At 40.8% G+C, this 576,716-nt stretch overlaps 5 protein-coding genes and 1 pseudogene across 44 annotated transcripts; 2 read left to right on the forward strand and 4 right to left on the reverse strand.

The window, feature by feature from the left end:
* Positions 1-5,214: 5,214 nt before the first annotated feature.
* On the forward strand, positions 5,215-276,041 carry trdn (triadin). Of its 39 annotated transcripts, none has more exons than XM_055635681.1 (71): positions 5,216-5,405; positions 42,236-42,442; positions 50,959-51,012; positions 55,657-55,710; positions 59,469-59,603; positions 66,695-66,724; positions 69,854-69,883; positions 71,219-71,248; positions 94,613-94,681; positions 97,016-97,327; positions 99,430-99,489; positions 120,842-120,940; positions 140,373-140,417; positions 147,257-147,313; positions 149,668-149,721; positions 151,040-151,078; positions 153,158-153,199; positions 159,075-159,116; positions 165,416-165,448; positions 168,821-168,862; positions 173,734-173,781; positions 176,013-176,060; positions 183,827-183,865; positions 187,483-187,509; positions 192,107-192,139; positions 193,773-193,799; positions 197,713-197,739; positions 198,939-198,983; positions 199,580-199,624; positions 202,458-202,496; positions 204,107-204,145; positions 204,829-204,879; positions 205,698-205,748; positions 206,952-207,002; positions 211,599-211,649; positions 214,018-214,068; positions 220,874-220,924; positions 221,985-222,035; positions 223,818-223,868; positions 224,376-224,426; positions 225,968-226,012; positions 230,839-230,889; positions 231,399-231,449; positions 232,309-232,359; positions 232,799-232,849; positions 233,930-233,980; positions 235,966-236,016; positions 237,188-237,238; positions 238,120-238,170; positions 238,930-238,980; positions 239,589-239,639; positions 240,525-240,575; positions 241,320-241,370; positions 242,303-242,353; positions 243,127-243,177; positions 243,743-243,793; positions 245,016-245,066; positions 246,159-246,209; positions 246,973-247,023; positions 247,589-247,639; positions 248,784-248,834; positions 249,636-249,686; positions 258,069-258,119; positions 260,177-260,221; positions 260,835-260,855; positions 264,816-264,860; positions 266,442-266,462; positions 268,710-268,754; positions 271,872-271,892; positions 273,361-273,405; positions 275,809-276,041. In XM_055635681.1, the coding sequence occupies exons 1-71, from the start codon at positions 5,384-5,386 to the stop codon at positions 275,910-275,912; spliced, it is 3,846 nt and encodes a 1,281-aa protein (XP_055491656.1). In that variant the 5' UTR covers positions 5,216-5,383; the 3' UTR covers positions 275,913-276,041. The 39 variants fall into 39 exon arrangements, with proteins under 39 accessions (XP_055491681.1, XP_055491656.1, XP_055491657.1 ...); XM_055635682.1 differs by having other exon boundaries at positions 69,857-69,883; XM_055635713.1 differs by lacking the exon at positions 5,216-5,405 and adding an exon at positions 40,049-40,536.
* Positions 276,042-279,755: 3,714 nt separating this feature from the next.
* LOC129697662 (triadin-like) lies at positions 279,756-332,734 on the forward strand. Its single transcript, XM_055636372.1, has 8 exons — positions 279,756-279,840; positions 280,074-280,118; positions 282,778-282,816; positions 289,672-289,698; positions 290,374-290,397; positions 296,153-296,176; positions 301,070-301,096; positions 332,419-332,734. Exons 1-8 carry the CDS (start codon positions 279,756-279,758, stop codon positions 332,565-332,567), a joined length of 420 nt encoding a protein of 139 aa, XP_055492347.1. The 3' UTR covers positions 332,568-332,734.
* LOC129697744 (U2 spliceosomal RNA) lies at positions 320,300-320,404 on the reverse strand (annotated as a pseudogene).
* Positions 332,735-391,717: 58,983 nt separating the features above from the next.
* On the reverse strand, positions 391,718-458,066 carry clvs2 (clavesin 2). Its single transcript, XM_055635722.1, has 5 exons — positions 454,098-458,066; positions 451,272-451,446; positions 400,935-401,045; positions 399,391-399,611; positions 391,718-392,015 (listed from the first exon to the last, which is right to left on the reverse strand). Exons 1-5 carry the CDS (start codon positions 454,484-454,486, stop codon positions 391,931-391,933), a joined length of 981 nt encoding a protein of 326 aa, XP_055491697.1. The 5' UTR covers positions 454,487-458,066; the 3' UTR covers positions 391,718-391,930.
* A 73,525-nt stretch (positions 458,067-531,591) lies between these two features.
* Positions 531,592-564,537, reverse strand: smpdl3a (sphingomyelin phosphodiesterase acid like 3A). 2 transcript variants are annotated; one of them, XM_055635724.1, is made up of 9 exons: positions 564,371-564,537; positions 553,966-554,179; positions 553,245-553,389; positions 550,107-550,203; positions 547,330-547,514; positions 543,596-543,776; positions 536,372-536,496; positions 535,211-535,304; positions 534,245-534,379 (listed from the first exon to the last, which is right to left on the reverse strand). In XM_055635724.1, exons 1-8 carry the CDS (start codon positions 564,489-564,491, stop codon positions 535,218-535,220), a joined length of 1,155 nt encoding a protein of 384 aa, XP_055491699.1. In that variant the 5' UTR covers positions 564,492-564,537; the 3' UTR covers positions 534,245-534,379; positions 535,211-535,217. The 2 variants fall into 2 exon arrangements, with proteins under 2 accessions (XP_055491698.1, XP_055491699.1); XM_055635723.1 differs by lacking the exon at positions 535,211-535,304 and having other exon boundaries at positions 531,592-534,379; positions 564,371-564,536.
* Positions 564,538-565,748: 1,211 nt separating this feature from the next.
* fabp7b (fatty acid binding protein 7, brain, b) lies at positions 565,749-567,243 on the reverse strand. Its single transcript, XM_055635725.1, has 4 exons — positions 567,065-567,243; positions 566,616-566,788; positions 566,198-566,299; positions 565,749-566,113 (listed from the first exon to the last, which is right to left on the reverse strand). The coding sequence occupies exons 1-4, from the start codon at positions 567,135-567,137 to the stop codon at positions 566,063-566,065; spliced, it is 399 nt and encodes a 132-aa protein (XP_055491700.1). The 5' UTR covers positions 567,138-567,243; the 3' UTR covers positions 565,749-566,062.
* Between the last annotated feature and the right edge of the window lie 9,473 nt (positions 567,244-576,716).

A 576,716-nucleotide genomic window follows, 5' to 3' on the forward strand; every position in this document is an offset into this window, starting at 1 on the left:
TCACTGCCCCATTCTCTCTCTGCCCTCCCTCTCTACCCCCCCCCCCTCTCGAACCCCCTGGGGGTTGGGGGCTATGCGCCCGGGGATAGAGCGGTTATGGGGTAAAAGGAGCAAATTAATAATATTTATATAATATCAAGGGGGGTAGTTAGCATGTGTGTGGGGGGTAGTTTGTGTGTGTGAGGCTGCATGCCCTCAGCCCCCTCCCCCCAGTCTCCACTCTCCCTCGCAAACACACGTTGGGGGAATAGACCCAATGGGTCTGCACTTGGTCTAGTTATAATATAAAATTCCACCCTTAACTATTCCATTTCACGTAGGTTTAGAGGTGTGTTCTGATATAAATGCAAAATGTGCAACACCTATCATTTCCTCTCTTCATTTCTCATAATCTAGGAAGCCAAACATTCTTTCCAGATGAATCAGTGTTTCATTTACACTTCTTCTAATATGATTTCACAGTGTATCTCCTCTGCTGAACAGCTGCATCCAGGCCACAAGGGTAACCCTGAGCTTCCAGTTGCTTGCCATTTTCAATCCCATCCCACTCTCTCTCTCTCTGACCTATCTGTCTGTGGCCTCCTGCATTGTTAAAACATGGCTAATCATAATTTTGAGAACAGCTCATCATCTTCTGTCTGGACTCATTATCAACTATTACAACTTCAGGTAAATAGTTTTATTTGGTGTTAGAACTGGCTATCACTACCACAGACCAACCATCTATAATATTTGATCAGTTTTTTTCCCTCCAGAATCATGACTTGTTGGACACTTCCCAAAGTGTTGCATTTTGTAACTTCTGTGTGTCCCTTTGATTGTGTTTATGCTCTCTTATGGTCCTAATTTCATAGTTTAGTTTAGTTTGGAGATACAGAGTGGAAACAGGCACTGCGGCCCATCGAGTATAGAAATTGAGAGGTCATGTTGCAGTTGTATAAAACGTTGGTGAGACCGCATTTAGAGTATCGTGTTCAGTTTTCAGCACCATGTTACAGGAAAGATATTGTCAAGCTTGAAAGGGTTCAGAGACGATTCATGAGGATGTTGCCAGGACTAGAGGGTCTGAGCTATAGGGAGAGGTTCAGTAGGCTGGGTCTTTATTCCTTGGAGCGCAGGAGTATGAGGGGAGATCTTATTGAGGTGTATAAAATCATGAGAGGAATAAATTGGGTAGATGCACAGAATCTCTTGCCCAGTGGGGAAATCAATGACCAGAGGACATAGGTTGAAGGTGAAGGGGAAAAAATTTAATAGGAATCTGAGGGGTAACTTTTTCACACAAAGGGTGGTCGACGTATGGAACAAGCTGCCCGAGGAGGTAGTTGAGGCTGGGACTATCCCAACATTTATGAAACAGTTAGACAGGTAATTGGATAGGACAGGTTTGGAGGGATATGGACCAAACGCAGGAAGGTGGGACTAATGCAGCTGGAACATGTTGGTCGGTGTGGGGAGTTGGGCTGAAGGGCAGTTTCCACACTGTTTCACTCTATGACTCTATGTCCGCACCGACCAACGATCACCCATACACTAATTCCCTCCAGCACACTAGAGACAATTTACAGAAGCCAATTAACCTACAAACCTGTACGTCCTTGGAATGCGTGAGGAAACCGGAACACCCGGAGGAATACCATGTAGTCACAGGAAGAACCGTATAGACAGAACCCTTAGTCAGGATCGATCTCTCTGTTCTCTCTCCAACTCGTTGATTGATCCCTCAAACAGGTTACTTTATCAATAGCTTAGGTATACAATAAACCTGGCCTCGCTCACTCCAGCAAAGACATTCCCTTTGTCCGATCCATTGCTCCCCAATTCGCTCTGCATCTTACCAGTAAGTTATTTTCTCATGCTTCTGAGAAAGGCCTTTCAACCTGAAAATGTAATGCTATTTACTCTTTCCATTGGTGCCCTCAAAGTTGCTGTGTGATAACAATAGTTTTGCTTTTGTATTAAATCACGCCACAGAAAAACACATGGACAAATACCCCCGGGGGTGCTCAAGACGGGGGGGGGGGGAAGAATGAGCACCTCTATTTGATGGATCAAAGGTTAACGACTAATGGCAATGGACAACCGACTATTAGTATCAAATGCAGATGTAGTAAGGTTTGCAAGAACAGCCGAGGCCTGAAGATTCACCAGACCCAGATGAAGTGTTTGGAGGGACAGGGAGTGTCACATCGGGTATTTTACCTGGTGAGACGCAGGAGGAGCCGGGCCTCGAATCACCCCATAGAGCCCAAAGCCTCAAAGTGGCGCAACTAGTCTCTCGGAACAGTTCTCCGGAGAAGGTTCGAGTCAAATGGCCTCAGGCCTGCAAGACGGCAGTCTGGCATCAGTTCGACGAGGACGTCGACAAGGTGCTAGAAGCAACAGCGAAGGGAGATGTGGACCGAAGGCTGCGGACGATGATGACAATCATCATCAGCCTAGCTGTGGAAAGGCTTGGAGCAGTGGTGAAGATGCCGGCCAGAACACCTTTCACCATGAACCAACGAGCAACGAAGATCCACAAGATCTGGCAGGAGCTGAAGTCCCTCAAGAAGCAGTGTAAAGAGGCCAGCGAAGAGCAACGTCCCCCCTTGGTTGAGCTACGAACCATCCTGAGGAAGAAGCTGATGACCCTCCGTAGAGCTGAGTGGCACCGATGACGCCGGAAGGAAAGAGCCAGGAAGCGAGTGGCATTCATAGCCAACCCCTTCGGCTTCACCAAACAACTACTCGGGCAGAAGCGCAGTGGGAGTTTGGCTTGCTCTAAGGAGGAGATCGACCGGCACATCCAGCCGGCCTACAATGACCCTGTTAGGCAGCAGGTGCTGGGTCAGTGCAACAGCCTGATAAAACCACCTCCACCCATTAAGGAGTTTGATAGTAGAGAGCCACTCCTGAAAGTGGTCCAGGACGTTGTGAAGAGAGCAAGATTTGGCTCAGCCCCTGGCCTGAGCAGAGTCCCCTAAAGGGTCTACAAGAACTGCCCCTTGTTACTGTGGAAGATTCTGAAAGTCACCTGGAGGAGAGGGAAAGTGCACAGCAGTGGCGATTCGCTGAAGGAGTCTGGATCTCAAAGGAAGAAGATTCCAAGAAGATCGATCAGTTCAGGATCATCTTCTTGCTAAGTGTTGAAGGCAAGATTTTCTTCAGCATAGTGGCTAGGCGGCTGACCAATTTCCTCTCCAGCAATGGTTACATCGACAGCTTAGCGCAAAAGGGAGGCTTGTCTGGCAGGCTGAACCACAGCGCATCAAGTTCCTGGTCCAGGCAGTGTATGATGTCCTGCCCAGCCCATCGAACCTCTTCATCTGGGGCAAAGCAGAATCTCCAGATTGCCCGCAATGCTCAGGCAAGGGGACGTTGGAACACATCCTGAGTTGCTGCCCAAAGGTTCTTGGCCAGGGCCAGTACACTTGGCCTAACGACCAGGTTCTTAAACCCATTTCAGAAGCCAACAGCATGGGAATCAGCAGCTGCAGATGAGCACGCCCCACCACCCAGATGATCACCTTCGTGAAGGCCGGAGTGCAGCTGCCAAGAACCACAGCAGCCAGGAATCCGTCAGGAATCCTAGCAACTGCACAGGACTGGCAGCTTTCTGTAGACCTGGTGAAACACCTGAAGTTCCCACAGCACATTGCCATGACCACCCTGAGGCCAGACATCCTCATGGTCTCGGAGGCGACCAAAAACATCGTCTTGTTGGAACTGACTGTGCCGTGGGAGAACCGTCTGGAGGAAGCCCACGAGAGGAAGTTGGCCAAGTATGAACAGCTGGTCATAGACTGCCTTAAGCAGGGCTGGAATGCAAAGAGTATGCCGCCATCGAGGTTGGCTGCAGAGGTTTTGCAGGGCAATCGCTCTACAAGGCTTGAGTGCACTGGGCATCAACGGAGTGGCGAGGAGAAGAGCCATCAGGAACACCACGGAGGCGGCGGAGAAAGCCTCGAGATGGCTCTGGATCAGGAGGAAGGTCCATGGGGAGGAGCAAATGCCACCTGAACACAAGTTGTGGTCTGATCAACCACGGCTGGGTCGCCTGGGTGAGGGTGTCTTATGTTGAAATACCTGAAACACCCAATGACCCCAGGTTACATCACTGATGATGTGTTCTGGAGCATCAATAGATGTATTTTTATCAATCACTCGTAAACTTTTTTTTAGCTTGTAAATTAATTAAATTCATTTTTAATGTGTTCAAATAACTACATGGGGCTTTGAGTGGAGTTTTACAAGATGGCCTGTCAATTAGGCCTTGAGACCAACTGACCCCTGAGACCTGCCAAAATTGTCTGAGGGTGACAACAAACAGTGGGCTGGACTGTTGCTGGTGAATTTGTCTGAAAGTGGAGAAAGTGCTGCTGTGCATTTCTTTGTAAACCAGCATCTGCGTTTCCTTATTTCTATTTCTTCTCGTGTGCAAATTGGTGTCTGCCTTTTTGCATTAATACAATGATCATATTTCAAAAGTACAAAAGGCTGAAGTGAGCTTGAAAAGCGGGTAGTAAATGCATTCTTTCTTTGTGTGGTGAAGAGGTGATTTGGCTCGCGTAGAGGTTAACATTACTGGGCCCAGCTGTAAAGACCATGCTGGTGAATTACACTGCTAATAGAAAGTGAGAACAATTGATTAATCACGCGTGAATTAAAGTAAATGCAAGTAAATATTTTGCATTGATCTAAATGCATATTACAAGCAAAAAAAAAACATGAAGAAAAAATGTTCATTGTATAATCTTTTTTATTACAAGACTTATCTTCCGCTCCTATATATCATTTTTGAGAGCTGGAATTTAAATCATCAGGAATACAAAAAAAATACTAGTTCAGTATCCATGTTACATTGCTTCTACCATCAGTTGTGTCATGACCCTTCCCTGGCTAAAAAAGGCAATGCGAATGGACTGAGCATTAACTGTTCTAAGAATAAAATTAAATAACAATGGATAAGGTTACCTTGAAGTAAATATTTCATTATTTTTGAACTAAAGCTCTGGCAGCAGTAAACACAAGTTGCAAGGGGTAGACTTTGCCATAGAATAGCTGCAATTTCTAATGTCCTACACCGCTTTGCGGGCCCTTTCTGCTGAATTCCTTCTGATACGAATGGTTCTAAAACTGGAGCATAGAAATACATTGTGAGGCATTTCTATTTTAGATTGAAGTTGATATCCTTACTGCGAGCAACAAGTATCCAGTTGTGGAAGGTCTTGCTGGGGGTAGGACTCTGCAAAGGACACAGAGGATCTCCACAGTACCACTGCTAAGCATGAAAGTTCACCTTTTTTAATATTGTTAATATACTAAATAACCAAACTCTACATACTTGAAGGAGATCGTTGAATTGATTGCATGGGAAGTGGAAATAGGAATCTTGGCCAGTATGACTGAAATCACGACTGAAGGTACAGTTAAGAACTGTAAAATTAATCTGTGTCATTTATTTAATGTCTACATTTGAGCGTCCCAGAGAAAATAAAATCGGTCTTGTGTTAAAATATGTTCCAAGTTGCTGTGTGAAATGAAAGTTACTGCATCAGTCAGCTGCAGAATTTGATTACCATAGCTTTCTATAAATAGCATAGATTACACAGCCTGAGAAATTATGTGGGAGAGTTATAGCCGGTGTATGAAGGAGCTGTAGAAAATAATTTAAGATGCATGAATTTCAAATGAATTTGGGAATAATGATTGCAGCAGCATTGTTGAAATTCCTCATGGATGGCAACATTAAACAGATCACTAATATTTATTCCACCACATTGTTTGTTTATTATAAATCATTCGAAACTACGAAAGAGCTTAATATGAATTAAAATAAAGGACAACATAATCTAGGATGCTTTGATTAAAAATAATCCATCATGTTTTGCTCAATAAGTACTCTAGACTGAAAAATAGTTATTTTATTATTTGGAAAGGCTAAATGTATCATCAAAATCATTTTTGTCTTTTCTGTTTTCAAGCTAGTTAGTAATACAATTGTTAGAATTGCACCATGCCATTAATTGTGTAAACAGTGCAGTAAACTGCTTTTGCTGTTAATTTTATAGGGTTGAATTTGAATAGAGCAAGTTGTGGCAAAGTATATAATCCAGTGATTAAGTTGAACAATATATGTATCAATGCATCTCTCTATTTCCTTTCAAACTAAGAAAAGCTGAGAAATTCAGTCTACTTGCTCATCTACTAAAATGCTATATTCGGAATTTCTTTCTTATTAGCCCAGGACATAAAGAATTACCTGAGTGCAACCTATTGAGGATAATCAAACAGGGATTCCAATGACAGTCCATTAATATAAACGGACAGACATTTGGCTTGACTCCATTTAGGACACTTTTTTCAATTCGGCTCCATTTTCTTCAATATAATGCATTCAAACGACCCTTTATATTTGAGTTCAATACCTTCTATTGTTAAAATAGTTAATTTAGAAATTATACTCATTAATATTATCATTTGCAGAGTAGGGTATTGCCATTTTAATTATCTTCCAAATATCTGGGTTTATGGAGACAAGTTTTCCACAAGTCACACTGCAAAGATATCAAAGCTATGAACACAAGTTGCACAAAATTATGTCAGATTTTCCTAAGAAGCTGCTATACTGTAAGTTTGGGAAATCAAGCAACATGCCTTTCCAACTAAACCAATGCTGATTACAAACATATTTTTTGCAAAATAGTACTTTTGAAAGCTTCAGCTGTGCTTGCATGCTTTTTTGAAAGAAACATGTCCTTCATTACATTAATCAAATGCTCGATATAGAGATGAATTGATTACTCTGCATTAGCATTTATTCCTCTTTAGGATTATCTCCCAGCTAATCGCGTAGCCTAATCGGTGGCAGTATTGAGTAAAATATTGTTTAGCAAAAGTAATTAAGACAAACTTCACGAACAACATTGCTACGATAATATTTCTGAATTAGTCTTCCTTTGGTAATTAAAAAAAATAAGAAAGGGGCCTACTATGACTTTAATGGACATCCGGTGGCGCTGTAAACTGGCTGCCTCCGCTTTCAGTCTGGTATCTTTTTTATTTTTTGTTATGTATAAAGTGTGCTTTTTGTTTTTTTGTTGTTGTTTTATGTGGGGGGGCAGAGGGGATGGTAAGGGGGAAACCGTCCTTCAGTCGCTTCCTGGAGAGGATGCGACTATTATTCGAGTTGTGTCCTCGCCCCCCCCCCCCCCCCCCCCCCCCCCCTGCGATCTACCTACTGGATTGGCGCGGCATTTCCTGCCGGGACCGACCAGAGCTCCAGCAGCGGTGGCGCAGCGCTGGATACATCGCAAAGCTGGCGATGCCTCATCTGGGATCACCATTTGGAGCTCCGGAGTGTTGGGCCTGCTGCATCGACATCGCGGAGCTGTGGTTCGCTGAGCTCCCACCGCGGGCGGCGCTGACCAACATCGCGGAGTCCTGCGACCCTTTGTCGGGGGTTGCCAGCGTGAATCTCCGCCCAGCTCGGCCTGTGGACTTTGGGAGCAGCGGACTCCGGTGGGAGGTGGCCGATTTAGAGGTCCGGGCCGCTGAGGATGATCATCGGGCCACCCGTAGCGATGACTACGGGGTGCTCAGGAGCCCCCGACCACAGGTGAACATCTGAACAGATCAGCGAGGAGGTGGACTGGACTTTGGTTCCTTCCCTCACAGTGGGGAACTTTGGTGCCGCTGTGGGGATGTTTGTTTGTGTCGTGGGCTTCTGTGTTTTGTGCTTTTTTTTATTTTTGTATGACTGTAAGGAAAATTGCATTTCCTTGTCTCTTATGAGACAATGACAATAAATTGAATCCAATCCAATCCAATAATGTAGAAATATCACATAATTCTGGTTAAGATATCCAAAGATCCAGATGAGTGACACATGGACAAGTTTAAATCTATCATAGCAATTGGAAAATCAATTTCAGCTAATTAGTTACACTGTAAACCTGGAATGTAAAACCTATATCAGTAATGTTGACCATGAAATTACCATGCTGTTGTGAGAAACATAAATTGTTTAATGATGTCCTTTGGGGAAGAAACATGCCGTTTTTTCACCCCCTGACTTACATGTGACATCAGGTTCACACATTGGTTAGGTCACGGTGGAGAATTGGACTCAGCTTTAGCCATGTGACTTAGGGAGAGTGTGGACATCCTGGAGAGAGCGCAGAATATATGCGCTCTCATGGATCTGGGGATGAGGGATTTCAAATGTAGGATCAAACAGGAGAAGCTGGGGTTGTTCTCCATAGAACAAAGGAAATTTGATGGTGGTGTACTGATATATAAAAACTGAATGGAAAAAGAATACTGTTCCTATTAGTAGATGTTCAAAGATTAGTGCATACAAATTTAAAATTACATGCAAAAGTACAAAAGGGATGCGGTTAATTTAAAAGTAGAGCAACAATTAAAATTTACCATTCAATTGTTTAACCTGAAGAAATTGATAGTGCGGTGTATCATTATGATATTAAGTAAGTTTATTGGCCAAGTATTCACATACAAGTAATTTGCCTTGATGCCCAGCCCACAAGTAACAACATGACATACAGTGACAGTTACGAATGACTCAGAAAACACTAACAATTAATAATAATAACATGAATGATAAAACACCATTGATCAAGCATGTGAATCAACAAAATACCAGATCAAAGAGAGGCTACAGATTTTTAGCTGTTGAGGAGAGCAACTACTCGTGGATAAAGTGTCCAAGAAGGAACTGCAGATGCCGGAAGATCGAAGGTACACAAAATTGCTGGAGAAACTCAGCGGGTGCAGCAGCATCTATGAGCGAAGGAAATAGGCGACTTTGCAGCAGCATCTATGGAGGGTCTGAAGAAGAGTTTCGGCCCGAAACGTCGCCTATTTCCTTCGCTCCATAGATGCTGCTGCACCCGCTGAGTTTCTCCAGCAATTTTGTGTACTCGTGGATAAAAACTGTTTTTATGTCTGGCTGTGGCAGCTTTGACAATCCAGAGTCGCCTTCCAGAGGGAATTGATTCAAAGAGTTTGTGGCCAGGGTGAGAGGGGTCAGAGATGATCTTGCCCACTCGCTTCCTGGCCCTTGCAGTGTACAGTTCATCAATGGAGGGAAGGTTGCAGCCAATAATCTTCTCTGCTGATCAGAGGATTCGCTGCAGCCTCCGGGTGTCGTGCTTGGGGGCTGAGCCAAACCAGACCATGATGGAGAAGGTGAGAACAGACTCTATGATGGCCATGTAGCATTGGACCATCATTGCCCGTGGCAGATTGTGCTTCCTCAGCTGCCGCAGGAAGTAAATCCTCTGTTGTGCCTTTTTGACTGTGGAGTCGATGGTAGCCCCCCTACTTAAGGTCCTTGGAGATGATGGTTCCCAGGAACTTAAAAGACTCCACAGATGTGACTGTGGTGTTGTTGATGGTGAGTGGGGTGAGGGGAGAGGGGAGGGGGGCTCTCCTAAAGTCTACAATCAGTTCCAATGTCTTAAGATCATTGAGCTCTAGGTTGTTGCGATGGCACCAGGACGCCAGCTGTGACACTTCCTGTCAGTCGGCAGATTCCTCCCCCTGGATCAATCCAATCATGGTTGTGTCATCCGCAAACTTGAGAAGCTTGACAGAGGTGTCTGTAGAGGTGCAGTCATTGGTGTAGAGAGAGTAGAGGAGAGGGGAGAGTACGCAGCCTTGTGGTGCTCCTATGCTGAGTGTTTGTGATTCCGAGATGTGCTTTCCCAGCCTCACATGCTGCTTCCTGTCTGTCAGGAAGTTGGTGATCCACCGACAGAGGGGTTTCAGGCACAGTCAACTTGGAGAGTTTGGAGTGTAGTAATTCTGGCACAATGGTGTTGAATGCAGAGCTAAAATCAACAAACAGGATCATCGCATAGGTCTCCTGGGGGTCTAGGTGCTGGAGGATGAAGTGCAGGCCCAGGTTGACTGCATCATCCACAGATCTATTTGCCCGATATTAGTTTGATCAATTTAATGGAAGTATGGAAGCAAAGCAGTCTAATAATCCATTAAACCTGGACATCATGCCTTGACACTTGATTTAAAAACATTACCATTTCTTTGTGTGAAAGATACATCTTTTAGATGCGCCTGGGACGCATCCTCAGTGATGTGATCTGGTGGCATCGGGTGTTTTGTGTTTCTCAACATCAGACACCCTCACCCAGGTGACCGTGTTGACCAGGCCCTGACTTGCATCCCAACAGCAACCGCCCACGGATCAGCCCTCTTAATCCAAATCCACCTTGCGGCTTTCTCTGCAGCTTCGCTTGCGGATTGAATGGCCCTCATCTTTGCCAGCCCCGTAATGCCCAACTGATTGAGGACTTTGCAGAGTGAGCGTCCTACAAAGCCTCTACAGCCCACCTCTATGGGCTCATAGCATGTCTTCCAGCCTCTGTCCTGGCACATCTCCACTAGTTCCTGGTACTTTGCACATTTCCTCTCGTTAGCCTCTTCAATATGCTCTACCCAGGGCACTGTCAGTTCCAGAATGATCAGCTGTTTTGTCACTTTGGAGGTGATGATCATGTCTGGCCGGAGTGATGTTGCTGTGATGTGCTGTGGACATTTAAGCTGTTTGCCCAGATCGATGTGCGGCTGCCAGTCAGTGGCTGTGTAGAGGAGGCCCGTCCTTGTATTTGGTTGTGGTCGAGGCTTCTCTCCAGATTTGACAAAAGTGATTGAATTCTTTGGAGCGTGGTGGTGTTTGCTGTTACCGATGGCAGTGGGTATGCTCTCAGCAACCACCTTAAGCACCTGGTCATGGTGCCACCGATAGCGACCTTCCCCAAGGATCTTTGGGCAGCTGCTGAGGAGATGTTCTAATGATCCTCTTCCAGAGAAAAGTTCCAGGGCAGGAAGATGTTTTGCTGTTGCCCCAGACATGGGGATTTACTGGGCTTGGTAGGGCATCGTAGACAGTTTGGATAAGGAAACGGACGCGCTGGAAGTCTGCCTGTATGATGTTTGACCAGGTAAACCAGTGCTGCGGTATGCTCTCCCATCGTGTCCACACTCCCTGCTGCCTGAGCCCCACTATCCTGCTCACACGCTCTTCCTCCACACCTGCTCGGACCTCTTCCTCGATTAGATGGTGTCTCTCCTTGCCCTGGGCCTTGCCAACCAGTGTCTTAGGGAAGTATCCCAAACCCGCTCTGCCAGTTGCCATGACTCCCACGAATGCGTTTTGCCTTAGGCGTGACTCTGCCACCTCCACTACTTTATCCGCCCTCCATTTCCCCCCTGTTCTCACCTCGATGCCAGCTGATGAAACCTTCTGGTCTCTGGAGTCCCTGTACTGCAGAGCTTGTCTTGTTCGCGCCACCGTGTAGCCACTGATTGGGAGCTGCAAGATGTTACTGGTCCCATACAGTGCTGCACTGTTGAGGCTGCGGGGAAAGCCAAGCCATCTGCGGAGAAAGCCACTGATCTTCCTTTTGAGGGACTCAACTGTGGTCAATGGAACAGCGTAAATCAGCAGAGGCCACCGGACACAGGGCAGGATGGAATGCTGATAGATCCATGCTTTGAATCTGCCAGGCAGACCTGACTTGTCGACTTTGGTGAGCCAGGCTTCAAGGTCTTCGATGGACTTTTGAATGGCGACAGAGTCTTTCAGAGTTGCATCAAAAAGCTTCTCCAAACTCTTGGCAGGTTGCTCAGTTGGATAGTAAGAAATGGAATCTGTCAGTCACCTTCCCCTTCTTCAGCAACAAGAACCTTGACTTTGTTGGCTTGAAACTCATCCATGCCCAGGTGATAGGTTTCTCAAGATTTTGTAGGATCCACCTACTTCCTGGGACATGTTGTGGTGATGGTCATCCATAAAAGCTCTTATTCTGGGTGGAGTGTTGTTTGGCCAAATAACTCTGAAATAAAATAATAATCAGTGTTATCATGTGACTATGAACCTTCTCGATTTATGTAAAGATAACCTATCTCACTCAGTGTCCCTTTGGAACAAATTGACAACCATTTCATATCCAACAAGAGTTTCCAGACCCACAACAATGTGATTGATTTTTTCAGTGGGTTAACATGAGGTCTAGTTTTATCAAAGCTCTATGAAGAGCAGAATAAAAACAACTTGCTACAGATACAGCATGTACAGTACAATAAATCCTGCAAATATCTGTGGAATTCTCTGCCACAGAAGGCAGTGGAGGCAAATTCACTGGATGTTTTCTCTCCCAAGGGAGAGTTAGATATAGCTCTTAGGGCTAACAGAATCATGGGATATGGGGGAAAGCAGGAATGGGGTACTGATTTTAGATGATCAGCAATGATCATATTCAATTGCGGTGCGGTGCTGAAGTGGCCTACTCCTGCACCTATTTTCTATGTTTCTCCAAGTAAACATTTGGATACTTTCACCCTCACTTAAACTCACAAAGTGACATTCTCATATTCACTGAAAAAAACCCTTGCATACTTGAGGAAAATGCACTCAAAAGCAAAAGCACAGCCTCAGAATAAAAGGAGGTACCTTCAAAATGGAGATGAGGAGCAAATTCTTAAGCCAGGGGCTGGTACAACTGTGGCAGTCATTGCCACAGACGGCTGTCATCAGGTAATTCCACAGACACTGGGTATTTTTAAAGCGAGATTGATAGGTTCGATTAGGAAAGGCATCAAAGGTTATGGGGGGAAGGCGGAAGAATGGGGTTGCGAGGGAAAAATAGATCGGCCATGATTGAAAACTTGTTGATTATCAATACTATCCTCCTTCGGCATGAATCACTGCTCTCCTCCTTGTTGAACACAACCTGAGGATAACAAAGGGAGAGGGCATAATCCAGACAGGGATGTAAGAGTGGACATGATGATACAATGAACTTGACAGTCTGAAGAAGGGTCTCAACCCGAAATGTCACCCATTCCTTCTCTCCAGAGTTGCAGCCTGAGTTACTCCAGCTTTTTGTGTCCATCTTCGAGACTTGACCGACTATACAGTAGATGAAGAATAAACCAACCTGAGAGCAAAGCCTACTTGATCCCATCCGCAGCAACCTGCATCTCTATTGGTTGAGAGACCATAGCACATATCATGAGGAGTTGACATTTTGTGTTCACACTGATAACATGACCTCTTCCTTTGTGAGGTAGGACCATCGATATTGGGATAAATTTTGAACTTTATAACTGGTCATCTATGAGCTGCAATGTGTACCTTGTTCTAGGGCCAGATTGACTTCTACATCTTTGTCACATTTCCATGGAAGGTTAGCATATGGTCCAGGTCTACTCTGTACAGAGTGGGGCTGGGAAGCACAGTATTGTTCATCGGGTTGTACTGTTATTCCTCTTGTCAAAATGAAACATATTAACTGTAATAAAAATACCTGAAACAGAATAAGGTGGACTGGTAAAGAAGACATTGTACGCTTGCTTTCTTCAGTTGGGGCATCGCATATAAGAACCAGAAAGCTTTATAAATCTTTGTAGAAACAAGGAACTATAGATGCTGGTTTACAAAAAAGACAGAAAGTGATGGAGCAACTGAGTGGGTCGGGCAGCATCCCTCGAAAACAAGTATTAGGGAACGTTTCAGGTTGGACACTTTCTTTGGACTGATTAGGGGGAGGGGGGACAGCAGGAAGAGAGGAGGTGGCAGGACAAAGCATGGCAGGTGATTGATGAAGGTCAGGAGCCTTGTAATGCACCTCAAGGAATACCCATCCCAAAAATTGGGGTAGGTCAATGAATACCTAACAGGAACATTGATATGCGTCAATGAATGCCTAAATGTTGTTGCACTGTACAAATATCTTAACCTTTGTCCTACTGCTGTACAGCTACCTTAACCTCTGTCATACTGCAGCTTCCACAAAGGCAGGTAGGAGGGATTATTGATGGCCAAATAGTTGGACAAAGGGCAGAGATTAAAAAAAATAGTGTGGAAACTTTGGTTGGCTGCATTTGGCGTATTGGTGTTGGAGCATTACAGAAATAATGTGGAAGCTTTGGAGAGGGTGCAGAAGAGGTTTTTTTTTTCCAGATTGCACCCTGGAGTGGGGTGGAGGGCATTAGATATAAGGAAAGATTGGACAAACTTGGATTGTTTTCTTGGAGCATCAGAGGCTGGAGTGGAAGACCTGACAGAAGTTTATGAAATAATGCGAGGCATATTTAGGGTAAACAATCCAAGGCTTCTTCCCCATGGAGGAAATGATAAATACTAGCTTTAAGGTCAGTGGAGGAAGTTTAATGGGGATATGTGGGGCTTTGAGAGGCTGGTTATGGAATGCAGTCTATCAAGCAAACTTGACCCACTACTGTTTGCCTACTGCCACAACAGGTCCACTGCTGATGCCATCCCCTCCGGCCTGTATATCTGTATAAGAGAGACACCTACATCAGACTTCTATTCATAGACTACAGCTCTGCTTTTACTATCCATATCCCATCCAAGCTTATCTCCAAACTTGTGGAACTTGAGTCAGCACCTATCTCTGCAACTGGATCCTCGACTTCCTGCCCAACAGACCACAAACAGTGAGGATAGGGGACAAATCATCCTGTACGATAATTCTCAATGCCGGTGCTCTGCTATGATTCTCAGCACCCCCCTTTACTGCTTATACACCCATGACTGTGCAGCCTAGTACAAATCCAACACAATTTATGAATTTGTGGACAATACCACCGTAATGGGCTGGATATCAAATAAGGATAAGACTGGGTACAGGAAGGAGAGTGAGAACCTCGTAACCTAGTGTCAAGACAACAACCTTTCTCTCAATGTCAGCAAGACAAAGGAGATAGCGATCAACTTCAGGAAGTGAAGCAGAACACGTATCCTGGTATACGTTGATGGTGCCGAGGTAAAGATGGTTGAAAGCTCCAAGTTCCTAGGAGTAAATATCACCAGCAACTTGTCTTGGACTAGGCCAATCGAAGCAATGGGCAAGAAAGCACACCGACTCCTCTATTTCCTTAGAAGGTTTAGGAAGTTCGGCTTGTCCCCAACAACTCTAACCAACTTCTACAGATGCTAGGTAGAAAGCATTTTATCAGGATGCATCACAGCATGGTTAGGGAACAGCCCCATCCAAAACCACAATAAATTGCAGAGAATTGTGGATGCAGCCCAGACCATCATATAAACCAACTTCCCTTCCATTAATTCCATCTTTACCATGCTGCCTCAGCAAGGTCACCAGCAATAATCAAGGACAAATCTCACCCCAGACACCCCCTCGTCTCCCCTTTCCCATCACGCAAGAAGTACAGAAGTGAAAAAACACATACCTCAAGATTCAGAGATAGTTTATTCCGAGCTGTTATCAGGCAACTGAACCATCCTAACACCATACATGGAGCAGTACTGAGCTAGACATTTGGACTATCTTTACTTGGACTTTACTAGACTTTTTACGTAGACTTTTTCTTGCATTAAACATTATTCTATTTATCCTGTATCTGTACTCAGTGGATGGCTTCATTGTAATCATGCATAGTCTTTTTGCTGACTGCATAGCATGTCTAAAAGCTTTACACTGAATCTCAGTACACGTGACAATTTTTCGCTGATGACGTCACAATGGATCTGCCTGCCTGCCGTCTGCACGCGCTGCGAGTGACGTCACACCCCCCCCCCCCCCAACCCTCCCTCCTCCACCACCATTATTCAAAAGTCGGCCCGTCGTCTGCCTCTCTCTACCTCCCATCTCTCTCTCCCCCCTCTCTCTCCCCCTCTCCCACCCCCTCTCTGCTCCCCCCTCTCTCTTCTCTCTCCCCACCTCTCCCCCCTCTCTTTCTTCCCCCTCTCTGCCCCTCTCTCTGTCTCTGCCCCTCTCTCTCTGCCTCTTTGTCTCTCTCTGCCCCTCTCTCTCTGTTTCTGCCCCTTTCTCTCTGCCCTCTCTCTACCCCCCCCCTCTCCCTCTCTAGACGTGCCTGCAAGTTGGGGGCTATGCGTGAGTGGATAGGGCAGGGATGGGGTTAAAAGAACGAATGAATAATATTAATATAATATCAAGGGGGGTAGTTAGTGTGTGTGTGTGTGTGGGGGGGGGGGAAGTGGTCAGTGTGTGTGTGTGTGGGGGTGGTTAGTGTGTGTGTGACACCGCAGGCTGCTGCCCCCCCCCCCCCCCGTACCTCGTGACTGCCAATCACCCCCCCGGACACTTATTATTTTTTTATTCAAATCGTTTGCTATGTCGCTCTTCAAGGGAGATGCTAAATGCACTTCGTTGTCTCTGTACTGTACACTGACAATGACAATTAAAATTGAATCTGAATCTGAATCTGAATCTGAATCCCGCAGCCACGCATTGAGGAGACAGGACCCAACGGGTCCCACTTGGTCTAGTATATATTTAAAACAGAGTGGTAGGTGCCTGGAAGATGCCCCGTGGATGGTGCTGGAAGCAGATACCATTGTGGCCTAAAAAGCATCTTTTGGAGAGGCACATATATATGCAAGGAAAAGAATATGGATCATGTGCAGACAGCAGGGATTAGTATAATTTGGTATAATGTTCAAGATCCAGACATCATGGATTGAAGGACCTGTACCTGTGCTGTACTGATCTATGACAGAATGTTTAGAAGGGAAGTAGTGGGTGCTGAGAGTAAACTATGAACATTTGAATGAATTGTATATAACTGTTCTGAACATGCTTTTGAATTTCGTTTGAATGTATCTTAATTGCTCACATTTCAAGTTGAATAAAAAATGCGTTTAATTATTGATGAACGAGTGATGCCCACCTCTTAGTCCAATACTAAAGTGGCAGACCATTACATTTTATTGGAAATACATACAAATTATAATCCATTTGACCATTGTTACTTTATTGTGCTACTTTATAGAATTATATTTTCATGGCGAAACACATGGCATTGGTAGTATTATGTATAGAATACTGTTCTATACGTTACATACATTCTATTCATTGTATCCGATAGAAAAAGGAAGAAAAAAGGTAAATATTTTTTTTCCATGTCTCAGATTATTGTCAAAGATCAATTATACAGAATCTGGGACTCAGGTCATGAAAACAATTTGAATCATTTAGTCTTTAAACCTTTGGAAAATACCTCTAATCCAGCAGCAATATTTTATTCAAGCATTATTAGTCGAGGGTGTGCTTGCAAGAATAGAAGTCTAAAGTTCAGTTGGTATAATTTGTCTCATTGGATATAATGAACACGAAAAAAAATAACTATAAGCAGAATTGTTCAAACCGTAAGTGGCAAACCGGGTGATATCAGCAGGCAATAAATCATAATTTGTGAAGTTCAGCCCAGCAGTAAGCTAATGATTCGCTGTTTTATTTTTCAGTAAAAGAAACTGCTGATTTGTACCAGTTTTAGTACAAATAGCACATTCTTCTGGATGCATGGAACAGAAAGCATAAGGCAGTAATTGGTAGAATAATTAAGGAATAAATTCTGCAGCAGCAACTCTGTTTATACTTATAAAAGCATAAAAGGCCATTCAACCCATCAGATCTGCAGGCCAAGGGAGCAAACCCAATAGTCCCATTCCTCACTCTTTTATTTCCCTGCATTGCTGTCATGCATTCTTTCTCATACAGTATCTGTCAACTTGCCTTTGATCTATTGTTGCCATTAACCTACACTGAAGGCAACTTATTAGCAGTCATGTAATACCTAACCGCACATCTTTGCCCTACCATCCAGTGCCCTACCCCCATCAATAGTCTTCGTCACCATTTAAAAAAAATTGAAGCATGGTTGGTCATTATAATGGCATACATCAATCATTCCATAAGTATTCCTGATGGAATAGAATAACTTTAATGGATTAATCATTCTTACTATATTTGAACTCTTTAATGAATTTGTACAGAAAGCAATATTTCCAGAGAGTATGCATCACTCACAGCCTAGTTCTGTTGAGTCTTTCTTAACCAGTTTCAATTAGTAGTCATAGAGGCATAGAGTCATAGAGTGATACAGTGTGCAAACAGGCCCTTCGGCCCAACTTGCCCACACCAGCCAACATGTCTCAACTATACTAGTCCCTCCTGGCAGTATTTGGTCCATATTCCTCCAAACTTGTACTATCCATTTAGTTGTCTAACGGTTTCTTAAATGTTGGGATGGTCCCTGTCTGTACTAACTCCTCTGGCAGCTTGTTCCATACACCCACCACCATTTGTGTGAAAAAGTTACCCCTCAGATTCCTATTAAATCTTTTCCCCTTCACCTTAAACCTATGTCCGCTGGCCATCCATTCACCTACTCTGGGCAAGAGACTCTGTGCATCTACCTGATCTAGTCCTCTTGTGATCTTATATGCTTTTCATTTCTGCTGGTGAAAATGAAAATATGCAGAATTCGTAGAATTTTGCATTTGTTTTATTATCATTTAACTCGCTGCAACTTCAGATGGAGGGACCTGACCTGAAACATCAACTGCCTATTTCCCTCCACATGTGCTGACTGGGCTGCTGGGTTACCCATGTGGATTGTTGGCTGCTCAAGATTCCAATATCTTTAATCTCTTGTGTCTCTAATAGAATTGTCCACTTTGAAGAAATTGTGCCTTTCTTTTAACCTTCATTCATTTCTGTTTCCATTTAAGTTTTGATCATGTACCTACCAAAAACTTGTTTTAACAGCCACATCTCTTTCTGCAATGCATGTCGACATCCCAGACATAATTCACATGGATTATAATTGGAATTCTGTCTTTCTTGCTTTGGATCTATCTGTGATTACAGATATCTCCGTGTTTCTGTTCGACATTTTCAAAGTGGTTGTTCTTAGATACATACTTTAGGCTGGTTACTGGTGTGCAAGCTCTTAATCTAGTTTTTCACCAATCTGAACTCTTTCTTTATCTAAGCTGTTCTATTTCAATATGTGCTTTATCTAGCTGTTTGGTAAGCAACTGTTTCCAATGATCACAAGCCTCCCTGGTTGTTAGATATAAAATGTCCTCTGGATTATTCTTCCCCTTTGTTATTTTCTGACCGACTTTCCTCTCAATCTCCCACATTGACATTTTGTCACAATCCTTTCTGATCATCTAACTCGAACTGAGTAATCAGTCCTCACCAGAGGTCTGTCAAATTCTCTTCCCTCTGAGCTCTTCTTCTCCTGGCTTTGCCCCCATCCCCAGTTCTTTTGCCACAATTCTCCATCCAGCTCAGTGAACCCTTTCCTTTGACTCTAAAAACTCTTTCTGTACTGTTAGAAACCACAGGCATGGCTTCTATCATTTCATTTTTTCCATTTCCCTTGTCAGCTCCGAATTTGTAGAGTTTGCTCATTGATGATTACTTCAGTGCCATTTCCAAATGTTGCCTTGAAATAAATCTTACCAAAGTTCTCATAATGTTGCCACAGGGTCTCGGCCCGAAACATTCCTTCTATCCAGAGATGCTGCCTGGCCCGTTGAGTTACTCCGGAATTTTGTGCCTATCTTCTACCAATGTTCATCGTACTATTACTTTCTTTCAATTCATATTCTGATAATTTCCTTCCATTCTTCTCTATTTCCACAATATAATGTAGGACAGCATCTAGTGTTTAACTACAAGCGCTTGTAGCTTATAACAAGCGCTGGAGTCGCTTATTCCCAATTTGCTTACAACAAAACAATGAGAGCACTTAGGAGTCAACTGCTTCAGGAATCAATATAGGCCCTACCAGGAAAGGATATCAGATTTCCTTCCCTCAAGGTTATTAGTGAATCAGTAGGTCTCTAAAAGTCATTTGATCATCCAAATGAACTAAATTTAAATCCCAATGATTCTAAAATGGGATTTAAATTTGGGTCTTTGAATTGGTAGCCACATTCTTCAATTACTGGTCTAGTAATTTACAATGCCACAGTAGAGTGAAAACTAGTCTTCCTCGAAGTTGTGGAAAAGAGTCCCAATATGTGAGATGTGTTATTTGAATTTGTGATGAGAGGTGCGAAGTGGGATTGTTTGTTTGTTGAACCACTTCTACAAGTAAATTCTTATAGTTAAAAGTAGTTAACTCATGCTCCAATGCTTTGACTGCACAATTGTAGTTCATAAATGTATTTTCCTTTGCCACTTCCATCAAATGTTATAAAATAGACAATAGGTGCAGGAGTAGACCATTCGGCCCTTCGAACCAGCACAACCATTCACTGTGGTCATGGCTGATCATCCACAATCAGTACCTCGTTCCTGCCTTCTCCCCATATCCCCTGACTCCACTATCTTTAAGAACTCTATCTAACTCTCTCTTGAAAATATCCAGAGAATTGGTCTCCATTGCCTTCTGAGTCAGAGAATTCCACAGATTCATAACTCTCTGTATGAAAATGTTTTTTCCTCATCTCCGTTCTAAATGGCTTACCACTATTCTTAAACTGTGGCCCCTGGTTCTGGACTCCCCCAACATCGGGAACATGTTTCCTGCCTCTAGCATGTCCAAACCCTTAATAATCTTATATGTTTCAATAAGAAACCCTCTCATCCTTTCAAATTCCAGAGTATACAAGCCCAGTCACTCCATTCAATCAACATATGGCAGTCCCGCCATCCCGGGAATTAACCTCGTGAACCTACGCTGCTCTCCCTCAATAGCAAGAATGTTCTTCATCAAATTTGGAGACCAAAACTGAACACAATACTCCAGGTGTGGTCTCACTAGGGCCCTGTACAACTGCAGAAGGACCTCTTTGCTCCTATACTCAACTCCTCTTGTTATGAAGGGCAACATGCCATTTGCTTTCTTCACTGCCTGCTGTACCTGCGTGCTTACTTTAATACTGAACAACAAGGACCCCCAGATTTTGTTGTACTCCCCTGTTCCCAATTTGACACCATTCAGATAATAATCTTCCTTCCTGTTTTTGCCATCAAAGTGGATAACCTCACATTTATCCACATTAAACTGCATTTGCCGCCATGCATCTGCCCACTCACCCAACCTGTCCAAGTCACCCTGCAATGTACTTATTTTTAGCTGAAAATCACACTAGTATGAGCTAAGAGTATTTAAAGACTTTTTAATGTTTCTATAATGTAAGTAGTTTTCTGTTACATCCCAATATCACATTAGGTTTAAGTCTCAGGGGAGTTCCAATCACTTTCTGCCAATTCTGGAAAATAATTCTAGAGGTGAGGTGAGGAGCAAGTGATGCCTTTTAACATCAAGGCAGGAGTTAACCAAGTTTGTTACTAAGGCACCTCTGGTAAAAGTGATGTCAATGGGTATCGAAGGGGGAACATTCCAGTTGTTGGAGTCACCTTGCATTAAAGGAAGATGGTTGTGGTTGTTGGTGGTCAATCATCCCAAAATTAAGACAATCACAAATGTTCCGCAAGGTACATTCTACTTCAACTTCCTCCTTCCATCAAAGAGTTGGAAGTAGTAGTATTTCTATATGAAATAAGGCCATGGCAACATGTGCTGATAAGTGGCCAGTGACATTCACACATGTAAGAACCAGGCAATGACCATCTCTGACAAAAAGGAGTGTACTCTAAATATTCAATGGTCTTATCACTACTGAGGCTGCCACCATCAATATTCTGGTGTGGTCAACACTGATCAGACACACAACTGGCCTAGATGGATAAGTACGTCAGAGGCTGGGTATCTTGCAAAATCTTGTTTACCTCCTGACACCTCAAGTCCATTACACCACCTACAAGTGCGCATCCAGAGCATGATGGAGTATTCTCCCCTTTCCAGGAAGAATGCAATGTCGAAGCTCTCAAGAAACTCATCAACATGTAGGGCAAGATGGTTGTGGCCATGTCTGACGACTTGCCCGCTGTGGAGCCGGAAGAGAGAGGGAGGCTACCGAGCCCAGCCCCTGCTCACCCCATGGATCAGAAGGGTTGGAGACGGGTGGAGGACTGGTGGGTGAATTGGCTGCGGGAGGCAGTGCAGTGTCTCGACAGTGGAGTCGGCTGCTGGAGGCACTGCAGCAGCCTAGGGCTCGGCTGGACTGGGTGGCACTCCAAGAGGCCTAGCACGTGGACAAGATGCAGCTTGCAGCAGCACAGAGCAGTGGAGCAATACTGGAGGACAAGATCAGCCACTGAAGGCCAGGCCGACCCTGCAACGCTACCAGGACAACGGGCCTTCATGGTTAGATTAAGAAATCTACACCTAGAACACCTTGGAAATGGCGCCAAATCTGGCAACTTGGTTTTCTGTCCTACTACTACTATATTCTGGCACTGAATCTAAGATGCTTATCTAAGATGTATCTAAGAGCTTATGTATAGTGATACACACTGAACTGTATAAAAAAATGAATTTCACTGTACCTCGGTACATGTGATAAATAAAGTGCCATTAAACCATTGAAGATGGCCCACTTGATAGGCACTCCAGCGACAACCTTAAACATATATTCCATCTACCACTGGTCAGCTGTGGATGCAGTGTGTACCATCTACACCGCACAGTAGTTATTTTCCTAGCCTACTCCGCCAGCTTGGTCAAGCCTATACCCTTTCCCACCAGGAGAAGCAAGGGCAGCAGGTGCATGGGAACACCACTGTTCTCCATCAAGTCACACATGATTCTGACCTGGAAATATATCGCTGGTCCTTTATCCACCACCACTTGCTCAATGACAATTTGTAGTGGGAAATCAATATTGGCCTTGCCAGTGACGCTCAGATCCCAAAATTGAACTATTAAAATAAAACTCTGATAGAACACCTGGGGAACTATACCTTTTCTGATTTCGGTCGGAAATTTGCCTCAGCCTCAGTGGCACTCCCAAAACACTTTACAACTCATCATTTAAACTACTTTCTCTATCTTTCAATTGCATATGAAATGGGAATTGCATCGTTGTCCACTCCTTAAAATAAGAGAGCTTATTTTCTACCTAGCTCTGTAGTTCTAGCTTCTACTGCCTTTAGTACTGACAGCATCTCCATGTAATTTTTGTCTGTGCTTTCAAGTCTCCAATGGCTAGCACATAGACAGCTGATCATTTGCTTGGTCAGAACCTGGCAGACAAACTGACTCTGAATGCAAAGTCTGTCAGTATCAAATACCTCATAAACATATCACTTGATCGCTGCCAGCTTCATTTCTCCTTCGCAGAGCCACGACAAATAAAAAACCATTATCCCAAATTGTAAAAGCTGTGTTTAAAAAGAGGTTGGAAATTAAGTATCTGACGTTTTCCTGGCACTGTGAATGTTCAGAAAGTGCAGAAGGGTGGAATTTTCACCAAGAAAATATAATGCTGGTTGCTGATGCAGGAAACCCACAACCAGCCAAGCAATGTCGATGGAGAGGGAAACACAGTTAACATTGCCCATAGATGTCATTTAATCAGGACTGGCTTTGCATTGACCTCTCATCAACCTTTGTGAAATTCCATTAATAACTACATGACCAAATGTGAGCGACTACCCTCATATGTCATGTTACAATGATGCCAATAGACTGTGGCTGCACTTTGCTACTTTCAAACCGTCAGCAGGAACAGTGGCGGTGATGATAGATCTACCATGATTGGATGGCAGAGTAGTCTTGATGGGCTGGATGGCCTAATTCTGCCCCGACCACTTGTGAACTAGTGTGAACTTATGAACTAATGAACAAGAGCTTACTATGTTCAGATGTTCCTCCTGGTTGAACATGACGACATGTTTAAAGTATACACTAAGGCTATGTTATCAAACCCTTGACATCAGCAACTATTCAAAAGTTAAAAACATGATGAGATACAGAAACTTGGGAGAGTCAGAGAAACTTTAGTGACTGCAGTAGCCCAGTCCATCACACAGACCTGTCTTCCCACCTCCCATCGACTTCATCTACACGTTACGTTGCCAACATAATCAAGGACCATTATCACCCCAGTCCTTGCCTGTTCTCCCCTCTTCCATTGGGAATGAAGATACAAATGTTTGAAAGCATAAAGAGCCTGTCTCACTGCGGCAACCTAATTGGAGAGTTTAGAAGAGTTTGCCTTCAACTCATACTCACAGCATGGTTGACACGAGGTCCTAGGAGGTCTTTGTAATTCTCCTTCATGCTCGAGAGTACTCCCCGCGTACACGAGCCCTCAGCTAGGTCGCGGTGTGTTTTTCAACATACCAATATCCCCCACCCCCCCCAAGTGTGGATTATTGTTATAAGTGCCAATGCATTGCAGTATGTCAGGAAATTATTTTTTCCTGTCAAGTCTCTTTATTGTTCTTCATTATACACTAAGAACACAATTGCTAAAACAAAATGTTGTCAATTGTGACAAATTATTCTCCTTTTAAATATATGGAAATGTACTTGTTCTTACATTGCTTAAAGTATGTTGACATATTAAATTGCTGACCATATCAACTGTCAAATGTGTCAAGTAGCAAATACCATTAACTGTGCCAGGGGTAGTCTATTAATAATGCAACTTAGCAAAGTCAGTTAAAGCTTCTACTGTCCTTGACATTTGGGTAACATTTCTGATTCTCAATCCCCTTTTCAATATTTGCTTCACCTACTTCTGCTGGAATAAGAAACCTGCACAACATAGGACAACATGGGTTGCTAACAGGGGAGTGTGGATATCAATGCTACTATAATGGATGCTTCTTCAGAGATTCCCAAATAGTTTAAACTCAAGAACATACAGAAAATGTTGTGGGAAACTTAAAGTCGGAGGCATTCATTAAACTGGTGATAGATACCCTATTATTATTATTTTTCAATCACTTTATTCACTCTGTTATTCATTCACATACAACAATTTCAACAGATCAGCAAGGTCGCTGAAAATAGAGGAAAAAAGACATAGGAGGTAAGAATAGAACCTAGGGAAATTCAGTCCCTGAAAAGTGTTTTTAACTATCAGTCAGGTTATGGCAAATTTTGTGGCCCAGATCTTACTCTATCAAAATAATTTAGGGTCATCAGTACCCCTCAGACTCAGAATAAAATTAAATATGGGGTTATTATCAATTGCTATTTGTGGAAGCAGGTGGCAAAATTATGTTAATCCTCGTATGCAGAAATGTCCTCTTTCTTCACTTCTGAAAGACCTGATTCTACTAATTGAGCTACCATGATGGAAAGTTGACCTTACATGTGACTGGAACAGATATATCTCCAACTACTTATCTCCTCTGTAATTGCTGCATTCTCCTTCTGATATCTCCAACATTCTTTTCATGTTGAAGTGATTCTGGGATTACACTTGTGCACTGGTGTTGACCTCCATGGTTACTGTTCAACCCTTAATAATTTTATATGTTTTCATTTTTGCGACTGTCAACAATGCTCAGATTTTTTATTGCCTTGCTTCACTGACTATCCAAGTATTTATGTGAAAATATGAATCAATATTTCTATTGGTATTGCCAGTCAGATTGATATGACATAAATGGTATTAGACAGGAACTTTCAGAAGTTCATTGGACTAGGTTGTTTGTGAGCAAAGGGATGTCCCAAAAGTGGCAGGTTTTTAAAAGTATGATGGTGAGAGTTAAAAATATGTGTGTTCCTTTTGGCAATGTTCCTAATGACAAGGCAGGCAGGATTAAGGAATTCTGGATAACGAGGGAAATTGAGGCTCTGGTGAGAAAAATAGGGAGTCAGGTATGGACAGCTAGTATTAAGTGTATCTCCAGAGGTTTATAGGGGATTGAGGAGCCTGCTTCAGAAGGAAATCAGTAGGGCAAAAATAGTGCATGAGATAGTTCTGGCAGATGAGATTAAGGAGACTCCAGAGAGATTTTTAAAGTATATTGATGGAAAAATGGTGATTGGAGAGAAAATGGGATCCTCAAAACCAAAGTTATCACTGATCATCTTAGAGTGAAGCTGCAGGAGATGGGTAAGGTGGTGGGAATATTTATCCTTTACTGTGGAGAAAGACCTAAAGGCTATGGAACTCAGGAAAATTGATGCCAATGTCTGAAGGACAGTCCTTATAACAGTTGAGGATGTGCTGGATGTCTTAAAATGAATGGTAGATAAACCACCGAGGCATGATCAGAAATATCAAAGGTCACTGTGGGGATTGACAGATTGTTGATTAGTACGGGTGTCGGGGTTATGGAGAAAAAGAAGGAGAATGGGATTGAGAGAGAATGCAGATCAGCCACGACTGAATGGCAGAGCAGACTTGATTGGCTGAATGGCAGAGCAGACTTGATTGGCTGAATGGCAGAGCAGACTTGATTGGCTGAATGGCAGAGCAGACTTGATTGGCTGAATGGCAGAGCAGACTTGATTTTGGCAGAGCAGACCTGAATGGCAGAGCAGACTTGATTGGCTGAATGGCAGAGCAGAATTGATTGGCCGAATGGTTTAATTCTGTTCCTATAACTTATGAACAAGATAAGAAATTGCAGGAGCATTGGCTGAGCAATGTGAATCTCGTTAGCTAAAGGTGAGGTACTGGAACATTGGAGGGTGGCTAATGTTGTGTTTCTATTTAAGAAGGGATGCAAAGAGAAACCTGGGAAATATAGGCACATCTGTGATAGGCAAGTTACTGGAGAACATGCTGAGATAACATACATTTATTTGGAAAGACAGGGAATGATTAGGGAAAATCAGCATGGTTTTGTGCTAGGTGACCGTATCTTACAAATTTAATAGAGTTTTCTGAAGAAAGATCAAGACGGTTGATTACAGCAAGGCCTGTAATATGGTTTGCATGGTAGGCTGCTTTGGATCGATAGATCACAGGGGTCCCAAGGAGAGCTTGGTAACTGGATACAGGATTGGCTTAATTGTGTGAAGCAGAGAGTGCTTTGAAATGTTTTGTTTTTTTTTCAATTGCAGGTCTCTGTCTAGTAGTGTGCCTCAGGGGTCAGTGCTGGGCCCCATTGCTGTTTGTGGTTTATATGAGAATGTACAAGGCATAAGTGGTAAGTTTGCAGATAACACTCAAATAGGTGGTATTGTAAAGAGTGAAGATGGTTTTCAGGAATTACAGTGGGGTCTGGATCACGTGGGCCGAAGAATGGCAAATTAAGTTTAATTCAGATAGGTGGGGAGCATTGCATTCTGGGAAGTAAAACCAAGGTACGAACTTCACAGTGACTGGTAGGGCCTCGGGATGTGTTGTTGAGCAGAGGGATTTTAGAGCACAAATACATAGTTCACTGAAAGTGGTGTCACAGGTAGGTAGGGTGGTGAAGAAGGCATTTGGCATGCTGGGCATCATCAATTAGGAGACGCAGTATAGATGTCAAGGTGTTATGTTACAGTTGTACAAGACCTGGACTTTATTCCTTGGATGCTGAGAGGTCCTCTTATAGAGGTGTGTAAAATCATGATGTGCATAGATAGGATAACTGCATATAGTTTTTTTTCACATGATAGGGAACCATGAACTAGAGGGTATAGGTTTAAACTGACAAGGGAAAGATTTAATAGGAACCTGAGAGGCAACCTTTTCAAGCATAGGGTGGTGGCGATATAAAATAAGCTGCCAGGGCAAGTAGTTGAGGATAAATTTGCATGTGTCTAAGCCAAACAAGGGCAAATGGGATTTATTTCAATTGGGCATCTTGGTCGGCATGGACAAGTAGGGCTGAAAGGCCTGTTTCCATGCTTTGTAAACTCATTTGAGTACATGAGTGACTGCAAGAGTCAATGTACTGTATTATTGATAAATTGGAACTATGTCCAACTATGCTACTTTGTCTCTGATGGCTGAAAAGAGACAGGTTATATAAAGTTACTTAATTTGGTTGTACAGAGTGCTTCAGAAACTTTTTGCATAAATCATTTATATTTTGAGGAAGGACATTATTGCTATTGAGGGAGCGCAGCGTTGTTAAACCAAGTTAATTCCCAGAATGGCAGGACTGACATAGGATGAAATAATGGGTCGACTGGGCTTGCATTCACTGGAATTTAGAAGGATGAGAGGAGATCTTACAGAAACATATAAAATTCTTAAAGGATTGGACAGACCAGATGCAGGAAAAATGTTCCTAATGTTGGGAGAGTCCAGAACCAGGGGACACAGTTTAAGAATAAGGGGTAGGCCATTTTGGACTGAGATGAGGAAAAATCTTTTCACCCAGAGAGTTGTGAATCTGTGGAATTCTCTGCCACAGAATGCAGTGGAAGCCAATTCACTGGATGTTTTCAAGGGGGTTAGATTTAGTTCTGGGCTAAAGGAATCGAGGGATATGGGGAAAAAAAGCAGGAACAGGGGTACTGATTTTAGATGATCAGCCATGATCATATTGAATGGCGGTGCTGGCTCGAAGGGCCAAATGGCATAATCCTGCACCTATTTTTATATGTTTCTATGTTCTATGTTTCTATACTTTTTGTAACCTTGTTTTTCCTATTCATTTCTGCTTGACGAAGCAGATAGACTGGCAACATTTATTGAATGTTTTAGTCTCTAGGTCTGTTCATGCATGTATGGTATGCCCCTTTGCAAGGCTTCATGAGAAAATACAGGAATTGTTATGCCTATCAAGACATATTTGATTTGCATGGTGGAACCACACACAGCCAGACAGGTTGGACACTTGTCATTCTTTCAAAAGACTCTAAGCAAGTAAAGTCCACTTTGACTTTATAAGCATCTTACATGTCTGTTTGTAAGTCTATCTGAAGAACTGTGCAGAATTGTAACACCTCCTCGAGGGCATTGTTATCTCTGCATGTCAGTGAGTCCATAAGCATGTGGATTAAAAATGTGCATGTTTGACCTATTATTGGATGGGCAACAGCTTGAGATAGGATCATAGAGAATGTAACAATGCTCAGCATTACCTACCTGGTGTGTTTCTTCTGATCCTAATCCTTTTCCAAACCAATAAAAAGTTTAATTACAAAAGCTTTCCAGATAGAAAGCAGAAATATTCATCCATGTTATACAAACTAAGATGACTGATATAACAGACCTCAAAGGTTATTGTCAAAATCCTCCCTCTGCCTCAGCAGCAAGGCAGGCAATTAAGCAATGATCTCACTGAAGACTTACCAGTAAATAACAAGCAGCAGATGATGGGAAGGAATAGCGAGAGCAATATTATAATGACATTACATGCAATGTTATTTTTTATAAAGTGCCATAATGTTAAAATAAATATTTCCAAGATGCTTTCTAGAAACATTATTAATTATGAATTGACAACTAGCTACATCAGAATATATAAATGGAAGTTAATCAAATGCTTGGATGCAGAGGTAGTTTTGGGAAGTGTTTGGAGGTGAAGAGGCAGGGAAGGTTAAGTGGGGTTGGGTGGGAGGGGAAGGAAGGGAAGGAGGTGGGGAGGGAGGTGGGGCAGTGGAGGAAGGGCAGGGAAGGTGGGTTGAGAAATTACAGAGCTTAGGGTTTGGCAGCAGGAAGCCTGAGTGCCCATGGTAGAGTGCTCAAATTCAGACTGTTCAGCAGGCCATTATTGGATAGATACAAGTTCATAAGCTCATGTTCTAGGAGATAGAATAAGGCCATTCTACTCCGCCATTCAATAATGGCTGATCTATATTTCCCTCTCAACCCCATTCTCCTGCCTTTAACCCCTTACCCCTGATGCCCTGATCTCTTAAATACACAATTTCGCCAAGTTCAATTATTTTATTTCACCCCTCCCCCCCCCCGTATAAAAATGTTATTCTTTTTTCTCCCGCTTGACCTTGAATGTCATCCCTTCTTGATGTCTACACAGCTTCAACCTCAGGTACCATCCATGCTCCACAGTCTCTCCCTGCCTCCTGACCTTGGGTATTATTTTTCTTCCTTGATATTCCACACCACCATATCCTAGGATTTTTTTCTAATCAAAAATGTATTCAATTATTACAAATATTTTTTACAATACAGTAAAACAAACCAGAACCCACCACAATAATACAATACAACAAATATCCTAAATAAACTACAATGCAACTATGTTAAATCCTTATTGAGGATGCATTCGACCCCCTGCGGTGCCCAGCGGCCCCGGAAATCCCCCAGGGTGCCCGTGGACAGGGCGTGGTCCCTTTCTAACCCCACCAGGGCATGGATGTAAACCCAGAAAAGGGGCAGGCAGCCGGCTCGGGTAGAGCCCTCCACAGCCTGGGGCCTTGACTAGTGGATGGCCAGCCTGGCCAGGCCCAGGAGCAACCCAACCAGGACATCTTCAGCCCTACCCTCTCACTGACGCACAGTGTGTCCAAAGATGAGGATGGTGGGTGAGAAATACAGCCAGGAGGGAAGGAGCAGCCCCTTTAGGTATTGGAACAGGGGGTGCAGCCTCACACACTCCATATACACGTGGTAAACAGACTCATCCAGCCCGCAAAAGTGGCAGGTGGTTGGCTAATCCGTGAACCGCGAGAGAAACAGGTTGCAGGGCACTCCTCAATGCAATACCCTCCACCCCAGATCCCAAGTAGAGGAGGAGAAACCCCATCCTGAGTTTGTGCCTTCTCCTCTTGAAATTAAGAGGACCGCTGCCTGGAGTTCAAGCCACTAATGACTGAAACCCGGTCTTGGGAGATGACTAGCAACGCACTTCTGGGTATTAAAATATGCAACACAGTTAGATGGGATCAAAACCTCAATGACAAATCCATTTGGTGCAATGGCTCAAACCAAACAAATATGCACTAGTACTTCAGTAGAATACCCCAACGTGTCAATGAAGCAGAAAAGGATGATTAACATTTTCAGAGGCTTTCGGCAGGACTGTTCTGATGAAGAGTGAACACTCAAAATGTTAATCTTCATTTTCGTCCTTTAGGTGCTGATAAATCTATTGGCTAAACTTAACCCTTTGTCAATTAAGAATGAATATGTTATTTGAAAAGAAATTATTAAAGATTGTTTTTCAAATAATCCAAAGAAAGTTCTTCAAAGAAAGGTTCAGTTTTCTTGGCCTGTAAATGGACATTGTATCTGGTAACTAACTGTTGTTACCTCATTCATATTCAACCTACAATTCCACTCTGGCACTTCAGGAACATTAGCCCGTTGTTCCCAAAATATTTTATAATGGTAATTCACAGGTTTTTCATTAACTTCCCATTAAATTCGGCTGCAGTAAAACTCTGATTATTCAGAAACCCTGATGGTTTGGCATCTGGCAAAACAGGTGCTGGTCGCCACACTCCTTCAAACATTCTGGGGCACTAGTTCTTAACTAACCAGGGCCCTGGTACGTGTGTTCCCTTCTGGTATATTGGGGCCCTTGATCCTGTGCTCTCTTTAAACATTCTGGGTTCACTTGTAAACTTATTATAATATGGTGTAATAACTAAAAAAATACAATTTGTGGTATTAATAATATCCAAAGGTCTAGAAGATCAGCTGTTCCAGCAACACTAAATTGTGAAAAAGAATCGCAACCTGAAACGTCACCTCTCCATGTTCTCCAGGGATGCTGCCTGACCCGCTGAGTTACTCCAGTACGTTGTGTCTTTTCTTTTACACTAAAGTCTTGAATTTGATTATTAGAGATTTTTAGTAGTATGCTTCCAGCATAGTGTGCACTTGGCTGAGTTGAGGACTGCCAGGACAAGGGATGAAATATGAAATGACATATCACAAAGTTACACGTACTCCAAATGGTGATGAAGGTTGAATATGAGGTTTTACTTTTGCTGAAAGGGAGGTGGGAGAATCGATCAGGCAAAGAGCTTTGAAATGCACAGTGTCTACAAGAAAGCTGAAACACCAAAAGAGAACAAAATCAATATCCAATTCAAGTCTCCATGAAATGAGCGCAAACCAAAAATAGCAAAAGAAAAATAATGTTATTAATGTGTCTATTCTTACATTTTTGAAGCATGTTCCATATTTAAGATCTCTTTAAAAATTATTCACCACCGTATAACCTATAACCACCATATAACCCCACAACCTCACATATATGTCCATGCGTGCTCATCAGAAAATCTCTCTAAATAACAAATAATTTTGATTCCAGTTTACTTCTTCTTTGAAGACTAATGTACATTTGTACTCCAGTTATACAAGATGTGAAATGTTACCTTCATTATTAGTAAATGATAGAGTCATGGAGAGTGTTGCACAACAGAGAGATCTGGGAGCATAGGTGCATGGATTCCTATAAGTGGCGAGTCAGGTAGATAGTGTGATGAAGAAGGTATGTGGCATGTTTGCTTTCACTGGGTAAGTTATTGATGTCGGGACATCATTAAACAACTGTAGAAGTAATTGATGAGACCACACTTGGTGTACTGTGTGCAGTTCTGGTTGCCCAGCTATAGGAAGGATGTAATTAAGAGGATGTCAGTTGGAAAAGGCATAGAAGCCATTCACCAGGATGTCACATGGTCTTGCGGGCTTGAGGTATACAGAGAGGTTGGATAGGGTGTGACTTTTACTTGCGAGCATAGGAGGCTGAGGGGCCACCCTATTGAGGTGTACAAGATCACGAAGGGCATGGATAATGCTCACAGTCTTTTCCCAGGTTAGAGGATTCAAATGCTCACAGTCTTTTCCCAGGGTAGAGGATTCAAAAGCTAGAGGACGAAGGCCTAAGGTGAGAAGGGAAAGATTTTAGAGTGACTCCTGGGCAACATTTTCACTCAGAGGGTAATCTGTATCTGGAATAAGCTGCCAGAGGAAGCTATGGAAGTGGATACAATTGAAACATTTAAAATTTATTTGGATAAATATGTGGATAAGAATAGTTTAAGAAAATATGGGCAAATGGGACTGACTCAACATGGCAATTTGATTGGCAAGGACAAGGCAGGCTGTAGGGCCTGGTTCTGATCTGTATAGATCCATGATTATATGATGATTAGATAGTCATGCAATTGGGAAGTCATTCAACCAAGCTCACCAGAGCCTAACATTCATCATACACAATTATCAGTGAACATTATTGATAATTCTGCCTAAAGAACAAGGTATTATATGATCAGCTGAGCATTTCGGCAAACATGTGCAAAAGCCTTCTTTTTGGCTGTTAATGAGCTGTGATGCAGACCATAATATCATTTTTGGTACCCTCATTCCACTTCAATATAATTAATGCATCCAATATCTATAAAGTGAACAGTGGTATATACATTTGTGCAGACATTTGTCTTGGGTCAGAGTCATGGTCATACTGCACAGGAACAGGCTCTTTGACTTGACTGTCCATGCCAAACTAGATGCCTCATTTAACATAGTTCCATTTGCTTGCCTTTGGCTCGTATCGCTCTCTACCTTTGTGAGTGCAAATTTGAATGAATTTTGGGGACACTACAAAACACTGTTGCCATCATGTGTCATCTCTGCTGACCAGGGATGAAATATCAGGCAATTACTTTTGCTTGACACGTTGGTTGATTTTATGTCTTGTGGGATAAATAAATCTGATAACAAGCACTGAAGAGTGATTGGCTGTTATTCTGGCTATTCTGCCCCCACCAGGGGCGCCGTATGATGGCAGCCTCTGCCGACAGTCTGTTTATTTTTCATCTTTTTGTTATTTTTAGTTTAAAAAGTATGTTTTGGAGGTTTCTTAGTCTTTTGAGGTGGGGAGTGTAAGGGGGAAACCGTTTCTCAGTCACTTCCTGGCGAGGATGTGACTATTCTTCGAGTCGCGTCTTCGCGCCCCCCCCCCCCCCCCCCCCCCCCCCCCCCCCCTCGCAGCCCACCATCTAGATTGGCGCAGCCTTTCTGCCGGAGACCGACCAGAGCTTCAGCAGTGGCGTAGCACCGATTTGCCATCACGGAGCGGGCGATGCCTTATCGGGGATCGCTTGTTGAAGCTCCGGAGTGTCGGGCCTGCTGCTTCAACATCGTGGAGCTGTGGTCTGCGGAGCTTCCAGCCGTGAGCGGCACTGACTTTAATATCGCGGAGTCCTGGTGATCTTTTTGCCGAGGGCCGCCAGAGTGGAATCTCCGCCCAGCTCGACCTGTGGACTTCGGGATCCGCGGTCTCCGGTGAGAAGTGGCCGATTAAGAAGCTCCAAGTCGCTGAGAATGTTCTTCCATTCTGACGTCGGAGTTCCGATCATCCCGGCGAGAGGGCCTGAACATCGGGCCGCCCGTAGCGGCGACTGCGGAGGGCTCAGGAGGCCACGACCACGGGTGAACAACAAAGAGGAAGGAAGATAACTGAACTTTGTTGCCTTCCCTCACAGTGGGAAACGTTGATTCCGCTGTGTGGGGATGTTTATGTTAAATTCTATCGTGTGTTGTGTTCTTTTTTATTCATATGGCTGTATGGTAACTCAAATCTCACTGTACCAATTGGTGCATGTGACAATAAATGGAAAATTTAACTTAATCCATGACAAATATCATTGAGACAAATAATAACATGAATAATAATTAGAGAAGCTGTGATATTTATTCATGTCATCATCAGTTCAAATGACAGGGAATCTCAAATAATTGTACCATTTCTGTCATTTTGTCCCTGGGGAATCCGTATACAAATCCATAATGTCAAAAAAATTGGCAGTTTCTTGGATAATGTAAATCAGACAGGATTTGTATATTTTCATACTCTTTCGGTAATTGAACGTTTCAGCTTCAGCCTCTGATGAGAACTGCTGAATGAAATTAATTTGTATTTTTGCAACATGTTGAGAATATAATTTCTAACATAGAAACCTATCCAAAGCTAATGATTAAAGCATTGTTGTGATGCCATATTAAAGTAAACCTTGTGAAGACAAAACAACATTTCCCCCTGATTTAATATTATTGTCATGCTCGTTCAACAATAATTCAATCCAAATTTTACAAACAGTTGGTTAAATAAGCTGTTGACTAAAGGATCAATATACTTTTAAACTGTTTCAAATTATTATATATTAATATAACCAATATTAAGTCTTTGGTTGATATTGCCAAAGGAATGTTTATGAATCTTGGAAGTATTTATTCATATACAGTGTGTATCACGATTAACATTAAATTGATAACCATTTTACCGTGATACTTTTATAAAAATTGTCACTATGACCCTTTAGTTCCCCTCATTGCTACCATAACAGATCAGTGAATGGACTTAAAATAGGTTGAAAAAATTGCAAAATCGTATACTTTAATCAACTTATTTGTATGCACATCCCGCTGTGTGATTTTATCATCAAAATATTTAAGGGTAACTGATGAAAAATATCTGTGATTTTCTGATGAACCAACTGCTGAATATAAAAAAAATATTATCAAGCAAGCTTTCAACCCACCGAGAATCATTTTCACTGTTTATCTAGTAATTTCTACCCAGGACAGAGCCTGGAATAGAGTATCCATTTTGGGATTCTAGTGTCAGCATATGAATGATGTGTCCCTATGAGGCCAACCTAATGTAACTAGGGCCTTCATACTGGGAATGTTGCTTGAATGTTATAGAGTCATTCAGCACAGAAACAGGCTCTTTGGTCCAACTTGTTCATGTTGACCAAGAGACCTAATTCAAACTACTGAAGATAAAGACAAAATGCTGGAGTATCTCAGCGGGACAGGCAGTATCTCTGGAGAGAAGGAATGGGTGACTTTTCAAGTCGAGACCCTTCTTCAGACAAACTAATGCTTTGCATGTATTTAGCCCATTCTAACCTCCTCCTATCCATGTACCTGTCCAAAAGTCTTTCAACTGATGTTATTGTACCTGCTTCAATTATTTCATCTTGCAGCTCAGTCCATATATACATTACCTTCATTGTGAAGCTGTCCCTCAGATTCTCACCTTAAACCTACGCCTTCCAGCTCTTGATTTCTCTAGGTTGAAAAAAGACTTAGTGCATTACTGGAGCTCCTCATGATTTGAAAAAATTTACCCCACTGTCTCTCCCTGTAACTCAGGCGTCCAGGTCCTGGCAACATCCTCGATAATCTAATTGTGAAATCTACCACAGTGCAGGTCAAGAATTTCAAGCTCATGGAAGTGCTATTATCAAATTTCGCTCCAAGTCACATGGAAATATATAATCTTTAATGCCATTTAAAATTTCAGTTCAGTTTAGTTTAGAGATACAGCGTGGAAACAGGACATTTGTCCTACTGAGTCCACACTGTCCAGCGATCCCCGTACGCAAGTTCCATCCTACTGACTAATGGGCCTGTCCCACTTGGGTGACTGCAGGAGACTATGCAGTCGCCACATGGTCACCACATGTTCGCAGGTGGTTGCCGGGGAGTCGCCTTCATGGTTGTGAGGAGTTCCCGCATTCTCGGAACTAGTCACGGCCTCATTATGGTTGGCGCAAATTTTTCAACATGTTGAAAAATTAGCAGCGGCTAGAATGGAGCTGCCATGGAGATTAGCGAGAATTCTTGTGCTGTAGGTGGATCGTCAGGAGGTCCTAGTGGGTTGCCAGGAGGTCGAAGGTTCTTGTAGGTTCTCATAGGTTGTAGCAGGTGTTGACCGGTGAATTCCATTGGCTCATTGGGGGAAAAAAAACGTAAGCAGTAGTTTTCAGAACCAAGGATAACCGACCGGTAATGTTAAATGTCCGCTGAGCTTTACAGCCATGTATCTCTGGCTTCTTAAAAGTTGGCTCCATTCCTTCTACTCTACCCCCCCCCCCCCCCTTCTCCCTGTTCTCCAACCTCTCTCCACCTCTTTTAAAGGACTTGCAGTACACTGTGCTTTAGCCGTCTTAATTACAGCCACAACCTTCCTCTTCATTGCTGTGTGTGTCTTGGCTTTGAATCGTGTGAATTTCACTCAGACAGTGCTCCCCCCACTTGCCCTGCTCCCACCTGCATAACGGGCTGGTGAAGGAAGTGATGTCTTTGTTTGTGTGTGTGTTCCACTCCGACAGTCGCCGGTAGTCGCCTGAAAAATTGCCTAAGTGGGACAGGCCCATAAGAACACTTTACAGAAGCCAATTAACCTACAAACCCACACGTCTTTGCAATGTTGGAGGAGATCGGTGCACTCAGAGAAAATCCATGTGGACCTTCAAGTGATGAACATGCTCTATAATTGTATAGTATGTTTTACTTGGAGTGTGTGATCAACTCCAGGCAAACTGTAACTGGGTCCTCGTAATAATATGTAAAATTACCAACCTGTGCAATTTTGGTAGAAGCTTAATAGGTTGTGATGAGGACAATGGGCAGAAACGTGTACTCCATCTTGGACAGGCAATGCATTTCAGATGGGGAAATAGCTGGGGGTTTCCAAAGATTCACTAACCTTCAGCATATCAGTTAAAGTTGCAAAACCCATCATTGATGAAATCTGTAGCATTGAGTGCTGCTTCCTCTCAGCACATCTGCTCTTTTGGCATTCTAATGCTGACCATTATGCCAGAGAAAGGAATGGGCCAAGCTCTCCTGGCCACAGCAGATGTGTCAGTCAAGTATTCACAGATTTGAGTACCCAGAAGTGACTGGAAACAAGTACCTCCAAGGCACTCAATATGAACAGCAGAAGCTTTCGAACAGCATTGCCAAGACCATCAGAAGGGCATCTGATCAAAATGCTAATGTTAGCAAGTTGTAGTGAGTTGGAGCACATCCGTAACACTCCATAAAAAAACATACCAATAGTAACAATTTGTTTCACTTTTTTCATTGAATGGGCTTAGTTAAAAACATTACAGCTACTTTATGCAGCCACATAAGCTCTGCGGGATCATCATGCATGTTAGGACCAATAGTTCTTTGAGACCATAAAGTACCTGTAATGTTTTTAACTAAGCTCATTCAATGAAAAAAGTGAAACAAATAGTTATTATTGGTATGTTTTTTTATGAAGTGTTACAGATGTGGTCCAATCCACTACCACTTGCTAACATTAGCATTTTCATCAGATGCCCTTCTGATGGTCTTGGCAATGCTGGTGGAATGCTTCTCGGGCATAAGGGTCAGCATTTTAACCAGACACTGAATGGAAAATCTGTTTCAACTTTCCTGCTTGGTGAAATAATCAACATATTTTTGGAAGGATAAAGAAGAATTTTAATTAACTTGAAGGATGACAAGCTGGAGCCGGGAGCATCTAAAAATCTTCTTATATTTCACTGTAAAAATTGTGCCTTTCTCTGCTAACAGCACCACAAGAAGCACAAATCTGAAATTTGAAGGGCAGCCAAGAGGCTTCAATTTTTAGTTGCTTGCAGACACTCTAGGCCAAAGGGAATCAATTGAGTAGCAGTTAACATGACTATGGCTGTTGCTACGAGATACATGGTGCCTCTTCGAATCCATTCCATTGTTCTCACTAATGGGATAGGAACTAAAAGCATAATTGACTGACTGTGTATATTATTTTGCTGTATCTTCCTCTTACCAATTTTAATGTATTTTTAGATGCAGCAATATAAGAAAATATTATTTCTGTCTACCACCTGTTGAAATAAAATCATTAACTAGAATAATTGCCACTGTTTAGCCATAGTAGCTGAGGGCAAGATATTAATGAGTTAATGACTGAATATAACACAGGCAATTGATCACTGTACTGTTGCAGGTTTATTGCATTGCAGCAGGTCTACATGATCGAGATGATGCTATAGTTCTATTCTTCTCTGTTGAGTTGGTTGCCTACATTATACAACAGTATCATTTTATCTTTTTTTTGAAGTACATTTCAAAAGCTAAATGGTTCAAGATTATTTATACTGAAGAAAATTTATGATTTATGTTGCAATGGACAAGGAAGTGGGCTATATTGCAAATCAGGATATGTTACTTAGTTTTTAAATTTAATCTGTGCTGTCTTCTTATCACTTAATGTTTAGATTCCCATACTGCAACCTTCCCAGATATTGTTCTCCAGAATTGGTTCTCCTTTGAAGTTACGAGTCAGGTTCCTTAATTAAGTTCCTTGAAGTTGCTTGTTCGGCACAAACAAAATTAATGTCACAGTTCCAATTGTTTGTTAACTCAAGCTTCAAATGATTTAATTAGCATTCTCCATTCATTATCTTGTACTTTTCAATAGTTGATTCTCATAAAATCATTGAACAGCCTACAAGGGATTTCTACCCAGAAACTTCAAAGGTAATTCTGTACAATATCAGCATAATGTTTGAGAAGGAGGGAAGATATCTTGCTTTTTGAAGCTTTGTTTTAAGCATTCTCTTGAACTATATCAAAAGCCAAGATCTTCTCAGATCGTTCAATATGGCTCCATACTTATGGAAGTAAAAATCTAACATGATATGAAGACATCATTAAAACATTTCATAGTACTTACAGATTGGTAACTGCATAGATTAAAATTAGAGAATGAGAGCAAAGGTCACACATTCCTGCACAGTGTGTGTCCTCATGAGGCCACCATCAGCATCAAGCACTCCAAGGAATAAAATACTAGCCTGCTCAACCTCTCCTTATAGCACAGGCTCTTACGTCCATATATATTCTTAGCAGCCTTTCCAGCTCAATAGCATCTTTCCTATTGCAGGATAACCAAAACTGAACACAAAACTCCAAGTTCAGCTTTGCCAAGATCTTGTACAACTGTAACATGATGACCCAACTTCTGTAATCCCCTGACTGATGAAACTCTGTGGTAACAATGACCCATCAAACTCTAAAGAACACCTTCATTTCAAATATACTGTGAATTTTCCTTGGGTATGACTATATGTTGCTCTTCATTGCTTATCATTGATTCACACAGTAGTGCAGCAGAGGAACATCTGATGTAGTGCTTGCAATAATCCATTTTTGAAACACTACTATTCATGAGGATGGATTACCATGTCAATGTAACCTGTCCATGAGGGGATAAATGTGTGAATCAATGATAAGCAGTGAAAAACAAGAACTATTAGCCGAGGGAATACGGAGGCCTTTGATCTCCATCCCACAACACTTCCTTTATTATCTCCACATCCATAATGTTGATGATCATTTCCTGACAAACTCACTATTTAAGACATTCTCCTTGTGTTAGGTGGATCTTTATTCTGAAAATTGCCATAAAAAGGAAATCTGTTGGAAAGACAACATTGGAACAAAAAAAGCCTTCTTACAAGTTTGCGTCATGGGAGTAAAATTAGGCCATTCAGCCCATTGAGCCTACTGTACCATTCAATCATGGCTGATCTCTGCCTCCTAATCCCACTTTCCTGCCTCCTCCCCATTACACTTGACATCCTTTCTAATAAAAAAATTGTCTATCCCTGCCTTAAAAATATCCACTGACTTGGCCTCCACAGCCTTCTGTGGCAATGAGTTCCACATATTATCTACCCTCTGACTAAAGGCATTCTTCCTCACCTCCTTACTAAAAGAGCGCCTTTTAATTCTGAGGCTATGACCTCTGGTCCTAAACTCTCCCACCAGTTGAACCATCCTTTCCGCATCCACTCTATCTATGCCTTTCATTATTCTGTAAGTTTCAATGAGGTCCCCTCTCAATCTACTAAACTCCAGTTAGTAGCGACCCAGTACAATCAAATGCTTATATATGCTAACCCACTCATTCCTGGAATCATTCTTGTAAACCTCCTCTGTAAGTGTCTGTAAGCATGCAACAGTCACTGAGCCTCGTGCTGTCAAAGTGCTTGATGCTTGATATTAACATGGTGACCAGGGCAACATACCATAGTTGGATAGACAGAAATAATCCTGTATGTGGATTTATAAATAGATCAACAGTTGGTTGTATTCTCTGTGTTTGTCTTCTGTGATGGTGGAACCTGTATAACAGAAGAAGCATTGAAAGTGACTATGAAAATGTCATTGTACACATCTCTTGGCAACCTCACGTAAGTCAAAACACTACTACCTCAAGTATATTTTGGGTTCAGAGGTAAACATTGAAGCCAGGGTAATGTAAATCCTTTATTCAAAAGGGAAATTAAAATGATTAATGTGCATCACAATAGATTAAGTCTCTGCGACAGAATGGTATCGGGACATTGGCTGCTGGATGAGGTGAATTTCTGTGGGCCTCCCTACTGAAAAACAAAGTACTTTTTATATGGTGAAAGATTATGTAATATGTTCAAAGGGATCAAGGTGTCCTTGTACAAAGTCAGGGAAAGTCTGTTTTTATTAGGTGCAGCGTGATTAGGAAGGCAAATGGTATGTTGTCCTTTATTACAAAAATAATGGAATACAGTAGTGAAGATATTTTATTGTAATTTTTATGCCTTTGGAGTGTACCGTTTTCTCCCCTTACCCAAATATGAGTGCAACTTACCCAAATCACTTGATTGATTCCAGAAGAAGAGCGTTTGATATGTGAGACGAGATTGAGTGGAATAGTCCGTATTTTCTCGAACATCGAGTAATGTGAAGAGATCTCCTTGAAATGTATACAAATTTTACAGGTCCAAAGAGGCAAGATGTAGGGTGAATTTTTAAGAATTTGGGGTCACCAAGTCGGAATATAGTGGTGCCCATTTAGGATTGCAATGGAGAAAATTTTGAGATTTCTCAATCCAGAATGCAGTGGAAGCTCAAACACTGATTTTATTCCAAACACTGTAAGAACCTCAAATGCTATTTTCCATATTTCTCAAAAGCATATTTTTTGTTTCACCAATTCAAGGCTAAGCTTCCTTGTCTCTGAAATACAAGCTATATGGAAATAATCCTAACCTCTCTAGTTGCATTTTCAGGTCAAATAGTGGCCTGTACATCTTATGGGTTTGGATTTTGACAATGGTGGTTGCCAGATTAGCTTATTTTGAAAGTATGATGCGATGATATAGGAGTAATATTAATGCCATTTTATCAGTTTATCACAATAATTTGTCCTTGCCCCGGGTCCCGCTCCTCTCCCTTGCCGTGGGCCTGGAGAAGCAGTGTCGCCGCCCCCAGACTCGGCCTCAGCCCCAGGCCCCGGGCGTGGGCTCTCCCTGCCCCTGAGCCCACCGCAGCGTGGATACCGGGCCCACTGCACATGAGTGGGGCTGACGAGCCTCCCCCAACTGCACAGGTACAGCCGGCAAGTGGGGGCATTGTTTTAAGTTATTTTAAGTTTTAAATGTCAATAATTCAAGAAATGTCAAAAATATAACATCAATCTGAATGAAACTTGGTCCTGTCAAAAGAAATAACTAAAAAAATGTCAAAGAATATAACATCAATCTGAACGAAACTTGGTACTGGACATCCCAGGACAATGATGAGTAAGTTGGGACAAAAAATGTAGCGCTATCATGTACCGTTTTGGCGGAGTTTCCAGAACACACACGCATAACAAACAAACAAGATGAGTTTTAATAATATAAATAAATATATATAAATAGATAGATAACTCAATTTTAAAGATGCTCCACACTGTTCCCACTATATGAAATGGATTGGTCATCACTTGTTTTGGCATTTATTAATGATGTTAGATGTATATATTCTGATAGAGATTTAAAAGATTTTACAATAATTAACTTATTAAAATATATAGTAAACTTCCAAAAATATAATATTATAATCTTGATTGTAACATTAATTATCCAGGTCATCCGGTAAACAACGCTGGATTTGATGACAAGAATGGAGCTGTTCCAACACCAATGGCAAAGATGTCGAAAAAATCTGTGTCCGATGACCTGGCTACAACTTTCAGCTCTCCAGCAGCATGGTTCCTAGTCGTGGCTTTGATTGTAACTTGGTCAGCAGTGGCTATTGTTATGTTTGACTTGATGGACTACAAGAGCCTTGTCGGTATGTAGAACAATCCACAAACACATATTGCACCATATTTGTAGATGAACCAAAATAATTATTTTTTAAAAAATTAATTGTTGCATATTATGATAAATGTGGTGAAAACATATTCTGTGTCTTTAAACTTTGTTTTGCATGGGGATTAATTATTCCATTTAACTCTTCAAGGTAGCATGAAATTGAGAGCTCATCTACAATAGGATTATATCACCAAAATAAGTCAAAACAGCCAGATGAATATTTACATTCTTGATATTGGTTTGAATACTTACATTGCTGGATCTGATTATTTTCAGTACACTGCAAGTATTTACTCTTTAAAGAAGATAATTTTCCAATTCAGTATTCCTGGTGAGGACCTTCATTTTGCCAATGGTGCATATTAAGAATTCAAATTAAGTCTGAATTCAAGCCAATATCTATGATATGCACATTTGTCTGGTGCGACTTCTTGTGGAAATTATAAATTGGAAAATTAACACTTTTTGTATTGAAAATACTTAAAACATTTCAAACAGTATAAAATTGGTAATGTCAAATATTAAAACACTGGGTGTGCTTCACTACTTTGCTAATGCAATGGCAGAAATATTCCCTTCCCCAACCTATGAACAAAAAAAAGCATCGGGTGTGAATATAGTTTGTATTAAAATTAAATTAATTTGGAGGTACTCGGCTTGCAGCTGAAGTTTCTGAATGTAAAACTATCTTCACTGCTTCGAAATATCAGCAGAAAACGAAAACCACTTTCATTAAATTAATTTATTTTTTGCCTTATGAATGCTATGATGTAAATACATTGCTACTTTTAAAGGTTTTTGATTAAAGTATTCTGCAGATACTCACATTTACTGCCCCAGATGTAATGTGGTTCAGATAAAATATGTGACCCCTTAAACACACTTGCTCTGGAACCTCAGTCATCTGCTCAGAAATTTAATGTCAGGGACTCCTGCTCTCTGAACCACAGTGCCAGATATGCAAGCAGCTTATTTCCAGATATTTTTGTTATTAGAGGGTGACCAATGACGGTCACTGCAATAAAGTTCAAATCAGACATTATGAATAGTTTATATCAAAATAAAGTATTTTTTAATAACAATACCCGTTTCCGAAAAACATAATTATTGTTTTCCTGCAGAGACCCATTCATTGGAATTATTTCACTAAGTTCACAAGGTGGGATTTTATACTGCAGTGTCCTGTGGCTGTCTGATGCCAGATAAGTGTTAAATGTCATTGTGGTTCCAGTTAAGGACTGCTGAGGCCACCTGTGTTAACCACACCATTAAAATATTTTGAAAAGAATCCCATGTCCAAATCTAAGAGTGGTTTTGAAAATGGTGCTGGTGCTCCCGGAAAAGTCACTCCACAAAACTTGTCTGACAGGACATACAGCCCGCTCAGGTGACATTCTAAGCCTGTCTCATTTTAACCTTCTGTGGTGACTTTGGGGCCATTTTCTGGGAGTTTTGCCTGGCTGGGAAATTCTCCCAGAGGGTTGCAGGGAGCCTCGGGTCTTTCCCAGGATTCCACAAGGCGGCACAATGGCTTAAGGGTTGGAGACCCGGGTTTGATCCTAGCTATGGGTACAGTCTTTACAGAGTTTGTATGTATTCTCCCTTTGACCGTGTGGGTTTTCTCCAGGCTCTCCAGTTTCCTCCCCCACACCAAAATCGTACATTTTTGTAGGTTAATTGGCTTCTATACATTGTAAGTTGTCCCTAGTGTGTACGATAGTGCTAGTGTACGGGTGATCGCTGATCAAAAAAACATGTTTCCACACTGAATCTCTAAGGTCTAAAGTAAAGGATTAACTTCTTAAGAATTGATGAGTATGAGGATGATGTTGGTCTGATTCATCAGTTAAACAGCTCAATAGACAATAGGTGCAGGAGTAGGCCATTCGGCCCTATGAGCCAGCACCACCATTCAATGTGATCTTGGCTGATCATCCACAATCAGTATCCCGTTCCTGCCTTCTCTCCATATCCCTTAACTCCACTATCCCTAAGAACTTAATCTGATCCCTAAGAGATCAAGAGGAAGAATAGCAAGATTTGCATCAACCATATAACCATATAACAATTACAGCACAGAAACAGGCCATCTCGGCCCTACAAGTCCGTGCCGAACAACTTTTTTCCCTTAGTCCCATCTGCCTGCACTTATACCATAACCCTCCATTCGCTTCTCATCCATATGCCTATCCAATTTATTTTTAAATGATACCAACGAACCTGCCGACACCACTTCCACTGGAAGCTCATTCCACACCGCTACCACTCTCTGAGTAAAGAAGTTCCCCCTCATGTTACCCCTAAACTTCTGTCCCTTAATTCTGAAGTCATGTCCTCTTGTTTGACCTGCAGAGATGTCTTGTTCAAAGACCTGCAGAGACTGCAAGAAGATATTGCATTGCCTAGGAGGTGTTATTATAATTAATAGTAAAATAAAACATTTCCAATAATATTTGTACTAGTAAGTAAAAATGAATAATTTACCTTTACGGTACCTATTCTCCTGGAAGTGATATTAATTCACTTCTTTGTTCGAAATAAGGAGTATATTGTTATATTTGAGATTTTGTTTCATTAGGATAGAAACTGCAGTGAAACTGTATACTACAGCAGCTGGAATGTTATATTTGGAAAGATTGTATCTTAATCAGTTATTTCAAAAAAAGGTAAATTTTGCAAATCCAATATCTGTAGAGAGCATTTAGCCGGAATGAAGTCAGTGCAGGCCAGCTAGCAGAGGTATTCACAGGTGTCTTTAACCTCTCATTATTCCATTCTGAGGTCCCCATCTGCTATAAGGAGACCACTATTTTCACAGTAGTCATGACTACTGTCTGGTAGCTTTGACATCCACCATCATGAAATGTTTCAAGTGACGCACATTAACTTCAGCCTCCCAGGCAGCCTTGATCCACTGCAGTTTTCCTACCGATGCAACAGGTCCACAGCACATACCATCTCCCTGGCCATAAATTCACTTCCAGAACACCTAGACAACTAGCATACCTACATCAGGCTCCTATTTATCGCCCCTTCCTGTCTCCCTGGCTCCCAATCCCCACCCCCACCACTTGATCCTTCATTTCTGACCCATATACCACAATCAGTGAGCACACATGATAACACATCCTCCACAATATTTATTAAAACCGGTTAGAAATATTTGTTAACACCACAAAGAAGCTTTCCTAGTCTCCTATTCTATTCCCTATACACTCAAGTCTGTGCAGCCAAATGCAACTCTAAGTTTGTGGATGACAACTTGTGATGGGCTGGATCACGAACAATGATGAAACTGAGGGAGATGGTGAATATCGAAGCAATGACCAAGAAAGCACACCAAAACTCTACTGAAGGCTTACGAAGTTTGGCATGTTCCCAATCACTGTCACCAACTTCTCCAGATGCGCCGTAGAAAGCATTTCATGAAACCATCACTGCATGGTTTGGGAACTGCTTCATTAAAGAAATTACAGAGAATTGTGGACGCAAGCCAGACATCTTGCATTGATTCCATCTATACTTCCATTGATTCCGTCTATACTTCACGTTGCCTCGGCAAGGCCACCAGCATAATCAAGGATAAGTCATGCCACAAACATTCTCTCTTCCCTCTCCCATTAGGCAAGAGATACAGAAGCGTGAAAATGCACACCTCCAGATTCGGGGACAGTTTCTTCCCAGCAATTATCAGACAATTGGACTATTCTATCACCAACTAGAGAGCGGTCCTGACCTACCATCTACCTCATTGGAGACCCTTGGACTATCTTTAATAGGTCTTTACCAGACCCTTATCATACTAAACGTTACTCCCTTTATCCTCTATCTCCACACTGTGGATGGCATGATGGTAAACGTGCATTATCTTTCCACTGACCAGATAGCACGTAACAAAAAGTTTTTCACTACCTTGGTACACATGACGATAAACTAAACTAAACTGGTAACATGGTGTTAGGTTTGCAATGTCTAGTTCCCTCAATGTCAGCAACTGGAAGAAGTTTTTGCTTTGGGTTGTATAATGGTCACTATATAAAATGGTTGACCATCATTCTGTACAGTAAAATCAATGTATGTTTAGTCGTATTTAACTCAACTTTGTATCTGTGGCACCTCACCAGAAAATCAGCATCATTAAAATGGATTTATAATTCAAAAATTATTCATTAATTTTATAGCAATTATGATATCTGATTCTAAACTAGCACACCAGGTAATAACAATTATAGTATTTTATTAACCAATTGCAGCTTCTTTTCTGTCTTGCATAACTATTTAAGATGTATGATAGAATTACCTTGTTTAAAACAGGGTCTGCAGAAATGATATAATTGAAAATAAATATTCCATTGCCTGATCAGAAAGGGGACATTCTGAACTTACACAATGCTGTAAATATTGAATAAATTTAAAAGTGTAAAAGTTTAATAGTTCTCAAAAGGAAATCAGCACTTTGCTATTGGCAATCCCAAATGTGTGGGCTTAATATCAGGATCATAAATGTGATGAAAGGGAATGTATTGGATTGGTTTACAATTGACAAATGTCAGTGGCGATACAGTCAAAGGAATTGTTTTACGTGTTATCCGGGCAAGTCATAATTACATCAGGTAGTACAAAAGAGAAAATAAACTGTAGAATATAATATTACAGCTACAGAGAAAGATTAAAAAAAGGCCAAGGGTCACAATGAGGTAGATTGGAAGATCATAAATTCATCTTTAGCATAAAAGAGGTTCATCTAAGAGCATGATAACATGGAGCAGAAGCTGTTCTTGAATTAGGTAGTATGTGCTTTAACCTTTTGTATCTTCTGGCTGATAAGAAAGTGGAGAAGAGAGAATGTCCGGGATGAGAGTATGTTGGCTGCTTTCCCAAGGTAGCAGGAATTATAGATGGTCGACAGAAGTCAGGCTGGTTTGTGTGATGAAGTGGGCTGGGTTCATAGGTCTCAGCAATGTATTATGGTCCTGAACAAAGAGATACCATACTGACCTGTAATCCATCTAGATAGGATGCTTTCAGAAAGCATCTAGATAGGATGCTTTCTAGCTTTCTATGGTGTATCTATAGACATTAGTAAGAGTCACTGAAGACCGTGAATTTCCTTTCCCATCTGAAAAAGTAGAGGTTTTTCGTGTGCTTCCTTGGGTGTAGCATCAATGTGGTTGAATCAGGACGAAGTGATAGAGATATTAACAGCTAGAAACTTAAAGTCTTCGATCATCTTCACCTCAGCACCATTATACAGATGGGTATGTACTCCACCCCGATTTCTGAGGTCGGTGACCAAACCCTTCAATTAGCATACATTGAAATGTGTTGGCTTGACACCCATGCTGCTAAGTCCTCTATCTCCTCCCGCTATACTGATGTCATCTGCAAGTTTGTAAAGGGAGATAAAGCAGAATTTGGGCACACAGTCATGAATGTATTTAGACAAGTCTAAAATACAGTCTTACGGGGTACCAACATTGGGATTTATTGTGGAGGTTGATGTGTTGCCTATCCTGATTTGCAATCTATGGGTCAGGTAGTCAAGGATTCAATTCTGGGGCTGGGTGCTGAGATTTAGGTCCACGAGTTTGGAGATGGGTTTGGTTAGACTCATGGTGCTGAAGGCGGAGATATAATCAATAAATAGAGGAATTGCATAGGTATCCTTATCAGGGATGAATATAAGGTGATGAGATGGTGTCTGCTGTGGACCGGTTGTGACGGTTGGCGAATGGCAATGAATCAAAGCCGTCTAAGAGGATGGAAGTGATGGGTGCCCTGACCATCCTTTCAGTGCACTTTATGAGGTGGATGTCAGAGCCACCAGATGGTAGTCATTAAGGCACATTACCTTGCTTTTCTTTGGCACTGGGATGATTGTATCCCTTGTGAGTGTTGACGGAGATAGAGATGACAACGGAGAAAGCTTTTCTGTTAACATTGTTCAGTATACACTAATCTTCCCACAGCAAATGACTTTTGAGCCTGTTCAAATAGAAGTGAGTCAAACTGGGAGTTGCTAGGCATAATCAACAATTTATACAGCTATCAGGCAATGATGCTTTAAAGGGCATTGCTGCTAATTATAAGACTGTCTTTAATAGATTAGCACATTTCACTTAATAGGATAATTGAGTTTGAGGGAAGCTGTCTTACTAATTGACATGTTTCTATTTACATATTAGCTATGCCGTCAATTTATTTATAGAAAACATTGAGCTTAATTTCAATTTATTATGCTTGAGAGTTTTGAAGACATTTTAAATAACTAATAGGTAATTAGATCACACTCAGGTGACTTTAACTGCTTCATTGAGACACCGCAGGAATGAAAATACCAGTGACTGAAATGGTAACACGTATTGAAGTAAACTTATATTCACTTATCTATAACACATGGCGTTTGGTATCTACCACATCTCATTACAGTACATGCAGTTCTATTTCATCAGCCTATTTTGTCCTGTTTTCTGAAAAGCCAATTTTCACTTTAATTCATACTATCACCGTAATAAATTGTTAAGATAACAACCACTTGGATGCTCCCGCTGAGTCATGGAGTTATAGTTCTGCAGATAGGAATAGGCCCTTCAGCTATCGTCCATATAGCTGTCGATAAAGATGTCCAGCTGAGCTAGTACCTGTGTTTCCTTCTCTACAGAGATGCTGCCTGTCCCGCCGAGTTACTGCTGCTTTTTGTGTCTAACTTCGATTTAAACCAGCATCTGCAGTTCCTTCCTACACATCTCTCTAATCCTTTCCTATCCATGTGCCTACGTTGTTGTTGTACCTGCCTCCACAGCTTCCACCTGCATTGATGAACTATTGAGTGAGAGAGCACACTTTCCGACCTGAAATGTTACTCGTCCATTCCCTCCCCAGAAGCTGCCTGACACGATGAATTCCTCCAGCACTTTGTGTTTTTTCTCAAGTTTCGAGCATCTACAGTTTCTTGTTCTGTCTTTTATGTCTTTTTGCTTTGAAGTTTATCATCAATTAGGTGGTCTAAAACTAAACCATACTCGCATTAAGATATTATACATTGCTGATAAAATCCATTGCATAGGTGATTGGAATGGATTTCAGAATTAGACTGTGGAAGCAAATGCACTTTATATTATGTTTAGCATTATAAACCAGGGATGAATTATGAAGCACCACTGTTTTCAATGAGATATGCTTAAAATGCATAGCTTTCCTCACTGACCCATCAAGTTATAAAGCATGAAAACTAAACCTTTTGCCCAATGAGTCCATGCCAACCATCAAGCATTTACTTTCACTCATTCTACATTAATCCCATTTTATTTTCCTTGCAATTCCATCCAGTTCCCCAAATGATACCACTCACATAAACACTGTGGGGCAATTTACATTAAACTCACCAACATGGGATGTAGGAAGAAAGTGAAGCATCTGGAGGAAGTCCACTTGGTCACAGGGAGACACAGACAGCAGCAGAGATCAGAATTGAACCCAAATTACTGATGCGATGAGACAAATGCTCCACTGCTTGCACCAGTATGGTGTCTGCACACACTTCCCATACCATGATGAACAATATCTACCACCAGTAGATGTTGTAAAGGGCAATGTTAGGAATTGGGGAACATTGCACATAATAAGGGAGCATTCCATGAAAGTTCATTGAAAACAATGATAATCAATGCCTATGTGTTATATAAACAGGGCTAGATCCACCTACTGCGAGGAGATCCTACTTATGTTGCCTACCTGTACAATTATGTTCATGCACAATAGTCCAAAAGACATGACGTTTCACATCCAAGAGGATATCCTGCAATGCAACCTGGGTTTCAAACAGCACAAGGAAAACTCTAATGATATCCGGTGGAGCCCCCTCTACACATTGCCCTGATGCCCTTTGACAACTCATTACTAACTAGATTTAAATAGATTTTAATACAAAAAAGATAAAATCAAATTAATTAACTAAAAACAAAATAAAACTCTTCAAACCATTACTGTATTTACCCTTTTGTATAGGTTTTTCCTTACATATCATAGCTTTATACATCTCATTTATTCATGGAGCAAACTAAGTTCCACAATTGGATTTTGAAGGCAAAATAATTAAGCAACCTATTCAAAATTCTTACTGTCTTCCAGACTAACTGAATCTATAGTTTATATTGAATATCTTCAGTTTTGTTGTTGGTCAGAATAACAAAGATATAAATTGCTGGTGTTTTTAAAGTATTAGTATGTTTGGTAGTATTTTTTTTTAAATCACATGCTAAAAGGACTCCTGTTTACAGTGGATCGTAGTCTATAATGCACACACTCCCAAACCTATTGCAATGCAGTAAGTTCCTAATGTTTCTACTGTCACATTTTATTGACGTGATGAATGTTTCTCTGAATTCCATTGGCATTTGAGTCATTCCTAGGTCCTCATTATTTTTAATGCTTTTCCTCCTCTCTCGATCGATCATGACACTCTTCATCTCGTTGGCATCCTGGTTTCTAAAGCTGACATAGATCCTGCCTATTCTCTGTACTGTGATGAACCCTGTTTGCCACCTGGTAAAGACGCAATCTTAGCATGCATGCAGTGGTGGTGTTGAAACTGCTTTGATTGCTTTAATTCTGGAGAGTTTGAAAATACATTTAGGTCCAGCTGGCAAATTGATCCTATTCCAACATTTGCTGATTTATCCAAAAATAATCAAACCTTCCACCTCCCCAATTATGGAGATGATCTATAAATAATTGATGTATTATGCCAGCAATGTACTGAATGATTCTCAATATGTCTCCAGATGCCTGAGACTGGATGTTTGATACGTGTGCCTAAACACAGCCTTATCACGCTAATTAGAAAACTGGTAATTTATTTACCTTTCTTGAGATTAGTGTCTTAATTCCCCAGGCTTTTCTTTGAAAATCATAGAATGAATTTTCATTATATTTTATATATCAAATTTAACCAAGGTTTATCAGATCGAAGGAGGAAAGGTCAAATTAGAATCAACTCTTAAATTCAGCTGTGCCACCCCAAGTATCATCTCTGTTATTATTAAGTATATAATGGCACAAAATTCAAAATGGTTTGGAAAGTCACTTCTTGTCCATGTTATTGAAAGCAGTGGGTGGTTTAAATTTTAAACTCTTTATTGTGTGTATTTAAAAACAAAAACAGATCAGAAGGTGACAAAGGCCGGTTCCTTTACTAAAAACGAACAATATTTTGTTCTAGATTGCCGATGAAAGGTTGCCAAGAGCAGATCTAATGTAATGTACAACAGAGAATGAAATAAATGAATATGTAAAACAAAATACATTACTGGAGCTATTTTTTAGGATATACACAGTACGTATAAACAAATATATACATGAATATAAATACCATAAAATGGTATCAACTTCCTGCTCATCCAAGCTAGGTTAGTTTATGAACTGCTATTGCCACATTTTTAAGTGTATCAGGCTGTGTTTGAGTCCGTTTTATATCTTCTGCTGTTGCACCTAAAGTCAAAGGTGGACCATCATCATACAAAAGAAAGGAAACATATTGGAAATTTACATCCTAATTAAATCATTGTTCATTTCACTAACTCTAATATTTATGATATTGCAATAGCAATGTACACAGGGCAAAAAATGAATTGATAGTCATACAATTACTTTATTAAAGTATGAGCAATCGCTTTCCACAAGATTTAAGAATTACAGATCAATCTAATATAATGTAGAATGCCCCTGCTCGATAAAAAAATGTCTATATAAATTCAGGTCCGTGTGTAGATATTTTCCCAATTGTGCCCGTCACTGCCATTAACTAAGTGTCTCCTTATTGTAGGAATGAATTAGTTGAGCCCTAGAATCATAGAGCAGCACTTGCAATTACAAAGGAATGCAGCTCACAAACCTGCTGTCCTGTAGCTCCAAGGCCTTAGGTTCAATCCTTACCCTGCTGCTGTCTGTGTGGAGTTCTCCCTGTGGCTGCGTGGGTTTCCTCTGGGTGCTTCATTTTCCGCTCACATCAGAAAAAGTGTGCTGGCAAGTTAATTAACAACAGTAAATTCCCCCTATGTAGGTGCTGATTTGAAAACTAGAGGAGGAATTGGAAAGGAGGGCATATGAGGGATAATACAAGTTTTGAGAATATATCGGGTGAATGGGACGGATGGGATTGCTTGATGGGCCAATTGGCCTCCATCAATGTCTTAAGGAAAATATAAAACAAAACATAGGGTAAATGAACATGAAAATGCAGCACAACCTATGGCAATTATGCTAATAGCATCATCATTTATGGTAATCCAACGTTAATGCAATTATCCTGTTTAATTTTTTCCATTTTTCAACTATTCTTAATCTGCTTGAACAATCTGCCTCCATAACTTGTACCCACTTGTGACATGAACTAGGTATCGAAAGGACCAAAAAAACATTTGATTATGTGAAGGCAAATATGAATCACACCGCTCCTTAAGGTAGTCATACACACAAACTTTATGACTAGATCGCTTTATTCAATTTGAAGAATTTATGAGCTATACATGAGTCATGTGGAATCAGGTGGTTTGTGAGTTTCTTGCAACATTTCTAAACTCTACCTGTACTCAAGGTTTTTTCTTTAAATACATGTGCAGCTACAAGTAAACCGTCTATCTTCCTATAATTTATCTTTTCAAAGGCAAAGAACAAAGATCTTTTCAACTATGGCAGTGAGGCTTTATTTTGGTACATAAAACCTGACAATTCATGTGTTTAACCCTGAGTAAAAAGATTCCACATAACATCTGAATTACCTTGGATGCTGCTATCCTTGTGTTCCACAGCAATGACTTTCCATTCCCCCAACCTTAATCAATACATGTCTCTAGCTTATATAAATATAAGGTGCATAGTATTAGCTGTTTCCACATGAGGAATGGTGCAGACCTTCTCCCTAAATAGCCGACGTGATTGAACAGAATATTGTGCATTTATAAATTCAGATTATGTGTGGGAAACAAATTTTACCCTGTACTTTCCTGATTACTTACGTGTGGATATTCAACCCTTTTTTTTAGTACCAGCCAAGAACTGTGAGCTATCTGTGAAACACCCTTTGCCATTCCACATATTGCAGGTTCGCCTTCCTCCTTCATCTACAGGGTTATTCAAAATTTCTTAACCTTTTGCATTTCTTCAAATGCGTTGAGTCTTAGACTCATTCATAGATTATTAACTTCTGGAAATAAGTTATTTTTTGTTTCCTACTCTCTCATTGTCTATTCAATTAGCAAATTAAAACTTTGAACAGTGTTAACTAATAAATCCTACTTCCATCACACGGTATAATCAAACTCTCCCAGCCATATTCAGGTTTTTCTATATTTATTAGCATGATTGCATATAGGAAACTATAACCTTTTCTTGATGTGTGTTCAGGCAGCTAGAATTGTGAAAAACATCCAGTGCTTTTGATCTCATCACATTCATCTCATCTTTGATGAATGGCGAGTGTATGGCATTGATTAATCCATTTTGGCTGTCAATCTATATTAATGTAATCAATTGATTAATTGAATCATCGCACTTATTTAGTGCTTTTCATGAGCTCAGAACATTTGAAGGACTTTGCAATCAATGGAATATAGTCATTGTTGCACAGTAAAAATGGTGACACACTATTATCACACAGAAAAGTCTACTGAAATTAAAGTTCCATCTTTTTTTCTGAAAAACATTGTTCCCAGATCAACAAAGAAGCATTAGATTCTGTAAATTGTAGAGCAATTATGCTTTGCCCCAGTTACCACTAATTCCTTTTGAAATCATAATTCTAGTAATAAAAATAAATTCAGTGTGAGCCCCCAAATGATGGTATTTAGAACTGAAATCTGCTATCATTTTTGCCCTGAGAAGGAGTGTAACATGCAAAAGTATATAAAAAGCACAGAAAATAGAAAGGTGAATATTTTTTCAGGACCTCTTTGAAATACAAAGCATTTGATTTCATTTGAACTGATGTTTACCTTTGACTTTGAAAGTGATGCATCATGTTGATGCTACTTTTCTTCTTGCTATGACTAACCCTTAAAGTGCTGATATGTTATATATATATTTTTTAAACAGTCCTGCACCATGCTACATTGAGCACAGTGAACTTATTGTGCAAAGATAAAGTACTAATCATACATATATCCTAAATATGCCAAGGAGAGTTTTGGCCAGAATTCTGTGTTGCCTTGTCAAACAATTAAATCTCTCATTACAATTCTCCACACAATAGCCTATAATAACTCCAAATTGTCCACATCAACTCTTATAATTGGCAATCCTATCTATTGACCACAATAATTTCTGCTACCAATACAACCCCTTACGCAAGAATACCTCCCTCACAATCTACAATGTCAAATCCTAACCTTGATGCCACTACAACACTCACCTGACCCCACACCATACTGGCTCATAAACATTCCCTAAACTTAATCCATTCACGTGTGCAACTTGATTATCTGGCTGGCTATACCCTGAGATACTGGAATTCCTTTGCTTTCTTCGATCTTTCTTATGGAAATCTGCCCAGGCACACAAAAAAATGTTGGCGGAGTTCACAACAACTATTTACAATGCCTTTCCAATCATCGACTAAATTCTAGACCATTGTATTTCCAGACATTGCTTGTCACTCAAGCTGCATGATTTGAACAACAATACTCACAGTTCTTTCGAAGGAAAACAAGTTGCCCTTAAGTTGCATCAAATATAAAGAGCTAAATTTTCTCCCACTTAAATTAAAGGAAGCCATTCATTTTTCTGATTCTTCTTGCTGCATCATTTTGGTCTTCAATACCTTCCTGGCCTCTTGAGTGAACTGCTGTCCATCTCATTGACCTGAATGATTGTCACATTCAATGAAAGTGATTCAGCACAACCATTATTCGAGGCAATGCTCCCCGCAGTTGGCAGTGGTTGGATTTAATGTTCATCTCTCCTTTAAGTAATGTCAGCATGAGCATAGGATAGTTTGCGCATAGGTTTCTTGAAATTACAAATTAATGCTAGTGGAGAAAATGCAAATAGGTATAGGAAAATAGGCATTATCAGCTGTTGTCACTGACACCATGTTTGTGGTACCGAGAAGACTAAATCACCTCTCTTGACTTTTCCTGTGGTGCATGTCTGTATTACTCTTTACCCTCCCTTTCTTAAAACATCTCATCCCAACAGGGAAGCAACAAGCTGGTGTCGGCAAAGTCCTAAAGGAAGCACAGAGTCCAAGAGGCAAGGACTGATTTCATGTTGTTCATTAGAATTTTGGCATTGTCTTCAAGGAATTCTAACACTCAAACTTCTGACCCAAATCAAGGTGGTAAATTATAAAGCATTTATAAAATATTGTGTAATCAATAAACATTTGTAATCCTTGAAGAGAAGTAACTTTGCAATGAACATGAATTATGTGAATTTAAAATATTTGCAATATAAGTTTCACCAGTTCTGATATGCAAGCATTTTATTCCACAATCTATGTCTGATTTTAATGTTAAATGTTCTCCAGACTAGTTATTTTGACAGGGTAGATTGTGTTAAAGTTACTCCACATTCCATGAAAATGGGCTAATTAGAAATGGAACAGATTGTACCGCATTAAAAGAAAATCAGTGAAGTTAATACAATGAATTTCTGAAACAAATTACCACATACTGATGCTCCTGTATAGTGTGTTTGGCATTTGTGAATGGGACTGAATTTCTCAGCAATTTCCATTTCAGAGAACTATGGGATTTTTATTCTGTTCCTAACAAGTCTTGAAATGTTTTGAAACTAACAAATATGTATTTGATTTTGTGACTGCTCGTTGCATGTTGTCCAAATGAATTGCATCTCAGTATTTGTTTTGCTGCTTTTACCTTTGCAGTGCTTTATCTTGCTGGCAAAAATATGTACAGGCTTCACTCAGAATATCAGGGAAGTTCATTGCTTTGAAGGTATCTACAGCTTCAATCTTTCAATAAATTCTTCTATGCAGTATATTCAGTGAATACTATGGAATTAAACCATATAGGAGTGGATTTTCATTTTAACTGCCTGGTCAAATAACTTTTCAGCTGATTTCTGTGGAACAAAAAAGAGTACAACAGGAATGGGAGAGGGATGGGAGATGTATTTAATTGGATGTTAACCCAATACTAACCCAAGTCTTTTACACAGGGCGAGGGAATCAAGACTGGAGGACATAGGTTTAGGGTGAGAGGGGGTAGATTTAATAGGAACCTGAGAAGCAACATTTTTAGTCGGATGGTGGCAGGTACATGAACAAGCTGCCAGAGGAGGTAGTTGAGGCTGGTACTATAATAGCATTTAAAAGTAATTTGGACAGGTATATGGAGAGGAAAGGTTTTGAGGGATATGGGTCAAATGCACGCGAATGGGACCAGCTAAAATTGAGCATTTTGTTTGGCATGGAAAAATTGGGCCCAAAGGCCCAATTCCATGCTGTATGACTCCATAACTTTATAACTACATACGGAACAGCCCAGGTGGTGACAATGCAAATCAAGTCAAGTCAAGTTCATTCGTCACATACACATACGAGATGTGCAGTGAAATAAAAAGTGGCAATGCTCGCGAATTGTGCAAAAAAAAAAACAAACAAACTACAAACAGAATGGAACAGAATCACATATTCACATATTACATATTTGTGTGAGGGAAGAAAAAGGAAAAAACAGCAATTTTAAAAAGACACCACACAACAGTAAAATGGTACAGTAAAGTTAGTCCCTGGAGAGATAGGAGTTTACAGTCCGAATGGCCTCTGGGAAGAATCTCCTTCTCATCCTCTCCGTTCTCACAGCATGGCAACGGAGGCGTTTGCCTGACCATAGCAGCTGGAACAGTCCGTTGCTGGGGTGGAAGGGGTCCCCCATGATCTTGTTGGCTCTGGAGTTGCACGTTCTGATGTATAGTTCCTGCAGGGGGGCGAGTGAAGTTCCCATAGTGCGTTCAGCCGAACGCACTACTCTCTGCAGTGCCTTCTTGTCCTGGGCAGAGCAGTTCCCAAACCAAATCGTGATATTTCCAGACAAGATGCTTTCCACAGCCGCTGAGTAAAAGCACTGGAGGATCCTCAGAGACACTCTGAATTTCCTCAATTGCCTGAAGTGGTCAAGGCGCTGCCTTGCCTTACTCACGAGTGCTGCAGCGTGTGATGCCCATGAGATATCCTCAGAGATGTCTGACAGGTATTTAATGGACTCCCAGGTATTTAAAACAGCTCATCCTATCCACAGTATCCCCATTTATCCTCAATAGTGTGTATGTCCTCGGATGATGTGCCCTCCTAAAGTCCATGATCAGCTCCTTAGTTTTTCTGATATTCAAGAGGAGGCTGTTGTCCTGACACCAGAGTGCCAGATCAGCCACCTCCTCCCGCTAGGCCTTCTCATCGTTGTCTGAGATCAGGCCCACCGCCACAGTGTCATCAGCAAACTTGATTATCGAGTTGGAGCTGAACCTGGCCACACAGTCATGTGTGTACAGGGAGTACAATAGGGGGCTGAGGTCGCAACCCTGGGGGGATCCTGCGCTCAGGGTGAGGGACTTTGATGTATATCCCCCCATCTTGACTACCTGGGGCCTGGTGATGAGATAGTCCAGGACCCAGGCACACAGGGGGGTGTTTAGCCCCAATTCCAGCAGCTTCTCGGCCAGTCTGGTAGGGATTATGGTGTTGAAGGCTGAACTGAAGTCTATAAACCGCATCCTCACATATCCTCCCTTCTGCTGTCAAGATGAGAGAGAGCGATGTGCAGAACCTGGGAGACCACATTTTCCGTGGATCTGTTCGGCCGGTATGCGAATTGTAACGGGTCCATGTTGCGAGGGAGGAAGGCGCAGGTGTGTTACTTGACTAACCTCTCAAAGCATTTCATGACTACCGAGGTGAGGGCCACCAGACGGTAGTTATTCAGACAGGCAGGGGAGGCATTTTTAGGTGCCGGTACAATGATGGATCTTTTGAAGCAGGCAGGTACCGCGGACTTGGCCAGGAAGAGGTCAGATATTGTAGTGAGCACCGGAACTAGCTGCGTAGCACCGGACTTAAGTACTCGCCCTGAGATGCCATCTGGACCTACAGCTTTCCTCGTGTTCACCCATGTCAGAGCCCTCCTCGCGTCATGCTCGGACAATCTACCTCATTACATCATTCATTCTCATTGCAGTAAATGATGGCACCCGTTTTCACATTCAAGGTTTTGTTTTTCTTCCCTTTATTTTTGAAAGTCATATAGGGAATATCACAAAATCCATTTGACAAACCAGCAGTAAAAAGCAAATGTGACCAAGTCAATTGAACTTGCATGTTTTTATTAATACTTATGAGAATTTCTGAGCAAATCAGTCATTTCTGAAATGTGCTTGGATTGAACTACTCCATAGCGTTTCCATAATTAAAATTTGTGCCATGCTTAACTTTATTCCCATGTTTAACGCTGTTTACATAAATTGATTATGTTAGTTTAATCCAAGCAATCTGAATTCCAGGTTTAAATAATGTTGATGATTCTGACACTCACAATTGATGGATGAGACTTTCTATTATTTTATTTCTGATTAGGCTTCGTCAATTTAAAAATAATCTATATACAGTATAATATGTTTTTAAAGTAAAATTAAGATTTTGTGCTACCTGGTGAAATTATTAGATTATTAAAAATTGGATTTTTTCTTTATAAATGAATAACTTTCTTATTCAAAAGTATGGCTTAACTCATGGAGTGAATATTCATACTTAATTTTACCAGAAGATTAAATGTAAGTGCCTGATGCTTTTTTAATTTCTACCATTGCATCTGGTAAACTAGTTCAAAGAGACCCCCTGCACTACTATGAAATGTACACACATTTATGGGAAAAAGTAAATAACTTAATCAGCTCTCTAAAAGAAAGTTCACACAGTAAATGTTTGATTTCTCTTTTTAATTTCTGAACTATGTTCTTTTTTTACTTACTGCTCTTTTCTTATATGCATTCAGGAGGTTTTAAAGAGTTAAGCTCAGATCCTGCGAAAGTCATAGATGAGGCTGTGGAGGATACCTCAAATTGGATCAATGGTTTTATATCTTTACTGTCTGATACATTATCAACAACAGATGACGATGTGGATGAAGGTATTGGGAACTTGCTATGCAGCAGATATACATTGTGCAACATATACATTTACGATGATTACATTATATGCGCACGGTGTCCAAATTGCTTAAAATAATTAAAATTAATTTATCATTATTGCATAATTTAAACTGCAGTATTATTTATAATTTTTAAGCTCTTTTGGGTAGACATTTGACTTTTTCTAAACGTGCACTGAAAAGTCTGCAGTACATTTCTACATATCAGGCATAGAAAGGGTGTTTCTCAATCCAGTCAGCTCCATATAGTAAACAACAGAATATCAAAACCACTAAATTAATTTTTATTAGTCACAAAATATACTTTGTGTTAATGTCTTTTTATGATTATTTCAAATTGTTTGGAGCAGTGGGTTAGAAACTGTTCTTTTATCCCCAGGGATGACAAGAACATCTCCTTTGATTGTGCATTCTGTGTAAAATTTGTTTGAACTGCTACAAACCTCTTCCCTCTAGATAAGGTTAAACAAGGTGAAGCTATCATGTCACACCAAACAATCACAATGTTTCAGATGTTCAGAGGATCACTTGCAATGCCATATTGACTCGAGGGATCTGCAATCCTGGAACATCGTTGTATCAGATTTGAGTGAGCTTGATTGAACATTTCATTCAGGCACCATTTAATCTGGAAACAACTGATTGGTGAAAAATAGAACAATTCACCTTCCAACATGGTATACAGATCCATGGTTTGAGCATCTTTACTGAAAATGTACAGTATATATTGAGGCAAATAACAGTAATAATTTTCCATTCGTTAATTCCCATCAACAAATATTCAAAGAATATGATTTATGGTGTCAATGAGTAAGGATCTAAGCTGGTAATTTATATTTTATATGATTTCCCCCTATCAATTTTTAATTTGTTCTGGCCAACCCCTTACTGCATATAAAATAGATTATTGAAATGAAGATTAAAAGCTATTTTGTGCTGAAAATAACCACATGATTAAATAAAAGTGATGTTTTAAGGCCTTTTCTAATCCAAATGGAATGAGGCATAATTTTTACTAAAATATATTTTCAAGAAATTATATTCCATCAAGCCTGGCACTGCAAAATGAAAATGATCAGGAGGTTTTAGAATTAAGCTCAGGTTCTGTGAAAGTCTTGGATGTAGCTACGTAGGATCCCTCAAAAAACCACTATGTGTTTATATTGTTACTGCTTTATTTGCTGAAACTGCTTTAACAGATTTTTCGGTTCCAAAACCAAATTAACATGTTTATGAGATTTTAGTACCTGATAAACCATAATTCTATTTTGTTTTAATTCATGTTCTAACATAATTACAAGAGCATAATGTTTTTTCCCCTCACAATTTGCCTTGAAATCTGGAAGCAAAAACAAATTGACATCCAAGACATGCTGTGAATAGATAGTTATCTTTGAAATGCCTTTGATTAAAAAGGGCCTTTTGTGTAATTTTGAAGCTGTTAATTATAGTTATCATTCTACCTTTTGGATGCCATGGCTGTGTTCTAAATACTGTAGTCAGTATTTAGTCAGTGTTTTGAGTGAAATTGGAAAAACAAATGCATTTTGTCTGTTTCGACATCTTGTGAGATCCAGTAACACCATCATATGTACATGATGAATGTAGCATGCATTTTGAACTTTGATCTATACCTCCTCATGAAGTAGATGTTGATAAAGAGGTGCATATTATGTCTTAACTAAAATTAAATCTGTGGATTTCATTGTGTAAGTCATAGAAGAAATTTAGCACAGCATTCATTTTTTTTTTTGTGTAAAAAATATTTTGGCTGAAATTTTCTCTTGCCCATTCGATTATTCTTCATATACACATGCACTGGCACTCAGATTTGTTGTTGGGAACATTATTGTTAACTGCAACCCAATCCTGTCTTGGTTTCTTTTAATTTACACTTTCCAAAGGATTCGGGGAATATGTCAGGAAATGCCCTCCTAACCAGTGCCCCTTCAAAACTTCCAAAAGAGTAAAATGCTCCAAAGCACCTTACAGAAATATAAACAAACTAAAGTTGATTTAAGGCTATGTTAAAAGAGACATTTTGATAGTTTCTAAGCCCAACTCATTTAGGGGGATTATAATTGTGGGGATGACAGAATTGGAAGAAAGCAGGTTCATACAGAAGAATTATAAAAGCTAGAAACGAGCTCTCCAGCCCAACTATCCATGCTTACCAAGATGCTTGTGCAACTGTAACATAGCATCCCAATTGATGAAGGCCAATGTATCAAGCACTTTTTTTCAGCACCCTAAACCAAGAGAATAAAGAAAGAGATGATGGGTGATGTGATAGCACAATTGGTAATAGGCAGCAGAGTCATGGAGAACTAATGTTTATGAAAAGTGGAAAAACCGAACAACATTGGAATATTCAGGTCTAGACATAAGAAAGGCTTGAATAAAGATTTCAATACAAATGAGGTAAAGTGGCGATGAAAGTGGAAGTAGGCAAAGTTGGTGATGGAGAGGATGTAGACATTCCTTGCATTCCAAAGCTATTAAGATCTATCATAAGTTTAGGTGAACTCAACTAAGTCAGCATGGCCAATTGACTTATTGTTTGTGACTATTTCTAAATTATATCTGTTGTTAGTCACTTATTTATTAGTGAAAGGAAATTGCTAGCATTTTGATTCAAAAGGGCACCTCTGCTGAATTTTGACTCACGGTCACAAAGTATCTTTGCATTGATTGTGTGAGTGCTGCATTAGTCATGCACAGAATGATGACATTCCTTGCGTAATTTGGACCAAGATCTGGTAAATTTGGTCTCATTGTTACAGGTCACTCTCAGATCAACCATACTTTCAAAGCACTGCTGTACTGCAGCAGTGTTTAAAGTGGCCTTTTCTGGAACAAAACATATCCCAGTGTGGAAAACCTGCCCAAGTTGAGGGCCTGTCCCACTTGGCGATTCTTTTGGCGACTGCCGGCATCATTAACTGACGTATCAGGTCACCGAAAAATTTGCGGCATGATGACGTATGAAGCGGCGTAATTTTTGAAGTGTCGCAACATTTGTCACCGATGGATTCTGAAATGTTCAAAATCTTTTGGAGACACTGATATGACACCGGCAAAATCGCCGTGGGACAGGCCCTTAAATCTCAACACTCCATATCAAATGATCTGCTAACCTTGAGCCTCCATCCTGCACCTCATTACTGCTGACTCCCTAATCTTCCACACTCTAACACCAAACCTTCAACATTGCTCTCTGCCCAAGTCCTTGTATTGCTTCCTCCCTTTGATGATCAACTGCAATCCTCTTCTCCCTTTGATACTCGCCTTTGGACATTCGAGCCTTAGATCTCCATTAACCCACTCTGAAAGTCTTTAGGCATTATAGCGCCACATTCTGCAGTGTGTGACAACGAGTGTGCAACATACACTCCACAGTGCCTCAGAATTGTAGAATTTTGCATTTTCATGCTTACGACTCACATCATTGTTGGTATGCCCTGCAACAACACTTTATTGTATTTTCAACAATGGTGAAGAATGCCTGGGCTAACATGATTATTTGCTTACTTAACCATTTGGACGCAGCAATCATGATGTATAAAGTAGAAAAAGATGCAGGGCTCATAACCCCCTTGGGTCTTTTCCACACTTCAATATGATCAAGCTTGATCCTACCCCTTCAACATTTTCATGCTTTGTGCCTATCAAATCATTTGGAGTTCAAGCTAATTGATCACAATCTCTTTGGATTAGATCATTCAATTTATTTGTTAGGTTGAAACTGTTGGCAGTGGCTGAGGTGTGTTCAGTAATGGATGAGGGTTCGGCAAAGGATGAAGATTCTGGTGGAATTAAAGTGGATTATGACTTTTTTTTACAAAAGCAGAGATTCAACTAGAGAGAAGTGACTGGGTATATGTTAAATCAATAAAAAAAATATGAAATAGCAGAAGTATGGCAGATTATATGACAAGAATGGATGATGGTACAACCATACGGTTAACATTATTATGAAGTAAAAATACAAAATGAGCAGTATTTACACCAACCACCTGCTACACCCTTTGTTTGATGTTCTGTTCAATCTGCAGTAAAGAATTTCCCTGCCCACTGTATATCTGTAAAACCTTCTAAAAAAATTCCCATTTTGCGTTTAGCTGCTCTGTTGGTTCCTCGGATCATTGCAGATTAATGTTATTGAGTAACTTGATGGGTTTGGTAGCAGAAAATGACTGTAATATGCAGTGGAGCAGAAGTCTTAGAACATTATTGAATATATCAAAGTGGTACCGTGAGATTTTGCAAATCACTAATTGCTACTGTGCACAAAGGCAGAGTCCAGGCTGCAATAGTGGGCTTTGAGCTGATCAAAGCACTCAGTAAAACTACTAATTTCTGCTCTGCTGCAGCAGGAAGCATATAACTTCCATTCCCATGGCCACAGGAGCAATAAAATTAAATGTGATTTTTTTGCCAAATCAGAAATTGCCTGAAAATGTGATTATTTCTAAATGAGACTGGTGCAATTGGCTAATCAGGTCAGAATCATTAAAATGTGGTTAGACAGAGACTATAAAACTAGATTATGTTTTAGCTGCTACAGGGCAGTAGATTTTCACTTTGGACCAGTGTCTGTGGTTTATGAGATGCAGCAAGGAGTTGCCATGTTATGCTCCTGACTGTCAATATTCACTGTTGGGGAGAAAACCCTTTTCTTTGTGTGTGTGTGTGTGTGTGTGTGCATATGGAACCAGTGAATTCCAGCATTTTTGATATTTAGAGCCAGGATTTTGCAATAAATGCCGTAAGTGCCTTTTCATGCCTTTTTTGATGATTTCACCAAGATAATGCCTTTTTCACGATCGAGTGCCTAAATCAGCCTTTTTTTGCCATATTGCTAAAAGGTCGTACTATTTTCTATAATTGTACCGAGATTACAATGATGTTTTCTTATTATTAATGTGTTAACATGGTATAACTTACAAGAACATTTCCACCACCGGGACAAAACCATGGGTGCCACCGTTGGTCATTCATTCACTCGTGCCACTGCCCGCTGGTTCAGCCTTCTGCAAGATCTATTTAAGAAACAACTGTAGATGCTGGAAAAATCGTAGGTAGACAAAAAATGCTGGATAAACTCAGCAGGTGAGGCAGCATCTATGGAGAGAAGGAATAGGCGACGTTTCAGGTCGAGACCCTTCTTCAGACTGATGTGGGGGGGGGGGGAGAAAGGAAGAAGCGGAGACAGTAGGACTAGAAGGAGAGCTGGGAAGGGTGAGGGGGAGGAGGGAGAAGACGAGGGCTATCTAAAATTAGAACAGTCAATGTTGATACCGCTGGGATGTAGACTACGCAAGCGAAATACCCAAGCTTGTCTCCTCACAACATTTACTGCTGACTCCAGTCGCAAATCTGAGTTTTCAAGTGATCTGTGTAAGGCATTCATTAATGCTGGAATTCCACTGAGGAAATTGGAAAACAAATCTCTTGGAGATTTTTTTTAGAGAAATGCACAGAGGAACATATGCCAAGCGAGTCAACATTACGGAAACATTATGTTGACAGCAACTTCAACATTGTAGTGCAGAAAATTAGAGATGAAGTTGCATGCAACAAAATATGGATCTCAGTAGACGAGACAACTGATGTTGTGGGGAGATATGTTGCCAATGTGATCATCGGTACACTGGAGGCAGGTCAACATCAAAGGAGTATTTTTTGACATCGGAAGTATTGGAGAAGTCGAACAGCTCAACTGGTGCTCAGTTGTTTACATCTTCACTTGCTGTACTTTGGCCAGAGGGTATAAAACATGAGAATGTTCTTCTGTTTGTGACTGAATAGAAGACCGAAACAGCTTTTTCTCTCAGGCCATCAGACTACTCAACACACTTAAGAAAATTCCATGAACAGTACCCAAACAAAGACAAACAAACTGTGAAAATAACTTTGGCTCAATGTCTCCAGTACGCAATTTGCACTTTTTCTATATTGCACCTTTCATTGTTGCACCCTTTTTAAAATACCTCAAAGTTTTTTGCTACATTTTGGCATACTGTGAATATTTTAATATTTTAAATAATGTATGTCTATTGTCTATTTTTATTGGTATGTTGTCTGTCTGTGTTTTTAATATTACTTGCACATTTGGAGTATGGGGAAACGTAATTTTGATCCTCTGTGTAACTACTGTTGCATAATTGAATTGACAATAAAGTTTACTTTGAACTTTACTTTGAACTTTGAACTGATGTAGCTTCGCGTACATAAAAAAATCTGTTTGTACTCTTAAAGTTTTATTCCCCAAAATGTTGCATTTGACATGCTTAGCTCAAGGACTTCATAGAATTGTCAAGCACATACGTAGCTTCCAAATGTCGACCGCCTAGTTTCCAATGTCAAGAAAATCTTCCTCAAAGCACCATCACATGTGCAGTTGTTCAAGGAAATGGCACCCGAGATTCCGCTACCTCCTCAGCCCATTTTGACTAGGTGGGGTACATGGCTCTCTGCTGTATTCTACTAGGCTGTAAATTTTGAAAAGATAAAAGAAATCATCAACTGTTTTGAAGAAGAAGAATCTGCTGCAGTCAGGATCGTCAGTGAAATCATGCCGAAAAAGTCTTTCCACGGCGATATAAAGAACCCTATAATATTTAGAAAAAATATATTTTAAAACAATGGTCTCTCAATGTTTTATGAAGGGACAAATTATATTTTAAACTTTGAATTTAACAAAAGATATAGGTCTTCCTATTTCAAATCTGAGAAGTAGTATTATGAAGAATAGTTGACAATTTATTAAGAATCCAGAGTGGGCATAAATGTATTTCATTAATTAAATTAAGGCATTCTTTTCTGAGGAGGAGTTGTGTTGCATTGCTTTTGTGTTGCATGCTCATTTTTGTTAAAATAGCATAAAATGGAAAACATTTAATCGTACTTTGCAATTCTAATCGTAACTAGGCCAACTCATTGATATTTTAAAACTGTTAGTTTGCTGGGTGATTATAACTTTGGGAAGTATTTTCCAGAATTTAAGCTTTGTGCCTGTCTGCACTACATGGCTACTCAAATTCATTTTGATTTTTTTTCTGGTTTAGGTGAAATTAAACCTCAGACAAAAAAGAAAGGTGGGTAATTTACAGTACCAAATGTGAGCACTGATGACAGGTACAATTAAAAATATTGTTGTTGAAGCCAATTCAAGTATCATGTGAGAATCACTCTGCATTGTACCTGTTCCTTGTGGTCTTCATGGGGTAATTTAATGTTAACTATATTGTACTTTTAAGAATGGGCAAACAGCCACTTAATGCCATGTTAACCTAAAGCGTAATGCATTCACTTGCCAGAGAAACTCCAAAATCTCAGAAATTGCTGCTTAGCAACACATTGCCAGATTTTCATTGCAGTGCTGGTCAGAATTTCTGGGGTATAATTCATTTGAATTCATAACTTCAATAGTCATAGGTGCAGAATTACTCCATTCAGCCCATTGAGTCTACTCAATGATGGCTGATCTATCTTTCCCCCTCAACCCCATTCTCCTACCATCTCCCCATAACCCTTGACACCCTTACTAATCAAGAACCTGTCAATCTGTGCCATAAACATAGCCAATGACTTGGCCTCCACAACCTTCTGTGGCAATGAATTCCACAGATTCACCACCCTCTGACTTGAGAAATTCCTCCTCGTCTTCTTTCTAAAGGCTAGTCCCTTTATTCTGAGGCTATGCCTTCTGGTCCTAGACTCTCCCACTAGAGGAAACATCTTCTCCGCATCCGCTCTATCCAGGTCTTTCACTATTCGGTAAGTTTCAAAGAGGACTCCCCTCAACCTTCTAAACTCCAAAGAATACAGGCCCAGTGCCATCAAATTGACATCATATGTTGACCCAATCATCCCTGGGTTCATTCTCATACTTTCCTCTGGATCCTCTCCAGCACATCCTTCCTCAGATATGGGGCCCAAAACTGCTCACAATCTCCAGATGCATCCGATCAGTGCCTTATAAAGCCTCAGCATTACATCCCTGATTATATACTCTAATCTCCTCAAAATAAATGCCATCATTGTATTTGCCTTCCTTACTACAGATTCAACTTGCACATTAACCTTTTGGGAATCCTGCACCAGCACTCCTAAGTCCCTTTGCACCTCCAATTTCTGAATCCGCTCCCCATTTATAAAATAGTCCACACCTTTATTCTGACTACGAAAATGCATGACTCCACACTTTGCTACACTGTATTCCATCTGCCACTTCTTTGCCCACTCTTCCAACCTGTTCAAGTCCTTCAGCAGAGCCCCTGCTTTCTCAACACTACCTCCACCTACCTTTGTACCATCTGCAAACTTGGCCACGAAGCCTTCAATTCCAAATGTATTAAATAATGATGCCGAGGAAGTTTATAATACTTTGCCTATTTCAACTGATACAGGAGGAAACTACTGTATCATGGGAAGATTATGATTTTGCCGCAACATAAAATAATATAAAGTAGGGTGGATTTGTGCTTTAATGCACTGATGTTCAATAAAATATTATGGACTGTGTCAGTATTGAAAATAAATACACAACAGTAGAAGTAACATTTTGATGGGACATTTCTAAACTCTCTTATTCACAGTTGGGTGTGACTTTGTCTCGGCACATATGAGTATTTTCTATTAGCTTTTTGTCAAATTTGTGGATTCTATTCAAGATTCATTTGAAGGATTTGCAATCTTATTTATACATCTCTAATGTGTTGGTTAATGTATTAACAAAATAGATCTTCTAATAGCTTTTACATTCACTTGAGAAATGGAGCATGGATTTCAGTTTAACAATTCTCTCTAAATCTTATATTAGTCCACTCCCACCCGTGGAAATTATTGTTTTCAACTTCTCATCCAATACCATTCAAAATTCTAAAACTTTATTGATTCATTCATTAACTTTACAGGTAACTGGGTGTTTGCTCTAAGCTGACATCTTGAAACGTTTTCTGCTGAAGCCAATCTTTTAAAAGAGCATTGCCTAGAACTGTGCATATTATTGCAGATGTGGGCTTGTTTGTAAATTGTTAAGTTGGAAACAAACTTCTTTATCTTCATATCTTAGCCCTCTATGTGTAAAGTTTAACAGGCTTTCTTGATTAATTTTCACTGTATGAATAATTTAAAATCCCATTGATTCCCAGGAAGCTTTCACAAATAGATTTTGTTGCATGGTGTTCCTTTGAGACACCATTCCTTGAATTTCTATACATCTACTTAAAGATACATTTTAAAGATACCCTACACCCAATTCAACCATCTATGCCGCATCTGTGCCCAAGATGAGATGTTCCATATCAGGACATCCGAGATGTCCTCGTATATCTCTTGTTTCCCTTTCCTTTGACTCTCAGTTAAGGCAAGGCAACAACTTTATTTATATAGCACATTTCATACACGAGGCAGACTCAAAGTGCTTCACAAAATGACATGTCATACAATAAAATGAAATAATAAAATGAAATAAAATAGAAGAATTAAAAGAAAAGAAAAGCAAAATTAAAAATGCATTATAAAAAGTGCAAAAGTTAAAAGTGCAATGTAGTTAAGATTTAGCTGAAAGCTAAAGTAAACATAAAAGTTTTCAGTCTTGTTTTAAAAGTGGTCAAAGTTGAGGCAAGTCTTAAATCTTCAGGAAGTTTATTCCAGCTATTTGTTGCATAGTAACTAAATCCTGCTTTCCCATGTTTTGTATTTACTCTGGGAATCACTAACAGATTGGTTTCAGAAGATCTTAGCGGTCTAGAAGGCTTATATAGTGGAAGCATGTCAGTGATATACTTTGGTCCTAAACCATGTAGTGATTTATAGATGAGCAGTTAAGAAGGGTCTCGACCTGAAACATGACCTATTCTTTTTCACCAGAGATGCTGTCTGACCCGCTGAGTTGCTCCAGATTTTTGTGTCTACCTTCGGTTTAAACCAGCATCTGCCGTCCCTTCCATAGACAATAAGTGCAGGAGTAGGCCCTTCGGCCCTTCGAGCCAGCACCGCCATTTAATGTGATCATGATTCTGCACACTTTGCTCCGTTCTAATCTCTTGAATTGAATTTCACAAATAGCAGTTTTACAACTTCACATCTGACATATTATTTTGCTTCATAAAGTTTAATAAAATAATTTTAAAGTTACTTCAAGTATGTAATGGTATAATGTCTAATGTGCTCACTGTGATGTTAATGGATGTTTATCTTCTTTTCCCTTGATCACATAGCAGTTCTTCACCCCCCAGCTAAACGAAAAGGTTGGTATCATCACTGTAGAAGCACTCAACAGTCTTATTGGTAAAATGAATCTCAGTATCCAATCATCTAACTTATTAGTCATTAGTTCCTGGTTGAAAGACATATGTGCACATATTGAATTAGGATGGACTTGTGCCAAATGTATCATTTTAACTGTCTTTAATCCCCTTTCTTAAATGTATATGAATGCACATTCATTAGAAGTAACATATGTATGACAGAGAAACAATAGTATGTGTCCTTTCTCCATTTTTAAAAATATCCTTGCATGCATATGAGTGTCCTTCGTTTAATCACATCAATTCATTTTGCACCCCAAATTGTTATGTTGGCTGAGCAAGAAAAGATGAAATTGCATAAGGCTTATTTTCACTGATGCAATTAATTCATAAGGATGCGTGTCTCTAATTGGGATGAAATGCTGGCAGCATTTATCATACTCTGCAGATAGCTTGGTTATTTTAGAGAAAAAAGAAGAATATTGATACAACCTTTCTCATCCGTACTTATTAATAGGAAGGTGCTCAAAACAACAACTGGGATAAGTGACCTACTATTGGCCAGGGTCGATGACTGAAGAATCCAGAGGATGTGACTATGTTAAATCTCATCAGATGGATGCTACCAGTCATACTATATCTTCTATTTGTCTGTCTCCCACATTTTCTGCAACTCAGAACTATCTTGTTTCCCTCTTCCCCAGTTCTGATGAAAAACATTTAATCTGTAATGTTAATTTTATTTCTCTTTCCACAGATACTGTCTGACCTGCTGAGTGTTTCCAGCATTGTCTGTTTTTTTGTTTGACAATAGTTGCTTTGCATTTGAAAGGAATGTATTAGAAAGCATTTCATAGTCTCTGGGGGGTTATAATTCAACAAATCTAGTTCAAAATTGTATTTCTTGGAATTTAAGCAATAATGATTTCCTTGTCCCTGTAGTTTTATGTTACCACATATCTGGTAGGATAAATAATTACCTGAAGATAATGGCTTTGAAAATGATTTTAAATCACTAATAGATATTTGACACATTTTGGCTGAAGTTTATAAAGAGTGGAATGTCATGGATTTTATTACGAAAAAGTACAATTTCTGTGTTGACATATCTGGAGCATCTCTTTCCGTAGATGCTGCCTAACCTTCTGCAATTTCAGTTTTTGTTTCAGATTAGCAGCATTAGCAGTTTACATTTAAAAGTCTCATAATTTTTGCGGCCTGCCTAATTGCCTAACAAGACCTCTTTTTCATGAGTAGAACTATAATTTGTTTCACAGATTTGCATCAATGAAATTATATTTCAAAAGAACAAAAATATGTTTTCTTTATCTTCAGGTGAAGCTCATCCGCCATCTAAAAGAAAAGGTAATTGAATCTTTAATTTTGCACAATGGGGTGTTTTTTCAACAGATGGAAATGTAAGCCAAAAATGTCAATAGGGAATTAAAAAAAATACTGGTGGACACCAGTATTGTCGGATGCCCGCTTTGGCAAAGTTATAGTTAACATTGTTCAGGGTCTCTGCGATTTAAAATTTTAAAATTATGTATTTAATCTCAACATGTGCTTAATGTATATATAATAGATGTATAGTAATACATTCAACTCTCTCAATTCTCTAATTTAGCATTTCAAATGCTATTTATTGTTATGCCAAAGAATTGAACTATTCCAAAATATACTCAGCATCTCCAGGGCCTTTCAATTTCCAAATGTCAATTTGCATTTGAACATTTAAAGCAATCTCATATTTGATTAAGCCAACGATTCACTACAGGATCTACAATTGAGTATTTTCCATGAGGCAATTTGGATAAATAACTTCTGCAACTGACACTGATTCAATTTATTTTGAGCAACAGAGCATTTTGGAATGTCTGTTCCTCAGTGGAATGCCTGTTATTAAATCTGATATTGAGTAACGTCATTAATAAATAAACAAGCTCTACAATTGATGATACAATTTACCATTATTAGACTGAGAAAGAGAATTACTTGAACTTATTTTGCATTATTTGTCCCTGTACAGAATGTGATTGTTTAATTTAAGGATCTTCATGTTCAACTCTTTCCATTTAAGGTCATAAGGTCATGTGATAGGAGTAAAATCGGGCCATTCGGCCCATCAAGTCTACTCCATCATTTAATCATGACTGATCTATCTCTCCCTCCTAACCCCATTCTCTTGCCTTCTCACCATAACCTCTGATACCTGTACTAATCAAGAATCTATCTATCTCTTCCATAAAAATATTCACTGACATGGCCTCCACAGTCTTCTGTGGCAAAGAATTCCACAGATGCACCACCCTCTGACTAAAGAAATTTCTCATCATCTCCTTCCTAAAAGAATGTCCTTTAATTCTGAGGCTGTGAACTCTTGTCCTAGACTCTCCCACTAGTAGAAACTCCTCTCCACATCCACTCTATCCAAGCCTTCCACTATTCTGGATGTTTCAATGTGTTCCCCCCTCATTCTTTGTAAAACTCCAGCGATTACAGGCCCAAAGTCGATAAACGCTCATAATTCCTGGGATCATTCTTGTAAAGCCCCTCTGGACCCTCTCCAGAGCCAGCACATCCTTCCTCAGATATGGTGTCCAAAATTGCTCACAATATTCCAAATGAGGCCTGGCCAGTGCCTTATAGAGCCTTAGCACTACAGCCCTGTTTTTTGTATACAAGCCCTCTAGAAATAAATGCTAGAATTGAGTTTGCTTTTTTTAACTACAGATTAAATGCAAGTTTGTGAACTTACCACCTGATTATAAAACAAATGCTACCAATTGGCTGTAGTGTAAAAAGTATACCCTATTCCCATTGGCTGTTTCTATATCAAGCATCTGATATTGTGTGTTTTTATCCTGGTGCCAAGTTGAATCTGAACCACAATATTCCTTATTATTTGACAAGGGCATTCAATTATACTTTTAACATTACTCTGGGAGAGATGTGACTACAATGAGGTAGAAAATCACAAACAGTAAATGTTCATTCCACTTGACAATCTCAAAGGTGAAAATAGACACAAAAAGCTGGAGTAACTCAGCGGGACAGGCAGCATCTCTGGAGAGAAGAAATGGGTGATGTTTTGCAACAAGACCCTTCTCCAGAGATGCTGCCTGTCCCGCTGAGTTACTCCAGCTTTTTGTGTCTATCTTTGGTTTAAATCAGCATCTGCAGTTCCCTCCTACACAATATCAAAGGTGAACTCGTTTCAGTGAACAATTGAAGAACTGCATGCGAGTGCTGGTTGATTTTCCCAGTCAAGTTGTAGGAGTTCAGCTGTGAATTTAACATCTGCCTGACATAATGGAGGACTGCTCAGATGTGTTCTGATGATAAAACACAATTAAACAACCACATTGCTACTCTTAGCTAATCACTGGTATTTCTACCAAAAGTGCTATCAAAGGACAATCACATGCCTGATCTCCTAATGTCACAACTTCAGCTTCAAACCCGAGAACAACTTTGATCTAGTTGTGATGGTCTATGAGCACATCTGAGGTGAAAAGGAATTCATTCTAGCCAGAAGCTACAATCATACCTGACTATCCTATCTGAGTAAAATAAAAATGTCAAGGAACCAATCATCTCAGCCCCAGAACATTACTACAGGAATTTGTCAGGGGAAACAGTCTTACTTGTCAAGCCTGGTTTGTTCTATCATCCATGACTTTCCCTCTGTAATTAGGTCAGAAGAGTGGATGTTTTCCTATAATTCAAAGGTGTTCAGCTCCACTGACAACTTATTCAATACCCTGTAATAATCGGATAACAGTAATATTCTGCAAATTGCAGTTAATACTCCAATCATGTCAGTTCTATACTATGACCATCTTGAAGAAGAAAAACATTTAATGAATTACTAGCCTCGTGAATCTTGACAATGTTCACTATCTCTAAATAGAAGTGTAATGAAAAGTTGGGCACTTGGCTGGCTGGGTGGAACAACAAGATTTAAGGAAGAGGATTTTTAATAATTTTGAGGAGAAACAGATCATCCTTGTCACTGGTACACAAAAATGCTGGAGAAACTCAGCGGGTGCAGCAGCATCTATGGAGCGAAGGAAATAGGCGACGTTTTGGGCCGAAACCCTTCTTCAGACTGATGGGGGATGGGGGGAGAAGGAAGGAAAAAGGGAGGAAAAAGGGAGGAGGAGAAGGAGCCCGAGGGCGGGGGGATGGGAGGAGACAGCTCGAGGGTGAAGGAAGGGGAGGAGACAGCAAGGGCTAGCAAAACTGAGAGAATCAACGTTCATGCCAACCGGATGCAAACAACCCAGGCGGAATATGAGGTGCTGTTCCTCCAATTTCCGGTGTTGCTCACTCTGGCAATGGAGGAGACCTAGGACACAGAGGTCGGATTGAGAATGGGAGGGGGAGTTGAAGTGCTGAGCCACTGGGAGTTCAGGTAGGTTATTGCGGACTGAGCGGAGGTGTTCGGCGAAACGATCGCCCAACCTCCGCTTAGTCTCCCCGATGTAAATCAGCTGACATCTAGAGCAGCGGATGCAATATATGAGGTTGGAGGAGATGCAGGTGAACCTTTGTCGCACCTGGAATAACTGCTTGGGTCCTTGAATGGAGTCAAGGGGGGAGGTGAAGGGACAGGTGTTGCATTTCTTGCGGTTGCAACGGCAAGTGCCCGGGGAGGGGATGGTACGGGAGGGAAGGGAAGAATTGACCAGGGAGTTGCGGAGGGAGCGGTCTTTGCGGAAGGCAGACATAGGGGGAGGTGGGAAGATGTGGCGAGTGGTGGGGTCACGTTGGAGGTGGAGGAAATGGCGGAGGATTATTTGTTGTATTTGCCGGCTGGTGGGGTTAAAGGTGAGGACTAGGGGGACTCTGTCCTTGTTGCGAGTGCGGGGATGGGGAGAGAGAGCAGTGTTGCGGGGTATGGATGAGACCCTGGTGCGAGCCTCATCTATGGTGGCGGAGAGGAATGCCCATTCCCTGAAGAACGAGGACATTTCCAATGCCCTGGTGTGGAACATCTCATCCTGGGAACAGATGTTGCACAGGTGGAGGAATTGGGAGTAGGGGATGGAATCCTTACAGGGGCAGGGTGGGAAGACGTGTAGTCCAGATAGCCATGTGAGTCAGTTGGTTTGTAGTGTATGTCGGTCAGAAGTCTGTCCCCTGCGATGGAGATGGTGAGGTCAAGGAATGGTAGGGAAGTGTCGGAAATGGTCTAAGTGTATTGGAGTGCCAGATGGTGGTGAAGTGGATGAAGTCAGTCAGTTGTGTGCGGGTGCAGGAGGTGGCCCCAAAGCAGTCGTCAATGTAACAGAGGTAGAGGTCGAGGATGGGGCCCTGGGGCATATTGAACAAGGATTGTTCAACGTACCCGACAAAGTGGCAGGCGTAGCTGGGGCCCATGCGTGTGCCCATAGCTACGCCTTGTGTTTGGATGAAATGGGAGGAGTCAAACGTAAAGTTGTTGAGGGTGAGGACCAACTCCGCTAGGCGGAGGAGGGTGTCAGTGGCTGGGTATAGGTTGCTCCTCTGGTCGAGGAAGAACCGGAGAGCTTTGAGGCCATCCTGGTGGGGGATAGAGGTGTAGAGTGACTGGACATCCATGGTGAAGATGAGGGGCTGAGGGCCTAGAGAGTGGAATGCGTGGAGGTGGCGTAGAGTGTCTGAGGTGTCTAGAACATAGGTGGGAAGGGATTTGACCAAGGGGGATAGTATGGAGTCAAGGTATGTGGAGATGAGTTCGGTGGGGCACGAACAAGCAGAGACAATGGGTCTGCCGGGAGAGCCGAGTTTGTGCATTTTGGGGAGAAGGTAAAAATGGGCCGTGCGGGGCTGGGGAACGATGAGGTTGGAAGCTTGGTCGGGCAGGGCGTGGGAATTGATGAAGTCGGTGATGGTGCTAGATATGGTGGCCTGGTGCTCTTCAGTGGGGTCATGGTCCAAGGTTAAGTAGGAGGAGGTGTCCGAGAGTTGGCGCGTGGTCTGTGCTCATTACCCATCCTTTCCAGCTCAATGGGGCTGTTGGCAGTGCTGCTTTCTTGCAGCTCTAGTCAACCATTTTCCCAGTGAATGGAAGATGGGTGGGATCATTTGTTCCAATATTTATCCCGGCCTTTGCCGAGAATAAAAGGTGATTGAGAGACTAATTTAACAGCTATGTTCCTGGAGACTTAACTATATAAATGAATTTGTAACAAGCAGAAGATCAAATGCCAAAACACAGGGCTTATAGTCATAGAATCATACAGCATAAGTAAAAAAAAAAGCCCTTCAGTCCGACCAAGATGCTCCATCTACACTAGTCCCGTCTGTCTGTCTGTCTGTCTGCCTGTCTGTCTGTCTGCCTGCCTGCCTGCCTGCCTGCCTGCCTGCCTGCCTGCCTGCCTGTCTGTCTGTCTGTCTGTCTGTCTGTCTGTCTGTCTGTCTGTCTGTCTGTCTGTCTGTCTGTCTCTTGTATATTACTAAAAGTCTGTTCGTGACCACTTCCGGTTGTTCTATATATTGATTTTAGAAAAAACTCTGCCACTTACGGCTGTGATTTTTGGCCATCTTACTCAGTCCCCCTCCGCTGCGCAGGACAAGAGGATTTTTCCCATCGATGAAAAATAAAAGAGTTATTAGTGTTTTAAAAATGATGAGATTCTCTCTCCTGAAGGCCACATCCCTTCCGGAGGGACTATAAAACCCAGAAGTGTTGAGTGCCTCAGTCAGTCTCTGCAAGATGGGGGAGCAAGAGGGTCATGTCTCTCAGTCTGAGCTGTGAATAACACTGAACACATGTCTAGTAAATTGTGAGTGGTTTTACTGACCTGTCAGTGACCTTAATGTGGTTTGAAAATATAGTTTGGAAATGCTAAAGCTGTGTTGCCTTTGGATTGGAAATGCTAAAGCTGTGTTGCCTTTGGTTTGGAAATCCTAAAGCTGTGTTGCCTTATTAAAGTTGCCTTGCCTAATTAAAGTTGCCTTGTCTTCTGTATAATTAAAAGTCTAATCGTGACCACTTCCTGTTTGCGCTTTATATTGATTTTAGAAAAAATGCTACCACGTACGGCTGTGATTTTTGGCCATCTAACTCTGAGTCCCCCCTCCACTCAGGTGCCTAGGATTTTTCCCATTGATGAAAAAATTATTAGTGATTAAAAAATGTTGAGATTCTCTCTCTCTGTCAATCACGCCAATAAGGCCACGCCTTTTCAGGTCGGAGGTGGGGAGGGACTATAAACCCCAGAAGTGTGGGCGTGGCTCAGTCTCTGCAAGATGGAGGAGGTAGCAATCATGACTCACTGTCTTTAGTGGCCGTACATCCTGCTTGAAATGGTATGAAACTGCACTTGAATATGGTGGCCTTGCACCCTGCTTGAAATGGAATTTCAAGGAATAGCCGTGAGTCAACTGCCAGCCCACCAGCTGTGAGTGAGTGAGCTACAAGCACAACAGGCTTGAGTGACTGAGCCGCCAGCCCAATAACCCACAATGTCCATACTAGCCCTCTGGAAACCAGACCCTTCAGCCCACAACACTCATACTAGCGCTCCAGAAAGCCCCCCCCCCACCACCACTGGCCACCAATATTGGAATTGGTGGGGAGGTGGAATATTGCGTTGGCGGACCAGCCGTCCCGAGTGATGCTGGGACCCAACGGGTCCCACTTAGTCTAGAACATAACTAAAAGTCTGATCTTGTTATCTTCCGGTTTGGTGGTCATTCTATTTGTCCAAAACCGGTTCATGATAGCGCTACGATCTTTCGTCAGTTCACTCGCCATTCTCCTATTCTGCGATTGCACCAAGTTTTGTTCCTATCGGATGAATGTCATAAACGTTAGCGAGGTTTAAAAATCTTAAAAACCGCGCATGCGTAGATCGATCTCATCTCCTGTCTTCCAGCGCCGTGTGGATTAGTCTCTTCCCATATCACTCCCCGGGACGGTCCGCCCCTTCCTGCGCCATTGCGTCTTTAGTGGAGCTGAGGTTTCCAATTGGATTTTTGGAGGGAACCGAAGCAGCCCAGCCCCAAGCAGCAGCCCAGCCCCAAGCAGCAGCCCCGTCCCAAGCAGCAGCCCAGCCCCAAGCAGCAGCCCAGCATTGGAGACCCGACCCAGCCCAGCCCAGCATGGGAGGCCCAGCCCAGCCCTGAGTCGGAGACCCAGCCCAGCGTCGTAGATGTCGCTGATGCCAAACGGAAAGCGGAGTCTCTGATCCCAGTGGAGGAGAATGACCAATGACCATCGCACCGCCAATTCCAGCCAATACCCCTCTGGTCCTCCTCACTGGCTCCTCCACCCCTCCCCCATGATGACTCCCTCGCTTCCCCCATCTTTTCTCAGAGCTCACTCCTCCCCACCAACACACTCCTCTCCCACAGGGCCCCCCATTCCAAACACCTCCCCCCCCGCCCACACACCCCCCCCCAGTCCACACACAAAACCTTTCCCACGTACACACCCCACCCACAAACACCCCCCACGCACACCCCCCCCCCACACACACACACCACACACCCTGCACCACACACATCCTGCCCCACACACACACACACACACCCTCCACACACACACCCCCCACACACACACCCCCCCCACACACACCCCCACACGGTCCCCCTGACACACACAGACCACGCACACCTCACCCCCACACACACCCACCTGCCCCCACACCCCCCACCCGCCCCACTCCCACCTCCCCCACACCCCCCACACCACCCACACACACCGAACCCCCGCACACACCCCTCACGCACCCCGCCACCCACACACCCCACCCACCAACACCCTCGCCACCCACCCACAAGTCCCCCTCCCCACACCCCCCCCCACCCCCCCCCCCCACAAGCCCCCTCCCCCACAAGCCCCCTCCCCCACAAGCCCCCTCCCACACAAGCCCCCTCCCCCCCCAGCCGCTGAGTGGATGGGGGGGGGGGTTTGAGGGGGGGGATGGAGTGAGCGCATGGGGGGAGAAGGGCAAGAGGGCAAGAGGGCAAGAGTTGGTGAGGGGAGGAGGGGGGATCAGGGGTGTTACAACGGGAACCCGTCAGCCGCGCTTGCACAGTTGGGGGCTATGCATGAGTGGTGGAATATTGCGTTGGGGGACCAGGCCCCCTGTGTGAGAATGGGACCCTATGGGTCCCATTTAGTTTAGTATCTCTTTAAACCTTTGCTATCCATGGAACAGTCCAAATGTATTATAAATGTTATTATAGTACCTAAATTAACTACCTCTTTTGCCCCCTCTATGTGTGAAAAATGTGTGATTGAATGTGTTGCTAAAAATGGTAGAGTGAAGGTGAGATCAGTATAAAAGAGGTTACAGAGAGGAACTACAGGCCATGAAGACATTTAAGCACTGGTATGTAAATTGGAACATTGAAGGTAAGGGAAATTGAAAGCGTATGTTATTCAGTGGGGATAGCAATAATTGATGGGATAAATTTGTTGCAAGATACGTTATAGATTTCAGAGCTTTGGCAGCGTGAAGTTAATGGAGGGTGTAGAAGGGGAGGCCACTCAGAAGTGGATTGGAATAAATAAATCAGTTTATTTTCTATCAAAAATAATTTTGAAATGATGGAAATGGTTTATCTAACATTTAAAATCCACCCAGTGGGGAATAAAATATCTATTTTCCTTCCAATGTTTTTAGGGAAGCGATAGTGTGGATGTAACAAACGTGTAGTATTTAATATCAGTATGAGGACAATAATAATTAATAACAGTATGAGGGCAATGATAATTCCTGCAATGCAGCCACCTCTTTAAGGATTGTATCTTGTGTTCAGCTGAACACTACAATATTTTTGACCAAACTTAGTGAGAAAAGGTGGAGAAGAAATAAAGCAACTGCAAGTGTGCTGGCAGGCTCTGAGAAATTGAACAACTAACATCCCTTTGGTGACAGTTTAAATTACTGAAAGATGAATAAAATTAATTCAGACAAGCTTTACTGAACTAATACCTGGTACAGCCAAGTTATCTTAAAATAAAAGATTAGATTGACTCGTTTATCTGCTTGAGTTTAGAAGAGTGAGAGATGGACCAGATTGAAACGTGTAAGATCTTGGGCCTTGACAGGGTGATGTGGAGACAATGTTTCCTCAGGAGGGAGAATTTGGAACCAGGGTCTCTGTTTAAAAGTAAGAAATTGACGATCAAAGACAGAGATGAGGCAATTTTATTTCCTCTTGACAGATTGTCTCAGATGGCAATGGAAGCAAAGATGTTGAATATTTGTAAGGCAAAATATATCGAATTTAGGTAAGGAAGGAGGTTTAATTATTCAAAAAGTGCTCTATTTGTCACACATGCAACTGCACAGTGAAATTCTTTGTGCAAATATTACACATGCAGGCGCCATCAGGTTTTGGCACTACAGGTGCACAACCTTTTATCCGAAAGCCTTGGGACCAGACACTTGTCGGATTTCGGACATTTTCGGATTTCAGAATGGAAGATTTTTAGCGTAGATTAGGTAGGTAGCGCGGGCGGCTTGAAAAGTCTGGAGCAGCTGCCTCCTCCCCGGAGACCGGGAGACTCATTGCATAAATGTTAGTCAGTTAGTTTGGAGGGATTTTATGTGGTGGTGGTGGAGTCGGGGTGAAGGGGGAAACTTTAATTCTTAGTCCCCTACCTGGTCGGCGACTCCCAACCTCGCGGAGCTGGGGGCTCCGTCCGGCCGCGGGCGGCGCCGGTTGGAGCTCCGACCCCGGCAACTCTACCCCTGGCTGCGAGGCGCTCCAAATCCAGCGCCGCCCGCGGTCGGACGTCCCAGCTCCGGGAATGTCGGGAGTCGGCGGCGTCGCAGCGCTGGGATACCAGCGGGGAGCGGGCAATGCCTCACCGGGTCGCCGTGCGGCAAGCTCCGGAACGCTGTGGCCGCCGACACACAACATCGCGGAGCGTCGCTGGATTTGGAGCCGCGGAGTTGGGGGCTCCGTCCGGCCGCGGGCGGCGCCGGTTAGAGCTCCAACCCCGGCAACTCTACCCCTGGCTGCGCGGCTCCAAATCCAGCGACGCTCCGCGATGTTGTGTGTCGGCGGCCACAGCGCTCTGGAGCTTGCCGCACGGCGACCCGGTAAGGCATTGCCCGCTCCCCGCTGGTTTCCCAGCGCTGCGACGCTGCCGACTCCCGACATTTGCGGAGCTGGGGTGTCCGGCCGCGGGCCGCGCTGGATTTGGAGCGCCTCGCAGCCAGGGGTAGAGTTGCCGGGGTCGGAGCTACAACTGGCGCCGCCCGCAGCCCCAACGGCCACAGCGCTGCGGAGCTTACTGCACGGCGACCCGGTAAGGCATTGACCGCTCCCCGCCTCTCCGACCAGGTAGGGGACTAAGAATTAAAGTTTACCCCTTCACCCCCCTTCACATAAAAGCCCTCCAAACTAACTGACTAACATTTAAGCAATGATTTACAGATGTTTAAGCGTCTCCCGGTCTCCAGGGAGGAGGCAGCCGCTACAGTAGTACAGACCTGGGTTGACCGTGGGTCGTTTTGGGTCAAGTTTGGCGCCAAACGCGAGCTTTGGTGCGCAGACGACATCTGGAAAAAATGGCCGGTTTTCGGAGCTTTTCGGTTTCTGGAACACCGGATAAAAGGTTGTGCACCTGTATTTCCAAGTCCGGTCGGTCCGCGCACTGGATGTACTGGAGTATTTGTTGTGATCCAATGTCCCTCTCCTCGTCCTGCCATCTTTAGGTCTCATTAGGGTGCCTCCAGCAGCTGACCTTAAAGGCTCTGGAGGCATTAGCCGGTTCATCCACCTACTGGCCTTTCCTTCTTGCATCCAACGCCTCCAGCTCCCTCCTAGTTTTGCCATCTCCAGAGCCTTTGGGCGGGTTCCCAGTCCTGCTGTCCAACGAACCTTCGGGCGGGCCCCGTGGTCCAATGAGCCTTCAGGTGGGTGTGGTCCCAAAGAGCCTTCGGGCGTGGAAGGTTGCAATAAGATCAGCCATAATTTTAATTGAATGATAGATTAGTTTGAAGATGCCAAATGTTTCAAGATGCCAAATCTTTAGTGTCATTGAGTGCTCTGGTGACCAGTGGAGAAACAGATGGGTGGGAGTACAGAAAGTACCGGAATATGAAATAGCCTCACCTGAAACATGTATAAATGTGGTTGACTGGAATCAAGCTGAAGCAAGGTCTGAAAGTGTTTCCATGGCAGCATTTAGCTAAATACAAGGAAGGAGTCAAAAATATATCTCGGGGGATTCCAGTCGAAAAGGTGCAGGAAGGAGTGTGATGAAAGAATATCCTGCCAATGCTGTGTGTCCTGTTTGCTGGAACATTGCATGGCACATGGAAGCTTGCAGACTCAACTGTTTATCTTCAGGAACACAAGGATAAAGTATCAATTCCTACTGTCAACCAAATATTCATAATGCCTTATATACATCCATATTTGAATAACTATTCACTTTCTATGTGCCAATATCACTGCCTGGCTAAATGTTAAAACACTGTTTTGATGGTACTTCTGTTCAAAGGAAATTATTATAAGCTGCAATATTTCATGAAGCATGCTTTTATGTACTTATTGTAGCTTTCAATGGTTACAATTATCTCTGGTTGAGATTAAGTTGTATATTATCAATATGAAGTCAGCTTGCTGCTTTGTAACTATTGCTTTCTAAATGACTCACTGAATAGAATATAATTGAAGCAACATAAAAAGCCTAAGAGGGAGGAAACAAAAGTATAACGAGCTGAAAACTATACAGTAAACCCTCGTAATAATGGACCACGGGGAGAGGGGAGGTGGGCGGGTTGGTGAGGGGGATGGTGTCCGTTATTGGCGTTATTGCTATAACTGAGAGAGGGGGTAAAGATTAATCCAAGGCTGGGAGGAAAGAAACGTGGAGTGGGGAGGGTAGTGAATTAAACAAGAGGGAATTGACAGCCCGGGCATGTCAGAGCCCCCGGCCCCACACGCCGTGCACCAGGGACGGGTCCGGTATTCACGTGCTTTCATGTGGATCACTCTCCCCGCTCCCACTACCATTGGCAGTCCCAGTCCACTATAACCAAAATCCACTATATGGAGGTCCATTATTGCAAGGGATTACTGTATTGGCACTTATGAAATAAAAAATACCTCATCCTCTTTATTAAATTTGGTACTGAAATAATTTATTTTCACATCATTGTGTATTTGTACTGTCTCTGAAGAATACTGTGGGATTTAATATAAAATTTTGGACTTTTGATGTAGATGTGTAAAATGGGTAATACTGCATATTTGTTTCAGCTGCTGAGGAGTGCACAGATAGATAAAAAATAATACTTGGAATATGTAACAAAGGAAATAAGGCCCCAAGTGACATCTACACACAGCAATCAACTTGATTAGGTTGATTTCATGGGATATGCATATCATTTAACTTGACCTGTACCAATCAGCGATGTATTTTAAAGACAGCAAAGTGGGGCTGCAGATGATGCAGCTGCAGTACAATTCTTGCAACTTGGACTTGATTCTAGGCTTTGATGCTCTCTGTGTTTGCAGGCTCTTCCTGTGAATGCATGTTTCCCTAGGTATTCCAGTTTCCTGCCACCTCCTAAAGGCATATTGGTTATGAGTTTAAATGACAGCACTAAGTTACCCTATTGTGTGCGGCTGATGGAAGAATTAGGGGAAATTACCACCAGGGGTGTCGTACGATTGGCAGCCCCGTCAACAATATGTTTGTTTTTCATCTTTAAAATTTGTTTTAATACGTGTTAAAAGTTTGTGTATATATTCTCTGGTTTGTTTTATGTGAGGATAGGGGTTGGGGTCGGGGGAATTTTTTTTTCAGTTTCTTACCTTCTCGGAGATGCGATTAATTTTCGATCGCATTCTCTGGTCGCCCTGTGGCCTACCATCGATGGAGCTGGAGGCCTCCTCAGACTGACCGTGGGCCCCACCTCGGGGCATGGACTTACATCAGAGTTGATCCCTTGCCTGGGCTTGCTCCAACTGCGGCCTGCAGACTTTACATCAGGAGTTTGTAGTCTTGGGAGAGGCCATGAATGTCGGGAGCTCCAACGTCGCAGAAGGTTCGACCAGTCCAGACAAGGGATTTGATCGTCCGGCGCGGAGGAAGCTGACATCCTCCCAATACAGGAGCCGGTCACCTCGACACAGAGGTCCCACCGCCGGATACGGGAGTCAAGATCATCCTGTCAATGGAGGGCTCGAGGCTCCCAACAGCAAGAGAGCTAAGGGAAGAGATTGAACTTTTTTTTTCGCCTTTCATCGCAGTGAAGATTGTGGCGGAGTCTCAGTGATGGACGTTTATGTCAAAATGTGTTTTGTGTGTTCCGTAGCTTTTTATTTTTATTTTTTTTAATTTAATTTTTATTTTATTTTGTGCTTTTTTTTGTTGTTGTTTGTTTTAAACATGCCTCAACACTTGCATAATTTACAAAAATGCAAACAAATATGCGTGGTTCAATAATCTGTGATCTTAATGATCATATTGTGGAAATATGTGGAGAATTCGAATTTGACCAAATAGGTATTGACGTGAAAAAACAAATTTAAAGTTTTCCTACTTTATTTTTGTCGAAACAGATACTACTGCATAGCCAATAATGCTTAGGGCAGGATTTGCCATTTACACCCATTGGTAACAGGGAAATGTTATCAGAGAGAGCAGTCTGGATGTCCTGATTTTCTCCCACACTCCAAGCACGTACAAGATGTACATGCTTATAGCTTAATTGATTTGGTAAAAATTGTGAACTTTTCCTAGTGTGTAGGATAGTGCTAGTGTATGAAATGATCGCTGGTCGGCATGGACTCAGTGGGCTGAAGGGCTCGTTTCCACACTATATCTCTAAAATCTAAAGTCTAAATTTAATGGTATTGTATCTATCACAGATAGACTATCAACTAATATAGAGACATAGAAAATAGGTGCAGGAGTAGGCCATTCGGCCCTTCGAGCCTGCACCGCCATTCAATATGATCATGGCTGATCATCCAACTCAGTATCCTGTACCTGCCTTCTCTCCATACCCCTTGATCCCTTTAGCCACAAGGGCAACATCTAACTCCCTCTTAAGTATAGCCAATGAACTGGCCTCAACTACCTTCTGTGGCAGAGAATTTCACACATTCACCACTCTCTGTGTGAAAAATGTTTTTTCTCATCTCGTCTATTACCAACTTATTGAATCCCACAGCTATCTAGACTACACCTCTTCATACCCTGCTTCCTGCAAAGTCTCCATCCGCGCCCTGAAACATCACCTACTCCTTCTCTCCTGAGATGCTGTCTGACCCATTGAGTTACTCCAGCTTTTAGTGTCTATCATCAATTTAAACCAGCATCTGCTGTTTCTTTCCTCAAGAAATGAAGAGGAGAATGGGTTTGCTCGAAGAGGCAGCATCAGCTGAATGATTTCCTTTTAACGTTGTAAGATAAGAAAAGGAAAATTACAGTTAAAAAAAACATACTTAATAATAGAGCCAGCAATTTAAAAGGCAGCGGGACACCTCTGGTAGAAGTCAAATCGGAGGTAGCAGGAAATTGGGCATGAGTTGCAAAGGTCGAGCATTGGCCCAGGCTGCAAGCTGACATCTAGATTATGTTTTTTTTTTTGGGGGGGGGGGGGTGGAGCAGTAGCAAAAGAATAGAATAACTACTTGTAAATCCTCGGTTTCAACTTTTCTTTTGTGCAGTGCTTTGGAGGCAAGAACTCTCCTAACATCTTAAGCTTTTGAGCAGTGGAATTACCCGAGGGCTGCAGGCCTAGGTCATTCATGTTCAAGGAGCAGCATTAGGCCATTTGGCCCATCAGGTCCACTCCACCATTCAATGATGGCTGATCTATCTTTCCCTCTCAACCCCATTGTCCTGCCTTCTCCACATAACCCCTGACATAACTCTCTTGCGATGGAGAATCAATTGGAAAGGCAACCAAATATCTTCCAGGCTGGCCACTGCTGCTTTGTACAAGGCCTCAACTAAGTAGGCAACAGATGGTTGCCTTTTAGGATGTAAATGTGTTAATTGTTCCAGGTGAAGAAGGTGACAATTACTGATGCCATGTACAAGAAGGAAATCTAAAGTGGATGCAAACACAGGAAAAGCTTATAATGCTTCAACAGTAAATTATAGGCCCTGAAAACATCGTTTGATTCCGAAATGTTAAAATTAATTGGCCCAAAAAAAAGATACTCTGCTATTGTCATTAATTTGACATAGCCCACTTATTGTATTGACAATGAAGTATTTAAGCAGGTACTAGTTTAAATGTGGCAAATGAATTGTTGTTTTCATTTGTGCCATTGACCTGCACTTTCTGAAATCTCAATGAGAATTCAGACTTGTGCAAGCTATGAAAGAACAATCATAAAACAGGCTGTAAAACCTTTTTCTCAAGGAAAGTAAGCTCACCCTAGGAAGTGTAAAGATAGAAAAATGTATAACCAGTGCAGAATTTTGTCAGAGTTACCATCGGGGACATAGTGACTTTGTAGATTGTTGCCTCTGGTGATAAAATTAGTTTTATAGATGCCATGAGAGCATCATTTGCAAATGGTTTGGGCAAGAGAAGACAGGAGAGGTATGGAAAAGTATTAACAAAATTAGATGATACGACATGAGGAGTAGTACAGATAGATACAAAATGCTGGAGTAATTCATCGGGTCAGGCAGCATCTCTGGAGAGAAGGAATGGGTGACGTTTCGGGTCGAGACCCTTCTTCAGACTGATGTCAGGGGAGGAGATGGGACAACGATAGAATGTAGTCGGAGACAGTAAGACTAGTGGGAGAACTGGGAAGAGGGAGGGAATGGAGAGGGAAACAAGGGCTATCTGAAGTTAGAGAAGTCAATGTTTATACCGCTGGGGTGTACAGGGTACAGGTAGTTCAATTATAATGTGGTAGTTGCGTTCCTAAGAAATCTTGTGTTATAGATCTCATGTCAATGGTGAAAAGAGGGTTATGCCCCTGTCCCACTTAGGAAACCTGAACGGAAACCTCTGGAGACTCTGCGCCCCACCCAAGGTTTCCGTGCGGTTCACAAAGGTTTTTGTCAGTCTCCCTACCTGCTTTCACTACCTATAACCTCCGGCAACCACCTTGGGTGGGGCGCAAAGTCTCCAGAGGTTTCCGTTCAGGTTTCCTAAGTTGGTCAGGGGCATTAGGGAATAAAAGGTTTCAGATTTGCAGTAGCAAAGTTATTTTCCCCCCAGGATTTTCAAAAAAGAAAGTCTTAATTGTATTAATTGTTTTGTTTCTTTTGTTACTGCAAGCTAAAGATGCTAATGGATGTACGTTACATGGTTTATGGGGAGGTGACATGAAAACAGTTTATTCCCTAATTCTGTTTTTGTCCCTTAACAGCTTTTTCTTGCTTGCCAAATACCCCCAAATTTTTTTGCAAGAATGTCTCCAGTTCCCGATTTTAAAAAAAAGCATTATAACTGTTTCAGCCCTCATTTGAAAAAATATTGTTCCCTAATTCATCGAACATGTATCCAAGTTGCATATGGAAATGTGTATTATAGCAGAACTACCTGTACCCGATATGGTGTAGTGGGACCAATGGAGTCAGAGAAGTTTCAGGTTATTTATTTCTAAAAATGTAATTTTATAAATGATTTTTAACATTCCTTTTGCATTGTTTTTGAATGCATCTGAATGGGGGAGACATTTAAATGCATTGACAAAACACATGATAGCTTTGAGAGAGGGCATAACTGGAAGGTGGGCATTTACCATCTGTTAGAGTTTTTACAGGGTGTGGTGACACATCGGTGAAGTCGCTGTCTTACAACGCCAGACATCTGGGTTCGATCCTGACTAGGGAGTTTGTACATTCTCCGCATGACTAAATTAAACTAGACTGGACTGGACTGGACTAGACTGGACTAAGCTGGACTAGACTAGACTAGACTGGACCGGACCCAGACTAGACTGGACCGGACCGGACCGGACTAGACTAGACTGTTTTGAGTGCTGGACTTGTTCTGGTTCACACAGGTGTTCTGATCAAATGGTTCGAGGCCCATGTATCACAGGTTTATGTTCATGACCTTCTCAGCCAGCAAGGTTGACCACAAGAATACAGATCTTGTAAATGTATGTATCTTGTTAAATGGGGCTGTTGCCCATGAGTGTGGGCATCAAAACCTTTTGAGTAAAATCAAGACCAAGGACAATAAAGTATCATGCATCATGTGCAACTCAAATTAAACTGATTTAATTTGGCTCAACAGTGTAATTATTTGATGGTTATTTGGAAAAGCATAATTTATTTGATTTGTATGTGATGATTTGCAATTGACAATGACTTTTATGAAGGTCATGCTAAATTGCTCTGCATTGCGGAATGCAAGAGAATGGCTGGTACCTAGAGATGGAGTTGGAGAAAATAAAAAGGATATGCTTTGAAACAGACTGTGACTGACTAATGTTCTGAAGGTTAATTAGCTATAACTAAAACCCAAAGTTTTATGCTAATTGCCTAAATGGTATTATTGACTCTTAAGGACATTGTTATCATTACAGGCTGATATTAGAAAGAAGAGAAAGTCATAGTGAAAAATTCTGCATGTTGGTTTCATCATTTATCATAAAAGAGAATAATTAATAGAATTTGCGATATCTTGCATTAATAAATCAAGATGAAATCAGCATGTGTTGCAATAAAGAGGAGGCCTATTTGTCATAATGTGAGTAGTTACTTTACATAAAGACATTGCCTAGTTCAATAGGCTTTATAATAAATGTGATTGTCATCTGATAAAAAGCAATGTTGGTTGTTATGGAAACATGAAATGATGGAATGATATTCATCGTTTCTTGTATAGTGCATGTATTGGTCATGCATCTTTTATACCCAGACTTCATCAACAATCTATCATAATGAATAAAGGAGCGAGATTGAGATAAATCTCTGAATTTGAACTGTCCTTCAGTGCAGTTTTATCCTTTTTGCAGGTGGCAATAAGTCATAGTGAGATTGCTGCCAAATTAAGTCTATCTGTCTTAATGCCAGCTGCACTCTTTCCTATATTGGACAGTGTAAGTATCCACAAAAGAATGTGTTATGTTCAAATGTTATCAATTGATTGTAGACTGGGACCCTGCTCCAACAGTGTAAGTTTGCAGAGATAATTATGCCTCTTGAAATGGAGGATTCAATCATAAAATTACTGTGATAGTTAATTTGAAGAAATCTAACAGGTTAAGGCCACATATCGCATCGTCGAAGAGCCAGATGGCCATGGAAGCCTATGTCATTGAAGAGGGGTCAGAGCAAGGATGCAATGAATGGTTAAAGAGTTGAGAAGAATCTTGAAGCGAGACTAAATCAAATGCAGGTAAACAGGGCAAAGGCAAGGATTAATATTATCAGCTGATTGCTAGCTTTACAAATCCATTTCCTAAAAGTTGTTGAACCATCTGGAATAGCTGAAAGGATCTGGCTGATCTGGGGTTATCACTGTGTGGCAGAAACTGTGCAGTTGTGTTACAGCTGGGTGCAACTGTGTTAGTCTGGAGAAGGGTTTTAACCCTAAAATGTCGCCCATTACTTCTCTGCAGAGATGCTGGTTGTCCTGCTGAGACTCCAGCATTTATCTTCAGTTGAAGGTTTCAATGGATTTCAATACCATCTTCATGCTACCAAAGGATCCTTTGGAACGTTGTCAGATGTTTAATGATCTGACAGAAGAGTAAAGATAGAAATGTTAAATCACATACATCAGGAAGTTTATACAGGGTACCAGGACGTCATGTTGTAGTTTTATAGGACTTGGTTTGGCTGTATTTGGAGTTTTTTGTGCAGTTCTGCAGTTCTGCTCAATCACAGGAAGGCTGTGGAGGCATTGTAGAGGGTGCAGCAGAGGTTTACCAGAATGCTGCTTACATTAGAGAGTATTAGATACAAGAAGACATTGGACAAACTTGGATTGTTTTCTCTGGAGTGTTAAAAACTGAAGGGAGACCCTTTTAGAAGTATACAAAATTAGGAGAGGCATAGATCATCACGTCTTCAGAATAGCTGATTGTAATAGAAAGCTCTGACTCACGTCAGAGTTAACAGGAGCATGTTGGTAGTGTAGATAAAGATTAAACTTTTTAAAGCAGAATCCCTGTCAACATAAACACTGAGAGCAGTAGGCACTTCCTGTGCCATAGTGAGGCCTGCTGGACCTATGGACCATGCAGCTAAATGTAGTTGCAGAATTTCTGAAGCTGAGTGCATTGTGCTTAGTTTGGTTTAGTTTATTGTCACGTGTACCAAGGTATAGGGAAAAGTTTTTTGTTGCATGCTAACCAGTCAACGTGCTGGCACCTACCTGTCAGCGTTGTATGCTGTCAACTACCATGTTGCAAATTTAGTGTAAATGGCTAAAGACAATTTCCAGCACAATTGGAGGAGCTGTCAAATTGTGGACTCCACCTCCTAACCTGGTGGTTATGAAAACTCCCATTTTATAGAACAGATACAACTAAATATACAACAGTTTCTTCAACAAAATGCAGATGAACAAAATGCGTCTGAAGAAGGGTTTTGGCCTGAAACGTCGCTTATTTCCTTCGCTCCATAGGTGCTACTTTACCTGCTGAGTTTCTCCAGCATTTTTGTCTACCTTCCATTTTCCAGCATCTGCAGTTCCTTCTTGAGCAGATGAATTGTTAAGGGCCTGTCCCACGAGCATGCGGCCTGCATGCGTCAAGCGCGACCTAAAGGGCCTGCCCCACGAGCATGCGACTGCATGCGGCAAGCGCGACCAAACCAGAAGTGTTGACCGCGCTGAGGTCGAGTGAGTGACATGAAGTTCGAGCGAAGTCCGTGGGAAGTTCGCGCGTGACGTATGGCGTCGAGGCGGCTGCGGGCCGGCAGGCCGTTGACGCGCGGAATTTTTGAACACAGTCAGTTTTTTGGAGCCCCGCGCGATGTCGGGACCAGCTCTGCACAACTCCATACGGCTCTGGTGATTGAAGTGAGACCGGCCCCGCGAGGCCGTAGGGTTCAAGCGACCACGTTAGGTCGCGCTTGCCGCATGGAATCGCATGCTCGTGGGACAGGCACTTTAATCGTTTTGCATTTATGGATATTTCCATGTGAAAGAAGCTTGCCATAATTGCACGTTGTAGTAATTCTAAAAGAAAATACTTTGTGTAAAGCGTGGCGAGATTTCTTATAGAAACTTACAAAATTCTTAAGGGGTTGGACAGGCTAGATGCAGGAAGATTGTTCCCGATGTTGGAGAAGTCCAGGACAAGGGGTCACAGCTTAAGGATAAGGGGGAAATCCTTTAAAACCGAGATGAGGAGAACTTTTTTCACACAGAGAGTGGTGAATCTCTGGAACTCTCTGCCACAGAGGGTAGTTGAGGCCAGTTCATTGGCTATATTTAAGAGGGAGTTAGATGTGGCCCTTGTGGCCAAGGGGATCAGAGGGTATGGAGAGAAGGCAGGTACGGGATACTGAGTTGGATGATCAGCCATGATCATATTAAATGGCGGTGCAGGCTCGAAGGGCCGAATGGCCTACTCCTGCACCTAATTTCTATGAGATATTTCTGCCATGCATAATTTTGACATTGCACATTTCAAAGCCTTTTTTTCAGACCATACCAAGCCATAAATGTTCATGCGAACAGTATTTATTATGAGTAATACAGAAATCAGCATCCAACCTATCAGAAGAAAATCAATAACTGATGTGGTGGGTCTAAAGACTGAACCATAATGCCATTGTGAAATCCAGATATAGATCAAGAGTTCTCATGTAACAACAACATAACTTTGTTAAAAATCAGTTACATTCATGTATAGAAACAATTTATTTGTCAAAGTCCACCTCCGTAATTGCAGCTAAGAAATCATATAATAAAGACATGAGTAATAGAGGAATGAGTTCTGGTCATTGGCTGGAAATCTGAGAAAACTGTTGAACATTCACAGTTTGCCCAGGCATTAAACTTTAAAATGACTGAGGCTATAGAATCATATAAATTTAAAGAACAGAAGGCAGACATTCAATGTGACATGTTTATTTGAGCTATTTGTTAGAAAAGTCCTTTGAATTAGGCAGCCAAGAAAGAGCATTATATGAACTAACTAAAATAGCTAGGATTTGGAACACAGGAGTAAGCAAATGGTATTAATCATTTTTATATTTGTACTTGCTTATGGACTTAGCTTGGGAATGCGTACTAGAAATCCATTTCCAAGTAGTAGACAACTTTTCGGGTCGAGACATTTCAACCTGAAGAATGTCCCAACTCGGAACATCGCCTGTCAATTTCCCTCCACACATGCTGCCTGGTCTGATTAGTTCCTCCGGCACATTGTTTTTTGGCCTTTTCCATATATGTAGCTTTACAATCTGAATGTTCAATTCAGTTTAGTTTATTGTCACGTGTACTGGGGTACAGTGAAAAGCTTTTGTTGTATGCTAACTAGACAGCGGAAAGACAATACATGATTACAATCAAGCAATTCATGATAAAGGAATAACGTTTAGTGCAAGATAGAGCCAGTAAAAGTCCAATCAAAGATGATCGAAGGGTCCCCGATGAGGTAGATAGTAGTTCAGGACTGCTCTCTGGTTGTGGTAGGTTGGTTCAGATGCCTGATAACAGCTGGGAAGAAACTGTCTCTGAATATGGAGGTGTACGTTTTCACACTTCTGTACCTTTAGGCTGATGAAAGATGGAGTGACCATGGTGCGACTCACCCTTGATTATGCTGCTGGCCTGGCCAAGGCAGCGTGAGGGTGAGGTATAAATGGAGTCAATGGAAGGGAGGTTGGTTTGTGTGATGGTCTGGTCTTATTTCCAACATTGTCTTTTTTTTTTATGTCACAATCAGTCACTGATCATCTATCATTCAGGCCTGAATGCATTTCATCATTGGAGGTTGGATAATCATCTGGAACATGGATCTGTTTACTTTATTTTCTTTGCATATCACCAGATTAAAATTTGAGGCCAGTTATATGACATTGTCCCACATCGCTTTGTAGAGAGCAGCTCAGAGATCCGAGTAGCATTGACCTATTCTCTATATTTTGGCTATCAATAGGTCAGTGTTGAGTTGAAAGTGTTGAAACGTACACCAAAATTATGGTACTCGGGAGATTCATATCTGCTTCTTCCAGATATTTTCATATACACATGACTGCAAGGCCTTGGACATGCAAACAGAATAAGTCCCCAGCCTTCACCATAGCTATGAATATAACACAGTTCTGGAGTAACTTAGTGGGTCGGGCATCATCTCTGGAGTAGATAGCATACTCAAAATTATTTCAAATGTTGTGCTGGTAAATAAAATGGGCACTAACAAATAAGATACTCCATGGAAACTGCTGATGCAAGTTGTATGGAGGGAAAGGGGTTGCTTCGCTAACCTTACACTGGGCGCAAGTATTCTGCTTTACTGCAATTCAGCTCAACATTCTGGCAATGGAGGTGAACAGTCATATCATTTCATTTTATAAACAAAATAAAATCCATTGAAATCAAAATAGTGCACAGTCCTTCATTCATAACAGAAGTTCAGAGGGCCAAATTAAATGTTAAATTTCATTTTATGTGTTGTTTGATAGCTATCATTCTTATCCATGCCATGCACCAATTAGAAAAAAGGGTTATGTGGAAACCAGCTTTGTGAAATTGCTATTTATATTGTGTGTTAATAATGGATGACATCAGTGGCAGATGTTTCCAAGTAAAATAATCATATTATTCTCTTGTTTTGTTTTTTTCTCAGCTCCACCACCAGGTAAGGAGAAAACTATAATATATTTCACTTCCTTCATTTTTAAGCAAATCTGACAGCATTGGTAGATAAGAACACATTATAATACAGGCAGTTGAGCAAAATAATTGTGCTCTGCACGTAAAAGAAAACACAAAGTGCTGGAGTAAGTAATAGGGTCAGACAACCTATGTGGAGAACAACATCTCTGGAGAACATGGATAAGTGATGTTTCGGGTGGGGACCCTTTTTTCCGAATGATTATGATGGGGTGGGGGGTTTGGGGGGGGGGGGGGGGGTAAGAAAGCTGGAAGAAATGGGGAACAGGACCAGGCCTGGCAAGAAGTTGGTGGATACAGGTGAGGAGGGGTTCAACAGGGAGCTGGTTGGATAAAAGCCAGAAATAAAAAGGCAGAAGGTGTGGGATTAAAGGATTGTGGTGTAGTGAATGTTAAAGCAAGAGGAAGGAACGTAGGTGGAAGGGGAGAGGTATCAGAGAAATAGATGCACATCCAGGCAGGGTACAGTAAAGAGAGGGGGAAAAGGATGGGGTTGGTGGGGGTAATGATGTTAAGGTTTGTAGTAACAAAACTGGAAATGTCAATGTTCATACCATTGAATTGCAAACTACCCACATGGAATATGAGGTGCTGTTGCTCCAGTTTGCATGCAGCCTCACTCTAGCAATGGGGGAGGCCCAGGACAGTAAAGACAGTAATGGAATGGGAAGAAGAGATAAAATGTTTAGCAACCGGGAGATCCAGTAGGCCCTGGTGGACTGAGCACAAGGGTTCAGTGAAACAGTGCAAAGATAGCTGGGGTGCCATTATAAACAGACTTGGCTTTCCTTGAGAAAGGATCTTGCTTAACAATATCCTTGGACCATACTGCTTTAGTTGTTTTTACTTTGTTTTCTAAATCTCAAGAGAAAAAGAATCAAGCGTGTTTGATTATCATACACGGAACAATGAAATTCTTACTGATTAAGATTATGCACAGATTATATATATATAACATAGTTTGCCCTTTCCCTCACAGAGACTAAAAGACTGAAACTTGAAAAGAAGATTAAAATAAAAGAAGTGAGACAAAAAGCTCCATTGAAAGGTAAATACCAGCCACAATGTTTTAAAGGTAAATAAAAGTTTGTAATACTTGTGTAGAAAAAATGTAACTATTCATATTTTTGATCAAATTGTTTTGTTCACATTCTAAGAATATAACTAGTTTAAATATGATTAATTTTCTTCCAACATACAGCTTTGTACACATCCCGTGATAGTAGACCATGGGATTCCAATACTTTATGAAGTAACAATTATTTTATGGTATATCCAATATCCTTATTGCAGCTAATTGCTCTGCTCAATTGTGAATTTGAATCGGATGATCATTTTCTCAATAGTTCAGCCACAAAAATATTCTGTTGCACTCTATCAACCAAAGTCTGTGGTATGACATTAGTCGCTATTCCTGATTAATCTCCAATACATGTTCATAAGATCACGTCATAGGAGTAGAATTAGGCCATTCGGCCCATTCGGTCTACTCCGCCATTCAATCATGGCTGATCTCTGCCTCCTAATCCCATTTTCCTGCCTTCTCCCCTTAACCCTTGACACCCATTCCAATCAAGAATTTGTCTATCTCTGCTTTTAAAATATCCACTCACTTGGCCTCCACAGCCCTCTGTGGCAATGAGTTCCACAGATTAACTACCCCCTGACTCAAGAAGTTCATCCTCACCTCCTTTCTAAAAGAGCACTAATTCTGAGGCTATGACCTCTAGTCCTAGATTCTCTCACCTGTGGAAACATCCTTTCCACATCCACTCTATCTATGCCCTTCATTATTCTGTAAGTTTCAATGAGGTATCCCCTCAACCTTCTAAACTCCAACCAGTACAGGCCCAGTGCTGTCAAACGCTCATCATATGCTAAGCCACTCATTCCTGGAATCAGTCTTGTAAACTTCCTCTGGACCCTCTCCAGAGCCAGCACATCCTTCCTCAGATATGGGGCCCAAATTTGCACACAGTTCTCCAAATGCTGTCTGATTAGCGCCTTATAGATCCACAGCATTACATCTCTGTTTTTGTATTCCAGTCCTCTTGATATAAAGGCTAGATTCGACTGCCTATTCGACTTGCAACATAACAAGTCCCTTTGCACCTCTGATTTCTGGATTCTCTCTCCATTTAGAAAATGTTTAACTTTAGTCAAGTCAAGTCACTTTTATTTCTATAGCACATTTAGAAAACAACTCACGTTGACCAAAGTGCTTTACATTGGTGGAGGTACTAACATTATACAACAGTGGTTCATAGATTAAGTACATACATAAATACATAAATACATATATAATCTTACATTCTATCATGTAATTAACATTAAAAATAGCACATATTTACAGAAAAATCACAGTTTTACCCATAGATTAAACTGTTTTTGAAAAATTCTGCTCACCAAACATAGGAAACGTGCATCTGGGAAGGGGTAACCATACAATCAGTCAGATTTAAAGGACAAACCTATGAGCCTGGTTCTAAGTTGTTGACTAGTCTCTCATTGACATCAGATGATTCAATGTACTTGATGTAATGAAGTGATTCAACATCACTTCATGTTAGTAATAACGTAGATAAAGTCTTTTGAGGATTAATGCCTTTTAAAACTTTCCTGTTTGGCCATTGCCAAAAATTAATCCAGATCAAAGTGGTACACTTGTAAAATTAGAGCTTGGCTATTTTTGGAGTGAAAGTAGGAAGCACTTCTTATTGAACTCTTGCCCTAAATAGCTTGTGAATGAAGATGATTAAAATGTTCATGACTGTGATTGATAGATTTGTTTTAGGTGAAGACTACTAAGGGATTTGAAACAAAAACAGACAAATGTAATTCAGCCAAAATATAATAGAGTGGCAGGACAGGCTCGGGGGACTAAATTTTCCTCGACTGGTGCTGATAAGAATGAATTTGAATTAGGATTATTCCTTTTAAGAAGGAATGCAGAGGGAATGTGGTTAAGATTGTAAGATAATGATGGAACTGGACGCAATCCAATGAATAGCTTTAGAATTTGCTTTGGAACATTGCTGAGCAAGTATGCTGACGGAATAATAAGAAGCAATTTTCAGAGTGCTTAATATGAGTGGTTGCTGCCCTTCTGGTGATTAAAATGAGACATTTGAAAGTACCAAGTGAGCATTATGAATTGTGTGTTTTCCAACATTTTATCAGTTCAGCAATTAAGTGAGTCACTATCAACTGATTCTTCAGGCAAATGCAGAACATTAAATATTTTCAAAAATAATGTCCTAAACGTTGAAATCTGAGCAATGCCATATTTTTGTTAAAAATATTTCAGGAAACTTTATCTCTGTAAATCATTGATTTTGAAGCTGAATGAGAAAGGTTACTCAAAAATATTTTGTTTCTCCAGTGGATAAAAAAGTTAAAGTATCAAAAGTTAAAGTATCTAAAGTTGAAGAAAAAGTGAAGAAACCACTCAAAGGCATAAAGGTGAAGAAAAGGGAGGAGAAAGTTAAGAAACCTGAAAAGAAAACTAAAGATGAGATCAAAGTGAGGCCAAAAATCGAAGTAAAGAAAGAGCATGTGAAACCCAAGATCGAGAAAGAACAGAGAGGTAAAAAGAAAGAACAGGAGCCCAGTGTCCGGAAGTCTGAGAAGGCAAGCAAGAAAGAAGTCAAAGTGAAAGTTATCAAAGATGTGACGCAAAAATCAAAGGATAAAGGTGAAAAGACAAATATTCGCAAAAAGAATGTACGTGATAAAAACCAAAGTAAGGCATCAGAGAGACATCAAAAGAAAAAATATGGAGCATAAAAACAGTTTGTATAAATGACAACTGTCCAAAACAAAAACGTTTGATGTTTCTGTTTGCTTTACTTTGATTTTATGATATGAAGATAAAATCAATTATATTTCACAATATATAATCCAAAATTGTAATGATTAATCTGACTGTGTGGGAATAGTGCTTTCTTACCATTTGGTTCTTTGCACCATATATCAAATTTCATTTAACATTCACCTATTCACACAGATTCCCGGAGAGCAGAATGAATTAACAACTTGTGATAGGGTCAATTTGTCCTTTCACTGTGAGTTACGAAAAAGATGTTGGGGTATAACTCATCAGAAACCTTTAGTATGACATGGTTCTTAGCCTCTTAATTCCAACTAGCATGTTTCTTCAAGTACCATGGGATCCAACGTGAAACTGATAATTACTTTCTCAATATTTTGCAGTGGTCTTATATACAAATTATAAAGGATCATCTTGAAAATATGACGTTGCAATCAAAACTTGCTAGTCACCAAAACATCTTTCTAATTTTCTTGTACATCTTGTTATTGATCTCATCAAATGCAAGACATCTCCTGGATTGTTTAAGTCGGGATAATAGTTTATACTTGTTATAATGATAGATACAGACAAAATACTGGAGTAACTCAGCGGGACAGGCAGCATCTCTGGAGAGAAGGAATAGATGACATTTCGGGTTGAGACCCTTCTTCAGACTGAGTGGGTGGTAGAGAGATAAAATTATTCGGAGGCAGTATGACCAGGTTAGGAGAACTGGGAAGGGGGAGGGGATGGAGAGAGAGGGAAAGCAAGGGCTACTTGAAGTTAGATAAGTCAATGTTCATACTGCTGGGATGTAAGCTGCGGTGTAAGCTACCCAAGCAATTCTTTCCTACACATACTTGTTGTAATGCCTACTTTTATTCTGATTTATGAAACATTTGAAGAGGCTCGCTAGAATGAAAATTCTGCAATAATGTGCCACAATTCTGCCATTTTTGCAATGGTTAACAAATGTTTTGGGTGCAAAGTTGGGCATGCAAATCAGGAATTGGCTCTCGATATGAATTATAAGTAGAGATTCTTTGGCTGTAGCCGAGGACAATGTGAAATGAATCCATCGAGAACAATATATTCCTTTAAAAAAAGTGTTAACTATGATTGAAAATGGCAGTCAACATTCTGACAATACAGAAATCATAAAGTGAAACTCCTATGCCACTAAGAATGCATTTCTGGATCCACTTTATGGTTTATTTTTCTGTGATGCATTGTCATGCATTGTGAAACCCAATGTCTCAATAGAATGACGAATTAAAGAACTGCAGATGCTGGTTAATATAAAAAGATACACAATGTGCTGGAGTAACTCAGCAGGTTGGGCAGCATCTCCGGAAAGTATGAATAGTAACGTTTCGGGTTAATTCAACCCCAAATGTCACTTATCCATGTTCTTCAAGGGATGCTGCCTTACCTGCTGAGTTACTTCAGCACTTTGTGTCCTTTTATTTCTCAATAGATTGATTTCATGTAACTACCACATATGATCTGTAGTTGGAATTATCTTCAGTCTCAACAACATTTATAAAGATCTCTTTTCAGCTTTCAGGTGAACTAATATGTATTTCCGAGTCAGCACACAAATGTCAATAACTAAACCTGTAAAACTGAGATCACATTGATATATTTATTTCTTTATTGATCCAAGCACAGCTGGAATGAAAGGTTATTTTTCTTTTGGTTTCACATATTTCCTTTTTTATATATGAAATGAAAAACTCTGCAAAACTTTCACTTCCAAAGGAATGGATTAAAAAAATGAGTCGGAGAAAATGAAACCTTTGATGCTAAGTTAATGGAAGTGTAAGTGTTTTGTTTACTCGGCCATACTGATTTTGCTTGGAACAGCTTGTTCCACTGCCCCTTTATAGCCGAGGCTGATGGAAACCAATCAACCCTCCCTTTTGGTTTCTTTGTGTTTATTGTGTGTTGTCTTCATTGCTGTTCTTTTCCTTCTGCCCTGACAGATCAATATCAGTTCTGTCGTTATGTGATTGACATGTACACTCTTGGGAATATTTATCCAGGTACATTTACATCCTTATAACCTTTCTAACCAAATCTGACTATTCTTCCTTGTATCATTTGTTGTCATTGTTTAACTTGTAAAATTCTAATATCCAAATGTTGATCAGCAATGAGAATATTTAAATTTGAAATTGTCCAAAGGATCCAGCTGAAAGCAAGATCCACATGTCAATTTCCCTTCATTAGATTTCGTTTTTCACTAAAAGAATTTCATTTCGCAGTATAAAAGGAATTAAGTTGGAATATCAGTTTTGCAGGAGTGTTTGGTCACACATTTTCTCTAGATACTAGTGGAATCAAAATGGATTGACACACGGATTGTAAAAAATCATGCTGCTTATAAACAAAGTTGTTAAATAATGAACGTAAACTTTTAGGTTTTATGCTAACAGAATGGTAGATGTTGCACAGCAGGAACTTGAACAGTTTTTAAATTTGGTTGCTTTATTCTAACGAATTCAAGCATAAAGTAACTCTGTGGCACGGTGGCACAGTGGTAGAGTTGCTGCCTCACAGCACTTGCAGCGCCAGAGACCCGGGTTCGATCCAGACTATGGATGCTGTCTGTACAGAGTTTATATGTTCTCCCCGTGATCTGTGTGGGTTTTCTCCGAAATCTTCGGTTTCCTCACATACTCTAAAGACGTGCAGGCTTGTAGGTTAATTGACTTGGGTTTGTATACTTGGTACAAGTGTAAAAACTGTCCTGAGCAGTGTGTGATGCTGCTTGTGTTTAAGTGTGCTGAGATCAGTCACGGACTTGGTGGGCCGAAGGGCCTGTTTCCGCACAGTATCTCTAAAACTAAAAAAATTGAAATATAACTTGGCATCCACTGTTTGTCCATAATCCAACTGTTATCACACCTCGAAATAGATGCAAAGAGAAGGTTGTTCTGTCCTGCATTGTCATTTGTACTTATTAAAACTGTCACTGAGCAGAGAAATGTGTGATGCTGAAATTAGCTCCACATTACTAAGGCATTTGGCTGAGTAAATACAGTTTGCCTAATTAGTGAGTTGTAAGATGATATATTGCTTCATATTATGATCAAAATTATAATGATTTTAAAAATCTGGACATGCAGATCTTGAAATTCAATCATTTAATGCTGCGCTCTTTTCAGCTTTAATTAATTGAAAATTATCTTTACTCAGAGTGAAACATGATATTTGCTATTTTCCATAGTCAATTTGTGACATTCCAGAAATTTGATCAGGCATATCCCAAAGTAATTTGTCTGTTTGGGCCTGATGCTGTTTACAAGCTAATCACACAGGGGATTACGTAATTTACTATTCAACTCACAGTTTGGTAATTGCAGGGAAAATTGGGTTAAGTGTTACTATTATTGGGGTTCCAAGGACAAATATTCTTCATAGCCATGTAAATCCCATGTTTGCCCTTGGCACTTTAGACATCCCACACCACATTGACTCCACCCCATGACACTCTCAATCTTGCTTCTGAGGCCTTTGGTGAACATCCTGATTTTTTTTAAATCACTCGCTCAGTTCCCTCCTTTACCTGGCCCATTATTACTCACTGCACACACAGTTCTACCGCTAACCTGTCCCACCCCCCCCCACCCCCCACTTCAAGCTTGCTTCTCTCTACTACAATCAGTTAGAAGCAGGGTCCTGACCCAATCCATTTCTCCACAAATGCTGCATGGCATGCTGAGTTACTCCAGCACATTGTGTTTCATGCAAGATCCACAGTTCTTTGTGTCTCCATCTTTCTTGCTATTACCACCGTACTATCACATATACGAACAGCTTTAGTGGGAATTCAGAAACCCCAGATAGGGTTGTTCTCCCACTGCATTGAGAGGTGGCTGTCTCTGCAGACAATGCTGGGTATTCATACGCTATCCTTGTCCAAGATTGTATTAACTGGCTACTACCCTCATCCCATAAATCCCGAAATATTTCCCATGGCTAACAATCCCTGGCAAGCATGCACCAGTACAGCAATCCAAATGCACTTATTTTGATGCACCAGAATTTCTATTCTGAGCTATCCCCAGTTTCTGATAAATTAAATAATAATAGGATTACTGTTAAAAAATCTATCCTGAGCAATAAATCTGCAATTACAACAGCATATTTTATTAATGCTGTGAACATCAAGTTTGATGCCTTTTGCTGTATTGCTTTAAATTTTGATTTTGCCTTAAGGACTTAGGGCATCAAAATTAGTTATGGTAATTGTTGCTTTTAATCATCAGTAAAACATGCTGGCAGTAAGATTTATTATTTTCAAAAGGTGATCAATAATTTCAGCTCTGTTGTATTTATTTATGATTGCATGTAAATATAGGGTATAATCTAGACTGTAGCATTGTCATCTAGATCTTTGCATCTATATTGTTGACAGTTGTAATTGCCTATTGGACATGATTGCATATGCATATGTGGTCGGTGTTGCTATGGATTTTAGTTCATCTGCAATGTTTGATAATGTTACGGCATAAGTAATGGTCTTGTACTTGGATAGACGGTAATCGGGTTTGTAATGGGCTTAGGTACACACTGGATCTGGAAACCTGATGGCATGTGCCTACCTGTTGTCTGTGTTCAATCTGCATATATTAAAATATATATATTCCTTAAAAATGGACAGAAGAGCATTCTGAGCAGCCACATGTGGGAATACTTTATAACCAGAGCAACGTGAAAATGAAGCTGGGGAATATGAGAAGATGATGACTGCCCTGTGCCACTGTGCCCTTTGCTGATAATTGAGTTGCAATTGGATTTGATAATGAGGGGTGGTTTAAAGCTCGTTCTGAGCAGATGAGTTTTAATTCATCACCAGTTTTGGATTAAAAGACTTTGTTTCATACCTACGTATTTCTCTTTACCTCCAGTGTGCTTTTATAGGTAAATGTTTTACTACTTCCAATAGTTTCTAAGCACCAGTAATTAGTTATGTTAATAATTACAATGGTATTGCTACTGATATTAATTATTTAGTCTTTTGTAAACCATTGGAGTCTCTTTCTAATAATTAAAAGTTTTGTAATTAGCTTCAGCTACCAATAAAGTTTGAATATGAACATGATTTGATGTTTGTTTGATTTCTTTACTTAAATCACCAAAATAGTCACTCTCTCCAAACGTTCTGGTTGTCATGCAACAATCTGGATACAAAATATATTAACTTGTGTAACTACTGCATCTGCATTGTTCAAATCATGTTCATACAGTTCATGATGGTGTGGTCTGCTGCATGTCTCCATTAACCTGTATGTTGCCTTGAATGTTCACAAATAATTTGGAGCAACTAATCATATAAAAGTGAGCTGAATGAGCTTCCACACTCACTCTTTGACCCGGATTACATTATGCAGTATAATAATACTTCAAGCCATAATTTGATGAAACTCAGAAGTAAACAAATAATAAGAATTGCCTAACAATATTTGATAATGGATAATATTGACTAACAATATCTGAATGATATAGAATGTTATTAACAGATGTTATGAACAAAAAATTCAAAATAACTCTAACACTAAATGGCTCAATAACAACTATCTTAGACTTAATGCCAAAAAAGTGTAGGAGCATTCTTTGCCCCTTGCAGGTATACCTGATGCAAACTAATTGCTAACCTTTATGCACATTATGAGAGACCTCTGGGGAACTACCAAAGCAGATTTTAATTACATCAAGGAAGAGCAGGTGTGGAGATTATAAAGGGAAGTTGTGCAGCTGGGGAGAAAGGTTGCAGCAGAAGAGGTGCATTGAACCTTTTGTCCATTTCAATAAAACTTCCATCAACTGAAAAAAAAAATGGATCTCAGGTCAAAGAAAGCACACTTTTCCTCATTGGAACACATTCTTTTCTTTAATAGAAAGACTAACTGGTACAAACATTTTCTTTAAAATATTCTCAGGCCATAAAAATGATTTTATTTTAATAGAAAGACTATTTGGTACTAATGTTTCACCTAAAATATTCTCATTCTGAAGTACCTTACTGCAAATGAAGTGTAGGCATTCTCATGAAGAGGAATGTGATGTTGAACAGATAATCTGTTCAATATAGATGGTATGGATTGAGGAATTAGTATTGGCCAGTACACCGGGGTTTACACCTAGTCTCCTGCTTCTCTGCTTTCCTTCAATGTATAGGAAGCTCTTTGGTCTGATGGGCGGAATCTCTGGATAATGCATCTATGATATTGAACAGTTCCACATTACTGCATCAGATCAGCATCAAAGTGTTTGTGCCCACCATGAATGAGAATGCTACTGACTAAATTTGCAGCTAATGCTTGGAATCTAGGCCAAGGCAATTAATTACTCTCACAATAAAGACCTTGTATTTATCCTTGTCTAAAGACATGCACAGATGTGTAACACAGTTGACTAAAAAGTACAATACATAACAAGTTATAAATACATTTTCAGAACATAAAATTGGAATTTGAGGTTACATCAGTTTACGTCATCCATAGTGAAGGTATTTTTTAAATGTTATTTTGAAATGGTTTCAAAAATATATGTAGAATTTATTCTCATCACAACAGTATTATTAAAAAATAATGTGCAGTAATGCTGATAAGCATTACCAGAACTGGAGGGTCTGAACAGTAGGGAGGTTGGGCAGGCTAGGACTATATTCCTTGGAGAGCAGCAGGCCGAGGGGTGGTCTTATAGAAGTGTATGAAATCATAAGGGCCATAGATAGGGTGAATGCACAATGTCATTTCTCCTTGGTAGGGGTATCACAAACAATAGAGCATACTGTAGGTTTAAAGTGAGAAGAACAATTTTACAGAGGGTGCTGGGTATAAGGAACAAGCCAGAGGAAATAGTTGAGACAGGCATAATAAAAACATTTAAAAGACAATTGGACAGATAAATAACCAGGAAAGGTTTAGACATTGATAAATGGATAGGAAACACCAAACACAGGCAAATAGGACTAGTTTAGATTGGGCATCTTGGTTAACATGACGAGTCGGGCTGAAGAGCCTATTTCCATGCTATACAACTTTATCATTGATTCCTTTAATATTTTATTTAAAAACTTACAACTACTTTTGAAAAATGATCAGGTCAGTTTGAATGTGCGTTTCAGCATCCACTGTGACTTAGCTTTATAGAATCCACTTCTCTTGCTATATGATGGCATGATTTCTGAAAGTAATTGGCCTGGCAAGCAATCTTAGGAACATAGTTCCTGGTGATTGCAAAGTACCTGAGACAAGATAGATGAAAGCAAAGCATCGTCAGGGTTTATAATTGACCATTTTATTTTTTGCTCTCATCACAATGTTTTATTCTAGCCTGGGTGGTTCAATATGATACAGATAATTATACTGCAGTAAAACCTTGATGTAACCACCCGAGGGACAACATTTTAACTTAACACAGGCAGTAAAATGACATGCCGACTTAAATATTATTTTAAGGGCCTGTCCCACTTGGGCGACCAAATCCGCAAGTTATGGCGAGTTTGACCTCGACTCGTACTCGCAGCATGGTCGACACAAGGTCGTAGGAGGTCTTCGTAACTCTCCTTCATTCTTGAAAGTGGTCCCCGCGTACTTAAGGCCTCAACTAGGTTGCAGCGTTTTTTTTAATATGTTAAAAAATGCCCGCGAGTAAAAAAAGGTCGCCATGGAAAAAATCGATACTTTTTTTACTCGTAGGTTTAGACGTAGTAGGTCGTAGTAGGTCGGCATGTTAGTCGTAGGTAATCAAGGGTAATCGAAGGTAGTCATAGCTAGTCGAAGCTGGTCTTCAACAGAGTCGAAGGAGGTCGAGGGAGGTCTTCCACATAGTCGAAGGAGGTCTTCAACATGTCATTTTTTTCAAACTCTTTTAAACTCACCAATTAGGTCGCCCAAGTGGGACAGCCCCTTTAGCCTGCCATCTGAAGGAGATACTTTTTCTGTGATGATGCATGGTAATCCCTGCTAATGAGTGTGTTTACATTTGCTTCCAGTCCTGGAAGAGCAAAATTAAGTCAAATAAAGACAACAGAAATCAGACTATATTGTAGCTAGTTGTTCATAGAATGAATTCCCTGGAAGTAAACCTGCTCCAATGTTCCTAGAATCAACGTGCTTAAGGATTAGAAACTAAAGGCAAGCATGGGGCCCCATGAGCACAACTAAACAGCATGGCTATTTTGTTGTTACTTTGGGTCCTTAATGAAGGAAAACTAAATGTTTCTCTAAAGCATTGACAAATAAGATTTTACTCTAGCCACATAAGGAGGATTTAGAACAGATGAGGGGTTGGCTTCAAGGAGAATGTTAAGGGATTAGAGAGGCATGGAGGTTTAGGTTTGGTACTTCAGAGCTCTTGGCTACGCAGATAAAAGTATGTCTGTCTTTATTGGGGCAATTTAAAGAGCCATAGATGGTGGGCAAAATGATTGAATTGTTAATGACAGTCCCTGTGAAATGTACACATAAAACATGCACAAAAATAATTGAGAACTGGTGAATTGTCCTTCTCAGTTAAATCTTCCAAGTGTGTGTGCTTCTGTTTCACCATGTGGATCATTTAAACACTAAATAATTCCTTGTGTAATGATGCATGTTCATGGCATAAACTGAATAATCCTGGTGAAGCAGTTACTAAGACACAAAGTCGGTCCTACAACAAAAAAAAAATTACAGCTGGTAAATCTGACCTAAAAATTGAAAATGCTAGAAGTATTGATCAGGCAGCATGTGTGGTCGGAGAAACACAATCAACATTTCTTGTTAATTACGTTCCATCAGAACTAGAAGGTAGAAATCATGCTTTAATTTGCTATATGGTGGGAGGATTGGAGCAAACAATGGAATGTTTGTGGTGTGATGTGACCATAACAAAGTTATTAGATAGTTATAGAATTTATTGCCTTCCATCACAGTGAGGAATGTCGAATCCGCTGTGGTGGATGTTTAGAAACATAGAAACATAGAAAATAGGTGCAGGAGTTGGCCATTCGGCCCTTCGAGCCTGCACCACCATTCAATATAATCATGGCTGATCATCCAACTCGGTATCCTGTATCCTGTACCTGCCTTCTCTTCATACCCCCTGATCCCTTTAGCCACAAGAGCCACATCTAACTCCCTCTTAAATATAGCCAATGAACTGGCCTCAACTGCAGCAGAGAATTCCAGAGATTCACCACTCTCTGTGTGAAAAATGTTTTCCTCATCTCGGTCCTAAAAGATTTCCCCCTTATCCTTAAACTGTGACCCCTTGTTCTGGACTTCCACAACATCGGAAACAATCTTCCTGCATCCAGCCTGTCCAACCCCTTAAGAATTTTGTAAATTTCTATAAGATCCCCCCTCAATCTTCTAAATTCTAGCGAGTACAAACCGAGTCTATCCAGTCTTTCTTCATATGAAAATCCTGACATCCCAGGAATCAGTCTGATGAACCTTCTCTGTACTCCCTCTATGGCAAGAATGTCTTTCCCCAGATTAGGAGACCAAAACTGTACGCAATACTCCAGGTGTGGTCTCACCAAGACCCTGTACAACTGCAGTAGAACCTCCCTGCTCCTATGCTCAAATCCTTTATGTTAACTTTATGTAGTTGTGTGTCTTGTTCCTTTTTTCTAGTACGACTGTATGGTAAATTGAGTTTCATTGGTATAGTGACAATAAAATATCTTTGAACCTTTTAGATTCAAAGGATCTACAACACAGAAACAGGCCCATTGGCCCGACCGGTCCATGCAGGTCGAGATACCAATTTACATTAATTCCACTTTTCTCCATTTGGCTCACATCCCTTTATTTTGTTGATATACAAGTACCTGTCCAAATGCTTTTAAAATTCTGTGATTGTAACTGCTTTTATTACTTCCTCTGTCATATATCAACAAACCTCTGTGTGGAAAGACTTGCCCCTCATAGCTCCTTTAAATATTTACCCTTGTGTTTTTAAATCTGTACAACCTACTTTTAGGATTGTGATTATCTGTCCTCTTTATGACCTTCATCATTTATCTATATACATAACTAAAACTCTCATCTTGTTATCTTCCGGTGTGCGTTGTTTTTACATTTGTACAATCGCTGCACTAATTGGCCATGTCCGCTGTTAGTCACCAGCAGAGCCCACCTCTGCCTGGCGTTGCCCGGCGTGGCTTCCGGTTGGTGCGGCCTCCGGTCAGCGTGGCCTCTGGTCAGCGTGGCCTCTGGTCAAGGCAACTTCCGGTCAAAGCAACCTCTGGTCAGGGGAGCAGCAACCTCAAGATCATGAGGAGGCGAGTAGGGAGACTGGGGGAATTGAGGGAGAGGAGGGGGTAGGGAGGTAGAGGGCGCAAAGTGGGGGATGTCAGGAGGGAAACTGGGGGGATTGAGGGAGAGGAAGGGTAGGGAGGGAGAGGGAGGGGAAAGTGGGTGAGGTGAGGAGGGAGCATGGGGGAGGAGGGGGGATAGAGGGAGAGGAGGGGCTTCAGTAGTGGAGAGGAGTTATGGAGGGAGGGAGGGAGTGGCTGAGGATAGGGGAAAGAAGAGGTGCGGGAAGGATTGGGGGAGGGTAGGAGGAGAGGGGAAATAAGAGGAAGCAGGTGAGGAGGGAGAGGGGGTAGTGGGGAATAGAGGGAGAGGAGGACAGTGGGGAGGTGAGGAGGGATAATGGGGGAATAGGGGAAGGTGAGGAGTGGGGAATAGAGGGATAGGATGGGTGTAGGGAGGAGAGAGGATTTATGGATGGAGGGAAGTGACTGAGCATAGGGGAAACGAGAGGGAGGGAGAGGTGAGGGAGGGATTGGGGGAGGGGAGGAGGAGAGGGGAAAGTAGAGATAGGGTGGGAGAGAGTGCTGGGGATGAGGGGAAATGAGCCGCGTCTGCGTAGTTGGGGACTATGGGTGAGTGGTGGAATATTGCGTTGGAGGAACGGGTTGTGTTTGGGGACCAGGCCTCCCACATGACAGGGCCCAACAGGTCCCACTTAGTCCAGTACATAACTAACACTATGGTCTTGTGCTCTTGGTTTTCCTATTTACCCAAAAACGGTACACAATAGCGCTATGATTTTTCGGCAGCTCAACCATTGTTCTCCCATGCTGCGAGTGCACGTTTTATTCTGATCGGTGGAATATTGTAAAAGTTAGCGAGGTTTAAAAATCTTAAAAAATGCACGTGCGCAGATGGATCTCTTCTCCTGCCAGTCAGTGCCACGTGGATCGGTCTCTTCTCCTGTCACTCCGCGGGATGGTCCGCCCCTTCCTACGCCATCGCGTCTTTACTGGAACTGAGGGACGCTATGGGTGGCCGGCAGAGGTCTCCAACCAGATACAATTTTCGGAGGGACTGGGAGCGGCCCGGCGCAGCGGGACGGGAGATGTCACCAAACAGAAAACGGAGAATCTGATCCCGGCAGATGAGAGCGTTCAGCGCCCACTGTGAGTCCCAAACACACCGCCATCACAACGCCCCGCTGCTCCAGCCCCTTCCCCTCTGTTCCCCATCGCTGGCTCCTGCCCCCCTCCCTCGTGATACCTCCTTTCCCCAATGGCTCTCCCCTGTCTTTTCTCCAAACTCCCCCTAAACGAGGTCTTCACTATCCTTTTCACCTGTGTTGCCATTTTCAAAGAGCTATGAACTAGCGCCCCAAGGTTCTTCTGTATATGAACTCTTCTATGTTTCTTGTTATTCAGTGTATTTGCCCAGCCAGCATTAGATGACCGAAATGCATTTGCTCACACTTGCCTGCATTAAATTCCATCTACCACCACGTTGCAAACTTTCCAGCTGATCTATGTTGCACTGTATCCCAAGGCAACTATCCATGATATCTACAACTATATCAGTCTCCATGTTATCAGCAAACCTACCTCTCAAACCTACCTCTCAAACCTACCTCTCAGACCACAAACATTTTCATTCAAGTCATTCATATAGATGACAAACAATATTCGTACTTTGTTACAGACTTAAACAACCTTCTGCCATCACTCTTTGCTTCCTATCACCTAGCCAGTTTTGGATCCAGTTTACTGGAACATCTTGGATTTCTTCCACCCTAACTTACCGGAGCATGCAAGATCTTGTAAACAGCCTTGCTAAAGTGACTGTGTATCATGTTTACAACCTTGCCTGCATCAATTTATTCACTAATCTCCTCAAAAAGCACAATTAGATTCATAAGGCAGGATATTTCATGAACAGAAACATGCTGACTACCAACCCCCTGCCAATCAATCCCTGCTTTACCAAGTGATGATAAATTAATCCCGAAGATTATTTTTCCCAATATTTTCTCTCCTCCTGACGTAAGGCTCACTGATCTGTAGTTTCCTGGCTTAATTCTACCACTCTTATTAAACATGGGTATAACATGAGCCACACTCTAATCTTCCAGTATGTCACCAATGACTAAAGATTAACCAAAAATCTGCATCAGAGGCTTACCTATCTCCTCTTTTGCTTCTCATAACGTCTTGGGATAAATTTCATCAAGCCCTGAGAATCTATCCTCCTTAACGTGAGCCGGTACTTCTAACACTTCTTTCCTGATACACCCATGTTCCAGACTGCCAACGTACACCTCCACTAAATCTACATCCTTCCCTGGCAGAGTCTTCATTCAGGACAACCGACATATCCTCTTGTTCCATACAAAGATTTCCATCCTGAGGGGACCTACTCTTTCCCAAGCTACCTCCTTGCTTCTAATATGTTTACAAATTCTATTGACCAGGGCCATTTCATGTCTCTGTTTTGGCCACCTTATTACTTTCATAATTCTCAGCCCCGTCTTGTGGAAAAGGTTTTCTGAGACATTTTACTCACGGCTGATAATAGACAATAGACAATGGGTGCAGGAGTAGGCCATTTGGCCCTTCGAGCCAGCACCGCCTTTCAATGTGATCATGACTGATCATCCCCAATCAGTACCCCGTTCCTGCCTTCGCCACATATCCCCTGACCGCTATTTTTAAGAGCCCTATCTAGCTCTCTCTTGAAAGCATCCAGAGAACCTGCCTCCACCACCCTCTGAGGCAGAGAATTCCACAGACTCACCACTCTCTGTGAGAAAAAGTGTTTCCTTGTCTCCGTTCTAAATGGCTTACTCCTTATTCTTAAACTGTCGCCCCTGGTTCTGGACTCCCCCAACATCGGGAACATGTTTCCTGCCTCTAGCGTGTCCAAGCCCTTAACAATCTTATATGTTTCAAAGAGATATCCTTTCATCCTTCTAAACTCTAGAGTGCACAAGCCCAACTGCTCCCTTCTCTCAGCATATGACATTCCCGCCATCCCGGGAATTAACCTTGTATACTCAGAGTGGTGGCTGTGTGGAATGAGCTTCCAGGGAAGGTGGTGGAGGCAGGTTCGTTTTTATCATTTAAAAATAAATTGGATAGTTATATGGACAGGAAAGGTATGGAGGGTTATGGGACTAGGGGAGAATACGTGTTCAGCACGGACTAGAAGGGTCGAGATGGCCTGTTTCCGTGCTGTAATTGTTATATGGTTATATGGTTATATGGTTAAACCTACGCTGCACTCCCTCAATAGCAAGAATGTCCTTCCTCAAATTAAGGGGACCAAAACTGCACACAATACTCAAGGTGTGGTCTCACTAGGGCTCTGAACAACTACAGAAGGATCTCTTTGCTCCTATATTTGATTCCTCTTGTTATGAAGGCCAACATGCCATTCGCTTTCTTCACTGCCTGCTGTACCTGCATGCTTACTTTCATAGACTGATGTACAATGACCCCCAGATGCCGTTGTACTTCCCCTTTTCCCAACTTGACGCCATTTAGATAGTAATCTGCCTTCCTGTTTTTGCTACCAAAGTGGATAACCTCACATTTATCCGCATTAAACTTCATCTGCCATGCATCTGCCCACTCCCACAACCTGTCCACCAGGAGATATAGAAACAAGGAATTACAGATGCTGGTTAACAAATAAAAGTGCTGGAGTAATTCAGCAGGTCAGGCATCCCGACACAAAACGTCACCTATTCATGTTCTCCAGAGATGCTGCCTGTCCCGCTGAAGTATTCCAGCACCAGCGGGACAGGCATCATCTCTGGAGGACATGCATAGGAAACTTTTTGGATTGGGACCCGAAACATCACCTATCCATGCTCTCTAGGGATGCTGCCTGACCTGAATTACTCCAGCACTTTTTTTGTAAACCAGCACGTGCAATTCCTTGTTTCTATATTTCCTGATGGTTTAGCTCTCTTTTTCTTTCACCAGAGAATGTAGTTGGAAGACACAACACTCCCTTTGTTCTCTGACCCTTCTCTTTTAAAGATATTTGATCTGTGCTCGTAGCTCCATTTCTTTCTTCACAGATGCTGCCTGTCATTCTGAGTATTTCCTGCACCTGCTGCTTCTAATTCTTTCCTGAAATTACAGTAATATCAATTTATTGAAAATAGCACATTTCCTATCAGTCATAACAGTGGTGCATTGGCAGGCTTTATTCATATTTTCATAGGTAATTCTTACACATATGTACATAGTATCACATTCTTAGTTATCTATTTTATTTTTCGTTTAATATACATAAGTAAAGTAGCAATGGTATGTGCTAGTGAGTTCCACTGTTCTGGCCAAACAAACCCACTTGTCTCCTACTGATCATAAGGTCATAAGTGAAAGGAGTAGAATTAGGCCATTTGGCCCATCAAGTCTACTCCACCATTCAATCATGGCTGATCTATCTCTCCCTCCCAACCTCATTCTCCTTCCTTCTCCCCATAACCTCTGACACCTGTACTAATCAAGAATCTATCCATCTAGCCTTAAAAATATCCTCTGACTTGGCCTCCACAGCCTTCTGTGGCAAAGAATTACACTGATTCACCACCCTCTGACTAAAGAAATTTCTCCTCATCTTCCTAAAAGTACGTCCTTTAATTCTGAGGCTCTGACCTCTAGTCCTAGACTCCCCCACTAGTGGAAACATCCTCTCTACATCCCTCTATCCAAACTTTTCAGTAATCTGTATGTTTCAATGAGGTCCCCCCTCATTCTTCTAAACTCCAGCGAGTACAGGCCAACAACCACTCATCATAGGTTAACTTACTAATTCCTGGTGCTCACAAATTTGTCTGGATGTCTCAATAATTTAATTAGGAGACGTAAAACCTGTGGATTAATTTCCACACCTCGCCACTGCAGCAGGGGAGTAATTCTTTCAATTGGCAGTGAGCTGTGCCTCGCCAGATAAACTAGGAAGGTGTTAGCTGGCAACAGGACATTAAAATGAGCCACCCCCCCAAGGCCAAATGTAATGCAATTTTCAGCTGTACACGATGTTCTGGGAAGACCGACTGTTGTTGATGAGAAGCTGTGAACTTCACTTCAGTATTCATTGTTGAAGAGCAATTGAATTCAGACTGAAGCATAGGTGCTTTATTTGTGGGTTCTGTGACATAACTTACAGACTTCAAAACAAACTTTGATGCATGAGCATTCACATAGGCAGTTGTTGAAGAACTTACCATTATATATCTTGTAAGCCCATAAAGCCTTCTGGCTTAAAGGAAGGATCACAGAAACAACAATAGATGATTCAGCCACTTGATCTTATTCTACCATTCAAGTTAAGCCGTCTCTGAACACTTTAAACCCGCCGTGATGGCATTAGAATTTCTTCTCCTACCCAATAGAAGATCTGGTGTCATATATAGGAACATGAAATGTGTAAGTTTCCCAAAAGGGCTGTTAGGAGTTTATAGGAATGCTGCTATTGATATTTATTTACATTAACTTTAGGTTTATTTTCTGTCGAGGAGAAGTTTACAACGTCTCTGGTTCAATTGTCCACCATGTGGATTTGAGTCTATTATTGGAACCAGAGCTATCTGGTGGACAGTCCTGATTCTTTTCAGTCCTGGTACCATTCTGGTGAATGTGTTTTCATTCTATTTCAATAACCTTCTTGAAGGATGATGCCCAGACTGAATGCAGCAGTTATAACTGGCCAGTTATAACACAGATTTTCCCATTTATATCCAAGCATTCTTGGGATAAAGGCTGACATTCCATTATGTGTAGGAAAGAATTCCCCCCTGCTCAGCCCCCTGCTGTACTCACTCTATACTCATGACTGCGTAGCCGGTCATAGTGCGAATTCCATCATCAAGTTCGCTGATGATACCGCTGTTGTGGGATGTATCACTGATGGGGATGAGTCCGAGTATAGAAGAGAGATTGAGCAACTGTCCTTATGGTGCCAGCACAATAACCTGGCCCTCAACACCAGCAAAACCAAGGAACTGATTGTGGACTTTGGAAGGAGTAGGATGGGGACCCACAGTCCCATTTATATCAACGGATCAATGGTTGAAAGGGTCAAGAGCTTCAAATTCCTGGGCGTGCACATCTCTGAAGATCTTTTCTGGTTCGAGAACACTGATGCAATTATCAAGAAAGCTCATCAGCGCCTCTACTTCCTGAGAAGATTATGGAGAGTCGGTTTGTCAAGGAGGACTCTCTCTAACTTCTACAGGTGCACAGTAGAGAGCATGCTGACCGGTTGCATCGTGGCTTGTTTCGGCAACTTGAGCACCCAGGAGAGGAAGAGACTACAAAAAGTAGTAAACACTGCCCATCGGCTCTGACCTTCCTTCCATCGAGGGGATTTATCGAAGTCGCTGCCTCAAAAAGGCTAGCAGTATCATCAAAGACCCACACCATCCTGGCCACACACTCATCTCCCTGCTACCTTCAGGTAGAAGGTGCAGGAGCCTGAAGACTGCAACGACCAGGTTCAGGAATAGCTACTTCCCCACAGCCATCAGGCTATTAAACCTGGCTCGGCCTAAACTCTGAACATTAATAAGCCATTATTTGTTATTTGCACTTTATCAGTTTATTTATTCATGTGCTTTGTAGTCAATGCCCATTATATTCTGTGTGCTGAAGCAAAGCAAGAATTTCATTGTCCTGTCAGGGACACATGACAATAAACTTGAACTTGAAGAATTGCAGATGCTCGTTTTAATCAAAGATAGACATAAAAATGCTGGAGTAACTCAGCGGGACAGGCAGCATCTCTAGAGAGAAGGAATGGGTGATGATTCAGGTCTGTAGAAGGGTCTCGACCTGAAACGTTACCCATTCCTTCTCTCCAGAGATGCTGCCTATCCCAGTGAGTTACTCCAGCATTTTGTGTCTATCTTCTGACATGCCATTACTTTGTTTAAAAAATATTTTTTATACCTGCCCAGCTGCTCTGGAGACATCTGTATTGATCATAAACTTTTTCTATAGTTCCCAGATTTTTGCTATAATATCACATAAAACATATTATGTAGGGCTTTCTCATTTACCATTAAGGGACAGTTTTAAGAAACAAATAGAGGATGACATACAAAACTGATCAAGAGTCCAATCTTTCAGTCAGCTTGCCTTACGAGTCAACTTGCCATGCTTTTGATATCTTACTTCACTGCCCTTTTCAGCCTGGCCTAGAACAACCAGTGTCTTGTTTAGATGGTTGAGATCTAATGCTTGAAGGCATTCCCATGTTCTTATGAGGAAACAAAATGCTTAACAACATGTGATCAGCTGATTGAGGGATTATATTCCTTAAATTATCTTGTTTGTATGGAAAACTGCCCCTTAACATTAAATAAGAACCCTACCTAATCTGATAGCTACATATATCACTTGCCTTTGAGCTGGATACCATTTTTGTATTTTACACGGATTCTTCAGTTTCTGTTTGTATGCTACAGAATTTAAAACAAACAGAAGATATTTATCGTGTACAATTGTTTGGACTGACATGAGCAAAACAAAATAGAATAATAGCTGGATTATTATTTTATCCAACTAGTGGCTATCATTTAACAGAGCGGCAATGTGGAGTAGCAATACAGCATATGCAGCGCCAGAGACCAGGATTCGATCCTGACTATGGGTGCTCTCTGTACATTCTCCTCTTGGCCGCATGTGTTTGCTCCGAGATCTTCAGTTTCCTCCCACACTCCAAAGACATTCAGGTTTGTAGGTTAATTGGCTTGGTATAAATGTAAATTTTCCCTAGGGTGTATAGGATAATGTTAATGTGTGGGGGTTGCTGGTTTGTGAGGATTTGGTGGGTCGAAGGGCATGTTTCCGTGCTGTATCTCTAAACTAAACTAATTGAAATTATTCTGAGTTCAGAATAATATTGGGTGTGTCCGAACACCACGTTTTGTATTTCTTATGATATTTCATGTGGTATCTTACTTACTCACTGCTGTTGCTTGAACAGGTTTGCTATAGCCTTGGGTATTGCTGGCCCGTTGTCCACCTAGTGCAATGGCACAGCTATAAATTAATTACATAAATTAAAATATCACTGGATGATGTTTTGTGCCTACTAATAACAATACATCTACAACAAACAACTACATATGTAGTTGGTGGGTGGTACCAAATTTAACCAAAGACCAAAGAACCATCTGAACCATCTCAGGCCAGTCTTCTCAGAGGTTGGTTGTTAATGAGTTTCTATCCTGCTCCAATGCTTCCAGCTCCCTTGGTCAATCCAGAATGAAAAGTGCAAGATTATATGGCACTAAACAAGAAACAATGTTAAGAAGATTTAATCTCAACAACTAGAGCCATAAACACACCACAATGGTTAGTAAAATAAGGTGCAGCTTAAAATACTGCAGAATTTTATTTTATACGACTCGGGAAAATATGTTACAAAGTGAGAGATCCCTCCACTCAGCTGAAAAGAGACTATAACAAGGTTAAAAATGCATTATTTATCATTCTTGTTTACTACCCTATGTTTATAATCACATCCGTAACCCAAGATTCAGGCAGGTGGATGGTTCATTGCAATAGTTCCACCAAGAATATTCTGAGTTGTCCAATCCTGTTCTGGAATGGAAACATGTAAACTCTGCATTGTGATCGATTCACAAAATAGAAGATATTAGCTTAAACTGCAATTAGATGTAATCTTTAAAAGGAAACTCGCCTACAACCAATCAGTCCCTTGGAGTGTGATCTATTTCTGTGTCTGTGTTTCATTGAAAGCCAAGACAGTGATGAGTGTAATTTATTAAGCTTCAAGCATACCACTGTCACAATAGTGTCAATGCTCCCCAGAAAATCTAAGCAGCTGAATACATTATTTTGCTGAGAAATCCAAATACATTCATTGTGGGTTGATATATTTGGAAGAGTAACACCAGAAAGAAGCTTCTTATTGTAATATAGCCCGACTTTCCTTCAAATTATGCATTTCTTCTTGTTTGTTTCATCTTCCACCAACATTGTAAATTGTTTGGTTTTCCCATAGAGATATCTATTCCCTGAGGAGATTTGTAGACAGTAATGACATCTGGTTCTAAAACTGTCTAAAAGTGCTTTGGTTGACAGAGGAAAGTTGAACTCTGAAACATCCACAGGACAATAACTGTGATTTCAATTGCATCCTTAATGTGTCAATTGTTTCCTGAGCAATTAAAAAAAATCTAGTACTCTATGTGTGTGGGTTGAAATGCAAAGAAATCATGTAGTGGCATAATAAACTCAAATAATTACCTGTAATAACACTACTTAACTATGCAATTAATATTTGTTAGTTTGAAGAAATCTGCCCCAAAAGATCTAGCAATCTTTTGCTGTATTGCACCATGTTATGGGTGCAGTGGACAGTGATGTGATCAAGTGACCAATCACACTGATGCATATTCCCAGGAGGCAAACCAGGAAATAAAATTGTCAGAATTTTATAAAGCTTAAAATAGATTAAAACTTTCAAACTGGGGTCAATTGATAATGTTTTGGGCAAGAATATCAAGGGATGAAAGATAGGTCTGTGGGGATAATGGTTGAGACATGGGTTCACGATCTAACTGAATGGATGTCCAGAAGCAAGTTGCTGACTAGATTGCACCCTCTCTAAGTGCTGGTGCTCTGCACAAGCAGGTGGGAGTCAAAGTTCCCACAACTTTTCTGGGTTTACATCTTTCAGATGTGACAGAGATGGATATAAAACAAGTGGGGGAAGCTGCATTACCGATGAGAGAGAATGCCACAGCTTCACAGAGAAAATACCTTGGAGGGCTCATCGAACCAGGTCATACGGGTAGAGATCAGGAATTGGGATAGTGCAATCACAGTGGTTACACCTTTTCATCTAATTGAGGTGAGTGCAGATATATTCAATTTACTTCATGAACTTATGGAAATTCACATGATAACACATAGTATCTTCCAGTATACTAAATGGATCATGCAAGTGGGTCATTTATTCATATTGCTTTTGTGAGTTCTCCTCGCTTCATTTGAGATCAAGCATTGTTTGCTTCTATTCCAGTTCCATGGGTTTTGAAGGGAAACTTATTGTACTTATGGAACATAATTGGAATCTAAAATCCTTCCACAGATGATGCCTGACAGGATGACCAGAGGGCACATTCTGTGTGTTCATTATGCATGGACTCACAAAAGCCAATATCACACCTTCACTAGTTTTGTGCCATGCCTAAGGTGTCGCATCATTTTCTTCAATCAACCAAAGGCTCTACTGGTGCATTGAGGATGAATTTCATCATTGCTATCTGCCTTGGTAGAGTGATGTTTAAAAACAAATGAGATATCTGTGTTCATCACGACCTTGCCATGAACTTTAAAAGTTAGATGGAGGAGTTGTACATGGAGTGGGGGAGGGGGGGGGGGGGGGGGGGGAGTCAGTAGAGGACTTTTATTTTGCACATTGATTCAATTAATGTCAATGATGGTTGGGAATTTAACCTTCAGTTCAGTCCATTTTTTGATGACACAATATTTTTGCAAAGGAGTGGTTGGTGATTCTGACCCTAAACGGAATAATTAATTTGAAACTTGAACCCATTTTTTATATTTGAATCCATTTGAACCCATTTGATGGGGCACTAATCTGAAGGCATGTGATCTACTTTAGGTGGAGGCTGAAATTTTGAATTGTTCAAAAAGGTCGCAGAATATTTCTCCATTACTCTCCACCGTACTTCAACATGGATTAACTTGTTTCTGGAGTGTTCAAAATGATTATTGTATTTGCATCAAAACAGCAGTAAATGCTCCAAAGTAACTAATTGTCAATAAATTGCTTTGGGTGGTTTTTGGCATGTGATAAATTGCTAGTTAAATGCTGGTCATTATTTAATATTTGGATTGTGACGCTAATCAAAATTGAGTGGATGTGCAAATATATTGCCAAAGATTAACTTGGAAATGTTGCTGATCCATTTTTAATTTTGGTTGGTGATAAGATCAAAAATGTATAGGCACAACTGCTTAGTCCCGAGCAGTTCCATTACTCACTGTGGATCTCTTGAGAGAAATAACATGAACAGTCATTTACCACTGACCAAATACTTCTTAAAACTTAAGATCTCTCCTGAAATTTCATGATCTGTTTTTCTATCAAGCTGTTTATATTATATTTTCTGAAAGAAACCAAGGTAAAAATAATTACACGTACCAGAATGCTGTTATGCATCTCCTCTGTAACATCAAAAATAAATCATTTTCAGGACACAGATTTCTATTAAAAGAAGCACTTTAAAATTCCACCAGCTTAATGGTTTTTGAAATTAATCTGATAATTAATAATGATTTTATTTATCATGATTCAATTTTTTACTCATTTTGTAATTCAAAATTGAATGTGGCATTTCTTAATTTATAATTCAGTGCAGTTCGTATTCACTAATTAATTATTCAAAAGTTTTGAAAAGTATTGTTCTATTTTCTTTTTGCTCCTTTGACTATTCTTGTGTGCATTTGTTTGTGAAGAATATGCTTTGTCTATTTTAATCTGTAATTTTTTGACAATGGTATATTCGCTTGTGACCGTTTTTTTGGTAACTTGCTTCCTATACTTGAAGTAACATATTACATATTTCTTTAATGAACATTGATTTTAAAAAATCAATTAAAAATTCTGCCTGGAGATGAATTAGTTTGTCTCCTCCATTCCCATTAAAGCGATAGAATTATGAATACAAGCCCTCTTATTTCTTATTTTATCACATAATTATTTTTTAATACTAAAAATAGTGATCTGTCTTTTTTTGGCCATTGTACTGCCTAGTAAAACTTTATATTAACAATTAGTTAACACATTTCTAAAAATGGAAGCTTGCTGTGCGTAAATTGGCTGCTGTGTTTCCTGCATCACACCATGACTGAATTTCAGTAAGTTTGGAACAGATTGTAAAATACATGGTGATACCTGAGGTTATGGAAGGAACAATGTAAAGGCAAGTTCTTCCCTTCTTTTCATTTTAACTGAGTTTTTTATTGGCCCTGAATTAAGAGTTCACCAATGGATTGCTAAACTTAATGGGTGAATTTACATGTTGATCTATGCTCTTTTACGGGGCTAACAAATGCATTGCGCACATTCCCTCTGGAGTGTAAACTGATTTTTAATGTTCAAAGTAAAGTTGAGAATGACCATTGGTGTGAGTTTTACTCTGTTTCATTCTTGTTTAAGTTAGGTTTACCATTGGATCTAGACTTGACTAAATCAGCAATTTGAAGGGGAATTATCTCGCACCCATGCCGTCTTATTTTTTTTGTGTTGACGCACTGCAGTTCAATAATGTATTTGGTGTTTTCATTTAAAATTCAACCAAATCCAGCAGTTACATTTTAAAACTTTTTTTTTCATTTGATTACATGATCATTACATACATGGAGAGGGATCAGCATACCTTTGTCAACGCATCATTGTTGAAACACCCTCTCAGCCCTCGCTGCCATGGCCACCTGTCATCAAGAGGAGCTTGTGTTACTGTGAAATGATTATATAGATCACATCTATTCCAATTAATTAAAAACAGTTATTATAGAAACTATATGTGTAGGAAGGAACTGTAGATGCGGTTTATACCAAAAAAGACACAAAATGCTGGCATTACTCAATGGGACAGGCAGCATCTCTGGAGAGAAGGAAGGCCTCGACCCGAAATGTCACCGAGTCCTTCTCTCCAGAGATGCTGTCTGACCCACTGTTACTCTAGCATTTTGTTTCTTTCTTTGTCGTAAAAACTATTTGGCAAACCTTCCTTGCCTGACCACTTTCATAGCTGTGGAGCTGCCATTTACTTGACTTACCACCTAACTCAGTAATCAGATAATTTCTTGTTTCTTATGTTGTATGTTCTTTGATCTGTGTTATTTGTTCCACTTGTCCACTTTTGAAATGATGATAATCAGATAGAGTGAAGCAAAGTACAATAAGTCGATGCAGGGATGGTCATTACATTTGTCCTGTATTAGATCTAGATTAATCTTTATGCCATAATGTAAACAGCCTTCCAATGCATATTTAAAAGTTGTAAACATAATTAGATCAGTTCCTTCATTCATGATTAATGGAACAAATCTTTTCACCACAGGCCATCCAGCAGCTCCTGCAGTCACTCCAGCTCCAGAACTTGTAAAACCTCCTGCAAAGAAATCTGCCACTAAGAAACCTTCTGGATCTTCTGTTAAAGGCAAGTCAAGCAGAACATTCAAAAACACTTATGCAGGTTATGCACTTAGATGTCATATAGTAAATATAACTGACCATGGCTTTTGGCAGCTCAAAATCTAATGTTGTATCCATTTTACTGGTGGAGGTCTTTGCGCCTCTTTGAAACAAATTTCAGGTATTAGTTATCAGTTCAAAATCCTACATTGGTAATATGGTGGGATGATACATATTGAGGAGGATTTCTACTAATAGAGTAAAGAAAATACACATATATAAACAAGAGAGTTTTAAGATTAAGAGGATCAATCAGGATGCAGGGTTGTTTATTCATGAAAATGTTGAAATGAATGTGGAATCGCAGAAAATACTTAATTGGTTCATTGATAGGTTTAAACATTCCATTTACAGACGAATTAGTTAATTTCATATATTCTTTACATTTGTGTCTGTTTCCTGCAACCACTGACTGTCACCATATTGTGACAAATTAAACCACAGAAAATGAATCATGCTCACATTCCCAGCGATGGTCATTCAGTAGGTTTTTCCTACAATCTATGACCAGGCTGTTCCTTTGAAGACATGCTGGGAAAGCCCAGCAAAGAAGCCCATACTGTTACCATACATTAATACAAGCTGCTCAGGCAATAACTTTGTTACTTTGCATGAATGGCATGCTGATATTTTCAGACCATTCTGTAGTTTGTGTCCCTTTAGGGGGGTCAGTGCACATACATATTTGATGTTCCCATTAAGCTTCTACACCTAAACCCGGATTATCGTTTGGTATAGCTCACACTTCAATTTGAGAAAGGAAATACAAATTGATTGAAAGATCATCAGAGATTAGAAACTGAAAATGTGGAACCTGTAGCGAGACCAAATGGGTAGAGCAAAATATTCTTTGTGTGTCAACGAGGCCATCCACATGCACGAACCTGGAGACTCGATCACGGCAGCTGAGCCCAAAAGTATGCAGTAGCAGTGCCTTGAGGCCCTCTTATTTGCCGTCGGCAGGCGGTTATCGAAGGTAAGGAATTAAATGACCGGTGGTCTCTTGGTCCAACACGCTGAACACGTAGAAATATTTAGTTGAATCGGCGACAATGTGTCGAACCTGGAATTGGGCCTCAATGTGCTGAAACCATTTCTGAGGTTGAGACGTCCAGAAAACAAGCAGCTTTAGAGAAACTGCGTTTTTCTGGGCTGGGTTAGCGTTGAGGTTCTCGGCTGCATTCATAATAGCAGATCCGAAAAACGTTTGGATCGACAGGGTCACCAATTATAGCGAGACCAAATGTGTAGAGCAAAACGTCCTTTATTATCGAAAACAACACTTGAACTATGCGTGCACTTAGTCAGGAGTTTACGTTTTAGATTCTTGGCGTCGTGAAGAGCTCTAGCTACTGAACACGCTGAAAGGCCCGCGAACGAACCCTGTTACATGACAGTCCCAACCAATGACGAGGGTTCTGCACACAGAGTTTAACCACTAGGTGCCGAGAAATCTGTAAAGAGGAATGGGAAAGTAATGGCAAGATTTGGTGATATAGGTGATACATGGGGGAACTATTTGCATTTGCTGTTGTTATGATTTGAATTGATACTTTTATTACCAACAACAACAACTGAGAATACCATCAATTTAAGATGAAAAATCCAGATTGCTCTCAGTAATTCAGCTTCCTGCATAGCAGTCACTGGAGAATACCAGAAATGATATTAAAGATATTCACAAAATAGAGCCACTGTAAAAATACTGTGAGATGTTATGTTTGTGGCAGGAGATCAAAATACTTTTTTATGGCATTGTGAATATAATTACTGCTGTGTAGACTATCTGGCTATGTACAGTTAAATCTTCTCACAAATGTTTCAATGTATAATGTTTTTAGATGGTCAGAGAATTGTTCTATAGTTTGACAATATAATGACAATAAACTAAACTCAACTATTTAAAATACAAATAAATTTACCTAAAACACATTTACAATTTTAGTAGGAAAAGGTACATATATTTAAAAAAAAAGGTACATATATTTAAAAAAAAAAAACTTTTCTATGCATATCTTTTCCATCAAGATAGACATCCTCAATCACATGAATGGGGTTTTCCATGGCGTATGCTAACCATCTCTTTTTTTAAAGCCAAAAGGCAGATGAGAAATGTATCTGTCATCTTACTCTGGAACGTTTGCCCTTTGACCCTCAGCTCACAGTTTAGTCAAGCAGTATCATGCGAGGTCATATGGTTTTGAGCTCATTGCTGAATGAAGAAGGATTGGACTGACCTGCATCTGCAGCTTATTGCTGGTTCTCTGCAGAACCAGTAGGCATCATCCAGCCCATTGTAGTTTTGCAATGGACTGGAGATCTCTGCCACTATTTTGGATTAATTATTTTAATTGTTTTAGTAAGAGCACTTTACCTTGTTTAATTGCCAGAGTTTCATATGTTCTCTGGATCATTTTAGCTTTTTGACATTGCTGTTTCTTTTATTTGTATGGTAATGGTGGGAATATCTTTTTTAGAATTATTGCAATTGTATGCTTTTAGAGTCTCAGATTTCTGTTTTTGCTGATGTTCTCTAACTCTGATATTGAGGTATGTTATTTTGTCAACTGTTATGTTGCCGTAGTGCTATTTGTCTGAGGAAATAGCATGGACTCTGAAAACATTTAAGATGGTTCTTTTAAATCCATATAAAACAGATGACTCCTATTCTTTTTAACTGGAGGCTGTTTTTCATTGCTTCTGTAACCTGAAATCATACGATTGCCAAGGAAATTTTCACTCGTTTTTTTAGTTTTAGAGATACAGCATGGAAATAGGCCCTTTTGCCCTCCGCGTCTGCACCAACCATCGATCCCTGCATATAAACACTACACACACATTAGGGCCAATTTTTACATTTACCAAGCCAATTAACCTACAAACCTGTACGTCTTCAGCGTGTGGGAGGAAACCAAAGATCTTGGAGAAGGGTCACAGGAAGAATGTACAAACTCCGTACAGACAGTACCCGTAGTCGGGATCGAATCCGGGTCTCCGGCGTTGCAAGCGATGTATGGCAGCAACTCTCCCGCTGTGCCACCCAACATATCCAATTTAATAAATCCTCAAGTTGGGGAAAAAAAAGTATCAATTCAAATTACCTCACCAATAATGGTGTAGGTGGTATGGCGCAGTTTGACATTCAGAACCTTCTTTTTTACCTTTTTTTCGTATTTTCATTGATATATAGTCCTTAATTTTGTATATTTCTTTTTGGTTGAAGTTATTACACCAGTTCTTGGTAGTTCTGACCCATTGATTGATCCACTGTTAATCAGTCATGTATGCTGTTTCCAATTTGTACTGTTGATATTTATTTTATCTACAATTAAGGATGGACTATGATGGATATGGGGTGATTGAATAGGATAGGTTTAGGACCAAATGCAAGCAGGTGGAACTAGTATAGATGGGACATGTTGGTCGACATGGGCAAGATGGGCCAAAGGGCCTGTTTCCATGCTGTATGACTCTATGGCATTGTTATTTATTGAGCATCCAGATGCCTGGAGCATTTGAGTGCCACATAGTAGATCAGGTGGCCTCAGAAGCTTTCTCTTCCAGTCAGTAAGATCATGGTTGATCCAATCTTGATCTTAAATAAGAATGTTCTTTTACAATTATTTAATTGATGGGATCTAGACATCACTGTCAATCCTGACATTTATTATCCATATGAGAATGGTCTATTTGTTTTAATTATCTTAGTAATTAATTGAGTTAAACTAAATGGGTGATACAGCAAAAATAGATACACAGTGCACTCATTAACTCTCGAGCTGACTCTAGAATAACAGCATACAATTCATTGCTCTTTCATGGGATACCTTCAAGTTTCATAATTCTTCAGATATTTCTACTTTCACTCAATGTTGTAGATTTATTTGAGGTGAGCATTGGAATTTGTATTGGAGGTTATAGATTTTAAGTACAAACATGAAACCATTGGGTTTATGAGGACTATATCCCATCAGTCCATCACTTCTATAAGGAGTACAATGGGAAGCTGCACTGCTGACCATTGTCAGGCTTTCAACAACTGACGTTCAGCATGCAAGCAAAAGCTTTTGACAGTACCTCAGTAGATGTGACAATAATAAACTACACTAAACTAAACTGATAATTAGTTGAGTTTTCCTTTCAGATTACCCATTGCAAAGATGAATTAGCAAATCAGAATTAGCAAAACAGAATCTTGCCCTGCAATGTTCTGTTTTATTATTTGTTGTTATAGAGTGGTACAGCATGGAATCAGATACTTCAGCCCAATTTCCCCTTGTTGACCAAGATGCCCCATCTACACCTTTACCACCCACCTGCATTTGGCTCATATCCTTCTAAACCTTTCCTATCCATGTACCTGTTCAAATGACTTTTAAGTGTTGTGATGGTACCTGCCAAAATCGACTCTTCTGGCAGCTCATTCCATATGCCCACCTTTGCTTGAAAAAGTTGCCCATTGGATTCTTATTAAACCTTTCCCTTAAACCTATATCCTTTGGTTCTTGATTCCTCTACTTTGGGTAAAAGGCTCTGTGCATTTACCCTTTCTATTCCCCTCATGATCCTATACACCTCTATGAGATCACCATCTTGCCCGCTGAAGAATAAAGCCCTAGCCTGCCCAACCTCTCCCAAAATCTCAGGTCCTCGAGTCCTGGCAACATCCTCGTAAATCTTCTCTGCTGCCTTTCCAGCTTCATAATATCTTTCCTATAACAGGGTGATCAAAATTAAACACGATACTCCAAATGTGGCCTTACCAATGTATTGTACAACATGACATTCCAATCTCAATATTCAGTACTCTGACTGATGATGGCCAATGCGCCAAAGGCCTTCTTGACCTCCCTATGAATTGTGATGCCACTTTCAAGGAACTATGTAATTGCATCTCCGAGATCCTTCTGCTACAACACTCCCAGAGCCCTGCCATTCACTGTGAAGATCCTGCCCTGGTTTCACTTCCCTTGTGATGATTCATATATCTCAACCAGGATGCCTGACAGTTATAGAGTCATACAATGTGGAAACAAACACCAAGCACCATGCCCACATGGGGATGAGGACTGGTTAATGGAGTTGAATGCAAATGAGTGCAAGGTGGTGTATTTTGGGAAGTCAAAACAGAGCCGGACCATCACAGTAAATGGAAGGGCTCTGGGGAGTGTTGCAGAGCAGAGGGATCTAAGTGTGCAGGTACACAGTTCCTTGAAAGTGGCATCACACGCAGATAGGGTGATTAAGAAATCTTTTGCTATATTGACCTTCAGTCAGCACATTGATTATAGAAGTTGGGATGTTATGTTACAGTTGTACACGACATTGACAAGGCCGCATTTGGAGAATTGTGTCAAGTTTTGATCACCCTGTATGTTGTTAAACTGTAGAGAACTCACAGAAAATTTACAAGCATGTTGCAAGGTTTGGTGAGGCTGAGCTATTGGGAGAGCCTGGGCAGGATAGGACTTTATTCCTTGTAACACAAGAGGCTGAAGGATAATGTTATAGTGGAGTATAAAATCACGAGCAGTGAATGCACAGAGTAGGAGAATCGAGAACCAGAGGACAGAGGTTTAAAGTGAAAAGGGAAAGATTTTACATAAAGCTGAGGAACAACTTTTTCACAGAGATTGATGAGAATATATGGAATGATCTACTAGAGTAGGTAAATGAGGCAGGTACAATGTTTAAAATATTTCAACAGGTACATGGATAGGGCATGGGCTAAACGCGAGCTGGTGGGATTAGTGTAGATAGGGCATCTTGGTCAGTATTGTCAAGCTGAGCCAAAGGGTATATCTCTATGCTGATGACTCTAAAATAAGGATAACATTGTATATGGAATATTCAAACTTGACAACTGAGCCACGATGGGTTTGCCTTCAATGAAACTAAAACAGAAAGACATTGATACAAAGTACTGAAACCAATGTGCACCTGTGGTGCATCATGAATGTTAATGTGTGCTTGTGTCCTCAGTTGCAACAAATTCCCTTACCCGGAGGTGTTTCACTGGTGAAATACTCAAATATTGTGCTTCAGAATATAATCTAACCTTTTACCTCACTCTCTTTAGCTAACTGCAAAGACATTGATTTAGTCTAGGAATGTCATTTACTCTAGTTTATTATTTTCACAGAGCAATATTTACTGCCATTTATGTCAAAGAATGTGCCATGGTAGAGTTGCTCTTGCCACAGTTGCATTAGTGAGAATATCGTTCAACATGTCCTTTGTCCTATAGGTCCCACTGCAATGGAGCCTTATTCGTTCCATCTGATAATTCTCTGATCAACTTAAAGCCACCTTGCATTTCTACATTTCGGGAATTTCTACTTTAAAATTTCCTTTTGAAGTAAAGAAAACAGGAATGCTCTTGTTTTTTTTATGACTAAAAACTCTTTTGTAGATGTAACAAAAATGTTATGGGTTGGTTGGCAGTGTAAAATTAGCACATCAGTCCCTCTACACTTAATTGTGGGAAAGATCATACTCGCCTTGGTTATCTAGACAGCTTGGTATAATTGGAAGCAAGTGGCCTCACACTGTAGCGGCCAGGATTCTTGGCGACGTGTTTATAGAATGCAGTTTTTTGGGCGGTTGTATTGTACTGGCGAGCCACTCATCAATCACTATCACCATGACCCCTTGTTCAACATTGTCTTCACACATGTTTTCTCATCTTCGCGGTTGCATATTTGTCCTGGAGTGTGTGCAGCTGTGCCAGCTCCTGTTTCGGTTCTTGAAAGTGACAGATGGTGCTCAGACATATATATGGTAGTTTTGAAAATCAATTGTTGTCCTCCTGGTTCTGGGAAAACACAATTTTTCATCATTGCCTCTGGTTTATGACACCGAGATGAGATAAACTGATGAGTATATAAAATAAATAATCAGAAAATGTGGACATTTTTCCCTTGGAAACTGTGGAAAAGTTCTATGCCATTGGTAGCTCTCTACAGATTTATTAGATTTGTGCATTTTTGTTTTAATATATAATAAGTAACACTGTCACATTCACTTTCTTTTCTGGAAGCACAGAAAAAAAAACTACACACAACACTTACCACAAAAAAGCATAGTTAAAAAGTAAGAGGTAGGTTCTTTGTAGGTGCCTGAGGAAGAATTATATTCATCCAGAGTATTCTTGAAATCTGGTAAGAACTGACTAAACGGGTAGTGGAGACAGGTACACTCACAACATTTAGACAGCATTTATATAGCACTTGATACACCATGGCATTGAAGGCTATAAGATAGGGTAAGAATAGATAGGTATTTGATGGTCAGCACAGTGTGTCAAAGGGCCTTTTTCTTTATTGTATGACTCTATGACTCTATAACATATATATACAGCATTGTTAAAATAAAGTATTTTGTACCATTAAATGTAATGGTAATTTAGTTGAAATGCATGGACAATACAAACGAGCAATGATCTGAGTGGTTCAATTAGTCTATTTTTTTGGAATTAATCTGAGCAATTTTGATCAGAACACTTCAAAATGAGCAGAATAGTAAAAAACAAAATAATGAAACACTGGTTTAAAAAAAAACCTGCACGTGTCAAATAAAATTATAAACAGGAAAGTCTGAAGAGATTTATTTTGGCAGGAGGAACAAGGAGAGGATGCATGAACTAACCAGTTCAATTTTAAGAAGGTGATGATACGACAAGATATATAGGTATGGAATGCACAAATATTTGAATGTGGCATAATATATTAAAGATAAAGCACATGGGATCTACGTTATAAACATTGATATAGAGTCTAAAAACAGCTAAATTATCTCAAAGTTATAAATAATTGATTCAGGCCTAGGTCAACTTCTGAGTACCTTACTTTAGGAAGGCTATCATAGTCTCAAGGGTTTGTCCCACTTAGGATATTTTTTAGGTGACTAAGCTGTTGGCACATGGTCGCCGGGGTGTTGCCTATATGGTCGTGAGTAGTCTCCTCAGTCGCCCAAAGAGTCGTAGCGTCTTTCTGGTCACCACTGGATTTTCAACATGTTCAAAAAATGTTGCCGACAGTCAGCGACAGTGGGTTGACTTCTCCTGATATAGGTGTTGTCATAGGTTGTCACCAGAAGACATAGGTTGTCGCCGGTGCTGACTTCGGTGAATTCCATTGGCGACTACCTACGTCAACCGGCGACAGGTACCGGCCACTGAATTGTCTTCAGTTGTTGCCGACAGGGTTGTAACTTATCGCAGCTTGTCGCAGGTGGCCATAGGTTGACTTTGGTTGTCAAGTCAAGAGAATTTATTGTCATGTGTCCCAGATAGGACAATGAAATTCTTGCTTGCTGCAGCACGACAGAATATTTTAGGCATAAATACAGATCAGATCAGATCAGTGTGTCCATATACCATAGAATATATATATATACACACACATAATTACACAGATAAAGTGGTAGTGTGGCTGCGGCTCATCTATCGGCAGCGGCTTGACTACAGTCCGTCTGTCTTTTTTTAAATTTTTGTTTCATTAAATGTATGTCTTGACTCCAGTTTTTATTATTTTTCTTTAGCTGTGTATTCGTGGGGGGTGGGGGGTTCGGGAAACCGTTAGTCTCTTTCCTGTACAGGGACTGGACCTTTTCCCCTGTCGGGTCTCCGCTGTCTTTGGGCCTAACATCGTGGAGCCAGCGGCGGCCTCTGGCCGGGACCAATCTGAAGACTCCAGTCGCGGAGCCTGCGGACCTGACATCGCGGAGCTGGCCAACTTTGGAACGGGGAGAGCTGTGGTGGCGCGACTTTGGAGCTTCGGAGGCTCCGGCTGCAGGCCCGATGGACAGGAACATCGGGAGCTCGCGGGCCACTGTTATTCGGAGCTCCCGCAACGGCAACTTCCCCCGCTGGAATCGCGGGGTTTAAAGGAATCGGAGCGGGGCATAACATCGCCACAGGACTTACCATCGCCCACCGGCGGCTTTAACATCGGGAGCCCCAGTTCGCCTCGACGCTGCAGTTGGACTGCTGGACCGCGGGAGAAGAACAAAGGGAAGAGATAAGACTTTGTCTTCCATCACTGTGAGGAGATGTTGGAGATTCATTGTGATGGATGTTTCTGTGTTAAGTTTGGGTCTTTGGTTTTTTTGTAATGTAAGACTGTAAAAGATGCAATTTCATTCAAACCAAGCTGTTTTAATGACAATAAAATGCATTCTATTCTATTCTATTCTATTATTCTATTCTATTCTATTCTAAAGTGCAATAGGCTGTTATAGTTCATAGTTTGTTTGAAGCTGTGTTTAATAGTCTGATGGCTGTGAGGAAGAGCTGTTCCTGTACCTGGATGTTGCAGATTTCAGGCCCCTGTACCTTCTACCTGATGGCAGCGGAGAGATGAGTAGTGGCCAACTAAACAAGAGAAAATAAGCTGTTGCAGATTGTATATGCTGCTATGAACCATATACGGCTTTCACTGCTCATTTCCTGCTGAAGGTGGACTGACTGTAACACATTTACAATTTTGATACCCATTAGAAGACATCTAGAATGTCTTGTTAAACTTCATTAAGCGGGAGAAGAAGCATGGGAGCCTGTGTCCTTTAAGTCTTTAGAAAGAACAATTCCCACATTTGAATGACCCAAATCCAATGCACAAGTATGTATTACCAGGAAGGCTGTCAAATGAGATCTATAGCTTTGCATATGGGAGTGGTAAGATGTTATAATGCAGCTGTGACTCTGTTGACTGTGGAAGTTGAGGTCATGGTAGCACCTTTCAGGCTTGCATTAAAGAAATAAATAACAACTCCCAACTCTTGTGCTCTAGGAAAGTCTCAGTGTCTCTACTGTCTTTTGCTTATGATTCTCAATTCTGTTTGGTTTAATTTTTCCAATTATTTAAAAGTATTGTTAATTATTTATTTTTGTTGGTTTTATATTTTATCAGACAACAGAGTCACAGCTACATTATAACATCTTACAACTCCCGTACACAAAGCCGTAGATCTCATTTGACAGCTTTTTCTGGTAATATTTTATCTTGTAAAAATAGTGGACTGACTGTATCGCATTTGCAAATTTGATACACACTAGAGATCTAGAATGCTTTATTAAGGGCCTGTCGCACTTGGGTGTCACTTATGCGACACGCTGTTAGTGACTGTCGCGCGTGTCTTCGTGCGTCAGCACAGCCGTCTGGAGCGCGTGACGTCATTTGAATACCCAGTGGAAAGTTGTTTAGTGCATAATACTGTATTTTCTTTCGAATTATGGATTAATTCAGAAAATTGGTCGTTTTGGGTTATGTTTTCATCCCACCCCCTCCTCCCCCACGGAATATACATGTTTGCTCTGTGCTCAGTACAAATGGTATTGGTTCCAATCGCTGTATTGCGGATGGTACCCCGCACTGAGGAAATGGCTAAGCACCTATTAATTGTGACTTTTGCGCGTTTTTTTGGGGGTGTGAGATAGGGGTTCAAAATGATGAGAACTTGACACGTTGTGAGTGAAGCTGGAACAAAAAAAAAATAAACGAGTAAAATAATCAGAGCCGACTCAGCGTAAAAGCAAAATACCGAATATTGTTCTTTGACTCCCTGACCTAGCATTAACATTGAACCTTGCGCTGCGAACTCAATTATCGGTGCAGCTGCCCTTTGAACAAAATGTTTTAAACTCTATAAAAGAGTGTCAAGTGTCTGAATATTTGCAATTTTTAATGAATCATCATCAGCATCAAACGTCGCAGATCTGCCTACTGCAATATGTCACCTACATGTATACAGGCAAAGGACACAATAGAGATGACTTATTCTCTGGGGTCTTTCTGATCAACGCAATAATCAAACTCCACAGCAAAATGCACCTACATTCCACAATCAATAGCGTGTACAATCAAGATATTCGTGATAGTTGATTCGTATACTACAGTACTGCACGTACGAGGTCAGGACGTCAGCGTACGACCACAATACATCCGCGTGCTTACGCGACACGTCACGCCGGAGGCTCGCAAAGATTTTGTGCACCACAAAATCCTGGAGATCCGCGCGCAACTCCATACCCCTCCATACGCCTTTTCCATGCGACCGTCCCGCGCCGCCCACACGCTACCCATGCATCTCAAGTGGGACAGGCCTTTTAAACTTCATTGAAAGGGAGAAGAGGTGTGGGAGGCTGTGTCCCTCAAGTCTTCAGAAACAACCATTCCCACATTTGAATGACTCAATGCCTAAATGCTTTTCATGTCTTTTTTTTAATACTTTTTCTGAATATTCTGATGAATGTCAAAGGGAATAAGAAGTACGAGACTGTGGGAAGAGTTGGGCCCCAGCATCACACGGGGGGGCTGGTCCCCCAACGCAATATTCCACCTCTCCACCAATTCCAATATTGGTGGCCAGTGGGGTGGGGGGGGGGGATAACTTTAATTAGGCAACACAGCTTTAGCATTTTCAAACCAAAGGCAACACAGCTTTAGCATTTCCAAACCAAAGGCAACACAACTATATTTTCAAACCACATTAAGGGCACTGACAGGTCAGTAAAACCACTCACAGTTTAGTAGACATGTGTTCAGTGTTATTCACTGCTCAGACTGAGAGATGTGACCCTCTCGCTCCCCCATCTTGCAGAGTGACTTCCGGGTTTTATAGTCCCTCCGGAAGGGTTGTGGCCTTCAGGAGAGAGAATCTCAACATTTTTTAAACACTAATAACTTTTTTATTTTTCACCTATGGGAAAAATTATCTTGTCCTGCGCAGCGGAGGGGGACTCTGAGTAAGATGGCTAAAAATCACAGCCGTAAGTGGCAGCGTTTTTTCTAAAATCAATATATAGAACACCAGGAAGTTTTAGTAATATAGATTGAAAAGTTGTGACTGATGTAACATATAGTGATCCTGGAGGCATGTCATGACCAATAGTCAAAAGGTTTCAGAAGACTTTCAAGGTGTGGAAATGTTCTGGCTAACTTGCATCACCACATTGCATTTTTCATAGCTCTGTTGCTGTTTGGAGTATTAGTATTTGATTCCCCATGCTATATGATTCAGAGAACAGAGATTTTGGACAGTGAGTGTAGATATCATCTGGGAGGTCAAAAACTAAATTCCAGCAGCAGCATACAGGGAATGGCAGAAGGAAAAATATAGTCCAGATCCTTGTGGGGCCTGGTGATTCAATTTTTGTTTAGTTTACAGATACAATGTGGAAACCGGCCCAGGTCTCTAGTGCTGTAAGCACTGTCAGGCAGCAACTCTACTACTGTGCCACCGTTCTGCTCAATGCCCTTCTCAAGAAAGGTTTTATTTACCTAGGAACACCTCTGCTACTATTCAGTGATGCTGAGGAGAGGGCCCTAGCAAGTTCTCCACTCACATCAGGATTAAAATACAGTCAGGATTTTATTGACATTGAGGCTACATTTTTAATTCAGTTGATATATCAACTACTGTCAAAATCAATGGCATACTGTAGAAGTCAATAATCCATGGAATTAAAGATACTCCATTTTAACTTATCACCTGCTCCACTCCTAAGAAATTGAGAGAGTAAACCCCATGCCTGAAATAAACATGGATCTATGTTGCATCTTTAATGTGGTAACATAAGCTAAATTGCTTTAAAGTGACTAGGTCATGTAATGAGAAAATCGGGGAGATATATAGCCTGGATTCTAAACTGTGTGGACTAATTTTGTAATTTGAGGATTTGTCATCATATCTGATGCAAACGTTAACGTAAGCATCACTGTGCATTGCCTGTTTAGTTTGACAAAAAATGTAATCAATATTTTGAAAGGGTGCTTACCATGAGTTGTTGAATATTTATTTTGCTTTGAATGACAATTCTTTGGAAATGACAGCAACTGGCATGCCTGTTAATTATTTAATCAATTACTCTTTTTAAAGCGGAATGGTGGACAGTAAGGTCATGAGCTTACTGAACTATTCAAACCAAATCAAATTACCCCACATTTTATACGCCGTGATAAGAAGAAAAAAGTATGGGCGATACAACACCATACCATCCGGAGACCTTTGCAAACTTGAAATCATTGGGCTGTGTCAACCCACATGCCTACACTCAGGTGCAATAGGATCAGGCTTCCAGATCCAAGTCAGGTTTCTAGACACCAGCCAATATATCAGTTCATAAGTTAGAGAAGCAGAATTAGGTTTAGTAACCCCTGACACCTTTATTAATCAAGAATCTGTCAATCCCCGCCTTAAAAATATCCATTGACTTGGCCGCCACAGCCTTCTGTTGCAATGAATTCCACAAGTTTGCGATCTTCCTCATTCCTCCTCATCTCCTTTCTAGTATGGCCTTTTATTCTGATGCTGTGGCCTCTGGTCCTAGACTCTTCCACAACTGGAAACATCCTATCCCTATCCACTCTATCCATGCCCCTGGAGTCATAGTCATAGAGTGATACTGTGGAAACAGGCCATTCGGCCCAACTTGCCTACACCGGCCAACATGTCCCAGCTACACTAGTCCCATCTACCTGCGTTTGGTCCATATACCACCAAATCTTTCCTATCCATGTATCTGTCTAACTATTTCTTAAATGTTGGGATAGTCCCAGTCTCAACTACCTCATCTGGCAGCTTGTTCATACACCCACCACCCTTTGTGTGAAAAAGTTACCCCTCGGATTCCTATTAAATCATTTCCCCTTCACCTTGAAATTATGTCCTCTGGTCCTCAATTCCCCTACTGTGGGCATGAGACTGTGCATCTACCTGATCTATTCCTCTCATGATTTTGTACACCTCTATAAGATCACCCATCATCCTCCTGCGCTCCAAGTAATAGAGACCCAACATACGCAACCTCTCCCTATAGCGCACACCTTCTAGTCCTGGCAACATCCTCGTTAATCTTCTCTGCACCCTTTCAAGCTTGACAATATCTTTCCTATAACATGGAGCCCAGAACTGAACACAATAGTCTAAATGCACTCACCAATGTCTTATACAACTGCAACATGACCCCAATATCGATACTCTGACTGGTGAAGGCCAATGTGCCAAAAGCCTTTTGACCACCTGCGACTTGACCAGAAGCCTACCATTCTGTGAAGGTCCTACCCTTGTTAGACGTCCCAAAATGCAACACCTCACACTATTCTGTATTAAATTCCATCAACCATTCCGCAGTCCATCTGCCCAATCGATCCAGATCCTGCTTCAATCGTTCACAACCAACTTCACTATCTGCAAAACCACTAACTTTTGTATCATCAGCAAACTTGCTAATCATGCCCTGTATGTTCTCATCCAAATCATTGAAGTAGATGACAAACGGTAACGGGCCCAGCATGGAACCTTTAGGAACACCAGTCCGAGAAGTAACCTTCCACCATCACCCTCTGCTTCTTTCCATGGAGCCAATTTGCTATCCATTCAGCTATCTCTCCTTGGATCCCATGCAACCACCTTCCAACCCTTTAGCAGAGACCCCCCCCCCCTCCCCCCCCCTTTCTAGAGAGTTGGCAGTGGACTTCGTCTGATATCAAGATATCAAGGCTTTCAATATCTTTAATAATTTTTAAATGACACTGACATTCAGTCATTTAATTTTATTTTTTTAATGAATTATTTTAATTTTAGTTACGTTTAAATGACGCTGTCATTCAGAATTTACTTAAAAAAATTAAATAAATAGAAAAGCTTATTGAAACAGAAATAATTTAAATCCTTAAACAAAGGTAATTAGTTAAAAACCAAATATTCAACCATATTTACCTCTTAATCCATAAGCCTAGATTTCAGTGGAAGAATTTCACAGATTCACCACCCTCTGACTAAATAAATTCCTCCTCATCTTCTTTCTAAAGGTACATCAATTTATTCTGAGGCTATGGCCTCTGGTCCTCGACTCTTCCACTAGTGGAAACATCTTCTCCACATTCACTCTATCCAGGCCTTTCACTATTCGATAATAGACTTTCAATGGCTGAAAACATCTGCTGAGCACAGTGAGCAAGATTAATTCTGTATGGTATAGTTAGCAACCTCAATCACAATAACTGTGTGGCACCTTTCTTTGGCAGTGTGCTGTGGAATGGAGAATAATAGAAGTAATATTAGAATCAAATTCCCCCAAAAATAAAAGGTAAAAATAAATGATATTGTTCAATTTACTCTGATGAGACCTTTGAGAGTTTTTCGTCCTGAATCCATGTGAAGAATGCATTAAACTGCAATTTTTTTTGTATTGAGCTCTGCAAGTTTACTGCTCCGCTAGGAGATCAAATTTTAAGTAAGCTCGAGCTTGTGTTTTCGTAAGATTAGAGCAGTGAGTTCCTACTGTAAATCTCTAGTTTCACACAAATAACTTCTTGAATCCCATAATGTCAATTCTCTGTGTAATTTTAAGCATTTAATTGATAATCCTTTCATTTTTCTTTATTGCAATGAGGGCAAGTTGAAAATATTGAGCCAGTCCTCATGTATGATGAAACAATGATCGATCTTTGAATGATGTTAATTTTACATCGACTTTGACCGGCAGAGATTCTTTGGAAATTATTGTATTCTAGCTTATTATTGACATTCTACGCTATTTTATCAACATTTACATTTAACAATGGTATCGATTAAATATGTTGTGCTTGTTACTCGACATGGGACTTATATCATCGATCTTTTGCAGAATTTACAGTGGCTATTTACCTGTAACACTTCTATTCTTCTATGAATTCTGCAATCGTTGTCTTTGACTGCATTGACATATTTTTCATTTTTGATATCAAGCTTAATGTGAAAATAAGTGATTCACCAATATTTTAAGAAAATATAAAAGTTCATAGATACCATGGATAAATACAGGTACTAAATATTCAGCAAAACATATGAAAATAAAAACAATTAATGCATTTTCCTTATATTTATCCCTCAATCAACATGACTAATGCTGGATCATCTGGCTGATGTTGCTTTAAAACTTTGTAACATTTTTGCTATGCCCAAATGTCCTAAATTCCAGCATTTAAAAAATATTTAATTGGCTCCAAACTGCATTGGTGCATTGGTGCATGAAAAGTGCTTTTTGAAAATGAAAGTTTTTCATTCTAGCTAACTAACTTTCAAACTATGAAATAATTGAATTTTACTGCACACAAACTTACCAGTGTAGGATCTGCAAGGTCCATTTGTTGTTAATTTATCAGCAAAATGTTAGGAATTCACATAAGTGTAGTGTGTGTCATTTTTCACTGACTCCATCACTAATGGAACATGCTACTGAGACTTGAACATTTATCTACTAGATGATGAAAGCTGTTTTGAGATTTTAAATTGTTTGTTGATGAGTGCTATTACTATCAATGCTAATGTGGAACTTTACAGTTATACATTTACAGTAAGGGTGAGTGAGAGAAGCAGATATTTCATTCATCTTGGTGGGGATTGTGAGGAATCATACATTACTAAATATTGTATATATATGTGTGTATATATATATATATATATATGCTTATTTCTTATTGTAAGTCTGTAGAAATAATGGAAATGCATTGTTTTACAGTAAACACTTGCAGGGAATACAATTCAGCAAAATAAATAATCAGGGTACCAAGCAACTAGCAATGTTTTTTAACAGTTTTGAAATAGCTATAGACATTCAAGCAAAGATAAAAGAGAGGAACAAAACTGAGAACAATGCATATTAGAAACAAGAAGAGAAAATGCCAAGAACATTGTAATTGTAAATCTTATGTCATTTCCTGAGTATTCGCATACTATTTCTCATGTCCGTTCAGTTATATATATGTGTGTGAACAATTTAACCCTAATCATATAACATTCAACAGTGTGTGTAGCGGCATGTGGCTGTGTGTATATGTGGGGTTTGTGCGCGCGATTTGGCAGGGGGGAAAGTTCATTTAACAGTCTTATAGCCTGTGGGAAGAAGCTGAGGAGCATCCTGCTGGTTTTGCAGCTGATGCTCTGTACCTCTTCCCAGATGGGAGGATGGTGAAAAAGTCATGTGATAGGTGGTAAATGATGGAGATGGCTTGTTGATGCATCAGTAATGTCCAGCAGGAAGGGTAGTAGCACCATAATCAGCAAAATCCTCACTATCCTGTCCAGGGTACCACGCCTTGCAGCTCCCGAACCAGGAAGCATGCCGTATGTTTGCTCTCGACAGTTTGTAAAAAGTCCGTAGAGCTGGTAGGCCATGCTTTCAAGTCTTCGGAGGGGGTAAAAGAGAGGAACAAAACTGAGAACACTGCATATTAGAAACAAGAAGAGAAAATGCCAAGAACATACATTGAATCTTTATTTTGTCTGCCTCTTCACTGATATTGAAGGACTTCCAGCATGTAGAACTTTTATTTTGTTAATTCAGTCAGTGAAAGTACAAAGTTATGGAAAACAAAACTCAGAAGATCTTACGTTACCAATGAAGCATTCACACACTCAGGCTCAAAGTGATAGTTCTGACTTTCTTGCCGCATGAAGCTTTGAAGTGCAATGTTTGAAAGTCAGCCTAATCCATGACATAACAAAGGGATGTTGTAACTGAGAGTCTTTTTGAACTGTTTGTCACATTTTTTAGCTATTTTTTTCTCAATTCAGCCAAGCCCATGTCAGGTCCATTGCCTTTCTAGTGTTTGGGTTTCATTATGCAGTTATGTTTTGTACTGTGGCCCATTGGAATGAAAGCCCAGCGTATGATGCTTCTGTGTGCAAAATAGTAAAATCAACACCATCAGCTATGCAAATAGGGCTTAGTAAATTATAACCTTTGGATGAACGCTATAATGTAGAGAAGTGTGGTTTTCCTCTGACAGACGTAAGGCAGGGCTACTGTGGGTGACTTCACTACTGACCCTGTTAGATAGCTCAGGGTGTCACAATTTAAATAAACATATCACGTATCATTTAGCTTGTTTGCAAAGAGAGATTTGGGGAAATTGGTATTGGCAAGACAATCTCTGAACAACTAGTAGAAGAGAGTCTCAAGAAGGGTCTCGCCCCGAAACCTCACCCATTCCTTCTCTCCAGAGATGCTGCCAGTCCCGCTGAGTTACTCCAGCATTTTGTGTCTATCTTTAGTGGAAGAGATTGTTTCCTTTCAATAAATCCCTATTTAATTTCAATGCAGAGAGTGCTACACATCTGAATCAGATGAAACCCATCCAACTGAACAGCTAAATTTAAAATAATAATATCATTCAAAATTAAATTTGTAATATGAATGTTAATTTTAATTTGATAATTTTATATGCTATTTGAATAGCTTCTTGAAAGTAACTATAATTGTAAATTGTATTAAAAGCCTTTATGAGTTTGCAACCTGTTGACATAACAACTCAGGGATGATTTTATTTGCAATAATGAAGGTGATGGTTAATGGAATTAAATGATGTTGTATAATTTCAACTGAGGAATGCAATAAGAGCCAATTTTCTTCTTTGTGCTACAATAACCACACAAAATATTCAGAATTATTATCCATAGTTTCTAAAAATGTTGGTTGCTCTGATTTTCTGAGTGTTAATGTTATTTATATCTATTTTCTTCACGTAATGCTAGGATTTAAAATGTATTAACATCCATTATTGCTTTCTTGTTCATTTCCTGGTATGTTGATTTTGCTAATTTCCTGAGCTACCTCGTGGCCTTTGCATACTTCCCTACGGTGAACATAACTGTCTCAATATGACTAGATTGATATGTGGAAATACATATGCTGGAGAGGGTGCAGAACCAACCGGTGGAGCCAGCAATGGCTGCCTCGCCAACAGTCTGTCTGTCCTTTCCTTCTTTGTGTTTAAGTAGTATGTGTTAAATGTATGTTTTCAGTGTCTTATTTTATGTGGGGGGGTGTTGAGCGTCGATGGAGATGCAATTTTTTCCCCGTATCTTATCTCTGTCCGCACTGCAGCCTAACATCGAGGAATTGGCGGTCTTTGCTGGAGACCGACTTTTGAGAGCTCTAACCGTGGGTGCTAGCGGACTTTAACATCACGGAGCCCATGATTTCTGGTCAGGGACCGACATCGGGAACTTCAAGCTGCGGGAGTTTCGACCACTCCGACGCAGGAGTTTCGATCGCCCCAAAGCGGGGCTTCAAAAAATAAAGAGGAAGAAGTTTTGACTTTTTGCCTTCCATCACAGTGAGAAATGTGGGGAAACAGCTGTGATGGATGTTTATGTTAAATTTTATGTATTTGTGTGTCTTGTTGTTTTTTCTTTGCGTATGGCTGTATGGCAATTCACATATCACTGGACCTTAATTGACATATGTGACAATAAAATACCTTTGAAATCTTTGAAACCTTTGAAATAAATATGCACAGAATTGCCACACATTCAAGATACAGCACAAATAATTGTGTTTTTTTTCCTAATATTCTAATCATTGCTGAATGCATTTACTTTATGGGTATATTATCACTTTCTTCTTACAGAGGAGAAGGACATTGTTACTGTGATCAAGCATGAAGAGATTGAAAGTAAGTAGTTCATTTCAATAACTAAAATTAATTTTGATTTGAAATTATTTTCTTTACCTGAAGTCCATGTTGATAGAATTTTAATTTAAAAACTCAAAATTGAAATTTCGTTCAGACTTCGGTCTGAATGACAATAAAAGGCTATCTATCTATCTAAAAAGGTTTTTTGACAGTGATTAATGCTTGTATCCTGATGTCATGAATGCCTTAAGGTTTAGATACTCAGATGTATTTTTTTTATTTTGAACTAAGTGGACCAAAACAAGAGATAATTAACCTCTCTTTTAAATGTAATGTGTCAAATGGACATAAAAAGCATGACTTGCAAAGATTTATGATCAGCGATCATGCTTAGCAACAAAATCAAATGATGTTTGTATTCATCTCTAATATTTCTTCATTTTCGTTTGCAATTTACATAATTTGAATTCTTCACAGAAATTATTTTCCTATTTATAAATGACTTCGAGCAAAATGTTGACATGAGGTAAAAATGATCCCCATCAATCAGGGAAGTGATATGCAGAGAATATAATTTCTGCGAAAATAAATACACAGTTTTACAATTAGTTCCCTATGGGGTGCATAGAATTAGCTGACTGGAGTATATCATATCTATTTATAATACTCTGAAAGAAAATGCTGTATTGAAAGCTGTATTCTTAAAGGGCTTAAAGACATGCAGAGAAGATATTTTCTCCAGCTTGTCTATCAGGGAGTGATGGTCTCATACTTCTTCTGGTCTTCTGAAGTAGTTCCTGAGGATTGGAGGGTAGCTAATGTAACCCCACTTTTTAAAAAAAGGAGGGAGAGAGAAAACGGGGAATTACAGACCAGTTAGTCTAACATCGGTAGTGGGGAAACTGCTAGAGTCAGTTATTAAAGATGGGATAGCAGCACATTTGGAAAGTGGTGAAATCATTGGATAAAGTCAGCATGGATTTATGAAAGGTAAATCATGTCTGACGAATCTTATAGAATTTTTCGAGGATGTAACTAGTAGAGTGGATAAGGGAGAACCAGTGGATGTGTTATATCTGGACTTTCAGAAGGCTTTCGACAAGGTCCCACATAAGAGGTTAGTATACAAATTTAAAGCACACGGTATTGGGGGTTCAGTATTGAAGCGGATAGAGAACTGGCTGGCAGACAGGAAGCAAAGTGTAGGAGTTAACGGGTCCTTTTCAGAATGGCAGGCAGTGACTAGTGGGGTACCGCAAGGTTCAGTGCTGGGACCCCAGCTATTTACAATATGTATTAATGATTTGGACGAGGGAATTAAATGCAACATCTCCAAGTTTGTGGATGACACGAAGCTGGGGGGCAGTGTTAGTTGTGAGGAGGATGCTAGGAGGCTGCAAGATGACTTGGATACGCTGGGTGAGTGGGAAAATGCATGGCAGATGCAGTATAATATGGATAAATGGTTGTCCACTTTGGTGGCAAAAACAGGAAAGTAGGCTATTATCTGAGTGATGGCCGATTAGGAAAAGGGGAGATGCAACGAGACCTGGGTGTCATGGTACACCAGTCATTGAAAGTAGGCATGCAGGTGCAGCAGGCAGTGAAGAAAGCGAATGGTATGTTAGCATTCATAGCAAAAGGATTTGAGTATAGGAGCAGGGAGGTTCTACTGCAGTTGTTCAGGATCTTGGTGAGACCACACCTGGAGTATTGCGTACAGTTTTGGTCTCCTAATCTGAGGAAGGACATTCTTGCCATAGAGGGAGTACAGAGAAGGTTCACCAGACTGATTCCTGGGATGTCAGGATTTTCATATGAAGAAAGACTGGATAGACTCGGCTTGTACTTGCTAGAATTTAGAAGATTGAGGGGGGATCTTATAGAAACTTACAAAATTCTTAAGGGGTTGGTGGTGAATCTCTGGAATTCTCTGCCACAGAATGTAGTTGACGCCAGTCCATTGGCTATATTTAAGAGGGAGTTAGATGTGGCTCTTGTGGCTAAAGGGATCGGGGGTATGGAGGGAACGCAGGTACAGGATACTGAGTTGGATGATCAGCCATGATCATATTGAATGGCGGTGCAGGCTCGAAGGGCCGAATGGCCTACTCCTGCACCTATTTTCCATGTTTCTATGTTTCTATCAGACATGGGCCATTCAGGACAGAGATGAGAAGAATCTTCACAATTCACGACCATAGTGTATTGTGGAAGTTCAGTCACTGAGTATTTTCAATTCAGAAATCTATAGATGTTCAGATATTATTGGAATTAAGGTATGTAGGAACAGAACAGGAAAGTAGCACTGAAGTAAAAGATTAGCCATGATCTCATTGAATAGATGAGTAGACACGAAGTGTTGCATCTCCGACTCCTGCTCCTTTTGTTCTGAAGTTCTTAAGTATTTAATAATTGCTCACTTGTGCTTTGAGGTTTTCTGGAGAGTAACAGCTGAAGGGTTCTTTATTATCATCCAGTTATTATACCTCAACTATTACTTAGTAGGGGAACTATAACAGTAAAGAGTTAGTAGGACACATTTTGTGTTTTTATTGAACTGAAGGATCTTTATTAAAGAATAACAAAATATTTAGAATGATACACCATCAAAGGAAGTCATTGAGAACAACAATCTGTACCATTTCTAAGCCGCTGACTGAAGAAGGGTCTCAACCCGAAATGTCACCCATTCCTTCTCTCCAGAGATGCTGCCTGTCCCGTTGAATTGCTTCAGCTTTTTGTGTCTATCTTCACTATAAATTTAGTTCAGTTTATGTTTAGTCTGCAGAAGGGTTCTAAACCAAAATGTCACCTATCCATGTTTCGAGACCTGTGCCTTACTCCAGCACTTTGTGTCTTTTTTTTGTAAACTAGCATCTGCAGTTCCTTGTATCAACATCTTCAGTTTTATGTTCCATGAGTTTATATACGTTTTCTCTTCAAGTCCTTGTCCATTTTTCTTCTGTAAGCTCCGCTTGTAACTTCTACTTCAAAACCAAACTTTATTCAGAATTAAAAAAAATATACAAAATGAAAACAGTGCAAAAACTTTTCATGCTTTCTTTATACAATCAATAGTGTTGTATACAGTAATGTTAGCAACTTTCTTTAAACAAAACACCCACGGCATTCATGCCCTTTGAAGTGATAGTCCTTCCCTTGTTTGAGTTGTCTTCCCTCTGGACTCTGCCCCTCAATGTCCAGCAGTGGAAGGACCTAAGATTCTACCAGGTAACTCACAGGCTGTGTATTCTAAGGTATGGCACAGCGGTGAAGCTGGTTGACTGCTGCTTCACAGTGCCAGACACGCAGGTTCAATCCTGACCTTCGGTGTTGTCCATAAAACATTTTTTGACGTTCTCCCCATGACCGCATGAGTTTCCTCCTGGCGCTTCGGTGTCTTCCTTCATCCCAAAGATATGCAGGTTTGTAATAATAATAATAATAATACATTTTATTTATGGGCGCCTTTCAAGAGTCTCAAGGACACCTTACAAAAATTTAGCAGGTGGAGGAAAAACATGTAAGGGGAATGAAATAAATAGTAGAGACATGACTAGTACACAAAGTAAAGACAGAATTTAATTCAAAACACAATATGAGGCAATTAGTGCACAGATGAAAAGGGAGGGGGACGTGGGGCTAAGGATAGGCAGAGGTGAAGAGATGGGTCTTGAGGCGGGACTGGAAGATGGTGAGGGACACGGAATTGCGGATCAGTTGGGGGAGAGAGTTCCAGAGCCTGGGAGCTGCCCTGGAGAAGGCTCAGTCCCCAAAACTGCGGAGGTTGGACTTGTGGATGGAGAGGAGACCGGCTGATGTCGATCTGAGGGACCGTGAGGGTTGGTAGGGGGAGAGGAGGTCAGTGAGATACGGGGGGGCCAGATGGTGGAGGGTTTTGTAGGTGAGGATCAGGATTTTGTAGGTGATCCGGTGGGAGATGGGAAGCCAGTGAAGTTGTTTGAGGACTGGAGTGATGTGATGCCAGGATTTGGTGTGGGTGATGAGTCGGGTGGCTGCGTCTGGTTGTAGGTTAATTGGCCTCTAAAAAAGTCGCTCCCTCTATGTATGTTCCTGGGAACCATCATCTCCAACGACCTTAAGTGGGGGGCCACCATCGACTCCACAATCAAGAAGGCACAATAGAGGATGTACTTCCTACAGCAGCTGAGGAAGTACAATCTGCCACAGGCAATGATGGGCCAATTCTACACGGCCATTGTAGAGTGTGTTCTCACCTTCTCCATCATGGTCTGGTTTGGCTCAGCCACCAAGCACGATGCCTGGAGGCAGCAGCGAATCGTCCGATCAGCAGAGAAGGTTATTGGCTGCAACCTTCCCTCCATTGATGAACTGTACACTGCAAGGACCAGGAAGCAAGTGGGCAAGATCATCTCTGAACCTGGCCACAAACTCTTTGAATCACTTCCCTCTGGAAGGCGACGCCGGACTGTCAAAGCTGCCACAGCCAGACATAAAAACTGTTTTTACCCACGAGTAGTTGCTCTACACAACAGCCAAAAATCTATAGCCTCCCTTTGATCTGGTATTTTGTTGGTTCACATGCTTGATCAGTGGTGTTTTATCATTAATGTTTTATTATTATTAATGTTTCGTGTTTTCTGAGCCATTCGTAACTGTCACTGTATGTCATGTTGTTACTTGTGGGCGGAGCACCAAAGCAAATTCCTTGTATGTGAATTACTTACTTACTTATTTACTTTCTTACTTACTTACTTGAGAAAGTTGGATAACATAGAACTAGTGCGAATAGGTAATTGATGGTTAGCATGGACTTGGTGGGCCAAAGGGCCTGTTTCCATGTTGTATCTAAAACTTAAAACTTAATTGGCTGGTGTTGCCTTTGGTTCTTTTCACATCAACATAAATTGTGTCTAATGATTATTGAATTTATAACTACTAGAAAGTTAGGAGACGGATGCATATTTTTTTTCCATTATGCTAGCATGCTTGCTCAAGGATTAAGAAAATGTAAATTAAATCTTGATGGGAACTTTAATTGCATATTCCCATCAGAGAGCCATCTCACAGGTGTCCTTGCAGCTGGACATGTTATCTAAGCTCCACTGCCAATAAATGAAGAGCTAATCGGCATTTCATTACCGTAGTTTACGCATGTTAGTAATATGAAAAATCAGGTTGTACTATTAATTTTATTTGCAGACATAAAACTTTAATTGTAGAATCTATTAAAATTCATTTATTTGGAACAATTTTATAATATGGAGGGAGTGGATGCGAAAGTGGGATAATGTAGAACCAGTGTGAAGTGTCGATTGATGGTAGGATTTGCTGGGCCTAAGGGTCAGTTTCAATGGTGTATCTCTAAACAAAACTAAACAAAAATTAAACATTTAGTTGATCTGCACTGTGAAATTCACCCTGCTAGATAGACGAGATAGGGGGCACAGTGTCAGAAAAATGCCACTTTTGGAACTAATATAAATTCAAGCAATCAACACAATGACAGGTCCTGGAAATACCAGTGAACCAGTTGCAGTGCTGCCTTGTGTTCACTTTACCAATGTGCATTGACATGATCCCTTTGGAGATGGCTTAGCCAGCAAGGGATGCTCTTGTTATTATCTTTCAGAATTCCATTGATTCTGGAATTCTTTCTGTGGATTCGTGACTCCATTATTTTGTGACTCCATGATTAAATAAGGGTGTGCATTCTGCAGGGAATTGTTCGTAAATTACACCAATGATTTGGATTAGGATATTGAGTATAATCCTTCCAAATTTGTTGATTGAACAGTGCTGTAATGTTGGCTCAGAGAGGCTATAACCTCTACCTACAGATATGCTGTAAGTAGAGAGAATTCAAGGGGACACCAGAGTTATAAGAATAGGCAATGATATAGTAAAAGAAGGAAAAGGAAAAATAAGAGGTCATCACTTTGGTAAAAATAATAAAATGCTGAATATTTAATGAAAGGCGAGGAATTGAGGGATGTTGGTGTTTCAGAAATACCTGATTGTCCTTTTTCATCACTCGGGGAAGGGGGAGGGGATGGAGAGAAAGGGAAAGCAAGGGCTATTTGAAGTTAGAGAAGTCAATGTTCATACCGCTGTGGTGTAAGCTACCAAAGCAAAATATGTGGTGCTGTTCCTCCAATTTGCGCTGGGCCTCACTCTGACAATGGAGGAGGCCCAGGACAGAAAAGTCAGATTGGGAATGAGAGGGGGAGTTAAAACTCTGAGCAACTGGGAGATCAGGTAGGTTTTGGCAGACTGAGCGGAGGTGTTCAGCAAACCGATCGCCGAGTCCTGGGATGTTGTGTTTGTTGTACGAGGAATGAAAAAGCAGACAATTTTATTTTTAGTTTTGAACAAAAAGAGATGATCTCATTGGGAAATGAAACATTCTGACAGGCTTTGGCAGGGTAAATGCGGGAACAATATCTCCACTGGTGGATGCGTCTAGAACTAGAGTCATAAGGGCTCAGCCAATTCGGGAGGATACGGCAAGAAATTTCTTCCTCCGGATAGTAGTAAATCTTTGGAATTCTCTGCCTCAGAAGGCTGTGGAGGCTCAGCCTGAGGAATTTGAAGGAAGTCTGTCAATATGCATTCTAACCAAAAGAATGACATTCTTATGTGTATCCGTAAAGCACCTGGAATGTATTAATCTTTAGCAGTAAGCCTCAACTAATTGTTACAACAACACTGCAGATTGATCTACTGGAGATGCAGTTCAACAGAGAAACTGAAGTAAGTGATGGCTCCTTGGTAACGTTGGAAAAAGGATATTGTTTATTTGCGATTGTGCTCAACTTTACAATTGCGTCAAATTATTGTAGCTCCAGTTGTTGATAATAAATTAAAAAGTGTGTTTTACTTCCTTTCTCTAGAACCAGAAAAGGTTTCCAATTTAAAAGAAGCTTCTTCATCACAAACACCAAAACCAGGTAACACAAAGAAAATTTACATTTATTTTGCAAAGGCCAGATAAGTCACAATTTTAAAGGATGATGACTTTAATTTTGGGTGTTAACATGAGGCTCTCCTGCATTTTGTCACATGGAGTTCTTACAATCAGGGAATGAAAAATCTTCCTGTTTAGAAAGCTAAAAAGTGTTTTTCTCTAAGTCATGCATGCCATCAATTGCACTCTGAAACTTTGGCTAATTGAGACCCTTAAGGTGGTATTATCTTGCTCTCCTTTAAATCTAATTGTCACCTGACATAAATGCCCATACTGCAGCTGGGTTGATATTAAGTGTATCCCATGTTTTGAAAATAACCTTGTCCCACAGTAACTCTGTGGCCCACAATAGTTACACTATGTGTCCCAGAGCGCTGAATGAATGATTGAATAAATAATGAATGAATAAATAAATAATGAATGAATGAGTTTATTGGCCAAGTATTCACATACAAGGAATTTGCCTTGGTGCTCCGCTCGCAAGTAACAACGACATACAATGACATTTAGGAATGACACATAAAACATTAATAATAAAATATTATTGATTAAACATGCGAATTAAGTAAAATACCAGAGCAAAAGTAGGTTACAGATTTTTGGTTATTGAGTAGAGCTACTAATCGTGGAAAAAAGCTGTTTTTATGCCTGGCTGTGGCAGCTTTGACAGTCCGGAGTCGCTTTCCAGAGGGAAGTGATTCAAAGAGTTTGTGGCCAGGGTGAGAGGGGTCAGAGATGATCTTACCCGCTCGCTTCGTGGCCCTTGCAGTGTACAGTTCGTCAATGGAGGGAAGGTTGCAGCCAATAACCTTCTCAGCTGATCGGACGATTCGCTACAGCCTCCGGATGTCATGCTTGGTGGCTGAGCCAAACCAGACCATGATGGAGAAGGTGAGGACAGACTCTACGATGGTCGTATAGAATTGGACCATCATTGCCTGTGGCAGATTGTGCTTCCTCAGCTGCCACAGGAAGTACATCCTCTGTTGTGCCTTTTTGACTGTGGAATCGATGGTGGCCCCCACTTAAGGTCCTTGGAGATGATGGTTCCCAGGAACTTAAAAGATTCCACAGATGTAACTGTGGTGTTGTTGATGGTGAGTGGGATGAGGGGAGGGGGAGCTCTCCTAAAGTCTACTATCAAATCCACTGTCTTAAGAGCATGGAGCTCCAGGCCGCAGCTGTGTCACTTCCTGTCTGTAGGCAGATTCTTCCCCATCCTGGATCAGTCCAATCAGGGTTGTGTCATCCGCAAACATGAGAAGCTTGACAGAGGAATCAGTGGAGGTACAGTCATTGGTGTAGAGAGAGTAGAGGAGAGGGGAGAGTACGCAGCCTTGCGGTGCTCCTATGCTGAGTGTTTGCGGATCTGAGATGTGCTTTCCCAGCCTCACATGCTGCTTCCTGTCTGTCAGGAAGCTGTTGATCCACCAACAGAGGGGTTTCAGGCACAGTCAACTTGGAGAGTTTGGAGTGTAGTAGCTCTGGCACAATGGTGTTGAATGCAGAGCTAAAACCAACAAACAAAATCCTTGCATAGGTCCCCTGGTGGTCTAGGTGCTGGAGGATAAAGTGTAGGCCCAGGTTGACTGCGTCATCCACAGATCTATTGGCCCGATATGCAAACTGCAGAGTGTTCAGCATGGGGTTTGTGATATTTTTCAGCTTGGCCAGCACAAGCCTTTCAAGGGTCTTCAGGACTACAGAGGTCAGTGCGACATACCTGTAGTCATTAAGACCAGTAATCCTTGCCTTTTTGGGTACAGGGATAATAGTGTATACCTTGAAGCAGGCAGGGACAGTACAGGTTTGCAGGGACTGGTTGATAATGTATGTGTAGACCGGTGCCAGTTGTTTGGCACAGAGATTGAGAGTAGAGGGGGAAACATTGTCCAGTCCTGGAGATTTCCGGCTTTTCTGTCTTCTGAATATCCACTCCATCTCCTCTATTTTTATTGTTGATGATGGGGAAGTGATGTTTTGCAGCACGGAGGGGATGGGTAATTGGGTGTGAACTGGTGATTGGAGAGGGGTGGGTGAGAAAGGGTCCAGTCCAAAGATCCTATAGCAGAGCACAGCTGCTCTATAGGATCTTTGGTCCAGTCTTTTCAGACTGGAGTTTTGCTCTAAGTAGGTGTGAAGTGGTGATTAGGGAGATTAATCTACTGGAGATGCAATTTAACAGAGAAACTGAAGTAAGTGATGGCTACTTGGTAACTTTGGGAAAAAAGGATGTTGTTTATTTGAGATTGTGCCCAAATTTCCAATTACGTTGAATTATTGCAGCTTCAATTATTGATAATAAATTAAAAAGTGTGTTTTGCTTCATTTCTCTAGAACCAGAAAAGGTTTCCAAGTTAAAAGCTTCTCCATCACAAACACCAAAACCAGGTAACACAAAGAAAATTAACATTTATTCTTGAGAAGGCCAGATAAGTCACAATTATAAAGGATGATGACATTTAATTTTGCGTGTTAACATGAGGCTCTCTTGCATTTTGTCACATGGAGTTCTTGCAATCAGGGAATGAAAACCTTCCCGTTTAGAAAGCTAAAAAGTATTTTTCTCTGTAAGGGCTTACATCATGCATACAATCAATTGCACTCTGAAACTTGGGATAACCAGCAACTGTGTTGGCGAATTGAGGCTAATTTATGTCACCTGTCATAAATGCCCACGCTGCAGCTGGCTTGATATTAAGTGAATCCCATGGCTTGGAATTAACGTTGTCCCACAATAACAGCACCGCAGAAACAGTGGTGGGTGCAGTTGACTGTGGCTGTAGGATTTCTAAGAATAACTGAAAAAGATTGTTTGATATGGGCACCATGTTATAGGAAAGATATTGTCAAGCTTGAAAGGGTTCAGAAAAAGATTTACGAGGATGTTTCCAGGACTAGAGGGTGTGAGCTAAAGGGAGAGGTTGAGTAGGCTGGGTCTCTATGCCATGGAGTGCCGCAGGATGAGGGGTGATCTTATAGCGGTGTACAATATCATGAGAGGAATAGATCGGGTAGATGCACAGAGTCTTTTACCCAAATTATGGTAATCGAGGAACAGAGTGCATAGGTTCAAGGTGAAGGGGAAAAGATTTAATAGGAAACTGAGGGGTAACTTTTTCACACAAAAGGTGGTGGGTGCATGGAACAAGCTGCCAGAAGAGGCTGGGACTATCCCATCATTTAAGAGACAGTTAGGTACATGAATAGGACAGGTTTGGAGCGATATGAACCAAGCGCAGGCAAATGGCACTAGTGTAGCTGGGACATGGTTGGCCGGTGTGGACATGTTAGGTCAAAGGGCCTGTTTCCACACTGTATCACTCTAGGTCTCTACGATATCGGATTCATCAGTCAAATGTAGCAAAGAATGTGTTGTCAACCGTTAGCAAATACTGTATGTTTATGATTTCCATGTTCACGGTGTATGCACAGAAGTCCTGGACTTGCTTGTCTGTAAACGGATAAGTACTGACGGTTCTACTTGTAGTAATAGAATTCGGTCCATTGTGTGTCATGCGTGCAAAGAGGTAGGAGACACCACCTGCTGGTGAAATCTAGCACGCACAATGCTTTTTCAACGTGAGCTCTTTGGTAACTGCGCATAACATACACACCTGCGATTTTGCTATTACATTTCTTATCATTCTTCAATAGAATATCATTCACGTTTGTGATTTCTATTCCATCTTTCTGTTTTTGTTCACAGTAGAGAAAGGAAAGCCTCGAACTGCAAAATTAGCAGCAAGTAAATATTGCATGTTAATCGCATGATATCGACACTGGAAATTTTGTTTGTCATTTTTAATTTATGTGCCACTCAAGGATACCTGGTGGTTTTTAGTTACATAATTAGCTTTTTTTCCTTTCACCTTGATATCATAAAATTACTGCAAACTATTGTTATTGAATAAGGCATTAATGCTAATCACGCTGTTTAATAGTCTCACTATTCCATGATAGGTAGGCACACTGCCTACCCTGACTAAAATTATAAAATTATAATTATTAAATATAAATAGTAAAGGCATGGGAGAATCATGCCTCCTAGGAGATCGATCTCTTAGGTAGGCATGATTGTCCATGCCTTTCATGCGCAGTACATGTAATACGGGAAAGTGCGTGCAGCCCACATGCCGTGGACGCTGCTTCAAGCTGTCAATTTCAAGCAGAGCTGAAGGCAGCTGAAATTCTGCCTTTGCAGCGTGGACTGTGTACTGCAAGCACCTATAAAATGGGAAGTGGCTGTAAAAGGACATCGCCGCTGAGGGGGGAGAGTGCTTTTCACAGCATGTGGAGAGTCTGGCCAGCGGTAAAGTTACAGGAAGGCAGGAGCATTTAGAAGGAGGGGGTCGGGGATCATGCCAGAGCAACCAACTCAAGTGTGGGTCAGTGGGCGATGGATAACAGGACAGAAGGCGGGGGAGGTTACTCCATGTGTCAGTGCGAGTAACCTCAATTGGTCCTTTGTTCGCACTGACACAGGAGTGTCCACTGCCCCCTGTCCTGTTATCCATCGCCCGCTGACCCGCTCCACTCTATGATCTTTGCCCTTGAGCTGGTCCCCTCACTGTTCAGATGGAGAGCACTGCCAGAGGTGAGCGGGCCGGTAGAAGGCGCTGAGGTCCAGTGGCCGCTCGCAGCCACCCAAGCTTCTTCCCACCCAGCCACAATGCTGTGGTTCCGCGCCCGGAGTGCCACGGCAGCGGTAAGTGAGTGAGTTGCTGAAATGATCCCGACCCCCACCTTCTCAACGCTCCTGCCCTCCCCACAACTTTACCCATGGCCAGACTCACCACATGCTGTGAAAGGAACTGTCCCCCCAATTGGTCCCTTGAACTATAATTGTCATTCAATAAGATCACAACTGATTCAACTTGTCCCGGTGTGCTCCCGTTTTTTTCTCTCCCAACATCTCTCCCCCCATCATTGGTCCCCCCCCCCTATTTCAGTAATTCAGAATAAAGAAGATTTGGAAGCCTTGGGCAAATTGAATTGTTACTTTCTTTATTTTTATTCGTTATTTTTACGGAGAGGAAAACAATCTGCGCATGCGCGGTTTAAGTTTTTTTTAAAGCGGACGTGCCTACCCTGAGTAATTACTCACGGCACATGCCTGCACTTGTCTGTGGCTGATGTCACTGTCACAATCTTGCTCTATCTTACTTGGTTGTCTCCTCAGTATTGGTAATAATTTGCAATTATGCATTAGACCATTTATTAGTAGCAACTTTATGCTCAATCTCTCATTGAATCATTTGATTAAACAAATAGTGCATTCAGAAAATAGCTCCAATGCAATCCAAATATTGAATATTTGCTCTATTATAAATGTATTTTTAAATAATAGTTTAAAGGACAGTTCAAAGTACATCCTTTAGATGAAAGTATGTCATTAAAATAACTATCAATATTCTTTGTTATCAATATTTTAAGGTTGCCACAACTTTAGAATATGACTTAATTTGAAAGCAAAACATATGGAGCCGTTTAAATAATATCAAATTGGAAGTATTTACACAAAGATAATATGACATAATGAACTCATCGGTAATAATAATTTTATTGTTCAGATGCTTTCTTATTGTCTGTAACGCAAACATAATACGTTTGTAACAACACAAAAAACAATATAAAACCTTGCAAGATTAACTTTAGGAACTGCAAAACAAATATCAAAATATACTGCTCCATAATAATTGTTACCCAACTAAGTTCTATTAGAACGAGGGTGAGTTTTTATTATTTTAGTGTGTCACTATGTTTTATTTTTATTTTACAAAGATATTATATTTTAAAATATCCTTTTTTTGTCTTTCCATTTTAGAACCAGTTAAAGAAAAGCCAATTACTCCTTCAAAAGAAATGGGTAACTTTTGCTTGTATTCCTTCATTTCTGATTCATATGTAAAGGAGCTTTGATTTTGGTCCAAATAATTAATCTGTGTTCTTGAGCATTGAAAAGGTATTGACAAAATATGTGCTGTAACTTGGCAATGATTGATGTCTGCCATTGATTGTGAAATGAACAGTGTAGTCTGGACAAAGAAATATAAGTTAAATCATGAATTCAATGACAAATCACAGTGTAGAAAAAAAATGAGAGGGAACAAAAAAACTAGATTGGAAAATAAAAGACAGAAAGATATAGTAAAAAGAACACTTAATTTTTCAATTTTCACAATTAAAGGCTCATGGAATAAGGCACCACTTATGCAAAGATTAATATTCAATTCCAGAAAGTAATTAGCACTTATCACATTGATTAAATCACATATTAAAAATGAGCAAAATACAAAGTGTTGGAATAACTCAGCGGGATAAGCCGCGACCATGGAGGGAATGGAAATGTGATGTTTTGGGTTGCGACTTCATCAGATTGAAGAAGGGACCTGAAATGTCTCTGAATATGAATTGTCATTGAGTTAAATAGTTATACAAAAATAAAATTCATTGAAAGTATTTTAAACTATTGGCAACTAATTGAAAACATCATTAGAGGCAGGAATAAAGACAAAGATAAACCAAGTAAACTTAGCTATTAATTGAAGTATAACATTTTGGTAAGTCATTAAGGGACAGGACCTTCACAATGAATGGCAATGCTCTGTGGAGTGTTTTAGAGCAGAGGGATTTCGGAGTGAGGTTCTATAAGGCGCTGGAATATTGTGAGCAATTTTAGGCACCATATCTGAGGAAGGATGTACTGACTCTGGGAAGGTGGCCAGAGGAGGTTTACAAGAATGATCCCAGGAATGAGTGTGGTAACATATGATGAGCTTTTGACGACACTGGGCCTGTACTCGCTGGAGTTTAGAAGAATGAGAGGGGACCTCATTGAAACATACAGAATAGTGAAAGGCTTGGATAGAGTGGATGTGGAGAGGATGTTTCCACTAGTGGGAAAGTCTAGGACTAGAGGTCAGAGCCTCAGATTTAAAGGACATTCTTTTAGGAAGGAGATGAGGAGAAATTTATTTAGTCAGAGGGTGGTAAATCTGTGGAATTCTTTGCCACAGAAGGCTGTGGAGGCCAAATCAATGGATACGTTAAAGGCAGAGATAGATAGATTCTTGATTAGTATAGAAACATAGAAACATAGAAATTAGAGCAAGCAGGAGTATAGCCATTGGGCCCTTCGAGATACACCGCCATTCAGCTATGATCATGAATGCGGATCCACTCAGTATTGCCGACCTGCCTTTCTCCATACATCTCTAATGACCTTGGCCATAAGGGCCACATCTTAACTCCCAGTTCCATATAGCAGGTAGATAGGGCCTCAACTACCCGCAGTAAAGTAGAGAGTTATATAACAGTTGGTGACTCTCTATTTGTAAAAATTGCATTCATCTCGGTTTTAAAGGATTACCCCCTTATGTTGTTAAGCTGGAAAGAGTGTAGAAATGATTTACGAGGTTGTTGCTAAGGCTTGAGGGCCTGAGCTATAAGAAGATATTGGGCAGGCTTGGATTTTATTCCTTGTAGCGCAGTAGGCTGAGGGGTGATTTTTTTAGGTTACAAAATAATGGAGAGAGAGACAAGTTGAAAGCACAGTGTCTTTTTCCCCAGGGTAGTGGAATCAAGAACCAGAGGGCATAGCTTTAAGGTGCAAGGGGAAAGATTTAATTGGAACCTGATGGGCGTCTTTTTCACACAGAGGGTGGTGGGTATATGGACCGAGCTGCTAGATGAGGTATAAGAGGCAGGTACGATAGGTACATGGAGAGGAAATGTTTGGAAGAATATAGGACAAACACAGGCAGGTGGGACTAGCGAATGGTTGGTCAGTGTGAGTAAGTTGGGCCAAAGGGAGTGTTTCCATGCTGTATGACTTTATGACTCTCGCTATGACTCTACGAAGGTGAGCAAGTCCATTTAAAGGATTGGACCATGTCAGCTGTACTGCTTATGGCTTGAGTAAAGCTGAGGGATCAGATACCTAGCATCCATATTTCCACCAGCCGTCACATATAAAAAGTAATCCTCCGTCAGTTTCGCCACCTCCAACGTGACCCCACTACTCGCCACATCTTCCCATCTCCCCCCATGTGGTCTGCCTTCCGCAAAAGACCGAAAGATTCCATAAACCTCCCTTGTCAATTCTTCCCTTCTCCTCTCGGGTGGTGGGTATATGGCACGAGCCTGCAACCGCAAGAGATGCAACAGGTACGATAGGTACATGGAGATTCTCCCAATTTTGTTAGTCCTTGCTGTCTCAAACCCCTTCAGGTGGGACTAGCGAATGGTCCTCCCATCCCCCAGTAAGTTGGGCCAAAGGGAGTTTTTCCTTTCTGCTGTACCCACCCCCGCCTCTCGCTCAGACTCTGAAGAAGGTGAGGCCCGAAACGTTGCCTATTTCCTTCGCTCCATAGATGCTGCTGCACCCGCTGAGTTTCTCTGCTTTTTTGTGGCTTTCGATTCTCCAGCATCTGCAGTCAGATACCTAGCATCCATATTTCTAAACTGCCTACAGAAGAAACCAATGCAATAGTTTTAAATGTTCTTCTTTGCCATCTTTCCATTATTGACTGCCATGCGATAATCAATATTTGTTAATTCTACTTGCTTTTTTTCTTTGCAACTTCCTAAGCTCAGGTTAGTCCTAGTAGGAACACAAGTCTCCCTGTGGACATTCAACTTCTTCAGGAGAAATTGAGGCGGAACTTCTGAGAATCTGTTTGGATTCTGCCGTTCCACATGTCTTTTATTTCCCTTTGATATTGAAAGGAGCAAAGCAGTTCCAACACACAGCAGAGTTATGATAGAGAGCAGAACCACAGACATTATCAGACTCCCTAAAATTCTCTCGGCCAATTTGTCCAATTTCCAAGTTGCAGAATCAAGAACACATTTGGCATTATTCATTTGTTTCTCATATAATAATATGTATCATTATTCCTGGTTAAATTTCTTATAAACATTATTTTACCTTAGGTTTTGTTGCCCAAGGTTACTGTGACAAATAGTGTTTCAGCAGAGCAAGCATTTTAAACTAGAAATTATATAATCAACCAAAGGCCTTTATTGACCAAATAATTGATTCCATTCATTATTTACACTTAATTAATTGTCTGAGCCCAAATCACTTGAAATTGTTAAGGCTGGTGGGTGTCAGTAACCCAAAATAAAGCACTCCAATTTATTGTATTATCGAGGGAGAAGGAGAGAGGGAGGGGGAGGGGGGGGAGGGGGGATGGTAGAAAGAGATGGATCCCAAGCCACCAACCCTCCCACCCCCATGTGAACTTGATAACAAAAATATTTTGCTTGTTGTTATTATACTATTCATTTAAAATGGAACACAATTGAATTCACTGTACTTATGTTACATTGCAGTGTTAGTTAGTTCCAGTAAATAACACTGCTATTCTTAAACCAGCAATTTATTCATATTAGAAACACTCGGGGATCCTATGAATTGGGAAACACAATTCACAAAGCATAATACATGGTAACAACATTTAGATCTGATATCCCCTCAGATTCAGAATTACCTGTTGCAATGTATTTCATAACTGAAGCATAATAACAAAATATGGCATGCGTCAATGTTAATGAGCTGAGTAAGTTTTACTGACTAGAAATTAATCTAAAACCAATCAATGTTAAACATAATCAAGAACATTTCCTACACTATATTTTAATTTCTTACCAGATTTCAGATTTCTGTAGAGTGTAATTGTTTTCATGGGTAGAAAGCCTAAGACTTGACCAATGATACAGCATGTGGAGTTGGTCAGTAGAACTGACATTAAAATGAGCACAATCTCCTAAATCTGAAATCCATAACTCAGCCTAAATGGATCTCACTTAACTACACTATTCCAATGAATGGTGAACATTTAATTAAATGCCTTAATGAATCCTTATTTCAAACTGTGTTGATATGTGAAATGTAATAATCATTTTGTATGCTTTGACTTAATCTACAGTAATCGGCATTCCTGTAAAATGTAAATTAGAGGTTTAATCTCTGGATAGATAAATTTAATTTAGTATCAATATAAATTGATTCTAAATCCCTTTTCAGGTCACATAGCCATCTTGAAACGCCACATACACATGCACGTACCCAGAAAGCAGTGGAAAACAAAGGGGAGGGTAAATATAGGCATTTGAACATATTATTAATATGTAAAAGGCCCAGAAAGTTGCAGCAAGGAGACCTCCCTCGGTAGAATGGATTACCATTCGTTACTGCTTGATTTGTGCTGCTACGCTATCAGCATCACAAAAATAATATTTTGCAATTAACCGCCTCAAGATATGCATATATTGCTGCATTTTCATATTAATTTCCCATTGAGCTCAGTGCCGAAAATATGTGTGTACCTTTGATTGTTAATGATTGCAAATGAATAATTCTTCCCAGGAAAATGATTAGTTTTGTGCCTTTAGCATGCATAATATTTTTGGAAAATATTAAAGATGTCAAATTTTGAATTTATTACAGCATTTTATTTTCATTCTTTTTCTTTCTGTCCTTAGTTTCCTCTGCCTTCATCCAAATTTTATTTTATTCTAATTTGATTTCCTTTTCAAGACTTCTCACATTTATTTCTCAATCCTTAAAAATCATTTACATTCAGGAACATGGTTAATTAACTGGTGGCATTATTTCCCTGTCCTAACGGTCTTTGTTTTAGCTATTCCACCCCTCCCTCGCAAAGATGTGGGATTTCAATTTGAGCGCACTTGTTTGAATAGATGCAAGTGGCATGTACAGTGTCTCTCCTCAGCGCTCAATACACGAAGCCGATGAAACTACACAACTGTCACACCAAAGATAGACACAAAATGTTGGAGTAACTCAGCTGAAGAGGCAGCATCACTGGAGAGAAGGAATGGGTGGCGTTTTGGGTCGAGACCCTTCAGATGCACTCTGAAGAATGGTCTCGACACGAAACGTCACCCATTCCTTCTCTCCAGAGATGCTGCCTGTTTTGTGCGTGGGAGCTTGGGTGCGTTCCGCAAACACCGAGATGGTAATATATAAACCGTCTGTCCCCGCGGCCGGGGTGAATCACCCGGTGTGGGTGTCAAAGTCGGGGGGTCCGATGGTGGTGCATCATGGTCAGTCACTGTGAGACGCTCCCGCTGGTGGAGACGGAGGAGAGAAAGAAGGGGAGAGAGAGATGAGAGAGGGAGCGGGGGTCTGGACCAATCACTGACAAGTCCCGACCCTCGGCAACGTCAAGTCCGTTATTGGACTTTGCTGTTGAGCGGCAGTCAGTCCTTTGGCCTGTAGGCGATGCCGCCTTTTGGGTAGGTGGCGTTTCGACAGAGCGGCCATTCGGTAAGTTTGCTTTTGGTTAGTTTGCATTTCGGCGTCCCATCCTTTCGATTAGTTGGCGTTTTGTCTTCGGACTCTTTTGGTTCATTGACGTTCGGCCTCATTTCTATTTGTTTTTTTGGCTTCGGTTTCTTTGCTTCGGCCTCTTGTCTGTCGGCACCGCGTCTGGGTACCCCTTTGCACACATGATGGGAGAATTCTCAGTTGCATTAGGTGATTAGTTCAACACTTTTAATCATTTATTTTTCAGTTCAATTGTAAAGCTTTATTATTATGCTATCAATGGCTGGCTCATGATTCCAAGAGGAACTAATCATGACAGGGAGGTAAACATTTTCTCGGATTTGTTGTCAATCTGTGCATTCATTGGAATTCAGCGACCTGGTCTGTGATTAGCCCTTATATATTGTGTTTAATAAAAGCAGATTATTATTGTTTTCCTATTCAGCAAAGAAGAAATTGTCTCCTCCTGCTCTCAAAGAAACAAAAGGTTTGACAAATACATACACATGCACTGGCATACGAGTGATTTACCTGAAAGAATAAGCTGCATGTCTGAAACAATGCTTCAATAAATCCTGCATTGAGATTGATGGCATTCTAATGGCAACATCAGGTATTTCATTAGAAATTTGCTAAAGGCTTAATGTGATGGCAATATGAAAGCTTTGCAGATTCTAATGTGTAATGAATCTATTGTCCAGCTGCCCGTTTCTTTTCCTAAGGCATGTACTTCAAGCATTTATTTAACTTCCTAATGTTAACCTAATTGTTTCCAATAGGAATTCTGCCTAATTATCTAATGTGCTATTTTAATGGTCATGCCATGTCAAGGATACTCTTGCTGAGAAACATATCAGGCATAAATATTTGGAATTGGTAATGAACAGAAGTTCATCAGTTAATTTCATAATTTTGATCAAAAGGAGCTACTAAGAATTGTTTAAAGCTACGGAAAGACACAAAACACTGCAGTAACTCAATGGGTCAGGCAGCATTTCTGGAGAACATGGAGATGTAACATTTCGACCCAAAATGTCACCTATCCAGGTTCTCCTGAGATTGTGCCTGACCCGTTGAGTTATTCCAGCATTTTGTGTCTTTCTTTGGTAAAGTAGCATTTGCAGTTCCTTGTTTCTACTTCTTGAAAGCTATTTTCAATTAATTAACAATATATATTTCAAACATATGGATAGATTAATGACATCATCGTGACGTGCACCATATTTTTGGCTGTTGCTGTTGCTCTATATTACAGATGCTTGTATTGCAACCTAAACTATTCTCGTCAACCTACGCTAGCTCTACCATCCTGGCACACATTACGATTCCAATTTTCTACTTGTGGCCAATCCACATCAATAATGACAATAGCCTCCATTATGATGTGGATTGGCACCAGCTGGAAAAGTCATAATTTGATTTTCACAAAAGCTTTGCTTCAGTACTCATTGACAGCATTCATCCAGAGAACCACTAAAACATGCACTTCAGAGAAAAAAATAGTCCCTGTGTGTATAGTGAGCCACAGTAATATGCTCAGCTATAGCAAGTTAAGTACTGCAAATGGGTGGCATAGTGGTCGTGCAGCACAGGGAGAGGGAGAGAGAGAAGCTAACAGTTAAATAGTAGTAAGACAGAAAAGCAATGTGTAGAAAAGTAAGCACACAGGGGCTTTGAGATTTACATTGCAGTTTTGTAGGTGAACAGGACAAAATGGTGCTCAAATAATCAAAACGGTGCTTCAGAATCAGCTTGTCCATACATCGAGTCTTGTCAACCACCCACCATGGAAAGGATAGAATGCTTTTTCGTAGTAAACAAATCCCCTCAGGTGGAAGACCATGTTAAGAAAGCACATTCACTGAATAGCTTCAATGGCAGAGAGAAAGAAAGTGATTTTGCTCACAGATATTGACTAAGCATATAGCTCACACTCCACAAAAAGCCGAGGATATCCTGCTTGTAGAGGTCATGCAGAAGCTGAAAATCCAAGTTCAAGTTCAAGTGAGTTTATTGTCACTTTAATATACTTTAACCGGAAGGAGAGGGGAGCTACAACATCGGTACCACAACCAGAAAATGGAGGGACAAAAACAGAGTGAACAAATTGTCATGTTGAAAGCTCTATCCCACCAACATATGACCGTCATTATCCTACCAACTTAATTCTGGAAATTTTTTAGATCATGCTCTATAAATCAGATTTATGTGTGGTTTTAATAATGAAATAATCCAATCTATGCTGTTAGGCACAAAGAGCCTCACATATATCTGATTTACAGTGTTTCAATTTCAATCAAGACAGCAGAAATTTAAAAGAAGTCTGTCTCTTGCCAAGTACAAATGTAGTGATAATGAATGCAGAACCAGTTGATCATAAGCAGCATTAATCTGTGTTCTAAATCAGAGCAATAATTGCCCACATGCATTTTTTTTTAAGAAGACCAAATATTGCACACACGGAAGAAAGAATGTAGTATAAGTGTGCAAATCAGAGTACAAAGAACAAATGGGAGTGTTGGGTGCAATGCAGTACAGGCACAGGGATGGTGTACTACTGTAAGAAAGAACAGAGAGGGAATCTGTAAATATCAGACATGCCAGGGCTACAGATTGCCATGGTGTGAAGAAACAAGACTTTAAATTTACAATGCTGATTAATGGCATGTAGCTTGACAGAGCGGCAATACGTTGTCACTTATCAATGATGAGCAGCACCCTTGATATGAAATCCCTTTTTAGGCAAATATTGAAGCAAATATTGAAGTAAATACTGCTGGTCCAGCAGTATCATCAGCACATGCCACATGGACCAGCAGTATTTGGAGTGCCTCAAATAACTAAGATTTAATAGAAAGATTTATTCAGCATCCACACATCAAAAGTCATATTTTGAGTCACAGATATGCAGATATGATGATGGCTTCAAAGATGTCTGCAGAAGATTCATCACATAGTAGATACAAATACTGTACATACCAATAGCAAAATCAAACCAGTCTGGAAAGCACAGGCAGTACGTTATTCCCAAAAGAACCACGTTGAAGAAAAGTTATTTAATCGAGAAAGAAATGGAGCCCAGGTGAAAGCAACTCACAACGTGTGGCCAGTGGTTATAATACAGGCAATAGGCTGAGCCAGATATATGGTCAGCTCTATCTACTACAGTAGCTATGGAACACCAAGAGCTTCAAAATAAGACTGCGTACAATTGAAAATAAAAGAAACGCATGCAGGTGAGGCAAACCTGTACTATTCAGTAGTTCTGACAGCAGGCTGCGAAGAGAGAAACACAGCTAGCAGTGAGAAACAAAGTTTGCCAAGTTATTGACTGTTGCTCTCTCCACAGATTCTGCCTGACCTGTGAATATTTCAATCACTTGCCAGCTTTAACTCAATGTGTACTTTATTCTTATCAATAGACAACAACGAGAAAACAAGTGGTGCTTATATCAAATAGACCCAAGATGATGTTATATCACATATACAGTATGTAGTGTAGATATCCCAATGACACTGACATTGAAGATGGATAGGATAGTAAGTATGGCGATTACAAATTAAGTGAATATGGCTGTACGGATGAGCTGTATTCTTCGCAGACATATTAAAATCTGCACTCACACAGCTGCCTCGATTTAAGATTTTCATAAAACTGGTTTTATCTCTTGCCTACACGCAACTTGGTCCAATGATGAAAGTTAGAAATATCTCTCTTACAGTACATACAGAAGCAATTACTCAACAATGGTTTTTAAGTGCTCATTGAGCAATGTTTTGCAGGATAATGATGGCTACCTCTGAAACCAGAAAAATCACTTAATTCACACGTTGGAAGATGTTCTACGCATTGTGGAACACATTCAGAAGCACTTCCACCTCCACCAACAGAATATGATGAAGCTTTAGCAATCTGGTGTGTGTTTTTGCATAGTCAGAGGTTGTGTTTCTTGGTCTGAAGTTGGATGCAAGTGGGCTACATCCAATCAAAGGCAAAACTGGTGGAACGGTGAAGACCAGCTCACCTGCTAAATATAAAAGAACTCTGATCATTTTTGGAAATGATTCAATATTATCACTGATTCGTGTCAGATATCGCTATGGTTTTGACCCCACTGCATCAACATCTTAAGAAGAATGGGAGGTTACACAAAAAAGCTGGAGAAACTCAGCGGGTGCAGCAGCATCTATGGAGCGAAGGAATAAGAAGAATGGGAATTGGTGGTGGATAAATGACAGCAGACAACATTTGCTACAAGTCAACAGATATTGATTGGAGAATTATTATATGACAGGGATGTTATGGATGGTGGAAAAGAAAAGCCAATTGTGTCTCAACTCTCAACAAACATCAGCAAAACTACATACAAACTGAAATGGAAGTGTATGCAATTATAATTGAAGTTTGAAATGGCAACAGGCTAGCAAGTATTTTGTCATGGTTATGGATTACAAACTGTATTATTTCCTAAACCCTATTCGTGTCCTCCAGAAGGCAAAATCGAGCAAAATGTACAGTTATTATGCAACCAAATGTTTATTCTTCAGAGCAAAATACTATTTGCACTTTAAAGCTTTTGGTGTAAGTAATGATTTTTACACTACATTGGTAACTGAGGACTTTGAGGAGTTGGAGATTTGTAAAGTGACAGAGCAAGATGAATTCTGGAAACCAGACTATGAATGTACTGTGAGAGCTTTATCCAGTTTGCACGCGATTCCAAATGAAGAACTACATCCATTTTGCTGAAGAATATTTGAGCTGTCAGCAGCTCAAGGTTGTTTAATGGGAGACCACCTGATCCCTCCATCCCCAGGCTTTACCACTTACTCACACTCAAAGTTGGGATTAAACCTGGGACACTGAATCTTTGGGGCAGCAGTTCTACCAGCTTTGCCCCTGTGCATCCACATGTCAGTTATCAGCCATGTGCTGATAAGATTAAAAATGGAGCAAAGTCAGCTTGTATAATATGTCAATAAAGCTGAGCAGCACCATCGAAGAACCCTATACTTTACTGATTTTTATCATACCAAAGCATTCATGTCAATTTTTGGCAGAGGAATTATCAGTTTCTTGGGTCCCATCATCATCATTGTAAATAGATGGAAGTCAGACATCTGGTACTTGTACAATAGAAATTGAATGATTGAAAAGCTGCAATCATTTTTTTTCCAAAATATGACCACTCAAGGAGCTTGTGAACGGCAGTGAACTATAGTTCAGTTCATATTTCTATAAATGCTTCATAAAATATGCTGGCATCAAGCAATTATTCATTTCTCCTTTGTCTGCCTGCTGTAAAATGCTGTATGTGTAGTGAAGCATCCCTGAGGAAGCATTAGATGTTTCCTCAAGTGATACACCGAACCTTGGTTTAGCCAATTTCCTGTTTGCCTTCTGCGCTGCACTCTATTCTACCATTGATTTCAACTGCAGAGCTGTGTCATCTTCAAACAGCATCGTACTGCCCATCTTGGAAGCGAGAGTGGAAAGAATGCAATTGAAACAAAAGTCAACAGCAAGAGAAAAAGATAATATTATTATATAATTCAGACGTTATAATTAATGAGCAAGTCTGAGGTGCAGAAATGAGACAGTCAAAGCAGATCAAAACTATAATCCAAACGGTATTTGACACAAATTGGAAAAAATGTCAGACATGCATCAAATGATCACAGCGAGAGGTAACCCTGATAACACTGAAAAAGTATGTGATGTTCTGTCTATTCCTGGAACAAATTATTATCGTAGTGCCATAAAGCAACAGCAAGTCATATTCTTCAGTTCAGGATGCCAAAGCAAAACCAGAATCCCACACACGTGGGAGGCCTGGATGTTTATGAGAGCTGGTGAATTTGTATACATTGAAAAGACACATTTTCTTCAAATGGTGCAATGCAATGATCTCGTCATGACAAAAGTGTTCAATTGTTGTGGCTCGGTAACAAAACATGTATCAGTCTACAGCTTGCAAAGTCTTCCAGAATTCTCACATTGGTAGTACATTCTCACTTACAGTCTACATCACAGTCCAACCACAAATTGTTTATAATGGTTAGTTAGTTAGTTTAGTTTATTGTTACGTGCACCGAAGTAGAGTGAAAAGCTTTTGTTGCGTGCTAACCAACCAACAGAAAGACAATACAAGATTACAATCGATCCATTTATAGTGTATAGATACATGACAAGGAAATAACGTTTAATGCAAGGAAAAGTCTGCAAAGTCCGATCAAGGACAGTCCGAGGGTCATCAAAGAAGTAGATAGCAGTTCAGCACTGCTTTCTCATTGTGGTAGGATGATTCAGTTGCCTGATATCAGCTGGGAAGAAACTGCCTCCAAATCTGTGCGTTTTTACACTTCTAAACCTTTTGCCTGATGGTTGATTGTGCTGCTAACCTTGCCGAGGCAGTGGGAGGTATGTGATTTTTATATTAATTCATCATTTTATTACAAAATGTACTGCCATTGGCTCAGAAACATAAAGGCTATTTTGTACCTTCTTCTCCACCTGAAGGCACTGACTGGTAATGAGATAAGGTTAAATTAATTTTAGCTGAAGCAATGAAGTAAAACAATCACTCCCATGTGGCATTTCATCTATCAGGCTACAAAGGGTCTCAGAGAGAGGATACAGTGTATTTTCCACTTCATTTATTGATGCAAGCTGTAAGATTATTTTACATTGGGAAATGCCAATGAACCTATGGGTATTTAATAACGGATTTTAAAACTGAACACCATTTAAATTTAAACTGATTTTTAATCCCTTGTTATCCTCAGTTGAACAGAAGGATGTTGATCAGGCCACCAAAAGTAAGTAGTAAATATTACTTTCAGCTGGCATTATGGTAAGAATGTACTCACTTTTTTCAATTTTAGACCTTCAGCCCAGAGACATTAGGTTAGATGAACTAGGTACCAATGTCTGACTATGGGAGTGTGTAGAGTGTCACCTGAAATGAACGGAATTGGGAGTCTGCCGGGTACCACCTGCAGCATGTAGACCTGGGGAACCTACCAAGGGGCCAAAAAATGGGTGCTAAATAGATGTGAGGTGCCATTTAAATCCACTACCATGGTATGCTCTCTACCACGCCTATATCAACAGCACAGATGGCGGATATTTTCCCCACTGCAAAAGGCCCGCCAGACTCCCCACAAAGGGCCTAAAAAATGGGCTAGCATATAGACGAGGAAGGTACCACTAAAAAATAATGCCAAATGAACAAGTTGAGTTCATAGAGTACAAAATGGGTTACGCCAGACAAGTAGTCCGCTGCACTACGGGTACGCCCAAGGGCCCATTTAGGGGGTCTGGTAGACCCAAGGCAGCGGATAATTACTCTGTCATAGGTCAATTTATATTCCACAAGGTGTGATAGATCATTTAAACTTGGCTTTAGCTGGTACCCACAATATCTAGGCTAGCCTAGTTGGACAGCAGGGTCTAGGGTGTCCATTTCTGGAGTGTCTGGTACCTGTAGTGCAGCGGACTACTTGTCTGGCGTAACCCATTTTGTACTCTCTGAATTCAACTTGTTCATTTGACATTATTTTTGAGTTGTACGTTGCTCGTCCATATGCTAGCCCATTTTTTAGGCCCTTTGTGGAGGGTCTGGAGGGCCTTTTACAGTGGGGGAAAAATGTCTGCCATTTGTGTTGTTGATATAGGCGTGGCAGTGAGAACACTATGGTAGTGGATTTAAGTGGCACCTCACTCATGAATTTAGCACCCATTGTTTGGCCCCTTGGGGGGTCCCCAGGTCTGCATGCAGCGGGTGGAACCCGGCAGACTCCCAATTTTGGTCATTTCAGGTGACCCTCTACACACTCCCATAGTCAGACATTGGTACCTAGTTCGTCTAACCTAATGTCTCTGGGCTGAAGGTCTATTTCTGTTGGGTGAGTAAAATAGATGTGTTATGTGGACTTTCCCGTCGATCCCTCCATGATGCTATTCTTAGTTTAGTTTAGTTTTGTTTAGAGATAGAGCATACAAAACAGGCTCATGGGCCCACCGAGTCCAGGATGACCACTGTTCACCATTTTCACTAGTTCTATGTTATCCCTCTTTCGCAGCCACTCCCTACACAGTAGGGCCAATTTTACAGATGCCAATTAACCTACAAATCCACATGTCATTAGGATATGGGAGGAAACTGGAGCACCCGGAGGTAAACCATACAGTCACAGGAAGAACAACCAAAACACCGCAGATTTGCTAGAGATCAGGATCAAAACTAATGCTGTCGCCCTCAACTCCATCAGCTGCACCTCTGTGACATCCTAGGTCAATGTCCAAAATGTTGACTCATTTGCAACTATTTCTTGTGTAAATTATGCAATGTAAACGCACATTGTGCTTGTTTTGAAGTGTCCATTCCTTATTGACATCCTGTCCATCAACAAATTGGACAACGGACTTTCCGATGCAATTCGCCAGCATAGAACTTTATTTCTCTGCCGTATTTGGCACATTTGTTGAGCAAGTTTATTTTAATCATTTAGCAAACTCACAATAAAATGAAGATTACATGATGCTGAAAAAAAAATTACGTGTAAATTAAAGTGTTCCCTGTTTATATATGTAAACAAAAATAATTAGGGGCGGCACGGTGGCGCAGATGTATAGTTGCTGCCTTACAGCACTTGCAGCACCGAGTTCAATCCCGACTACGGGTGCTGTCTATATGGAGTTTGTATGTTCTCCCTGTAACTACGTTGGTTTTCTCAGAGATCTTCGGCTTCCTCCCACACTCCAAAGCCGTACAGGTTTGTAGGTTAATTGGCTTGATATAAGTGTAAATTGTCCCTAGTGTGTGTAGGATAGTGTTAATGTGCGGGAATCGCTGGTCAGTGCGGACACGGTGGGCCAAAGGGCCTGTTTCTGCACTGTAACACTAAGCTAAACTAAAAAATTAATGTAATTGCTTTTAAAGAAAAATTGGTGCTGGACACTTTGTGTAAAGATTCCTTGACCTGTAAATTAATAACTACAGCCCACAGATCACCACATCTCTGAGTTTTGTGCTACTTCTGATTATAGGAGCCTGGGGCTGCTCACAGCAATGGGGTGTGATTGGATTTTCGCCATAGTAAGGGGGTAGAGCTCCCTGGGAGTCTCATGCTCTCTAATCCTGCACCTCCACCATTGTTTCCAAGTCTTCTTCCATCATCATAGCAGCCTGGATTAGCATTTCTCATAGCTCAGTGCATGATTGGCATGGCTGATGCCTACCCTGGAAAATAGTAGTCATATGTGAAACATTCAGATTGGGCTTTAATGTCTTCAAAAGAGTAAACCAAAATAATATTTCCTTAAAGCAAGGATCTTATTGTGATTTTAAATGGGTTTGAATTCTTGATACTAATGTCATGAGATCTGGTGGGAGGCTTGGATGGGCTCTCCAACCTACCCAATGTGGTGCTGGAATGGAACAATTAATTTTGCAATCATTTTGCTTGAAATCTATTAAAATAATTGAAGACTTCCCTTTCTTGGCTTTTACTGACAGTCATGTTTTTTTAAATATGGGCCGAGGCAGGATTTAGGGCTTAGTTTTTGAGTTTCGTGATACACCTCTGGAAAGTACCTACACGTGTTAGATATGTCAAAAACGGATATATCAAACGTACAAACAATGTTCCCACATTAGAAAATTGGGCGTTAAGGATTAACGGCCAAAAACAAAGAGAAAGTTAAATTTGGTTGCTAAGGATATATTTATCCTTAGCAACAGTGACAAATGTACCTTTAAATTACCTAAAACTATGGTAGATTTGTTAGATATAGTAAATGAAACAAAAATCGCACACGCACGCACGCACGCACTGGCCAATTGCCTAGCTGGATTACAAACTAACGTAACAAAAATGACCAAAGGTTAAAGTGCATTTGATAAGGTAGCATATAATGTGTTATTGTGGGTTGTAAGGGAGGGGGAATGTAAGAATATTGGCTCAGCCTTGGTGCCATTCAAAACCCATCCTTCCCCATCACTCAATGTGCTGATTGAAGAAAAATATTTCAGAGATGATTTGACATCAAGCAGCTAATGGAGTGAAGTAGAAAGTTTCACTACGTTGCAATGAGTTTGATTTTGAGGCATAACATATATAGAACAAGGATATTTCAACACATTTTACGTTCTTTAAGCATTGATCTTTCTCTTATGGAACTTGCAGAAGCTACAATGGTGAAACGCAAAACGGCACCTACTGCACCAGGTAAGAACTGAACAATCCACCATTTCTTAGTTGGGAATTAAAATACAATTATGCCATCTGCTGGTCACAACAATCGGGGAACATAAAACGGGTAATTTTGTTTCAATTATTATTCTATTCATTGACATTTATTTTTAAGAGAGAACATTAATAAATATCCCAACTGCATTGATAAACTCTAAAAATATCCTAATCTATAATGTATATTATTTTTGTACAGTGAAAGAAACTAAAAAGAGTGAGTATTGCTTCCTTAGTGCTATATTCATAAACTGTGAAATTCAGAAACAATACTTTTGTAGGTGTTAAACAAAAATAAATGTTCTTATGATTATCTTTACACTTCTACTCAATCTACTGTGCAATCATGTTTTTGCACAGTGTAAAACAAATCCAAAGTTGAACTTCCATGAATTAATTTAAAGAATTTGTGGTTGAATTAAATCTATAGATTTCTGAATATGAATTTACAGTTATAAACTGCCGGATTGTTTCGCTGAGATCAATATCTTGTCATAACATAATTTACAGAGTAGATTCTGATTTTATAGCATAAGATTGTCTCAGTAAAGATGGGCAATAAAACTGTCAGATTGCCTTTAATCCCAAATGATCCATCACTCTCAGAAGCAGAATATTGTAAATGCTGGCAATCTGAGAACCAAATCAGAATGCTAGAAATGCCCAGCATCTCAGCAGATAAAAAATGTGTAAACTCAGGATTCTGATGAAAGGTCACTGAGCTGAAACATTTACTCTTTTTTTTCTCCACAGCTAAATTTCACTTAAACCAAAGATAGACACAAAATGCTGGAGTAACTCAGCGGGACAGGCAGCATCTCTGGGGAGAAGGAATGGGTCTGAAGAAATGTCTCGACCCGAAACGTCACTCATTCCTTCTATCCAGAGATGCTGCCTGTCCCGCTGAGCTACTACAACTTTTTGTATCCATCTTTGACCTAGTTCATTTCTTTTGAAAGTAAACAAATCATTATTAGCTAGTTCAGCCTGAATGGCAGTTCAGTCGCACACCAACATATTTATCAATGTGACATGGCCTCATACATTCCTAGCACTAAATTGATTACATAATTTGGCAGTTCAAGAAAAGAGTGAACCATTTCAGAGGCACCTTCGAGCGACACACACACTAATATGTGAAGGAACCACATTCATCCTGAGGTTTTCACGTCATAAATGATCCAATATCATTGAGATTTTCAAATGGTCTAATCCCTTTGTTCTCCTTCGTCAACAATGACATGCTAATAGAACTAAATTCAACTATAATTTTCTGGAGAAAATTAAGATGCTTAATAACAAATATTTGAATTTCTCTGTACTTGGCAAATGCATATATTTGGATACTAGAGCTGTATATATATTCTAGGATTGCTCAAGTATATTGATATTTCTTCTGGCTAAATCAAAAGAAATTGGTGTTATTGCTGGGAATGAATTGCAGATATTTTTTCATTTCCTTTCACAGTCAAAACTGAAACAGCAGTGAAACCATCAAAAGATTTGAAAGCAGATAATTGTCTTATAATCTAAGTGTTATTGCATCTTTGATCATTCTAATGGAAACAGCAAAAATCTGTAGTAGTGGATATGTTTCATTACACTGATATTTATTGGTTTAACACACTTCATATATTTTGAAGTTTATACAAATTAAAAATGTTGTGCACAGAGCTATGTCTTAATGACTACAATCATGGTAGAGGAATCAATATATCAAACACACAATGCAAATTGCAATTCCTGTAATCAAAGTAAGTTAATCAAGATCATAAACATGAGCTTTCTCCTGATGGCAATAACATATTATTACTTTCCATGGAAAAATAACATATATATGGCACCAGGATGGAAATTATTATGCTAAATTACAATTATGAACAATTCAAAAAACTGTAATCATCTTACTCATTAAAGAGTACAAGCTTATTTCATTCCAGGGGAAAGAATACATAACATTAGTTAGCCATCATTTTAGTGTAATGCTTACATTTTTTGGAAGGCAACCTTAAATGTCATGGTAGAAATATATTTTTAGTTGTTTGTACAAGGTATATAATATAGTAGTAACTGTACCTCGAGGTCAATACAACCAAATTTCAGGGGCAGAATATACTGTAAGGTGTAGCTGTTACAAAATATTCATACATTTATTGAAAGCAACTAAAATACAAATCTATGTTCTCATTAAATGCACATTTGCCAGGATGATGGCAAGAGTAGAAAGCAATTGTAAAGTGGGGAGGCTGAAGACACAGGAGAGGTGATGACTATTAATCGCAAGAATTGGAACAGATTACTTCTTTTGATTATGAAAGTAGAGACAAGAAAGTTTAATTTTATATTTATCATAAGAAGTGAATAGAAAAATTCAGGGATATTCCTTGATGCATTGTTTTGTAAGATTGAGCAGAAACTGCTTTGGCAAAGACAATGGAAGAGGTAGAGAGCAGAATATTTGTCAGAACAAAAACCAGAATAAATATTTGAAGCAGTATAATATATATGAATATAGAGGAGGGAGTATATGGTGAGCTAAGTTTACACTATTCTAATAATATTGGATTATAAGGGGTTTGGTTCTGAAAGACAAACTGTATTCATGCTGAAGTTCAGCTATTGTGTGCACAATAGGTGACCTCTCACTGTTGCTTCAATGCTAGAATAAGAATAGGACTGTGTGTCTAGCTTCCCAGCAACACCACAGCAACACCACAGCAACACCACAGCAACACAACAGCAACAGCACTTTTTAAAAAGAAATGTGCGTGACTCATGACTACATTTCACAAATTCCATGGAAACCTTCAAAACATAAGGTTGTTATTTTTGAAGTATGTTTAATTATAAGCCCAGAGGAACTTTTCTTTTGCATTGTTGCACACATAGCAATCTGGCTGAGCTTCAATATGCTGCATTTGAAATTCTAGTGAATAATACGCTCAAATAACTATTGAACAACTGCTTTACTGTTATTTGCTGCACTGTGGATGTCAAAAAAATTGTGACAGTCACATGGTGACCTTTGGAAGGAAGTTTTTGCCTTTTGCATGTGGAGGTGGCATTTGGCTGCATTGCAAGGTTCCCAAAAGTACAAGCATCCATAATAGGTGATTCTGCATTTATACACTACTTCCTTGTAGCTTGCTCCCATCATTTCCCCTTTGCACAGAGTCACCCCTTCCATGTTAACATTCAAAGTAGCGGAAGAGTCCTCTCTCTATTGTGTGACCCATTAAGGATTACTTCCTATATCAGAGCTGTGAGCAAAGGTGGTGCTTATGCATGAGATTTCACCCCAATACTGACTGCCCAAAACACAGCGGTCTTACATGAGACAGCCAGGTTATACGGTTTTACATCTTGCACGATGAGCTTTTTCAAACAGTATTACCAATATTGCAAATGTCAATTCATTTCCAGGAATGTGCAAATGAATTTCCAGTGCATCATTTCCAAAATCAGAACAAATGCAAGTCTATTACTTATTATCAAGATGGCCACATTCTTTTTTCATCTGATTTATTTGTGTTTTCCTCACACAGTGCACATTTCTTATTTTGCTTTTCATTCTCCTTACGACTCCTAACATTTACAGTCAAGCAGTTGGCTGCCACTGACACTCTTAAACTAATGATTTGAAGATGTACCATTGCAGTACTTGTTTATTGATCCTCTGCATTTCTCTCTATTCTACTTGAGAAGCATCCATTTAGCACAGAATGTTAAACTGATCAACTCTACAGGGGATAGCTAACCTTTAATAAAATCCTTGTATTATGCAGTTCTGCACATTTGAACACTGATATAAACAGGTGCATTTTTGATGGTTCCACATTATTAACTAATACATTAGATTTAACTAATGAACATTATTGCTCCCACCCGAATTGTGGGGTTAAAACGACCTGGAACTGGGCCTTACATCGCCCGGCGTGGCTTTAACGGCCGCAGGACTTACCATTGCCCGCCGGGGGCTCTAACATCAAGACCCGGAGCAGGGCCTTACATCGCCCGGCGCGGCCTTAATGACCGCGGGACTTACTATCGCCCGCCAGGGGCTTTAACGTTGGGAGCCCAGGTCGCCTCAACACAGCAGTTGGAATGCTTGACCGTGGGAGAAGGATAAAGAACAGGAAAGAGACAAGACATTTGCCTTCCCTCACAGTGAGGAGGTGTTTGGAGATTTACTGTGATGCATGTTTATGTAAATTGTGTTCATTGTGTGTCTTGGGGTTTTTTTGGATGTTATGACTGCAGGAACGAAATTACCTTCGAACCATGTCTGTCTGAATGACAATAAATGGCATTCTATTATATTCTTGAAAAGTTGCTTATCCTTCCATTAAATTGCAGGATTTTGAGTATCGGAATTTTTCAGTGCATTGAAATGGCTTTTGCATAGTCTAAGGTAGACACAAACTGCTGGAGTAACTCAATGGGTGAGGCAACATCTCTGGAGAAAAGAAATGGGCAATACTTTGGGTTGAGACGCTTCTTCAGACTGATGTCAAGAGAGGGGGCGGGACAAAGACAGAATGTTGGCAGAGACAGTAAGACTAGTGGGAGAACTGGGAAGGGGAAGGGGATGGAGAGAGAAAGCCCAAGGGCTATCTGAAGTTAGAGAAGTCAACATTCATACTGCTGGGCTCTATACTACCCAAGTGAAAAATTGGAGGAGCTGTTCCTCCAATTTGGGCTGGGCCTCACTCCGCAGTCGCCGTTACGGACGGCCGCTGTCCAGGCCCTCTCGCCGCGATGATCGGAGCTTCGACATCGGAATGGATCGGAACACAGGATGTATATTAACAGTGCAGGGGAAAAGCTAAACTGCAATTTTATTTTCACAGAGAAAGTAAAGAAGCAGAAATCCACTGTTGCTGCCTCTGTTGAAAAAGGTAAAACGTTTGTTGATTTAATTTTATTAACTGCAAATTATTTATTGTATGCAGGAGTAAGGAGGATCTGTAGACATTTTGTAAGGAATAACATTTCTTTGAGGAATTCACTTATTATTATTTTTAGATGAATAGAAGTACAACATTTAAGAATAACATTAATATGTTCTCTGCCTCTCAGAAGACGTTATTGTAATAATGGTTTGACATCAAGATATTATCTCTGTACTTGCCACGTTGCAGTGACCAGTACAATAATAATTATGAAAGCTATAATGTTGGAATTGGTGCTGTAGGCAGAGCCATAAATTCCATTGGAAATGATTTACTAATATTGGAGAAAAGCCTAAATGGCAGAAAATATTTAAACAATTCCTTAGCTTTTGTAAGTTTCCTTAAATTGGTTTCAGACATTGTCTGTAACTCTTGGTCAGCCCTAACCTTTACTGTAACGTTACCGTCAAACCAGGTGATTAACCCTACTTAGATAAATAATGTAAAATGGCATGCTGAGAGTAACAAGAAGCATCCCTGACAATGGGATCCAACAATGGAGGAGGCCCAGGACAGAAAGGTCAGATTGTGAATGGGAGGGGGAGTTGAAGTGTTGAGCCACCAGGAAATCAGGTAGGTTAAGATGGACTGAGCGGTGGTGTTCAGCGAAACGATCGCCAAGCCTGCGCTTGGTCTCGCCGATGTAGATAATTTTTCATGAATTTTCACTGGAAATCGGTCAACATTGGATGTAAAATTGTAAGAAGATTGAGAAATGTATTGGATCAAGGCTGCCATGTTTGACACAGGCCTTCTTTGATAGTTGTTACCATGGCTTATGTGTGACCATGTAACATGTCTTAAATTGAAAAGTGATGTCCGTGGACATTCAAATTTATGGTTTGACGTCCACAGTTGCTCACAATTAAAGGCTTTAATGAGGTTATAATAGTAGAAAAGCTTGTAGAAAAATCTACTCTTAGGATATTGAGGAGGGCAAATGACTGAAGTGTCCTTGGTGAGCCCAGTGACCTTTAGTTATAAAATAGTTATGGATAAAGACAGCATGGGCCCACGTTAAAATTGTGAATTGGGGCAAGGCCAACTTTGATGGTACAGGTATTAGATAGGAACTTGCTAAAGTTGATGGTAATAGGTTGTTTGCAGGCAAAGTAATTTCTGAAAAGTGGTACGCTTTTAAAACTCCCTGGAGGAGTTTCGGAAACTATGGAGCACATATTTAAGAAGGAAATAAATAGGATAAAAAAGGGGTCAGGAGATAGCTCTGGCAGATATTTTTGAAGAAAATACAGAGATTTTGTAAGTACATTAAGGGAAAGAGAATAACTAGGGAGAGAATAGGGCACCTCTGAAACCAAAGCGTTTATCTAAGCGGAGTCACGGGAGACAGGCAAGGCTCTCAATTAATATTACTACTTTGCTTTTACCGTGGAGAAAGATATGAAGACTGGGGAACTTGGATTGTTAATGAAAATGTTCTGAGGACAGTCCCTATTAGGTGGTTGTGTTGTTGGACGTCCCAAGGTGTTTGAAGGCAGATAAATCTCCTGGGCTTGATCAGATATATCCGAGGTTACTATGGGAAGCTAGAGAAGAAATTGCAGGTGCCCTGGCTGTGATATATAAACAGCGTTAGGTACAGGTAAGGTGCCAGCAGACTCGAGGGTGGTTAATGTTATGAACTATAGACCAGAGAGCCTTGCAACTTCAACTGGTCTTCTGGCATCAAGTATTTATCAACCTCTGTCTTTAAAATATTTTTATGACACTGAAAAAAAATTAAACTCTATTCTTACATCTGTGATCTAAGAAGGAACATTCCATTCACATCCGCACTCTCAATATGCTCAAGTTCATGTTCAAGTTAAGTTCAAGTTCAAGCTATATTTATTGTCACATGAACCAATTGGTACAGTGAGATTTGAGTTACCATACAGTCATACAAATAAAAAGAACACAATACACGATAACTTGAACATCCCCCACAGCGGAATCAACGTTTCCCACTGTGAGAGACGGCAATAAAGTTCAGTCATCATCCTCTTTGTTCACCCGTGGTCAGGGCCTTTGAACCCTCCGCAGTCGCCGTTACGGACGGCCCGATGTTCAGGCCCTCTCTCCGGGATGATCGGAACTCCGACATCGGAATGGATCGGAACACAGGATGTATATTAACAGTGCAGGGGAAAAGCTAAACTGCAATTTTATTTTCGCAGAGAAAGTAAAGAAACAGAAACCCACCGTTGCTGCCTCTGTTGAAAAAGGTAAAACGTTTGTTGATTTACTTCTACTAACTGCAAATTATTTATTGTATGCAAGAGTAAGGAGGATCTGTAGACATTTTGTAAGGAATAACATTTCTTTGAGGAACTCACTTATATTATTATTTTTTTGATGAGTAGAAGTACAACATTTAAGTATAACATTAATATGTTCACTGCCTCTCAGAAGACATTATTGTAATAATGGTTTAGCATCAAGATATTATCTCTGTACTTGCCACATTACAGAGACCAGTACAATAATAATTATGAAAGCTATAATGTTGGAATTGGTGCTGTAGGCAGAGCCATAAATTCCATCAGAAATGATTTACTAATATTGGAGAAAAGCCTAAATGACAGAAAATATTGAAACAATTCCTTAGCTTTTGTAAGTTTCTTTAAATTGGTTTCAGACACTGTTTGTAACTCTTGGTCAGCCATAACCCTTACTGTAATGTTACCGTCAAACCAGGTGATTAACCCTACTTAGATAAATAATGTAAAATGCCATGCTGAGGGTAACAAGAAGCATCCCTGCTAATGGGATCCAAGTCTAGTGAAGCTTAAACATATGACTATCCATGTGCAAAACCACAAAGGCAGCATACCAAAATAAAAACATGAAATCCTGCAGTCAGTGAGACATTACAGTGCTAGGATATCAAGTTGTTAATGGTGATCCATGGACAGGTTTAGTTTAGTTTAGTTTAGAGATACAGTGCAGGAACAGGCCCTTTGGCCCATCGAGTCCACACCGACCAGTGACCACAGCTTATTAACATGATCCTACACCCACTCGGGACAATTGACACTTATACCAAGCCAATTAACCTACATACATGCACGTCTTTGGAGTGTGGGAGGAAAACGAAGATCTCGGAGAAAACCCACATGGTCACAGCGAAAATGTAGAAACTCCGTACAGACAGCACCTGTAGTCGGGATCAAACCTGGGCCAATGGCGTTACAAGCGCTGTAAGACAGCAACTCTACTGATGTGCCACCGTGTCTCCCTCAATTCATGGATAGGATAGGTTTAGAGGGATATGGTCCAAATGTGGGCAAACAGGACTAGTTTAGATGGGGCATCTTGGTCGGCATGTATGAGTTGGGCTGAAGAGCCTATTTCTGTGCTATATGACTCTATACCTCTAACTAATGATAAGCAGTTTTGAAATACAATCACAACCACATGATGGTGGATCTAACTTAACAGATGAAGCTGAAACATTCAAGATTGTTTTCAATATTGAACATTAAAGTCAGCTTTCAGTAATACATTCCATGTTATATCAAAAAATGCCTGTAAGCACTGAATAGAGCAGATGTGAATGACCTTAAATGTATCCTGACAGTCATCATATGCTTCAGTACCACTGCTTCTCCAACAAATCCATTCAGTTATGTCACTGCCATCTAACCAATGAAATGGAACAGTAGCCACATTTCTTTTGTCCAGAAAAGCAGAATAAATATTATCAAGCATATTCCCACTTATTACCCTACTCTTTAAATCATAGCAGAGTTGGAAGTAGCCATTGACAGTTATCAAGAGCAATTTATTCACCAATAACCTGGTCTCTAAAAACTCAGCTTGGTTTCCGTTGAGAAACACTCACTTCTAGATTATTGTACAAATCTTGAACCAAACATGAGCTAAATTCCAGAGGTGAAGATGAGGAAAGTGACTGCCCTTAACATCAAGGTTGTAATTAACCATTTGTGACGTCAAGGAGATCTGGTAAAATTGAGATCAATAGGGAACACAGGAAACCTCTATGTTGACTGGAACACCAAAGGATATTGTTGTGGTTGTTGGTTGCCATTGACTCTAACTCTGGGACTCCCTTTACAAGTTCCCCATTACGGTCAAATTATAAACACTGAAACCGATCTTTCCTTGCATCATGAGGGTAGTCATGGGTTGCTTGCTGATGATTTCCTCTGATACTGAGTCAGCCCGTGCCTGCAATATAACATGGCATGAATGGTTTAAGCTGATACATCAACTTTTAAGGTGTCACAGATAATGACCATCTCCAACAAGAACCTATTTAAAAAACCTGCCCTAGATATATTCATGACATTTCCAGCAGTTAAATTCCTTGGCCATCAACACCCTGCAGGCAGCCTTGAACCAGATAGTCACTAGATCAGCCACACAAATGCTACAAATCCAGGTCAGAAGCTGTATATTCTGTGGTGAGTAACTCGCAGCTTAACTTCCCATAGGTATTTCACCCACATGCATTAGGAAAGCATGAGGTGAGATGGTTTCCAACTGATGGGTTGAATATAATTTCAAAAATACTTAAGGTTAGATGCGACCCAGTCAACACAGCAAACATGATTCACTTTAAGCATTCTCTCCCTGCATCTCTGCGTCATTGGCAGACCATTTACAAGATTTGTAAAGGAACTGTCTGGGAGGTGGAGTCACAAAGAACTGCAGATGCTGAAATCCTGAGCAAAACACAAAGTGCTAGAGGAACTCAGCGGAGCTGGCAGCTTCATTCCCACCTGCCTGTTGCCCAGCTGAGTTCCTCCAGCACTTTGTGTTCTGTCTGGGTGATGCCTGCTTGTTGCTTTAGATGCCAATGAATTTTTCGCAAGGAGTTTTTTCTTTTTTTTTTTCATTGTTATGGTGAAACTATAACATAAATTGGCACATGACATTGGTAACAACTGTTTTTTTCAAGCATGGCAAAAATACATTTCAGGAGTCAACATGGAATGCTGAAACACATCCAATGCAATTTTGGTTTAGCAACTCAGAGGTGTCTCTGGTGGATAACAAATAAATGCTTTGGATATCCAATAAATATACAAAATAGGCTGTGGTGCCTGTTTTATGATACAAGCTGAACATTTGATTTTGGAACAGCAAACATCCTTCCCGCTACATTCAGAGTTACCGTCTCTCTGTGACTGAATCAATAGTCCTCAAGTGACTGCTGGAAGCTTCCGATAAAAACGTACAGGAACAGGCATTCCGGCTCAACATTAACCTTGTAGGTTGCTGCCAAATATGTGAAAGAGACATTAATAACCAGTTAGAGTACTGTAACCAATCCGATACCAAAACAATCACTCGGATGCTCCTGAAAACATCAAAATCAATCTTCTATGTTTGCTGCCAGCAATCATAGAAACATAGAAAATAGGTGCAGGAGTAGGCCATTCGGCCCTTCGAGCCTGCATCGCCATTCAATATGATCATGGCAGATCATCCAACTCAGTATCCCGTACCTGCCTTCTCTCCATACCCCCTGATCCCTTTAGCCACAAGGGCCACATCTAACTCCCTCTTAAATATAGCCAATGAACTGGCCTCAACTACTACCTCTGTGGCAGAGAGTTCCAGAGATTCACCACTCTCTGTGTGAAAAATGTTTTTCTCATCTCGGTCCTAAACATAGAAACATAGAAACATAGAAATTAGGTGCAGGAGTAGGCCATTCGGCCCTTCGAGCCTGCACCGCCATTCAATATGATCATGGCTGATCATCCAACTCAGTATCCCGTACCTGCCTTCTCTCCATACCCTCTGATCCACTTAGCCACAAGGGCCACATCTAACTACCTCTTAAATATAGCCAATGAACTGGCCTCAACTACCCTCTGTGGCAGAGAGTTCCAGAGATTCACCACTCTCTGTGTTAAAAAAGTTCTTCTCATCTCGGTTTTAAAGGATTTCCCCCTTATCCTTAAGCTGTGACCCCTTGTCCTGGACTCTCCCAACATCGGGAACAATCTTCCTGCATCTAGCCTGTCCAACCCCTCAAGAATTTTGTAGGTTTCTATTAAAATCCCCCCTCAATCTCCTAAATTCTAGCGAGTACAAGCCGAGTCTATCCAGTCTTTCTTCATATGAAAGTCCTGACATCCCAGGAATCATTCTGGTGAACCTTCTCTGCACTCCCTCTATGGCAATAATGTCCTTCCTCAGATTTGGAGCCCAAAACTGTATGCAATACTCCAGGTGTGGTCTCACCAAGACCCTGTACAACTGCAGTAGAACCTCCCTGCTCCAATACTCAAATCATTTTGCTATGAATGCTAACATACCATTCGCTTTCTTCACTGCCTGCTGCACCTGCATGCCTACTTTCAATGACTGGTGTACCATGACACTCAGGTCTCGTTGCATCTCCCCTTTTCCTAATCGGTCACCATTTAGATAATAGTCTGCTTTCCTGTTTTTGCCACCAAAGTGGATAACCTCACATTTATCCACATTATACTGCATCTGCCATGCATTTGCCCACTCACCCAGCCTATCCAAGTCACCTTGCAGCCTCCTAGCATCCTCTTCACAGCTAACACTGCCCCCCAGCTTAGTGTCATCCGCAAACTTGGAGATGTTGCATTCAATTCCCTCGTCCAAATCATTAATATATATTGTAAATAGCTGGGGTCCCAGTACTGAGCCTTGCGGTACCCCACTAGTCACTGCCTGCCATTCTGAAAATGACCCGTTTAATCCTACTCTTTGCTTCCTGTTTGCCAGCCAGTTCTTTATCCACAGTTCTTTATCATTAATGCATCCACTATTTGTGGAGCTACTTCCTTAAATACTCTGGGATGCAGCTTATCTGGACCTGGGGATTTATCGGCCTTTAATCCTTTCAATTTACCTAACACCACTTCCCGGCTAAGCTCGATTTCACTCAGTTCCTCCATCTCCTTGGACCAGCGGTCCCCTGCTATTTCCGACAGATTATTTGTGTCTTCCTTAGTGAAGACGGAACCAAAGTAGTTATTCAAGTGGTCCGCCATGTCCTTGTTCCCCATGATGAATTCACCTGTTTCTGACTGCAAGGGACCTACATTTGTCTTAACTAATCTTTTCCTCTTCACATATCTATAAAAAACTTTTGCAGTCAGTTTTTATGTTCCCTGCCAGTTTTCTTTCATAATCTATTTTCCCCTTTTCCTAATTAAGCCCTTTGTCCTCCTCTGCTGGTCTCTGAATTTCTCCCAGAGGCTGCTTTTTCTGGCTAATTTGTACGCTTGATCTTTTGCCTTGATACTATCCCTGATTTCCCTTGTTATCCACGGATGCACTACCTTCCCTGATTTATTCTTCTGCCAAACTGGGATGAACAATTGTTGTAGTTCATCCATGCAGTCTTTAAATGCCTTCCATTGCATATCCACCGTCAACCCTTTAAGAATTAATTGCCAGTCAATCTTGGCCAATTCACGTCTCATACCCTCAAAGTTACCTTTCTTTAAGTTCAGAACCCTTGTTTCTGAATTAACAATGTCACTCTCCATCCTAATGAAGAACTCAACCATATTATGGTCACTCTTGCCCAAGGGGCCACGCACAGCAAGAATGCTAACTAATCCTTCCTCATTACTCAATACCCAGTCTAGAATAGCCTGCTCTCTCATTGGTTCCTCTACATGTTGGCTTAGAAAACTATCCCACATACATTCCAAGAAATCCTCTTCCTCAGCACCCCTGCCAATTTGATTCACCAAATCTATATGTAGATTGAAGTCACCCATTATAACAGTTTTACCTTTGTTGCACGCATTTCTAATTTCCTGTTTGATGCCATCCCCAACTTCACTACTACTGTTAGGTGGCCTGTACACAACACCCACTAGCGTTTTCTGCACCTTAGTGTTTTGCAGCTCTACCCATATCGATTCCACATCCTCCAAGCTAATGTCCTTCTTTTCCATTGCGTTAATCTCCTCTCTAACCAGCAACGCTACCCCACCTCCTTTTCCTTTCTGCCTATCCCTCCTGAATATTGAATATCCCTGGATGTTCAGCTCCCAGCCTTGGTCACCCTGGAGCCATGTCTCCGTGATCCCAACTACTGTATATCATAATCATTAATAGCTATCTGCACATTCAACTCATCCTCCTTATTACGAATGCTCCTTGCATTGAGACACAATGTTTTTACAACGCTCTTACCCCTTATACAATTATGTTGAAAAGTGGCCCTTTTTGATTTTTGCCCTGGATTTGTCTGCCTGCCACTTTTACTTTTCACCTTGCTACCTATTGCTTCTACCCCTATTTTACACCCCTCTCTCTGCTCACACATTTAACAACCCTACCACCTCTTATTCTCTGTTTATTATTGTTTTCTTCTTTCCCCCGTCAGATTTTTTTTTTTAAAGCACTATTTGGAAACATTCATTTGAATTTATGGAGCATTTTTTTCAGGAGTCATGAAGTGGCACATTATTGTAAGATAAAAACTGTACAAAAAGGACCAAGTGCAGGGGTAACAGCGGGTCAGGCAGCATCTCTGGAGGACAAGAATTAACAACGTTTTTGGTTGGGAAACGTCTTGAAAAACGTCATCATATATTTGAGGAAATGGAAATTGAACAATCTATTTCCATTTATAATTTCTAATAAAAGTAGAGCAATTGTCTGTCATTAATTCAGATATGCTGGCAACGTATTTAGGCTAAGGAAGTAGTTGAGTCAAATAATCATATTGATATGTACCATGTGCTCCTTTAGAATATAAAGCAGGCTGTCAAATGTGGCAAAACAATAGAAAGAATACAGTAATGCTCTACCATGATCTATCTTCTGAACTGTAAAGCTTGAGCAAACTCATATATTTCCTTGTCTCATCACCTCTCCATTGTTTTTTTCTGACTAAAAATATCCAGTTGACTTTTGAATTTTTATTTCATCTGTCATTATATGTAATAGGAACTCTATTACATATAATGATCAACCTCATTAATCCAAAACCATCTGTTGACCTTTCTCCTTCTAACCTCATGTGCAGTACATCATTTATATTGTTGGCAGTTCAATCATCGGTTTGCTTATTTATTTCTGTTAACAGTCCCAGTTTTCCACATCAGACATGGCAGCTCAGTTGCTCATTATAAGTAGTCAGTTTTGTCAACTTTTGCAGGACCCACTGCTAAGATGTACCCATTCCCTCTGGAATTACACAAAGTAGCCCAAAGTAAGCCAATAGCAAGACTTTAATCAATGATTTCTTCTGAAATCGAGAAAGATAAAAGTAATTTTGTTGATAGCATCAGTGACGCAGCACTATAGCACAATGCTGACCTAGTCTTCAGTCAAGAGTGGATGAACCTCTTGCCAAATCTAACTCCCCCTGGACATCGTGTTGTATATACAAACTCAATTAGGGACCAGGTTCATGTGTGATACAGGCATAGTGGCTGTAATTATACTGCCGTGAATTTCCACAGAGTAATTATAGTCATGTTGATTATCACTTAGTATTCTTGTATTCTGTATTTAGAAACATAGAAAATAGGTGCAGGAGTAAGCCATTCGGCCCTTCGAGCCTGCACCGCCATTCAATATGATCATGGCTGATCATCCAAATCATGTATCCTGTACCTGCTTTCTCTCCATACCCCCTGATCCCTTTAGCCACAAGGGCCACATCTAACTCCCTCTTAAATATAGCCAATGAACTGGCCTCAACTACCTTCAGTGGCAGAGAATTCCAGAGATTCACTACTCTCTGTGTGAAAAATGTTTTCCTCATCTCGGTCCTAAAAGATTTCCCCCTTATTCTTAAACTGTGACCCCTTGTTCTGGACTTCCCCAACATCGGGAACAATCTTCCTGCATCTAGCCTGTCCAACCCCTTAAGAATGTTGTAAGTTTCTATAAGATCCTGTGACTGTCTTTAGATTTAATCATCATATTATCATGTGAGCACTATTACTGCGTATGAAGAGGCCAGAACTAAAATTCTGCATTACATTTAAAAATCTTTACTTTTTTTTAGAAAAAGTGAAAAAACAGAAGTCAGCTGCAGCTGGGAAAGGTAATGTGTTTCTCAGTTTGATCTGTCTTGGTTTATTGTACATAGTAAGGGTGTCAGTAATAGTGAGAGGAATACCAATTATATTTCTATCTCTGAGTATTGCTGAAGTGAATATTTAGTGAGAACATTTGAGGCTAATACACATTTGGAACCATATTCTCGCTTTTTGACTTGCATTTAATTATACTGAAATAGAAAATAAAATATATACCTGGATATTCAATAGTTATCTTGAGGTGAAAACAAAAACATACATGCAATTTTCAACAGCAGAGGGGCTGAAGCAGCAATGAGGAGGGGGAATTTTACAGACGTCTCCTTCATCACTTGTTGTTATCTAGAATTGAAGATCACTGCTGACTTCCCTACTTTTATGCAGCCTGTCTGAATGGATTAAATAAATTGCACACTATTGATGAATTGTTTCAGGTAAATGTTCACAAAGCTTTTCTAAATTGAGCCTAATGATGCAATGAATGTTCAGCAGCAGATGATTGAGTTCTTGATAACAAATGTATTTCTGTATGAATACAAGGTTGCAGTGGTAACAGTACTGCCGTTCCTACTACTACATACAAAACACACAAATGTATAACATATTGGAAGGAGTAGGCCGTTTGGCTCATCACGTCTGCACCGCCATTCTCTACAATTATGGCTGATGATCAATCTCATTATCATATTCCTGCTCTCTCCAAAAACTCCTCAATGACTTTTTCCATTCAGAAAGTTAGCTACCTCCTTCAATGTACACAGTTACTTGGATTCCACACCCCGCTATGATTTTGAATTCCAGAGTTTCACCACCCTCCAAGTAAATACATTTCCCCTATATCTTATCCTGTAATCTGAGACTGTGTTCTTGCATTCTGGACACCCAGGTAAAGTGAAACATGCATCCCACATTCAGTCTGTTGAGTAATGCCATCATTTTATAACTTTCACTTAATCTCTATCTCTTTTTTCTTATCTTTAGCAAACTTAAGTCTAATTTCATCACATCAGTCATAATGGCAAGCCTTCACTGAATTCCCTCTCTGGCAGAAATAGATTTTGTTTATTAAAGAGATTACAACTCATTCCGGACTCCAGATGTGGTCTCACCAAGGCACCGAATAATTGTAGCAATAGATCCTTGCTACTATACTCAAATCCTCTTCCTGTCAAGAACAACTTACCATTTGCATTTTCCATATTCCACTATTTCATTTTTTAGATACATTCCCCCAGAGAAACGTGTGGGTCTTGAGGCAAATGAGTAAAATACCATTTCTGGATGGCCAGCTGGTCAAGCTGCTGCCTCACAGTGCTCGGGTTCGGGTTTAATTCTAACATCGGCCTCTGTCTGTGTGGAGTTTGAACGTTCTGCCTGTGACTGCATGGGTAATCTCCTGCTGCTCTAGTTTCCTCCCACATTCCAAAGACATGTGGGGATCATAGGTTAATGCCTCTACAAATTTCCCCTAGTTGTAGGGAATGGGTGAGCAATTAGGATAACACAGAATTATTGTGAATGGGTGATCAATGGCCAGCGTAGACTCGGAGGTCCGAAGGGTCCGTTGCATTGCTGAATCTCTAAACTAAACTAAAGTAGATTAAAGGTACACAAAAATGCTGGAGAAACTCAGCGGGTGCAGCAGCATCTATGGAGCGTAGGAAATAGGCGACGTCTAGGGCCAAAACCCTTCTTCAGACTGATGGGGGGTGGGGGGGAAGAGGGAAGGAAAAAAGGAGGAGGACGAGCCCGAGGGCGGGGGGATGGGAGGAGACAGCTCGAGGGTTAAGGAAGGGGAGGAGACAGCAAGGGCTAGCAAAACTGGGAGAATTCTACTTTCATGCCATCCGGACGCAAGCAACCCAGGTGGAATATGAGGTGCTGTTCCTCCAATTTCCGATGTTGCTCACTCTGGCAATGGAGGAGACCCAGGACAGAGAGGTCGGATTGCGAATGGGAGGGGGAGTTGAAGTGCTGAGCCACCGGGTGTTCAGGTTGGTTATTGCGGACTGAGCGGAGGTGTTCGGCGAAACGATCGCCCAACCTCCGCTTAGTCTCCCCGATGTAAATCAGCTGACATCTAGAGCAGTGGATGCAGTAGATGAGGTTGGAGGAGATACAGGTGAACCTTTGTCGCACCTGGAACGACTGCTTGGGAACTTGAATGGAGTCGAGGGGGGAGGTGAAGGGACAGGTGTTGCATTTCTTGTGGTTGCAACGAAAAGTGCCCGGGGAGGGGGTGGTACGGGAGGGAAGGGAAGAATTGACCAGGGAGTTGCGGAGGGAGCGGTCTTTGCGGAAGGCAGACATCGGGGGAGATGGGAAGATGTGGCGAGTGGTGGGGTCACGTTGGAGGTGGCGGAAATGGAGGAGGATTATTTGTAGATTAAACATAGATTCCTGGAAGGAGCAACATTTTGCAACATAATGAGTGATGCATTATATAGATCATAACCCATGCACGTAGTTGTGCAAAAATGAATTTTGGGACTTGCTTATCAGAAGTCTTTGTCGTTGTTAAAACCCTGACCTAAAATATTGAGCAATATAAAATTCAGACAATTCAATGGCAGTATTGTTCTAGAGGACTGAGTGGCCTGCTCTTAGTCTAGTGTTTACGTTTACTAATTGAGCCAAATTGACGCACCCTCAACGTCTGCAGCATGATGCTGCAGATGTTCTACTAATCGATGGCAGCTAGTGCCATCTTCTTTGCTGTCGTGTGCGGGGGCAGCAGGGTGAAGGCTCTGGACACCAACAGGATTAATAAACTCATCAGGAAGGCTGGCTCTGTCCAGGGGAAGAAGTTGCATTCATGGGAGGTGGGCTTGGAGGGGAGCATACTCTCAAACTGCAGAGCATCTTGGACAATACAGCACACCCCCTCCATGACACATTGGTCAACCTGAAGTGTATCTTCAGCCACAGACTGGTGCCACCAAGATGCAGTACAGAACTCCAAGGGATATCCTTCTTCCCTGTGGCTATCAAACTGTACAACTTCCCCCCCCCCCCTTCTGTGTTGTGGGGTAGACTGATTCCCCTCGCCCCACATCCCCTTCCCCAATCTTTGTACATTCCCAATCATTTCAACTCGGCAGTTCAATTTGATGTTTCATGTATCTTGTATCTTATAACTGTTGGCAGATCAATTTCCTTCCTGGGATAAATAACGTTCTATCTTATTGTATTGTATCGTATGCCCTGAGTTCTGGTGAACTGAAATATCGCTTCAGTTTTTACAATATTAGTTCGCACTGAAATTATAACATTTGGACACACAATGCTGGAGCAACTCAGTGGGACAGGCAGCATCTCTGGAGAAAAGGAATGGGTGAGGTTTCGGGTCGAGACCTTTCTTCAGTCTGAAGAAGGGTCTCGACCTGAAACATCACCTATTCCTTCTATCCAGTGATGCTGCCTGCCCTGCTAAGTTACTCCAGCATTTACTGTCTATCTTCGGTTTAAACCAGCATCTACAGCTCCTTCCTACACATTTTAACATTTGGACAATGTTATTAGCAATGAGAAAGCTGTCAGTCTTGGAAAATTCTGAACAATGTAATGTGCTATTATTTGGAAATCACTGATATTTTAATATTTTTCTATTGTTTGTTGACAGCTAATCTTACAAAAGAGAAACCTTTGGGTGAGTTCTTCACATAAATGATTCAGGTGCTTAGATCTAGGTAGCACCTGAACATTTTGAGCTATTAATAAGCAACAATTAACTAACAAAATATATTACTTGCCAAAAACTAATTGTTGTAGTATTTATGTTAATTGCAAATCAACATAATTTAATTCATTTAAATAACACGGTTCACAAATTAACGCAGGTATTGCCTTTCATTCAAGGTGAATATTGAAGAGAACAGTATTTTGTAAACAGAATACATAAATAGTTAAGAAATCCTTCACTTCCTTAAGGAGAGACCGTACCAGAGAGATTGCAGGGGAAGAGAGATGGTTTTGAAGGAGAGAGAGAAACAAAGATGTGGGTGAATTATTTGTTAGTCATGGGTTTTGAAACTGAAGATCAAACAGATGGCATTGTGGGAATGATGTATGATGCTGCATTGGAAAGGAATGTTGAACAAAGGAGGTTGTGGGATGGAGTACGGCATGGGGCAAATGGGATTGAAATGAGGAGCAATTAAGAAATATCACCAAAAGAAACTGATGTGCGAGCTTTAGATTCCCCAGCAGTAGCCCATCAGATTATGCCCACTGTAAATAATTTGAAACGGGTTTATATTTCAGATTCAAGCCTGCTTTCATGTTTGAAGCCTGCAGCCTTATGTAAACTATATGCGTGGTATAATTTTGTGCAAATGATGTAGAAGCAAGTGTTAGTTGCTTTTTAATGTAACACTAGACTAAGTGGGACCAGTTGGGTCCCAGTCACACTGGAGGCCTGATCCCCCAACGCAACCCGTTCCCCCAACGCAATATTCCACCATCTAACCATTCCCCCAATGCAACCCATTCCCCCAACGCAATATTCCACCATCTAACCATTCCCCCAATGCAACCCATTCCCCCAACGCAATATTCCACCACTCAGCAATAGCCCATTACTGTGCAGACGCGGCTCATTTCCCCTGATCCTCGAGCACTCCCTCCCCCTCCTCTTCATGTGTGGGAGGGGGGGTGAGGGAAGTGGGGGTGGGTGGTGGGTGGGGGGGTGTGGGGATGGAGGGGAAGGTGTGTATGTGGGCGGGATGGGTGGGGGAGAGGAGGAGGGGGGGGGGCTTGTGCGGTAAGGGGGGGCTTGTGGGGGGGGGGGTGGGGGGTGTGGGGGGGGGGGGGGGGGGGAGAGGGTTGTGTCAGCGGGGAAAAGTTCAGAGGGGAAGAGCCAAAGGGGAGAGGGGGCATCACGGGGGGGGGGGGGGGGGGAAGAGCCAGCGAGGGGGACCAGAAGGGTAGTGGCTGGAAATGGCGGTGCGATGGGGACTCACAGCGGGCACTGGGCGCTGGTCGTTATCCTCCACTGGGATCAGAGTCTCCGCTTTCTATTTGGCGACATCAGCAACTCTGGGATGGGCTTCCTACTCTGGGCTGGGCTGGGTCTCCCATGCGGGCTGAGCTGGGTCTGGTCTCCGACGCTGGGCGACTGCTGCTTGGGGCGTGGCTGCTGCTTGGGGCTGGGGTGCTGCTGCTTGGGGCTGGGGCTGCTGCTTGGGGCTGGGGTGCTGCTTGGGGCTGGGGTGCTGCTTGGGGCTGGGGTGCTTGGGGTTGGGTCTGGGCTGGGTCTGGTCTTGGGGACGCTGGGCGACTGCTGCTTGGGGCGGGGCTGCTGCTTGGGGCGGGGCTGCTGCTTGGGGCGTGGCTGCTGCTTGGGGCTGGGGTGCTGCTTGGGGTTGGGTCAGGGCTGGGCTGCTTCGCGTCCCTCCGAAAGTCCGGTTGGAAATCTGTCGGCCATCCTCAGCTCCAGTAAGGATGCAATGGCACAGGAAGGGGTGGACCATCCCGGGGAGTGACAGGGGAAGAGACTAATCCACGCGGCGCCGACTGGCAGGAGAAGAGATCGATCTGCGCACGCGCGGTTCTTAAGATTTTTAAACCTCACTAACTTTTACGACATTCAACTGGCGAAAATCGTAGTGCTATCGCAAACCGTTTTTGTGCAAATAGAAGGTGCCAAACCGGAAGATACCAAGATCCGAGTCATGTATAGATACTTTGGAAAAAGTAGTGTAAGTGGTGAATTTACATACCCATCAGTCAGATAGCTTGGCATTTGATCCATAGAATTGAGGAATTTAAATTCAGGTAACAGTGGCACAGCTGGTAGACCTGTTGCCTCACAGCACTAGCAACCCGGGTTCAATCTTATCATCGGGTGCTGTCTGTGTGGAGTTTGCATTTTCCTCCTGTGACCACATGTGTTTTCGCCAGATGCTCTTTTTGCCTCCCCATCACAAAGACGTGCAGGTTTGTAGGTTAATTGGCCTCTGTAAATTTCCCTTAACATGTAGGGAATGGATGAAAAAGTGGAATAACATTAAGAAGCAATGTTACAAAATTTTGAGATTTTAAAAATCAATTCTGCAATTTATCCCATCAGATAAAGCATAAAAAGAAGTTTAATTTGACACCTAATTCACTTTCATATATTTAGTATTAAAAACATTATGGCCATTTTCATACTTGGAAATTAGCATCTTGATCCCTATTGCTTTTCCATTGACTTAACATGAAAGCCGTGATCGAGGACAGTCAAAAGCCCATAACGTTCTTAAAAATCAAGAAAACTGAATGAAATTTTCAGTTAATATAGATTGAAGCATTCTGAAACAAATATGAAACAATCTTACTTGAATGACCTGAAATTAAAGCATATAATTAGTTAATTACCTAATTGTAGTTAATTACAAAATTGACCGTTGTGACGGAAATAGTAATAAACACCCAGACTGCCTTGAAAATTCAAAAATGTGATATTCTCAAGATCAGAACTGTAATATAATTGTATTAAATGCTGTAAGTCCGTAACAGATAGGTAAATAAATTACAATTTCTAGCAATAGACCAAGTCTTTATGGAGAAGATCAGTTGCTAACTGGTACATTGACATATCATAATCAGTGGCATCATCATACTCCTCAGATTGTAACCAATAAGCAACTCTGTACACCTTGTTTTTCCTCAACTTTTCAATTTTGGCATTGTAAACTACAAGTTTTTGCTCTTCAAACCATGCATGACATGCCTTTCTACCCACTACTTTGCCATTAAGAATGTCCTGTAGATTCCATTTCTTAAGAAAAGGATATTTTTTGAAAATAGCCTAAGTATCCAAATAACAAACTAATCCCATTCACACAAGAATTCACAATATAACATGATTTTTAATGTCATTAATTTATATGCCAGATGGCAGGAAGTTAATGTTTAATTTCCATTAATTAATCCAGAAACATCCACTCAATATAATTTTGCACAATACATGGGACTAAAACTAATATTTAGTATAAAATATTGACTATGGATAGACAATAATACAAGATATAGACGATTTAGATGATCTTATGACATGATTGTCCAAAAAAAAGAGCATTTAAATCATCTTGCGAGTGGGTTTTTCTGGAACGAGATCGAATGGAACGTTGCATTTGCAGTGAATTTGAACCCCATATCGGCAGGAAAAACACTGCCGGTTCGTATAGGGGCCCAAATCACATTTTCGCGTCGTAAAATTTGATTAAAGCCATCCCAAGAAGCAAGATTATAATTAAAATAAACGACTCACATTTTGTTTTGTCCCGTTCATGCGATCCGTCATGTTGTAGGCGTTGAGGGCGTTAGAAGTCGCTTTTTATTTTAATGTAATTATTAAATTGTCTCGCGATTGAAATCCGCCTCCGATAAGCAGAGAAAACGGCATTTTAATCCCCTCCCCCCTCAAAGGCGCCAAAGTCGCGCATACGGCCAGTGGCAGAACTGCAGCACCGCTGAAGGTAAGTTTTGTAACATCGCTACATAAAGCTAGTATGAGCAGGTGATCAATGGTCGGGGTGGACTCGGTGGGCTGAAGGGCCTGTTTACATGCTGTATCACTAAACAACTAAACGCTAGACTTTGTAAAGGTAACCATGAATTTACTTAATTTTGGAAGGTCCATTGAGTTCACTGCTGATCTTTGGCGAAAAAAAATCCACCGTCCCTATCAGGTGTGTTCTATTTGCTATGCAAGTACAACCCTTGAATTTGGCTCTTAAATTTTTCTTCAGTTCTGGACCATTTATGGTTGGAGAATAAACTGCGGCATTGCTAGCAACAACCACATCTAACAAATGAATAAATAAAAATAAAGACGACTTGCCCACTGTCTTCTGCACTATTAAATTTGCAGTCTGGTGCACATTAAAATTCTACTGTGTTTGTCACTAAAATTTGTGGCAACTATTAACATTTCTCTTCCAAGCTGCAATAAATGTACATCTGTTGAGTCACTCCTTGTGGTTTGCTGAGAGAATTGCCAACAAAAATAAACACTGCATATGTTACTACTTTCCCACCCTGTAGGTAATTCCAGGTCAGATAAAGAAGAGGTAGAATGATTTCATAGAATAACGAGGTGGCTTCGATTTGTTTCAGTGGAGCAGATAGAAGATGTTGTGGAGTAGCTCTTAGATGGGGTTAATATGGAGCTTGCAGAAAAAGCAGGAGGGAACTGAAACTCAATAAAGAAAGGAAAATGGCACAATAAAAAAAAAATCATATCTATTACTGTTTTACAGAAAAAAAGAAGAAGCCTATAATATCAACAAAAGGTAAAGGCAATAGAGTGTGTGCAGTTCAATTATACTGGTACAAGGTGCTGATGCTCCTCACTGTGGTTGCACTTTTCAATCCTATTATGGAAGTTTTGTGGTGGAATTCATTCTGGAGGTCAAGTATGAAGAATTCAGGAGCTCGGTTTCAGATATGATTTCTTGGTCGACAGAGTTATGTTTGAAGTACAGAAATGTTATGAATTATCACTGTGTTGGAATACTTGTTTGGTACAAATGATATTCCGTGTATTAGGATTTATTAAATACAGGCACCTCACGTTGTACGCGGGTGTTACGTGCTTGAAAAGCAGCGCATAATTAAAAAATACATAAATGAAACATATACGCGACTAGGCTGTCAGCAGGTAAATTTGAGCATATTATTCCAAAAATGCCAGTGTAGAAGTCAAGCTTTGGTAGTAAAGGAACAAACGCATTGTTTCAAAAATGGCTTAAATCAAACACGTGTAAAATGCAAGGTACCAGTACTGGGATAAAAAAATATATAATGGAGATGTGGTTCATAATTGTTTAAATGTGATAAACCTTAGGGTAAAAGGTTTGCAGCGTTCAGATACCTAACATATTGGCTCTTCACCAATCACATAAGATAACCTGACCTCACATGAAAGAAAGACCTGGATTTCTCTTCAAGTTATAAAGCAGGGAACAAGGTATTTTGGCCCGTTATATACCAAGTCTATACCAAACATCCACATTAATCCAATATGAGTCCCATTTTTATTCTCCCCATATACTCAGCAATTCCTCCTCTCACCACCCATGCACCTGCACATTGGTGGCAATTTACAGTGGTAATTAACCTATAAGTTCACACATCTTTGGGATGTGGGAGGGAACCAGAGCACCCTAAGGAAACCCATTAGGTCACCGAGAGATGGACAAATCCCACACCGACAGCACAGAAGAACAGAATTAAATCTGGGTTGCTGGAGCTGTGAAACTAACCTGTAACATTACAAATAATGTTTAAACTAGCCTATCAGCTTAGGGTTAATTACCCAAGTACAGAAAACTGAGTTCAGTAATTAATTATTATTTTCTTAAGTTTACTATTACTTTTTATTTCTGCTTTCTTCCATGTTCCATGAATAGTGAAAGGCCTGGATAGAATGGATGTGGAGAGGGTTACCATTATTGGGAGTGTCTAGGACCAGAGGCCATAGCCTCAGAATAAAAGGACGTACCTTTAGAAAGGAAATGAGGAGGAATTTCTTTAGTCAGAGGTTGGTGAATCTGTGGAATTCATTGCCACAGAAGGCTGCGGAGGCCAATTGATATTTTTAAGATGGAGATTAGCAGATTCTTGATTAGTAAGGGTGTCAGGGGTTACGGGGAGAAGGCAGGAGAATGGAATTGAGAGGGAAAGATAGATCTACCATGATTGAATGGCGGAGTAGATTTGATGGTCTGAATAGCCTAATTCTGCTCCTATAACTTATGAACTCATGAAATTATAAGTGAAACAAGTTTACTTTTTTTGCAGCAATGCAGTTATTTATTTTTTCCAATAGTAGTGTTTCACTTGCAAATGGAAAGGCTGGTATAAGTACTTTTGAAGTTGAAAAAAAAACAATATCCTGCTGATATATTTTAACTTGTTTTACAGTTAAACCTACTAAAAAACAAGTCTCAGGTAAGCATCTGTAACAAAAAAGGATGCATGCCCATCCATGAAGGATCATGTTATTTACTTCTAACTCTGAGATTAAAAAACTGGGTAAAAGGGATCAGCTTACTTTCACACAAACACTTCAGGTGCCTATTTTTCAAGTTGGCTTCATCCTAGTTTTGTGGCACCACTTGAACAGGTGGTGGTGTATAATGGATTGGAATTTCATAACAGCCGATCTCCACCAGCTGCAACCAGTTCCCTTTCCATCATCATTAACAGAGACCAGAGTGAACAAGAGCATGTAGGCACAAAGCAGTGAAGCAATAATGTCATATATTCTTTTTTTTAAAAATAATTTCTGACCTTCGGAAATTGCAATCATTTATCTTTCATGCCAAATCAAAATTGCTGTTCTGGGTGGATAGTCAGCACCAAGAAAGCAGGAAGAATTGGAAGAAGGCCTACAGCAACCCACTTAAAGTTTATTACTCAATCTTTTATTGTTCGATGTTGCCAATTTAATTGCCATCTGTTTAGGTTGAACTTGAAGCATGGATAAGAAATTGGCTGAAGTATAAATGAAACAGATTACTCATTAGATAGGTAATCTAAGAGGAAGTATTAGTTGCTGTGCTCTAAAACTGACATTGCAACTGTTATTGTTCCCAATATATACATGTAAGATAAATTCAGTAAACTGGCACAGAATATTCAGATTTAAAGATGGAGAGGTAGTGGCAACTCCCAAATTATGGTCTGTGACAGATTATCTATTGCTCCAAAATGGTGGCTTGCTGTTCCCTGCTTCATGCCGTTCGCACCAACATGGCCTCTTGCAGGTTTCCCCCTGGGTGCTGCATTCCATTAGTGTTATGATGCCTTACTCCTTTCACCAAAACCATTTGATAGTCAGTGAAACCCCATCCCTCACACTCAGTGGGTTGGAGCTTTTGAATATCTTTAATGTCCCCAAGCATTTAGTAGAGTCACTGAGCCATGCACCATGAGAAGAGGTGCATCATGGATTTATGAAAGGGAAATCATGCTTAACTAATCCTCTGGAATTTTTTGAGGATGTGACAAGTAAAATGGATGAAGGGGTGCCAGTGGATGTAGTGTATCTAGACTTTCAGAAAGCCTTTGATAAGGTCCCGCACAGGAGACTGGTGACTAAAATTCGAACACATGGTATTGGGGGTAGGGTGTTGACCTGGATAGAAAATTGGTTGGCAGACCGGAAGCAAAGTGTAGGAGTGAACGGGCCCTTTTCAGAATGTCAGGCAGTGGCGAGTGTAGTGCCGCAAGGCTCAGTGTTGGGACCGCAACTGTTTACCATATATATTAATGATTTGGAAGAGGGAATTAGGAGCAACACTAGCAAGTTTGCGGATGACACAAAGCTGGGTGGCAGTGTGAACAGTGAAGAGGATGTTAGGAGGTTGCAGGTGACCTGGCCAGGTTGAGTGAGTGGGCAGATGCGTGGCAGATGCAGTATAATATAGATAAATGTGAGGTTATCCACTTTGGTGGAAAAAACAAGGGGACAGATTATTATCTCAATGGGGTTAGGTTAGATAGGGGGGAGGTGCAGCGAGAACTGGGCATCCTTGTACACCGGTCACTGAAAGTTGGCGTGCAGGTACAGCAGGCAGTGAAGAAAGCTAATGGAATGTTGGCCTTCAGAACAAGAGGATTTCAGTATAGGAGTAAAGAGGTTCTTCTGCAGTTGTATAGAGTTCTGGTGAGCCCACATCTGTAGTATTGTGTACAGTTCTGGTCTCCTAATTTGAGGAAGGACATCCTTGTGATTGAGGCAGTGCAGAGTAGGTTCACGAGATTGATCCCTGGGATGGCGGGACTGTCATATGAGGAAAGATTGAAAAGACTAGGCTTATATTTACTGTAGTTTAGAAGGATGAGGGGCTATCTAATAGAAACATATAAAATTATAAAAGGATTGGACAAGTTAGGTGCAGGAAAAATGTTCCCTATGTTGGGCGAGTCCAGAACCAGGTACCACAGTCTTAGAATAAAGGGGAGGTCATTTAAGACTGAGGTGAGAAAAAAACGTTTTCACCCAGAGAGTTGTGAATTTATGGAATTCCCTGCCACAGAGGGCAGTGGAGGCCAAGTCACTGGATGGATTTAAGAGAGATTTAGACAGAACTCTAGGGGCTAGTGGAGTTAGGGGATATGGGGAGAAGGTAGGCACGGGTTATTGATAGGGGACGATTAGCCATGATCACAATGAATGGCGGTGCTGGCTCAAAGGGCCAAATAGCCTCCTTCTGCACCTATTTTCTATGTTTCTATTTTTCTAGTACAACAACTCCATGCTGACTATCAAACACCAATTTACTACAATCCTACATTAACCCATTTTTTATTCTTTCCACATTCACTTCAACTCCCCCAGACTCTATCTTTCACCTACCACATTAGGAACAATTGACAGTGATCAATTGACCTACCAACTTACACAACTTTTGGGGGGATCTGGGGACAAACTGAAGCACCTAGGTGAATCCCATTTGTCATTGGGAGAAGATACACGCTACATTCAGACATTATTAGTTGTCAGGTTTCATCAATATACAGGATAAGTAAGAAACAGAATGACAAAGAATGATAGTTTTTCTTAGTAATGCTAAAAGGCACATTCATATAAAAATCTATTCAAGTTATTAAAAGTAACTGAAATACATATTTAAACTTACCTATTTGTTCTCCCTCAGTAGTCAATGTAATCCATAGATTTAAATAGGCACTAAGGTGCATAGTCCAGGTTAAGTGTAGCTCAGGACCAGATGTAAATAGCTTGCAAGCTGTGAAATCTTGGGAAATGTTCCTGCCTTTCTGAACTTCACAAGAAGTACAATGAAGCAGCGCACAAGCAGTCAGCAACATAAGTGGCAAGATGTAAGGTGCCACGACTGATGTAGACTAATGCCAACTCTGTAAACTTCTTTGGGGATAACTGGGTAGGTTCTATAATCAATATTTTGCATCAGGCAGAAGATCTCTCCCAGAAAGAAATGTAATCATGTAATTGGAAGGAAGGAAGAATATTAGGTGAAATATGCCATTGAGGAACAGTGCTGAATTGGCCAAGGATGCAAATGAAATAGACCTCAGAGCCTTCATAGAGTCATATAGCATGGGAATAGACGATAGACAATAGGTGCAGGGGTAGGCCATTCGGCCCTTCGAGCCAGCACCGTCATTCACTGTGATCATGGCTGATCATCCCCAATCAGTATCCTGTTCCTGCCTTCTCCCCGTATCCCCTATCTCCGCTATCTTTAAAAGCCCTATCTAGCTCTCTCTTGAAAGTATCCAGAGAACTGGCCTCCACCGCACTGTGAGGCAGAGAATTCCACAGACTCACAACTCTCCATGAGAAAAAGTGTTTCCTCATCTCCGTTCTAAATGGCTTGCCACTTATTCTTAGACTGTGGCCTCTGGTTCTGGATTCCCCCAACATTACCTGTATAAAGAAATGTCACAAAACAGATCCATATCATGCCTGAAATGAGTTATGAAGAAAACAACACCAGGAACTATTGAGATGTGATCTGATAGTTAAAGAAATAAAATAAACTCATGAAAAATATTACTCAAAGTTAAGATGCAGAGAAGGATAGAGTAGCACACATTCAGACCTATATAACTATGACAGATTAACGGCAAATTCTTTTTTATGAATCACAGATGTTAAATTCCAAGTGAAGTAATGCAAATGCAAATGTTGTATATTTAAGAAACTGCTCAGTACTTGAACTAAAAGCCATTTGGAGCTCCCCTGGAACACAAATCAAGATGGGTTGAGTAGTCTTTTACATCCATAGTTAACTGGTGTTTCACTTTACAATCTACAAGTACATTTTTATTCCTTTATATTCTGCATTTATAATTGTTATGTCTGTAATTTCAGCTAAGTCTACAAAAGAGAAAGTAAAAGGTTAGTTCATCATTAAAATTTCCCAGTTCTTCCATTATGTTTTGTAACTATTGAAATGTAGAAAAAATATATGAGATGTTGTACTTTGGAAAGTTGAATGTGAGGGATAAAATATATAATTAATAGCATGACCTTTAACAGCATTGATATACAGAGGGACCTTGGGGTCGAAACCCATAACTCCCATAAAGTGGCAACCTAGGAGGTGCCCTTTCAATGCCCTTTCAATGTCCTGCTATGGTTATTGTATTAGATGGCTTCAGCAATGGTGTCCTCCAGCATTCCTCCTTCAATCTGAAATTGTTTCCTTCCTCAGCAAAACATAAAAAAGTGAAAAAAACAAGTCTATGTTAAATGAAACCTTTGCTAGGCCATCACCATAGTTAAATGCATGTAGAACCTTTGAGCTAACTTGTTACAGCCTTCTGCAATGTGCTGTTATCTTAAAAATAAGTATTTATATGACATATGTTTTCTTTTAAGGAGATGGAGAATGTAATGTGCATTTCACATTTGCTTGCATTTCATGATGCAGACAGTCTAGTTGAACTCATTCTGAGAATTTCTTCAGATAAAAAAGTGATGCAAAATGTTTATTTAAAAATTCAACATGAATGCTAAGACATTGACCCAAGTTAAGCTGATTTGTTTGTTGTACATATTTATAATTCATTAATAGGTTACAATTCAAGTACTGGCATATAATGTCATGGGCATTTCCATTTCTTAATGCTTCCTCTCTGAACTTACATGTCTTTAATTCATTTTGTAAAGCATTGCACAAGCCTTTTACACAGCACATTTTATAGATTTTGTATGTAAATCATTGGACTCTTTGGGGAGAGATTTTGAATGGAATTATTAAAATTATGAAGAATATTTTTTTAACCAAAGCATGTTATAATCTACAAAACATTTCCAGGAAAGGTGTTGAGACAGTAATCTTTCCAGCAGATTTAATAAGGATCTAGATGAATATTTGAAGTGTTGTAATTTATAGGGCCACAGGCAGAGAGATGGAATATGAAATTTGTCTAAGTGGTTGAAAAGCAAAATATTGCAGATGATGGGAATCTTAAATAATAGCTGATGGCATGGGAAATCCCTCGGCACCTGTTGGGAGGTTTCACTATCTGTGCCAATGAACAGACAATACTTAAAATTATCATAATTTAAATTTTCCAATGTCACTTTTGCAGAACCAATGAAGCAAAAACCTGCAGCTCCTGATGCAACAAAAAAAGGTATTTGTTGTCTTGTAAGAATATGATTTTGGCACACTTCCAATTCGATTATATCATCTAGAGGCAATAAACTTCACATAGTTTACGAGCAAAATTCTAAGTGAACTGTTCAAAGCCCATGCAATTATCTTGAAAACTGATTTTTATGCAAATATTTGTCTTTGCAATGGTTATTGTAAATGTATACAATGGGAATTACCAGCATATTCACTTGTCCATTCATGATATTGCTGTCAAACTCTCAGACTGGGTGGCCACTTGCATCTCAACAGTTCCCCACTGATTTGCTCTCATTATTTTGATCATATCTGGCAATTGACTCATGAATTACCAAGAGATATTATGGCCTCTGAACTAATCAGAGTTATTGGTGATCTTGTCAGTAAAGGATTGGGTGGACCTTTTATTATTAAATTGGCGTGTAAATCATTGCATCATCACCAGAAATAACATGAAGGTAGAAAACAAAATAGTGCAGAAGATAGGAATTTTAAATAATACCCCAAAATACTGGAAAAAATTCACCATCTGTGAAGAGTATTTGGTATTAATGCCAATTAACTCCTAGTTTAATATTTCCTCTGTCACTTTTGCAGAACCGCAGAAGCAGAAATCTACAGCTTCAGATACAGCAAAGAAAGGTGTTTTTTTGTTTCTTAATAACACGATTAACACATATTTCAGATCAGTTGATGCCAACTGGAGACAATGTAATTCACAGTTTATCAATAATATTCTATTGAATACTCTTCAGTATTGATCTTGAAGACCAATTTCTATGAGAGCATTAGTCATTGCAGTTGTTGTCAATATAAACAATGGGAATTTCCAGTGTTGACACGTGTCAATATTGTTGGCAAACTCCCACCACTGGTGGCTCTTTACATCTCAACTGTTTTCCACTAATTTAGTTTTCTTATCTTGGTCAAATTTGGCAATCAGTATTTTAACAAATATTGTGGCTTTAATCTAATCAGAGTTATTGAGTAATATTATTCTCATGATTTATGGGTAATTCATAGTAATACATTTTTCTGTTGGATGTATTTATGCTGCAGTAGAGGATTACATTACAAGTATTGGTTTATAATGTTAATAAGATTTCTGTTTCTTAATGCTTCCTCTCTGAACAATATGTCTTAATTTATTTTGTAAACTGCAGGAACATTGTATGTATCACAGATTATAGGTTTAGCGTGTAAACAAAAGGAGGGAGAGTTATGATGGGCTGATCAGCACAGTATGTTGGGAATTTGATGGTGAGAAAGCCACCTTCAGCAAATTTAACAAATACCAAGATGAGCCCTTGGTGTGTTCATAACTTGCGCTGCTACAAGTAGAGTGGTGATGTGAAATTAGTCTATCAGTGGTTGATTATCTTAAATAACAATAAATAGATGTTCACAATGATGAGGGACCAATCATAGTTTATCCAGGTTTGTAAATTATACAAATTAGGGTGGCAGAGTGAGTTGTGAAGAATGCGCAGAGAAGCTTCAGGGAATGGGGGTTGGAGGGGAGTGGGGGGGGGGGGGGGGGGGGACACACTATTGTATGGAACTATACAATAGTTCTATTGTATACAACTATTCTTAGTTTGTATGGACATGCTAAATGCACAACAGAATGAATGTAAAGTGGAAAAATGTGATAATCTGCTTTGGTAGATAAAATAAAATGGAGATTTTTTTTCATTGAACTATAAGAGAATTGGAAAATGTTGATGTTCAGAAGGAGCTGGTGCACTTGCACATGAATCATTACAGGTTAATGTGCAAGCACAATGAACAAATAGAAAGGCAAATGGTATGTTGGCTTTTTGTGAAATAAATATTTTCTCTTCAAACAGTAAGCTTGACCTGTGACGTATCTTGGCCTTTACGGTAATGTTGCCAGAATGTCATGTATTTTAGATCAATGACTACTGGGATGATAGTCGAACATTGTGGAGTGAGTTAAGATGTTGTCAACAGATTCAAGATACAAGATACATGTTAATATCAAGAACGATTATTATAATTGAGTCTGCACTAATCTTCACAATCAAATTGATCTAAATATTTAATGCCATTGGATGCTTTTCTTTAATGTAGCTGAAATTCCTTGTTGCTGATTCTTGCTAATCGGGCATTAAAGGAGCTGCATGCTGACAAATCTGATGCATGTGATTTTACCAATTTTGCTAAGCCTTCTTTTCATGTCAGGACTAGGTCTGTGTAAGGGATTGGATGTTCTTGTATGTTTATAAATTATTCAATGATGTTAGTCCCATGGCATTTTTTGACTTTCATGGAAATTAAACCTAGGTTATACAAATGCAATGTCATGTGGGTAAATTGCTTGAGAAAATTACTGCAGAATTCATTGTGCTATAGGTTAAGATTTTGATAGGTTATCTGGTCATGCCTTCTTGTACTCCATCACAGAATGCCTATTTTCACACTCCTGTTCTTAAATCTCGCTGTCAATGTCATGTTGTGAAATATCCACTTGTTTCTATATGTTATCTTGTCCTTGCTCACTAAACTAATATCAATTGTAACAAGTAAGATTGCCCAATACCTCATTAAGACCTTATTTTTACATATTCTCCAGGGTTGCTGCCTGACCTGCTGAGTTACTCCAGCACCTTGTGGCCTTTTGTGGTATTAACCAGCAGCTGCAGTTCGTTCCACAGAACTGTTTCCGATTGCAGCATCTGCAGTTTTATTTGTTTTTCTTTATTGTTGATTTCACTGCAACTATTCTTTAAGGTATGAGAGCCAGCAGATGCTAGAATCTTGAACAAAACATTAAGCTGCTGGAGGAACTCAATGGGTCAGGCAGCATCTGCGGAGGAGAATGGATATGTCACAGGTTGTACCCTTCTTCAATCTGAGATCCTTTGGGTCAAGACCCTTTTTCAGTTTGTAGATGGATCTTGACCCAAAACATCCATTATTTTTTCAGGTATGCCTACCTTGAAGAAGTTGTCCTCTTCTCTCCAATAGGAATTCCATCGGTTGCACTCCCGAAAAAGGGTTGCTGACATAAAACATTGACTGCTTTTTCTTTCCACCATTTGGTGCTTGACTGGCTACATTCTTACAGCATTTCTGTCTGTGCATATGCACTCATAGGTTATGTAGACAATTTGTGAGTTCTGCATGACCAAACCCAAACTCAACCTCTGCCAGCTATACATGTATAAACCTGCATGCATTCACCCTCGGTGCTAAAAGGCACCAAGCAAAATCCCTCCAACAGTTTTTCCAATAGTAGAAATTTTTTAGGTGCGAATATTGCATTGGACAAGACCACTTACAATCCATGAATTGTATTGCCACTAGAGTTTTTTTTAAAGGAAAAGTGTGTTGGATTTTTGTTCTTTAATATTAATTCACTGTGTTTATTTCTTAGAGAAGTAACTCCTGTTACTTGTATCTCTCCTGTGGTAAGGATATTTGATACCAAAGTTATTTTTCTTGTTTATAGAGTCAAAGAAAGAGAAAGCAAAGACTTTAGAAGACAAAGGTGAGTAAAGAAGTCTTGAATCCACGCCTATCTACAAGAACGATGATATTTCAGAAGTTCAAAAGATCAATATTATTATAGACTGTTGGATACTGGAAATAACAATTAATTGGATTGAAAATTGGATTTCACAAAATTCTCTAATAATAATAATAATAATAATAAAGTTTCATGGTATTTTTTAATGATGGGATGCAGTATATTCTCCATTAGATTAATTATGGGTAGTCACAAAATGCTGGAGTAACTCAGCAGGACAGGCAGTATCTCTGGAGAGAAGGAATGGGTGATGTTTCGGGTCGAGACCTTCTTGAGACTGTCCCACTGAGTTACTCCAACATTTTGTATCTATCTTTGATTTAAACCAGCATCTGCAGTTCTTTCCTACAGTTAATTATGGGCAGTGTTGGTGTGATTATTCAATAAAATGGAAGAATTACAGCAAGTGTTGTAGAGTGGTGAAATGGACTAGCAGCAGACTAGTTATAACAGGTGAGGAAATATTACTGCAATACCAAATTAGATGAGCGATGCCGCTTTACTGCTCCAGTGACACAGATTTGATTCTGACCTCTTCTTCTGTCTGGGTGGAGTTTGCATATTCTTGTAGTGGGCGCATGGGTTTCTTCTGGGTGCTCTGGTTTCCATCCACATTTCAAAGAGATGCTGGTTTTTATGTTCTGCCCGAGCAGATGGATGACAGGAGATTCATGGGTGGGTGAAGGGTGCAAATGTGGTGAGAAGGAAGTTGGTGGGAATCTAAGAAACCAGTAGGATGCTCCTCAGCTTCTTCCCACAGGCTATAAGACTGCTAAATGGACTTTGCCCCCTGCCAAGTACCGCGCACAAACCACCACACTGCAGCAGAGCCACTGTTGTGCCGCTGCCGGTCGGAACGCCTGTTGAATGTTTAGTAGAGTGTTAAATTTGTTCATGATACATGTATTTTTTTTATTTCTATTTATTTTTCACGCACACTGAATGGACACTGGTTGAGCAACGTTTTTTTGTTTCCTCTGGGTATGCGAATACTCAGGAAATGACAATAAAGATATACAATACAATACAATACAACAAGATGGAAAAGAAATGGGTGGAGTGCAGATTTAAAGTAGATGGATGCTTGATAGCTGGTACAGAAGTGATGGGTCAAAGGATACATTTCCATGCTTATGATTCTGTGACTATGATTTGTGAGAAAGATAGTTCCTTCACAGTGATGGACCATTAGGGTTGTTTGTAGTCTACACATGTGGACAGAGAGAAAGGGACTGACCTCAGATATTAATCTGATGGAACCTAAAGCAGACTCAGATGTTGCCATTGATGAACACATGCAACATTTTGGTGTTCCAATATGAATCCCAGGTGTTTCAATGGGACTCCCACTCATTTATTTACCATTGAGAGCCTTAAAATGTTGCAGTGTCTCCAAATGTCCCTATTCTACAAATTGTTTACCACAATGTCATTTGAGAGAATTGAAAACTTCATTTTTCTGCACGCTATAACATGGAACTCAAGTACCCAAACCACAGTTAAATTTGTATGTTTCCTGTTGTAAGGATATTTTTCAATGAAAAATGCCAAATTTCTCTTGGCGTTTATAGAGTCAAAGAAAGAAAAAACAAAGACTTTAATAGAGAAAGGTGAGTGAAAATATATTTAACATTCACACATCTACAAGAATGATAACTTTTCAGGAACTTGAAGGTACAACATTATTTTAATTCTATTGTAAATTAGAATTCACGAAACCCTCTTGAATGAGAACACACAAAACATGACAATGTAATAGAAGTATAAAGAAAGATCTTGCCAGGACTCGAGGGCGATGAGCTGCAGGATAGATTGGGCAAGCTAGGACTTTATTCCTCAGAACGCAGAAGGCTAAGGCGTGATCTTATGAACGGGGAAATCATGAGGGGAATTGATAGGGTGCATGGATAGAGCCTTATACCCAGGGAAGAGGAACCGGAGGGCAAAGGTTAAACTGAGAGAGGAAAGATTTAATAGGAACCTGAGGAGCAATGTTTTCACTCAAAGGGTGGTGGGTATATGGAATATCCCTCCATTCTTTACACAGCCAAATGCCTATCCAAATGTCTTTTAAATGCCATTATCATATCTGCCTCAATCACCACCCTCTGTGCTTCGCACATCTCCTTTAAACTTTGCCCCTTTCACCGTAAAGTTCTGCCCTCCAGTATTTGATTTTTCCATTCTGGGACGATAATTCTGACTGTTAACCTTATTGTTATATGTATAATTTCTAAATAAGTGTTATATGTATAATTTCTAAAACTTTACTAACCATGTTTTTTTTTTGTAGAAATTATAAAAGAAGAGCATAGAAAACTTTCAACCAAACCAAAGGAGAAAGGTAATTAGGTATATTATGCAATCATGGAAATAAAGTTACTAAATTTCAAGTTTGTGAACAAGTGGAGTTGCTACATGAAGCCTGCCGGACCCCATGAGACCAGAACAACATATTAACATGCTTATGTTTTTCTTGCCCTTCCATTAACATGTGTGTCCTGGAACACAAGGGAAACGAAGAGTTGCATAGAATTCAATTAATTCTTGGAATTATGTAGTTTAGTTTTTTGCTTATAGTTCCTCTTTAACTAGAATAATCTGTCAATAGAACTGTTATTAAGGCCGTTCAACTCTGTGCTATCAACCTGCAGGAGAAATGCAGCTCGTCGGACTCCTCAACTATTTTCCTTTGGCGCTGCAGTTTACTTCTCTCAGATCCTGATTCCAATTACCTTATGAAAGTCTCAAATAAACCTACCTCTACCAACTTGTCAAGCAATGCATTCCCATATATAATCACTCACTCACTGTGTGATAAAAATACTTTTGCTCCCATCATCTTTTCCCAGTCATCTTAAGGCTATGATCTTTGATTCCCCACCTTCCACTATGGGAAGAACCTCTCCTTATCTTCTCTGTCCAGACATTCCTTTATTCTGAAAACAGCTATCAAATCTCCTCACAATCTTTTTTTGCACAATTTAATATTTGTTTTCCATTTTGTTAAATATGTATTCACTTTAGATTAGTCCAAAGTGGCCTGAAAATGCCATTGCTATTAAATTAAGATGTGGATTAATTTATATCAAATAATTGATTTCAGATGAATTACTGTTATTTGCAAAATTTGTAAAACATTACCAACCATTTTCCTTTTAGAAATTGAAAAAGAAAAGCAGAAAAAACCTTCAACCAAACCAAAGGAGAAAGGTAATAAAGTTTATTATGCAATTGTGGAAACAACATTCGTAAATTTTATATTGATGAACATTCGGATTTGATGGGCAAGAAATGACTAACTGCTACATGAACCCTGCCCAAGACAATGAGACCAGAACATCAAAATTAAATGCTTTTTCTTTCTTGCCCTTCCAGCCAGCCATGTATCCAGCAATACACAAGAGAAGCAGTGTTGCCTCGTATTCCATTTATTCCTCTGTTTATGTACAGTAGTTCAGATCTCTGCTTATAGTTCATCTTTAGTACATTAACTAGAATGATTTAGCAACAGAGCTGGTATTATGGCCATGCTAGCAAACTGTATGAGAAATTCAGCTCCTCTAACTACTCAGCTATTTTTCTTTAGTGCTGCTGTTTATTTCTCTCAAATCCTTATTCTACTTCCCTTTTAAAAGCCACAAATAAATCTGCTTCACCCAGTTTGTCATGCAGTACATTCCCTTATCTAATTGCTCATTGTGTGAAAAAAATCACCTTTTGCCAGTCACCTTTTGCCAGTCACCTGAACCTATGATATTTGAATATTCATCTTCCACCATGGGAGCAAATCATCTTAATCTTCTTTATCCAGACCTTCCTTTATTCAGAATATCAGATCTCTTCCTGTTCTTCTTTGATTTTACGACGACAATCACAACTTTTCCAGCCTTTCCCAAAAGATTTTCATCCATAGAAACATGCGCACGTTTTCTTTCTACAACACTCCTCTCTCCCAGATCCTTCCATCCTTCCTAAGGTCCAATGGCTTGAACTGGATACAATACTGGAGCTGTTGCCAACCTGGTGTTTTATAAAATTAACCAAACCTTCTGCAATTTTGTACTCTTTGCTTCTGCTCGGGAAATTCAGAATACCGTAAGGTTTAAAAATAATCTCCTCTCCCTGCATTGTCACCTTGAAAGATCTATCCATGGATGTGCCTGCTCTCTGCTCCTGTACACTTTCAGATTTGTTCCTGCAGACCTTTTGTGTTGCTGTTTGAATAAACAAATAAAAGGGTATGGTTATCCGTACAGAAAGCACACATAGTTGAGATCGAACCTAGGTCTCCGGTTCTGCAAGAGGCATCAACTCTACAGCCGCGCCACCGTGCCACCTGTGCTTTAATGTTGTCCAACAAATAATTCTTAACATGCATTATTTCTAAAAGTTTACCAGCCATTTTCTTTGCAGAAATTAAAAAAGAAAAGCAGGGAAAACCTTCAACCAAACCAAAGGAGAAAGGTAATTAGGTTTATTTTGCAAATGTGGATAGAAAATTTACAAATTTCAATTTTATGAATATGTGGAGCTGGTGGGCAGAAATTACCAGCTCTTACGTAAAGCCAGTACTATAATATGAGACTAGAAAAAGATAATACATTACGTCTTTTTACTATGCCAACGAGCTAGCCGTGTCCAGGAACATGTGGAAAAATAATTATAGTATTCCATTTATTCATCTGCTCATGTGGTTAAGGTTTCTGCTTACAGCAGTATTAGCAGTATTAACTAGAATTATCTATCAATAGAACTGTTATCAAGGTCATCCAACTCTATGTTAGCAACCTGCAGGAGACATATAGCTAGTACAACTCTTCAGTTATTCTATAGTGCTGCAGTTTACTTTTCTCAAATCCTGATTCCAATTCCCTTATGAAAGCTTTGATTAAATCTTCCTCTTCCACCTTGTCAAATAATAGAAACATACAAAAATAGGTGCAGGAGTAGGCCGGCCGGCCCTTCGTGCCAGCACCACCATTCAATATGATCATGGTTGATCATCTAATATCAGTACCCTGTTCCTGCTTTTTCCCCATATCCCTTGATTCCTTTAGCCCTGAGAGCTAAATCTAACTCTCTCTTGAAAACATCCAGTGAATTGGCCTCCACAACCTTCTGTGGCAGAGAATTCCACAGATTCACCACTCTAGCTGAAATTGTTTTTCCCTCATCTCAGTCCGAAATGGTCCACCTCTTATTCTTAAACTATGACCCCTGGTTCTGGACTCCCCCAACATCGGGAACATTTTTCTTGCATCTAGCCCGACCAATGCTTTAAGAATTTTATGTTTCTATAAGATTTCCTCTCATCGTTCTAAATTCCAGTGAATACGCCCAGTCGACCCATTCTTTCATCATCATGCTTTCCCATATCTAATCACTCACTGTTTGAATAATATCCTTTTGCACCCATCATCTTTTGCACCCAAGCACTTTGGGGTTAATGAAAATTGACTATAAATGTGCTATATAAATAAACTTATTATTATTATTATTATTATTATTATTATTATTATTATTATTATTATTATTATCTTTTCCTAATTACCTTAAATTTGTGATCTTTGATTCTCCACCTTCCTCTATGGGAACAATTTATCTCTATCTATGTTGTCCAGAACATCCTTTATTCTGAACACCTTTTTCATATCTCATTAGAATCTTCTGCCTAGTAATACTACTTTCCCTGACCTTCCCAAAAGATTTGCATCATAAGAAACCTGTTCAGTTTTCTTTCTGCACATCCACTTCCCCCACCCCAGCCCAACCCTTCCATCTGTCCTAACATCATTGTGGCCAGCTGTGGACACAATACTTGAGATGGTGCTTTATAAAGTTGACCATATGTTCTTCACCTTTATACTTCATGCCTCTGCTTGTGAAACTCAGACCGTGTGGTTTATAAAGTATTTCCTCCTACTGTCCTATTGTCTTGAAAGAGATATACACAGATACACCCAAATCTACTGTTCATGTAGCCTTTCAGAATTTTTCCTGTAGAGTTGTTAGTTTGCTGATTGAATAAGCAAATAATAGAGAAAGGACTGTCAACTGAATATCCTTAATTGAAGACAAAACCTAAAAGAGTTGCTGATACAACAATGCATCAAAAGGTTACCATTGGAGAGGATAAGTATCCTGTAATAAGTGACTCACTCCTGACCACCACTTTTTCCACCCTTTACAAGAGTCAAGAGTGTGATGGAACACAATCCATCTGACTTGCTTAGTGCTTGGTACCATCTACTATAAGACAAAGCAGCCTGCTTAACTGGCAATTGATCAACCCCACCCCATAAACATTCATTCCTTCTACCACCAATCGCTAAGTAATGGAATGAGTGTTGGTTTATTGTTACATGTACTGAGAAACACTCAATTTGTCACTTGTACCGAGAATCACTGGAACACAAAGTTGGTTGTGTGCTATCTAGTCATCATAGTATATGTAAGTACTATCAAGCACAGTATACCACCTATAAAATGTACCACAGCGACCTTCCGAGGATACTTCAACAGGAACCCTTGAGCATGTTACCTCCACAAAGAATGACACAGGCAGCAGGTGCATGAAAACATTACCTGTAGGCTCCCCTCCCTGTCACACACCAACTTGACTTATATATCACCTATCCCACGTTAAATTTAATTTGCCCACTCACTTAATTTGCCGTCTCTCTATATCCAGTTGCAGAATTACAGTATTCTCACCATAATCCCATCTTCCTAGATGGGTTGGAGGTGTCAGCAGGGAACAAGGGCTTTGGCAGCTGTTGGCAAGGCTCTAATGGTGCTAGAATTTCAGAGGTTGGAAGTTAGAAAAAACTTATTGTGCTGGTAGAGTTTAAAGAGTTAGGGAGGGACTGAGCATCAAAATAATTTTAATTAAAAATCATTCCTATAAATTTGACAATTTTAACAGTTATTCACAGGATCTGTAAAATGGATTTATTGCCACTTCCCAATTATCCATGAACTGAGCAGGATTTAAAGAGCCTGGAGTTATTCATTATGCAATAATGACAGATTTCATTTTCATGAGGATATCAAGGTTTCAAGTTTTCAAGGTCAGTTTATTGTAACATGTACCAGTTAAGGTCCAGTGAAAATTGAGTTACCATACAGCCATACTAAATGAAAAGCACCAAGACATCAGCGAACCAGTTGGGTTTAAAACAAAGTAAGGGTAATTTTATTATTACTGTGATTACTCATTTAGCTCCACATTTGAACATATTTCTTAATCGGGACTCTAGCAGAAGCGAACCACCGCATTACTATACACCATCAGTCGCAGCCCCAGACACAATGTTTTCTTGATTTCAATAATTTGGCAGGCAGAACATGTACTATGTGCAGTTGCCATGCACCACAATGAATGCCTGGAGAATTTATGTTCGAACCTCTGGAATTCCTCTCCTGGTCCTCCATGCCACTAGACTGCGCTTTTCATAAATATTCATAAGTTATATGAGCAGCATTAGGCCATTCAGCTGATTAAGTCCACTCCACCATTCAATCATGGCTGATCTTGGCATCTCCACCTCCCTCTGCAATTGGACACTGTATTTCCTCACCAACAGACCACAGTCTGTTAGGGTCAACAACCTCACCTCCTCCACTATAACACTGAACACGGGCGTGCCACAGGGCTGTGTGCTCAGCCCTCTCCTCTACTCCCTCTTCACCCATGACTGCATCCCTAAGAATGGCTCCAACGCCATCATTAAATTTGCCGACGACACCACGGTGGTAGGACTGATCAGTGACAACGACGAGTCAGCCTACAGGGATGAGGTCCAGCACCTGACAACCTGGTGTGCCAACAATAACCTCGTCCTCAACTCCAAGAAGACGAAGGAAATTATTGTTGACTTCAGGAAGATCAGAGGGGGCAGACATACCCCCATCCATATAAACGGGACTGAGGTGGAGCGCGTCTCCAACTACAAATTCCTCGGGGTACACATCTCGGAGGATCTGTCCTGGTCCCTCAACACCTCCAAGCTGATCAAAAAGGCACAGCAGCGCCTTTACTTCCTGAGGAGGCTCAAGAAAGCTCACCTGTCCCCCCAGATCCTGACCAACTTTTACCGCTGTACCATCGAAAGCATCCTGACCACCTGCTTCACGGTATGGTACAGCAGTTGCACCGTAGCGGATAGGAAGGCACTATAACGGGTGGTGAAAACCGCTCAGTACGTCATCGGTGCCCCGCTCCCTGCCATGGATGCCCTCCACCGAAAATGGTGTCTGAATGGGCCGGGAAGATCATCAAAGACCCCTCCCACCCTAACCATGGACTGTTTGCCCTCCTTCCATCAGGGAGGCGGTACAGGACTCTGTATTTTTATTTCTATATTGCACTATTACTACGGACTGATGCTAAACTGCATTTTGTTGTACCCATACTTGTATCTGTGCAATGACAATAAATTTGAATTGAATTGAATCTATCTTTCCCTCTCAACCCAATACTCCTGCCTCCTCCCCATAACCCCTGACACCCGTACTAATCAAGAATCTGTCATTCTCCACCTTAAAAACATCCATTGACTTGGCCTCCACAGTCCACTGTGGCAATGAATTCCACAGATACACCACCCACTGACTAAATACATTTCTCTTTTTATTTAAAATGTTTGTTCAAACCAAGTATTTGAACAAACATTTTGTTATTTACCCTAGTATTTATTTTTGTGTTTTGGTATCAGAATCTGTCAGATAATAATCTGGGATATTTTACTGGTGTTTACTTTTACTTGCGTAATCTTCAAGTGCAACTCGTTCTGTTTGATTCAGAATACACTGTGAAATGTTAGATTCTCATTGCAAAATATATTATTTTCCTATTTTGTTCAATACATTTCACTTTTGTTCTGGGATTGCCCTATGAAAGGTGCTTCTTCCACCTTGTCAGGCAATGCATTCCTATATTCAATCACTCATTGCCCTGAAAATATAATTGGTGTCAAATTAAGATGGACTTCAATGTTGTCAGGCAAATAATTGTCATATGCATAATTTTTAAAACGTTGCCATTCATATTCTTTGTAGAAATTAAAAAGGAAAAGCTGAGAAAACCTTCAATCAAATCCAAGGAGAAAGGTAAATTTGAAATTTATGAGCATGGGGTTGATGGGCAAGAAAAGACCAGCTGCTACATGAAATGCCTTACACCATGGCTCAAAGGGCCGAATGGCCTACTGCACCTATTGCCTATTATCTATTATCTATAAACTAGAACATCATAATGAAATGCTTCTATTTTCTTGGTCAACCAGTCAGCCATGTGTCCGTGGACACATGGAAAAAGAAGAGTTACGTAGAAACATAGAAAAATAGGTGCAGTAGTAGGCTATTCGGCCCTTCGAGCCAGCACCACCATTCAATAAGATCATGGCTGATCATCTAAAATCAGTACTCCATTCCTGCTTTTTCCCATATTCCTGGATTCCTTTAGTCTTAAGAGCTAAATCTCTCTTTTGAAAACATCCAGTGAATTGGTCTCCACTGCCTTCTGTGGCAGAGAATTCCCCAGATTTACCACTCTCTGGCTGAAATTGTTTTTCCTCATCTCTGTCCTAAATGGCCTTCCCTTTATTCTTAAACCGTGACCCCTGTTACTGGACTCCCCCAACATCGGGAACATTTTATCTTGCATCTAGCCTGTCCAATCCTTTAAGAATTTGATGTCTCTGTAAAATCCCTCTCATCCTTCTAAATTCCAGTGAATACAAGCCCAGTCGACCCATTCTTTCACTGCCTGCTGTGGCAGATAATTCCATAGATTCACAACTCTCTGGGTGACATTTTTTTCCTCATCTCAGTCCCAAATGACCTACCCCTTATTCTTTTGTTGCTTAGGATTGCTTAGAATTAGAGTTGCTTAGAATTCCATTTTTTCCTATGCTTGTGAGGTTTTGGGATAGAATTGGGATGGGAAGGGGTAGCACGGTGGAGCAGCGTTAGAGTTCCTGACCTATAGCGCTTGCAGCGCCGGAGACGTGTGTTCGATCCCGACTACAGGTTCTGTCTGTACGGAGTTTGTACGTCCCCCCCCATGATCACGTGTATTTTCTCCGCGATCTTCAGTTTCCTCCCACACTCCTAAGACGTACAGGTTTGTAGGTTAATTGACTTGGGTTTGTATACTTGGTATAAGTGTAAATGTGTGTGTGGAGGATAGTGTTAATGTGTGGGGGTCGCTGGTTGGTGCGGACTCGGTGGGCTGAAGGGCTGCTTCTTATCTCTAAACTAATATCAACTAAATTGTTGTCAAGGACATTCAAGCCTGTGCTGGCAACCTGCAGGAGAAATGTAGCTAGTCCAACACCTCAGTTATACCATGGTGCTGCAGTTCACTTCTCTCAAATCCTGATTCCAATTCCCTCATGAAAACCTTGATTAAAGGTGCTTCTTCCACCTTGTCAGGCAATGCATTCCCATATTCAATCACTCATTGTGTGAATTAAATACTTTTGCACATCACTTTTTCCCAATCACTTTAATTTTAAGATTGTTGATTCTTCCCCTTCCACAATAGTAACAATATCTCTCTGTTGAGACATTCCTTTATTCTGGACAGTTTTATCAAACCTCTTCTCATCAGCAAAACCAGTTTTCCCTGACTTTCCCAAAAGATTCTCACCGCCTGAAATGTGTTCATTTTATTTCTGCTCAACCTCTGCCTCTCCACCCTACCACAACTCTTCCATCCGACCCAAGGTCATGGTGGCCAGGTTTGGACACAATACTTGACATGCACTGCTATATTGCCGACTGCATTGATGCTATCTCCTGCACCCATGCAGAACTCACTGAGTTCATCCACTTCACCACTAATTTCCATCCGGCACTCAAATTCACGGACCATTTCCGACATCTCCCTATCGTTTCTAGATCTCATCGTCTCCATCGCAGGTAACAGACTACTGACCGATATCTACTACATACCCACTGACTTCCATAGCTATCTTGACTACACTTCTTCCCACCCTGCTTCCTGTAAAGACTCTATCCCCTACTCTCAATTCCTCCGTCTATGCCGTATCTGTACCCAAGCTGTATGCAGTTGCCGTGCACCATGATGAATGCCTGGGGAATTCATGATCTAAGCTCGGGAATTCTGTCCCAAAGCCTCCATGCCACTTGACCTTTATTTACTTTAAACAGATCATTATTTTTCCTAGTATTTATGTTTGTGCCTTGGTATCAGATTCTGTCAGATAATGACCTCTGGGATATTTTACTGGTGCAATCTTCAAGTGCAGCTTATTCTATATGATTCATAACACTATGTGACAGGTTAGAGTTTCCATACATTGTCATTGCATTGCTCAATATTTTGTTCATTATGTTGAACTTTTGTTCAGGCCTAATTGCCCAGATGTCAAATTAAGAAGGTATTTAATGTTATCCGACAAATAATTCTTACATGCATAATTTCTAAGTTTAAAAGTCATTTTCTTTGCAGAAATTAAAAAAGAAAAGCAGGGAAAACCTTCAACCAAACCAAAGGAGAAAGGTAATTAGGTTTATTTTGCAATTATGGATAGAAAATATCTGAATTTCAAGTTTATGAACAAGTGGACCTGTTCGGCAGAAAATGACCAGCTCCTATGTAATGCCAGTACTATACTATGAGACCAGAAAATGATAATAAATTGCTTATTTTTACTTGGCCAACCAGCCAGCTGTGTCCAGGAACACGTGGAAAAAGAGTCATAGTATTCCATTTATTCATCTGCTTAAGTGGTTTAGGTTTCTGCTCACAGTTCCTCCTTCGTACATTAACTAGAATTATATATCAATATAACTGTTATCAAGGTCATTCAACAAGGTTTATTAGTGAGATTAAACGAGTACTTACCAGTACGAAGTTTGATCTGTATTTTATGAGGAGTTACGATGAGGGATTACGTGAAGAACCCACCCAGTGCGCAGGCGCGGCATACTTCCAAGCAGCGGTGTGGAATCACAGGTAGACACAATATTGAAGTAAAGATAGTAAAGATTAAAGAGACATCAGCTCGAGTTTGATCTATACAACGAGGGTGGGAGCGGAGGGCACGTAATCCCTCATCGTAACTCCTCATAAAATACAGATCAAACTTCGTACTGGTAAGTACTCGTTTAATCTCACTATTTTACTTCGGAGTCACGTGAGTGACTACGTGAAGACTTCAAAGGTCTGTGATTTCAAACCGTGTAACAGCTATATCACTCACTGCCGAAGTTCATCGAGGGAGGAAGTGGTATCTAAAGACCAACGAGTTTGTTAGTTTTTTGAAACAAAAATGTTTATTTAACAATAACAAAAAATAGCTCCCCTGGGCTTTAAATTATAAGTTTGCAGATTCTAAAATTTTGTCCGCAAACAAGTCCTTCTCCATCAGCGGTTTGTGGTAAAATTTTCGGAACGTTGATTCCCTTGACCATCCCGCTGTACTAAGGATGTGGTCTATGGGAACCTGCATCCGTTCCGCCGCTGACGTGGACGCTGCCCTGATAGAATGGGATTTAAAAACATCCGTGTTAATCCCCGCGGCTTTTAAGACCTGTTTCAACCACCTAGATATTGTCTGGCTGGTAACCCGTCCAAAAGGCTTTTTGTGGCTGACCCATAAGGCTTTTTCACTCCCTCTAAGCGTTTGGGTTGTGTCTACGTAGTTGTATAGATGGGTCACTACACACAGCCTAGGTTCTGGAGGGTAGGCCCGGAAGATTAGCGGAGAGTTGGGCATACCTGGCCTGCTTTGTTTTACCAACCCCGGCATTGTAAATGTAATGGAGTCTGGGGTGGTTACCATGTTGTCCAGTCTTAGTTGATGCAGTGACTGAACCCTTTGCGCAGAGACGAGCGCCATAAGCATGAGGGTCTTGAGAGTGGACTGCTCCAGACTCAAGGATCCCACCGGAGGCCAACCTCTAAGGTGTGACAAAACTACACTTATGTCCCATACATGGGTGTATCTGGGTGTAGGGGGTTTAGTATTATAAATCCCTTTGAGGAGTTTTATAACCAGAGGGTGGGATCCAATGCTGTGATGTCCTGTAGGCATAAGGTAAGCGGACAGGGCGCTCCGTGCTGCATTGATGGCACTGTAGCTCATCTTTTGGTCATGGTGCAAGTGGGCCAGGAATTCCAGCACGTCCGTGATCGAGGCTGTCTTGTATGATGTCCCTGCATCCAAGCAGTACTGCTCCCATTTCCTGATGTAGGTCAAGTACTGCTTCTTGGTAGAGACTCGCAGGGACGCCGACATGGTGGTGATTGTTCGTTCTGATAACCCCAATCCCTGGTAAGGCCTGTTCAGAACCTACAAACCAGGAGTTTCAATTTTTGATGGCATGGATGGCTTATGCCGGATACCGGGTGAGTCAATAGTTGTGGGTGGCTGTGAAAAACCATAGGTGACTCTACCACCATGTCGTGGAAGACTGGGAACCATGGTTGGGTAGGCCAGTCGGGTACGACCAGAATACCTGAAGCTGAGTCTGCTTGTATTTTCTGGAGTACCCGGCTGATGAGGCAGAAGGGAGGGAAAGCATAGAAGAAGAAATTTCCCCAATCCAGCGTGAAGGCATCTACCGCTGCTGCCTCTGGGTCTGGTTCCCAAGCCACATACATGGGTAGCTGGTGATTTAATCTAGACGCAAACAAATCTATATCTGGCGTACCGTATTGCTTAACAATTCTAGCAAATATTTTTGGGTCTAACATCCATTCGATGTTGTCATTGAATTTTCGTGACCTGGTGTCCGCCACTGTGTTTAGCTTGCCTGGTAAATAGGCAGCTGATAGCCAAATATGTCTCTCGACACACCATTGCCAGATTATAGTAGTCAATTTGTCGCATGATACTGATTTTATGCCACCCATGTGCTGGATGTAAGACACCGCCGTCGTGTTATCAATCATTAACCTGACATGCACGTGCCGCATATCGGATGCATATGCTTTTAGCCCATAAAAGGCGGCCAGCATCTCCAAATAATTTATGCCAAGTGATTGTAGTAGCGATGCCTCTGAATTAGTCCATCTGCCACCTGTGCTGGATATAGAGTTAGTAGCTCCCCAGCCTAAAGCACTGGCATCCGTTGTAATGGCTATGTTAGGATTGGTGACGGCGATAGGACTGTAACTGTGCCAAATGTTATCCACCCACCACTGAAGTTCTGATTTGGCTTCAGCGGGTAAATCCATAGGTCGGTCATAATGCCCCCTACTTAGACGTAGTGCATGTGTCCTTGCTCTTTGTAAATTCTGATAATGCAAGGGGCCATATTGTGCAGCTGGAAATGCTGCTACTATACTACCAATGACTCTGGCTACATGCCGGATCCTTGGTTGTGTTTTTGCGATTAAGTTGTTACAGGCTTCTGTTAATGTAGCCTTTTTGTCTCTTGGCAGAGTGACAGTCATACGGATAGTGTCAATAGTGAAGCCTAGATAGTCCATGTTAGTTGTTGGCTTCAATATTGATTTATCTGGGTGTAGAACAAATCCCAATGTTTCAAGGAGTTGTTTAGTAGCTAAAACTCCTGCGACAGCTAGTTCCCTTGTTCTCCCCAATATGAGAACATCGTCCAGATAGGCCATGACTAAATGTTTCTGTTCTCTTAATTTTTTCATGGCCACTTTGAGAATTTTAGTAAATAATCTGGGAGCTGTCGTTAAACCATTGGGTAATGCTCTATACTGCCATAGTTGCCCCATCCAGATAAATTTCAGATATCTGAAATGATCCTTATGAATGGGTACTAAATAGTAAGCATCCTTAAAGATCTATGCTGTCCATGAAGTTTGACCCTTGGAGATCAGTTGTCTGGCAAAATGTAACAAAAATGTCTCCATTTTGAAATGTTGATACTCAACAGACTGATTTAGTGATGTCAAATCAATGATAATGCGACATCCACCATCTTTTTTAGTTTTGATAAATATATTCGATACAAATTCCAATGGCTCGTGTCTGGCCCTCTCTATGATGCCCTTGGACACGAGCCTATCTAGTTCAGCTTGTCCTTCTACCTTTTCTGATTCTGTGGGAAGGAATACCCTTTGGGGTATGTGCTGAACCGGCGGTTCTATGCCTGGTTTAAATTCAATTTTGTATCCACTGATACTGTTGAGTATAAACTTGTTGCTAGTAAAGGAGCACCACACATGTTTGAAGAACCTTAAACGCCCTCCTGTTAATACAACACCCTTTGTCTGCGTATGTCGACAGGAACCAGACCCACCTACCTCCATGTTCATTTCTGGGAGCGTTTGCGATGGGTTTGGCCCGAGGGTGTCCTTGTTGGTGCTGTGGTGGGGCGGCGTATCTTCCCACGGCTCCGCTCTGGGCCCCGCTCTAAAAAAGAGCTCTGGGGGTAGTGGGAAGCGGTCACCAGGCTTTCACCAGCTCGGTACCTGCTGGTGGATGCCGAGGCGTGCTGCCAACTGGGTGTCTTCACCCTGCTCGGTCCTGGCCCTGCCCTCATGAGGCCTACAGGTTTGGCCGCCTCTTCCAGTTCCTTGAGCCTTTTTGCCAAGTCGGCCCCGAATAGTAGCGCCTCCTTTTCTGGCGCCGGAGCTTTGCAGAGGCCCGCGTATTTGGGGTTGAGGGCAGGCCTGATGTTTTCACGCCTTAGGTTGTTGAGCTCATACTGTGTGTTGCACATTAGGGCCAGCACATCCTGCTGAGGTGTAGAGAGCTCTGCGTTCCCCGTGGACCGAGCAAAGGCGGTAATGGCTGCGGTGTGGAGCTTCAGGATACGCTGCATCTTCAGCTCTTGTGTCCTGATATGCTGCCCCAGCTGGCTCCATATCTGGCCGTTTACGGTCTTTACTCGCAGCGCTTCGCAGTTTTCCGGCGCTGTGTAAGTGTCGAGGGCCTCTTGAATGACTTTCTCCTGCAATGGCTTATTGGAGAGCCTGTTGATACTGGCCGCCATTCTTGGCGCTAGCATCATTCCGGTCCTCGGGGGCGCCGCATACCTGCTGACTACACCCAGTAGCTCTTCTTCCTCCAGCTCGCCTGGCATGCTTGCGCTGTCGTCCGCCTGCCCTTGTGATAGGCCAGCCCAGTCCTGGCCTCCCTTACTGACCTCAAACAAGGAGGGAACAGAAGGGTGTGGTGATGGTTTGGAGGAGGCCATAGCCCGTCCTCCTTGGAGATGCCTTGCCTGCATCTCCTCGTCGAGCATCTGCTCGAGCAGCTGCCTCATGCAGCTTAAGCGGCCGTCTCCCCGTTTCGCCGGTGGAGAGTGTTCCCGTTCCTCCGACGAGTCGGAGGCCACCGGCCGGTCTGTTTTCCGGGTTGATTTTCTCCCTGTGCGGGGCGTCGCAATCGGCGGCACAGGGAGCGGCTCGGCGTCGGGTGTGCGGGAGCGTTCAAACAGCTCCTCCGCCGCTGGTGGCTGCCGCCCAGATATTGACCCCTCCTCGGGTGGAGTTGGGCAGGCAGTCCTCTTTGTTGGTCGCTTTCGGGTAGCCATAGCTTTTTCGTCCGTTAGCGACTCTCTGTAACACAAAAGACTCACTTACCTGAGGTCTTGTCTTTATCCTGCCGCTGGAGAGCCTGGCTCCAGCTGCTGCCGCTGTTGCGCTGCTGACGTAATGCCGCGCCTGCGCACTGGGTGGGTTCTTCACGTAGTCACTCACGTGACTCCGAAGTAAAATCACAGTCATGTTAGCACTGTGTGAATAAAATCCACCATCACCTTTTCCCAATCACCATAAAGTTGTGACCATTGATTCTCCACCTTCCACTATGGGAACAATTTCTCTCTATCTATGCTGTCCAGATCCCCCTTTATTCTGAACACCTTTATCAAATCTCCTCGCAATCTTTTGTCCAATAATACCACATCCCCATACTTTCCCGAAAGAATCTCATCGTAAGCAACCTGTTCAGTTTTTTTCTGCACACCCCGTTCCCCCAACCCTTCCATCTGCTCGAACGTCATTGTGGCCAGATGTGGACACAATACTTGACATGTGCCGTCCGGTATTTTATAAAATTGACCATATGGTCTTCACTTTTGTACTTCATGTAGCCAGGCTTGTGAAACTCAGTGTTGTTTATAAAGTGTTTCCTCTTACTGCCTATTGCCTTGAAAAAAATATACATAGATGCACCAAAATCTTCTGTTCATATAGCCTTTCAGAATTATTCCTGGAGAGTTGTGGGTTTGCTGTTTGAATAAGCAGATAATAGAGAAAGGACTGTCAACTGAAAATCCTTAATTGACCACAATCATTCTAAACCACAAAGGAGTGGCAGGTCTAATAATCAAACAAAAGGTTACCAATGGAGAAGATAAATTTCCTGCAGCAAGTCACTCAGCTACAGACATCGCAATGCCTTTCTACCATCTACAAGACATAAGTCAGGAGTGGGATGGAATACACTCAACTTGCCTTGATGAGTAATTATAAAGAATTCCAATAATTTTTAAAGTTATACACCTGATCTGGACACTGCCTGTAATCTTTGTTGCTTCCAATTATCCTATAACTGAGCAGGATTTAAAGAGCCCATAGTTATTCATAGGACAGACTACATGGGGATTACAAGTTTCCTCTCTTCAAGGACATCAGTGAACTAGTTTGGTTTTCCAACAAACTGATGGTAATTTTGTGAATTGGCATCTAAGTGAGCTGCCCGCTAGCACACACCTCCAGCTTTAAGACACAGCAATTGTTTTCTGGCTTTGACCAATATGGCAAGTAGCCATGCACCATGATGAATGACTGGTGGCTTCATGCTAAAAGCTCGGAATTCTAACCAAAAGCCGCCATGCTACTTGACGTCTATGTTCTTTAAAAGGATCATTAAAACCGAGTTAAACAAATTATTTGGTTATTATCCTAGTATTTATTTTTGTGCCCTAATATCAGATTCTGTTAGATAATGATCTTTGGGATATTTTACTGTTAAGGGCCTGACCCATTTACGAGATTTTTTGGTGACTTGCTGGCACCCGTCATAGTCGCAGCGGGCTGCTGAAAATTTTCAACATGTTGAAAAGCCCGCGGCGACCAGAAAAAGGTACGACTCTTTAGGCGACTGCTGACCACCAAACATGTCAAAGCTCCGGACTGTCAAAGCTGCCACAGCCAGACATAAAAACAGTTTTATTTCCATGAGTAGTAGCTCTACTCAATAACCAAAAGTCTCTAGCCTCCTTTTGCCAATAAACTTAAACTTATTCAACTTATTCAAGCCCATTTGCCCAGAAATTGTCATTGATATCAAATTGAGAAGGACTTGAATATGTCAGACAATTAATTCTTACATGCATAATTTCTAAAGGTTTATCAGTCATTTCCTTTGCAGAAATTAAAAAAGAAAAGCAGAGAAAACCTTCAACCAAACCAGAGGAGAAAGGTAATTAGGTTTATTTTGCAAATGTGGAGAGAAAATTCCTAAATTTCAAGTTTATGAACAAATGGATCTGTTGGGCAGGTGAAGACCAGTTGCTGCATGAAGCCTGTCCTATACCTCTGTAAGATCAGATAATAACAACAAATTGCTTATTTTTTCTTTTTTTGATCAACGTTCCTAAACTTTAATTCCCTCCACCACCCATTTTAATTTAGTTTATTGTCACGTAAACCAAGGTACAAAGAAAAGCTTTTGTTGCGTGCTGAGCATTCAGTGAAAAGACAATACATGATTACAATTGAGCAATCCAGTGTACAGATACATGATAAAGAGAATAACATAAATAATGTTAATGCAAGATAAAGTCGAGTAAAGTCCGATCAAAGACAGTTTGAGGGTCTCCTATGAACTAGACATAAAGGTACAACAATTTACCTATTTACGAACATGACGTTGAAAAGTCTCTGTGGCAGCAGCTTGGAGTCACTGCCACTATTGTTACAAATGTAAGCTCAACCCCCCCCCCACACTCCCGTCCCCCCCCCCCCCCCCCCCCCCCCCCCCCCCCCCACCCCCCGCCAGTGATGTGATTGACACAGGGGTCTGGACCAATTGCTGACAAGCGCTCAGACAAATCCCGTCCCCGGAGACATCATGTCGGTTCGGTGGCTTTTCGACGCCATGTCCGTTCGGCGGCATTTCGACATCATGTCCGTTCTGCGTCTTGTCGTTTTGGCGCGGTGTCCATTCGGCTTCATATCCTTTTGGCCTAGTGTCCGGTCAGTATCTTTGCTTTAAGGCATGATGATCTTTCGACATCTTGGCTTCCACTTCTTGGCTTCGGCTTCTCGTCCTTTAACGTCCTGCCTGCACACGAGAGTTTCTATACATTCTCACTGCATAATTTAATATTTTTCAGTTATTTTCAATACATATTTGATTTTGTTCATGCCTATTTGCCTTGAAAATATAATTGGTCAAATCAAGATGAATTTCAATATTGTTGGGCAAATAATTGTTTTATGTATAAGTTCAAAAATTTTACTGGCCATTTTCTTTGTAGAAATTAAAGAAGAAAAGCAGATAAAACCTTCAACCAAACCAAAGGAGAAAGGTAATTAAGTCTATTTTGCAAATGTGGACAGAAGATTCCTAAATTTCAAGTTTATGAACAGGTGGAGCTGTTGGGCAGAAAAAGACCAGTTGCTAAATGAAGCCTGCCCTACACTGTGAGACCAGAATATCATAATACATTGCTTTTCTTTCTGGGCCAACCAGCCAGCCATGTTTCCAGGAACCTGTGGAAAAAGAAGAGTTGCTTTGTATTCTACTTATTCCTCTGCTTATTTGGTTTAAATTTCTGGCTGCAGTTCCTCCTTAGTACATTAATTGGAATAATCTATCAATACAACTGTTATCATGGTCATTCAAGTCTGGCAACTTGCAGGAGAAATGTAGCAAGGACAACTCCTCAGCTATTCCATAGAGCTGCATTTTACCCCTCATCCTGATTCCAATTCCCTGTTCTTCGTCTGCTTGCATATGGCGTGCACAGCCTAAAGTTGTCGGACAACTTGTTCTATTTGATCTTATTTGATTGCGCACGCCGGGTTGATTGCATTTGTCGAAACAGGGTGGACCACGTGAAGGTTGCAATCTCCCACCCCAATTCCTTGTTGAGAGCCTTGATTAAATCTGTCTCTACCACCTTGTCAGACAATGCATTCCCATATCCAAAATACTTTTGCTCCCAATAACCCTAATATCCTTAAATGTTTGATCTTTGATACTTGACTTCCCACAATAGTAACAATACCTCTCTATCTATCTGACCAGACCCTCCTAAATTCTGAACAGCTTTATCATATGTTCTCCTATTCTCCAGACCAGCAAAACCAGTTTCTCAGACTTTCCCAAAAGTTTTTCATCACCAGAAACGTGCTCCTTGCCACTCCGCCCCACCCCAAATCTTCCATCGACTTAAGGTCATGGTGGCCAGATCTGGACACAACACTCGAGATGTATCGAGTATGGTGATTTACAAAGTTGAAGATTGCATATCTTCTTCATTTTTGCATTTCATGCCCCTGCTTGTGAAAGTCAGAATATTGTGGGTTTATAAAGTATAAAGTATTTCCTCTTTCTGTCCTGACACCTTTAAAATCTATCCACAAATGCACCCAAATCTCCACCTTCTTCAAGATATGTCAGAAGTGGGATGGAATACACTCCACTTGCTTTGATGGGTACTGTCAAGATGCTTGGAACCATCCAGAGCAAAGCAGCCTGTTACATTGGCATCTGTACAAAGTCCCTAAACTTTCATTCCCTCTACCTCTAATACATGGATTCTGTACATGAATGTAACCGTTTCTTTCCTCAAGGAAAAAGTGAAACAAAACTACAGTTATGTGAGGGGCCTTCACTCAAAACTACTTTCATTGCCCTGTACAAAAGGAATGAAACCCTTTACAACGGATACTGTATATTTATACAAACACCGAAAGGTGTTCAATCCAGTTCAGGGGAAAAAAAGTCTTGTTAATGAAGTTCTTGGTCAGTTCTGGACTATGAGATGAAACCTCTCTACTGAACATTGCTTGGAAATAGATTCTGTCAGATAATGATCTCTGGGATATTTTGCTATTAGTGGTGCAATCTTCAAGTGCAAATTATCTATATGGTTCAGAAAAATCTATGACAGGTTAGAGTTTCCACACATTCTCATTGCAATGTTTAATATTTTTGTATTTTGCTAATCATGTTTCACTTTTGTTCAGGCCTAATAGCCCTGAAAATGTCATTGATATCAAATTAAGAAGGTCTTCAATATATGTCAGACAAATAATTCTTACATGCAAAATTTCTGAAAGTTTACCATCCATTTTCTTTGCAGAAATTAAAGAAGAAAAGCAGAGAAAACCTGCAACCGATCCAAAGGAGAAAGGTAATTAGGTTTATTTTGCAAATGTGGATGGATGATGCCTAAATTTCATGTTTATAAACAGGTGGAGCTGTTGGGCAGAAAAAGACCAGCTGCTAAATGAAGCCTGCCCTACACTGTGAGACCAGAAAATAAATTGCTGCTTCTTTCTTGGCCAACCAGCCAGCCATGTGCCCAGGAACACATCGAAAAAGAAGAGTTGCTTCGTATTCCATTTATTCCTCTGCTTATTTGATTTAGGTTTCTGGCTACAGTTCCTCCTTAGTACATTAACTAGAATCAATGGAACTGTTTTCATGGTCATTCAAGTCTGGCAACCTGCTAGAGAAATGCAGCGAGTACAACACTGATCAATATTTTTCTATTTTGCTACTCGCGTTTCACATATTGTTCAAGCCTAATTGTGCTGAAAATGTAATTGATATCAAAATACGAAGGACATTAATATTGTCAGACAAATAATTCTCACATGCCTAATTTCTAAAAGTTTATGAATTATTTTCTTTGTAGAAATCAAAATAGAAAAGCAGAGAAAACCTTCACTCAAACCAAAGGAGAAAGGTAATTAGGTTTATTTTGCAAATTTGTGTAGAAAATTCCTAATTTTCAAAGTTATGAACAAGTGGACTGGTTGGGCAGGAAAAGACTAGAAAGGCGGCCCTATCCTCAAGACCAAAAATTCATAATAAATTGCTTATTTTTTCTTGGCCAAACAGCCTGCTATGTGTCCAGGAACATGTGGACATAGAATAGTTGCTTCATATTCAATTTATTCCTCTGCTTATTTCGTTTAAGTTTTTGTATATAGTACCTCCTTAGTACATTGGGTCAGGTCGAGGGGAGTTCCCCCCACCACGGGTACCAAGTAATCCCGTGCTACCTGCTCCATGGTCGAATAGTCGGCGACTAAACCGTCTCCCCCACCTGGTTTGCCAGGTGAGGAGGGGGCTGTGGACCCAAAGCAGGACCAAAAATAAGACCTGTCAAAGGGCGGATGAGCTCCTAGTGAGCCAACGGCCATCCACACTTCAGTTGAAGTTGCGATCACTTGGTCCCCATTCATTAACTATTTGAGGGCATAGATTGGCCCAGCACGGAAACCCAACTGAAGCTTGAACTCAGGATTAGATGACAAGTTATACTTTATAATCTGGGAACCTATCTCCAATGACGTATTATTAGTAATTCATTCCACTTTTTTTTCTTTATTGACTTTTGTAATTCTTTTTTTTCTTTCTCTCTCTTTCTATCTATATTTATTTAAAAAACTAAAGCGGAATCGATCTACAATTAAACATTTTAATAATGTATGATTGATGTACATGAAAAGTTTTTTACTATAACATGTAACTATACATTACCATAACATGTTTGCTTCTAATAAAAATATTAAAAAGAAAAAAAAAAAAAGTTGCGATCACTGTCGTATATAGCATTGTAAGGCACTGTGCCCATTGATGGTTTCAACAATGATGATGATGATGATGATGATGATGGTGTTAACTAGAATAATCCATCAATAGAACATTATCATGGTCATTCAAGGGTGGCAACCTGCAGGAGAAACTCCTCAGCTATTCCATAGAATTACAGTTCACTTCCCTCAAATCCTGATTCCAAATCCCTTATGAGAGCCTTGATTAAATCTGCATCTACCACCTTATCAGGCAATGCATTCCCATATCCCCACTCACTGTGTGAATAAAATACTTTTGCACGCATCACCTTTTCTCAAACCTTAAATTTGTGACCTTTGATTCTCTACCTTCCACTATGGGAAACATTTATTTCTATCTATGTTGTCCAGATCATCCTTTATTCTGAATAAATATTCAAATCTCCCAATCTTCTGAACAGTAATATCGCTACCCCCAATTTTCCTGAAAGAATTGTAAGAAACCTAATTGCCCTGAAAATGACATTGATATCAAATTAAGATGTACTTTAATATTGTCCACACTTCAGTTGAAAATGCATTTCGTTGTCTCTGTACTGTACACTGACAATGACAATTAAAATTGAATCTGAATCTGAATCTGAATTGTCAGACAAATAGTTCTTACATGTATATTTTCTATGGTTAACAACCATTTTCCTTGTAGAAATTAAGAAGGAGAGAAAACTTTCAACCAAATTAAAGGAGAAAGGTAATTCATTTTTCTTGCACATATGGGTAGAAAAGTTCTGAATTTTAAGTTTATGAACAAGTGGAGCAGTTGGGCAGGAAAATTACCAGCTGCCATTTAAAACCTGGCCTATACCGAGATAAGAATGTCAGAATAAAATGCTTCATTTTTCTTAGCCTACTGGCGAGCCATGTCTCCAGGAACACATGGAAAAAGAAGAGTCGCTTATGGGCCTGTCCCACTTACGCAACTTTTATGGCGACTGTCGGCACCCGTCATAGGTAGTTGCAGGTCGCCGAAAATTTGCAACATGTTGAAAATCTAGCGGCGACCAGAAAGACGCTATGACTCTTTGGGTGATTGAGGAGACTACTCACGACCATATAGGCGACACCCCGGCAACATGTCGCGGGGTGAAATCTGTATGGTCGTGAGTAGTTGTCCAAAGAGTCGTACCTTGTTCTGGTCACCGCTGGATTTTCAACATGTTGAACATTTTCTGCGACCTGCAACAACCTATGACGGGTGCCGGCAGTCGCCGAAAAAGTTGCGTAAGTGGGACAGGCCTATTAGAATTCCATTCATTCTCTGCTTATGAGGTCTTGGTTTCTGCTTACAGTTCCTCTTTAGTACCTTAACTAGAATAATCTATCAATAGATATTGTGGTCATTCAACTCTATGTTAGCAACCTGCAGGAGAAATGCAACTAGTCCAAATCTGCAACTATTCTTGACCACTGAAGTTTACTTGTAATTGCAATTCCCTTATGAAGGCCTCAAACAAATATACCTCAACCACCTTGTCGGGCAATACATTCCTATATAGAAACATAGAAACATAGAAACATAGAAATTAGGTGCAGGAGCAGGCCATTCGGCCCTTCGAGCCTGCACCGCCATTCAATATGATCATGGCTGATCATCCAACTCAGTATCCTGTACCTGCCTTCTCTCCATACCCCTTGATCCCCTTAGCCACAAGGGCCACATCTAACTCCCTCTTAAATATAGTCAATGAACTGGCCTTAACTACCCTCTGTGGCAGAGAGTTCCAGAGATTCACCACTCTCTGTGTGAAAAAAGTTCTTCTCATCTCGGTTTTAAAGGATTTCCCCCTTATCCTTAAGCTGTGACCCCTTGTCCTGGACTTCCCTAACATCGGGAACAATCTTCCTGCATCTAGCCTGTCAAACCCCTTAAGAATTTTGTAAGTTTCTATAAGATCCCCTCTCAATCTTCTAAATTCTAGAGAGTATAAACCAAGTCTATCCAGTCTTTCTTCATAAGACAGTCCTGACATCCCAGGAATCAGTCTGGTGAATCGTCTCTGCACTCCCTCTATGGCAATAATGTCCTTCCTCAGATTTGGAGACCAAAACTGTACGCAATACTCCAGGTGTGGTCTCACCAAGACCCTGTACAACTGCAGTAGATGCTCCTATACTCAAATCCTTTTGCAATGAAAGCTAACATACCATTCGCTTTCTTTAGTGCCTGCTGCACCTGCATGCCTACCTTCAATGACTGGTGTACCATGACACCCAGGTCTCGCTGCATCTCCCCCTTTCCCAATCGGCCACCATTTAGATAATAGTCTGCTTTCCCGTTTTTGCCACCAAAATGGATAACCTCACATTTATCCACATTATACTGCATCTCCCAAACATTTGCCCACTCACCCAGCCTATCCAAGTCACCTTGTAGTCTCCTAGCATCCTCCTCACAGCTAACACTGCCCCCCAGCTTAGTGTCATCCGCAAACTTGGAGATGTTGCCTTCAATTCCCTCATCCAGATCATTAATATATATTGTAAATAGCTGGGGTCCCAGTACTGAGCCTTGGGGTACCCCACTAGTCACTGCCTGCCATTGTGAGAAGGACCCGTTTACTCCTACTCTTTGCTTCCTGTTTGCCAGCCAGTTCTCTATCCACATCAATACTGAACCCCCAATGCCTTGTGCTTTAAGTTTGTATACTAATCTCTTATGTGGGACCTTGTCGAAAGCCTTCTGGAAGTCCAGATACACCACATCCACTGGTTCTCCCCTATCCACGTTACTAGTTACATCCTCGAAAAATTCTATAAGATTCGTCAGACATGATTTACCTTTCGTAAATCCATGCTGACTTTGTCCCATGATTTCACCACTTTCCAAATGTGCTGCTATCCCATCTTTAATAACTGACTCTAGCAGTTTCCCCACTACCGATGTTAGACTAACTGGTCTGTAATTCCCCATTTTCTCTCTCCCTCCCTTCTTAAAAAGTGGGGTTACGTTTGCTACCCACCAATCTTCAGGAACTACTCCAGAATCTAAAGAGTTTTGAAAGATTATTACTAATGCATCCACTATTTCTGGAGCTACTTCCTTAAGTACTCTGGGATGCAGCCTATCTGGCCCTGGGGATTTATCGGCCTTTAATCCATTCAATTTACCCAACACCACTTCCCGGCTAACCTGGATTTCACTCAATTCCTCCAACTCCTTTGACCCGCGGTCCCCTGCTATTTCCGGCAAATTATTTATGTCTTCCTTAGTGAAGACGGAACCAAAGTAGTTATTCAATTGGTCCGCCATATCCTTGTTCCCCATGATCAACTCACCTGTTTCTGACTGCAAGGGACCTACATTTGTTTTAACTAATCTCTTTCTTTTCACATATCTATAAAACCTTTTGCAGTCAGTTTTTATGTTCCCTGCCAGTTTTCTTTCATAATCTATTTTTCCTTTCCTAATTAAGCCCTTTGTCCTCCTCTGCTGGTCTTTGAATTTCTCCCAGTCCTCCGGTATGCTGCTTTTTCTGGCTAATTTGTACGCATCATCCTTCGCTTTGATACTATCCCTGATTTCCCTTGTTATCCATGGATGTACTACCTTCCCTGATTTATTCTTTTGCCAAACTGGGATGAACAATTTTTGTAGTTCATCCATGCAGTCTTTAAATGTCTTCCATTGCATATCCTCCGTCAACCCTTTTAGAAACATGGAAATTAGGTGCAGGAGTAGGCCATTCGGCCCTTCGAGCCTGCACCGCCTCTTTTAGAATGAATTGCCAGTCAATCTTGGCCAATTCACGTCTCATACCCTCAAAGTTACCTTTCTTTAAGTTCAGAACCATTGTTTCTGAATTAACAATGTCACTCTCCATCCTAATGAAGAACTCAACCATATTATGGTCACTCTTGCCCAAGGGGGCACGTACAACAAGATTGCTAACTAACCCTTCCTCATTACTCAATACCCAGTCTAAAATAGCCTGCTCTCTCGTTGGTTCCTCTACATGTTGATTTAGATAACTATCCCGCATACATTCCAAGAAATCCTCTTCCTCAGCACCCCTGCCAATTTGATTCACCCAATCTATATGTAGATTGAAGTCACCCATTATAACTGTTTTGCCTTTGTCGCACGCATTTCTAATTTCCTGTTTGATACCATCTCCAACTTCACTACTACTGTTAGGTGGCCTGTACACAACACCCACCAGCGTTTTCTGCCCCTTAGTGTTTTGCAGCTCTACCCATACCGATTCCGCATCCTCCAAACTAATGTCCTTCCTTTCCATTGCATTAATCCCCTCTCTAATCAGTAACGCTACCCCACCTCCTTTACCTTTCTGTCTATCCCTCCTGAATATTGAATATCCCTGGATGTTCAGCTCCCAGCCTTGGTCACCCTGGAGCCATGTCTCTGTGATCCCAACTATTTCATAGTCATTAATATCTATCTAAGTTCTTGATCTCTATTAAGAAGGACAAGAGGTATATCACCTATCCCACATTATATTTAATTTGCCCACCATCTCAACCCCTCTATATCCAGTTGCAGAATTACAATATTCTCATCATAACCCCTTCCACCTCCGTGAGTGTCGTAGGTGTCATGGAGGAGCTGAAGGGCTTTGACAGTTGATGGCATGACTCCAATGGTGCAGTTATTAAAACTGAGGTTGCTTAAAAAACTAGAAATTCTGAAGTTGAAAGTTAGCAAAAGTTGAACAGGAAGAGCATAAAGATTTCGGGAGGGACACTGTTTTGAAATGTTTTCATTAACAGAATTCCAATAATTTTTAACAGTTATTCAAAGTCTGGATAATGCCTGTATTATTGTTGCTTCCAATTATCCTATATCTGAGACGGTTTTAAAGAGCCTGGAATTATTTATAGGGTAGACTGCATGAGGATTGCAGGTTTCTTCTCCTGAAGGACATCAGTGAACCATTTGAGTTTTACAACAAACGGATGGTAATTCTATGGTTACTGAGATTACTCACTTAGTTTCAGCTTTGGATTTGTCTTTCTGAATCAGGACTATGACAGCTACGTGAACTGCTGCACTAGCATATACCTCCAGCTTGAAGTTTGTTTAAAACACAGGCCATTGTTGTCTGCCTTTAACCAATATGGCAGGCAGAACATTTGTGTGTGCAGTTGTCATGCACCATGATGAATGCCTGGGGAACTCGTACTCTAAGCTCTGGTATTCTATACATAAGCCTGGATGCCACTCAACCTCTATGTTCTTTAAAATTATAATTATTTATCCAAGTATTTATTTTTGTGTCTTGCTATCAGAATCTGTCAGATAATGATCTCTGAGATATTTTACTGTTGTGGTGCAGTCTTCTAGTGCAACTTCTTCAGAACACTTTGAACTTTAGAGGTTAACTTTCTATACATTGCATTGTTTAATATTTTCAATTTTGCTAATTGTGTTTCACTTTTGTTGAGGCCTAATAGCCCTGAAAATGTCAATGATATCAAATTAAGAAGGCTTTAATATTGTCAGACAAATAATTCTTGCATGCATAATTTCTAAAAGTTTACCAACCATTTTCTTTGCAGAAATTAAAATAGGAAAGCAGAGAAAACCTTCAACCAAACCAAAGGAGAAAGGTAATTAGGTTTATTTTGCAATTGTGGATAGAAATGTCCTACATTTCAAGTTTATCAGCATGTGGAGCTGTTGGGCAGAAAAAGACCAATAGCTAAATGAAGCCTGCCCTACACTGTGAGAACAGAAAATCATAATAATTTGCTTCTTTTTTCTTGGCCAACCAGCTAGACATGTGTTCTGGAACACGTGGAAAAGGAACAGTTGCTTCAATTTCCACTTATTCCTCTGCTTATTAGGCTTAGGTTTCTGCTCACAGTTAGTCCTTAGTATATTAACTAGAAAAATCTCTCAGTGTAAGTATTATCATGGTCATTCAACTCTATGTTAGCAATGTGCAGGAGAAATGCATCTAGTACAATATATTTTTCTATTTTGTTCATTATGTTTCACTTTTGTCCTGGACTTATTGCCCTGAAAAGGTAATTGATACCAAATTAAGATGGGCTTTAACATTGTCAGACAAATAATTCTCAATTGCGTAAAAGTATTATTATCATTTTCTTTGTAGAAATTAAGAAAGAAACACCGATAAAACGCTTAGCCGAACCAAAGGCAAAAGGTAATTGAGTTTATTTTGCAAATGTTGATAGACAATTACTGAATTTGGCAGAGAAGAGTTGTGCTGAATAGCCCAATACTGCTCCCAGAACTTATGAATTACAAGTTTATCAACAAGTGTTGATGGGTTGGAAAAGACCAGATGAGACATGAAGCCTGCCCTATACCAGGAGACCAGAACATCATAATATTTTTTTCGTGGCTAACCAGCCAGCCATGTGTCCAAGAAAACGTGGAAAAACAAGAGTAGCTTAGAATTCCATTAATTCCTCTGCTTACGTGTTTCTTGTACTGCTTACAGTTCCGCTTTAGTACATTGACTAGACTAATCTAGCAAAAGAACTGTTATCATGGTCATTCAAATATGTGTTAGCAGCCTGCATGAGAAATGCAACTAATCCAACTGCCTCTATTCTTGAGCACTGCAGAATACTGCATTAAAAGGTGACTCACCTCCTGACATCGCAAGACCTTTCCTCCATCTACAAGGTATGTCAGGAGTGTGATGGAAAACAATCCACTTGCCTTGATGAGTGCAGTCAAGAAGCTTGACATTATCCAGGAAAAAGCAGCTCGCTTTACTAGCTGAGACCTCTGAGTTACTCCAGCTTTTTATGTCTATCTTCGCTTTACTAGTATCTGATCAACCTCTCAAAACATTAATTCCATCCACCACTGATTGCAAACTATTGGAATTGTGTATTGGTTTACTATTATCACATGCACCGAGAAACACTGAATAGTTTCAACGAAATTGCCCTGAAAAAGGTATTGATATCAAATTAAAATGGACTTTTAATGTTGTCAAATCATTGTCACACATATAATATCTAAATGTATATCAACCATTTTCTTTTTAGAAATTAAAAAAGAAAAGCAGAAAAAACCTTCAATCAAACCAAAGGAGGAAGGTAAATGGGTTTATTATTATTATTAAAGAATATTCTTGAGCAGTGTAGGTTACTTCTCTCAGGTCCTGATTCCAATTCCCTTATGAAGGCCACGAAAAAAAACGACCTCCACCACTTCATCAAGCAATGCATTCCATATCTAATCACTCACTGTGTGAATAAAACAAATTGTGCTCCCCTATTTTCTCAATTACCTTAAATTCTGCAGCTTTCCTGTAGATTTCCTACAGTTCCTGTAGATTTGTTGGTTTACCATTTGAATAAGCAAATAATGGAGATAGGACTAACAACAGAATATCCTAATATGTTTCTCTTTTCTTTAGACATAATTGCATTGAAAATGTTATTGATATCAAATTAAGATGGACTTTTAATATTGACAGACAAATAATTGTCACATGCATAATATCTAAATGTTCACCAACCATTTTCTGTTTAGAAATTAAAAAAGAAAAGCTGAAAAAACCTTCAACCAAACCAAAGGAGAAAGGTAATTGGGTCTATTATGCAACTGTGGAACGAAAATTCCTAAATTTCAAGTTTATGAACAAGTGAAGATTATGTGTTGGAAAAAAACCAGCTGCTGCATGAAGCCTGCACTGTACCATAAAACCAGAACATCATAATATAATGCTCCTCATTCATGGCCAACCAGCCAGCCATGTGTCCAGGAACGCATGGAAAAAGAAGAGTTGCTTAGAATTCCATTCATTCCTCTGCTTACATGTTTATGGTTTCTGCTTACAGTTCCTCCTTAGTACATTAGCTAGAATAATCTAGCACAAGTACAATTATCATGATCATTTAAGTCTGTGTTTGCAGCCTGCATGAGAAATGCAGCTAATCCAACTCGACAGCTATTCTTGAGCGCTGCTTTTCTCAGGTCTTGATTCCAATTTCCTTATGAAGGCCACAAACATATCTACATCTATCACCTTGTCAAGCAATGCATTCCCATATCCAATCAGTCACTGTGTAAATAAAATACTTTTTCTCCCCTCTTTCTCATTTACCTTAAATTCTGTAGATTTCCTCAGTTCCTGTAGATTTGTTAGTTTATGAATAAGCAAACAATGGAGATAGGACAGTCAACTGAATATCCTTTATTGAAGGCATTCACTCGAACCCAAAAAGGAGTGCCAGGTACAATAGTGCATCAAAAGGTGACTCGCCTCCTGGCATTGCAAGGTCTTTCTTCCATCTACAAGGCATAAGTCAGGAGTGTGATGAAAAACACTACATGTGCCTTAATGAGTGCAGTCAAGAAGCTTGGCACTATCCAGGACAAAGCAGCTCGCTTTACTAGCTGGGACCCGTTGAGTTACTCCAGCTTTTTGTGTCTATCTTTGCTTTACACTTATCATCAACCTCCCGAAACATTCATTCCATCCATCATCGATTGCAAAGTAATGGAATTGAGTATTGGTTTATTATTGTCATATGCACCGAAACACTGAATATGTTTCCCTTTTGTTTAGACCAAATTGACTTGAAAATGGTATTGATATCAAATTAAGATGGACTTTTAATATTGTCAGACAAATATAATTTCTAACCTTTTTCTTTTTAGAAATTAAAAAAGAAAAGCAGAAAAAGGCTTCAATCAAACCAAAGGAGAAAGGTAATTCGGTTTATTATTGAATTATGGAAAGAATATTCCCAAATTTTAAGTTTATGAACAAATGGTTGATGTGTTGGATAATACTAGCTTCTACATGAAGCCTGCCCTATTCCATGAGACCAGAACATCATAATAAATGCTTCTTTTTCTTGGCTGACCAGCCAGCCATGTGTGCGGGAACACATGGAATAAGAAGAGTTGTTTAGAATTCCATTCACTCCTCCATTAACAAACTACAAAAGACTACAAAAAGTAGTAAACACTGCCCAGTCCATCATCAGCTCTGACCTTTCTTCCATCGAGGGGTTTTATCGCAGTATCATCAGAGACCCACACCATCCTGGCCACACACTCATCTCCCTGCTACCTTCAGGAAGAAGTTGCAGGAGCCTGAAGACTGCAACAACCAGGTTCAGGAATAGCTACTTCCCCACAGCCATCAGGCTATTAAACCTGGCTTGGACAACACTCTGATTATTGGTGGCCCATTATCTGCTATTTGCACTTCATCAGTTTATTTGTTTATGTGTGTATATATTTATATTGTGGTATATGGACACACTGATCTATTTTTTATAATAAATGCCTACTATGTTCTGTGTGCTAGGCAACGCAAGAATGTCATTGTCCTACCAGGGCCACATGACAATCAACTCACTTGAACTTGTTTACATGATTCTGGTTTCTGCTTACAATTATTTCTTAGTACATTAACGAGCATAATCTAGCAAAAGAACAGTTATCATGGTCATTCCACTTATTCTCTGCTTATTAGGTTTAGGTTTCTGCTCACAGTTAGTCCTTGGTATATTAACTAGAAAAATCTCTCCGTGTAAGTATTATCTTGGTCATTCAACTCTATGATAGCAATGTGCAGGAGAAATGCATCTAGTACAATATATTTTACTATTTTGTTCATTATGTTTCACTTTTGTCCAGGACTTATTGCCCTGAAAATGTAATTGATACCACATTAAGATGGGCTTTAATATTGTCAGACAAATAATTCTTACATGCATCATTTCTAAAAGTATTATTACCATTTTCTTTGTAGAAATTAAGAAAGAAACGCCGATAAAACCCTTAGCTGAACCAAAGGCAAAAGGAATTGGGTTTATTTTGCAAATGCTGATAGACAATTTCTGAATTTGGCAGAGAAGAGTTGTGTCGAATAGCACAATTCTGCTGCCAGAACTTATGAATTACAAGTTTATCAACAAGTGGAGTTGATGGGTTGGAAAAGACCAGATGAGACATGAAGCCTGCCCTATACCAGGAGACCAGAACAAGATCATATTTTTCTTCTTGGCTAACCAGCCAGCCATGTGTCCAAGAACACATAGAAAAACAAAAGTAGCTTAGAATTCCATTAATTCCTCTGCTTACGTGGTTCTTGTACTGCTTACAGTTCCTCTTTAGTGCATTGACTAGAATAATCTAGCAAAAGAACTGTTATCATGGTCATTCAAATATGTGTTAGCAGCCTGCATGAGAAATGCAACTAATCCAACTCTGCAACTATTCTTGAGCACTACACAATAATGCATTAAATGGTGACTCACCTTCTGACATCGCAAGATCTATCCTCCATCTACAAGGCATAAGTCAGGAGTGTGATGGAAAACAATCCACTTGCCTTGATGAGTGCAGTCAAGAAGCTTGACATTATCCTGGAAAATGCAGCTCGCTTTACTAGCTGAGACTTCTGAGTTACTCCAGCTTTTTATGTCTATCTTCACTTTACTAGTATCTGATCAACCTCCCAAAACATTAATTCCATCCACCACCGATTGCAAAGTATTGGAATTGAGTATTGGTTTACTATTATCATATGCACCGAGAAACACGAATCGGTTTCCCCTTTGTTTTGACAAAATTGCCCTGAAAAAGGTATTGATATCAAATTAAGATGGATTTTTATGTTGTCAGACAAGTAATTGTCACATGTATAATTTCTAAATGTTTATCAACCATTTTCCTTTTAGAAATTAAAAAAGAAAAGCAGAAAAAACCTTCAATTAAACCAAAGGAGAAAGGTAAATGGGTTTATTATTGAATTGAATTGAATTGAATTTATTTGTCATTCAGACCTTTCGGTCTGAATGAAATTTTGTTGCCATGCAGTCATACATATAATAAAAAAGAAAAAAAACACACAATAAACACAAATTATTATTAAAGAATATTCCTTAATTTTAAGTTTATGAACAAATGGAGTTGATGGGTTGGAAAAGACCAACTTCTACATGAACCATGAGACCAAAACATCAGTTTAAAAGGCTTATTTTTTCTTGGCTAACCAAGATCAGGATCACATGGAATAAGAAGAGTTGCTTAGAATTCCATTCACTTCTCTGCTTACATGGTTCTGGTTTCTGCTTACAGTTCTTTCTTAGTACATTAACATAATCTAGCAAAAGGACAGTTAACATGGTCCATCAAATGTGTGTTAGCAGCCTGCTTGAGAAATGCAGCTAATCCAAATTTGCAATTCTGCAACTATTCTTGAGCTCTGCAGGTTACTTCTCTCATGTCCTGATTCCAATTCCCTTATGAAGGCCACAAACATATCTACATCTATCACCTTGTCAAGCATTGCATTCCCATATCCAATCACTCACTGTGTGAATAAAATACTAAAATAAGTTTATGAACAAATGGTTGATGTGTTGGAAAATACTAGCTACTACATGAAGCCTGCCCTATCCCATGAGACCAGAACATCATCATAAATGCTTCTTTTCTTGGCTGACCAGCAAGCCATGTGTGCAGAAACACATGGAAGAAGAAGAGTTGTTTAGAATTCCATTCACTCCTCTGTTGACATGGTTCTCGTTTCTGCTTACAGTTCTTTCTTAGTACATTAACGAGCGTAATCTAGCAAAAGAACAGTTATCATGGTCATTCCACTTATTCTCTGCTTATTAGGTTTAGGTTTCTGCTCACAGTTAGTCCTTAGTATATTAACTAGAAAAATCTCTCAGTGTAAGTATTATCATGGTCATTCAACTCTATGTTAGCAATGTGCAGGAGAAATGCATCTAGTACAATATATTTTTCTATTTCGTTCATTACGTTTCACTTTTGCCAAGGACTTATTGCCCTGAAAATGTAATTGATACCACATTTAGATGGGCTTTAATGTTGTCAGACAAATAATTCTTACATGCATAATTTCTAAAAGTATTATTACCATTTTCTTTGTAGAAATTAAGAAAGAAACGCCGATAAAACGCTTAGCCGAAACAAAGGCAAAAGGTAATGGGGTTTATTTTGCAAATGTTGATAGACAATTTCTGAATTTGGCAGAGAACAGTTGTTGTGCCGAATGGCCCAATTCTGCTCCCAGAAGTTATGAATTACAAGTTTATCAACAAGTGGAGTTGATGGGTTGGAAAAGACCAGATGAGACATGAAGCCTGCCCTATACCAGGAGACCAGAACATCATAATTTTTTTCTTGGCTAACCAGCCAGCCTTGTGTCCAAGAACACGTGGAAAAACAAGAGTAGCTTAGAATTCCATTCATTCCTCTGCTTACGTGGTTCTTGTACTGCTTACAGTTCCTCTTTAGTACATTGACTAGACTAATCTAGCAAAAGAACTGTTATCATGGTCATTCAAATATGTGTTAGCAGCCTGCATGAGAAATGCAACTAATCCAACTGCAGCTATTCTTGAGCACTGCACAATACTGCATTAAATGGTGACTCACCTCCTGACATCGCTAGGTCTTTCCTCCATCTACAAGGCATAAGTCAGGAGTGTGATGGAAAACAATCCACTTGCCTTGATGAGTGCAGTCAAGAAGCTTGACATTATCCTGGAAAATGCAGCTCGCTTTACTAGCTGAGACCTCTGAGTTACTCCAGCTTTTTATGTCTTTCTTCGCTTTACTAGTATCTGATCAACCTCCCAAAACATTCATTCCATCCACCACCGATTGCAAAGTATTGGAATTGAGTATTGGTTTACTATTATCACATGCACCGAGAAACACTGAATAGGTTTCCCTTTTGTTTTGACGAAATTGCCCTGAAAAAGGTATTGATATCAAATTAAGATGGACTTTTAATGTTGTCAGACAAGTAATTGTCACATGTATAATTTCTAAATGTTTATCAAACATTTTCTTTTTAGAAATTAAAAAAGAAAAGCAGAAAAAACCTTCAATCAAACCAAAGGAGAAAGGTAAATGGATTTATTATTGAATAATTATTATTAAAGAATATTCCTTAATTTTAAGTTTATGAACAATTGGAGTTGATGGATTGGAAAAGATCAACTTCTACATGAACCATGAGACCAAAACATCGTATTAAAATCCTTCTTTTTTCTTGGCTAACCAGCCAAACATGTGTCCAGGATCACATGGAATAAGAAGAGTTGCTTAGAATTCCATTCACTCCTCTGCATACATGGTTCTGGTTTCTGCTTACAGTTCTTTCTTAATACATTAACTAGCATAATCTAGCAAGAGAACAGTTATCATAGTCCATAAAATGTGTGTTAGCAGCCTGCTTGAGAAATGCAGCTAATCTAACTCTGCAACTATTCTTGAGCACTGCAGGTTACTTCTCTCACGTCCTGATTCCCATTCCCTTATGTAGGCCACGGAAAAATCTACCACTACCACTTCATCAAGCAATGCATTCCATATCTAATTACTCACTGTGAATAAAAGACCTCGTATTTTCTCATTTACCTTAAATTCTGCAGCTTTCCTGTAGATTTCCTACAGTTCCTGGAGATTTGTTGGTTTGCCATTTGAATAAGCAAATAATGGAGATAGGACTGTCAACAGAATATTCTAATATGTTTCCCTTTTCTTTATACCTAATTGCCTTGAAAATGGTATTGATATCAAATTAAGATGGACTTTTAATATTGACAGACAAATAAATGTCACATGCATAATTTCTAAATGTTCACCAACTATTTTCTGTTTAGAAATTAAAAAAGAAAAGCAGAAAAAACCTTCAACCAAACCAAAGGAGAAAGGTAATTCGGTTTATTATTGAATTATTGAAAAGATATTCAAAATTTTAAGTTTATGAACAAATGGTTAATGTGTTGGATAATACTAGCTTCTACATGAAGCCTGCCCTATTCCATGAGACCAGAACATCATAATAAAATGCTTCTTTTTCTTGGCTGACCGGCAGGAACACATGGAATAAAAGAGTTGTTTAGAATTCCATTCACGCCTCTGTTTACATGGTTCTGGTTTCTGCTTACAGTTCTTTCTTAGTGCATTAACGAGCATAATCTAGCAAAAGAACAGTTATCATGGTCATTCCACTTATTCCTCTGCTTATTAGGTTTAGGTTTCTGCTCCTAATAAGCAGTTAGTCCTTAGTATAATAACGAGAAAAATTCTCTCAGTGTAAGTATTATCATGGTCATTCAACTCTATGTTAGCAATGTGCAGGAGAAATGCATCTAGTACAATATTTTTTTTTAATTTCGTTCATTACGTTTCACTTTTGTCCAGGACTTATTGCCCTGAAAATGTAATTGATACCACATTTAGATGGGCTTTAATATTGTCAGACAAATAATTCTTACATGCATAATTTCTAAAAGTATTATTACCATTTTTGTTGTAGAAATTAAGAAAGAAAAGCCGATAAAACCCTTAGCCGAACCAAAGGCAAAAGGTGATTAGGTTTATTTTGCAAATGTTGATAGACGATTTCTAAATTTGGCAGAGAACAGTTGTTGTGCCGAATAGCCCAATACTGCTCCCAGAACTTATGAATTACAAGTTTATCAACAAGTGGAGTTGATGGGTTAGAAAAGACCAGATGAGACATGAAGCCTGCCCTATACCAGGAGACTAGAACATCATCATAATATTTTTTCTTGGCTAACCAGCCAGCCTTGTGTCCAAGAACACATGGAAAAACTAGAGTAGCTTAGAATTCTATTCATTCCTCTGCTTACGTGGTCCTTGTTCTGCTTACAGTTCCTCTTTAGTACATTGACTAGAAAATTCTAGCAAAAGAACTGTTATCATGGTTATTCAAATATGTGTTAGCAGCCTGCATGAGAAATGCAACTAATCCAACTCTGCAGCTATTCTTGAGCACTGCACAATAATGCATTAAAAGGTGACTCACCTCCTGACATCGCAAGACCTTTCCTCCATCTACAAGGTATGTCAGGAGTGTGATGGAAAACAATCCACTTGCCTTGATGAGTGCAGTCAAGAAGCTTGACATTATCCAGGAAAAAGCAGCTCGCTTTACTAGCTGAGACCTCTGAGTTACTCCAGCTTTTTATGTCTATCTTCGCTTTACAAGTACCTGATCAACCTCTCAAAACATTCATTCCATCCACCACCGATTGCAAACTATTGGAATTGAGTATTGGTTTACTATTATCACATGCACCGAGAAACACTGAATAGATTTCCCTTTTGTTTCGACGAAATTGCCCTGAAAAAGGTATTGATATCAAATTAAGATGGACTTTTAATGTTGTCAGACAAATAATTGTCACATGTATAATTTCTAAATGTTTATCAACCATTTTCTTTTTAGAAATTAAAAAAGAAAAGCAGAAAAAACCTTCAATCAAACCAAAGGAGAAAGGTAAATGGATTTATTATTGAATAATTATTAATAAAGAATATTCCTTAATTTTAAGTTTATGAACAAATGGAGTTGGAAAAGATCAACTTCTACATGAACCATGAGGACAGAACATCATATTAAAATGCTTATTTTTTCTTGGCTAACCAGCCAAACATGTGTCCAGGATCACATGGAATAAGAAGAGTTGCTTAGATTTCCATTCACTCCTCTGCATACATGGTTCTGGTTTCTGCTTACAGTTCTTTCTTAATACATTAACTAGCATAATCTAGCAAAAGAACAGTTATCACGGTCCATAAAATGTGTGTTAGCAGCCTGCTTGAGAAATGCAGCTAATCCAACTGCAACTATTCTTGAGCACTGCAGGTTACTTCTCTCGTGTCCTGATTCCCATTCCCTTATGAAGGCCACAAAAAAATCTACCACTTCATCACGCAATGCATTCCATATCTATTCACTCACTCTGTGAATAAATTACCTCGTATGTTCTCATTTACCTTAAATTCTGCAGATTTCCTGTAGATTTCCTACAGTTCCTGTAGATTTGTTGGTTTGCCATTTGAATAAGCAAATAATGGAGACAGGAATGTCAACAGAATATCCTAATATGTTTCCCTTTTCTTTAGACCTAATTGCCTTGAAAATGGTATTGATATCAAATGAAGATGGACTTTTAATATTCACAGACAAAAATTGTCACATGCATAATTTCTAAATGTTCACCAACCATTTTCTGTTTAGAAATTAGAAAAGAAAAGCTGAAAAAACCTTCAACCAAACCAAAGGAGAAAGGTAATTGGGTCTATTATGCAACTATGGATCGAAAATTCCTAAATGTCAAGTTTATGAACAATTGAAGATTAAGGCTTGGAAAAAAACAGCTGCTGCAGGCTACTTCTCTCATGTCCTGATTCCCATTCCCTTATGAAGGCCACGAAAAAATCTACCTCTACTACTTCATCAAGCAATGCATTCCATATCTAATCATTCACTGTGTGAATAAAATACCTCGTATTTTCTCATTTACCTTAAATGAGAAATGCAGCTAATCCAACTCGACAGCTATTCTTGAGCGCTGCTTTTCTCCGGTCTTGATTCCAATTCCCTTATGAAGCCCACAAACATATCTACATCTATCACCTTATCAAGCAATGCATTCCCATATTCAATCACTCACTGTGTGAATAAAATACTTTTGCTCCCCTCCTTCTCATTTACCTTAAATTCTGTAGATTTCTTCAGTTCCTGTAGATTTGTTAGTTTGCCATTTGAATAAGCAAGTAATGGAGATAGGACTGTCAACTGAATATACTTTATTGAAGGCATTCAGTCGAACCCAAAATGGAGTGCCAGGTACAATAGTGCATCAAAAGGTGACTCACTTCCTGGCATTGCAAGGTATTTCTTCCATCTACAAGGCATACGTCAGGAGTGTGATGAAAAACACTCCACGTGCCTTGATGAGTACAATCAAGAAGCTTGGCACTATCCAGGATAAAGCAGCTCGCTTTAGTAGCTGAGACCCATTGAGTTACTGCAGCTTTTTGGGTCTATCTTCGCTTTACAAGTATCATATCAACCTCCCGAAACATTAATTCCATCCACCATCGATTGTTTAGACCATATTCCCCTGATAATGGTATTGATATCAAATTAAGATAGAGTTTTAATATTGTCAGACAAATATTTGTCATATGTATAATTTCTAACCTTTTTCTTTTTAGCAATTAAAAAAGAAAAGCAGAAAAAACCTTCAATCAAGCAAAAGGAGAAAGGTAATTGGGCTTATTATTGAATTATGGAAAGAATATTCCCAAATTTTAAGTTTATGAACAAATGGTTGATGTGTTGGAAAATACTAGTTTCTACATGAAGCCTGCCCTATTCCATGAGACCAGAACATCATAATAAAATGCTTCTTTTTCTTGGCTGACCAGCCAGCCATGTGTGCAGCAACACATGGAATAAGAAGAGTTGTTTAGGGAATTCCATTCACTCCTCTGTTTATACGGTTCTGGTTTCTGCTTACAGTTCTTTCTTAGTACATTAATTAGCACAATCTAGCAAGAGAACAGTTATCATGGTCATTCAAATGTGTGTTAGCAGCCTGCTTGAGAAATGTAGCTAATCCAACTCTGCAACTAATCTTGAGCACTGCAGGTTACTTCTCTCACGTCCTGATTCCAATTCCCTTATGAAGGCCACAAAAAATTCTACCTCTACCACTTCATCAAGCAATGCATCAAGTAATCACTCACTGTGTGAATAAAATACTTTTGCTCCCCTCACATTTTCTCATTTACCTTAAATTCTGCAGCTTTCCTGTAGATTTCCTACAGTTCCTGTAGATTTGTTAGTTTGCCATTTGAATAAGCAAATAATGGAGACAGGACTGTCAACAGAACATCCTAATATGTTTCCCTTTCCTTTAGACCTAATTGACTTGAAAATGGTATTGATATCAAATTAAGATGGACTTTTAATATTGCCAGACGAACAGTTCTCACGTGCAAATTTTCGAAATGTTTACCAACCATTTTCTTTTTAGAAATTCAAAAAGAAAAGAAGAAAAAACCTTCAACCAAACCAAAGGAGAAAGGTAATTGGATTTATTATGGAATTGTGGAAAGAATATTCCTAAATTTTAAGTTTATGAACAAGTGCACTTGATGGGTTGGAAAATACCAGCGGCAGCACGAAGCCTGCCCTATACCATGAGACCGAAACATCATAATAAAATGTGTCTTTTTTCTTGGCTGACCTGTAGATTTGTTAGTTTGCCATTTGAATAAGCAAATAATGGAGATAGGACTTTTAACTGAATATCCTTTATTGAAGGCATTCACTCAAACCCCAAAAGGAGTGCCAGGTGCAATAGTGCATCAAAAGATGAAGACTCACTGTGTTACTCCAGTTTTTTGTGTCTATCTTCGCTTTACTGATCAACTACCCGAAACATTAATTCCATCCACCACCGATTGCAAAGTCATAGAATTGAGTATTGGTTTATTATTGTCACATGCTCTGAGAAACACTGAATATGGTTCCCTTTTGTTTAGAACAAATTGCCATGAAAATGGTACTGATATCAAATTAAGATGGACTTTTAATATTGTCAGACTAATAATTGTCAAATGCATGATATCTAACCATTTTCATTTTAGAAATTGAAAAAGAAAAGGAGAAAAAACCTTCAATCAAACCAAAGGAGAAAGGTATTCGGGTTTATTATTGAATTGTGGAAAGAATATTCCCAAATGTTAAGTTTCCGAACAAATGGTGCTGATGAGTTGAAAAAGACTAGCTTCTACATGAAACCTGCCCTATTCCATGAGACCAGAACATCATAATAAAATGCTTCTTTGTTCTTGGCCAGCCAGTCAGTCATGTGTCCAGGAACACATGGAAAAAGAAGAGTTGCTCAGAATTCCATGAATTCCTCTGCTTACGTGGTTCTGGTTCTGCTTACAGTTCCTCCTTAGTACATTAACTAAATTAATCTAGCAAATTAACTGTTATCATGGTCATTCCAGTCTGTGTTAGCATGAGAAACATCGCTAATACAACTCCGCAGGTATTTATGAGCACTGCGGGCTTACTAATCTCAGGTCCTGATTCCAATTCCCTTATGAAATTGAAAAAGAAAAGCAGAAAAAACCTTCAATCAAACCAAAGGAGAAACGTAAATGGGTTTATTATTGAATAATTATTATTAAAGAATATTTCTTAATTTTAAGTTTATGAACAAATTGATGGATTGGAAAAGATCAACTTCTACATGAACCACGAGAACAAAACATCATATTAAAATGCTTCATTTTTTCGTGGCTAACCAGCCAAACGTGTGTCCAGGATCACATGGAATAAGAAGAGTTGCTTAGAATTCCATTCACTTCTCTGCTTACATGGTTCTCGTTTCTGCTTACAGTTCTTTCTTAGTACATTAACTAGCATAATCTAGCAAAAGAACAATTATCATGGGCCATCAAATGTGTGTTAGCAGCCTGCTTGAGAAATGCAGCTAATCCAACTCTGCAACTATTCTTGAGCACTGCAGGTTACTTCTCTCATGTCCTGATTCCCGTTCCCTTATGAAGGCCACGAAAAAATCTACCACTACCACTTCATCAAGCAATGCATTCCATATCTAATTACTCACTGTGAATAAAATAACTTGTATTTTCTCATTTACCTTAAATTCTGCAGCTTTCCTGTAGATTTCCTTCAGTTCCTGGAGATTTGTTGGTTAGCCATTTGAATAAGCAAATAATGGAGATAGGAATGTCAACAGAATATCCTAATATGTTTCCCTTTTCTTTAGACCTAATTACCTAGAAAATGGTATTGATATCAGATTAAGATGGACTTTTAATATTGACAGAAAAATAAATGTCACATGCATAATTTCTAAATGTTCACCAACTATTTTCTGTTTAGAAATTAAAAAAGAAAAGCAGAAAAAACCTTCAACCAAACCAAAGGAGAAAGGTAATTGGGTCTATTATGCAACTGTGGAACGAAAATTACTAAGATTTAAGTTTATGAACAAGTGAAGATTATGTGTTGGAAAATACCAGCTGCTGCACGAAGCCTGCACTACACCATAATACCAGAACATCATAATATAATGCTTCTCATTCATGGCCAACCAGCCAGCCATGTGTCCAGGAACGCATGGAAAAAGAAGAGTTGCTTAGAATTCCATTCATTCCTCTGCTTACATGTTTATAGTTTCTGCTTACAGTTCCTCCTTAGTACATTAGCTAGAATAATCTAGCACAAGTACAGTTATCATGGTCATTCAAGTCTGTGTTTGTAGCTTGCATGAGAAATGCAGCTAATCCAACTCGACAGCTATTCTTGCGCGCTGCTTTTCTCAGGTCTTGATTCCAATTTCCTTATGAAGGCCACAAACATATCTTTGTCTATTACCTTGTCAAGCAATGCATTCCCATATCCAATCACTAACTGTGTGAATAAAATTATTTTGTTCCCCTCTTTCTCATTTACCTTAAATTTTCAAGATTTCTTCAGTTCCTGGAGATTTGTTAGTTTGTAAATAAGCAAATAATGGATAGGACTGTCAATTGAATATCCTTTATTGAAGGCATTCACTCGAACCCAAAATGGAGTGCCAGGTACAATAGTGCATCAAAAAGTGACTCACCTCCTGGCATTGCAAAGTCTTTCTTCCATCTACAAGGCATAAGTCAGGAGTGTGATGGAAAACACTACACGTGCCTTGATGAGTGCAGTCAAAAAGCTTGGCACTATCCAGGACAAAGCAGCTCGCTTTAGTAGCTGAGACCCGTTGAGTTACACCAGCTTTTTGGGTCTATCTTCGCTTTACAAGTATCATATCAACCTCCCGAAACATTCATTTCATCCACCATCAATTGCAAAGTAATCAAATTGAGTATTGCTTTATTATTGTCACATGCACCGAAACACTGAATATGTTTCCCTTTTGTTTAGACCAAATTCCCCTGAAAATGGTATTGATATGAAATTAAGATGGACTTTTAATATTGTCAGACAAATATTTGTCATATGTATAATTTCTAACCTTTATCTTTTTAGAAATTAAAAAGGAAAAGCAGAAAAAAACTTCAATCAAACCAAAGGAGAAAGGCAATTGGGCGTATTATTGAATTATGGAAAGAATATTCCCAAATCTATCAACAAATGGTTGATGTGTTGCCAAATACTAGCTTCTACATGAAGCCTGCCCTATTCCATGAGACCAGAACATCATAATAAAATGCTTCTTTTCTTGGCTGACCAGCCAACCATGTGTGCAGGAACTCATGGAATAAGAAGAGTTTTTTAGAATTCCATTCACTCCTCTGCTTACATGGTTCTGGTTTCTGCTAACAGTTTTTTCTTAGTACATTAATTAGCACAATCTAGCAAGAGAACAGTTATCATGGTCATTCAAATGTGTGTTAGCAGCCTGCTTGAGAAATGTAGCTAATCCAATTTTGCAACTAATCTTGAGCACTGCAGGTTACTTCTCTCATGTCCTGATTCCAATTCCCTTATAAAGGCCACGAAAAATTCTACCTCTATCACTTCATCAAGCAATGCATCAAGTAATCACTCACTGTGTGAATAAAATACTTTTGCTCCCCTCACATTTTCTCATTTACCTTAAATTCTGCTGCTTTCCTGTAGATTTCCTACAGTCACTGTAGATTTGTTAGTTTGCCATTTGAATAAGCAAATAATGGAGACAGGACTGTCAACAGAACATCCTAATATGTTTCCCTTTCCTTTAGACCTAATTGACTTGAAAATGGTATTGATATCAAATTAAGATGGACTTTTAATATTGTCAGACGAACAGTTCTCACGTGAAAATTTTCGAAATGTTTACCAACCATTTTCTTTTTAGAAATTCAAAAAGAAAAGAAGAAAAAACCTTCAACCAAACCAAAGGAGAAAGGTAATTGGGTTTATTATGGAATTGTGGAAAGAATATTCCTAAATTTTAAGTTTATGAACAAGTGTACTTGATGGGTTGGAAAATACCAGCGGCAGCACGAAGCCTGCCCTATACCATGAGACAGAAACATCATAATAAAATGCGTCTTTTTTCTTGGCTGACCTGTAGATTTGTTAGTTTGCCATTTGAATAAGCAAATAATGGAGATAGGACTGTTAACTGAATATCCTTTATTGAAGGCATTCACTCAAACCCCAAAAGGAGTGCCAGGTGCAATAGTGCATCAAAATGTGAAGACTCGCTGTGTTACTCCAGTTTTTTGTGTCTATCTTCGCTTTACTGATCAACTACCTGAAACATTAATTCCATCCACCACCGATTGCAAAGTCATAGAATTGAGTATTGGCTTATTATTGTCACATGCTCTGAGAAACACTGAGTATGGTTCCCTTTTGTTTAGAACAAATTGCCATGAAAATGGTATTGATATCAAATTAAGATGGTCTTTTAATATTGTCAGAGTAATAATTGTCAAATGCATGATTTCTAACCATTTTCATTTTAGAAATTGAAAAAGAAAAGGCGAAAAAACCTTCAATCAAACCAAAGGAGAAAGGTATTCGGGTTTATTATTGAATTGTGGAAAGAATATTCCCAAATGTTAAGTTTCTGAACAAATGGTGCTGATGAGTTGAAAAAGACTAGCTTCTACATGAAACCTGCCCTATTCCATGAGACCAGAACATCATAATAAAATGCTTTTATTATATAATAAAACCATAATAAAATTCTTCTTTGTTCTTGGCCAGCCAGTCAGTCATGTGTCCAGGAACACATGGGAAAAGAAGAGTTGCTCAGAATTCCATGAATTCCTCTGCTTACGTTGTTCTGGTTCTGCTTATAGTTCCTCCTTAGTACATTAACTAAATTAATCTAGAAAAATAACTGTCATCATGGTCATTCCAGTCTGTGTTAGCAGCCTGCATGAGAAACATCGCTAATACAACTCCGCAGGTATTCTTGAGCACTGCCGGCTTACTACTCTCAGGTCCTGATTCCAATTCCCTTATGGCCACAATCAAATCTACCGCTACTGTCTTGTCGAGCAATGCATTCCCATATCTAATCATTCACTGTGTGAATAAAATACCTTTGCTCCCCTCACTTTTTTTCACTTACCTTATATTCTGTAACTTTCCTACAGTTTCTGTAGATTTGTTAGTTTGCTATTTGAATAAACAAATAATGGAGATAGGACCGTCAACTGAAAATCTTTATTGAAGTAATTCACTCACACCCAAAAAGGAGTGCCAGGTACAATAGTGCATCAAAAGGTGACCCGACTCCTGACATCGCAATGTCTCTCCTCCATCTACAAGGCATAAGTCAGGAGTGTGATGGAAAGCAATCCACTTGCTTTGATGGGTGTCATCAAGAGGCTTGGCACTATCCAGGACAAAGCAGCTCGCTTTTCTAGCTGAGACCCGTTGAGTTACTCCAACTTTTTGTGTCTATCTTCGCTTTACTATCAACCTCCCAAAACATTCATTCCTTCCACCACCGTTAGCAAACTAATGGAATTGAGTATTGGCTTATTATTGTCACATGCACCGAGAAACACGGAATAGGTTTCCCTTTTGTTCAGACCTTATTGCCCTGAAAATGGTATTGATATCAAATTAAGATGGACTTTTAATGGTGTCAGACAAATAATTGTCACAGTATAATTTCTAAATGTTTATCAACCATTTTCTTTTTAGAAATTAAAAAAGAAAAGCAGAAAAAACCTTCAGCCAAACCAAAGGAGAAAGGTAATTGAGTTTATTGTGGAGTTGTGGAAAGAATATTCCTAAATTTTAAGTTTATGACCAAGTGTAGTTAATGGGTTGGAAAAGACTACACAAAGCCTGCCCTAAACCTTGAGTCTAGAACATCATGATAACATTCTTATTTTTTTCTTGCCCAACCAGCTGACATGTGTCCAGGAACACATGGAAAAAGGGGAGTTCCTTAGAAATCCATTCATTCCTCTGCTTATGTGGTTCTGATTTCTGCTTACAGTGCCTCCTTAGTGCATTAACTAGGATAATCTAGCAAAGTAACTATTAACATGGTCATTCAAATGTGTGTTAGCAGCCTGCATGAGAAATGCAACAAATCCAAATCCACAGGTACTCTTGAGCGCTGCAGTTTACATCTCTCAGGCCCTGATTCCAATTCCCTTATGAAGGCCCCAAACAAATCTATCTCTACCACCTTATCATGCAATGCATATCACCTTATCACCTTATTGCACCTTATCAGCAATATTCAATCACTCAATGTGTGAATACAATACTTTTGTTCCCCTCAATTTTTCTCATTTACCTTAAATTTTGTAGCTTTCCTGTAGATTTCCTGCAGAACCTGTAGATTTGTTAGTTCACCATTTGAATAAGCAAATAATGGAGATAGGACTGTCAACAGAATATCCGAATATGTTTCCTTTTTGTTTAGGCCTAATTGTCCTGAAAATGGTATTTATATAAAATTAAGATGGACTTTTAATATTGTCAGACAAATAATTGTCACGTGCATAATTTCTAAATGTTCACCAACCATTTTCTTTTCAGGAATTAAAAAAGAAAAGCTGAAAAAACCTTCAATCAAACCAAAGGAGAAAGGTAATTGAGTTTATTATGCAATTATGTAAAGAATATTCCTAAATTTCAAATGAACAAATTAAGTTGATGAGTTGGAAAAATACCAGCTGCAACACGAAGCCTGCCCTATACCATGAGACTAGAACATCATAATAAAATGCTTCTTTGTTCTTGGCCAACCAGCCAGCCATGTGTTCAGGAATGCATGGAAAAAGAAGAGTTTTGTAAAATTTCCATTTACTCTATGCAGGTAGAGTTTAAAGAGTTAGGAAAGGACAAAAACATGCTTTTAATATAAAAGGATTTCAAATATTTTAATGATTTTAAGAATGATTCACTATGCCAGTATTTATTGTCACTCCTGAATTATCCAAGATCTGAGCAGGATTTAAAGAGCCTCAAATTATTCAGAGGACAGGTTTCCTTTCCTAATGGACATCATTGAACAAGATGGCATTTACATCAAGGTCATGGTAATGTCTTACCTACCAAGATTATTCATTTAGTTCCAGATTTGAACTTTTATTTCCCAATCAACACTGTTACTTAAGCGAACTGCTGCGTGACCATACACCTTTAGCCCAAAAGCTGTTGTTGACACAGGCTCCAGACCTTTCGTTTTCCAGCATTGACCAATATGGCAGGCAGTGTATTTGCAATGTCCTGTTACCATGCACCATGAAAAATGCTTGGAAAATTTATGCTGTAAAGTCTACAATTTGTTTCCTAAGTCTCCAAGCCTCTCTGACAGGTTAGAGTTTCTGTAAATTCTAATTGCACAATTTAAGATTTTTTGAATGTATTAATATGTATTTGCTTTTGTTCTGGCTCAAATTCCCTGAAAAATACGAATTGAGATGGTCTTTAATATTGTCGAATAAATGTTATATTCATGATTTCTAAAACTTTACCAACCATTTTGTTTGTAAAATTGAAAAACAAAAACAGTGGAGAAACCAAAGGAAAAACGTGATTAGGCATATTATATGGTTGTGGAAAACATTTCTCAGTTTCAACTTCATGAATATGTGGAGTTGATGGGCAGGAAACGACCAGCTGCTACATGAAGTCAGCCTTATACCATGAGATCAGAGCATCATAATGATATGTTTCGCTCTTGCCCCATAATGTAGACTGATGCACACTGAATGCAAAATTTGAGGATTGGTTATTAGGTTAATATTGTCACATGTACTGAGATACAGTGAAAAATGTTGTGCACATAGAAACCTAGAAACAGTTGTGCACATAGAAACATAGAAAATAGGTGCAGGAGTAAGCCACCTTCACAGCCATTCGATATGATCATGGCAGATCATCCAACTCAGTATCCCATCCCTGCCTTCTTTCCATACCCCCTGATCCCTTTAGCCACAAGGGCCACATCGAACTCCCTCTTAAATATAGCCAATGAACTGGCCTCAACTACCTTCTGTGGCAGAGAATTCCATAGATTCACCACTCTCTATGTAAAAAATGATTTTCTCATCTCGGTCCTAAAAGACTTCCCTCTTATCTTTAAACTGTGACCCCTAGTTCTGGACTTCCCCGACATCGGGAATAATCTTCCTGCATCTAGCCTGTCCAACCCCTTAAGAATTTTGTAAGTTTCTATAAGATGCCCCCTCAATCTACTAAATTCTAGCGTGTACAAGCCGAGTCTATCCAGTCTTTCTTCATATGAAAGTCCTGCCATCCCAGGAATCAGTCTGGTGAACCTTCTCTGTACTCCCTCTATGGTAAGAATGTCTTTCCTCAGATTAGGAGACCAAAACTGTACGCAATACTCCAGGTGTGGTCTCACCAAGACCCTGTACAACTGCAGTAGAATCTTCTTACTCTTATACTCAAATCCTTTTGCTATGAATGCTAACATACCATTTGCTTTCTTCACTGCCTGCTGCACCTGCATTCCTACTTTCAATGACTGGTGTACCATGACACCCAGGTCTCGTTGCATTTCCCCTTTTCCTAATCGGCCACCATTCAGATAATAGTCTACTTTCCTGTTTTTGCCACCAAAGTGGATAACCTCACATTTATCCACATTATACTGCATCTGCCATGCATTTTCCCACTCACCCAGCCTATCCAAGTCACCTTGCAGCCGCCTAGCATCCTCCTCACAGCTAACACTGCCCCCCAGCTTTGTGTCATCCGCAAATTTGGAGATGTTGCATTGAATTCCCTCGTCCAAATCATTAATATATATTGTAAATAGCTGGGGTCCCAGAACTGAGCCTTGCGTTACCCCACTAGTCACTGCCTGCCATTGTGAAAAGGACCCGTTTACTCCTACACTTTGCTTCCTGTCTGCCAGCCAGTTTTCTATCCACATCAATACTGAACCCCCAATACTTTAAGTTTGAATACTAATCTCTTATGTGGGACCTTGTCGAAAGCCTTCTGAAAGTCCAGATATAACACATCCACTGGTTCTCCCTTATCCACTCTACTAGTTACATCCTCGGCAGTTTGGTCATATAGTACATGTATACAATCTAGCATAGCACACCATCGATAAAATGTACCCAATGCTACCTTCTGGGCTATTCCAATAAAATCCTTCAAACATGTGACCTCCACCAAGACGGATAAAGATAGCATGTTCACTTTAATATTACCACCTGCAGGTTGTCCTCCAAGTAACATACCACCCTGACTTGGAAGTATATTACCTATCCTCATTCAGTTTCATTTGCCCACTGACTCAATCTTTCTTTATCAATTGCAGCATTACAATATTCTTATCACCGCTCCTTCCACCTATGGTTATATTACAGGTTTCAGGAGGGGGGTAGCTTAAGGGTTTTGATGGAAGGATATGGATTATGTGCAGACAGTTAAAAGTTGGGCTTCACATCATGTTTGGCACAGACATTGTGGACCGAAGGTCCCATTCTTGTGCTGTACAGTTCTATGTTCTGCGTTCCATTTTGGTTTGACAAAATATGTTTAAAACTCTCAGTGAATTTCAGTGTGCAAAGGGAGACTACTGTGCTCATGACAAATCTTTGAAAGACAACACATTTTGTGCAATTCCTAAATCAATTTTCCAAACAGTGTCTGCTGTCAGCAAACACTTTCCTGGTGATCATTTCTATGAAACTGTGGAATAACCACACCCTGCGCTTTGCTGGATAAGATCTTTGCATTCTGGAAGTTCTGGTCATTGTCTGAATTTGTTGCAGATGAAATGTACAACAGCTGCATTTTAACTCAACATTATGGTGGGATCAAGCACACTGTAGCACTGATGTGCAATGACCTCTATTGTGTTTGTAATTATTTCATTAAATATGCTAAAAAGCTTTCAACTGAAAAGTGCTCATTATTACAATTCCAGATATGACTCGACTCTATGCATAGTAACAATGACCATTCTAACATCCTGCACATTGTTAAGATCAAATGTTTATCATTTCAGGTATTTTGGTAATTGTCTTCCTTGTCACAGAATTATTTGTAATCAGATCAGTTTTCATTAGTAAAATCAGAATGTGGTAATAGAGGTGGCGAGAGCCAAAGTGCTCAAAATGTAACATTTTATTTTGGGGTACTAGAAATTGGAGCAATGATAAGAAATAAAATACATTTACTTATTGTTTGCAGGTATGCAATGCTGACATTGATTCAGAATGTGATCAGTTATGTGCATCCTAAAGTGAAAATATTTGAGGAGCCTGACTGACATCTTTGCCTGCAGACACTTTTTCTCAATAATTGTTGACATTCAACAAAAAGATACTGAAGATACTTCACAGTTCATGGAAGAACTGACAAAATTACCTGTAATTTTCTTACCGATGGAGTAGGTAGTTGCCATTAAAGTCATTTCCAAAACTATTCATCCAGACTTCAATATTGACTGATATTATAAGCAGATCTCTTTTTCCTTCACTGAGGAAGACACAAACAATCTCCCAGATGTACTGGAGGACAGAGGATCTAAGGGGGTAGAGGAACTGAAAGAAATTTTGATTAGGCGAGAAATAGTAATGGGTAGGCTAATGGGACTGAAGGATGATAAATCCCCTGGACCTGATGGCCTGCCTCCCAGGGTCCTCAGAGAGGTGGCTTTAGAAATAGTGGATGCATTGATGATCATTTTCCAATGTTCAATAGATTCAGGATCACTTCCTGTGGATTGGAGGATAGCTAATGTTATCCCATTTTTCAAGAGATGAGCGAGAGAGAAAATGTGGAATTACAGACGAGTTAACCTGACTTCGGTGGTGGGAAAGATGCTGGAGTCAATTATTAAAGAGGTAATAATGGGGCATTTGGATAACAGTAAATGGATTAGTCCAAGTCAACATGGATTTATGAAAGGGAAATCATGCTTGACTAATCTTCTGGATTTTTTTGAGAATGTGACAAGTAAAATGGATGAAGGGGTGCCAGTGGATGTAGTGTATCTAGACTTTCAGAAAGCCTTTGATAAGGTCCCGCATGGGAGACTGGTGACTAAAATTAGAGCACATGTTACTGGGGGTAGGGTGTTGACCTGGATAGAAAACTGGTTGGCAGACCGGAAGCAAAGAATAGGAGTGAACAGGTCCTTTTCAGAATGGCAGGCAGTGACGAGTGGAGTGCCGCAAGGCTCGTTGTTGGGGCCACAACTGTTTACCATATATATTAATGATTTGGAAGAGGGAATTAGGAGCAACACTAGAAAGTTTGCAGATGACACAAAGCTGGGTGGCAGTGTGAGCTGTGAAAAGGATGTTAGGAGGTTGCAGGGTGACCTGGACAGCTTGAGTGAGTGGGCAGATGCGTGGCAGATGCTGTATAATATAGATAAATGTGAGGTTATCCACTTTGGCGGCAAAAACAAGGGGGCAGATTATTATCTCAATGGGGTTCGGTTAGGTAAGGAGAAGGTGCAGCGAGACCTGGGTGTCCTTGTACACCGGTCACTGAAAGTTGGCTTGCAGGTACTGCAGGCAGTGAAGAAAGCTAATGGAATGTTGGCCTTCATAACAAGAGAATTTCAATATAGGAGTAAAGAGGTTCTTCTGCAGTTGTATAGGGCTCTGGTGAGACCACATCTGGAGTATTGTGTACAGTTTTGGTCTTCTAATTTGAGGAAGGACATCCTTGTGATTGAGGCAGTGCAGCGTAGGTTCACAAGATTGATCCCTGGGATGGGGGGACTGTCATATGAGGAAAGATTGAAAAGACTAGGCTTGTATTCCTTGGAGTTTAGAAGGATGAGGGGGATTCTTATAGAAAGATATAAAATTATAAAAGGATTGGACAAGTTAGGTGCAGGAAAAATTTTCCCAATGTTGGGCGAGTCCAGAACCAGAGGCCACAATTAGAATAAAGGGGAGATCATTTAAGACTGAGGTGATAAAAAACGTTTTCACCCAGAGAGTTGTGAATTTATGGAATTCCCTGCCACAGAGGGCAGTGGAGGCCAAGTCATTGGATGGATTTAATAGAGTGTTAGATAGAGCTCTAGGGGCTAGTGGAGTCAAGGGATATGGGGAGAAGGCAGGCACGTGTTATTGATAGGGGACGATCAGCCATGATCACAATGAATGGCGGTGTTGGCTCGAAGGGCCGAATGGCCTCCTTCTGCACCTATTTTGTTTCTATGTTTCTATATTTCCAGATATTCAAATCTATCATATTCAGCATTTGTCTCAATAGAAATAATCGAAATGGCACCTGACTTCTATGTGCTGGCAAACTGTTGCATTATTTCCCTCTCCTTTTCTCTCTAAAATCTAAAAGAACATGAACATTATTGTATTGGTGTTTTTGGTCCCTCTTTTTTTTCCTGCAGATTTGGCAAATGCATATTTGAGGCCACAATCCTATGAGACCAATATTAGAGCAACACTGAAAGTATGTTGCTTAAACCCAAGTAAATGCCAAAACGAAACAAAAATAATATCACTTCCACAGTTTTGAAGCTTTGTCCTTCCCTCCAAATAACCAGTATCTTATCCTATCCTTTCCTATTGGTGCCTGTGATCTTTTCACAGAGATTGAAATCTGGCAGCAGATCCCATCGAGTTATACTGAATAACAGCTGATTTGAAGAAAAATGAATTAACTGAATAGGACAGTTGGGAGTTGAATCAGTGAGATCATGAGGACACATTTTGTTTTTGGAGTTCTTTTACTTTTATTGGTTTGTCATTTTTAGTTTTAGCCTATTTTAGTGATTAATGCTGCAGAGCTTGGGTCAAATTCTTCGGCATGTGATATAAAGAACAACATTTTCTGAAAATTGAAACTCACATGGAACACAATAGAAGTAATCTTTTGAAATGAAATGTAGGAAAGGAAACATAAGCAATTTATGTGTGAGATGTTCCATTGGAAATCAGATCCACATTATTGAAATTCTTCCTTTGAAATTATGCCTGTGCCTAATAAGCTGATTAGAATTTAGCAGTGTTGTGATGTGAGAGGCTGTTGTTCGTTCCATGAAATTGGATTACATTCATCACCACTCTCTTCAATAAGGATTTGTCAACAAAATTTAAGTAGGTGATGGCCAAATGCATTCTCGGTGATTTTAAACCCTGATAAATAATAACTGCTGAATTAGAAATATATTCTCGTCTTATACAAGTCAAAAGTAAGTTGTTCATCATGAATTTTAAAATTATTTATTTAAACATTCTCAAAAGAATAAAAGAGATGAGGAACATTTAGTATGCACTGTACATCTGTCTCAGTCTTCAAATCTAAATATATAATATGGCTATTGGAACATAACAATTGTGAATGTTAAAAATGCTATTTACATAAATTTAAAAACGCAGTAGTGTTAAACTGAGACAATTACTTATACTTGTATGATATGTACATTGTCTTTAATGCTTGCATTTAGTTGAAAGCTATCACTTTCCCATTAATAGATTACTTTACTTTTACATTACTTTAGAGATACAATGCGGAAAAACACCCGTCAGCCCACTGAGTCCATGCCAACCAGCGATCACCCCATACACTAGCACTAACACTATCCTACACACTAGGGACAATTTACAATTTTACCTAATCAGATTAACTTACAAAGCTACATGTCTTTGGAGCATGGGAGGAAACTGGAGCACCCAGAGAAAACCCACTTGATCACAGGGAGAATATACAAACTCTGTACAAAGAGCACCCATAGTCAGGATCAAACCTGGGTCTCTGACGCTGTAAGGCAGCAACTCTACCACTGCACCACAGTGCCGCCCTTGTTTCAATTAGTTTCTATATTTTTTAATAAAGGTCCAAATAGCGTATATTCCACCTTGTGTGATGGAGATTTTTTTCTAAATCCAAAATTATAAATGCATCTTTCAAAATCATTAACAATTATGCTCCAAATAAAGGACATATGAAAACGTCCTCACTTATGCCCTCAAATGGCACAATTAGTGATTTAACATCAAATACATCTTATTAACAAAACAATCTGCTTCTTTGAGTCAGTATTGCTCTAATATATATTAATATTAGATTATGCTAATAGTTTATGCTCATCGTCCTGGATCCAACCATGTTCCTTCAAGCGGTCAATATTGTGTGGAGCCGCAGGTGATGGGCAAGGTTTTTTTTTTACAATGGAGGAAGACACGAAGACTGGGCCACTTAAGACAGTTAATGGAGACGTCTTAAGGACAGTCCGCGTTGCAGTTAAGGAGGTGCTGAATGTTCGAAGGCATTTGAAGATAGTTAAATCTCCCAGGCATGAACAGATATATCTGAGGACACTCGGGGAAGATAGAAAAGAAAATGCAGGCATCTTGGCTAAGATATATAAATCGTCATTAGGTGCTGGTGAAGTGAGTTAACCAGAGGCGCTGCCTGACCCTTTGAGGTATGTGAGAACTGTGTGCTCTATGTACAATTCCAGCATCTGTATTTCATTGTGTCTCCAGCATTCTTTTGAACCAAGTGTAGATGAATAATGTCTGAAATGATGGATATTTTCATATAAATGGGATAAAATGGTTGAAATAAAAATGTGTGTTGGGTATCATGAGAAATATCTGCTCCCTGATGCACTCAAACCTGGATTTCCTTCATCAGTAGGAATTCTAACAATTTCCAATGTCAGGATGCTTTAATTTGATAATGCAGGCATATCCTTATTTTGATGTTGGAAAGGTAGAATTTCAAAAGGGTTTTATTGGAAATTTCTACTTGTTATTCCAAGATCTTAGCTTGAATGCATTCCTCATGCTTCTTGATTTTGGCGTTTTAAATATTTATACGGGTTTTGCAGCTAAGATCCAAAATTAATCAAACACTGCTGCTGATTTTATGACTGAAATACTTCCAATTGTAATGTATTTTAATTAAGAATTATTTTTTCCTTGAGGGTATGGATGAATAATATATATTTGTTATACGGTTACTCATATTTATTCTTCCATTTATCTACAGAGCAAGGAAAGCTGAAAAAAGTAAAATCTGCTACAATAGCTACAACTAAAGGTAACAAAGAAAACATCTGGCAGTTTACAATGCATAACTTCATTATTTTAACTAATATTTTGGGTGAAAGTCAGAAAGTCTAGGGTCTATTTCTTAACTTTCTTCTCTAACTCTCTTTCTAATGGGCTTTCTTTTCCCAACACTTTCCTGCACTATCACGACTCTTTCTAACTTTCCTTACTTCTTTTATTTCTATCTCTCTTAAAGCTCAAAAAATGAAGGGGTACAACAAATGTAATAAGATATATGTGGTGTGTATTACTGTAACTTATTGTACTTCTAATTAAAAAAAATTAAAAAGAAATAAAAATAAAATAGAAAGTCAGGTAGATAATTTATGTACAAATCAAGAGCTATCAACTTTCAAAAACGGAAAGAGGGTATTGAGAGCAGCATATTTCAATGAATTTGGAAATAGATTTAATCTCTATCATCAAAACCAATTATCTGATAAGTACTGAACACTCCCTATTGCCTTTGCCCATCTATCTCTTTGTCAATCCAGATTCATTGGTATTGTTATATTAAAAGAGGATCGTATGGGCAGGAACACAAATGATGAGTTAAGAACAACTATAAATTGCAGCGGCAGAGTCATTACAAATAAATCCCATAAGAAAATTGCAGCACTGATTCTGGTCAATATTGTTGAACAAAATATAAAATACAGAAAGCTGAAATATTTTTGAATGCATGACAATTCAGTTTTAATGAAAAGTAAAGTTTAATGAAATATCTGGAACTTACTGCAAATTGTATGTCCATCTGACCTGAATAAGTATGCTAGCAGAATGGCAGAATTACTGGACTAGTATTCAGAGGGAGGATTAAAAGCAATCTAATGATACATGTTCAAATCTCACTGCAGTAATGGAGAATTTAGATTCAGCTTAATAACTAAACACAGAAATGAAATACCTTGGCTCTATAATGAAGATGATGAAACTATAGTTATGAAATTACACTGGTCAGAAACAGGCCCTTCCACCCACCACGTCCATGCTATCCATTGGATTTATCCGTAATAATCCTATTTGCCCACATTAGGTTTGAACGTTCGCATGCCTTGACTGTTCAGGTGCCTGCCTAGATGCCTCTTAAATTTGTGATTGTATCTGACTCCAACACGTCATCTGACAGCGAGTTCCAGATAACAGCATGCGGAAAATAATCCTCTGATCATTAACAAAAAACTGTAGATGCTGGTAATCTAAAATAAAACAGGACATTTTGGAAATACTCAGCAGGTCTGACCACATCTGTGGGAAGGGAAGCAGGCAATATTTCAGGCTGAAGACCCTTCACCAGATATAGAAAGAAATTGACACTCCTGAAAGCAAAGTCTCCGTTCTTACTCACTAACTGCTCCCATTCACTTATTGACTGAGCAATCTTGTTTATAGCTTTTCTCCATGTGGTCACCCTGGTTTACCCTGTTGGTGACCAACCCCCCCCCCCCCCCCCCCCCCCCCCCCCCCCCCCCCCCCCCCCCCCCCCCCCCCCCCCCCCCCCCCCCCCCCCACCTCATCATGCAGAGTAACAAGCTTCTTTTTCCTCTTTGTCAGTTCTGACAAAGGGGGTTTTGATCACAAATATTCACCTCGTTTCTCTTTCCATAGATGTTTAGTTTAGTTTAGTTTAGTTTATTGCCACATGTATCAAGATACAGTGAAAAGCTTTTGTTGCAGGCTAATCAATCAGCGGAACGACAATACATGATTACAATAAACCATCCACAATGTAAAGATAAAGATAATGATAAAGGAAATAACATGAATAATATTTAGTGAAAGATAACGTCCAGTAAAGTCCGATCAAAGATAGTCCGAGGGTAATGAGGTAGAAAATAACTCAGGACTGCTCTCTAGTTGTTGGTGGGATGACTCGGTTAACCAATAACAGCTGGGAAGAAACTGTCCCTGAATCTGGAGGAGTGCATTTTCACACTTCTATAAATTCTATCAATAATTAATGTTTTGTAATGTTTGCTGAATATTTAAGTAACATTAAAGAATGACCAATATTGAGCTTCATTCTATTGTTTGCCAAATGTTTAGAGGCTGAAACCATGAAGCAAATGAAGCCAAAACCTACGGAAAAAGGTAATGAAGATTAAGCCAATATATTAATCTGTTTTTATAATGCCCTACTCTCTTTCCTGACATTGCCTAAAGTACAAAACTACCAGTGAGTCTCCGAGGATAAATGAATATGAAACTGATATTCTTAGAATGGAGTAACCTTGGATTTGTCCAGTTAAACCAATATTTGTCCATACAAAGTCATCCCATAAAAAGTTATGATAATTTTGAAAAAATATAATTAATAAAATCAAAACTAAAATCTGTAAAGCTTGCCTCCATGAACAATCTCTGAACATTAAAAGGCGACTAACTTACCAAATCTGCTCTGATGCAGTCTCAAAATGAGGATGTAAATAACTTGCATCAACAATAAGAGCTGACAAATTTTACGTTGTTTGTTTGGGTAAACCACAATATATAACGTCGTTGCGTCATTATCTCCTATTTTATGCTATCAACCGGAGTTGAAATTGGTCTCACTTTGTGAGAATATGAAATGCCTGCTAACCAATGAATTAAGAGTAGTTTTTCATCAGGCAAAGGGCAAAACATAGATAGCTGACATATCAGAATATTTCCTTTCAAAAATTACCCAGTCTTCTTATGTCATATTCTCATTAACTCCCAACAGCCAAAAAGCCAAAAGTAAAGAGTAAGTGATCTTCATTCAAATGTTATTAATATTGCTTGCAATAATATTTACTTGGCATTGTAGGTGACTTTGAAAAAGCTGTAGATTTTAATATCAGTGGCGCTGGTATATGTATTGTAAATGTCTACATAACATTTTCCATCCTGTGCTTTTAATATACTGATGCCATTGTGTCGGAGAATGGATTTGATTCAGACTTGAAATTCTCTGCGATAATATTCAGCCTTTAATATTTATGCAATATCAGATTCAATGAAATATATAGTTGTTTTGCTTTAACAAAGGAGTTCTAAGTTTGAAATTGAATTTAACCATGCATATTGAATGATTAAGGTGGAAGCATATATGCTTAACTCTGCTTCAAACATTCATTTTATATAAATTTTATGGTAATGCAGGTGAAGATCAATTTCTATCCCAATGTCAAATTCCAAAAAGACATGTGGTCCCGTGTTCAGTACATACATGAACCAGGGCATTAGAACCTCAGCAAGTTGGAATCGGGCTTGTCATCTGGTTTTCAATATATTATACTTCAGGCTTGATTTTCTTTAGGCTGAACATTAAAACACTCTTGAAGGCCTACTTGAAAAAAAACTTATAAAGATCTGTCCCAACAATAAATGACCTATGAAGAATTCACCTTTTTCTTTCAAAATGCTGCATATAACTTTTAAGCAATTATGTACACTGCTGAACAATCCTATTTTTATGGGATGGTTGATTAGTATTGCAAAAACTTGAACATGAAAACGTGGGTGAAAATGCAGTGGGACACTGAAATTGAGTGTGATTACTTGACAGAAAATGAAAAACTTATCAAAATTGTTCAGCCTGTGAATTTTCATTCCAAAAGCTGAGTCATCTACAGAATCTTTGTTCTCCGCCAACCAACAACCTAGGTTAAAACAAAATAAAGAGGCATTGTGATGGGATCAGTTTTGCAGTTAAATCCATTTATTGGCAGATTGCTGATGTTTTATTCAATTGTGCATGAGTTGAACCATTATGGATGGTAACATTCACTATGCCCTTGAAGGAAGCACAGTTATAGCCAGCCTTTATCTGTGGGCCTAAACATGGCAGGGATATTTCTTGTGTATTCCTCTAAAATAAGAAAACATAAATTTCACATTACTGAAGTCGAAAACTCCTTGAGTCAAGACATGGGGACTTTGGCAGTATACCTACGACAGTAGCATCTAAAGCTGAGTAAAGGAAAAACAGTGTCAACAGCATTCCATCTAAACAACAAGGAAGCTAAGCGAGAGCTAACTGTCTTCGTTAACAACAGGCGATTGGACTTCCAAAAAACACCCACTTACCTCGGTGTAAAGCTGGACAGGTCACTTACATTTCATCAACACCTGGCTGGTCTCTGCGACAAGGTCATGGCATGTAGCGGCCTCATCCAACGCCTGGCAGGAACAAGTTGGGGAGCCAGTCCATCAACTCTTCGCACCTCTGCCTTAGCTCTTGTGTATGCGCCAGCTGAGTAATGCGCACCCGTATGGAGTAGTAGACATACTAGCCTGGTAGACACGAGCCTGAACAGCACCTTACGAACCATCACTGGGTGCCTTCAACCTACTCCAGTCGAGCAGCTCCGTATACTTGCAGGCATTCCGCCTGCAGGGATCCGAAGGCAAGCAGCAACTCTGACACTATCTCGTCGTGCCATGGACCCAGATCACCTCCTCCATCAGGCTATCAGCAGAGAGCAGAGGCCACCCCAACTGAAGTCCCATCACCCCTTTGCTCCACATGGAAAACAACTCCTAGCATCCATCCAGCCAAATGAGACAAAAGCACACTGGATAGCCACCAAGTGGTCACAGGAGTGGAAGGCAACCTCATCTCCATTACACAGCTACATCTCTTCACCAGATAAAAGCTTTCCCGGGTCTGACCTCCCCAGAGGAGCATGGGTGAAGCTCAACAAACTTCGTACTGGAGTTGGGCGTTTCAATGCCAGCATGTGGAGATGGGGACTCCTCCAAAGCCCAGCCTGCAAATGTGGAGCAGAACAACAGACAGCCAACCTTGTCATCTCTGGGTGCCCGCTCTACCACCCACCAAATGTAGCTCAGGGTCTGGCAAACATTGACGCAGAAACAACAGGCTACTCAAAACCCGGCTTGAGATCTAACTATTCCTTTGGTTTATGTTTCATTCGCAAGAAGAAGAAGAATAACAGATCAGTTTGCAGAATCAGACAGACAGACATATTAAGTGAGTCCATAACACGGACTTCATTACATGCAGAACTCACGGATTTCATTATTCTATCTCCGTTACACTGACGACTGCATCAGGGCTACCTCCTGCACCCATGCAGAACTCCCGGAACCAACCTGACCTCCCGGTGGCTCAGCACTTCAACTCCCCCTTCCATTCCGTATCCGACCTCTCTGTCCTGGGCCTCCTCCACGGCCAGAGGGAGCAACACTGGGAATTGGAGGAACAGCACCTCATACTCCGCTTGGGGAGTCTGCATCCTGGTGGCATGAACATTGAATTCTCACAATTCTGTTAACCCTTGCTGTCTCCTCCCCTTCCTACCTCTCCCTCAGCCATCGGGCTCCTCCTCCTCCTTTTTCCTTTCTTCTCCCCACCTCCCCCCACCTTCTATCAGTCTGAAGAAGGGTTTCGGCCCGAAACGTTGCCTATCTCCTTCGCTCCATAGATGCTGCTGCACCCGCTGAGTTTCTCCAGCATTTTTGTGTACCTTCGATTTTCCAGCATCTGCAGTTCCTTCTTAAACTCTTAATCATGGAATTAATTAACTTCCGACACTTTGTTGTTACTTCTTCCAAAATTAATGAAAACTAAAAAAACACCCCAAAGTGAGCTAGACTTATAAAAACCCAATCCAAGCCCTAATTATATTTCATGGTGGGATAAATGTCAGTCACAAGGAAGCTTCAATATAGTTATCACCAATGTCATGGCAATATGGTCATTATATTAATCAAACGTTAACTTAAATTGAATGTTAATTGGATGAACTTCATTTTTGGAGCTCAATTTGCTCCCATAAGCAGAAGCATTGGCTTCTGAGGACAGATTCCTGGAGCTAGGTTTCTGTAGCAATGTCCATGTCTTCCACTCTTGGTATGTAGTAGAGTACCCTGCACTTCAGCTTTCTCGATAATAAAGGGTTATCCATGCTTTGCTTGCTATCTTTATGAGACATTTACATCTGACAGATTTGACTTGAACCAGATGGATTAATATGTAAAAGTTGGAATATCTCTTACATCCCTCAATCCAATTCTGGGAACATCCCTTCACTCTTTGAACTCCACTTATCTCTGCTTTGGGATAACCGCCTCTTTTTAAAGGATCTGTCCTTTATTGATGATCCTTCATCAATACTTCCAGTGCCTCCAGAAACGGGAAACTTCCCACAGCCCAGCTTCTTGATATGTTTTGAATTTTGACATATTATTAGGTTACTAAATGTTCTCTGTAACACCCATTTTTACCTGATTGTTTGAGTTTCTTTCTTTTTTTGTCAGGTGCACAATTAGGATTCGTTGCTTCATTGCTGCCCAAACATGCTCTTTGCTGCCCTTAACATACATGGAAACTGATACCATCGATGCCTGCCTCTTAGCTTCACTGCATTGCCCACACCACATTGCTGTAGCTGGTCTCATAATAGGCAGCTAAGCAGGTTGATGTTCAAATATCTTCATAATCTTCTTCTCTATAGTAATCATAAGGCTCCTACTGAGACATCTCCACAGGAGTAACAGATCTTAAAAGATGCACATGATTAATGACCCTCTGGTAATGGTAACAAGGCAAATTTTATCAATGTCATTATTATGGTAATTACCACGTTAATATACTACATGTTGAATATGGATGTTGAGACTGATATCCAGTTAATATTTGTGTACAATTAAAGTTGAATTCCTGTGCACCTAATTCAATTGTTTATTAAATGTTTAGAGGCTGACACTGTGAAACAAGTGAAACCAAAGCCTGCAAAGAAAGGTAACTTGAAATTAAAACAATGAGATATTTATGCATATTTCCAACCTCACAAGAAAACTTTAATTTAGTCTCGAGAGATGAATGGGTTATCATATCAAGCATTATGCATGCCAGTTTACAGCTCCTTTTGGCAATAGAAGGAAATAGGAAAGTTGATTTCAATTCAGTTAGATGTTGCATGCTAATCTGTGCATTATAAAATCCTTCAAAACCATCAATTACATTGCTAATTATGAAACATAATTAATGACTTCCTATATCCACTAAATCAGCCGTGATCTTATTGAATGGCGGTGCTGTCTCGAAGGGCTGAATGGCCTATTCCTGCACCTATTTTCTAAATGAAAGGAAGCCAAATGGACAATCCAATGGACACCACACAATGCAAATAAAAAGATAAGACCCTTACAACATGCAAAGCAATTCACATCCTTCTGCAGTTGTACATGACCCTGGTGAGACCACACCTGGAGTATTGTTTGCAGTTTTGGTCTCCTAATTTGAGGAAGGACATTCTTTCCGTTGTGGGAGTGCAACGTAGGTTCACGAGGTTAATTCCCGGGATGGCGGGACTGTCATATGATGAAAGAATGGAGCGACTGGGCTTGTGTTCACTGGAATTTAGAAGGATGAGAGGGAATCTTATAGAAACATATAAAATTATTAAGGGATTGGACACGCTAGATGCAGGAAACATGTTCCCGATGTTGGGGGAGTCCAGAACCAGGGGACACAGTTTAAGAAAAAGGGGGAGGCCATATAGAACTGAGATGAGGAAAAATGTATTCACACAGAGAGTTATGAAATTGTGGAATTCTCTGCCTCAGAAGGCAGTGGAGGTCGATTCACTGGATGCATTCAAAAGAGAGTTAGATAGAGCACTTGGGGCTAGTGGAATCAAGGGGAATGGGGAGAAGGCAGGAACGTGGATGATCAGCCATGATCACTTTGAATGGCGGTGCAGGCTCGATGGGCTGAATGGCCTACTCCTGCACCCATTGCCTGTGTATCTATGTATCTATTACATGCTTAATTTTGAGTCAGTCATTGCCAATGCATTTAATGAATTAAATCACAGACTTCTTGTCGAAACACAATAATTATTGTATGATCACCCTCCAAAATCAGAGGCTATGAGTTGACCTGATAGAAGTATAAAAAATTAAGAGAGGCAGAGCTAAGCTAAACAATCTAGTTTTTAATCTAAGGTTAGTTTTTTCTTATTGGGAATATCAAATGTTAGAGGGCACAGCTTTAAGGTCAGTGGGGGAAAATTTAAAGGCGAGTTATGGCACAAGACTTTTACACTGAGAATGGTAGCTGCCTAACCACACTGCCGGGGTTGGTGGTGGAGGCAAATACGATAGTGACGTTTAAGAGGCTTTTAGATGGGCAAGTGAATGAATGTGCAGGGAATGGAGGGATATGGATCACATTTAAGTACAAGGTATTAGTTTAAATTTGTACATGTTTGGCACATACATCGTGGGCCAAAGGGCCTGTGCCATGTGCTGCACCTATTTAGGCGCTATGTTATCTTCAATATGACAAAATACTTACCTTAGATTTTTTTTCGAACAGCAGGAAAGCCTAAAGTCACAAGTGAGTAACTTCTATGAAGATGTCATTGTTTTTTTAAATAATATTTCATTGGTATAAGGATATTTACATTATCAAAGTTAGTATAGTTACAAAGCAAATGTGTTCAATTGTGAACATTTATACCTGTTTGAATGTCTGCTAACATTTCTGAGAAACTAGATGTAAATCAAACTCACTGCCTATTTAATATATTGAGACACAGGGCTAATTAGTTATCACTCCAAATACATAATGGCTATTTTAATGTCTCTAAAATAATTTTAGTCTTGATATAAATTGAATTTCACTTACATTCGATCAATGAAGTGGCCTGACTTGCCGAGGTTGAATATTAGAAATCAGTTTCTGCATTGTCAGTTTGTACCTTGCAGCATTTGTGTGTAATAATGCAAGTTGTCTGTGCACCACAGAAAGATGGAACTGATCAGCTTCTCAGTTGGTTAGTCCATGAAATAATAACAGAACATGTTGGATACATTAAGTCATCCAAGGAGATCTGGGCAAAGAAAAATGTTTCATGTTGAAGATCATTCATTAGATTTCCACTATCTCCAGTCTTTTGATTTTCATTCTGCATCATCTGTAAATTGCATATTAATTTTGTGAAGCTGTTTCAGTTCACAAATTTGATTTGGTTTATTTTGCTACTGATAAAAATAAAACAGAAAGTGGTCAGAACATTTGTTTTCTTTTTTGTTTCTCATATAAACCCTCTTCATGCATTAGAGCTGAGGAAACTAGGGCAATTTTGGATCCTTTATCCAAGCGCATGTTTCCTCTGCTTTGAGTTAATCATCACGCAATCACAGAACTGTTAGTGCTCCGCAGAAGGGTTTTCAGGCCATTGAGTTTGTACCAGCTCCCAGTACGGCAAACCTATCAATCTCATTCCCCCATACTTTCCCATGCACCTTTTTTTTATTGCTAATGCTTATTCAACATCTTTTTGAAAGCTCTGATTCATTCCGTTTCCACTATCTCTGTTGGCAGTAAATTGTAACTATTCTCTATAATCATGTTTCTATGTTCTTCTCAATTTTGGATGTCTGCCTCCTGTTCCATGAACCAAATGCGAACTGAAACATACTCTGTCTACTTGTTAAATTCAATAGCACATTGAATACCTCAGTAAAATCAGCAGTCAATTTCCTTTGCTCCAAGGGGATCAATCACATCTTCTTCAGTCAAAATCATTTCTGTGATCTCTTATCAAGTGAATATTTTCAATATGCTCTCCACATTTTTCAGATCCTTCATCGTGAATTGATCAGTTTGGATATAATACTCTAGTTTTAGGCTCTCTAGAGGACCATAATACTGTCCGGCCAAGATCATCTGGGAATCCTTACCAAAGAAAGTTTTCAATTTTTCCACATTTATCTTTCTTTATATTTTAATTTCTGCAGCTTTGCCCAATCTTTTGGCAGTCTATCCCTATTCTTCTCTATGACCATTTTTTACTGCAGTAAAATAACTTTGTTTATTTTACAGACAAAGGCTCTATATAGCTGTTTCCTCATCTGATTTTCAGCCTCAATCAAACTCTGCTGTTGTCCAAGCTTTCTGTGCGTATTTTTGCTGTGTTAACTAATTAAATATTCCAAAGTGCAAAAAGACTTCTATTTAACTCTGCCAAGCCTGGCTGGTGCAGCAAGTTGGTGTGTAGCATTTCCGTGCTGTGCAGGAACTGAGGATAATCGTTTGATAATATCATCAGTGGTTGGTGCAACCAGTTATTTGGTTAACACTTCTTTCATTCTACTCAAGGAATCTCACTTCAGCTCATTTCCATTGGAGGATTTTACTGCCTCTTAAATTGGCATTGGTGGGGATGGCAGTCACTATTGTTTCACTGATGTCCAATAATTAATACATATATACATAATTATTAACAAATATATTACCTTAAATGTACCTTTAAATAATTTTATGACTGTATAATATTGATAACTTTATGTGTATATCTAACAGTTGTCTAAATTGTGGTAATCTTTCACAACATCAGAGATGGAAATAGTTAACATTTCAAGTTGAAGACATTCTAACAGAATTTTTTATCAAACCTTTCAACAGTTTGAAATAATAACAATTTATCTCCATCGGTGCCTTGATACCTTATGGTTATCCTTGGCATTTTCTGTTTTTAATTCTGATTTCCAGCATTAGTAATAGTTTAATGTTAGATATAATATCTGGTTGATGTTCATCCACACATAAGATTAATACTGGGCCTAATCCAATGTTTAGAGGCAGAACCTGCGAAGCAAGTGAAACGGAAGCCCGAAAAGAAAGGTAACAGAAATGAAACCAATTAAATGTTTATGTGGTCCTCTAACAGCAGTTCTCCTACTTTTCCCATTACTCTAAAGCAGGAGAACAGTGTGTCCATGATGTATCTGACTCATCCTGTCCAGCACTCCATTGATACTCTCTTAGAATGGAGGAAAATGAATGTATGAACCGGTGTTGCATGGGGACATCTATAAAACGTCATTTGACAATAGTAGTAACAATAAATGTAATGTCAAAGAATAATTAATATAAAACACAAAATAATATTCAGTTCAAATACAGCTCCTTAAGTACTATGAATATCAGCACAAGCATTGATGAGCATTGACTTCAGTTAACAAATTCCACATTTGTTAACTGAAGCGTAGCAAGAAGTGAATATGAATAAATTGAGAAAGCAGCGGCTTTATTTTTATGTACGATTTGATATTTTTTACATTGGCCAGTAGTATAAAACTAATATTGCATCAGGAACAAATTATGTGCTTCATCGGTGACATTCCTTCCAAATACAGTCACAAGTGGGGATGTTTGATTATGAATACACAATTTCAATTCCATTCCATTCACAAATTGGAGTGGCACATTGGTGCAACTGGTAGAACTGCTGCCCCACTGTGTCAGAGACCCGGATATGATTCTGTCCTTGGCTGTTGTCTGTGTTGAGTTTGCACATTCATCCTGTGATCACATGGGTTTCCTCCGGGTGCTCCGCTTCCCTCCCACATCCCAAAGACATGTGGGGTTGTAGATTAATTAGGCTCTGTAAATAACCCAATAATGTGTGGACAATAGGTGCCAGAATAGTAGGTCATTCAGCCCTTCGAGCCAGCACCGCCATTTAATGTGATCACGGCTGATCATCCCCAATCAGTACTCGTTCCTGCCTTCCCCCATATCCCCTGCCTCCACTATCTTTAAGAGCCCTATCTACCTCTCTCTTGAAAGTATCCAGAGAACTGGCCTCCACCACCCTCTGAGGCAGAGAATTTCACACTCACAACCCTGTGTGAAAAAGTGTTTTCTCATCTCCGTTTTAAATGTCTTACCCATTCTTAAACTGTGGCCATTGGTTCTGGATTCCCTCAACATCAGGAACATGTTTCTTGCCTCTAGCATGTCCAAACCCTTAATAATCTTATATGTTTCAATAAGATTCCCTCTCATCCTTCCAAAATCCAGAGTATAAAAGCCCAGCCGCTCCATTCTCTCAGCATATGACAGTCCCGCCATCCCGGGAATTAACCTTGTAAACCTATGCTGCACTCCTTCAATAGCAAGAATGTCCTTCCTCAAATTAGGGGACCAAAACTGCACACAATACTCCAGGTGTGGTCTCACTAGGGCCCTGTACAACTGGAGAAGGACCTCTTTGCTCCTATACTCAACTCCTCTTGTTATGAAGGCCAACATGCCATTCGCTTTCTTCACTGCCTGCTGTAGATGCATGCTGACTTTCGTTGAATGATGAACAAGAACACCCAGATCCCGTTGTACCTCCCCTTTTCTCAACTTGACACCATTTAGATAATAATCTGCCTTCCTGTTTTTGCTACAAAAGTGGATAACCTCACATTTATCCACATTAAACTGCATCTGCCATGCATCTGCCCACTCACCCAACCTGTCCAAGTCACCGTGCATTCTCATAGCATCGTCCTTACAGTTCACACTGCCACCCAGCTTTGTGTCATCTGCAAATTTGCTAATGTTACTTTGAATCCCTTCATTCAAATCATTGATGTATATTGTAAATAGCTGCAGTCCCAGCACCGAGCCTTGCGGTACCCCACTAGTCACTGCCTGCCATTCTGAAAGGGACCCGTTGATCCCTACTCTTTGTTTCCTGTCTGCCAACCAATTTCCTATCCATGTCAACACTCTACCCCCAATATCATGTTCCCTAATTTTGCCCAATATTCTCTAATGTGGGACCTTATCAAATGCTTTCTGAAAGTCCAGGTACACTACATCCACTGGCTCTCCCTTGTCCATTTTCTTAGTTACACCCTCAAAAATTTCCAGAAGATTAATAAAGCATGATTTCCCCTTCGTAAATCCATGCTGACTCAGACCGATCCTGTTACTGCTATCCAAATGTGCCGCTATTTCATCTTTTATGATTGACTCCAGCATCATCCCCACCACCGATGTCAGGCTAACTGGTCTATAATTCCTTGTTTTCTCTCTCCCGCCTTTCTTAAAAAATGGGATAACATTAGCTACCCTCCAATCCACAGGAACTGATCCTGAATCTATAGAACATTGTACATTTTTCACCAAGCATCCACGATTTCTATAGCCACGTCCTTAAGTACCCTGGGATGCAGACCATCAGGCCCTGGGGATTTATCAGCCTTCAGTCCCATCAGTCTACCCTACACCATTTCCTGCCTAATGTGGATTTCCTTCAGTTCCTCCATCACCCCAGATAATCTGGCCAGTAGTACATCAGGAAGATTGTTTGTGTCTTCCTTAGTGAAGACGGATCCAAAGTACCGGTTCATTGTAGGGAGTGGATTAGAAAGCATAATAACATAGAACTAGTGTGAACAGCATGAACTCAGTGGGCCAAAGGCCCTGTTTCAACATAAAATCTTGTCCTACAAGCAGAAAGACATGGACAGAATTTGGGCATGGACTGATAAAAAACAAGTAAGTTAAGTGCATTAAAACTGCCAGATAATGAACATCTCCAACAAATATGTCAAACCACCCATCCTTGATACTCTTGACACAATGACACTAGTTGGGTCCCACCGTAAGTTGGAGGAACAGCACCTCATATTTTGCTTGGGTAGTTTACACCCCTGCTGTATGAACATTGACTTCCAATTTCAGGTAGTCCTTGCTTTCTCCCTCTTTCCCCTCCCCATCCCAGCTCTCCCACAGCCCATTTTCTGCTGCCTCTTCCTTTCTTCTTCTCGCCCCCACCACCCCCACATCTGTTTGAAGAAGGGTCTCGACTCGAAACACCACCTATTCCTTCGCTCCATAGATGCTGCCTCACCCGTTGAGTTTCTCCAGCATTTTTATCTACCTAGTAATAGGAATAGTCCTTTTCAAAAATGTTGCATGAATCTTACCTCAGATTGTCATAATTTTGCTCCTAAACAGCAGAACAACCTAAAGTGACAAGTGAGTGACTTCCGTGAAGATTTTATTCTTGTTTGCTGTTGAGTTGAATGGTCAGAGCTACTGGCAAATGCAATGCAAATTCGGCATGAATTTTCAATGTACAGCATTTTCAGTTGTTGATACCGTTGGTTCCCCAAATGAATGGCTGTGTTAAAGGAAAATAGTTTATCTTCTCCATACAAGGCATAACATTTAATTGAAGCTAGATAAATGTCCTATTTTCCTACATTTTTGGGATGTTATAAACTGTGAGAGCAAATGTAGCCTAGTCCTTCTCAACATTATCATCCTCAAACAGACACAATAATATAACCTTGTGCCTTGTATAGGTGGGAGCATTTAATAAAATGAAAGTAATCTAGTTGGCCCATGTCCCTGATTTTTTTGTACGTTACATGAGAAAGCAAAAGGTAATTTTACTGTGGTGACCACTAATATCATAATAATATGAGATTCTCGACCCGAAAGGTCACCTATTCGTGCTCTCCAAAGAAGCTGCCTGAACCGCTGAGCTACTCCAGCATATTATGGCTGTAATATTAATTGCATTGTTGAATTCTGATCCAACTTCAGGCAAGCCCAATTGCAGACTGTCATTTTGTACTCCCAAAAATTGGGGCATGCCTAACACTTTATCTTGGCTTGGTGAGAATTGATTATTAAAGCTACATTTGGTAATTACATTCACTTTATTTCAATTAGTGAACTTAAGTAAGTAAGTTTCCGCCTCTAAGGCATCTGGGTAGAGGGAAGATGTCTTGCATTACTATATCCAGAAAGATTCTGAATGCACACAGTTTGGTTCTTTCTCTCATGATGGCATTTCCCAATATAAATAACTATTTATTTTAAATGGCAAGCAACTGTGTATGCGCAGCAGATGCCTCTCTAGATTTCCGCCTCGAAACAACCATTTTCTACCCAGGTACCCTGCGCCTATTTTCTGTGCATAAGAATCTGATTAAATCGAGAAGGAGAAAGGAAGATAACTTTGCAGAATTCACTGAACGTGTCTTCCTTTCAGTCTGCACACCTATACCAATGTTCAGACATAATTTATACTATCCATGTTTTGTTGACATTGAATTGGTATTTATCATGATCAGATGGTCAAAAAAGAGTGGCACTGGCGATGAACTGACTAAACTGAACCTGGCTTTGGAGACTAAATTACTTCTTTACATCGAGTCAAGTGAATGGAGTCTAAATATGTCTGTTGTATGATTTCTGTTCTTACAATCAATGGTAAATAAATGGAAGGATGGTGAGAAATTACTCAGCAGTGTAACATTGCCTCATTTTTGTGTGCAAACTAGAAGGTAAATAAAACCTATATGTTTTACAACATTAATTACAGCATATTGTTTGGATTTTGAATTTGCGTTTAAGACTAATATATGTTTAATATTCATTTTCAATTAAGATGTTACTACTAATTAACCTAATTAATTGTTCTTCTGATGCTTAGAGGCAGAAACGATAAAGAAAGTAAAACAAAAAACTGCAGAGAAAGGTAACACCACTGGAATGTTTACATCTGGTGGTAAATTTCCAACTCTCCCTCTTCTGATACCAAATGTTTTAAAAAAATCATCTTACGATGTGTTACAGATTTTGATCTCTCTTTTTTTAGTTCCAATTTTCTTATCTCAATATCGATGAAAAGAAAATGCATAAACATCCTCGGGACATATCGTACCATGTATCGCAGCATTTGCTTCTGATTGGAAGCACAAACTGCACGGGCCCAACTTATAAAATTAATTTGCGAATTTAAGTAAATTATAATTAGTCACAAAACTTGAATGCCCCTAGGCCACTTCACTAGGCATGCATATGTACAAATGGCCATGTGATGTCATTAATTGGTCTTTTAATAATGTGTTTTGTGGATGGATACATTTATCAATCAAACGATTGAAACATTAGTTTAATACCACTCCTGGCTGGGGCTAAAAAACAAATTGGTTATCGAGTGACTGAAGCCCTTCTCTCACTCCAAAAAAAAACATTGCATGTTAACTCATACTTTTATTATTATTTATCTCCTAAACAGCAGTAAAGGTAGCAAGTGAGTGATTTCTATGATTTATTGTAAATATATTTTTCTTGTTATCCGCAAAAATGTTTTATTGGCATTAGAGCTTTCATTCCATACCTAGATGGTAAAATAAATATAGAACTACTATTATATAGAAATCAAACTGGACATAACTACCTTGTTTCCACATTTACGTTACAGATTATTAATATTTAAAAATGAATCAAATTTGTGAATTTTCTTTAACATATTGCATGCATAAGTATGATGTTTTTAGTGCAATGTTGTTTGCTGAATTGCATGTGAAAAAAAACAAACTAGAAGTCTGTTGCTTCTTTTAACATAGAATATAGAAAAGTGCAGCACAGGAACAGTCCTTTCACCCACAATGCCCGTGCTGAATAGGATGACAAGTTTGATTAGTCGCCTCTGCCTGCACATGATCCATCTCCATCATTCCCTTCACATCCGTATGCTTATCTAATACCCCTTGAATGCCGTTATGATATCTGCCTCCTCCGCTAACAGTGGCAGTATTTTACAAGCTCTATGGAAAATGCCTGCCTCGCATATCTCCTTTAAACTTTGCCCCTCTCACATCAAAGCTATGCACTCCATCCTTTGACATATCCATCCTGGGAAAATGGCTCTGATTGTGCACCCTATCTATGTCGCTCATAATTTTATATACTGAAGTCTCTCCTCCGCCTCTGTTGCTCCAGAGAAAACAATCCAAGTTCGTCCAACTTCTCTTTACAGCTAATACCATCTAATCCAGGCAGCATTCTGGTAAACCTCTTCTGCATGCTCTCCAAACCATCCACATCCTGTCTGTAATGGGGCAACTAGAGCCACACACAATCCTCCAAATGTTGCTCAACCAAAGTTGCACAGGTGCAACATGACATCCTGATTGTTGTACTCAAAGCTGCCACTGACGAAGGCAAACATACCATATGCATTATTTTTATTTTTCTCCACTCCCTTTTACTTCATCATTAACATTTTCAACGAGATTTAAACCCATTGCACTTTTTTCATATGAATGCTGATTTTGGGGCTGAGATTAGTTGAACCCGGTCCATTGACCCACAGGCAAGTTTGATTATAGAGATAAAGTGATTACATAATAAGTCTAGTTGTTAGTATCACCAGCATTATAGCACTTTTGTCACCATATTAATTGGGTTATAAAACAAATTACGTTTTCATTTAAAAGCTTTAGTTTCGAGTCTCATCTCACACATGAACAATTCCTGCATTATTAATACACTGACCTGGCCAGCTGATATATGTATATATAGTGAAAGTTATTTGTGATTCCTGTCTATCTGCAAATATATTTATTGTATGTGGACGTAAGAGTTGGCAGTGATTGGGCAATGTATCAGTAAGTTACATCGAGGTCTGAGTGACTTCACTTGACCTTTCTTTTTTATTTACTCTCCAAAGATCAATTATTGAGTGGATGGCACCAGTAGCAATTTTCTTTTCCATTGCCGCTTCATTTAATACAATATTATTAATACAATACAGCATGTGCATTGTTCTATGGATTTATTGTTTTATGGCGGGCGAATAAGCAAACCACACGTGGTGAATCAAAGAGATCTTTATTGTCAAAGTAAAGAGAACAACACACATGCAAATGGGGGAAGGTTGACCTGGTTTCATTATATATACTGGGGCACACCCCTATACCTCGTGACAACTCCTTCCCGCCATTACTCAGTCATGTGACCCTACCCCCGACTGCCGAGGGTTCGCATAGTAAGTGGCCTAACCACCAGGTGGTGCCACAGTTTAGTTCATATTTATGTGCAATTGTATTATGATTAACTTTGAACACAATGCAATATTTGTTTTAATGTTTAGAGACCAAAACCATGAAGCAAAATAAACCAAAACCTACAACAAAAGGTAATGGGGCTTCACTTCATTACCTTGACTGTTATTACGATACACTAAAAAGTTGTTGATATCAATTGAAAGTTTCCTAGCTGAGCTCAACTTCAGTAGTCCACTTGTCCCTAAAGATTGGCACAAGGTAAATGAGTAGGAAGGGAGGCTAATGAATTGGCTGATTAGAGCTGCTGAGAATGTTTCTTAAGTCTCCAATTCATATGTTTCAAAATTTGTATTTAACTGTTCAAATTCTTTGTATATTGATTTAATAGTCATCTAGCACTGAAGCAGGCACTTTGGCCCTACTTTTCCATGTCCACCAAGATACATGCTGGTCCTGTTTGTGTCCGTCCCATAACCCTCTAAACATTTCCAACCCATGTACCTGTCCAAGTGTCATTTAAATTGTGTTAATTTACCTGCCTTGACTACTTCCTCTGGTTGCTCACACCCTGGTCCCAACACTGTCGTTGTGGTAAAGATGCCCCTCAGGTTACAATTAAATATTTCCTCTTTCACCTTAAACATATTCTTGATTCCCCTGCCCTGGTGCTCCAAGCAATAAAGTCCTACCCTTTCCCTCTAGCTTAGGCACTCGCGTCCTGGCAACATTCTCATTGGTCTCCTCCGCACTTTTTCCAGCTTAATGGCATCTTTCTTGCAGCAGGGTGGCCAAAACTATGCAGAATTTTCCAAGTGTAGCTTCACCAATCTTGTACAACAACTTATACACCGTAACATAAAATTCCGACCTTTATTCTCAATTCCATGACTGATGAAGGCTTGCAAGCCAAAAGCATTATTGAACACACTATCTACCTGCAATGCCACCTTAAGGAAACTATGTATTTGTATTGTTTAAGAGGGAACTGCAGATGCTGGAGAATCGAAGGTTACACAAAAAAGCTGGAGAAACTCAGCGGGTGCAGCAGCATCTATGGAGCGAAGGAAATAGGCAACGTTTCGGGCCGAAACCCTTCTTCAGACTGATCGGGGGCGGGGGTGGGTGGGGACCACACCAGGACATCTGAAATGTCCTCACTATTCAGGGAACGGGGGTTCCCCTCCTCCACCATAAATGAGGCTCGCACCAGGGTCTCTTCCATACCTCGCAACACTGCTCTCTCTCCCCATCCCCGCACTCGCAACAAGGGCCGAGTCCCCCTAGTCCTCACCTTTCACCCCACCAGCCGTCACATACAAAAAGTAATCCTCCGTCAGTTTCGCCACCTCCAACGTGACCCCACCACTCGCCACATCTTCCCATCTCCCCCCATATCTGCCTTCCGCAAAGACCGCTCCCTCCATAACTCCCTTGTCAATTCTTCCCTTCCCTCTCGGTCCACCCCCTCCCCGGGCACTTTCCTTTGCAAACGCAAGAGATGCAACACTTGTCCCTTTCCCTCCACCCTCGACTCCTTTCAAGGACCCATGCAATCGTTCCAGGTGCGACAGAGGTTTACCTGCATCTCTTCCAACCTCATCTATTGCGTCCGCTGCTCTAGATGTCAGCAGATCTATATCGGTGAGACCAAGCGGAGGTTGGGCGATCGTTTCGCCGAACACCTCCGCTCGGTCCGCAATAACCAAGCTGACCTCTCGGTGGCTCAGCACTTCAACTCCCCCTCCCACTCCGTCTCCGACCTCTCTGTCCTGGGTCTCCTCCATGGCCACAGCGAGCAGCACCGGAAATTGGAGGAACAGCACCTCATATTCCGTTTGGGGAGTCTGCACCCCGGGGGCATGAACATCAAATTCTCCCAATTTTGTTAGTCCTTGCTGTCTCCTCCCCCTTCCTCAGCCCCCCTGCTGTCTCCTCCCATCCCCCAGCCTTCGGGCTACTCCTCCTTTTCCCTTTCTTGTCCCCACCCACCCCCGCCCCCGATCAGTCTGAAGAAGGGTTTCGGCCCGAAACGTTGCCTATTTCCTTCGCTCCATAGATGCTGCTGCACCCGCTGAGTTTCTCCAGCTTTTTTGTGTAACCTATGTATTTGCATTGTTACACAGTGTTGCCATTCACTGTGAAGGTCAGGCCCTGGTTTGACTTTCCAAAATGCAACACCACACACTTATCTAAATTAAACTCCATTGGCTATTCCTTGCCCATTTTTCCAGTTGATTAAAACCCCAGTGTCATTCTTGATAGCCACCTTCACTATCTACAATAGTGCTGATGAAGTTCAGCAGGTCAGGCAGTATGTGTCTGCAGTACCAACTATTTTGGAGGTGTCTGCAAACTTACTAATCATGGCTTGTACACTCCCATCCAAATTGTTGATGTAGATGACAAACAGCTATGGGCCCAACAATGACACACCAGTGGCACACCAATCAGTCTCAAGCCTCCAGTCCCCCCAAAAACAACTTCCACCGCCACCCTCTGTTTCCTACCTTTAAGCCAATTCTGTATCCAGTTAGCTAGCTCTCCCTGGATCCCACGTGATTTTAACTTCCAGAGCAGCCTACTGTACGGAACCTTGCTAAGGGCCATATAAACAACATCTCCGGCCCTGCCCTCATCAACCTTCAGTGGCCTTTGCTCACCCACTGACACTTCAATCGCTTGCCCTGCCCAATTCCCTGCCAGCAAGACAAACGTTGCCCCTTCCCTTGCAGGGCCCTCTACACATCACCTTTGATTCCTGAGTACACTAATAAATTCCACCCCATTTAAGCCAACCTACATAGGGAAAGTTAAAACTCTTGATCTACATCGGGAAAGTCGAAATCCCTTCCTATGACAGTATGTGTTTTTTTTCCTGCAGTAAAATATTTTGTTAAGTGATTGCAGTTCATAGATTCAATTTAGTTTATGGTAACTGTACTTTATGAATAAAATGCTCAGTGTCAGTAATCTGATCTTTCTGGCTGCTTCCTTGTGATATGAATCCAAGACTGCCTATTTATTTCACTGCTTCCATCCAAGCTGATTCAACATCAGGGTATTTAATTTAGTTTAGTTTAGAGTTACTGCACAGAAACAGGCCCTTAGGCCCACTGAGTCCGCACTGACTAGTGATACCCACACATTAACACTCACCTACACACACTATGGACAATTTTACATTTATACCAAGCCAATTAATCTACAAATGATTATCATTTTCTATAAAGAAGGCCATCGGCTTTCGCTGTACTCCTCCAGAGTATTCACTGATTGAGGAACTTTTGTCAAGTTTTATTTCCAGACATCTTTGGATGCAATTTTATTCACTTTTCCTCCAATTAAACATTACCTAACTACAACTTTTGCCATAAGGGAAACTCCATTTTATTAACCTCCTGCAAGAGTCCTTGGATACTCCAGCTTTTTGTGTCTATTTTCATTAGATTGACTGGTGTTCAACAAATGATGCTCCTTCCCTGACTCCAAGAATCCCGCATGGACTGCTGATTAAATTGAATAGACGTTGGAAAGCTCTTTTTAAAAAATGATCACTGAGGCTGCCCTTCCTATCCATTTAGAAATCTTTGACTATGGCTTAAGCTGCCATATATAATCTTTATTTATTTGAATGATAAGAGAAAATATGGCATTGAAGTTTAAAGTACTTCATAATCTTTCTTTAAATTGATAGCAGTATCACTTAGAATAATCTCCACTGCTAAATTGGATTACCTATAAAAGCAGCATATGGATGCTACCATGATCTATGGAGCGAAGGAATTAGGCAACGTTTCGGCCCCAAACGTTGTCTATTTCCTTCGCTCCATAAAAGCTGCCGGACCCGTTGTGTTTCTCCAGCACTTTTGTCTACCTTCGATTTTCCAGCATCTGCAGTTCCTTCATAAACATATGAATGCTACCAGCTGCCTATTCTGAGTTTTTTTTACTGAACATTTATTAAATCACAATTGCACATATTCATAGAATGTGCTGTACTTGCATCTTATTTGAATTTATATACAATTAGTAGATGATTAATATTGGATTCAATTGTTTCTTCAATTGTTTAGAGACTGAAAAAATAAAGCAAGTGAAACCGAAATCTCGAGGAAAAGGTACCAATAAGTTAACTTATTTAACTATTTGCATTCTTCTAAGCTTACCATTGCCCTTCATCCCAGTGTGAAACATATTTTGGAAAAGTGAGGTTTCTCTTCATGCACCTAATGGGGAGGAAACTTGCTGAAAACAGTTTTTCCCCCTGAAGTAGCCTTTTCTTATCTCTATACTGTCCTCGAGTTGTTGTGCTGTTATTGGACCTGATTCAATTTTTTCATCAATTGTTTAGAGGCAGAAAAAATAAAGCAAGTGAAACCAAAACCTCAAGTAAAAGGTAACATAAAAGTTAAGTTAATTAGATATTGGCATGCTTCTAACATTACACTGCCATTCATTCCAGTGCTATACTGTATATGGACAAGTGAAATTTCCCTACTCAGAAAATGGAAAAAGCTGCTCACAGCTAATCAATTTTCTATCTTCACAGTATCTTCACACTGTTTTGCTATAGTATTTAAATACTTTGGGCACGTTAATTGGGGTGTTGATTCTCAATGAATATCATTGGAACTCTTTCTACTTCCAGGAGATAGGGATGCAAATCCAAGGTATGATAAGATGTATGATAAAGGTGAGACTGAAAGAGACTGAATGACAGATGCAGCAGTGGTTATTCAGGTTGAGCATGAAGATAATGGGAGCAGAGTATGAACTGATCAAGAAAATTATCTTGATCCGAGCCTCTTCCCTCTCTTTTATATCCCAATCTAGTTTAAGATTGCTCAGTCATGCATACATGCCAAATACGTTTCATATGAGTTTGAAAAAAGGGAAAGCTATTAGAGATGTGGTTGAAAAATATCTGGCCACCTTTTCACAAATACTAAGAAGCCACAACCTCAGAATGGCTATTCATGATGACCTGGTGGTACAAATGCCATTGGATCATGCACATTGTATGGCAGTGTAAATTCTCAATGAATTTGTTAGCCAATAATGATAAAACTCTTCATAATTTTTAAGGCAGAAATGTACATTGATGTATGCAGAAACTAACAATGTGAATAACATTGTTGCAAATCATTCAGTTGTTGTACATTCAGTTAACAGTCCAATGTTAATTAGAACATACTTCCAGCACCTTCCGCTAATGCAGTGTTTGATGGTGGACACAAAATGCTGGATGGAGTAACTCAGCAGGTCGGGCAGCACCTCTGGAAATAAAGAGTAGATGATGTTTCGAGTTCTGAAGAACGGTTCTGACATAAAACGTCATCTATTCTTTTAGTCCAGAGATGCTGCCTGACCGCTGAGCTACTCTAGCATTTTGGTGCCTATCTTCAGTATAAACCAGCATCTGCAGTTCCTTCCAACACACTTTGTTTGGTGCCGTTGATCAGCTACTCTGGTGACTGTCTTTGAGTCATGGGTGAAATGAACCCTTGGGATTCTGATTCAAGCCAATGATGCTATTGGCCTGTCAAAACCATTGGTCAAGAATGAAGACTTGCAATTCGGGGATGAATTGGATTGAGCCACTTGTATTTGGAGACAATGTCTCTGAACAAATCAATGACCCAGTGGTCAGGTTGGATTGAGAGGCACTGCAAGTCTCCAGCTGGTAGGCACTGCCATACAAGATGTGCAGACCTCACAATGTCCACTCATGATGATTTGATGGTACAAGTGCCATTAGATTGGGTATATTGCATAGAAGTGCAAATCTTGGCAAATCTTGGCATGGACAGACTGACCATTGAGAACAATGATTTACCAACCACACAACCTAATGTGGAGGTAGGAAATGCCAGGTTATGAGAAATATAACAGGCTTAGATAGAGTGGATGTGGAGAGGATGTTTCCAGTCATGGAAGAATCAAGGACCAGAAGGCACAACCTCAAAATAAAGCAACATATCTTGAGAATGGAGATACATTTATATAGCCAGGGGGTGGTGAATCTGTGCAGTTCATTGCCACAGATGGCTGTGGAGGCCAACATATATAGCCAGGGGGTGGTGAATCTGTGCAGTTCATTGCCACAGATGGCTGTGGAGGCCAACATATTATTTTTAAAAGTTGATAGGATCTTGATTAGTAAGGGTGTCAAAGGATCCAGCGAGAAGGCAGGAGAATGGGGTTGAGAAGGAAAAATAGATCAGCCACGATTGAATGGCAGAGCAGACTCAGTGGGCTGAATTACCTAATTCTGCTCCTATGTCTTATGGTCTAAATACCCAGTCAAATGAAGCATATCACTATGTTACCAACACAGTACCCATTTCATAGTAATTGCTGGTTGTTAGTCATTACTTTAAATAAGGATGGATCACTTTATTTAACTAAAGTAAGTGTAAATTTGGTTTAAATGTCTCTCCATTGCAGTAGCATCAAAGAAAAACTACAGACGTAATACCTGTCATATTAAAACAGTAACACTACTAAGATTAGCGGCTTCACCAAATGCTCTGCCTCTGAGAAAACACTACAACTGCCAGAGGAATATGATTAAATTAGGAAGAAGGGAGGCAGGTTTTATAACATTAACAGAGTTATCCCTTCCAGTGCATGTGTACATCTCTGCCTAAGCTTTGAGGTAATTTGGACCACCCATAGTTTGAAGCCAGCAGTTGAACAATTTGTAAAAAGGCAATAATAGTAAATGTGGTATTAAAATATAAATGACTTCCTGTAACATTTCATTTGACAATAAAGTGGGATTCATCCACGGCCATAAGATATTTACCCAAATTCATCTCCACTGCAAATTAAAATTTCAATAAAATAAATAAATATATGAAATGTGCAGTCTTTTGGGACTGCTAACACCCTATGTGCAGTGTTTGCTATTACATATTGCATACAGTATGTATATGTTTGTATGTTATATGTTGTACATTTTAAGAGACAAATATCTGATTACTATTAATGGCGAATCATATAATGATTTCTAATGAACTTACTCTAACTGTGCATTGCATATTTAAAACCAGAAATTGTGAAGCAAGTGAAATCAGAATCTGCAGAGAAAGGTAAAAGAAACATTTATTTAATGATATACTGGCATGTGCTTTTCATTTCACAGCTCTTCTTTATTCCAATGCTAAAAATACATGAGTGGTTGTGCGTCTCAGGAGATGCATGTCGTCCCATGTCTAGCACTGCATGTCATTTTACTCCTCTGAGCTTTAGATAAGCAAATGTAGATTTGTCTTGTTTCGGTAGAGTTTATTTGTTTGAATTATCATGGAAAAAAAAGAAATGTTTGATAATAATGCTCCAGATGATGTATAATTTAAAAAATCAGAAATCATATGCTCTACCAGATGTATCATTGCACAGATGCCAACTGCAATCATTTTCAGTGCTGAGTATAAAAATGTATCACATTGCATCACAACAAACCTGTTGCCCTTGAGCAATTGAAGCCAAGTGAAGGTAAACGTTTTATGTCGAAGAATGTTTTGATCATCCACATTTGCTGTTAGTATAATAGAAATATATGTGTTCTCCTGGAATAATACTAAATTGGTGCTGAAAGTTTGCAATTAACCATGTCACTGGGATTTTTATGGCAAAGGCTGGCAAATGCTGGTCTACACTGTTCTCCACTTGGCTCTATTCCAACCCAAGGAACATAAACTGTCAGCAGAGATGCTGCCGTACAGAGATGCTGCCGTACATGGTATCTGGAACCTGCTGAATGCAGCGGTATTAGTGCAACCAAGTTTCTGCAATGCTTTGGAGGTTGTCTAATAGTTTCCATATTTCCTTATCTCTCTTAATGGGACCATTGAAAGGATCATGCCAAATTAATCACAGACGAAAATCCTCCATTTTGTGTAAGATCTAATGTTTGTTACATATATATGAACATCAAGACCATAGCTATGTACCTCTAGTAAGCTGATCTGGTTAATATAAAAACCTAGTGTCCCATAATCAAATAGATAATGGTTAGCACTTAACAATTTCCATGACTTACATGTATATAGAAACTTCAATGGGCATCTCAATTTATTCATTCAGCAGAAATTTCATGAAATAATGTCACCTAATACTTGAGGTAGTTAAATGATCAAATTCAGGATTTACCTTCTCGTGTAATGATTAAAGCACAGAAAAATACTATTTGGCCCTTCGTGTTTGTATTGGCTTCATGCAAGAGAAATGCAGATACTTCGCACAACTGTCCTCTTACCACAGCTCTCCACAAAATTAAAACTCCTCATCCCTGAAATAATGCCCATAAATTCTTTCTGCGATCTCTCACAGAAGGCCAACGTCTTGTTTAAACTGTTGCAATCAGAACTGGACACTCTACATCAGCTGCAGATCATAGCAACTTCTTTGCTTTTCTACTCCAGGCCTTTTTTTTCAATCAAACCAGGGATCTCCTGTGTGTTTATTAGCCATTCCCTTAACATACCCTGCAGCTTTCACTGATTTTTGCATTAATATCCTACAGATCTCTCCACTACTATGTAGATTTTGGATTTGTGCTTTCCAATTTACATTGTCACTTCTAGTTCTTCCTAACAATGCTTCATGCATTCCTGCATTGTATTCCATCTGCCATGGCTCCACCAATTCCATTAGCCTGACTATATCCAATTGAGGTATTTTCTGCTCTCTGTGCATGACTACATTTCTGAGTTATATCTGTTTGTAAGTTCACAACTGAGGAGTCTGCAATTTCCATCCTTATTTCCTTCAGCAAGCTGGCATGTATCCCATCTGGGCTGAGTATTTATTCACAAAGAGATCTCCGCTTGATACCAAATATTCTTGACAATTTGGAGTTGACCTTTCTTCCAGTTTATGTGGAATAAGCCGATTGACGGGAAAAAAATCCTGATTACATCTGAGCTCAGGGCTAATTTTATTAAGAGTGTGCATAACATTGACAAGAGTACAGAGAAATTATGGCTCTCTGGGCAAAAGAGGTGCTTATCGTTAGTGACCACGTCTTCATCAATAGTGCTTCAATTTTGCCAAATGTTAAAGGAAAAGTAACCAGGATGTTTAATGCTAAGGACTTGATTCAAGCATTTGGTCATATTTTTATTCGTCATTTTTAATGATGATCCATTTTACAGATCCTCATCATTGAAACACTTGGAGTGTATCCAATCCATAATTTACTTCCATGTTCCATGAAAATGTTTCCCTTCAGCAATGTAATTTGAATTCACTGCATTACACATACAACACTAACTCACCATCTTTTTTTCCATCCCCGCACTTTCTACTGATTTCTTCGAACGCTCAGTCACTGTCTGAACTTGAATCAGTTTTGAATTGATGGCACCCTATATAATACTGGGTTGAGCTTCATTATCCATGTCCTTGCGTCACCAAGGGCACAGACATCAACTTCCAAAACAATATCATCTTCACTGTCTTAATTCATTTGCTGGTGAAACCTTCATCAATGCCATTTATAGATGCAAGCTCATGTTTAGTTTAGCTTAGAGATACAGCATGGAAACAGGCCCTTCAGCCCACAGAATCCACACCAACATTCACACCTGTTCACAACAGTTCTGTGTTAACCCGCTTTTGCATCCATATTAGGGGCAATTTACAGAGGCTAATTATTCTACAAACACACATGTCTTTGGGATGTGGGAGGAAACTGGAGCACCTGGAGGAATCACATGGGATTATACGGAGAATGTGCAAACTCCACAATGACAGCACCCGTGGATCAAACTTGGATATCTGGCATGGCAAGGTAGCAGCTCCACCACTGCACCACTGCGCCATTCCACTGCACCACTGCGCCACTCCACTGCACCACTGTGCTGTGGGGCGGGTAATAGAATTCACTTCCCACCTTATACCCAAATTCTTAAAAACTCTGTTGGCTGTCTCTTGTATCATCCAGATCATTCATCATACAGAAGGTAGTTGAGGCCAGTTCATTGGCTATATTTAAGAGGGAGTTAGATGTGGCCCTTGTGGCTAAAGGGATCAGGGGATATGGAGAGAAGGCAGGTACAGGATACTGAGTTGGATGATCAGCCATGATCATATTGAATGGTGGAGCAGGCTCGAAGGGCCGAATGGCCCACTCCTGCACCTATTTTCTATGTTTCGATGTTTCTATCATTTCCTGTGTAGTCTGGAAAATCTTGCTTTTAGAATTATTCTTTAAAACAAAACTCTCCATAAGTTCATTTGATGACCAGTTTGTTGCTAAACATCTGATTCACTAATGTATTTCATGGTGGAGGTCTGTTATTGTACCTGGTTGTAACTCTGGATTCTTGAAAATGTCCTCATGAGCCATTCAGTTGTCATCACCTTCAGCTCTACTAAGGATAATGAATATGTGCTTGTCAGCTACACCCAAATCCAGAAAAATAGATACATTAAAAAAACTCCTTTACTGCTTCAGCATCTGTGATCCTCTCAGTGTGTTTCTTTCTGCAATTGTACAGAGCCCTAGTGAGTACCTGGAGTATTGTGTGCAGTTTTGGTTTCCAAATATGAGGAGGGACATGCTTGCTATTGAAGGAGTGCAGCGTAGGTTCACAAGGTTAATTCCCGGGATGGCGGGACTGTCATATGCTGAGGGAATGGAGTGGCTGGGCTTGTATACTCTGGAATGTAGAAGGATGAGAGGATATCTTATTGAAACATACAAGATTATTAAGGGTTTGGACAAGCTAGAGGCAGGAAACATGTTCCCGGTGTTGGGGGATTCCCAGAACCAGGGGCCTCAGTTTAAGAATAAGGGGTAAGCCATTTAGAACGGAGATGAGAAAACACTTTTTCACACAGAGTTGTGAGTCTGTGGAATTCTCTGCCTCAGAGCGTGGTAGAGGCTGGTTCTCTGTTTACTTTCAAGAGAGAGTTAGATAGGGCTCTTGAAGGTAGCGGAGTCAGGGGATATGGGGAGAAGGCAGGAACGGGGTACTGATTGTGGATGATCAGCCATGATTACATTGAATAGCGGTGATGGCTTGAAGGGCCGAAGGGCCTACTCCTGTGTCTATTGTCTATTTTTTCCACCCCGGTCATTCTTTCTTCTCCCTGCCCTCATTGGGCTTTTTAGCGCACACCATCAGACACAGGAAAAACTTCTTCCTCTCTGTTATCGGATTTCTGAATGGTCCTTCCATAAGCTTCCACTGTCTTCTTCTTCTTCTTGCGTATGGCATGCACAGACTAAAGTTGTAGGACAACTTGTTGTATTTGATTTTACTTGATTGTGCATGCCAGGTTGATTGCATTCGTCGAAACAGGGCGGACCACGTGAAGATTGCAATTTCCCACCCCAGGGTATTGTCTGATTCACCTCTACCCCATTGCGGATCATGGACTTTGACTATTGAACTGATGTGCTACAGTGCTGAAAATAATCTCCTGCCCTCTGCAACTTCTCCTTTGCTCTACCTGTTGTACTTGTGTTTGACTTGATTGTATTTATGTATAATATTATCTGATCTGATTTGATTACATGCAATATACACCTTTTCACTGTACCTCGGTACACAGCACTATAATAAACCTAAACCTAAAATCTAATCCTAAACCTGGTTGCTCTGGGTTAGATGTGTATGCACTAAATTCTGGATTTGCACGCTACCTTTTGCCATCTCACTGCCTCAGCTAATTTTATTGAACAATCAATGGAAATGAATAATGTCATTTCACACCCACGCACTTCAAAACGTGCTGTCTATGAGATTCTGCTTGCAACCTTTCATGCCAGGTATTGCATTTCAGCAAATCATTGCACCCACTAAAATTCTGCAAAGCCAAGGGGCAGATCTTCTGTTGCTCCAAAATAACTTGCTGCTTATTTTCTGCTTTTCATGTGAAATGTGCAAATGGTGTTCTAACATCACTCAAAGCATGAAAACCACTTCAAGCAACCTTGTACCATACTCGCAATCTTTTTGTTGAGTTCTGATGTGCTATTAACATTAAACTGAGAACATCAAAAATGGTTTTAGAACAGCAAATCTGATTCAGTTTGTAACCAAGTCAGAATATTATTCAGTAGGTTATATAGTTAATGGGGTAAGTATTTTACTTTGAATAGGCATCATATCATTATTATTATGTCTATGGGTAAGGATATAAAAATGAACGTCCAGCAGGCTACAGTGAAAAATTAGTCCCACAGTTAAACTCTGGGTAGTCTTGTGGTGTAATTGCAATATATCAAGTACATTGGTGTGTTTAACAATGCAAAATCACACTGAGTTATGAAATTTATATCCCATTAAGCAACCAGCCCAGATGTCAAACATTATATTCACATATATACTCAGTGTGATCAATAATGTCTGATTCTTTCTACTCAATAAGCTTGCATTTATTCCTCTTCTTATTCAGTTTGGAGAGAGCCAAGGTAAGGGATGAGGCACCTGACAATGTTCATTCTCACCTTTAGTAACTTCTAATTCACTTTATCACCTGATTTATTTTCAACAGAACCAAAAGCAGCACGTATGTAGTTTGGAAAACACAAGGCCTGTAAATTATAACTGTGTACATGCTTCAACACTCATGCAACCATCCATGTATATTTGGCTGCTTTTATTCAACTTTGTTATGGCATTTTAGTTCAATCTTACATTTTATAAACAGACAGAACTTAATGGGTGCAAAGGCATGAATTGAATAGTGAGCCAGCTATTCAAAATTTAAGAAAATCGGATGAATTCCACACACACCTGGATAATATTCAATGCCCTTACTTCAATGACACTGTGGAATATTGCTGTTTTACCTCTGTTGAGTATTGTTATTATAGCTCTAATAATGTACTTAAATACATTCTGAACATCTTATAATCATCATGGATTGCATTATTCCAGATAAGGGCATTGTAAATCATTGCCAGATTAAGTGGATGAATATCCATTCATGATTTTCTCTCATCAATTGTGTTTTTTTGTGGAAAGTTAGCCTAAATAGATGAATATAAATCATCATATCTATTCTAAACTGAACTAGAAGGGTATCTTGCTGTACTGATCATTACTGTACAGAAGATAGGTGGAACTGGATTTTTATGAGATGACCATTGTGATCTCCTAAAATATGACTGGTCAGGAGAGGACTTTCCAATGTTTCATGCCATAAATTATGCTAGGAATATTATTCATCTGGTATTTTCCCTCTTTCGAGAGAATGCATGAATACAAGCAGGAAGAAACATTAGTTATGTGTTCGGTACAGTGAAATTAAATTTGGCAGCGAAAGCTTTGTCAAATTGAAACAAATGGCATAATGCTGACATCCACTGGCCGTGATATATGAGAGCTAAGAGCAATCTATGTAAAGATTGGTAGAGGTGTAAAAAATCTTATAGCAAATGGTAATTGATACTCAGTTAATTGTTCATTTAAAATCTGAAATTGGTAAATTGTTGTTCAGCAAAAACAGAGTTAAATCAAAGATAGACAATAATCCTCATGAAGTGAAAGAACACATTCAAGGAGATGAATAGCATATCATCCTTCCTGTTTACTCAAACCTGATTTTCTAACAATCTAACCATCTCTGATGACATCCGAGACATGTTGTCAGTTTCATAACTTGCTTGAAGCTTGTTAATGCGTGTGTGCTATGGAATGCATCAAAACAGCAGTCTCAATAAACATTTTTTTTTTTTAATGCTCCCTTGGACTTTTTGATGCATCATAACTAGCTTTGTTTATTTAATCTCACTGAGGCCTGGAGTGCACTAAAATAATCAATGTAATTTATATTCATCTTTTTGCAATTCACTTGATCTTTATGCTTGCCAACTTGGAACTTTCTGTGTCAACCAATTCAAAATCTTATTCAGAAAAATGTTATGAAGCTGAACAAAATTACCGAGTTAAAGAACAAATATTTCATCTTTTGATTTATTTTTCCAGATAAACTCTCTACAGTCAAAGCTGCAAGTATGTATATTCAATTTTACAAAATCAATTTTGCTTGCCTTTTTTTTTAAATGTATTTGTGAAGCAATAACTGAAAGGTGGCAGTTATGATATCCATGAAAGGATTCTTTGAATTAGGTGTTCAGTTTAGTTCAGTTTAGTTTATTTTCACGTGTACCGAGGTACAGTGAAAAGCTTTTGTTGCGTGCTGACCAGTCAGCAGAAAAACATTACATGATTACAATCAATCCGTTTACAGTGTATAGATACATGATAAGGGTATATGATGCACATTTAGTGCAAGGTAAAGCCAGCAAAGTCCGGTCAAGGACAGCCGAGGGACATGAGAGGTAGATAGTAGTTCAGCACGGTTCTCTGGTTGTGGTAGGATGATTCAGTTGTCTGATAACAGCTGGGAAGAAACTGTCCCTGAATCTGGTGGTGTGCTTATGCACACTTATATATATTGTTTGCCTGATGGGAGAGGGAAATAGAGGGAGTTGATTGTGCCGCTGGCCTTGCTGAGGCAGCGAGAGGTATAAATTGAGTCACTAGATGGGAGGTTGGTTTGTGCGATGGTCTGGGCTGCGTCCAGGCCATTAAACTACAATATAATATAAATTATTGCAGATTTGCCAGTTTTAAATAACTTTTAAAGCATTTTATTTGTATTAATATATACCATTTTACTTTTAGGTACCAAGACTGCAACTGAAACAGGTACAAATATGCTTTATAAACATTATTCAGAATTGGGAGACTGAGGCACTTTTATTTTAATCATTGCTATCATTCCTTAACAGAAGTAATATTCTATTTATGATGATGTACTGCTGTGGCATGTGAAACTATTTACATGTTAAATTAAAATATATTCACTTCTCGTGCACAAAGGCAATCAATTTATTCAGAGCTATGAAGGAACATTAATTTACAGCTGTCTTAAGCCTTGGATTGTTAGGTTTTTCAGGTAAATGAGGGGTATGGGATTAATGCAGGAAGAATCAGATTAAAGAACTGATCAACTCTGCTCTCATTTAATGGCAGATTAGACACAAGGAGCCAAATGGCCTAGCACAGCCCCGACTCATGTTCTTAATATTATCTCCTAGATTTGTGTATATATTCAAATGCTGAAAAGCAAAATCATAAAATCTAACTGTGATGATTCTACAGCTTTATGGCACTCGACACAATAGTTTAATTAGCTACATCTCACAACCTTGTGTGTTAAAACTGCACCACTTGCAGTTTAATGGGATAATGTATGGCATTATAAGTTATTTTTACTTAGTACAACGTATAGGTTAAATAACAATGGAGTATATTTATTTCTTAAAGGATGATTAGTGTGGTTTAGTTGAGTTTATTGTCATATGTACCGAGAGTGAAATTAGTTCTGCCTCTGTGGATTTCTTAGGAAAAATTTAGAACAATTAAATTTGTTTCCATTATTCAAAATGCAATTCAAATGAAAGTTCTATTTGATTTTTTAATTACCATTCAGCCAAAAATCTGCAATAAATTCATGTTTTATGTTTCAAAATAAAACTAGTAAGTGGTTACCGCATAAGCAATCTATTATTTTGACTGTGTGTCCATTAGAGATTTTCAATTACAGTGCCTCAAGGAGGGGGAATGAAGAGAATTTATAAATATATCTCTCCATTGTGTTAATTTATGGCCATTTTTGCAATCTAAACAAATTATCTCAGAGTGTGAAAGGTCATATCAAACATAAATCCAATTAAGTAAATGCACCAGTGTAAAATCTTAGAAAAAGATCTTGGCTGGCACTGGCGAGAACATTATTGCTGAAACTACAGTTTCTCCTTCTATGGGAAAGTGTATTACACTCATAACTGTACTTAATATGTCAAGATCCACTTACAAGCAAAGCATAAATTGGCTTGACCTTGCTCCGTTCTTTTCAATTAAATACATTGCTTAAATGGATGACATGTTGAACAGAGTGCATACTTTGCAATCTATAGTCGGTTACAAATGTTGTGACATTTACATCATTTCGTTCAATGAAGAAGCTGAAATAAATCATGTAATTAATAAGCATTTTATGCACTCATTTTTCAAATGAAGTTCTTCGGTTACAAATATTTGTGGAGAAACAATCTGAGGCATGTTTAAGATTCAAGCATGCAACAGTCTGTAGAATTATACCGATCAGTTAATCTACAGTTGCTCAGCGATAGTTGAAATCAAAAAGAATTACAGCACCATAGATAAAATCTTAATTGTCGTAGAGAAATCAATACAACACAAATGCTCCATCTCAAGAGGGGTGTGAGGAATTTGAATGATAGTTTCCTGGAAATTGAATTGCACCTATATTTTCTGCATGCAAATATTGTTGCACTTAGTGTTAGTGCCAAATGGGGTTCACCTTAAAAGATCACAAAGTTGGTAAAATAAAAAACAAGTGTGCAACAGTGTTGGGGTATTTTACACCAAAAAAAAATACAAAGCAGTGTTAGCTGCATGATACTCAAAAGGACTTGATTAATGTGTTAGAAAGAACTTCAGATGCTGGTTTAAATAGACACAAAAAGCTGAATAACTCAACGGGGCAGGCAGCTCCCTTCATCGGCAGCTCAACAATCATTGAGGGACATCGGCCTTTAAACTCCCACACAAGCAACACGCATATCTTATGATCTTGTTATATCATATAATCTTATAGAGGTGTATAAGATCATGAGAGGAATAGATAGGTTAGGTGCACAGAGTGTCTTGCCCATAGTAGATGAATCGAGGGCCAGGGGACATAGGTTTAAGGTGAAGGGGAAAATATTTAATAGGAATCTGAGGGGTAATGGATGGGTGACATTTCGGGTTGGGATCTTTCTTCTGATAAAAGCTGAAGGGTGGGGGGGGGGGGGGGGGGGGTCACCATGGCCTTGATAGAAGACTCTTATTGCAGCTTGCTCAAATTGAGCAGTGTGAAAAAACACTTTATGTGTGCTGCGAGAAGATAGGCCAAGTTGAACTGCACATCCACAGCCTAGATCCACACAAACTGTCAAACACACAAGGTTAATCATGCTTTACTATGTCGCTAACCTTTCACCACGTAGATATACTATCCCTTTCACCTTTCCCCACAGAGAACAGTCTTCCAATGGAGAAACTGGAACTGCAGGTGCTGGTTGACAAAAAAAGACACAAAATGCTGGAGTAACTCAGGGGATCAAAGGACAAAGGACATTTATTGTCACATACACCAATTGGTGCAGTGAAATTTGAGTTACCATGCAGCACACAAATAAGATAAACACAACACTTTAGAATTTAACATAAAACATAAAAACATCCCCCTACAGCGGAATCAGCGTTTCCCACTGTGAGGGAAGGCACCAAAGTTCAGTCCTCTTCCTCTGTTCACCCGTGGTCGGGGCATATTGAGGCCTCCGCAGTCGCCACAATAATGATCAGGCGGCATCCCTGGGTAGATGACGTTTCGTGTCTGAAAAAGGATCCCAATCCAAAATGTCATTAGTGACACTGCCTGGCCTGCTGAGTTACTCGAGCACTTTGTGACTTTTTTTTCCATCTCCCAAAGGTTGGATAGTGAGAAAGTCACTAAATATCTTTTATCTTCTGCATTTGGCATGAGACAGTGAGAAATAGTAGAGAGGTTGCCACATGGGAGAGAGCCACATGCGATACAACAGAGACATCAATTTAAAGTGACTGGTTGGATTAGAAGGTTCCTTCTTAAAGATTTATAAAGTAGGTAATTCTGTACTTGAAGACCCATGACTTGCAGGTTGTTAAAGTTGAAGATGAATGGTGAAGGGTAGGATTTCACTGGGTAGCTCTTTTGAGACTGAGACATGGTGAAACAATGTAGCATATTGTCCAAATAGAAGTTGGCCTAAAAAGAACATTGAATATTAATGTCTCTAACGTGTTCTTGGCTTAGATTTTCACTGACTGGCTATTTGCACTTGGGGTTTTGGAATGAGGTCAGCTGAGTCCCGCATTGTAATTCCTGATTGGTATTCGTCACAGGCAAAGAGGAATCTTGACCAAGACAGATCATAAATGCACTTTGTTTAAATATTCAACCCGCTTTGAATGGCAGCTATAAAACAGCAGTCTGCAAATTCCACTGAATCTGTAATTAGACCTTTCATTATCAAAAGGAAAATGTTTCTTGTTATTGCATTTAACTGAATTGATAACGTTGGATTTTCGGCTATCCAGCTTAATGAGGACTGGATAACCTTGAAAATCTTAGTGTGCCTTAGAAAGTTGGTCTTAGAGGCAAGTGCAATCATTATTCTGTAACTATTTTGTAACTGTATAGGCAAGTAATATAAGTAAAATTAACCATTCTAATCACCACAGACATACATTAGTTATACACTGAGGTATAGTGTCCTTGATCTAATGAGAAGATTTTCTGCATCTTCAAACATTGTTTTATTTTCATTTTAATGACCGCTTCGTTTCTCCAATTCATTATACCTTCAAGTCATTAACATAATGTCAGTCATCAGATTTGCACTCTTCATTATCGAGGTTAACAAGGTTTAATTGAATAGCAAGATTTGCATTTATCCGCCCTGGATGATGTGTAATTACATGCTCGGCTTAAACCTTCATTTGACATTCAAAAATGTAATTGTTCAACCTTTTAATATAACAATACAATTGCAAAACTGTGGTCAAATTTAGAGCCACATTACCTGATATTTATTAAAATGTGAAATTTAAAGTGATTGTAATGTAAAGCTGGCAATGTGAAGAGCACTATTATAGGCTAATATATTAAGGTTTGTCTACTCCATAGTCTTTTGTTCTCAGCTGTTCCCACCTCTCCCATTAGCTGTTGCCACAGACACATTAGTTAACCCATAACATCTGTTGCAGTCATGGAAATTAGGCCAGGCTAAATCTTACGTTTGATCAGAGCAAATAATTAATTTAATTATTTTATTGACAGTCAGAACCTTTTTTTCCCAGGATGGAAATATCAAATACAAGAGGGCTTAGCTGAAAGGTGAGAAGGGTAAAGTGTAAAGGTTTCGTCAGTTTGTTGTCACATGTACCAGTTAAGGTACAGTGAAATTGAATTACCATACAGCCATACTAAGTGAAAAGCAACAAGACACACAACCACATAAAAGTCAACATAAACATCCACCACAGTGGATTCCACATTCCGCACTGTGATGGAAGGCAATAAAGTTCAATCTTCTTCCTCTTTGTTCTCCCGCGGTCGGGGCGATCAAAGCTGTGTGGAACAAGTTTATTACTCAGAGGGAGATGGAACATGTTGCCAGGGATAGTGGTGGAGGCAAATATGATAATGGTGTTTAAGATATTTTGGGTTGGTATATGGATATGCAAGGAATAGGGATCATATGCAGTCAGATAAAAGTTTGGCTCGGCATTATGTTTGGCACAGACATTGTGGGCTGAATGACTGGTTCCTATGCTGCACTGTTCCTTGTTTTACGCAAGGAAGATTTTAATGAGTAAATAGTTGGTATTACTAGTCAAACTATTAATCAGTCAACCACCGTTGTCTCATGCAGGAGTGGGTCTGCATCATCTTTAATCAAAAGGATCTTAAACATGTGTTTAACATTATTTCCAGTAAGCTCTTTGAATTTCATAGGGCGTTTTACATTACAGCTCATAAGCAAGTGAGAAACAGCTGGGACAATTTTCAGTGGGAGTGCTAGAGATGATGCCCAACTTTCATATCACTTGAAATCAATAGAAATAAAAATTTGTGGTGGCCGATATATAATTTTAGACCTGTACCTTGAGAAAATACCCCTTGCCTCTTTTAGTGATCAGATGATAAATGCCATAAGAGTAATGAATCACTAACTGAAATAGAAATGGAAAGATCTCTGAAGGAATATTTGGCACAAGCCTAATTTAGACTTTTCTAGGAAAATAAAAATTGGAATGACACATTGTATTCCATCAAACATAGCTGGAATACTCTTCCTGCCTCTATCTGTTAAAAAGAAAGTACCCATAATGAACATGGAACATAGAAAAGTACAGCACAGGAACAAACCCCTCGGCCTGCAATGTCTGTGCCGAACATGATGCCAAGATGACCTAATCTCATCTGCCTGCACTTGATCAATGTCCATCCATTTGCTGTATATGCAGGTGCCTAACTAAATGCCACCATTACATCTGCCTCCACCACCACCCCAGGTAGCATCTTCTGGGCACCCAGCAAACAAAACCTACCCTGCACATATCCTTTAAACTTTGCCCCTATTACTTTAAAGCTCAGGCCTCTAGTATTTGACATTTCCACCCTGGAAAAAAGGTCCTGACTGTCTACCCTGTCTATGCTTCTCATAATTTTATATACATTTGAATGTGTTTGAATGAAAGGGAAAAATTATAAGAATAGATTCTTAGTTGTACAGCGTATCATATTTGTATTTCTGAAATGATTTTCATCTACTTTGTTTTGTAGAGAAAGCTGCTGTTGCAAAGCCAGGTAATACAATTTAGTTTAAATAATGTATTTTGTGTATACTGTTGGGAGTTGAAAATTAAATGCTAAATAGTTACATTTTTAAATCACAGGCTCCTCGTGTATAATTTAACATTGCATTATCATCCCAAATTTGTTTTTAAAGAAACATTGTCAGGGTGTATTTTAGCATGTTTATCATACTCTGTGATTTAAGTGACTTTAATCTACATAATTGTTAACAGTGCTGAGGAGGAAGATTTCCTGGAATGTATACAGGATGGGTTTTTAAACCAATATGTAGAGGAACCAACTAGAGGGCTAGATTGGGTATTGTGTAATGAGGAAGGATTAGTTAGCGATCTTGTTGTGCAAGGACCCTTGGGCAACAGTAAACATAATATGGTGGAATTCTGCATTAGGACAGAGAGTGACATGGTTAATTCAGAGACTAGGGTCCTGACCTTGAATAAAGGAGACTTTGAAGGTATGAGAAGGGAGTTGGCAAGGATAGACTGGCAAATTATACTTGAAGGATTGACAGTGGAGATGCAAGATTGAAAGACCGCATGGATGAACTTCAGAAATTGTTCATCCGTGTCTGGCGAAAAAATAAAACTGGGAAGGCGGCTCAACCGTGGTTGACGAGGGAAGTCAAGGATAGTGTTAAATCCAAGGAAGAGGCATATAAATTGGCCAGAAGAAGCGGCAAACTAGAGGACTGGGAGAAATTTAGAACTCAACAGAGGAGGACAAAGGGGTTAATTAAGAGGGGGAAAAGAATGAAAGAAAGCTTGCGGGGAATATAAAAACTGACTCTAAAAGGTTCTTTAGATGTGTAAAAAGGAAAAAACTAGTGAAGATAAATGTAGGTCCCTCACAGTCAGAGACAGGTGAATTTATAATGGGAAACAAGGAAATGGTAGAACAGTTAAACAAGTACTTTGGTTCTGTCTTCACTAAGGAAGACACAAACAATCTCCTGAAAATATTAGGGACCCAAGGATCTAGTGGGAGGGAGGAACTGAAGGGAATCCACATTAGTTAGAAAGTGGTGTTAGGTAAACTGTTGGGACTGAAGGCAGATAAATCCCCAGGGCCTCAAGGTCTGCATCCCAAAGTACTCAAGGAGGTGGCCCAAAAAATCATGGATGCATTGGTGATCATTTTCTACTGTTCTCTCGACTCTAGATCAGTTCCTGTGGACTGAAATGTAGCCAATGTAACTCCACTTTTTAAAAAAGAAGGGAGAGAGAAAACAGGGAATCATAGACCTAACATCGGTAGTGTGGAAGATGCTGGAGCCGATTATTAAAGATGTTATAGCAGCGCATTTGGAAAGCAGACAGGATCAATCAAAATCAGCATGGATTTATGAAGGGGAAATCATACTTGACTAATCTTTTCGAATTTTGTGAGGATGTAACAAATAGAATGGATAAGGGAGCGTCAATGGATGTGGTGTATCTGGACTTTCAAAAAGCCTTTGACAAGGTGTGCAAAATTAGAGCACATGGTATTGGGGGTAGGCTATGACAAAGATAGGGAACTGGTTGGCAGACAAGAAGCAAAGAGTCGGAATAACGGTTCCTTGTCAGTATGGCAGGCAGTGACTAATGGAGTGCCACAAGGTTCGGTGCTGGGACCCCAGTTGTTTACAGTATATATTAACGATTTAGATGAGGGAATTAAATGTAACATCTCTAAATTAGCAGATGATACAAAGCTGGGTGACAGTGAGCTGCGTGGAGGATGCTGTGAGGCTGCAGGGTGACTTGGATAGGTTGGGTGAGTGGGCAGAAGCATGGCAGATGCAGTATAATAATGTGGATAAATGTGAGGTTATCCACTTTGGTGGCAAGAACAGGAAGGCAGATTATTATCTGAATGGTAGACACTAAATGCTGGAGTAACAGCGGGTGAGGCAGCATCTCTGGAGAGAAGGAATGGGCGACGTTTCGGGTCGAGACCCTTCTTCATAATGGTGTCAGATTAGGAGAAGGGGAGGTGCAATGAGACCTGGGTGTGCTTGTACATCAGTCACTGAAAGTAAGCATGTGGGTACAGTAGGCAGTGAAGAAAGCTAATGGCATTTTGGTCTTCATTGCAAGAGGAATTGAGAATGGGAGCAAAATGGTCCTACTGCAGTTGTACAGGGCCCTGCTGGGACCGCATCTGGAGTATTGTGTGCAATTTTAGTCTCCTAATTTGAGGAAGGACATTATTGCTATTGAGGGAGTGCAGCGGAGGTTCACCAGGTTAATTCCCAGGATGGTGGGACTGACATATGAAGAAATAATGGGTCGACTGGGCTTGTATTTGCTGGAACTTAGAAGGATCAGAGGGGATCTTATGGAAACATATGCAATTCTTAGAGGATTGGACAGGGTAGATGCAGGAAAAAATGTTCCCAATGTTTGGGGAGTCCAGTTTAAGATTAAGGGGTAGGCCATTTAGGACTGAGATGAGGAAAAACCTTTTCACCCAGTTGTGAATCTGTGGAATAATCTGCCACAGAAGGTAGTGGAGGCCAATTCACTGGATGTTTTCAAGCGAGAGTTAGATTTAGCTCGTAGGGCTGAACGAATCAAGGGATATGGGGAAAAAGCAGATCGGGGTACTAATTTTGGATGATCTGCCATGATCATATTGAATGGCAGTGCTGGCTCGAAGGGCTGAATGGCTTACACCTGCACCTATTTTCTGTTTCTATGTTTCTATGTTATACCAGTCATGCACTAGTCTGTGTTGGATGAGAATTTGCTTAGTGGATTGGAGGGGAAGAATTTCCTTCCACAGTAAATATGGCCCCTGATATCAAAGGTAGCAGTGTTGAGCAAAACCAATATCGCTGGCTTTCTTCACTCTGGTATTTCCTAGCATAATTCTCCCTTGAATCCACCTCATAAAACCACATCACATTTATGAGGCTGAAACCTCATAAAACCACATCACATTTATAATATTTTTTTTTAAACCTAAAGCACAATATTACCCACCATAAGCCTGCTGTGTTCAGTGTGAGAATACAAATCCACAAATAAAGGTCTTTCTAGCAGTGTCTGTAATCCAAGAGACACAGGTTACTAGGGAAATTGATGAGGGTAAAGCAGTGGATGTTGTCTATATGGACTTTAGTAAGGCCCTTGACAAGGTTCTTCATGTTGTTTGTTGGGTATTAATGCAGGAGTAACAAGATGGATTCAACAGTGGCTGAATGGGAGATGCCAGAGAGTAATGGTGGATGGCTGTTTGTCAGGTTGGAGGCCAGTGACTAGTGGGGTGCCTCAGGGATCTGTGTTGGGTCCACTGTTGTTTGTCATGTACATCAATGATCTGGATGATAGTGTGGTAAATTGGATTAATAAGTATTCAGATGATACTAAGATAGGTGGTGTTGTGGATAATGAAGTAGATTTCCAAAGTCTACAGAGAGATTTAGGCCATTTGGAAGAATGGGCTGAAAGATGGCAGATGGAGTTTAATGCTGATAAGTGTGAGGTGCTACATCTTGGCAGGACAAATCAAAATAGGACGTACATGGTAAATGGTAGCGAATTGAGGAATGCAGTTGAACGGAGGGATCTAGGAATAACTGTGCACAGTTCTCTGAAGGTGGAATATCATGTAGATAGGGTGGTAAAGAAAACATTTGGTGTGCTAGCCTTTATAAATCAGAGCATTGAGTATAGAAGTTGGGATGTAATGTTAAAATTGTACAAGGCATTGGTGAGATCAATTCTGGAGTATGGTGTACAATTTTGGTCGCCCAATTATAGGAAGGATGTCAACAAAATAGAGAGTACAGAGGAGATTTACTAGAATGTTGCCTGGGTTTCAGCAACTAAGTTACAGAGAAAGGTTGAATGTTAGGTCTTTATTCTTTGGAGCGCAGAAGGTTAAGGGGGGACTTGATAGAGGTCTTTAAAATGATGAGAGGGATAGACAGAGTTGACATGGATAAGCTTTTCCCATTGAGAATAGGGAAGATTCAAACAAGAGGACATGACTTCAGAATTAAGGGACAGAAGTTTAGGGGTAACATGAGGGGGAACTTCTTTACTCAGAGAGTGGTAGCTGTGTGGAATGAGCTTCCAGTGGAAGTGGTGGAGGCAGGTTCGATTTTATCATTTAAAAATGCATTGGATAGGTATATGGATGGGAAAGGAATGGAGGGTTATGGTCTGAGTGCAGGTAGATGGGACGAGGGGAAAATAAGTGTTCGACACGGACTTGTAGGGCCGAGATAGCCTGTTTCCATGCTGTAATTGTTATATGGTTATAGGTGGGTGTCTGTAGTCCAGGAGGCACAGAGCAACCAGCTTGACTGTGAAACCCTCCACCACCTTCCTGTTAATTCTCTCTGCTTCAGCCTGTTCACTCCACACTGCTGTTACTGCCTAAAACTCCATCTTGTTCCCCTTCTATCATCACATGACCTTTTGATTATCACTTGCCTCCACCTGCCCTATATCTTACTGATGACAGCTTTTTCCACACGTTAACCAATCATTTCTAATCTCTCTTTGCCACCCTACATGCCACTCCGCTGCTACCTTCTGCATCACACACTGAAGTGAAAGCCTGCAGTTATATTTGCTTTCCTAATTGTAATTCCTCTCCAGGCCTCCATATGGTGCTGTAAATATTGAGATCTATCTTTCAGAGACCTCCAGGAAAATGTCAGCATCCATAGATGGGGCAGAATTTAAAATGCAGCATGTTTTTCAAACCTAAGTTAATATTTACAGGAGTGATCACATATACCCGAGTTTGGACAAAAAAAAATAGCCTCACACATGAAGTAACACTCTTTCCAGCGAATAACCGGGTCATTTATTGAAGGTGATTATTAGTTTTCATACTGAAATTAATCATGCAACTGTCTAATGTTAGATATCTTTTTCATGATTTCAGCAAAGACTAAACCTGCAAAACATGAAGGTGAGTGAATATTATAAAATGTTGTGCAGTCCAGCTGCAGTGCAGATAGATTTGCCAGATAGGTTGCCAAGGAGCAATGACTTCCTACAAAGATTTCTATTTGTGTTCGTAGTCAATGCATGTATCTGAATCACTGGGTTATATGAAACCTGACAAGCTTTTTGTTAATGTACCAGGAGACTTAAAGTACGAGATTTAAAACAAATGTGTTTAATAATTTAAAAAAATAACAATTAATGGAAAGTTTAGTTTAGTTTTAAGATACAGCACAGAAACAGGACCTTCAGCCCACTGATTCAGCACCGGACAGCGATCCCCGCACACTAACACTATCCTACACACACTAGAGACAATTTATAATTATACCAAGACAAGTAACCTACAAACTTGTACGTCTTTGGAGAGTGGGTGGAAACCGGAGCACCCGGAGAAAACCCACACAGGTCACGCAGAGAACATACAAACTCCATACAGACAGCACCCATAGTCAGAATGAAACCTGGGTCTCTTGAAGCAACTATACCGCTACCCCACCATCTAGCCCTGTGTTAGTTCTTACATGTTAATTCTTACTATCTTGTAAATATCCCACAATGGTAACAGTTTTGTTATGTTCCTGAATGGTTTAGAATCCCTTAGTTTTGATCTACTGAAAAATCGAACAGTTACTTTATAATTATTGTTTTATTGTGTATGGACACCTATTGTGCACCATTAATTGGTCCAGAACAGGCTCTTGCTTTGGAGAGACCTCCATTGCTTGTTAGACAGAGATTGCCACAGTGTGTCCAGATAACAGACAACCGTGTGGAAACGGAAACTAGGCAGGATTAGCTCAACCTGCCAACTATTTGCTCTGCTGCAGCTGCTTGTATTTGAGTTTAATCATTCTGCACATGTTCCAACACAAAAGTTTACTTACATCAAAATACAATCTTTTTTTTAGAAAGGAGGGTTTTGCGAGGTTTGCGTTCTAGTCCATTCAAACAATGTTGAAGCAAGAATACTACCCGGATTCTCGGATGTTTATGTGGCAGATAGCAACGTCTGCGACATTCGCCCACTGCTGAGTTAAATCCTACAGATATGGTTCCAAGTGATTAACTGACAGACCTTTGAGAATCCCAGTAAATGGTTACTGACACCTTGACAGATGTGGCCAAACAGTAAACAATGAGAGCTACCCTGGCATTTCCTTTCATACACCCTACTGACAAGATTCACGGTGAAGTTTATTATAATATTTTGTAACATCTAAACAAAAGTGAATTAAAATGGTGGTATTATAGATTAGAACAACATTCCAATAGATTCAAAGATCTACCAGTCTGACACCACCAAAAGTGCTGAGATGCTGGATTATCGGAGATTCACTGTGCCAATAAATCTCCCAGTGTCATTGCAATGGGATGCAAGCTCCATTAAATTCCCCAGTGAACTTTGTAAGTTTAAAGGTAGCATGGGAGACCCCGGTCATTTTACAGAAAGTGTGAACTCCAGCAAGGCAGAAGGGACGGTGGCCTTGGGATGGTGGCAAAGGAACTGTGACCTCGGCGAGCTGGAAGGGTGTGTTGAAACTCGGGGACTGGCGACTTCAAAAGAATTGCGGTGAACAATACCCATCGAGCAGCTGCTGAACCATCGGGACTTCCAAACAGTCAGAGGGTGGATTATTAGAGTCTCACTCTTTGTGGGGAACAGCACTCTCACAAGTTCACATTATGTAGGTATGCTACAAAACTTACCTTCAGCGCGCTGCAGTTCAGACACTGGCCGTGTGCATGACTTTGGCGCCGTGAAGAGGGGGGCGGGTTTAAAATGCTGTTTTTCTCCAGCCTGTTCAAATCGATTTTTTTTGTCAGGCTGTTTAGCTGCTGAAGAATAATCACTCTGACATCGGTTTTATTACGTTTTTTTTTAAACTGCACTGGATATTTTAATAGCAGGAGTAAATTAAAAATAATCTTCTAAAGTCGTCAACGCCGACAACGGGGACGGATTTCATGTACGGGGCAGGTAAAGGAAAGCCGTTTATTTTACATATAAACTTGCTTCTTAGGATGCCTTTAATCAAAATTTTACGTTGCGAAAAGGTGATTTAGGCCCCATACGAACCAGCAGTATTTTTCCTGCCGATATGGGGTTTAAATTCACCGCAAATGCAACGTTCTAAACGATCACGTTCCACAAAATCCCACTCGCAAGATGATTTAAATGGCCATTAATTTACGGGAATTACACTAAATTCCTTCCATTTGGCCTATAAATTCATGACTACGAGATTTTAAAATCATGTTATATTGTGAATTCTTGTGTGAATGTTATTTGGACACTTAGGCTATTTAAGAATGTTAACGTTTTCTTAAGAAATGGATACATGTTTAGATTAGTAATTAAATTTTGTAATTAGCTACAATTAGGTAACTAACTAATTATATGTGCCTAGTTTTAAATTGCTGGGGATCAACATCAGTGAGGATCTTAAATGGTCTGTGAACTCTGCTGTAGTTGTAAAAAAAGGCGCAACAGAGACTTTACTTCCTCAGAACACTGAGGAAGGCCCATCTGTCTGCTAAACTGCTGGAGTCTTTCTACCGCTGTTCGGTAGAAAGCATACTGACTTACTGCATAACTGCCTGGTTTGGGAACTGTTCAGCAGCTGACAGAGCAGCTCTCCAGAGGGTGATAAAAACTGCCCAGGGTACTATTGGACTCCCCCTGCCCCCTCTGGAGGACATTTACCACTCCAGATGCCGCAGCAGGACCTGTAATATCGTGAAAGACATTACACATCCTTGTCACCACCTTTTCACACTGCTGCCCTCAGCAAAAAAGGTACAGGTCGCTAAAGCCATGCACTGCCAGACTCAAGAACAGCTTTTACCCATCAGCAATCTTGGAACTGAACTCTGTCTCGGGAGTGGGTTATGGGGAAGGAGGGGGGGTGGGAGAGAGTGTTACTTTAAGTAAATGTGAATCCATGGGTGGGTTTGGGGAGGGAGGGAGTGTAACAAGTATGAGTATGTGAATGTTGAAGTTCTTTTAAATGGAGAGACACAGTAATCTCGTTGTATGTGACACATGCAATGACAATAAAGCATTCTGATTCTGATTCTGATATGCTTTCATTTCAGGTCATCTAAGTAAGATGTTTCATATTTGTTTCAGAATGCTTCAATTTATAATAACTGAAAATTTCATTCAGTTCTCTTAATTTTTAAGAAAGATATGGGGTTTTGACTTTCCTTGATCACAGCTTTCGAGTTAAGTCAATGGAAAAGCAATAGGGAACAAGATGCTAATTTCCGAGTATGAAAATGGCCATAACTTTTTTAATATTGAAGATATGAAAGTGAATTAGGTGTCAAATTAAACTTATTTTATGCTTTATCTGATGGGATAAATTGCAGACTTGATTTTTAAAATCTCAAAATGTTGTAACATTGCTACATTATGGGAGTAGAATTAGGCCATTCGGCCCATTGCGTCTACTCCGCCATTCAATCATGGCTGATCTCTGCCAACTAATCCCAATTTCCTGCCTTCTCCCCATAACCCTTGACACACATTCTAATCAAGAACTTGTCTATCTCTGCCTTAAAAATGTCCACTGACTCGGCCTCCACAGCCCTCTGTGGAATGAGGTCCACAGATTAACTACCCTCTGACTTAAGAAGTTCATCCTCACCTCCTTTTTAAAAGAGCGCCCTTTAATTCTGAGTCTATGACCTCGTCCTAGATTCTCCCACCAGTGGAAACATCCTTTTCACATCCACTCTATCTATGCCTTTCATTATTCTGTAAGTATCATTGAGTCCCCCCTCAACCTTCTAAACTCAGGCGAGTAGAGGCCCAGTGCTGTCAAATGCTCATCAGATGCTAACCCACTCATTCCTGGAATCATTCTTGTAAACCTCCTCTGGACCCTCTCCAGAACCAGCACATCCTTCCTCAGGTATGGGGCCCAAATTTGCTCACAATATTCCAAATGCGGCATGACCCTCGCTTTATAAAGCCTCAGCATCACATCCCTGTTTTTGCATTCCAGTCCTCTTGATATAAATAGTAGCATTGAATTACTGACTCATTGAACCACTCACACAGTTTGCTAGTGTGAGTTTTGATTCTTTTCTCTGCAAATGCTGGAGTGTTTATGTGAGCAAGAACATCGAGAATAATTCGCGAGCAACGTGCCCTTCTAGATTTCCTTCACCTGTTCTCTGCATCTATGCAGCTTTTAATCCTGTAGCATGCCTGTCAAATTTCCAGTACTCATACGGAGGAAGTTCTGCCTGCTGGATATAAACTCAAAGCATCGTAGTGATTAAGCTAAGGTGTTGTTGTCAGATAATTCAGTTAACATTTCAGAACTTGAAAATATGGTTTCATTTTTATTTTGGGGAAATAATGACTTACACCTCTGCAACAAGCACTTGTCAAAATTGATATGACTTTTCTTTTTTTTATTTAGCATACATACCTACTTACCTCCCTAATGAAAAACTCAAACTATTTCAAAAACGATAGAAACAGGTAGCCAAAAATATGCCAATCAAATTGTGGTTTGGGGCATTTAGCCAAAAAGCATCTGGTACCTACTCTCTAATGCACTGTGGTGATTATGCTAATGTGCTGTTAGAAAATGTGGTTAATGTTTGAGAAATGAAAATAAAATGCTCTCTGCAAACAAGTCAAGATGATTAAATCTTCTATTTTTGGTTGTTTTGAAGAGCAAGGCTACAGGCAAAATGTAAACCATGAAATACAAAATAAATTTAAACATGTTAGGTAGTGTCTGTGGAGAAATAAATCAGAAGTAATGTCCATGAAAGTGGAAAAACAAGTTATATGGGATGAAATTTTAAGTTATATGGGATGAAATTTCACTGATAGAATAAGGTTGGTGTGGTCATCCTACTATATACAGAACTCTCTGAATGAAGGATTTACGAGGGGGTATAATGCAGAGTGTTGGAGTAACTCAACGGATCAGGCAGAATCTCTGGAGGACATAGGTAGGTGATGTTTTGGGTCAGGACCCATCTTCAGAGTCTGAAGAAGGTTCCTGACTCCTGTCTGAAGAAGGGTCCTGATCCAAAATGTCACCTGAGTCTGCAGAAGAGTCTCATTCTGAAAATGCACTTCTCCATGTCCTCCAGAGATGCTGCCTGACCCATTGAGCTATTCCAGCACTTTGTGTTCTGGGCAAGAATCCGGCATTTGCAGTTCCTTGTGTCTCAATCAATGAGGATGTTTTGGCAGAGAGAAGACAAGCAAAAGAGCATCTAAAAACAGTGAAATGCAGGTCAGTGCTCTTCAGGAAACCTGAAACAAAGGAAAATGCTGGCAATGCTTAGCAAATGAGAGAATCGTGATTACTTGAATCGGTACTTGAATGAGATATTCTTAATCAAGTACTTGATTAGTACAGGTGTTAGAGGTTATGGGGCGAAAGCAGGAGAATGGGGTTAGGAGGGAGTGTTAGATCAGCCATGATTGAATGTCTGAATGGCCCAATTCTATTCCTATGCCTTATGACCTTATTTGCTACAGAGATATAAAAACTGAGTTAATATTACAGATGGATAACTTTGCATCAGAATTGGCCTGTTCTGATATAACTAGAGAAACCTACCTGAAACCATTGAATTTATATTCATGTTTGAGGTGCTATTCATCAAGCCTGTTTGAAAGTGCAGGTAACTACATTCATGTAGGTGAGAGTGGGAGTAGAATGGAGGATTAAAGTATCAGGCAACTAGAAGTTCCTCAAAAAAGCTGGAGAAACTCAGCGGGTGCAGCAGCATCTATGGAGCGAGGTAAACTACAAACCCTTCAGACGATCGGGGCGGGGTGGGTGGGGGGACAAGAGTGGGAGTAGAAGGCTGGGGGATGGGAGGAGGGGGGCTAAAGTATCAAGCAAACTAGAAGTTCCCCCGGGGTAGTTGGCTAGTGCCCAGTGACTGCTGACTGAACAGAGGCACCTATCCTAGAATGGTCATCATCAATGTAGAACATATATTGTGAGCATATTATGAATGCCGTTTGCTAGATTGACTGACTGAATGGGCGACTACTGTATTGTATAGTATGTAATATTGTCTTGTCCCTTGCATTTTGAAGTAAATTTGAATTATTTAAGCTTCTGTAAGAGTGGTGATTAAGAAGCTCAATGAACATACCAAAACTGGCCATGTGGTTAAAAACATGAGAGAAAACTGCAGAGTCCAGGAAAATATTAATGGATGGCTCAGCTGGGCAGAAAGATGGTAAACAAATTTCAGTCCAGAGAATTATGAAGTAATGAATTACCAGAGGAGAAATAAAGCAAGGAAATAACACAGTAAAAGAATGCCAATAAATATTAAAGAAATGTGTAGAAATGTCATGAAAAAATCATGAGAGGAATAGACCGAGAAGATGAACAAAGTTCCTTGCCCATAGTAGGTGAATCGAGGACCAGTGGACATTGGTTTAAGGTGAAGGGTAAACGATTAAATAGGAATCTGAGGGATAACGTTTACACACAAATGGTGGTGGAGGTATGGAACAAGGTGCCAGAGGAGAAGGTTGAGGCTGGGACTATCCCACCGTTTAAGAAACAGTTAGACAGGTGCATGGATAGTACAGATTTGTAGGAATATGGACCAAACCACTGTTTGAAGAGAGAGCTAGATTTAGCTTTTCCAGAGAGAGTTAATTTAGCTTTTAGGGCTAAGGGAATCGCGGGATATGGGGAAAGAGCCAGAATGGGGTACTGATTTTGGATGATCAGCCATGATCATATTGAATGGCGGTGCTGGCTCAGGGCCGAATGGCCTACTCCTGCACCTATTTTCTATGTTTCTATGCTTCTAAACAAAGGCAGGTAGGACTAGTGTAGCTGGGACATGTTGGCCGGTGTGGGCAAGTTGGGCCAAAGGACCTGTTTCCACACTGTATCACTCTATGATTCTATGAATTCTGTAAATGAAGAACATTGATATGCATGCCACTGATCTCCAGCAGTAGCATAATGGATGAATAAGAAAATGTAAGCAAGACTTTCAGTTATTAATGGCATAGAGCAGAATATCTTGCTGCCGCTGAGTATAAATCTAATTAGGCCACAAATAAATTACTTCATACAATGCTGATGAACATCATTCAAGAAGAACATGACACATAACAAAGGGGGATAGGTGGATATTGGGGCTATTAATACTTATTTATGAGGAAATAATTGCCAAGCTGGGATTGTTTTCTTTGCAACAAACAAAACTTATTTGTGATTTAACAGAGACACATAAAGTTATGAAAAGCCTAGATGGGGTGATTAGGAATAACTCATTTCCCTCAGCAATAAGTGGGGTGCGTAGATTTAAAGTCTAGACAGTAGAAGGTTTTTAAGGAAGTTGATAAAGAAATAATTCACAAAAAAAAGTAATCAAAGTCTGCAACTCCCTGCCTGAAAATATTGCAGGGGCATAATCCCTGAAAACGTTTGAAATGTATCTGCATGAACAAATGGTATAGTGTAATCAATATGGGACATAGTAGGACATAGATATTTTTGTTGGCATAGACCTAATGGTGTTTTTCTGAGCTTTAATCTTATATAATTCTCTGATCCTGAGTTCTAAAGGCTGTCATGTTACAAATAGTAATACTGACTGTAATTCACACCCCAATGAAAGATATTTATGAGTTATTTGAAACAATTTATGAATGTAATCTCTTTGTCACAATGATGCAAAAGCAATTCATGATCTTAACTTTGTTTTTATTTCAATACGTTGGTTTCAACCAGAAGTTGAAACCAACTTATGTCATTAGCAAGAGATTTTGATAACCAGACCTCATTTACTGGGTTTTATTTCTAGCAAGTTACTAGGCAGGTATTGGCCCTGCGGTGTGGTTTTTTGGAACTGTTGGGGATTGCTCAAATCAGCCAAGTTTTCAACATGGGTGGAGTGGAACATCTGGGCGGGGGGCAGGGGATGTTTTAAATTGCTAGTATTGATGTTTATGGTTTAGACCGAATGATAAATATGAGGGAATTGATCATTTAGGATGAATGCAGTGACAGAGTAATAAAATGAAGAGATTCACATTCTCATGGATATGGAGGGAATGGGGAATATGGATCATGTGCAGGCAATTGTGATTAGTTTATCTTGGCATTGTGTTCAACACACACAAGCCCATTCCTGTGCTGCACTGTTCTATGTTCTATGTTCTTTGTCACAGGGTGAGCTTGATGCCAAACACATCTGTAGATTAATCTTTCTTCATGATGCCCTGTCATCATTTTCAGAGATGCTGGTTCTGCTCTATAGCATGGATAGGATTCATCTCTAGATTGAGGATTACTAAAGTTTGTTTGGAGGGGTAATGGCATTATACCCCACTGTTGAATGTAAAAACCTTTGGCTCTTCCAATGGGAACATTAATTATTTTACTTGAAATTATTAGCAATAGTTTATAGTTGGGATGTCTGTTTTAATGTTTGCACTTTTTAGTATCTCTCCAGCCCAGTTTCTGATGAAAAGCAAAACGGCTGAGAGTCTAAGGTTAAATTTTGTGTTGTTCATTGAGGCTTTCAAAAAGGAAACTATTTCATAGTAATTAACATTGAACAAGAATGTATGCAGCAGATCAGAGCTGTGGCAAAGCAGTAACTACTTGACAGAAAGTTAATCCGATCTGCTGAGGCTTAAACAAGTTAATTGAATACTATCTTAACAAATTGCACGGGTGGTGCAGCGATAGGTTTACTGCCTTGCAGCAAAAGAGACCCGGGTTGGATCCTGACCAAGGGAGCTATAGGTATGCAGTTACATAGTTCCTTGAAAGTGTCATCACAGGTCGATAGGGTAGTCAAGATAGCTTTTGGTTCATTGGCCTTCATCATTCATTGTATGGAGTATAGAAGTTGAGATAGACACAAAATGCTGGAGTAACTCAGCGGGACAGGCAGCATCTGTGGAGAGAAGGGGTCTCGACCCGAAGTGTCACCCATTCCTTCTCTCCACAAATGCTGCCTGTCCCACTGAGTTACTCCAGCATTTTGTGTCTACCTTCGATTTAAACCAGCATCTGCAGTTCTTTCCTACACATTGAAGCTGAGATGTTATTTTACTGTTGTACAAGACGTTGGTGAGGCTACATTTGGAGTATTGTGTTCAGTTTTGGTCACCCTGCTATATGAAACATTTGTCCAGTGTTTTAGATTGATAAAGATTTGTAAATGTGTACATTATTTCACTTTTATTAACTTCCTACTTAACTTGCTGTGAATTGAACAAATTTGCTTTTCTCTTTCTCGCTTCTCTTGAAGGGTTCCATACCTGAAAGGTTAACTGTTCTTCCAGCGATACAAAAGTTTTTCAGCATATTCTGTTTTATTTCAGATAAAATGTATTTATGTCTGCATATTTATTCTGATTACTTTTTACTACATCATTATGATTTTAGGAAGAATAGTATTATGTTTTACAGTTGTTAACAATGCTATTGTGTTAATGATTTCAGCAAGGTTTGGTACAGTTGCAAACTGTATTAAAGCAATCATGAGGTCATCTTTTGCCAGCCCTGTTTTCTTCTGGCCTTCTCTATCTTTCACTCTGAAGAAGGTTTCAGACCCGAAACATCAACTATTCCTTTTCTCCAGAGATGTTGCCTAATCCGCTGAGTTACACCAGCATTTTGTGTCTATCTTCAGTTGAAGCAATCAATATGTTCATAATTTTTCAATTGGCATTCCTATCTAAATACATAAACTGTCAATTACAGAAAGGTTTCATTGTGCTCAATCTTAAGGATATTATTTATTTATTTAGTTATTATGCAGATATTAATACATAAATCAGTCCTATGCATAAATTAGTTATATGATATCAGTTCTACTATAAAGTATCTTTATAGTTTGTTAACACACCCAGAAAGTTGTAACTTTGTTATATTTTGCTACCACTGTAAAACCATGGGATGGTCTGGATGTGAATTCTGTTCTCAGGTCACATCAGATAGTACAATAGGCTAGAACGTTGTCTTTTCAATCTTGAACTGTAAGCGTACTTGGATTATATACTTGACTAAAGCATTTATGAGGGCTTTTACATAAATATTATGAAAGATGATTTAGATAAGAGTCATAGAGTCACACAGGCCTGTCAATCCGTCCATGATGCCCCATCTAGGTTAGTCTCATTTGCACAATCTTATTTTCTTAAATGATGACAAGCAAAGAATTGTGCACTCTTAGAGGAATTTGAGGGTCAAATTAACCACTCGGGCTAATATATAAACATTTCAAAAGGCGAATGGAATATTGGAAGGGCCTATTTGTTTGGTACGACTCTATAGTATATATTTCTTGGAAGATAGCTTGTAAATGCGTGTAAATGCAAAATAAATCTGTGATGCTGAAAATCTGAAGATAAAATAGAAAATGCTGGAAATCAGAAACCATTGGTCAAATCTGCAAGGAGAATCTAATGGAGGGTCTTAGACCTGAAACTCTTTGTCCTCTGATGCTGCCTAACATGTTGCGTGTTTCAGCATTTTCTATAAGATCAGTTGCACAGACTATGTTTAAATTCCCCTGCATACGGAAGAGGATATGGTTTTGGGCAGTAAACATGATGACTTTGCAAGAACTCCTAAACTGAATAAAATAATAGATAATCTAAGTTAGACAAAAATGCTGGAGAAACTCAGTGGGTGAGGCAGCATCTATGGAGCAAAGGAAATAGGCAATGTTTCGGGCCGAAACCCAAGAAACGTTGCCTATTTCATTCGTTCCAAAGATGCTGCCTCACCCCATGAGTTTCTCCAGCATTTTTGTCTACCTTCGATTTTCCAGCATCTGCAGTTCCTTCTTAAACAGCTAATCTAAGTGGTATGTTTCTGATTACTTTAGGATTTGAGATGAGGGATAGTGAGCAACTAGCACTGTATGCAAGAATCAGAACAAATTTCACAATATTAAAATTGGAGCCAGGTCATTCATAGATGAAGTCAGCATGTGGGCAGTGAGGGAGTTGCTTTCACAAAGAAAGAGGCAAAAAAAAAAAAAAAAAAAAATCAAAATTGAGCTACAAGGATTTTGTTTGGGAGGTGTGTGGAAAGTTATATATCCAAAACAGGTGGATAGAGTTAATGTAATGATGAACTACCTGAATGAATTAACATGTTTTTGAGTCTTAGACTCACGATTAACTGTGCTTAAATTTCATGGAAATAATTAATATCTGTGTTTCAATAATGAAATAAGCAACGTGGGCTCCAAAGAATGTTCATCATTTACAGCAATTCAACATGTTTAAAAAAAATAATACATTCAAGGGTATAATGAGATTAGTTGTAGAGGCAACACTGGTTTAATAGCTAAGCCGTTTCATTCACTCTGGCTTAGTGAAGATGCTCATGCTGATGCAAGGCCATCTGTTGCAAGGCCACCTAAACTGCAAAATGTTACGACCAATGATTTTAACTTGCAGCTTTTAATTTACACCTTCCCTCTTCTTCCTCTTGAAAAGCTACAAAGCTCACTCAAGGGGATGACGAGCTGTTATGGCAGACTGGAGTATATGCCTCAAGGCAACCACATGCCGAACCAGTTTTAATTTGCCAGTCGCTCGACTGCAGTCTGGGGGATGGACTGCTCTTGGGGTTTTGGTTTCAAACTTACTCTTTGGTTGAGGTTAGTTTAGAGATACAATGTGGAACCAGGCCCTTTAGCTCACAGAGTCCACGCTGACCAGCAATCCCCATACAATAGTTTTATCCTACACACTCGGGACAATTTACAGCAGCTAATTAACCTACAGACCTGCATGTCATTGAAATGTGAGAGAAAACCGGAGCACCCGGAGAAAATCCATGTGGCCATAGGGAAAACATACAAACTCTATACAGACAGCACCCCATAGTCAGGATTGAACAGGGGTCTCTGGCTTCAACAACTCTACTATTGCACCACTGTGCTGCCCTTCTGCACAGAGGATTTGTTTTCCCTTCATTTTTACCAATCATATCCTTGGCCAATTCCACTTCGAACAGTGAAAAATAGAAAATGGTCTTCCTAATCCTCCTCCTCATGTTATATGGCCTAACTCCCATTTTCTCTTCATCATCACATAGTTATCTACTCCCACAATTAGGATATATGCACTGAGGACATCTAGCAATGGCACAGCAAGACTATTTTGTGCAACTTATCAGCGCATTGGCTCTCTGCTGAAATCTTCATCTGCTCTCAACTATGTTGCAAAAACCTAAAGCAGCACACAAAGATCATCTTATTTATCTGGGATGGAACGACACTCACAATAACTCATGGAGATGTTATTACAGAGTTATTAGCATAAAAATTCCATAGTGCTTTTTAAGATATTGCAAAACATCAAGACAGGAATCCTGCTAACACAAACCTCATCAATTATCCATCATGGTTATTGTTGTTTCAAGTTCCATGCATGTTTCCTCAAGTTTGCAATGATATACTTATACAGTGGCTTGCAAAAATATTCATACCCCTTGAACTTTTCCACATTTTGTCACGTTACAACCACAAATGTAAATGTATTTTATTGGGATTTTATGTGATAGACCAACACAAAGTGGTGCATAATTGTGAAGTGGAAGGAAAATGATGCATGGTTCTCAAATGTTTTTACAAATAAAAAACTGAAAAGTGTGGCGTGCAAAAGTATTCAGCCCCCTTTACTCTGATACCCCTAAATAAAATCCAGTGCAACCAATTCCCTTCAGAAGTCACCTAATTAGTAAATAGAGTCCACTTGTGTGTAATCTAATCACATTATAAATACAGTTGTTCTGTGAAGGTCTCAGAGGTTTGTTAGAGAACATTAGTGAACAAACAGCATCATGAAGCCCAAGGAACACACCGGACAGGTCAGGGATAAAGTTGTGGAGAAGTTTAAAGCAGGGTTAGGTTATAAAAAAATATCCCAAGCTTTGAACATCTCACGGAGCACTGTTCAATCCACCATCCGAAAATGGAAGAGTATGGCACAACTGCAAACCTACCAAGACATGGCCGTCCACCTAAACTGACAGGCCGGGCAAGGAGAGCATTGATCAGAGAAGCAGCCAAGAGGCCCATGGCAACTCTGGAGGAGCGGCAAAGATCCACAGCTCAGGTGGGAGAATCTGTCCACAGGGCAACTATTAGTCGGGCACTCCACAAATCGGGCCTTTATGGAAGAGTGGCAAGAAGATAGGCATTGTTGAAAAAAAGCCATAAGAAGTCCCGTTTGCAGTTTGCCACAAGCCATGTGGGGGACACAGCAAACATGTGGAGGAAGGTGCTCTGGTCAGATGAGACCAAAATTGAAGTTTTTGGCCTAAATGCAAAACGCTATGTGTGGCGGAAAACTAACACTGCACATCACCCTGAACACACCATTCCCACTGTGAAACATGGTGGTGGCAGCAACATGCTGTGGGGATGCTTTTCTTCAGCAGGGACAGGGAAGCTGGTCAGAGTTGATGGGAAGATGGATGGAGCCAAATACAGGGCAATCTTGGAAGAAAACCTGTTAGAGTCTGCAAAAGACTTGAGACTGGGGCGGAGGTTCACCTTCCAGCAGGACAACGACCCTAAACATACAGCCAGAGCTACAATGGAATGGTTTAGATCAAAGCATATTCATGTGTTAGAATGGCCCAGTCAAAGTCCAGACCTAAATCTAATTGAGAATCTCTGGCAAGACTTGAAAATTGCTGTTCGCAGATGCTCTCCATCCAATCTGACTGAGCTTGAGCTATTTTGCAAAGAAGAATGGGCAAAAATAGTAAGATTAAACGAGAACTTACCAGTTTGAAGTTTGGTCTGTATTTTATGAGGAGGAACGTTGAGGGAATACGTGAAGAACCCCGCTTCCAACGCATGCGTGTCATTCTTCAAAGCAGCGGTGTGAGGTCACAGGAACCTATAATGATCTAACATAGTAAGATTATCAAAGAGATACCAGTTTTTGATATGATCATAAGAGGGTGGGAGCGGAGGGCACGTATTCCCTCAACGTTCCTCCTCATAAAATACAGATCAAACTTCAAACTGGTAAGTTCTCGTTTAATCTTACTATTTTACTTTGGAGTCACGTGAGTGACTTCGTGAAGATTTCAAAGCTCTGTGACCTCATGCCGTGGAACGAGTCCATGCTCACAACTGCCTTGGGTATTGGGAGAGAGCATCATTAGTAATTTTAAAACACACTTATACAAAGAGTTGTTTGGTATAACGAAAAAATATATAATTTTTTTTAATTGACAATCATAGCCCTGTAACCTTTCGGGCAAATTATATTGTTGAACGTAAAATGGTTTCCGAACACGATGATGGCTCCAAAATATAACTGGTTTATTATAAAAACCTTTGGAAAAACCCTTTCGGATGACCATCCTGTCATTCTGAAGATTTGGTCTAGAAACATAGAAACATAGAAAGTAGGTGCGAGAGTAGACCACCAGGTCCGTCGAGCCCGCACCGCCATTCGCTCATGGCTGAACACTAAACAGACACACTTACCCACAAACAGTAGACACAAGACACAGAACACAAGACACTACCCTCCCCCTTATACCGCTATCACCCCTCTCCACCCCAAGAACCTCGTGATCTCCTGGGGGAGGCAAAAAAACGGATAAAAACCCAGGTCCAATTCGGGAAAAAAATCCGGGAAATTCCTCTCCGACCCCAATCCAGGCGATCGACACTTGTCCAGGAGATCACTCAGGTCTTACTATACTAACCATACCTAGGTCCATATCCCTGCCCTCTCCCCGTAGCCCCTTATCCCCTTGGCAGCTAAAAAACCATCTATTTTAGTCTTAAATATATTTAAAGTTTCTGCTTCCACTGCTCCCTGGGGCAGTGAATTCCATAAATTAACCACCCTCTGGGTGAAGAAGTTCTTCCTCATCTCAGTTTTAAAAGAGCCCCCCCTTATTCTGCAACTAGGGGACATAGTTCTAGTTTTCTGCAACTATGTCCCCTAGTTCTAGTTTCCCCGATCATTGGGAACATCCTCGGTGCATCCACCCGATCAAGGCCCCTCACGATCTTATATGTTTCAATGAGATCGCCTCTCATTCTTCTAAACTCCAAAGAGTAGAGTTTCCAGCCTACTTAACCTTTCCTCATATGTCAATCCCCTCATTGCAGGAATTAATCTTGTAAACCTTCGCTGCACTGCCTCCAGGGCTAGTACATCCTTTCTTAAGTATGGACCCCAGAACTGTACACAGTATTCCAAATGTGGTCTCACTAATACTGTGTACAGCTGCAGCAAGACCTCCGTGTTTTTATACTCAATCCCCCTAGCAATAAAGGCCAAAACTCCATTGGCCTTCCTGATTGCTTGCTGCACCTGCATACTAACTTTCAGTGATTCATGTACTAATACCCCTAGATCCCTTTGCGTTGCATTACAACGCAGCTCCTCCTCATTTAGAAAATAACTTGCCCTATCATTTTTTTTTTCCAAAGTGAATGACTTCACATTTATTAGTATTAAATTTCATCTGCCAAGTTGTTGCCCACTCACCTAGCTTATCTATATCCTTTTGCAGACTCTTCCTATCCTCCTCATCCCCTACTTTTCCTCCCATTTTTGTATCGTCCGCAAATTTTGATATATTACACTTGGTTCCCTCCTCCAAATCATTTATATAAATTGTGAACAACTGGGGTCCCAGCACCGACCCTTGCGGAACCCCGCTAGTTACCGGTTGCCATCCCGAGTATGAACCATTTATCCCCACTCTCTGCTTCCTATTTGTTAGCCAATCCTCTACCCATGCTAATATATTACCCCCAATCCCATAATTTTTTATTTTTAGCAATAGTCTCTTATGTGGCACCTTGTCAAAAGCCTTTTGGAAGTCCAAGTATACCACATCCACCGGTTCCCCTTTATCCACCCGGGTTGTTACTTCCTCAAAGAATTCGAGCAGATTCGTTAAACAGGACTTCCCCTTCACAAAACCATGCTGGTTCTGTCCGATGAAGTCATGTTTATCCAAGTGCCCCGTTAGTGTTTCTTTAATAATTGTCTCTAACATTTTACCCACCACCGATGTTAGACTAACCGGTCTATAGTTACCAGCCTTCTGTTTACTTCCTTTTTAAATATAGGTGTCTGTGGGTACCTCTAGAATTTTTACTGCGGATGTTGCTGCAGCCCTGGTGGAATGAGAGTTAAAAAACATTAGTGTCTATTCCTGCCATCTTTAGGACATATTTGAGCCACCTTGATATAGTTTGGGTCGTGACCCTTTTGTGCGGTTTCTTGTAAGAGATTAACAACGCCATTCTCTGACCTCGAATGCTCTTAGTATATTCTATGTATAGTTGGATGTGTCTTGCTATACACAGTCGTTCGTCATATGGGTATACCATAAATTCAAACACTTGACCCGATGAACCTGGTCTGTTTTCTTTTATTAAATCCTGTATGACAAACACCAGTTTCTCGGGTGAGATGATCAGGGAGTCCAGGCTCAGTTTGCTTAATGACTAGACTCGTTGTACGGTAACTAACGCCATGAGCATAACCATCTTCATGGTCCGCTACTGAAGTGACAATGCTGTTATGGGCTACCAGCTCCTCAGCATGTTTAGAACGACACCCCCCTCCCAAGTTTTGTTACCAGGGGGTGCGTTCCCACCGTGTGCCGCTCCGTTCCTTGTGATAGGTAATTGGAGAGTGCACTTCTGGCACTATTGATGGCACTGTAGCTCCATCGATTATCATAATGGAGGCTTGTTAAAATTCCAATACGGCCAGAATGTTCTTGGCCTTTTGGTCGAGGTTGTTGTCCAAGCAGTATATGCCCCATTTCTTGATGTGTCGAAGGTACTGCTTCCGTGTTGACAGTCTTAGTGCAGATGAGATGAGATTCATCGTCCTGTCTGACAGCCCCATGCCGTGTAGTGGGTCTTTTAGACTCTACAAATCAACAAATCCATAGTCTTATGGCATGGATGACTGCCCCCAGTCACTGGATGAATTAATAAATTTGGCTATGTTCATGAGGGAACATGGTTCTAACACCATCCCCTGTATGGCCGAATACCATGATTTAGTAGGCCAGTCGGGTACTCTGAGAATTCCAGATGCCGAGTCTAGTTGAATTTTCCCTAGTACCCCATTGATGGGGCAGAACGGGGGAAATACATCACCCTATGGCTTTGTTTACATAACAATGCCAAGCTGGTTTTAGAATTTTAGTAAATAATATTGGGGCTGATGTTAGCCCCTTTGGTAAGCTCTATATTGCCAAAGTTCCCCCTCTTTTGAGTCAATGCCTGCCATATAGAAAAAAACCCCGCTGACACCAAATCTTTATCAGTAATAAGAGTATCCATCTTAAAATGAACATCTTGAACGAATGTGTTTAGGGTTGAAAGGTCAATGATAATCCTGCAACCCCCATCTATTTTATTTTTAATAAATATGTTTGATACAAATTCTAATGTTCCATGAAAAGTATGCTCAATCACACCTTTTGTGTACAATTTTTGTAGCACCATGTGGGCTTTAGATTGTTTGGTTTATGTAAGGACAAAATGCCATTCTGGTGTATGTTGTACTGGGGTTATTGGGATGAGTAAATTCTATCAGATAACCCTGAATACTGCTGAGATTATATGAATCTGTAGTGATTCTATACCATACATAACTGTAGTGTTGCAACCTCCCCTCCCCCACCATCGTGGGTCCCTTTTTAACAGAAGAAACCACACCCACCTACCTCCATGGTTACCGGTGGTTGTGTTATTTCCTTGGTTTTTTGAAAAGGGGGTTATGGTTTGATCTCTTGTTCGGGGTTGTGTGGGAGGTTGAGGCTTCCGCATCTACCAGGGTGCTGCCCTGGCCATACCCTAAAAAGGCTACTGCGGGTTATATTGATTTCTGGCACTGCCACTGGTATGAGCCACATTTTTTATGGCCTTGCATGTGGCTGGTATCGTGCTCCAAAATAGGCCCTTGCGCTGGCCTTGATGAGCCCCAGTGTCTTGCTTCGTCCACCCACGGTTCTTTGTTTGCAAATGGTAGCATTTTAGGGGTCCAGTGCTGGCTGAATGGCAGCCTTCCACATGTAGTTCAGCTCATATTGCATATTACTAAACAGAGCTAGTGCGTCTTGATGGTCTTTGGTTACCTCCGTTTAGTCCAGGGTGTGGGTGTATGCTGTGATCCCTTCCGTCAATCCCTTTAAGGTTTTCTGGATCTTGAGGTCCTGGTTCCTGATGTTCATCCCCATATGCTGCCAAATGCATTGGTTTACACTGGGCACCTGTAATGCCTCACCGTGAGTGCAGACAGGTGGCAGATGTCTGGCCAATCTCTGTAAATATTTCTTGTTGGCGTTTGTGGCCAGACATATAGTAATACTATTGCCATCCTGGATTCAAGTCTACCCATGTTTGACTTGGTTAAAGTAATCAGCCACCATGTCCAGCAGAGTCCCTGCTGTGTTAGGATCATGGGACGCTGTATTACCAGGCTCTGGCCCATCAGGGTCCTGCCTACTCTTTTTTATAGAGTTAGAGATCTCTAGGGTCCCGCACGGGGTACCCATGTGGGGCTTACCTCCTGCCCACTTGTCTTTTGTTCTGCGGACCCCTCTTGCAGGTCAGCCCAGAACTGACCCACAGTGCTCCCCTCTGATGGGGTAGAAGCATTGTGCAGCCCTCAAAGAGGTACTGCTGTGGGTTATCACGTTGGAGCAAGGCTCCATACACCGCTTCTTCCCGCTCCAGCGCTCTCGGGCGCTGGTCGCCGGCGGTTATGCAAAGTCAGACCCTTCTGAGTCCACAACCTTGTTTGTTTTGTGTCTAGCCTTACCGCTCGGCCGCATGGATCTGGCCGGTGCGGGGCCGACATCGGGCACAGCTGATCCCACTACGGTTGATCCAAGTGCCGCTGGCTGCTGCTGGCTGCCCGCTGCTCCACGGTCCTCCTTCTCCAGCTTTGTCCTTCCTTCCGTGGAGTGGATATGGCCGGTGTGGAGGACATCTGGCACAGCTGATTCCATCTAGCCCATTTCTTTAACCCGGCTCCAACGCTCTCAGCGCTCCTGGCTGCTCGTTTATCTCAGACCACTGGGACCGACCCCCGTACTCACGGTACTGGTCCCTCGCGGTCGTTGCAGCCGGTCAACCCCACTCCAATGCCCTCAGTTCTGGGCACTCCTGCTTATATGGTCCTTAGATAAGGGACGTATTAGATATTAAAACTGATAATAAACAGATACTATAGTTGATCTTAGCCAAAAGGCCAAGAAGTGATCTCTGTAACTAAAAATAAAAAAATAAAACCCGCTGGGACCGACCTCGGTACTCACAGTACTGGTCCCTCGCGGTCCATTGCAGCCAGTCAACTCCACTGCAATGTCCTTGGCCCAGAAATGAATTTTCCCCCTGGTGCGGGAGCGAAGTCGGGCACAGGTGTTTTCCCCTCCGGGAATCGATGTGCCGTTGCTGCTCCTGCCAGCTGCCGCTGCTGCTCCTGCCGCTGCCGCTGCTGCTGCTCCTGCCGCTGCCGGCTGCCGTTGCTGCTCTCCTGCCGGCTGCCTGCACTCCGCGGTCTTTCTGCAGCTTACATGGACCCGGTCCATGTTTGCACCTAAAGGGTAAGTGGAAGGAACGCAGAGTCTCTTACCTGCTGTTCCCGACTTTTAATTCTCCTGCTGGTGAACGTCGTTCCCTGCATGTCGGGTTCGAGCCGCCCCGACCGACCCCGGTGTTCACGGGGCTGGTCCTTCGCGGCAGTTCCGCAGTCGGTAAACCCCGGGTGTTCCTAGGGACCCCCTAATTTAAAAAAATGCCAGAGCACTAATACAACCCACTATTTTGTGGGTTGTTGGCTCTGTTTTTTCCCTCCACCCCGTATGGGGTGAAGTTGGCACTCGCTCCCGTTATGGGAGACAGTGGTGCCGACTTCCGTTGCTGGCTGACTGCTGCTGTACAGCGGCAGCTCGTCAGCCTTCCTGAAAACAAGAAGAAAGGTAAGGAATTTTCTTACCTGTTCCACAGCCCCAGACCCATGTAGCGTCGGTCTTTGGGGCTGTGTCGGCTCCTGAGTGCTCCCTTGTCGGCGTTCTCTTCCCGGAGCTGAAGTCGCACGAACTCCCGCTAAGGGAGACTGTCGTGCCACCGGCCGTTGCTGGCTGCCTGCTGTCCTTGTCGGCGCTTGCAGACTTCTGCCCCGCCAGCTTCCAACAGCCTTCTGTAGAAAAAAGGTAAGTAAAGAACGATGTTCACTTACCTTACTGTTGCAGGTTCGAAACCCCGCCGTTTGGGAGGAACGTCCTTCCTCCCGACAATGACGAGTTGCAATGCGTGTAGCGTAATGACACGCATGTGTTGGAAGCGGGTTCTTCACGAAGTCACTTACGTGACTCCGAAGTAAAATTTCAGTCTCTAGATGTGCAAAGCTGGTAGAGACATACCCCAAAAAACTTGCAGCTGTAATTGCACCGAAAGGTGGTTCTACAAAGTATTGACTCAGGGGGGGCTGAATACTTTTGCACGCCACACTTTTCAGATTTTTATTTGTAAAAAAATTTGAAAACCATGTATCATTTCCCTGCCACTTCACAATTGTGCGCCACTTTGTGTTGGTCTATCGCATAAAATCCCAATAAAATACATTTATGTTTGTGGTTGTAACGTGACAATATGTGGAAAAGTTCAAGGGGTATGAATACTTTTGGAAGCCACTGTATATTCACAACATGCATTTTTTATGCATGGTGGAATTTTTAGCCCAATGATTGTTTATTTACCTTAACCATTTTCATATCAATGAACTAGGCAGTGTACTTGAACTCATTTATATCCAAGTAAGATTTTCACTTTTCATTGTCGCTTTTCATTTTCTCCTAAGCATTGATGATAATTGAATTTGTCTGATTTCCTGTATCTTTGACGGGAAATCAGCAGAATTCCCACCAGAATTAAAGTCCACTACCTTTAGGTTTTTGGGCAATCTTAGCTATTAATAAAACAATGAAGGGGGGACCAGCAGGGGGGGCATCTGTTGCCATGTGCAGTGGCAGGCCTTGTTCAATGCTGTGAACAGAAGATAAAACTGTTTGATGAACTTTTGGTAACTTTGTCGGTGCCAGAAACATGGCGACTCTTGTGTACTGCCTTGATGAGGTCTGCTCTATAAATCTACCGGGTTGCAATAGAGTATAATTGAATCGTCATTGAATCATTGACTACAGATAGGCTATTGTTTTGAGTATTTCATCTTATTTTACCACTAATTTCACTCCAAGCCCATTTGTTTCACTTTTACTGCTCAAGCATAACGTCTCTGACCTGGCATGTTAGTCTTGTTTCTTCAACATGCCATCCGATCTGTTGTTCCATCTGACCAATGTTTCCCTGGGCATTTTCCCAATTCACCACGCTTCACAAAACAGATTTGCTCGTTGTCATCTGGATTATCCAGAAAAAATGTGACTCACTCAAGCTGCTTCTCTGGCACAGAAGGACACTGCAGATGGAATAGTCAATGTTAGTCCCAAGTAGAGTACACAGAAATCACACATTGTGTTTATTTTACAGAATTTTCAACCTTTCAATCCAGATGTCTTCAATGCATAAGACAACTGATGATAACATTAACATTCAAATATCATTATGTTTGGGATTTTTCTCATTAAGCTGTCGATGGGGTTGCTGTAATTGAATCCCGTGAGTTCTGTCTGTGCAGTTCCATCTGTGCCTTGAGTCAACTTGATTTAGTTAGCGGGTCTATTGGCTGTAGGTCAACAGGAATTATTATTTTTTTTTTAATATTTTATTTTATTAGAAGTAAGTACAATCATATGGCACCAAAGTGCCTAATATATATTTTCATAATACATTTTATGTACAGCTTCTTATTTTTTTTTGTTATAATAAAGAAAGATAAGAATAAGAAAAAGAAATTAGATAGTAAAGGATAGAAAGACGTGAGATATATAGTGTGTGAAGAAAAATAAAAAAGACGAATGAATGAAGAAAGTTGAAGAAAAGAAAATAGGAAAATGAGAACAAGACATAAAGATAAGAAGTAAGGCGATCATTATTTATAATCGTGACCATCCTCTTTCTCCATTTTTATCCTCGTCCAGTCCTGAAACAGTTAGCTTTTACAATTGTGTTGCACCATATGATTCCAAAAAGACGACAAATAGAGACCAACTCGTTATGAATTGGTCTGATTTATCCATTAGGAGGAATCGCATTTCCTCAAGATGTGCGGTGTCCAAATGCTTGCAATCCACATTTTAAGCGTTGGTATTGATATATTTTTCCACAATTTTAGTATTAATTTTTTTGCTATTATTAAACCATAATTAAAAAATAAATTTTGAGATGTGTTCAATTTATTCCCATCTTCCATTACTCCAAATATAATCATTTCAGTATTAGGTTCCATTCTTAGCTTAAATAATTTTGTGAATATTTGAAAAATATCACTCCAAAATCTATAAAGTTTTATGCAGGAAACAAAAGAGTGTTTATAGTTGCGTTTTGGGATAAACATTTATCACGTGGCGGATATATTTGGATAACATTTGTTCAATCTTGTCTCTGAATAATATAATCTATGTAAAATTTTAAATTGAATTAGATTATGTCTTACATTAATCGAACATTTGTGAATATATATCAAGTACTTTTCCCATGTAACCTTCGTAATTTTTATCATTAGTTCCCGTTCCCACTCTTCTCTAAGTACCTCTGTCGATGGTAGGTCTATATTTAAAACACTATTATATAAATATGATATTAATTTTTGTGAGTCAGCTTTAATATTCGTTGCTTCTTCCAATAATTCAGGAGTTATTTTTTGATATCCTTGTATGTATTTTTTCATGAAATCACAAATCTGAAGATATTTAAAATATTGGTTGTTTTTCAATTTAAATTTTAATTGTAATTGTTGGAATGATAGTAGGTTTCCCATTTCGTACATATCCCCGATCCTTCTAATTCCGAGACTTTCCCATTGGTTATATGTTTTATCAATAAGGGATGGTTTAAATAAAGGGTTATTCGCTATTGGCATTAACAATGATAAATTTCTTAATTTTAAAGATAATTTTATTTGTTTCCAAATTCATATTGTACCATATATAATTGGGTTCTTCTTATATATTGTGTTGTTCAGTTTTTTCGGGGAGAAGAGGATTGTTCCTATATTACAAGGAAAACAATCCTCTTTCTCCATTTTTATCCATTCTGTCTGTTGGGTAGAACTATCCAGCCAATAAATTATATTCTTAATATGCACTGCCCAGTAATAATACATAAAATTCGGGAGTGAGAATCCCCCGACATCTTTTGGTTTACATAAGTGTTTTTTTGTAATTCTATGTGATCTATAGTCCCAAATAAAATTAGTAATATTAGAGTCTAATTTTTTTTTTAAAGTATTTTGGTATATATACCGGTATAGACTGAAATAGGTATAGTAATTGTGGAAGATCATTTTTATTGCATTTATTCTACCTAATAATGATAAAGGAAGTTTTCCAAAATTTAATCAGCGTATTAAGTTTATTTAATAAAGGTATAAAATTAGCATTGAATAATGCTTTATATTTTCTAGTAATCTGAATACCCAAGTATTTAAATTTTTCTGTTGCGATTTTAAAGGGGAAATTCAGTAAGTGTGTAGGTGCTTGAGGTTTTAACGTCATGATTTCACTTTTATTCCAGTTTATTCTATATCTAGCAATGTTACAAAATTTTGAGATTTAAAAAATCAAGTCCGTAATTTATCCCATCAGATAAAGCACGGAAAGAAGTTTAATTTGACACCTAATTCACTTTCATATCTCAAGTATTTAAAAATATATGGCCATTTTCATACTCGGAAATTAGCATCTTGTTCCCTATTGATTTTCTATGGACATAACAAAAAAGCTGTGATCGTGTGCAGTCAAAAGCCCATAACCTTCTTAAAAATTAAGAGAACTGAATGAAATTTTCAGTTATCGTAGATTGAACCATTCTGAAACAAATATAAAATAATCTAACTTGGATGACCTGAAATTAAAGCATATAATTAGTTAGTTACCCAAGTGTAGCTAATTTCAAACTTCAATTACTAGATCTAAACATCTATCCATTTCTTAATAAATGATTAACATTTTTAAATAGCCTAAGTGTCCAAATAATATTCATAAATAATTCACAATAAAACATGATTTTAAAATCTCATTTACATTAATTTGTAGGCCAAATGGAAGGAATTTAGTGTTCAATTGCTGCAAATTAAAGTCCATTTAAATCGGCTTTCTAGTGGGTTCCTGTGAACGCTGGTTTAGAACGTTCACATTGTGGTAGATTTGTGCCCTCAAATGCCCAGAAAAATACTGCGGGATATAATGGGCCCAAAATGAGCTACTCGCATTATAAAGGGATCTTAAGAAGCCCTTTTTAATGTAAAAATAAGCAGCCTACCTTCTGTTATTTGCTCTATGCGGCCCTGACAGCTGCTGGTGGTCGCGGGTTTAGAGATTGATTTTTAAACTACTATAACTGTTATACGAGGCCTTTAAAACTAATAATAGCTTTTGCGACGGGGTCTTCCAGCGATTTTTCGTTAATATTTAACTAGGCTGAACATCTTCGATTTGAACAGCCTAGAGAAAATCGCGTTTTAAACCCGCCCCCCTCTAAACGCCGCCAAAATCGCGCACACCCGCAGCGACAGATTTTCAGCGACGCTTCAGGTAGGCTTTGCAACATACCTACTATATCCAGAAAAAGACCTGAATTCCTCTATTAAATTTAATAAATTTGGTATGCTCGTTTGTGACTTTGTAATATATAAAAGTATATCGTCTGCATATAATGAAATTTTATTCTTTGAGTCCCTAATATTATAGCCCTGAATATTCGGTTGAATTCTTATACTTTCAGTCAGAGGTTCTATCATAAGGGCAAATAGCAAGGGTGATAACGCACATCCCTGCCTATTACCCCTTAATAATTGAAATTTTTGAGATAACATGTTGTTAGTTAAAATTCTTGCCATCGGTTTATCATACAATAATTTTACCCATGTAATAAAATTCTCTCCCATATTAAATTTTTGCAGTACTTTATATAAGTACTGCCACTCTACCTGATCAAATGCTTTCTCTGCGTCCAAAGAAATAATTGATATATCTTCTTCCTCTACTTTATGTGAGTACATTCTATTAAACAGGCGTCTCAAATTATTAAATTAGCATCTTTTGGGTATAAACCCCGTTTGATCAGGGTTTATCAATTTACTAATATATTTGCTAAATCTTCTTGCTAAAGTCTTTGCTAAGACTTTCTGGTCTGTGTTTAAAAGTGATATAGCTCTATATGAGCCCGGATCTTCTAAATCTTTATATTTTTTTGGAATAAGCGTAATAGTTGATTCTGCTAATGTTTCAGGTAGTTTGTTTTCTTTAAAAGCGTGGGAATATAAATAAAGTAAGGGGTCATTATCTCATGGAATTTTTTATAAACTTCATTACTAAAACCATCTGGTCCCAACAGGAATTAGTTCTAAACTCCTGGTAGGTGTTGAGCCAAGACTAGCACTGACATTTAATACTAGGCAGGTGTTGCCTTGTTAGTCTTACCATTCTGTTATGGTTTTGGAGATATTTTACAGTGTTTGATGCCATGTCATAGCAAACATTCTGTCAATTTTACTTCGGAGTCACGTGAGTGACTACGTGAAGAACCCACCCAGCGCGCAGGCGCGGCATTACGTCAGCAGTGCAACAGCGGCAGCAGCTGGAGCCAGGCTCTCCAGCGGCAGCATAAAGACAAGACCTCAGGTAAGTGCCTTTTTTGTGTTACAGAGTCGCTCAACGGTGAGAATATGGCCACCAGAAAGCGACCAGCTAGAAGGACTGCCTGCCCAACTCCACCCGAGGAGGGGTCTATATCTGGGCGGCAGCCACCAGTAGCGGAGGAGCTATTTCAACGCTCCCGCTCACCCGACACCGAGCCGCTCCCTGTGCCGCCGATTTCGACGCCCCGCACAGGGAGGAAGGCAACCCGCAAAACTAACCGGCCGGTGTCCTCCGACTCGTCGGAGGAACGGGGACGCTCTCCACCGGCGAAACGGGGAGACGCCCGCATCAGCTGCATGAGGCAGCTCCTGGAGCAGATGATAAATGAGGAGATGCAGGCTAGGCATCTCCAAGGAGGACGGGCTTTGGCCTCCTCCATACCATCGCCACACCCTTCTGTACCCTCTCTGTTCGAGGGCAGTAAGGGAGGCCAGGACTGGGCTGGCCTAGGGCAAGGGCAGGCGGACGACAACATTAGTATGCCGGGCGAGCTGGAAGAAGAGCTACTGGGTGTCGTCGGTCGGTACGCAGCGCCCCCAACGACCGGGATGGTACTACCACCTAGAATGGCGGCCAGCATCAATAGGCTTTCCAACAAGCCGCTACAGGAGAAGGTTGTGCAGCAGACCCTTGACACTTATACAGCGCCAGAAAATTGCGAGGCGCTGCGGGTGAAAACTGTCAACGGGCAGATATGGAACCAGCTGGGGCAGCAGATCAGGACTCAGGAGGTAAAAATGCAGCGGGTCCTGAAGCTCCACACTGCAGCCATCACCGCCTTTGCTCGGTCCGTCGGGAACGACGAGCTCTCCATACCCCAGCAGGATGCGCTGGCGTTGATGTGCAACACCATGTACGAGCTCAACAGCCTACGGCAGGATAACATCAGGCCTGCCCTCAATCCCAAATATGCTGGCCTTTGCAAAGCTCCAGCCCCGGAACGAGAGGCGCTGCTATTTGGAGCAGACTTGGCCAAGAAACTTAAAGAATTGGAAGAGGCGGCCAAACCTGTGGGCCTCATGAGGGCAGCGCCAGGACCGAGCAGGGTGAAGACACCCAGTTGGCAGCACGCCTCGGCATCCACCAGTAGGTACCGAGCTGGTGAAAGCCTGGTGACCGCCTCCCACTACCCCCAGAGCTCTTTTTTAGAGCGGGGCCCAGGGCGGAGCCGTGGGAAGATGCGCCGCCCCACCACAGCACCAACACGGACACCCTCGGGCCAAACCCAACGGAAACGCCCCCACAAATAAACATGGAGGTAGGTGGGTCTGGTTCCTGCCAACATGCACAGACAAAGGGTGTTATGTTAACAGGAGGACGTTTGAGGTTCTTCAAGCATGTTTGGTGCTCCCTTACTAACAACAAGTTTATACTCAACAGTATCAGTGGATACAAAATTGAATTCAAACCAGGCATAGAACCGCCAGTTCAGCATATGCCCCAAAGGGTATTCCTTCCCTCAGAATTAGAGAAGGTAGAAGGACAAGCTGAACTAGACAGGCTCGTGGGTAAAGGCATCATAGAAATGACCACACACGAGCCGCAGGAATTTGTATCGAATATTTTTCTCAAATCCAAGAAAGATGGTGGATGTCGTATTATTATTGATTTGACATCACTTAATCAATCTGTTGAGTATCAACATTTCAAAATGGAGACATTTGTCACTGCCAGACAACTGATCTCCAAGGGATACTACATGGCAAGCATAGACATCAAGGATGCTCACTATTTAGTACCCATTCATAAGGATTATTACAAATATCTGAAATTTATCTGGATGGGCCAGCTATGGCAGTATAGAGCCTTGCCCAATGGTTTAACGACAGCTCCCAGATTATTTACAAAAATTCTTAAAGTGGCCATGAAAAAATTGAGAGAACAAAAACATTTAGTCGTGGCCTATCTGGACGATGTTCTCATATTAGGGAGAACAAGGGAGCTAGCTGTCGCAGGAGTTTTAGCCACTAAACAACTCCTTGAAACTTTGGGATTCATTCTACACCCAGATAAATCAATATTGGAGCCTACTACTAACATGGATTACCTAGGCTTCACTATTGACACCATCCATATGACTGTCACTCTGCCCAGAGACAAAAAAGTTACACTTACAGAAGTCTGTAACCATTTAATTGCAATACCGCAACCAAGGATACGGCACGTCGCCAGAGTAATTGGTACTATAGTAGCAGCATTCCCGGCTGCCCAATATGGGCCCTTGCATTATCAAAATTTGCAAAGAGCAAGGACACATGCATTACGTCTTAATAGGGGGCATTATGACCGTAAAATGGAGTTACCCGCTGAAGCCAGATCAGAACTTCAGTGGTGGGTGGATAACATTTGGCACAGTCACAGTCCTATCGCCGTCGCCAATCCTAACATAACCATTACAACGGATGCCAGTGCTTTAGGCTGGGGAGCTACTAACTCTATAGACAGCACAGGTGGCAGATGGACTAACTCAGAGGCATCACTACTACAAACACTGGGCATTAACTTCTTGGAGATGCTCGCCGCCTTTTATGGGCTAAAAGCATATGCATCTGATATGCGGCATGTGCATGTTAGGATTATGATTGATAACACAACGGCGGTATCTTATATCAAGCACATGGGTGGCATAAAATCAGTATCATGCGACAAATTGACTACTATAATCTGGCAATGGTGTGTCGAGAGACATATTTGGCTATCAGCTGCCTATTTACCAGGCAAGCTAAATTCAGTGGCGGACACCAGGTCACGAAAATTCAACGACAACATCGAATGGATGTTGGACCCGAAACTATTTGCTAGAATTGTTAAGCAATATGGTACGCCAGATATAGATTTGTTTGCGTCTCGACTAAATCACCAACTACCCATGTATGTGGCTTGGGAACCAGACCCAGAGGCAGCAGCGGTAGATGCCTTCACGCTGGATTGGGGAAATTTCTTTTTCTATGCTTTCCCTCCCTTCTGCCTCATCATTCGGGTACTCCAGAAAATTCAAGCTGACTCAGCCTTAGGCATTCTGGTCGTACCCGACTGGCCTACCCAACCATGGTTCCCAATTTTCCACGACATGGTGGTAGAGAAACCTATGGTCCTTCACAACCACCCCCAATTATTGACTCACCCGGTAACTGGCATAAGTCATCCATGCCATGAAAAATTGAACCTCCTGGTTTCCAGATTCTGAACAGACCTTACCAGGGATTGGGGTTATCAGAGAGAACAATCACCACCATGTCGGCATCCCTGCGAGTTTCCACCAAGAAACAGTACCTGACCTACATCAGGAAATGGGAACAGTACTGTCTGAAAGCAGGGACATCTTACAACACGGCTTCGATCACGGATGTGCTGGAGTTCCTGGCCCACCTGCACCATGACCAAAAGATGAGCTACAGTGCCATCAACGCAGCTCGGAGCGCCCTGTCCGCATACCTTATGCCCACAGGACAGCATTGTATTGGATCCCACCCTCTGGTTATCAAACTCCTTAAAGGGATTTATAACACCAAACCCCCTACACCTAGATACACCCATGTGTGGGATGTTAGTGTAGTATTGTCACACCTTCGAGGCTGGCCTCCGGTGGGATCCCTGAGCCTGGAACAGTCCACTTACAAAACCCTCATGCTCATGGCGCTTGTGTCTGCTCAGAGGGTGCAGTCGCTGCATCAGTTAAGTCTGGACCACATGGTGACCACCCCAGATTCCATTACGTTTACCATGCCGGGGTTGGTTAAACAGAGCAGGCCAGGTATATCCAACTCCCCGTTGATCTTCCGGGCCTACCCTCCAGATCCTAGGCTGTGTGTGGTGACCCACCTTTATGATTACATAGACACAACCCAGACTCTTAGAGGGAGAGAGAAAGCCTTATGGGTCAGCCATAGAAAGCCTTTTGGACGGGTTACCAGCCAGACTATATCCAGATGGTTGAAACAGGTCCTTAATACGGCAGGGATTAACACGGATGTTTTTAAATCCCATTCAACCAGGGCAGCGTCCACGTCAGCGGCGGATCGGATGCAGGTTCCTCTAGACCACATCCTTAGTGCAGCGGGATGGTCAAGGGAATCGACATTCCAAAAATTCTACCGCAAACCGCTGATGGAGAAGGACGTCTTTGCGGAAACAATTTTAGAAACCGCAAATTTATAATTTAATGCCCAGGGGAGCTATTTTTTGTTGTTGTTAATAAACATTTGTTTTTTAAAACAAACAAATTCGTTGGTCTTTAGATACCACTTCCTCCCTCGATGATCTTTCGGCAGTGAGTGATATAACTGTTACACGGTTTGAAATCACAGACCTTTGAAGTCTTCACGTAGTCACTCACGTGACTCCGAAGTAAAATAGTGAGATTAAACGAGTACTTACCAGTACGAAGTTTGATCTGTATTTTATGAGGAGTTACGATGAGGGATTACGTGCCCTCCGCTCCCACCCTCATTGTATAGATCAAACTCGGCCTGATGTCTCATTAATCTTAACTATCTTTACTTCAATTTGTGTCTATCTGTGATTCCACACCGCTGCTTGGAAGTATGCCGCGCCTGCGCGCTGGGTGGGTTCTTCACGTAATCCCTCATCGTAACTCCTCATAAAATACAGATCAAACTTCGTACTGGTAAGTACTCGTTTAATCTCACTATTAAACGTTATATCCATGTAAGACCATTTCAAATATAATACTTTGCTTGCAACATCTTCAAAGAGAAGGACACAAAGTGTTGGAGAAACTTAGCAGATGATGCAGCATCACTAAAGAACTGGAAAGGTGAAGTTTTAGGTCGGAAACCTTCCTCAGACTCACAGAGGGGGAGCAGTGAGAGCCTCATAGAACTCCCATCAGAGAGAGTAGGCATAGCATGAGGAGATTTCACAGTGGAGCACAGTGGACATATTGTAGAAACAAGGAACTGCAGATGCTGGTTTACAAAGGACACAAATTGCTGGAGTATCTCAGCATGTCAGGTAGCTGTTCATGTGTAGCCACAAAATGCTGGAGTAACTCAGTGGGCATCTATAGTTCCCTCCTACACAGCTGTCCTTTTGTGTCCTTTTCTGTAAACCAGGATCTGCAGTTCCTTATTTCAACTTTAAAAAGGGTGTTTTTGAACAGAATTGGTGCTAGACTTTATCTAACATTACACTTGATCTAACGCAGACATTTGTACAGAACTTTCATGCCATTTGCCAAATGTTACCCTGGGTTGGAAGGGTCATCAGCATGCATTAAAAGAAATGAGACGTTTTCTATATTATTTTAAAACCATTATGTTTCTGATGGAAAAGTGATGGCAAAGGATGCTTACTCTGGATATGTGATCTAGACGAATAAAGCTTTTTTCCTCCAGGAGCACATTAGTATTGTGATGAAATAAATTACATATATCAATAGGAAATATATAGTTTCACGCTCTCTGAAAATGTTAATACTGTTTTGTCTCTACAGGTCCTCCACGCTTCTTCCAGTGCGTTTTCCTTGATGGTCCCAATGGATATGGGCCAATGTCAAATGGTCTTCAAAGCCTCATTGCGACCAAAAGTCACACCAGGCAGAGTGGGGAATCTGAGAGGAAGCTCAGGTCTCCTGGACATTAGGTGAATGGATGATGAGATTATATGGAAAACTATTCTGCACATTACGTGCCGGAACTTTCAGTCCTCCTGGTCTGCCTCCGTTTGGAGAGCTGCGAACACAGGGAGCACTGAGAAGAACAAAACACTTTACTGTTGATTGCAACTGCAAAATAAAACAGGAAAGATGACCGGTTTGAATGGAACTCAACCTTATTCAGGGTTGTAAAACTGAAATATCCAATACTATCAACATTAATGCTGTGGCACCATCAAATTACTCGTAACAACGTGTGCAATGCTGCCACACAATGCTGCCACACACCTGCATTTTCTGCTGTTGCATTGTCTCCTGTACAATGCAGCACAAGCCCTTTGCAAATGTCCAGGATGCATTGGATTCCTGGCTTCAAATTGCTTTTCAAATGCTTATAAATACACTTCTGCACTTCTGTAAGCGTGAGTCATTCAACTCAACCCTCTTTGTAATGAAGAATAATGATTGCCTAGGTAATGATTTTCGATTCTCCTGAAATAATGAAAATTTAAGTTCTTATGTCTTGCGGTGAATACTTTTTCAGAATATTTGTTTGCCTGCATCAGTTGTTGTGGCTTTTGTCTATGCATTCTGAACATTAACATCACCACAGTGCCTCCTTCAGAGAAACAAGGCAGTATTCTGTATGGTGTACAGATTGTGAAGCATTTTCGATAATCTTTATACTATGACACAAATGCCAACGGGCAGTGAAGGTGCCCATCCAAATTTTCAATATGACAGAAGTGTTGACAGTATGCTCTGAAGCATTAGTTCCAAAGTAGAAATTGTCAGGAAACAGATTGTTTTTTATGTCACTAATTGCCCTTCAGCATTCAAAAATACTGCTGTGATTAACTGCCAGCTTGAAACCCTCATAGAGAGCAGATGCACTCAGTAATTTACTGTCAAGCTTGTCTTATAGAAACCTTTAATGTATCTCTTGTGTCAGTGCATGGCTTTTTGGGAGTAGCTTCCCTTTCTGCTCCCAGCTTTTGTAACTGTAATTTTATAACATGCTATGATAATTTGGGATGAAATTTACCAGTTATTCAACAGCTACTGTGTGGCTTTAAGTATTTTTCAAGCATGTGATTTTTTTTTTGAAGAGAAATTTCACAGACTAGTTTTGGGCGAATGCTGAGGAAATACTTGAGGGAAAAGTGTGTGAAGTGTGGAAGTCCATGGCTTTAAGTGATTTGTGTGTTCTTATTCCTGAACACCAACAGGAGTTTCATGAGAAAATGCAAGTATATGGTAATTGCATTTGACTTTAATGCAGTGAATGGTTTGAAATGTGCCCTCTTTCTTCCACCTTGTATCTAGTAAAAGTTACTACAAAGCCAGCAGGATTCAAGAGCAAAGGTGCCACCAATGTGATGGCATTTAATGTTCCGATGGGTGCTAATATATATTCATTAGGTGCTTTGGTATTCCTAATAAAGCATTTGTTTTTTTTAAACAAAATGCATAACATAATTTTCTGGATAATAACAGTATTTGCACTCGCTTTTGATTTTTGCTCCATTGTTTTGCAATTACATTGAAAGAGCAATTGATCTTAAACTCCTCACCATTAATGCAAATTTGTATCTACATCTCTTTATTTTTTTAATAGAGATCTTTATTTATTATTGTACTCACAAAGAAATTGCCTTGGTATGCTTCTGGTGTGTCTTTTGGAGTGTCTGCATTGAGGTGTCAGAGTGTGATTCTGGTGAAATTCTGCTCTGGGCCCTGCACCAGTTCAGTAAGATGACCCTGTTTCTGCATGGATGAAAGAACAGAAATGTGATATGGAATGGTTTTTAGATTTAACAATCTTTAAAGAAAAATGGCAGCTGAATGCGAGTGCACTTATGAAAATTGGAAGTTTGTGAAATTGGCAGTGCTGTCTTTGCACTAGGTCCGCATAGAATATATGCTGAATCAGAGAATGCTGAAATGTAACCATCTCCAAGTTATTTATATCCATTGCCAAAGGGTTCTAAGCATTCTGTTTGGATTTAGATGACTAATTTACATCATTTGCATTGGGTGGTGATTTCTGTTCTGCTCAGCTGAGAAATGGCAAAATGTCACACGGAACAAAGCTTCCCATTTGCTGTAGTAATCCTGCTGGATCAAATCCTTCAAAGCAGATGGATGCAGCCTTTGGTGCCCACAGGGATATAAATAAAGAAGCATATGATGCTGAGAAAAAGATAAGTTTAACAGGATAAGAGAAACTGGAGAAAACATTTGATGAAAAGAAGTTGGAAGTTCAGATGACATTATATGGGTGGCTGGTAAATGCAAATTTTGGTGAAGAAATACTGATTCTGATTTTTTACAGTTTTGTCATCCGTGTAAATGGTAATGGTGCAAGAGTATGTCTGGTGCAAGGAGAAGCAGGTTTTGATTTCCAGGACTAATGCATGGAAGGGGAGATGGTACTTTGGTAATGTGGTACACATTTGAAAAATGTTTTTAATTTTGTGGCTGGAAAATTAAGCTTGATAGAAGTAAATTTGCTAAAAGGCTACAACCGCACTTGCTGATTTTGGAAGGCATTTGCTGCACCAAGCTAAATATTACTTTATATTAATATTAATCATGGAGACAGTTAAGGCACTAAATGTTGGGTAACTGCAGAGCTCCAGTCAAAGTGGATAGCACCTCCAGCTATGCTCTTATATTACCCTTTAGGATTAATATAAAGGACAAATTTCCGTGATGGTTGAAAAAAATCAATGAAGGAATAAGTATTCTGACTTGTTTGACTAGTAAATCTCGTCCCAATGACGGATAAGGCATTTTTACCCAGTTTGGGGATTAATTTGTAGGTTTTGAATAGAATCTTTTTATAAATTGAAGCCTTTTTTTCTGCGGCTTCCTCGGGTCAAATAAATGAAAACAAAGTATGCAAAATACAGGCTCTAAATTGGAGCTGTTTGACAATATGAATATTGGTCTCCGTGCAATATTAATTTCATTGGCATTATTAAGCTGTGAAACCTTCTGAAAGGAATCTTACCTCAACTCTGAGATGGCACATAATCGTCTGATGCTTTTTTTAAAGAAGTATAGACTGGAAATCCTAAAGTAGGATAGGAAGCTGAAGTTATCCCAATCAATCTCTTCATCCTCTCTCTTACCAGGAAATGAGAGCATCAAAAATGGCATGAATACCTGTTAGAAGTACTTTCAGCTAAACTGTAGTTGCACTTTGTCTTAACTTGGACAGAAATGTCATAATAGTGTATGTAACTTGGCCCAAGTGGGAGTTAAGAATGAAACTTGGGCGTAAGCGTTATAAGAAAATGTCACACTGGTAATCAAATGTTGTAATTTTCAGACTGATTATCTTTTGCTCTGAAAAGTACACTTTAAAATAAAATCTGGGCAAGTGGAATTACTGTAAATTCAGCCCACTAAAATAGCCCATCTGGTGCCCACTCACTCACGCACTGAGTGTTGATGGCTTTGAACTGTTTTAAATGTTTCTGATACTTAACAGATTTACTATTTAAATATATTTAAACAAATTAAGCCCTTGAAATATTTGTGAAATAAATGCCATTTAGTGTATAAATTTAGTTTAAAAATAAATTGGATAGTTATATGGACGGGAAAGGTATGGAGGGTTATGGTCTGAACGCAGGTGTATGGGACTAGGGGAGAATACGTGTTCGGACTAGAAGGGTCGAGATGGCCTGTTTCCGTGCTGTAGTTGTTATATGGTTATATGGTATACATAATGCAGACATAAAGTAATCTAAAGTACTAAACTAAAATAAAATAAAGTGGAATAGTGTAAGCACTGAGGTGCAATAATTTTTATCCATATGGTCAGAGACCCCATTCAAAAGACTGCCATGTCATTTCAGACATCTGTATTTTAGTTGAACATGCATAGGAGTCTGAGCATTGAGCAATCAACGGTTAGCAGTACCCTGGAATGGCACAGTTAATGCTGCTGCCTCACAATTCTAGGGATTTGAATTCAACGTTGACTCTGGATATTGACATTGAATATTCTCTTCATGGCTTTCTGGACTTCTCTCGGTTTCCTCCGCAACCTCCAGAGGTTGCTGGTGGAATTGATGTCTCCAATAAATTATCCCACGTTAAGGTTAGAGATAAAAGTATTGAAAGGATGATTGATGAGTATGTGAGATAGAGGATGAACCTGGTGGGCCCAATAATATCCATCTCTTCCATTATATGTGAATGAGCCATAGGTTGGGGTTTGTTTTTTCAACCTTTTAACGTTATTGGGGACTTTGCGATACATCTCAAATAAGTGCACAAGTGTGAATCAATAATCACGAATTGGCAGCTCATATTTACAATCTCTGTGAGTAAACTAATTTACTGTTTCACTGATATCCACTTTACCACAGTCTTAGATTCCAGTACCCATATATGAAGAGCATTTTAATTTATAGGCAGAGGTCAACCACACCATATGAAAATTACTAATTAATTTAAGAGGTAGGTTTTGAAGAGCAACTTAAAATAAGAGAGAGGCAGAGAAATTTAGATAGAGAATTCCATCTCTTAGAAAGAATGCCAATAGTGCAATGATCAAAACACTTACATGACTGATGTTGCAGTGAATGCATGATAACCACCACCTTTTAAGGCTATTAATGACAGCCAAAGGGAGTGGAAATGAACCATGTTATTTGTTTCCATTGTGTCCAACATGCAAGGACAATAAAGTTGAATGTCATATCTATTAAACACACTATTCAGTCACGTTTATGGTTTGAGCTCTGCTTCTGCAATTGAAGGGAATTTTAGAAGCATAGTTCAAATATAACATTATAGGTGTGTAAAAAAAAAAGTCCAGTAAACAAGTTAATTTCCATCCCTTAAATCAAATAAAAGATGCACAATTATATATAGTGCAATATTGGAGGTGTTTGCATATATAATGCAAAAATTTAGAAGCAAAAGTCTAACAAATGCTGCTTCTATGATTCTCAAAAACATATTGCACATCCCATGCCAAGATTAATTCAAGGAAGATATCACCACTGCTAGGCATGGAGAAAATAAATTGAATGCCAACACCCAGACACACATCAGTACTTTGGGCAAAAAAAGTGAATGTGCATAAAATATTGTTTATCCAACTGTATAATAACTTGGAAGCAGTTTTTTTTAGAAATGAGATCCAAAAAGAGAATTATCCTTCTGGCTATCTTCATACTTACATTTTCAAAGAAAATGAAATAAATCATGTTGTAAGGAATGAACACAAGGCAAAGTGAAAATGTGGGTTATTCAAGGTTGGACTCATCAGTTTCAAATTCTCCCTTAATATATTCCCAATTATAATTAAGTAGAAATATCCACATGATTATATTAATTTAAATGTCTGGAATATGTTGACCATCATTCGGAAGAGATTCTGAAGAGCTATGTGTAAGAAGGAACTGCAGTTGCTGGTTTAAACCCACGATAGACACAAAAAGATGGAATAACTCAATGGGACAGGCAGCATCTCTTTCATTATAAACATAATTAGATCTAATTTCTCTCATAATTGAACTCCAGACCATTCATGGCTAAAATTTCATTCTTTACATCATGTCAAATGTTTAATTTGAACTAAATATATTAATTACAGAAACTAGAATTTAGACCATAAGACAGGAGCAGAATTAGGCCACCTAGCCCATTGTGTCTGCTCCATCAGTGCTTTAGTGCTTTATTAACTAATGTAATCTCATGATAATATCTAAATATTAGTTATTTGTTTTGTTAGAGATGATGGTGTGAAATTTTCCACTGGAATGAAATTTGATAATCATTCATGTAAGATGATGGGTATTGAAACAATGCAGGGAAAGGTTTTCTCCTTATATGGCAAATTGTTACAAACTGGGAGGGTGTGGAAGATTATCCCATGGTAGCTTTTACAAGTGAATTGGACATAAAGCTGTAAATATAGAATCTGATGGGGTAAGGGGAATGAGCAGAAGAGTAACAGATTAATTTCATTGGCAGGGGCACGAGGAAGAAAATTGGCTTCTTTGCTGTATTGTTTCAAGAATTAGCAAAATGATATAGATGATCGATTGAACCATGGCAGTCCATTTGTTTTCTCTTTTTTTTTAAAAAGGGCAAATATTTCAGTAAGGACATAAAAAACAGAAAATCATGAGATTCTTGCACTAAATATGTCATGTGAAACAGTAACAGCACACTGGATGCCTTTTAGAAAATTGGGATGTCAGGTTTGGAATATAGAGGGCAGTCATGGCTAGATTACATGTTTAGTGCAAGGGATGAAAGACAAGCTTCCTCACCAGGGTTCTCAACATTTAGCAAGAACCATGAATGTTGTGAAGAGAGAACTTCAACATAAACTAACCTATTTGTCTTAATACATTCAAACTAATTTATTCTTTTTTTTTTTTTCTCAATTATAAATAAAAAAGGATGGATTCAATTCATCTATGAATTTATTTTTTTAAATCCATTTAATAGATTAATATTTGAAAACTAATGAAATAGCCTGGAAATAATCAATCCATAGGTTAGCAATGTTACAAAACTTTGAGATTTTAAAAATTCAAGTCTGCAATTTATCCCATCAGATAAAGCATAACAATAAGTTTAATTTGACACCTAATTCACTTTCATATCTCAAGTATTAAAAAAGCTATGGCCATTTTCATACTCAGAAATTAGCATCTTGTTCCCTATTGATTTTCTATGGACATAACAAAAAAGCTGTGATCGTGGACAGTCAAAAGCCCATAACTTTCTTAAAAATTAAGAGAACTGAATGAAATTTTCAGTTATCATAGATTGAAGCATTCTGAAACAAATATAAAATAATCTTACTTGGATGACCTGAAATTAAAGCATATAATTAGTTAGTTACCCAATTGTAGCTAATTTCAGACTTCAATTACTAGATCTAAACATCTATCCATTTCTTAATAAATGATTAACATTTTTAAATAGCCTAAGTGTCCAAATAATATTCACAAATAATTCACAATAAAACATGATTTTTAAGTCTCATTTACATTAATTTATAGGCCAAATGGAAGGAATTCAGTGTTCAATTGCTGTAAATTATAGTCCATTTAAATCAGCTTTCTAGTGGGATCCTGTGAACACGCTGGTTTAGAACATTCACATTGCGCTAGATTTGTGCCCTCAAATGCCCAGAAAAATACTGCGGGATATAATGGGCCCAAAATGAGCTACTCGCAACTTTAAACTTTGTATAAAGCGATCTTAAGAAGCCCTTTTTAATGTAAAAATAAACAGCCTACCTTCTGTTTTCCTCCGTATGAGATCCGGCCGGTTGCCGGCGGTCGGGGGTTTAGAGGTTAATTTTTAACCTACTATAACAATTAGATAAAGCCCTTAAAACTAAAAATAGCTCCAGCTACGGAATCTTCCAGCGATTTTTCATTAATAATTAACTAGGCTGAAAAACCTCGATTTGAACAGCCTAGTGGAAAATCGCGTTTTAAACCCGCCCTCCTCTAAACGGCGCCAAAATCGCGCCCACGGGCTGGGACAGATTTTCAGCGACGCTTCAGGTAGGCTTTGCAACATACCTACATAGGTATCTGAAATAGCTTTTCCTTCAATTGCACATAAGGCTAACGTCTCGATATCCAAGAACTTAGTTTTAGTCAGTTACTTTTCATTTGATCACTCAGGAAAGCTAATGGACACCTCAACATAAACTCTACCATTAGATGTAATTAAGTCAAATATAAAATATAGCAAATTGACAATATGACACGAAAACCTCTTTGCAGTTCATTGGAAAGTTTTCTCAATGTCTTCAGAATCTGAAATAAGAGGGAGACTGGGAGGTTGTCAGTATCATGACAGAAGGTTGTGTAAGTAGATTGGATGGTGCTGAATGTTGTTCAACATCCTGAAGTAAGCAAGAACATTATATGGAACTCACCCATTAACAGGGAAAATAGCTGTTGACTGAAAATACCGATATCAGTTAAAAAGTTGACTCACGATAATGGGCTTTCCTGAGTTATGGACTGAACAAAATATTTTTATGCACAGTCCTAAGCTTTGTAAATATATTACTACTGTATGTAGTCAAGGTGAAGTTTAATTATATTACACAGGTATGCAATCAAAGTGCAAATATAATTATATTTTTGTTGTGACAGAAAAATATCCACTATATCCATCTAAAAGTATCCACCTAAAAGAGTACACCAGGAAAAATAAAATGTCCTTCTCCTCTAATAAATGAAAATTATCTTTTATTCTTTGCAAGGTCTACTTGTTATTTATTTGTTATATTTGCAGTAAACGTGATTATCTTTGAAATTAAACACAATGTTTCTGTATCTGTAAATCTGTATTGTGAGGGACAACATTTCAAACAGTGATTTGTCATTCACAATCTTTGTGACTCTAGATGTAAGGGCACATTTTGTGTTTAAATGTTAAGTTAATTTCTCCTGGTTTTTCATGATATGTTTTGCTTTTGGGATTGATATTCAATATTTAAACAATATTGTGATTCCTTGAATCTTGGGAGAAATCACGTATTGCATGACGCTATTTGTAATAAATATGTGCGATTCCAGCCTCTCAAATGGATCTGATTTCCTTGAAATATTCTTCTGTGTCTGATTAGGACTGATCTTTAACTAACAAATATATAGAAACAACTGAATATATAGGCAGCATAATAATGGATGAATAGTTTTAATGACAAACCAATGTGTGATCTGGATGGTAGCATCTGGCAGATTATTAAAATGGCCAATGCCAGAATAATTCACAACACGATTAAAAGGCTATATTAGGTGATGATGGGAGTTTTGGGACGATATAAGACAATTTGTTTGTGTTAAATGTGGGGTAGATTTTCCTCATCTTTCTTTTTTCTTCAAACTAGAGATGCTCTTTTTTACAGTTTGTAAAGAAAATTGAATCAGAACATTAGATTGGGTAACTTTAAAATATAAACAGTATCTGAACACCTACACTCAGTCTGGCTTGACCTACGTGATCTCCCGGTTGCCAAACATTTTAACTTCCCTTCCCATTCCCACACTCACCTTTCTATTCTTTCTGTCAGAGTGAGGCCACATGCTAATTGGAGGAACAACACCTCAAATTTTGCTTGGGCAGCGTACAACCCAGCAGTATGAATATCGATTTCTCTAATTTCAAGTTACCTTTGCATTCCCTCTCTGTTCCCTTCATTATCACCTCTTCCACAGCCAACAACAGACCATTGTGGGCTCCACCTTTCCTGGGTCATCGATGCTGGCTCTGATTTGTTCTGTACCTTTCCATACCTCCAGTTTCCCTCTCCCCTCAGTCCAAAGAAGGGTTTCGACTCAAAACATCACCTATTATTTTTCTGCAGAGATGCTGCTGGAACATCTGAGTTACTCCACAATTTTGTGTCTTTTTGTCTCCCAATTTTGCATCTGCAGTTTCTTCCTATACAAGTACTCAATGTTCCCACTCTATTTTGCTGTAAATTAAACAGAAGATTTTACTGCTTACAGGACGTCCAAGGCCTTGTTAAAAATGCACAAAAATAATATGGATCTTAGTTAATTAGTTTGTTCCTTACCACATAATAAAACCTTACAGCTCTCGAGGGTAATTTTAACTTTTATTCATGGCTGTGTTGACAAGGTTAATGACTTTTGACTTTGGTTGAAAGGTTTTTTTAATTTCACTAAGCATAGTTGGCCTAGCCACTGGGTCCCTGGATATTACCATTCAAAACATGTGCTAGGTTTTCTAAATGATAAACATTCTGGGGCTGAATCTTGTAAAGTATATAATGTGATTTACCTATTCCAGAAATATAATATCTCTTTTAATTTGTCCCATGGATTCTTGGAAGTCATGAGCTACTAGTTTGGCAGTTGGTGCACCTTCGAGTGGAATCAGGTGTGAGAATTTGTAGCCTGAAATTGATTCCCCAAACATCTCACCCATAAAGTTGAGGGACAAAGTTTCAAGGAAATATGTGGGGCAATATTTTTTTTAAACAAAGACCGTGGTGCATACGTGGAGTGCATTGTCGGAAATGAAGGTGCAGGAAGGCGCGACAGAAGCATTTAAGAGGCATATAGATAGGCACATGAATATGCCAGCAGTGGAGGGAATGTGGATCACATGCAGGCACGGGAGATAGTTTAACTTGGCATCATGTTCAGCATGGATAAGGTGGGCTGAAGAGCTTGTTCCTGTGTTGTACACTTCTATGTTCTATATTCAATTGAAACTAGAGCGATAAGAGCCAGCCAGTGATTCATCCCACAACAGTTGCGTCGTCGGCAAACTTGATGATGGCGTTCACACTATGTCCGGCTACGCAGTCATGAGTATAGAGTGAGTAAAGCAGGGGGCTGAGCACGCAGCCTTGAGTTGCTCCCGTGCTGATTGTAATCGAGGATGACACATTTCTACCAATACGGCCATACTGTGGTCTATGGATGAGGAAGTCGAGGATCCAATTGCAGAGGGATGCGCAGAGACCCAGATCTGAGATCTGGTAAACAGCTTGGAGGGGATGATGGTATTAAAACGCCGAGCTGTAGTCAATGAATAACAGCCTGACATATGAGTTTTTGTTGTCTAAGTGGTCCAGAGCGGAATGGAGAGCCAGTGAGATTGCATCCATCGTTGATTTGTTGTGGCAGTAAGTGAACTGCAGTGGGTCGAGGTTCTTGACGAGGTAGGAGTAGATATCCGTCATAATCAACCTCTCAAAACACTTCATCATCGCAGACGTCAGTGCCACTGGTCGATAGTCATTGAGGCACGTCACCTTGTTCTTCTTGGGCACCGGTATTATTGATGCCCTTTTAAAGCAAATGGCATACAGAAGTGAGAGGTTGAAAATGTCCGTAAAAACTCCAGCCAGTTGGTCCGCATAGGTTTTTAGAACACGACCGGGTATACCATCAGGTCCAGGTGCTTTCCGAGGGTTCACCCCTCTGAAGGATCTTCTAACATCAGCCTCTGTGACTGTGACTGTAACAACATCAGGGCGAATAGGGTCTCGGGAAGGCACATCAGTGTTCTCCCTATCGAACCGGCGTTGAATGCATTGAGCTCGTCAGGGAGTGATGCTTCGCTGACAATTGAGCTGCTTGTTGATTGTTCCTTGTAGGAGGTGATGGCATTCAAGCCATAACCTGCATTGGTTTTCTCCGAGATCTTCGGTTTCCTCCCATACTCCAATGATACTCACGTACATTGGCTTGATATAAATGTAAATTGGCCCGAGTGTGTGTAGGACAGTGTTATTGTGCAGAGATCGCTCGTCAGTGTGGACTCGATGGGCCGAAGGGCCTGTTTCTGCACTGTATCTCTAAACTAAACCAAAACTAAATCAGCGGGTGAGGCAACATCTATGGAGCGAAGGAATAGGTGATGTTTCGGATTGAGACCCTTCTTCAAACTGATCGCGTAGTTGGGACAGGCCCATGGGTAAGCTTTTCTTCCAAACATATGAGCTCACATAATTAATGCTGGTTAATAATAGAGTTCAGGCAGAAATAAATAAATAGTGCATGCTCTAAAATCCAAAGCACCAGGTTATGCATAGAGATATTAGAAAGCTAAGGGTTGCCTGGAATGGTGGTGGGAAACTGACAGCTGAAACCTTCCCACGTCACTTATAAAGGCTTAGTCTAAGGAGTAGAGTTGATGGAAAATCATTCTAAATGATGAGGCATTTGTTCTATGTGAAATATTAGGTGTCAGCCCACAAGATGGCTGTTATCCTGCATTCCAGCAATGACTAAACTTCAAAACCACTTTATTGGCTGTAAATAAGTCCTTGGGTCATAAAGAATTCTTTATAAATGCAAGCTCTTTTTTCTTTTTCTCCCTTCTGTGAGAATGGCATAATTTGCAACAAAGGAGCCTCCAAGAACTATCGTTAAGATTCAATTCAAATCCAATAACTGCAGACAGCCTATTGCTTGAAAAAGACATGTGAGCACACACTGCCTAATGTAAGAGGAGTAACACACATACAATAAAAGCAGATGTCAAAGAAATGTGCTGGAAAATATAAAATGGTAATATAAATCTGACAGCTATATTGTAATTCTGTCAGGAGTCAAGGGAGACCAGAGGCAGCAAAGTCACGAATAAGCCTGAATCACAGTGAATCATGAACAAAGAAATCTATTGCTACTTTATACAAATTGCACTTTGAAATGGGGAAAATGACAAATATTTAACAATTAACAATCATATACATTTTTAGTTTTGTAATTCTCACACGGATAATTTCAGAGTAAAGTTATATACATGGCTTTTTACAGTGAATCAATAATGGTGCATAAAAATAAAATGGGCCTTTATTCGCAACAATCTTGAATCTTTGATTCTCCACCTTAAGTTATTTTTAAAGCACTCCCATATCTCACAGGAATAATTTAGGTGTACTTTAGAAACAATTTAGTTACATTGAAATAAATCCTGAACCTTCATAACCCAAAACCTTTTTGAACCATAGAAATGTTGTGCATTATTGGAATGATATAGATATAATGCTGGATTCCATCTGCATAGCGTTACATAGCATATACAGCATTAAAATTTGGCCTCGACAGTTCATGCCGGGGTCAGTACTGCACCTGAACCTCCTCCTATTCTTCTTCAATCATTGTAACCATCAACTATATTCTTCTTCACTGATTGGATGGCTTCAAAATAATGTTTCAATATCATTCTTTTACACAAACATAATTCTTGTAAATTAAGACCTATGTATGTCATTATTTAAGTCACTCCTTAATTTAGCAAGACATTCGCATTGATCCAGGATACTATAAACAAAATTTGGATTTATGCGATAGATTTCTGCTGCACCAGTCAAACTGAAAAGCAATATCACAGGTAAATGTATTTAAACTCATGATTGAAAGTATTTGGCATAGGTAAATGAAAATGGGACTAGGTTAGATGGGCATCTTGGTCAATACAATATACAATACAATATTTATTCATTGTCATTTGAACCTCAAATGAGGCTCAAAAGAAACTCTGTTTCTACAGACATACAAACAGAACCAATTTCTACAAGACACACAAACAATTCAATTCACATGAACATCCATCACAGTGAATCTCCTCCTCACTGTGATGAAAGGCAAAGGCTTTTCTCTCCGGTGTTCCATTTTTTCTCCGGATGTTAACGCCCCAGGCGGGCGATGGTAAGTCCCACAGCTCTTAAGGCCACGCCGGGCGATGTACAGCCCCGCTCCAGGTCTTAATGTCTCAACGTGGGAGCCCCCGGCGGGCGTTGGCATGTCCCACGATCGTTTAAAGCCGCGCCGGGCGATATACGGCCCCGCTCCAGGTCGTTCCAACCCTGCGATACGGGCAGGAGTGGTTGCGTTGCGAGAGCTCCTAAAAATCAGTCTCCCACCAGGTACCCACGAGCTCCCGATGTCACAGTCCACCGGACCTGCGGCTGGAGCCTTCGAAGCTCCGGAACGGGCCGCAGCAGCGAGCCACCACCGCTCCGAGGCTAGCCAGACCCACGATGGTGAGTAGTCCGCAGGCTCCGTGACTGGAGCCCCCAGGTCGTTCCGGTTGGAGGCCATTCCACGGTACTAGACCCCAACGACAATGGAGACCCGACAGGAAAAAGGTTGGGTCTCCCGTGCAGGGAAGAGATTTTAAAAGTTCTCGCCCCCCCGCCCCCCACATATACACAGCCAAAAACAGTATAAACTAACACAACAACTACATTTAACTGGACAAAAAAAGAAAAAAAGACAGACAGGCTGCAGGGGCCGCTGCAACGTCAGTCGCGCCGCCAACCGGAAACTGGAACAAGCTGGCCAAGCGGGAACAAGCTGGATCAAAGGCTTATGTCTGTGCTGTATGGTTCCGTGATTCTATGACTAGAAAATCTCCCATTCTGGTGGCACCAAAGTCCTGATTGTGAGAGAATAACAGATTTTTATTGTACTTTGTTGTGTATTTGGTACATTTTCAGATTAATCTGAGTGAAAATTACTCCTTAAAACAGGTCAATGATGAAATGATTTTCACTTCTGAGGATGATCCCTTGCTACCAATGCCTGACTTCTCACCTTCAGTCAAGACAAGGGATTATCTTCAAAGCAAATCACATTTCATTTTAGTACTCTTCCTGAACAATTATAGCCAAATTAATTAAGGGAGACAGCTGCAACTTCAACTGAACTGACAGAAGGTGCAATGATAACACAGTATGTTAACTTCTTTATCTGATTGTGATATTGAGGTTGGTACAATGTGCTCTTCTGGCTTGCCAATAAATTGTCAGGGATTTAAGTTATTGCCTTTATCATGAGCAAGAATAAGATGTGAATTTATTGTAGCGCTTGTAGTTCTGAGAAAGCTGTCTAAATATTTAAATACTTACAGCTTTGTGCCATTGATATGTCTCAAATGCTTTACAATTAATTACTCTGGACTGCAGTAACAATCCAGCAGGAAAATACAACAGCTATTCTGCATCTCACAAACAAGAATACAATAGATTATCTGTGGCAACAATTTTCAATTAATTTTTGGGACCACAACTCAAATTTCAATAACAGAGCTTTTTGGTTAATCTCCGTCGAGATGATGATTGATTTAGTTTTTCTGGAGCCGAAGAGTCACACAGCACAGGAACAGGTCCCTCACCCCAACTCATCCATTCCGACCACGATGCCCTATCTAAGATAGTCCCATTTGTCTGCTTTTGATCCATATCCCTCTAAACCTTTCCGATCCATGTATCAATGATTTGAACATTTCTAAGAAGAATTCGACCATTCTGGAAATTTGGTTGCACATTTCTAGTTGAGACATCACCCTTGTGAAAGGGATGATTCCATTCTCCTTGTAGTAGTCCGTGTGGGGCATTACAACCAACACTGGATACTCCTGAGATAATTCAGTCTTTGCAATACATTGGGGATGCATCAAGTATGCCTCCTCCTTGCCAGTGACCTCTTGTATTTTCCCCCAATCCACCAGAAGATATCAGATGCACAGCACCCGTACTTCCTGATTGACCTTCATATTTAGGCCTAAACCTTCCAGAGATAGTGAAGCACAAACTGGGGGAGTGGATCGAAGAGAGAAAGAGAATGAAACACGAACTGGCAAGATAATGAAGCACAAACTGAGCAGGAGAAAGAGAGAGTGAAGAACAAATCGGGAGGAAAGATAATGAACCACAAAAGGGGGAGATGTATTGAATGTACAAACTGGGGAGAGAAGGAGTGAAGCACAAACTGTGGACTAGGAGGAGGAAACGCAAGCTGAAGCTGAGTGCGGAAGGAGAAAAAAACATAAACTGAGGTAAAAAGGCTGTGGGAAGATTAAAAAAAACAAGGTGGAGCAAGAAAGAATTATTGCCTTCCTGCAATATGTCCCTATCTATAGCCCTGAAGCTCACTTCCCTGAAGCTGAACTTCACTGGCCAGATGATGGAGTCAATGTATTGAATTTGGTTAGGTTTGTAAGTTTATATTTTTCTGTAACTTACTATGATTTACAAAACTCAATAAATATATATTTAGCTGGATGTTATATCTTAAGACAATTGTATTGGTGCAATCAGTCATGTAGAAAAATTATCAGTGTCATTATTATTTAATCATCCAAACCTTTTCTTTAGTTTTGTATTATATCCTTGGAAAGTTATGTGTGTATCACAATTAATCAAAAATTCAAATCTTTTATTTAAGGCTTGATGATAGTGAAATGCTCAACAAAAGATGAATGCTGTAAGATTTACAAACAGCAGACTAATGATGTATGATAAAATGCAATGTGATTGAGTGTCATATGATTAAAACTTCAGGAATATATCAAGCCAAAAGTAATGCAAATGAGAGTTTTTAAACGTTTTTTTTGCAACTATTGACATGCCAAAATTACTCTCTGCACATCTTTTGTCAGGAATGAATCTCCACTGAACCTATTTCCCATAACATTTCCATTCCTTTTAATTTCTGGATCTGTATTTGAATCCAAGTAGAAATCCCAGCTGGTGTTAAATGAGTGGCAGCAGCACCTCCAGGACCAGGCTCCCTCTGCTGGATACATAGGTAACATGTCTGTATTAAGCACCACATCACCTGAGAGCAATTCTTTAAGACAATATCTCTCTGCCATTGTTTAATAAGGGAAATAATTGTTTGGTTAAAAATAGTGTGGAACATATAAACAAAAATCCAGAAATTAGGCATTTATGAGAGTTTTGGAAAGGTGTATGGATATGGATCCACTTTCCAGTTCATTATGGCTTCCATGACTTAAAATGTGTCAAATTTTCCATGAAAAATTGCATGATTTTTAGTTCAAATGGTCCATGTATAATATGTTTTCCTGTTCCAATAGCCAACTGACTTAGGAATGTTTGTTTTATATCTTCTTTACTCTCCTGGTAATAATTTCAAATTGAAGTCATTGTTTCTTGATTTCCCCAAGGAAATAATTTTCTTTGCTCAAGCAAAGATACACATGTTGGCAAAATCCAGGTCCCTCTTCACTGCCTCTGTGGGAATAGTCCCATTATCAAACTTCCAATGACTTGTTTCTCATCTCCACATCAACCTGATAATACAGGTGTACCATTGTGGGCAAGGTGTATGTTTGCAATCACCTTCTTGATTCTCTACAATCCTTCTGCTGAAAGTACATCCATAGTGCCTTTGAGAGTATAGTATTTAAGCCTTGCGACCACAAAGGATCATTGATATTTGTCCTTGTTGTTATCCCATGCACTTGCAATCTTAGATAGTAGAAGATGCAGGTTCATCAACTGCTGCTGAGGAAGCCCATATGCGATGCCACAGTACATTTTGTACATGATTCATATACAGTCATAGTGCACTGCAAGGAGGAGAGAGTTAATGTTTGATTCGATTAATTAAGTTAGCCTTTTGAATTTTTAGTCTTGCTGACTCTACACTAATAACGGCAGGTGGAGTTCCATTGCACTTCTTACTAATTCCTTGCAAATGGTGGAACCTAATAGCAGTCAAGACGCATGTCATTTGCCACACGACACTCAACCTCTGATCTACTCTTGTAGCCCAGTGCAATGTAACTGGTCTAATTAAATTGACCACCAGGATGTAGATGTTTGGAGCTAGTCAATGTTAATCCCTCTGAATGTCAAAGCATGTTGGTGAGACTTTGTTTTGGTGGAGATATTATGTGTTCTCTATTATTATAATTGAGTGATTTTTGATTATCGTTCCCCCACCCCTACTGAAGGTTACCCGATTCTTCTTGAAAGCCCCACTTGAAACATCATAATTCCAACTAAGCTCTTCTCCAAATGTCTGGATCTGGGACTCAGCATTCCCCACTGTCATTGCATTTTTGACCTCCTGATTTATAGATGGAAATCAGTAAGAATATAACATACTCCACAGTAATTCCCAAAACTGGTGACTCACAAGGCTGTGTTTTCAACCTCTTAATATACTCCCTATACACTCATGTATAATATATAACCAAATTCTGTTCTCACTCCATTCACAATTTTGCAGATGACACCACAATGGTGAACCAGATCTCGACAATGATTGAGATACAGGAAGGAGATCGACAGCTCAGTAACAACCTGTTGAGATCACAACTCCCTCAATGTCAGCAAAGTGAAAGAGACAGTTCTAATCTTCAGAAAGTGGGGTGATATACATGCTCCGGTCTTCATCAATGATGCTGAAGTGGAATAGACAATTGACAATAGACAATAAGTGCAGGAATAGGCCATTCAGCCCTTCGAGCCAGCACCGCCATTCCTGCAATCTCACCATAATCCCCTGACTCCGCTATCTTTATGGGCTCTATCTAACTCTCTCTTGAAAGCATCCAGAGAATTGGCCTCCACGGCCTTCTGAGTCAGGGAATTCCATACAACTCTCTGGGTGAAAACATTTTTCCTCATCTCTGTTCTAAATGGCCTACCCCTTATTCTTAAACTGTGGCCCCTGGTTCTGGACTCCCCCAACATTGGGAACATTTTTCCTGCCTCTTGCGTGTCCAATCCCTTAATAATCTTATATGTTTCAATGAGATTCCCTCTGATCAAGAGCTTCAAGTTCCTTGGCATAAATATCAGCTATAATTTATTTTGTTCCAAATGCATTGATGATACAGTCAAGAAAGCACACCAACACCTTTACTTCATGAGAAGACGAAGAAAAATCAGTATCTTTTAAATTACTCTTGTCAATTTCTACGCACAATAGAAAGCATCTTATCAGGATGCCTCTCATCTTGATTTGGCAGCTTTGCCAAAAAAGTGCATGAAATTGCAGATAATTGAGGATCCCAACCAGTACTTCACACAAACCTGCCTGCTCCCACCCTCAGTCAACTGGGTATGAGTCTTCATCTTCTTCTGCTTAAGCCCTTTGCTCCTCTAGGGAGCATAGGCCATTGACAAATGTCCTCCACCTCACTCGGTTGTTGGCAGTTCTTTCGAGATCTCCCCAGTTGAGCCCATTCTCAGACATTTCTGGCTGGCCACCTCTTCTCCAGCTGTTCCTGGGGCGACCTCTTTTCCTTTTTCCTTGGGGGTCCCATTTCAGGGCTTGCCTGGTAATGTTTGTGGCAGATTTCCTGAGGGTGTGTCCAATCCAACTTCATTTTCTCCTTCAAATTTGTAAGTCAATGGGCTCCTGGCTTGTTCTTTTCCACAGGTCCACATTGCTTACTTTGTCTCTCCACCAGTTGTTAAGTATTCTCCTAAGGCAGAATGTTTGCAGCCTTTGGAGTGTGTTTTGTTGTTTCCATGTCTCCGATCCATACAGCATCACCTGTTTCACATTTGAGTTAAATATATGTATTTTGGTGTTGATTGAGATGTGTTTTAAGCTCCAGATTTCCTGAGCATGTTAAACACCACCCTAGCCTTATTGATTCTACTTTTTATGTCTGCTTCTGCCCCTCCGATGATGTCCACAACACTGCCTAGTTATGTGAATGGTTCTATCTCCTCTGGAGCAGTGCTGTGCATAAGGATGGGGTTGCTGGTTTTGGAGCGGATCCGCATCACGTGTGTCATTGCTGTATTGGATGTAAGACCAAGTTTTGTTGAAGCTTTTGAGAGTCTGTCCATCTTCTCCTGCATTTGTATGTGTGTGTGTGTGAAAGGAGAGCTATGTCGTCTGCAAAATCAAGATCATCTAGTTGCTCCCACATTGTCCACTGAATTCCATTTCTTTTCCCTTCAGTTGTTTCCATCATGATCCAGTCAATTGCCAGGAGGAACAGAAATAGTAACAATAGACATCCCCGCTTGACGCCCGTCCTGACACTAAAGCTCTGAGAGAGCTGGCCTGCATGCATAACTTTGCATGAGGTTCCACCATATGAGTTGATTAAGTTTATGATCTTGGAGAGAATTCCATAGTGGTCCATTAGGGGCCATAGTGTGGTCCTATCTAAGCTGTCAAACGCTTTCTCAAAGTCGATGAAGTTGATGTACAGGGACGTGTTCCATTCAATAGGCTGCTCAATGATGATGCGTAATGTTGCTATGTGGTCTGTGCATGAGTGATCCTTCCTGAATCCTGCTTGCTGGTCCCGTAGCCTCTTGTCTACAGCTTCCTGAAGACGGTTGAGGATGACCCGGTTGAGAATTTTACTGGGTACAGAAACGAGGGCGATCACTCGATAGTTGTCACATTTTCTTAGGTCACTTTTTTTTGGCAGTTTCACGATGTATCCCCTCTGCCCATTCAGTGGGTGTCTTTTCCTCTTCCCAAATTCTCCCAAAGAGAGGTTGACTGGGTATGAGTGGTCCTTGATATAGATGGCGGCACTTCACACTGAAAGCCCCCATCATTATCAAGGCCAGTCATTCTCTCTTCTCCTCTCACCCGACAGCAGAAGACAAAAAAGCTTGAAAGTGTGTTCCATCAGTGTCATGAATGGCTTCTTCCTCCTTGCTGTTAGAGGAGCAAGAAAGTGATCAAGGCGGAGAAAGTGTAGAGGCCAATGCCCAGGTACTCCAACTGGCAGGAGTGCAGGTCCACCATGATGACGCGGTGGGCCTTGGGGGAGGTGCAGGTGACATCGGTGACCAGGCGAGGGATGTAGACCGTGGTCTGATTGATCCACCACACGGTGCAGAGAAAGTGGGTGCCGCTTAGCCGCAGCTCCCGAAGGTGTTTGATGGCGCTGACCGGGAAAGTGGAGGCCTGGATGGTATTCAGGTTGTTGTAGCTGAGATCCAGGTACTGCAGGGAGGTCACGTCCCGCAGAAGTCCTTGGTCAGCTTAGAGATCTGGTTGCAGATGACGTTGAAGACGCAGGGTCTGGGTGCAGTTGGACAGCATGCAAGGCACCATGGTCAACAGGTTGCTAATGAGGTCCAGCAGCTCCAACCAGCCTAGCAGGTAAAGCGTGCCCCAGTTGAAGCTCCACAGCTGGTTACCGCTCAGCACAAGCTTCTTGAGTAGCGGGGGCAGGTGGTCACATACATCGTGCGGCATGAACACGAGTTTCTTCCACTAATATTCCGCTGCTATCTGTGTTCGAGAGCGAAAACTTGCAATGGGCAGGCACGGTTCCTCGCCAGCGAAGATGGACACAGAATGCTGGAGTAACTCAGCGGGACAGGCAGCATCTCTGGAGAGAAGGAATGGGTGACGTTTCGGGTCGAGATCCATTCCTTCTCTCCAGAGATACGGCAACAGCACAGCACAAAACTAGTCTGAAGAAGGGTCTCGACCCGAAACGTCACCAATTCATTTTCTCCAGAGATGCTGTCTGCCCCGCTGAGTTACTCCAGCATTTTGTGTCTATATCCCATGGCTTATAATGTCACCTCACATTGTAAAATCATTATCTGAAGAAATGTCTCCTCGCTGGCTCAAACATAATCTATGTAGAACTCACGTTTCTCTGCTTCATATACGTGGGAATTTCCTCAGTATGGTCACTTTTCACGTGTCCCGCCCGGTGTTAACCCTTCCCATCAATGTTTGAGCCCCCATCTTCGCTCTGTACCTTCAGCTTCATCGGCGGCTCTCTCCCATCGAACGTATCCAAGTTAATTTCAGACCCCTATCCATCCATCCATTCATTCATTTTCCATTAAGATCTGACTAATCTTCAACATTTCACTTATGGCACTCAGGCCAAACCCACAGTAGACAAGAGTCACTACGGTAAACTCATGGGCCACTACTGGACAACGAGTATAAATGTTTCAAATTTTAACTTCAAGAGTAAATTTGACTCGTGGAAATCTTTAAACATGTTTAAAATTTTTCAAGAGTTAACAAGTTTTCCAGGTACCTGCCGTTAGCGCCACGAGCCACTAAGTTGCGTCAACGTGTTCCGACGTTCCCGCTACGTTAATTGTACGTAATTACCACGAGTTTAATTTGTTTTAAACTCGGGGTCACTCGTCGGTCGACTCGCTCCGTGAGACAGGGGTTTAACTTGGAAAATGGACCAGGGGGAGCCAGTGGATGTAGTGTACCTGGACTTTCAGAAAGCATTTGATAATGTTCCACATAGGAGATTAGTGGGCAAAATTAGGGCACATGATATTGGGGGTAGAGTGATGACATGGATAGAAAATTGGTTGGCAGACAGGAAACAAAGAGTAGGGATTAACGGGTCCCTTTCAGAATGGCAGGCAGTGACTAGTGGCGTACCACATGGCTTGGTGCTGGGACCGCAGCTATTTACAATATACATCAATGATTTAGATTAAGGGATTCAAAGTAACATTAGCAAATTTGCAGATGACACAAAGCTGGGTGGCAGTGTAAATTGTGAGGAGGATGCTATTAGAATACAGGGTGACTTGGACAGGTTGGGTGAGTGGACAGATGCATGGCAGATGCAGTTTAATGTGGATAAATGTGAGGTTATCTACTTTGGTAGCAAAAACAGGAAGGCAGATTATTATCGAAATGGTGTCAAGTTGGGAAGAAGGGTAGTACAACGGGATCTGGGGATCCTTGTTCATCAGTCAATTAAAGTAAGCATGCAGGTACAGCAGGCAGTGAATAAAGCGAATGGCATGTTGGCCTTTATAACAAGAGGAGTTGAGTATAGGAGCAAAGAGGTCCTTCTGCAGTTATACAGGGCCCTAGTGAGACCACACCAGGAATATTGTGTTCAGTTTTGGTCCACAAATTTGAGGAAGGACTTTCTTGCTATTGAGGGAGTGCAGCATAGGTTCGTTCACAAGGTTAATTCCCGGAAAGGTGGGACTGTCATATGCTTAGAGAATGGTGCGGATGGGCTTGTATACTCTGGAATTTAGAAGGATGAGTGGGTATCTTATTGAAACATATATGATTATTAAGTGTTTGAACATGCTAGAGGAAGGAAACTTGTTCCCGATGTTGGGGGAGTCCAGAACCAAGGCCACAGTTTACGAATAAGGGGTGAGCCATTTAGAACGGAGATGAGGAAACTTTTTCATCCAGTGAGTTATGAGTCTGTGGTATTCTCTGCCTCAGAGGGTGGTGGAGGCTGGTTCTCTGGATACTTTCAAGAGAGAGCTATATAGGGCTCTTAAAGATTGCGGAGTCAGGGTATTTGGGGAGAAGGCAGGAACGGGGTACTGATTGTGGATAATCAGCTATGATCACATTGAATGGCGGTGCTGGCCCGAAGGGCCGAATGGCCTACTCCTGCACCTATTGTCTCTTGTCTATTGTTAGGAAATATTGTTTCTTAAGGATAGAGGGGAAATCCTATAGGACCGAGATGAGAAAAACATTTTTCACACAGAGAGAGGTGAATCTCTGGAACTCTCTGCCACAGAAGGTAGTTGAGGCCAGTTCATTGGCTATATTTAAGAGGGAGTTATATGTGGCCCTTGTGGCTAAAGGGATCAGGGGGTATGGAGAGAAGGCAGGTACGGGATACTGAGTTGGATGATCAGCCATGATCATATTGAATGGCGGTGCAGGCTCGAAGGGCCGAATGGCCTACTCCTGCACCTAATTTCTATGTTTCTATGAAATATATAGGTAACTTTCCTGTATTATTGGTCACATTTAATAACAAAAATCAGCAAAGGGAGGACTATTTATGTGAAAATAACCCTAATGAAATGAAGATCCATGCCAGAAGCACATATTGGGAATTTAGAGAAGTATCTCCTGTCACATAAATAATTATTTGACAATTGAAAGGCCCTGATATCCTTCTCACCAGCTACTGTCTTTCTGTGACTGCCAGAAAGCCAATGGGCCTCTCTCACTCGGGCTCCAGTTCAGATGCAACTAGGATTCTATTTTGCACAAGATCTACATTTGTTGCCAATTTATTTTACAAATACATTTTTCCTGAAGCACTTATTTTTGCCATCAGAATGATGTAGCTGAAGTTATTCAATCAAGTTGTAATTTTTTATATGCCTGTGAATTCATGAGTTAATCAATCAGAATTGTTGAATTAAAAATAATGGAGTCACAACTGGAATGTTTTTTGGATTGATTGTCATGTTTACAGATTAGCACCACTGATTAAATTATTCCAACTCCTACATGGCTAAAACTGGAGCCAAATCATCCTCTACAACTTCCAAATTAAAAGTTTGGAACAACAAAGATATTTCCTGACTGAAGAAAGGCCCCTACCCGAAACATCACAGATTCATGTTCTCCAGAGATGCTGCCTGACCCGTTGAGTTATTCCAGCAAGTTGCGACTTTTTTCGTAAACCAGTATCTGCATTTCCTTGCATCTGCATCTCACTACAATGGATTGTACAATGGATTATCTGTGGCAGCTATTTTCAGTGTTTCTTTGGGACCACAACTCTAATTTCAATAACGGAGCTTTGTGTTTAATCACTGTCGGGATGAAGATTGAATTTTCTTTTCTGGAGTCATAGAGTCATACAGCACGGGAACCAGGTCCCTCAGCCCAATCATCCATGCCAACCAAGATGCTAGCTAAGCTAGTCCCACTTCTCTATATTTGGTCCATATCCCTCTAAACTTTTGCTATCCACCTATCAACAATTTGACCACTTGACTATACTGGAAATTTGGCTGCACATTTCCAGTTAAGACTCTGGCTTTGTGCGAGGGATGATCCCATTCTCCCTGCAATTGTCTCTGTCAAGCAATACCTCCAAAGATAGTTCCTGTAATTGTATCTTGATACTTTCTATGAGTGGGGTGACTTTTGCGTGTTCTTCCCAGAGAAGAATCTACTATCATCCAATACAATTGCTCTACTTTTCTAAATCACTCTTTTACCTGTAAAACTATCACCATTACCTATTGTACTTGATTTGACGATTGCATTTATGTATACTATTATCTGATACGATTGGATAGTGCAAAACAAAGCTGTTCACTGTGCCTTGGTACATGTGACAATAATAATCCTAAACCTGAACCTATTCAAAATGTGTGAAGCCCACACTAATATATTTTTTGTTTTTACTTCAAATTTGATCCTGTGAGCAGTGAAGAGGTCATGGTACAATTATGAAGGCGGATGGTAATTCTATAACAATTTATCTGGTACCAGAGTGCATTGATAAGTGCTGCTTCTGACCTACTTATGACCATTTTAATGATGTAGAGTGAGTCACATTGATCACATGCTACACCACTCTATTCCTAAGTTACGTGAATGACTTCAACTTCAATGGTAGTCTATTTCTGGCATTTAAATGAAAGATAAACCAGCAAAGGTAAAGAAAGCAGATTTGATATATCTCTTATAATTGAAAATAACAGCTTTTGAGCATGGAATAAGTGATTAACAATGAATAAACTACAAGAGAAATGCAAACAGTAGGCAAAGCAAGAATTAAGAGTAACATCTGAAAATGTTGAATTATTCTGACAGTGTAAATAAATACAAACTAGTTCTACTGGAAGAGGCTAACTGACCAGAGGTAATGGTAAATGGCATCAATGCCAGAGGGGAGACAAGGGGAATATGTATAACAGCAAATTGTTATGATCTGTATTGTGCTGAAAGTCAGGCGGAAGCAGATTTAATAATGTTTTTTAAAAGATAATTGAATAAATGTGGGAAAGATATAATAGGAAGGGGGATAGATTTAATAAGAACCTGAGGGACAACTTTTTTACTCAAAGGGTTTTCGGTAACCCTTGGAATGAGCTGCCAGAGGAGGAAGTTGAGAGGTACTATTGCAGTGTTTAAAATACATTTCGACAGGTTCATGGATAGGATAGATTTGGAGGGATATGGGCCTAATGCAGACAGATGGACTAGTGTAGATGGGCCGTTGGTTGGCCTGGGCAAGTTGGGCCGAAGGGCCTGTTACCACGCTGCATAACTCATTGACTCTAAATAGTTGAAGTGGAAACTTTTGAAGGGCATATGAAACAAAGAGAGGAATTGAGTAGTCACCACAAAGTACTGATAAATCTCATGGTCCTCTGTGTTCTACTATTCTATGATCATATTTTATAATTCCATAAACACCACTCTATCGCTATAGTGCTGACACTTCACTGTGCCACTGCAAATAAATTCAGGACATCCGCATGCATTCCTGAAGTTAGTCAGCGGATCACTGCTGCTTAACAGACTGTCCTCTGATGTTGAGCTCTTCATATTCCAATATAGAAGTACAATGTTTACAGCGGGTAATCTGGGTTTAGGTTTAGGTTTACATTTATTATTGTCATATGTACCGAGGTACAGTGAAAAACCTTGTTTTGCAACATCCTGCTGCTGGATGGACCTGGAGCCAAGCATGTTTCTCCATTCTCTTTAATGGTGGGACTGTTATGAAAGATTTTGGTATTAGTTCAATTATTTAAAAAAAATAATAGGTTCTTTGTACATGCTTTAAGTCATTAAAGATTTACTTTTGGTGTTGAAAAATGTTTTATAAATGTTAATAGTTCCTGAAAGTTAATGTTTGGCAGCTTTTGTTTTGTGATTAGTTCAACCTATAGCTAGTTGATCCTTGGAGCCCGTGGACTTTATCAAAGTTATAGGGTCATACAGCCTTGCATGCCTTGTTGATACAAATGCTCATTGAGATAAATACTATGAGAATGTCTTGCTACACCTCTCCCTCAAACTGTATATTCCAGATTCCATCCAAAAAATGTTCCCACATCCCATCTAAACCTTCTATCCATGACCTTAAACCTGTGGTCTCTGTTTCATACATTCAGGTATGGGAAATGTTTCTTGCTATACATCTGATCTAAGCCCTTTATAATTTAGTTTGTCTAAATTGGCCCTCTCCAAATCCAGTCTATATCCTCATAAATGGTGAATCTCTTCTGCCCCATTTTTGAATGCACCCATGTCCTTTCAAAGGTGTGACAACCAGAACTGTACAAAATCCCTCCAGCTCTGGACCAATCAAGTATTTTTTTTAAATTTCTACCATATCCTCCCTACTCTTGCTTTGCCTTGGTTAGTGCATGCTCTAAGCCTTCCTCACCACTGTATCTGACCATGTTGCCACCTATGTAAACTGTATAGATCTCCAAATTCAAACTGATCTCCTGGAATCAAATTGGATTGGGAGACCTCTGCAGTCTACAGGATCTCCAAGCCCAAAGCAATCTGTTATAATAAAATATTAAAATATCCTTTTCATTCAAATTGAAACCTTGATGGTGAAGCATGGATGGAAAACAAATACAGAAATTCCACAACAATAAATCAAAAAATAAATCTTCTGGCTAGTGCCAAAGGGAAAATGCAAGGTTTGTTTACACTTACCAGGATGTTGTCAGAACTGAGGAACCAAACTATAGGGAGGGATTGGGCTAGCTGGAACACAGGAGGCTAAAAAGTGATCTTGAAGAGGTGTATAAAATCATGAAGGGTATTCATAGGGTGAATGCACAGAGTCTGTTACCCAGGCTAGGGAAATCAAAAATCAGAGGACAAAGGTTTAAAACATAGAAAATAGGTGCAGGAGTAGGTCATTCGGCCCTTCGAGCCTGCACCGCCATTCAATATGATCATGGCTGACCATCCAACTCAGTATCCCGTACCTGCCTTCTCTCCATACCCACTGATCCCTTTAGCCACAAGGGCCACATCTAACTCCCTCTTAAATATAGTCAATGAACTGGCCTCAACTACCTTCTGTGGCAGAGAGATTCATCACTCTCTGTGTGAAAAATGTTTTTCTCATCTCGGTCCTGAGGATTTCCCCTTTATCTTTAAACTGTGACTCCTTGTCCTGGACTTCCCCAACATCGGGAATATGAGTAGAAAATGTAATGTGAACCTAAGTGGCAACTTTTTCCACTCAGGGTGTGGTGGGTATTTGGAACAAGCTGCAAGAGGAGGTAGTTGAGGTAGTTGAGGCAATAAGTAACAGCACTTAAAAGACACATGGGAAAGTATACTGATACGAATGTACCATTCCATCCCACTAAAGGTGGCATATGGGCCAAAAGTGGGCAAATGAAACTAGCTTAGATGGGGCATTTTGGTCGGCATGGACGAGTGAGCTGAAGGTTCTGTGTCCATGCTGCATGACTCTATGACTCTATGAAGAGCAGAAGTTCTTGGTTAACATTGCAACAAGATGACTGCAAACTGTACCAATGTGGTCTTCCTCCCGTGCCACTTGCTGGCAGTGTGGAATCGATGTGTAGGATGGGGTGGCTGAGTGGGTTGATGATATAAATGGGGAACCCCATTCCTATCATTAGATCTCTGTGTGGGGGAGATGATCTGTGCTGCACACACTCGAGTTCTCCTCCAGACTCTGGGGCTGCTGGAGCACAACTTTTTTTATGTACCCCATTCCACTAACTCTTCAAGCACTCTTAGGAATAGATCCCCAGCCTCCTCCCCTCTCACGCAGCATTGTTTGGGCTACAAGCCGGCAAAGCCCACTCACTATCACCCTTTAGTCCCCATTAAATTCACCTATTGTTACCCATGAAAATTGTTTCCGCTCTTCAATCGTGTTTCACTATCCAGTTTGGGGATAACTTTGTATGTGTGATGGTGTGTGGGTGTGTCGGTGTGTGTGTATGTTGGAATGTGTGTATATATATATGTGTGTGTGTGTGTATGTCAGCGTGTGTATATGTGTGTGTGATGTGTGTGTGTGTGTGTGTGTGTGTGTGTGTTGGTTGTGTGTGTGTGTGTTAAGTGTGTGTGTTGGTGTGTGTGTGTGTGTGTGTGTGTGTGTGTTTGTGTGTGTGTGTGTGTGTGTGTGTGTGTGTGTGTGTGTGTGTGTGTGTGTGTGTGTGTTGTGTTTGTTTGTGTGTGTGTGTGTTGGTGTGTCTGTGTCATGTGTTTGTGCGTGTTGGTGTGTGTGTGTCGTGTGTGTGTGTCAGCGTGTGTATGTTGGGGTGTGTGTGTGTGTGTGTGTGGTGTGTGTGTGTGTGTGTGTGTGTGTGTGTGTGTGTGTGTGTGTGTGTGTGTGTGTGTGTGTGTGTGTGTGTGTGTGTGTGTGTGTGTGTGTGTGTGTGTGTGTGTGTGTGTGTGTGTGTGGTGTGTGTGTCGTGTGTGTGTGTGTGTGTGTTGGTGTGTGTGTGTTGGTGTGTGTGTGTGTGTGTGTGTGTGTGTGTGTGTGTCCGTGCCTGGGTGCGTGTTCTCTACTTTTTCCTTGTTCTTCGATGTTTTTCATTTTTAATATCTTCGAGTTTTGGGAAAAGGTTTCCCACCTGAAATATCAACTTCCTCATGCATGGCTGTTTGACGAGTACTGGCTGACCTCTCCAGTATTTATGATCTGTGTTTTAATTCGGTGTGTGCCTTTGTGTTTTGGATAGCATCTGCAATACATTTCAATGTATTAACAGTGCATTCATATTTGAATCCTAACTGATGAGGATGGATCACTTTAATAAATCAATTTTATAAAGCAGACTGTCTTTGTGATAGAGATAATATTTTTTCCAGGTCACCGACAGCAGCAGCTTTTTGTATTTCACTGCCTTCCAAGTTGCTTGCTGTGACCTTCCTAGCTGTGTTGCATTCTCACCACGTGCTCTATTCAGTGCCCCACTTTAGCAAAATCATGCTGGAGACTTGCCAGATTTTAAAATTACATTGAAGTCTCAGTTGCTCACATTTCCTCCAGGATCATTTGTAATATCTGGTCATTTATATTGCTGAGACTTTGAGTGATTTGTAAGTTCCAGCAGGGCGGTCCAGGAACACTGCAAATGTTCATTATGCTATTAATTAATTAATTAAAGTCTCACCCAAGATTTTTCATAATTTCATAAGTTCATCAGTTATAGGAGCAGAATTAGGCCATTTGGCCCATCAAGTCTACTCCACCATTCAATCATGACTGATCTATCTTTCCCTTTCAACCCCATTCTCCTGCTTTCTCCCCATAACCCCTGATAGCTTTACTAGTCAAGAATCTGTCAATCTGCGCCTTAAAAGTGCCCAAAGATACCCGAAGGTGCAGGTATGTCTTCTAAGATAGCGCTTGCCAGCGGCGACTTTTTGCTAACAGCCAAACAAAAGAAGATTACTTACAGCAACAAGCAACTTACCTGGATTGGAAAAACAGCAGAAAACTATGCCGTAACGGACAAACTGCTAGTGCATCTGAAAGCACTCGCGGTTTCGCGATCTCCCGCTGCTGTGGGAGCCTCCGACTGCAAGCGCTCTCTGGACCACTGGAGAGAACCCGACCCGACTGGGAATCAAAGAGAATGCACCTGGAATCGCCTCTGGAGCCGATGAGCAGGATTTCCCGGGAGCAACGGAGCTGGAGCTGCTGTCTGCAAGGGAATCCCCGTTCCAGCGCAGGTCCGCAGAAACAGCAGGTACAGTAAACACAGTACCTGGCAACTACGGGGAGGCCTCCATTGTGCCTGGAAACATGGCCAACAGGCAGGACTTCAGGTCAGACTGAAGCGCAGGGGACTTTGGCCCCCTTTCCCTACTATCCTACTGGCCAACGTACAGTCCCTTGAAAATAACGTGGAGGACTTAAGGGCAAGGCTGCTTTATCAAAGGGAGCTGAGGGAATGCTCTGTGTTCTGTTTTACAGAGACATGGCTCACCCCCAGCTCCCCAGATTCAGCAGTCCAGCCAAAAGGGTTCTCCATCCACAGTATGGACCGTACGCAGGCATCTGGGAAAGGGAGAGAAGGGGGCGTCTGCCTCATGGTCAACTCTGCGTGGTGCTCAGACGTGGCAGTCCTATCTAACTCCTGCTCTCCACACCTCGAACATCTGGTGGTGAAATGCCGTCCCTTCTACCTTCCAAGGGAATTCACCTCCATCATCCTGACCGCAGTCTACATCCCACCCCAGGCAGACGTCCGTCTGGCACTGGAGGAGCTGCACGCCGTGGTCAACAAACACCAGACGTCTTACCCCGAGGCATTTACCACTATAGCTGGGGACTTCAATAAAACAAACCGTACAAAATCGCTCCCTAACTTCCACCAACATGTTTCCTGCTGCACCAGAGGACCAAACACCCTTGATCACTGCTACACCACCATCAAGGATGCCTATCACTCTATCCCTCGCCCTCACTTCGGTAAATCCGACCATACCGCGGTGCTGCTTCTTCCTGCCTACAGGCAGCAATTGAAGAGCACACCCCCAGAGGTGAGGACTGTACAGTTGTGTGGGGGAGGGGTAGGAACTGGTAACATCCCTACAAAAACCTTCCGAGTGTTTCCCAATCAGAAGCCTTGGATGAACCATGAGATCTGCATTCTTCTGAAGACCAGATACCGGGCATTCATGTCTGATGATACAGTGTTCTACAAGAAGTCCAGATACGACCTTAGTAAGGCCATCAAAAAGGCCAAAAGGGACTTCTGCTCCAAGCTGGAGGATGAGACAGATGTTCGGCAGCTGTGGCGGGGCCTGAATGCAATCACCTCCTACAAGGCGAAATCAGGAGGTAGCTCGAATGTCAGCGTAGCATCATTCCCTGATTTGCTCAATGCATTTTATGCACGCTTTGATAGGGAGAACACCAATGTGCCTTCTCGAGCCCCCATTCGCTGTGATGGTATTTCAGTCACAGTCACAGAGGCTGACATCAGAAAATCCTTCAGAGGGGAGAACCATCGAAAAGCGCCTGGACATGATGGTATACCCGATCGTGTTCTAAAATCCTGTGCGGACCAACTGGCTGGAGTTTTTACGGACATTTTCAACCTCTCACTTCTGTATGCCATTTGCTTTAATAATACAATTTTTTTTCTTCGGTATTCACCAAGGAGAAGGATATTGAATTATGTGAGGTAAGGGAAACTAGTAGAGTAGCTATGGATACTATGAGGTTCAAAGTAAAAGAAGTACTGACACTTTTGAAAAATATAAAAGTGGATAAGTCTCCAGGTCCTGACAGGATATTCCCTAGGACATTGAGGGAAGTTAGTGTAGAAATAGCCGGGGCTATGACAGAAATATTTCAAATGTCATTAGAAACGGGAATAGTCCCCGAGGATTGGCGTACTGCGCATGTTGTTCCATTGTTTAAAAAGGGTTCTAAGAGTAAACCTAGCAATTATAGACCTGTTAGTTTGACTTCAGTGGTGGGCAAATTAATGGAAAAGATACTTAGAGACAATATATATAAGCATCTAGATAAACAGGGTCTGATTAGGAACAGTCAACATGGATTTGTGCCTGGAAGGTCATGTTTGACTAATCTTCTTGAATTTTTTGAAGAGGTTACTAGGGAAATTGACGAGGGTAAAGCAGTGGATGTTGTCTATATGGACTTTAGTAAGGCCTTTGACAAGGTTCCTCATGGAAGGTTGGTTAAGAAGGTTCAACTGTTGGGTATAAATGCAGGAATAGCAAGATGGATTCAACAGTGGCTGAATGGGAGAAGCCAGAGGGTAATGGTGGATGGCTGTTTATCGGGTTGGAGGCAGGTGACTAGTGGGGTGCCTCAGGGATCTGTGTTGGGTCCTTTGTTGTTTGTCATGTACATCAATGATCTGGATGAAGGGGTGGTAAATTGGATTAGTAAGTATGCAGATGAGATGAGATGATACCAAGATAGTTGTGGATAATGAAGAGGATTTCCAAAGTCTACAGAGTGATTTAGGCCATTTGGAAAAATGGGCTGAAAGATGGCAGATGGAGTTTAATGCTGATAAATGTGAGGTGCTACACCTTGGCAGGACAAATCAAAATAGGACGTACATGGTAAATGGTAGGGAATTGAAGAATACAGTTGAACAGAGGGATCTGGGTATAACCGTGCATAGTTCCTTGAAGGTGGAATCTCATATAGATAGGGTGGTAAAGAAAGCTTTTGGTATGCTAGCCTTTATAAATCAGAGCATTGAGTATAGAAGCTGGGATGTAATGTTAAAATTGTACAAGGCATTGGTGAGACCAAATCTGGAGTATGGGGTACAATTTTGGTCGCCAAATTATAGGAAGGATGTCAACAAAATAGAGAGAGTACAGAGGAGATTTACTAGAATGTTGCCTGGGTTTCAACAACTAAGTTACAGAGATAGGTTGAATAAGTTAGGTCTTTATTCTCTGGAGCGCAGAAGGTTAAGGGGGGACCTGATAGAGGTCTTTAAAATGATGAGAGGGATAGACAGAGTTGATGTGGACAAGCTTTTCCCTTTGAGAATTGGGAAGATTCAAACAAGAGGACATGACTTCAGAATTAAGGGACAGAAGTTTAGGGGTAATATGAGGGGGAACTTCTTTACGCAGAGAGTGGTGGCGGTGTGGAATGAGCTCCCAGTGGAAGTGGTGGAGGCAGGTTCATTGGTATCATTTAAAAATAAATTGGATAGGCATATGGATGAGAAGGGAATGGAGGGTTATGGTACGAGTGCAGGCAGGTGGGACTAAGGGGAAAAAAATTTGTTCGGCATGGACTTGTAGGGCCGAGATGGCCTGTTTCCGTGCTGTAATTGTTATATGGTTATATGGTTATATGGTTATATGGTATACCCGGTCGTGTTCTAAAATCCTGTGTGGACCAACTGGCTGGAGTTTTTACGGACATTTTCAACCTCTCACTTCTGAGGTCTGAGGTTCCCACCTGCTTTAAAAGGGCATGAATTATACCAGTGCACAAGGTGACGTGCCTCAATGATTATCAACCAGTGGCACTAACATCGGAGGTGATGAAGTGCTTTGGGAGGTTGATCATGGCGCAAATCAACTCTTACTTCGACAAGAACCTGGACCCACTGCAGTTCGCTTACCACCACAACAGATCAACGGTGGATGCAATCTCTTTGGCTCTCCACTCTGCTCTGGACGACTTATACAACAAAAACTCATATGTCAGGCTGTTATTCATCGATTACAGCTCGACATTTAATACAATCATCCCCTCCAAGCTGGCTGCCAAACTCGCAGAACTGGGTCTCTGCGCATCTCTCTGCAATAGGATCCTCGACTTCCTCATTCACAGACCACAGACTGTTCAAATTGGTGGAAAGGTGTCAGCCTCGATAACAATCAGCATGGGAGCACCTCAAGGCTGCATGTTCAGCCCCCTGCTGTACTCACTCTATACTCATGACTGTGTAGCCGGTCATAGTGCGAACTCCATCGTCAAGTTCGCTGACGACACCGCTGTTGTGGGACGTATCACTGATGGGGACGTGTCAGAGTATAGAAGAGAGATCGACCGACTGGCCATATGTTGCCAGCACAATAACCTGGCGTTCAACACCAGCAAAACCAAGGAACTGATTGTGGACTTTGGAAGTGGTAAGATGGGGACCCACAGTCCCGTTTATATCAACGGGTTGATGGTTGAAAGAGTCAAGAGCTTCAAATTCCTGGGCGTGCACATCTCTGAAGATCTCTCGTGGTCTGAGAAAACTGATGCAATTATAAAGAAAGCTCATCAGCTCCTCTACTTCCTGAGAAGATTACGGAGAGTCAGTTTGTCAAGGAGGACTCTCTCTAACTTCTACAGTGCACAGTAGAGAGCATGCTGACCGGTTGCATCGTGGCTTGGTTCGGCAACTTGAGCGTCCAGGAGTGGAAAAGACCTCAAAATGTAGTAAACACTGCCCAGTCCATCATCGGCTTTGACCTTCCTACCATCGAGGGGATCTATCGCAGTCGCTGCCGCAAAAAGGCTGGCAGCATCATCAAGGACCCACTCCATCCTGGCCACACACTCATCTCCCCGCTACCTTCAGGTAGAAGGTACAGGAGCCTGAAGACTGCAACAACCAGGTTCAGGAAAAGCTACTTCCCCACAACCATCAGGCTATTAATAATAATAATAATAATAATAATAATAAAATAATATATTTTATTGTCATTGCACACAAGCGCAACGACATTTGGTTTGCTGCTTCCATCCGATGTCATAACTTAAATAAATAATAAAATTTAGATTTAGATACCCTGAGAACATGGTTTGTAAAAAGAACATTACAACAGTAAATAGTCAAAACAGTTCAAACAGACTAAATTGCAGATGTGTCTGTGCGACGTGACCATTCGAGGGAGACAGTCCAGGGGGGTGGGGGGCACTCAGTATGGCCGGTTCAGAGCCGCTGTAGCTCTGGGAACGAAGCTGTTCCTGAGTCTGGAGGTTCGGGCGTAGAAGGCCTTGTAACGTCTGCTGGAGGGATGTAGTTCGAACAGTCCATTACAAGGGTTTGAGTAGTCTTTATGGATGCTGACGGCCTTCCTGAGGCACCGTGTGTGGTAGATGCCCTCCAAGGCTGGTAGCGGTGTCCCAATGATCTTCTGCGCTCTGTGGACGACGCGCTGAAGAGTTCTCCTCTCCTCCTCTGTGCAGCTGAGATACCACACAGAGATGTCATACGTTAATATGCTCTCTGTGGTGCAGCGGTAGAACTCAACTCAACCAAAACTCTGAACATTAATAGCTCATTATCTATTTATTTACACTTTATTTGTTCTTTTATTCATGTGTGTATATATTTATATAATAGTATATGGACACACTGATCTGTTCTGTATTCATGCCTACTATATTCTGTTGTGCTGAAGCAAAGCAAAAAAATAATTGTCCTATCTAGGACACATGACAATAAAATCTCTTGAATCTTGAAGATAGACACAAAAAGCTGAAGTAAATCAGCGGGACAGGCATCTCTGGAGAGAAGGAATGGGTGATGTTTTGAGTCGAGATCCTTATTTAGACTAGTTAGGGAAAAGGAAAACAAGAGATATAGATGATGATGTTGAGAGATAAAGAACAAAAAAGTAACGATGATAAAGGAAACAAGCCATTGTTAACTGTTTTTTGGGTGAAAATGAGAAGCTGGTGCGATTGGGGTGGGGGAGGGATAGAGGAAGAGGGAATGCCGGGGTTACTTGAAGTTAGAGAAATCAATATTAATACCACTGGGCTGTAAACTGCCCAAGCGAAATATGAGATGTTGTTCCTCCAATTTGCATTTAGCCTCACTCTGACAACAGAGGTGACCTAGGACTGGAAGGTCAGTGTGGGAATGGGAAAGAGAATTAAAGTGTTTAGCAACCATTCATTAACTTCACCACCAATTTCCATCCTGCACTCACATTTGACCATCTCCGCCACCTCACTCCCTTTTCTTGATTTCACAGTCTCCATCACAGGAGATAGACTATTGACTGACATATATTACAAACCCATTGCCACAACTATCTCGACTACACTTCTTCCTACCCTGCTTCCTGCAAAGACTATCCCCTACTCTCAATTCTTCTGTCTATGCCGCATCTGCGCCCAAGATGAGGTGTTCCATACCAATATATCCGTGATGTCCTCATTCTTTAGGGAACAGGGGTTCCCCTCTCCCATCATAAGCCCTCACTCCTGTCTCCTTGGTACTCCGCAGCTCCGCCCTTGCTCCCCCTCCCCTTAGTCACAACAGAGACAGAGTCCTTACCTTCCACCCCATCAGCCGTTGCATACAACATATAATCCTCCAACATTGATACCACATCCATCAGTTGACATTCCCATCTCCACCCCATTCTACCTTCTAGGGAGACTGTTCCCTCAGCATCTCCCTGGTTAACTCATACCTTCCCACCCAAACTACCCCCTCCCTAGGTATCTGCCCCTGCAACCACAGGAGATGTAACACCTGTCCTTAGATGTCCTCCCTCGACTGTCCAGATATCCCGACAGTCCTTTCAGGTTAGGCAGAGTTCCACTTGCACCTCTTCCAACCTCATCGACTGTATCCATTGTTCAAGATGTGGACTCTTATACATCGGTAAGAATACATTGCATATCTTTCATTCATTGTTCTTTATCTCTCTACATCGTCTATATCTCTCGTTTCCCTTTTCTCTAACTGGTCTGAAGAAGGGTTTCGACATGAAACATCACCCATTCCTTCTCTCCAGAGATGCTGCCTGTCCCGTTGAGTTACTCCAGCTTTTTGTGTCAATCTTCGGTTTAAACCAGCATCTGCCGTTCCTTCATACACCTTAAAGGTACCCAATGATGACCTCCACAGCCGACTGTGGCAATTTTGTTAATTATTTCAGCAAAGATCATGAATCAAAACTACGCTATGCCCTGGTTAATGCAGCAAAAATCATCCTCACTACCTTATCTAGCTGTACTGCCACCTCCATAGATTTTACATTTTTCACGGTTTATCATACAAACCTGATTGATTGTACTCATTTTAGAACAATCTATGTAGGATGAGATTCTGTGAGGAAACGCTAGTAGATTGGTGCCTGATAAGTATATAACAATTATGAGAGGCATAGATAGGGTGGAAACTTTTTCCCTGGGTGGAAATGTCAAGATGAATGAGGATAGCTATAAAGTGACTCAGAATGTGTTTTGTATTCTCCTTTCATTGTGGCTCTCGTTGTATGTTGCAGCTTCTCCAATTTTCTTTGAGCTTCAGGTTCAACGATTGGTCATTTTAAATCCCGGCCTCAAATGTAAGTGCTGACTTATATTGGTGGACTGAAGTAGGATGCCAAGAGTTGGTGCAACCCAATATGCCGTTCTGTTGTAATATTAGGTGGGCTTCTCAGACTTGGGGCTGGGTGAAGACAGACCTATTGTATGTAGTATTGGGAGTTATTCATCGAGATAAATTCTCAGACAGGGGGATAGAATAGAATAAGCCAAGAGTGCAGTTTTGTGATTGGAAAAATACCATAGTGGTCCCATAGTGGATTGTGAGTTTCCAATCACAAAACTGAGGATATCTGAGGAAGGACATGCTGGCATTGGAGAAGGTCCAGAGGAGGTTTATGACAATGATCCTGGGGATGATTGGCTTTTTATGGCAATGGGCGTGTACTCGCTGTAGTTTAGAAGGACGAGGGCAGACCTCATTGAAAAGCATGGATAGAATGGATTTGGAGAGGATATTTCCATGAGTGGGAGAGTCTCGGACCAGAGGGCATAGCATCAGAATAAAAGGAAGCACCTTTTGAAAGGAGATGAGGAGGAATTTCTTTAGTCCGAGGGTGATGAGTCTGGGGAATTAATTGCCATAGATGGCTGCGGAGGCCAAGTCTTTTAGTATTATCAAGGCAGAGATTGACAGATTATTGATTAGTAAAGGTGTCAAGGGTTGTGGAGAGAAAGCAGGAGAATGGGGCTGAGAGGGAATGATAGATCAGCCATGATTGAATAGCAGAGTAGACTAAATGGGCCGAATGGCCTAATTCTGCTCCAATGACATAAAATTATGAGGATTAAAGGAAACATGGAGATGGACTGCCTACAGGTATTCGCTATCCCATGAGCTGCTCAGAGATACCACTGGACAAATAGATTCATTGAAAAGCAAAAGAACCCCTGCAGATTCTGCAATTCAGAAATAAAACAAAAAGTGACAAATATATTCAACAAGTCAGATAGCACCTGTGGACAGAGAAACATAGTTGTGTGTTTTACCACAGGTTAGTCATATCGATTTGCTCCTGCAGACTGAGGGAGTGGACCATTGGAACATAGAGTGGTCAGAGCAAAGGGCGGAGAATGAGTTTAATGTTGAATAGTTTCACTAATGTGTGTCCTCGTGAAAATGAAGTGATATGCCTGGACGTAGAACATAGACTCTGTCTGGTCCATTAGGGCTTCCTTTGTGCAGTTATATGTCTTTGTCTATCAAAGACAACGTCTTCCAGGGTTCAGAGCCTTCAGTGAGAGATTCCCATCCATAACTCTGGCTCCGACTGAATCCCAAGTGTATTCATGTATACTGATAGCATATTGAAAGAAGATTGTCTGCTGTAATCTACTTTGACAACCAATTTCCAATTTGCTGAATTATTATAAATTAACTGAAAGAAGGCTCAAAATATGGTTGATGATACATAATTAAACAATTTGTGTGCAACTTGCTAAGTTCTGTTGCCAATACATTAATTATGCATTTGTCCACCAAATTATATTAAGGGTTGATTTAGCTTGAGAATGAGAATATATGTTTTGGTGGTGCATATATAAGTATGACAAATAAAGACAATATTTCATAATATCTGAGATAATTTTGATTCAATAATGTGTGTAATAGATTTCAGCTCATGATTAACAGCAGGATCTTGACTTTTCCGTTGCCTGGATACTGCCTGTGTGTTTTATTTGAAATGTTCATTGTAGAGAGCACAGCAGTCGATGCCTGGAGGGACTCGATCAGACTGCTCAGTAATTGCTGCAATCAGTAAAGGCTCACAGTCCCTCTCGACACAGCTGGCTTCATCTGCCCTTCACATATATGTGTATTTTACAAGGATTACACACTCAATCAAGCTTGCCGTGTGGATGTCTGCTGCACCTGCCTGACTAGCCCAGCAGGGACCGTGGGACGTCTTTGGCTGGTTGTGTGTTTGTGATGAATGAAATGAACATAATGTGCTGCTGCAACTAACATCATCCAATTGCCACAAAGCTGCTTAACCTTGTCTTATAATACAGACTTAGATTTAGATATTATTGCATGAATATAGCTTCTCAAAACAGCTTGGCTGTACAGTAACTGAAACTAATAAATAGTGGTATTTTACATGCTTTCCTGCCTGTTTATTTGAAGATAATTTCACACAGTTACATTTTTTCATCCCACTCCTTGTTTTCTGGTCTAATTTTGAGGGTCATCTGCCTATCCTTTATGTAGTAAAGTTGGCTGTAAAGGTTTGACAACCTTTATTTTGGAGTCCCTGGTTTGATGTTGGCGATGCTGAAAAACAATGTTAAGTGTTGAGAAAATAATCTGTCTGAATAGGCCAAAAATTGCAAATTGTGTTTAAATTATTCCCAAAGGTTAAGAAAGACCTCCAGCCACTGGCTGCTGATTATACTGGGGATTGGTAATTTAAGGAACATCCTTGGTGGCTATACAATACAATACAATACAATATTTATTGTCATTTGAACCTCAGTACAAACAAAAACCATTCCTACTAGACACACAACCAATTTAATTCACACAAACATCCATCACAGTGAACCTCCTCCTCACTGTGATGGAAGGCAAAGTCTTTTCACTCGCATTTACGACTCCAGCCTACACTGGTTGGCTGGCACTTAGACAAAATAATGAAAATGAATATTTAAATTCCACCTTAGAAACTGTCTCTTGGTCTCGACAAAACATGTCTGTCTCACGTTCAGGCCCCTCCACACACACAGAGCCTACTGTAAACTCAAGGCCAGACCATGAAAAAATATACATAAATACAGTGGCAGAAAGACAGATTGTATTTATTCGTGTGGAATATCACTTTCCTTGAGTAACTATGTGAAATCCTGATCAAATCTACAGATAAAAGCAATTAAATTAAATATGTGCTTCAGGCATTTTCAGAATTCATAAGATACCTTGAAGGATGAAATTTATTCCAAAAGCTTTACACGGAGAGAAATTTTGATCAGCAACCATGTTAATAATTGTCAATGCCTCCATTATTCCAATTGTTCTGAATTCTATTTCAAAGTATGATGTATTATTCTTCATATTTAGCTAGCCACACTCTTGCTTTTTTCCATTTGTAGGAATTTCACTCCTACAAAAATTGTCAACAGCTATCTGCATTATAGCATTCTTCCCAGGATTCAGAGCATGTGCTACTGCACTAGGACTGTGGGAATTGCCAAAATCATGTGTTATTCATGACCGTATTGTTCCTGGAGCTTTTGAATCTCAGAATTAGTTTGCCTTCATTCAAGTTTAGTTTTGTAACATTACTCAGCATGTGCATTGAACATGTGTAGGAAGGAACTGCTGATGCTGGTTTAAACCCAAAGAAAGGCACATAAAGCTGGAGTAACTCCATGGGTCAAACAGCATCTCTGGAGAGAAGGAATGGGTGATGTTTCAGGTTGAGGCCCTTCTTCAGACCCATGAATACAGTTGCATTCAACATGTACTTGATTCACATTCGCTTCCCTTTGTTCAAGCTATTTTGCTGTGTATGCAGCAAGTATGCGGGGACTACTCTCGATCATGAAGGAGAGTTACAAAGACCTCCTAGGACCTCGTGTCGACCATGCTGCAAGTATGATGCGAGGGCAAACTCTTCTAAACTCGCCAATTAGGTCCCAGCAGTGGGACAGGCCCTTATCTCCTAACAATAACTTTTATTATAACGTACAGCAGAGCGGATTTATCAGCTCGTTCAGGAAATAGTGTACGCCATTTACTGTATATCATTATTGGAATCTCAGCTATATCATCTTTCTTCCCCTCTGTTATCAGGCTTCTGAATGGTCCCGCCATAACCTAGGATACTGTCCAATTCACCTTCACCCTATTGTGGAAATTGGGGTTTGTCTGATGTGCTACAATGCTGAGAACTATACTATGCACTCTGTATCTTATTCTTACTCCGCCTATTATACTTGAGATTGATTTGATTGCATTTATATATAGCATGTCTGATCTGTTTGGATAGCATGCAACACAAAGCTTTTCATTTTACCTCACTACCAAGCAGTGAACTAAAGAAATATTCTCAAGTAGGCTTTGCCAAAGGAAATAATTCCAAAAGAGTAGGTGACATAGAAGTGGGGAATGGAGGGGTATAGATCATATGCATGCAAACAGGATTAGATTAAAATGGCAACATGATAGCCATCATGCATTGAGGGGCCCGTTCCTGCACTGTAATGTGCTATGTCTTGAAGCATGCTCATTGGAGGATTCAGTTTGCAGCTGGATTAGTTTAAAATCATTTGTCTTTATTGAAGATTAAATTGGTAATTAGAAGAGTAGGATGACCAAGAAATCAGAATGAGTAACAGTTCCACCACCGTGGGTGGAATAATTAGTAGGCATCTATCAGGCTTTAATCCTATTGTTTTCTCACACTGAGACAATAAGCAGACCGTTTCACAAACATTTTTTCAAAAGACAGGTCGATTATTTTTGTTGGGTAAAAGGGTCTTCTAACTGGTTCCCAATGAAGATGCAAACTCCTTTGTAAATCATGATTACATGATCTGAGTTGGGTAGAATATGTAACTGTGACCTGTGCACCTCAGGTGTGCCAATGAGAGATGTGTGAAAGTGCACCAGTGCAAGAACTAGGTCCAAATCATGCTGAGAAGAAAGGGTTTAAACTGGACATCCATACCATGTGTCAGATATAGAGAACTTCTATTAAAACTTATTAAAAAGGAATGGTGCAGCACCTGTATCAGAAAAACATAAACAGGACAGAAGAAATGATCAACATACCCGAAGAATATGAACCTATTTGACCTTCACATCAAAAGCCAAGCATTTATCAAGAATGCAGTGCACAAACCGTGGAGGAAAATGTCTTGGGTATTGATTGCCTGCTCTTTGAGCTTCAGAATTGATTTTCAGTGCAACAATTTTAACAACCTCAACAGCGCAGACAGACAAGGTAAGCTGACTACCTCTCTGGCTCGCCATGTGGTCTCTTTAAATGTGTGTTCTCTCCATTTATTATCTTCGCAGTACCACAGGAATCAGAAGTGAAAGTCAAATCTGACAGAGAGTGCTGTCAAGAGTTGGCTCCTGGCCTTTTCACTGCTTCAACCCAGATTCCAGGGATTCTGCACGGAAGACTATTTTAGGGAATCAGAAACATATTGAGGGCACTTGGCAAAGTTCACTGCTGTCTAAAATCTGAGAAGAAATTGACACAATGGTTAGTGTCACAATTGTAAGGAATGCCCAGATGTTCCGAAGTATTCAAAGTGAATGTATTGATCAATGGCATCAGTCTTACAAGATCATTTTGAGTAAACAATGGAAATAGATTCTGAGTGCTAAGATATATTGGCCACATATATGTTTCCATCTTACAATATTCAATGATGATTTTAAAGATTTTTATGTGCTATCACTAAATATTATCAGTGTGGTGTCAGCCTGTTTTCTCAAGGCAGCACTTTAGATCTTTCAGTCTCACAATCTTTCTAGACTGCGGGTTGAAATAGATTCCATGATATATAACCAGGCTGTCCATTAATCTTCTGTAGAACACCAAGTGCTGGAGTAATTCAACTAGTCAAGCAACACCTTCTGTGGACATGAATAGACAACATTTCCGGTCAGGACTTTTCTTCAGATTGTAGTCTGAAGGGTCCTGACCTAAAACTGCTTATCTATGACCTGCAGAGATGCTGCCTCACTCGCAGTGACTCCAACACTTTGTGTTCTTGCAAAATTCCAGCATCTGCAGATCCTTGTGTCTCCATGAATCTTCTGTATTTACTTTAGCTATTGCATCATCTTTTAAACACAGCTGCTCCTGTTCTGGCAGGCTTATAATTGCACAGCACAACTCATCATTTGTAGTATTCCTCACATTTGATTAACTCCCTCATCAAATTCAGAGGATCCCAGAATGGCATGGTGGTGGGTATGGTGGCCGTGAGGGATGCAACAAATACAAATGACAGAAAACAAACATTATAATGGGAAATCCAATGTTTGAACATATGTCTATAATGTTTTCTTCATGTTTCAGGGGCTTTATCAAAGTTGTTCCTTCTAATCCTTCTTCATAAACCATTGTCTGCTAATGGAATTGCCTTGATAATTTCGCTGAGAGAGCAGTGATCTGGAGCCTTTAGCTGGAAAGATAGTTTCTGACAGCTCAGCTGCTTGTTGGGTTTGATTTTGTTTTAATTGGGTTTATGTGTTTGTCGGAGTCTATTTGCCTATAATACTGCTGCAAGAAAGATTCTCATTGTACCTTCAGCTCACCATATTTGTGCATATGACGATAAACATGGCTTGACTTGATTCTATACAAAGAAAATCAGTTTAAATATGACAGTAAGGGCAACGAACACGCCATCCCTTAAACAATATCTGTAGTGTCAATTGCTGGCTGTATGTTCCGACAATGAGCCCTTTTCTAACGTAAATCATTGTCCTATGAACCTGTACTGGAGGATGAAATTGGGTCAGAGAAGAAAGTTGGAAATTATTGTGATAGGATCAGGAGAGCAGAATTTCTCCAGGCATCACTATGATATGAAACAATCTGCACACTAAATGGCAGATTACTTCATAGAGCAGTCCAACGTGGATGGTGCTCTTAGATTAGGGGATTGCATGGCCAAAGCAAAGGGTACTTTTACTGAATGGAATAATTAGGACCTATAGATATTTGATTTCCACATAAATATGTAATATACCCATTGATCCTTACAGGCTGCCCACATATTGGACATTATTAATCCTTCAATCACCCCATCAAGGCCTCATGCTCTTTTTCTTCCTCACATCCTCTCCTCTGGGGCTTTGACAAAGATCTATGTAACATCACCAGCCAGTGGGCTGGAGAGTAGCCAGCACTGTAGCTTTGTTTTAGAAGGGAAATGGGTATAATCCAGGGAATTATAAAGTGATCCTCATGTCATTGTTGGAGAAGCTTTAGGAGAGGATTCTTTTATGAGGGATAACATTTACTCATTTTATGCCTGGCTTTCTTTGGGGCAGGCTATAATTTTTTTTAAAAGACTAAGGTTGTTGCGAAGGTAGTGCAGATATTTGATGAGGGAAGAGTAGTGGACATTGTCTTCATGCACTGAAGTAAGGCCTTTCACAAAGATTCTCATGGGAGGCCAATCCAGAAGATTAAGATGGATGGAATCCATGGTGACGATATTTTGGATTCAGAGCTGGCTTCTATAGTCGTGGTAAAAGAGTGTTATTCAGGCTGGTGGTCTGTGACTAGAGGTGTTCTGCAGGGATCAGTGCTGTGACCTCTGTTTTTGAGATATATATAAGTAACTTGAATGAAAATGTAGATGGGTTGGTTAGTAGGTTTTCAGATTAGCCAAAAAGTGAAGGAGTTGCAGACAGTCAGGAAGGCTGTCAAAGTATACAACGGGATATATATCAGCTACAGAAATGGAACATGGAGTTTAAACTGAGCAAGAGTGAGGTGTTACAGTTTGGGAAGTTGAATATAAGGGGAAAGTATACAGTTAGTGGTAAGACTCCGAACAGCATTGATGCACAGTGGGATCTTGAGATAGGGTGTACAGTCAGAGCCTTTTTCCCAGGGTGAGAATGTCAAATAATTGAAGGCATGGGTTCTATGTCATATGGGGGGGAAGTTTAAAGGAGATGTGTGAGGCAAACCTACACAAAGAGCGGTAGGTGCCACAGGTGGAGGTGGTTGCAGAGATAACAATGGCATTTAGGAGGCTTATATATGGACTCATGGATATGCAGGTATGGGGGGATATGGATCAAGTAGGCAGGCAAAAGAGATGAGTTTAATTTGGCAGCATGTTCGACATGAACAGCGTGGGCTGAGAGGTCTGTTCCTGCTCTGTACAGTTCTATGTTCTATTTACCAGAGTTCCAAGCTTGCAGGACTTCCAGGATGTAGTTATTTGTTCACAAGAGTTTCATCCAGCACTGCGGTTGGGAGGGTGATACCCAAGCATTGACTATTCTTGATTTCTCACAGCATGAATATTTATCTAATGGTTTTGAAACACACATCTCATTTATATTTGCTTCCTGTCAAATTGCTCTACAATGTTCTCAGCATTCCGGGTTTAACGGAGTCCATGTCATTGCCACATGTCTAGCTGTAATACTGCAGCCCTTCATCCTACCCCACTTTTTCTTATGGAGATGCAAGAAATTCCTTTGCAACCTTCCAATTCGAAGCACCAAGATGTAATATTTCTCACTTTCTCTGAGCATCAGTCAGTTGAATATTCCGGAAACTCCTTGAATACTCCTTGAATATTGAGGCAAAAGACCGACGTCACTATTATATAATGTACATGCCTCTGTATATTTTAGTATTGAATCTCAAACAGTGAATTATAATTGCACCTATTGCCAAGTTATTCTTTCCGATGAGTTATGAGGCTATTTAAATATATAGAGATGCATTTATTTTCAAAGAGTAGGACTTACAGAAACAGTTTACATTTTTCAGCCAAAAAATTGTGAGTATTACTTCAAAAAGATTGAAACTTGTACCTTCACGCTGAAGGTCACCATCAGTATACAAAGAGAAAATACATAACATGGAGTTTTGATGAAAGCTCTTACAGATCAGTAACATTTTTGCAGATACATGAAAAAAAATTGCATAACAATAGGTTACAGTGCCTTTCCCATAATTTCATGAAAATAATTTATTGTGCAACTTTAAATGTTCCAGGTGCAGAAATGATAATTATAGGAAGGTGCATGCTTGCAGCAAGCTGACCAGTACAGTTTATCTACAGGTAGCAAGTACAATATGCTGACACATTTTCCAAGCTTGAACTAGTGAGAAAACTAACTTGCTGTCAGTGTATGTTTGAATGCTGCGGGTTTCAGTGGTGAGATGCAGAGTTTCTTGTGTCCGCAGAGAAGGTAGCCCTACCAATCTGTGTATGGCAGTGAGTCTGACTTTGCCAGTCCAGATGGGATTGAGACAGTCATCTAATTTCATGAATTCCCAGTTGCTACCTACAGCAGTTTGGCCATAAATTTAGCACACAATGAAGAACCAAGTGCTCAGAGAGACATCACTGCTGTCACTGGATCAAAATTTTGTCCCTAATGTTGTCCATCAACCTCCTTTATCATGTGACCAATGCAGCTCAGCAATCTCTTACAGATGGAACCCACTCTTCCCTTTTTGATATCCTGGTAAACTGTTATTCAGATCACCATGTGAAAATAAACCAGGAACTGGGGGAATTTAGGCGACAAAAGACATACTGGTCACCGAGTCCCATGTCCCATGCTGGCTCCTCAGAAGGACAGTGGCTGCTAGTACCAGACTCCTTCTATGTTCCTTCCCTACTAGTTCAATACTGCCCCATTAGATCCCAAGAGCTGAGAACATTTGAACCAGTATCTGCTAGATTTAATTAATGTTTGAAACTTAGCATCTAAGTGTGAACAAGCAAGGCTTGGAATTGTTCTCTGCAAGTGAACTTTGGAAGGTATTGTTAAAGGAAGCTATAAATTTAGAATAAACAATACTTTCTGTTAACTATGTACAATATAGTTCTAAACAGTTTGGCTTAAAATTAGCATAATTTTGTGAAATTATGTACATTATAATATTCATCAATAAATAAATAAATACAAAGATGGATTCAATGAGGTAAGTTAAAATAATCATATTTATCCAACCCAATTTGCATCACATTGCAGTTCATAAAATGCATGTATGAAAATGCTAGATAAAATGCATGTAAAACTCGCTTCAATCTTGTGTACAATATATATCACAAATCACCAATACCAGTTTCAATGTCCTATTTTAACATTCATTTTACATTCTGAACCTGATCACTAAAATGGAAAGAGAATAAAAATGGCACAGTTTCAAGAATTGATAGTGTTCTTGTAAAAACATCACCTATAACTGTTGCATCAATTAAAAACACAAGAGATGGGTTTTTTAAATAACTAAACAAAAATTGGAGGAGTGGATAATCAACCATTTTCTAGTCACCATAACAACGAGTTCTCATTCTATTTCTATGGTTCAGATTTTGGCAAAAGATCTAAAAAAGTTTAATGGTGGCTGTAAGAAAATGCATTATTTTCTAAAATGTGATTCAGAGTCAGCATATTCTAGTAAGGAGGAGGGATATCAATGGCAAGGCAAGAGATCCTTGGATGGTGAGAAAGATTGTAAATTTGGTCAAAAAGAAGCATAAGGTTTAGGAAGACAAAATCAGACAAGGGCTTTGAGTGATATAAAGAAAGCAGCAAAGAACTCCAGCAGGGAATTAGGTCGGCCAAATGAGACCTTAAATGTCATTGGCTAGTCAGATAAAAGAAGAGGTACTAAATGAGCACTTTCCACTGGTACACAACAAAGAAAAGGACATGGAGGATAGTGTGATCAGTGTGGGGCTAGGGCATTTTCAGATCATGAAGAAGGAGGAGGTCATAAGGTCATAAGGAATAGGAGTAGAATTAGGCCATTCAGCCCTTCAAGGTGACATTGGGTCTCTTGAAGAGCAGTGTGGAAAAGTCCCCAGGTTCTGATGGTGAAAAAGTCCCCAGGATCTTTTCCATGTTATTGAGAGAGGCAAGAGTGGAGGTTGTTTGGAGCTTGATAAAGATCTTTGTATCCTGTCTTTCCACACGTAAGGCTCCCGGGAACCAGTCACTTTTTTAAGTGTACTAGGGATAAACCACAAAAATGTAGGCCTTTGAGACTCACATCTGTGGTAGGGAAGCTATTGGAATAGATTCTTGTGGATAAGATTTAATTGGATTTGGGAGAGATTGAGTTAATTTGGGGCAGATTATGTTTTACTAACCTGATAAGAGTTGTTATGGGAGGTAACAAATGATTGAGAGTAGGGCAGTGGATGTTGTGTAGATTAAATTTAGTTAAGGAATTTGACATGGAGTATAGGAGAATTAAGATGCATAGGATCCATGATGATTTGGTAGTCTGGATTCAGACTGCCTTACCTTTAATGGACAGAGTGACATGGTGGATGGGTGTAATTCTAGCAGTAAGTCTGTGATCGGTGGAGTTCTGCAGGGATGAGTGCTGTTATATATATACATATATATATATAAATGACTTGGACGAAAATGTAGATGGGTTGGTTAACTAGTTTGCAAGCAACACAAGACGTGCAGGGAGTTTTGGACAATGAACAGCAGTGTCAAGAGATTATAGCAAGATATAGATCAATTATAGATTTGGCAATTGCTATTTAATCTTGGCAAGTGTGAGGTGTTGCACTTTGGGAGATCAAATGCACGGGGAAAGTGTACACTGAATGGCCGGACCCTTGCCAGCATGATGTACAAAGGGATCTTGGGGCTTGAAATTAGCAACACAAGTAAATATAGTGGTAAAGAAGGTGTATGGGATGCTTGCCTTAATCGGTCTGGACACGGAGTATAAGAGTCAATATGTCATGATGCAGCTTTATAAAACTTTGGTTTAGCCACATTTGGAGTTTATTGCGCAGTTCTGGTTTTCCCATTACGGAAAGGATGTGAAGCTTTCGGGCGGATGCAGAAGAGGTTTATTTGGATGCTGCCTGTTTAGATAGTATTATCTGTAAAAGGTGGCTGGACAAACTTGAATTGTTTTCAGCGTTGGAAGCTAAAGTGCCTGTTTCTGTGGTGTACTGATCTATGTTCTGATGTAACACCTTTTCACTACAGTGATACACATCAGTGATTTAAATAAGCGATTGAGTTAAGCATGAGTGTATGTGTTAATAACAAGTTTTATCTGCTGCCTGTGTCATTTTTATTTTGCTTATTTTTTACTCCAGGCCTTAAAGCAGGGATGCATTAATCTCATTGCAATTCTTTTAAATTATCATTTCTCTGAAGGAAAATATTAGGCGGTTGGATTTTCTTGTTTTTAAAGTTTATGGAACCAATCACAACTTTTGAAGTGCAGGATATCGTCGCGAACAAGACTGCTTAACACCAACAGAGATGTAAGTTTGCAACTTTTGGTTCATTTGTAGGGAAAGAGGAATCGATCTCTTTAATTTAGTGAATAATCTAACCTTCTGGTGTGCACTGTTGATTCACACAATGATTTTACTTTAAAAGAGCTATCTAATTTGCATTTTCACAATAATGGTTGTAATTAAAAAATGATATTTTACTTTGGATGCCGCACAATATACTGTGATTTAGGGGATTATCAATATCTCTAATGATATACCATGGCATTTCTTGCAAGCAACGTGAAAAGTTTCTCTAATTCATCTCTATACACTAAAGAATAAAATAGAAAACTCAAGGGTTTTAAAAAATGGAAACTTTCTCAACACAAACAGAAGACGCCCAATTAGTTTCAGTCTTTTGCTAATCAATGCCTTGAAATTGGACCCATTGGTATATTTTTCTTATATGCAATTTGCATTTAAAGTGATTTAAACCTGCTTGGATAGCATTTGCGATCACTTTCAGAACAAATTGCACCTATTGGGAAATTGGCCAATACTCTGGTGCACAGTTTATCTTAATATATCTAACACTTTTCCGTCGTGCACTTCATGATGTTACACTGTTCATATCAAAGTTACACATTGTCATCTACCTCATTGGGGTCAAGGAAAGAGCGTTCGCATCGCGGCACTGTTTTCACCAATCTTTCCACCACCACGCACAAGAAGCACAAGAAGCGCAAGACAGACACCATTGTATGCTGATGCCGACAAGTGTGTTTAGCTCTGGCTGAACAACTTCTAACCGTGTGTGGACCCGATAAGAAGAAGATCTACCTTATTGATCATCCTGCATCTGACAATGGCAAGGGGCTAGTCCTAGCAAGGGACTTGATCAGGCAGATGATCATGTGGTGGATGTCCACATACAAAATATCCCTGTGTTTTTCCCTCGGCTCCACAGCAGCCTTTTATGCAACCATCATGTGGTCACCATAGAGGGTAGTGCAGCCACATTCGAGTATTGCCTTCTGGATTTAAACTTCCCTAAATTAGTTTTAATCTGATTTTTTGCCCAGATCCTTTCTTCCTTGTATTTAACAACTCTTCAATTCAGTGTTAGTGCTTTTCATAACATGTGTTTCAACACCAACAAAATGGATTAAAATACATTTCTAGTCATGCTGTAAGGGACATGCTGCAATTAATGTAAGCCCACAGGTCTTGATGTACTTTGTCAGTTTGACCAAAGGACATGAAAATAGTTATATAAATCAGTGCAAGCCCTAGTTCCAGTGTATGAGGAAGGACATTTTTGTTCATCCAAAATTAAATATTATTTTAAAAACATGGTGAATTAATTATACTATATTGTAAATGTAACATGCACTTCAGATTGGATGTTATTACTTTTGTCCGATGTGCCGTTTTTTAAATATAAAAATTAGCAAAAAGGACAATATAGTTTGCCAAGGTCCACAATTTCACAGACATAAAATGTGTGTATTATCTATACATACAAACAACAGCACAGGACCCGTTATTGTTTCAGAATTATTTCTGACCCACAAATCCATTGAGGGCCATCCATCCACAATGTACTTCTGCTATTTAAAATTACACTGAAAAATGAAAAACAGAAATGCAGTATAATCTAGCAGATTTTTGTATCTTTAGCCATACGTAAAGTACAAGAAGATGGGAGGATAGCTAATGTTGTGCCTTTAAAGGCTGGAAAGACATGGCAGGAACTACAGGCGGGTAAGGCTAAAATCAGTGGTGGGAAAATTACTAAAAAGGATTCTGAAAAATATAATCCATCTGTGTTTGAAAAGGCAAAGACTAATGAGGAATCGTCAGCATGGTTTTGCAGGTGGGAAAGTATGTCTCACAAATTTAATTGAGTTTTTTGAGTTGACCAGTGTGGTAGACATTGTTAACATGGCTCTTGGCAAGGCCTTGACAAGGTCATGTAGGATAAACTGGGATGGGAGGTGAGATGACTTGGGATCCATAGTGAGCTAGTTGCTTGGATGCAAAGTTGACTTGAAGGTAAGAGAGTGGTAATGGAGAGTTGGTTTACAGTTTGGAGGCCTGTAACCAGTGGTGTGCTGCAGAGATCGGTGTTGGGTTCCTGCTAATTGTAATGTATTGATGTTGAATGATAATCTAGGTGGCATGATTAGTAAGTTTGCAGATGACAGAAAAATTGGTGGTTCAATGGACAGTAAAGAAAGTTGTCTAAGGTTACAACAAAATCTAAATCAACTGGGAAAGTGGGCAAAGAAATGGCAGATGGAATTTTACTCAGACAAATGTAAAGAAATGCATTTTGGGAAGTTGCAGCAAGCTGGACTTGCACAATAAATTGACAACATATTTCAGTGGTGCTTTTTAATATTTGCCATGAGGTATTGTTCAAATAAAGATTGCCCCCAGGAAGTTTATTCCCAGGTCAAAGATTGACAATAATGTGAAATTTCAAGATTCCTCCATTACACCATATAAAACAGCCTATCAGGATACATCACGGCTTAGTTTGACAATGACTCTGCCCGAGAGCATAGGAAATGGCATGGAGCTGTGGATGCAGCACATTCCATCATGCAAACCAACCACTTCCCCACCCATACACTCCGCACTGCCTTGGGAAAGCAGCCAACGTAATTAAGGACCAGTCATCCTCTTTTCACCTCCCCCATTGGACAGAAGATACAAACACATACCAGAACAGAGAACACCTCCTTTTCCCGACCTTTGATTATTGAATGATCATCACATAAGCTAAGAAATTATTTCCATTCTTTCATTCTACCTTGTACAGTCCTTGCACGTTTTTAATCTGCACTTTCTGTTCAGCTGTAACACTATAATCTCACTTTATTTTATCTTTTAACATTATCCGTTGACCTAACATATGATATGATTTTGCCTGGATAGCATGCAAAGCAAAGGTTTTCATTGTATCCTCAGTACATGTTACAATTATAATAATAAGGCAATACATTATTGCTAGCCTAAATCTTCAAGTTCCTACCTATTCTGTAGCAGTGTGTTCACCGGGACTCCAATGATTCAAGAAGGCATTGGATATGCACGTTATCTTGCGTGCATGTTATCAGGTTCATTAAATGTTCTACGCTTGAAGCTTGCATAATCAAATTGGTGAATCTTTTTGTCTGTTTCAGATCTCCAAATCAAATTAATGTAGTGCATCAAAACCTGTGAACTTGCACACATGTGTTCTTTAAACATTACCTAATCCTCTTGCTTCCCGCTCATCTTTGCAACGTTGTACTTCTTTGCTTTAATTTTTATACAGTCCCTGACGTCCCTTGTCGTCCCTTTCTCCCCTTTGGAATCTTTCTTCCTCCTATGAATGAACTAATCCTGCACCTTCTGTATTATTCCTAGAAACACTTGCCATTATTGTTCCACTGTCATCCCTGCTAGTGTATCTTTCCAGTCAACTTTGGCCGGCTCCTCCCTCATGGCCACATAGTCCCCTTCTATTTGCTGTTTTTAGTAACAAAAAGATACAAGCAAACAGGCAATATTACTTTACATGCTAATTATGATTCTTGTATACATATTTATTAAACTTAATGAACAACTAAATATATATTTTTAAAGTTTTTTGGAAATCCTGTTTCTCTTTTAACAATGTTATTTCATTTGTCGGCCCATTTCTCCATCTACAGTCATGTCTCATCTCTAACTTGAATTGAATTTACCTTAAATTTCAACTAGAGGTATTTGAGAACCACTGATAAATATGACAATTTGCTAACTTTCATAAATGTCAAAATCGAACTAAGCCAGTCTAATTCAATGTAGTTAAAGATCTTTTCATCTTGACAGGAATCATAGTTTTGGTTCTATTTCAAACACTATATTTGCTTTCTATGATTTTCTTAATGCCACAAGTTGCTCTTCAGCAAAACACAGCAAACATGAATGGAACAAAATATATTTCTTGGCATAAATGCAGTTTAAGCAGACTGAAAGTTGTTGGCATCATATCTTTCTAAAATCACTACATGCTATTAGTGTCAACCTCATGTTAGCCCAAATATATTCAACAATGGTCACAGGAATAGTGCTTTAGGGAACAGAACAAATCCTAAAGTAATAGTCATGCCAAAGAAGAAGGTGACAACAAACAAAGCAAAACTTGAATAAAGCAAATCTAATGTTATTTCATGATATTTCTTCTGTCCAGTACCAAGATGCAACAAGCTAAAAAATCTGCTTCACATTCAAAGAGATTGATATCATAATTTCACTGCATCAGATGCTGCATGTGAATCACTGTTTATGACTCCACATTCTGAATTATGCATGATAAATTTTCTTCTTTACTCTGGATAAGATTTCATAGATGCAGAGACTGGAATGCATTAAAAATGGAGAAACCTTCTGAGTGCTTCATAATCATTAAGATGTTATAATAATATTCAGCTCATCTTCAAACCCACACAACAGCTCTAGCGCAAATCATTTAGATCAGAATTTATTTCTAAGTAGTGCCTGTTTTCCTCCATTTTGTTTACATAGCTTTTTACTTACATTATTTATCTAATGATCTGACTGACTATCGCATGTGAAATCTGCCGAATTGAATAACCATGTGCAATATTTATGCAAATAATATTGGAAAATAAATTATATGTTAATGATAAAATTATTAGACATGCAGAAAACAATCCAGTATTTTGTCCTCATAGCTGCAGCTGATTAATTCGGTGATTTTCTGGTTATTACATTCTAGGAAAAGGACATTTTAAAAGGAAATTTTGCTTGAACTCAGAATCCAAAATGTACCTCTCATCTTGCCAGATCTGGAATAAAGGTGGTTTCTGAGCATATCAAAACATGGAAGACATACAAATATGAATAGTGTAAAAGCAAAAGACTAATAGATATTTGAAAATCATAACCAACTGAGTACATCACTCAAGTATGGAAATGTTCAAGACCCATCCAAAGATCTATTTTATCAGGAAGAGATAAATTATTCATTGATGGGTTGAATGTCGAGAGTTTTTTTTCAGCTTAACATTGTAAAAAGGTTTCTAATTGATATTGAAAAATTAAAGCAGTGATTCTTAATCGGAGACCTGTACGGTGCGACAGGACTGAAAGAAGGTTGCAACAAGTCTGCCAAAAGCACCAGCTGTCAGGCTGTCACTCATTTAACATAGCTTGTAGTGGCCATTTAGCTTAATTTTGAGTGTCATAAATTATGGCATTTGCCTTTGAATTTTATTTGCCTGTAATTATGTGGGTGGGATTTATTTCACAGTCAGAGGTGTGTTTGCTGCTGGGATTCTTGCGCAGAAGCTGTTAGCTTTTGAGTTAGTTCGGAGGAAGCATGGTGAGAAGGAATATCTTTTGACCATGCGGAGCCTTGCGGAGATATACGGAGTTTGACTAAGGTTAAAATGTACATCAAAGCAGAAGGTTGGATGAATATCTTACTGTTTTTCTTCAACAATAAATAAACTATTAATCAAGAGACTGTGTTATGAAGATCTTTCGAAAGGCCTTGAATGTCATGTGGAGAGCTCCCCTGCATAAAACGACACTATCTCCTCACCCGTGTTTCCTCCTAGTGGCTAGAGGGAGCAATTCCTTGAACGATATATTAATCCGCCACTATATAGGTTCCTAGAGCTGCGATGGTGTTTAGTTTATAATTCAGGACTCTCGGGCAGCAGGATACTCTGCTAGAACTTTTGTTGTTTCTTTATTGAGCATGTGGTTTTAAACTGCTTGTTGAAGCTGCTACCACATCTTGTTGTCCAAATTATTAAAGTAATAATAACCGAGGCCGGAGCCTCGTGGGACAGAGTCCACAGCAGACGGCGTCCACAGCGGACGGCGTCCACAGCGCTCGCGGCCGATGGGGAGCCCGCGGGGAAGCCAAGGCCGGATCCTAATGGGTTGGAGCCCATGGCTGGCAGCTGGGTTGATGGTGCTCACGGTTGGGGCCTGGGTTGTTGCCACAGAGGCATCTGGAGAGGACCCGACAGTGATAGTGGAGAGGTTGGTGCAGCGGTCGATGATGGCGCAGGATGAGGAAGGATATTTGGAAGTGAGGACGCTGCTGCTGGGAGAAGGAAAAAAGGAGGACCCAGCGTGGGAGGACCAGCATGAGGGAGGGCGAAGACCAATGGACAATGGAGGACCCGGTGTGGGGGGACCACCGTGAGGAGGGGAGGGGAGGGGAAGGTGAACATAGGGGGACCTGGCAGAGGGTTACTTTGTAACTTTGTAAGAGCCCATTGTGTGGCGACTACTTGTATACTTTGGCATACTACTTGCATCACTGCGACTTGTCACATGGGACAAAAGTATTAATTCATTCAAATGTTTCAACTTATACCAAAAATTGGTTGGTGTGTTATTTGGGGCTCTTTTATCCCGTGGATAAGAGGCTTTAGAAGCAAAAAGATTGAACATCCATTAATCAAATTACATAGGATGGGTGAAAACATTGTAGGCTCCTTAAAAAAATACATTTAGACATTTTAATATTTATCAACCATTAAATTTAAGTGAATAATCTTATTTGTTGAATGTTTTTCACTGACCTTTTAAGCATTAGAATAATGTTAAATATTTAAATAATTGAGCATTCAAGTCAAATCATGTCTTTGAATTTCAATGGTACATAACACAGGCAATAGCTAATCGGCCCTTGATTTACCCTGCTCTATCTTCCTTTACCTATAACTGAAGTTGAATGTTCCACTTGTTGTTTCCTGCAACCAGTCTGGTTCCGTTTTTTAATTTTGTGCTGTTTTTCAATGGTTTCCCAATGTGGCTTGATTACAATGAAGGACTTGACTCAAACCTCTGCTTCATCTCTCCTCTTTTTAAATTCAACATCTAATTTCCAAAATAACCTGTCTTTTTAGTTTACAACTGAAGGATGTCACCCCAAAACATTACCTAATCGTTTTCCCCAGAGATGCTGTCTGACTGGTTGAGTTACTCAAGAGTCAAAAGTATTTTATCACCATATGTCCCAGATGGAACAATAAAATTTTTACTCCAGCATTTTGTGTCTACCTTCAGTGTATATACCAGCATCTAGAGTTCCTTCTAACACATTTTTAGTTTATAATTCAGGTTGACAGGACTCAAAATGAATATTTGTTCATCCAAATTAAAGATGAGCATAGTTATTGACTTAAATCTTTAACTCTTTTACTCTATCTAGGGATTTTTCCTGACTGCAGAGTGGCTCCTCCCCGTTGGATTGCAACCTTGTCGTGGTCGGGGAGCTTGTGTGTCTCAGTGACCCCTAGAGCTATGTCAGCGGGAGATTCGTCTCCTGTTAGGGTCTCCCATGCTGGACACGTCGAAGGGTAGAGGCGAGACAAAGAGCGATCCACTGGTCCTCCAGGTTGGAGGTTGAGCACAGGGCTAACAACCCTGTCTCGTGAAACAAATATGTTACGGAAACAGCAACTGAAGGAATCAACACTACTGAATGGAAGACCTTTGTTGCTGCCCTACATGCCAGGGTGCATAATAGGCAGTAAGTAAGTAAGTAAGTAAGTAAGTAAGTAAGTAAGTAAGTAAGTAAGTAAGCAGAGTGGCTCCAACATCTTTCCTCTTTTATTTCAGATTCCCAGTTTCTGGGGTATTTTGCTAGTATTAGATTATTTTTAATCCTGTTCATGGCATGTGAATTATTTACACCCAATGCAGCAAAAAGTAATAATGAAGCTCATAATCACGTTTCACTTCAATAGCTTGCACCACGGTAGCATTCCTGCCTCAGAATTTGTAGGTTATAGGTTCAAGACACCTGATGGAATCCAGGCCAATAGATTTGTACTGAAGCCCTGCTGTACTGTCACAGAGTCCCATTTTTTGAATTCGGCATTGACAAAGAAGACATGCCCTTTCTGATTCAAATGACATTTTTTAAAGAACACAGTTTTTGGTACATACATAATCTATTTTTTTTTAACGCCTAAGCTTTTATCTAACTGCTATTTACGGAAATTTGCTGCCTACAAAATTTGTTCTTAGATTTTCTGATCTATGTTTTTACTTAATACATGGGATGTGGACGTTGCTGTCAATGCTGCCATTTATTTTCCATCGCTAATTGTCTCTCAACTGTGGAGACTCTTATCTGAGAAGCTGAGAGTAATCAATATTGGTGTGTTTGGAGGTCATTCAGGGTACCAATAACAGATTTCCTTCCCTAGAGGATATTAATGAACCAGAGTTCTTATTACTATCCAATAGTTTCATGACCACATTTACAGTGACTAAATACAAGGTTTATTTTCATTGACCTCATGTCTTTGGATCAATAATCCAGAATTACAGCTGCCTCCCTATAAACATATTCAACTCTGTGTGCATCATAATAGCAAGTGCCACACTGCAGAAGTATTTAAAATGGTTGTGAAATCACAAATCGTGCATTGTATAAGTGCATGTATGTTCTTTCTCTTATTTCTTGCAGGTTTCACAATAATGGCATAAAGTCCAGTACCCCTGACGAAAGAGCATGTGTAGTGGTAACTTGACACACATGATTTACATTCACATAAATACTGTTGTTTCTTACAATGTACTGCATTCTCTCCTTTTTTTGTCATGTTAACAAACTAATATAAAACCATCAAAATAAAAAGGTAAATAGGATCTTGGCTTGTACAGATGAGGTAAATGAAGAGATTACTTTAAATACTGGTCCTTGGCAACTGCTCATACCACAGGAGAGAGAGAGAGATCCTGACTTATTTGGGAGTACAAAGAACATTAACAAAAATGAAAAACAGGATAAAATACATGTGATAAAACAAAAGATGTGAAATATTCATTTTCTAAAGTCTGATGACTCAGGGGTGATCTTATTAAATTACTGGGGACCCAACAAAATAAATGCACTGGGAATCCAGGACAATATTAACACAAAATCCTGGTAAAAAAAACACAATTTGATTTGAAATTTGATTTGAAAAATAACACACAGAGATTGAATGTAACATCCATGTAGAGAAAGATCAATGTGTGAAACAATCCACCCAGGGAGAAGCGCAAATAGAAAAAGTGAATAAGTATATTTTTAAGAGGCAGGAAAATCGAAGGGTGTAAGCTAGGAAATTAATAGTGAGTATGTTTTAACTCTAGACAATACTTTGCAATTTGCCCTCTGTGGAGGAGCCCTAAACGTAAATCCAAATAGAAAAAAGCCATTATAAACACAATAAAGAATTCAGGAGAATTTTCCAAATGGAAAGATGGCTAACATGGATGCATTTCAATGGAAGCCAGATTAATAACATGCATGAGACAGCTTGGTTAATATGAGCTGAAGTGGGCTAACACAGGTGGAACATAAAAGGGTGGCATAGATTTGTTAGGTTGAATAATGCCCCTGTTCCATTTAGGAAACCTGAACGGAAACCTCTGGAGACTGGAGGTAGTGGAAGGTAAGACCTCCCTGGTGGAATAAAACTGGGTGAAAAAAAGGTCTTACCTTCCACTACCTGCAACCTCCGGTAACCACCTTCAACTAGCATCGCAACCGGCTTCGACTAAAAAATTACCGATTTTTAAAACGGCAACCTATTTTTAGTTCAGGCCGGATTTGAATTTTTTGAAATAATCATAGAAGAAGCTCGACTACTCGGAAACCACTTTCGACCATTAGGAAGAGTGACAAAAACCTCCGGGAACCTCGCAGAAACCTTGGGTGGGGCACAAATTCTCCAGAGGTTTCCGTTCAGGTTTCCTAAGTGGGACAGGGGCTTAACTATCTTTGTGTTGCAAAATTCTCTGTAATTCTCTGTGAAAATTGGAAAAGGTGAGAATCTATTCTGAAAACTCTGCAACGGAAATATCCAAAGTGAATCCAAATGCATTTCGTTGTCTCTGTACTGTACACTGACAATGGCAATTAAAATTGAATCTGAATCTGAATCTGAATCTGAACATTTCAGAATAAGAGTTTTCAGCTTGGATTTCCCCCCTTGCTCATATTTACCATAGAATATTTTTTTTAATGCACTGTGTGATGGATAGAAATGTTTTTAATGGAGTGTTCTGAGGTGTGTCATTGCGATAAAGCGCAATACAGATGCAAGTATTATTCTTATAGTATTACTACATAAACAATCAAACTGACAAGAAATACTGAACCCTAAACTTGGGACAAAGCTACTTTTCTCCAACCAAAATATGACCTTTTTTGAAGGAAAAGGCGGTCGGTGAAAGTAAAAGATTAACCAGACAGCACTTGGTGCAGGCTGTGCAACTGGTAAACTTGGCTCAGAAAATATTTCCAGTTATTTTATACTGAATTCTGCTGAATGGATTTTGAATACTTTCCAATGATGATAAGAAAATGTATTTACAATAAAGTTGGCACTTCCACTTGTTGAATAAAGACATAATTTACCAACAGCTACCATTCAAACAGGCAGGCGAGGATGCATCTGCAAATATTACAGCCTACTTCTAGTTTGCAATGTCCATACCAAGTGACATGTTACCACTGTAGTTTATACAGTATCCTCTGTGTTAAGTGCAGATCCCCTCTCGAAGAAGTGCTTTATTCGCTCTTAATTACTCTGTGGCTTGGAAGATACTAATCCAGAGAAAGCAAAGGCTGAGTATTTTCATCATCTTTGTCTATGTGTTTCAGAACTCCAGCTTCAACCACCGACTGGGATCTACAAAATCAAAACAGTGCACACAGCAATAAGTTAAGGTCACAAACATGAGTTTCTTTTAACTTTACATTTCCCCAAAATATTCAAGGTAACCTGCTACATAGAAACATAGAAAATAGGTGCAGGAGTAGCCATTCAGACCTTCGAGCCATTCAATATGATCATGGCTGATCATCTAAAATCAGTACCCTTTTCCTGCTTTCTCCCCACATCGCTGGATTCCGTTAGCCCTAAGAGCTCTCTACCCCCCTCCTCTCCCCGCCCCTCTTTCCCTACTCTTCCCCTACTCTCCCTCCCCCCCCACCCTCCCATCCCCCTCCCCCCCCCCCCCTCTCTCTCTCCCTCCCACCTTCCCCCTCCACCCCTCTTCCCTCCCTCCACCCCCCCTCTCCACCCACCTCCCCCCCCCCCTTCCCCCCCTCCCCTCCAGATGTGCCAATAGATTATTCAGTAATAGGAAATTGTCCCTCATGTAGATAACATGCAAAAGATCAGAGTGCAATCGGTGTGCATTCGAGAGTAATAACAAGCCTAAATGACAGGGGAATTAAATACATTTAAAAGTTTCTCCTTTCACTTGTTAAGAATACTTGTCACTAATTTTATCATTTTAAAGAACTTTATGAAAGAAAGCTACAGTTGGCGATGTATCTGTTAAAGTATTGATACATCTTGCAAATTCCAGCTTACAAATTTAAATTCTTCTATAAAACTGTGTCATTTGAATAACATGCAGGGAGCTCAACTATAGTTTAATTCCAGGAAGATGAGAGCACATCACTGATTGCTCTGATTACAGCTATTTTACAGCTGGACAGCATGGAAAGGTTGTGAAAATGATCCAGGACATGCTGAACAAGTCTGATGGTAGTCTCTGCCGACAGTCTGTCTGTTTTTTTGTATTTTTGTTATTTTTAGTCTAAAAGTATGTTTGTGGAGATTTCTTAGTCTTTTTATGTGGGGGAGGTGGGGAGGGTAAGGGGGAAACTGTTTCTCAGTCACTTCCTGGTCGAGGTTGCGACTATTCTCCGAGTCGCGATTTCGCCCCCCCCCCCCCCCCCCCCCCCCCCCCCCCCATGGCTTTCCATCTGGATTGGCGCGGCCTTTCCCGGCTGGAGACCGTCCAGAGCTTCAGCGGCGGTGCAACACTGATTTGCCATCGCAGTGGGCGATGCCTTACTGGGGATCGCCGTGTTGAAGCTCCGGAGTGTTGGGCCTGCTGCATTATCATCGTGGAGCTGTGGTCTGCGGAGCTTCCAGCCGCGGGCGACACTGACTTTAACATCGTGGAGTCCTGGTGAACTTTTTGCCGAGGGCCGCCAGAGTTGAATCTCCGCCCAGCTCGGCCTGTGGACTTCGGGAGCCGCGATCTCCGATAAGAAGTGGCCGATTCGGAACTCCAAGCTGCTGAGAATGTTCTTCCGTTCCAACATCAGAGTTCCGATCATCTCAACGAGGGGGCCTGAACATCGGGCTGCCCGTAGCGGCGACTGCGGAGGGCTCGGGAGGCCACGACCACGGGCGAACAAAGAGGAAGATCTGAACCTTATTGCCTTCCCTCACAGTGGGAAACGTTGATTCCACTGTGTGGGGATGTTTATGTTAAATTCTATCGTGTGTTGTGTTCTTTTTATTTGTATGACTGTATGGTAACTCAAATCTCATTGTACCAATTGGTGCATGTGATAATAAATGTGAACTTGAAAAAGAGGTTCACTCTGAATGTGCTTTCAACAAGAGGACTCTCTCATCTGATTTCTTAATTTTTATTGTACCTTATCAAATATGTGAGAAAATCAATAATTTCCACACCTAGAGAGCAGTCCTGAATTTTCATCTACCTCATTGGAAACCCTCGGATTATCTTTGATCGGACTTTACTGGCTTTATTTTCCCTTTATCGTGTATCTGTACACTGTGGATGGCTCGATTGTAATCATGAATGGTCTCTCCGCTGACTGACTCCGCACAACAAAAGCTTTTCAATGCACCTCAGTACATGTGACAATAGCCTAAACTCAAACCATAGATTTGACATGAACAGAAAATACCATTTCCAGAAATGCTTCCTATTCAACCAGACTTTACTCATAAATTATCCAAATGGTATAAATACATGTATTTTACAGAGACAATTATTTCAATGGCTAAATTTGCACTACCACTGTAGCATTGCTGCAAAGTGTTTTTTTAGGCTGGATTAACATAATGCAGGCATTGGATTGTGTTATGTCAGTTTCTCAGTGTGAGTTTAATAGCAGGGACTTGCACCTATTCTGCAGAATTCATCAACCACCTTTCGAAGCAACAGCCTAAAATAGTAATTGGACCCCTGTGCAGTTTTGTAATACAACTGGACTGTTGTAGGTAATGTTTGCCTGCTCAGGTTTACCACACTGCCTGGTCTACCAAGCAGCCATCACCAAGAAAGTAAATGAAAGCTTTTTGGTTTTACTTTTAATGTGGTGCTCCGAAGACCTGATGGTCTTAATTAGCCCTCTTTCAATTTTCCTCAGTTCTCCTCCCACCAGGCACAGAAATCGCTACCAAAACATGGGAGGGGACACAATTTCTTGGCGGCCGCTTGCGCGCTTGTGCACACACGCGAGGCCTCGGCCGTGGGCCCTGTGGTCGGTAACATCGGAAGCTGACCTGGTTCGTGACCGACTCCGAACTCCAGCAACAGTAACTTCATCATCCCCGAATCGTGGGGCTTCAATCTGCCCATTTGCGGGGCCTTTCATCGCCCGGCGGGGGCTTCAACATCGGGAGTCTCGATCGCCTCGACGCAGCAATTTGACCGTGAGGTGGTGGAAGATCCCGCGGCCGATTTTAAGCCGTGCCGGGCCGGGCGATGAAAAGCCCCGCGAACGGGCCGAATCAAGCTCCACTATGATCTTTGCTTCACCAGGACGTCTCCCTCCTCCAATCCTCAGTCCCAACACCTACTTCCGACACCTTCCTCCTCCAATCATTGCGCTGAATCATCATGGTTTCCCCAGCCCCCACTGCCTGCTGACCAACATCTCTCTCGTCCAATTGGTGCCCTCGATCATCAGTCCCACCCCCACTATCTCGCGGAAAGCGGAGATGTTAACAGATTTTTTTTCCACCGAGTTTTAAAATCCAGATTACAAAATATGAGAGGGATGTCCCCCACCTCTCAAAACATGGGGGGGGGGGAGTGGGGGACACACACAAGTGTACCCCCAGTCCCCCTCCCCGCCCCGGGATTTCCACCCATGCCTCCCACAACCATATCTCCTGTAGCCTCCCACTGTGAAGCAAACCACAACATGCTGGAGTAATTCAGCAGATCAGGCAGCATCTGAGTAAGGAATGGATGGACTATGTTTCAGGTCAGGAACCTTCTTCAGACTGGTTGTTGTAGGGGGAGGATGTTGGAAAAGTGGTGGGGGAGGGTTTGATTTGCAGATTGGTGGAGTAAGTGACAAAGGCCAGATGAAAAGGAGACAAAAGGGTGTCAGAAAAGGAGAGAAGAGGAGTGAAATGTAAAGCCAGAGGGAGGGATATGGGTGGAAGCGGATGGGGGAAGGAAAGAGTGGTGGGATAATGGGAGAAATAGGTGGACCTATAAATTGGTCAGTGTGGGTAAGTTGGTCCTAAGGGCCTGTTTCTATGCTGTATGGCTCTATAACTATGACTATGTGGACAAGCTTTTCCCTTTGAGAATAGGGAAGATTCAAACAAGAGGACATGACTTCAGAATTAAGGGACAGAAGTTTAGGGGTAATATGAGGGAGAACTTCTTTACTCAGAGAGTGGTAACGGTGTGGAATGAGCTTACAGTGGAAGTGGTGGAGGCAGGTTCGTTGGTATCATTTAAAAATAAAGTGGATAGGCATATGGATGAGAAGGGAATGGAGAGTTATGGTATGAGTGCAGGCAGGTGGGACTAAGGGAAAAAAAGTTGTTTGGCACGAGATGGCCTGTTTCCGTGCTGTAATTGTTATATGGTTATATGGTTATAATAAGAGCTTATTTTAATGTTTATAGTTTTGAGATGACTCTAATACATTTAAATCAAAGCTGCAGCCCTTTATTTTTGGTCAATTTCAGGCAATTGAATGATGATGAAATTGTCTGGTGAGGCACAACAGCCATCAGCAGTTCACCTTGAGATGGAAATTGGGAATCAAGGACAAGTTTGTCTTGAGCTTTCATTTTCGAGCATAAGGATCTTTCCCTGAATCCATTTGGAACTCATAAACTGAGGAGGACATTCACAGCAGTCGTGAGCCAAAGCCAACGTGACACAAAAGTCGAATTAGATAAAGATTTTTAAGGAAAGACTCAACTTTTTAAAATAAATACAGCCAATCTTTTTTGTTCATTTCATCAGAGGTAGAGGAAATGAATGGACGTAGATTTAAGGTGAGGGAGAATAGATTTATAGAGGATCTGAGGAGCTTCCACACTCAGAAAATGATGGGTACTTAGAATGCACCGACTGGTTGAAGCTGGTTTACACAAATACCCAGAATTAGTTCATGCTGCATTTCTGAATCTTATTCTTATATAAGCATTAACTTTTAATTACTTGCTCTGAAAGTGCAGTTATTCTGTATTAGCTATGGTATACTGTTCTTAATGTTGTGCACATTTCATTTTATGAAATAACTGGTGCAGAATTACTTCAATGAATGACCAAGTCTTGGAGGTATTGCCAAACAAGACACTAGAGTAAAAGAAGGTTCATTTGGACAAGATGATGATGACAAAGTGCAGTCATTTTTTAGGCTATAGCTGGGTTATATTTACATTTGTTATTTATCTTTGAGGGATTAATTAGTGGTAGTTATCAATTTTACTTCGGAGTCACGTGAGTGACTACGTGAAGAACCCCGCCAGGACGCATGCGTGTCATATCGCTTTCACGCTTGCGAAACGACAGGCGGGGTGGAGCGTTCCCCCGCAGCGGTAAGTTTGAAACTGCGACCTGCAGGTAAGTGATTTACTCTGTGGTAGTTTTTGTCCCCGCGCTGTTTTTACACAGGGGGGGGGGGGAGCTGGACAAAATAGTGTCCACAAGTGCTGCGAGTGAAGCTGGCTGGGGAGGACCGCGAAGTTGCGGGAGCCAGCAGCAGCTGAAGGCACAAGCCCCGTAAGGGATCGGCTGTGCCGACTTTTGGTCCCGCGCCGGCCAGAACACCATGGCCGGGCGGGAGACTATTCAGAATGGGGCCGTCGACTTTGACAAATCGAAACGGCAGGAGGCAGAAAAGATTCAACTTCATTGAGACTTTTGTTGGAAAGAGAGTAATGTTATTATTACATTCATCCCTCTAATGACATATATTCGGCCTGGGGTTTATAGATTAGTTGTCAGTCAATCAGATAATGAGTAGCACAGTGGTACAGCTAGTAAAGCTACAGTCTCATGGCTGCAGTGACCCAGGTTCAATCCTGACCTCCAGTGCTGTCTGTGTAGAGTTTATACACTCTCCCTGGGAATATAGTTTCCTCCAGGTGCTTTGACATCTAAGATGTAAGCCTTTGGGATATGCGAGGTAGGTTAATTGTCCACCGAAAATTGTGCCCAATGTGTAGGTATGTGGTAGAATCTTGGAGGTGGGGGTTATTGATCAGAATGCAAGAAGAATAAACTGGGAGTCAATGGTACATTGTTACAAATAGGTATTTGGTGATCAATGTGGTCTTGATGGTATACCTCTATGGCTCTAATCTATTGAATGTTCTGGTGGAAAATTCATGACATTGCAAGAAAGCCCCGATATTAATTTTCCTTTATTGCATCGCATTTTGAAAAACTGCTGCAAAATGCGAGGTTCATCTTGAAAGAAATTGTTTGTTTAAACTGCAATTGGCAAGAAGCAGCAATTTATCCTAAGTGTCTTCTCTGAAGCATTGGAGGCTGAGAGGAGACCTAGTCAAAGTATATAAAGCTATGAGAGACATAGAAAGGGAAGACGTCAGAACCGTTTTCCCCAGGGTGGAAATGTCAAGATCACGAGGACATAAGATGTGAGGGGGTAAGTTTAAAATAAGATGTGTGGGGCAAGTTTTGTTTTTACACACAAGGGGAGGTTATGTCTGGAACGCACTGTCAGAGATGGTGATGGAAACAGATACAATAGAGACATTTAGAAGGCTTTTGGATAAGCACATTGATATGCAGGGAATGGAAGTATATGGATCATAGAAACATAGAAACATAGAAATTAGGTGCAGGAGTAGGCCATTCGAGCCTGCACCGCCATTCATATGATCATGGCTGAAGATCCAACTCAGTATTGTGTACCTACCTTCTCTCCATGGTTAATGTGATCCCCTTAGCCACAAGGGTGTTGTGAAGTCCCTCTTAAATATAGCCAGCAATTTCCTCAAACTACCCTCTGTGGCAAGAGTTAAGAGATTCACCATCTCTCTGTGACAAAAGTTCTTCTCATCTCGGATCAGATAAGATTTCCCCCTAGATCCTTAAGGCATGTGCAGGCAGAGGAGATTACTTTAATTTAACATCATGTTCGGCATGGACATTGTGTGCCGAAGACCCTGTGTTGTGCTGTACTACATTCTATGGTTAATGTGAAACACTTGACATCCGTGTTGTGAAGTAGCATTGTTTGCCAGCAATTTCAAACAATCCAAGTTAATTTTTCAGACAGACTTACTCCTTACATCTAAAGAGGATCAATAAGAATTCTGCTGCAAAGATCAACAAGATAGCTGATCTATAACTTGTTGGTAGGAAAATATCAAAACATTGCCAAAAATATAATGTGTGGCATAATGTGGCATTTGCATTATGGGGGTAGTGAATGGAAGATTTTTAACCCATACAAGGTCCGCCCTGTTTCGACTCAAGCAATCAACTTGATGGGTTGCATCAATTAAGAATTCAGGCACAAAAGTCAACAAGATTAGCCATCTATTAAATTGTTGGTAGGTCAAATGACCATTGCCAATTGCCATAATGTGTGGGTCAGTGGCAGCATCTGGGGGGGGATGGAAGATTGCAACCTTCACGTGGTCCGCCCTGTTTCGACTAATGCAATCAACTTGACGTGCACAACGGAAGATCAAATAGAACAAGTTGTCCAACAACTTTAAGATTCATTAAGTGGTGGAGCCTGTCCCATGCTGTGTGACTCTACAACTATAAATTAATACAGATCATGAGCAGTTCCGTCAGCAAACATAGTCAAAGGCCACTTTTAATGAAAATAAATTGATACTTCTCAAGGAAAAACACCACAGTTTGTTTTTCTCCATGTTTGTTCAGGGAGATTGGTACTTTCCTACTTGGCAGATTCCTGTATTGAAATAAAATTTATCAGAGAGTGATGTATAAAGATACTAAAGCAGATTTGATAAATAGAAGAATACAGACCTTTTCATAGATTTTGGAGACAGGGTCTTTTCTACATCCTTGAAAGACATATTGTAGGAATCACTAACATATTCATTGTCATCATCATATTCGTGTTCCAGCAGAGTTCTTGCCCATGTTCCCATATCATAAGGTGGCAGCATTCCTCCAAATTCTGAAGGCAGTATTTCGGGATGAATGAGCTGATGAAGACTGTTCAGATTATTTCCATGCATAAATATCTGGAAAGGTAATGCAGCAACAACATATAAATATTAATATAGGAATGATGAAACAACAGAAAACGTTCAAAAGCATTATTCAAATTTTAATTAACAAGATCTAGCAGAATCCAATGTGCTCCTTAACATCTTTAAATATTTTTGCCACATTTATCTCGCACAGTAAAATTCTGTATTACATTTAGTGTGGTTTAAGTGGAAGGAAAAAAGGCTACACATTTTAATTGGCTTCTGCTGACCAAGGCCAGGAGTTGCAAGTTATTAAGCAAAGAGCAAACCTGCAAAGTGCATTAATCTATAAATGACTGTAATATATCTATATCCTCCAGCTGATTTCCAGTTATGTCTATTTGTAACAATTACACCTTGTTACTTTAAAGGAGCTGCTACTGCATCATTATCAAACATAGAGAAATCTGTTCCTGTCAATTTTCAGTGAATTTTCTGCTCAAATTTGCAGTATCCCTCCAGCATTCTTGGGTCCGATCTATCATGGGCAGGAACAATGGTTTCTCTGCTGTCTTAGCATAAGGAAGAATCTGTGAAATACCATAATCTCATAGTGAATTTTAAATGAATGTGCTGCCTAAAAAGGATTCAAAAAGAGGGAATGGATTTTGTTTTCAATGTTTGTATCTGGAGTGACACAGCATGCAATAATATCTGCTGATGCTACACACTTCCAGCTTCATGTGTTTCAATGTTTCCAGGAGGGGGAAAAATATTGTAGCAATATAGCAATAGTAGCAATAGCAATACAAATACATGAGATGGCATGGAGTGATGCTAAATTTAAATATAAAACTATTTTCAGAACATTAATATATGCATATTTAATATATATATATATATTAAAGTGTGAGTTTATAACATTCAATTCAATCAGAGTCCATTGCCAGGGAGTGTGCATTGTAACATATGCTTCACACACCAGGATCCCAGTGGACGAGGCTCCCTGTGGTGGGTGCAGTTGGAAAATGGCCCTGAACAGATGAATGATCTGTTCTTGGGACAATTTGTTTTTGCTTACATAACATAATGAAATGAACCTGATCTACATTCAGTGCAGTGTCTCATACGCAAGACCAATTAACTGTTCTGGTGCTCCCACTGGGGTGGTACACTTATACAGAATTTTCATTAAGGCTGGCAGATTTAAACGAGAATATTGCACCAAACCGTAGTGCTATGAAACTGTAATATGGCCAGTGCACAGAAAATAACCTCTCACTACCAAGACTGTGGTACAGATACTGCTAATCTAACATATTGATAACAAATGGTTTTGATTCCTTTATACATTTCTGAATACATTTGTCTCACCCTTTTTCTGGTCTTCTCTTTCAGGAAGGGCCTAATGACAGTATAAAGAGCATGAATATACCATGGCTGATTGACAAAATGAATTCCTCCAAAACGAGAGGGAAAGCTGTCCTGTAATGAGAAAAATAAACAGTGAATCACCCAGCTGTTACAAATGTGTGTTTAGTTCAATTGGATTTATTTATTTTTCCTTCACAAACATGGGAAGCCACGTACAGGCTGTGCTCAATTAAAAAATGCATTGCTCTTGAATTCAAAATGGAGCATTTGATCCATCAAACATATTTAATTAATGTATCGATAAGGAACTCCAGACCTAAATTGTTCTTTAACAGAATATTCAGAGTGAAGCTTGCATTTGCTCATTGATTGCAAAACACACATGAGAGTTTGTAGTGTGTTGACTATAAAGAGAATTATCAGTCAATCAGAATTGTTTTCTAAATTGAACCTTTAACATGCATAAAGCACTTTATAAGCCATTTATGTGTAATACTCAAACTACAGTGTACAATTATTGGAACAAATTATTGGAACAATCGCTGACTGCCAGGAGAATTAAAAAATCAGTAACAATGGATTGAATGCAGCGTTGGATGCTGTCATAGGTTAAAATATCTCGATGTCAAGGAAGAATCAGAAAAGTAAAAAATCTAACAATAAGAGGAATTTGCAGTGTTAACAATCCTACAAAGACATGGAAAAAAGACTTGAAAGTTAGAGCACAAAGGAAAAGCTTGCACAGGAGAATAAGCAAGCAAACTGTACCTTGGTAACAATGGAAATTATTTAATATTAGCCACACACTCATAAAAAGTCCATGTCTCTAATCATTGCATAGATACTAACTTATTTAAAACAAATGGGTTATCATTTGCAAGCAGGCAAGTATTGCAGTAGTTTATTAATGACAGGAACAGTAAGCTTTAGTTGTACAATAGATTTGCCATGGTAAAATCCCATAAACATTATTAAACATTTTATCTTGGGAGAATGTAGACCTTGAATTTGTCGCTCATCATTTCTAATCTATAATTTATTATAGGCAAAATCGGCCCACACCATGTTGTTTCTTGCAGCCAGCAGTAGCGACCTCATAGGAACAATCATTTAATACCATCTCCAGAATGCTCCAATTGATTACCATGGAATAAAGATGACAGTAAAGAATTAGTGCATTTTCTTTGTCATTCTCATTTTTAAATCCAGAATTTCCTCAATGTTCAACCCATTCTACAATTGAAACGTTGCCTTAAATGTGGAAAAAACAGCATTTAGAGTTTGACAGCACAGAAAGAGGCCCTTTGGCCCACCTAGTCCACACCAACCATCTAGAACTAATCCTATACATCCCTCCAGATTCTACCTCTCATTTACACATTAGGGACAATTTACAGTGGCAGCTGCACATCTTTGGAACGAGGAAGGAGAATGGAGCACCAAAGTCACAGGTACAATGTACAAACTCCATATAAACCACACTAGAAGTCAAGAATGAACTTGGGTCACTGAACCTCCCTGAACCTCCCTAAATTCATCCAGACTTATTTTCAAGTCACAGTGATAAAGGAGGAGGAACTTGGAGAAATTGGAATGATAAACAAAGAACTGGGATTTCCATGGACTCACATATATAAGTGAACAATAAAGCACAATTTGTTTATACCGCCCCCTGCAGAGGATCATGCTTATTTGCTCCAAGATCCAATTCCTTACTTGGATCTTTCTTACTGCAGTGTTCATAATACATATATGGTGATTCCCAGAATAGCTTATTTTTTTACATATCAGGATATTAATTAAATTATTAATAACTAAATACCCAGCCGTTGTCAAAGAGCTAAGATTGCAACAATGATTTCAGTGGAGTCTAATAGTACCAGTTATTAATTGTTCAGGATAGGGCATCGCTGACAATGCCAGCATTCATTAATCTCCTTTAATTTCTCTAACGGTGATAGTGAGATACATTCAAGAAACACTCCAGTACTTCTAGTGAAGTGCTCCTACAGTGTTATAGACAATAGACAATAGGTGCAGGAGTAGGCCATATGGCCCTTCAAGCCAGCACCATCATTCAATGTGATCATGGCTGATCATGCACCATCAGTACCCCGGTCCTGCCTTCTCCCCATATCCCCTGACCGCTATCTTGAAGAGCCCTATCTAGCTCTCTCTTTAAAGTTCCCAGAAAACTGGCATCCACCGCCCTCTGAGGCAGAGAAATCCAAAGACTCATAACTCTCTGTGTGAAAAAGTGTTTTCTCATCTCCATTCTAAACGGCTTACCCCTTATTCTTAAACTGTGGCCCCTGGGGATAGGGATGTTATTGGGGATGGACTTCCAGGATGTAGACTCAGCAATGATGATGGACCATAAGGGTCATAAGGAATAGGAGTAGAATTATGCCATTCGGCCTAGGATCAGTAACACTTCTAATCAGGCTGGTGTGGGACATGGAGGGAATGCTGCAGATGGTGTTAGGTCCATGCACATACTGCCCTTGTCCTTCTTGATAGCAGAGGTTATTGGTTTAGGAGATTAGTTTGGTTTATTATTGTTGTCACGTATACCGAGGTAGAGTGAAAAGCTTTTTTGTTGTATGCACTCCAGTCAACAAAGATTATAAAAGATAGAAACATAGAAATTAGGTGCAGGAGTAGGCCATTTGGCCCTTCGAGCCTGCACCGCCATTCAATATGATCATGGCTGATCATCCAACTCAGTATCCCGTACCTGCCTTCTCTCCATACCCCCTGATCCCCTTAGCCACAAGGTTATAAAAGATTGCAATCAATCTGTCCACAGTGTACAAATACAGAATAAAGGGTATAACATTTAGTGCAAGATAATGTCCAGTAAAGTCTGATTAAACATAGTTTGAATATCTCCAATGAGGTAAATGGGAGATCAGGACCACTCTCTAGTTGGTGAGAAGACAGTTCAGTTGCCTGATAACAGCTGGGAAGAAATTGTCCCTGAATCTGGAGGTGTGTGTTTTCAAACTTCTGTACCTCTTGCCTGGTGGGAGAGGGGAGAAGAGGGAGTGACCGGGGTGAGACTCATTCTTGATTATGCTGGTGGCCTTTCCGAGGCAGTTTGAAGTGTAGATGGTGTTAATGGAAGGAAGCTTGGTGTGTGCATGATGGTCTGGGCTATGTCCACAACTCTGCAATTTCAGATACTGTTAATTAGTTTGGCCAATTAACTGCAGTTCATTTTGCTGATGGTGCAATAAATGCCATGGTTTAAGCATATCGTACAATTGTGTAAAGTAGATGCACGGACTGTAGAAATAAGTGCCTCTCTCAGAGGAGAGCCTGGAGATTCTGTCAGAGAGGTGCAACTAAGAAATGTGATCACAATGGAAGGTGGTGGGAATCGGAGAAATATTACATTTTGATCAATTCTTACACCAGACATTGGTGTTAATTGGCCTATGCTGCATTCCCAATATTTTAGTTTTTGCACGGATTTTGAACACTAGTATCTTTTCAAAAGTCAATATAAGAATGTAATATACATTAACTTTATACCACTATCGATCTATAGATAATCAATTAATAGAGCAGGATGGTGGAAATACTAACCCACATTTTCAGGTTCAATATTTCAAGTACTAGTAAACATAATTGTTTTCTCATTTAGAATATAACATGTTATCTATGTGTCTTGACTCCTATTCTAAGTGGACAGATGCACAACTACAAAGTGTCTTCTTTTTTCCTTTGCTCAGATTTACCTCACCCAACTGCTCTGTTGCCTTACTGTAATATAACTGCACACGCAGTAACCATCTCTGGTAAATCAGCTGGGTATGGCTATAGCAATCCCAACTGGTGATTCCACTTTGGTGGATATATTGTTTAATGGCCTTGCAACAGAAAGTCTCAAGGGCCTGTCCCACTTACGCAACTTTTTCGGTGACTGCCGGCACCCGTCATAGGTTGTTACAGGTCGTTGAAAAATTTCAACATGTTGAAAATGCAGCGGCGACCAGAACAAGGTACGACTCTTTGGGCGACTACTCACGACCATACACGCTTCACCCCATGACATGTCGCCAGGATGTCGCCTGTATGGCCGTGAGTAGTCTCCTCGTCACCCAAAGAGTCGTGGCGTTTTTCTGGTTGCAGCTGAATTTTCAGCTGAAACTTTTCGGCGACCTATGACGTGTGCTGGCAGTCGCCAAGAAAGTTGCATAAGTGGGACAGGCCCATTAGCCGATTCGACTGGGAAGTCTCCAGTAGAGACTTTAATTGTGACACATTTACTAATGTACTGTTCCAAATATTGGTCTGCGCAATAGGCTAATACTGAAAAGTGTTAAAAATGACTGGGTTGCAGGAACAGATTTGAGGGGCACAATGGAGACACAAAGGGACTGCAGATGCAGGAATTTAGAGAAAATAACAAAATTAAAGGTCCCAACCCAATCCTTTCCTATCCACAATGCTGCTTACCCATGGAGTTCCTCCAGCAGTTTGTTTTTATTTTATAGGAGCAATTTGATTGTCTATAACTTTTTTTTCAGAGCTAATTTTAATCAGGTGTTTTGGGTAGAACTCCTATCTGTGTGATAAAAGAACCCATTTTGTGAACATGGAGACCTATTGCAAATATAAGGGGTGGCAAACATGATTAGGGCCCTCCACCAATAGATATCTAAAAATGGTATAAAAAGAAGTTGTGGATTGTCACCTGCATTGTTCAGGATGTAACAGCACACCATTCCAAAAGGCAACAAATTAAACTTCATGTGCTCTGGCTCAATCCTATGTTTTTGGCTGAAGCCTTTTGGGAATCCTGCACCAGCACTCCCAAATCCCTTTGGACCTCCAATTTCTGAATCCATTCCCCATTTAAAAATTAATCTATGCCTTTATTCTCCCTACCAAAGAGCATGACCGTATATTTTGCTATGCTCTATTTAATTTGCCATTTCTTTGCCCACTGTCCCAACCTGCCCAAGTCCTTCTGCAGACACTGCTTACTCAACACTATCTGCCCCTCCACACATCATTGTATCATCCAAAAACCTGACCACAAAGCTATTAATTCCAAGGCTAGATAGACCATGTCCATTATGAAATTCCATCAGTTGAATATCTGAGGGTAAGTGAGTCCAGTGGTTACCTAGTGATTAACTTGGTTCTTTAGGTGAAGAAGAATCTGAAATTCATAACACCATTGTCTGTGTGCAATGTTAGCACTGCCTCCCACACAATGTCCCAGATGTAATGTCCATTGAAATAATACCCTGCCTTGTTTTGCATTACCATTGCACAAGCTTTCATAAGATTTGCATGTTTTAAATAGCAACATTAGCTGCAGCCTTTAGAGATAGTCTGCTCCATACATAACAAATAAAGACTTCACCTTTTGAGATGTTGCCTTAGCAACATCTATAAGATTCTAAATTGAAGTTCTCTCTGGGATTTACTGCAACAGAATAGCAATTATGGGCACTGCATGAATGCCAGCAATGAAGCATTCACTTTTGATTTTAATGCTTATCTAAAATTAGATACCAATCAGAGCAAAATAAAAAGAGAAATTACTGCCCACAAATGAGGCTTATGAACAATTCATGATTCAACTGGTACTAATGGATTTATATCCCATCCCAGAGCTTTGTGTTATATTGAAGTACTTAAATATTTGTAAAACAGTACCATATTATAAAATAATTATCAGTTGTTAGTTTCATAAAACACCTCACCATACCAGTCCTAGTGACTTTACAACAAGATTATATATTTCCTGACAACATATGGCCCAACAAGTCCATGCCAACTGAGAGTAATCCTATCAATCTCATTCTCCCCCACTTAATCCCTTGTAGCATATTTTCCCTCACTGATTCTTCTCCCACACACTTACACAAAGGATAATTGACTTACCAATCAGAATTTCTTTGCGATGCAGTTGAAAACAGAAAACAAAGCATACAGGAGATTGAACCTGGTTGATTAATGTGCGAAGTAGCTGCGTAACTTGCTTCACCTCTGTGGTGCCCTGCTTAGTTTTTATATTAATCTGTTCAGACATTTGTTTGGACTATTGCCTGGTTATTGAACAAACCGAAGGAGTGTACAGTGCAGATACTGCTATGCCTTAGGGCAAGGTCAGATAGACTCAAGTATTTAGACATACCCTGATGTGCGGGAGGGAAGACTACTCAAAGCCATCAAGTTGCTCACTCCCTATCAGACAATCCATGTTCTCTTCTCTTGGGAAAGTGTCCAAAACATTGTGGGTATTGAGTATAAGATTTGATCTCACGATCTATTCAGTAGGCTATTTTTTTTTTTTAACCTTTACCTCCCCTGAGCTAAAATGCTAAGCCGCAATATCGCAATTATCAATTGAGTTGCTATTTATTTCCAGTAGATCAACGTTGGTTCAAAAGAATTGCCTGTAATCCTTTTCCAGAAGGATATTATTTTCCTCTCTACCAACTCATCTCTCATCCTTGACATATAAATTAATTCAAGCATGTATGACCAATCTTTCTGCTACATTTCCCAAAATTCATCCCGAACCTCACATGAATGAATTCTACAAACTGGTAAGTAGCAAAGTTACTACAGAATATACAAAGGTATACCGGTGGCAAATATTACAGTTCTAATGCAGAAGGTCCATTTTTGGCTAAATATCCTTTTTTATTTTTGTGGTGCTTAAAGTTTTGCTGCGATTTTTGCTGCCCTTTCTAGTCTGCCCTTCAATCAAGTGCAGAGGGATTACGGTACAGATGTCCCAATGGAAATCCCTCTTTTGCTTTGATGAGAAGGTTGTGTTTCTTATTGGAGTCCACAGGAGAGAAGCATCAATTGTTTTTGAATGATCTAGTTAAAGTTGACCTTCAACTGAATATTTTCTTTACAATATATGGTGAACTTTGTCACCTTTGACAGGCAGCCAATTAACTCTGCTTGGAGAAGAAGAACAGCATTTATTTCAGTCACACTACACATAATTTCCATCCCTACCGAAGTGGGAACACATAGTTCAGGGGATATACAATTGAACACAATAGCAGAGTTCCCAGAGGTACAAGCAATCAACTACAGATCACAAATGGAATTCAAAGATTGTTTTGCAACTGTTTCAGTTTCTTTAATGGAATATTTTAATGATATTAATGCATAGCCACTAGCCACTTAACCTGTCTGTCTAGTTAGGAAACTGAATTGTGTCCCATTATATAACATATCATCTTGATGACTCAAAGTAATGTGACTAGAGCCATCTCCAACTCTCATGCCGTATACATAAAACAAGTTTATACAAATATAATGAGCCCAGTTTGAACTTTAGAACATAGAACATGGAAAACTGCAGCACAAGAAAAGCCTTTTCAACCCATAAACATGACTGCAAGTTACAATTATCTCCTCTGCCTGCCTGTGATCCATATTTTGCAAGGTTTTACCACACACTTTGCCAAACATGGTTTCAAGGTCAGTTTATTGTCACATGTACCAATTAATGTACAGTGAAATTTGAGTTACCAGACAGCCATACTAAGTAAAAAGCACCAAGACACACAACCACATAAAAGTTAACATAAACATCCATTTCAGTGGATTCCACATTCCTCACTGTGATGGAAGGCAATAAAGTTCAATCTTCTTCCACTTTGTTCTCCCGCGGTCGGGGTAGTCAAACCATCCGCAGTCGGGCAATCAAAGCCCCCGCAGCCGATGATCGAGGGCCCCGTCGTGGTGATCGAAACTCCCACATCGGAGCGGTTGAAACTCTCTTCGAGGCATGGAGCTCCCGATTCAGCCTCTTCTTACCAGAGACTGCAGGCTTCACGATGTTGAAGTCCCACAGACTCCTGTTGGAGTGCCCGTCGGGCTCCAGGAAATGCCGCCAACACCATGATGTTAGGCCGCAGTGGGGATGGAGATACGATACGGAAATAAATGGCATCTCTGTCGATGTAAGAGATTGAAAAAAAGTTTCCACCATTTCCCCCAATCCCCACCCCTCACATAAAACAACCCAAGGAACACTAAAACATACTTTTTAACACATACTAAAAATAACAAAACGAAGAAGGGACAGACAGACAGTTGGCAAGGCAGCCACTGCTGGTGGTGCCACCCGGTGTTGAACCAAGGAGTTGAATACATTGGTCAGATGAGATTACTGGTGATATCAGGGAGTATTGGCAAAACCAAAATTGATTAGAATCAAAGGGTTAATACTACAATTGTTAGGGAAAAAAACGTGCAATGGTTGTAGTTCTAGAAATGAATGGATAATCCCTTTCACTGTACATTAACACTGAGCAGGAGGAACAGTGCGCTCTGCCTAGGATCAATCCACCCAAGGCTGCAGGCCCGGATGGACTGTGCTGTACAGCTGGCGGAGGTATTCACGAGAATCTTCAATCTATCTCCATCTCTGGCAACGGTCTCCAAGTGCCTGAAAACAGCCACCGTAGTGCTGGTGCCGAAAAAGTCTAAAGTCACCAACCTGAACGACTACCGCCCGGTTGCCCTAACTCCAATCCCAATGAAGTGCTTCGAAAGGCTGGTCCTCTCCCATATCAAATCCAGCATCCCTGCCTCACTGGACTCTCATCAATTTGCATACAGGGCAAATAGATCAACAGAGGATGCCATCTCTCTGGCTCTTCACACTGTCCTGACTCACCTGGATAGACAGGGCACGTACGTGAGGATGCTCTTCATAGACTATAGCTCTGCATTCAATACGGTCATCCCCACCAAGCTCACCACCAAACTCCACCAGCTAGGCCTCAGCTCGCCGATATGCGATTGGATCCTGAATTTTCTGACGGAGCGACCGCAGGCAGTGAGACTGGGCCCGCACCTGTCCTCCACCATCACCCTGAGCACCGGCACACCACAGGGCAGTGTACTAAGCCCCATGCTCTACTCCCTCTTCACAAACGACTGTGTTCCTGCATTCGACACCAACACCATCGTGAAGTTTGCAGACGACACAACAGTGATTGGGCTGATCACCAACGGTGATGAAACAAAATACAGAGCGGAGGTGCAGAACCTGGCGGACTGGTGCGCACGTAACAACTTGTCACTAAACACCTCCAAGACCAAGAAGCTGATTATTTACTTCAGGAGGTCCCATAATGGAGAATATGCCCCAATCTCCATTTACGGGACAAGTGTGGAGAGAGTGTCCAGCTTTAAGTTTCTGGGCACTCACATTTCAGAGGACCTCACATGGTCCACCAACACCGCTGCGCTGGTCAAGAAGGCACAGCAACGACTGTTCTTCCTGAGGACATTAAAAAAGACTGCTCTGCCCCAACAGCTGCTGACAACCTTCTACTGCTGCACCACAGAGAGCATATTAACGCATGGCATCTCTGTGTGGTATCTCAGCTGCACGGAGGCGGAGAGGAGAGCTCTTCAGCGCGTCGTCCATAGAGCGCAGAGGATCATTGGGACAGAGCTACCAACCATGGAGGGCATCTACTACACACGGTGCCTCAGGAAGGCCGTCAGCATCCATAAGAACTCATCACACCCCTGTAACGGACTGTTCGAACTACTTCCCTCTGGCAGACGTTACAAGGCCTTCTACGCCCGTACCTCCAGACTCAGAAACAGCTTTATTCCAAGAGGTATAGCGACTCTGAACCGGCCCTGCTGAGTGCCCACCACCCCCCATGGACTGTCTCCCTCGGATGGTCACGACACACAGCTTATTTATTTAACTTTTCTTTTTCATCGGTTGGAGCTGCATACTAAATCTCGTTGCACTGACGTGCAATGACAATTAAAGATATTATTATTATGTTATTATAATCATCCAAGTCAAAGAACATATCTGTCAATGTTTCTCAGGGCAGTGTCCTAGGCTCAACCACGTTCTACAGATTCATCAATGATTTTACTTCCATTGTTTGTTAATGATTTCACAATGTTCAATTCCATTTTCAGATCTATAGAAAATGAAGCAAACTATGTGCGCATGCAACACCAAATCGGTGCATGCAACAACTTGGACCAAATGACAAACAATATTAGTGCCACACAAGTGCCAGGTGACAGCTATCTCCAACGTTACATTGAAACCAACTACCTTAGACATTCAATGGTGAGTTCCCCAGTGTCAATGTCCTGAGGGTTATCGTTAACCAGAAACACAACTGGACAATCATAGAGGGAAGCAGATCAGAGGGTAGTTATTTGGCTTATAACTCACCTCCAGACAGTCCAATGTCTTACCACCACAAACTTTCAGTGTGTTGTAATACTGAGTCTGGGCGAGTACACCTTCAATGCCATTCATGACAAAGCAAACCATTTTATTGGGACTCCATCAACCACCCTAATGATTTAGTGCAAAGTGGGTGCAGTATGTACCATCGAGAACACTTTGTAGTTACATGCTCAGGCCACTCTGACAGCATCTCCCAAACCCATAACAGATGCACAGGAACACCAACCTTTGCAGATGCCCCTCAAAATCACAATCCATCTTGACATGGAAATATATCGTTGAACTTTCATCATAATAAGTTCAAATTTCAGAAAATCCTTGTGCCAAATGTATTGCAGGTTTACATTCACCAGAATGACTGCAGCATTTTATGATTGTTTCTCAAGGGCAATTAGCGATGTGCTATAAAAACTTGTGTACCAACAATGACTACATCCTTAAACATGAATAGAAAATAAAAAAGCTCATTTGGAAGATAAAAAAGTACCTAAAGAAATGCATTTCAAGTGCCTAGAAGCTTGCAATACAACACAACAGTGAAAGTATTGAAAATCATTGTGAATTGTAAATCACAGTAAAATAATGTTGTTCTTTACTGAAAATTAAATAAAAGTAATTGGCAAACTCCACTGCATGGTTTGGGAGCAGTTCTATCCAAGACCGCAAGAAATTGCAAAGAATTGTGGAAGCAGCCCAGACCATCATGCAAACCAACCTTCCTTCAATTGACTTAATTTACACTTCACGCTGCCTCGGCAAGGCCACCAGCATAATCAAGGACAAGTCTCACCTGGTACACTCCCGCTTCTCCCCTTTCCCATCAAGCAAGAGGCACAGAAGTGCGAAAATGTATACCTCCAGATACAGGGAAAGTTTCATCCCAGCTGTTATCAGGCAACTGAACCATTCTATCACCAACTACAGAATGATCCTGAGCTGCCATCGACCTCATTGGAGATCCTTGTTATTCCATTTATCCTGCATCTGTACACTGTTCATTGTAATCATATATAGCCTATGCACTGACTGGATAGCACACAACAAAAAAAGCGTTTTACTGTACCTTGGTACATGTGACAATAAACTAAACTAAACTATTTCAATCATTATATACCAGGTACAATATTACATATGTTATAAACCTGAAATAAAGCCACAACAGAGACTTAGTAAAGGCCTGTAGGCAAGAAACAAAGAGGACAGTGCGTAGTGAGATCATAGTGGAGTATACTCATTGGCTAGGGCATTCTGAGATCAGGATGGAAGTGACATTGAGTCTCTTAAAGAGCATTAACTAGGATAAGTCCAGACATCTGATTGGGTCTATCCTAGGTTATTAAGAGAGCAAGAGAGGAGATTGCTGGGATCTTGACGAGGATCTTTTTATCATCTCTAGCCATTGGAAAGGACCTGGAGAGTAGGTAATGTGTTCCATTATTTAAGAAGGAACTAGTGATAATCCAGGATATTATAGGACTGTGGTAGTGAAACTATTAGAGAGGATTCTTGGATATAGGATTTACACACACCCAGAAAATAATGGGTTAAAACCAATCAACCAATTTAGTCAGAGCAGGTCGTCTTACAAAATTGATTGAGTTGTTTAAGGAGGTGATTGCTGAGAGTAGGGCAGTGGATGTTGCCTAGGTGGACTTTAATAAAGATTTTACCAAGGTCCCACTGATATAGAAAATTAAAACCATGACTTCCATCGTGACTTAGTAGTTTGGATTCAGAACTGCCGTACCCATAGAAGGGTGCTACCAGAGGGTAGTGATGGAAGGATGTTACTCAGGCTGGATATATGCGATGTTCAGCAGGATTAAGTGCTGGCATCTCTTTTGGCGATACATGTAATTGATTTGGATGAAAATGTAGTTAGGCTGGTTAATATTTTTGCAGATGTAACAAAAATTGGTGGAATTATGGAGAGCAAAGAATGGTATCAAAGGATCCAGCATGTAGATCAGTTACAGAAATTGGCAGGAGAATAGCAGATGCAGTTTAATCTGGGCAAGCGTGAGGTGTTGCAATGTCGGAGGTCAAAGGTAAGAAGAAAGTATACGGTTAATGGAAGGACCCTTAACAGCATTGATATACTTAAGGATCTTGGGTTTCAAGTTCATAGCAGCAACACAAGTAGATAGAGTGATTTTAAAAAAGGCATATGGTACACTTGCCTCCACCAGTCAGGGTCAGGAAGTCATGTTTCAGCATAAAAACGTTGATTTGTTTACATTTGGAGAATCGTGTGCATTTTTGGTCACCCCATTACAGGAAGGATGTGGAAGCTTTGGAAAGAATGCAGAAGAAGTTTACCAGGATGCTGCCTGGATTAGAAGGTATTTGCTATAAGGAGAGTTTGGATAAACTTGGATTATTTTCTGGAGTGTTGGACATTAGGGGGCAACATGATAGTATTTGTACAATTATGAGTATTTCCAACTGTGAAAAGGTCAAATACTAGAGTGCATAGCTTTAAGATGAGATGGGGAGTAATGTGCAGGGCAGATTTTTACTCAGACATGTGTAGGTGACTGGAATGATCTGACAGCAGTGGTTGTGGATGTAGATACAACAGTGACATTTTGGAAGTTTTAGATAGGCATGTGAAAAATGCAGTCGATGGAAGGATATGGAGCACTTGCAGGCAGAAGGAATTAGTATAATTTGGCATACTATTCAACACAGACATAGTGGGCTGACAGGCCCGTTTCTATAGTGTACCGTTCTATGTTCTTCTCAAATAACGAATGTTTGTCTGTGCTGCACAAACACAGAATATTCAAAAATTGTCTCAAAAAATGAATCGTGAATAAATATGATAAATAAATAAATTAAAAAGGCTTAAAATACAAGGTGATATCTAAATACATTTAAATTAACTCATTCATTTCAAAAGTACCTCTCTTTTTGGGGTAGTTGGAATTATTGGAGTCTCTGTACCTGAATTAAGCCAAACTAAGTTTGACATAAAATGCTGGAGCAACTCAGTGCAACATGCAGCATCTCTGAAGACAAGGAATAGGCCACATTTTGGGTTGGAACCCTTCTTCAGCCTGAACGATAGAGATGAACAGGTGGGGAAAACTGGGGGCAGGAAAAGACCAGAACAGAATTGGGACTGGCAACAGATGACCTCAAAGAGTGTGGAGTCCATAATGAACTATTGTTGGCTGGGGAAGATGTGGTAATGACAGAGATACAAGGATGCGAACAGTAGAACTAGTATGACGACTAGGGTGGGGGAGGGGGGCAGAGAGGGGCCTGACCTGCTGAGTTGCTCCTGCATTTTGTGTCTGTCTTCAGATTCAGATTAAATTTAATTGTCATTGTCAGTGTACAGTACAGAGACAACGAAATGCATTTAGCATCTCCCTTGAAGAGCGACATAGCAAACGATTTGAATAAATAATAATAAGTGGGGGGGGGGGTGGTGATTGGCAGTCACCGAGGTACGTTGTTGAGTAGAGTGACAGCCGCCGGAAAGAAGCTGTTCCTCGACCTGCTGGTTCGGCAACGGAGAGACCTGTAGCGCCTCCCGGATGGTAGGAGGGTAAACAGTCCATGGTTGGGGTGAGAGCAGTCCTTGGCGATGCTGAGCGCCCTCCGCAGACAGCGCTTGCTTTGGGCAGACTCTTCAGTTTATCTTCAATATAAACCAGTATCTGCAGTCCCTTCCTACACATTAGGTCAAGCTAATACAAGTTCAGCAGAGAGGTGTCCAGCATTGGAGCACAGCAGCATGTAGCAAGGGCAATCAGTGATGTGGAATTCGAACATGATTGTGCACGGCTGTGTTGGCATCCTGAGGTTTCATAGATTTACTAATCGCTTGGCTTCTTAGTAGAAAGCCATTTCATGCCATTTTAAATCACATTGATCTGAACAAAGCAAAGGTTATAGCTCCCTAGGCAAAGTTTACCTCAAGCTGGCAAGACCCGTGATCAAATGCAAATCTGTTGTGGGAACACAATGATGCTGATGTCAATAATTCTCCATTCTGTTGCTTTACAGCTAGCAGGTGCTACCAGAACAGATGCTGCCTTAAATTAGATTTTTCTTTGTTCATTTCTAAACATATATTGCTAAGTTAGGTAGAATTTAAGATTTTAATTGATGGGTATGGGAAGAAAAGGTTCCCTTTGAGAAAATAGCTGTGATTTATGCCAGTCTTTTATTGCTTATTGGCTCTTACACATAACAATTGCTCTGACAAAGGAAAGCAGATGAGAAAGATGGTAACTTCTGGGAGTTGGACTTGCATAACAGAGATTTATGTGATTAAAAGTTTCCTTCTTGCAATACGTTTGAGACAATCTCAAGCAAGTTTAGTCAGGAATCTACTCTCAATCCATAATTTGAAACTAATTAGCCCTGATCTCCAGAGAGGAAGAATAAAATTATGAGCAGTGAGACAAGATAATGGAACTCTGAGCAAGCTTATGATATTGCTCCACAGTTTGGCAAATGTAACACTTTGCAAAATGTTCTATCACAAACGTAATATCTCCTTGTAATGTGGAATTATTTACGGGATGGCTCAAGTGAGATATCAAATATATTGCCTGGCACTCTATTTTACAAATTCTGGTGAAGAAGTATACCTCATCTATACCGTTAACAGAAAAGTTAACAGAATATTTAATTTTATAGCATACAAAAAACATCACTTTCTACTGGTGAATAGAGGAGCTACCTCTGGATGTTTAGTATTTTTTAGTTTATTATTGGCATGAGTACCAAGATACAGTGAAATGCTTTTTGGATGCCTGCTATCCAGTCAGTGAAAAGACTATACATGATTATAATCCATGATTACCGTCCACAGTGTACAGATACAGGATAAGAAGAATAACATGAGGTGCACCAGAAAGACACCAGAATTAACGAGGCAAAAAGCTCACGAAGGGATAGGACAAATGAAATAGGAATTGTTGTGAAAGGTGAGGTGAGTAATGGATTAAAAGTATTATATATGAATGCACAAAGTATTAGAAATAAAGTAGACGAGCTTAAGGCTCAGTTAGAAATTGGTAAGTATGATGTTGTGGGAATTACAGAGACATGGCTGCAAGAGGACCAAGGCTGGGAACGTCCTATCAAAAAGACAGACAGATGATGGCCAAACGGGTTGGGGTAGCTCTGTTGGTAAGGAATGAAATTCAGTCCCTTGCGAGGGGTGACATAGAATTAGGAGTTGTAGAGTCAGTATGAACAGAACTGAGGAATTGTAAGGGTAAAAATACCCTTATGGGAGTTATCCACAGGTCCCCAAATAGTAGCCTCGATATAGGGTGCAAGTTGAATCAAGAGTTAAAATTGGCATGTAGTAAAGGTAATGCCACATTGGTTATGGGAGATTTTAACATGCAGGTAGACTAGGGAAGTCAGGTTGGTACTGGACCCCAAGGGGGTTTGTGGAATACCTCCGAGATTGATTCTTAGAGCAGCTTGTACTGGAGCCTACCAGGGAGAAGGCAATTATGGATTTTATTTTGTGTAATGAACCGGATTTGATATGGGAACTTGAGGTAAAGGAGCCATTAGGAGGTAGTCACCATAATATGATGTTTTAATCTACAATTTGAGAGGGAGAAGGGTAAATCGGAGGTGTCAGTATTACAGTCGAACAAAGGGGACTACGGAGCCATGAGGGAGGAGCTGGCCAAAGTTGACTGGAAAGATATCCTAGCAGGGATGACAGTGGAACAACAATGGCAGGTATTCCTGGAAATAATTCAGAAGGTGCAGGATCAGTTCATTCCAAAGAGGAAGAAAGTTTCTAAGAGGAGTAAGATTGTGGCTAACAAGGGACGTCAAGGACAATATAAAAATAAAAGAGAAGTATAACATAGCAAAGATTGGCGGGAAGCACGAGGATTGGGAAACCTTTAAAGAACAACAGAAGATAATTAACAGGCAATACGGGGAGAAAAGATGAGGTATGAAGGTAAGCTAGCCAAGAATATAAAGGAGCATAGTAAAAGCTTCTTTAGGTTTGTGAAGAGGAAAAAAATAGTTAAGACCAAAGTTGGACCTTTGAAGACAGAAACAGGTGAATTTATTATAGGGAACAAGGAAATGGCAGACGAGTTGAACAGGTAACTAAGATACTTTGGATCTGTCTTCACTAAGGAAGACACAAACAATCTCCCAGATGTACTAGTGGCCAGAGGACCCAGGATAATGGAGGAATTGAAGGAAATTCACATTAGGCAGGAAATGGTGTTGGGTAGACTGATGCGGCTGAAGGCTGATAAATCCCCAGGTCCTGATGGTCTGCATCCCAAGGTACTTAAGGAAGTGGCTCTGGAAATCGTGGATGATTTGGTGATCATTTCCCAATGTTCTATAGATTCAGGATCAGTTCCTGTGGATTGGAGGGTAGCCAATGTTATCACACTGTAGTGGCCAGTTGGCTTAACTCAGTATGTTATAAATTATGGCCATTTGCCTTTAAATTTTGTCTGCCTGTAATTATGTGGGTGGGATTTATTACGTAGCCAGGCGGGTTTGCTGCTGGGATTCTGGCGCAGACGTGAGTAGTTTTTATTTTAGTTGAAGAAGCATGGGAGGAAGGCATAGCTTTCGACCATGCCGGAGTTTGACCATGCCAGAGTTTGACCATGCACGAGTTTGACTACGAGTAAGATTAAAATGTACTTAAACAAGAAGTAGTTTGGATGAATATCTTACCGTTTTTACTACGACAATAAAGAAACTATTAATCAAGAGACTGTGTTTTGAAGATTTATCTTTGGATAGCTTTGAATGTCTCGTGGAGAGCTCCCATGCGTAAACGAGGCTAGCTCCTTACCCCTTTGTCTTCATCATAGTGGCTAGAGGAGAAAATTCTTTGAACGATATAATAATCTGCCATTACATCCACTTTTTAAGAAAGGAGGGAGAGAGAAAACAGGGAAGTATAGACCAGTTAGCCTCACATAGGTAGTGAGGAAGATGCTAGAGTCAATTATAAATGATGAATTGGCGGCATATTTGGATAGCAGTAACAGGATTGGTCCGAGTCAGCGTGGATTTACGAAGGGGAAATCATGCTTCACTAATCTTCAGGAATTCTTTGAGGATATAACTAGGAAAATGGACAAGGGAGAGCCAGTGGATGTAGTGTACCTGGACTTTCAGAAAGCATTTGATAAGGTCCCACATAGGAGATTAGTGGCCAAAATTAGGGCACATGGTATTAGGGATAGGGTACTGACATGGATAGAAAGTTGCTTGGCACACAGGAAACAAAGAGTAGGGATTAACAGTTCCCTTTCAGAATGGCAGGCAGTGACTAGTGGGGTACCGCAATGCTCGGTGCTGGGTCCGCAGCTATTTACAATTTACATTGTTGATTTAGATGAAGGGATTAAAAGTAACATGAGCAAATTTGCAGATGACACAAATCTGGGGGCACTGTGAACTATGAGGAGGATGCTATGAGAATGCAGGGAGAGCACACCTGGAGTATTGTGGGAAGTTTTGGTCTCCCAATTTAAGGAAGGACATTCTTGCTAATGAGGGAGTGCAGCGTAGGTTCACGAGGTTAATTCCTGGGAAGGCGGGACTGTCATATGTTCAAAGAATGGAGCGACTAGGCTTGTACACACTGGAATTTGGAAGGATGAAAGGTGATATTATTGAAACATATAAGATTATTAATGGAATGGACAAGCTAGAGGCAGGATACATGTTCCTGATGTTGGGGGAGCCCAGAACCAGGGGCCACAGTTTACGAATAAGGGCTTGGCCATTTAGAACAGAGATGAGGATAAACTTTTTCACCCTGAAAGTTGTGAATCTCTGCCTCAAAAGGCAATGGAGGCCAATTCTCTGGATGCTTTCAGGAGCGAGTTAGATAGAAACATAGAAAATAGGTGCAGGAGTAGGCCATTCGGCCCTTCGAGCCAGCACCGCCATTCAATATGATCATGGCTGATCGTCCAACTCAGTATCCTGTACTGAGATGGATGATCTTAAAGATCTCGTAAAGATAGCGCAGTCAAGGGATATGGGGAGAAGGCAGGAACGGGGTACTGATAGTGGATGATCAGCCATGATCACAGCGAATGACGGTGCTGGCTTGAAGGGGCGATTGGCCTACTCCTGCACCTATTGTCTATTGCAATATTAAGCACAGTGAAATTCAATAAAAGATAGTTTGTGGGTCTCCAATGAGGTAGATGGTAGGTCAGGACCACTCTCTACTTGGTGATAAGATGGTTCAGTTGCCTGATAACAGTTGGAAAGAAACTGGTCCTGAATCTGGACGTATGTGTTTTCACATCTCTGCACCTGAGGAGAAAAGGGTGAGACTCATCCTTAATTATGCTAGTGACCTTGCCTAGGATGCATGAAGTGTAGATAGGGTGAGCGGGCGAGCAGCCAAGCCCAACTCATGGCCTCCGTGGTACCCAGCCGCGGGCGGCATCGGCCGCTTTGTCAGGCCCGAGGTTCTACCCGCAAGGCCCCAGGTGGAGTTTTACACGGCGATCGACGAGGCATCAAGACCGCAGCGGTGAGGCCTCCTGATGATGGGGCCGCAGTGGTGGTGGGACCCCGCGGCAGCGTTGGGGCCTTGTGGCGGCAGTGGGGCCAAACCGAATTTCAAAATCCGTGGAGAAATCTATCTCTTCCTCTTTTTTTCAGTTTTCTCCTCTCATGTCTGGTGGGGGAATAGAGGGAGAGAAGGGGGGAGTGGGGGAGGTAGGGAGTGGGGAATAGAGGGAGAGAAGGGGGGAGTGGGGGGGGAGGTAGGGAGGATAGTAGAGGGGGAGGAGGGGGGAGTGGGGGAGGTAGGGGGGGATGGGGAATAGAGTTTGAGAGTTGAGAACAGTGGGGGATTTTTAGGAAGGTTGTACATGGTCCATGTTACAATGACAATGAAGAAACTATTCTATTCTATTCTATTCTTGTGGGATTGCAGGGGAGTAGGGATGGGAGAGGAATTATAAAGGGAGGGAGGGAGGGACTGAGGGTAGGTGAAAGGAGAGGGAGGGAGAGGTGAGGGAGGGATTGGGGAAGGGGAGGAGGAGAGGGGAAAGAAGAGGGGGGTGAAGTGGAGGGGGAGTGCTGGTGATGAGGGGAAATGAGCTGCACCTGCACAGTTAGGGGACTATGCGTGTGTGGTGGAATATGGCATTGGGGGAACAGGTTGCGTTGGGGGAACGGGTGAGTGGTGGAATATTACGTTGGGGGAGCAGACACAACGGGTCTGCACTTAATCTAGTTCTTTATAAATCAATTGTTAAAAATGTTAAAAACAATTACTTAAAATTACATTATAGAATATACTTAGGGTACATATTAAGTGACAACAGTCCTACTCAACCTTAGTGATAATCTCTGAAATCTAGCATTTGCTTATTCTACTAGATGCACTGAGATCAAGCTTCTCCCTCCATTCGGACCACAGTCTAGCTCCATCTTCTAGATGGTGCTCTTTAATAACATGAATCTAGAAAAAGATTGACGGTTGTTGTCACATCTTTCATCCAAATTCCATTTTCCTTTATCTACAGTGTCTCTTATGACAACGGTATACATTTCAGGAAAAGTTCCATAGTCATTCAATTTGCAATTCTATTTCTGTGGATAATTCAAACATAATATTTGCAGTTTTCTGGGTGAGTCTATTTGCTCAGAATCATGGCTTGGGAAATTACTTACTAAATAAACAATAATGAAGTTATAATTTTCCAATTGCAGGCAGACTTTTATTTTAACTGCAATTCATGGCACTGTAAAATGATTTTAACTAAGCTGAACTGTTGTCTGGGTTAGACTACTTTGAGTTCCTTTTCCAATACCCTACGAACAATAACCAGGCTGACACATAATGCAGAAACAATGGAATGCTACAGTGTCAAATGTGATTTTTTTCTGGCAAGAACTTTAAAGTGTGGCACTCCCTCTTTTTTCAAATGGATGCAAAGTATTCTGAAGAAGATAGAACAGTATCCTGAAAAATATTAATCCAATAATCTACAATGCTAGAAACAGAATATTTGTTCATGATTAGGTCGTATTTATGGGAATTGTGTGCATCAGTTTTGCAACATTATAATAATGACATCCCTTCATAAGAAATAAAACAAAAATGCAGGAAGTACTCAGCATATTCGGAAGCATCCTTATGATGGAGAAAGAAACTTAGCGTCCCAGGACAGTAACCTCTCAGATGATCAAATGTTCTCTTCACAGATGCAGTTTGCCTGGTTGGTGCACAGCAGCAACCTCTTGCTCAACAACAAAATAGGAACCAATCATTAATTTTGGAAAGGGGAAGTAGGGAGACCATGTGTCAGTTTTCATTAGTGGTTTGATGTTGGAGAGAGGTAGCAGCTTCAAATTCCTGGACGTTAACATCCTGGACGGCCTGTTCCAGGCCCAGCACATACATTAGACCAGAAGACGGTGAGCCACTACCTTTACATTCTGAGAAGGTTAAAGAGATTCAACATGTCACTAAATGGTCTCACAAACTTCTATGCATGCACTGTAAAAAGTAACTTGGCTGGATGCATCGTGGGCTGGTACAAGATTTTCACACACAAAGAAACACAAGAGGCTGCAGGGAATGGTAGACTCATCCTAATCCATCCTGGGTACAGTTTTCACCACAATTTAAAGCATCTACATGGGGTGCTGCCTCAAGCAGGTGGCATCTATCTACAAAGTTCTCCACCGCCCTGGTCATGCCCTTCTCTTGCTACTACTGTTGGGCAGGAGGCACAGAAGCCTGATGTACCACACCATTAGGTTAAGGGACAGCAACTTTCCCTCAAATATCAGATTCTTGAACCGACCTGCACAAACCCTAATCCCATCACGGTAGTGGACCACACTATGTACCATCTCTTGCAATACCAAGGACTTTCTAATTGTGTATTTTGCGCTAATATTTGTAGCGATGTTACAAAGCCTACCATCAGCGGCGCTGTAGATCTGGGGGAATTAAAATGCAGGTTTGTATTGATTGTTGGAGAGGGATTTCCTTGGGCTGCTAGCTGATGAAGAAAAATCGTTCGCGCTTCCGTTCGCGGGTATTATTTTTTAATTTTGCTGGAAGTTTGCATCGCTGGATTAAATTTAAACACACCTAAAAACGCCTTCAACGCCTTCAACATCGTGGATCGCAATATCAGTACAAAACAAAATGTATGTCGCTTCTTTAACATATTATTTTGCTTTATGGCGTGGCTTTATTTTAATCTTATGATGTGAACATTTTTATTTAGGCCCACATATGAATTGGTGTCTTGCCTGCCAATATGGGCTTAAATTTACAGCAATGGCAACATTCCAATCGATCACATTCCAGAAACATCCACTCTCAAGATAATCAAAATCTTTTTTTTTTGGGACAATCATGTCATAAGAGCATCTAAATCATCTATATTTTGTGTTATAGATTTTGTTTAGATGCTCTTATGACATAATCATTGATCATAGACAACCATGATCAATATTTTCATACAGTACAGTTTTAGTCAGATGTATTGTGCAAAAAATAATGATTGATTATCTTGAGAGTGGACGTGTCTGGATTAATTTATGGGAATTAAACATTAAATTCCTTCCATTTGGCATATAAATTCATGACGAAGTGAGATTTTAAAAACATGTTATATTTTGAATTTGTGTGTGATTGGGATCAGTTTGTTATTTGTTATTTGGATAGTTAGGCTATTTAAACAATTTCGCCTTTTCTTAAGAAATTGATAGATGTTTAGATCTAGTAATTAAATTTAGATGATTAATTAATGAATTTAATTGATTTGATGAAACTGATGACTATGAGTTTTTTGTTGGGTATTTACTATTTGTTTTAGCGTTTAACGTTATAATTTCTACCTTTTTTTCTAAAACTGCAAATAATAACTAGTTTCTGTTAATGCTGTTCAGTGTTTTTTTTCTCTTTACATTTTAAACAGATGTCTCCGAAGAAGAAATGTAAAATTGTCAATCCAAATGTCCAGCAAAAGAGATTGATTTTGACAGCATTTGCAGAGATTATCCGAATTTGGACTACTCCAAATGTGATGAACTACAGGACATTCTTAATGGGAAAGTAGTGGGCAGAAAGGCATGTCATGCATGGTTTGAAGAGCAAAACCTGTAGTTTACAATGCCAAAATTGAAAAGTTGAGGAAAAACAAGGTGTACAGAGTTGCTTATTGGTTACAATCCGAGGAGTATGATGAGGCTACTGATTATGATATGCCAATGTACCAGCTAGCAACTGATCTTCTCCATACGGACTTGGTCTATTGCTAATATGTAATTTGTAATTTCTTTACCTATCTATTACAGACTTACAGCATATAATACAATAATATTAAAGTTCCGATCTTGAGAATATCACATTTTTGAATTTTCAAGACAGTCTGGGTGTTTATTACTATTTCCGTCTCAAAGGTCAATTTTGTAATTAGCTACAATTTGGTAACTTAGCAATTATATGCTTTAATTTCAGGTCATCCAAATAAGATGTTTTATATTTGTTTCAGAATGCTTCAATCTACAATAACTGAACATTTCATTCAGTTCTCTTAATTTTTAAGAAAGTTATGGGCTTTTGACTGTCCTCGATCACGGCTTTTGTGTTAAGTCAATGGAAAAGCAATAGGGAACAAGATGCTAATTTCCGAGTATGAAAATGACCATAACGTTTTTAAATACTGAAGATATGAAAGGGAATTAAGTATCAAGTTAAAGTTCTTTTTATGCTTTATCTGAGGGGATAGATTACAGGCTTGATTTTTGAAATCTCAAAATTTTATAACATTCCTAATATTTGATTCTGTTTTGCACAAGCTTAATCTTTTCATTGATTTGTATAATTTATGTATAATCCAAGTATATGTTTTTTTTGTGTGTCTTCTAAGTGCCCGTGATACTGCTGCAAGCAAGAATTTCATTGTGCTTGAACCTCAATGTATTTGTGCATATGACAATAAACTCGACTTGACTTGCCTTCACAATATGGTCATAAATATAGGATCTAAATTCAGCAGGCACCAAATTAAAATTCAGCAGATAGAGCATTGAGCTATGAAAATAAAAAGGCTACAACTGGAAATCCTACTTATTTGTCTACGCACGGCATTTCATGTCACCGTGTGGATAGCTTTTTCATCAGCAGGTAAGGAAGTTTTGAAGTTTGTATTTTTACATCTAAAATGCGTAAGTTTATTGACCATTTCTTTGCACATAGAATCCCACTGTTACGAGCAAACGAGTGTTTTACCACCTGGAATGCACTTCAAAAATGTGATTTTACAATATATTAAAAGAATAATGATGTTGTGGGAATTACAGAGACATGGCTGTAAGAGGGCCAGAGCTGGGAATTGAATATTCAAGGGTATACCTCCTATCGAAAAGACAGACAGGTGGGCAAAGGGGATGGAGTAGCTCTGTTGGTGAGGAATGAAATTCAGTCCCTTGCAAGGTGTGACATTGAATCAGGAGATGTGGAGTCAGTATGGATAGAACTAATGAATTGTAAGGGTAAAAATACCCTAATGGGACTAATATACAGGCCCCCTTGCAGTAGCCTGGATATAGGGCGCAAGTTGAATCAGGAGTAAAAATTAGCATGTAGTAAAGGTAATGCTACGGTTGTTATGGGAGATTTCAACATGCAGATAGACTGGGAAAATCAGGTTGGTACTGGACCCCATGAAAGGGAGTTTGTGGAATGCCTCCGTGATGGATTCTTTGAGCAGCTTGAATTGGAGCCTACCAGGGAGAAGGCAATTCTGGATTTAGTGTTATGTAATGAACCGAATTTCATAAAGGAACTTGAGGTTAAGGAGCCATTAGGAGGTAGTGACCATAATATGGTCAAGTTTAATCTACAATTGGAGAGGGAGAAGGGTAAATTGGAGGTGTCAGTGTTACAGTTGAATAAAGGGGACTATGGAGCCATGAGGGAGTAGCTGGCCAAAGTTGACTGGAAAGATACCCTCGCAGGGATGACAGTGGAACAACAATGGCAGGTATTTCTGGGAATAATGCAGAAGGTGCAGGATCAGTTCAAAGAGGAAGAAAGATTCCAAGGGGAGTAAGGGGCGACCATGGCTGACAAGGGACGTCAAGGACAGTGTAAAAATAAAAGGTAAGAAGTACAACATAGCAAAGATGACGGAAAGCAAGAGGATTGGGTAATGTTTAAAGAGCAACGGAAGATAACTAAAAAGGAAATATGGGGAGAAAAGATGAGGTATGAAGGTAAGCTAGCCAAGAGTATAAAGGAGGATAGTAAAAGCTGCTTTATGTATGTGAAGAGGCAAAAAATAGCTAAGACCAAAGTTAGACCCTTGAAGACTGTAAAAGGTGAATTTATTATGGGGAACAATGAAATGGCAGATGAGTTGAACAGGGACTTTGGATCTGTCTTCACTAAGGAGGAAACAAACAATCTTCCTGATATAGTAGTGGCCAGAGGATCTAGGGTGATGGAGGAACTGAAGGAAATCCACATTAGGCAGGAAATGGTGTTGAGTAGTCAGATGGGACTGAAGGCTGATAAATCCTTAGGGCCCGATGGTCTGCATCCCAGGATACTTAAGGTTGGTGGCTCTAGAAATCGTGGACGAATTGGTGATAATTTTCCAATGTTCTATATATTCAGGATCAGTTCCTGTGGATTGGAGGGTAGCTAATGTTATCCAACTTTTTAAGAAGGCAGGAGAGAGAAAACAGGGAATTATAGACCAGTTAGCCTGACATCGATGGTGGGGAATATGCTGGTGTCAATTATAAAAGATGAAATAGCGGCATATTTGGATAGCAGTAACAGGATCGGTCCGAGTCAGCATGGATTTATGAAGGGGAAATCATGCTTGACTAATTTTTTGAGGATGTAACTAGGAAAATGGACAAGGGAGAGCCAGTTGATGTTATATAGTTATATGGTTATGTAGTGTGCCTGGACTTTCAGAAAGCATTTGATAAGGTCGCACAAAGGAGATTAGTGGGTAAAATTAGGGCACATGGTATTGGGGGTAGAGTGCTGACATGGATAGAAAATTGGTTGACAGACAGGAAACAAAGAGTAGGGATTAACGAGCCCCTTTCAGAATGGCAAGCAGTGACTAGTGGGGTACCGCAAGGCTTGGTGCTGGAACTGCAGCTATTTACAATATACATCAATGATTTAGATGAAGTGATTCAAAGTAACATTAGCAAATTTGCAGATGATACAAAGCTGGGTGGCAGTGTGAACTGTGAGGAGGATGCTGTGAGAATGCAGGGCAACATGAACAGATTGGGTGAGCGGGCAGATGCATGGCAGATGCAGTTTATCGTGGATAAATGTGAGGTTATCCACTTTGGTAGCAAAAACAGGAAGGCAGATTATTATCTAAATGGTGTCAAGTTGAGAAAAGGGGAAGGACAACAGGATCTGGGGGGGTCCTTGTTCATCAGTCACTGAAAGTAAGCATGCAGGTGCAGCAGGCAGTGAAGAAAGCGAATGGCCTTTACGACAAGAGGAGTTGAGTATAGGAGCAAAGAGGTTGTATAGGACCCTAGTGAGACCACACATGGAGTATTGTGTGCAGTTTTGGTCCCCAGAGCTGAACACACTTCTCAGCCGTGTGTTGACGGGGCGCCGATGTGAAGTGGAAGCCAAGATACCAAACGGAAACGATGCTGAAAAGCCAAATATCCGAACGGGCACGAGGCCGAAAAGCCAAATAACGGACATGCCGTCTCCGAGGACGGGGTTTATCTGAGACCTTGTCAGCGATTGGTCCAGACACCACGTCCATCACATCACAGGCCAGGGGGGATTCTTAATTTTCCTTCGCCGCTTTTGCCAAAGATCATCAAAGATCATCAAGCAGATTATTTTTGTAAGCGTTGATCTACCACGGTGCTACGGGTTAAGAGGCTGGAACCAAAAGAGTACGAAGAAGAAACGCCAACTAACCGAAAGGATGGGATGCCTAAATGCAAACTGACCAAAAGGGCGGGACGCCTAAAACCTAACTAACCAAAAAGCCTAAAAGCAAACTCACTGAATGGCCCCTCTGTCGAAACGCCACCTACATGAAAGGCGGCGTCGCCTACAAGCCAACGAACCGAATGCCGCTCAACAGAAAAGTCCAATAATGGACATGACGTTGCCGGGGGGGCGGGACTTGTCAGCGATTAGTCCAGCCCGCGGAGGGTGGCCGTGGGAGAGTGGGGGTTGTCCCGAGGGATGCTCACCTTCAGCCGCTTACAACTTGGTGCTTGGGTTCAGATTGCCCAGTCACCTATGGCTTGTGTGGACAAAATGATCCCCACCCTCCCGTCTCCCCTTCTCTCTCTCTCCCCCCTCTTTCTCCCTACTCCTCTCTCTCCCTACTGCTCTCTCTCCCCTCTTCTCTCTCTCTCCCCTTCTCTCTCTCCCCTTCTCTCTCTCCCCTCTCTCTCTCCCTCTCTCTCCCTCTCTCTCTCTCTCTCCTCCCCTCTCTCTCCCCCCCTCTCTCTCCCTCCCCTCTCTCTCCTCCCTCTCCTCTCTCTCTCTCTCTCCTCCTCTCTCTCTCCCTCTCTCTCTCCCTCTCTCTCTCTCTCTCCCTCCTCTCTCCCCCCTCTCTCTCTCTCTATCCTCCCACTCCCACTCTCTCTCTCCCCCACTCTCTCTCTCCTCCCTCTCCTCTCCTTCTCTCTCCCCTCTCCTCTCTCCTCCCCTCTCCTTCTATCCCTCCTTCTCTCCTCTCTCTCTCTCTCTCCTCCTCTCTCTCTCCCCCTCTCTCTCTCTCTCTCTCTCTCTCTCTCTCTCTCTCTCTCTCTCTCTTCTCTCTCTCCCCCTCTCTCTCTCCCTCCTCTCTCTCTCTCCCCTCTCTCCCCCTCTCTCTCTCTCTCTCCCCCTCTCTCACCCTTCTCTCTTTCTCTCCCCCGTCTCTCTCTCTCCTCCGTCTGCACCATCTGGGAGCGTCCGCGCACCCAGAGTCACTGACCGCGATGCACCGCCATCGGACCCCAACCCCCACACCAGGGTGATTTCAGCCCCTCCCCCCCCTCCTCCGATCCCCGGACCCTGACACCCACACCGGGTGATTCACCCTCACCCCGGCTGCTGGGCCAGACTGCTCGGGGCATTGGCAGCCACAGCAAATCGCTTTTAAAACACACATTTCCTGTTGGATCAATGACAAGTGTGCATGACAACAAACAATTTAATCTCCTCCCCCCCCCCCCCCCCCCTTGACAACAAGTCATGTCCGTTCGTTTATTTGGCTTTTCTGCGTTGCGTCTGTTCGGTTATTTGTCGTTTCCATTCGGTATCTTGGCTTCCACTTCTTTGCTTCGGCTTCTCATCGTTCGATGCCCCATCCGGGTACCCTTCTTGGCATCTGCAAAATGGTATCTGTCTTGGGCTTCTTATGCTTCTTGTGCGCGGTGGTGGAAAGATTGGTGGAAACAGGGCCGCGACATGAATGCTCTTTCCTTCACCCCAGTTTGGGGATAGGGACAATGTACACCTGGATCAGGGATCATTCAACGTGCCATACAAAGAGGCAGGCATAGCTGGGGCCCATACAAGTGCCCATGTCTACACCTTGGATTTGGGGGAAGTGGGAGGAGGTGAAGAATAAGTTGTTAAGAGTATGGACCAGTTCCACTAGGCGGAGGAGTGTTGGTAGAGGGAAATTGACTGGTTCTGCAGTCGAGGGAGGGCTGTAAGACCTGGTGGGGGACGGAGATGTAGAGTGACTGAACATCCATAGTAAAGTTAATGAAGTCTGTAATAAAAGTTCCTTATATCCAGAGATGCTGCCTGTCTGCTGAGCTACTCCAGCATTGTGTGTCTATGTCTCTATCCATGTTCCTGTCTAATTACTTCTTAAACATGATGACAGTCCCTGCATCAACAACCTCCTCCAGCAGCTTGTTCCATACACCCACCGCCCTATGCATGAAAAAATTATCCCTCAGATTCCTATAAAATCTTTCCCCCTTCACCTTGAACCTATGTCCTCTGTTTCTCGATTCCCCTACTCTTGTCAGCTGTAATACAAAGGCTATAATCTCTCCAATGCAAGTAAAGAAGATTCACCGCATAAAGGAACTCCAAAGCTTTGATATGTAAAATATCCATGGTTAGGATTGCTGCACAATTATGATAATTCAATTATTAGCCCATTACAATTGACAGGGGGAGACACCATTCCTACATTAACTTTTACCCCACAGAGTTAGTGCATTTTCAAATCAATTTATCAACTGCTGGGAATTGATTTTAGTATATTTCCATCCAAGAGGATTATGTTAATGTAAAACTTGCATCTGTGAAGTGACCCTTCTGAGAAACATTAATAATATTTTAGCTAAGGATTTCCTAACCCCTGTCCTTGAAGCTCAAGAATCCGTCAAAGCTCCAAGCAGTACTGGGAAATACCCTGCGGGAGTATTGTTGATTATTATTGATTATAACATTGGGAGGAGGAACGGGGCGGAGTGCCAAGAAAACCACCTCTTATTTTGAAATACAACATTGCTAACTCCATTGCTAAGATACAGTATAAGACAAGCAATAACAATCGGCCAAAAACAGTGATTTCCTTGGCTAGCATGGACATGATGGGCTGAATGACCTCCTTCCGTACCAAAGATTTATAGGGATCAATGGTAGACAGATAAGCTTTTTCTGAAACTGGAACTAATATGCCACCTAATGCTGACCCCAATGCATAATCTTTGACTTCAGCTTATGGGCAGCTGTTCAGCAAGACACTGACAGTAAAATTAGGTCAAATAATATGCTGCACTCGGTCACCCAAGCTCATCTTTGTTTGCTCAGCCATCTGTTCTGGTCACTTTTCCTGCTGAAATTCACCACATTTCCTTTTCCCAGTTTTTACAATCAGTGGTGTCAGTACAGTGTGCAACCTGATACCAATGACCGCAGGATTAAGTAACCATGGTAATTGCACTTTAATGAGGAGTAAACAGATGAATGAACTGAGTCAAACAGAACTAGCCAGAATACTTAATACTTTGAGTGGTGGCCCTTGGTGCTGACAATTATGGCTATGCAAATTGTACAAGTCGGAGATTGGAAAAAAATATGAAGACTTTACTATATTGTAGATAGATTGATTTAAGGGTTAAATATAAATGCAAAAATGTGAAATATAAACAATTAAGTTAACAATTAAAAAGTAATTATTTCAGACACATTAAAAAAAATGTTTAATCCTCTCTCCACAATGTGGCTTTACCTTTCTGTTCCATTCTTTTCTCCCCTGTCTACAACTGCCAGTTTGTAAAGGAATTGTTGCCATGACAACTTTGGCCTCTCCCCCACCACAGACATTCCCTCTGCATTCTCCACTCCTCCCCCCATCTCTCTGGCAACTAATACACTTGTTCACTCACTTTTGAGGTTCGGATGGAGAGTCTTTAAGTTAGAAATGTTGGCTATGCTCCTTTCTCCACTTAAGATGCTGTTTGATCTGATGAGTGCTTCTATCATTTTCTTTTTTAGAATGAAATTTGTAATGATAATTGTAATTGTAACTGGGTTCAATTTTAACTACCCTAATATAGGAAAGATGCCACTCAGCTGCAAAGACTGCAGAGAAGGGCGCGAAGTTGGTTTACTGGTCAATACAGACATTCAAAGGCGAAGGCTGGAGGCCATGCAGCAGCCTGGGGCTTGCCTGGTTCAGGCGCCACTCATAAGACCTAGAATGCGGTTTGGACTTTGAAAATGGCTCCGAAAACCTGGCGCCTCTTGCATGCGGTCTCAGTGGACTATTACTGTACACTTTGCTAATCTGAGATGGTGCTTATTTGTGGCAATACTTTACTGAGCTGTATGTTAGAAAATAATTTCACTGTGCATTTGCATATGTGACAATAATGCACAAACCATCTCATGGGCATAATGAAGCAGTTTTGTGGTGAAACACTGACTGTCACCCACATGGTAGCTTACATTTCAAACATAATTGACAGTAAGTTTTAAATTTTGAAAGTTCTGAAACATGGTCACTCTTTATTTTATAAGGGTACGGATGGGCCTAATTGAATCCAGTACCTTTTTTTAAATTCATTCATCAAATTACTGGAATTTAACAAATGATATTATTAAACAGAAGATCTTACAAGGTGTCAAGGCATCATTTCCATCATGTATTGCCTACTGACATGTTCTACACTGAAACATTATCAACAATACATAGCCGTTGTTTGCATGCTGAAAAGTCTAAAATTGGTACCAATTGATATCACGTTACATCTTCAATTATAGAGAACAAAGATGCATCTTATCACTGGTAGTCAAACTTTGTAGAAGAGTGATCATATTATGACACACATTTTGTTATAATTTAAAATAATTTAACTCAATACCTAAACATATGAAAGGAAAGTTATGTTTGACAATCCTCTTAGTGTGTTTTTTGATGTTGTAACAAACAAAATAGGTAAGAACAAACTGATGCATGTGTATATTTGGACTTTACAATGGATATGAAATGAAATCAGAGCACATGATATAGAGGATGATATTATTAACATTGACTGATGATGGTTAACAGGCAAAAAAACAGAGAGATGGAATAAATGGATCATTTTAGCGTGGGAGAATGTAACTGGTGAGGCTACAGGGATCGCTATTGAAACCCTGACTGTTGAAATCTACATCAATAATTGGGTGTGAGGATCAAATGCAATATATTCAGCAATATATTCAGTATACCCATGATACAAAGCTGGGTTGCTGATGCAAGTTATGAAGAGGATGTAGGGAGCTTTTAAAGACATTTGTAAGAAATTGCAAGAGGTAGTTGGCAGTGTTCTATTACTGAGATCGCATTTTGAACGGTCATGGACAATACTAATTGTGTTTTTGCAGTAACATCTTGCTCTGCACAATCTTTATTTTCACTGTCTGGTATCTATGTACAATGTATACATAATGTTATATTCTGTATGCTGTCTGAGTAATCTGCCTATGAATCTGCTGCAAGTAAGCTTATATTTCTACCTGCACCTCACTATACTTGTGCATGTAACAATGACTGTTTAAGATGGGTGCAATCATTTGACTGTAATGCCTGCGGCATCTTTGGCTGGCAGTTGCAAAAGACATTTCAGAAATAGATGTTTTTTAATGACTCTCACATACTGCATTTCATTGCTTAGCAATAAGTCATACCAGGCATAACAGCCATTTAAAAAAAATCCCATTCCTTCCTTTCCAATAAAATGCTGAGCAGGAAGAACATATGTCATTTCCAATGACCAATATTGCTAAGATAGAAAGGACAGAAATGCATATCCTGCATTCGCTTTGCGTGGAATAAACCTCATTATACAGAACTGGATTGACTGGTTGAATCACAACCTGGTTCAGCAACTCAATTGCCCAGAGAGTAATAGACACTGCCCGGTCCATCACAGGTTTTGACCTCCCCACCATTAAAGGGATCCACAAAAGGTGCTGCCTCAGAAAGGCAACCAATATCATCAAAGGCCCCCATCAACTTGACTACGCTCTCATTCAGAAAAAATGTATAGGAGCCTGAAAACCGTGACCACCAGGTTCAAGCATAGCTTCTTCCCAGCAACCATCAGGCTCTTTAGCAGGAAAGAACTTCAGATGCTGGTTTAAATCGAAGATAGATACAAAATGCTGGTGTAACTCAGTGGGACAGACAGCATCTCTGGAGAGAAGGAATGGGTGACGTTTTGGGTCTGAAGAAGGGTCTCGACCCGAAATGTTACACACTCCTTCTCTCCAGAGATGCTGCTTGTTCCGCTGAGTTACTCCAGCATTTTGATTCTACCATCAGGCTCCTTTTGCATACAACACCTACCTCAGTAATTATGATCTTCTATGGACCGTGCCTTTGGCTCCACTATAGATCTTGATTTTTGCATTATAATGGATACTTAATATTACGCTTGTTAATTTATTGTATTTATGATTATTATATATTTTCTGTGGTAATTGGATTTGCGTTGCAGCAAGTTAGAAATTAATTGGTCTGTTGTCAATACCGATGATGATTAAATCACTCTTGACCCTCTTCAATCTTGATTCTTGACTCTTGGATATATTGGAGAAAATGATGTTGCCTCCTAAATGAGTCATTTTAGGGGCTATAGCAATGACATTGTGTGGTTGTCACATACTAGTCATATGGTACCCTATCCAGCTTTTGCCTCCAAGCCAGACTGGATCCACACAAAATCAATTAGAATATAAAGATAAAATCTTCCTTAAAGGGTTGAAGTACTCAAACTATGTTTATATAACGCTGGTGAATGCCACGCAGGAATGTACTACGACAGTGCCACCTAGCATCTGGGGAAGTAAAATGTAGACATTATGGTAGATACAACAGCAGGGTCGGCCTTACGCCAATTGGATCAATTGGGCCCCGCGCCTAAGGGTGCCCCGTGCCGGAGTAATGTACTCTCGGCTCGGGTAGATCTACCCCTGGTGGACGGGGAAGAGAGGGGTGGAGAGAGGGTAGAGGGGTGGAGGGGGAAGAAAGGGGTTTGCGGGGAGGGGGTGTGAGAGGGAATGGAGAAGGGGAAAAGGGGGAGGTGGGTCATTCCCTCGCGGTCCCGGGGCAGCATTCCTGCCCCTCCAGTCACCGTGCTTCATGCACACAGCCCTGGCTCCCCCTTCTCTCTCCCTGGGGAGACGAGGTGAACAATACAGGGAGGGCTGGGCCGGGGGTTGGGGCAACGTTTACAAACCTCGGCCTCAGCTCACAACCGTCCGGCATCCGCTCCCGTCCCCAGCACTTTCCCTCCCTTCTCTCCTTCCTTTCCCTCCCTCCCTTCCCTTCTTCCCTCCATTCCTTCTCTCCTTCCCTCCCTCCTTCTTCTCTCTCTTTACCCTTCTCACCTTCCCTCCCTGCCTTCTTTCTCTCCTTCCCTCCCTCCCTTCTTTCTCTCCTTTCCTCCCTCCCTTCTTTCTCTATTTACCTCCCTCCCTTCTCTCCTTCCTCCCTTCTCTCCCTCCGTCCATTCTCTCCTTCACACACACACACACACACACGCACACACACACGCACACACACGCACACACACACGCACACACACACACACACACACACGCATGCCTGGACTGTTTTTTCGCCAGTGGTTATTGGTTTTCCATGATCTAGTTAATTAAATTACTTTTTTTTTCATTTCACAGTCACTAAAACAAGTGGTATTGTAATGATGTACTTTTCATAGGTGATCTACACATTTTGTTTGTTACTTGTAAGCTTACATGTATGCAATTTTATATTAAAATATAGCTTAATTCTGTTTGGTCCATTAACTCACAGGCACTTTTTAAGCACACATTTTGATTACTTTCCATTCTACCATAGAGGTATAAAGTCTATAATAGACTTTATTTATATTTCTACGATTCTACAGACCTTGGCTGGGAACCTGGGGCTCACCAAAATTGTTCCCAATTGGGTTCTGCACCTCCTAAGGCCGACCCTGTACAACAGGCTGCATAAATGTTCAAGGGAAACAAGCTTCTAAGTGTAACATCCCTGTGTGATGTAAGATAGGATAAAATGGTTACTTCAGAAGTGAAATAAACATGAAATTAATGTGTGATTAAGGAACACGGCAGAGACCCGGGTTCGATCCTAACTACGGGTGCAGTCTGCACGGAGTGTTTACATTCTCTGAGATCTTCGGTTTCTCCGAGATCTTCAGTTTCCTCCCACACTCCAAAGATGTACCGATATGTAGGTTAATTGTCTTGGTGTATGTGTACAATTGTCCCCAGTGCGTGTAGGATAGTGTTAATGTGCAGGGATTGCTGGTTGGTATGGACTCGGTGGGCCGAAGGGCCTGTTTCTGCGCTGTATCTCTAATCTAAACGCGTATTTCTTGACCAATGTATTACTGAGTTCTTATATTCAAACATGTAATGAAAACTACTGATGGAAGTAATCAAACTCTAATTACAACATCTCTGCACCTCCAGTGGAGACACAGCAGCACCACCTCTGGAGGAGGGTGCAATTACAATACAATTCATGGTAATAATTCTAGTAAAAATAAGCGATTACAAAATATATCTACCATACAAATGTATTAGATAAATCATGTAAAAATGTATATCTGATCTATCCCCATTATAAAAATCACACCTATGGTCTTATCTGTTATGTATTTATGTGTATATATTTCAACATGGTACCATGGTGATCAGTTACTGAATTGGTAATTCGAAATCTGCTCTACAAATCTGGAGTCAATCATTTTATAGACTAGACTTTGAGGAATTTAAATTCAGCGATTAAATAAAAAAACTTGAATTGAAAAGCAAATAAAAGTAATAAGGATGATGAAACCATCAGAGGATTATAAAATCTACTAATGTTCATTTGAGAAAGGAAACCTACTATCCTAATTCTCTTTGGCTTATACATTGATTCATAAGTCAGTCAAGGACAATTCGGGTGACAATGTGGATTTCTCTAGCAATAACCCATGTCCCCTGAATATTTTTTGTAAAGCGTTGTTACCCTTTGATACTGCATATGGTACATTGGAGATTATGTTTCCTCTTTGATTTGATTAACTGAGAGTTGTTTCTCTCTGACTTTCTTCTGCTCTCCAATTACTTTCCTTTTGTTTCTCTATACTTAAATGCATTCTCTTTCCATTTTTATTCTTCACTTCTTCCAGGTATGTGATGTACAGAGAAGCTTTCTGCACTGTTATAGATCATGGGAAATTTTGTTTCCCAGCCTCTCCACATCTTTCCTAATTACACACAACTTCTCCCACCTACTTAATCCTATTATGTGCCCATACTATTCACCTTTGACCCACGCATTGTGAAATGTGTTTTATTCTGATCTTGCATGGGTAACAGAATTAGAGACCCATTAGCATTTATTGATCAGAAAAATGCGGAAATGGTGCCTCATATTGAAGTCGAAGGATAAAGGCTGCAGGTCATTAATTCCATGAAAGGTTTTATAAGTGGAAGACATGCATTTAAGACGATTGAAAGCACAACCAATGTATAATAAGTTTAAAGTCAGATTTACTTCCCTGGTACAGTAAATTTGTCTTAGGGTTCCCCAACCACAGTGTAGGTGATGCATATTATAAAGCCCACTAAAAATTGTAATTATTCCAAACAGACTAAATATACAAAATGTAAAATGTCAATAATGTTTGCAAAAGTTATCATGTCATAACATTTATCTTAGGATTTCCTTCACTGAAATTATTTCCTATAATAATTTAGTTGTTTCTCTATTTCTCAAATATGGATTATTTCCACGGTTGATCTTGCTCTGTCATGTTATTTTAATTATTCAATGTTTCTAATTTCTCTTTCTAATGTTTTTCCTCCCACAGACTTTAGCAAAGATGGGATGACACAGCTAACTGGGGTGAATCACAAAACAGTGGGAAGGAAAGACAGGAACTGCAGAAATTGGGATCATAATAGTGGAAGAAACACAAAATAGGAGAGGAAGGAAAGTGAGTTAAATGCAAATCAAAGATGTAGTTGTAAATTAAGTGCCTTCATTTCAACATTTTCAATTACAACATTTTCTATCCTTGGCCTTGTTTCACTATTAGGTAGATGAAAATAATTAGTTTATCTTATGCTGAGCTTCAGAAAGCAGATTTTGGACATCAAAATCAGTACACCCTGCCTAACTATCTGCTCATTCAGTTTTTCTAATGTAAATTGTTTAGTCTTTGTTATTTTTATTCTATTACCTCGCTGTTTCCTTTCAAATGTTTTTCCTGCCCTTCTTAAACCAATTTTCCTCCAACTTCCCTTTGTCCTCCACTTTCCTTATCTTTTTCTGATCCTTCACTATCCTGAGCTAAGGAAGTGACCACAGCACAATGAGAGACATGACAGTTATCTGAATTTCTCAGCCTGCCTGCTTCATGAATGCACAGCCTGCAATCACAAAATGCAGTATGTATCTAACCCTGTCAACATGACAGTCGTGGAAACAACTACATACGTTTGACCTTAAGGAATTGCTCAATATCTGTGAGACAGTGACAGGACCATATGGAATTATATGCAGTATTTCCATTACATTATACTATATTAAAGTCAATCTGATTTATGGTTATGGCTTATGAATATATTTTCTCAGGAAAGTGGTACTAAAAATTGCACGAACCAATTACTGTGAAATAGCAGAGTGAATTTAAATTTACATTACTCCCCAGGCATCCCTCCCCCATTATGAACAGGCATTTTTCAAACAGTATTTTGTGAAATTATGATATTGATCACATTTGCCACCATGTGCGCAATCAATTCAATGCACATTTATGACACAGGAGTGCTTCCATAGATCACATGGTAATACCTGTAAGCGCAAACAGTGTTCATTTTATGATGACACAAGTAATTGCAGATGCTGGAACATTAAACAATAAACAAAGGGCTAGAAGAACTCAGCAAGTCAGGCAGCATTTATGAAGGAATTCAGGTTTCGGATTGGGACTGATTGGAGTAGTGAGGAGAAAGCAGGAAAAGAGAAGTGGGGGGTGGGAGGATGTCTTGTAAGTGATAGGTGGACACAGGTGAAGGATGGTGCGATAGGCAGATAGGTGGAGGGCTGCTGGATCTCTCTAATTACTAACCATTTTAACACCCATTTCCATTCCCATAATAATCTTTCAAGATTCAAGATTCAAGAGAGTTTATTGTCATGTGTCCCAGATAAGACAATGAAATTCTTGCTTTGCTTCAGCACAACAGAATATTGCAGGTATAAATAATACAGAACAGATCAGTGTGTCCATATACAATTGAATATATATATATATTAGGTAGTATATATATATACACACACATAAATAAGCATATAAAGTGCAGTAGGCTAATTAAAGTTCAGATTTTGTTTGAGTTGAGTTTAATAGTCTGATGGCTGTGGGGAATTAGCGATACCAAAAACCTGGTTGTTGCAGATGTCAGGCTCCTTTACCTTCTACCTGAAGGCAGCAGAGAGATGAGTGTGTGGCCAGGATGGTGTGGGTCCTTGATGATGCTGCCAGCCATTTTGAACCAGCGACTGTGGTAGATCCCCTCGATGGTAGGGAGGTCAGAGCCGATTTCAGAATGGCAGACAGGCAGTGATTAGTGGGGTGCCGCAAGGCTCGGTGCTGGGCCCCCAGTTATTTACAATATATATTAATGATTTAGACGAGGGAATTAAATGTGACATCTTCAAATTTGCAGAAATGTGAGTTTATCCACTTCGGTGGCAAGAACAGGAAGGCAAATTATTATCTGAATGGCGTCAGATTAGGAAAAGGTGGAGGTGTAATGAGGCCTGGGTGTGCTTGTACAGCAGGCAGTGAAGAAAGCTAATGGCATGTTGGCCTTCATGGTGAGAGGATTTGAGTTTAGGAGCAAAGAGGTCCTACTGCAGTTGTACAGGGCCCTGGTGAGACCGCACCTGGAGTATTGTGTACAATACAATTTTGGTGTAATTTGAAGAAGGACATTGTTGCTATTGAGGGAGTGCAGCGTAGGTTAATTCGCGGGATGACGGGACTGACATATGATGAAAGAATGAGCCGACTGGGCTTGTATACACTGGAATTTAGAAGGATGAGAGGGGATCTTATAGAAACATATAAAATTCTTAAAGGATTGGACAGGCTAGATGCAGGAAAGGCTAGATGCAGGGATTGGACATGGGTTGCCTGTCCAATCCCTCCACAAATATTGCCTGACTTGCTGAGTTCCTACGGCATTTTGTTTTATGATTTTATTGTCCCTTCCTTCAATGAACTCATCTTTCTGCTGCATCCCAATCATTCAAAACCAAAACCAATAAAGCAATATGATGAATTATCTACAATTCCACAGCTCTAATTGTTTGTCAGGGAATATAAAGCAAACACTTCCAGCTATTGAAAACATTGACCTGCAGTCCATTAATCAACAAAAAAGGGGGAAAAATCTAAGCACAAGAGAGCTTGCCAAGGCAGCTGACAAAGTATATGACATTAGAAAATATCCAATAAGCTCCGGAAACGTATCTGTGATATCTTTAAAAAGCAATGATTTTAAAAGGTGAAGTAAATCTAAAGGAGAGTAATGTTTCATCTATGCATTCAGGAAACATCATACAACTGTCCATATGATTGATCTTCAAAATTACAGTGCATACTCTAGAGCAATTCAACAAAGAACTGAAATAAATTGAATATAACAAATGCCATACATAGGGACTATGGGGGCAGACTTTCCTCTTCCTGAATCGTGGTGAGGTGCAATTAGAAAATTGAGTGGGGTGATTAGACTGTAGAGGACTTGTCCAAGTATCCAGCATGTGCTGTGACCTGGTGATTGTGCAGTGCTGGGACAAGAGAATATGCCTCAGAGAGACAGAGATAAAGAACACCTAGATATTAGTGATCACTCGTGGCAGTTAAAATGAGTGTAGACATGGAACCCAATCTGCAGACTCTTGGTGAAATTAGACGTGGATTTATTTCTATTAATGGCATTAATAGTTATTCAATGAGATTACACTGTGTTCTAATGTTGACAAAAATCAGAACAATTGCAGAAGAACTGCCTATGTTTTTTTGTACTTTGTTTACGGCGTTGTTTTTTATAAACAATGTTTCAAGCTTTTGAAAGTCATTTGAGATTACAAATCAGATCCACCTAAAAGAATCAGGGGGAAAGGGCTAGCACTGAGCAAATAGAGTTGATGGAGATTGTATTTAATAGCAGAGGGGTTAATCAGTCTTTGGTGCTCCAAGTGTTGTTATGCAAAGTTTCCATTGCCTTATTTTGAGGATTAAACTTAAATTAACAGAATAGAAATACTGGAGGCATTCCAAACACATATCAGTTCCAAGCTCTCCTGCACAGGAGTGGTCAAACAAAGTGAAATAAACCTGCACCTGGCTGGCTGTGGTGCAGGCAGTTACAAGTTCAATGTCAAGTGAGTTTATTGTCATGTGTCCCTTCTAGGACAATTAAATTCTTGCTTTGCTTCAGCACAACAGAACATAGTAGGCATTGACTACAAAACAGATCAGTGTGTCCATATACCATTAATAAACACATGAATAAATAAACTGATAAAGTGCAAATAACAGATAATGGGCTATTTTACTTTGGAGTCACATGAGTGACTACATGAAGAACCCGTGCAGCACGCATACGCAACATTGCGTTCACGCAGTGCAACAGCGATGAATGGGAGTACAGGCGCTCCCGTTACACGCCTGAAGGAACGGACCGTTAGGTAAGTACTTACCTACAGGTTAAACTCGCGACTTTGCCTCTCTTTGTTGCTCCAGGGGAACTGGAGACAGCAAAGCAGCACAGAGGGAAGCAGCCTTCGTTCGACTCCAGGGAAGGAACGTCCCGACAGTGGAGGGGGCAGAGGCGGCAACGGGACCGCACACGCTGCGGTCCACAGACACGGGTACTGCGCCGATGCCCAGTCCGCTAAACAGCTGTCTGACCAACAGCAGCGGACTGGAGGGAAATTCAAAACCGGCCAGTAACCCCTGCATCTCCCGACAAGGAGACTCGCCGCCCGAGAACCGCTGAAATGCCGCCCGAAAACGGCAGACAGCCTCTATCAGCAAAGCCAGCAACCAAACCTCGAGCTGGAGACAGGCACAGAAGATGGAATCGGCACTTCAAACGAGAACAAGTAAGTGTCTGTTCTCCAAGCCAGAGTAAGGTCATGGAGCCAAAAACTCCAGCGAGACTTGCCTCAGGAGCAGGGGCAAGTCCGCCAAGGGAGCATAACACTCCCACTCCAGTGCCTACAGCACTGGCCATCTCCCTTGTCGAGGGATCGATGGCGACCAGGGCTGGGCTGGTCAAGAAGAGGGGTCACTGGCTGAAGAATATCGGGAGTATGCTTGAGGTACAGGATCAGGAAGAGCTGCTGGGTGTGGCCGCTATGTGGTTCCACCACTAGCGAGATGGCCTTTTCAGTCTCAACTGACGGCCAGTTTACTACCTGTTCTTTTCAAAACCTCTCCAAGACAGGTAGTCATGAGGCGCTGGTTTCATCACGCCTCCCCTAAATTGCATTTACTCAAAGTGCCCACCGTTATTGGGGGGTACATTGAGCATAGCTTTTTAAAAAACTCAAATATCTTAAATTGCATTTGATATCCCTGACGTCGGCTATCATTTTCACATGCTCATTCCAGAGGGGCAAGGTAGTATGGCAAAACACCTGACCCTACTGTTCACAGATGCTCCGCAACTTCTCAGGAAGTCATAAAACCTGCCCTCAACTTAAAAAAATTTACAGAACTGTGAGAACGCCGACCTCAATACAATAGAATACAATACAATACTCACAACCCCAGATCCTGCTTTCTGGCTAAGTTATCAAACCAAGCCTAAGAAACTGGACGAAGTTTCCAAATATTCGGCATCAAGAGGGCAGGGCCTGGAATGAGCGCCACACAAAACCAGACAGCAGTGCCTCTACGCATCCACCAGTAGGCGTCTACTTAAGAGTACTGGTGAAAGCTCCGGGCCCGCATGCCAACCCCCAGTAAGCCCTTTCAGGCCAGGGTCCAGAGCGGGCCCCATGGAAAATGCGCCACCCCCAACAACACCATCTCTACAGACAAGGAACCAGAAACCGAAGAAATGAACACACCACTAAACAACAGTGAAGACAGATAAGTATGGTTCCTACCATCACATAAAGGTGAAGGGGGGTGGTCACACCTGGTTGGGAAGCTATCACTCTTGGTAGTTATATACCAAAAAATATTCAAGGGGAATAGAATTAATATCTTGCCACCAGTTCAGCTTGCACCCCAAAGGGTCTACCCTCCCACTAAGAAACATGAGGGTCTAGCTACTGGGAAAGATATACCAGGGGTCATAAGAAATCTCATATGAGCTTTTGGTACCAAAAAACCCCAAGATGGTGAATGTCGCACCATCATTGATTAACCACTTGAGTATTTCACCAGGTATACCCACTAATGGAATTTGTAACTAGTACCATGGATTCCAAGGATACTTTGTGGTAGACATCGACTTAAAGATGCATACTATTCAGTACCCTTTTATATAAGATTTCGAATATACCACAATTTACCTGGATGGGGCAACCATGGCGAGCATTGCAACTTTTCATTCACTGCACATCTCGCATGTGTATGTGACAAATAAACTTGACGACTTGATTTGAGGACTTATTATTGAATTGGCTTATATGAGCCGAAGCTATTCCAGAATTTCAAACCAGCCCTGACACTTAAGGAACATTTCGTCATGGCATGTCTATATATTAACGACAGACTATCCTTGGATATATATCGGCTGCATTAGCTACTAACTTATTTTAGCCTGGGCTCTGTCATATTATCCAGATATCTACGTTGACCCCATCCACAACATTGTCTATCTGGTATTCATTAATGCTATCAGTTATGGTAACATTTAACCACCTATCAACTACGTGGCAAAAGTAATTGGGATTAGTAGCAGCATTACCAGCTACTGAACATTGCACCTTTCCAATGAGCTGAGATACTAGTGTTCAAACTATATCCCATACCTAGAATATGGTGGCAAATGGACTAATCTGGAGTTGTCATCACTATAGACACTGGGCATTAAACCTAGTTAGAAATATTGAGTATGTTCTATTGAGTATATTCATCGGACTGGCTGCAAGGCCACAAAAGGGCTGACCTCGGGGGTTTTCAGAGGAAGAGGACTTAACATTCTGGTGCCTTTCCCCACGGTGGAAATTTGATTCTGCTGTGGGGAGGACGTTTGTGTAGAACTCTATATGGGTTGAGTCCATTTTCTTTAATTGTTAACCTTTTCCTATGGTATGCAAACGTATTATCTATTTTTGTAAAGCACTTTGGTGTCAATGCGAGTTGACTTAAAACGTACTATATAAATAAAACTTACTTACTATTGGGCAAGCATATTGCTCAGTAGTGCACCATTTTGCATGTTCGTTTATAAATTAACAACATCACAGTGGTGGCATATACCAAACCACTTGGGCGGAATAAAATCGATATTATGTGACAATTTATTTAACAATTGGTAACCGTATGTCGTCAAACATGTTTGACCGTCAGTAACTTACCTATCAGGTGAGCTAAATACTGTAAACGAACATTTAAACCAAAAGTATTTGCTGAGATTACAAAGCAATATGGACACCAGATATCGATTACCTTATATTCCAATTGAATCGCCACGTACCAATGTATGTCGCATGAAACCAACTCAAGGCAGCGGCATGGATACATTTCTGCGTATTGAGGTGGGGGGGGGGGGGGGGGAACTAATCTCTATGTTCTCCCCTTCTTTCTACGCATATCCACTAGGGAACATACCTGAGAAGAAACTACTCAAACTCAGGAACTACACATTCAACTACAACAAAACCTGTACTGGAGTTCCTGGCAGGCCTTCACCACAATGAAGGACTCAGCTACTGCGCCATCAATATAGCCAGAAGTGCTCTGTCAGCCTACTCAACTCAGGCACCACGACAACAGGGCAAGGGTACCACCCACTGGTGATCAAATTCAGGAGAGGTATATTCAATTCCCATTCCCCAGAACTAGGTACACACAAATTGGGAAGTCAGTGAGGTCCTGACGTACCTTAGGGGATGATCACCAGCCAGGTCCCTCACCCTGGAACAGCCTACCCTGAAGATGGATATGCTGACGGCCTTACCTCAGCACAAAGACCCAGTTCTTCCATCTACTGCGATTGGACATCATGGTGATAACACCAGATAGTGTCACATTTTCCATTCAGGGGCTGGCCAAACAGAGCAGACCAGGAACATCAGGTCCAGTCATGGAATTCCGGGCATAGCCACCTGAACCACGGTTATGTGTCATGCCCCACTTAATGAACTACATTGACACAATAAGAAATACCCGAGGGAGAGGAAAAAGCCTTGTGGGTCAGTCACAAGAAACCTCATGGTCGGGTGACGAGCTAAACTACCTCTAGTGGCTCAAGCAGGTACTGGGAGTTGCTGGAGTAAATACTAACGTGTATAAATCTAATTCCACCATGGCAGCTTCCACTAAGACCACATCCTGTGCCTATGGACCACATCCTGGCTACAGCGGGGTGGTCTAGGGAGTATACGTTCCAAACTTTGTAACACGCCGCTGGCAGAACCTGTATCAGTTGCAGAAATAACATTAGAATCTGAAAATATATAATTTAAGCCCGGGGGAGCATTTGTCTTGTTATTGTTGATAACACCATTTTTGTTTTACAAACAGTTTCATGGTTGATTACGATAACATACTTCCTCCCTCAAATGACTTCGGCAGCGAGTGAAGTATGAACTGTTACACGGTTTGAAATCACAGAGCTTTAAAATCTTCACGTAGTCACTCACGTGACTCCGAAGTAAAATAGTAAGATTAAACGAGAATTTACCAGTTTGAAGTTTGATCTGTATTTTACGAGGAGTTACGATGAGGGATTACGTGCCCTCCGCTCCCACCCTCAATAATAGAGATCAAACTGGTAACTAAGCTCTCCTTTTCTTTACTATATTTATTTCAATTACTGTGTCTGTCTGTGATTCCACACCGCTGCTTTGAAGTATGTCGCGCGTGCGTGCTGGACGGGTTCTTCACGTAATCCCTCATCGTAACTCCTCATAAAATACAGATCAAACTTCAAACTGGTAAGTTCTCGTTTAATCTTACTATTAATGTTCAGAGTTTTGTCCGAGCCAGCTTTAACAGCCTGATGGCTGTGGGTAAGTAGCTATTCCTGAACCTGGTCGTTGCAGTCTTCAGGCTCCTATACCTTCTACCTGAAGGTAGCAGGGAGAAGAGTGTGTGGCCAGGATGGTGTGGGTCCTTGATGATACTGCCAGCCTTTTTGAGGCAGCGACTGCGATAGATCCCCTCGATGGAAGGGAGGTCAGAGCCGATGATAGACTGGGCAGTGTTTAATACTTTTTGTAGTCTTTTCCTCTCCAGGGCGCTCAAGTTGCTGAACCAAGCCACGGTGCAACCGGTCAGCATGCTCTCTACTGTGCACCTGTAGAAGTTAGAGAGAGTCCTCCTTGACAAACCGACTCTCCGTAATCTTCTCAGGAAGTAAAGGCGCTGATCTGCTTTCTTAATAATTGCATCAGTGTTCTCGGACCAGGAAAAATCTTCAGAGATGTGCACACCCAGGAATTTGAAGCTCTTGACCCTTTCAACCATCGACCCATTGATATAAACAGGACTGTGGGTCCCCATCCTACTCCTTCCAAAGTCCACAATCAGTTCCTTTGTTTTGCTGGTGTTGAGGGCCAGGTTATTGTGCTGGCACCATATGGACAGTTGCTCGATCTCTCTTCTATACTCTGACTTATCCCCATCAGTGATACGTCCCACAACAGTGGTGTCATCAGCGAACTTGATGATGGAGTTCGCCCTATGACCGGCTACACAGTCATGAGTATAGAGTGAGTACAGCAGGGGGCTGAGCACACAGCCTTGAGGTGCTCCCGTACTGATTGTTATCGAGGCTGACACATTTCCACCAATACGAACAGACTGTGGTCTGAGAATGAGGAAGTCGAGGATCCAATTGCAGAGGGATGCGCAGAGACCCACGTCTGCGAGTTTGGTAACCAGCTTGGAGGGGACGATTGTATTAAACGTCGAGCTGTAATCAATGAATAACAGCCTGACATATGAGTTTTTGTTGTCCAAGTGGTCCAGGGCGGAGTGGAGGGCCAGCGAGATAGCATCCACCATTGATCTGTTGTGTTGGTAAGCGAACTGCAGTGGGTCCAGGTTTTTGTCAAGGTAGGAGTTGATTTATGTTTCTATGTTTCTATTTGCGTCATGATCAACCTCTCAAAGCACTTCATCACCACAGGCGTTAGTGCCACAGGTCGAAAGTCATTGAGGCACGTCACCTTACTCTTCTTGGGCACTGGTATAATTGATGCCCTTTTAAAGCAGGTGGGAACCTCAGACCTCAGAAGTGCGAGGATGAAAATGTCCAGAAAAACTCCAGCCAGTTGGTCCGCACAGGTTTTTAGAACACGACCGGGTATGCCATCAGGTCCAGGCGCTTTTAGAGGGTTCACCCCTCTGAAGGATTTCCTGATATTGGCCTCTATGACTGAGACTGAAATACCATCACAGTGAATGTTCACATCACAGCAATTGCCATGAACAAGCTCTACAACTCCCCTACTGAGACCATTCATATAAAAATACAAAGGAAGCAAGAGATATGAATAGGCCATTGCACAGAGAAATAAAAATTGCACTGAGCCCATATCAGGACAGTTTTCACAATATAACATGGCTGGTAGTGAGATCACAATAAACTGAGTTGCACACCTTGTACTGTACATGCTGGGAGATATGGTGTTGTCAATTATTTTATATTTTTAGTTTCTAATGTTTTATGCTGGAGTTCAAAATTGAAGAAAATACAGTAATATAAGATAGTACCAATGATCAGTTTAGTTTAGTTTAGAGATACACAGCGTAAAAGCAGGCACTTCAGCTCATCAACTCTGCGCCGACCAGTGATCACTCCATACACTGGTTCTATCCTACTCTCAAGGAATAATTTACAGAAGCCAATTAACCTACAAACCTGTACGTCTTTGGAATGTGGTACGGCTTAGGAAACCGGTGCACCTGGAGAAAACCCACGAGGTCACAGTGAGGACGTGTAAACTCCGTACCGACAGCACCCGTGGTCAGGATCGAACCCGGTTCCCTGGTGCTGTAAGGCAGCAACTCTACTACTGCATCACTGTGCCATCCACTGCAATGCCACTGTGCCACTCGAGAAGGTGTAGGAATGTGTAGAAAGGAGCTGCAGATGTCGGTGTATACCGAAGATAGACACAAAATGCTGGAGTAACTCAGTGGGTTAGGCAGCATCTCTGGAGAAAAAGAACAAATGATGTTTTGGGTCGTAACTCTATTTCAGACTGAAAGTAGAGGTGGGGGTGGGGGGGAATAAATTGGAGGCAAGAAAAGGCAAATTCAGTGAGTAATTCAGGATAAACCTTTTCCAGTAAGTGGTTAGATTTTAGGACATAAAATGGTTAAGGTGAACAACTTAGAACCTGACAGGAGAAAGGAATATGAAGCAATTTGCATAAAACAATTCTCCTTAAACAATGACCTTAAATATATAACATCTAGTTACTTCATCCCTAGCTAGCAGGAGCAAGGGTATGCTGATAGCAAAGTGTGGTTAGATGAATCCCATGTGGAGTATAAATATTGGCTAAGGCTAAATCAGCTGAATGGACTGTAATTTCTAGGCAATTTTATTGAGTATTTGGTTGAACAAATAAATCAGAATAGTAATGGTCCCTTGCATTTTCTTTTTACATTGCAGCAGTTAAAATGAGCACTGCTTTATTTTTTCTTTCGTAATTTTACTCGTTGCCAATTATTTAAGAAACAACATGCAATAAAAGAAGAGAGTCATAAAGATAATTTTGCTCATTTTACACAATGAGATTGGGAGAGTATTGCAAATAAATATTATTGGATTTTCAATTGCTTGTGGCCAAAGCGTAATCAAAAATACCAATGAAGATTTTGCACTATAGAATTTTATAACATTGATTAATTATCAAACCTTTCCATGAACTGATATTTGATGGCAACTTTGAACCTGCTTGTAATGTTAGACTGAGCATATTCCTGTTGATTGACCATCCACAAACTAATTAAAATTGAATCTGAATCTGAATCTGAATCCACAAACTAATCAATGTGACTTCAGTTGACAAATTCAGCCACTCTTAATATGGACAGAATCGCACTCAGTTCTTTTTAAAATGTGAATGAAATAAACTACAAGCTATAGTGAATTAAGATATGAAAGGACAAAAAATATGGAAGGACAAAAAAAATGCTGGCCTTGCTGATCATAACCACATCACACAAAAAAATGAATTTATTAAAAATACATCCAGTTTTATTTTTATTGTTTTCATAATTTTGAATGTTAATATGAATTTCCAATTGGTAAAAATACCTCGATAAAACTATCTTCCCTTCGTTCCTGAAATGTATGTCTTTTTGATGCGGTTAGGATTGTTTTTCTCTGTATACCGTTCTCTGCCATACCAAGATCATACAGCATGAACTCAATTTAATCCTCGTGGTGCATGAGAGCAAGGGTTCTTCTACTTGAGGAAATGGGGCGGCATGGTGGCGCAGTGATAGAGTTGCTGCCTAACAGCACTTACAGCACCAGAGACCCAGGTTCGATCCTGACTATGGGTGCTGTCTGTACGGAGTTTGTACGTTCTCCCCGTGACCGCATGGTTTTCTTCGAGATCTTATGTTTCCTCCCACACTCCAAAGACGTATAGGTTTGTAGGTTGTGTTCAAGAAGGAACTGCAGATGCTGGAAGATCGAAGGTACACAAAAATGCTGGAGAAACTCAGCGGTTGCAGCAGCATCTATGGAGCGAAGGAAATAGGCGACGTTTCGGGCCAAAATCAGTCTGAAGAAGGGTTTTGGCCCGAAACGTCGCCTATTTCCTTCACTCCATAGATGCTGCTGCACCCGCTGAGTTTCTCCAGCATTTTTGTGTACCTTAGGTTTGTAGGTTAATTGGCTTGATATAAATGTAAATGGTCCCTAGTGTGTGTTAATCTGCGGGGATCGCTAGTCGGTGTGGACTCGTTGGGTTGAAGGGCCTGTTTCTCTAAGGGCCTGTTATATCTCTAAAAAAAATTGTTTGCCTCTGAATATTCGCTACACCATTTTCCAATTGCCACTGTCCACACCAACAACCAAGATCTGCACATTTATATTTGGATTGACCTGTTTTCACTCCTACCTTCCCAAAGTATTCTTAGCCAGTGAGACTTACAAAATCTCTGGCCTCCTACAATGTTATAATAAAGACCAACAAAAGCTTGAGTAACAACCCTTCATCTTCAGTATGTTGTATTCCACCACTGCTGAATACTGGCTTTCTCTGTCTCTATCTTGGGGGAAAACATTGAAATAAGGTTCACTATTTAAAAATACCCATTTAAGGGGGATGAGGCAATTTATTTTCTCTCAGAGGGTCCTTAGTCATTGGAAATGAAAGCTGAGTGGTTGAATATTTTTGAAGCAGAGGATGACAGATATTTGAGAAGCAGGAGGTTAATATGTTATTTTCGAGAGACAGAAATGCAGGAGGCCACAGTCAAATCAGCCATAATCTTATTGAACTATGACCAAAATCCATGCCAACGTTTTATTCTTGTCAGTTAGTAGCGCGAGTAGAGTTATGGAATAAAATTACCAGTACACAGGAGAATGACCATTGCTGAACAATGCATTAAGAGGGTCATGCAATACACAGGATTCAAGAAGCTCTGCCGGTGAAATATTTCCTAAACTGTGGCAGATATTAGCTATGACCATGTTTCTACTATAATAAAGTGAGCTATTTAAGCATAGTGGAGCAGATATGCATGAAGGAGCTTAGTAATGAACTCACATGACCATTTTCCCAAAGGAAATAATATCTCCAGTGTTTGAATCCACATCCAACCATAAAATAGCTGGGAATATTAAAACAAATATGAACAAACTTCCTTCATTGCTGTATTTCTTCCTGTCCTGAACTGTCACCTATCAATGTCCTCCAGAGATGCTGCCTTACCTGCTGAGTTACTCCAGAATATTGTGATTTTTTGTTCTTCTTTGTTGTTTTGTTATGAAACCGTTACTTTCAGAGAAAATATTACAGCACTGCAGGGATTCTGTTATATCACAAAATTAACATTATTCAAAAACAAAGAAGAGAGCAGCTCTATTCATAAAATTGTGATTGATAGTTTAGCATAAATAAATTCCACTAAATAAGTTGTTTATATCACTATGTACTCAGTTGCATCTAAAGAGGTCTATTATGATCCTACTTACTTTATTGGAGTATAATTTATATAGCATTCAAATGCTTAGGGAATGTTGAGGCCCAAATACCCAATTTCATAGTTCTATATCAGGTAAATATACAGTCATAAAATCAGAGAAATGTCTAGCGTGAAAAGGGACCATTCAGCCCATTAGACAAAAGTTGAGTTTCTTCCACAACTCATCTCTCAATCCATAGATTTTAGTTTATCACTCTTCAAGTGCTCATTGAAACACCTTTTATCAATGATGGCAGTTTATGCTACAAAAAAGAAGATTTATATGGAGGCACAATGAACTGCAGGTGCTGCAGCAAAACACAAAGTGCTGGAGTAACTCGGCAGGTCAAGCAGCATCTCTGGAGGAAATTGACCTGAGACATTTCAGTCTGACGAAGGATTCTGACTCAAAATATTCCCTCCAGAGATGCAGCCAAACCCACTGAGTTCCTCCAATTCGTTGTGTTTTGAGGAAAATTTATATCGTTGGTAGACTTTTGGCAGAATGATGTTTACCTCTTCTCCCCTCTAATTCTTCTCCCAATTAACTTACATTTGTAGCCCCTCATTATTCACTGCTGCTAAGGGAAAGTGGTCCTTCCTAGTTACCCTTTCTAGGTCTCTCATATCTTCATACTTTGTCCCTCAAGCCACATCCTTGCCTCCAATCAACAGCATTCACATTGCTGCCTCCAGTTTATTGAACCAACATAATACGATTCCTTCCCCTCAAACAATATTATTTCATGTTCTATTTTAATATTATCCTGGCATAAACATTGCTGTTGAATTAATTTACTGGAACCAAATATTCATAATCTTAGCCAGGATAATAGGTATTTTATTAATTAGGTGTTTTTTTAGATTGGAAATAAAAAAAGAGAGACTAAATATCCCTTTATCAAAGCTGCATTATGTTCATTCCATAGTCAAAGGACGTTTCAGGCAGAACCATTTTGTTCTGCAAAAGCATTGTTTTTTTAATTATACTGAGCACCACGCATTTTGCTCTTGGTACATAATGATCACATCAAATAGTAATGAAAAGTTTGCACAGTGTAATATTTTCTCCAGTCACTCTATTATTTTGAGATTCTCTGTACACCAAGATCCAGCAACCTGAGATTGACACCACCAAAATTTATAAGCAATGAATTTATAATGTATAACCATTATAAGCAAAAAAACATTTGTACCTGTAATCCCTCAATGGCTAATCGGAGCATACTCGGTGTTAATTTAGAGGCTTGCTTGAAAGTAAAGTTGCTCCAGTCTATTATCAAAATAAATCCATTCACTTGCAGTTCTGGGTCTTCAATCATTGCTTCCAATGATAGCAGGATGGCACGCAAAATATCTATTAATGTATACCTGAAAATGGAGACACAATTAATTATATTTGTACACCAATTAGTTTGTCAAGCAAACATTCAGATAGCCAATATGCAAAATAGCCAATATGCTGTAGAATCAGTAATCTAGTTCTAATTAAAAATCAAATGTGAAAAATCAAATTCTGACAATTTCTGAAATGTTATATGTTTATACAATATTAATATGTAAACAATTATAATAACATATATGTAATGATCATGACCATGAAGCTATAAAGTGATTGATAAACCTAATTACGGCATTATCTTCCTTTAGGAAAAGAAAGGAAACATGCTTGTTATCTTGACTGATGTACACATGACTCCAAACCTGCTGTGGTGTGACTGATTCTTATGGAAATGAGTCAATTAAACAGCAACATAAAAATGTATAGGAATAAAATCAGATCATTCACAAGATGACTAATATCACAACTTAAGCATAGGTACAAATATTTTAAGTGCAGATAATTTCCAAAACCTTCTATTATCCCCATTCTTTATTTGCCTGACCTGCAGAATATTTCTTCCACTTGCTTTATTTCAGATTTCCAACATCTGCAAAATGTTATCTTTGCAGGAATGGTAACAGACAGTTAAATAACTAATAAGAGGAGCGTGCTTCATCAAAATCAGCTTCCTTGTAATAACTGTTCTAAGTTCAGTGTTGCTTAAGTATTCCAATCTATTTTTTGGGTTTTTTTTTTTTAATGTGTGCTGCTGTCTAGTTTGGAGACATTACGGTTTCTTAATAAACTTTACCTTTCAAATGAGATTACATTATTGTTAATAATATTCACTTCCAATTATAATCAGACAGGCTGCTGCAATGAATTAGCCCGAGAGTTGGACAAAAAATCATTATAATCTGTAGTCTTTACTTTGCTGGATTTATATTGTATTATAAACTATTACAAAATTGCAAGTTATGACAGAATATGCAAAATAGACATTCTGGTTCAAAATACTTTAATATTTGAGGAATTACATATGACGTTGTTAAGAAGTTCATTATGCCTTGATTCAGCCAAATTATAAGAACCATCTTCAAAATTGACAAGTTGAAGCAATTAGTTTGTCAGACTATTTTGGTGTAGTAATATGCAAGCTAATCACAAAAATGGGTTTGCAATCAATAACTCTGTAAAAAGAAGTGCCATAAGCTTTTTGTTGTGTTTAATGTAGAAATCATCCATACATTTGCAGTCCTTGTTTGCTGAATTGCAGTGAAAAAAAATTACAGGAGTTTCCAGAAAGTGTTAAAGCTACAATTGATTGCACCCATAAAATCAACATAAGGCTCCACTGAAGTGTCATGGCAACCAAGAAGTCTGCAGCCTCATTATAGAAAATATGATTAAATTATGCATGCTTCATTTTTATGTTTTGTTAAATTGAGAAAAAAATGATGCAATAGAAATTGTGTCCATTAGGCAGTTATATATATGTTGAAAACAAATCTTTCTTTTAATTTAAATTTCACATACCTCGGGAAATAATAGCCTTATGGGGCTGTCATTTCTGCAAAACTGATATAATGGGCTGATTCACTGTCCCATTAGTATGTGAAATGTGCCAATATCCAGGTTTTGCGACATATGTTGGAGTAGGGGAGACAAGAAATACAATCCTCATCTCATCAACTCCTTTAATAGATCTGTTCTAAATTATGTTACATTATTAATAAGCCACATGCTATCCTCCTCACCTGCCTACCTTACAAATATGTAGCTGATCAATTTGGAGATAGTATGAGTTAATCTGTCCATTATAAATGCCTGCAGAAATCTTTATTTAATACCAAAAACATTTTAAATGCCTTTTTTCTGCATCAATATTAGCATGTAGATAGGCACTCATATCATGCAAACATAAAATGACACAAAGTGCTGGAGTAACTCAATGGTCCGACAGCCTCTCTGGACAACGTGACTAGCCCTTGCGCCCACCCTCTGCTCTATCCCCATTACTCTACCCCACCCCCTCCACACCTTATTTTTGTCTCAAATGCAAAGCAAAAATCCTCAGCTTTGACCTGATTATTTGCTACTTTTAACTTCGGTAGTAAATCTTGCACTCGGGAAAAAAACATTGCATGGTGACGGTGATGATTAACACCACCCTCATGACTGAGAGGATTTTGAGTTTGGTTTTTAAATCCATCACAATTTAAATGGCAAGTGTTGCAGTATGTCAATTTATGGAATCATGCTGCGTTATTAATATATATTGGTTAAGGAATACATTTTGTTTAATAGTACATGTGTAAATGTCCTCTGCGGTACTGATTGTGGATGAACAGCCATGATCACATTGAATGGCGGTGCTGGCTCGAAGGGCCGAGTGGGCTACTCTTGCACCTATTGTCTATGTATCTATGTAAATAAGTGTTCGTATTTTATTCCCATCCATTTCATGCAAAGATGGTTATATCTAATTGTTATTTGCCTGTTTCCCACCGTAAGTAAATTCATGATCCTAAAAGCTAGGATATTTCTCGGCAGAGGCTAGTATCAGGGGTGAAATGTTTCCGAGCATTCCAGCTAAATTAGAAATGATTAGATATAATGCTGCTATATTTAGAGGAGGGGTAAAGGGAAGGAGGTTGTGATGGAGCCGCTTTTCAGATGGATTTATACAGCGTTGTACCTGCTCTGGTCCCAGTTGGAAGCGAAGAGGACCAAGATTTTCCTGCCATAATGATCCAGGTTAGAAAGCACACCGGGGAAACCATCTTTCAGCGCCTGTTTGATCCCTGGGTCGGTGGCTTTGAAGTTCTTGAACATGTCCAGGTTCTGCTGACGATACTCGAAATATTGAGCCAGGAGACGGAACGCCTCGAAATGGTTGAACTTTCGGGCTCGGAGAAACTTTAAGATGAAAGCATCATCAGTCCGAAGGAAACCGATGTCTGGTCGAGTGATAATCATATCTCGCACTTCCTGGATGTCTTGATGTAAGGTGTCCGGATTCTCATTCAGCTCGAGTTTAGCTTTCTCCAGAGTTTCTGGCGAAAGCCCTGCCTGTAAATGAGTCATTGTTCTCTCGCTGCCTTTGTAATATGTGCAGGGTATGTCTGTGCAAAATCCGCGCGGCGAACAGGCTCACCAACCTGCCTTTTAGCTTCCGATCATCATCCTCGCTGTTGATCTTTCCTCCTCCAGAATCGTGCGAATTCAGTAACACGGTCGAAATACCTACATGAAAAACGTAGAGGATCGACAACAGTCGTTGTAACCCAGCGCTAAGAGATCCGACTGACTAGCGCGCATTGAGGAGATATATGCACCTCAGATCAATATACCAGCCATCACATTGCAGAATACGATTCCTATCATCACCCAGCCAATGCGGCAGTCTGCAGCAGAATGTATCTAAATCTCCAACAACTGTTTCATGGCATTTCAGAAGAAATGTCTTCGCACGGTTGCTTGGATAGATCCACGTCGACCTGAAGCTGCCCCACACGCATTGTACATCTCTTTCGCCCGTGTGCATGTGTGTGGGATTTTTTCCCTGTTGTTTCGTCTCAGTGTCTCTGCGCCCTGCTGCTGCGTCCTATCAGGTTTACGTCAGTGCTGGAGGTGGTGGTGAAAGTGACTTGATGTAATTTCACCGAAAACCTGGGCGTACAATGGCTGGGGAAGGGAAAGCGAACCGCGCCACCTGCTCCCCTCCAACCCAGCCCAAATGCTCTGCTTATTCATTATTGAGGGGGGAAAAACCCTCATCCTTTCATTTCTCTCCGGGAATAAAGGTCATACCAGTTTCCATAAAATTGGAAACTGAATTGGCGGCGCAATGACATAATAGCATTTCATGTGCATTAAATTAAAGCCATCATTTGTGCCGTTTTCCAAATGCAGACTGGAGTGTGTTCAGAAATATTTAAAACCCTGCCTTCATTTAAAAGCCTTGTTTTAAAACCCCACCTCGATGGCAGAGGCGGAATTGTTATAAGATGTATTTCCAAATATTTTACATGATTTTGTTATTAATATTTCAGCTACGAATGCCGGAGCTTCTTTCGAATAAAACTGCAGACATTAAAGTGAGGTTGAGACATGTCCAAAGTCCTGCTGGAGACAAGATCCGAACAGTCCCTCACCCTCCTATTCTATTACATATTAGAGCGAATGAACCATTCATTGTAAACCTGCAGCCTTGGATTCAATAAAAATGACAAGGGTGACGCATACCTTACACTTCCTTACTGAGCGAAAAGTAGCAAGAGCCAATATTGGACACACAAAAAACTACAGATGCTGGAATCTTGAGCAAAAAACGAAGTGCATTTGTGAAGAATTTAAGAGACCAAATTTCGGGTAGGGATTTGTTTCGGACTGATTGGAATGTGGAGGATGGGAGAACGCTGAAGAAATATGGAGGTGGGACAAAGCCTGACAAGCTGATAGCTAGTGTGGGGAGAGAGGGGGGGTTGATTAGCAAATGGGTGTAGTAGTGACAAAGGCTAGAGATGAAAGGAGCCAAAAGGGCGTGAGATCAGGGAGGCAGAGGGGGAGTGAGAAAAAAAAATAGGAGGGAGGGCTGTAGGTGAAAATGGACGGATGGAGAGGAAGGAGGGGTGGATAAATGGGAAGAATGGGATTCGAGAATGGGAGATGAATGTGCAAAGGAAGGAAAAGGAGCAGGGTGAGCGGAGATGAGAGATGGTGGGAGAAATATGAGTACACATGGGGAAGATACATGGCAATGTATGGTGGTTGAAATGGCAATTTCAATCCTTTCCATTGTCATTACTACACTGGCAGGGAGGAGTGACCGAATTTACGCAGTCAATAACAAAAGCAAATCTTCCAGTCATTATTTCCAGTTTAATTGATTCAATAGACGATAGACAATAGGTGCAGGAGTAGGCCATTCAACCCTTCGAGCCAGCACCGCCATTCAATGGGATCATGGCTGATTATCCTTAATCAGTACCCCGTTTCTGCCTTCTCCCCATGTCCCCTGACTCTGCTATCTTTAAAAGCCCTATCTAGCTCTCTCTTGCAAGTATCCAGAAAACCTGCCTCCTCCACCCTCTGAGGCAGAGAATTCCACAGACTCACCACTCTCTGTGAGAAAACGTGTTTCCTCATCTCCATTCTAAATGGCTTACTCCTTATTCTTAAAATGTGGCCCCTGGTTCTGCACTCCCCCAACATTGGGAACATGTTTCCTGCCTCAAGCGTGTCCAAACCCTTAACAATCTTATATGTTTCAATGAGATCCCCTCTAATCCTTCTAAACTCCAGAGTATACAAGCCCAGCTGCTCCATTCTCTCAGCATATGACAGACCCGCCATCCCGGGAATTAACCTTGTAAACCTACGCTGCACTCCCTCAATAGCAAGAATGTCCTTCCTCAAATTAGGGGACCAAAACTGCACACAATACTCCAGGTGTGGTCTCACCAGGGCTCTGTACAACTGCGGAAGGACCTCTTTGCTCTTATATTTGATTTCTCTTGTTATAAAGGCCAACATGCCATTTGCTTTCTTCACTGTGTGCTGTACCTGCATACTTACTTTCATAGACTGATGTACAAGGACACCCAGATCCCGTTGTACTCCCCCTTTTCCCAACTTGACGCCATTTAGATAGTAATCTGCCTTCCTGTTTTTGCTACCAAAGTAGATAACCTCACATTTATCTGCATTAAACTTCATCTGCCACTCATCTGCCCACTCCCCCAACCTGTTCAAGTCACCCTGCATTCTCATAGCATCCTCCTCACAGTTCACACTGCCACCCAGCTTTGTGTCATCTGCAAACTCGCTAATGTTACTTTGAATCCCTTCATCCAAATCATTGATGTATATTGTAAATAGCTGTCCCAGCACAGAGCCTTGCGGTACCACACTAGTCACTGCCTGCCATTCTGAAAGGGACCCGTTAATCCCTACTCTTTGTACACGCTGGAATTCAGAAGATTGAGGGGGGATCTTATAGAAACTTACAAAATTCTTAAGGGGTTTGACAGGCTAGATGTAGGAAGATTGTTCCCGATGTTGGAGAAGTCCAGAACAAGGGGTCACAGTTTTAGGATAAGAGGGAAGTCTTTTAGGACCGAGATGAGAAAATCATTTTTTACACAGAGAGTGGTGAATCTCTGGAACTCTCTGCCACAGAAGGTAGTTGAGGCCAGTTCATTGGCTATATTTAAGAGGGAGTTAGATGTGGCCCTTGTGGCTAAAGGAATCGGGGGGTATGGAGAGAAGGCAGGGATGGGATACTGAGTTGGATGATCAACCATGATCATATCGAATGGCGGTGCAGGCTCGAAGGGCCGAATGGCCTACTCCTGCACCTATTTTCTAGGTTTCTATGTTTCCTGTTTGCCAACCACTTCTCTATCCATGTCAGCACTCTACCCCCAATAACATGTGCCCTAAATTTGCCCACTAATCTCCTATGTGGGACCTTATCAAATGCTTCCTGAAAGTCCAGGTACACTACATCCACTGGCTCTCCCTAGTCCATTTTCCTAGTTACATCTTCAAAAAATTCCAGAAGATTAGTCAAGCATGATTTCCTCTTCGTAAATCCATGCTGACTCGGACCGATTCTGTTACTGCTATCCAAATGTGCGGCTATCTCATCTTTTATAATTACGCAGCTGAAAAACACCCACTAATTTGCCAATTTACACTGGCCACAATCTCTTGCCCCAGGACGGAGTCACAGACAACTAATAGAGTTAAAGGTACATCACAATTTATAACTCTAGTTGGTATCAACTTAAATTTAACTGGATGGATCAGAAACCGCAATTTCTCAAATGTTAGTTTTGCAGCTGAAACAGCTAATTTAGCAAGATTTAGCATTTTTGTAATATCATCCAGATAGGCCATGGATATGTATTTTTGAGCTTTGAGCAGCCCAAGCCAAATGTAGTAAATAACCTGGGAGCTGAAGTTAGCCCATTTTGCAACGCTTTAACTGCTATCGTTGCCTGTTACTTACAAAATTCGTAAGAGGTTGGACAGGCTAGATGCAGGAAGATTGTTCCCGATGTTGGGGAAGTCCAGAACAAGGGATCACAGTTTAAGGATAAGGGGGAAATCTTTTAGGACCGAGATGAAAAAAACATTTTTCACACAGAACGTGGTGAATCTCTGGAATTCTCTGCCACAGAAGGTAGTTGAAGCCAGTTAATTGGCTATATTTAAGAGGGAGTTAGATGTGGCCCTTGTGGCTAAAGGGATCAGGGGGTATGGAGAGAAAGCAGGCACAGGATACTGAGTTGGATGATCAGCCATGATCATATTGAATTGTGGTGCAGGCTCGAAGGGCCAAATGGCCTACTCCTGCACCTGTTTTCTATGTTTCTATGTTTCTATCCAGCTAAATTTCAAATATCTCCGTTGAACCCTGTGAATGGGAACTGAATAGTATACATCTTTGAGATCGATGCATGCCATAAAGTATCCTATGGAATATCCGCTATTAGACAGTAACAAAGTTTCCCTTAAAAAAAGTATACTGCACATGTGAATGTGAGTTAATCAAGGGTGATCCCTGAGAATGGAAATCAGTTGTTTAATAGTAACACATTTCCATATTCTGAAAGTCTCTGTTGCACATACGAGTTAAATCAAAGATGAACCGACATCTTCCACCATTCACCAAATTCCCGAGACAGTCTCGGAAGATAATTGTGGCCATAATACTGGGCCTGCCTTGAAAGACAACTCCGGCCATGATACTGACCCTGCCTCGAAAGACAACTCTAGCCATATTCCTGAGTTTGTCTCGGAAGGCAATCCTGGCTGCCATACTGAGCCTGCCTCGAAAGACAACTCGGGCCCTAGTTCCAAGCCATGCTTGGAACCCTTGTATACTGTGCAAATCAAGCACATGTTATTAATGAATCGGAATTTTATCATTGTCATTTGTACAAAAAACAAGCGTAAATATTACCAATTTGTAAATGGTCCACATACCCCATGTTTCGGATGAACCAGCCCCACCTACCTCCATGGCTACCGGTGGTCTTATGGTAAGCCCAAAGGCCCCTGATATGGGTTCTATTCCCGTCCTTGATTGAAGAGTAGGACTGGTGGGGCGTGTAGATTCCATATTTCCTGAGACCGGCTTGGACCTTGGCCTGAAAGACCTCTGCCCAGCTTTCCAGCTGCCACCAGCATCAGTGAACTGCTTACTGCCGATGAGGCATGTGGTGTGTTGTCGCCGAAACGATGAAGCTTTGTTCATCGTTGGTACTTTGATTAGTACGACAGCTTTTGCTTCCACATCCAGGTATACCTGTTGGATAAATCTTACCTGAAGAGAAGCTTCGGCGGCTGGTTTCTTTTTTCCCATGTCACCCCTGGTAGCGTTGTTCACTGCCGGCCGTGAAGGGGAACTCTGGCCCATTCCGGGTTTTCTGCCCACGGCAGTAACTCTTTTGTTTGCGAGAATTTCCTTGGAGCCATATGCATGTGCTCCAGTATGTTTCACGGACATACTTCGAATTTGAAGTCAGTTACACACTGACCACTCGCACTCCCCTCCACAGCGAGGGAGATTTCGTAGGCAGCCCTGACACAGGTGCTGCCGCAGGCCCCTGAGGATACCTGCGCTGACATGGCCTCTCCTACGGACCTATATCAGGATTTTTGCTCTGAGTCAGACAGGAACTGACCTCGAATGCTCCCCTCCTCAGAGAGGGAGACCTTGTGCAGCCTTGTAACAGGTGCCGTTGCCATTGGCCCCCAGGAGACCCACGGTGATATAACTCCCTCCTTTGGAGCATATCATTGTGGAGCATCTCTCCATCAGGTGCTCCATGTGGGTTAGAACGTTTAAAAACCCTACCCATTGAAGGAGGGGATCCTCTCCATCAGGAAACCTCCTGGCGACTCCTCTTCCCTACGCACCCCTCCTCAGAGAGGGAGATATAATTTTGTGGCTAACCCTCCAAGTGGGGTTGCCTAGGTGCTATCGGCACTAGTCTGAAGCCGCTGGCTCCACCGCCAGCGATTCGGAAAGTGAATTAAACCGCCGCCCGCTATCCGCACTTCCGCGGTCTCCGTAGTTGGTTCCCCGCGGTCCGTGGCCGGGCTTCCCCGAGGTCATGACCGGGATTCCCTGCGGTCCGACTGTGATTCCCCGCGGTCCATAAAGGTTTCCCCGCGGGCCGCCCGGCATTCGCCCCGAAATCCAACAGGAAACTCTGTAAGGAGAGATTCCTACAAGAAAGCATATAACCCGGGAATAAGTTTAAAACTTACCTTGCAGGTTTAAACTTACCGCTGGCAGGAGCAGCGCCCTGTCAGTCAGCCGTTTTGCAATGCGCTAGACGGCCATCTTCACATAGTCACTCACGTGACTCAGAAGTAAAATCTACAATTGGAGAGGGACAAGAGTAAATCGGAGGTGTCAGTGTTACTGTTGAATAAAGGGGACTATGGAGCCATGAGGGAGGAGCTGGCCAAAGTTGACCGGAAAGAGACCCCTAGTAGGGATGACAGTGGAACAACAATGGCAGGTATTTCTGGGAATAATACAGAAGGTGCAGGATCAGTTCATTCCAAAGAGGAAGAAAGATTCCAAGGGAGTAAGAGGCGAACGTGGCTGACAAGGGACGTCAGGGACAGTATAAAAATAAAAGATAAGAAGTACAACGTAGCAAAGATGACGGGAAGCAAGAGGATTGGGTAATGTTTAAAGAGCAACAGAAGATAACTAAAAAGGCAAAACGGGGAGAAAAGATGAGGTACAAAGGTAAGCTAGCCAAGAATATAAAGGAGCTTTGTTAAAGATTCTTCCGGCATGTGAAGAGGAAAAAATTAGTGAAGACCAAAGTTGGGCCCTTAAAGACGGAAAAAGGTGAATTTATTATGGGGAACAAGGAAATGACAGATGAGGAACATGTACTTTGGATCCGTCTTCACTAAGGAGGACATAAAAAGCTTCAAGATTTTCTAGTGGCCAGAGGGTCTGCGGTGATGGAGGAACTGAAGGAAATCCACATTAGGCAGGAAATGGTGTTGGATAGACTGATCGGACTGAAGGCTGATAAATCCCCAGGGCCTGATGGCTTCATCCCAGGGTACTTAAGAAAGTGGCTCTAGAAATTGTGGATGCATTGGTGATAATTTTCCAATGTTCTATAGATTCAGGATCAATTCCTGTGATTTGGAGGGTAGCTAATGTTATCCCACTTTTTAAGAAAGGAGAGAAAAAACAGGGAATCATAGACCAGTTAGCCTGACATTGGTGGTAGAGATGCTGGAGTCAATTACAAAATATGAAATAGCGGCATATTTGGATAGCAGTAACAGGATCGGTCCGAGTCAGCATGGATTTATGAAGGGGAAATCATGCTTGACTAATTTTCTGGAATTTTTTGAGGATGTAACTAGGATAATGGACAAGGGAGAGCCAGTGGATGTAGTGTACCTGGACTTTCAGAAAGCAGTTGATAAGGTCACACATTGGAGATTAGTGGGCAAAATTAGAGTACATGGTATTGTGGGTAGAGCACTGACATGGATAGAAAATTGGTTGGCAGACAGGAAGCAAAGAGTAGGGATTAACGGGTCTCTTTCAGAATGGCAGGCAGTGACTAGTGGGATACCGCACGGCTCGGCATTGCGAGCGCAGCTATTTACAATATACATCAATGATTTAGATGAAGGGATTCAAAGTAACATTAGCAAATTTGCACATGACACGGTTGGGTGGCAGTGTGCTATGAGAATGCAGGGTGACTTGGACAGGTTGGGTGAGTGGGCAGATGCATGGCAGATGCAGTTTAATGTGGATAAATGTGAGGTGATCCACTTTGGTAGCAAAAATAGGAAGTCAGATTACTATGGAAATGGTGGGTGGGAAAAGGGAAAGTACAACGGGATCTGAAGGTCCTTGTTCATCAATCAATGAAAGTAAGCATGCAGGTACAGCAGGCAGTGAAGAAAGCGAATGGCATGTTGGCCTTTACAACACGAGGAGTTGAGTATAGGAGAAAAGAGGTCCTTCTGCAGGTGTATACGGCCCTAATGATATCACACCTGGAGTATTGTGTGCAGGGTAGCGTAGGTATACAATGTTAATTCCCGGGATGGCGGGACTGTCATATGCTGAGAGAATGGAGTGGCTGGGCTTGTATACTCTGGAGTTTAGAAGGAGGAGAGGGTATCTTATTGAAACATATAAGATTATTAAGGGTTTGGACATGCTGGAGGCAGGAAACATGTTCCCGATGTTGGGGGAGTCAAGAACCAGGGGCCACAGTTTAAGAATAAGGGGTAAGCCATTTAGAACGGAGACGAGGAAACACATTTTCTCACAGAGAGTTGTGAGTGTGTGGAATTCTCTGCCTCAGAGGGTGGTGGAGGCAGGTTCTCTGGATGCTTTCAAGAGAGAGGTAGATAGGGCTCTTAAAGATGGTGGAATCAGGGGATATGGGGAGAAGGCAAGAACGGGGTACTAATTGGGGATGATCAGTCATGATCACATTAAATGGCAGTGCTGGCTCAAAGGGCCGAATGACCTACTCCTGCACCTATTGTCTATTGTCTATACTGTTCCTAAAATGGCACTACTTGTATCACTGTAATGTACATTAATAATAATAATAATAATAATAATAATAATAATAATAATAATAATAACAATAATAATAATATATTTTATTGTCATTGCACATCAGTGCAACGATATTTAGTATGCAGCTTCCAACCGATGTTAAATAAAAGTAAAATAAATAAATAAGCTGTGTGACGTGACCATCCGAGGGAGACAGTCCGGGGGGGGTGGGGGGCACTCAGCAGGGCCGGTTCAGAGCCACTATAGCTCTGGGAATAAAGCTGTTTCTGGGTCTGGAGGTTCGGTCGTAGAAGGCCTTGTAACGTCTGCCAGAGGGAAGTAGTTCGAACAGTCCATTACAAGGGTATGAGGAGTCAGGACAGTGTGAAGAGCCAGAGAGATGGCATCCTCTGTTGATCTATTTGCCCTGTATGTAGGTATGTTATAAAACCTACCTGAATCGTGTCTGAGCATCTGCCCTACCCCGTGTGCGTGATTTTGGCGCTGTTTAGTGGGGGCGGGTTTAAAACGCGATTTTTACTAGGCTGTTCCAATCGAAAATGTTCAGCCTAGTAAATCATTAATGGAAAATCGCTGAAAGACCCCGTCGCAAAAGGTATTATTAGTTTTTATGGCCTTGTATAATATTTATAGTAGTTTAAATATCACTCTCTCACTCCGCAACCTCTCGCAGCCCCAGGGTTTTATAAAGCAAACAATTAAAGGTATGTACCTTATTTTTACATTAAATGGGGCATGTAAATAACCCTGAATATAAAGTTTTCTATAGCGAGTAGTTCATTTTGGGCTCTTTATATCCCGCAGTATTTTTCTGGGCACTTGAGGGCACAAATCCAGCGCAATGTGAACGTTCTAAACCAGCGCGTTCACAGGAACCCACTAGAAAGCCAATTTAAATTGACTTTAATTTACAGCAAATGAACACTAAATTCCTTCCATTTGGCCTATAAATTGATGTAAATGAGATTTAAAAATCATGTTTTATTGTGAATTATTTGTGAATATTATTTGGACACTTGGGCTATTTAAAAATGTTAATCATTTATTAAGAAATGGATAGATGTTTAGATCTAGTAATTGAAGTTTGAAATTAGCTACAATTGGGTAACTAACTAATTATATGCTTTAATTTCAGGTCATCCAAGTAAGATTATTTTATATTTGTTTCAGAATGGTTCAATCTATGATAACTGAAAATTTCATTCAGTTCTCTTAATTTTTAAGAAGGTTATGGGCTTTTGACTGTCCACGATCACAGCTTTTTTGTTATGTCCATAGAAAATCAATAGGGAACAAGATGCTAATTTCCGAGTATGAAAATGGCCATAACTTTTTTATTACTTGAGATATGAAAGTGAATTAGGTGTCAAATTAAACTTATTGTTATGCTTTATCTGATGGGATAAATTGCAGACTTGATTTTTTAAATCTCAAAATTTTGTAACATTGCTACTGTATGCAAATTGATGAGAGTCCAGTGAGGCAGGGATGCTGGATTTGATATGGGAGAGGACCAGCCTTTCGAAGCATTGGGATTGGAGTTAGGGCAACCGGGCGGTAGTCGTTCAGGTTGGTGACTTTAGACTTTTTCGGCACCGGCACTATGGTGGCTGTTTTCAGGCACTTGGGAACCATTGCCAGAGATAGAGACAGATTAAGGATTCTCGTGAATACCTCCGCCAGCTGTATAGCAGTCCTTTAGTACCCTTCCCTGGACTGCATCCGGGCCTGCAGCCTTGCGTGGATTGATCCTACGCAGAGCGCACTGTACCTCCTGAGTGCTCAGTGTTAAGGCCTGTCCCTCCGCCATGGCTGGGGTTATTCCACTCCTGGTGGTGTGCCAGTTTTGAAGCGGGCAAAGAAGGTGTTTAATTCGTTGGTCGGTGTGATATCACCGTGGGGCCAGGCGGGGCTGCTCTTGTAGTCAGTGATGTCCCTGACTCCCTGCCACATGCTTCTGGTGTCCGCGGTATTGAAATGGTCTTCCACCCTTTGCCTGTGGATGTCTTTGGCCTTTTTTATGCCTTTGTTCAGGTTCGACCTGGCCGCACTGTTTGCAGAAGTGTCCCTGGATTTAAAGGCATGGTTGCGTGCCCTTAGCAGATTCTGAACCTCCTTGTTCATCCAGGGTTTCCGGTTTGGGAACATCTTTATTTGCTTGTCCACTGTGACAATCTCCACACAGCAGTTGATGTAGGAGAGCACAGTGGATGTGTACTCCTCCAAGTCTACCTCTGTACCACTGGTTGCCTGTTGTGCAAACAGGTCCCAGTCGGTGCGATCAAAGTAGTCCTGGAGTTGTATGGTGGCGACCTCGGGCCATATTTTGACCGTCCTTATTGCAGGTTTGGTCTTGCGGATGAGGGGTTTGTATGTAGGCAGTAGAAACGGTGAGAGGCAATAGGATTGTCCCAGGAATGGGCAGGGGAGAGCTCTGTAAGCGTCCTGGATGTTGGTGTACACGTTATCCAGCGTGTTTGAGCCCCTGGTAGGGCACTGCACATGCTGGTGGAATTTGCGGAGTGCGGCTCGTAGGTCGACCTGATTAAAGTCCCCTGCAACAATGAAGGCACCGTCGGGGTGAGCATCCTGCTGCTTACTGATGGCCGAGTGCAGCTGTGCTAGCGCTAGGTTAGCATTAGCCTGTGGTGGGATGTATATGGCCATGATGATAACCACAGTAAATTCCCGAGGCAGGTAAAACGGCCTACATTTAAGCAGTAGGTATTCCAGGTCTGGGGAACAGTAGCTCTCTACTGCAGTGTGGTTGGTGCACCAGTCATTGTTGATATAGATACAGAGCCCGCCACCCTTGCTCTTACCGGAGTCCTTTGTTCTATCAGCACGATGCAGTGACCGGTTGGTTAGGTCCACAGCCCCATCGGGAACCAGCGCGCTGAGCCAGGTCTCTGTGAAGATCAGCACACAGCAGTCTTTCAGGGATCGCTGGGTGTTGATCCAGAGCCTTATCTCATCCAGCTTGTTGGTGAGTGACCGGACATTCGCGAGAAAGACGCTTGGGAACGATGGTCTTTGTGGAGCCCTTCGTAGCCTGTCCTGCACCCCCGCTCGCTTTCCACGTTTCTGCTTTCGCTCCCGGCGCTTGCTCCGTCTCCTACCCTCCGGAGTGGTGATCCAGGGGGCTGTTCTGCCCAGCTCCATCGTGCTTTTGGTGAGGGTGCTGTAGTACTCACAAGCCAGTTTCTCGCAGCCACGTCCGATATTGAGCAGTTCCGTGCGGCTCCATGTGCGACCCATCGGGATTACGATGTGGGTCCTGGATTTCCTCTTCCTGGAGGTTAGTTTCTTACTGTGGTTTCTGTGGGTACTGGGGTTTCTAGGGGTTCTAGGGGTTCTTGGGGTTCTGAGGTTATTAAAGACCTTATTTTCACAGCCGCGTTCGGTACCGGGCTGCTCCGAATTGACTCGGACTTGGGAGCGCAAACCTGCTGCGTCTGAACGCGTCGCCATCTAATAAATAAAATATATATATTTTTGATTTGTTTAAATGGCACTACCAGAGAGGAAAACTACCAGAGATCCCAGATTCAAAGTGAGTTATGTGCAGAATCTCAGCAGAATCTATGCGAGCATTGCAATGGCCTCTTAATATCATTATTGATTCAGGATCTAGGTTCATCAGCATTAGGATGGTATGCCGAGTATTTTATTTGTGTTGATTTAACTCAATTATCTAATTAATTTATGGATACACAAAGAACTGTTGATGCTGGAATATTGAGTAACACACAAAGCACTGGGGTAACTCAGTGGGTCAGTCAGCATATGTGGAAGTTATGGATAGATGTTGTTTCAGATCAGATCTGAATAAGAGTCCCGACCTGAAACATTGCCTAATGCATTCCCTACATATGGTCTTTAATTAGTCTGTGCCTCAGTAAACACTGGTAGATCCTGTCCAGAAGAAGCCCCTCCAACAACTTCCCCACCACTGGAATTGGGATCACTGGCCTGTAGTTCCCTGGCTTGCACTTGCTGCCCTTCTCAAGTAATGGTACAACGCTAGCCATCCTCCAGTCCTCCGGAACTTCACCTGTGGCTAAAGATGATGGAAACATCTCTGCAAGGGCCTTCACAATTTTTCCCAAACTTCCCACAAGGATGTACTTGGTCAGGTCCATGGGGATTTATCCAGTTTAATGCATTTTAAAACTGACAATACCTCCTCTTTGGTAATAATTAATTTATGCTCCAGGTCCATGTGATAATTTTTTTTAGCAAGCTGCCAATATCTGCTCCAATCCAACAGAAGGCTGCTGGAAATGTGCATTGCGTTTGAGTGTATGCGTAATTCTAAACCTTTTCTTGTCAACATTGTATTTTTTAAATGTTTTTATTGTGTAGGGAGCTTCTATATATCATTGAAACATCAAGTTAGGAAAAATGCCAATGGGAGCCAATAGGAATTGCAAAACTGAATGATCATAATTTCACTTGGTATATTTAAGCAGCAGGATAACTTATGTTTTTAAATGAACAGCTCCGAGCTGAAATAATCCACCGTATAACTTCTATGGTATTTTTAATCTCTTCATACATGATTAAAACTCAAATCGCAGACATAAACTCCAACTTATTTGAGGGTGCAAATATTTTGTAACAATATAATGAAAAAATATATAATACTGCAAGTATCAGAATTATTAAGTCAGAGCAATGTCGATGCGACTCTTGGATCAAGAGTAATGTGCATATACGAGGATTGATTTTAACCTAAAAGATGCTGTAAACTGTTTGAATCTATGAATAAATATATAATTGATAAATTTATGTGTAAAATATACCACATATGTGCACCATCCTATCACCTGAGTAATGACATTTAAAGTCCTTTGCAACAGTCACTAATAGTCAGAACTCAATAATAGCATGCATTTCTATTTTTTCAGAAGTATATTTTAAATGATTCATTAACAAATGCAAAGACTGCCAAAGGAACATATATCCACAAGCTCATCAACCTGTCAACGATGTAATGTATTTATCTTTATTGTGTTCTATCGCTATTTTTTATGTTTAATTCTTGCCTTTTTAGCTATCTCATTTAATGGCTCGTTCAATGGCTGGGTCAATATAGATGGACCATTCAAGAACTGAGCATACATCACAATAATAATGTCCCTCCATCTTCCTTAGGTAAAGAGATCAGATCTGTACACAAAATTCTAGATGCAATCTTACCAGGACTCCATATATTGGATCAAAATGTCTTCAGATTTGTGTTCATATATTCTTACAAGAAAGGCCAACATACAGACACAAGAGACTGCAGATGCCAGAATCTGGAGCAAACAAACAATCTGCTGGGAGAACATAATTGAGTTGAGCAGCATCTGTGGGTGAAAAGGAATGTTCTTTCGAGTCCTGATGAAGGGCTTTGATCTAAATTGTCAACCTTCCTATAGTAGAATGGCCAGAACCATACACATTACTCTAAATGTAGCTTTACCAACATCTTGTACAACTGTAACATAACCTACCAGCACCTGTACTCAATATCCTGACCGATGATGGCATGCATGCCAAACGTCTTCTTAACCACCCTAGTCGCCACTTTCATAGAACTTTATACCAGCACCTCTAAGTCTCTCCATTCTACAACACTCCTTAAGCCCTACCATTTACAGTGTAAATCCTAGCCTGCTTTTGCAGGTTAAATATGGATGAGAACGTACCTGGTATAGTTAGCAAGTTTCCAAACGGCACAAAAGTGGGTGGTATTGTAGTTAATGAAGGTGGTTGTCAAAAATTGCAGCAGGATCATGATCAGTTGGGCAGGTCTGAGTATTGAGTATAATAATAATAATAATAATAATAATAATAATAATAATAATAATAATAATTTTATTTATAGAGCACTTTAAAAACAATCATAGTTGCAACAAAGTGCTGTACATCACTAATCATTGACAAAAAAAGTTAATACCAATAACAACTATCAAAAGAAATAGTAGGAAAAGATATGTAAAATAAAGAAACATTAAAAACAATAAAAACAGAAGCAAAGTCTCAGGCATGGTCAAAAGCCAAGGAGTACAAATGTGTTTTAACACTGGATTTGAAGATGGACAGTGAGGGGGCCTGTCTGATGTGCAACAGCAGGGTGTTCCAGTGTGCTGGAGCAGCAACAGAGAAGGCTCTATCTCCTCTGAGCTTCCGATTAGACCTCGGTACCTGCAGGAGCAGCTGACCAGCTGACCTGAGGGACCGGGCATAAAAGATGGGAGGTAATGTTGCAGTTATGTAAGACATTGGTGAGGTCGCATTGTGTTCAGTTCATGGCATCAGGTATTGGAAAGATGTTGACAAGGTAGAAAATGTGCAGAGATGATTTATGTCAGTGTTGCCAGGACTCGAGGGCCTGAGCTAAAGGGAAAGGTTGAGCAGGCTAGGACTTTATTTCTTGGAGTGCAGGAGGATGAGGGGTGATCTTATAGAGATGTACAAAATCATGAGAGGAATAGATCAGGTAGATGTCTCTTGCCCAGAGTAGAGGAATCGAGAACCAAAGGACATAGGTTTAAGGTAAGGGGGGAATGATTGAATAGGAACCAGAGGGTTAACCTTTTCACACATCGGGTGGTAGGTGTATGGAACAAGATGCTGGAGGAGATAGTTGAGGCAGGTACTATCACAATGTTTAAGAAATATTTGGATGGGTACATGGATAAGTGAAGCTCCCAAACATTTACTATAGGTAAGAGGCAAACTCACTGCTGAAAGTTAAGACACTTTTCAAGATTAAAGTAGTCTTTTTGTGACATGATTATTTTCAATTCAATATTTTACAAGCATGGAGTCTTTAACACTAAGATTTTAATTGTGTCTGGAGATTTTTGCTTTCTCTATTTTTCTAATCTAATTTTCATAGTCTTGCCAACAATTGGAAGTCACTATTCAAACATATATTCTCCAACAACTACAATGAAAATTGAACATGTATAAATACCTTTGAACATAGAACAGTACAATATAGGAACAAGACCTTTGAACCACAATTGAGCTCTGAACATGATGCCAAGTTAAACTAATCTTCATGTGCCTATCTAAAAGCTTCTTAAATGCCATTATCATATCTGCTTCCACTACTATCCCTGGCTGAGTGTTCCTGGCATTCACCACTCTCTGTGTACAAATATTTATTTGCACATCACCTTTAAACTTTGCTCCTCTAACGTTAAAACTATGCTCTCTAGTCTTTGACATTTCCACACTGGGAAATATAAACCTATCTATGCTTCTCATGCTTTTATATACTTATATTAGGTCTTTCCTCAACTTCAGGTGTTTCAGAGAAAACAATCCAAGCATGTCCAACCTCTCCTTATGGCTAACACCCTCTAATCCAGGCAGGATTCTGTTAAACTTCCTATGTGCCATCTCCAACAAAGTCTCAGGATGTACCACATGAATGCTATCCTATAAAATTTCACACTATGATATGAGGAAAGATGAACAAAAGTTTGATCAGAGAAGTAAGCAAATTGGGAATATAATTTGATTTATCTATGCCTGGACATAGGGAGGTATAACCATTAATTATGGAGCAATTAGATTTAGGACTAAGTAAAATGCTGAAAGTGCCAAAGATCTTGGAGAATCACATAGAGTGGAGAAAATTACAGACAATTAGAGGGGTAATGCTTCCAAGCAAATTGGAAACACAAATGCACATTTTAAAATTAAATTCTCATTGAGTTTAAGGAAATAATTGCTTTCCTTCCTCATTCAGTTCCTTTAGTTCAGTAAAGTGTACTTTTCTGTTTCCATCTCAGGATTCCAGCAACTTGCCTTGCAAAAGATCACAGAGGTTAAACTGTAACGGATAAATCATAATAACCGTAGCTTTATTTGCTACAAATAATAATAGGTTAAAGTAATTCCAGCTTTATTAATGTATGACATTGAACGAGCTAATGTATAGAAGTTGTTTTTATTCCTATTTGATTATTGTTAGAAACCACTAGACTACGTGGGACCTGTTGGGTCCCTGTCACACGAGAGGCCTAGTCCCCCAAGGCAACCCGTTCCCCAATGCAATATTGCACCCGTTCCCCCAATGCAAGCCATCCGCCGAATGCAATAATGCACCACTCACTCATTGCCACCAACTGCGCAAGCACGGCTCATTTCCCCTCATCCCCCAGCACACCATCCCCCTTCTCTTCAATCTCCCTCTTATTTCTCCTCTCCTCCTCCCCTCCCCAATCCCTCCCTCAACTCTCCCTCCCTCTCCTATCTTGTACCCTCAGTCACACCCTCCCTTCCTCCAAAACCCCTCTCTCCTCCCTACCCCCTCCTATCCCTCTATCCCCCCACTATCCCTCCTGACCTCCCGCACTGCCCTCCTCTCCCTCTATTCCCCACTCCCTTCCTCTCCATCTATTCCTCCTCCTCCCCCATTCTCCACACCTCCCCCAATTCCCCCCTCTCCCTCCCTACCCCTTCCTCTCCCTCAATCCCCCTATGCTCCCTCCTTACATAGAAACATAGAAACATAGAAATTAGGTGCATGAGTAGGCCATTCGGCCCTTCGAGCCTGCACCGCCATTCAATATGATCATGGCTGATCATCCAACTCAGTATCCTGTACCTGCCTTCTCTCCCTACCCCCTGATTACTTTAGCCACAAGGGCCACATCTAACTCCCTCTTAAATATAGCCAATGAACTGGCCTCAACTACCCTCTGTGGCAGAGAGTTCCAGAGATTCACCACTCTCTGTGTGAAAAAAGTTCTTCTCATCTCGGTTTTAAAGGATTTCCCCCTTATCCTTAAGCTGTGACCCCTTTTCCTGGACTTCCCTAACATCGGGAACAATCTTCCTGCATCTAGTCTGTCCAACCCTTTAAGAATTTTGTAAGTTTTTATAAGATCCCCTCTCAATCTCCTAAATTCTAGAGAGTATAAACCAAGTCTATCCAGTCTTTCTTCATAAGACAGTCCTGCCATCCCAGGAATCAGTCTGGTGAACCGTCTCTGCACTCCCTTTATGGCAATAATGTCCTTCCTCAGATTGGGAGACCAAAACTGTACGCAATACTCCAGGTGTGGTCTCACCTAGACCCTGTACAACTGCAGTAGAACCTCCCTGCTCCTATACTCAAATCCTTTTGCAATGAAAGCTAACATACCATTCGCTTTCTTTACTGCCTGCTGCACCTGCATGCCTACCTTCAATGACTGGTGTACCATGACACCCAGGTCTCGCTGCATCTCCCCCTTTCCCAATCGGCCACCATTTAGATAATAGTCTGCTTTCCCGTTTTTGCCAACAAAATGGATAACCTCACATTTATCCACATTATACTGCATCTGCCAAACATTTGCCCACTCACCCAGCCTATCCAAGTCACCTTGCAGTCTCCTAGCATCCTCCTCACAGCTAACACTGCCCCCCAGCTTAGTGTCATCTGCAAACTTGGAGATATTGCCTTCAATTCCCTCATCCAGATCATTAATATATATTGTAAATAGCTGGGGTCCCAGCACTGAGCCTTGCGGTACCCCCACTAGTCACTGCCTGCCATTGTGAAAAGGACCCGTTTACTCCTACTCTTTGCTTCGTGTTTGCCAGCCAGTTCTCTATCCACATCAATACTGAACCCCCAATGCCTTGTGCTTTAAGTTTGCATACTAATCTCTTATGTGGGACCTTGTCAAAAGCCTTCTGGAAGTCCAGATACACCACATCCACTGATTCTCCCCTATCCACGCTACTAGTTACATCCTCGAAAAATTCTATAAGATTCGTCAGACATGATTTACCTTTCGTAAATCCATGCTGACTTTGTCCAATGATTTCACCGCTTTCCAAATGTGCTGCTATCCCATCTTTAATAACTGACTCTAGCAGTTTCCCCACTACCGATGTTAGACTAACTGGTCTGTAATTCCCCATTTTCTCTCTCCCTCCCTTCTTAAAAAGTGGGGTTACGTTTGCTACCCGCCAATCTTCAGGAACTACTCCAGAATCTAAAGAGTTTTGAAAGATTATTACTAATGCATCCACTATTTCTGGAGCTACTTCCTTAAGTACTCTGGGATGCAGCCTATCTGGCCCTGGGGATTTATCGGCCTTTAATCCATTCAATTTACCCAACAACACTTCCCGGCTAACCTGGATTTCACTCAATTCCTCCAACTCCTTTGACCCGCGGTCCCCTGCTATTTCCGGCAAATTATTTATGTCTTCCTTAGTGAAGACGGAACCAAAGTAGTTATTCAATTGGTCCGCCATATCCTTGTTCCCCATGATCAACTCACCTGTTTCTGACTGCAAGGGACCTACATTTGTTTTAACTAATCTCTTTCTTTTCACATATCTATAAAAACTTTTGCAGTCAGTTTTTATGTTCCCTGCCAGTTTACTTTCATAATCTATTTTCCCTTTCCTAATTAAGCCCTTTGTCCTCCTCTGCTGGTCTTTGAATTTCTCCCAGTCCTCCGGTATGCTGATTTTTCTGGCTAATTTGTACGCATCATCCTTCGCTTTGACACTATCCCTGATTTCCCTTGTTATCCACGGATGTACTACCTTCCCTGATTTATTCTTTTGCCAAACTGGTATGAACAATTTTTGTAGTTCATCCATGCAGCCTTTAAATGTCTCCCATTGCATATCCACCGTCAACCCTTTTAGAATTAATTGCCAGTCAATCTTGGCCAATTCACATTTCATACCCTCAAAGTTACCTTTCTTTAAGTTCAGAACCATTGTTTCTGAATTAACAATGTCACTCTCCATCCTAATGAAGAACTCAACCATATTATGGTCACTCTTGCCCAAGGGGGCACGTACAACAAGATTGCTAACTAACCCTTCCTCATTACTCAATACCCAGGCTAAAATAGCCTGCTCTCTCGTTGGTTCCTCTACATGTTGATTTAGATAACTATCCCGCATACATTCCAAGAAATCCTCTTCCTCAGCACCCCTGCCAATTTGATTCACCCAATCTATATGTAGATTGAAGTCACCCATTATAACTGTTTTGCCTTTGTCGCACGCATTTCTAATTTCCTGTTTGATACCATCTCCAACTTCACTACTACTATTAGGTACACAACACCCACCAGCATTTTCTGCCCCTTAGTGTTTCGCAGCTCTACCCATACCGATTCCACATCCTCCAAACTAATGTCCTTCCTTTCCATTGCATTAATCCCCTCTCTAATCAGTAACGCTACCCCACCTCCTTTTCCTTTCTGTCTATCCCTCCTGAATATTGAATATCCCTGGATGTTCAGCTCCCAGCCTTGGTCACCCTGGAGCCATGTCTCCGTGATCCCAACTATATCATAGTCATTAATAGCTATCTGCACATTCAACTCATCCACCTTATTACGAATGCTCCTTGCATTGAGACACAAAGCCTTCAGGCTTGTTTTTACAACACTCTTACCCCTTATACAATTATGTTGAAAAGTGGCCCTTTTTGATTTTTGCCCTGGGTTTGTCTGCCTGCCACTTTTACTTTTCACCTTGCTACCTATTTCTTCTACCCTCATTTTACACCCCTCAGTCTCTACGCTCACACATTTAAGAAACCCTTTCCCTTTAACTCCATCCTCCACTATCCCATTCAACAACCCCCAGGATCTTCCTCCTCTCCTCCTCCCCTCCCCCATCCCTCCCTCACCTCTCCCTATCGCTCCTTTCCCCTTCCCTCATTCACTCCTTCCCTCCCTCCATCCATAAAAAGCAGCATCTGCTGTTCCTTCCTACACAGGTCATTCATTGTTAGCTGTGGTTTAGATCCCGTTGACTTGATGATTGGATGAGTTTGCATTGTGTGTGTGTGTGTGAGTTACTAAAACTCCAGGCAAACTGCTCGGACACCCTGCAACCCGACTCTCCCTCCCTCCCTCTGCCCTCTCCGGCTCAGCTGACGCTCGGCCCTACCCCGCCCAGCCCGCCCACCTACCGCCTGCCTGCTCTCTGCTGCCGCTGGGCTGCCGGGAGTGGAATCGGTGTTTGTCATGGTGGGCACAACGAGATTTGATGAGCTAGTGGAGAAGATCTCCGAGAAGGCCGTGAGGGTGAGTTACCGCAACCGCAGCGGCGGAGGAGACGGACCTGGGGGGGACGGGTAGACGGGACCGCCATTGCCGCAGAGGGTGGGCGGGGGAGAGGGGTGAGTGATGAGGGAGAGAGAGACAGGTCCAGGGCCTTCACTGGGCCTCCCCCGCCCGCTGCCAGTGGTGGGGGAGATGATAGACAAGTTACTGTGAGGAGGGGAGAGAGGAGTTCGTGAGTGAGGCAGAACAGGCCGCCACTTGTGGGGCAGAAAGGGGTGTTGCCATCCCGACCATGGCATTGACTGACAGGAGAAGAAACCAATCTGCGTGGCGCTGACTGAAGGAATCTGCGCACACTCGTTTTAAAATATTTTTAAACCGTGATAACTTTTACAATATACCACCGATTGGAACAAAACGTGTTGCACTCGCAGCACAGGAGAATGGCGAGTAACCTGGTGAAAAATCATAGCGTTATCATGTAACGTTTTTGCGGAAATAGAAAAACGCCGCAAACCGGAAGAGCACAAGATCAGAGTTTTAGAGATAGATAGATAGATAGATAGATAGATAGATAGATAGATAGATAGATAGATAGATAGATAGATAGATAGATAGATAGATAGATAGATAGATAGATAGATAGATAGTGTGGCGGATACTTGTATATATATAGATAGATAGATAGATAGATGGATAGATGGTACAATTAGAACAATACTATTTTATTTTTCTTTAAATGGAGATCTTGTGAAATGTATTTCTTCAAATTCACTAATTGTTGATGTCTTTGACATTTATAGGCAGAGATTTTCAGGCATTTATTAATAAATCTAGGCCTCAACACAGCAGTTTGCATAGTTTTCTTATTAATTTCTCTCTTGAAGCATGTGCTTCCAGTTGTAAATTCTTCACTGCTGTCATGTTAGGATCATACAATTTTCATGTTCGTTCAGCGTAAAAATTCTATTGTCTTAGTTTCCATTAATGTCATAGAATCACATGGCTTGGAAACAGGTTGTTTAGCCCAATCCATCAATGCCATTCAGGATGCTCCATCTAAGCTTGTCTATTTCTTCCAATCTGCATTATGTTACAAACATTACAAAGAAATATACTTGTTTGGAATCCAAAGTTTCTTAACATTGATGGCAGGCAGGAAATTGCTACATTTTTTCTGTGACAACTGAGACAGGAGACACTAACTCACTATTGTTTAAAACACTCAAAATTGCCTTTGCCTTGATATTTCAGTTGGGATAAAATAGTACAGCACAGGAACAGGCTTGTTGGCCCACTATTCCGTGTTGTACATGATTCAGAATTAAATTAATCCCTTCTGCATGCACATGTCTCATAACCCTCCATTCCCTATATATTGATGCGCTATTCTATAAAAGTCAAACGCCACTATCTTATCTGCTTCCACCACCACTCCTGGCACGCAATTCCAGGCACATATTGTTCTCTGTATAAAAAGAATTACACAGTTCTTTAATTGTGGATATTATTAATTTATCATAAAAGTGAAAACTTTGATTTTTTTTTGGACTGGTGTCACTAGAGCTATCCAGAGGCAACCATTTCTTTATCATAATAAAGGCCATATGAAGGTGGCAGATAAAATAGCCGTTTTTATAGCTGTTTTTTGTTACCCTGCAAGGGGAAGAATATCATTAAGCTGGAAAGTGAGGAGAGAAGATTTACGAGGATGTTGCTAAGACTCAAGGGCCTGATATTTAAGATGAGGTTGGGCAGGCTAGGGCTGTATTCCTTAGAGCACAGGAGGATGAGGGTTGAGGTTATAGAGGTATATAAAATAATTGTGGGAATGAATTCGCAGAGTATTTTAACCAAGGTAGGGAAATCAAGAACCAGAAGACATAGGTTTAAGATGAGAATGGAAAGATTTAATAGGAACCTGAGGTGCAATATTTTCATTCAGAGGGTGGTGTGTATATGGATCGAGCTGCCAGAGGAGATAGTTGAGGCTGTTACCATGAAAGCATTTAAAGGCACTTGCAGGTACTTGGATAGGAAATATTTAGAGGGAATTGGGCCAAATGCAGACAAATGGAACTAGCTTAAATGGGGCATTTTGGTTGGCATGGATGGATTGGACTGAAGTGCCTGTTTCCATGATATATGGCATTATGGCTCTATACAGTTAGTGTTAACCTCAAAGCATAGAGGTTGTCAGTGGCAAAACCAAACAGACAAAAGGTTTTCAGATATTTTGTTTTACAACATCAATCACTTTGTTGCTTCAACAGATTGCAGCTAAATAAAGCATTTCCATTGATACTAATTCATGTTGGCAATAGATATTTCCTATAACACATCACTGACAGAGAACACAGGGAGTGGTGGGAAGTACAAAATGTCTTTACAAGACAAACATATCTCACACCGAATTATATGCTTCCTTCATCTTCTCTGAAGTTGGTGGTTGTTTATCTTGGTAAATTAATTTTGATTCATTGAAGGTGAACTTGGAACAAATCAAAATGTGTGCTATGAAACTGTGGTGTGCTTTGGAGACTTTGTGGCATTGAATAAACAAAGAACACTTTATAACATCAGAGCAGTGGGAAGTAAGATTGGCATCTGATTTACCTGTGGGTGTTCTGTTATTATTTGAGGTTAGTGTTGATTGTTGTTTGGACATCAAATGAATCAAAAGATGGGAATAATGGGCCTGTCCCACTTAGGCAACTTTTTAGGCAACTGCAGGAGTCTATGCAGTCGCCACATGGTCGCCACATGTTTGTGGGTGGTTGCAGTCGCCTTCATGGTCGTGAGGAGTTCCTGTATTGTGGGAACTAGTCGCGGCCTCATTATGGTCGCTGCAAATTTTTCAACGTGAAACATTTGCAGAATTCAAGAATTCTCGTGCCATAGGTGGGTCGCCAGGAGGTCCTAGTGGTTGCCAGGAGGTCGAAGGTTCTCTTAGGTTCTTGTAGGTTGTAGCCGGTGCTGACTGGTGAATTTCATTGGCTCATTGGGAAAAAAAAACGTAAGCAGCAGTTTTCAGAACCAAGGATAACCGACCGGTAATGTTAATGTCCGCCGAGCTTAACAGCCGTGTATCCATGGCTTCTTAAAAGTTGTCTCCACTCCTTCTCCCCCCCTCTCTCCCCTTCTCTCCCCTCTCCCTCCCTCTTTTAAAGGACTTACCATACACTGTGCTTTTTAGAATCTTAATTCCAGCACCAACCTTCCTGTTCATCATGGTGTGTGTCTGTATCACATTGGTTGGGCACCGTGTGAATTTCACTCAGACAGCGCTCCACCCGCTTGCCCTTTCCCCCCTCCTGCATGACGGGCTGGTGAAGGAAGCAATATGTGTGTGTTCCACTCTGACAGTCGCCGTTCCACTTGCCGGTTTTTCAGGCAACTGCCAGAAACTTGACAATCACCGGCAGTCGCCTGAAAAATCGCCCTAGGTGTTCAGCATCAGCCAAGGTCATATTGGATGGTAAAACAAGGTCAAAGGCCATAAACCGATTCTTAATTATGTTTAGGAAGGAAACAGATCCTGGTTTATACCAAAGATAGACACAAATTGCTGGAGGAATTCAGTGGGCCAGGCAGCATCCCTGGAGAAAAGGAGTAGGTGACGTTTCAGATCAGAACCCTTCTTCAGAATGAAAGGTCTTTACTGTCCCTTTCTCCTAATTATGTTGTTTTATGCTAGTAAATACATTTTTTCTGGCAGTAATACAATATAACGTAATTTTTCAAGGATTAATCTTGATAGGGGAATTCTGTTGCAGGAGTATTTATTCTGCGATTTATTGCTAACCAAGTAATAGCCACCAACAGTTAATTTTAGATTGTTCCTTATATTGTTTCTACCTACATTTTCCTCAATGAGAAAGGTTAAAATGTCCCTCATTAAATCAATTAAGGATCCTAATACTGTATTGACATAAATTGAAAATTATCTGATACAGATAATGAACCCATTCATGCATCATATCCAGTTTGATCCTTCCAGTGCTGTAATAACTATTGTCAGTAATTATGGATTTTGAGTAGCCAACTGCTGTTTATTTGACATTACTTGCATTACTTTTTTTTTCTGCACGCAATACAATGTAAATTAAAGAGAAACTTAAAGGATGGTTGACAGAAAGTGTTTCATTAAGAGACGATGAAAGGTAATATTTTACTAGCTCTTATCAAAAATCAAATGGAAATATAATTACCCCCAGAACATTTCAAGGGTTGTGCTACTAAAATCATACAGAAACGCCTCAAATACCTAAACAGAACCAGAGTATATTGCAGTACTGCCCAAGTTCATTGTGTTAACCTGCATGTTCACAACCTAAATCTGTAGAAGCAAAGCATTCTAATCATGAAGCAATAGTAACATGCTCAGAACATTGCCAGAGGAGAATGGAGTCAGTGAAAATCATTAATTAAACATTTGTACATGTTGAAATAGATGTGTCAGACCTAATGTGTAAGATATGATTAAATGCTTGCTTGACCTGATGCTTTAAAATGTGTTATATTTTAATGCACTGAAAAAATCTGGTCAAAATGCTTTCAATAAAATGTCTTCAGCTATATTTCATGTCAGTGTATGTCTTTTGGTGTGGTGCTGCATTAACAAAGACATTAGGCAGAATAAAATGAATTGAATGAATTGAATGATGCATGAATAGTGTCAATATGTTTGCCACAGCATTTTCTCCTCATTACAAACGGCTGGTGTTTAGGCTCTCAGAATGATTCCCCAGCGGAAGGAGTATGTGCATGAGCTGCCTGCAGGTCTTTGTTAACAGCTGCAGTAATTGTGCTGGCTGTATTTTTTTTTTGGGCTGCACATTATGAGAGTGCTGTATGTTAAGCAGGTTCAGAACTTATATGGCTGTGTCCACTTACTCATGATGTGCCAAGCATGCAATTTGCCAACATATCTAATAATTGAACTATTTTGTTTCTCTTTTAATTCTGCAGCAATATTTAATTCAATCACTTGAATTAAATATTGCTTTAGAATGAAAATATATGAGATTACCTAATACTATAGCAACATTGCAGAGTGAACAGCTGGCTTGTTCTTCCTACTGGCATTTAAGTTCCTCCCTGTCTTATAATTGTTCTTATCAGACCAACAGATGCAATTAGTGCCCTGTTGATGAACTGGACTGTTATAATGGAATCTGGCTCAATTTAATCCTGACTGAAAATAGTCATATTGGCAGTAAAACAATAGGAATTGTTAATTCTTAATGATTCTTAAAATCAAGTGATCCAGATTTAATTCAATGAGACAATCTCTTGGTTGTAGTCAGTTAGAATTAAAGTGGTGTGAAGAGGTTTCAACCCGGAACGTCAATATTCCTTCTCAGAAATGCTGCCTGACCCGCTGAGTTACTCCAGCATCTTGTGTCTCTCTTTGGTGTAAACCAGCATCAGTAGTTCCTTCCTACAGAATATGTGGTTTTACCTTGGGTGCAGTTAAAAATTTGCTTTCAATTCCATCTGGAACTGCACCCATTCCACACCATGAATTTCTACCTTTTCTTTCGGTCCCAATATGTTTATCAAATCACCATTTATAACGATGTATATATAACAATGTTATTAACATTGTGTTATGAGCTCATGGTGATATGAAAATGATGCAACACAATATTGATCTGTTGCAAGTAATGGGAGAGGAAGTATTGAATCGGGAGGCAAGTTATTTATTGAAGGATTGATTGCACGATCCACCAGGGTTCATTAAAATGTTATTGAATATTGTTTACACAGTATAACATGTCTGCTAGGTGTACAGTGGTTCAAGGAAAGACAGCTTAATCTAGCTTTGCATTGAAAGCTTTACCAGATTTAGTCATACTCAATAGATTTTTTAAAATAATAAAAGCTGAGGCAACAGATTGTTTTGTATTCTGCAAGCAGTCTGACAGCTTCTTGGAAAAACAGAGGCAGTTTATGAAATATATTTTAAATCTTATGTTCATACAAATGAATTGGTAACAGTTACTATAGATCAAGTTATCAACGGAAATCTATGCAACATCTAAGGACAAATGAAGAACAATCTGTCCCAGATTTTTAAGTAGGCCACCATGGCACATATTTATACTCCACTTATAAGCCAATCACCCATAGTGGTATTCATTAAATGCAATAGACAGCAAGTTATTGTAAATGTTAACATTTTCATCCTTCAGTATGCATAAAGAACTACTTTTGACAAACAAAACTGGGAGAAACGATCATTGATTCAAACAAAAAATTGACTTAACAAGGTAGATTTTATTCTCAAAGATAGAAACAAAATGCTGGAGTTGTCATAAACTAGTGTAGATGTATGAACATAGAGAATTAAAATATATTTCATAAGCTGTCTTTGTTTTTCCAAGAAGCTGTTAGACTGCTTGCAGAATGCAGACCAATGTGTTGCCTCTGCTTTTATTAAGCCGAAGAAGGGTCTCGACCTGAAAATTCACCCATTCTTTCTCTCCAGAGATGCTGCCTGTGCCGCTGAGATAGTCCAGCATTTGTGTGTATCTCCAGTTTAAACCAGCATCTGCAGTTCCTTGCTACACATGCTAGATTTTATTCTCATTGTATTTAGAAACAGCAGATATCATAGTGATGATGACACGTGGAAGAAAATACTTTCTATCAGTACCCGAGTGCCTTAATTCATCACATATGTGTGTGTTTGCATGTTTGTGCTGTGTGTGGCCTATGTGTACATTTGTATGCGAGTGTGTGTGCTTCTTTGCCCTTTGCACTACCACTTTTTCCTAAATGTTATTCATCTGTAATATTTGTAATATCCATATGACACAAGCATAGATTTGTATCTAAATTAACATCTAACGTGCATCCTTAATAAACACTTCCTGACCAGTAAATAGATTTTAATATTTTGTGCATTTTGATTATGATCACAGATACCTTTCATAAGATCATTTTTTGCTGTATATTGTTCAAATACACAGTCTGCTTCTGCAGAGAAAATAAATGAAGATGCGGAGCAAACACATTGGTGAACTGCAAAAATGCTTCCCACCCAAACGCACAATTAGATGAATTAAAGATTAAATTTGTACATGCATGCAAATAAAAATAAATCATAGATGTAGTGGATACATCTACACTAGATTATGACAGTGGTTAAGACAACAATATTATGTGAAAGTAGCAAAGAATTCATGGACATGCGGTTCTCCTGGCTGCAAATGTGAAGTGTTTTTTTAAACTAAAACCCCTTCTGAATAATGCTAGCATATTTACCAATTGAATGTTGTTTCAGTAGTGGCTTTCTGTGACTTCAGGATGAAATGAAAACAGCTGTTGAGTTTAAGGATTCAGCAGCTTCCTTATGTACACATAGGGAATTAAATCCTGCAAAGATCATCAGTGGTATTATCTCAAGGGCAAGCTATAATGCCAAACCAATTCCCACTGGCACTGCACAACAAAATGAACTTATATATATATATATTCTTGATTTTTTTTCTATCTATCTATCTATCTATCTATCTATCTATCTATCTATCTATCTATCTATCTATCTATCTATCTATCTATCTATCTATCTATCTATCTATCTATCTATCTATCTATCTATCTATCTATCTATCTATCTATCTATCTATCTATCTATCTATCTATCTAAAACTCTGTTCTTGACCGGTTTTGGCGATCTGTGCTGCGATTTCCGAGAGAACGCCGACATCTATGGCCGTCATTTTTGGCCACCTTGCTCAGAACCCCCCTTAGCCGCATGTGTGCCAAGGATTTTTCCCGTTGATTTAAAATTACAGAGATATTAATGTTTTTACAAAATTCCCCATTCTCTCTGCTGCCCCCGCTGGCGGCAGGGTGGAAGGACTATAAAACCAGGAAGTGGTGTGCCTCAATCAGTGTCTGCAAGCTGGAGGAAGGCAGAGGGTCACGTTTCCCTGAGCTGTGAATAACACTGAACACATGTCTACTCAAATGTAAGTGCCCTTAGTGGTTCTAAAATGCTTGCAAAAGGTGTCTCTATTGGTTTTAAAGCTTGCAAAAAATGTATATTGGTTCTAAAGCTTGCAGAACAATGTCTATTGGTTCTAAAGCTTGCAAAAAAATGTCTATTGGTTCTAAAGCTTGCAAAACATGCCTATTGGTTCTAAAGCTTGCAAAAAATGTCTCTATTGGTTCTAAAGCTTGCAAAAAAATGTCTATTGGTTCTAAAGCTTGCAAAAAAATGTCTATTGGTTCTAAAGCTCAAAAAGTGTCTATTGGTTCTAAAGCTTGCAAAAAGTGTCTCTATAGGTTCTAAAGCTTGCAAAAAATGTCTCTATTGGTTCTAAAGCTTGCAAAAAAAAATGTCCATTGGTTCCAAAGCTTGCAAAAAAAAAAATGTCCATTGTTTCTAAAGCTTGCAATAAAAATGTCTAAAAGCTTGCAAAAAATGTCTATTGGTTCAAAAGCTAGCAAAAAGTGTCTCTATTGGTTCTAAAGCTTGCAAAATGTGTCTCTATTTGGTTCTAAAGCTTGCAAAAAAACGTCTATTGGTTCTAAAGCTTGCAAAAAAATGTCCATTGGTTCTAAAGCTTGCAAAAAATGTGTCCATTGGTTCTAAAGCTTGCAAAAAAAAAAAAAAATGTCCATTGGTTCTAAAGCTTGCAAAAAATGTCTATTGGTTCTAAAGCTTGCAAAAAAATGTCTATTGGTTCTAAAGCGTGCAAAAAAATGTCGATTGGTTCTAAAGCTTGCAAAAAAATGTCTATTGGTTCAAAAGCTTGCAAAAAAGTGTCTCTATTGGTTCTAAAGCTTGCAAAAAATGTCTCTATTGGTTCAAAAGCTTGCAAAAAGTGTCTCTATTGGTTCTAAATCTTGCAAAAAATGTCTCTATTGGTTCTAAAGCTTGCAAAAATGTCTCTATTGGTTCTAAGCTTGCAAAAATATCTCGATTGGTTCTGAAGCTTGCAAAAAAATGTCTATTGGTTCTAAAATGGTCCCCCCCTCCTGGCTGGCTTGGCTTGGGTGTGTCTTGAAATTGAAAGGCACTACTTACTGCCCGCACTACTTCCTGCAAATGATGGCTTGGGTGTGGCTTGAAGTTGAAAGGCACTACTTACTGCAAAAGGGGGGGGGCATGGGTGCATTGGCTTGAAGTTGAAAGGCACTACTTACTGCAAATGGTGGCTTGGTTGCTTTGGCTTGAAGTTGAAAGGCACTACTTACTGCAAATGGTGGCTTGGTTGCTTTGGCTTGAAGTTGAAAGGCACTACTTCCTGCAAATGGGGGGCGTGGGAGCTTTGGTTTGAAGTTGAAAGGCACTATTACTGCAAATGGTGGCTTGGTTGCTTTGGCTTGAAGTTGAAAGGCACTACTTACTGCAAATGGTGGCTTGGGAGCTTTGACTTGAAGTTGAAAAGCACTGCAAATGGTGGCATGAAGTTGAAAGGCACTACTTACTGCAAATTGTGGCATGAAGTTGAAAGACACTACTTACCACAAATGGTGGCTTGGGTGCAATGGCTTGAAGTTGAAAGGCACCACTTACTGTAAATGATGGCGGGTGTGGATTGAAGTTGAAAGACCACTTACTGCAAATGGTATTTTGGTTGTGGCTTGAAGTTGATAGGCACTACTTACTGCAAATGATGGCTTGGGTGTGGTTTGAAGTTGAAAGACACCATTTACTGCAGATGGTGGCTTGGGTGCAATGGCTTGAAGTTAAAATGCATTACACTGCAAATGGGGGGCGTGGGTGCATAGGCTTGAAGTTGAAAGGCACCACTTACTGCAAATGGTGGCTTGGGAGCTTTGAAGTTGAAAGGCACTACTTACTGCAAATAGTGGCTTGGGTGCTTTGGCTTGAAGTTACAGCACTGCTGTAAATGCACTTACTTCCTGTTTGCACTGTATATTGATTTTAGATAAAACGCTATCACTTACGGCTGTGATTTTTGGCCATCTTACTCAGTCCCCGTCTGCTGAGCAGATGCAGAGAATTCTTCCCATCAATGAAAAAAAAAAGTGTTATTAGTTTTAAAAAAAATGTTGAGAATCTCTCTCATGTCAATCACTCCTTGAAAGCCACACCTTTTCCGGGGGGGGGGGGGGGGTATAAAACCTGGAAATGTGGGTGTGGCTCAGTCTCTGCAAGATGGAGGAGGGAGAGGTCATGACTCGCTGTCTTTAGTGGCTTTGCACCCTACTTCAAATGGTATGAAACTGCACTTGAATTTGGTAGCCTTGTACCCTGCTTGAAATAGAATTTCAAGGATTAGCCGTGAGTCAACTACCAGCCCACCAGCCGTGAGTGAGTGAGTTGCCAGCACAACAGGCTTGATTGACTGAGACGCCAGCCCAAGAATCCATTTGGCGCACAATTTGCATACTAGCCCCTCTGGATACCAGTCCTTTCAGCCCATAACACCCATACTAGCACTCCAAAAAGCCCCCCCCCCTCCCAACTGGCCATCAATATTAGAATTGGTGGAGAGGTGGAATATTGTGTTGGATGACCAGCCCTCCCGTGTGATGCTGGGACCCAACGGGTCCCACTTAGTCTAGTGGTTATATATAGGTGATCTGATATTACCGATTAATTGTTATTATGATAGTCATCCATCAGATTCTTAAACCATTTAAATAAATATTTCCTGCCACTTTCAAATAGCACAGAGGAATGGTACATAAACATGATTGGCTGTTTGCAAATCAAATTATAACGATTGGCTATAACTGGGGGGATTTATTTGGTTATGATCTTGTACAGTGCATATTTCTCACAATCTTAACACATCAAATCATGTCACATACATGAGTTTCCAAGTTCCTATGGATAATTTATTTATTCATTCCATTTTTATGGTGCAGGTATTCTTGAAAGGTCATTGTTTACCCAGATACATCGCTATGCCCTTGGGAAATATGATGGTGAGCCATCTTCTTAAGTGGCTGCAGTTCTCCCACAGCACTGCTGGGGAGGGAGTTGCCAGATTTATGGTCAGTGCAGTGGTTCAACAAGAGGTGCTGCTGCCTCACTGCTCCAGGAACCTGACCCAAGTGGAGCGTTTCATGTTCTCTCTGCGACTGCATGGGCTGCCTGGGGATCTCGGGTCTCCCATGTTCCTGCTGGTTGGTAGCTGCTGCAAATGATGCTTTTTGTTGTGTGAAGTTAATGGGCAAGTGAGAGAGAAAATAGAGAAATACATGGAGTAACAATATTTCTCCGAGAGCCAGTATCAACTCAATGGGCTTAATGGCCGCATTCTATTTCTTAAAATCTTATGGGAATTTAGTGATGATGAAGAATGAGCGCAACTTCAATGAGAACCTGCGCGTGATGATATTTCCATTTCTCTATTGGCCTTGTCCTTTTGGAGGTAAACATCAGTGTTTTGGAGGAGCCTAAATGAGTGACCATATTATATTTTGTAGACGGCACACTGATGCCAATATGGGGCAGTATCATAGGGTCATGGTGACACAGCACGGAAATAGGTCCTTCAGCCCAATTAGGAAAAAGGTTCTTCCACTGACCTGTGGAATGATAATTGGTTGCAAACTTCCAAAAGCCACAACACTTGTTCTTAGTATGAGCGATCCCAGTGTTTTTCCCTTTATTCCCAATAACGTCTGTATGATGTATTCTTCTCTGGAACACCGGAGGTTGTGGGAAGACTTGATAGATGGATAGAAAATATTGAGATGCATAGATAGGGTAGACAGTCAACATCTTTCCATTCTTGTGCCGTACTCTTCTATGTCATATGTCTTCAATCCAAAGGCATTAAAGGTTAAATACCTAACATGCCACATTTCAGCTTTCTCCTGAGATCTCCACCATCACAGAAAATAATCTCAAATTGACTTGATTCACTTCCACTTGATATCAAGGGATGATTGGGATCATTGAATGCTGCAAAGACTATTGGTCTCACAACCTCCTGCTGTAGCACTGATGAACCTGTGCTGTAGAAACAGCTGCATCTCTAGCCAAGCTGCTGCAGTGCAGTTACAACACTGCCATCTACCAAACAATGTAGAATATTGCCCAGTTGGTCTACTCTCAATCATGCAGGGAGATGAGGAGGAATTTCTGTAGTCAAAGGGTGGTGAATTTGTGGAATTCTTTGCCACAGAAGGCTGTGGAGGCAAAGTAAGTGGATATATTTAAGGCATAGATAGATAGATTCTTGATTAGAACATGTGTCAACAGGGAGAAGGCAGGAAAATGGGGTTAGGAGGGAGAGATGGGTCAGCCATGATTGAATGGTGGAGTAGACTTGATGGGATAATTCTGCTCCTATCACTTATGATCTTATGATCTATGTAATATTGGAAGATCCTTGTCCTGCTCACCAATTCACATTGTCTTTCGACTGGAACATATGGTTTTTGAACACTATAGTTTTGTTCCAAATATAGACCAAATAACTGAATTTCAGAAGTGAGTTGACAGTCACTTCCCTTGACATCAAGGGGACCTAGTGAAACTAATCTAGCCTACGCCCCACTATCCTTTGCTGCTTCCGCAATGACCTTCCTTTCCTTCCTAAGATTAGAACTGAGGACATTCACAGAAGATTGCACAATGCTCAATTGTAAACACCTCAGCAAATGAAACAGTTAATAACTACATGCATAAGATATAACCAACATTCAACCATGGTCTGATTTTGTGGCACGTAACATTTGTACCACAAACGTCCAGGCAATGAGCATCACCACCAAGAGAGAAGCTAATTACTATTCTTGCCACTCAGTGCCAAGTCCCTCATTATCAACATCCTGTGGGTCACCACTGACTGGGATCACAACTACAGATAACAAGAATGATGCAACTGAGGAAGCAGGGCTCTGTGAGACAGCACAACCTATTGAACCCCACACAAATTGTTTGTGAAAGGTGCATTTAAAGGGCTGCAATGTCTACAGTACTTCAAGAAGAGCCGCAGCACAAGCAACTCTACATGTGGATGTGAAAGCTAACACTCTATCAAGCTAATGCTGCAGGTTTAGCAAAAAGATTGTAGAGTAAAATGCAGCTTGTCTTTCCAACATGAATTTATGATGTAATTTATGATTGTTCAAGGCGAGCCGTGAATTTATTCAGCCTGTTACGGAAAGGTGCCACTCACCAGATTTGTGCGATCTGAATGGAAAATATCATCCATGCTAAAGTAAGATTGGAAGGAAATTATTCCTCAAGAATTCTGCCCTTTCAAAGGTAAAAATAGTCACAGAAATGAATCTTTGTTGGTGCCATGGCTGACAATTACCACCTCGATAATGATCCCTCTCAGTGGAACCCACATGGGACATGTTACAAAGAGAAACATAAGGCAAAAAAAAGGAAGCTTACATCAATATGGGAAGCTGAATACTGCAGGGAGTGCTAGAAGGTTGCAGGAAGCATAAGAGAGAAATTAACAAACGCCACATGTTCGCCTGTTGGTGTCGTCTGCATGGTCGTGGGTAGTTTCCTCAGTTTCGCAACAAGTTTTTCAACATGTTGAAAAATTAGCGGCGACATTTGTTTGACCCCATGGATCATAGCTTTTATTCTCGTGATAGTAGGTCGCCAGGATGACGTAGGTCGTCGCCAGGTGAAGTAGGTTATTGCCGGTGCTGACCACGCTGAATTCCATTGGCGACTACCTATGTCAATCTACGTCAACCGGCGACAGGTACCGGCGACTGAACTCTTCAGTTGTCTTCAGTTGTCGCCGACGGGTTGTAGGTTGACTTCAGTTGTCGTAGGTTTCTCACCTGTGTGGTCGTAGGTTGTCGTAGGTGTGGTCGTAGGTGGATGTCCTAATGTCGGTAGCTTGCCGTAGCTTGACGTCGACTAGGTGGTAGATTGTTGTAGCTTGACGTAGACATTGTTGTAGGGGGGTCCAGTCGCCATTTTTTTGGCGACCTGCTATGACTGTGACAGTCGCCTAAAAAATCACCTAAGTGGGACAGGCCTTAGCAATTTGGCAAGCAAAATCAAATGAAATCTATGGATGTTTTGTAAGTAGTTAGAGTGAGAGACAAGAGCAGAGCCTATGGAGTAAACAAAGGCAAGCCCTTTGAAGAGGCTAAGAACATTAATTAGGTTCTTAATGAGTAGTCAGCATGGCAAAATAATGCAAATGTTAACATGGTAGAGTGTGAAATGTTAAACAGTATATGCATATGAGGGGAAATATTAAGGGGTCTAGCATCTCTAGAAGTGAATTAGATACATCACAGGATATTAAAAAAAATAAGAAAGGACATTCTGGAGAGTTAAGGGGCTGTCCCACTTGGGCGGCCTAATTGGCGAGTTTAGAAGAGTTTAAAAAAATGACATGTTGAAGACCTCCTTCGACTATGTAGAAAATCTCCTTTGACCTCCTTCGACTATGTTGAAGACTAGCTTCAACTAGCTACGACTAGCTACGACTAACCTCGGGAAAATTGGACACCAAATAGTGGAGAGTCAAGACGACCTCCTTCGATCTCTTTCGACCTCCCTTCAACCTCTCTTTGACTATGATGAATACTATCTACGACTACCTTCAACTACCCTCAAGTACACGGGGACTACTCTCAAGCGTGAAGGAGAGTTACATAGACCTCCTACGACCTTGTGTCGACGATGTTGCGAGAATGAGTCATGGGCAAACTCACCAGAACTCGCGGATTAGGTCGCTCAAGTGGGACAGCCCCTTAAGGCCATCATTTTTCAGTTGTTCGTGGGCACAGTAATGATATCAGAATATAGGAGGTTTGCTGATGTTGGATTACAACCTTGTCGTAGTCGGGGAGCTTGTGTGTCTCAGTGACCCATAGAGCTATGCCAGCGGGAGATTCATCTCCTGTTAACATCTCCCATGCTAGACACGTCGAAGGACAGAGACGAGACGAAGAGCGATCCACTGGTCCTCCACGTTGGAGGTTGAGCACAGGCCTAACAACCTTGTCTCGTAAGACAAATATGTTACGGAAACAGCTACTGAAGGAATCAACACTACAGGGCGTGATGGACTTCCACGGCTACCGACAGATGGTAGGATGAATGTTACTGAGAAGACAACCAGACAGTATCCCAAGAATAGCCCTGCACTGGATACCGGAAGGGAAAAGGAAAAGAGGGAGACCCAAAACCACTGGGCGTCGAACAGTAGAGGAGGAAATGAAAACAATGGACCTGACCTGGGGTAGCGACCAGAAGCTAGCCCAGAACAGACATGAGTGGTGGACCTTCATTGCTGCCCTACATGCCAGGAGGCAAAATAGGCAGTGTTGGCTGATGTTGTACTGTTGTTTAAAAAGAAACTGATAAACCCAGTAATTACAGACAAGGTAGTTTAACATCAGTGGTTGGCAGATTATTGAAATAAATTAAGAAGCACCGTATAAACTTAATTTGAAAAAAGGCATAGATTAATAAGGACATCCAGCGTAGATCTTTTCAAGGGGTGTTGTGAATTGTTGATGTGATTGATTTTGAGGAGATAATAAGGAGGGTTGATAAAGGTAGTTTGTTTAATGCAGTTTACATGGATTTTGCCAAGGATCTTGAAAAGGGCATACAAATCAGAATAGTCAATATATTTGAAGCCAATGGGGTCCATGTGAGAGTGGCAAATTGGATCCAAAATTAGCTTAGTGGCACAAAGTAGAAAGTAATGATTGCAACAGAAGAGCTGCTTGCAGTGGGGTTCATAAGTTCATGTTCTTAAGAGAGAAGAAGCAGAATTAGGCAATTCAGCCCATCAAGTCTACTCCAACCATTCAATCATGGCTGATCGATGGCTGATCTATCTCTCCTTCTCAATCCCATTCCCTTCCTTCCCCCCATAACCCCTGACACCCATATTAATCAAGAATCTATCCATCTCTGCCTTATAAAATATCCATTGACTTGACCTACACAGCCTCCATGGAACCTAGCACCTAGTACCTTGCTTTTCAACATATTTATTCATTATATGGACTTAATTGTAGGAAACATAATAAATATGTCAGTAGATGCTACAACTGTTGACTGCATGTTTGACAGTGAGGAAACATGGAAACATAGAAAAAATGTGCATGAGTAGGCCATTTGGCCCTTTGAACTAGCACCGCCATCATGGCTGATCATCCAAAATCAGTACCCTGTTCCTGCTTTCTCCCCATATCCCTTGATTCCATTAGCCCTAAGAGCTATATCTAACTCAGTATCTTGAATACATCCAGTGAATTGGTCTCCACTGCCTTCTGTGGCAGAGAATTCCATAGATTCACAACTCTCTGGGTGAAAAGGTTTTTCCTCATACTAATCCTAAATGGCCTACCCCTTAGTCTTAAACTGTGACCCCTTGTTCTGGATTGCCCCAATATCAGGAACATATTTCCTGCATCTACCCTGTCCAATCCCTTAAGAATTTAATATCTATACTATTACTAAAAGTCTCATCCTGGCCACTTCCTATCTACGTTGTAAATACATTTTAGAAAAAACGCTATCGTATATCGCTATGCTTTTTAGCCATCTTACTCAGCGTCCTCCTTTCCTCCATCCGCCCCAAGGTTTTTTCCAATCGGTGAAATAATAAAAAAAGTTATGAATGTTTAAAAAATGGTGAGATCAGCAGATTGGTCTTCTCGCCTGTCATTCACCATGATGAAGGTAACGCCCCTTCCGAGGGGCTAGGAGAATAAAGCTCCGGAGGCCAGACATGAGTCAGTCACCCCAGAAGACTGGGAGTGAGAGTTGAGTCCAGAACTGTGCGTCTACGCCATGAGTGAACTGAATTGTGAGTCTGCACTATGATGCTTGAACTGAATTGAATGGTTGGTCTGCACTATGATGCTTGAACTGAATTGAAAGGTTAGCCTGTACTGTGCTGCTTGAACTGAATTGAAGGGTTGGTCTGCACTATGATGCTTGAACTGAATTGAAAGGTTAGCCTGTACTGTGCTGCTTGAACTGAATTGAAGGGTTGGTCTGCACTATGATGCTTGAACTGAATTGAATGGTTGGTCTGCACTATGATGCTTGAACTGAATTGAAAGGTTAGACTGTACTGTGCTGCTTGAACTGAATTGAAGGGTTGGGCTGCACTGTCCTGTTTGAACTGAATTGAAGGGTTAGTCTGCACTGTGCTGCTTGAACTGAATTGAAGGGTTGGGCTGCACTGTCCTGTTTGAACTGAATGTCGCGCTCATTCCAGAAGTCCCGCTCACTGCAGAAGTCCCGCTCAGGGAAGAGGCCATGCTCAACCGTGTGAGTAGATTTAAAAGAGTTTTACTTGTATATATGTTGTGTGTGAGTGTGTGATGGATGGTGTGTGTGAGAGAGATGGTGTGTGTGTGAGATGGAAGGTATGTGTGTGTGTGAACCCACCAGCCATGAGTGTGTTATCCGCCAGCCCACCAGCCATGAGTGAGTCAACTACCAGCCCACCAGCCATGAGTGAGTCAACTACCAGCCCACCAGCTGTGAGTAAGTCGACTGCCGGCCTTCCAGCTGTGAGTGAGTCAACTGCCAGCCCACCAGCCGTGAGTAAGTCAACTGCCGGCCTTCCAGCCGTGAGTGAGTCAGCTGCCAGCCCACCAACCATGAGTGAGTCGGCTGGCAGTCCACCAACCATGAGTGAGTCGGCTGGCAGCCCACCAGTCGTGAGTGACTGAACTGCCAGCCCATCAGCCGTGAGTGACTGAACTGCCAGCCCATCAGCCGTGAGTGACTGAGCTGTCAGCCCTCCAGGTCTGAATGACTGAGCAGCCAGCCCACCAGGCCTGAGCTGCCCGCCCACCAGGCCTGATCTGCCAGTCCACCAGGCCTGAGTGACTGACCTGCCAGCCCTGAGTGACTGACCTGCCAGCCCACCAGGCATGAGCTGCCAGCCCACCAGGCCTGACTGAGCTGCCAGCCCACCAGGCCTGAGTGACTGCGCTGCCAGCCCACCAGGCCCGAGCGACAGCTGCCAGCCCGCCAGGCCCGAGTGACTGAGCTGCCAGCCCAAGAATCCATTTGGCCCACAATATTCATACTAGCCCACTGGAAACCAGTCCCTTCGGCCCACAACATCCATAAAAGCGCTACAGAAAATTGATGTAGAGGTGGAATATTGTGTTGGGAGACCAGCCCTCCCGTGTGAATGTGGAACCCAGCAGGTCACGCTTAGTCTAGCGTTTCTATAAAATACCCTCTCATCCTAAATTCTAGTGAATAGGAGAAAAACTTTTGTTTGGACAGCTGGGCAGAAGAGTGGCAGAAGAAGTTTCATGTAATGAAGTGCAGGGTAATGTGTTTGAGGGTACAATGAAGCAAAGGAATATACAGTTTGTGGAAAGATACGGAGATGTGCTGGGATCTTGGAGTGAATGTTTGAAGATCCCGAGTCCGATGATAGGGAGCATGGAGGCTGGTACCAACCTGTCATGTGATAACAATCAGAACTTTCCTTCCTTTTCTGGCCTGGAAATTCTGGCCATCTCCAGTCACACAATGCAGAGCCTGACAGGTGATGTATCGCTTGCAGCCGGCACCCCAGTGGTGCAATGCAAGCTCAGGGGGCTCGTGTGCAAGGTCAGCTTAGTGCCGCACAACTTCACATTGTAGCTGTAAAATACATCATGTCAAAAGATTTTGGGGCTGCACAGTGGTGCAGCAGGTAGAGCTGCTGCCTCACAGTGCCTGAAACCCTGGTTCAACTCTGACCTCGGTGCTATCTGCATGGGATTCCTCCGAATGCTCCAGTTTCCTCCCACATCCTAAAGATGTGCAGGTTTTTAGGACAACTGACCTCTGTAAATTGACCCTGGTGTGCAAGGAGTAGATGAGAAAATGGACTAACATCGAACTAGTGTGAATGGGTCATCGATGTTCGGCATGGACTAGGTGGACCAAAGGGCCTGTTTCCACGCTGAATCACTAAACTAGATTTGCAAGGTGTCACAGCTGTCCATCTATCTGCCCAACAGATTTTTGGCAGGATTCCTTGCCAGGAAGTCGACTAAAACCCTATTGTCTTTTTCAGGGACCCAGAGAAATGGTGTGAGACCATTGGTGAAGAGGAACTTGGTATGACTTCTAGTTTTACCATGGCCAGATCAATCCTAAAGGCTGATTTCCACCTTCCTCTTTTTATTGTAATTCTCCTTCTCTCATTCCTATTCCTGGCTATTCTCTGCATAGCCAAAGGCAAGGATGCTCTTCCTGAATTGTGATTAGTTGGTAAAATGCTAAAGAATGGACCACCTCCATTGCGAATCTTACCACCCTTGCTCATGTAGTGCAGAGTTCCTCAGTTGCTGTTTAGGTAAAGAAAGCAATATTTCACCACATCAGTGATCTATGTCATTGGTATTTATTTGACCGCATAGCTTTTGCTGTTAGAATGCTGCTGACTGATGTAAGGATTGTGCATTAGTCTTATCAGTCATGCCATCACCTGATAATCTTCACTGCTGAGTAGTTTTCCTTTAATTTTCCACTGTGGCTCAAAGAAGCTGAGGCAATGGGCTGCCACGAGTTAATGGGAAATATAGCTGGGGTACCAAGCACTCTCGATGTTTTGTTACATTTGATCATACACAAGTTAAGGAAGGGTCTGAAGAAGGTTTTAGACCCCAAAACGTAATCTTTTCCTTTTCTCCAGAGATGCCATCTGACCCGCTGAGTTACTCCAGCATTTTGTGTCTATCCCCGGTGTAAACCAGCATCCGCAGTCCCTTCCTGCACACTAAGGAAGATAATTTCCATTTAGACAGCCGGGCGCATGTGGCAGCAGTCAAGAATGTATGCTGCGTCAGAGCAACATTTCACCATGGAGAAAGCCTCTAATCCTAACAAAACTGTGTGGTGTCCTACCACCTGCTGGCAAGATAGAGGAAAGAGTAATTAGCTTTATTTGAATATGTATGTGAGCTGCTCTTTGCGGCTTTTGGAATGAAGTGGATAACGGCTCTTTGTAGCTGCTCACCATCAGGCCTCTGGCAGGTAATCCCTGCCCTCATCTGAGGAGGCAGAGGATGTCAGAGTTCAGTATTGTCTCACACACTGTTCCTTGCTGAGCCCCAATAGAATTACTCTCCTTGACCATACCAGAAGTAATAATTTCACCATTCCCCTGACTGTGAGTGATTGCCATTCTTTAACATCTTATCAACTAGCTTTAAAAATGACAAATGTAGTATATCTACTGGCTTCCCTTTGCAGTTATATCCTCTAAGTCTAATACATTAGAATTACTGATTTAAGGTAATTGACCTGAAACATTAATTCCCTTTTTTCCCTTCACATTTGCTGACAACCCCCAGAATTTTCTGTGTGAAATATTAGGATAGTTCACCTTTGAATCCTTGAACTGCTCCAGTAAGCATAACTGATTTAAGACCTTTTGTTTCAAAGCAGTGGCTTTTATGATCTATTATTTGAGTAAAGAATCTGGTGGGATTTCTTAATCCTAAACACTACTCCTTGTCTTGTGCATGATTGGACTTGTTCTTTGTAACTATGTGAGAAGCAAAAATAACGGATTTCTCTTTCCAACATTTATTATGTGACATATAACGGCTCAGCCATCACAATTTGAAATGTAACACGTCAGCTTCAAAGTGCATGTCAGATTGTTATAAACAAGGGAAACTTGATATGTTAATATTTTCTTGTATTCATCAGATGCATTTCTTTATCCTTTGTTCCACGTGCATTTTACATCATTATTCCATTATTCCAAAGTGGTGACAATCATTGCAAGAGCTTGAAGTAAACACATAAAACAGCACAGCCCTACACCTGGGGTACTGTGTGCAATGTTGGCTCCTTACCTGATAGCAGTTCCATGACACGTTGAGATTGAGTTGACCATGCTTATACTCATTAGAGATTTGAAGAAAATAAGGGTCTCACATTAAAACATAAAATAGGGCAGATGAATGTGCAGCTGAGGAGTCATGGAATCATACAGCATGGAATCAGGCCCTTCGGCTCAATTTGCCCATTCCGACCCAAGATGTCCCATCTATGCAAGGCCCACCTGCCTGTGTTTGACCCATATCTCTCGAAATCTTTCCTATCCATGTACCTGTCCAAATCTATATTACTAAAAGTCTGTTCTTGACCGGTTTTGGCGATCTGTGCTGCGATTTCCGAGAGAACGCCGCCACCTACGGCCATCATTTTTGGCCACCTTGCTCAGAGCCCCCCTCCGCCGCATGTGTGCCGATGATTTTTCCCGTCGATGAAAAATGACAGAAATATTAATGTTTTTACAAAATTCCCCATTCTCTCTGCTGCCCCCGCTGGAGGCAGGGGAAGGGACTATAAAACCAGGAAGTGGTGTGCCTCAATTAGTCTCTGCAAGCTGGAGCTCTGTCAATTAGTCTCTGTCACTCTGAGCTCTGAATGACACTGAACAAATGTCTACAGCATTGTGAGTACCCTTAATTTGGTGTGAGAATGAAAACATAGTTAGTTTGAAGTAAAAAAAGCACTGCCTGCAAATGGTTGTTTGGGTTGAATTTAAAAAAAAAAAACTCCCTCTCTCCCTCTCTCTCCCTCTCTCCCTCTCCCCTCTCTCCCTCTCTCCCTCTCTCTCCTTCTCTCCCTCTCTCCCTCTCTCCTCTCTCTCCCTCTCCCTCCCTCTCTCCCTCTCTCTCTCCCCCTCCTCTCTCTCTCTCCCTCTCTCCCCCTCTCCCTCTCTCCCTCTCTTCCTCTCTCCCTCTCTCCCCCCTACCTGGTTTCAATTAATTCTTTCCCCTCTCACATTAAACCTATGTCCTCTAATTCTTGATTTCTCCTACTCTGGATAATAAAAGACTGTGCATTCACCCTGTCTATTCATGTCATGATTTTACACGTCTCTATAAAATCACCCCTCAACCTCCTGCATTCTAAAGAATAAACTCCTAGCCTACTCAACATCTCCCTATATTTCAGAAAGAACTGCAGAAGCTGGAAAAATCTTTGTCAACCTCTCCCTATAGTTCAGACCCTTGAGTAAAACTTCTTTGAGCTTTTTCCAGCTGAATTACATCCTACAGCAGGCAGAGCAAAACTGAACACAATACTCCAAACGCAGCCTCACCCACATCTTGTACAACTGTAATATAACATTCATAAGTCATGGGAGCAGAAGTAGGTCATTTGACCCATCAAGTCTACCCCACCATTCAATAATGACTGATCTATATTTCCCTCTCAACCCCATTCTTCTGCCTTCTCCTCATAAACTTGACACCCTTAGTAATTAAGAATCTGTCAATCTCCTCTAAAAATACTCAATAACAGCCTGCACAGCCATCTGTGGCAATGAATTCCATAGATTCATCATCCTCTGATTAAATAAATTCCTCATCTCTTTTCTAATGATATGCCCTTTTATTCTGATGCTACTAGTTCGAGATTATCCCAGTAGTGGAAATATCCTCTCCACATGAATATACTGTATATATTTCAGTAGAAAATAGATTTCTGGACATAAAAGACATTGGTGGGTATAGGAAAAAAGTGAAAATGCAACAAAGAAATAGAGAATTTTACTTCGGAGTCACGTGAGTGACTACGTGAAGAACCCACCCAGCGCGCAGGCGCGGCATTACGTCAGCAGTGCAACAGCGGCAGCAGCTGGAGCCAGGCTCTCCAGCGGCAGCATAAAGTCAAGACCTCAGGTAAGTGCCTTTTTTGTGTTACAGAGTCGCTCAACGGTGGAGAATTATGGCCACCCGAAAGCGACCAGCCAGGAGGACTGCCTGCCCAACTCCACCCGAGGAGGGGTCCATAGCTGGGCGGCAGCCACTCGTAGCGGAGGAGCCATTTCAACGCTCCCGCTCACCCGACGCCGAGCCGCCCCCTGTGCTGCCGATATCGACGCCCCGCACAGGGAGGAAGGCTACCCATAAAACGGACCGGCCGGTGTCCTCCGATTCGTCGGAGGAACGGGAACGCTCTCCACCGCCGAAACGGGGAGACGCCCGCATCAGCTGCATGAGGCAGCTCCTGGAACAGATGATTGATGAGGAGATGCAGGCTAGGCATCTCCCAGGAGGACGGGCTTTGGCCTCCTCCTTACCATCACCACACCCTTCTGTACCCTCTATGTTCGAGGGCAGTAAGGGAGGCCAGGACTGGGCTGGCCTATCCCAAGGGCAGGCGGACGACAACATCAGTATGCCGGGCGTGCTAGAAGAAGAGCTACTGGGTGTAGTGGGTCGGTACGCAGCGCCCCCAACGACCGGGATGGTACTACCACCTAGACTGGCGGCCAGCATCAATAGGCTTTCCAACAAGCCGCTGCAGGAAAAGGTCGTCCAGCAGGCCCTTGATACCTATACAGCGCCAGAGAATTGCGAGGCGCTGCGGGTGAAAACTGTCAACGGGCAAATATGGAACCAGCTGGGGTAGCAGATCAGGACTCACGAGGTAAAAATGCAGCGGGTCCTGAAGCTCCACTCTGCAGCCATCACCGCCTTTGCTCGGTCCGTCGGGAACGAAGAGCTTTCCATACCCCAGCAGGATGCACTGGCGTTGATGTGCAACACCACGTACGAGCTCAACAGCCTACGGCGGGATAACATCAGGCCTGCCCTCAATCCGAAATACGCAGGCCTCTGCAAAGCTCCAGCGCCGGAACGGGAGGCGCTGCTATTTGGTGCAGACCTGGCCAAGAAACTAAAAGAGTTGGAAGAGGCGGCCAAACCTGTAGGCCTCATGAGGGCAGCGCCAGGACCGAGCAGGGTGAAGACACCCAGTTGGCAGCACGCCTCAGCATCCACCAGCAGGTACCGAGCTGGTGAAAGCCTGGTGACCGCCTCCCACTACCCCCAGAGCTCTTTTTTAGAGCGGGGCCCAGGGCGGAGCCGTGGGAAGATGCGCCGCCCCACCGCAGCACCAACACGGACAACCTTGGGCCAAACCTATCGGAAACGCCCCCACAAATAAACATGGAGGTAGGTGGGTCTGGTTCCTGCCAACATGCACAGACAAAGGGTGTTGTATTAACAGGAGGACGTTTGAGGTTCTTCAAGCATGTTTGGTGCTCCCTTACTAACAATAAGTTTATACTCAACAGTATCAGTGGATACAAAATTGAATTCAAACCAGGCATAGAACCGCCAGTTCAGCACATGCCCCAAAGGGTATTCCTTCCCTCAGCAGTTGAGAAGGTAGAAGGACAAGCTGAACTAGATCGGCTCGTGGCTAAAGGCATCATAGAAATGACCACACACGAGCCGCAAGAATTTGTATCAAATATTTTTCTCAAATCCAAAAAAGATGGTGGATGTCGCATTATTATTGATCTGACGTCACTTAATCAGTCTGTTGAGTATCAACATTTCAAAATGGAGACATTTGTCACTGCCAGACAACTGATCTCCAAGGGATACTACATGGCAAGCATAGATATCAAGGATGCTTACTATTTAGTACCCATTCATAAGGATTATTACAAATATCTGAAATTTATCTGGATGGGCCAGCTATGGCAGTACAGAGCCTTGCCCAATGGTTTAACGACAGCTCCCAGATTATTTACAAAAATTCTCAAAGTGGCCATGAAAAAATTGAGAGAACAAAAACATTTAGTCGTGGCCTATCTGGACGATGTTCTCATATTAGGGAGAACAAGGGAACTAGCTGTCGCAGGAGTTTTAGCCACTAAACAACTCCTTGAAACTTTGGGATTCATCCTACACCCAGATAAATCAATATTGGAGCCTACTACTAACATGGATTACCTAGGCTTCACTATTGACACTATCCATATGACTGTCACTCTGCCCAGAGACAAAAAAGTTTCACTCATCGAAGCTTGTAACCATTTAATTGCTATACCGCAACCAAGGATACGGCACGTAGCCAGAGTTATTGGCTCTATAGTAGCAGCATTCCCGGCTGCCCAACATGGGCCCTTGCATTATCAAAATTTGCAAAGAGCAAGGACTCATGCATTACGTCTTAATAGGGGGCATTATGACCGCAAAATGGAGTTACCCACTGAAGCCAGATCAGAACTTCAGTGGTGGGTCGATAATATTTGGCACAGTCACAGTCCTATCGCCGTCACCAATCCTAACATAACCATTACAACGGATGCCAGTGCTTTAGGCTGGGGAGCTACTAACTCCATAGACAGCACAGGTGGCAGATGGACTAACTCAGAGGCACACTGGGCATTAACTTCTTGGAAATGCTCGCCGCCTTTTATGGGCTAAAAGCATATACATCTGATATGCGGCATGTGCATGTTAGGATTATGATTGACAACACAACGGCGGTATCTTATATCCAGCACATGGGTGGCATAAAATCAGTATCATGCGACAAATTAACTACTATAATCTGGCAATGGTGTGTCGAGAGACATATTTGGCTATCAGCTGCCTATTTACCAGGCAAGCTAAATTTAGTGGTGGACACCAGGTCACGAAAATTCAATGACAACATCGAATGGATGTTGGACCCGAAACTATTTGCTAGAATTGTCAAGCAATATGGTACGCCAGATATAGATTTGTTTGCGTCTAGACTAAATCACCAACTACCCATGTATGTGGCTTGGGAACCAGACCCAGAGGCAGCAGCGGTAGATGCCTTCACGCTGGATTGGGGAAATTTCTTTTTCTATGCTTTCCCTCCCTTCTGCCTCATCAGTCGGGTACTCCAGAAAATTCAGGCAGACTCAGCCTCCGGCATTCTGGTCGTGCCCGACTGGCCTACCCAACCATGGTTCCCAATGTTCCACGACATGGTGGTAGAGACACCTATGGTCCTTCACAACCCCCCCCAATTATTGACTCACCCGGTAACTGGCATTAGTCATCCATGCCACCAAAAATTGAACCTCCTGGTTTCCAGATTCTGAACAGACCTTACCGGGGATTGGGGTTATCAGAGAGAACAATCACCACCATGTCGGCATCCCTGCGAGTTTCCACCAAGAAACAGTACCTGACCTACATCAGGAAATGGGAACAGTACTGTCTGGAAGCAGGGACATCTTACAAGACGGCTTCGATCTCGGATGTGCTGGAGTTCCTGGCCCACCTGCACCATGACCTAAAGATGAGCTACAGTGCCATCAATGCAGCTCGGAGCGCCCTGTCCGCATACCTTATGCCCATAGGACAGCATAGTGTTGGATCCCACCCTCTGGTTATCAAACTCCTTAAAGGGATTTATAACACCAAACCCCCTACACCTAGATACACCCATATGTGGGATGTTAGTGTAGTATTGTCACACCTTCGAGGTTGGCCTCCGGTGGGATCCCTGAGCCTGGAACAGTCCACTTATAAGACCCTCATGCTCATGGCGCTTGTCTCAGCTCAGAGGGTTCAGTCGCTGCATCAGTTAAATCTGGACCACATGGTGACCACCCCAGATACCATTACTTTTACCATGCCGGGGTTGGTCAAACAGAGCAGACCAGGTACATCCAACTCCCCGTTGATCTTCCGGGCATACCCTCCAGAACCTAGGCTGTGTGTGGTGACCCACCTTTATAATTACATAGACACAACCCAAACTCTTAGAGGGGGAGAAAAAGCCTTATGGGTCAGCCATAAAAAGCCTTTTGGACGGGTTACCAGCCAGACAATATCCAGATGGTTGAAACAGGTCCTTAATATGGCAGGGATTAACACAGATGTTTTTAAATCCCATTCAACCAGGGCAGCATCCACGTCAGCGGCGGATCGGATGCAGGTTCCCCTAGACCACATCCTCAGTGCAGCGGGATGGTCAAGGGAATCGACATTCCAAAAATTCTACCGCAAACCGCTGATGGAGAAGGACGTCTTTGCGGAGAGAATTTTAGAAACCGCAAAATTATAATTTAAAGCCCAGGGGAGCTATTTTTTGTTGTTGTTAATAAACATTTGTTTTTTAAAACTAACAAACTCGTTGGTCTTTAGCTACCACTTCCTCCCTCGATGATCTTTCGGCAGTGAGTGATAAAACTGTTACACGGTTTGAAATCACAGACCTTTGAAGTCTTCACGTAGTCACTCACGTGACTCCGAAGTAAAATAGTGAGATTAAACGAGTACTTACCAGTACGAAGTTTGATCTGTATTTTATGAGGAGTTACGATGAGGGATTACGTGCCCTCCGCTCCCACCCTCATTGTATAGATCAAACTCGGACTGATGTCTCATTAATCTTTACTATCTTTACTTCAATTTGTGTCTATCTGTGATTCCACACCGCTGCTTGGAAGTATGCCGCGCCTGCGCGCTGGGTGGGTTCTTCACGTAATCCCTCATCGTAACTCCTCATAAAATACAGATCAAACTTCGTACTGGTAAGTACTCGTTTAATCTCACTATTAATTAGGATTGTATTGAAGGTGCACCTGAAAGGTCAGTTCCTAATCCTGTTGTCTTTTTTTACAGTAATTGCAGTAGGTCTTTGTGTATGGATACGCTGAGCAACATCTGAGAATCTGAAAAGTTGCTTGAGGGAAGGATGTTAAAGTGTGAATTTTTAGGTAAGAACTAAACAGATTGCTTTGGTCTTTGACAACATCAATATATTTGATATCTGCTATAGGTACGATCCTTCGCAGAGTTGGAAAGGGAGTTTAGCTGAGATTGAGCAATAAAATAGGGACAGTACAAAGCTGAGCCCAGGCCAGTAAAAGCTGTTGCAAAGTAACTGCATGCAAACTTAAGGAGGAAAGACTTTGGACACTTCTAATATGATCAGGTGAATTTTTACTAGCAAAGGAGTGGCTGAAATGAAACAAATATGAAATCAAGCATTGACATGCACATGGAGAAGAGAATAGATAATTAAGGAACAGAATGACAGAATGTATCAGGAACTGGAAAGATAAGAGAACTGGTAATGGTTCAAATATTATTGTGCCAACTATTGGCAAGACTGTATGCCCACTGTATGCCCACTAGCAAACGTTTTTGCTGCTCAAATGAGATTTAAAATATAGAACTAATCCTAACCTAAACTTTCCACGGTTGGAGCAAATTATAACTTTAAATCCTCTTAATGGTCATTAGAAACATTGCTGCAAGGGAGGCACACAATAGAAGCTGACGCACATTGGAACAAATAGTGCAAAGAGATTTCTGGGGTGGATCTTTTGTAATAGGCAAGTTCGCTTTAAGATTAAATCATGGGTGCTCATTTTCATGCTCAGATAACAAACACTCATACTGATTTCATTCACAACTAGCAATAATTTTAAAATGTGTTCATTTGACATAGGACCTATTTTGGCAACTATAAAATTTGACAATATATATATTTTACCACCTATACCCACTGGTTTCCTACAGCTATTCTGTAGTATGGAGATATGGAGATGAATTCGGGAATTCGGAAGATGGCGGCGCATTCAGACGCAGCGGCTTTGCGCTCCCAAGTCCGAGTAAATTCAGAGCAGCCCGGTACCGAACGCGGCTGTGAAAATACGATATTTAAAAACCTCAGAACCCTGAGAACCCCTAGAAAGAAACCCCAGTACCCCCAGAAATCACAGTAAGAAACTCACATCCAGGACGAGGAAATCCAGGACCCGCATCGTAATCCCGACGGGTCGCACATGGAGCCGCACGGAACTGCTCAACATCGGACGTGGCTGCGAGAAACTGGCTTGTGAGTACTACAGCACCCTCACCAAAAGCACGATGGAGCTGGGCAGAACAGCCCCCTGGATCACCACTCCAGAGGGTAGGAGATGGAGCAAGTGCTGGGAGAGAAAGCAGAAACGTGGAAAGCGAGCGGGGGTGCAGGACAGGCTACGGAGGGCTCCACAAAGACCATCGTTCCCAAGCGTCTTTCTCGCAAATGTCCGGTCACTCACCAACAACCTGGATGAGGTAAGGCTCTGGATCAACACCCAGCGATCCCTGAAAGACTGCTGTGTGCTGATCTTCACAGAGACCTGGCTCAGCGCGCTGGTTCCCGAATGGGGCTGTGGACCTAACCAACCGGTCACTGCATAACCCCGGCCATGGCGGAGAGACAGGCCGTAACACTGAGCACTCAGGAGGTACAGTGCGCCCTGCGTAGGATCAATCCACGCAAGGCTGCAGGCCCGGATGGAGTCCAGGGAAAGGTACTAAAGGACTGTGCTGTACAGCTGGCGGAGGTATTCACGAGAATCTTCAATCTATCTCCATCTCTGGCAACGGTCCCCAAGTGCCTGAAAACAGCCACCATAGTGCCGAAAAAGTCTAAAGTCACCAACCTGAATGACTACCGCCCGGTTGCCCTAACTCCAATCCCAATGAAGTGCTTCGAAAGGCTGGTCCTCTCCCACATCAAATCCAGCATCCCTGCTTCACTGGACTCTCATCAATTTGCATACAGGGCAAATAGATCAACAGAGGATGCCATCTCTCTGGCTCTTCACACTGTGCTGACTCACCTGGATAGACAGGGCACGTACGTAAGGATGCTCTTCATTGACTATAGCTCTGCATTCAATACGGTCATCCCTACCAAGCTCACCACCAAACTCCACCAGCTAGGCCTCAGCTCGCCGATATGCGAATGGATCCTGACCTTTCTGATGGAGCGATGCAGACAGTGAGACTGGGCCCGCACCTGTCCTCCACTATCACCCTGAGCACCGGCACACCACAGGGCTGTGTACTAAGCCCCATGCTCTACTCCCTCTTCACTCACAACTGTGTTCCTGCATTCGACACCAACACCATCGTGAAGTTTGCAGACGACACAACAGTGATTGGGCTGATCACCAACGGTGATGAAACAAAATACAGAGCGGAGGTTCAGAACCTGGCGGACTGGTGCGCACGTAACAACTTGTCACTAAACACCTCCAAGACCAAGGAGCTGATTATTGACTTCAGGAGGTCCCATAATGGAGAATACGCCCCAATCTCCATCTATGGGGAAAGTGCGGAGACAGTGTCCAGCTTTAAGTTTCTGGGCACTCACATGGTCCACCAACACCGCTGCGCTGGTCAAGAAAGCACAGCAACGACTGTTCTTCCTGAGGACATTAAAAAAGACTGGTCTGCCCCAACAGCTGCTGACAACGTTCTACCGCTGCACCACAGAGAGCATATTAACGTATGGCATCTCTGTGTGGTATCTCAGCTGCACGGAGGCGGGGAGGAGAGCTCTTCAGCGCGTCGTCCACAGAGCGCAGAGGATTATTGGGACACAGCTACCAACCTTGGAGGGCATCTAAGACACACGGTGCCTCAGGAAAGCCGTCAGCATCCATAAAGACTCCTCACACACTTGCAAGGACTGTTCAAACTACTTCCCTCCAGCAGACGTTACAAGGCCTTTTACGCCCGAACCTCCAGACTCAGAAACAGCTTCATTCCCAGAGCTATAGCGGCTCTGAATGCTGAGTGCCCCCCCCCATCCCACCTGGACTGTCTCCCTCAGATGGTCACGCCGCACAGTTTATTTATTTTTTATTATTTTGACATCGGTTGGAAGCTGCATACCAAATCTCATTGCACTGATGTTCAATGACAATAAAATATATTATTATTATTATTATTATTATTATTATTATTATTATTATTATTATGATTATTATGATTATGATGTGAGGATTGCACTGTCAGGGGTAGCAGGTGAGGATAACATCTCATTGTTTTCTGTCCTACAGCATTAGAGATTAGCAGTGGCCCTCACTTCATCAGTTTTACATTTGATCAGAACTGACTCCTGGTCCATGACTACCCTGAAAGAAAGAAAATCAAAGACTTGATTCTCTCACCCTTTTATGGTTACTTTATTTTGCGTGCATGCAATGTGCAGGATAATACCAAAGTTTAATGCCATGTGTACATATTGATTCAATGAAAACAGAAACATTTGCTAATTTCATTTCAATTTAAAAGTTCTTCACAACAGTAAATAATGTGAATAATTGATTATGTCAAGAGTATGACTTGGTTTCACTCAATCTAGCCTTTATTCCGACATAGTTAGTCATACAGCACGGAAAGTGGCCCTTCAGCCCAACTAGCGAATGCCGACACTAGCCCCACCTGCCTACGTTTGGCCCTTATCCCTCTGAACCTTTTCTATCTATGTACCTGTCCAAATGACTTCTAAATGTCTTTTTCGTGCAACCTATTTTTTTTTAAATTAAATGCTCATATACTGCAATTATCCTATTGAATCAGATTACTTTTTGGTTGTGTTTTAATGATAGATTTACATTTTTGTCGAGAAATAACTTGCTATTAATGCAATAGAATGAGCCTATTGCAGCAATGGACAAGGCGTGGACAAGTTAACAGAGAGAGTGGTATTTCAGCATATTGGTATAACATTTGAATGTTCACAGATTAATTTGCCTGAATTATTTCTTTGTGTAGCCCACAGAAATACTAAAAGCAAAAAAAAACACTGAAAAAAAACATGTGATACATGTATTCAACCAGCAAGGGGCGACAAGATATTAGAGAACATACTGTATGTGTTATGCTGCTTCCAGATACCAGGAAATTGGTCCATTTTCTGTGGTTTAATACGTGATTTTTTTCATTAATCCAACACATTAACATCTTCAGATGTTTAAATTTCTGCAGTTAAAATGTGGCAAAACGTCACCGACTAAAAATATAAATTTATCAATATGGTAAATTAGACCAGCTTTAACAGAATTGCATGGTGTACTGACAGCATTTGTCCACTATTGTCATTTTGTTTGCAAACCTATTTTGTAGGCTTTGATCAGTATGTTGAAACTTTGTATTATCATTTATCATTCATTAATCTCTTCATCAGTCAGGACTTGAGAGCCTGATCAATAGGCAGAGATTGGACAGGCTAGGACTTTATTCCTTGGAGTGCAGGAAGCTTAGGAGTGATCTTATAGATGTGTCTAAAATCAGGAAGGGACTAGATAGAGTGCATGCAGAGAGTCCTTTACCTAGAGTAGGGGAATCAAGAACCAGCTGACATAGGTGAGAGGGGAAAGATTTAATAGGAACCTGATGTACTTGAGGATGGTGGGTATATGGGACGAGCTGCCAGAGGAAATTAAAACAGGTACTTGAACAACATTTGGACAGGCACATGGATAGAAAATGTTTGGAGAGATTGGACCAAACATGGGCACTAGGGACTAGTGTAGATGGGGCATCGTGGTTGGCATGGGTAAGTTGGGCCAAAATGCTTGGTTTTGTGCTGTGCAACTCTGACTCAAATGAACAAGATGGGATCGTCATCAAAGTATTAGTTCTGAGGATTGGAGGTAGGAAAAGACCAGAACAAATCAGGGTCGGGTCAGCAACAGATGGCCAAGGAAAGGTGGAGCCCATAATGGCCCATTGGCCCAATGACCCCTCCATTTTCAGTCTGAAGAAGGGTTCTGACCCAAAATATCACCTGTTCCTTTTCTCCAGACATGCTGCCTGAGTTGCTCCGGCATTTTGTGTCTATCTTCGGTATAAACCAGCATCTGCAGTTCCTTCCTGCACTCTTATGTTTCTGTGTTCGTAGTCTAACAGCTCGCATTCACTCAATGGCCAGAATAACCTTAATTACAGCTTGTTTCCATAATCACCTTGATTTTACCCTTTCAGACATACCCCTCCTCTACCCACTCAGCAGTTTAATAACATTCTTTTGTCTCCTATCCTGTTCTAAAGAAGGATCTTTGTTTGAAACATTAACTCAATTTCTCTTCCCTCGGATGTGGCTGACCTGACCATTGGTTCCAATATTTTCATAAGATCATGTGATCATAAGATCATGTGATAAAAGCAGAATTAGGCATTCGGCCCATCAAGTCTATTCCTCCATTCAATCATGGCTGAACTATCTCTCCCTCCTTCCCATAACCTCTGACACCTGTACTAATCACAAATCTATCCATATCTATCTTAAATATCAACTGACTTGGCCTCTGTGCCTTCTGTGGTAAAGAATGCTACAGATTCATCACCCTTCTTTATTTTATATCTCCATCATCTGCAATGTTATTTGGAGTTTTCATCTCAACCCCTGCTTTTTTAGGGTTAAAATATATTAATTATTCATCTCACATCAGAAAATATTGATTAATTAACGTTTGTGTCTTCTACAAATTGCATAGAATCACATGCACAGATTTGTTCTACATGACTGATATAAAGTAGCCAGGATTTTGCCATATATTTCATGTGCCTTTTCATGCCTTTTTTGATGATTTCACCAAGATAATGCCTTTTTCGCGATCGAGTGCCTGCCTTTTTTTGCAAAAAGGTTGTGCTACTTTCTCTAGTTGTACCATGATTACAATGACATTTTCTATGTTAATACATTAATATTAATGTTATTATTAACATGTTAACATAGTATAAGTTACAAGAAAATTTCCACTACTGGGGCGAAACCGGGGGTGCCACCATCGGTCATTCATTCATTCGTGCCGCTGCCCCCTGGTTCAGTCTTCTCCAAGATCTATTTAAGAAAGAACTGCAGATGCTGAAAAAATCAAAGGTGAACAAACATTTTTGGAGAAACTCAACGGGTGAGGAAGCATCTATGGAGAGAAGGTATAGGCAACGTTTTGGGTCGAGACCCTTCTTCAGACTGATGGGGAGGGGGGGGGGGGTGGGAAAAAGAAAGGAAGAGGCAGAGACAGTAGGACTAGAAGGAGAGCTGGGAAGGTGGAGGGGGAGGAGGGAGAATAGAATAGAATACCTTTATACAAGGGCCATCTAAAATTAGAGAAGCCAATGTTAATACTGCTGGGGTGTAGACTACCCAAGCGAAATACCAAAACTTGTCTCCTCATGACATTTGCAGCTAACTCCAGTCGCAAATCAGAGTTATCGAGTGATCTGTGCAAGGCATTCATTGATGCTGGAATTCCGCTGTGGTAATTGGAAAACAAATCTCTCAGAGGTTTTTTTAGAGAAATACAGAGGAACATATACCAAGCGAGTCATCATTACAGAAAAATATCGTTGACAGCGACTTCAACATTATTGTGCAGAAAATTCGAGATTAATTTGCATGCAATAAAATATGGATCTCAATAGATGAGACAACCGATGATGTGGGGAGATATGTGGCCAATGTGGTCATCGGTAAAATGGAGGCAGGTCAACCATCAAAGGAGTATTTGTTGACATCGGAAGTATTGGAGAAGTCAAACAGCTCAACTATTGCTCGGTTGTTTACATCTTCACTTGCTGTACTTTGGCCAGAAGGTATAAAACACGAGAATGTTCTTTTGTTTAGAATAGAATAGAATTAGAATAGAATTTATTTGCCACACAACCAGGGTCGGTGGTATTTGGGTTGTCAGCAGCGGTACAATAATAAAGAACACACAACCACAATAAAAATGTAACACAAACATCCACCACAGCATTCATCACTGTGGTGGAAAGCACAGAACTTGGCCAGTCCTCCTCCATTTTCCCCCGTGGTCGGGACCTCCACCCTCCACAGCCTCCACAGCGGGCATCCAGATGGTAAGGGACAAAGTCAAGGTAAGTCCAGGATTGGCTCTTCCCCACCGGAGACCGCGGCTTCAGGTTGGTGTAGGCCGCAGGCCGGCGGTCGAAGATTTAAGGTTCCCGCCGCGCCACAGCCAGAAGCACCGCAGACCGCAGGGCCGATGGTCGAAGCTCCCCTCCAGGGATGATGGTAAATCCATGCCGCACCCGCGGTAGAAGTTGACCGCGGGCCGGCCGTGATGGCTTCTTCTTCCCCCGGGTCCCCCACGAGGGATCCCGGGCTGCGGACGCCGCGCCATCTGGAGCTCTGCAGACCGCAGCTTCAGGCTGCCGGCTGCCGCGGGCCAGCGAAACGGAGCCCTCCCCTCCAGCGAGGGCACGCCCGCTCCACGCCGTGAGTCCATGCAGCGCCCGCCGCTGAAGCCCCGGGCGCGTCTCCGGAAAAGGCCGCGCCGATCCTCGTTGTTAGGCCACGGGGGAGGCGACCTGGTAAAAGTCGCCTCTCCGTGGCGGAGGCGACCAAAGCGGTTTCCCCCTTACCCCCCCACACAAGACAATGGAACAATTAGATTTTTGCTTGCTAAAGGCTTAAATGCAATGTATAATAATCAAAAATGCAATACATTAATAACCATAATAATAGGTAACCATAATAGTGCAAAAACTGAAGTCTGCAACCAATAACAGTGACCATTGAAGAGCATTGTTGCTGAGTTAGTGTTGTGCAGTGTTTAAGAGGATGGCAGCTGCTGCAAATAAACTGTTCTTGTACTTGGTGTGATCATGATTGTCAGCTCCTGTATCTTCTTAGGTCATAAGTAATCGGAGCAGTATTAGGCCATTTGGCCCATCAAGTCTACTCCGCCATTCAATCATGGCTGATCTATCTCTCCCTCCTAACTCCATTCTCCTGCATACTCCACATAACCCTTCCCCTGACATCTTTTTAATGGTAGTAGTAAAGTGAGAGCGTGGCCAGGGTTGTGTGTGTCTTTGATGATATTGGCTGCTTTTTGAGGCAGTGCCTGCCATAGATCCCATCAATGGAGAGACGGTCATGTACCTATAATGGACCTGGCAGTGTCTACCAGTCTCTGTAGTCTCCTTCATTCCTGGGCATCCGAGTTGCCTAATCAGGCCATAATGCAATCCAGTCAGTATGCCCTTTATTGTGCACACATGTAATAGTTCAAAGGGGTATTCACTGACAACACAAATCTCCTCTATCTTCTAAGGAAGTAAGGGCATTGATGACCTTTCTTCGCGATTGCATTGATATGCTGGACCCATGCCAGATTTTGCTTGAACTTAAAGCACAGTCTCTCCATTGCCAGATACACAAAATTGCTGGAGAACCTCAGCGGGTGCAGCAGCATCTATGGAGCAAAGGAAATAGGCAACGTTTCAGATTCCACTGATTGGTAAAACTTTCACTTTGAGACATTAAACAAATAGTAGACAACTCAACTAATTCAGACAAATGTTAATTGAATGAAAATGATCTATCCATCACAACCATTGAAACAAATAAAGTACCTCAACCTGCATCAGTTCTAAAATCAAAGCATTTCTATTTAGGGCACAAAAGGAGACCATTCCTCTCAAGATGATTGTGCCAGCAAAAATTGGTATCCAGGTATTTATTAAAATGTTATGTAGTTTAAAATCTATCCCCTCCCACTTCTATCTCCTCCTCCTCCTTCCCAGGCAATGGGCTTTGGACATTCATCACTAATTAAAAGTAAGAAAAACTCCTCTAATCCTATCATCAGTTATGGGTCATTGTCCAAAATCTGGGTATTTCTAGAAGTGTAGCCCATAGTTGGTTCTCCAACTTTTCTTCAAATAATACACAATTCTCATCCCCATCCACCAAGGCAGGCTACCACCTCGAAACACACAACAGGAAAAATATTTGCAAGTGCATGAAAAAAAATGTTCATGATTAAAATGTTACATTTTTTTACATTTTCCAAGAAGGGGAGGGGTTGGGAAGAGAGAGGGGGAGGGGAGAGGGGGAGAGAGGGGGAGAGAAGGGGAGAGGGGAGGGGGAGGGGAGAGGGAGGGGGGGGAGAGACACTTTTAAGAAGTATAATAAGGTTTGGCGGGCATTTTACCTACCGGTCGGTTTTCCTGGGTCCTGAAAACTCCAATGAGCCAATCAAACTGCCCGGTCAGTGAAGGAGATTGCCCGCGGCTGCCCTTGATTGCCTGTAACTAAATAGCGACCCCACTCCACTGCACTATGAGTCAAAAAGAACCATGCCGACCAAATTTTACTTGCGGAAAATTTTTCAACGACCTAGCTGAGGCCATGAGTATTTGGGAACTTCCCTCGAGCATGAAGGAGAGTTCCAGTGACCTCATAGGACCTCCTAGGACCTCGTGTCAACCATGCTGCGAGTTTGAGTCGAGGGCAAACTCGTCTAAACTCACAGATTAAGAGTGGTGGCGAGAACAAAGGGAATTTTGGTTACTAGGTCCAAACCAAACTGTCCATTTAATAGGGTTTATGGTAAATAAATTAATATACGAGGGCTGTTATAAAATGGGGGAAATATAATACACTACAATGCAGGATGTGGAACACAGCAGCTGCATGAAATTAGAAACAAAAAGGAACACTGGAAATGCTGAACAGGTGAAGCAGTATCATCAAGAGAGAAGAATTGAATTAACCTTAAAATAACTGGTGATCTTACATCAGAACTGGCTTGTTCAGGTACACCTAAATGAGAGTCCAGATTTCCATTGGCAAATGCCAGCAAATCTCTGTGAAATTGCTGGAATTTCTCAGGAAAACCTGCCCTATTGACATCAGTTGTTGTTTGTTCCTGCTTGAGAGGGTGTTGGAAAAAGTTCCACGATAATTTCCAAAAGAAATTGTATAAAATTTGGACAGCAAAAAAAAAAGCAAGGCCTTAATGAAAGACGTGTGGAGTTGAATTAATTGGATACCTCAATAATTTGCCCAGGTATAATGGGATCATTAGCTTCCTCCTGTGCTATACCATTTTCTGAAAATGAAAGAAGGGAACATATTGACCATAGCTGGATGACAGAAAGGAATTGGACTTCACAATGTTTTTCAGTCGCAGAGATTGTGTTGGCAAGTCTGGGCTGCGTTACAGACAAACAAAATTGGATGATTTCCCGACAGTCCATCAAAATCATCATTTGCTACTGAGAAACACTTCATTTAGTTACTGTAATATAATAGTGGGAAGAAATATGAGAAAGATGCAGACACAAATCTAGAAAATTATCCTGCTTCCAAGACATAACAATAGCAAGTTAGTGTTGTTTTAAATAACAAAATCAGCTATGTGCTTTGTAGATCTGTGTTTGGCAAGAGTATTGCATATGAGATACTATCGGCTGATCATCCTTCCCTGGACTGTACTTTCAATGTGATAGGAACCCACATTTTTTGCTCATTTGCAGCTGGGGAAAACAATAAGTTCAGTGGATGGCATTGACTCGGGTGTCACCCCAAGAACACCAACATACCATAAAAAGATTCTGTCTATAAGGTTTATCAGAGAATTTTCACATCTATCCTGCACTGAGTAATAGTGCTATACTCAAGAACATTGTTGCCTTCCAGCAGTTTATACATTTTCAGTTCCTGGCCATAGTGAATCCCTTATTCTGTTTTGAAGTATGGCTAATCCACACTGGATTGTTCATTCTTTCATATAAAAAAATAACTAAAAAAATGTGACAAGAATCCCATCTGGAGTGAGAAGTAATGTGAGGTTTTTTTTTAACCAGCAGGGAAAAGACCAAATGAAAATGCTGTTTTCATGTCACATTTAAATCAACCACCTAAATGCCAATAATCCTATCATTTCCAATTACTGCTCGATTAGACCCATATATTTCCTCTCCTTGAGTTATTACCACCCGCTTGCATCTTGTCTTATCCTTTTGTTATTTGAACTGTCCTAATTGTCAACCTTCCAATCAAGAACCTTCCTTTTAGTTTTTCCCCCTCTCTCTCATTCTCCTGCTTTCTCATTTGTTGAAAATCACTTGTATCATGAACTTGATTGAAAACTGAGAATGCTGTGAGAACTCAGCAGATAACCTGTGGAAAGAAAAACTTATGGGCCTGTACGACTTTGGCGATTTTTCAGGCGACTGTCAAGTCGTAGCAGGTCGCTGAAAAACCGGTGACTGGAACGGCGACTGTCAGAGTGGAACACACACACACACACACATACACACGCACACTTTCACCAGACAGTTATGCAGGTGGGGTTATGGGGGGGGGGGGGGGGGGGGACAGAGCAGGCAGGCAGGGGGAGCCTGTCTGAGTGAAATTCACATGGTACAGACACACACCACGATGAACAGGAAGGTTGGCGCTGTAATTAAGACGGTGAAAGTGTACGGGAACGGTCACTTAAGTCCTTTAAAAGGGGGGGGGGAAGAGGGGAAAGAAGGGGGAGACGTGATGGGGAGAAGGAGAGGAAACAACATTTAAGAAGCCAGAGATACATGGCCTTGAAGCTCGGCGGACATTAACATTACCGGTCGGTTATCCTTGGTTCTGAAAACTACTGTTTACGTTTTTTTTTCCCAATGGACCAATGAAATTCACCGGTCAGCACCGGCGACAACCTACGACCTCCTGGCAACCCACTACCGAGAATTCTCGCTACTCCATGGCATCAAAATTCTGGTCGCATGTTGAAAAATTAACGGCGACCAGAATGAAGCTGCGACTAGTTACAAGAATGCGGGAACTACTCACCACCATGCAGGCGCCACCCCGGCAACTTCCGGAGAACACGTGGTGACCTTGTGGGGTGAGTTAACATGGCTTCAGCAAATCACCACTGATATTCAGTTTTCATCACAAAATCAATGAAAAATCACTGTAAAATCTTGAAAGACCTCACCTAGAGTATAGTATGCAGGATTAGGATTAGGACCTCCTGGCGACCCACCTACAGCATGAAAATTCTCGCTACTCTTCATGACGACTTCATTCTGGTCGCCGCTAATTTTGCAGTGACCATAATGAGGCCGCGACTAGTGCCCAGAATGCGGGAACTCCTCACGACCATGAAGGCGACTCCCCAGCAACCACCCGTGAACATGTGGTGACCATGTGGCGACTGCATAGTCTCCTGTAATCGCCTAAAAAGTCGCGTAAGTGGGACACACCCATAGGGGTAAGCATTTTGTGATTTTTGACAGGGTTCAATGGACTCACACCAGGAGATTGCCTTCCATGAGTTATCAAAGATGCAAGAGGAAAATTGAAAAACGTGATCTATTTTTGGTAGAGCCATTCAATTTAAAGGCATGTATGATTCTACGAGAGCAGGAGAAAACTCTCTGCAATTTAAATTTTAATTGATAGGCAAATTGGATGGATGAAATTAGGTCACTAAACAGGATGCAAAGACTGTGCTGAAGTATTCGCACTATTTTGCTTTCAAGCTTACAATCCCATGTGTAAAAATCATCATAGTGATCACTGGTTTCATTTCTCACACACATCACGGTTGAGTGAGCTAACCTTCTGGTCTTGTAAAAAAAAAGTATGTTAAAAACTCAGTATTGAAGTTGGTTTCAAACATCTGTGTCCTTAATATTATTATTCACATATTCTGCTCTGATTTCAGTGGTGGCACTGAAGATATCGGTCTAGCGATACTTGAAAAGTGTAAATTCAAACTTTGTAATTAGGCATTTTTGACACGACTCATTTTCTTAACATAGGGACTTTTTATAGCTTTTAATAATCTTTTCACATGCTATTAAAGGTGATTGTAAATTAAATTCTGCAAGGATCCGTACAGAGGTGTGAGATTTGATGGTGATCAGACTGTGGCAAAAATCTAAACACTCCACCTCCTCTCCGTTTTTGCTGCAGATTCCAGCATCTGAAATTCCGTGACCTAATTTAATCCATCTAATTTGCCAATCTGAATTTGGTTAACGAAAATCTATAATTTAAATTTAAACAAGCGTTCATTATCTTTTGTGGAATAGAATCTCAAAGCCCCATGCTTTATTGGCTACTAAATTGGCTACTTTATTAGCTACTAAAATTTTAAAATTTTCATCCCATGTTTTCACATCCCTATGTAAAATGAGTACCGTATTTCCCAGCAATGAAGACGCTATTTTTAACCTTAAAATCAGGTAAATTAAGCAAGAACTTCATTCAACATCATAATTCAAAGCCAGTTGAAAAAATTGAATTGTTTATCGAAATGGCCTCAATGGTTTTGTTTAAGAATGCTAATAATTTACAGCAGGCTGCTATAATTTGAAAGAGAAGATCAATTCTGATACATGTAATCATTTCTAATTTCCTTTCTGATGTTGAATAGTATCTCCGATTTCAACACTTCACCTGTTCAAATTTCAGGTTTCATTTGCTCCTCCCTAAACATTTCTAAATTTATTTTGTTCTTGTAAATTACATTTTAGAGCAGGCATTTCACTTTCATTTTATCTACAATTTCAATTAAATTTAGTCTCAATTCCCTTTGCCTACCGACTAACAATTGAAACCAGCCTTAGAAGTCTAACACGTGTAGAAAAAGTGATGGAAGGTCACAATTAAACAAATATTTTTTGTAAAAAAGATGCTTGATGATTTCCTTCCTTGGCCATCACAATGCTTTACTCCTATATCTTAACCAGATATATAAGCAACCGATTGATCAAGTTGCTCCAAATGGGTAGCAGTTAATAGTAAAACATTGGCCCATCTTGAAGAAAGCTTATTTTCAGACATGTTCATTAGGATGCACCAAGTGTATGAACACTGCCGCCAAGTTGCCGAGATGGCATTTTTCCCAGGCTTCTTCAGTGCCGATCGTTAAGACTGAAGAGATTACTACTACTGTATAGCATCCATCGTCTGATGGTGATGTAACTGGCAAACCTTACGCTGAGTGGCTGCAACCAAACTGGTCATGCTCGGCCCACTTGAAGCACAATCCACTTAGGACTAAATCAGAGCCCAGCTAGAGTCCTTGCACACAATGCAAGTTGAAGGAAGGTATTCATGGACTGTCAAATCTGCAGTGAAGCATGAGACGAAAGGATATCCCACTAAATGTGCAGATTTTTCCCACTCTTCAATGACATCATGTGGGAAATAAATCAACAATCCTTGTGTACATTGTCACAATAGACTGAATCGTTCAATTTATCAAACTGTTTTCACACAGGCTGGCAAATAATAGTGTAAAAATACTTAGAGACTACTGACAGCGCATTAGACTGGTTTTGAAAGTAAAAATTTTGGTTTGTAAATGTCTTTTTGAAAGTAAAAATGTTGTTTTGCAAATGTTTCAAAGATGTTTCCTTGAATAAACTGGGCTGCCCGAATTAGAAATAGTGGTCAGAAATGGGCTCTTCAGCATTTAATTAATCAGGATTTACACTGGAACAAATCTGCAGCGACCTTTACTGACAAGGATTACCATATATAGTCAGTTGGGGTTATTTTCTTCATTGACATCAATGAGATAGTGGTGAGCATTGGAAATAAATTGAGGAGTTTATTCTATGGCACCATATGTGGTAGAAAATGGCCTTTCGTTGTCATTTTGTATTGCTGGATCAACAAAATATTTAGTGTACTTTAGCTGAGTTAATTAACAAACCTGAGAACGTTCATTATAACAGTGGCTTTTTATCTGCTTCTGAAGAAACATACATTTTATTTCAATTACTTTGAGATCCGCATATTGCTGGTTGTTTTCATTTGGATGCAAGTAAACTGTTCAAAAAGGATATATTTATTCACACTTTATTTCCTCAAATGTGCTTGCAAGGAAGTTATTTAAATGTGGCAAACAATACCTTAGATAATTGGTCTACAAAGTAATTAAAGTTTCCAGATGGAAAGAAGTAAAAATTAAATTTAGATTTAGAAATCAAAGTATCAATATCCAAAATTTGTGTTGCTGAAAAAATTAATGGTAAAACTTAAATGAATTTGCAACACTTAAAACATTGATTTTTGTGATCTCTTGTAAGGTACTTGCTTACTCTCAAATGAAAATGTTAATGTGAAATAAACATTGAATGAAATGTTAGCTACATTTAACCATATAACAATTACAGCACGGAAACAGGCCATCTTCTAGTCCGTGCCGAACACGTATTCTCCCCTAGTCCCATCTACCTGCACTCAGACCATAACCCTCCATTCCTTTTCTGTTTAAAAAAATCAGTTAAGTGAACCAGTTAATAAAATTTTAGTAACCTACAAAAGGATTTAATTTTTTGACTGAGTTAAGTGATGCATGGAATGGATACGCATTTGTCCATGAAGAAGTAGTTGAAATTAACTTAGTGGCAATCTGTAAAATGTCTCTGAGAAGTGCTAAGAGGACTAAGTGTTAGCAACACAGATAAGTGAAGATGTGGTCCATTAAATATAATCTCACAATAGTTAATCTTGTGATGATATCCTGAACTGTGAAGTTTTCTCTTGGGAGTAAAGTGTGTTTAATCAACCAACATTTTATCTTGTAGTATTGCTTATGACAACTACCCCCAGCTCCATGAGTACCCAGGCTTACTCGGCTTAGCCAAGAGGTTATTATCGTTCAGTCTGTCTCATTAAGAGCATTGTGAACTCTTAGGCCAAGCTGAATAAAGATTAATCTGTGTGCAGCACAACAGGCAGCTGTTATTCATACTCCAATCGTTGCTTCTTGAGCCAAAGCAAGTACAATAGGAATATTGTACCTCGCAAGCAAGTGCTGAATGACAGCAACTTTCTATTCCAAATGCCAACATATCAAAAATAGATTATCTAGATCACTAATTAAAGATTTAATATGTTCTTCTTTCTGTTCAAAGCTGCATGCATTTGGTTCTAAGAGTTGCAAAATAATAATTGTAATTAATTTCCGGAATAATAAGTTCAATTTGAAAAGATGCTGCACTTCTCACTTGCTTTAAACAGTACAACATTATTTAATAGGTGGAAAGGCCAAAAGATGAGCTGTATTTAAATGGCCACATCAGAACATAAAATCCACAGAGGCATGTCTCACAATTTATCAATCTGTCCATGATAGGAAACCCGCCTAATCATATCTCTCTGATTCTATCCCCGAAGATACTATGGTTCTGATCAAGCTTTTTTTTTTAACTGTATCAAAATGCAAAACGACGGGTGTTTTTCTTTGTTCAGTTGCTATGGGTTTTTCCTTGCCGCTGCCATGATATTTCTTTGCTCAGCATAAACATTCATTCCTTAAGAAAACTGTACTCTGAGGCTCCGATGTGTTTCAGCTTCAGCTTACCAATTCAGACTGGAATTGTGATAGAAAATGTCCTTTAAATAAAGGAAATGACTTTATTCCTTTTAAACAGGAGACATTACGGCATTTCATGTTCTTCCAAACGACAGGCTCAATCGTCCTGTCTGCAGGGCAGTGGAAGAAGTGGGATTTGTATATTTTTGGGGCATTTCCTTTTCTCAACGGTTTTGGTCTAATCTCTCCCACAGTTTAATCTTTCTAAAGCTCAGACAAAATCCAGTGCCATGCATACAAATTAAATACAGAGCTACTTGACTATGAAAATGATTGTACCTCACTAACCCGTTGCTACTGAGTTTTTGTATGAGCTGCTAAATCGTCGTAGCAACGAAGAAAAGATAACCAGACCTTTCAGATATCAAAAAGTGTTCATCTGGCCTAAATACTACGTATTTTCTCTTCAGTACAAAATTTAGAGAAATAAAAGGCCTTGCATTGATGTGGAAGATGATGAATTGCACATTGTGTTACATAGAAGTAAATTAGTGAAGATGGATGAGATGAATATATTAACACTTGAATTAAATCCCACAATTACCAGAGAATCAAGAATCACAAGATAGTCATGGTCAGGATTGTAAGCATGATTCAGTTTCTGCTTCATTGCTGAAAGGAAACAAATATTTTATAATGGATTTCTTTTTTTTTTTTAATGATATTTTGAAAATTAACAGGATGAATGTATCAGTAGGTTCATCAGTAAAGCACAAGCCTCTTGACAATACTATAATTAATTATGTTGTAATTTTAGTCCTTTTTCAAAACACAATTGACTCCATAGCAGGAGAATAAATGTAAAGGAGAGATCAGTTTATACTGATATTTTCTTTACTTCTTAAATGCTATCTAACACATCAATGCCCTGATGCACAAGATACCAAGGTTTGGATTGTCATATGTGTAAGTTTTGAGAGCCATGACCACACTGTACTTGCCGATAATGCAATCCACCATAAATTACCTGGAATCTTGTCTTGCATGCAGGCACTTACATTCTTATTAATATCTACTTGTTTGATCTTCCACAATTTTTGGTCCAATGACACAAGGCTACAAATGAGAAAGCTGGAAATACATTTGTATTGTTATGCCTTTAAAATGCAAGTTTTCACATTGTGTTTGTTGTATGAACTCAATCCCTCCTTTGTTACTCCTCCCCACCTTTCGTGCCCAACTGCACTCAAGCAAGTGAAAAACAAAGTCCTTTATCTCCTCAGTTCAGAAGGAGCGTAAAGAGTCCACTGGGAAAAGCACAACACATAAGAAAGCATGAACTTGACCAAGTGCAACCTGTTCCATCATTTATTCAACAAACCTAATTTCCACAACGAGAACAAAAGCACAGTTGAGTTGCAGAAATTGCAGAACCTTCTTATTCTTCCATCTGTGACTTTTGTTAAATTCTGCCTGAAACACCAATGCATCCTAAGCCCCTCACTGTTTGGTCTGGATCAGCTGTGGTCTCACTAACTGAAGGGCCTGTCCCACTTTCCCGAGTTATTCATGAATTCCCCTGAGTAATTCACAAATTCTCCCGAGTTTTCAAACTCGCAGAATGTTCGTAATGAGTCCGTAGGAGTCCGTGGATATATCGTAGTGGCTCGTTATGCCAGCCGTAGGTACTTGGGGCATCAGGTAAGTCGGGACGTTTTAACAGCATGATGAAAAATGTTCACGAGTAAAGAAATAGCCCCAAGTACCTACGGCTGACATAACAAGCCGCTACGATATTGACTATTTGGCATCTCCAAATAGTTAATCTTAACTAACTATTTTACATTTTTCTTTGACAAAATAATTTAACATTTACACATTTAAAATTAAGTGCTGGCTTTATTCCATTCATGTTATTAGTAATCTAGTAACATAACTACAATATTGCAGAATTTCTTTGCTTCAGCTTATAATTATTCATACACGATTTGCCTTAAGTGAATGCGGCTTTCTTCTGGGTCACGGCACAGTTTTGGGATGTGGGTGGCAAGGAATTATACTACAAAGCCTGTTATGATGGGAAACTGAACAATAGTTTTGAATAATAAAAGAAAAAGCACCCAGGAGTTTCTACTGCTGTCTTTTGGCATTCTTTACCCACTCATACCACAAGGCAAAGAGCAGACAGAACATGCTGACTCTAAATTTCAGAAATCAAATGAAATTTAATTGTACTTATGTATGGTATGATTTGATTAGATAGAACAGAAACACCATTTTTCACTGAATCTCCGCATGTGACATTATCAAACCAATAACCAATACTAGGAGTGAATGTAGAGCTAAAAGGATTTGATGTTTCAATCCCTGTAATGTCGGCACTCTTGATATTGGCAGTGGGATTGGAGTGGTGAAAGGTAGAATAGCTACATCATCGGGGTCATCAGGTGGGCACCCTCCTTCTTTGACGTTTCAACATCTCCAGAGGGCTCAACGGTGATACCTGGCATCCCAGTTACATCCCCCATCAGTTCCACACCTTCCTGTCTTCATCTTGCAGCCCAATTGTTGTCTTTCCTTTTGATCCAAAGCCAATTGCTGCTTTTTTTCTGCTAAATTTGACAATGGCTTGATTGCTTGTTGGAGGGAGCGATCCCTCACCCCCATTTTCTTCAATAGACTAGTCGTAGATGTGGCAACGAATCCCCTGCATCCCACATCTACAGGGAAAATCTTGGTCTTCCAGCCATTCTGGGAAGCTTCAGTTGCCAGTTCAGATTACTTGGTCTTTTTCCTTTCATAAGCTTATTCAACACCATCTTCCCATGGAACTGTCAATTCCACAAGGTATGTCAACCACGGGACCATGTCTGGCCGGAGTGTTGCAGCCACAATGACTGGGGAAACACTAGCTTTTTTTCCCCAAGTCCTCGTTCATTTTCCAATCCTGAGCATGCTGCAGAATGCTTTCATCCTTTGATGTTATCCGGTGCTCTGGAGGTTGGCCTGCTGGTACAAACATTGTGAAGTGGACATTTCCTGCTGATGTTTGTGGGGAAGTATTTGTGGTCGTTTGCTTTAGGATTAATGCCAGCTGTCTGAGAACCTGGTTATGACACTGAGTGTATCATCCTTGGGCGAGGCTCGTAGTACATCCTGTTAAAATGTGCCGTAGTGATGCAGGGGCTTGGCAAAGGGAGCAAGTGGGGTCTTCTCCGAACCACTGCTACAGGTTCTGGATTGAGGGTAGAATGTCATAAGTGGCTCTGATGACAAAACTTAGCCGAGATCCTTCCATTTACCAGATGTCACGGCATCTGCATTTCCTCTTTTTTAGGCTCTCCCAGTTAGTCCATTGGCCCTGCTTGTCCATTGAGATGGCCTTGGCGTGTCGCTCTGCCTCCTCTCGTCTTCTCACCTCCTCCACCACGAGCCGTCTCTTCGGCACTGATGTTGCCTTGTGCCATTGAGCAGCTTTTGAGATGAGCCCGAGCCCGGCTGTCCATGTTGGACTTGGCCAACCACATCCCTGAAATGAAGAGCAGACTTAGCATTCTGAACGGCTTCAGATGGGAACCACTTCCTCCCCGTTGCCACTGGCCGCTGTTCGAATAACAGTATCTTCAGATTCAGTGAGGGTCATGACCAACCTTGCTTTAGTGCACTTGAAGTCTTCCACAAGATCTGCCAAGATCCCACTTTGCGACTCCCATACAGTCTGACAGTACTTAAGCATCATGGAAGTCCAAGCCACTGTTTCACATGTGTGCTGATCATTCTTTCCAACTTTCCCACTTTGTTGATGGGGATTTCATACACAGTTATAGGCCACATGAGTCTTGGGAGCACTGCAGCTTGAGTTTTCCTGGTAGCAAGGTCTTGTTGATGCGAGCTATGTGCATGATGGTATCCTTTTTAGTTGTTCAAACTGCTCGGTGTCCTTGAGCTTTGCATCATACCATCGGCCCAAACTCTTCACTGGCATTTCTGAAACAGTTGGAACAGGTATTCCGTCAATATGAAATCTTTGATCCTTGACTTGACCTTTGACAATGGAGATGCTTCTGCACTTGCTGGGTTTAATCTTCATCCTTGCCCATCTGATGTTTTGATGAAGATTTTCCAGAAGTCTCGTGGTGCAGGAGGCAGTTGACGTTAGTCGTCCATATAGGCTCGTATCGGTGGTAACCGCTGACCATACTGTAGCCGTTTTCCTCCCACAACACATTTTGATTCTCTGACAGTGAGCTCCATTGACATAGTGAAGGTCAATGGGGACCCCGCCATGATGCCTACTTCCAGTGGTTGCCAAGCTGTGGTAAAGTCTGATATTATGAGACAAAATTGCAGATCCTGGAAGTAGTTTTTTACCAGATTTGTTACTGTTGGAGGCACCTGAGAGAATTCAAAAGCAGTCCACAGTGGCGAATGAGGAACTGGTCCATAGGCGTTGGGCAGGTCAAGGAACAAGACATGCAGATTATTTTGTTCGTTCTTAGCAGTCGGGATTTGATTCCATATGGCACTGGTATGTTCAAGGCATGCCGAGAAGCCTGCTATGCCAGCCTTTTGGATTGGCGTATCAATGAAATGGTTTTGTTTCAGATACTTTGTAAGTCTTATCCCCAGCACAGTGAAAAAGATCTTGCCCTCTATTTTAAGAATGTTTATTTGTGGAAACTGTTCGATGGTGGACTAATTTTTTTCTTTTGGGAATAGCACACCCTCCACTCTTCGCCAGGCTTTGGGGATAACTTGTTTTTCCCACCCAATTCCCAGAGGAATTTCAGAACAGTCAGGGCATTCTTGTAGATGCAATACAGAATATCATTAGGGCCTGGTGCAGAGGCCGTTCTTGCCTTCTGCACTACCTCTTTCACCTCACTCAGCGGGAGGGCTGATGCCAAATTGATCTTGTGGGGGTGAGATTGGTGGGATGTCAGCGGGGACAAGTTCATCTTTTAGCTCATCAGTGTGGACGGTTCTGATGCGTCCTTCAACCTCCTTTTTTGACGCTTTCTGGGATCTGGTTTTCTCTTTTGTGAAAATGCCTTTCACAAACTTAAAGGGATCTTTATCTGTTCTTGCTTTTTCCTTTTTGTGTTGTTTCATTAAATTCTCCACACTGCGCAGCTTCGGAAGCCTCTGTTTTAGGTCCTCTTGAAGGAGGTTGATGCCCTCCCTATCTTCTGCTGTTGCTTTTTATCCACAACTTCCTCAGGCTTCTTCATTCTTTAACAAGTCATTGGATTTCCTGGAGACAACGGGACTTAGGGGGAGGAGGTCTATCTTTCCTGCTGAATTGTTCCTTCACACCAAATTTCTCCTTTCCATAGCTGTAGACTAGATCGCCCATCTTCTCCAACTTCTTTTCTGCTGATCCCTTGATTCCACTTAAGGTTAAGCTCACATCTGCATTGATGGTTTCCCACTCCTTGCTGTTAGACTTTGGTCATTTCACCAACGGCTTACGTCCTTGCATGTTCTCCATTTTTCGATGTGCCTGGTTGCGTCTTGGACTGTTGCCTGAAACTTCTGCCACATCCCGTAGGGTGCTGATGCTCTGCGGACTGTGGATTTCTTCCTGCCACTGAGTTTCATCCGACTGATTTGACCTTCCTCTTGACAGAATCTGGTCAATGTGGGGCCCTGGGTTGGGGATTTTCAAGCATTTCCTCCGTCCCTGATGAATTTGAAGTCCACTAGTTGATGTTACTTTAGTCCAGCCACACCTGCAGGTCTGAAGAACGAGTCCAGCTGCTCGTTTCTCAAGAGTTTTGCCACTTACTTGATTCAATGTCGTGTCCGTTCCAAGGTTTGTTACCGGGTGGTCAGTCGATGAGTCATCTTGCGCCCCTGCTCTCGCAGACTCTGGGGCTCTTCTCTTTGAACTTTTTGTAGCCAAGTGACGGTGGCTCTTGTGCCTAACAAGATGACGGAGCCTGCTGTTATGGGTAGCTAGCCCATAACAGCCCAGTTACGGTCTATTTCCTCCTGTCAGGTGTCTCTCCAAGCTGTCACTTGTCGACAGCTGCTCTTTCACAGCTACTGGTTTTTCTTCCAGAAGATCAGTAGAGCGAATAGGACTTGATGTTTCAACCCCTGTAGTAAGTCGGCACTCTTGATATTGGCAGGTGGATTGGAGTGGTGAAAGATAGGGTAGGTACGTCATCAGGGTCATCAGGTGGGCACCCTCCTTCTTTGACATTTCATTCATAAGCCCATACCGTAGCTCCTTTCCAAGGAGACAAGATGGAAAAGCAGGAAAGAAAATTTCAGCAAAGTTGCAATTAATAGTTTAGTCAATTCAAACAGCTTTGCTTCACATATTAACAGGCAGCTATGCTCAACCTGAAGAAGGACCCTGACCTAAAACAATGTTAGTCTATTCCCTCCACAGATGCTGCTTGACCCATTGGGTATTTTGTGTTTTGCTCATGATTACAGCATCTGCTATCTTGCATCTCTGTTTTGCCCTGTCATTGGATGCTGCAAATATTGATTGGGGGTTGAGTGGCTTGGTGTAAAGATGGATGTCTACTGTGCTACTACTTAATTCAGAGTTACCATTTTGTTAGCTGCACTTATTGTGGATCAGCAATCTTACTGAAAGCAAGTCCTTATGTTCCATTTTTGATTGAATAAGCAAGCATTTTTTTTTTGCTGGTTCAATCCATTTTGCATCCATCTTTGTGCAAATAAATAACAGCTTTCTCAATCTGTAGCTGCTTCTGAAGGATCCTGAGTCATTAAAATCATTCGCCCAAATAAGCTCTTTAGGTGAAGATTAAATTAGGTGGGATATCCACTCAGGAAATTCAACATGGTAAGCACAGGGAAATGAAATATTTGACAGAGTCTCCACATACCTGGGGGGTTATTCTTGCAGCTGCACACTTTACACATGGAATAATATTTTTGGATACTGTGGTTGGAGAGTACGAGAAGGATTATCGTAGGGTGGATTGCAGTGGGTGTGTGGCTCAGGAGAGTTGCTTGGGCAAATAATCAGGAAGGGATATGGAGGTTTCTGCCAGATTACTGGAGGTGGCAGATAGATGGCAACAGGAGAGCATGCATGAGACTAGCATCCTTGATTGAGTTTGATACATTGGGCCCAGAAGGGTACAGATTGAGAAAGTTGTTCACTATTTAAATATAATAAAGGATGCACAAGAGATTCTTGAAACCAGCTACTAATCTGCGTATTTATTTAATCATGAATGGGAAGCAGTAACTTATTTTCACTGATTCACGGATGAGCTAACAAGCTGGTGACTCTCAATCAAGTAATGGGAGGGTGGGTATTAATCTTTGTCCCAGTGCACTATATTTCCAATCTGCATCACCTCTCACACCTGTTTTTATTTGTAGTAATTGTGTAGTTTGTGCTGTAGTGCCTAAAAAAGGATTTTACATCAATAGTTGTAATGGCAACAATTAAATATATATTGGAATTTCATTTCATATATTAAAAAGTTGACTGTTAATTCTCACAAAAGTCTGAAATGCTCAATCTTATAAAAACAGGTCATGTTTGCTGAAACAGAACTGTACTCAAATCTCATTAAAAAGGACTTGTTTTCGCTTGAAGCATCAGGATAATGTTTTGTGTTTATAAAATGTGCATTGGAAGAATTTTGTTATTCCCACAGACCATAAAATGATGTAATTTTTTGCAGTGGCTGGTTTTAATCCTGGCATCATTCCAAAATGCACATATGACCTCCGGGGTGCACAAATAGGATAGACACAGCAAAGTGGCAAGCAATGGGACGTACTGTTAGGCCAAGTAGATGAGGCTTTGCTAAGATGTGCACATACTGTTGGATAAGAAGCCAACAGTTCAGACATTCTGGCCAAATGTCTTATAGGCCTAGCTCATCCAAAATGGTTAGCTACTTTGGTTTCCAAGTAGAGTATTCAGATAAGTAGAGTGGCTACCTACCAGCTGCTCATTTACCAAATCCATCTCTTGAATGAATGAATGAATGAATACGTTCTTGGCCAAGTATTCACATCCAAGGAATTTGCCTTGGTGCTCTGCCCACAAGTGACATGACATATAGTGACAGTTAGGAGCGACACATAAAACATTAAACATTAATAATAAAACAGCATTGATTAAACATGAGAATCAAATAAAATACCAGAGCACAAAGAGGTTACAGATTTTTGGTTATTGAGTAGAGCTACTACTCGTGGAAAAAAAGCTGTTTTTATGCCTGGCTGTGGCAGCTTTGACAGTCCGGAATTGTCAACCAGAGGGAAGTGATTCAAAGAGTTTGTGGCCAGGGTGAGTGCAGTCAGAGATGATCTTGCCCACTTGCTTCCTGGCCCTTGCAGTTTAGTCAATGGAGGGAAGGTTGCAGCCAATAACCTTCTCAGCTGATCGGACGATTCGCTGCAGCCTCCAGATGTCGTGCTTGGTGGCTGAGCCAAACCACACCATGATGGAGAAGGTGAGGACACACTCTACAATGGTCGTATAGAATTGGACCATCATTGCCTGTGGCAGATTGTGCTTCCTCAGCTGCCACAGGAAGTACATCCTCTGTTATGCCTTTTTGACTGAGTCGATCTTTGCCTCCTACTTAATGTCCTTGGAGATGATGGTTCCCAGGAAATTAAAAGACTCCACAGATGTGACTGTGGTGTTGTTGATGGTGAGAGGGGTGAGGGGAGGAGGAGCTCTCCTAAAGTCTACAATCAATTCCACTTTCTTAAGAGCATTGAGCTCTAGGTTGTTGCGATGGCACCAGGACACCAGCTGTGTCACTTCCTATCTGTAGGCAGATTCCTCCCCATCCTGGAGCAGTCCAATCAGGGTTGTGTCATCCACAAACTTGAGAAGCTTGACAGAGGAGTAAGTGGAGGTGCAGTCATTGGTGTAGAGAGAATAAAGGAGAGGGGAGAGTACACAGCCTAGCGGTGCTCCTATGCTAAGTGTTTGCAGGTCCAAGATGTGCTTTCCCAGTCTCACATGCTGCTTCCCGTCTGTCAGGAAGCTGGTGATCCACTGACAGAGGGGTTTCAGGCACAGTCAACTTGGAGAGTTTGAAGTGTAGTAGTTCTGGCACAATGGTGTTGAATGCAGAGCTAAAATCAACAAACAAAATCCTTGCACAGGTATCCTGGCGGTCTAGGTGCTGGAGGATGAAGTGCAAGCCCAGGTTGACTGTGTCATCCACAGATCTATTGGCCCGATATGCAAACAGCAGAGGGTCCAGCAGGGGGTTTGTGATATTTTTCAGCTTGGCCAGCACAAGCCTTTCAAGAGTCTTCATGATTACAGAGGTCAGTGCGACAGGCCTGTAGTCATTAAGACCAGTAATCCTTGCCTTTTTGGGTACAAGGACAATAGTGGAGACTTTGAAGCAGGCAGGATCAGTACAGGTTTGCAGGGACTGGTTGAAAATGTCTGTGTAGACCAGTGCCAGTTGTTCGGCACAGAGCTTGAGAGTAGAGGGGGAAACATTGTCCAGTCCTGGAGATTTCCGGCTTTTCTGTCTTCTGAACAGCCTCTCCACCTCCTCTATTTTCATTGTTGATGATGGAGAAGTGATGTTGTGCAGCACAGAGAGGTTGGGTAGTGGACGTGGCCACAATCTTTTGTAGTTAGGCTGTAATTGGGTGTTAAGTGGTGATTGGAGAGGGGTGGGTGGGAAAGGGTCCAGTCTTTTCAGACTGGAATTTTGCTTTACATAGCTGTGAAGTGGTGATTGGGGAGGAGTGGGTGTAGAAGAGTCCAGTCATTGCAGACTGGGGTCTGGCTGTATTGGTTGGTAGAGAGGGGGGTACCAGGGTTAAGTTTCTGTTTATCAAACCGGCAGTAGAACTCATTAGATTAGATTAGACTTTATTAATCCCCTTATTCAGGGGAAATTCAAATGTCCTTGCAGCACACTAATAAAAATACAACAAAGTATTCATGAAGAAATTCAACACCAAACATAAAACATCCCCCCACAGTGATTCCCACTGTGGGGGAAGGCACAAAGTTCAGTCCCCATCCTCTTGTCCACCCAAAGTCGGGCCTATTGAGGCCTCCACAGTCGCCGCCACGGCGCCCGATGCTCTCGCCGGGTGATGGTACTCTGGCGTCGGGAGAACCCCCAGTGGCTTGAGGTGCCAACAACGGCCGCCTTCCCAACGGAGCCCGCGGCTTCCAAGCCAAACTGACCGCGCCGGACGGAGCTCCACACACTGGCGATCTCGGCGAGAGATCCCAGGCTCCGGGATGTAGGTTCAACGTCGCAGCTGGCCGCTCCGCAGAACCGCGGCTCACCGATGATGTTTTCAGCAGTGCCAGCATACTGGAGTTCCAGCGCGGCGACCCAGGAAAGGCATCGCCCGCTCCACGACAGCGTTCCAGCACCGCACCGCCGCCAAAGCCGATGTTCTGCGCCCCACCAAAGCCGATGTTGTGGGCAGGGCCCCTCAGGAAAACGTCGCTCCAGGACCCGCTGGTAGACCGCGAGGACAGGTCGAAGACGCTGCTCGGAGGAAGGCAACCCCTCCGACCAGGTAGGGACTTGGAAAAGCAGTTTCCCCCTCCCACACATAAAAAGATTAGACCCCCTGACTGTACACTTAACGAACTAAAAATAACAAAAAAAGAGGGGAAAAAAAACGGACAGCTGCAGGACAGGCAGCCGTTCAGGACAGCGCCTCCTCCGGAGTTTTCAGGTCATTGGTCAGCTGACGATTGTCCAAAGAGCGGGGGGCTTTCCTCTTGTAGCTGGTGATTTCTTGCAAACCCTTACAAACTGGAGAAGAGTCACTAGCTGAGAATTTGCTCCGCAACGTCTCAGAGTACCGTTCCTTGACAGCTCCGATTCCTCCTCAGCTTGTACTTTGCCTGCCTGTAGAGGTCTGCATCCCCGCTCCTGTAGGCCTCCTCTTTAGACTATCGGAGCTGTCCGAGTTCTGCAGTAAACCAGGGCTTGTTGTTGTTGAACCAGTTCCGGGTCCTAGTTGGAATGCAACTGTCCTCGCAGAAGCTGACATATGATTACATCGTGTCTGTATACTCATCGAGGCTAGTGGTTGCTTCCATGAACACATTCCAATCCACGCAGTTAAAGCAGGATTGTAGGTTCTGAATGCCCTCGCTTGTCCACCTTTTCGTTGTTCTGACCACAGGCTTAGCAGCTTTTAGTTTCTGCCTGTAGGTCTTTATAAGGTGAACTAGACAATGATCAGAGAGACCCAGAGCCGCCCGGGGAACAGAGCGATATGGGTTCTTGATTGACGTGTAACAGTGGTCAAGTGTTCTATCCCCTCTGGTGGGGCAGATAACATGAAATCTGTACTTTGGAAGGTCACGGCTGAGGTTAGGTTTGTTAAAGAATATGCTCCTATGCCAACCAGGATGTGCCAATGGGAGAAAAACTCTTCAGCCTTTGAATGAGTGATTCACCATGCATTCCTCTTGGAGATCCAGCCCTACTGAGATTTTCTGGTGCATTTGGAAGGGCCAACAGGCCTCTGGCTGAGCAAGACACTGTCTAATGCCAGGTTTATGTCTACCAGGGGTGCCGGTGCAATGGCTGCCCTGCCGGCAGTCAGTTTGTTTTTTCATTCTTTTTTTTAGTGTGTTAAAATTTGTTTTAATGTTCTTCGGTTTGCTTTATATGGGGGGAGGTAGGGGGAAGTTTTTACCTTGCCGGAGATGTGATTAATTTTCGAATCACATTCTCCGGGCTCTCTGCGGCCTACCATAGATGGAGCTAGAAGCCTCCACGGACTGACTTTGAGCCCTATTGCGGGTGGCAGACTTAACATTGAAGCCGATCCCTTGCCTGGGATCGCTCCCACCGCAGACTTTACCATCAAGAGCTCGCAGTCGGGAGAGGCCGTGTCGGGAGCTCCAACGTCGCGGAAGGCTCGACCAGCCCCAACACAAGGTTCAACCGCCCGGCACCCGGGAGCTGATTGCCTGATGAGATTTATTTTATATCACAAGACTCAGTCTCATAATGACTTCTTTGATACATGGTCCCCATGTTGATAAACAGCAATAAAAGCTTCCAAAGGTGATGGAACGACTGGAGGAAAGACTAGGTGCATTATACCTGCAATAAGGAGGCAAATAAACACACCTGAGCAATTACAAACATCTGTGAAGCCGTGTGTCCCAAACATTATGGTGCACTGAAATGTGGGGACTATATATAAACACAGCTGTAATTTCTACATGGTGGAACCAAAATGTATAAAAATAGCCTTTATTCAAATCTGACAGTGCACTTTAACCACGTGTTTTTTTCTATTACAAATCTCAAATTGTGGAGTACAGAGAGTACATAAATAAATGATGGGTCTTTGTCCCAAACATTATGGAGGGCGGTGTATTTTTAAGGTGAGATTGTAAAGATTTAAAATGGACCTTAAAGGCAACTTCTTCCCTCCAGTGGGTGGATGTATGGAATGAGCTGCCAGAAGCTGTAGAAGTGAGTAAAATTACAATGTTTAAAACGGCATTTGGTCAGGTCATGTATTTAAAAAAAAAGGTTTAGAAGGATACAGGTGAATGGGTCTCGCTCACAGACATTTGATTGGTATGATTATATAATTTGAAAGCCTCATTACACCAGATGAAGAAAATTCTCAACCCTGTTCCAAACAGTTGAAGCTATCCAGGCTAGAGCCAAGATTAGTAAAGGTAGAATTTTGTATATTTCAGTGGGATCACCTCTCATATTTATGCCCTACTTGCATTTCTTTCCCCTCAAACAACAAATCCTAAGAATCCACTTACACCATCCACGTAGGTTATTTCTGCAGCCTTAGTACAAAGAAAAGTTCAAAACACTTTTATATAATTGAATAAAGATCATGATGAAAGCAGAAGACAGGACGGTGGAAATCTGGAATAAAAGCAAAACTGGAAATACTCAACAAAACAGGCTGCATTCATGAGGTTCCATATTAAATTTGGGATTTCATAAGTTCATTTATTGTCACATACACCAATTGGTGTAGTGAAAAATCACTGGCCAGGTCAGTCATACAATTTAAAATTTGTACATTCAACAACCAGTTGTGGCTGCTTACTTTAAACATCAATGAAACAAGTTCAATGAGAAATGCTCAAGCTATCAACAATTCTCTCTTATAGCCAATGATTTCCATGTACACTCGGGAAGCAATTGTAAAATGTGCAAGTACATTTTGAATGTAAAACAAATTAAAACCAATTTAGCACACAATAGTCTTATATTGAATACAAACAGAGATAAAATGATATTTATCAATGTGCAACGAGCAGTGTTTTTACCATCAACTGCAGTGTGCGTAATCACTAGGTTACAAGACACCTTCCATCAGCAGTGAAGCACTCTTACATTTGAATATTTAATCTTGTATCAAGTACACACATTGATGTGGGGTTTGAACCAACAAGTTTCATTTGGAAGCCGAAAGTGTAAAAAAGCAAAAAAGGCCGACGTTTAATTTCTTTGCCAATAAATAAGAATTTCCTTCATAATGTTGAAAGGGTCGTTAAAATAAATGTAAATAAAGATGATTGCCTTTATTGAGAGGCAAGAATAGTAATTGAAAATTAACAAAATTTGGCCATTATGTGCTTGGCAAGAAAAAAAGACCATCCCAATCCTGTAGCCCTTCAAGTATGAAATACTCAAAATATTACGCAGGTTTCTGCCCATATAAAGTAAATTCCTGCCATACTCAGTGAAAAATGTTTCCTAAAATGTGGTCTCATCCAATCCTGTTAAATGTATGCCCCATGATACATGTTGTGGGAAACAGTTCCTTCCCATTTACTCTATCTCGACCCCTCAATTAAATATTCCCTCAGCAAGGAACCAAAATTAAAATTCAATAAAACTCTGGTTGGGCCCGAAATGGAAAGCTGAAATTTGCATTTAGAATAGGTCGAGTCCTCTTGAGATGGGGTACTGAGGAGATTCACCACAATTGGGATGCAAGAGTTTATCAGCATTGAGAGATCAGAGAAATAAAGGATTTCTCTATAAATAAAAGGGCAGAGCAGGTTAAGGGGACATTTGATGATTATGTCCAAAAATCACAGAATAGTTTTTACAGAATGAATAATGAGAAGTGTTTTAGAAGATATCAAACATTGTAAATTTAAGATAATTTAGATCATACAAAAGTACACAACTAATTGTGAACTTGGAAGAATGTTGGAAGCAGATTTGTTTTTAATTGGAAAAAATTCCAATGCAACTAGGAATGAACATCAAATGGGATTATTTAGATTACACTTTAAACACCAGCAGAGTCACAATGGGGCAAAAAGCTTATAGAAATTAGGGCAGGAGGAGGCCATTCGGCCCTTCGAGCCAGCACCCCCATTCATTGCGATCATGGCTGATCGTCCCCAATCAATAACCCGTATCCCCATATCCTTTGATTCCACTAGCCCCTAGAGCTCCATCTAACTCTCTCCTAAATCCATCCAGTGATTTGGCCTCCACTGCGCCCTGTGGCAGGGAATTCCACAAATTCACAACTCTGGGTGAAAAAGTTTCTCACCTCAGTCTTAAATGGCCTCCCCTTTATTCTAAGACTGTGGCCCCTGGTTCTGGACTCGCACAACATTGGGAACAATTTTCCTGCATCTAGTTTGTCCAGTTCTTTTATAATTTTATATGTTTCTATAAGATCCCCCCTCGTCCTTCTAAACTCCAGTGAATACAAGCCTAGTCTTTTCAATCTTTCCTCATATGACAGTCCCACCATCCCAGGGATCAATCTCGTGAACCTACGCTGCACTGCCTCAATCACAAGGATGTCCTTCCTCAAATTAGGAGACCAAAACTGTACACAATACTCCTGATGTGGTCTTACCAGAGCCCTATACAACTGCAGAAGAATCTTTCTACTCCTATACTGAAATCCTCTTGTTATGAAGACCAACATTCCATTAGCTTTCTTCACTGCCTGCTGTAACCTGCACGACAACTTTCAGCGACCGATGTACAAGGACGCCCAGGTCTCGCTGTACCTCCCCCTTACCTAACCCCATTTGAGATAACTATGGAATATATCGACTCCAACACCCTAAAGAAATTTACAGCTCCAAAATAAAAGTACACAAAATAAAATTGCATCAAAGAAATTCACTGGATTACAATAAGAAAAATAGAATGTTGGGAAAATCTGAATCAGAAACACACTTTATTTGCCAAGTATGTTTTGCAACATACGAGGAATTTCATTTGTCAGGTCAGTCATACAATTAAAAGCAACAGATCACTCAAAAACACATTTTAACATGAACATCCACCACAATACAAATTAATCAGAATATGCACCCAACAAAATAAAGTACAAGATAAACAAGGTAATAGCCTGCCAGGAAATGTAAAATAAAATGTTCATTTTTACAATCTTTATCAATCTAATTTCTAGAAAATTTTTATTTTAGTCCCTTTAGAATGCAGTTTGTGTATGAAGTGCTATCTAAATATCTTATACCACATATCTGTTTCATCTTACAAAGGCCAACACATTTCTTACTTGGATCATAACTGACCAAATAATGGTTGTAATACATATGAAATTTCTCACTTTGTGCCATTATGAACCGATCAGTTAAGTCCAATAAACACTGTGGTTGCAGATCTTTTATGCCATAGGCGGATGTCATGCTGTATTCCAACTTCCAGTCAGGCTTTTTCTTCTCATTTGCTTCAGTGAGGTTCATGTAATACTGCCAGAAATCCTGCAAGAGAAATAACATTTCTCCACTAAACTTTCAGATAGGTAGCTAAAAGCTTGTTTCTAATAGATTTGAAAAGCAAGTTTCTCTCTCATCTCTCTAGTCCCACATTTCCCACTCATTTAGTTTAGTTTAGAGAGACAGCGCGGAAACAGGCCCTTCGGCCCACTGAGTCCACACTGACTAACGATCCCCGCCCATTAACACATGCCTACACACACTAGGGACAATTTACACTTATACCAAATATACAAGCCAAAGCCAGTTAACCAACAAAACATTGGAGTTTGGGAGGAAACCCTACATCTCTGAGAAAACCCATGTGGTCACAGGGAGAACATAAAACTCTGTACGGACAGCACCAGGGGTCAGGATCGAACCTGGGTCTCTGGTGCTGGATGCCCTGTAAGGTAGCAACTCTACCGCTGTGCCATCTTTTTTTTTAATAAAAAGCTTGCATTCACACCAAGCAAAAAAAAAAACCATCTCCCTCAACAACGCACCCCATCACACCACCACCAATAAACTCCTGAAAACATCCTTTTTAAAGTGCGAGGGCTGTCATAAAAGATTTGGCTGAGACAACTAATATGCCAGGTATATTTACTACACACTTTACTGACATTGTAACCGTTGCACGTTTTACAGCAAGCAACCAGATGGATTTACTACAAAATAAGTATAATATCAATTGCACTAATCAATCCTGGGCTGAGAAGCCCCAGGTTAGAACTGCATCTTCTCTCTGTGACTGGCAGCAATTCAAGCTGTCTGGCCAACAGGGCTACCTACCCCTTACCCCTGTCACGAATGCATTCACCACATTGGTCCCACCTCTTGGTTAAATTCTGCAGTACTGATGGCTGCATATGAGATTAAGTGACAGCAGCTGTTTTCTATGCTCTTGTTCCTTAACACTGCCTTTCAGCTGGAAAGAGCAGAGAGAATATTGATGAGGTTTTTGCCAGTACTCATACAAAAAGGATGGGGGAGGGGGGGTTAGGATGTTATTCCTTGGAGTGCAGGAGACAGAGGGATGATCGTATAGAGGTGTACAAAATCATGAGAGGAATAGATCTGGTGAATACACAGTCTTTTACCCAGAGTAGGGGAATCAAAAACCAGAGGACATAGGTTTAAAGCAAGAATGGAAAGATTTAATAGGAACCTGAGAGCAGCTTTTCCCACACAGAAGATGCTGGATATATGGAACAAGCTGCCAGAGGAGGTAGTTGATGCAGGTACTACAATATTTAAAAGTAACTTGGACAGGTACATAAATAAGGACAATTTAGAGGGATTTGGGCCATGAGCTGATTTGGGCCATGAGCTGGCAAATGTGACTAGCTGAGGAAGGCATCTTGGTTATTATGGACGTTGGGCCCAAGGACCCGTTCCATGATGTACGACACTGACTACCTGACCAAGCTGGATTTCTCAGGTATCCGGAGAAGCGGCAGCACAGGACACTGGTGATAAGTGAATGAAACGCCCCAATTAAGGAATCCATTCTACATACAGCAAGGCCCAAACAAAATCTCCTCAATTCGCTAGGATGAGATCCAACTTTCAAAGAATAAACTCAAAACCATCCATGACAAAGTATCCCATTTGACAGGCATCTTGTCAAGAGCCCGAACATCAATTCACTCCACGATCATGATTAGCAACTTAGCAAGTGATACATAAATAGGTGGCATCATAAACAGTGAATCAAAAGGTGCTGGAGTATCTCAGAAGACAATGCAGCATTTGTGAAAAGAAGATTATTGACGTTTTGGGTCAGGACTGTTCTTCAAACTGATGTCCTAAGTTTGAAGAAGAATTGACTTCTTTGTTTCATATACGTTTTTGTATTTTTATAAATTAATTTTTTTAATCAGAAAATTGATCCTCCCTTAAAATCAGTGCAACTTTGTCAAAATGGACACAATTTTCAGATTCCACTCATTTCTGAATGCCAATTCAGACTGCTTACAATAAGCAGCAACTTACCAGCAAGCTGTAATCCTGTATGTCGTACTTATACAGGCGAAAGCCTGGGTTGTTGGATACTTGCTCCAAAAATCCTTTATGAGGAGTTACAGCAGGTGCCACAAACAAAGAGTTAACTGGATTGCCTAGTTGGGAAATAAATCAGTGACTTTGTAATATTAATATTTACACATCAAAATTATATTCCTTCCAATATTGCCATTTTTTAATAGAAATCAAAAATAATACATTTAAGAAAAGATGAAATGGATTACAAAATGCAGAATTCATAGCCAAAACTTTTACAATCATAATATAAATTAATCTGTTATCAGCAAATGCATCTTCAACATTGTCAGTTTGGCTCAGATGAAAATGTTTTACCTCTAATAAGGAGTTTTAGTCCAGCGAAAGGATTAAATGTATAACTGGAGTGGAGTATCAGTGGAGTGTTGAGGGACTTTGAAATCTTTCTACTGAGACATTAATGCAAGGCCTCAGCTGACATTTTATAAACAATAGGTGCAGGAGTTGGCCATTCGGCTCTTCGAGCCAGCAATGCCATTCACTCTGACCATGGCTAATCATCCACAATCAGTACCCCGTTCCTGCCTTCTCCACATATCCCTTGACTCCACAAATATTAACTCTATCTAACTCTCTTGAAAGCACCCAGAGAATCGGCCTCCACTGCCTGCTGAGGCACAGATTTCCACAGATTCACAACTCTCTGGGTGAAAACGTTTTTCCTAATTTCCATTCTAAATGGCCTACCCCTTATTCTTAAATTGTTGCCACTGGTTCTGGACTCCCACAACATCTGGAGCACGTTTCCTGCCTTTAACGTGTTCAATCCCTCAATAATCTTATATGTTTCAATAGGATCCCTTCTCATCCTTCTAAACTCCAGTATACAAGCCCAGTCGCTCCATTCTTTCAACATATGACAGTCCCGGCATCATGAGAATTAACCTCGTGAACCTATGCTGCACTCCCTCAATAGCAAGAATTTCTTTCCTCAAGTTTAGCGACCAAAACTACACACAATACTCCAGGTGTGGTCTCACCGGGGCCCTGTACAACTGCAGAAGGACCTCTTTGTTCCTATACTCAACTCCTCCTGTTATGAAGGCCAACATGACATTCGCTTTCTTCACTGCCTGCTGTACCTGCATGCTTACTTTCAGTGACTGATGTACAAGGACACCCAGGTCTCGTTGCACCTCCCCTTTTCCTAATCTGACACCATTCAGATAATAATCTGCCCTCCTGTTCTTGCCACCAAAGGGGATAACCTCACATTTATCCACATTAAACTATATCGGCCATGCATCTGCCCACTGACACAACCTGTCCAAGTCACCCTGCATCCTCCCAGGTTTGTGTCATTTGTAAATTTGCTAATGTTACTTTTAATTCCTTCATCTAAATCATTAATATATATTGTAAATAGCTGCAGTCCCAGCACCGAGCCTTGTAGTACCCCACTAGTCACTGCCTGCCATTCTGAAAGGGACCCGTATCTGTGTGCCAACCAATTTTCTATCCATGTCAGTACCCTACCCCCAATACCATGTGCTCTAATTTTGCCCACTAATCTCCTATGTGGGACTTTATCAAAGGCTTTCTGAAAGTCCAGGTACACTACATCCACTGGCTCTCCCTTGTCCATTTTCCTAGTTAGTTACTTCCTCAAAAAATTCTAGAAGATTAGTCAAGCATGATTTCCCCTTCGTAAATTCATGCTGACTCGGACCGATCCTATTATTGCTATCCAAATGTGCCGTTTTTTATATTTGACACCAGCATCTTCCCCACCACTGATGTCAGGCTAACTGGTCTATAATTCCATGTTTTCTCTCCCCCTCCTTTCTTAAAAAGTTGGATAAAATTAGCTACCCTCCAATCCCCAGGAACTGATCCTGAATCTATAGAACTTTGGGAAATGATCACAAATGCATCCACGATTTCTAGAGCCACCTCCTTAAGTACCCCGGGATGCAGTCCCATCAGTCTACCCAGCACCATTTCCTGCCAAATGTGAATTTCCTTCAGTTCCTCTGGACACTAGTACATCTGGGAGATTGTATCGGTCTTCACTTACAAAGACACAAACAAAGTACCTGTTCAACTCGTCTGCCATTTCCTTGTTCCCAATAATAAAATCACCTGTTTCTGTCTTCAAGTGACCCACATTTGTCTTAACTAATTCTTTCCTCCTCACATACCTAAAGAAGCTTTTACTATCATCCTTTATATAGCAATGTTACAACATTTTGAGATTTTAAAAATCAAGTCTGCAATTTATCCCATCAAATAAAGCATAAAAAGAAGTTTAATTTGACACCTAATTCACATTCATATCTTCAGTATTAAAAAGGTTATGGCCATTTTCATACTCTGGAATTAGCATCTTGTTCCCTATTGCTTTTCCATTGACTTAAAACAAAAGCTGTGATCAAGGAAAGTCAAATGCCCATAACTTTCTTAAAAATTAATTTCAGTTATTATAGATTGAAGCATTCTGAAACAAATATGAAACAATCTTACTTGGATGACCTGAAATTAAACCATATAATTAGTTAGTTACCTAATTGTAGCTAATTACAAAATTCAATTACTAGATCTAAACATCTATCCATTTCTTAAGAAAAGGTTAACATTAAAAAAAAGCCTAAGTGTCCAAATAACATTCACACAAGAATTCACAATATAACATGATTATTAAATCTCATTGTCATGAATTTATAGGCCAAATGGAAGGAATTTAGTGTTTAATTCTTGTAAATTAATGGGCATTTAAATCATCTTGCGGGTGGGGTTTTGTGGAACGCGCTGGTTTGGAACGTTGCGGTTGCAGTGAATTTAATCCTCATATCGCCGGAAAAATACTGCCGGTTCGTATATTTACTTAATGACATTTTCGCAACTTGAAATTTTGATTGAAGGCATCCTAAGATGCAAGTTTATATGAAAGAAATAAACGGCATATCTTGCCTTGTCCCCTACATGAGATCCAGCCCATTGTCAGTGTTGACAGCATTTGAAGATGATTTTATTTACTCTAGCAATTAAATGATCCAGCACTAATTTTAATAAACTTAATAAAACGGCAGTCGAAGCGATTTTTCTTTAGCTACTAAACAGCCTGTCAGAGATCGATTTGAATATCGCATTTTAAACCCGCCCCCTTCTCAAAGGCGCCAAAGTCGCGCACACGGGCAGGGGCAGAAATGCAGCGCCGCTGAAGGTAAGTTTTGTAACATACCTACTTTATATTTTTTGTCCAGCTTATCTTTGTACCTCATCTTTTCTCCCCGTGTTGCCTTTTTAGTTATCTTCTGTTGCTCTTTAAAAGTTTCTCAATCCTCTGGCTTCCTGCTCATCTTTGCCATGTTATACTTCTCTTTTATTTTTATACTGTCCTCGACTTCCCTTGTCAGCCACGGTCCCTTCTTACTCCGCTTAGAATCTTTCTTCCTCTTTGGAATGAACTGACCCTGGACCTTCTGTATTATTCCCAGAAATACCTGCCATTGTTGTTCCACCTTCATCCCTGCTAGGGTCCCTTTCCAGTCAAATTTGGCCAGCTCCTACCTCATGCCTCCATAGTCCCCTTTGCTCAACTGTAATATTGACACTTCTGATTTTCCCTTCTCACTCTCAAATTGTAGATTAAAACGTATCATATTATGGTGACTACCTCCTAATGGCTTATTTACCTTGAGTTCCCTTATCAAATCCGGTTCATGACACAACACTAAATCCAGAATTGCCTTCTTCGAGGTAGGCTCCAGTACAAGTTGCTCTAAGAATTCATCCCGGAGGCATTCCACAAAGTCCCTTTCTTGGGGTCCAGTGTCAACTTGATTTTCCCAGTCTACCTGCATGTTGAAATCTCCCATGACCACTGTGGCATTACCTTTGCTACATTCCAATTTTAACTATTGATTCAACTTACACCCTATATCCAGGCTACTGTATGGGGGCCCGTAGATACTCCCATTAGGGTATTTTACCCTTACAATTCCTCAGTGCTATCCATACTGACTCTACATCTCCGGATTCTGTCACCCCTCGCAAGAGACTGACTTTTATTCCTTACCAACAGAGCTACCCCAACCCCTCTGCCCACCTCTTTGTGTTTTCGATAGGACGTATACCCCTGGATATTCAGTTCCCAGCCCTGGTCCTCTTGCAGCCATGTCTCTGTAATTGCACACAAACTGGAGGGCTTTCCCAATATACTATTTCCATGCAGTAGCTATCATCTCCAAAACAAATAAGCTAATCATTCATCTGAAAACTGTGATATAATAGCGATAGTGAAGATAGCTGTGGAAAAATTGCAGCAGGATCTTGAGTGATTGGCCCGGTTGTTGATGGAAGTTAATACAGAGAAATGAGATGATGCATTTTGGGAAGTCTAACATGGGCAGGACCTACACAGTGAATGGTAGGGCTCTGTTTTATAGGGCAGAACGATTTAAGAGTGCAGGTGCATGGTTCCTTGAAGGTGGAGTGGCAGGTAAATAGGGTGGTCAAAAAGGCGTATGGCACATTGGCCTTCATCAGTCAAAGTGAGTATAGAAGTTGAGAGGTCATGTTACAGTTGTATAAGACGTGGTGAGGCCGCATTTAGAGTATTGTGTTCAGTTCTGGGCACCATGTTATAGGAAAGATGTACAGAGAATATTTACATGGATGTTGCCAGGGCTAGAGGGTCTGAGCTAAAGGAAGAGGTTGAGCAGGCTGGGACTATTTCTTGGAGTGCAGGAGGATGGAGGGTGATCTTATTGACGTGTATAAAATCATTGGAGGAATAGATCGGATAGATGCATAGTCTCTTGCCCAGAGTAGGTGAATCGAGGACCAGAGGACATAGGTTTAAGGTGAAGCGAAAAAGATTTAATGAGAATCTGAGGGGTGACTTTTACCACACAACGAATGGTGGGTGTATGGAACAAGCAGCCAGAGGCAGTTGAGGCAGTGACTATCCCAACATTTAAGAAACAGTCAGACAGGTACACGGATAGGACAGGGATATGGACAAAACAGGCAGATGGGACTAGCGTAGCTGGTACATGTTGGCCAGTGTGAGCAAATTGAGGCAAGGGGTCTGTTTCCTCACTGTATCATTCTATGTTAGCAGGTCATGCTGTGAATAAATTAGCTGCTATATTAATTTTTCACAGAAGAATAGTGGCAACATCTCATATTAATTCATTGTAAGTGAAGTAGTATTAGATTGTTATTAAGGCATTACAAACTGTTAGTGTCTACCTTTCTTTCAGGTGACACCCCACATTTCCTTTGCTGGGCTGCTTACAAGGCCCACCAATAATTCTTTATGGTGCGTACAAACTATACATCAGGAATATTACACACAGCAAAAAATATATAAACTCGACTTCATCTGAAATGCAATAGTTTTGAATCTCTTTCTGTCTAACTCACCATCTATTGTAATTATTTCATCCTTGCCCATACAGTGGAGGTTTTCTAAACAATTTTGCTCAGCTAAAAACCGATGTGTATACAGTTTTAACGTTCCCAAAGTTTCAAAATAAACACTCAGAACATTAATTTTGATCTCAGAATCTAAAAAATTGTAATGTATTATTTTCATCGCTCTTCCAACCACAAGGAATTTTCATGCACTAATTGTATTGAAGTAAATTGCATCTTGGATTAGATCAAGGTCATGCTGAGTTAGAGCTATGCAGTACTTCTTTCAGAGAAGTGAAGGAGAACAAACTAAAAAGGATGATAGGATAGTAGCAGCTAACATAAAAAGGAATCAAAACACATTTTACAAAACAAGCGGGTAGAACAAAGAAAAGCAGATTAGGGATCAAAAAATATATACAAATGATGGAAGAGGGCTTTGCAGAGATATTAAATTAGTACATTATCTCTTTTGACCAAGGAAGATGGTGCTGCCACAATTATAGCAATCATAAATGACAATGAATGCATGAAAAGCTGATTAAGGAGTGGTGCTTCAATCAGTGCAGATTGGTATGAACAGTAATTCCAATGCACAGAAACACAAGAGGGTGGACTCAGCCCAGTCCATAACGTGCAAAACCCTCCCTACCAACAAAAAACATCTACATTAGGAGCTGCCTCAGGACAGCATTATATTTCACCACGGAACCCCACCATCCAGTAAGTGGGCAAGTACAGAGGCTTGAAGTTCCACACAACCAGGCTCAGGAACAGCTACTTTCCTAATAGTAATTGACCTTACTTTCTTAGTGGGAATGCTATTCCGACCTCAGGAACATTAGGGACCATCTCTTATAATACTGCTGACTTAGTTTTTTCTAAACGTGTATTTTTGTATTAATATTTTACTCTTCATTCTTTTTATCTTGTGTAAATTATGTATAATTTAATGTTTTTGTATGATGTTTTAGTCTAATGTGCATGCAGTGCTGCTGCAAACAAGATTATCATTGTACCTGTACTTCACCATACTTGTGCGTATGGCAATAAACTCCACTAGACTCAACTTGACTATCTAACACTTAGCTGCATTTAGGTTGATAAGTGACCAGGGCTAGAAGGGAAGCTGGAAGCCACACCTCCATGAGAGGTACAGTGGCTGAGCAGAGTGGGTATCGCATTGCTACCCGGAAACTTATAAAATGCACAGAAAAAACTTGGCAATAGCAACACAGATTGTTTAAGATTGGAGTTAAATATGAATAATTATTACTCAGACTAAAGGAGTTCATGCAAAGTACTTCCTCCATCAAAGTACCAGTAGCCACAAGAGACTGTAGACGCTGGAGTCTTGGGCAAGGAATAAACTGCTGAAGGAACTCAGAAAATGGTGGGACCCGATCCAAAACACCACCTGCTGATTTACTTCCACAGATGCGGCCTAGGGCTGTTCCTCCAGCATTGTTTTTTGCTCAAAGTACATTTTGCTCAAACGCTGCTTTTGTTGACATATAATGACTTGGACGCCATTTCAAAATAATCTCCTGTCAATACATGGAAATGTAGCAAAAATTGTAAGAGAATAATGATAATCTGGAGTTGAGAGGCAGGCTGGTGTAATGAGTTCACAAAGCAGATTGCAGATAAGTACACTGATACATACGAGCTGGAAGAATGAGGGAAGACAATTTAATATAATGGACACAATTCTAAAAGGCTGCAGAAACAGGACAACTGACGCATGTTCACTGAAAGAATTAAGAAACCAATTAAATCAATATATTAAAGTATTACCTTGATCATCCAGAAGGACCATTATACTATCCTTGTGAGTGTGGCCATAAAACTGACCAACAATGACATTGCTGTACTTGCGAAGAATTTGCACCAATCTCTCATTGTCCTTCTCCCTCACTGCAGTGGTACTCAGACAACCTGGCAAGTAGCCTGGAGGAACATGTCCTATGAGATAAACCTAGAAGAAAGTACATTAATTATTTTATGGGAATAAACCAATTGGCTAGGAATCACATTTATTTTGTTACAATACAAGAGTGGTCATGAGATCTGAAACTCATTTTATAGTCAAGACAAGAATGTATGATAACCGGAGCAATAATAAGCCATCAAGCCCCTGAAATCTGCTCTGCCATTCAATATGATCATGGCTGATCCTGCCTCAGCTCCTCTTTGCCAGTTCCTCATAACTATCAAATCCTCAATCTTTTATCCTAACATTAATTATATCTAATGATATAAGAGTCCACATTGAGAATGCTGGATGCAGTAGATGAGGCTGGAGGAGTTGTACCTGGAGGAACTGCTGGGATCCCTGCATGGATGTGAGGGAAGAGGTACAGGAGCAGCTACATCTAATTCAGTGGCTGGGGAAAGTACCCAGGGAGTGTTAGCCAGAGTGGGAAAGGATGTGTGAACCAAGATATTGCGGAGGGAGCGCTCTGCAGAAGTGTGTAGGATGACAATAGACAAAAGGTGCAGGAGTAGGCCATGCGGCCCTTCGAGCCAGCACCGCCATTCAATGTGATCATGGCTGATCATCCACAATCAGCACCCCATTCCTGCCTTCTCCCCATATCCCCCGACTCCGCTATCCCTAAGAGCTCTATCTAACTCTCTCTTGAAAGCATCCAGAGAACCAGCCTCCACCACCCTCTGAGGCAGAGAATTCAACACTCACAATTCTCTGTGTGAAAAGTGTTTCCTCATCTCCGTTCTAAATGGCTTACCCCTTATTCTTAAACTGTGGCCCCTAGTTCGGGACTTCCCCCAACATCAGGAACATGTTTCCTCCCTTTAACGTGTCCAAACCCTTAATAATCTTATATGTTTCAATAAGATCCTCTCTCATTCCTCTAAACTCCAGAGTATACAAGCTCAGCTGCTCCATTCTCTCAACATATGACAGCCCCGTCATCCTGGGAATTAACCTTGTACACCTACGCTGCAGTCCCTCAATAGCAAGAATGCCCTTCCTCAAATTAGGGGACCAAAACTGCACACAATACTCCAGGTGTGGTCTCATTAGGGCCGTATACAACTGCAGGACCTCTTTGCTCCTCTTCCTCTTGTTATGAAGGCCAACATGCCATTCACTTTCTTCACTGCCTGCTGTACCTGCATGCTTACTTTAATTGACTGATGAACAAGGATCCTCAGATTCCATTGTACTGCCCCTTTTCCCAACTTGACATCATTTAGATAATAATCTGCCTTCCTGTTTTTGCTACCAAAGTGGATTACTCACATTTATTCACATTAAACTGCATCTTCCATGCATCGGCCCACTCACCCAACCCGTCCAAGTCGCCTTGCATTCTCGTAGCATCCTCCTCACAGTTCACACTGTCACCCAACTTTGTGTCATCTGTAAATTTGCTAATGTTACTTTGAATCCCTTCATCTAAATCATTGATGTATATTGTAAATAGCTGCGGTCCCAGCACAGAGCCCTGCGGTACCCCACTAGTCACTGCCTGCCACTCTGAAAGGGACCCGTTAATCCCTATTCTTTGTTTTCTGTCTGCCAAACAATTTTCTATCCATGGCAGCACTCTACCCCCAATACCATGCACACTAAATTTGCCCACTAAACTCCTATGTGGTGCCTTAGCAAGGAACTGCAGATGCTGGTTTAAACCAAAGATAGACACAAAAAGCTGGAGTAACTCAGCGGGCCAGGCAGCATCTCTAGAGAGAAGGAATGGGTAATGTTTCAGGTCGAGACGCTTTTTCGGACGAAGGCTGGTGATGGGAACAATTTGAAGGTGGCAGCAATCTCAGAGAAGGTTTTGATGGATGCAGAGGCTGGTGGAGTGCTGCCTGATCCGCTGAGTTACTCCAGCACTGTGTCTTTTTTTTTATTTTCAAGAAAGCTGCCTTCCCTAAAGCAATTTTCCAAAAAACATAAAGATATAGTTTTTGATTATTCAACACCGTAGATGGATCCTGTGTGACCTCACTGGCAATGGAAGAGGCCCAGGATAGAACATTCATTATGGAAATTAGAAATATGGAAATTGACATTGCCCTATATGTGATGACTGCATACTTTGTGTATGTTATGCAAAACAAATCATTTCTCTGTGATATGATAATGATCTATCTTTATTTCTATCTATCATTAAGCAAAGTTTGGATCAGATTTGTTCCCTTGTATGGGTTATGCCATTTTTAACCAGAGTCTGCCTTAACCTCTAAAGTGCTCACAACATTAACCAGTTGAGCAGTTGTTTGCTGCACTCTCTACTTGTAATTCTTAAAACACTTAATTTTCAACTGCCATTAAAAAGCATATTATGCCATTTATTCACTGTAAGAATACAAAAAGAAATAGGACAAAACGAAAGAAATTGCAGGCATTTACAAAACAAGATATGGGGATACAGTGTTTTCGGGACATTTACTGCCAATAAGCTGTGAAACATCTTGTGTTGTGACTCATTCTCAAAGTAAAAGGAAAGAATAGAAGTTCATACATGAAGGCCACTAACTTGTAGACAAAATAGGGGAATCATGTGGGATCTGCAGCTGAAAAAGTTTTAAAAAAATACCCACTTTCCCACCAATAGATTATATATAGATACTTTTTTTTTTTAAATCACTTAATGGACAACTCTTAAATATTATAAAGAAACAAATTAAGTCGTGAAAAAAAGTAGATTTTACTTTAATAAAAAAATCCCTAAATGCCCTACAGTATCTAAGGTATTGTAAAATCAAAGGATTACTCATTAAATAAATAGGATCTAATGTATTTGTACCAACCAGTCAGGAATTAAAGCTGTCCTTGACTGACAACACTGTGACCCAGCAAATGTCAACAACAGACTATGACAAAATTCACAAAGGTACTCAACCCACTTTATTCTGAGAAATGATGGCATTTTTAACTCAGCTGAGCTGTTGGGTTCCATATATTTAATGTGCTAGGAACTATTAAGCCATTTGGAAGGTCTAACTAAAATGGGTGGCGACTTATACACGGTGTATATAATCAATCAGTCTTCCCAAACTGTGGGTTGCATTATCAGCTGGGGTGCATCAAACACATCATGTTGCCTTGGTTATAGGACCTCATGTCAGACAGACTTTGTCCTGGATACCAGAGACGGAGGGCGGTGGTTGGGGAAGTGAAGAAAGGGCAGGGGCATGTTGGGGAGGGGCGCATCTCACACAAGAGTCAGCAAGAGAGGGAAAAAAAGAAAATGCTTCTGTCTTTTCTCCATCCCTCTCCTCTACCATTCACTCTTAATCCTGGGCTGATATCACTGTGCCCTCGTTCCCTTTGCTTCTGCATGCAAGACCTCACTGCATGTTCCAAGTGATACACCCCACAAACATGGAGAGCCAGACACAGGAACAACATGTACACCAAATTACATGGTGTGTCATGAATTAATTTACAAAATAAAACCTCAATTACATCAATATTAAATTGTTAACTGGCAAATTATAAAGGATTATTTGCTCCAACGATGTTCTATTTTGAACACGAGAAATAGATTTACCTTCTCTTTATTTTTCTGAGCTCTCTTCAATATTACTTCGAACCACTCAAACTGCCCTGCAGGATCTGGCAATTTCTCTGTCACTTTATTTGGACCGTAGTACAAATTTGTATTCAGGCTGATTATCCGGAGTGTTTGCTTATGCTGAGTAGCATTAACATTAAGGACCTGGGTGTAGAAACCACCTATAGGAAGAGGAAATCAAACTGAAATGTACAGTTAAAATAACTAAAGATTAAGTAATCTAATCTCCTCCCCATTAATGAAGGGTTGAACTTTATCACTAAGACAGCAGGAGACACCTGTTTAGAGATACAAGGGACGGCAGATGCGGGTTTAAAAAAAAGACAAAGTGCTGGAGTAACCCAGCTGGTCAATTTCTTAATTTGTATCATGAATTTATCATATTTTTGGTCACACACATGACTAAGAATGGACCAAATATGATTTCACTTTTCAATTTTCAATTAAAATATTAAAAGCAACAACAAATTTAATTCCAAAACTGAAACCAAAATTACTGATGTACTCAAACAGCTCATCCTTGGGTGTTGAAAAACAGTTAAATTTCAGGTCAAGGAATCTTCATCGGAAAATAAGTAGTGAAAACATGTTTTAAGCTGCAGAGAGTGGGGGAGGGATACATAGAATATCAGTAATAGGGTAGGACCACAGTTAACACGATAACAATGACTTTAAAAGTCAACAGTTAAGAGACAGAAAATAATAAAAATGGAAACTGAGGGATACTTGGATACACTGAGGAACTCAGCAATGCACTTACTTCACTTTTTAATAATATCACATAATGACAATAAAATGTTAAGTAAACCAGATAAGTTGAAAGGGAGCAGTGGAACCAGGGCACAAGTTGAGTGCAGCAAACATTACCTGGTCACTCAAATGTCAAACCATCAAGATTTCCAAATAGTCAGATGATGGATTATTGGAATTTTACTGTTCCTAATCCTTCAAACTCAAATTGAAAAAAATCACTGGAACAACGCAGAAAGTTAAAGCCACATGTGAGAATAGGAATGGGATGGATAAAGCATTAGGCAACTGGAGCTCAGAGTTACTCTTGCAAATATTCTGTAGTCATTACCCAATCTGCATTTGGTTTCATAAATTCATGACATAGGAGCAGAATTAAGCCATTTGGCCCATTGAGTCTACCCCACCATTCAATCATGGCTGATTTATATTTCACGCCCAACTTCATTCTCCTGCCTTCTCCCCATAACCTTTGACCACTTTCTAATCAAGAATCAATCTATCTCCACTTGAAAAATACCCAATGACTTGGTCTCCTTAGCAATCTGTCGGAATGTTCCACAGATTCACCACCTTCAGCAAAATATATTTCTTCTCATCTCCATTCTAAAGGTTGCTTCTCCAACATGATTTTCCAGCAACCCATGCCTACTCCTGTCTGGATTTTTACAAGCTTCCCAATCCTCCAGCTTCATATTAATCTTTGCCATGTTACATGCCCTCTTTTGCTTTAATGCTATCTTTAACATCCTTTGTCAGCCCCAGTGGCCTCATTCTGGTTGCCCAGGCAATCCCAATATTTAAAGACCTATTAGATTAATACAATTAAATAGGGCAGCTGCAGAGAAAACAAAGTGTTTAAAGATGTGGAATGCAGGCTAGAATTGCTGCAGCAAAGGTAATCACATTTGTGAGGTTTCAACACATTCTTACTTTGAACAACTTCTACATCTTCATTCACCTTTGCCACAATGAAGATGGAGCCACAGGGGACCCAGGTGTGCACAACTCCTCATTGGAATACGTGTTATTGTGCCCATCTCAGGTCTACTCAGGTTCTTCACACAACTAGCTTTCCTTTTTATAAAGGTCTTCATCTAGTTCCTCCACTTTCTCTGCCTCCGCTTGGTTCTTGGTTTCCTGGTCCTCCTAAATATTCCAAATTGAATTTAAACTGGAAGTGGTGGAGGGAGGACTTAAGCCAGAAAGGGTTCTTAGGAAGAAAGAGCTACCTTAAATTTAGTTGCATCTGGTTGGGTAACTATGGAAGGGTGAAGACTAGTCCATGCTTTAATTGTGCGGGGGGGGGGGGAGAATGAATTGCTGTACACATCTGTCTTGGTAGCTGGTATCTCAAATTGGATCGAATGCCCTTGTTTGATCCTAATTGGTTTCGGATTGGTGTAGGTTTGGTAATCTATGTCGAGCTGACCATTTAACATTTTGTAAAAACAGATCAAACGGTGAGCTTCACATCTGTCTTGAAGAGGGTTCCACCCCAGTGAATTCAGATGTTTGGTTACACTCGCTTCTCTCTCATAGGTATTAGTAAAAAATCGAGTTGCCTGACTTTGGACACGTTCAATGGAAGAAATGTTTCTATTTGTGTATAGGTCCCATGCTGCAACTGAGGTCGAACGAGGGTGAAGTATAGCTTCTCCTTGACAGAAGTTGAACAACGACGCTGAATCCATTCTGATGACACCAGTGCCTTAAAACATTTTTTTTTAAATCCCCATGGCTGCCCCTTCACCACAGAGAAGGGGCAAATACTCTGCAAATACTGTTTTTTTGTGATTCTTACTTTGACATTGGCCTGCATTCTCATTCCCCCCCCCCCTCAATTCTATCTTTCCACGTATTGCCTGCTCTGCAACTTAAAACCGACCGGTCTTCTTACTTTTCCATATTTGATGATGTGTACTTGTCTGAAACATTGACTCTGTTTCACTCTCCACTGATGTTGCCTGGCCAGCATTAATTGTTTTCATGAGCAGTGTTACCTTTTTGCAGGGTACTACGTGATTCAGGTGTCAACCACTGTTTCCACATGTCAGCTGCAGCACAATAAACTTCACTCATATTAACAGGAAGCTGATCCTAACAAAAAGAGAAGATAGTAATTATTATTTTTTAATATATATGAACTTATAAAGTGTACTTTCAAAGCCGCTCCGGGGGAATTAGTGGAATTAGATACAATAGCAAAATTTAAGCAGCATTTAAAGTGGCACAAATGGTACAGCTAGTTGGGCTGCTATTGCACAGTGTCAGAGATCCGGGTTTGACCCTGACCTTCTTACTTCCTAATCCTATCTGTGTGGAGTGTGCACACTCCCCCAGCAGATCCCTCCTCATGGATTTCCTCCGGGTGCTCCAATTTCCACCCACATCCCAAAGACACGCAGATTTGTCTGTTAACTGGCCTCCATAAAATTGCCCCTAATGCGCAGGGAGCAGATGAGAAAATGGGGATAACATTGAACAAGTGTGAATGAATGATCGAAGGCCAATGACCCCGTTTCCATGCTGTATGTCCAAAACTATAAACAAAACTATAAACCTACACAGACAGTGAAGAAAGTTAATGTTGGCCTACATAATGAGTGGATTTGAGTATAGGAACAAAGAGGAATTGTGTACAGTTGTGGTCTCCTAATTTGAGGAAAGACATTGTAGCTATTAAGGGAGTGCAGCTTAGGTTCACAAGGTTAATTCCCGGGATGGTGCGACTGTCATATGATGAAATAATGGAACGACTGGACTTGAATGCATTGGAATTTAGAAGGATGAGAGGCGATCTAATAGAAACATAAAATTATTAAGGGATTGGACACGCTAGAGGCAGGAAACATGTTCCCGATGTTGGGGAATCCAGAACCAGGGGCCACATTTTAAGAATAAGGGGTAGTAGGCCATTTAGAACTGAGATGAGGAAAAATGTTTTCACCCAGAAAGATATGAATTTGTGGAATTCTCAGCCTCAGAAGGCAGAGGAAGCCGACTCACTGGATGCATTCAAAAGAGAGTTAGATAGAACTCTTAGGCCTAGCGGAGTGGCGGTGCTGGATTGAAGGGCCGAATGGTCCACTCCTGCACTTATTTTCTATGTATCTATGTAATAAATAGGGAATTGAGGGGTGTAGAACACATGCAACAGATGTGAAGGTTAAATTTGCAGCAATGCGGCCAAAGGGTCTATTTCTGTTTCATGCTCTATGACCAACTTCCCGATCAACATTGATATTAGGTTAGACTTTTCATTGGAATATTCACCTTGCAATATTTACCAAAATAAACTGTAGTTGCAATAAATGTCATTGAAAAGTCTTGGTAACATGTTATAGTTACAGAGCGAGACAACACAGGCCTTTTGAACCGCCGAGTCTCTGCCAATGATCAAGCATACATTTGTACCACCCCTTTTTTAATCCGCTCCACGCTCCTATCCATTCAGATTTTTCCACTCGCATACTTACAATAGACAATAGGTGCAGGAGTAGGCAATTCGGGCCTTCGAGCTGGCACCGCCATTCACTGTGATCATGGCTGATCATCTACAATCAGTGACTGCCTTTTCCCCATACCCCTTGACTCCGCTATCTTTAACAGCTCTATCTAACTCTCTCTTGAAAGCATCCAGAGAATTGGCCTCCACTGCCTTCTGAAGCAGAGAATTCCACAGATTCACAACTCTCTGGGTGAAAAAGTTGTTCCTCATCTCCATTGTAAATGGCCTACCCCTTATTCTTAAACTATGGCCCCTGGTTCAGGATTCCCCCAACATCGGGAACATGTTTCCTGCCTCTAGTGTGTCCAATCCCTTACTAATCTTAAGGGCCTGTCCCACTTAGACGCTTTTTTAGGCAACTGCCAGCGACTAGGCGATCGCCACACAGTCGCCGGTGTGTCGCCTGTATGATCGTGAGTAGTCTCAACAGTCGACCAAATAGTTGTAGCTTTTTTCTGGTCGCCGCTGGAGTTTGAAATGTTCAATACTTTTCAGTGAGTCGGCTACCGTGGGTTTGTTGTAGCTAGTCTTCTCCTGACGTAGGTGCTGTCGTAGGTTGTCGCCAGGATGACGTAGGTCGTCGCCGGTGCTGACTTCGGTGAATTCCATTGTCGTGGTCGCCGGCAGTCGCCTAAAATAAAATCACCCAAGTGGGACAGGCCCATTACTCCAGTCGCCGGTTTTTCGGCGACCTGCTACGACTATGACAGTCGCCTACCAAAAAAAATCACCTAGTGGGACAGGCCATTTATATGATTCAATAACATCTCATCCTAAATTCCATTGTACACAAGCCCAGTCGTTCCATTCTTTCAACATACGACAGTTCCACCATCCCGGGAATTAACTTTGTGAATCTACGCTGCACTCCCACAATAGCAAGAATGTCCTTCCTCAAATTTGGAGACCAAAACTGCACACATTACTCCAGGTGTGGTCTCACCAGGGCCGTGTACAACTGCAGAAGGACCTCTTTGCGCCTGTACTGAATTCCTCTTGTTATGAAGGCCAACATGCCATTACTAATAGCAACTTCCAGAGCTCAATTAACCTTACAACAAGCACATCTTCAGTATGTGGGAGAAGAAACTCAGTTGGTCACAAGGAACATGTGCAAATTCCATAAGGACACTACCAGAGATTAGGATTAAACCCAGGTTGCTGAAGCAGTGAAGCACTTTGACTCAGCACCAACATGCCACCTATTTATTATTGGTTATTTTATCAGTACTCCTAAAAATGGCTTTCTCAGCTCAATTACCGGTACCGATATTGTCAAGAATGGCCTGTTCCTATGCTGATGTTCTCCATATTCTCAAGATCTAGCAATAAAAATACCATTCTTTATAGTTTGTCAATCATAAATATTAAATTATTTGTATTTTGCCGACTTGGAATAAAATAAAAAAAGATGAAAGTGTTTTCCCCTCTTACTCTTACTGTTGTGGCAGATTTGGGGTAATGACAAATGTCAAATATGAACCATCTGCTTAAATTGCCTTGATTAATTTTGCCAAAAAAAAAAAAGGCTTGTGAAAACTCAAATCATCAAAAAAGTGCACATGCTTTGCAAAGTACTATGTGATATAAACACCCTGATACTTCATGTAGATCTATATTTTGTCATTACCTGTGGCCAAAAGTCATGGTTTCCCAGAGCAGGAAAAACTTGTAGATCTTTAAAGTGGTTCTGAATAGTCTGTGTCATATTACGGAGGATGTCAATCACGATCTTTGTAGAGAGTTTCTCAGCTGGTACATGGGGAGGACTATCACTGCATTAAAAGGAAAGACACTATTTATAAACAGCTAAGGAAAACACTGAGCCCAATTACTTTACGAGCTACGATATTATTTGTATTTGAAATAATATGTATGAAAATAATTAACATTTGCAGTGCACTGATCTGTCGAGGAAGACCATGACTACAAAAAAAAATACTGGAAACAGAACAGTATCCAATGGTATAAGAGCTTCTCACCATCCAAACACATTCCTCAGTGGGACTCACTTCATGCAGACAGAGGTGATCACGTCATTAGGGGTAAATACAACCAGATGGTGGTATCTGATGGATGTGCCCAAGAACAAAATAATGATAAACAAACAATAAAACATTTGTGGATGCATAGTGCACGACATGGAGGAGTGTCGCATGCCACTATGGTGACGTTGCCATAAGCCTGCTCAACTTGTTCTTCTATGGTATAGTCACAGGCACAAGAATTGTTCTCAAAGAAACCTGTTGGTAATTGCAGCTTTCATTTTGTTGAAGATATGTTCTACAGCCATGGTGTTGGTGGAAGAAATTATTTGTCAGAGTAAGGTTTTATGTAACATTAATGCTTACCCAGTCCATATCACAAAGGAGGGTTGAACTTCGGCATCTTTCATGAATTTAAAAGCAGAGTGAATAAGATTATATGGTGAATCACATGCATAGTCTCCATAAAGTCCTGCATGCTTTGCTGGAAGACCCAATGATGAAAAGCAAACTTTGGTAGGATCAGCTGACAAGTGATAGGTCGGATCCAAATGCAAGTCAGTCACATGCCAGAATTCTCCTAATAGAAAACAAAAGGCAAAAGATGCTTACCACACTAATCTCCATGTTACTTAAGTTCTAATCAAACTTTGATAAGTCAAGCTAGAAATCCATTTCAAATGCAAGTTTCCTAACAGATGCCAACTGAAGTTTGCCTCAAAAATTGATATTTTGGAAATGCCATTGTCTATGTCTTGACAAACATATTACACCTGACAATCATTATCAATTTGATTTTTAAATGAAGAAGTGGCAGCTGTTGAGAACTGCTGGTAGATTACTCTGGAAGGTTAGAGCGCATGGAATCCAAGGAGAGATAGCTGATTAGATAGAAAATTGGCTTCATGGAAGGAAGCAGAGGGTGATGGTGGAATATTGTTTTTCGGACTGGAGACCTGTGACTGGTCATGTGCCTCAAGGTTCAGTGCTGGGCCCCATCGAGGTTTATCATCTACATTGATGATTTGGATGAGAATGTACATGACATGATTAATAAGTTTACAGATGTGGGTGGTATTGTAGATAGTGAAGATGGTTACCAGAAATTGCAGCAGTATCTTGATCGGTTGGACAGGTGGGCGAAGGAATGGTTAATGGAATTTAATACAGAAAAATCGGCAGGACCTACACAGTGAATGAGAGGGCTCTGGGGAGTAGAGGGATCTATGATCTAGGGCTCTGGGGAGCAGAGGGATCTATGATCTAGGGCTCTGGGGAGCAGAGGGATCTAGGATATTGTTCCTTGAAAGTGGCATTGCAGGTACATAAGATTGTCAGTCTTTTGGCACTTCATCTGTCCGATGAAGTTGAGTATGGAAGTTGAGGGGTCATGTTACAATTATACAGTATAAGACGTTGGTTTGTACTCGCTAGAATTTAGGAGATTGAGGGGGATCTTATAGAAACCTACAACATTCTTAAGTGGTTGGACAGGCTAGATGCAGGAAGATTGTTCCCGATGTTGGGGAAGTCCAGGACAAGGGGTCACAGCTTAAGGATAAAGGGGAAATCTTTTAGGACCGAGATGAGAAAAACATTTTTCACACAAAGAGTGGCGAATCTCTGGAACTCTCTGCCACAGAGGGTAGTTGAGGCCAGTTCATTGGCTATATTTAAGAGGGAGTTAGATGTGGCCCTTGTGGCTAATGGGATCAGGGGGAATAGAGAGAAGGCAGGTACGGGATACTGAGTTGATGATCAGCCATGATCATATTGAATGGCGGTGCAGGCTCGAAGGGCCGAATGGCCTACTCCTGCACCTATTTTCTATGTTTCTATGTTGGTGAGGCCACATTTAGAGTAATGTCATCAATTTGGGCACCAGGTTACAGGAAAGATGTTGTCATGCTGGACAAGGTGCAGAGAAGATTTACCAGGATATTGCTAGGACCCAAGGACCCGAGCTATAGGGAGTGGTTGAGCAGGCTAGGACTCTATTCCTTGGAGCGCAGGAGGTGATCTTAGAGAAGTATACGAAATCATGAGGAAAATGGATCAGGTAAACACACAGAGTCTCTTTCCCAGAAAATGGGAATCGAGAACTAGAGGACATGGGTTTAAGGCGAGGGGGGAAAGATTTATTAGGAATCTGAGGGTATTTTTTTTTTCTTAAATAAAGGGTGACGGGTATATGGTTTGAGCTGCCAGTGGAGGTAGTTGAGGCAGGTACTATTGCAGCATTTAAGAAACATTTAGAAAGGTACATGGATTGGATAGGATAGTCCCTCAGATTCCTATTAAATCTTTTCCACTTTACCTAAAACCCATGTCCTCTGGTCCTTGATTCACCGATTCTGGGCAAGAGACTATGCATCTACCGGATCTATTCCTCTCATGATTGTAGACACAAGATCACCCCTCATCCTTCTGCGCTCCAAGGAATAGTGTCCCAGCCTACTCAACCTCTCCCTAGAGCCCAGAATCTTGAGTTCTGGCAACATCCTCGTAAATCTTCTCTGTACCCTTTTCAAGTTGACAACATCTTTCCTATAACAAATGATAACATCCAAATACCCAAGCTAAATGAATGCTACACAATGAGATTCAGGGTTTATTCATTTGCACAAGTCATCACAGAAATTAACAAAAGTAAAAGTGCAAATTTTAAAATGTCATGCAAGGTACACCAAATAGGACCCAAAAGGGCACAAACTGCTGGAGTAACTCAGCAGGTCAGGCAACATCTCTGGTGAACATGGATAGGTGACGTTTAGGGTCTGAAGAAGGGTCTCGACCCAAAATGTCACATTCTCCAGAAATGCTGTCTGGCCTGCTGAGTTACTCCAGCACTGCTCCCTTTTGCGTATTAACCAGCATCTGCAGTTCTTTGTTTCCATACAAGACCCAGCTATTTATCCTGCTTGAGTGAAAGGAGCTGAAATAACTTTCGCTCAAATCTAACAGGTCAAGATAATCACAGAAAAACTACATTGAGTGTTTTTAAAAAAACTATCCAAAGCTATCCCATTTCTATTCTGACCTTTCTGTCCTGAGCTTCCTCTATTGCCAGAGTGAAGCCAAATACAAATTGGAGAAACACCTCATACTCCACCTAGGGAGATTACAACCTGGTAGTATTAACATGGAATTCTCAAATTTTATGTAACTAACCTCAAACCCATCCACTTTTCCCACCACATCTCTGCCCTATGTCCCACCTGGATATGTACCCATTTCTGCCCTCTCTATTTCTATCCCACCTATATTCCTTCCTCGGGATTCACAATTCGCACTTCCGTCCTTAGCTCACACCTTTTGGCTTTTCATCATTTTACCCATTCAACTGCTTATCAAAAACCTTCCTCATCTGTATCCATGTCTAACTCACCAGGCTTTGTTCTGCCCCACCTCCTTTCCAACTCTCTTCCTCCTCTCCCCCCTCACCATACTATTATCAGCCTGAAGAAAGGAACTGACCCGAAACATAACCTATCCATATTTTCCAGAGATGTTGCCCGACACGCCAATTTCACATATTTTCACCTTTTTTTGTTGAGCGGGAAGGGACGTGTTGAGGTTGGACTGTGCACGGATGGGGAAGATGTTACTGGTGGGGGGGGGGGGGGGGGGGGGGGGGGGGGGGGAAATCACATTGAATCAAATTGACAGAAAATAGTAAACTTTATTGACTGTTTGTTGTTTATTTCCCAGCTCTTTATAATTAACTAGACCAAGTGCAGACCCGTTGGGTCTGTTCCCCCAACGTGCGGGAGGAGGGGGGGGGGGGGGGGGGGGGGGGGGGGGGGGGGGGGGGGGGGGGGGGGGGGGGGGGGTAGAGAGCTACAGGTTTGCTACAGGTTCCAGGTTCTAAACATAGAACTAGAACCAAAAAAGACACATTCTGCAAGCATTGTAGAACCAATAGACACATTTTGCAAGCGTTTTAGTACCACTAAGGCTACTTACATTTGAGTAAACATGTGTTCAGTGTTATTCACAGCTCAGAGAAACGTGACCCTCTGCCTTCATCCATCATGAAGAGAATGTGAGGCCCACGACTTCCTGGTTTTATAGTCCCTCCCCCCTGCCGCCAGCAGGGGCAGCAGAGAGAATTTTGGTGGCAAAAACAGGAAAGCAGACTATTATCTAAATGGTGGCCGACTAGGAAAAGGGGAGATGCAGCGAGACCTGGGTGTCATGGTACACCAGTCATTGAAAGTAGGCATGCAGGTGCAGCAGGCAGTGAAGAAAGCGAATGGTATGTTAGCTTTCATAGCAAAAGGATTTGAGTATAGGAGCAAGGAGGTTCTACTGCAGTTGTACAGGGTCTTGGTGAGACCACACCTGGAGTATTGCGTACAGTTTTGGTCTCCAAATCCGAGGAAGGACATTATTGCCATAGAGGGAGTGCAGAGAAGGTTCACCAGACTGATTCCTGGGATGTCAGGACTGTCTTATGAAGAAAGACTGGATAGACTTGGTTTATACTATCTAGAATTTAGGAGATTGAGAGGGGATCTTACAGAAACTTACAAAATTCTTAAGGGGTTGGACAGGCTAGTTGCAGGAAGATTGCTCCCGATGTTGGGGAAGTCCAGGACAAGGGGTCACAGCTTAAGGATAAGGGGGAAATCCTTTAAAACCGAGATGAGAAGAACTTTTTTCACACAGAGAGTGGTGAATCTCTGGAACTCTCTGCCACAGAGGGTAGTCAAGGCCAGTTCATTGGCTATATTTAAGAGGGAGTTAGATGTGGCCCTTGTGGCTAAGGGGATCAGAGGGTATGGCGAGAAGGCAGGTACGGGATACTGAGTTGGATGATCAGCCATGATCATATTGAATGGCGGTGCAGGCTCGAAGGGCCGAATGGCCTACTCCTGCACCTAATTTCTGTTTCTATGTTTCTAATGGGGAATTTTGTAAAAACATTAATATCTCTGTCATTTTTCATTGACGGGAAAAATCCTCAGCACACATATGGCGGAGGGGGGCTCTGAGCAAGGTGGCCAAAAATGACGGCCGTAGGTGGCGGCGTTCTCTCGGAAATCGCAGCACAGATGGCCAAAACCCGTCAAGAACAGACTTTTAGTAATATAGATATAACGGTCAGGGTTCATTGGTATTTTTGCAGAACACTGATGGTTAATACAAAACTCGTTTGTAGAATACGTTTCATACCCATTCACTTGGGCCATTTTAAATGCACCAACTGCAAAAGTGTCCTCCTTCATCTTCTAGGTCAGTGTATATAACACATTGAATGCATTGATGAAAGGTCTCAACCTGAAACATCGACTGCCCATTTCCCTCCAAAGATTTTCTACAAGTCTTCCAGCAGCTTGTCTTTTTTTTTTTTTGCTACAGGTTCCAGCATCTGCAGTCTCTTGTACCTCTGTGTTATATTACTATCTATATCATGTTATATCGCAAACACACACATATCTACATTAGGAACAGAAGTAGGCCACATGGTCCCTGGAGCTGCTCTGTCATTTATTAAAATCATGACTACGCAAACTCTAATCTCACCTCCACATTCCTACCTGCCATCCATAACCTTTCATCTCTTTACTTGTCAAGAATGTCTCCACCTCTGCCGTAACATTACAATTCTCTGCTTCCACCACCCTTTAAGGAGGAGCGTTCCAAAGTCTCACAAAAGCTGAGAGAAAATAAATTATGTGTTTTCTCTACCTTAAATATTGTTAAACAATGAACTCTCAATCCAGATTCTCCTGCAAGAGGAAAGCCCATCACTATCTAACTTGTTTCAATCAACTTCTCTCTCACTCTTGTGGACAGAAGCCAAGTTCCTCCAGCTTTTCCCGATGACACAACCTGCCCACAAGATGACATATCAGTCCAAACTATTCCAGCACATTTACAATCTTGCTTAAATATGACCAACATTATACACAACATTCCAGGTATAGTCTCACCAATGCCTTAAACAAAGGACAAACAAATTCCCTCACAATAAATTATAAGGTTCTGATAGCTTTCCTAATTACTTTCTATGCTTGCTAACAAGCATTTGCAACTCGTGTATCAAGACATCAAGACCTCACAACTCTACAACCACTCACAATTTAGATATGTTTTTATTTTTTCTGCTAAAATAGGCAATTTTGGTCAAGGTTTCTCTCTTGCATCTACCCCAACACACTGTTGGCCAAGTAGAATAATTTCAAGCTATGACCCACAGCATTGCAATGCTGCAGGGAAACATCACAGGAAACTGATACACTTCAGTCACGCAGTAGGATTGACACTCAGTGTGAAACTTCAAGGTCATCAAAAAAACTGATGTTGCTGTGACAAGCATACATAATTAAAATTAGAAGAAACTACAAAGTTAGCCTCTCGTATAAATCGCAAAAACGAGAATCAACCATGCAATTCAGTCTTTTTTCAGCTTCCTATAGTCCAATTGTCAGTTACTAGCTCCTCACAAATGGGAATTAATCTTTTTATCTATATTCTGTCATTAACTATTTCCAAGTGATATACACCCGTAAATGTAACCATGCAATAACTGAAATGGTATCATTGTAACATGTTTTTCTATTTTCAATGGACGTTTACAATTGTTAACATGAGCTAATTCTATCAACAATAGATGTTGTTTCATGAACTACCAAAGAAACATATTTTTGTTCAAAATGAAGACTTTGGTCTGATGGTCAACTTCATTCTTTACCCCTCCTATTAAAAAAAAATCTGTTTATTCTGTTGTTGCCAAAGTGATCAATAGGTTGCAAAATTAAAGTAGTTCACAATACAAACAGTGCTTGCAGCTTATGTTTCTATGATAGTTCTTTATTAGCAATACACATTATTATAGAAAACTTACTTCACAAGAAGTTATTCGGTTCATCATGTCAGCACCAACTTAATCCCACTTTCCAGCTGTAGGCTCATACCACTTCAGATCTCGACTTAAAGTGCACATCCTAGTAATGTGTGACTGTGATGATGGTTTGTGCGTCTGCCACTCATTCAAGCAGTGAGTTGCCAACATCCAATACTCAATGGGTGAAGGAACCTTTCCTCTTCTCCCCTTGGATCCTTCTACGGATTACTTTAAACCTATATGTCCCCTGTTTTTTTTTCCAAACTTTTGGCCTAGGGCATCGTTTGTACTGTCCTTCCTGCTTATATCACCCTTCCTATTTTACCTAGTACTTGTGACTTTAGGCAACAAAATTAGTTATAAAAAACAATAGGCTGTCTTTATCTGACACCCTTTTGTCTTGTTTTCCACATCTAGCCACTGTCATTTACTCCACCCATCAGCCAATCAACCCCTCCCCCACCCACACCCATCTCCTGCATCATTTGCCAGGCTTTGTCCTACCCCCATCTCTCGTCTCCAGTTATCACCTCCCTACTCCAAATGCCACCCGCACATTCGTCCACAGATGCTGCCTGGTCTGCTGTTTGTCCAGTACTTTGCTCAAAATTCTAGCATCCGCAGTTCCTAATGTTTTTAAGTCTTTCTTCATGCATTTCAAAGAAAATAACACTAGTCTATTGAATTGTTCCTATTGCTACAATATTTCAGTTCTGGCAACTTCCTCAAATCTCTTCCGTATATTTTGCTGTAGAATCACACCCTTCCTGTATTGCAGTGACCAGAACTGGACATAGTCCACAAACTGCAGCCTTACTGATGGTGCATACATCTCCCTTCTCTTACATTCTGTGCCTTCACTAATACTGCTGAACATTCTCTAATACCCTTACTAACCTTCCCTACTACTGAAAGGATCTGTGAGATGCATTCCCTTGGCTCCACCACACAATATAGTTTATCATTTTACCATATACTGCTTTAGCTTGTTGCACCTCCTCAGATGCATTACCTCGCACTTTTCAGAATTGTATTATTTGTCACTTTCTGCCAACTCACTACACCACCGATCACTTCCTAAATTCTTCCTACCTACAGTCAACAAATCACAACCAATCCACTCCTCATAATCATTACACACATCAAAAAGCCATGACTGTGCTGACAATCAAGCACCCATACTAATGTGTAGGAAGGAACTGCAGATGCTGGTTTAAACCAAAGATATAGACACAAAAAACTGGAGTAACTCAGCTGGTCAGCAGCATCTTTGGAGATAAGGAATAGGTGAAGTTTTGGGTCGAGACCCTTCTTCAAATGGAAAATTTCCCTTTCCCCTCACTCCCCATCTGAGATAGACTAATAATCTTTTCATAGTAATTTTAACAAAACCTTTATATTTAAAAATAACTCGCGAAAATCATATCTAATTTGTGCTTCAAACGTGTTGGCCTGAGTACTTCATCCCAACTACATTTTCTCAAGCCTAGTGCCAATACTGCCCATACACTTTTCATGGCTTATAATCAATAAATTGCCCAGGTTTTGATCTCTCACTTAGGTTTGGCACTTTAAACATAGTAGAGGTTGATAGCCTGTAAGATGTTGCAGTAATAGGAGGAAGGTCCAGACGAGGTTGACAAGAATGATTCCAGGAATGAGTGGGTTAGCATATGATTAGCGTTTGACAGCCCTGGGCCTCTACTCGCTGGAGTTTAGAAGGTTGAGGAGGAACCTCATTGAAACTTACAGAATAATGAAAGACAGAGTGATGAGGAAAGGATGTTTCCATTGGTGGGAGAGTCTAGGACCAGAGGTCAGAGACTCAGAATTAAAGGACGCTCTTTTAGAAAGGAGGCGAGGAGGAATTTCTTTAGTCAGAGGATGATTAATCTGTGGACCTCATTGTCACAGAAGGCTGTGGGGGCCATCAATGGATTTTAAGGCGGAGACAGACAAATTCTTGATTAGAACAGGTGTCAAGGGTTATGGGGAGAAGGCAGGAAAATGTGATTAGGAGGCAGAGATCAGCCATGATTGAGTAGACCCGATGGGATGATCGGCCTAATTCTACTCCTATAATTTGAGAATATACATGCATGTGTGTCTGTTAGGGAACACATTAATGCTAATATAAGAATTCACATTTTCCGAAGGAATGCTCCCAAATATTTGAAGTACATTTGACACACAAAATGCAGATGCTGGAATCTTGAGCAAAAAAAGTGTTGGAGGAATTCAGCAGGTCCTCCCCCCATCTGGATCCTGATGTTGGAAGTTGAGGATGGACAACTGACATTTTGGGTTGGGACTCTTCTTCAGGCTACTTGAAGTAAATGTTACGCTTTCATTGTCTTGTTTTATGAAGTCAATGTTCATGTATTTTTATTTATTTTGGTTATTTACCCTACCACTCAATTTAAGGTGGAAACATATCTTATTCTCCCAATACCTTTACAGAGTAACCAGTTCATCAGTGCCAAACTTGATGGTCTGCCACAGAATCTAAAAGGTTATGCTGCTGTGTGCACATTAGCATATTTTAAATCTTGTTGGTTCAACAAGGTTATTTTTCTTCCTCCAAGTTATATTTGTGGCCCACCCTCTTTCACAAAGGGAACTAAGAATTGCAACATTGCAATGTTGGAATTGAGGGGGGGGTTATAAATGATAGCAGAATTCGGCCATTTGGCTCATCAAGTTTACTCCGCTATTCAATCATGGCTGATCAATTTCTCCCTCCTAACCCCATTCACCTGTATTCTCCCCATAACCTCTGACACCTGTACTAATCGAGAATCTATCTATCTCTGCCATAAATATATCAACTGATGGTGTACCAGGTTGCATGTGATACATAATGAACCAAAGTGGAACATTCTCTGTGAGTAATATTTCCTATCCCTCCAGAGAATAGGATATATTAAAAGGTAAAGATCAAGAGGACAAATCCTACCACTTTATAAATCATTTGTGCAACTATCTTAGAACTGTGTCCATATATGATTTGAACAACCCAAACTATAGCAATGTTGAATATGGCAAACATTGTGATGAAAGATCAGTTATATAAACCAGTTATAGAAATTGAATTGTCTCAAGATAAGAGACAGACACAATTTTCTGGGTCTAAGCTTGTAAAATGGTGAAGCCAGGACATTAGAATCTTATATGATTTATAGTTAAATTAATCTTAGAAACCACCATATCTCTGAAAAATGCTCCCTTGTGATGATAATGAAGTGGGCCCATTACAAGCATGTACAAAAAAAAATCACTTTATTTGGGAAAATATAATTTTAGACGAATAACTATTTGGAACGGCTAAGTTATCTTAGACCCTCTTCCAAAACCAATGTATTTTCCCCTATGTCGTATTCGCGACTGTTAGAGATTGGTAGAGATTGACGATGTTGGAATATGTTGTAAGCAACTTAATGTTTACGCGGTTCAGCAATAATGATGAAAGCTTGCGAAACCTTGGTAATTTATGTGTCCATCAATTCCGGTTTTTAAATCGCCACCACAAAGAATCATGAGTTTCGCGGTTTCGCCTGTGTTATCTTCACACTGGTCTATGTAATTTTGCCCCCGCAATTATTTCCGAATTATCCATTTAATGTTTTTGCACGGTCAGAAACTAACTAAGCACTTTATTTCCATTCGCTCATTAAGCAAACTACAGCGTATAAATGTTACCCAACACAACCTTTATGGCACCTATACCTCAATCAACTTGTACTTTAGCAAAACAAAAGTGACATTCTTTCCATAACTTAGATTTCATCCCCCTAATTAGAGCAATATTTTAGGGTGGAGACAAGAAGACAGTACGGCTTTAAGCCCAAAACAAGTAATCACTTCTGCCATGCCTTTGTATCTCAGTCACCCGACGAGAGCAACTTTCACTCCGCTTACCTGTGACCCTGGCCCTTGTCCTGTGGGGATACGGTGCGGCGGCAGGCGCCGCTAACTCTGAGGCCAGCAGCCACAATCCGCAAACAAGCCATAGCTGCACAAATGCCCCCCCGACTTCCATCGCTACCCGGCTGCGGGGACGTTCGCGCAGCCGCAGCACGCGCCAACACGTGACCAGCGCAGATCCGGGCCATGTTCTAATCAGGTCAAGCACTCAATTCTCACACTCAGTGACTCAATCCTGGGGACAGACTATTATAAACCACCAGGAAATAGCCAACTTCGCGTCAATGTAACCCCTGCAGCTTAATTCGTTTGAAATATTAACACACGGTATGGATTTTATTATGCACTCTGAAATCAACTAGATAATTTGCTGTTCCTTTGCTATTCATTTTAATGTGCATTCGCCATAGGAGCAGAATTAGGCCATTCGGACCATCGAGTCTACTCAATTGTGAATTGGGCTGATTCATTTACGTAAAGAACTGTTCTATTTCTGAAATTCGAATTTGAACTTGTGGAGCTCGGATTTGTTCCAAATTTGATTCAAGTAATCTGGAACTGGCGAGATTTAGGTATGGAGGCTCTGGTTCTTTTTACTGTTCTGCATTTTCAAGTCTCTTGTTTTAAGTACTGCATTTTTTCGCTTTGGGTTGTATAAAAAAACTGTACAACGAAAATGACATTGAAAATTATGACATTTCCTTGAAATGCACGAGATTGGACCATAGATCCCTTATTAAAAATGAAAAAATAGTCGTTTTCCTTATAGATTACCGAGATAACAACTAAGCTCTCCAGATACGATGCTTACATCCACGTGAACTGGCACAAAAAAATCTGCATGCGAGATGAGTCGAAGAAATTACATGTGGAGTGCATTTTCCCACCCATGCGGTTGGAAAACTAATCATGGGAGATATACTTGATCTTCCACGATGTGCTTTACAGAATCGTTGGAACAACTTGTCTTTGAAAATCTATTTTCACTTTGCATGACTGCTTTGATGATCGAGCTAAAACATTTAGCTCCAAAATAAGCTCCAAAGCATGAATACGATTATTCTGTTAATGAATTAGGGAATAATAACCTCTCGTGGCCCAGTGAGGCCATATATCGCACATGAACGTACTGCACAGACACTCTACACCCTGGTCCCTATCTCTTGTTATAATTATTATTTAATACATATGCCACTTTGTTGTCTTTAGTAAGGCAAGAAACGGCTAAAGTTTAATCTTCCAATGTATTTAAGCGCTTTGGTCTACACCTTTAGAATGGAACTAACTATTTTTTTTGTATGAACATTGGTGATAAAACGAAAAGGCAAATAGTTTGTACAAAAATGTTAGCATAAGAAACCACAACTGTCAGTTCAAGAGCAACATGTTTATTGACCGCTTCAACTTCTTCATTCCGACTAAAACATGCCTTCTATGACCAAATTCCATTTTATAAAAAATAAAAACGTGGATAAGTGATGTACAGGTATTAAAAATGCTAGACTGTTAATTTTTTTTTACAACATAAAAACAGTATTTCGTATCTTGTTACAAAAGAGGTTCTCAGATTGGCTCTTCACTGGAAATCCAGGCAAGTCGCAGTACAGTCAGAGGAAGAACCGCTCCAGATTTTAAATACTGTCATGAGTATTGCCCGATTGCTCTGACAGCCCTTCGCGTGGAACGTTATGCCTTTTCGTAGGTACGAACAGCAACAATATCGTCAAATGTTAGATTCTGTTGAAACACAAGTACAATTTAACTTAAGCCATTCACACCAAAAGAATAATGCAATAGAAATACAATTACAGGTTAACGTACCATGACCATTTTGCCATCCTTGAGTTCCCTGGTAAAACTAGTTTCCTTTCCATCCCATTTCTGGACGTGAACAAGTTTATCACCTTCCAAAGTTATCGTTGTCTGTTGACAAGTAGAATACGAATTGTCGATCAGCAAACGTTAATCGCAATAAACAAGAAACTGGGCAGCATTTGTCAACAATTGCGTTTGGCAAAATAACTATAAATATTTAAATCGAGGTTAGCTAGTAACGATAATGTACTACTTTCGAAAAGCAATGTTTGAAACAAATCTTTGCCTGCTCCCGCCGCTACTCCAAACCGGGAGGCAGAACAGAAAATAAATCTTATTCGTCAGCTCAATTATCCACATTGTCTGAATCTATTACTGAAGCGCGCACGGACAAACAATGCGCAATGACAATCACTGCACTTACTTTGCAGACCCGGTCATCCGCTGTAGTTTCGTCGAACTCTTCTCCTAGTTTGAAGGTAATTTCGGTGTTTTTAAAGGTGCTCAGCGTCTTCAACGCCACAGTATCGTCCTCTTTGCTGATGACAATAGTCGGTTTGGTCACATTCCCGACTTGTCTAGTAGCGAAACTCACACCTGCCAAAATACAGATATTGCACCAATTTCCATTCTCCATTCAAAGCGAGTGAATGAAACACACTAACTATATGCTGCTTTGCCTTGAATGAACACGGCAGGAATTATTTACACTGAAGAACATCAAACATGCCTATAACTTAGCTTCCTCGTGAAATATTGATCTCTGTCGTTGTTTAATATAAAATGCTTATTTCAAGTATATATTTCCGTCTGGACTACCAGATTTACGGTTTAATTATTCGCAAGATTGCCGACATGCAGTGCGCTACTTACCCAAAGCTTTCATATATGCATCGAAATTCTCGCTTTCAATGAGCTTCCAGGTTCCAACGAAAGCATCGACCATGTTGCCGGTACCGAAGATTGGAGAAAGTGGAAGAAGCGACTTCGGGTGGAGAACTAACCTTAAAATTATAACTGGCGGTCCCGTAGGATGCAAAAAAAAGCCAGTGGTCCGGCTCGGCGCGACACCCCCTAAATACACAACCACTGCGAGGAGGAGTCACGGGCGGAGCATGGAAATAACGGATGAGGTAAATTGCAACCCGTCCACTGTGAGCGAACAACCAGAAACTATAAGCAACTCAAGAAAATAAAACGATGACAAAGAACACTTCGAAATAACTAAACACTAGAAGTAGAGAGGCTGGGATTAAAACATGGAATGGAAGTCCCGAACGCTCTAATAATTACAGCGTTTGTTCACATGAACACATTCTATTTCCATAATATTTTACTCTTTATTTCCTAACCGTTTGATTAGAAAATGAAACAGACGTTTCAACGTTATCGAGAAAAGTCTCCATTCATTAGCATTGTATTTAAGTTAACGTAAGTAAATCTCAAATCTCAAAGACTAAGTTTCTTTCCAATTTAAATTGTATTAAAATGTATAAGAGTGGAGATATTTCTGGGTCTGACTGTAAAGTTCCCATTGAGTTTTAATGCTATTTAAATACAAATCGGATTTGTTTTCCAAATAAATATTTTCAAGGCGTTTTCTTTCAATCAAATAGTTATCTGCGGCTTTACATATTTGTTGACGATGGAATCCGATTGGTTGTCTCCAAAGTTATATTTTTAATGGAACTAATTAATTACAGCAAATTGCGATGGATAAAAATGAACTATGCATAGAAATGTAATACGTGCTCACGATATCTGTGGCGGCGAAAGCGACGCCTGGTGTTTGGTTGAGAAATAACAACACGTTCGAAGGAAATGATCCTGCGAAATGGAACTGGTTGGTTATTTAAAACACATTTAAAGGGCACAAAGTGCTGGAGTAACTCAGCGGGTCAGGCAGCATCGCTGGAGAACATGCTGGTGACGTTTCGTATCGGAACCCTTCTTCAGATCTGCAGTATCTTGTTTCTACATGTTATCATGTAAATGTTTGTTCATCATCCAAGTGCATCTACTCAAAAGTCATAAAGCTGAATTGGTCGAATTTCCGTACATTTGGCCAATCCTATTTTCCTTGCATATCCCCGTATTGGTTAAGCTCTGATTCAGTTTTATTCTTACATCAAGTTTGAATTAAAATGGTACATCAAGTGGTATCTATGTTTAAAATATAGAAACATAAAACTGCAGATGTTGGACACATGGGTGGACGATAGATGGACATTAAAAAAATGCAAATGTTATCTGAAGTAAAAACAGTAAAATGCTAGAAACACAACAGTTCCTGAGGCATTTCGGAAAGAAAAATGAGTTAATGTTTCTGGTCGAAGACCCTTTGTCAGGAACCGAGAAAGTGAAAAATCAAAGGTATACAAAAATGCTGGAGAAACTCAGCGGGTGCAGCAGCATCTATGGAGCGAAGGACATAGGCAACGTTTCGGGCCGAAACCCTTCTTCAGTAAGAGAAAACTAGTTAGTTCTCAGACAATATCCTAGGTCAGGATCGAACTCGGGTATGTGTGTGTGTGTGTGTGTGTGTGTGGAGGGGGGATGAGACAAATCGAATATCTGTGATAGCATGTGGCCTGTTGCCATGGCAATAAAACAAAATTAGTTGACTGAGTTGATAGATTAGTAAGGGCAATTGGAGAATTCGAACAAATAGCCATAAATAAGAATTTAGAGGAAGTGAGACACTATTTAACATAATATTGTGAAATGCAGAGCCCTAGGATGTGCCCCGTAGTTCAGCCTGTGGTAATAAAGAGAGACAAATCTGAGCTAACTTCAGTGATAGACTGGTCAGTTCCAATACAGAATGTTTAGGAAATAACTGTAGATGCTGGTTTAAATCAAAGGTAGACACAAAATGCTAGAGTAACTCAGACAAGCAGCATCTCTGGAGAGAAGGAATGGGTGACGTTTTGGGTCAGACCATTCCTTCTCTCAAGAGATGCTGCTTGGCCCGCTGAGTTACTCCAGCATTTTGTGTCTACCAGAGAAATGTTCAGTTTAATTTAGAGATACTACGTGAAAATAGCACCGAGTCCAGGCAGACCAGTAATCCCAACAAACTAACACTATACTACACACACTAGGGACGATTTACAATTATACCAAGCCAATTAACCTGCAGACCTATACGTCTTTGAAGTGTGGGAGGAAACTGGTGATCCCGGGGAAAACCCTCGCAGGTCATGGGGAAAGTGTAGAAACTCCACACAGACAAGCACCCATGGTTAGCATCGAACCCGGGTCTCTGGTGCTGTAACCAACAACTCTACCATTGTACTGCCAAAACCAAATGTGATGTCTCAGGTTATAGAAACATAGAAAATAGGTGCAGGAGTAGGCCATTCGGCCCTTCGAGCCTGCACCGCCATTCAATATGATCATGGCTGATCATCCAACTCAGTATCCTGTTCCTGCCTTCTCTCCATACCCCCTGATCCCTTTAGCCACAAGGGCCACATCTAACTCCTTCTTAAATATAGCCAATGAACTGGCCTCAACTACCTTCTGCGGCAGAGAATTCCAGAGATTCACCACTCTCTGTGTGAAAAAAATTCCACATTGTGATGGAGAGGGTGTGACTGTGACGTGTTCACATGGACGATGAGGCGCTGTTCCTTCAGCTAACATTGTGGCTATTATAACAGTGGGATGTAGAATTAAAGAGGCAGGCAACTGGTAGCTTGGGGTTGTGGAGGAGACCATATTATGAACATCGAGTGAAGTATATTAGATGAGAAGTAAAAGTAATTCACTTCTTCATCCAGAAGGACTCTTTGAGTTATTGGATCATTCCTTTGTTTATGTGCTCATTCTCTAACTATCGTCATTGCATGGGCTTTATGGCCTTCTCTTCTTCTAACCTCATTAATTAATTGACAAGACGACCTCATTTATAACATATCACTGCAGCAAACCTGATTCAAGATTCAAGAGAGTTTATTGTCATATATCCCTGACAGAACAATGATATTCTTGCTTTGCATCAGCACAACAGAACATAATAGGCAAAACCTGGTCTCAGTGTATCAGAGATTTTTCCTTTGATCTATCATTTTGGTAGAGCCACTGCCTCACAGTGCCACACTGGCACTGAATGATCCTGACCATGGGTGCAGTATGTCTGGAGATTAAATGTTCTTCTATGACTGGGTGGATTTCCTCAGGATGCTCTGGTTTCCTCCCACATCCCAAAATGTGTGGGTTAATAGGTCTCTGTAAAATTGTCTTTAATGTGTGAGTGGGTGAGAACTAGACTGAATGGGTAGTTAATGTGAGGACAAAAAAGTGCTGGAGTATCTCAGAAGGTCTGGCAGCATCTTTTGAGAACATGAATAGGTGACGTTTCGGGTCAAGACCCTTCTTCTGACTGATTCCTGATCTGCTGAGTTACTTCAGCACTTTGTATCCCTTTTGTGTCTGTTCCTTGTTTTTACTAATTAATGACTTAGTGGGCTGAAGGACTTGTATTCATGTTGTATCTCTAAAAGTAAAACAAAATTCCCCAGCCCATTCTGCAAATTAAAAACAATTTGTTGTCTCTCCTTCCCTGTTCTGATGCAGGATATTTGCTCTGAAATATTAATTTGGCCCATTGCAGATTTACAGCATCTTCAGTTGTTTTGGTTAAACTGGCTGGCAACCAGAAGCTCAAGGTTGTTCCTTGAGCAGGGATTTTCCTTCCCTGTTGGATTCACTGTCACTTCTCTTCTAGGAATGCCAATCTTGAAGAAATTCTGGTCTTCAATGGGATGGAAAAATTCGAATTATATATCTTACACATAAATTTAACAAGACATTGAAAAGAAATAGACTGTGGAAAAAGAACAAGATAATAGTGAAAAACACAATCAGAAATTGTCCATGTTAGTGCAAGAGCTGGTCTGTTGTCAGTTGGGTTACCAGTACTGAGGTAGAATTAGGTTTGTATAGGTCAGTTCAAGGATGTTTGTGGGGAAAGTAGCTGGTAATAAAGTAGCTAGTTCCTGAACTAGATGATGTGGGATTTTAGACTTCAGTACCTCATGCCAAATGGTAACAGTGAGAAAAGTGCATGACCCGAATCCTTCCTGTAACCGTGTGGGCTTCTCCAACATGTTGGTTAATTGGCCATTCTAAATAACCCTTAGTATGTAGTTGAATGGAGAAATTGATGTGATAGGTTAATTGGCCATTCTAAATTGCTCCCTAGTATGTATGTGAGGGGTAGAATCAGGGTTAGGGTGTGGATAGATGGGCGTCAGAGTGTGGTGAATTTATGATAACCTGGGGAGAATAAAAAATAGGATTAATGTAGGATGAACATAAATCGATGGTTGATGGTTAATGCAGAGCTGGTGGGTAGAGGGGCCTGTCTCCAAGGTGCATGACTATGAGTTTATCTTCCTCCTTACCACTCAGTGGTCCAGGTGAATCAATGAATCTCAGTGGAGTCTGGATCGCTGACAGGGTTGGGGGTCTCTGCTGACACAGACACAGGGAGATGCCTCATTCTGAGTGCTTAGCAAGAGATCAGCAAGCAGACTGTCAGAAGGCCACTGGCTGGAGGAGCAATGAACGACTCCTCAAGAACCCCTGACTTGAAAGAAATTACTGGTGAATTGAAAGCAAAACAAAATCTCCAGATGCCGAAAATCAGAAATAAAATCAGAAAATGCTGCACGATCTCGGCAGGCTAGACCATGCCTGCAGAGAGATAAACTAAATTGATGTTTCAGGGTATGATCCTTTGTCAGATGGAAGAAGATAGTTGGCCGTTACGGTCCTTGGGTTAAATGCTCAAGGACCATCTGCTCAATGATGTTATGATGTGAAATTGTTATATGAAGTAAGTTCGCCATCCAGTGGCAGACCAGCATAATGGTGCTGAGGAATGAGGAGCAGCAGCTTCAAGGTTAGAAATTATTCATTTGTTTGTTAGATTGTCCTCTCCGTACTAAATGTGATGCCCACCATTATGTGACATTTCCATCCTCAGAAAAAAGGTTCTGTGTTTAATCTATCTATGCCTCTCATTTTATATACTTCTCTTAGGTCTCTCGTCAACCTCCAGCGGTTCAGAGGAAATAGTCCAAGTGTCCAATCTCTCCTTGTAGCTGATGCCTCCTAATCCAGGCATCATTCTGGTAAATATCCTCAGCACCCTTTCCTAAACCACCACATCCTTCTTGTATTGGGGAGACCAAAACTGCATGCAATACCTCAAATATGGTCTAACCAAAGTCCTATAAAGCTGCATCACGACTTCCTGACTTTTGGCTAATGGCGAGAGTGCTAAATGCCTTCTTTACCACTTTATTTATTTGTGTTGGCCCTTTCACAGAGTGAATGATTAGAACATCAAAGATCCCTCTGTACATTAATGCTATCAAGCCTTGCCATTCATTGTATATTGTTCCCTTACAAAGTGCAATACCTCACAGTGGCTCAGATTAAACTCCATTTGCCATTTCTCTGCCCATTTCTGCAGCTGATCTATATCCCACTATGTACTTTGACAACATTCATCACAGACTGCAATCCCAGCAATCCTGGTGCCATCCGCAAACATTCTAACCAACCCATCTACATTAAGGTCCAAGTCATCTATACATATCTCAAACTACAGAAGTCCTGAATGTTGTCCTTCCACCACAACATTCTGCCTTCTATCAGTAAGGTAGTTATCAATCCATACGGCTAAATTACTGTTAATCCCAACTATATTCATTGTCTGGATTAGAGATGAGGGGACTACCACGGTATGTTTCAATAACAAACCAATACCAATATCTGGCCTCTCGGCTTTATGCCAGGATGTGTGACCCCATTTATTTGAAAGGGACTGTTAATCTCCATTTGGAAGTTAAGTTTAGGTTTGTCTATTTTTGTTTTTTTCAGTGTATGTTTATTTTTAATTAACTGCATTTTAAATACATCTATAGTTTTTCAAAGTTTTTATTTTATTAAATCTATTTTTATTATCTATTTCCAAATTTTGCTGAACATCAGAGTATTGCAAGCGACATTTGATGGAGTTGTCAGGAGGCTATCAAGCTGATGTGTGGGTTTAGTTTTTTTCTCTGCTGCAAGTTGCACCTTGTTGCACCTTGCAGAAGGGCTGAGGCAGTGACGCCAGCCCTGTAATGGGAGTCACACTGACACAAGGATATAGATCAACAGCATGGCTGTGCAATAGTGTAGAAAGGAAGTGCAGATGCTGCTTTATACCAAAGATAGACACAAAGTACAGGAGTAACTCAACCGGTCAGGCTGCATCTCTGGTGAAAAGTGATAGATGATGACTCGGGTCGGGACCCTTCACCAGACTGAGTTTGAATCTGAGTGGTGACTGTGAGACATGGGCCAGGATCAGTGTGATCTGGTTCAACGGTTAACATCTAACATAGATCATAGAACAGCACAACACAGAAATGGACTCTTCGGCCCACAATGTTTGTGCTGAACGTGATGCCAATTTAAACTGATCTAATCTGTCTGTACACGATTCATTTTCCCCTATTTCCTGCACTTCCATGTTCCTGTCTAAAAGCCCCTTAAACACCACTATTGTGTCTGCCTCCATTTGCCTGGCAATGTGTTCCAAGTCCCCACTACTCTCTGTGGAAAATAAAAGTTGCCCCGCACATCTCCATTGAACTTTTCCCCATTTCATTTTATAGTTGTGCTTTTCTGTGTTGGATATTTACACCCTGGGGGAAGGGTTTTGACTGTCTACCCAATCAATGCATTTCAAAATTATTTATTTAAAGTTCATCAAGTGTTTTAATTTCGATATGAATAATTGTTTAGAGTTTGATTTTTATACAAACCTTTCATGTTCAGGATTTCTTTTCTATGGCAGGAATGTGTTTTAGCTCCTCCAAGTGATGGGATTTAGTTTGGAAGTCCGGAGCAGTATAGACCTTGCTGCCAAGAATCAGGACCATCTCCACATTTTGAAGGAGTCAGCTGTAAAAGCAGTCCGTGTTTTTGTAAGTAGGGCTTTTTCTGTATGATCATGTAATGGGATTATGTTAATAAGGCCTAGGCAACACATGTGTCACTGATAGGGATTGGGACTGCTATTTTTTACTGGGGTATACATACAAATGAAGACATAGCAGGTGGCTAACTGGCGAATGTGAATGACTCTCACTAGTCACCAATTTCTGACATATTTTAAAAAGATAGTTAATAGGTCTTATGGACAGCTGGCATGTCCAGCATATACTGCCCATTATATTTGGGGTTACTTATATTAACACCTGTTCTTTCATGCAAGATTGATTTAATTAATAGTATTTATGTTTCCCAGCTGCCATTGGCAGATTTCAAACTCAAATCTTTGAAAGCCAAACCTCTGAGTTTCTATTCCAAACTTGAAATGAATGCTGCATAAGACCAGGCAATACCCAAGTAACACATCACCCACAATGGTATCAACATTGCTGCATTGAAAGTTAAAAAAATAGGGTATATTAAATTCCTCACAGGGCACTATCTTGCCAGTGATTTGGTTGATAATGTGAAGAAGAAAACAATTATCTTCTTCAGATATGACTAGTTCAGAATTTCTATGAATTAAAAATGCTTCTACATATAATTATTTTTAAAGATGATTTGAGACAATTGAGTGTTGAGTGAATGGAATTAAGAATAAAACCATTGCATTCAGTCAGTGTTTGACCTTTTTTATAATTACATTCATAATTCTGTAGCAAACCTTTCAGAATTAAAGAAAACGAGCTGAGCTAGTTTCAAAAAGAAAGTTTATATATACTGTATTTTAAAAATCACATCTAAAAGTTGTATTTACAAAAGCCATACAAATTTACAACAGTTGTTTTTAATCAGTCCATGTCCTGTGAATTGTTGCAGGCTAGAAGTTAAGGAAACCAAACACTCTTTGGACAATATGTAACAAGTGGCATTAAAATAGGATTTTCAGCCATTAATGCCATTTTCTGGGAACTATTGCTAAAGTGTTGATCAGAAATTAAATATTTTGAGAATATTTAAACCATTACAAAGTAAATCACTGATGTTTTCACACATTCTACCCAAAGCTGGTTCATTGTATAAATATATTTTGAATGAATCATGTCAGCATCTTTAATGGATTGCTTTAACAAAACAGGATATAAATTGGAAACAATGAAAATAAAATGCGTCGCTTAACTTTTATCTTTGAGTATCCAATCTAATTTCTCCCTCTTTTGTCACAAAATAATCAAATATTGAGGTTGTTTCAACTTAAAGTTGCAATCTCTGGTTTTAAGATTTTGTATAAATCGGGATTCCTGGTACTCCATGGATATCATATGTTGCAGTTAGCTGTTCAGCTACAGTGCATTGTTCTTATCTTCACATTCTGGTGATCCGGGTGGTGCTTCAGATGAACCCGTTCTTCCCTGTTCTCCTTTATCTGGGATCAAACCAAGGATAAAATAAATAATTTTAAAAAAAGACCAGTTATTTATTATTCAAATACATTTTTTACTACTGAAATAATCATTTGAAAATGAATGTGCTTTGTTTTCTATGTATATTTGACTAATATTGATGCAAGTTTACTTGAGGTGGTACTGAGATGATAGGATATTTAAGAGAGATGCTAGCATACCCAATGTTATTTTTTTTAGCAAAAAAGAAGTGTTCTTTTTAACTGCAAGGATTTAAAGTAGGTGGTGGTGCATTTGGTTGAATGTATGATAGTATCATTGTTTTAGAATAATGTTTTTTCTTTATCTTTATGATTTTGGAGAGCTTTAAAAAAAAGAGACCTTCTTTGTATTTTGTTTTAATGATATTCTGTGGTAGAATGGTAATCTGGAGCCCTCTTCCACTACCCACCCCCTCCTTGCTACCCAACATCAGTCTAGCCACTTCTCCATCACCCACAATAGAAACTGAGGAGGTGAAGAGGCTATTCAGAAGACAGAAAAGCTGGAAATCTCCAAGACTGAACAATGTTTCCCCCTTTACCCACAAGCTCTGTGCCGAACAACTGGCACTGGTCTACACAGCCATTTTCAACCAGTCCCTGCAAACCTGTACTGCCCCTGCCTGCTTCAAAGTCTCCACTATTGTCTCTGTACACAAAAAGACAAGGATTACTGGTCATAATGACTACAGGCCTCTCGCACTGTAGTCATGAAGTCCCTTGAAAGACTTGTGCTGGCCAAGCTGAAAAATATCACGAACCCTCTGCAGTTTGCATACTGGCCAATAGATCAGTGGATGACGCAGTCAACCTAGGCCTGCACTTCATCCTCCAGCGCCTAGACCGCCAGGGGACCTATGCAAGGATTTTGTTTGTTGATTTTAGCTCTGCATTCAACACCAATGTGCCAGAGCTACTACACTCCAAACCGTCCAAGTTGACTGTGCCTGAACCCCTGTGTTGGTGGATCACCAATTTCCTGACAGACAGGAAGCAGCATGTGAGGCTGGGAAAGCACATCTCGGACCCGCAAACCCTCAGCATAGGAGCACCGCAAGGCTGAGTACTCGCTCCTCTCCTTTA

The sequence above is a fragment of the Leucoraja erinacea genome, chromosome 5 (genome assembly GCF_028641065.1).
Source record: "Leucoraja erinacea ecotype New England chromosome 5, Leri_hhj_1, whole genome shotgun sequence".
In the NCBI taxonomy this organism is placed as follows: domain Eukaryota; kingdom Metazoa; phylum Chordata; class Chondrichthyes; order Rajiformes; family Rajidae; genus Leucoraja; species Leucoraja erinaceus.

Bases quoted from the DNA above. Each gene is read 5' to 3' on its own strand.
- trdn (XM_055635681.1), top strand. From the start codon at position 5,384: ATGACTGAAATCACGACTGAAG. The intron at 94,682-97,015 runs GTAAATACCAGC...TTGTTTCTCCAG, and splicing joins ACAAAAAGCTCCATTGAAAG to TGGATAAAAAAGTTAAAGTA. The intron at 243,794-245,015 runs GTATTCGGGTTT...TTTTCTGTTTAG, and splicing joins AATCAAACCAAAGGAGAAAG to AAATTAAAAAAGAAAAGCAG.
- LOC129697662 (XM_055636372.1), top strand. From the start codon at position 279,756: ATGATTAATATTGGATTCAATTGTTTCTTCAATTGTTTAGAGACTGAA. The intron at 282,817-289,671 runs GTAAAAGAAACA...TTATTTTTCCAG, and splicing joins ATCAGAATCTGCAGAGAAAG to ATAAACTCTCTACAGTCAAA. The intron at 289,699-290,373 runs GTATGTATATTC...TTTTACTTTTAG, and splicing joins CTCTACAGTCAAAGCTGCAA to GTACCAAGACTGCAACTGAA.
- clvs2 (XM_055635722.1), bottom strand. From the start codon at position 454,486: ATGACTCATTTACAGGCAGGGCTTTCGCCAGAAACTCTGGAGAAAGCT. The intron at 451,447-454,097 runs GTACAACGCTGT...CTCCATTTTCAG, and splicing joins TCCAACTGGGACCAGAGCAG to GTATACATTAATAGATATTT. The intron at 401,046-451,271 runs GTACAAATGTTT...TTCTCATTACAG, and splicing joins TAGCCATTGAGGGATTACAG to GACAGCTTTCCCTCTCGTTT.
- smpdl3a (XM_055635723.1), bottom strand. From the start codon at position 564,491: ATGGAAGTCGGGGGGGCATTTGTGCAGCTATGGCTTGTTTGCGGATTG. The intron at 553,390-553,965 runs GTAAGCATTAAT...CTTTTAATGCAG, and splicing joins TCCTTTGTGATATGGACTGG to TGATAGTCCTCCCCATGTAC. The intron at 547,515-550,106 runs GTAACACTGCTC...CTCTTCCTATAG, and splicing joins ACGTAGTACCCTGCAAAAAG to GTGGTTTCTACACCCAGGTC.
- fabp7b (XM_055635725.1), bottom strand. From the start codon at position 567,137: ATGGTCGATGCTTTCGTTGGAACCTGGAAGCTCATTGAAAGCGAGAAT. The intron at 566,789-567,064 runs GTAAGTAGCGCA...GTATTTTGGCAG, and splicing joins TGCATATATGAAAGCTTTGG to GTGTGAGTTTCGCTACTAGA. The intron at 566,300-566,615 runs GTAAGTGCAGTG...ACTTGTCAACAG, and splicing joins CGGATGACCGGGTCTGCAAA to ACAACGATAACTTTGGAAGG.